We start from the raw sequence: 576,716 nt of genomic DNA, 5'->3' as shown, positions 1-576,716 counted from the left end.
GTCACCATCATCACTTTCCCTCCAGAGTTACCTGGGTCTAATGGCAAGATATAGATCAGGATAATTGGAGATGGCCCAGTGGGAGACCTTGGCATTTTGAAGCTAAGGTCTTTAACAGGTAAGAGCTTGTACCAGAGTGGTAGAAGTGTTAGAGGAGAAAAGGGAGCATATTCAAGAGATGTTAGAAAAGTAAAACAGACAAGGCTTGGAAATAGTTTAGTAAATAGAGAGTAAGAAGTTTAGAATGATACCTCCATTGTTAGCCTAAATAACTGGAAGGATGGTCGTGATTTTGACAATAGAAGAGAAATTAAGATAAACAGAAAGAGGTGAGGGAGAAAGATAATGAGTTCCATTTTAGACTGTTGAATTTAATAAGTCAGCAGCATATCCATTTCAAGATGGCAATGGTCTTGCAAGGCTGGAGGGCAGAAGAAAGGTTGGACTGGTTAAGCAGACTGAGAAACATTTGCATAGAGATGATAATTGAATCAATGAGAGTTGTTGAGATCAACAAGTGCTAAGGTATAGAGGGAGAAGAGGGCTCAGGATAGAGCTTCAATGTTACAAAAAACCTAGAGGAAAAAAAAATCACAAATGAGAAGAGCTATGGACGAAAAGAGCTATGGACAGTATCAAAGGTTGCAGAAAGATCAAGAAAGATGAGAACTGAGAAAAGACCATACACTTGGCAATTAGGAGATTATTAGAAAAGGTAGTTTCAGCTGAAAGATGAAGTGAAGTCAAAAGTCAGACTTCTGAGAGTTAAGAAGAAAATGAGAAAAAAATGAAGTGGAGGTACCAATTATAGATGGCTTTCTCAAGAAGTTAAGGGAAGAGAAATACAAGCTAATAGCTAGAAGGGATAGATGGATCAAATGAAAATTTATAAGGATGGAGCAGACATGAGTGTATCTGTAGACCACAGGGAATCAGCCAGTTTGAAGATGACAAATAGAAAGGAGGTTAAAAAGAATAAATTATTATAGAAAAAAGGAAGAAACCAAGTTAAGTCAAGAAGTATGTATTAAGCATCTACTAAGAAAGAGGTGGAAATTTGTTATGTGTCATAACTGGAAGAAGAAAAACAAACATAGAGGAAAGAGTGGGAGGAGCAAGCCATCAGATAAACTTCACTTATCTGGAATGGATCAAGTCAAGTTGAACACATACACAAACACATGCAGTTTGATGTAGAAATACATCAAACTCAACAGAGAAAGGAGGAGGAAGGCTGTTAAGTGAGGATAATACAAAGGAGGGAATCTAGACAGCAAAACAAACTTCCTGATCCTGGAGAAATGACTGAAAAGGGGGAGGGAGGGGAAAATGAAGGACTAGGATCTAGGGGATTGCCTTAGAATGCTTTTTAAACAACTGGGATTGGCTGAGTAGATTGTAGTATAAGAACATATGAAATATTATTGAAGTATAAGAAATGATGAAAGAAGATTTCAGAAAAAACTGAGTTGCATGAATTGACTGATAGAATAAATACTAAGAGAACAATTGATACAAACATAGCAACATCGTAAAAGGAAAAAAAAAACAACTTTGAAAGATTTAAAAATTCTGATCAAGGCAATGACCAACTCTGTTTCCAAAGATCTACAATAAAGCATATTCCCCATCTCCTGACAAAATGTTAAGATTTAAGGAGCATTTTTGGACTTGGGTAATGTGTAGATTAGTTTTGACTATGCTTATGTCTTACAAGTTCTTTTTTAATTAAGGGGTGACTAAAAGAGAAGGAAGATGCTCCCCAAAAGGAGAACTATTGTTACATTAAAAAAAAAAAACCTCACAAAATAGGCAATAGACATTTAGTGAACCTTATTATGTGTCAGGTACTATGAACAAAAGGAAGGTCAGCAGAAATACAGATAAATAGAATAATTTTATAATGCTTTATATTTTATCATATTCTTTAAAAAAAGGCAAGATGAAATGGAGATTGTATTCTGCTTTTTGTTTTTGTTCATTTGTTTCAGTTCTCTGCTGCTACACTTATGGAAATGTTCTTTTTTGGTGTTTTAGTATAGAATAACATTTTAAAAAGTTTGCTGTGTTCTTTATATCAAATTATCAGTCAATACCTATTTACTGATATTTATTGCATGCAAAGCACTAGGTGCTATACACTGCAAACTAATAATGGCTGTAAAATTCATGTTTATTAAGTAGAATTCCCCAAATCAAGACAATATTAAATATCAAAGGCCTAAAATGTGTGTTATTTAGGAAAGTGGCTCATTTAAATACAAAATGCAATGCCTTTATGAAGACTGCTTAGAGGGAAAGATTTTATTTTTTGTTGTACTGAAGACTTTCCTTGCATTGTGGAAAAAATTCAGTTCAACCATTCAGATTGTCAAGTAGCAGATGAAACAGATGGATTCGGACCTATCATTAAGGCCAGAACATTTTACTGACAATTCTGGTATTTTGTCACCAGCATGAAAAAGTACATTCTCTTGATAGAATGACTGTGAGCTACCTAGCCATATGCTCTTTCATTTATAAAAAAATATATATTGACTCACCAGTGCCTACATAATTAATGATAGAATCATAATTTTTAAAACATCCATTTAAAATAAATATGGGAGAAAAATGTACTCAGACTTACTTGGGCTCACTGCCCAGAGAATCAGCCAACTGCATTTTGAGCCTTCTGTTGACTTAAATACTTTCTCTAAATCTGGAAGATTAGCTGATGGATTTGATAAATTTCTTTATAACGCAGGCAAGGTAATAATTTGGCAGAGGAAAGCCTCTCAGTGGTATGGACTGATTCATCTGGAGCTGAAATATGGTTTCCCATGTTGAAATGATTTTGTATGTGACCATGCACAATCTAATATGGACATGTGTATACAGATACATAGAGCCATATGTGGCTTAAAATTTTTTTTTAAAATTTATTATTTTTTTTATTTAATAGCCTTTTATTTACAGGATATATACATGGGTAACTTTACAGCATTAACAATTGCCAAACCTCTTGTTCCAATTTTTCACCTCTTACCCCCCCCCCACCCCCTCCCCTAGATGGCAGGATGACCAGTAGATGTTAAATATATTAAAATATAAATTAGATACACAATAAGTATACTGACCAAAACGTTATTTTGCTGTACAAAAAGAATCAGACTCTGAAATATTGTACAATTAGCTTGTGAAGGAAATCAAAAATGCAGGTGTGCATAAATATAGGGATTGGGAATTCAATGTAATGGTTTTTAGTCATCTCCCAGAGTTCTTTTTCTGGGCATAGCTAGTTCAGTTCATTACTGCTCCATTAGAAATGATTTGGTTGATCTCGTTGCTGAGGATGGCCTGGTCCATCAGAACTGGTCATCATCTAGTATTGTTGTTGAAGTATATAATGATCTCCTGGTCCTGCTCATTTCACTCAGCATCAGTTCGTGTAAGTCTCTCCAGGCCTTTCTGAAATTATCCTGTTGGTCATTTCTTACAGAACAGTAATATTCCATAATTTTCATATACCACAATTTATTCAGCCATTCTCCAACTGATGGACATCCATTCAGTTTCCAGTTTTTAGTATGTGGCTTAAAATTAAAGTCATCAGATCACTGTTGGCAATTAATTATTTGGTCCAGGCCTACTTATAGGTCAGTTAGTTATAGAAGATTTAATCCATTTTGTGCTCTGCCCCAGCTACTTCATGCAAAAGGCATAGTGAAATCAGCTTTGTAAGGGACATTATGCAAACAGACAGAAGGTTATTCCTTTGGGCAGAGATCATACTTTTGAAAAGTATTGGGAAAAAAACTTCTCCCGGCAGGATACAGGTCTGGGAACCACTAGTTTCCTTACCAGATCCAGCCTTAGGCTTCATTTTATCAGAACAGGGGACCATTGCTGGAGCTAGGGCTACAGCTCAGAGAATAACTTTTCCTTAAATGGACTGCTGTGATTATCCGACTGAGCTGGGCTCCTTTAAAGGCTAAAGGATAAAGGACAATTTTAGAATTGTGAAAGTGGTTAATTAGCTAATTAGCATTTCAAAGCTTAGTGATAAACGGGTTACTCTGACTAGACTATTAGTTTATATTTCCAATCTGACTAAATTTCTTCTCTCAGTTTATCTAGTTTCTTTCTCTTCCTCTTTCTACCTTAATTTCTCCCACTTTCTCTTCCTTTTTTTGTATGCCTATCTCCTTTTAAAATTCTTTCTCTGTATCTCAAGTAACCTAATCCTGTTTGCCTCAGTTTTCTCATCTGTAAAAATGAGCTGGAGGAGGAAATGGCAAACCACTCCCATATCTTTATGACTGAAAGCAACTGAACAGCAACAAAGATTTTCAGTCTTTTCCACATTATCTCCTCCCTTTCCCATCTGTAATTTTTTGTTTGTTTCTTGCATACCTTTTTTGCACACAAATTTGCACACAATTTCTTACACCCTCCATAATTGCCCACTGAAAGATGTAATGTTTAATCTATATAGGATTGCTTGCTATTTTAGGGAGAGGAGAGAGGGAGAAAGAGGGAGAAAATTTTGAAACACAAGGTTTTGCAAAGGTGAATATTGAAAACTATCTTTGTATGTATTGGGGAAAACAAAGTACTATTTAAAAAATGAAAGACGGTGAAGTATATTCTTAAAACATGATTTAAGAGGCAAAGCTTCAGGAAGGTCTATGTTTAAGTCCCGTTTCAGAGCAGTTCTATGACAATTTATATTTGATCCTAAAACAGTAATAATAATAATAATAAACATTTATATAGTGCTTATTATAAGCCAGATACTCTGCTAAGAGCTTTATAATGATTATCTCATTTGATCCTCACAACAACATTAAGAGATAGTGTTTAAAGGTGAGGAGCAGTTAAGTGACTTGCTAAGGGTCATTCAATAGTTTACAAAAGGAGATTTACTTAGCTCTAGCAAGAGAAGGATATTCAACAGGGATGTAGAAGAGGATATCTTGAGTTCACTAAGCCGAATGAAGCTGCTCCGCCTCTGAATTACCCACCGTAGTGTGCCAAATTAATCAACAGGACTTGAGGGACTGGATTCTAATGTCCTGTTCTGGGATGGGAGTCTGACTGCCACCTCTCCTGGGTTGCGTGATTGAGGCTGCAGATTCTGGCTCATCCAATATGGTGGTTAAGGTCAGGAACTTTGACATGGGATGGCTCAAGCAACTGCTACAGGATTCTGGCTGACCATCCGAGGCTTAGTTTCTTCTTCCTGCCAATGGTCATTCTTTCCAATGGGGCAAATGACTCCTGTTTCCAGTTTGCCCCAACTGATAGACTCAGAAACTCTGGACAACTTGATTCACAAGAATAATTACATCAGCTCAAGACTTCCCACACATGCTCTTAAAGAGACCCAAAGCAACAATAATAACAAAAATTCAGGGACTTTTCCGGGCCAACCCATATTCTATCTGCCATGTTAAGGAGGGGCGTGGGGGAAAAACAGACAGACAGAATGTTCATTCATACTTTAGTAGTGAAAATGGAAGCTGCCTCTCTTTTTAAACTGAAGTAGCACTCCATGTTCTCAGTAAATCAACAGGAGTATAATGAGTATATTTTTCCATATTCCCAGTTCCGGAAAGGCCCCTGAGCTCCTGAGTCCATGTGACTTGATTCCCAAAGGCCATCCAAATGCTAAAAAGTACCAAGCTGTTCATTCAGCACCCTTTTTCAGATTATCCCAAAATTATAGTCTGGGTGATAGGGGAAATAGGCTACTGCTTAGGCCCATGCATAGGTCTATTAGCTAGCAGGCCTGGAGATCTATCACCTCCTCATACAAGAAATTATATTAATTCGACTATCATTTTGCTGTAGTTTTCTTCAGAGTACAATTCATAATAATATCGAGGATATTCACACAGATCACATAGAGTTTACTCTCTCATCTTCCCAGGGACAAAAGGGGTGCCTCCTGGTAAGCAACCATCATCTCTATAGATGCATCACAGAACCATGGAGGATAACCTTGAACCACATCCCCCTCAACTGCCCTTTCTAACCTCAATAAAATCATTATTCCAGTCCTTTAAAACTATCCCAATTCTTCTAGGTTGGGGCTAATTCAAGCTGGTCCCTTGGTACTTTGTGTGCATATTAGAACAAAATGAGACACACTTAGGTCATTCAACATTCAATAATTTACAAAAGAATAATTTAGGCATAACAGTAGAAGCTTATTCAACATAGATATGTATGCACAAGGGACAACCTGATTGTTTTTAAGCTCCCCAGCCTCTCTGTTGTCCATTGCTAGCCAAGTATTAGACAGCACCTGGAGATCTTTAGTAATCAGGAAGTGATGTCAGTGGCTCAGGAACTAAGTCTCCTGAACTAATCAAACCTTAAGGATGGCTTCAATATCTTTTAAGGAAAAGGTAGCTTAACTTGCACAGGGACCATCATTAGAATATTGATTCCACAACCTCCTACCATTGATACATTCTGACTCTGGGCAAATCATTTAAATCTCAGTGTCTCAAGCAACCTTTTAAGACTATAAATGGCAGAGCAGGGGCTGGTCTACATTGGAAGAAGTATTTTCTTTTTCAGTACTTTTCCTTATATCGACGAATCTGTTGGCCCCCCCCCCAAAAAAAAAAAGAAAAAAAAAGAGTTTTGTGTTATCTATTCTTAATTTAAAAAATTATTATTCATCTATGAATATTTTGATATATATATTGTACCATTCTGTCTTTGACTTCCTTGCTATACAAAGAGAGACTTCTTGCCCAATAGTGGGATTAAAGAGCATAAACAATATAGCCCTTTCCCCCTCATAATTCCAAATTGCTTTCTAAATAGTTGAGCCAATTTATAGCTCTACCAACCATCTAATCACTATTTTAAATCTCAGCATCACTTACACTACTTGAGCCTTTATGCACTTGAGATTAGATTGTGCCTCATGAGGAATAAAAAGCTATCAAAGGACATTAGAAACTATCATACTTTACAATTATGTTTCACTATGTCATCACCTAATTCTTCATTAGCATTTCCTGAAGATATTTTTATTTTATTTAATTTTTTGTTACTCTAGAGTTCCAGGTCATGTTTGCCTAATAGACCAGTATTTCCCTGCTTAAACAGAGAAAACGAACCAGAAAGAGTATCTTCTGGGACCATTAAATATAGTTTTTAATCTGTTTCACTTGGTTTTTATTTCAATAATACCTGGAGGAATATTCATATGTGAACAGACCTGAAATAGCAACATATAGAACAATGGTTTCTTTGGGAAATAGGCCATCTCTCACGGCTACTATTAAAAAGTACCATCTGTTACTAATATTTCTTTCAGAAAGGCTGTCACCAAAATTGTGGGAATGTCACTTGTTCCATTTTTCATTAACAATTGGGAATAATGATTTTTGAAATCAAAACACTTTTTCTGATGATTTTTTTGATTTCAAAGCAAAACACATGAGAAAGAATACAACAGGTATGCCCAGTTGGATTCTAAAAAAAACCCATCCAAACATTTTCCAAGGTATGAATGAACACCCAAATTTGAAACACTTGATTCATATAATGATCATAATAAAAGCTAATTTTTTTTTGATTTGCAAAGAGTTTTACCTGTATAAAACAATAATCCGGTGAGATAAAGGCTACAGATGAAGAAACTGAGGGTAAGAGAATTGGAGACTCCAAATCCAGCGCTTTATCCACTTCACCATTTACCTCAGTGGCATATGAGGGAATGGTAAACTAACACCTGTCTTCCCTTTCTTCTCACCCATCTCCCCAGGACTGTCCTGGAGAGGGAAGGGCTTTAAACAATACTACCTGATCTCTCTTCCACCACTGGTCTACTTTTCTCTCCAGTAAACTGTGAATGGATTAATCTTCCAGTATTCTTATACCTCCCCCTAACTGTACCCCTCTTCTTTCTCAGGGCTTATAATTAATTCCATCCTAGGCAATGTCTTTCTCACACATAAACACTTAAAAAAAAATCCTTCATCCCACCTCCACCCCAGACACTGATCATTCCTTACCCTGTTTCTTCCTTTTCTTAAAATCCTTCCTTTTAATAAAGTACAGGTTTAGAAAGCAAATTGACAATTGACCACATCTGAGACAAATGCCTTATTCCACATCTATACCATTAGTTGAAAAATACGTTTTTTTATTAATTCTGTGGATTCAAAATCAGTCATTACATTGATCTACATTATGAAGTTTTATTGTTGTTTTTATTTCTTCTCCAGATATGATGAAAGAACTGAGAGCCAGTTCTGATCAAAGAGAAGCTTTCTTTTCACTGAACCCAAGTAGCCAAGAACAGTGATGGCTGGTAGTTAGTCTTGAATAGATAAGTTACTAAGATAAGAACTCAGAAGTTAGCAGTAGGAAGCAACATCCACTAGGTACAATGCGAGATTGGTGGTCACAGAGGAAAGTGGAGAAACCCAGAAGAGAGGCAGTTAGAGGCACCAGACATAAGACCTGAAGACAATGGCAGCCTGGAAGTCTATTCCTATGACCCAATAACATAGTTCCTTTCCTCTCATGTCCTGATGTGTGATCCCTCTGTATGTTCTCTCTTCTCAATGATGAAGTGTCTATTTATGGCACCTATTTAAGGGAGATATTCTGTTGTGCTTCTTATGGTATTTCATTAAATACCTTTACTTTGAATTAATTGGGCCCTCTGGCTAACTAGTAAAAGAAAATATCAGTAATTAGCAAAAGTAAACTGATTAGTAAGAGCTTGTGAGTTTTTAATTATTGCATGTCCAGAATTCCTTGAAGCTGTGGTAGATTTTCTGGGTATCCATCTATGAGAGGTGGGTACTCCAGCTGCTGTATCCCCTCAAAAGTGGTTACCTATATCTCAGTCTTTTAATAAAACCTCCTGATTTTTCAAGTATTTTAAAATATTTCAATTTTACTGTTTTATTTAATTACTAGTGCATAATAGTATATGCTGCTCTTTAGTTGTGTCTGACTTTTCTTGACTCCATTTGGAGTTTTTCTTGGCAAAGACACTAAAGTGGTTTGCCATTTCCTTCTCCAGTAATATTTCTCTCATAGATTTATGGCATTTCAGCTATGCTATGTCTTATATAGATTTTTGTGGCCTAGCCTGGCAACCTTACCGCCACTGATAACACCATTTCTCTGGGGGAAAGAATTGAGCTCCAATCAGTTCAACATTTAAACATTTAAACGTCCTAGCCCCCAGCTAGGAATTGGAAAACTGAAACAGTTCATCACCTTAAGGATATAGAGAGAACTGGTGGCACAGTGAATAGAACAGTAAGCCTAGAGTCAGGAGGATGAGTTCAAATTCAACTCCAGATAATGACGAGCTATATGACCTTGTTCAAGTCACTTAATATGTCTGCCTCAGTTTCCTCAACTTTAAAATGGAGATAATAATAGCACTTTCTTCCCAGGGTTGTTGTAAAGATCAAATGAGGTCTTATTTGTAAAAAGTGCTTACTTGGTATACTGCCTGGGACATGGGAGCTATATGAGTGCTTATTCTTTTCCTTTACAAAGCTTACATTCTACTTACAAGTGAACTTTTGGAACACCATCTCTCTAGATACTGAAGATTTTTTTGCACTTGCCAAACTGATAAATTGGTTTTAAATTGGTTTTTAAAAAGCACAGATTAGGTGTCAGGAGACCTGAATTTGACCATTAACCAGCTGTGTAATCTTGGGCTAGTCTGTTCCTGAATTTCCTCATCTGTAAAATAAGGGAATTAGTTGGACTAGGTTCTCTCTAAGGTCCCTTACAGTTTTAAAAATCTATTAATAGAATCCTGATTAATTCATACTAAAGCTGCTACCTTTCAGTATTTTAAGGATCTGTGTTTTCATTAAGTAGGGACCTTCCTTTCATAGAAACATATTATAATTCTGGGAATGGGGAGGGTAGAGAGGTAAATGTTTGGAGGGTTGAGGTTCAAATGAGATCATGCCATAAAGCAAGCACTTTGCAAACCTTAGAGCACCATATAAATGTGAGTTATTGTTGTTTTTATTATTGTTGTTATTATGATTATGATTATTGATAGCCTCCAGTCACAGACCTCCCATCTATAGATGACTTCATTCTTTAAACCTTCCTTGCACTCCTGCTAAACTCAAGCAATGTTTATAGAAGAATACAAGGGACTGCTAGTAAATGTTTAACAATTGGGCTTTATAGAGAAAAAAAATACTTGTAAGTTTAATTCAAATTATTACATGTGCTTAAAGCCAAACAATCAACAAAACAAGTCCTGATTGGTAGATTGCCTATGTCTGAGGTGTAAATGCACAATACAAATTTAATAATTGGCTCTCAGGAGTTAATTCCAGCAGATCTTTCTTTTCTTTTCAGGTTTTTTTTTTCTTTTTTTCTATTTTTTCATTCTTTTTTTTTTTTAAATAATCTTTTATTTACAGGTTATATGTATGGGTAACTTTACAGCATTAACAATTGCCAAACCTCTTATTCCAATTTTTCACCTCTTACCTCCCACCCCCTCCCCCAGATGGCAGGATGACCAGTAGATGTTAAATATATTAAAATATAAATTAGATACACAATAAGTATACATGACCAAACCGTTATTTCCAGCAGATCTTTCTTAAAAGGTTTCTGTAATTGGGAAGGTAGTCTTCAAGACTCATCAACAAACTTTTCTAGATTAGTATTTATAGATGAAACAAACAATAGCTCATTGGGTTCATATATAAGTCTTTCTAGACTGATAAAATCTACCAAAGCCTGTACTCTGTTGTCATATAGCCTCTGAGAATCCAGGGTTACATATTACTTTGGAATAAAAATGAGGACTGGTGGTTAACAGTTATGAGACCCAGGGAGAGCAAAATTAAATTCAGCACACCAGCTAGAGGAACAATTTGCTTATTACTTGAGAGCATCCTTGGGAATATATAGTCTCCAAAACCCTTCTCCTCGGCGTGCTATAGAAATCCAATTGAGAAAGGGTCTTATATTCTACTGGCTTATTTATATTAATATCATAAGAGCATCTGTATCAAGGGTTGCCATGAGGATCAAACGAAAGAATATTTTTAAAAAGGCTGAGCACAGTGTCTAGTATATAGTTGATACTATAGAAATTCCCTTTCTTTCTCTAACTCCCTTTACTTCTCTCTTATTTGCAACCTGCCATGTGTTTGTGATGCCTAATGGTGCAGAAAGCAATGGATTTCTGCTTCCCTGGTAGCACTTTCCCTCTCTCTTAGAAAACAGAACTTGAGAGGACCCCCATGTGCAAAAATGTTTGTGGCAGCCCTTTTCATAGTGGCAAGAAACTGGAAACTGAATGGGTGCCCCTCATTTGGAGAATGGCTGAATAAATTATAGTATATCAATGTTATGGAATATTATTGTTCTATAAGAAAAGATCAATGGGATGATTTCAGAAAGGCCTGGAGAGACTTATATGAACTGATGCTAAGTGAAATGAGGAGAACCAGGAGATCATTGTACATGGCAACAAGATTATACAACAATCAATTCTGATGGACGTGACTCTTTCCAACAGTGAGATGATTGAGGTTAGTTCCAATGATCTTGTGGCAGAGAGCCATCTACACCCAGAGAGAGAATTGTGGAAACTGAGTGTGGATCACAGCATAACATTTTCACTCTTTTTGTTGTTGTTTGCTTGCATTTTGTTTTCTCTCATTTTTTTTTTCCTTTTTGATCTGATTTTCTTGTGCAGCAAGATAATTATATAAATATGTATACATATATTATATTTAACATTTTAACATGTTTAACATATATTGGATTATTTGCCATCTACGAGGAGAGAGGGAAATTTTGAAACACAAGGTTTTGCAAGGGTCAATGTTGAAAAATTATCCATGCATATATTTTAAAAATAAAAAGCTTAAAAAAACCAGAATTTGTACACTCTGGAGACAAAGAAATTCTATGGGATTTTTTTTGAAGGGTTGGGGTTCACAAATAAGAGAGAGAGAGAGAGAGAGGGAGAGGGAGGGAAAGAGAGATAAGGGATGCAAAGATAGAAACAGAGAACCCAGGGTCACCTTTGATCACATGACATCAGAGTAGAAGTTTATTTGTGTTTTAAAGTTTTATCAATGTCTTTTTTTTTTTTTTTTTTACATAAAAATTTCCAGGAATATCTCACCCCCCACTCCACAGAATTCTACCTTGCAACAAAGGAAAACACTAAAGCAAAATCAATGACCAAGCCTATCTGCATAAGTGATATTAAGCATTAAGTCTCTATCTTCCTATCCCCTCTATCTTCTGTACTAACAGGAGGAAAGTATGTTTCTTCATTTGCCTCCTAGAACTAATATTGCATTTAATTTGAATCTCACTTGCATTTTGATGTTGTTTCCATTGATATTCTTATAGTCATGACATACAGTGTTTCTTGGATCAGTTTTCCTCAGTCTGCATCAATTTGTATAAGTCTTCAAATGTTTCTATGAATTCCTCATATTCATGATTTCTCATGGCACAATAATATTCCATTATATTCATATGTACTAGTCTCCAATTTTGAATATCCTTCTCATTTCTAATTTTTTGCTACCCCAAAAGTGGTGTTATGAGTATTTTTGGTATATTCAGGGCCTTTTTTTTTGCTTCCTTGGGGTACCTGCCAATTAGTTACATTTCTGGATCAAAGGATATGACCAATTTAATGAATTCTCTTGGGCAAGTTACTTCATTTGTAAAGGAAGGAATCTGACAAGATGATCTCAACATTTTAGCTTCCTAAATTTGCTTACAACATCATGAAAAACACTTTATACAAAGTTCACAGAATACTTTTATTATTCTTACTACCTTGTATTAAAGCTTGTAAAATCCTTCATATTACTATTCCACTTGATTCTAATAACTGTGAGATAGGTAGTGGGAGTCTTACTATAGCCATTAAATAGATGACAGTTTTCCTTTAGATCATAAGGTTCTTTCCTATTTTTTGGAAGACAGTATGCTGATTATATTAAGCCTGGGGCCTGACCTTCAAAGAAATTCATGATACCTGAAACTCAAAAGCGATTAAGAGACTAGTGCAGTTCACACAAAGAAAATCTATTGGATAAAAAGTATATATTGCTTAAATTATGACAAGCAGTTAGATCAGTATGTATATTTTGGACAGATATGAAAAGAAATAGAATTGGACCCAGAGTTCAATAGAAGAAACTGAACATATTTAAGAAACTGAATAGTGCTTTCTGTGGCCCCACTGGTGCTCCCTGCTGCAAAAGCTCAAGTTTGAAATGGTGACCTTCTCATGGTTATTGAATATGCAGACAAAACTCAGAAAACATTATGATCTTAAAATAATAAAAATTGCAAAGGTTGCCGAAAGGCTCCATGTGATTGTAAGAAAGCCATTGATCAATTACCAATGATGTGACACAAGACAAAATCAAGAATAGGTGTGCCTTTCAGAAGGTTATAATAGTATCCGTGCAATATTAAAAACATCTGGGAGAAGGTAGAGTTTTGTTTTGTTTTGTTTTGTTTTTGATGGAATATTTGTAAGAGGACACAGGCAAGAATCAAGATAAGACAGAATAAAGGGATCGTGATTAGGAGCAATGGAAGGAGCACCCAGGCTGGTTGATAAGTGCTGATCCACTGATGCATCAAAGTTAGTATCTATTACTGCTGGTAAAACAATGTCCTATACTTGGGGTGCATAAATCCACCTAATCATACTCAAGAAGTAAAACTTCCCAAAACAACAAGGTAGAGTGGCAACAGCACTTGCATTGGGGATAGCAAAATTAGTTTTTAATCCTACCTCTGACTTTTACTATCTATGTGATACTAGGCAAGATAGCTAGTATAGAGTGGTAGGGCTTGGAATCAGGAATACATGAATTCAAATCCAGCCTCAGATACTCGCTGACTGTATGATCGTGGCTAAGTCCATAAGCCTCTGTTTGCCTAATTTCTCCATCTCCAAAATGGGGATAGTAATAATACTTACCTCCCAAGATTGTTGTGACAATCTAATGCAATGATAATTGTAAAGCACTTATATCTGTCACATAGTAAACACTATATGTTAGCGAACATATCCAAGTAATATCCATTGTAATATTGTATTGTAAATTGTATCCAAGTATACAATCCAATTGTATCCAATTGTAAATTATTATTTACATCTCTGAATCTGTTTCCTTATTTGCAAAAGGAGAAAGTTTGATCGGATGGCCTCTCAGGTCCCTTTCCAGGTCTAAATATATAAAATTATGACTTCTCAGAATCCAGGAAGTGTTTAATATGCAGAGTGAAAGAACACTTGACTTGGAGACAAAAGTCTTAAATTGAGTATTAGCCCTACTACAGACATATATACACACACACACACCACATATATATATATATATATAATATATATACACACACGCACATTTTCTCCGTTAGACGCACAAATGTATTCACTTTTGCACACATACAAAAATGTTCATATGTATGTATATGTATATATATATGATGAATGATGTATCATATGTATGGATTTCTATATCTCTTTCTGTATATATGTGTGCCTAGTATGAAGGACATCCTACAAAACTTCCAAATGGGATCCAATTAGAGTAATTAGAACTCTAATTACTTAGTAATTTATAATTTTATAATGCATTAAGGTCTGAAAAGTCCTTCCCATATATTATTGCATTTGATCCTTACAGTGTGAGGTAGGAAATGTTAGTCTTAATATAATCATTATATAAATAAGTTTTCCTTTAGATGGAAAGCTTCATTTTACAGAGGAGAAAACTAAGTAGTCAAGTGACTTGTTCAGGGTCACACAGTTAATATCTGAGCAGTATTTAAACATTTTACTGATTTCAAGTCAATTGTTCTATGCACTGTGCTACCTGGCTAAATGATATTAGGTAGAAGTACGTTTGTCTCTGAGTCTTAGTTTCTTCTGTAAATGAAAGGTTTGATTTTATGATGTCCAAGGTCTCCTTCAGCTCTATGAACCTATGTTGTACATTTGAATATTTTTGTTTCCCAAAATAGAGATTGTCTGACTAATAATAACTGAAATTTGTGTAGCACTGTTAAGATTTGCAAAAAAAATTTTTTTTGCATTATTTTATTTGATCTTTACAAAATCCCTTTAAGATAAATATTACAGGTATTATTAAATCTATTTTATAAATAAGGAAATTGAGACTTGGAGAGAATTGACTTATCCAGGGTCATACAGTTAGTGTCAGATGAGGATTTTTATGCAGATCTTTCTTGCTTAACTCCAGCCTGCTGGTCTAGCTATATACCAGACTGCTTCTCAATTAAAAATAGAGCATATAATCTCCATCCAATTTTAGAATTAATTAAATGACTTCTTAATTTCTTGTTCTAATTTGATTTTCCTTTTCTAAGAGAAATTTGTATATTTCTAATTGTGCACTGTCTGTCATCTTGGGTGATGTCAAAACTGAAAACCATCTGAAAACCAAGGATCTAGGACTTAAACTATTCTCATATGTGGATCCATGATTTGAAATTAGTTACCCAAAATGCCCCTCTCTGTGATGCTCACAATTTGAATAGTCTTGGGAATAATTTGATTAGCTGACCTCAAAGGTTTCAGTCTTCCTATGACTACTAATGGTGTCACAGATATTCTATACAAAGTCCAAATGGGATCATTTTATTACTACAATAATGATATTAAGGGGCTGCTAGGTGGTGCAGTGGATAAAGCACTAGCTCTGAAATCAAGAGGACCTGAGTTCAAATCTGACCTCAGACACTTAACACTTCCTGACTGTGTGACTCTGAGAAAATCACTTAACTCCATTACCCCAGCAAAATAAATAAATAAAAAATGATATTATATGTGTGTAATTCCCAGAAATTCTACAACCTTTCAGAAAAAAAAGCGGGACAAAAAGTTCACAAATGTAGATTGGTTCACTAGTGGTGTTTGATGACTCTCTTCAGTCATCTTTCATCATCTTCTGCTTACCCAACAGCTAACTTGCCCTGCAATTAGGACTCTGAGGTCAGGTGAAAGAAATAATCTTTGACCATTGTCAGTTGGTAACCAAGAAAATTCAATGTATACCCAGAACATAAGAAAAACATAAATAATATTCATGAATAGCTTGGGTGCTAGGATATCTTGTGATATACTCCATATCATTTAATGAGCTAGATTTTGGCAAAAATAGAGTATTCTGAACTTGGAAGGGGGGAAAATTTGTCATAAAATGTCCCTCAGTTTACCCAGAAGGGAGAAAGTGTCTCATTGTGGGCAGAGCAGGTCAAGTGACTTTAACTAACTACTTACACCTATTTGGGGGCATAATGGTGAGACTGAAGTTAGGGAGTGTATAACTATACTGATTTTGCCATTGGGTTCCTGAGATTCCCCTAGACGCTCCTAAGTGCAGCTATTTACTTCTAAAACATGACAGTTATAAATGGATAGGGGAATCTGTCTGTGGCTAAAGAGGGTGAGCTATTGTGCCCTCTTGAGCCAGAAGAGGAGAAATGAGCCCAGTGCAATTTTCCATTCCCTCTCACTCCCACTATTTCAAGCAAAATATTTCTTCTTGACATGTGAATGGGTGAAATTAGCACTCTTAGAGACTGCTCTGATAGATAACTTATTATAAAAATACAGATCTTCTGGAAAACAATTTCTACCTCCATTGTATTCAGGAGTATGTAATTTATATTCTACACTGGTGATAACAAGATTACAAAGTTTTCAGGAAAGGGACTTATCAGAATCTATAAGATAACCCACAGCATGCCTATTTAGTGTAGTTTCTCTGAGACATTTTTTACTCCCCTCTAAATGTTATGATATCAAATCTATATTTCAAAAGAACATTTTTTTTGAGAAATGATGAAAGGAATGGTTTCAAGGAAACTTGGGAAGACTTGTCTGAGCTAAAGGAAACAGGACAAGGAGAGAAAATTATATAAAAAACAACAACATTGTAAAGACAAAGAACTTTGAAAGGTTTAGGAACGCAGATCCACATAAATGACTGTGATTCCAGAAGACTCTTGATAAAACATGGTACCCACCTGCTGAGAGAAAGGTTATAGGCTCGAGATGCAGAATGAGACAAATTTTTGGATATGACCAACTCAGTCAATCAAACACTTATTTCATTAATATCTACTAATTTAGAAATATTGATGAGTTGACAGAGAAAGACAGAAGTACTGATAAGATTACTCCCTGAGGCAAGGAGGGAAGGGTAAGGATGGGGATGAGTTCAACCTTATTGTCCCACCCTCTGTGGATCTTGTGCCCCACCTTACTGTGTCCAATCAGAAATCCAAGTTATATATCAAACCCCTGAATTTAAATTTCCCCTGTAAATCTGTCCATGGCCCACAACATCTTGGCTGAAACCTATGGGGGTTTGCCTTGTTGGTGCCTTTCCTTTTCATCCCTCCCCCATGCTTTATGGAGTTTTTCCTTTTAAACCTTCCCCACCACTCCATGCCTCATAATAATTTTCTCCTTCTTACAGCTACCTAACTCTTTTGTGGTGATAAATTCCTTTTAGGATTTAGCCTGTCAGTTAATGGTATACTCCCACCTCATGGAATATTTTTTTTTCTCCTGGTTAATTGTGAGTTCCATTAGGGAACTTGTCTTTCATTGTTAATTGTTGAAACCCCTTTCCTTGCTAACTATATGATCTCCCAGATTTATTTCATATTTATCCACTTCTGGCGTATATTGTATCTCTTTATGTCTTTTGGCAAAGAGAATGGCCATTGTGAATTCTTCACATGACTGATCCCTAACATTGGTGCCTACATTTGGTACTAAACCCCAAACACATCAGTATGAAGTAGAAACATGAAAGGGAGCATAATGGTTCAATGGACATGAAACAATTAGGTCAGACATTTATCACAGGTTACAAAGATTTGTCATTTATTACTTGAAATAATTCACAGACTTAACCAAATATGACCAGGTAAGGCAGAATCATACCTCATTAAGCAACATGCTTTTTTGGGGGAGAGGCTTTTAATAGCTCCAAGGGAGGAGGAGGAGGAAATAAAGGTGGAATCTAGATCTGTAATGAGACAGTTGAGATTGTCTCAAAAATGCTTGCAAGATAAGTCTGGGGAAGAGGTCTTCCTGACTTCAGGGCTGGTGCTCTATCCACTGCACCACTTAGCTGTCCCCTACACTATTTTAAATGGAATTTCTCTTTCTATCTCTTATTGCTGGACTTTGTAGGTATGACTGTCTGATAGATCATCAAGCCAGTGATCCACCATCTGAAAGGAACATGCCATAAGCTACTCAGAAGAAGTTGTTACAGGTGGAAGTTAGTATCCAGGAATGAAGAGATATAAGATATATATATATATATATATATATATATATATATATATATATATATAAAATAAACAAAAATGGTCTCTTTCTGCTGAAGTCCCTGTATTTTTAATATACTTTTGAGAGTTGCTTCTTCCAGACTCTGAGCCATGAAACTCCAACCACTTGGTCAACCTGAAATCACCTGAGACCTGATTCTGACATTAAGCACCCAATGCTGCTGCTACCGCCTACAAGTCACTTGTCTCCCCTTTTCAGCCTGGACCCCACTGGGCAGGACCAGCTATATCCCCTTGTCAGCCTGAAGCAGTTCCAGAAGATGAGACCTTCCTCCCTTTGTCCCAAATGATTCTGGGTCCAGATTGCTTGAGGTGGGAAAGATGTGACAATGGCCCTGAGGCTCCTGAGCCTCCACAGTGCTGGAGTTCTGGCTGCCAGATGCCAATCTGTTCTGTGATGAGAGGGTTTCTAAGGCAGATAGTAGGAGTTGGTGGAAGCAGGTCTGATTCCTGCTCATTGTTTTAAGCAGCAATACCCTGTCACCCACTTGCTTATGCACTTAATCATTAGAGTAGTTTGAGATTTAGCCACTGATGGGCAGGTGTAGGTTCTAAATGGTAGAGGGAAGATTACAGTTAGCACTGAAGAGGGAGCAGCCTGAAGGCCCAGGTCAGAAAGATGCCCTTGTACAGTGGTCCTCAAACTTTTGTTCTCAATATCTTTATCCTATTAAAAATGATGGAGGATCTGTCCAAAGAGGTTTTGTTTATGTGGTTTATAGTTATAGATATTGATCACATTAAAAATAAAAACTAATTATGAAAGGATTTCAGAGATTCCCAGGATGCTCTGGACCAGACTTTGAGAACCACTGCCTAGTGAAAGAAATATATATCAGGACTGGGGTGAGAAATCTTCAAACAGATGAAAAAGGGAGGTGGGGGGGAACTGAATGGAACTGATGGGATGAAGTATTTCTCAGTGTTGAGACTGCCACATGATCCCCATACCCAGCCTTGAACCCTGGGATGCAGAAAGTTAGTGATGTTACAGGAAGTGATCCAAGTACATCCACAGGAAGCAGACAACATTGGTGACCATTGGTCAAGGATGGTTACGTCCCTTAAGTCTATCCAATGAAAAGGTTCAGGTCTTTTGCTTTTTAAATCTTGGACAAGCCGAAAGCTGGCCCGGTGAATGAAGTGCTGTGAAAGCTGTCTCACAAGATAGAGACAGCGTTCTAAAAATTGAGTGAAGGTTGGTTGTGCCCTAGAGCCAGGTTTCTTTCTTCAGAGAATACGGGATATACAAAGAAAGGGATCACAGAATCCTTTTCTTTGTGAGACTAAGTTGGGGCCACCTTGGCATTGAAACTCCCATATAAGATAATTTGTAATCCTAAAGAGAAGGTTGGGCTCAAAGTTTTTCCTCATTTATGATTTAGAATGTGAATTCATTTGTCCTGGCTAATCAGGGCAAAGATACAGCCTATAGGGAGTATTACCCCAGACCCTTATTTAATTCTTGTTTGCTTATGGGGCCTCACCTCTCTTTGTTTGACTGCTTGTAGGGAGGGAGACGCCTTTTCTCATGAGATTGTAATAAAATTCATTTTTGCTTTTACCTTGAGAAATCTCCTAAATTAAGGAGATATTAACCAAATAAATTAATTTGGTTTATTTGAGCCGGTGGTCTTGCCCCACACAGTTTATGGGGAACGTCCGGGATCACATGACCTGATGAGTGGGTGGGGTCTCAAGCTACTGCCCTGCCTTGCTTTAGGCAGCCTTCAAACTTCAGAGACATTCACTGCTTCCAAGGTCAAATGGAGAGACTCAGGGCAAAACCAAAGTCAGTAAATCTGAGGCAAAACCCAAGTGGTAGGGATCAGATGGCAGTCAATCAAGGCATCTTTCATGCATGGGACACCAAAAGGTAAGTGTCCTGTGAGACCTTTGAGTCAACCCTTGTGTGGGACAAAGACTAGCTCAAATAAATCAAGGAGATTTCTCTGCTTTATCTGGATTTTTCCAAGCTTTTCAGGTTTGTGGAAGCTATCTTCGCTAGGAAGGTGCTCCTGGCTGACCTGAATTCTTCTGGGGTTTACACTGGTACCCCAACATCTTTGACATGGGCCCCTCTCCAACATTTCTGGCATAGAAAGTGAGACAGTTACTAGGCCACAGACCTGTAACCAGACAGCTGGGTCCAAATTTCTCTGACCCTCTTCCCCGAGGGTCTTAGAGTCTGTCAATTTCTAAAAGTCCTCTGGTCAGACATGAAAGGGCAGTTTTCTGCTATCTTAAGTTTTGGAGTTGTATGTGTCTACACTGGAATTCTGATCCTGAAATTGTATGGGATAGATAATTACTATTAACTCATGCATGCTAAAATTGTGAACTTCTTTATCCTGGTATAAGAGTTTAGAAATGTGTGCATTGATATTGAAGTATTGTTACTTAGAAATTTAGGTCTTTAATTTTAAGTTAAAAATTTTGGTTTTCTGGTAACTTACCTAAAGAGGTCACATATTTATATCTCCTATTTAGATGAAATACATTTAAGCTACTATGTTGCTTGCTAAATTATATATTGGGTAATTTGTAAAAATTGTATGAGCTGTGCTTTAACATTTTGTCGGCCCAGATGGATATGTAGCATAAATTTTGTGAAATTTGATCCAAAGCTATTTAGAATATTAATCTTAAGATTTGTCTTGCTTTCTCCCTTTAATAAAGGAGTAAAAGCAAGAAAATCTTGCATATGGGGATGTGTGTAATTACAGAACAAATTGTATCTAGAAGGTGTGTAACATTTTTAATGATAAATAGGAAGGTAGTAAGGAGGTGTCTCTCCACAGGGAGGGAGGCTGGCTCCAAAATATCTAGGTTTAGTTTTAATGAAATGTCACCAGTGGGGAAACTGAGATATAGGGGAATGGGTTGAAGCTTTCCTCTGAGCTCTGCTTCTTCAAGAGGGGTTAGTGAAATAACATTGGAACAAGTACCTAAGTATGGATTGGTAGAGATTAATGATTCTGATAAAGGAACATATTTTACTTTTAAGGTTTTATAAGAAATATTGGGAAAGGATTGAAAGTTGAGTGGCAATTCTATACACCTGGGCATCTGTCCTCATTTTGAAGAGTAGAAAGAATGAATCAGATTCTTAAGAAACTGATTACTAAATTGATGTTAGAGACTAAATTGCCTTGGACCAAATGTTTGCTTATTGCTTTGTTAAAGAATTAGAACAGTTCCCAGAAGTGACCTGAGACTTTCCTCATATGAAATTGGTTTATTGTATTTGGGAAGAGAAAGAGAAAGACCCTCTTTTGAAACAAAGGATAAGTTTTTAAGGAATTATATACTGGCAGTGTCCTTGTCCCTTTTTAGCCCTTAGAAAGAAGGATTGCTGACCCAGATAACACTTTTGGAGTTTGCAGTTTGCAGGAGAGTGGGCACTTATTAAATCCTAGAAGAAGCAGAGTAGGGAGGATCTTACCAGACCTTACAGATGACTGAGACTGCAGCCTGGAGGCTGAAGAACACCAGGCTTACAGGACTTGTGAAGGACCTCAATAATGGACTATTAAGGACAATTTATAATCTCTAAAATTGACTTTGTAATTAGTAATATTTTGGTGGGAGATGTGAATGTTTGTGTTTACAGGAATTTTAACAATATTAGTGTTGTACCTGTTATTTATACTTTCAAAAACGTTTAAAGGTACTCCTCAATTGGAAGAAATTGAATTAAGAATGAAGAAATCATTAATGTTAATTCTAATAAGGTTCTTTTATGTAAAATTAGGATATTCTATATTCTGTATGCTTTAATTGGTTGTATTGAATCATCTTAAATTTGTACCCATTATTTAAAGGGATTCTGAGAATAATAATTTTTGCCTTTGTCCCTTTGAACATGTTTCTATTATATTCAATATGCAATTTAGAATTTTTCTGTGTATTGAGCGATTTAAAAGCAAAATGATTTATGTAATGTTGAACTTAACACCATTTACTTAGATATGAAAGATAAGCTGTGAACCTTTTAGGATAAATCTCTTACTGATATAATATAAGGTCATAGTTAATACCTATTTAGGATATGTGATTCTTGAGAGCTAAATTCATCTGAAGCTTTGATTGATGAGATTTGCTAATGGAGATAAAATCTCTTGGGATTAAAGCTGATATTATTTGGAATTTTAAATTCAGGTATGACTGTCTGATAGACCATAAAACCAGTGATCCACCATCTGAAAGAAATATGCCACAAGTTACTCAGAAGAATGTGATCCTAAATTGTTAAGAGGTGAAAGTTTGTATCTGGGCATGAATTGTGAGGACAGCTTTGGCCTCTGCTTAAGGTAAGATCCTTCTGACTCAGTTTCCCACTGGTGTTCTTTTGAATAAGAAGCCATCTAATTATTCCTGAGTCTAGTGTAAGGTGGAAAATTACTATCATATATGTGCTTTCAGGCTAAGGCCTGAAGGACCTGTTTTGATGCTATTATAATCATATCCCTACTTTTTTTTCTCTTATGGCAAGTTTTTATAATCAGAGCAAATGATCAGTAGAAGCCATGAGCACAATTCAAAAAAAAAAAAAAGGGAGGAGGGGATTATTATATCCTAAAGTAGGTAAGTGAATATTTGGCCTAGTCATCTATCTCTTGCTAGATTCATATAATTGTATATTTATTTTAGCATTTCTGTTATAAATGACTTTTGTGAAAGGCATCTTTATTTGTGAAAGGTTACTTACTCCAATCATGGGGGACATAACTGGTTGGGATGATAGGTGGCCCTGCTACCAGAGCCCAAGAAGAAAACTTCAATCAAAAAGAAGATGTCTGTGGAAGGCTATACTCATACCACTTGGTAGGGTCCTCCTGTTTCCAAGCTGTATTATCTCAGATGATTAAAATGAAGGACAAGGAAGGGAAGAAACTGTGTGGGTGATTTCATAATTAATATTCTCATGAGAAAAGACTGTTTCCAGGAGAAAATACTGATTATTGCCTAGCAAAAGATATTACCAAAGATATCAGAAAATTAGCACATGTTCTGATTCAAACTTGGACCTCCCTTTTTGGTGGTCTTGGTTTGGAGGAGCCTGTTTGGAGGAGACAGGCTTTATGGTTTCTCCTGATAGCCCCAGTGGAGTTATGTCTCCCCATATGATGCACCTTATTACCAATGTGGTTCAGAAAACTGTCCAAAATCATTAAGATAGAAAGGTACAGCCATGGGATCGGTGTGATTGATGATGCTCAAGAGATAAGAAAACTGGAATTTGGAGGATGTCAAATCTTGAAAATGAAGTCAATCAGGAAGTTGAAGAAATGCATAAACTTTGGTATGAGAAGCTTTCAACTGATGAAAGAGAAGGGGGAATTGAATGGAGTGAACTGTGAAAGCTGTCTCACAAGATGGAGATAGTGTTCTAAAGACTGAATGAATTGTTGCCTGTGCCCCAAGGCCAGGTTTCTTTCTCTAGAGATCACGTGGTTTACAAGGAATGGGACCATATAGCCCTTTTCTTTTTGAGACTAAATTGGGACCACTTTGGGATTGAAACTCAAATGTAAAGTAATTTAGTAATCCTAAAGATATGGTTGGATTAGAAGTTTTTCCTCATTTATGGCTTAGAATGTGAGCTCATTTGTCCTAATAAGGGCAAAGATCCAGCCTATAGGGAGTCTTAGCCCAGACCCATATATAATTCTTATCTGCTTACTGGGCCTCATCTCTCCTTGTTTGACTGCTTCTTGGGAGGGAGAAGTCCTTTTCTTATGAGATCGTAATAAAATTTCTTTCTGCCTTTACCTTGAGAAATCTCCTTAATTAATTTGAGCCAATGGTCTTGTCCCACACAGAAGAAGTTAGAATTTTATCTTAGCAGCAACTGGAGTTGCTTTAATGAGACAGGTTATGGAAAAAAAAAAAAAAAAAAAAAAAAAAAACAGTGTTTAAGGAAAGTTACTCTGACAGCACTATAACTGAAGATTAGAAGAAGGTAGCAGAGAAAGCAGTTCTATAGTGACAAGTTACAGAAAGAAATGTGGGAGCAGCTAGAAAGCACAGTGAATAGAGCGCTAGCTCCGGAGTCAGAAAGACTTGAGTTCAAATCTGGCCTCATACACTTAATGCTTACTATGTGATTCTGAGATAGTCACTTAATCCCAATTGCCTCATCAAAAAAAAAAAAAAAAAAAGAGTTAAGAATAAAAACAAATGGAAAGCAAGCAAAAATCAGGAAAGCAAAAAAAAAGTGTGATGACATCATTACAAAATATTTATGTCTCTGTAGCATTCAAGTTAAGCTTTGTCTCTGGCTATGTGTATACCTGTTCCCTTCATATGTGCCTTTCCATATGTGTTCTTTTGCTACACATTTTCCCTATATATTTGTCTTGATCGTATATTCCTGTGTGTATGGGATGATATTTCTTGTTACTTATTTTTCTCTTCCATTTCATGAAGTATCTTTTGCTTTCAACTATCAAATCCTATGTTTGATCTAATGGATGAAACATAGTGATAGGGGTTCATGAGCTAAGATTTGAGTGTATGCTGATTCAGAAAGTACCTCAAACATGAGGTAACTTTCTAGAATCCCATGTGTGCAGAGGTCCTGGGAATTGCATAGATGTCTATTTGAAAAGAAAAAATAGTCTTTTCTGAAGAAAAAAGAGTATGCAGTTTTATTACAGAGGTTAGGCTTAGTTCCAAATGTGTTATTGGGAAGTAGAAGGTGACCTGTTCATACTGACACCAAGTGATTTAATAAAATTTTGCCACGTGAAAAGTGAAAAAAAAAAAAAAAGCATCATGTTTTAGTTGTAGAAAGCTGTAAAAAGAAATCTATCTTCAAGAGAGGTGAATGATGACTCTTATGAAACTGCTCTCTACATTATACTTCCTCCACTCCAGTCATCTCTATTTCCTTCTCTGCTGCAACATTAGATTTTGCACTAGGATGCTGGGCTCTGATAGGTGAACTTTTGTGTTCCATTGTCTGAAATCAAATCTTGACATCACTTCTTGAGCATCTATAAACCAACCCACTTTTCCTTTTCCCATTTCCAGCTCACCTTGGGAAATTGTCTTTCCCTATTAGAATGTAAACTCCTTGAGGGTAGAAGCTTGCTGTATCCATAAGTTAGCTTTTTTATCCCATATTTAGTGCTATCCATCTCATATGTTCACTTAAACAAGATAGTATATCAAATAACCAAGGGAAAATAGATTTGCCATAAGAAAATACTTCAAAACTTGACATAGTAAATGAAAATTGAAATGACAAAGTTAAGAAAAAGATTTGAATAGGATCTTGAAAAACAAGCTATCAAATTGATTTAATATTATGCTTTTTCCCAATTAGATGCACATTTTCAAAATAATAGCTTTTTATTTTCAAAATATATGCAAAGACAATTTTTAACATTCACTCTTGCAAAACCTTATGTTTCAAATTGTTTTTTCCCTCACTTTCCCCCATCCTCTTACCTAGTCAGCAAGTAATCCAATACATGTTAAACGATTTTCTTGTTGCTGTGTACAATGTACTCCTGGTTCTATTCACTTCACTTATGATCAATTTATGTAAGTCTCTTTAGGTCTTTCAGAAATCATCCTGCTGATCATTTCTTATAGAACAATAATATCTCATTCCATTGATATACCATAACTTATTCAGCCGTTCCCCAACTGATGGGCATCCACTCAGTTTCCAGTTCCTTGCCATTACAAAAAAGGCTGCCACAAACATTTTTGACAAGTGGGTCCTTTTCCCTTTTTTTTATGATCTCTTTGGGATATAGGCCCAATAGAAACACTGATGGATCAAAGGGAAGATACAGTTTGATAGCCTTTTGAGCATAGTTCCAAATTGCTCTCCAGAATGGTTGGATCAGTTCACAACTCCACCAATGTATTAGTGTCCCAGTTTTTCCACATCCCTTCCAACATTTATCATTATCTTTTTTTGTCATCTTAGTCATTCTGAGAGGTGTGTAGTGGTACCCCAGAGTTATCTTAATTTGCATTTCTTTAAACAATATGCACAACTTTAACATTCCTTTTTAAAATTTTGAGTTCCAAATTCCCTTCATTTCTGCCTCTTCTCCATTATTTGACATAGAAAATAGAAATAATATCAGGAATGAAAGAGTAAAATTTAGACATTAAGAATATCATATCACATCACATTTCTACTCACTCTTCTGCATATAGTAAATGATTGATAAATGCTCAATCTATCCACATAAATATCTGACAATCTGCTCCGATGTTTCCTTCAAGAAGAATAGAGACTTAACAAGGGCAAATATTGTTCTATAATTTTTTCCAATTTCAGTGTATACCTCATGTACACTTTCAGTGTATCATATTATCATATGATAATAATCATATATTAGATGTTTGTTGAACGGAATTGAATTCATTGTGCTGTGATATTGTTCTGTATTCTCATTGCTGATGCCAGTACAACACAAGTCTTGATAAAAGCTTATCATCTGGGAAAGAAGCTAACTCTTTGTATGTCTTGCTGTTGGATTTTGTTGGTGATGTATAAAAATGCTGAGGATTTATGGGGATTTATTTTATAACCTGCAACTTTGCTAAAGTTATGGATTATTTCTAATAGCTTTTTAGTAGAATCTCTGGGGTTCTCTAAGTATATCATCATATCATCTGCAAAGATGAAATAAAATCTTGACATCACTTCTTGAGCATCTATACACTAAGTTAGTGGAACAACTCAAGAGTTTCAGCCCTCTACAGAGAGCCAAGGAAAATTGGAATACAATTAAATAGAATGAATGCAACTCAGTATCATAGAAAGAATACTCAACTTAAGATGAGGAGATATGGATTTGTATCTGAGCTCAAACATTTTTTTTTTTTAACCTCTTTATATTCTAGTTTTTTCATTTAAGAAACAGATTATAACCTTTCAGAGGAGAGAGAGAAGTGATATCCTAACCTCTGATCCCATGTAGGTAAGGCTAGTTTTTCTTTTAAAGGTATTAAAACCACTCTAAGACTTTATTGGCTCATGGGACCAAAGACTTCAGCTGTTGATATCACTTCCTAGTCCCCTAAGTACAAAACTGTAGAGGACAGCAGATATTGGGGAACTTTGAGAAAAGTATACGTGAAGCTCAGATACTTACAGCAGGGTGTTCACTCAGTGTGTTTTATGAGACAATGGTTCTCTAGTTCACATATACTTAGTACTTAGTATGGTGATGTAATGGTTCTACAGTTGGTACATGCTCATTATGCTGTAGCGATGTAATTGTACTAAGGTATATAAGGGTTGAGAGGACTTGAAATAAGCAGACTTGAGAGAGACTTGAGTGAGAGTGTGCTCGAGCTCAGTCCTAGACACAAGCACAGAGAAGACTATGGACATTACACAATGTAGCTTCAGATACTTTTTTTGATTCTTGGCTAGTGGATTACAAAGGGCAACTCAGGCAAAGGATTTGGGGGAAAAAGAAGAAAATAAGCATTTTTTTAAACTGCCTACTATCTTCCAGGCATTATGCTAAGTGCTATTTACAAATATTACCTTGTTTGATTATAATAATAACCTTGGGAGGCAGATGCTATTATTATAACTCTTTTATAGTTGAAGAAATTGAAGTAGATAAAAGTTGTGATTTCACACAACTAGTAAGTGTTTAAGGCCAAATTTGAAATCAAATCTTCTTCACTCCAGGCCCTGCACTCTATTTATTGTGACACCTGGCTTTGTTCAAGAGAAGCAACTTTGGGTGTTCCCAATGCATATTATTGTTGAATTTTTTTTTCCTTCATGATTAAGTAAATCTCCTTTTGTTAACTCTTGCAGACTTAAGAATGTGTCATTTCATTTCAATATCAAATCTAAATTACTAAGTGACTGAACTGAGTTAAGCCGAGCCCAGGACAAAAGGATTATTATGAGGAAAACATTTTATAAATTAAAAAAACCCAGTAGAAGTGTGTGACACATTTGTCATGAAGCATAATTCTTCCCTTTGGGGATTTTTCTGTGTGACAATGAGGAATAGGAAGCTACTCTATATTTCTCAAGGCAGATCTGTCCAAGAGACCAATCTTATGATTAGAAGACAGCTAACCACAATAGGATAATCTATAATATGTAGGAGGAATATGCAGCTGCCTATATAATATAATTAGAGGGTAAATGAAAGGCTAGAATGATGTGATTGTATACAAAAAGCTAAACCCTGACTTTACAGAATTTGCATTTGATTAGGATTAGGATTAATTAGAAGAGACTTTAGGATGGAAGTTTCTCAAGAGAGGAAAGGCTTCTCATGAAGCCATGGAGGAGAATGTTGGACAATAAAGACTAAAATATGTTATTATAAAAAAAAACTTATTCCTAAAGACCATAGTATAATTAGTTTATATGTGATCTAACTTGTTTTTAACAAAATAGGACATAGAACAGGAAGGTTTTAATTTGAGGAATAACTCGGGAGAATTCAGTTACTAAGCATCTCTGATAGATTTAGAACTGGCTAAATAGCTAGACTCAAAGACAAATGGAGCACCTAGGGGTTTTCCTCAATAAAGTCTTGGTGGACTCTTGCCCCACCCCTCAACCCCAGTAACAAGATCACTTTAGAGACCAAATAAAACTAATCTCAGAGATAAAAGAGTCTAGAAGTCTAGGCTTGGAAAAGCTGGAAAAGAATCTCAACTATGGTGGCTTCTGGGAATTTCCTTGCAGCAGTGCTCTGATTGAGCATTCTTACCCTTTGCCCCCAAAACTCACCCAATCTTTATCTAACTGAAGAGAGAAAAGACTGAGAAAGGGCTGGAAGTTGGGTACAGTGGTATTGGGTCTTTAGAACATATTGGCAGCAAGGATGCCATAGAAAAATTTGCAGAATAATTGATAGACTGATAAAAGAATTATGAGGAAAAATGTATATTCAAAGAAAGACCTATCTAAATGAAAATTTATTTTACAAAGAAAATCAAATGAGAATTCCTTGAGAGAATAATGGCATCATGCCTTCTTTCTTTCTTTGCTGAGGCAATTGGGCTTAAGTGACTTGCCCAGGGTCACACAGCTAAGACGTGTTTAAGTGTCTGATTTGAACTCAGGTTTTCCTGACTTCAGGGCTAGTGCTCTATCCACTGCGTCATTATTATTTTTGCAAGACCACCCGAAATAAAGATGGAACAACTTCAAGAATGTCCAGTATGCATGAATATTAAATCAACAATACAAGGGTAGAAATGAGAACTTTTTAGGGAAAAAAAAAAAACCACACCCAATTCTACTAAGAGATGAAAACATTTGGAAGAAAAGAAAAACATACTTTATCATTGGATTGTCTGAAAAAGAGAGTAACAAAATTGGAATGCAAAAATTCAGAAGGCAGAAGGAAGTTAATGGATCAAAACAAACCCAAACACAACACAACCCAAGATTATATGAAGATATAAGAATTCAACAAAATGAGAACACTGAAATTACAGATTGTTGGAGTGTAGTAGGGTTTGGATTGGAGTATATTTCATGGGCTGCTGAGTCTGGGCCCCTTGCCACTTCTGGGGAAGCAGCTCAATGCTGAAAGGCTTGAGTATTTTGGGACAATGAAGAAATTCCCTTATTAATTGCTGAACAGGAAAATCCACTTAAGTGGACCTTAAGATCTTGTCTGCAGATGTTTTACAAACCCATCCTTTAAAGAGTAGAAGACCATTGGGAGAAATGGTTAACCACAGGCATATATTTGGGCTTAGGCAAACCTGCTCTTGCATCTCTCTTTGGTTTTATTTCTTTCTTAAGTATGGGTGATTGAATAGTAATCCTGAGATGAATTTATTCAATTGTGGGGGCTACCTTATGAGTCTGAGAACCCTGAAGAACCTGATTCTTTATTTAGGTGCAGATGATACATACTTCTAAGAAAAGATGATCACCAGTATGATAATAAGCTCTAAATCTTGACCAGGCTTGCTAAAAGACATGGATCTGCAGGAAACTATTTAAAGGGGGCAAAACTGAGATGAAATATAAAATTTTTATTCTCTAGTTCCACAAACTGCATCATGTCTTGACATTTTAAGTATCAACCTCTTAAGAGAATATAAAAATGATTATGTTATTGCCACTGCTTATTAGGGTTTTTGTCAATGTGCACTTGTGTGTTTAATACACATCTTTTGTCTAAAGGAAATACTTATTCTATACCTGAATGACATTAAACCTTGAGTACCTTTCTATTTCCTACTTTGTGACCCCTAACTTGTCTTTCCTCAAACAACATCTCCTAAATCTAGACATTTTCCCTGGTTGTCCCCATGTCTGAAATGCTTTCTTTCCTCATCTCAATCTCCCGGTTTTCCTCTTGGCTTTCTTCAAGTTCCAAATAAAATCCTTCTTTCTAGAGGAACCCTTTTTCTGATGTACCTTAATTCCACATTTTTTCTATTGACTACTTAAATTTTAATATATCCTGTATATATTTTATTTGTATGTAATTGTCTTCTCAAGGCAGTTAGGCAGAATAGCATATAGCATATCAGACCTCTTGTCAGGAAGATCTGAGTTCAAATGTAGCTTCAGGCTCTAATGGTATAATTTTGTGCAACCTCTGTCAACACACTAGAGAAGAAAATAGCAAATCATTCCAATATCTTTGTCAAGAAAACTCCATGGCAATGATCAACCCTTAATTCTTCTCAGTGGTTCAGTGATCCAAGTTGAACCTAAAAAACTTTGGATAGAAAATACCATCTGCACCCAGAAAGAGAACCATGTCGAGATTGAATGTAAATCAACATATGTTGTGTTAACTTCTTTTTTCTGTTTATTTTCTCCTCTCTCCTGATTTTTCTCTTTTTGTTCTGACTTTTCTCTCTCAACATGATTCACAAATAAATATGTATAAAAATAAAAAAAGACAATTTTAAAAAAGAAAAGAAAACCTCATAGACAGTCAATAATGGTTCACAGAGTCATGAAAAGTTGGACATAACTGAACACAAGCGATGTTTGAATGTTGCCTTTATCTTTAGACTGTGAACTCCTTGAAAGTGCTATTTTTGCCCATTTTTGTATACCTGGTAATTAGCACATAGAAGGCACTTATTAAATATTTGTGGATTGATTCCCTGGTTGCTATTAATTCTTCCTGAAAGGAAGAAATGGTCACGATCCCAAGGATAGAAGGCACAGTTCAGAGAGGGTTGAACATTGGGTCATAGGTTCAAAGGGACAGTAAGCATGAAATCAAAAGGAAGAGTCAATAAGGCAAAAGGCAAAGAATCCTTCAGGCTAGAACAGAAAACATCTCTCTGAACTCTGCCTCATCTATCAAAAATTGACATTCATATGAATAGATGAGAGAGAGTAAAAAAGAGAATTAAATGACAACAGTTCTTGGAAATGGATGTTATTATGTAATACATTGAATGTGGCTCCCTTCTTGAAAGGATAATCTTGGCAAATCAAAAAAAGTCACTAATAGAATTTAAAAATTCTCCTCTTAGAAGAGATTAAATCCAACTGGAAAATAAACAAATAGGGAAATATTGAACTGAATAAAATTTTTTAAAACAAATTACATTTGACATCTGAACTATGGAAATTTTTGAATGTATATTCAGAATATATATATATCAATGTTGCATAGTATCCTCAAAAAATTGATCATGAGGTAGTGTAAAAAGGAATTACAAACTCATTTTAAAATGTTAAAATAATGAATACATCCTTTCTGGATCATAAACAAATAGAAATGAATAAAGAACATGTGATCAAATGGAGATAAAGCAAAGATATCATTAATAATGAATGTGTTAAATAACAAATCATCAAAAAAATAAAGTTATGTTTAAGGAAGCAACTAGGTGGCCAGGGAATAAGGTATGAGGCCTGGACTTAGGAAGACCTGAGCTAAATTCCAGACTTTGACACTTACTGACTGTGTGACTCTAGGTAAGTCACTTAACCCTAGTTGTCTCAGTTTCCTCATCTATAAAATGAGCTGAAGAAGAAAATGGCAAACCATTCTTGTATCTTTGCCAGGAAAACCGAATAGAGTCACAAAGAATTGGATATAATTGAAAGAAATGAAAAACAAAAGAACAACTAGAGTTGGAGTTAAGACTAGTTTAAAGATGCCTTAATCATTTACTTGATGGATAATTCTGAGAAAGTCACCTGCCTTCTCTTCAACCTCAGTTTTTTTGACTAGGAAATAGGAATAATAATAGTGTCAGTATCTTAGTGTTCCTGCGAGGATCAAATAAAATGACATATGTAAAATACTTTGCAAACCTCAAAAAGATGCATAAATTATAGCAATGATGATGACAATGATAATATAAATATCTATGGGACACAACTAAAACAGTTCTCAGAGAAAAATTTATATTTATGAAAACATTATACTAACAACATAGAAAAAGGGGGGATCCAGGTTCTATAAATGTAAATTTTTACTAAAAGGCTAAAAAATTAACAACTTTAAATCAAATATGAGAATTTTATAATTAAAGGAGAAATAGAGAAACTTTAATTAAAAAACTATAGAATTGATTAAACTAACAGTTTAAAATTTTAATCTACTATTTTATTTCCCCCAAAATTATATGCAAAAATAATCCTTAGTTTTAGGGGGTTTTTTGAGTTCCAAATTCTCTTCCTTCATTCCTTCCATCCTCCCCTCATTGAGAAGGCAAGCAATTTATTTAGGCTATAAATGTACAATTACGAAAAATATATTTCCAGCTAACAGGTTTTCTTAAACTAAAAAAAATTGATAAGCCATTAGCTATATGATTAAGAACAAGAGAAGAAAAATTTTCCAAGTAAAAACCAAATAAATAAATTTGTAAAAAACAGAGAGGAAATGCAGTTATAAGAAATTACTATACACAATTATGAACTAGGGAAACTGAGAATTTAGAGAAATGTTGCAAATCTCTGCAGAAATATAAGGTAGCCTAATTAATAAAATAAGAAATAGGAATAGCAAATAACCCAATCTCAGCCAAATAAATTAAATGAACCACAAATGAACTGCTAAAAGAAAAAAAAATGCCCAGGCCAGGTAAATTTATAAGTGAATAATATCAGACATGTAAAAAATAATTAAGTAATGACTGTGCTACAAAAATAATTCTCAAAAATAGAGATAGGTTTTTTTTTTTTTAAATAAGACAAATATTTCCAATCCAAGAAGAAACAAAGCAAAGGAAGATAAACCACTTTCTCACTATTTGCATAATTTCTGTCCAGGTCCTTGAAAGTGAGATAGGATCATTAAAAAGGACTTCAGGGATTATTTAGGTTTTATGGAATAACAACAACAACAAAAAAGGACTGAATTTGTCATCATAAGACTTGATTTTGAATCAATTCAACAAAAAACCCCACATTTATTGAAGTACTAAAGATATTAATTATGTTATTGAGTACGGTGATCTGGGATTTGGCACCAAATGTTGTCTTTGAGAAGAGCAATAGGCACCACATGATGAGGTTTGGTAACAATTTACATGTGAAGAATTCACAAGGGCCTTTTTCTTGACAAAAGGTACTTTTATTTATGAGAAGAGGTCACAGACAAAATGAAGAGGTGAAATAGATACTAGAAGTAGTAAATATGAAATATATTTGGGAAATAAAAGAGGTTTTAACAATTAACTATGGAAAAGACAAGTTCCCCAGTGGAACTCACAATTAACTAGGAGAAAGGGAATACTGCCATGCTGTGATAGTACCATTGACTGGCAAGCTAAATCCTAAAAAGGATTTAGCACCCTGAAAGAGTTAATTAGCTGTAACATGGCGAACGATACCATGAGGTACAGGGGAGGGGAGGGGAAGACACCACGAGGCAGAGCTATGATGGGGTGATCCAAAAGGGATACAGCAAAGATGGTGTAGGTTGTGGACATTTTTATAGGGGAAATTTAACCTTAAGGATTTATCATAACTTGGCTCTCTGATTGGATTACAGGATCATCAGTGCAATTTCCCTTCTTGCCTTAAGGAGTATTATAATCTTGTCTGTACTTTGGGCTTTTTTTTTTTGTGCCAAACCCACGCAGTTATCCAGGACCTCATTATTAGTCTATATGTTAAGGATACAAAGAAAAGAATGAAATACTACCTGACTTTATGGAGTTTGTAAACTACTGGGGAATACAATATATAATCCTAGTTCTGTGTTTTCCTATTCATGCAAATATGGGCAAGTCACTTTGAATCTCTATATTTTTCTTTCCTCCTCCATAAAACGAAAGGATTGGACTAAAGAGACCTTCTATTGATCAACCAACAAATTAGTCAACAAGCATTTGTTAAGTGTCTGCTATGATCCTTTCAGTTCTGGCCTATTGTGTAATTCAGTCTCCTCTTTAGATAGGAGGAAATTGATGTCTGGAAAGGTCCAATAATTTATTCAATGATCATAAAACAAATTAGTAGCAGAAGTGGAATCCTTTCCATTATACCCACACTGCCTTTGTCCAAACAAATAAATAAATAATTTTTTAAATAAAGAATTGCATGTTTTTTTTTTCTATTTAAGCCCAAATTAAAATATATTTTGCAATACCCATCCCATGGAAGTATCTTTAAAAATGGTGAAGGTTTTCCTGATGATATAATTATTAAATATAGAGCATTAGCTTTAAGGTTTATTCATTTGTTATAGCTTCTCTTCCATAGACAAGACTTGATTCATTCTATGAATGGCACTTTTTAAACTTGTGAACATTATTGGTGAATAATATTTCTATTTTAAGATTCAAAAACAAATGACTAAAGAGCATTGTTGTCCAGAGAACATGGGGTAGTCAGTCAAGACACTATGAGAAAGATGGGGGAAGAAAGGAACATTCCTACTGGAACTTGACTTGTAGGAAAGGGAATGGGTCAATGGGAATATACCCTCAAGGTGTACCAGCATACCTTGCTTGCATGCCTATACTAAATAACGTTGCTGATCATTGCAGAATTTTAATATTTATAGAAATCTGTCACATTACAAATAGAGATATTCTCACCATATGGGCTTCTCTCTTCTAAATATAGAAATTAAATTTAATATACATTTACTGGGATTCTGGACACCATACTGCAGTTCTGAATTGATTATTCAGAATCTTTTGACTCTGTTACTAATCCCCTCTCTCATTTAGAAAGGAAATTATTCCCATAAATTTAAAATTCCAAGCATCCGGCTTTTCTTTTATTGTAAACACACCATATATTTTTCCTTATCAATTATATTCTACTTGAAAATCCTCAGCACACAGATGGTTCATATTTAAAACTGCAGTACCTAAGTTATATTTATATTATTATTATCATTATTTAAAACGCATTACATACAACCATGATGAATTTAGTCCTACATATCCATCCATCATTCTAAGTCTTACTGATTTGCAATCTAAAGTTCTATTCAATTCAGCAAACATTTCTGTTGTTGTTCATTCAACTCTTCGTGACCCTATTTGGGTTTTTTTTGGCAAAGATACTGAAATGGTTTGCTGTTTTCTTCTCCAGCTCATTTTACAGATGAGGAAACAATGAGGAAACAGAGAAAGGCAAAGTTAAGTGACTTGCCCAAGGTCACAAAGCTAGTAAGAATCAAATCAAATTTGAACTAAGAAAAGATAAGTTTTCCTTATTCTAGAGCCAACTCTCTTTCCTCTGTACCATCTAGCCATATTATGAAGAACTGAGTTCAAATTTTCCTTCTAATACTTTCTATTTGATGCTAGGCAAATCACTTTACTTCCATCTGCCTCTGTTTTTTCAACTGCAAAATGAGGATCATTGTCTGTGTGATTGTGAAGATCAAAGGAACTATTTTTAAAGCATTTACTGTAGTGCCTGGTACATAGTAGGTACTTCAATAACACTTGTTTCCTTGTTCAGTTTTTTTTTAAATCAGTTCATAAATGTTTTTGTTGTTACATAAACCATAAATGTTTTTGTTGTTACATAAATAACATTTGTAAAAAAAAGTAGGAAGAGTAGGAATTTGAGTAACCTTGCAGAATTATACGACCAAGATGACAAATTTTATTATGTCCTTTTTGAGTTTCCTAAGCAAAACTCTGCCTAGCTCCGGTGCTAAGATTATATATATAAAATATGGATATATATGATATGAATATATATGGATATACACATTCTCCTCACTGAAATATTAGGAGACCCAAAGGACCTGGTGCTGAAGAGGTAGAAGAGAATTAAAAAAAAAAAACAAAACCCAATACCTCACTGACTACATGTATCTGTGGGACTGACTCACAAAAGAGTTGAAATAGCCTTAAGGCTATGGACTAGACTCCCCAAAGAGCTATTAATACTATCTTGCCAAAAAGCATTTGCAGAGCAGCAGAAATTAATTGGACAACTAGCAAAAAGCAGCACAGTGGAAAAAATAGCCCAGCAGATAACATCAGTGATCTATTGGGAAATAGCATCAGTTTTAAAGGCAGAGAGGTATTTCAGCTGGGATACTGAAGTAGGAGCATGTTCATTTTTTGTTCAGCAAAAGGACCAATAACATTGGGAGAATGGTACCTTGACTTGCAAGTGAATTGGATTTAAACGAGGCAGAGTTGTTCAAAGTAATCAGTTTCATTTTCTTTTCCAAACATGAGAGACCAGTGGCAAGACACAGGCCAGGATGACTACCTCATCACTCAGGACCATGAGTTGTCTATGATAAGTGTATTTTTCCTCCCATCAGAAACATTTTTCTTTTCTTTCTTTTCTTTCCATTGATAGCATGGGAAATCTGTTAGAGAATGAATGTGACACTCTGTATGGGAGAGGGCAGAAGGTAATGGGGAGATTTCCTATATATTATGCTTTCCTTTTTAATCAGATGCATTTATTTTGAATCAACATGCTTTTCTATTTTTGTCCAGTAATGATCAACAAGAATATATTAGATGCTTCCTACGTGCCAGATATCTTGCTATATGCTAAGGATATAAGTACAAAGAATGAAACAATTTTTAGTCTTAAAGAGCATACATTATAATGGGGAAAATAAGTACATATATAAGTATATATATATATATATATATACAGAATAAATGTAAAGAGAATAATTAATAGATATCTGAAAATTAATGTAGTATATGGGCATAGCATTCAAGGGCCCAATTTCACATATAGGATAGCTCAACCTGTGCTTTCATTAACCAGTTAGCCTGAGGCTAAAAGTGACCATCTTTAGGGAACCCTTTGATCATAGAATCATAGTTCTAGAGATGGCATTAGAGGCCATTTAATTTAACTTCATCATTTTTCAGATGATGAAAATGAGGTCCAAGCAGGTTAATTGATTCATCCAGGGTCGAACAGGTAGGATATGTCATAGGAGGGATTTTTGGTTCAGAGATGAGATGAAAGAGGTAAAGCACTTTGTAAACCTTAAGACACTAATAATGACACTATTATAAACACATATCTAAGTAATTATAAAAATTACATTATTATTATTAATTAGCCTCCAATCTGGTGATGACTTCATTCTCTGAGTCTACTATTGACCTGCTGAGCTCAAGCAGTGTTTATAGAGCAATACAGGGAGTGTGCTGGTAAAAGTTTAACAAAGGAAGGGATGCCTGGGCATACACTGTTAAATTTAATCTGCATTATCAACACTTTCTTAAGTCTAGACAATCAACAAAATAATAAATCAAGCCCTAGAGATTGTTGATTGCTGAGGTATAAGGCTCACGCTGAAAATTTAACTTATGTAACTATTTCTGTTGGGGAAAAAAAAAAGTATTAAAGAGAGAATACTTCTCTAAATCCACAGCAAATATTTAAAAATAATAATAGCTACTATTTATATAACACTTTGAAATTTACACTTTGTCTCATTTGTGTTTTATAATAACCCTATGATATAGATGCTATGATTATATCTATTTTATAAATGAGAAAACGAATGCTGAGAGAGGTTAAGTAACTTGCTCAGAATCACATAGAATCACATGGCAGGTCCAGCGCTTGTCCCATTATACCACTTGTCTCTCTGGTTCTGTTTCATATAATTAGGTGCCAAGTTGTGTGGTAGACTACAAATGCTATGGGACTTCAGAATGGGATGAGAACTAGGATAATCAGAAAAGACTTAATGGAAGAAGTGAGGCTTGGGTGGGCCAATGAGGGACTGGAGGACATGAATAGACAGAGAGTCTTCTAGCAAAGAGTAAATTTTAGATAAAAGGATTACTAGGTGGGAAAATTAGTATAGTGTGTGTGTATGGAAAATTTGAGAGGACAGGCTTACGTGGGGCAAAGGATGGATTTTGGAGAATAGTGGGAAATAAAGTTGGGTCTGATTATGAGATGTTAGCATGATTTGGAAGGCAGGGCAATTGATCTTTGGAAAAAGAAGCCAGCAGCTGCTATTAATCATAGCCTTAATTGAGGTAATAACCTCTCTCTTTCTGAAGCTGTTTGGAGGCAAGGTGTAAAACTAGAGGAAGCTCAGGTTGTTTTCTAGATGAGTCTTTGTGCTATGGAGTTGGTTGTGTTGGCAGCAAGGACAAAAGAGCCAGGTGAGATCTACATGAAGCACAACTCCAGGGAATCTGATGATGTGGATGGTCCTCATTTTGACTAGATTTACATTCTGCTATGGTGTGTGTGTGTGTGTGTGTGTGTGTGTGTGTGTGTGTGTATGATTGTTCCACTGCAAGATATTGGAGGTTTTAAGGCACAGTATATGCCAAAGAGATTGGGCAGTGAGATTCTGTCACAAAGTGATTAATAGCTCCATCCTTGACAATACCCTCTGAGCCTTTTCCCCACCTTCTCTCCTTGCACAATGTCCTCTTCTATCAAGTAACACCAGCCTCCTAGCTGTTCCTCAAACAAAACACTCTATGTCTCAGCTCTGGGGATTTTCACTGTTTCTCTCCACTGCTCAGCTTGCTATCTTTCCTCATCTCTGTCTCTTAGCATCCATGACTTCCTTCATATCTCAACTAAGATCTTACTTCTACAGGAAGTCTTTCCCAGTTTGCCTCAATTTTAATGCCTTTTGCATGTCTGGGGAAGTCAATTAGTCTATATTCCAGGTTTGTTTCCTCATCTGCAAAATGGAGATAATATTATTTCCCCGACCTCCTTCATAGGACAGCTGAGAAGAAAGTGCTTTGTACATCAGTTATTTTTAGTATAGACTAGAGTAATCCTGTCAAATTCAAATAGAAGCAAGGACAAATAATCTAAATTTAAGGATACTTGCAGACTGTCTATTAACAGTATTATAATGTAATGTTATCTGTGTTTTTTTTTTTCATTTTATTAAGTATTACTCACTAACTTTATTCTGGTTCTGAGGTACTCCAGAGTGTAGGGGGCTGTGTGTTTGACATCTCTAGACTAGAGGTTAGAATTTAGTTGAAAAAGTCAGTTATGGGTTTGTGGTCATTATCTATCTTGAGTAGATGAAAATCTGCATTGAAAGTACAATTATTCCTTCTACATCACTACTTTCCCCATTACAAATTGGCATAAGAAATTAAATAGGTATTTAAAGGGGAATTTTGTGGAAATCACAGGATATACTAAGGCCAATTGATGGCAAAAAAAATTTAGAAACTCAGAAGTACGTAAAATACATGTATAGTATTATGCAATATCAAAATTTTATCTTTTAAAATCACAAATATACACAATTTCTTTTCTCTGGTAAAATAGAAGGCCAAAAAGTTTACACTGATTTCCAGATTGCAGGGGCACTGGCTCCAAACCCCTTCAAAATGGAAGGAGGTGTAGAAAAAATGGAGGGACCTCAGAAAAATTTGGAAGGGAAAAAACCTCCAGGATTTAGAAATTGCCTGGTTTAGCAGTAGGGAAATAGAAATGAGGATGAAAGAAAGTTGATGATAGTGTCAGAGTTTTAAGTTTTCTTGATTGGAAGAATGATAATGGAGCTGTAGAAGTGGAAAGGGCAAGGCTATTTGTGGAGGGGAGGGTTGGAAGAAAAAAGGTAAAAGTGGACAAAGAGCTAATGACAGGGATCTTTCTCCTCCTCTGACCCCTTTTTAATCATTTATCTTGTTTGTTGCACCCATGTCCATATTGATTTATTTTGCTACTTTTAGTTCATTTCCAGAGCCCTGTAATTCAGCATTGTACTTGGGCATAGTGAAAGTCAAACACATATCTGGCCTGATTTGCCCTGTGGCTGGCTGATTAGAAAACTGATATAAAAGCTTGGGAGGACACTGAGTGACTTTCAAGTCAGGACCAATTTCTCTGTACTTGGTTCAGAGTCATTGTTGTTTGTTCATTCAGTCATTCATTTGGAAATTTCATATAATTTTGAACTGGGAGAAAATTTGGCAATCGTAATCTTACACTCTCTTTTTACAGGTGAAAAAAAAAAATGGATGCTCAGAGAGATAAGTGCTTCGGAGCACACGGATGATAGGTAACAGAAGTAAAGTAACCCAGGGATGTAGCTTCAGAGCTGGAAGGGACCTTAGAGACTATTTGGTCCAAGCCCTCATTTTAAAAAAAAGTTAACTAAAAGCCAATAAGGCATGAAGTGTCAGAAGAAGGATTTGAACCGGGGTCCTTTGTATATAGAGGATTCATTTAGTTATGCTGAGCTATTTCCTAGTCTGATTCCATGCAGTATAGATACAGGCATTCATTCATGCTTCATTCATTTATTCATGATTCTTTTATTTATCAATAACAACTACTTACTGAGTACCAATCATGAGTAGAACATTGTGCTAGGGGCTTTAAAAGTTATTAATATGGGTGATGCAATTCAATTTAGTTAAAAAAAAACTCACTTATTAAGTCCTTACTATATTCAAAGTTTTGGACTAAGAGCTGGAGAAACAAAGATGAAAACGCAATTTCTCCTCTCAGTTTATTAGAGGGGCTATGACAAACACACAAAAAATATTATGCAAGGTTGGTAAAGGAGAAATCTAAACAAAAGGTTCTGGGGTAAAGGAATAAGCATTTATTCAATGCCTAATATGTGCCAGGCACTCTGCTAAATTGCTTTACAAATTTCATCTCATTTGATCCTCTTAGCAACCCTAGAAAGTTGGTACTGTTATTATCCCTAATTTACAGTTTAGAAAATTGAGGCAGATTAGTGGTTAAGTGACTTACCCATGGTCATATAACTAGTAAGTACCAGAGGCTAGATTTGAATTCAGGACCTTATGTCTCCAGGCTCAGGATTCAATCCACTATGTTAGTTAAATGCTAAAAATTTAAGGGAAGTTTGAGGTCAGGGAGAGATTATTTTCAGGATTGGGGAAGTGGAGGTGAAGAAATGGATCAGCAAAGTTTTCATGAGAAAGGTGATACATGAGCTGGATTATAAAGGAGGAAGAAGAAGAGGAGGAGAAGGGTAAAAGGAAAAAAAAAAAGGATAAAGAGAAAAAGAAGAACAAGAACTAGTATTTATGTAGTTATCCAAGTTTATCCTCGCAACAACCCTGTGAAATAGATGCTATTTTTATTTGCATTTCACTCTGAGGCCGAGTAAATATAAATTACCCAGTTAGTAAAGTCCTGAGACAGAATTGGAATTCAGATCTTTAATTCAGATTGGAATTCAGATTGATTCCAAATCTAGAGCTCTCTCTACTATATTACCTTGATGAAGAGAAAGGAAAGGATTTAGCAGAAGAAAGAGACTCTTTCTCTATAACTTTATGGAAGAAAAGGCTATTACAGAGGCAGAGATGAAAAGGATGTATCCTAGGTATGTAGGTACAGGATAGGCCCATGTGCAAGGGTCAAAGAACTGAAAACTATGAATGTCATGGAATACTATGTTGCTCTAAGAAACAATAAAAGGGACGATTTTAGAGAAACCTTCAGGAAAGACTTAAATGAACTGATGTAGTCAGTAGAGCAGAAGCAGGAAAACAATTTACACATTAAAAGCAGTATCATAAAGACAAGTTTTAACTTTGGACAACTTAACTCTGATCAATGCAATGATCAATAATGATTCCAAAAGACTCATTATAAAGTATGATACTCATTCTTAACATTGAGGTGGTGAATTTAGGGTACAGACTTTGGTGGGAGGGGGAGGACATGACCAATGAAGAAATTTATTTGATTATTTATATTTGTTATAAAAGTTTTGTGGGGTTTTTTTTAATTTTTGTTTGTGGGGAGGAGAGGCAAAGGGAAAACAAAATAAGTTTATACTAATTGAAAAAAATGAAATAAAATTTAAAAAGATAGCAGTCTAGGCAGACATATTGGAGTCAGATTGTAGAACCTATACAACCAACAGTGTAAGAAGTATGGATTTCCCTACCAGTATAGTATGGATGAAAAACTAGGAATTCCGAGGTTAGAAGAATTGGTTCAAATTTCACCTTTGCTTGTTAATATCTGAGGGAGCATGAATAATTCATTAATTTCCCTAGACCTCAGTTTCTTCATTAATAAAATGAGAGGTTTGGGTTAGATGTTTTCTAAGATCCCTCCCAGCTATACGTTTATAGTGAAGTAATGAATTTTTTGAGCAGGAAAATGACATGATCAGATCTGTGCATTAAGATTTTTTATTAATTATGTTTAATAATAGCTTAACATATTATGTAATATTATAATAATGGCTTAAAAGGAAGGAAAGTTTTGTATAACCATTGTTGGTTATTAGGGATTATCTGACCTTGAAAATAGCTGAGCAGGAACCTTTAAAAAGATTGAAGAAGGGAGAGTGAAAAAAGGGAATGATTGATGGAGCTGAAGAGACAGGAGGGAATGGAATCAGGGAAGTATGAGGCAAGGTTAGACTCTGCAAGGATTAGGGTCACCTCATCCCCTAATACCAAAACAAAGAAGGACAAAGGGAGATTTTGAGGTGGAGAGGTCATCAGAAGAGACCTCATGACAGATGGGCTCAATCTTCTTAAAAAGTCATCTGCTAAGAGAAAGAAGGATGGAGGAGTGAAGAGAGGGAAAGCTTGTGGGGTAGAAGCAATATTTTAAGGTTTTGTTCTATACAAGCTAGGCTAACTTTTTTTCCTTAAAAGGTATCACATTGAGACTCCATCGACTTAGAGAACTGTCTCAGGTATTGCTGAGATATATTTCCTGATGGCCTAATCACAAAAAGACCAAGATCTGAGTTCTTAGCAGCAATTCCCTCAGACTTCTGACTAGCTGATCAACATGGGCAACAACTGAACTGCGGAAGCTGCATCCAATGAATCAAACTTTGCTGAATATCCTTTTCCTATTGTGGCTAGGTATCCAAGCAAGTTCATCCAAATAATCTCTTAAAGTTTCTCTGAACTCATACCCTTCATTATTTCTTAGGGCACAATAGTATCCCTTTTTGATAACTGTTAGATGAACTATAAGTGTCTCATTTTGTTCCGATCTTGAACCTGAACCTGAGTTAAGCCTGGTCTACTACAGCTCGGAACAACTGTTGGAGGGAGTGTGATAAGGAGTTAGTTAGTCAGAGATGAATCAAAGAAATGCAATAGGGTAGTGAAGGCCCACCAAAAATTGATAGTGGATTAAATTATCATGATTTGATGACTTCCTGTACCAGTGCTCTGTGACTTGGAATTAGGATCACTGACAGTATTACAGGTGTAGATGTGGGCTGGAGAGAGGAAACCTTGGAAATACAAGGGAGTAAAAGATTCCAGACTGGAGGACCAAGGCCATGTTGAACTGGTTAAGTATAGGATGAAAGCCCTGGAAGGGCCAGGGGGAGAAGGAATGAAGTCTAAGTGGGAATTGTGAAATGGAAGCTTGGAAAGGGATCAAGTTGCTCAATAAAAGCCACAATAAGCAATTTTTAGGTGGCAGTGGGAGAAGTGGAAAGATAAGAGTTTATAATTATGTGTTTTTATTTCTGAATTCATTATCTTAGAGTGGCTCAATAGTGAAGACTAAATTATAACTTTGTGAGATGAAAATGACGGGGAATGGTGGATATTGATGAAGTTGCAGGCCAGATTTTAGCAGAGTCCTCAAGGGAAATTGGTAGGGATTAGGATGAATCAAGAATTGACATCATTGAGGAAGATGAGAAAGCAATCTAGAGATCAATGAATAGTTGAGGCAAGAATGTAAATTAAATAATATGATCTGGTAGGTGCCAGAGAATGAAGGACTTTACTGATACTCTTATTCAGGTATAGGGATTCTGTCGCTAATCTCTAGTAACTTAAAAGCATAAAGGATATGGAAATGTAAATGCCTCCAGTACCAAGCAACATAAGAGGTCAGACTTATAAGCAATACAAAGAAAATACTGAGTAAATTCAGAGAGAATGATGAGGTTACTGACTTCAATTGAGGTTGGGATTAAGGAAAACCTCATGGTGGAAATAACATTCTAATGCTATCCTGAAGGATAGATAGAATTGCAATAACTGGAAACTGACATTAGAAAATGTAGGAAATACAAGATGTTTTTGTTGTGTGGCACAAACCAAACATAGCCACTTTTTAGCCTAGATAGTCTAAATATTATTATTCCCATTCAACCAATGGAAACCATCAGGAAATATATCTCAGCAATAGTCTGAGACAGTTTTCTAAGTCTATGGCGTCTCAGTGTGATACCTTTTAAGGAAAAAAAAGTTAGCCTAGCTTGTATAGAACAGAACCTTAAAATATTGCTTCTACCCCACAAGCTTTCCCTCTCTTCAATCCTCCATCCTTCTGAAGCTGAGGGACAAAAATATAGTCTGCTCAGGCTTATATATTATATTGATAGGAAAGACCAGAGTCTTCAAATATATGTCATTCTTTCCCAAATGAGGTAATATTTATAAAGCACTTAGCATAGTGCCTGGTCAAAATAGATACTTAATAAATGCTTCTTTCCTCCTCTATCCTTAAAAAATTTCATTCAATATATTACCATCTTCCTCAAACTATTATCTTATATTTCCCACCTTTCTCAGTAATGTTCTAAAGAAAAAATATCTATAATCATTGCCTCCACTTCCCATTTTATTCACTCCTCAGCTCTTTGGGCACATAGTAAGTGCTTAACAAATTTTTCTTTCTGTCTCTGAATCCAACTTTTGACTTCATCCCTGGACTGATCCCAAAATTGCTAAAGATCTCCCAAATCTGATAGTCTTTTTTTTTCAGTCTTTTGTCTTTCTTAACTTATCTGCTTCATTTGACACTGGTGACCACACTTTCTTCAAGGATGTTCTTTCTCTTTTGGTTCTCCTCCTGTCTATCCACTCCTTAGGTTCATTTGCTGGGTTATCATTCATATATTGGCTCCTAAATGTGGGTATTCCTTAAGGCTCTATCCTAGACCCTCCATTCTTTTTTCTATCATAGATTCCAAAAATAGTGTTAGTAAGCTTTAAAAAAACATTTTGATAGCTGTTTTTCCATGTAATTAATTTCTTTTGTGCTTTATTTTATGCATTTATAAATATCCAAAGAAGGGTCCTCTAGGCTTCACCACACTGCCAAAGGCTTCTATGATACAAAAAAGGTTTAAAACTCTTGCTTTATCTACTCTTTATGATCTGATCAGCTCCTGTGGGTTTAATTACCATCTCAGATCTACATACCCAGTCTATCCCCTGAGTATCAATTTTCCCTAAAGCAGTTGCCTCCTTTGGACATTTAAAAGTGGATGTCCCAGAGCCATCTCAAACCCAATGTGTCCAAATCAGACTCATTATCTTCTCCCAAAAACTCATCACTTTCCAAAGTGTTCCTATTTCTGCTAAAAGCAGTGCCAGGTTTGGGGATATCCTTATCTCCTCACTCTTCCTCACCCCACATAGCCAATCAGTTGCAGAATTGGAAGGAAATCTATTTTGTTCCTATTGCCATTTCAATTCTTTACGTTCTACCTTATAAATAAAATAAGGGTTTGGACCGGAAGAATTCAAAGATCCTTCCAATATCTGATGTTAAAACTAAATAGATATTTTGGAGGTAAAATTGATGGGGCTTGGTATCTTACTGGATGAGAAGAGTTATGAAGGGAAGAGAGGCCTGAGTGATTGAATGTACTTTGGTACCATTAGCAGAAGTGTGAAGTGTGAAGAAGAATCCCAGGGTGGAAGAACTATTTCTTATTATCCTCTCTTCAGTTACATTCCTTAAGGGTTGGGGCTGGGTTGTTTTTCAGTTTTACATCTTTGGTACCTAGCACAGTGACATACATTTAATAGCTAATGAATATTGAATTAAACTGAAATAAAATTATATATATATATATGATGTCTGGAATACCCTCTGATCTTTCCTGGACTCTGAAGCAGCTTGTTTTTCCTATTGTCATTATACCAGGCCACTACAAGTGCACTAAAAAACTTTACCCACACTACCAAGTTTCAGAAAGTCCCTTTTTGAAAGACATCTTTGTATTACAAATTACTCATAGTTGCTTTATTTGTTATGGTTGAGGGAAAAAACAAGCAAATCCTAGAAATAGTCCATAATGATAATAGTTTGCATTTTCATAAAAATTTACAATTTGCAAGGTATTTTAAATACCTTTCCCCCCTTCCCAGTACCCCTGCAATGTTATTAATGCAAGTATTATTATTCCCATTTCACAAATGGGGAAACTAAGGTTTCAGGGTAGTGAATTGATTTGCCCAAGATCATATGATTAGCAACAGGGTGAGAACTGATTCCCAGGTCTTCTGATATCAAGTACACAATTCTTTCCATTGCATCAATTACTTGATATACATCAGAATATAAATATCTTATCTTAATCCTCAATAGTCACTCTGTGGTTTAAAAAGCCACAGTCCCAATTCCTTATTGTGTTTTTATTCAGTCTAGGATAAAAAGGAAGCTAGGCCAGGTATCTCAGATTGCTAGGCTATGGCACATTTGTATCATCACTGCTGCTATGTTATGGAAGGGAGAAGATTTCTCAGGCTTATCTTGTAAAATTAGTCCTTAAATCATCTCTAATTGCCCTGAACTACATTCAGTTTTTACTTTGTAGTTTCTCTGATTTTCTCAATTTCAGCTCTAGTCCCTGGTCTTTGATGCTTAAAGACTCCTCTACCAGTTCCCACAGATTCATTACCTTTTGATCTCCAAATCTGGCAAAGATAAGGCAGAAGAAAAAAATTTTGACAATAAAATGAATGAATAATTCTATACTTCATGGATTCATGATTTTTGGGGGAGGTGAGAGTGGGAGATGGGTGGTGCTGATAAAATTGCATCCCATTTATGATTTAGTTGATAATCTTTAAGAGCAAATAAGACTAAAAAAAATTCATTATTCTGCAGGTGTTTGATTACTCCTCAGATGACAGACATACTCAGCCATACACTAAGCTTTTCTTATTTGAAAAGACTTTATACTATTCTGGCTTAGAAGTCAAGAATCTTGGTTACTTCTACACAACAATGAGTCACTGGTATAGAACTTAAATGGAAGCATTAATGAATGAATATCCAGGCAAAAATATCAAATAAGATGACACCAACTGCCACATCTGTCTTGTCTTAGCTATTGTACCCTGTTGTCCTGATCTTCCCTCTTTGCACTACAGTGTGCTCACTCATCCCCTTAAATATTATTCAGTCCTCTCCACCTCTCATGTTTAAAGGGACCGAACTTGGGGAGAAGTTCTTCATCAGGCCACTTCACTTCCAAACAAACTGATATTTCAAAGTTTGATAACACAATAATGATAAAAAAAATACTTGAACATTAATCTACCAGAACACATATGAGCGCGAATTTTTATTAGAATACATAGGAAACAATTTTGATGCAAATATAGAAAGGATTAAATAATTGGAGAGAGAAGATATGCACATGTTTCAGGCAAGCCAATATATGAATATGTGAATAATACCCCAATTAATTTATATCTTTAATGCAATTCCAACCAAAATACCATTGTTATCAGAATTAGGTAAAGTGAGAATCACATTTATGTCGAAGATCAGACAAGAATAGATATCAAGAGGATTTATAAAAAGAAAAAAACTTGGAGAATGCCAAGTTTTTCTAAATTTTCTAAATTTTTTTCTAAAGAAATTATCAAAACTATTTAATACTGGATAACAAACAGAAGAGCAGAACAACAGAATAGGATAGATAATTCAGAATTAGATCAAAAGGTAAATCATAGACTAGTGTTCATTAAATAAAAGATTGTAAAATATTAGGTAAAGAAATTACTTGTCAATTAAACTATTGGGAAAACTAAATAGTAACATGGTGAAAATGGGATCATAGCATATACTGTTGTAAATTTCATCTGTGTCACTCATATAATATAAAATATAAATGATTTGGAAGCAATAATTTTATGTAATTTTTAAAATAAGCATCTGAGGTCACATTTGAATTCCTAACTCCAGGCCTCATACTCTGTGTTTTGGGCCAACTAATATACACCCTTCATATTTTTAGCTCTAGATTAATTTCATGTCCAATCAGGGTTTTTACCAAAGAGAGTATTAATCCACATTAGGGATGCTCCCACCAAAATATGGACTTGTTTGGGGATGGAGGAAGAAGGCAGAAAGGTGATTTCTTGTGTATCCAGGCTTCTCTTGGTCAGAGAAACCCAGAGAAACCCAGAGCTAGTAGCTCAAGCAGGGTGCCTCCTGGAGAACAATTCAAATATCATACCCACCTCAATGAATTCCCTTTTTGAATAATTAACACATTGACAGCTGGTTTCTTGCAGCCATGAAGCCACAAGAAACAAAGGTTTGGGAGTCAGGGTTGGAAGAATCACTATATCTACTATGGGGATTAATCCTTAACTCTGTATATGTAGATTTGTGGAATTATTAGACTTCATGATGAAAGGTATAACATAGAGAGAGAGGCAGAAATAGATATATAAAGTATTATTGAGTAATTATTAATATGCTAAACACTGGGCTTAAATACTGGGGATATAAGTACAAACTTGCTAGAATCTCAGCCCTCAATGAGAAAAATCAATACATAAAAAAAGGCTAAACAGGAGATGGGGGAAGGGGAGGGAAAATGGCCTGGAAGTGGCTTAGAATTCTGTTTCCAGGCAAGATAAAGTTCCAGTAAGATAAGGTATCAGCCAGGTGTCCCAGGGGAATAATTCAAGGTTGAGGTGGTATGTATGGAACACTGAGCACTAGGCACCAATTCCCATGAGCCTATTAATTGCATACTGGTCTCAGACACTCACTTTTTAGCTGTATGACCCTGGCAAGTCACATAACCTCTATTTGCTTCAGTTTCCTTAACTGTAAAATGGTAAAAATGGTGAAAATAACTGTAAAATGATATAGATAACAACCTTACAGGGTTGTTCTGAGGATCAAATGAAACAATATATAAAAACTCTTTTGCAAACTAAAATGCTATTGGAGAAAACTAGGAATGACAGACTTTTTTTTAATAGCTCATTTTTCTCTAATTTTTTTTCCTGAGGCAATTGAGGTTAAGTGACTTGCTCAGGGTCACACAGCTAGGAAGTGTTAAGTGCCTGAGATCAGATTTGAACCCAGGACCTCCTGACTTCAGGGCTGATGCTCTATCCACTGCACCACCTAGCTGCCCCTCTAATTTTTTTTTTTAATAGCTCATTTTTCTCTAATTTTTTTTATTTGCTTGATCATGGACAAATATGTGATAGAGTGGGTATAGTGTCAGCAAAGCCTAAAGTTGGAGTCTTTGCCAAGGAAGGTCAATGGAATCCAGATAAAACTTGGCATCAATATGTAACCTTGGTCTCATCCCTGACTTCTCTCTCTCATTCATCCCATATATCCAATCAGGTACAGAATTTTGTCATTTCTCTCTCCATAACATCTCTCATATGCCTCCACTTCTTTTCATTCACTGGCCACTAGCTTAAATCATTTCTCATCTCCTCTCGCCTGAACTATAGCCTCCTAATTGGAGGTATCCATCCGCCCTCTACAAAACTGCCAAAGTGATCTTTCTAAAAGATGGATGTGACTGTATCACTCTTCTGCTCAGATAAATTCCAATGTCTCCACATTAAACCTAGAATCAAATGTGATCTCTGTTTAACATTTGCCATCAGAGTTGTGGGGAGGGGGAGTGGTCCTAGAGCTAACTCAAACTGGCTCACAAGAGCTAACTGCTAAATTTCCATTGCAAACATTTATAATTTGGAATAGACTGTAATATTCTCTTTAAAATGTAATATTCTCTGTTGAGGTTTTCTTGGGGCCTCTGTTGGCAGCCTTCCTTTCAGTTCAGTAATCACCACATGAGTACAGCCAGGAGTTTAAGTTCAAATCCTTTATTGTCTCCTTCAAAGTCTTGTCTCCTTTCCTGGAGCCCTGTTAGCTTTCTTATTGTCCAAATCCTTTATCTCCTTCCTGGGGCTTGACTAGTTTTTCTGGAGGCCTTCCAGAGCTTGGTTTTAGTGGAGAAGCGAAGGAGGAGAGCCTGCCACCACTTCACTGTCTTCCCTCATTCTCCTTCTGGCTGAGTTTGTTCAGGCTTATATCCTCTCTAATCAAAGTGTGAATCTTGTAGAACTATACTAAGTACTAAGTACATGTTAAGCACCATGCTAAATAACCATTGTTTCTATCAATTCCACTGACTTAGCACCTTGTTTCAAGTCCTGGCCCATAACAAATAGACAATCTAAAAATCAAGGCTTGATTTATTGTTTTGCTGATTGTCTAGATCTAAGAAAGTGATGGAGAAAATGTTAATTTTCTAGAGTAAAATTAAAAGTGTGTCATGGGTCTGTTTTCCCCCCAGAAAGCTATAACTACTTACAAGCACACTTTTATTTACAACTCAGTTTTTTACACATTCTTCTCTTTCATATGTTTCCTGGCTTATCCTCACCAGAACACTCCATCTCTTGACTCTCCCTTTTGTGTATCCCTCCTTGCCTGAAATGTCCTCCTGATGTAAAACTGCCTCTTAGAATCCCTGACTTACTTCAAGATCCAGTCCAAATGCTTCCTTCTGCAGGGCACCTCTTCCACTGATCCTGGGTACTACTAATATTTTCACCTCTAACATTATTTTCCTTTTACTCTGTATATACTTGTTTGTATACAGGGAATCCCCAAAATTTTATTGTGACTTTAAGCTTTAAAAGAATTAAAATATATAAAAGTATTAAGGCTTAAAATTCCGTTGAGATTTTTAGGACATGCTGTATACCTACTTATGCAAATGATATTTCCCCCCATTAGAAAGTAAGCTCATTGATGGCAGGGACTGTTTTTGCCTTTTATTCTATCTCCAGATTTTAGTACAGCACCAGGCACAGAATGGATGCTTAATAAATACATGCTGAATGCTGGATTAGTTGGAGGAAGGATTAGAAGGATTAAGAGGTTAGAATACTATTTTAAAAATACTAATTTATTGTTAGAAATGGTCCAGGAATTATCCACCAGATAATCAAGGCAGACTCTTTAAAAAAATTATGTGGAGGTTCATGGACCCCCATGACTCAAAAAAGAGAAAGTTTATCCCCTTCAAGATGATGGGCCTTGTTGTAATCCTTTCAAAAACCCTGGCTTTGAATACTGTCATATACTTAATAGCTGTGGGACCCTATATTAGTTGTCTTACTTCTCAGGATCTCAGTGTCCCCATCTTCAAAATGGGATTATGACAAATCTAGTTTATGCCTCACCAGGTCATTGAAAAGCTTCAATAAAATAATAGGTGTGAACCTCTGTGGGAAATTTAAAGCAGTGTATAATATCAATTCAGAGGATTTAAATCATTAATTCAACAACCATTTATTGCGTCTATTATTATGTGCCAGTTACTGTGCTAAGTTCTGGGTGTATAAAGGCAAAAACCATTCTTATCCTCAAAGCTCACATACTAACGAGGAAAACAATATGCAAACAACTATGTACGTAGATGATATATACAGGATAAATTGGACAAAATATTAGAGTCGAGGCTCTAGCATTAAGGAGACAGGGGATGGCTTCTTACAAAGGTCCATTTTAGCTGATACTTGAAGTAAGCCAGGGAAAGCAAGAAGCAGAGGGGACCAGGAAGAGAGCGCTGGACATAAGGAAGAGCATGTGAGAATGCAGAGAGTGCTTTGGTCAGGGTTGGATTGACTTGAAAGAATACTGAACCATCAGTATTCTTTCCACTGGACTACACTGTCTCTATCAGCATTGCTGCTGTTTTTCTGGTTGTCCTTTTAACAGTGCACTTGATAGATAAACAATAGACAACCTGGAGCAATGGAAAGAGCACTAGTTTTCAACGAGGACCTGACTGGTGCTACCTAGGTATATAGTCACATGGCTTACTTCTGATTTCTCATATAGGGAAAGAAGGGGCTGGGCTAAGTAGCTTTCAAGGTATCTTATGTCTCTAAATCTCTGATTATATGTCTGGACCATTTCCCATAGCCTGGACCATTGGCTCTGGCTCTTTTCTGTAGATTTTCTACTTCTGCTATGACAGTCTCCCCTGGTTTAGTTTTGATCATTATGGAGGGCAAGCGTTAACCTTATTAAAAAAAGCTGCCACTGCCACCCATTTGTAGCCTTGCCAAGAGTTGGAGCAGGAATGTGAACAGTCTCCTACCCAGCATCCTAGAGATCCAGATGGCAGGGAGAAGCATCTTGTGATTAAGTGATCAGAAACAAAGGCATCATCGGTGGCTGCTCGTATTGTTAACCGTTAAATATGATTGGTTTCTGTAATCCAGATTCACTAAATGAAAACAGACTGGGCACTACTACTGGTGATTGCTGCGCCAAGTTTAAGCTCCTCTGTGGACTTCAAGGGATTTTTTTTTTCAGAGATGCGTTGTTTTATTGTAGATGTAATTAGCCTTTGTGAAGAAAAGGCTCTTTTACTTTCTGCAATGATGCATTCCAACAAATACCCATGACCCCTGGTGCCTGACTGTAAACAATGGTAGTTACTAGCCTCATTAGGAGACTAGCAGATGGCTTATAAAGTCCTCGTTGGAGTTTAAATCCATTGGCGGCATGCGGTGCACAAATGTTTATCTTTAAACAGTATAAAATATGTCAGAAGAGGTCTGCTTTCTGTTTTCATTAGCATTAATGCGTTCTGATCCTAACCATGAAAAAACTTCTTTGGGTTAGGCAGTCTCGCTCCTTGTTCCTCGTGAGATGATTTTCAAAGCTACTCCTGGACGTCTTACCCATTAGAAGAAGAAAAATGGTGGCAGGCTTGTCACCTTTGGCTTTCCAAGCAGAACAGCTATTAGTGGAACCCAGAGTAGGTACTAGGGAAATATTGGTGGAATGAATGCCAGTTCAAAGCACCTGTACTCCAGCTCCCGGGGAGAGCTTCGGAAGGGACTATAGAGGTTACCGAATAAAACTACTTCATTTTACTAATGAAGAAACTGAGGCTTGGAGAGTTCAAGTCACTTGTCCAAGGTCACTCAGCTAGAAAATATGCAATCCAACATCAAGCAGAGATTTTCCAGGGCCCAACATGATTTTTACCATACCTCAGGCATGAAGGTCTGCAAAGATATCATCAGTGTTCTCTTAGACCTCTAAAGAGAACAGAAGGAAGTTGGTGATCATTTATTTCCATTTTTCTTAAGTCCTATTCTGTCCAAAGAGAATAGACTTGATTATCCGTGCAAAATGTTTCAAAAAATGAAACTGGGACACTAAGACATTTTTGGTGGAATCGTGAACTGATTCAGGCGTTCTGGAGAGCAATTTGGAACTATGGCCAAATGGCTATCAAAATATCAAAAATACCCTTTGGTTCACAGTGTCACTACTGGGTCCATATCCCAAAGAGATCATAAAAGATGGAAAAGGACTCACATGAGCAAAAATGATGGTAGTAGCTCTTTTTGTGGTGACAAGGAATTGGAAACTGAGTGGATGCCCATCAGTTGGGGAATGGCTAAGTTATCTTATATGAAAGTAATGGAATATTATTGTTCTATAGGAAATGAGGAGCAACCTGATTTCAGAAATATCTGGAAAGACCTACATGAACTGATACTGAGTAAAGTAAGAAAAACTAGGAGAACATTCTATAAACAGCAGCATTGTGTGACAATTAACTATGATAAGACTTAGCTCTTCTCAGCAATAGAGTGATGCAATAAAATCCAATAGACAATTGCTATCCACAAACAAAGAGAGAACTAATGGAGACTGAATAAGGATCAAAGCATGCTATTTTTACTTTTTTTTTTGTTTGCTTTTCTTTTTCCTCATGGTTTTTTCCTTTTGTTCTGACTTTTCTTTTGCAACATGACTAATGGAAATATGATTGTTCAAAATAATTGTAAAAGTATGACTTATATCAGATTGTTTGCTGCCTTGGGAAGGGTGGAGGTAAGGGAGGAAGTGGGAAAAAATTTGGAACTCAGAATCTTACAAAAATGAATGTTTATATAATTAGAAAAATATAAAATTATTGAAATTAATTTAATTCTCCTTTTTTTCTGAAGGTTCATAGAGCCCAGTGAACAGATGTATCATGAATTGAATTCTAGCAATAGTGGTGTGTTATGATTAATTTGCCTTACTCATCATAGCAATTCTAAATTAAATTTGCACACTTATAATATGGGAAAACTAAGTCAAGGCGCCATGACTCTCATCTACCCTGTAAATATCCCTCTTTTTCCTCCATTCAATGCAGAATTTTGGTGCCCTGCTAATTAATTTTTCTCTATTTCTTGGATTCTCCATTTGCAGCTGGCTAAATCAATCAATCAATAAGAGAAATTACAAGTCATCTTAAAACTTAAACTTAAAAACTTTTTTAAAAATTTCCCATATACTAAAGGAAACTATCTATAAGTGAGTAGAATAGAATGATGACCAAGAGAGATAGAGAGAAAGAGACAGAGAAAGAGAGAGAAAAATCATAGAACTACAAGTTGATCAGAAACAGAGGATGAGAAATAATGATGAAGCACATCACCCTATTTAATGGAGCCATAGGCACAGACTATGGTATATACTATCGGACATGGTCCTTTGCCGGTGGATTTTGATGACTTACTTCCTTCTTTCCTTTCTTTTTTTTTTCTTTTTTCTTTTTTTTTTAATAAGTGAGTTGTCTAGGGTCACACAGCATAGTAGGTATTAAGTGGCTGAGGCTGGATTTGGACTCAGGTTCTCTTGACTTCAGGGTAGGTACTCTATCCACTGTGCCATCTAGTTGGCTTTTCTTCCTTCCTTCCTCCCTCTCTCCCTTCCTCCTTCCCTCCTTTCTTCCTTCCCTCCCTTTCTCCCTTCCTTCCTTCCTCCCTCCCTCCCTTCCTCCCTTTCTCCCTTCCTTTCTCCCTTCCTCCTTCCCTTCCTCTCTCTTTTCTTCCCTCCCTCTTTCCCTCTCTCCCTTCTTCCCTTTCTCCCTCCCTCCATCTCTCTCTCCCTTCCTCCCTCCCCCTCTCCTTTCCTCCCTCCCTCTTTCCCTCCTCCCTTCTTCCCTCCATCTCTCCCTCCTTCCCTCCCTTCTTCCCTTCCTCCCTCCCTCCTTCTTTCCCTCCTTCCCTTCCTCCCTCCCTTCTTCCCTTTCTCCCTCCCTCCCTCTTTCTTTCTTTCTTTCTTTCTTTCTTTCTTTCTTTCTTTCTTTCTTTCTTTCTTTCTTTCTTTCTTTCTTTCTTTCTTCCTTCCTTCCTTCCTTTCCTTCTTCTTTCTTTCTTTCTTTCTTCCTTCCTTCCTTCCTTTCCTTCTTCTTTCTTTCTTTCTTTCTTTCTTTCTTTCTTTCTTTCTTTCTTTTTTCTAAACAGGAGAGAACTTAAAAATGGTATAATTGGAAAATAATTGCAATAAAAAAAAGCTACCAAAACTTTCTTAAAAAGAAGTAGTCATAGGTCTTATGTCAATAATTTAATGGATATATCTTTCAAGTACAGCTATTCCTCCACTAGTGCAAATGACAAACTAAAGCATTTGTACAAGAAATTAACAATAACTCATATTGATATAGCTCTTTGAGATTTGCAAAGTATTTTATGTATATTATCTCATTTGATCTTCATAAAACCCTGTGAGAGAGATACTATTATTATTTACATGTTACACATAATAAGACTGAGTAATCTGTCAAAGTTCACACAACTGTAAAGTATCTAAATAAGGATCCAAACTCTTTCTGATACCAAGTCTATACATTACACCATGAATTGGAACAGATCTGTTGGCTTTTCAAAGATAATATTTTCTTAGACTTGGTGCTTGAGTTTGACCTCTACCACCTCAGAACCCAACCTAGTACATGAGGAAATAAAAAGAGTACTTAAAAAGTCAGAAAGAGTAGTTGGAGGAGTTGACCAAACATTTAACTTTAAAGGAATGCATTAATTTTATTTTATTTTATTTTTATTTATTTATTTTTTTTAATTAAGGCTTTAAGAAATGCCTGCTTTTATTGGCAAAAAAAAAAATTTTTTTAATAGCCTTTTATTTACAGGATATATACATGGGTAACTTTACAGCATTAACAATTGCCAAACCTCTTGTTCCAATTTTTTCACCTCTTACCCCCCCCCCCCCCTAAATGGCAGGATGACCAGTAGATGTTAAATATATTAAAATATAACAGATACACAATAATATACATGACCAAAACATTATTTTGCTGTACAAAAAGAAATCAGACTCTGAATTATTGTAAATTGCTTGTGAAAAATCAAAATAGGTGTATAAAATAGGGTTGGGAATTCAATGTAATGGTTTTAGTCATCTAGGTTCTTTTTCTGGGTAAGCTAGTTAGTTCATTACTGCTCCATTAGAAATGTTTGGTTGATCTGTTGCTGAGGATGGCCTGATCCATCAGAACTGGTCATCATCTGTTTGTTAAGTATTAATGATCCTGGTCCTGCTCATTTCACTCAGCATCAGTTCGTGTAAGTCTCTCCAGGCCTTTCTGAAATCATCCTGTTGGTCATTTCTTACAGAACAGTAATGGAATGCATTAATTTTAAAGACATTTCAAAGAAAGGGAAATTCTACAAGAACGAAAAATATTATGGTTGGTACTTTAAAAGAACATACAAAACATGATGATTCAGAAAATGTTAGAAAATGCCTATCCATGTCTGAATGCAGATGGAAGCATTCTATTTTCACCTTTCTGTTTGCTTGCTTTATCTTTTCTTATCTTTGTTCTGATTTTTCTTTCACAAAATAAAAACTTTGGAAATATATTTAGAATGATTGTACATGTGTAACCTATATCAGATTGTTTACTGTCTTGGGGAGAGAAAGGTAAGGGAGAAAAAAATTGTAACACAAAATCTTACAAAAATGAATGTTGGAAACTATCTTTATATGTAATTGAAAACATAAAATGCCATTGAGGGAAAAAAAAAAGAAAACTATCCACTTATCTACTTTTGATAAAATTGTTATTCCATTTTGCATCTGCTGCTGTGCCTGATTTCAACTCTACCAGAACATGATGTTTCTAGAATAAGATCATCATTTCTTCTTCTTTTTTTTTTTATTATAGCTTTTATTATACAAAGCATATGCATGGGTAATTTTTCAACACTGACCCTTGCAAAAACTTCTGTTTCAACTTTTCCCCTCCTTCCCTCCATCCCCTCCCCTAAATGGCAGGTAGTCCCATTCATGTTAAATATGTTAAAGCATCTGTTAAATACAATATATGTATACATATTTGTACAAATAAGATAATCACTTCTTAACTTACCACCATGCTGCTAATTCAAGACTAGATTGACTTTACCTTCCTCAGCTTTCTCTCCCCTCTGTTTGGAGGATTGGAAGATAGTGTACTAAACTCCTCCCAATGCTTTCCTTTTGGTAAGGCAATTGGGGTTAAGTGATTTCTCAGAGCCACATAGCTTGTAAGTGTCCTCTCTGAATCCATGTCTGAACTCAGGTCCTCCTGACCCTAGAAATGGTTAATCTATCCACTGTTCCACCTAGCTGCCCTTGCCTTCCTTTATAAAGGGCAAAAACTGAATTCAATTCTCTCTACTTTTCACCTCCCATCCTTCCCGATTTCAATTCCACAGAACAAAATTCCCACATACAGCATATTCCATGTTGTCTACCCCCCACATACTTTCTTGTCTCTTTTTATGTCTTCCTCCATTAGATTGTAAGGTTGTTGAGCAAGGACTTTCTTTTTTTATTTATTAATTATCTCTCCAGCATTTAACATAATGTCTGGCATGTCAAAAGTATTTAAAAAGCATTTTTTTTTTTGCATTGGATTGGAGAATGGTCTATTTATGCACTAAAAGCATTGATGATAATACATTTTTTCTAGCAGATTATATCTCAGCAGTCACAATTGACTCTAAAGTATAGAGAATTATAGTTTGTCCACTTTTCTTTTTTTTTTGATAAAAAAATTGACTTTGTAGAATAAAATATAGCCTTCAAGACTATTCTCAAAGACAGTCATATTGGAAATTAGGCCTTATTTTTTCCAGACCCATCCCTACTCCTTGTCTGACACCTCTTTTTTTCTGATCTTATCCCTGTATCCAAAGCTTTTAGTTTCCTTTACCCCCTTCAATAATAATTTGTTTTTCAAATTACATGCAAAGATAGTTTTTAAGATTTATTTTTGTAAGATTTTGAGTTCCAATTTTTTCTCCCTCTTTCCGTTCCTTCCCCCCCTTTTCCAAGACAGCAAGCAATCTGATATAGATTGTACATGTACAATTATTTTAAACATATTTCCATATTTTTCATGTGGGGAAAGAAAAATTAGAACAGCTTTTAGCTTCTTGCATCCTTTAGGTTGGGTGCTTATGAAAATCCTGTCTTCTTCCCCTCCTTTTTTATTTTTTTTTTTTGTTATAACAACAGAAAAAACACACATTTGTATAATATTTTTACAGTATTCAAAGTGTCATACAGAAAAACATCACTTAACGCCCCATAATAATCCTGTGAAATGAAATAATGCAAATACTGTTACCCCCATTTTACAGTTGAAAAAGCTGAGGTTTAGAGAGATCATGTAGTTTGCTCAAAGTCACTTGAATAGTAAATGATAAACCTTTACTTCAAATCTTTCAGACATGTCAAACTTGGGGTTTGCATCGCATGCAGCCCATCACTCTCCAGAGTGTGGTCTGAACTCGCTGAAAATTGGGAAACATTTAGCAAATAAATACATAAAATAAAAACATTTAACAAATAAAATTACAATAAAATATAGATAATATTTATTACATCTCTTCAAACTGTCAGGGATCCTTATGTGTGAATAAGCCCCTATTTCTACTTGAGACTGACATCACTGCTCAAAACTACAATAAACTACCGGGATGAAAACTCAGGAAGCCCATGTCTGCTTTCCATCTTTGCTTTGGGAATACCTTTGAATTCACGCCCCAAATCCCAGGCTGTGATTCTATGGAGTTCCTTAAAGGCAAGAACTGTTTCTGTGTCTAGCATTAATACATGCTTAATAAATATTTGTTGGAGTCACTTGGTCTCTGAGTTTCATTTTTCTCTTCTATGAAATGAAGAGGCTGCAACTTTCAGCTCCGAAGTTCCGAGTTCAATCAAGTTTTCAAGAGTTCAACCAATGGGACACGTTTCATTAGGGAGAGCATTCATGGAATTTTTTGGAGGCAATTATTTATTGTTAATCATAAAAAATATTATTTATATTCATCAAATTAATCAAAATCTGACTAACCCTAATATTGAAAAGTTAATTAAACTCTACTTTAAAATATAAATCTTAGAAATGAGACACTTTTTAAAAAATTGTGATGAGACAAAAATTAGAATCTGTACCCAATCAATAAGTTTGTTGTTCACTGGTAAACTGGGAAGAATTGGATTTCACTGTTCATTCTCTTTTTTTCTCTCTCTTCTTGTCTCCGTGCTATCACGTCCTCATTTAAATTTGGTACCTTATTTGGTACCCCTCCCCTCCTTTTTCTTTGAATAATTTTGACCTGCTTCACTCTCTTGATCCACCTTTGGGAAAGGTTCTCATCATTTTCAGGCTACTTTATTGTTATAGTTAGCTACACTTAGTCTGCCACCTAAAGGACAGAGTTAGCACTGCAAATAGATTCAATTAAAGCTAATTTGTCTGCAAGACAACCTGCAGGTAGGAGGATGGCAGATTTAGAGTTGCAAGCAGGGAAGCTCTGGAGTCAACTTGAGCTGGTTCTCAAGAACTGGTTGTTAAATTCCAGTTGAGCGTTTATACTCCAGAAATCAGCAAACGTTACAAATCAGGGTTTGTTTTATTGTTTTGTTGATTGTCTGGTGGAGGAAATGTCCAAAATGCAAGTTTAAATTTAAAAGTGTGTTGTATAATTTATATCACATCACTTGCTGTCTCGGGGAGGGGGAAGGTAAGAGACGGAGGAAGAAAAAAAATTGAAACTCAAAATCTTACCAAATAAACTATCTTTACTTGTAATTGGAAAAGATAAAATGGAAATTGTTTTGAATTTTTTGAATATTGAATAAGAACAAAACAAAACAAGATAAAAAAAAATGTGTTCCATATACATTTTCCCCCCATAAGAAAGCAGATTTTTGAACATTCTCCCAACACATCCTTGACTGAAATGGACCTCCTCAGAAATCATCTAGTTAATTTATGATTAATTCAACTGGGTCCAACTTGGCAAAGATACTGGAATGGTTTGCCATTTCCTTCTCCGTCTTATTTTATAAATGAAGAAACTGAGACAAACAGGGTCATGGCAGCTAGGAAATATCTGAAGGCACATTTGAACTCAGATCTTCTTGACTCCAAGCCTGAGGCTCTAAGCTATTGTACCAACTACCTGACCCTCATCTAGTGAATACAACTCCATTATTTTAGAGATGTTAACAGTGAAGTCCAAAGTATCTAAGGGAAAGAGACTGGAATATGCATTTCCAGAGCCACTATGTGCTAGACACTGTGCTAAGTACTTTTTTACAGTTATATCTCATTTGGTCAATGTCAGGGGTCCTCAAACTACAGCCCGCAGGCCAGATGCGGCAGCTGAGGACGATTATCCCCCTCACCCAGGGCTATGAAGTTTCTTTATTTAAAGGCCCACAAAACAAAGTGTTTTTACTATAGTCTGGCCCTCCAACAGTCTGAGGAACAGTGAACTGGCCCCCTATTTTAAAAGTTTGAGGACCCCTGATAGATCATTTTTAGGTATCATTTGAACACAGATCTATGAAGGTACCTAAATTAATGGTACCAGAATAATGGAGCACAATTCCTATAACAATTCCCTGCAACAATTCCCAGCAGCATTTGTGATGGGGAAATTTTTTTTCACGTATTGTTCCAAAAATAGTCATCCCTGCCCCCCTCTCCTGTCCCACCAAATCTGGATTATTTTATGCACAGAAAATGGCCTATGATTGGAGTTCTATTACATATACACACTCCTACACACACAGACACACCTGGCTAGTCTTTTTCTTCTCACCGTAAGGATACAGCCAACAATCAAGAGCAGCCTATATTGGGACCAATGTGGTAATTGTCTAGTTTCTCCTTTTCACGTGGCTTGGGAGCTGGATCATGAATATATCTGGCAGCTCAACTGGCAAGCAATCTTTAAAAAGGAAGAAAAGTTTAATTTGCAAGTCCTTCCTTTAGTGAAGTTGTACAGTATGGATAGACCTTAAGGAAGTGGGTAGTTATTTTAGGTCAACCTAGCTATTAAAATAGGAACACTATTTCCTGGGAACTGGAGGGAAACCACTGACTCATTTCACATCGATGGTCTGTGTTGCTAAGGCATAGTGGAGAAGGAAAGGAGTGGAAAGTGCTGGGAAAGGATTGGACTGAAAATGAGTAGCAAAGCCTTGATATTCAATTTCCACTCCCCTGAAACATGCCATCCCCTGGGAGACATACATAATTGATGATATTACAGCACAATCTGTAGGACTGCAGAGAACCACTATTGATTAAAACTTCTTATTTCTGTTTCATAATTTCTGTATGCCAAAAAAAAAAAATCATTGAAAGGTTGTAGAAGGAAATAATTCAGCCAAATAGTTTGTGATCTGCTTGAAAATCACTTTGTGGCTGGGAGAGTCTTATAATGTGGTGAAACAGACTCTGAACTTGACATCAGAAGTCACAGGTTTGAATCTCTGCCCTTGCCATTTATCAGGTATCTGAGCATAATCATTTTACCTGTCTAGGTCTCAGTTACTTCACCTATAAAACAGTGATAATGTTTGTATTACCTTAAATTCTTGTTAGCATCTCTTTCATGTAAGGACTGTTAACACATTTGTGAACCATGATTCTATTTACTCTTAGGTTATGAAAGCCAAGTGTCATTACCATAAATAAAATTCAGTTTCTGGTTATGGGTACCTATGTGAAAATGTAACATTGGGCAAATCAATTAGCTCCGCTGGGTCTCCGTTCTTTGTCTTTAAAATGAACTAGAGGGAGGAGCAGCCAGGTGGTATAGTGGATAGAATGCCAGTCCTGGAGTTAGGAGGACCTGAGTTCAAATTTGGCCTCAGATACTGGATAAGTCACTTAACTCTGTTTCCTCCTAAAAAGTAAAATAAAAATAACTGGTCCCTTCCAGCTAGGGATGTGCTAATAAATATTTAACAACTTGCTCACCATGAGGGGAAATGTAAGGCACACTTTTAAGTTTAATCTGCATTATTAATATTTTCTTCATCTTATTCTTAAGTGTAGACAAGCAACAAAACAATCAATAAAGCTTTGACTTCTGAAATGTAAATGCTTAACTAAAATTTTAATAATGATGAGAACTGACTCCCATATATTCCTGTTTACAGATATAAATCTGCCATGATACCATGGTTATCATCATGATATTATGCTGACTCTTATATAAGATTTGTAAAGCACTACATACAGATATAGGAGGCAGCTAGCTGACTCAGTGGGTACAGTGAAGGCCTTGAAGTCAGGAAGACCTGAATTTAAATCCAGCCTCAGATATTTACCAGTGTGTGACCCAGGGCAAGTCACTTAATCTGGTTTACCTCAGTTTCCTCATCTGTAAAATTAGTTGGAGAATGAAATAGCAAACCACTCTAGTATCTTTGCCAAGAAAACACAGCTGAATGATAGTATATGCATATATATGTGTATGCATATTTATATGTGTGTGTATATTGTTCATTCATATCTAACTCTTTGTGACTACATAAACCATAATGACCTTTGGGTTTTCTTGGCTATCTATCTGGATATCAAACTGGGAGTTTTGTCATTTCCTTCTCCAGGTCATTTTACAGATGGGGAAACTGAGGTAAACAGGGTTAAATGACTTGTCCGGTGTTACACAGCTAGGAAGTGTCTGAGGCTGGTTTTGAACTTAGAAATATGAGTCTTCCTGATATTAAGCAGGCTTCTATCCACTAAACCATATAGTTGCTCCCTAAACTACACACACATACACACACACACACACACACACACACACACACACACAATTTCAGCAATGCTCTGAAGTGTGGGCTATTATAATTCCCATTTTATGGATGAAGAAATGAGGCTGAAAGGGATAAAATGACTCAGTCAGGTAATCTAACTGATCTTCCCCCAAAACAGGGTTGATTTCTACCCCATTTATACTGGGAACAGAGCCCTTATTCAAAAGTATGTCATAACTATCAATCTCCATCCTGCCCCAACTCAACCTATATCAGATTCTGGCTACATTTTCCAATTTGTGGGTAGAAAAGATGGCTATCTTCTCTATAGTTCTTTTGTAAAGAACAAAAAACATGAAGGAATCAGAGTCACTGTGGAGAGATCACTGCTATTGTTCAGAAATCCATCATTTTAATGGTTCTAAAGTGAGGAAAAACAGACATCTTGTCCAACTCCTTTATTTTTACAAATAAGGAAACTGAGGCTCATAGTGATGATGTGACTTGTTCAAAATCACAGAAGTACAATAATAAGTGGCAGGACTGGGATTTGAACTCAGTTTCTTTGACAACCAATCCAATACTCTTTCCAACTCATCCCATCAATTCCCTAAGTAGTGAACAGGTATGACTCCCTGAAATCTGAAAAAGAATTGTCCATTCACCTCCAAGTGTCTATATTCAATCAAAAGAACAAGGAAACAGAAACTGATTGATCAGTATGAGGCCAGTTTTCAGATAATACATATAAGTTGCTTAGGATGTATAATGGTGAGAAAATTTCTTGCATCACCCTTTGGATCTGGCTGGGTTTCTGGTCATCATAATCTGCATCCTTATTTAAATGTCTCTAGAGCTGGTCCCTCTTCCCAGGAACCTAGGGCTAGGTTCAAACAATGCAATCAAGTTTTCTTACAATTTCCATAATTTAATAAAGTTTTTTTCACAGGACAGATTGTACTAAACCATAATTGAATTGTAAAGGAACTGAGCTAGATCCTGAATTGAATCACAAGATGGAGTGAGTGTCTTTTGCTCAATTCTCACATGAAAGTGGTCTAATCCAGGAAAAATCGGTTTGCTACCTCTTGGTCTGAGTTGTCTGCAAATTCCTGACCTGGGTTTTGGTCTGAGCAAGAATAGAATGTTGTTGGACTCACCTCCTATCAACCAACTAGAAAGCTTATTGGTTCAGAGTGAAAAAGCATAGGCTCCCTTTGGTTTGGGATTTCTACACTTGTTATAGTACTCTGCAGGCTAGACTAGATGCTGGAAATGAAACTCCTGCTCCATGCTTGAGATCTGAGCAACACAGAGGCTGCTGCTAGCCTCTTCCATCTGTCTTGCATCTGTGACCTGGAGCAGGGGAGTGGATGACAAAGCAAAGCTGTCAATTCGTTCACCCCTGTGCCCCTCACAGTGCTCCATTATAAATCTAGTGGGCCCCATGCTTCTTGCACATGGCATTGGAGTGCCCTGACCAGCATGCTCCTGCTCCTCCCAACCTCTCTCCAGTGTCTGTACTAGGTTTGTCACCCTTTGTGGAGCTAGGCTCCACACGTAAGTCACTATGGCCTTTTCTGAAATTCTTCATCAGGATTTATTTTGATGCATTTAAAAATATATATATCTTTGAAGGTATTTGTGGAAGGGAACTCATTCTATTGTCTCCTTATACTCCACCTTCTTAAAAGATGTATTCTTTTTTTTTCTTTTCAATAGTATTTTTTTCAATTACATGTAAAGGTAGTTTTCAACATTCATTTTTGTAAGATTTTGAGTTGCAAATTTTCCCCCTCCTCCTCAGGACAGCTAGCAATCTGATATAGGTTATACATATACAATCATTTAAAAAATATTTCCATTTTTTCATAGTATGAAAGAAAATTCAGAGCAGAAGAGTAAACTCATAAGAAAGAAAAAGCAAGCAAAAAAAGTAAAATACTATACTTCTATCCATGTTCAGTCTCCATAGTTCTCACTCTGATTGCGGATGGCCTTTTCTAATCCAAGTCTATTGAAATTGTCTAGAATCACTGCATTGCTGAGAAGAGCCAAGTCTATCACAGTTGATCATCATATAATCTTCTTGTTGCTGTGTACAATCTCCTGGTTCTGCTCACTTCGCTCAGCATCAGTTCATTTAAGTCTTTCCATGCTTTTCTGAAATCAGTGTGCTCATCATTTCTTATAGAATAACAATATTCCATTACATTATTATTCAGCCGTTGCCCAAGTGATGAACATTCAAGATATATAAAGAATTGACAATTATAATATGTGTCTATATATTATACATATTTGATTTATATTTATTTATATTATGTGCTAGGCATTGTAGTAAGCACTTTATTTGATCCTCACAACAACCCTGTGAGGTAGATGCTATTAAGATCCTCATTTATATTAAGGAAACTGAGGCATAACTGAGTATTTATGTATTTTTAAAATGGATTGGTTAGTCACACATGTGTGTATTTTATACACACACATGTTTATAATGGTCATTCTCCAATATATAAAAAGTCAAAGGACTTGAAAAAATGGTTCTTTCAACTCTGGGAGATGACTGTGAACCATTACATTGAATTCCCAAACCCTCTATTTTTGTCCACCTGCATTTTTGATTTCCTTCACAGGTTAATTGTACACTATTTCAAAGTTCAACTCTTTTTATCCAGCAAAATAACTGTTTGGACATGTATGCTTATATTGTATTTAACTTATATCTTAATATATTTAACATGTATTGGTCAACCTGCCATCTGGGGGAAGGGGTGGGGGGAAGGAGGGAAAAAGTTGGAACAAAAGGATTTTCAACTGTCAATGCTGAAAAATTACCCATGCATATATCTTGTAAATAAAAAGCTATAATAATAATAATAAAAGGAAAAAAAGAAAAAATGGTTCTTTCCCTTTTATTTTATTTTTTTATTAAAGCTTTTTATTTTCAAAACATGTGCACAGATAATTTTTCAACATTGGCCCTTGCATAGCCTTGTGTTTCAAATTTTCCCTTCCTTTCCTCCACCCTCTCCCCTAGATGTCAAGCAATCCAATATATGTTATACATGATAAGATATACATTCAATCCAACATATATAAACGTATTTATACAATTATCTTGCTGCTTAAGAAAAATCAGATCAAAAAGGAAAAAAAAAAGTGGGTAAGAAAACAAAATGCAAATGAATAACAACAAAAAAAGTGAGAAGGTTATGTTGTGACCCACAGTCAGTTCCCACAATCCTCTCTCTGGGTGTAGATGGCTCTCTTCATCACAAGATCATTGGAACTGCTCTGAATCATTTCATTGTTGGAAAGAATCACATCCATCAGAATTGATCGTTATATAATCTTCTTGTAGCTATGTACAATGTTCTCTTGGTTCTACACACTTCACTTAGTATCAGTTCATTTAAGTCTCTCCAGGTGTCTCTGTATTCATCCTGCTGATTGTTTCTTACAGAACAATAATATTCCATAATACTCATAAACCATAACTTATTCAACTATTCTCCAACTGATGGGCATCCACTCAGTGAAGAAACAGTTTTCAAAAGAAGAATTGCAAATATTAACCATATGAAAGAATGCTTCAAATAGCATATGCGACATGAAAATAAAAAAAAACTTGAGGTTTTATCACACATCCTTCAAACTGGCAAAGATGACAAAGAATGGCAATGGTCAATGTCAGATGGGTTGCGGGAAGATAGAGACAATGGCACATTGTTGGTAGGGTTGTAAATTGGTCTATTTTGGAAAGCAGTTTGCAATTACATAAAATAAAATGACTAAAATGTCCATAACCTGTGACCAAGAGAGTTCATTATTTGTCTTATCTTCCCCTGCTCCTACCCAAGGAAGCTATTGATAAAAAGAAAGTCCTCAAATACAACAAAATGTTTACAGCAGCACTTTTTGTAATTGGAAACAAAATAGATAACAATTGATTGGAAAATGGCTAAAGAAATTGTAGCACATGAATATAATGGTACATTATTGTGCTAGAAGAAATGATTATTATAATGAATACAGAAAAGTATAGAAAGATCTACCTAAAGTGACATGGAATGAAGTAAGCAGAGCCAAGAATATAATATATACAAAGATTGCATAAATGTAAATAGAAAGAACTACCCACCAAAAAATTAAAAAGAAAAGTTGTAAAATTATTTTTTAAAAAAACCCACTAGCATATTTTGAAAGAAGAAATGTGACAAAATAGTTCCAACCCTCTCTTTTATAGAGGTAGGAAGTTTTACAAATGTGAAACACTGCACAAATATTAGACTTTTTTGATGAATTGATCAGTTGTACTGGATTTTCCTTTTTTGCCTTAAAAATACTATTTATTAAATCAAATAGTTCTCTGTGAAGGAGTGAGGTCTTAGCGGAAACTATGTTGATGTGAAAAGCAAAAAAAAAAAATCAATAAAAATTTATTTTAAAAAAAGAAAAGTATCACCTTCCTTCCTTTTCCTCCCTTTTCTGGTTCTGTGGTTAAGGGTGACTGCTTATCTAAAAGAGCTATTTTTTTCTGTTTTGTTTTTCTTATAATTTAAAGCATCATAAAGGACGTTTTTCTTATGAGAAATAAACAATTAAGCACTTCAGCTGAATCAGAAGCTGGAATCAGAGAGGGACTTCACAACCACATGTTCAGCTGAGTATCATTCAATAGAAAGACTATTTGTCCAGGAAAACAGTGGTCAAAGGGACTGTTCAGGAGTGATCAGTGGGAAACCAGTCTGATGAAAATCGTGCAATGATATGAGAAAGTATCAGCAATTCTTTAACATCAGAAGTGTGAGCTGTCTTTAGGAATATGCTCCTTCATGCATATTCCCCATGTTCCCCCAATGATGCACATATTTGTGGAACGATATGCCCTAGGTTTATAAAAGATTTGACTATTGTTTGTTCAGCTTTTTTTCTTACTCCATCATACTCAATGCTTTTGTTTGAAGTTATTGTGTCCTCTGGCTAACCATTAAAGGTAAACACATCAGAAGACCCAAAAAATATCTTGAACTCATGGCAGCATTATCTAGGGACCTGCTCTGAGAACTGAGAGAGCCTCCAAGATATTACATTAATATTTTGTTTTTATTCATTTTGTCATCTTAATAGCTTAGTTTATCTCCAAGGACTAAGGCACATAAAGAATTATTTTCTTGTTCTTCATTTGTTTCAATTATGTCTGACTCTGTGAATATTTTAGGACTTTTTTTTTTTTTTTTAGGAAAGATACTAGAGATACCATTTTCTTCTCCAGCTCATTTTACAGATGAATAAACTGAGGCAAACTATTAAATGACTTGCCTGGGTCACACAGCTCGTATGTATTTGAGGCAAATTTTGAACTCAGGTCTTTTTGACTCCGGGCCTAGTGCTTTATCCCTTGCACCTCCTAGTTGCTTAAATAAAGACTTAACTAGAACCATTAAAATAATTATAATCTTTTAAGTGAAACTTAGAATCAATAAGAAGATGCATTCTCCACCACTGTTTGTTTCTGTCACTAAAGCCCAGACTAGCTTTCAATGGGTCTAAAAGAAGAAGGAAAGTTGTAACCACAGGTATACAGTTGGCAGAACCTGAGGAGGAAGGAATCTATATAAAATCCTAGCAGCTCCTCCTGCCAGGCACCCAGACTCATTTTCCCAAGTGTCACATTTAATCTATTCTCCTTTTCCTCCCCACCCTATTCAGTCTCGGGCAATGTCCTGTTGATTTTTTTTCTTCATAAATCTTTCATATATATATCCCCTTTATTTCTCCTGAGAACTGTCATCCTCTCTAGCACATCCCCTCCCCTACTCCACCCCCAATTCTGGATATTTTCTTTTCTTTTTTAAAAATTTAATAGTATCTTATTTTTTCAATGTTTTCACCATTCACTTTTGTAAGATTTTTGAGTTCCAAATTTTTTATCCTTCCTTTCCTTATCTCCCCTTCCCCAAGACAGCAAGCAATCTGATACAGATTATACATGTACAATCATTTTTTATGTATTTCCATATTAATCATGTTGGGAAAGAAAAATCAGAACAAAAGGGAGAGAAGAAACAACAAGAGAAAGAAACAAACAAATGAAAAGATGAGAATAATCTGCTTCCATCCACATTCAGTTTCCACATTCTCTGGGTGCAGATGGCATTTTCTATTTCAAATCCATTGGAATTGTCTTGGATCACTACACTGCTGAGAAGAGCTAAATCTATCATTGCTGATCATCACACAATCTTGCTGTTATTGTGTGCAATGTTCTCCTGGTTCTGCTCACTTCACTCAGCATCAGTGCATATAAATCTTTCCAAGCTTTTCTGAATTCAGCCTGTTCACGATTTCTTATAGAACAATAATATTCCATTACATTCATATGCCATATCTTATTCAGCCATTCCCCAACTTGATGGGCATCGATTCAATTTCCAATTTCTTGCCACTGACTGTCCCCCAGGCTTTGTGTTCCCTCCTTCCTCATCTCTGCTTCCTTCAAGGCTTAGCTTGCATCCTCTCTTGTACAAGAAGCCTTTCCTAATATGCTTCAGTGATCATGTCCTATCCTTATAATTATCTTGAACTTATCCTTCATATATCCTGCTTGTTCATAGTTGCCTGCATGATGTCTCCTCCATCAGACAGGAGCTCTTTGAGATCAGGAACTGTCTTTGGCCTTTCTTTGTGTGGTCTTCATCTGATACATAGTAGGCACTGAGTGAATGCTTATTGCCTGTCTGAATTCCTCAGCGCTGCTGGGTCCCAACACTATTTTGCTTTCTGAGATGGGTAGGGAGACTCAGATCCCCCTGTTCTGACCATGCTGTCTGTTCCATCCAAATCTACTCATGATTATAGGATCATAACTGAAAGACTAGAAGGGACCAAGAGACCAAGTAGTCCAAACTCATTTTTACTGGGGAAGCTGTGTTAAAGTTCACTCAGGTGGTAAATCTCAGAGGCAAAATTTGAATCCAGATCCTATGACTCTGAAACAGGTGCTTTTTCAAGCATTTATAAATACCCATTTTATGTCAGGCACTATAGCAGTGGGCAAGGAAAAAGCAAAAACAGTTCCTGCCTTCATGGAGCTTTTATTCTTCTTCTTCTTTTTTTAAATAGGTTTTTATTTACAAGTTATATGCATGGGTAATTTTACAGCATTGACAATTGCCAAACCTTTTGTTCCCATTTTTCCCCTCCTTCCCCCCACCCCCTCCCCCAGATGGCAGGATGACCAGTAGATGTTTAATATATTAAAATATAAATCAGATACACAATAAGTATACATGACCAAACCGTTATTTTGCTGTACAAAAAGAATCAGACTCTGAAATATTGTACAATTAGCCTGTGAAGGAAATCCAAAATGCAGGTGGGCAAAAATATAGGGATTGGGATTTCTATGTAGTGGTTCACACTCATTTCCCAGAGTTCTTTCTCTGGGAGTAGCTGGTTCAGTTCATTACTGCTCCATTGGAACTGATTTGGTTCATCTCATTGCTGAAGATGGCCAGGTCCATCAGAATTGGTCATCATATAGTATTGTTGTTGAAGTATATAATGATCTCTTGGCCTTGCTCGTTTCACTCAGCATCAGTTCATGTAAGTCTCATGGAGCTTTTCTTCTAATGGAGGAGAGAGAATTTAAATAGACATATGATAAATATACAGGTTGGGTGGAAATAGAAAAGCACTAGAAAGAACAGGAAACACCCAGAACATAGCATCTGAGTTAAGGTTTTTTTTTTTTGTTGTTGTTTGTTTTGTTGTTTTGTTTTGCTGAGTCAATTGGACTTAAGTGACTTGCCCAGGATCACACAGCTAAGAAGTGTTAAGTGTCTGAGGTCCCATTTGAACTCAGGTCCTCCTGACTTCAGGGCTGGTGCTCTGTCCACTGTGCCACATAGCTGGCCCTTGAATTAAATATTAAAAGAAATTACTATACTTGTGCCTCTTATGATTTGGGGAATAATAATAATAATAACATTTATATTGTTTTAAGGTTTGGAAAGTATTTTACATATGTTAACTTGATTCTCCAAACCTATGAAATGGGTGCTATTATTTTTTAAATTCTTTTTTTAAATTTATATAGTATTTTATTTTTCCCCAGTGACATATAAAAACATTTTTTAGCATTCATTTTTTAAAAGTTGAGTTCCACAGAAGATTTTGCAAAGATGAATGTTGAAAACTCTTTGCAACTATTTGGAAAAATAAAATACTATAAAATTTTTTTAAAAGTTTGATTCACAGGAGATCATTGTACATGGCAACAAGAAGATTATATGATGATAAATTTTATTAGATGGGCTCTCTTCAACAGTGAGATGATTCAGACCAGTTCCAATGATCTTGTGATGAAGAGAGCCATCAGAGAGGACTTTGAGAACTGAGTGTGGGTCACAACATAGCATTTTCACTCTTTTTGTTGTTATATGCTTGTATTTTATTTTTTCTCATTTTTTCCAGTTTGATTTGATTTTTCATATGCAACAAAATAATTATATAAAGATGTATGGTATTGGTTTAACATATGTTTCTACCATATTTAACGTATATTGGACTACTTGCCATCTAACGGAGAGGGTAAAAGAAGTGTGTGTGGGGAGGAATTGGAAAATAAGGTTTTGAAAGGGTTAATGTCAAAGAATTATCCATGCATATGTTTTGAAAAATAAAAAGCTTTAATTTTAAAAAAAGTTTGGTTCAAATTCTTTGCCTTCTTCTCTTCCACTCCCCTCCCCCATGAGAATGCAAGCAATTCAACATATGCAAAACATTTAAATGATATTCATGTTGTGAAAGAAAACATAGACCCTCCCAAAAAAACATTCCAGAAAAATAAAGTAAAAAACAAAGTAGGCTTCAATGTATATTCAAACATCATAGTTCTTTCTCTCAGTGTGGAAGCATTTTTCATCTTAAGTCCTTCAGAAGTGTATTGGATTATTGTATTGCTGAGAATAGTTATGCCATTCACAGCAGATCATCTTACAATATTGCTGTCACTTTGTACACAGTGCATTTCTCTTTGCTTCAGCTCATAAAAGCCATGCTCATGAGCATCATGCTAATTATTTCTCATATCACAATAGTATCCCCTCATAATTACATACCCCAATTTATTCAGCCATTCCTCAATCGATGGGCATCCCCTCAATTTTCAATCCTTTCCCTTCAGAAAAGAGCTGCTGTAAATATTTTTGTACCAATAGGTCCTTTTCTTTTTGTTTTTCATCTCTTTGGGGATACAGAGCTAGTAGCAGTATTGCTAGGTAAAAGAGTATACATATACATATGTGGGGAGGAAGGAGGAAGAGAAGGAGCAGTGCAACACATATGGAGCCAGAGAATGTAGGAGGGACACTTTTAGATATTATTTGATATATCCATTGGAAGCAGGGCTTTAGCGGAGAAGATTGGATGACACACTCAATTTCTTAAAGTATGAATTTTATATTTTCCTATTTTCTACCTTACTTTTATTTCCTTTCAATTGGATATCTTTGTATTCTAAGATCTTATTCATGCCTTTTTCATCACTTTGTAATTTCCATTTCCATTTAATATACCTAGTTTTCAGTTTTTTTTTGCTTTGTTGTAAATCTATTTTTTCCCTTTATGAATGATTAAATAGAAGAGGTCCTGCACAGAATCCAAATAGAAGAGATTCCCTATTAAAGTTCTTTCCATTGCGAAATCCTCAATGTTTTTGTCACAAATGGTATTTTGCTAGCACCAGGCAGCTAGGTGACACAAGGGAGAGAGTGCTGACCTAAATTCAAATTTGACTTCAGACACAGTAGCTGTATGACTCTAGAGAAATCACTTAACCCTGTTTCCTCAGTGTCCCCATCTGTCAAATGAGCTGGAGAAGGAAATGGCAAACCACTCCAATATCTTTGCTACCCAAATGAGGTCACAAAGAGTTGGATACAACTGAATAACAACAGTTGCATGGTCCTAGCAAGTGTTGAATCTCAATCTCCCCTCCAGTGTAATGATGGGCAAGTTACTTAACTGCTCTGTGTCTCAGTTTTCCCCTCTGTAAAACAGGAATAACAAAAACACCTACTTCCTAGGTTGATTGTTGTTGTTCATTCTTTGTTCTTTTATTTATTCATTCATTTATTATTATAGCTTTTTACATACAAAGCATATGCATGGGTAATTTTTCAACATTAACCCTTGCAAAAACTTCTGTTTCAATTTTTCCCCTCCTTCCTTCCACCCCCTCCTCCAGATGGCAGGTAGTCCCATACATGTTAAATATGGTATATGTTAAATACAATACATGTAGACATATTTATACAGTTAGCTTGTTGCACAAGAAAGATCATCATCCTTTGTTCTTGAAGGACCAATGACAGCAGGGTGATAGCTTGACTTGCAAGTGAATTGGCTTTAAATGAGGCAAATTTGTGCAAAATCAGCAGTATTACTCTTTCTTCTAGAGTCATCAGAGTTCAGTGGGAAGACACAGGTCAAGAAGACTGGTAATGGCCCCAGGTACAGAAACTAAGATCTTTTCCAAGTCTATAAGGATCACATCAAATAGCATATGTAAAGTGCTTCAAAACCCTTAACCCTGTTCCTTATTAGCATGCAATGTCTGTTCCAATTGACCATTTTCTGATCTGCCCCCAGGTATATTCCTTCCTCTCTTTTCCATCTCTAGCCCAGAGAACTATAATCAAATCAACACTACCACTGACCCTGGAAAGGATGTCAGTGGACTGACCTCTTGATCGACACATTAAATATGTGATTTTCCTGATCACAGTTTCCTTCCTTAAATACCACTTCCTACCTATTTCCTACCACTTCTATACATATATAAGAGTGTAAGCACCGTGAGGGCAAGATTATGTCACTTTTGTATTTGTATTTCTAGCACTCAGCACAGTGTTGGATACCAATTAAGTGTTTAATAAAGTCTCTTCATTCATTCATAAATTATATCAAAGGAATGGAAATTCTGCATCCTGTTAGGAAAAGTTTTGAAGGTGAATCAAGCTAGCGATGGTACCTCTGAGATCCAGCCAGAATGAATTTAGAGAGACTCATCACTGGAAGCTTTATTGTAATTTATGATTAATTTTCTGGCCACAGCACCTTCATTAAGCTGATTACCAAGGTGTTGGAGAGGTTACACTATGCATGAGGGGAGGGACCATTGACACTGGTGAAATCACGGATCGTTTGAACTTTCAGTCATTCAATTAATCAGCAAGCATTTATTAGATATCTATTATGTAGCAGGTGGCACAGTTGATAGAGCACCTGGCCTGAAGTCAGAAAATCGCATTTTCCTATGTTCAAATTTAGCCTCAGACATTTATTAGCTAGTTGATCCAGGGCACACTGTTTGCCTCAGTTTCCTTATCTGTAAGATGAACTGGAGAAAGAGATGGCAAACCACACTAATATCTTTGCCAAGAAAACCCGAAATGGGATCATAAAGAGTTGGACATGACAACAATGTGGTTTGGAGTGAAAATAGAGGATATTCTCCAACTCCTTACTTGTGTTTCTTCATCATTTTTAAAATTTCCCTGAAGGAGAGGGAATATATTATGTTGGAATGGACAGTGGACCTACAGTCAAGAAGACTTGGGGTTCAAATCCTACTACAAATACTTGACATCATTTAAACTTTCTGTGCCTCAGTTTCCTCATTTACAATGACTTAAGTAGAATTCAAGGTCACTTCTAATTCAAAATATATGATCTAGCAGCTAAGAACAGAGGGGGAGTTTTGAAAATGTAGGCAGTAGTAACTCAGTTTTGAAAATGTAAGTTGTGGAAGGAGGGAAAAAGTTGGAACAGAAGGTTTTGCAAGGGTCAGTGTTGAAAAATTACCCATGCATATGTTTTGTTAAAGAAAAAGCTATAATAAAAAAAAGAAAATGTAGGTTGTAAGTGAGGTGATTCAGCTCAGTTCCAATGAAAGTTCCTTGTGATGGAGAGAGCTCTCTGCATACAGAGAGAGGACTATGGAGACTGAATGTGGATCTTGACAAAGTATTTTCACTTTTTTTGTTGTTGTTTGCTTGCACTTTGTTTTCTTTCTCATTTTTTTCCTTTTTAATCTGATTTTTCTTGTGCAGCATGATAATTGTGGAAATATGTATAGAAGAATGCTTAACATATATTGGATTACTTGCCATCTAGATGAGGAGGTAGAGGGATGGAAGGGAGAAAATTTGGAATACATGGTCTTGTAAGGGTGAAAGTTATCTATGCATATGTTTTAAAAATAAAAAGCTTTACAAAAATAAAAAAAAACTTACAACAAACATGCATTTAAAAAAGAAAAAAAGAAAATGTAGGTTGTAATAAAGACTCTAGCTATGAGAGAAAGAAAACCACATATTTAGGTCACTTCCTAACACACTTAAAGGAAAATGTCTCCAGTGACCATTGATAATTGGATTTCTTGAAGAGGGCATTGAGCACTTAGTTACTTCTTCTCCCTTCTAACTGGGCTTTTGATACCTCAGAGAAGACAGCAAAGGACAGACCTATCACAATAGGTGAAAGTAGATAAAAGGAGGAAGATTGGACAAGTTAACCATATTCTTTCCCTCGGCAAGAAGGCACCAGCTGACCAAGTCAACCTACAGGTTAGAACAGGCCAGTGAGATTACATAGACATATGGCGGGGCTGGCTGACAGGAGTCATACATCAAAGCTGGACAACAAACATTGGGAGAAAATTCGTTAGGGTCCTTTGGCCCTGAGAACTTGATAACAATGTTTTCATTGCAACATTCCACTGGCTTGGGTGAAAGGGGCTTACTAGTACCAGGCCTCTTGATATCATGATAAGAAGTAATGAAATCCTAGGTTCGCTGACATGACCTGTGCTACCCAACCTAGCAGTTTTTCCAAAAAATGGTGGATTTCAGTAGAGGATTTTGCATTCTTGCTATGTTTAATCAAAGAGAGTAACTTAGAGGAGATAATTGAATCAGGAATTGACTCTGGTGTTTGGGAAGTGAGACATATAATACAGCTTTTATTCAAGATGTCCCATCTCCAGTGTTTGGAATATAATTCCCTTTATTCTCATCTCCATCTATGGAAGTTCTTACTTCAGAACTCAGTTCAGATACCTCTGTTTCCAGGAAACATTCTCTGATTCTTTCAGGTGAAAACGATCTCTCAGGACTGAATTTCTCATAGCCCTTTGCCTAGTTCTCCAGAGCAATTGTTGGTGCATTGGATAGAATGCTGGATGTGGAGTCAGGGAGTTTGTTGTCATGTTCAATTCTTTGTGACTCCATGGGCAAGCCAATAAGATCCCTGGGGTTTTCTTGGCAAAGGATTCTGGAATGGTGTCATTTCCTTCTCCAGTGGATTAAGGCAAAGAGTATTTAAATGACTTGTCCAGGTTCCATATATCTGAGGCTGGATTTGAAGTCAGGCTTCCTGATTTCACATTCAGCATACTATCTATTGAGCTATTGACTTCAGACACTTACTAGTTGTATTGACTTTGAGACCAAGTCACTCAAATTCTTCTAGTCTCAATTTCCTCAACTGTAAAATGGGTATAATAATAGCATCTATCTTGCAGAGTTGTAGAGAAGATCAAATGAGATAGTATCCATAAAAAAGTGCTTGTTACTGTACCTGTCACATTGTAGGTGATATATAAATGCTTATTCCTTCCTTTCTTCCTTTCTCCTTTGCTGCTATTGCATTGTATCTGATATCATATCTCTCATTATACTTTGATCTTCCAGAGGGAAGGAATCATGTTTTCCATTTTGCATAGTGTGCTCTCTCTCATATTATGTTTAATGTGCTATAAATATGCTAAAGATATACTATATAATATGTATGTCATATGTATGTGTAGCTATATCTATAGTTCCACATCTATGATTTCATTTGTTTAGAGAACTCCCAACAGAGAGGCATTCTCCATTGATGAAAATAGGCAACTTGCCTAAAATATAATCTTACCAAGTATCTGGGACACTAAGAGTTTAAGGACTTACTTGCTCCAGGAGGACACAGAGACAAAACTTGAACCCACATTTCTCAGACTATAAGGCTGGAGCCCTTTCCACCAAACTACACTGTCTCTTACTTTTATTAACTATTCTCTGAATTCGATTGCTTAGCTCCTCCATTGGGCTCTTGAATTTTTGCCCTGAGGTTCAAAGAGTTGCTGTTGGTCCTTCTTTCTCAAAGAGGACCATGAAATCTGGTAGATGATGTCATGACATGCTAGTGAGTTGGATTTAAGCAAGGGAAGACTGTACAAAGTCAGCGGTCTCACCTTCTCCTTGGGAGCCATCTGGGTCCCATGACAAGATACAGAACAGGATGACTGGAGATGGCCCTGGATGCAGAGGGATAAGGTCTTTAACAGGTCTGTTTCACTGAAGCAATGCCCATTCAGTGGTTAAGAAATAAGGTAGAAAATAAGAGTCTTACTTAGCCAAATATGTATATTCACATACATGTGACTGTGTGTGTGTGTAACTGGGAGGGGTAGACCCTCAGGTTTTCTGGCCAAAATGAAAACAATTGCTGTTTACATTCACTCTGAGTCAATCAGAAGCCAAACAATGATCAAGTAGAACTCAAAGAGTAGTTGTGATCTCCTAGGACTGCAACTCTGAAATATCTTTTTCCCAGGCTACTTCTTCCCAGTGTGTTGCCTGATATGCTAAGTGTCCTTGAAAAGAAATCAGGGGACTAGAGGAAACAGAGAACCAATGAATGATTTAATTAAATGATTAATGATTTAACTTCACTTGTTAAAAAAGGGATAAAATGCATGAATTTATTAATTATTTTTTCTTATGCCAGTGACATTGACTAGATCTGGTCTTTAGCTGAGAAGAATATGCAGAATATAGCCCGTGTAAGATAGATTACACTTAAGTTGACTAACATCTAATTGGTTAAGGTGGGGTGGAGAGGAAGGCAGAGGTTAGATTTATTGACTGCTATACAGAATAGACAATTCATAAAATTATTGTTTGGCTGTGTTCTTTCATATCTTTTCTGCAAAAAGATTGTCCATGCAGAATTTCTCTTATAGCTCTCAAAGGCTGGTAACTTATTGGGTACAGAAAGCATCTTGTTTTAAATTTCTATGAAAGTGAAAAATCACCTCTTAAAAAGCCCCGGGTGTGATATAACCTACCACATGTACACAATGGATATAGGGAGATACAACTGTATTTATAGATATATACGGATATATATTTTTCTGCTTCCCTTCCCTTCTCTGCAAGAATTTTTCTTCTGAGAGTCAGTCCCCAGGCTTTCCTTTCAGGATGGAGGAAAGATGAATATTTTGGCTTCATTGACAGCCTCCATTACTTATCTGTTTCAGACTCAAACACCCAAATATTGAAGCAGGCTAGAGTGGATCTCCTCTCGATCTGGGTATGAGGATGGATTAGCCTAGAATCTTTATTCTGCTCACCGAGTTAGGGCCACACTTGTGTCTGTGGTTTATTGCATGCAATGAGTGAGCTGAGAATTTGTTTTGGCCATCGCCGTTCTGACTCAGAGGCAGCAGGGCAGAACATAATGGAATTCTATTGTCTGGAGTAATGGAATAATGATTCAAGGTGACTGTACGTTTAGGACAGACAGGAAGAGCAGAGGAGGCAAGATGGATCTTACTTGTAGCTTTGATTTGTGATGAGCCAGCTCTGCTGTGCAACTGAAGGAGACAGTTTGTGTTTATGGAAAATCATGTGTCTAGAAGGAACTGATCCTTCGCTAATGTCCTCTTATTTCACAGCATATTAAGAACAGGAAATATTGTCGTAGGTGGCTTTGCAATGGTTTGGGACAGCTGAAGCCTGTTCTGACTGCAAACAAATCAAGAGTATTGCAGGTCTCGGAAATGATTTTGGCAATCCCGGGAACCAGCTAGGTGTAAGAATCCATACAGCTTTAATAGCCCTGAACTTCCAGGCACAGGGCTTTAAGCGACACTGACCCTTGTCCGGGGTCAGGCTGCCACAAGGGACAACTGGACATTTGCCAGGTGGTCTATGGCTGAACCTAGAGTCCTGATTTTCTAGGACCTGGGAAGGAACAGCTGGAATCTGCTGGCCCTGGAAACGGGCCAGGTACTTTGGAATCCTGGGAATCTGACCAGCCTGTTTGATGCCGGACCGGTGGCTGGAGTCCAAACCTGTCCCTGACTTTAGGAGAGGTAAAATTAGGGGCATGCTGAGAGCTAGGACCAATATTTACTTAGCAAAGACCAGGCTTTGCTTAGAGAAAAATTAACTTATTTCTAATTGTCCCAGAAGGAATTACTGAGCACAGGGCAGTAGGTCATGCAGCAGGTCATGATAAATATAAGGAGAAAAGTGCATACGTGTGTGTGTGTGTGTGTCTATTGGGGGAAGCGTTAGATGACAATAGTGGGGAGTGGGGTGTCCCTTTGAGGGCTATGGCTCTCTGAGGGAGTAGTGATTAGTGATTGGCTTGGTTGCTATTGCCCTTATTTGTGTAAATGGGAGTCTGGCACATATGTGCATTGTCTTAGGTTGCATCTCTCCATGTGGAGGAGGTGAGGGAGTTTGCATCTAGGAGAGCTGCACTGACATGGATTGGAAGCACCTTGGAGAAACCTTAAAGTATAGGGGGGACATTCTGTAACTGGTTCTGTTGGAATAGGGGAAGCCTATAAATTTTAGCTAATTCCATTTGACCTTACTGGGTAACGCCTCTAATCTCCATTCTGGAGCCCAGTGAAGTATAATGGCACTAGGGAGAGTCTGGGAGCAGGGTGGAGTGGTCTTCTCTTTTCTGGGACCAGATGGCTTACAAAATGGCTTCAATCAATGTGTTCTTTTCCCTTTTAAATGAACGAGATTGGAGTCTCTGACCTAGAGAGTTTGAAAGATCAAGAGGGCACTGTAGTGCGCTCCGGTTCCAGAGTCTGATTTCTAGAGCCAGTTTTACTACAAATATGAATTAGCTTTTACATATGGATATTTCCTTCAAGGATATAGTAAAGATAATCTACAATCTTTTCTCTCCAGCACCTTCTTAGCTTACTTTCCCCTACACCTTGGTCTCTGGACAGGGAAACTGGGACAGACTCAACTTAGATCATGATGTTCCTGTGTTACATTAATTCCATGAAGTTCATGTCCAAAACACCATCTTTGCTGGATGAGTAATCGTATTAGCTACTGCAGTATTGTTGTTTTGAAAGGGTCCCAAAGGTCACTCTTTGCTTCCCAAAACAAATGGTACTTGCCTATTTCTTGCTATCTTCTCTTCCCCAAATAAGTGTTATTGTTTTGGAAGAATTGGGAATGGTTTGCTGACACTGGATTTTCTGGCTACTGAAATTGCCATATTGTGACATGGAGAGGACCTTGGCTTCTTGAAGAATATGGAAACAAAGAACAAGCTGTGTCAGATCCTCCAAGCTAGAAAGGATCTATGGGACTGTTAGCCAAAGATCAGATTAAGTAGAAAGAGGCATATCACAAAAATGACTACAGAATAATGAAATTTTAGCCCATAACAAGTTTGAAAGTGCATCTATTTTTAAAAATTTTTTCCCAGTTACATTTAAAGATGATTTTTATTGCATTATTTTTATTTATTTTTTCCCTAGTTACATTCAAAACAAAAACAATTTTTTAAAATGTTTTTAAAATTTTTGAGTTCTAAATACTCGCCCTTATTCCCATTCACAATTAAGAAATCACATGTGAAGTTCTGCAAAACATTTCCATAAAAGTCAAGTTGTGAAAGAAAACATAGATCTCCCACCCTAATAAAAATAGAAATCCTGAAGAAAAATTAAGTTTAAGAAAAAAGAGAGAGAGAGAGAGAGAGAGAGAGAGAGAAAGAATGCTTCTCTCTGTATTCAGACACAATCAGTTCCTTCTCTGGGTATGGATAAGATTTTTTATCATAAGTCCTTCAGAGTAGTCATGGATGATGGTACCACTGAGATAAGCAAAATAAAGACAATTTTTAATATTAAATTAAGAAAAAAGTTGAGTTCTAAATTATTTCATTCACCACCCCTCTTCCTAAGATAGTTAACATTTTAATATAGGTTATGAAGGTGCAATTATGTTAAAACATATTTCCATTATCGTCATGGTGTGAAAAAAACAAATCAAAAGAAAAGAAGCATGAAAAAATATAGAAAATGAATATATTATGTTTTGGTCTGCATTCAGACTCTCATCAGTTCTTTCTCTGGAAGTGGATAGTATTTCTTATCATGAGTCCCATGGAATTGTCTTGGATTACTATATTGCTGAGAATAGCTAAGTCATTTATAGGTGATCATCACACTATGTTGTTGCTACTATATAAAATCTCCTGGTTCTGCTCATTTCATTTTATATCACTTCATATAAACTTTGGAAATACAACTAATAAATTATAGAGAGGTTGCAATTGGTAATCATAATAATATCTAGCATTTTCATAATAGTTTAAAATTTCAAAGATACTTTACTTACAATATCTTTTTAATTTTCGCAACAACCCTGTGAGGTAGGATATTATTATCTCCCATTTTACAGATGAGGAAACCAAACCTTAAAAAGTTAAATAACTTTTTCAAGACACATAAAAGGTTTGAGACAGGTTTCAAATTCAGGTCTTCTTGATTTCAAGTTCAGCATTCTATCCACTATTCCATCCATCCATCTATCCATCCACCATATTAAGACAAAAATCCCTTATTTCACAAATGAGGAAACCAAGACTCAACAAAAATTAAATTAAAAAGTTGTAGTTAGTGACTAGTCCAAAGTCATACAGCTAGTATATGCAGTAGGATTTGAATGAAGATTTTCCTGATTCCAACTCAAGTGTCCTATCCACTACATCAGTATTTTTAAAGGGATAGTTCAGGAATCCTTGGAAGTCCCTATTTTACATGGGGGTTGAGAGGAAAAAATTATTTTCATAATAATATTAAGACATTTAAATTTCTAATATAATATAATATATCAATCTATATGACCCACATGAACTAAATGCGCATGTGTACGTTACAGGGGTAGAAGGTGAAGAAGGGGTTTTCAAGAATTTTATTAATTTAAAGTTGTCCTGAGATCAGAAAGTTGAAAATTGTTGCCTAGCAACTACAGTTCCAGGTTGTTAGTGGACCAAATTACAGAATATTTCTAAAGTGCTTAGCACATTGCCTGGCACAGGTTCTTAATAAATGTTTATCATTTTTTTTTTCCTGTTCTTTCTTCTCTAGATGGCCTCTGAGGTCCCTTCTCATTCTCCTATGATCCTATAATATCTACATCTTTGCTGATTCTAAATCCTAGGATCCCATATCCAAGCAGATATGCTGCCACTTGGTGGCAGCACCTCTAAATTACAGGTTTTAGCTTTTTGAATAAATTTCTTTTAAAGCTTGAATGTTCATACCTAGAGTTATTAAATATGCTCAGATATCCTGGGGCTAGCTATACCTAATACCATAAAGATCAGACGTAGAGGGCTTCAAAAAGTCTCTCTTGCCTTTTTCATCCTTTCTTTTTTTGGTGCCCATTTTTAAAATTATCTTTGCTAATTGGAATTTATTGCTAAGTACATGTTCCCATCAGATCGATAGAAATGCCACATAACAAATGTCAGCATGAACACAAAACCTGTCCTCGTACCTAGAACATATGGTTCTAACAACAGCAGCAGCATCTTCATTTTCCATTTTCTAGAGATGAACAGTTTGTCGGGTGCCTCTTTTGTGGATTCCATATGTTCTTGAATTTCAGGGTTTCCGTTTGCCTCTTTTCTTCTGAATAAAGCTCAAAAAAATGATAATTGACAATCTGTGGCTACTTCCTCTAGTAGAGTGAGCATTGTGTTAGTCTTTTGTTGTAGACTTTTTTTGACTGTTAATAAATTTACTATAAATTTAATAACCTGATTCTCATCATATAAATCATAGCAGTGATTATTCTTTTAAATCTTTTGCACAAGCTAAGCAATGCACCTCCAAGTTACCTTTATTGCCTAAAAGAGAAATCAAACTTCTAATTTCCAGAAAACATTATGTAAGAGAAACTGTTTGAGGGGCCTGGAGTGAGCAGAAAGGGTTCCAGAAGTGGAGGGGAGAAGGGATGGCTCAGGAAAGGGAACTCAATGTAGTCAGCTGGAAGATATGGATGAAGCGAAAAGAGAGAGAGGAGTGGTGATACATGGGCTGGAACTTTGCTGAGATAGTGTTCCTGGAAAGATAAGTAGTCACCAATCATTTGAATGGGAACCCCTCCAGGACATAGTTTTCGGGGTGGACCTCTAGGCTGTCGAGATGAAACCTTGGTTAGAGAAAAGGGAATAGTATTTTCTCTTTCTAATACTGACTGGTTAGAAGAACTCAAACTCTGGGCAAGTCACTTAAACCCCAATTGCCTCCAAAAAAGTAAAAAAAAAAAAAAGTCCCCAAACAACTGGGTGTTGGAAAAACAGCAGGTACTTTGTGGGGTAGGGGGAAGACAGACCACATTTAGAGTCAGAAGTTTGGAGTTCAAGAACTACTGCCTTTGTGACCCTGGATAAATCATTTAGTGCTATTGGGCTTCAGTTTCTTAAAAAATAAGATAATTGAACTAGATGGCCTCTCAGGTTCTTTCCAGCTCTGAATCTATGTTTCTTTCTTTCTTTTTTTTTTTTTTTTAATAGTTTTTTATTTACAAGTTATATGCATGGGTAATTTTTCAGCATTGACAGTTACAAATCCTTTTGTTCCAACTTTTTCCCTCCTTCCTCCTACCCCTTCCCCCAGATGGCAGGTTGACCAATACATGTTAAATATATTAAAGTATAAGTTAAATACAATATATGTATACATGTCCAAACAGTTATTTTGCTGTACAAAAAGAGTCAAAATAGTGTACTTTGAAATAGTGTACAATTAGCCTGTGAAGGAAATCAAAAATGCAGGCGGACAAAAATTAGAGGGATTGGGAATTCTATGTAGTGCAAACCTGTTTCTTGTACAGAACCCTCCATCTCTTGGTTCTACCAAAGCCTTTCCAGTCTCTCTCTCCAAACCACATCATCTCCCTTCATTGACAGGATTCTTCCTTTTGCCACTGTTGTTATTTTTAGTCATTTTTCTAACTCTTTGTGATCCTATTTGGGGTTTTCTTGGCAAAGATATCAAATCAGTTTGCCATTTCCTTCTCCAGCTCATTTAACAGATGAGGAAACTGAAGCAAACCCTCCAGGGCTGGTTGGGATAGGAGTCTGAGGGGACAGATTGCTATCAGTGATTAGGGGTGAAAAAGGGGCAGAATTCTAATACGAATTCTAAGTTTCCTCCAGCAGGGGTTGGAATGGAGGTGTCATTACTACCAGAAGGAGAAAGGAGAAGGGAGCAGTGGCAAGAGGTGGAGGATATGTCCTGGAAAGCCTGGGGAAAGGAGGCAGGAAGGGGCCAGCTCCAAAAGGGGGCTTCCAGGTACTCCCCTAGGTTCTAGAGGTAGCCTGGAGAAGGAGAAGGAAAAGTGAACTGAATTTTATCCACTCTATAATCTCTGCCCCCTAGGGTACTAAGGAAAATGTATATTCATTTGTGTATATCACCATTAATACTAGACCTTAGCATTGCACATTAGACTTAAATACATAGTTCCACTGAAAGCCTTCTTAAAGCTAAGTTAATAATATATACTGTGCCTCTTTATCTTACTTATTCCCTCGGAATGTCTTTTACTGATTGAGTTATTAAACTGAGCTTTAACACAAAGATTGATATTTATTTACACATTACACTTGACAATCCCAAGCATGCCAGGAAGCACTTTTTCTTCCTCTACTGCCAGGGGCACTGTTTTGGATTCTGCTAGAAACCAAGTCTGAAATCTAAGTAAAATCAACCTTCCCAAGATCCCCTAGTGTGAAGCACTGTGATTTCATGTTACAGATATATCCTCGAAAAGATCACAGAAAGAATCCTGTCAAGAAATGGTATGAGACAGATATCTCTACTGCCTAATATTACAGAAGTGCGTGGGCGATTGGAAGGGGGAGGTCATCATTTTTTTTTTGGGGGGGGGAGTCATCATTAACTCAGGAGTAGCCTTTGGGTTGGGCTTGAAGAAAGGAAGGAAGGAAGAATAAGAGAAGACTTTTGAATAGAAAAAGGAAGGAAGAAGGGTGGGAAGGAAGGAAAGATGGAAGCGAGGAAGAAAGGAAAGAAAGAAGGAAGGAAGGAAGGAAGGAAGGAAGGAAGGAAGGAAGGAAGGAAAGAAAGAAGGAAGAAAGGAAGGAAGGTAGGAAAGAAGAAAGGAAGGAAGGAAGGAAGGAAGGAAGGAAGGAAGGAAGGAAGGAAGGAAGGAAGGAAGGAAAGAAGGAAGGAAGGAAGGAAGGAAGGAAGGAAGGAAGGAAGGAAGGAAGGAAAAAGGAAAGGAAGGAAAGAAGGAAGGAAGGAAAGAAGGAAGGAAGGAAGGAAGGAAGGAAGGAAGGAAGGAAGGAAGGAAGGAAGGAAGGAAGGAAAGAAAGAAGGAAGAAAGGAAGGAAGGTAGGAAAGAAGAAAGGAAGGAAGGAAGGAAGGAAGGAAGGAAGGAAGGAAGGAAGGAAAGAAAAGTGAAGGGAGAGAAAGAAGGATCAGTAAAAGAGGTGATGAAGGAAGGAAATACGTATTCACTATTACTAGGTGCCAAACACTATGCTATCCATTAAGGAGAGTTCTTTGACAATGGTGTGAAAGAAGGATTAGATAAAAAAGAATCAGGGGCATCATAGGAAGGAGAGGATAAATGGGAAAGAAATTTCAGAGGTTTGACAGGATTTGGCAAATCATTATAAGGGTTGGAGAAGAAGGAAGAGCCAGGAATGACTGAAATTTCAAGGTGGGTGATTAAGAAAATAATGGTGCCATTGATAGAAATAGAGGTGTTAATGCAAGGATAGGTTTTAGGAAGAAAATAAAGAGTTTGGGTTTTGTACACATTGAGTTTGTAATGACAACAAGTCATTTAGGTGGAGGTATCCAATAGACAGTTGGAAAGAAAAGATGAGCACATGAAATCTGAAACTGACTGAATCAACCTCTGGCTGATTGCTTTGCTGACCCTGACTTTCATTCAGTGGGGAGAATTAGGCTCCCATCATCTAACCTAAAGTCTCATCAGCAGTTTCTCAGAAGCTGGAACATACAAGCAAGATAAAACCTCTGGGAAAAGCAAATGAAAACTCAGAATATTCTTTGTCTTCTTGTTATGGAATCATGAAAAAGAAAAGGAAGAGATTGATTACATAATCATTCCTGCCTCCATTCAGTTTCTTGGCTTTTATAATCTTGTTTTATATGTTTCTGTACAGGAGAGGTAGGATAGTGCACATATATATTCTTTGAGTGTTTCAGTCACATGTGATTCAGCATTTGAGTACCTCTAAAATAATGAAATACCCAGCTGCTTTCCTTCTACAGTTAAACCAGATGGAGGATAATCATTGTACCAACCAGTTTTCTGACAACACAGCCCTCTGTTAGCCAACTGATTAGGGTTCTGGGCTTTTATTCTAAAAAGCATAACATAAGCCGTAGTAGTTTTCATGTAATCTCTAAACCCATTTTTTTTTTTTTCCCAGATATAACCTTTTATTTGATGACTTAAAACTGACAAACTTAATACAAAGTCTGCTGTTGCCTGAGAAAAATCCTAATGTATTTTTGGTAATTATCTTCATTGATGCCCAAGTCTGAATTTAAATGTATAATTCAAATTCTTTTGAAGATGCACAAATCTTGGCCATTTTGTCTTCTGCATCATGCTTAATAAAAGGAGTCTCTTAAATAAGTCACTCTTGTCTTTTCATACAAAAATAAAAAATAGTTCCTTTATTATATCTCTTTATTCTTACATCCATATTTCAGAAATATAAACAGCAAGAAGGAATGAAAGGCAAGACTTGACTGAGAATAATGAATTATAGTCATCAAAAGTAGTACTAAAGAATAAGAAATTGAAAAAGCAGAATTGCCACCAACTAACCAACCGTATCCACTGCTGTGAAACTCACCTAACTGAAGGGAGATGATGCTTCTCTTTCACTCTTTCACTATATTATTTGCCTGAAACATTACTGAATAGTACTTTGTAGGAGGGCTGAGTTTGGGAGTAGGGATTTAGATTTAAATCTATATCATCCTTTTTATTCACATTGAATCCTCCAGTTCAGGACCTCATTAACTCTTTCCTTGACTCTTGAATAGACTCCTATGATCTTTCTGACCCTAGTATTTTTCTTCCTCTTTACTAAACAAACTTTTGTGATATAGGTCCTTGGCAAAAAGTTGTAGAATCATCTTTTTGGTTGATCTGTCCTTTCACATTTCACACTCATAGTACAATGGAAAGATCCCTGACTCAGTAGTCAGAAATGCAAATCCTATCTCTGATGAATATATGATGAATAAGCTTCTGGGGCCTCAGTTTTCTCATCTATAAAATAAGAAAGATTAAAAAATAAGAAAGATAAACCTGATGATCTCCAAGGTCTCTCCCATCTTTACATCAACAATGTATATAGTCCTTTTTTTCAGGACTGCCCCATGACAGGGCATAGTATATAACACTTTGCCTGTCCCAAGAATTGCATCTCCTGGTGCCTTCTGGATCTGATCCTGATGCTGCTTCCTGCTCCACCACCCTCTCCTTTCCTGTGACCAGTCCTCTCTAAAATCTCACTGTGGCAGGTAGCAGACATGGATGGTGATGATATGTGGTTCAGACTAAGGGGCCTTCTGGAGCTTCGTCTCAGTAGCTTCCTCTTTGACCCTGCTTATGTATCTTTCTATTTTATAAAGAATGGTTCTATATTGTGAGAAGCAATTCATTTGGACCCCTCCTCTATTCCAATCATTATTAATCAATTTGATAGAATCACACCAAAATTCTGTATAAAAGGTCCAGGGATGTGAGCTGCTTAGCTGAATTCTAAGTTTATTTGCTTAACTATAGGAAGCTAATTAAAGGCCTTCTACCCTTGTTTTTCCTTGTCATAGTGACCAAGCCCAATATGGCAGAAATCACAATTACATGAAAAGTTTTCCAAAATATTTTTGTACCTCCAGACCCATTCCTGTCCAATAGGAACAGATGACAGCCTTATGACTACTTAAGTCACTGACTGTGATAGGCATTTCCTCCTGCTCAACCTAAGAAGCTTGTCCATCTTGTGTGGAGTTGTTCTTTACTTTACCCAGCTGATGACCCTGATGACATCTTATTTTAGATTATGGGTCACATGTCAATCAATGAAGTTAATCTATATTTGGAATGACTGGACATCTGGCCCTATAAAAACAGGACCCTGGAAGGGGGATCTCAGATTGTGAGGAAGATCTGAGGCCATTTCATTAAAAGGGACATGAATCAGAGCTCTATCTTAGTCTCTTTTATTGGAGGTTAAATAATTTCAGTCCTCACAGTATTTGAATATCAGTGTTTCTATGAATTTATAGTTTTTTCCCCTGTCTCCCATTAGTTTTTAGATTCTCTGAAAGCAGGATCTACAGATTCTATTTATTTCAGCACTTTTCAAAGAAACTTGTATAATATTACTTACACTTAACTAAAATCAATGAGCTCTTTTGAGTTGCACATGTAATATTGCTGTGGCTCTAAGAAAGGCAAGTATAGAAACATTTCTAGCATCTCCTCCCCTGATCTTTCTCCAAGGGCTCCAAGCTACTTCAAGAGCAGCTGGCCATTCTGCTCTCCTCAAAAGAGAGGAGGTACTGGGCTAGAATTATTTCTATCTGCTCCCTTAAATATTGTTAGTCAAGAGGATATAATTCTTGGTTTCAAGTTAAAATTCTGATTGCTATTTCTTATAGAAAGGAGGAACCTAAGTTTTATATCCAATCCATGACTCTTTCTCTACCAAATAGCCAATTGCACAATGAACAGACATAGCAAATTGCAAAGAAACCCATTTATCCAAGTCAATAGAAAACTAGAAATCAGAAACCCTTCAAAACAATGGCTTTTGCTTCAAAAGCGGTTTTGAGAAACATCTGCATAAACAGATGGATGGGCTTAGATCAAAAGCCTGGACCCTTCTATAGAGCTCTGCTTTAAAAAAAAAAATGCGTTTTCTAAAACTTTACAAAAATCAATTAAATTTTAAACCATCCCTAGGAATTTGCTAAGGGAGTTAGAGGTGGGGGGTGGCACAATATTTGTTTTCCAAGGTAGTGAATGGACTTTTCAACTTACTAGTATAAAGTAACACTAACAAATTAAACCAAACTAAACCAAAAAAAAAAAACCCCCCCAAAAAACACCTTGCTTTTCAATGGGAGTTTCTGGTTTACAGTCTAGTAGAGTTAAAAAGGAAAAGAGTTGAATGCTATGCAATTACAATGATCAAACTTGGATGGGAAAGAAAGAAAATGGAAGGAAGAGAGGGGAAGGATGAAGAAAAGGGAAGAGAAAGAACAGAAGGGAAGGAAAGGGAGAAAAAGGAAAAGGAAAGGAAGGGAAGGGAAAGGAAAAGGGAAGGAAGGGAAGGAAAAGGAGGAAGGGAAAAAAGAAACATTTATTAAACATCTACTATGTACCAGTCACTGTTGTGTACTTTACAAATATTATCTCACGACTAAAAACCATTACATTGGAATCCCAATACCTATATTTTTGCCTGCCGGCATTTTGGATTTCCTACACAGGCTAATTGTACAATATTTCAGAGTCCAATTCTTTTTGTACAGCAAAATAACAGTTTGGTCATGTATACTTATTGTGTATTTAATTTATACTTTAATATATTTGACATCTACTGGTCATCCTGCCATCTAGGGGAGGGGAAAAATGGGAACAAAAGGTTTGGCAATTGTCAATGCTGTAAAATTACCTATGCATATAACTTGTAAATAAAAAGCTATTTAAAAAAACAAACAAACAAACAAACAAAAAAACAAATATTATCTCATTTGATCCTCACAACAACCCTGAGAGATGAGTGCTATTATTTTATAACCAAGGGAACAAATAAAGGTTAATTGACTTGCCCAGGGTCACACAACTAGCAAGGGCCTGAAGTTAGATTTAAACTCAGGTTTTCCTGACTCTAGCCCTGAACCTTCTACCTATCAATTCATTTAGAGGCCAAAATATACTCCTTTCCCTTTTTGCAGAGGTAGGGCATTATGGATGTGGAATATTGTAAACTATTAGACTCATTTAATATATTATTAGTTTTGCTGAACTGTCCTCCCCACTACCCTCAACCTGGACTCTGCCTCTGTATTTGTTATTATAAGAGATGGCTCTCTGTGAGGGGAGGAGGAAAGATATAGTTGAAAATGAAAGAGATATAAAAATAAGGGGTATCAATATATATTTAACAAAATTGAGACCAAAAAAAAAGGACATCTAATTGTTAATGAAAAGATTATTAGTATTTCACTTCATTTCTTTCTACTTTCTTCCCTTCTTCCTCCCTCCCTCCTTCCTCTCTCCTTCTCTCCCTCCATCTGCTCTCCCTCCTTTCCTCCCTCCTTTCCTTCCTTCCTTCCTCCTTTCCTTCCTTCCTTCCTTCCTTCCTCCCTCCCTTCCTTCCTTCCTTCCTTCCTTCCTTCCTTCCTTCCTTCCTTCCTTTTTTCAAGTCCAAGAAGGGAGGAAGAAATGAAAGAAAGAAAGGCTGGTTGACTCATTGAATGGATTATACATAATAACTCCTAAGGTTCCTCTAGTTCTAAATCTATCAGTATGAATAAAGCATATGTTTCTGGGGGAATCTGTGACATTGTTTGCTGTCCTTTCCCCAGTGACACTTCACCTGGGTGTCCTCCTGAGCAGATTCCCCAATCACCTGGCAACTTTATATGTGGCTGCCCAGCCAGGTGAGATGAGCCAAACCCTGGCTTGAACCCTGGTTTTCCCATGCTGGGAGCCCATTCCTGACATGCCTGCACCACCTAGCGGTCGAGGTCGGTGAATTGTTCCCGGCATTGATGGATGCATTTCATGAAGCCAAGTGACCTGTGACAGTGATAATGAAGTATTCTGAAGCCTCCACAGGGCTTGACTGTCTGTCACCACGGTTTTCTGCCTCGAGTGACATCACCTAATTTGTCCTGCTTTTCAGGGATTTTCTATAGAAAACATCTTAGCCAGGGTCCCAGTTTCCTTATTGCCTTTACTCTGTCCTGTCAGGTCGAATTTCTTTCAAAGAGAAAATATTGCTCAATATTGATTCCAGGATACCAGATAATTTCAGGTTCTCACTCTGCAGCTCATCCAAAGCACTGTTTAAAATCTTGGAGAGATTTTCCAAGATGAAGAGCCAGTGTTCTTAAATCTGTTTAAAAGACCCTTGCTTATAAGTTTTGTTGTTGTTTCTTTTCTTTTCCAATGTTTCATCAATACACTCTCCATTGCTGTTACAGCTGAACAACCATATCATAGGGAGTTGTACCAGCAAAACCATCGAGATTTCTAAAAAACTATAAAGCTTTGATGATTTCTGGACTATTTCTTACTGTTAAGTTAAAAATGTTTAGCTGCTGCTGAGCAAAATGTGTCCCTCAAAGTCATACACATGAAAAATCTTTTAAGCTTCTCGGTGGCTGCTGCCATATCGGTCTGTGCTGGAGGAGGGGGATATTTGGCCGAGCCAAGAGACAGCTACTTTGTGGACTGAACTGGGAATGAATAAATGGCATATTTTATCTGGACTTTACTTGAGTCATCCTCTGGCCTGGCTCTGGCTATATCAAAAGGTTCTGCTCTGTTGACTGCTGCTCATTACGGTTCCCCAAAGCCATTCCATTTTGGTATTATTGAATCTGCATCAAAGAGAAATCAAAGGAATTGATTTGAGCCTTGTGTCAATATGAAAAGGAGGACTTTCTGTTTGCAGGGAATTTCTTTGATTTTTTTTAATCCTAAATTATTTCTTCACCTTTTGACTGCCTCTTGGCTTTTAAGTAAAGAATGTTAAAGCATGTGAAATGTCACTTCTGTCTAATAATAACTTGCTTAATGCACCATTCAAAACCACTAATAGAATTTGCGACTTTTTTTATGGAAAGAAAATCTTTTGGCAATATGAATGCTTGACCTAGGGAGGTCACTCTTTTAGGACCTGGTATCACAACATCAGACTGTTAGGAACAAAATGGATTGCTCTCTAACGAATTTATACTATCAAATGTAAACTGGCTATCTCACGTCTCACCAATATAAACCATTTGTGATGTGACATAAGAGCAGCAGGACACTTTCGGGAAATCCATTCCCTTGGGTTTCCCTGGGAGCTGTAAATGAAGAAACAAAAAAGAGTGGGAGGTGAGATAAGGAATTTATACTTGGGCATATATTGTGTCTATATAATGCTGAATTTCAGCATTCAGAGCTAGGTTTTAGTTATCAGACTACAAACCATATTTAGTCATCCTCATCTCCAATCCAGGACCACAATAGATATGTTTTACATACTTTCATCTATTTATTTTCTGTAATGCTTTTTGTGATGATAAGAAGATGATAGAAACCAAATGATTTAGGATGGTCCCTAGGCTTTTGGGGATAGGCTTTTTGGGGATTCTGCTTTGAATACTACAAAGCAGAAAGGCAGAAAGATATTTTCTTTTACCTGACATTTACCTGTGCTAAGGACATTTGGATAACAACTTCAAAAAAAAAAAAAAGTATTTTTCTCTTCCTAAATATCTAACCTGGTCTCAACCAGAATTCAAAAGGCAAAATTCAGATCATCCATAGGGGGAGCGGGGGAAATCCTTTTTTTTTACCCAAATAACTCCATGCATATTAACAATGGTAATTTGTACACAAAAAGTAGGAAAAAGGGTATCATCCCAGGAAAGAAGTGATGGGGAAAGGCAATGAGCAGATCATCTAAAGGGAGTGAAGGATGATCAAAGATCAACGCAAATACTGTAGTGGTACCCAAAAATGCAGAAGATGGCACCCAACTTACTGAATAAGCATTCTATGAAAGATTTATAGTAAGGCACAGACAAGACTTAGGTTAGGAAGGCATGGATAGGCTGCTATATTTATTGTTGGAAGAAGGGTTATTAGATCATAGAGCCATTAAAACACTGAAGCCATGAAGTATGCCAGGCTACAGTGATGTTCCTTAAATCTCAGTGTTACGTGCATATAAGGACTGAAACTAAAAAAGGAATATTAATATAAATTGGACATTATGAAACACACATACATGCATACACACAAAATCTGCAAAAAGGCTCTAGTAATATTACTGTAAACTAATATTATTATTTAAATTTGCATTTTGGGTTTTTTTCCTCCAAATTAAATGTGAGGGATTTTTTGAGAGTATTTTCTTTTTCTGTGTCTTTCTTTTTTTTTTATTTACAATATATATATATGGATAATTTTTCAGTATTGATCCTTGCAAAGCCTTTTGTTCCAAATTATCCCCTCCTTCCCTCCACCCCCTTCCCTAGATGGTAGGTACTCCAATACATGTTAAATATATTAAATCCAATATATGTATACATATTTATACAGTTATCTTCTGCACAAGAAAAATCAGATCAAGAAGGGAAAAAAACTGGGAAAGAAAAGAAAATGCAAGCAAACAACAATAAAAAGAGTGAGAATGCTATGTTGTGATCCACTCAGCTCCCACAGTCCTCTCTTTGGGTGTAGATGGCTCTCTTCATAACTAAACAATTGGAATTTTGAATCATCTTATTGTTGAAGAGATCCATGTCCATCAGAATTGATTATTGTATAGTCTTGTTGAAAAAGTCTCAATATCAGTTCATGTAAGTCATTTCATGCTTTTCTAAAATCAGTCTGCTCATCATTTCTTATAGAACAATAGTATTCCATTATAATCATATACCACAGCTTATTTACCCATTCTCTCTGCCAGAATGGCTAGATCAATTCACAATTCCACCAATAATGGACTAATGACCTAGTTTTCCCATATCCCCTCCAACATTTTTCATTATCTTTTTCTGTCATCTTAACCAATAGGATAGGTATGAGATGGTTACCCTTTATTCTTACCACACAGCTTACCACCACCTTTTACAAGAAAGCATGTTCTCAATGATAATGTTGATATCAAGCTCTGTGCACAAGCTCCCATGGATGACATGCTGTTGCCTACCAAGCTTCTTTCTAATGTCTTTTCAACAACCTGGATTTTCTGTTCTTCTAACGTTACAGTATTTCCATGATTGTTAGCTGGGCTTCTTTGAGAGAATATTGCTGAACTTTTATGGGAGAGAGCAGCTTGGAGACATTCCAAAAGCAATGCAATTTCCAAGGTGCGATCCAGTCTGTTTTATAATTCACACTTGGAGCCAGATTGTTGTCCCTCTGTCACACCTGTCCAGGGTATCTGTGTTCTGGGGGACTGACCACCTAACTATATGTCCCAATGAGGGCAAAATATATTCTTCATCTAACTGGCATTTTCTGGGTATATTACTAGATTTGTCTCTCTTGAGTGGTTGTGGACCTCATTAAGGAAGCCCTTTAGTGTTTTGGGGTTTGATGGTCAAGTCAATAAGCATTTATTAGGCTTTTACTATGTGCCTGGTACTATGCTAAGTGCTAGTATCAGTACAATGTTATCATCATCAACAACAAAATCAATGACATATAATGGATAAAATTTCACCTTCTGTAAGAAGTTTTCCTCTGTTGATTATCTCCAATTTTTTTTGCATATATCTTGTTTATACATAGTTGCTGCATCTTTTCTCTTCCAATATGCTGCAAACTTCTCGAGAACAGGATTTGTCTTTTACCTTTCTTTGTATCATCAGTCCTTAACATGGTACCCAGCATAAAATGAGCATTTAATAAATGCTTGTTGACTAAATGACTTGGCACTTATTGGCTGTATGAACCAGCATCTGAGATTCCTTCTAGCTCTAAATCTGTAATCACATGATCCTATAAGGCCATCTGGAGAACCCTAGCCATTGAATAAAAAATTCTTCTTCCCTTCTGTAGCCTTTGCACCAGAAATACTTAATGACCCTGGACAATATCTTTGGTGGGCATGTGTCTCTGTCTAATATGCCTTGCCCGACATTGCTATTCAGACGATCACTGAAAATAGTATGTCTGAATATATCCAGCAGTCTTTTTTTCTTTCTTTTTTTTTTCTGAGACAATTTAGATTAAGTGACTTGCCCAGGGTCACACAGCTAGAAAGTGTTAAGGGTCTGAGACCAGATTTGAACTCAGGTCCTCCTGACTTCAGGTCTGCTGCTCTATCCACTGCATCACCTCACTGCTCCTCAAGCAGTCTAATACATGTATACTTTGTTCAATAAATATTTGTTGAAGATTTTTTTCATATTGTTCATGAGGAACATGGCTTAATGAAAAGAATATTTGACTAGGAGTCAAGAGATCCAAGTTTTAGCCTTAACTATCTGTGTTCCTTAGGTAAGTCACTTCCTATCATATCCAATCCAAATATCTTATTGTTGCTATTGTTTGTCTTTTGTTCTAAAAGAGAACCAGTGACATCAGGAGAGCAATATCTTGACATCCAAATGAATTGGATTTAAATGAGGTAGAGCTGTGCAAAATCATCAGTTTTACTTTCCCCTCCAGTCACTGGGGCCCAGGGGCAAGATAAAGTTCAGGATAACAGACTATGGCCCCATTTGGGAGTCCTTGGCTTTTTTAAGGTCTTTCCCAAGTCACAATTTGTCTGAGGCAATATCACTTCAGTAGTTAAAAGCTAGATAAGAATTGAGGTAAAAGATGGCCTAGTTTGCCTTCACAAAAGAATCAAACTAGGAGGGGAAGACCCTTAGAGTTTCTGGCCACACCAGAAACAATTGTTATTTACATTTACTCTGCGAACCCAAACAATGAATGAGGCATGGGCTTGGATCTATTATTGGTCAATCAATGAGAGCCAGAGTAATTTGAGTTTAAAGGCATTGTCAAGCAGCTCTATTTGAATCCCAATGGGCTTTGTCCAAACCTGGTTTTTCAGAGCTATCTTTCAGTAGGTCCTAAATGCAAACTATATGAGACAAGAGCTAATTGTCACAATTTTTTTTTAAAGGCTAAAATAAATAAGTAGGGAAGAAAAAAAATCTGGTTCCAAACTCTAAGAACCATCTAAAAACTTTCAGTGATCATTGAAAGAGGGATGGGTTTTAGAGGAAAAGATAATGAGTTCCATTTTGGATTCATTAAACTTGAAATGTTCACGACATACCCAGTTGGTGATGAACGTTTCAAGTTCAAGGATTGAACGAATGAAAAATTCACTTGGTAATACAGAGCATCTGCATAGAGATTATATAACAGATTATATAACAGTACCAATTACTCTGTTACTTCAAGATGCTAGTTCTGAAATCTATGCATAAGGTAAAAATACTGTAAAATAAGAATTATACAGGTAGCTAGTTATCACAATGGATAGAGTACTGAGACTGAAATCAGGAAGATTCATTATCTTCTTGAGTTCAAATCTGGCCTCAGACATTTTACTAGCTGTGTGAGCCTAGACAAGGCACTTAAACTGTTTGCCTCAGTTTCCTCATCTATAAAATGAGCTGGAGAAGGAAATGGAATTATCCATTATCCATTATTTTTGCCACGAAAACCTCAAATGGAGTCACAAAGAGCTGGACATGACCGAACAACAAATTATGCTGAAAATTCAATAAAGTACTGTGTCTACTTATACTGAAATAGTTGTAGCTGAAAAGAAGACAAGTTCTCTTGAAATGAAGATCATCTGTATCAGAGAACAGATGAATTTGAGATGGCTGCTATGGAAACAAATGAATGTACATTTTATTTTTCACTATACCCAATTAAGCTATTGATCAGGAAAGAAATGGGAATCTGGACTGCTATTCAAATAGAAGAAAACAAAAAACAGGTAATGACTTAGTTGGCAGGAAGATTAATGATAGTTTGAGTAGCTCAAGTCAGGTTAAGATAGATCTTTCATTCAGAGCTTGCATTCTAATGGGGGAAAGACAATATATAAAAGAAACCTGCAAGTGGGGGTTCAGGGAACAGACTGTATTAGGGACATGATAGAGAAAGCTCTGAGAAGTAAGAATGAAAACATGGCTGAGTTGGGTATTCCTCCCCACCCCCTTAAAATGGAAGTTCTAAGAGGAGCTAGCCAAGTAAGAGAAGGGTTGAGAGGAGTGAAGGGTATCAGAAAGTGCAAAATCCAGGGGTAGAGTGAAATTCCATAAGAAGGCATTATGGCATGGTAGAGAAAGTCTGGGAGGAGAGTTAGGAGAGGAACCTATTGGTTGCTTCTGGGAACCTCATTTACTTGTCTTTAAACCTAAGGAATTCAACTAAAATCTTTTCTAGCCTTAAAATTGTATGACTCTAAAAACAGGTAGGATTGGGGGGAAAGTACTGTTATCTTCAGTTCCCAGATGAAAAGAGTCATATTCTGATCTTCTACCATAATGATTCTCTTGTAAAATGGCTTAGTTCCAGCAAATCTTAGAATGATTCTCATATTTTGAAGATATTGATTTTTTTTTTTTTTTTGGCGGGGGTAGGGGTAGGGGAAAGGAAATAGTAGTTATTCTAATTACCAAACTCTTACATTTTTCCTTCCCTGGAATGATTTCAGAATTTCAAGTCTACCACCTGTGACTGTTATTTAATTCAATCCAAGTTTATTTTGGAGGAAAAATCACTTGGATCAAAGTATCACCAAATATTTCATAGCTAAATATTCACTCCTTTTCTTCTTTCCTGAGTTGCCTAGAGACTACTCCAGCTGATACTGTTTGGGTTGGAGTTTCTTTTTTGGGGGGTAATGGCTATAAGAGATTTTGATCCTTACTTTGTCAGTTTTTAGCAATTTCCTTTGGGGGAGCAATACAAAGAACCCACCCCCCCACCATCTCTTATTTACTACCTGTTCTAGCTGGAGCATTTTCAACGGAGTTGAGTAAGCACTTTTATCCTTTCCATTCAGGGACCATTTCTGGGGACTTATATGACAAAATTCAAGAACTTTCCCTGACATATGCTAATATTTTTATCATGACTACTTAACTCTTTAATGCCCTGAATTAATAAATTAGGGATAACTTGGAGATCTCCAACAGAAGAGCTAAGTTTTGCTCTAGAGTTCCTCCAACTGATGAAATCAGGGGTCTCCATCAAAAATCTCTTAAATATTGGTCTAAATATAGGCTGTACCCAAATATAGGAACATATTAACAAAAATGAGAGTTCTTTGAAAAGAAAATAACAACATATTATTTTCTTTTCAAAGATCTCTAATTTTTATACACCTATACGTATATACAACATACACAGAGACAGATGGAGAAGTAGTCCCTGAATGATGATATTCATTGTTGACTAGGCTCAGGACTTAAATAATCCAGATTTGGGACAAAAGTAGGACTTATACACAGAGCAGTATAGTAGGTATAGAGTTAGAAAGAATATGAGAGGCCATTTAGTCCATACTCTTCATTTTACCATTGAAGAAGTTGAAAGAGGCTCAGTGTGATTTGCTCTCCCAAGGTCTAACAGATGGTAAGCAGCAGAGCCAAGATCTGAACACAAATCCTCTTATTCTGAAGCCAGAACTTTCTTCAATACATTATATTGCCTTTTTCTTTCCCGGGTACCAGGAATGCAGGAGTTGAACCTGTGCTCAAGCCAAGTCTCGTGATCCATGTATTCTGGTTCCTTGTTAAAGAGCTCAGAGAACCAGATGCTTCTGGTCAGTCTATTGGTGTTTTGGTCCATTGGGCATTTCAACAGTGGTGTTGGCAAGAGGTTTGGCAAATAATCCTGGAGCAACTGTCCACTAAGCAGGCTTAGAAGGAGAAATAACTCTGTTTTCTCTTTCAACTGTGTCTGAAATCTCCAAGTTCCTCACTGGATCGCTACCACATCAGGGAAACATATATTTATCTTTTATCTTTCATCAAGTTCCTAGCTTCCTATTCTGCTTTGGTTTTGGGTTTTTTTCTTTTGCTTATTCTAGAGTATGGATGACCCAACAATAATCCTGAGATGGCTGTTCCAAGGCTTGGAAACTTTGATGTGAGCTTGCAAAGTCTAGGGACTGATTACCCATTAAGAGATGGGATCTTTTCTTGGAAAAGATGACTACCTTGAGGAAGATGAGTCATGAATGCCTGGCTGGCCAAAACCCATAGGTTTGGGGAGTTGCTTCTTGGACAGTGTGAAAATGAAATCTGTTTAGCAATCTTATAAGTTTCCTTTGAGTTTTACCTGAGAGAGTATAGTGGAGGAAATGGGCTTCTATAAGTCCTTTGAGTACATAATGTATTTTCTGTATCTAGTTATGATTTCCTATGAGTTTTTGTTAGGGTTATTGTTTCATATTTTATGTATTTGTCAATGCAATCTTAAATCTTTTGATTTTAAGTCTTTCTTTTGTGTTCGAACAAATAAATGGCTGTCCTGTACTTGATAACTACCACTTTGTACCATGTGTAATTTTTCAAGATGGGGCTCTGTTAATTGCTTTTTAGGAGACTCAGACATGAGCAATCTGAAACTTAATTAAGAATGTTTTTCTGGACTATGACCAAAGGGCAATCAAACCTAATATTCTTTGATCCGACAATACCACTACTAGGTCCGTATTCTAAAGAGACCATAATAAACACATATTCAAAATATTTATACAAAAATACATATACAAAAATATTTATAGCAATTTTTTATGGAGCAAAGTATTGGAAATTGAGGGGATATCTATCAATTAGGGAATGGCTGAACAAGTTGTGGTATTCAAATGTATTAGAATACTACTGTGCTATAAGAAATGAATAGGCAGGTTTCAGAAAACCCTGAAAAAACTTAGATGAACTGATGTTGAGAGAAGTGAGCAGAACCAGAAGAACATTGTACATAATAACAGCAACACTGTGCAAAAATCAATTTTGATAGACTTAGCTTAGATCCAAGGTAATTCCAAAAGACTAATGATGAAAAATACTATCCTCATCTAGAGAAAGAAATGATGGAGTCTGGAAGCAGATCAAAACATACTATTTTCACTTTTGGGAGGGAAAGGTAGTTTTTACTTTGGTTCTATTTTTTCTTTTGCAATTTGATTAATGTGGAAATATGTTTTGTATGATTACACATACATAACCTCTATCAGAATGCTTGCCATTTTAGAGAAGGAGGGGAGAGAGAAAAATGTGGAACTCAAAATCTTCCAAAAAAATGAATTTTGAAAATTACCTTTATAAGTAATTGAAGAAAATAAAAGACTCTTAATTGAAAAAAAATGTTTTCCTGAAATAACTTGGGACAGCATAATATTAATCCAAGGAATATGAAAAAAAAGGCATGTGTTCCAATTTTTAGAGGCCAGATCCACCACTAGAATGACTATGTGAATCCAGAGCCAGGATCCCTTTGGGGAAGACACAAAAATATTTACTTTCTCCTTAATGATAATAATAGCAGGTTATTGAGCTTGAATACACACTATACACTGTAACCAAAATGCTTCTTTTGATTCTTCATTCCACATACCAGAAATCAGCAGCAAGGAGCCCACCAGTTAGTTGATGGCCTGCAGGACATGTCAAGCAGGTTATGATATCTGTTAGCACCAATTTAACAGCTGCTTTCATTTATAGTGATTTCTTGGGCAGTCACATTGCTAGATCAGTTAAAATACATCATGAAAAATATTTAGTGATTCCGTATCAATAAAGAATGCCTATCTAGAACTTTAATACCTTGTTGATTATCTTTCTGTAGATTCCCCAATGTATATAGTACATAATTTAATGAAAGAGTTAATATTTCTATAAAGCTAGCAATCTGATAAATTCACATTGGGTAGACATTTTCATAGGACCAACATGAGTGACTGTTCCACATGAGGCATTATCTTTTCTTGTACGACATTGAAAGCTTACACGCTGCTTGACAAATCTGAATTTTAAAAAGGAAGAATGATTGGCACCCAGTAACTTACACGGAAATAGAAAATGGCACAAGAAAATTGCCCTTTTTTTTAGATTTACATTTTACAGGACTTTTTTTCTTTTAGGTTTGATCCTACATGTGTAATTTCCATGAGAGTCAATCAGACTCATGGATGAAAAAGGCTACAAGTTCAGTTCTGTAGAGCAAAAACTTAGCATGTAATATACAAAGCCAACTGGGCTATTTTCTGGCATGGGAGAAGAATTGAAGGTGGTGACAAATGTTTCTGACAAAGGTTTTTTTTTTTTTTTTTTTTTTTCTAATCTCCATATTTGAAACTCAGTCCTACAAGCACTGATATCTTAATGATCATATCTTGATAGATTTGCTGAGGGAAAGAACAAAGAGATACAAAACTGAGCCAGGATTTTAAAGTGTCATTCCCTAATTACATGACCAAAAGATAAACCAGATTTTGTTTATACATACATAAACTGGTCTTGCTTTATGCAGCAGACTTTCCTGAGAAGTTGGGGATAATGTAAATATTTTACATAAGTTGACATGAGAAGGAACATGGTGTAATGAAAAGTATATTGGTTTTACACCTGAATCCAGAAAACTTGGATTTAAAACCTGACTTTCCTACTAATAGCCTGTGTGACCTTGGACATGTATTTAACTTTTCTGGGTCCCAACTGGCTTATCTATGAAATGAGGTGTTTAACTAGATGCCCTTCAATATCCTTCCATGGTCTTATGAATTTTTAGAAAGTACTGTCAACATCATGGCTATCATCTCCAGACACTGATGGAGAGAGCCCAGGAGCTTAAATTAAAGGGCTCTGGGAATAGCACATCTCTCAGCACACCCACTACCTCTATATCATCACTGAAGAAAGCAATCCTTGTGAAGAAGGTGCCCATCCTCCTCACTACCACTAAAACCAAACACTGACCAACTTCTACTTCTAGATGAGCCCAAGAGCCCCAGGAATGGCCATGCTCTCATGGCTTCCACCACCCCAGATTTTGTTGTCATCATCCCAAGGAAGCCACTTTTATGGAGATGACTGATAACTTAAAAGGACTTCTGTGGATGCAGGAAGGCCCAATTCTTCCGTGACCCTAGTTAATGAGGGCCCCCAAAAGGGATTTCCCTTGGCAGTGTCAAATGGTACAACATCATAGATATGATTTTATTACTGGATGCTACGTGGTAGAGTGGACAAAACACTAGCTCTGGAGTCAAGAAGACCTGAGTCCAAATGCAGCCTTATACACTTACTAGCTGTGTAACCCTGGGCAATCACTTTAACTCTGCATAAGTAGAAGCAGCAGTATTATTTACATTACTGCTGTGCTCTAAGGATCTTTCCATCTGACTTGCAATGGAAACCTTTTATGTTAATTGTCTTCCATCATTAAAATGCGAGTTCTTTGAGATATGCAACTGTCTCCACTTTCCTATTTGTATTCCTAGCATTTAGTATAGTGCTTTGAACATAAAAAGCATCTAATAATGTTTTTCCATCCATCCATCCATCCATTCATTCATTTATTAATTTGTGCATCCACTTATTTAGACTGTCACAAAAGACTTTGAGGTGAGGTAGATGCTATAAATGTTAGTATTCCCATTTTATCAATGAGGAGGCTCAGCTGGTGAAGCAGAAATTGGTTCTAATCCAGGATTCTTCTGATTCCAAGATCATCCAGACCTCTTTCCAATCCCCATGAAGGTAGTTTGCCAGACATCTTGGCCAACATAAATAGTCTCTCTTTTGCACTTAAAAATCCGGTTCACAGGGATGATGGCCACTATAAAATAATGAAATCTCTAGTTTTGTTGAGAAATGCATCAATTACTTCTTATCTTTGTGAATCACCTCACTACAACCTAAGGGCTAAATACAAGGTTGATTTGTGTTTCAAAGTAATAACAGGAGGTTGGCAAGGATAGAGAAAACACTTTGGATCCAGAACATTAATTTAGAGATTTTGAAAATAGAAGTTTAAAAATGGGTTGCTCTTGAACTAAAGAGAATGGGTAGATCTAAATTAAGATGCCATTAAGGATTGTAAATTCATATTTTGTTTTTGCATAGATGTGATTACTTCTAATGAATCAACCCATCAATAAATATTCATTCAACTCCTGTTATACGCATAATACTAAAGAGAAAAAATAAGACAGTATCCTTTCCCTCAGGAGTTTACAATCTAGTCATGTATGTGATTATTACTTCTCATCAGCTTGTTTATACTATGCTAATCAATAGTAAATTGTGAACATTTAGTATTTTATTAAAAATAGCCTGCATTTGCAGAGTAATTCTTACCATAATGTGCTTTTAAAAAGTTAAATTGACACCAAACATATATCATAGAATCAGAGGATGTTTTCTAATGACATAGACATTTATCTTTTCTTTGTAAGACTGTCATTTTGCCCAACAAAAAATGTAAAAAATTAATAGCAAAATTTCCTCATTTCCTTTTCTGACAATGACTGGTGGATCAAGGAAATGCTGTAGATCTCCTACACTTGCTTTTCCACGAGGTATTTGACAGCCTCTCATGACATCTTTGTGGACAAAGGGGAAAATATGGGCTTTTTGATGTTACAATTAGGCTGGTTAAATAATTCTCCAAGATCTGTGTTGATCATAGGATAGGGAGATTTCTAGTGATGAGCTTCAGGTTTTCTTTTCCACCTTATTTTGTTCAGTCCTTTATCAACAATTAAGAATCAGACAAAGTTATAGATGAGATGTTTGTTGTTTATCAAGTGTTTGTAAAGTTCTTTAAGTCCAACTTATTGTGACCCCAAAACTCATTTTTCTAGAGAAAAATACTGAAGTGATTTGCCATTTCCTTCTCCAGTTTATTTTACAGATAAGGAAACTGAGACAAACAAAATAAAGTGACTTGTCCAAGGTCAGATAGCTAGTAGGTATTTGAGACCATATTTGAACTCAGGTCTTCCCAACTTTAGATCTGGCTCTCTCTCTCCATTGTACTACCTAGATGCCCAAAGAGAATGCTTATAACATTTGCAAATGACACAAAGCTAGGGGGAATAGTTAGTACATTGCATATCACAATCAAAATTCAGAAAGATGGAGCCAGGATGCAATTAGGAGTCCAAGTGGAAAAGATACAATTTATTAGAGATGTTAAAACAAATAAATTGGAATCATTCGGTATTATTTAGCGATCAGATCTTTTAGAAACAATATTTATTCATTATGTCCAACCAAGCTTATAGATAAATCATTTTACATATAAACAAACTCTACCACAAAATCCATCAATCAGTAAGTATTTGTTAATTGTACCAGACTCTAGCCTCCTTATGTACATCTATTATTCTAGTCAGGTAGCCTCATCACTGATGCCTGAACACAATTGGCCTTTGAGATTTGCTTAAAGTATTTCCCTGAAAGGTTTCATTTATTGCCACACATAAGCAAGTTTGCTCTTGTATTTCTGCTTCTTTGCAGAGGTAAGGGACTATGGGTATGAAGCACTGCTTACGACATTAGAATTTCTCATAATATTGTTTAGTTTTGATAGCCTATTTCATTTTTCTCTTCTTTGTTTTAGAGGATGGCTCTTTTGAAAGGGAAGGGATACATTGGAATTTTTTTTTTTTTGTTTGCTTTTAAGGAGATTTGGGGATTCTCAGGGCAACGACAGTGTTTGCAACAAGAGAATGGTAATACTTTTGGGGGAGTGAAAAATGATTTTATTGAAAGATAGGTGGTACAGTGCCAGGCCAGGAGTCAGGAAAATTCATCTTTGTGAGTTCAAATCTAGCCTTAAAAATTTGCTAGTTGTGTGATCCTGAGCAAGTCACTTAACCTACTTATCTCAGTTTCCTTATCTGTAAAATGAGGTGGAAGAGAAAATGGCACATCATTCCAGCATCTTTCCCCAGAAAACCCTATATGGGGTCATAAAGAGTTGGATATGACTGAACATATGTTTGTGTATATGGTGATAAAAGGAGAGGAGACCATCTTGTTCTTGCCCAGATACCTGGGTTATCAACCCTTAGGTGTTTCTGGATGGTAGCCAGTCTCCCATGACTCTTCTCTCACAATAGAATGAACCTACTTCCAAAACACTGCTTAGCTTGGAAACCAGCCTCACCAAGGTGTCCTGGGACTCCTGTTCCTGGTAACCCCTCAGCACTAAACTTAGCCTTAGTCCTTCTTGCCTCCCTTTCCACTATGTTCTCTTCCTCTATATTTTGTGGTGACGTGGATTTTTATTAGGGGACTTGAATTTGAATCCTAGTACTGTCACCTATAATGTGACCTTGAATACATAACTTCAGCTTTCTGAACCTTGAGTTCCTCAGTTTTAAAGTAAAGTCCCTTCCAGTTCTAAAACTATCATCTAAAATATCTTTTCTTATTCTTTCCATATCTTGGATATCAGTTAAACATATTTTTCTAAAGATATCATATGCTGCTAGATAGCATGCTGTCTTATGGAGTGCGAAAGGGTGGGTTCAAATTCCATCTCAGAAAGCTATGACTGAGAAAAGTCATTTAACTTCAATATACTCAGTTCCCTCATCTATGAGGTGAAAATTTGATCTGGGATGGCCATTGAAATCTCTTCCAGCTCTAATCTCTAATCAATTGATACTTTCTCCAAGTTTGGCTGCTTTTCCTGACACCCAGGGCTAGGAAGAGAAATAAGCTGTCGTTCTCCTTGGTTCCCAGACTTTTAGATGCTCCTTTCACCATCACTGAGGTTCAATTAAATGAACCCCATCCCATTCAGACCTTCTCTAGTGACTTCAGGTCTTTTTACATTCTCCTAAACAGGATGAACGCTTAGCTCAAAGCCTTCATCTTTATTCTCAAACCTGTCCTTTCTAAACAATCTGACCTCCTTAACCTTCTCAACTTCTTTTCTTTTTTCTACTTTACTTCCACCTTTTTTCTCTTCTTCCTTTCTTTTTAACCTTTCCAACTTTTGTGACATGTCACTAGCCTACCTTTGCATCAAACAGAGTGATCATTTCTTAGATCAATGTTTACAAGCCGGAGTTCATGAATTAAATTTTTTTAATAATTGAATTTCTTATCATTAGTATTTTCTTGTAATCCTATGTATTTTATGCATTTGAAGACATTATTTTGAAAAGGAGTTTTTATGTAAGCTTTACTAGATGGCTAAGTTTGCCATACAAAAAAATGGTTAAGGATTTCTGCCTTGGATGAACCCTACCCCCCACTCAACTGAAACTACCCCAGGTGTCTTGAGTTCCTAGTTATAATTCTGGGAATTGGTGATATTATCAGGGTATTTGGTGTGGTTGGGAGAAAAGGAATGAATCTAAGAAGACCCCAGACTTTTAATAAGACCACAATGGAAGTTTGGGAAATGAGTGAGCAGGCTAAGAATTCAACATCTTTCACAAAAAATTGTGGTTGCAATGACATATAAAAGTAGACATTTGTCTAAGAGAGCTCATAGTTGACATGGGAAATAGTCAAATATACTTATGCTGTTCATTTGAGCCTGAGTTTTTATCAAGGGAATAAAAAATAAAATCTATATTTAAAGAAGTCCTTTTTCTTTTGCTTTCCCAGCATCTATCAAGAGCAGTATATAATTTAATTACTGAATCCATAGGCTGGACCATGGAGAGAAAGAATGATGTGTCTGCTGTTGTGAGAAATGAGATAGCAGCCAACTGCTCATCCCCATCATTCTTCTTCTGTTGAACTAAATTAATATAGTTAACAAGCTTTTGTTTGGATTAGTAGCTCACACGTGTGATGCACAGATCAGGGCTCATGATTATTACAGTATTTATTACTTATTGATTGCTGACAGTGCACTCACCCGGCACAGGAGGGAAAGGAATTCTTTTGTCATTTTATTGTGCCTATGCCAATGTTCAATTTAATTCAACTTGGCAGACATTTATTAAGTGTTACTCTGTGCAAAGCATGGCACTAGGCACTGAAGGAATAATAAACCTTGGTAAGACATTGTCTTTCTGGGCTTATTGGGGTAATAGAGGACATGAGCCCTTCAATAGATAAATCCAATACACCAGATTTAGGGGATCAATTATTGGAGGACTAATTCTTTTGAGATTTGGGGAATGAGTGATGAAAATCAAAACTTCACAGGATAATAGTCCATTTCTAGTAGTTATCCCCCACTCCCTCACTCTGTAGAAGGCCTTGAATTCAGCATTCATTCTGGCTTTCTTTTACTCCAGGGAATGAAAGGGGACCAAGTGAAGATTTCTCAAAAAGTCCACCCCATGAGGTTAGGGCATGTTCTTGGCTGGCAGGCTAGGTCCTGGGGAGGGGACTTGACATCCTAAATGAGTTAGCTATAAAGAGAAGGGGGTCAGGAAACATGGTAAAGTTAGTGGAGGAAGGGGAAAGGGAAAGATCTGTTGACTTGGGAAGAAGATTTAGCCCATCCTTTCTCCACTGGATGTGGCTGCTTCCTAGAAGTGAGAGAAGAAATCCATTCACTGGAGCTAGACCCTTCAACTTCTGCAACTCCCCCTCCCTAAAATGAAATTACTTTAACATTAATTGCTTTTATTGTTTAAAGGGGTAGCTTACATTTACGTGGTGTTAATAGCTGAATGTTTGTTTTTATTTTTCAAGTCTATGGTTGTTTCAAGCCAAAGTCATTTGTGATGCTATGTCAAAGGTTCTACCATTTAGCAATGCAAGGAATTTCTAAGAGAAATTTGTTAGGTTTCTGATTAACTGCAAATTCTCTGAAAGTGGTTATTTCAAAACCCATTCAGCAAATTATCTAATATTTTATTTAAGTGCATAATGTTCTCATTGTTTAGTGAATATGATAATAAATATGCTTGAAGGATCCAGAGCAGAATTTCAAACTGATATCCCTACACTAATTTTTACTGTCTTGCAGGAGCATTTCATAGGTTATGCACAATGGTTTGTAATATATACCTCTGATTGGTAAAACTTGCTATTGAGATGAAATCTTTTGGCACTGTAATTAATAGTATTTTGAATTTCGAATTTGGATACGATTGTCTGATGGCAAATCCACCATTCCAGAGAAATGCCATAAGTTACTCAGAAGGATGTCTTACGGGTGGATGTCTTATCTGGGTAAGAGCTAGGAGGACAACCTTAGCCTGTGCTTACGGTGGAATCTGTCTGACTCAGTTTCCCAGTTCTGGTTTTTTTTTTTGCTTCCCACCTGATTATTCCTGAGTTTGGCTATGAGATAGAATTGTTACTGTGTGATTGGTTATCAGAACTAAGGATGCTTTATCTGGTCATATATGTGTTCTTAGATTGAGGCTCTGAAGAATCGGTTTTGATTGATTACATTATATTATAATCATGTCCCTGCTTTTGTCTAAAGGCCCACTTTTGCCTAAGTATTTGAGCCACCTCCCACCTCCCACCTCCCTTTTACTCACTGAGAGAAGAAGCAGATAATCTTATCATAACCTGATCAGGCCAAAGTTTTTAAGACTTTGAAAGCTAAACTGATCTCTTCCCTGCCTTAGCCCTACCTTTTACACCGTACATTGATGGAAGGCAGGGCCAGGCCTAGGAGTCTCCACTCAATCTCTGGAACCTATCCTAGACCCCTTGCCTATCAAGAAATTTGGTGCCTTTGGGGTGACCCTCCTGCCTTAGAGCTAGCTGTCATACCCCTTCTAATTGAGGAAGCCCCTAAGCTCATTCTGGGTCAATTGTTGGAGATTCTGGTTCCCCATCAGGTTTGGAGCATATGTGCCTATATCAGAGCTTTAGAATTGGGGAAAGAAAAGAGAATGAATATCTATACTGACTTCAAACATATTTTTCATATTTTGCATGGGGTTATGAGGAAAGAAAAGGAATTTTTGACAGCCAAACACTCCCCCATTAAGCATGCAGGGGAGCAATAACTGGAAGCCATCCATGGACCTAGGAGGTTTCTGTTATGTTTCATAAAGGAAGGGGGATTCACTTCAGTCCAAGGAAAACAGCCCCTATTTGCTCCTTTCCACGGCACCTTTAATCTCCCATCTCCTGACTTCTGCATTCCCTTATATAGCTCCCAGACAAGTAAATTCTGAAAGAACTGTTAAAAAGGCTCTAGTTTTTGCTAAAGGAGATCATACTCACTTAAGGCCACGATGTTTTGCCCATTGCTCCTACTTCTTTGAGGAAACATAAGCAGGAATTTGGGGAAAACATTCTTTGGTATTCTAAGAAGATGAGAGACATTCATTTCCCCCTCTCCCCAGTCTTCCTCTGGGTAGGGTTTCTGGTCACTATCCCTAGTCACCTCCACATTAATCCCACTTTTGTTTATTCTTTTTCTTTTGCTCATATTTAGTCCTTGCATTTTTAATCTGCTTGTGAGAGAGATTTCTTCCAGACTCCAGGCCATGAAATCAAGCCTTTGGTTAATCTGAAAGCGCCTGAGACCTGACTCTGACATTGCTGCCTGCAAGTCCCTTGTCTCCCTTCAGTCCGGACCCCACTGGGCAGGGCCAGCTCTGCGCCCCTTGTCAGCCTGGAGTCATGACTCTGGGTCCGGGCTGCTTGAGGTGGGAATGATGGGACAGTGGCCCTGTGGTTCTGCGGACAACGGGCTGTCAGGCGCCGGTGTGCCGTTCTGTGGTGGCTGGGCTTCCAGGATAGAGGGAGGTGGTGTAAGGGGGGTCTCTGATCCCTGCTCATTGTTTATAAGCAGCAATACCCCGTCACCCTCCTCTCCCAAAATGATTCAAAAAGCAATGTGCCCTGAAAGTACATTTTAAAAATAAAAAAAAAAAAAAGATCAACACTCTAGAAATCTGCAATCTCACTTAAAACTCTCCCCGCTCAGAAAAAGAACGCAGCTGGGAATGAGGAGGCGCAGAGCTGGAGACCAGAGTCCTGGGAGGTGGCGGGGAGGGAAGCCGGAATGCGCGCGTGCCCAGCCCCGCGGCGCAGAAGCCCGGGCAAAGCCGGAGCCCGCGCAAATGCACAAGAGGTGAAGACGCCATATGCAAGGATGGCATTTCGCCCGAGGTTAGAGACCAGCGGAACGCGCGCGTTAGCGAGACTTTTGTGCAGTTTCGTTCTCCGAGGTGGCGCTTGGGCATCGGGAGACGGAGGCGGAGAGAGGGCGGGAAGGAGGAGGTGGGGGAAGGAGGAGGTGGGGCAAGGAGGAGGTGGGGCAAGGAGGAGCAGGGCTCGCTCTAGGAGGCGGGTCAGGGGCCGCAGCAGGTGGCGAGGCTGCCTCCTCTGTGGCCCGGAGAGCTTCAGCGAGCACCGGTCCCGCCTCCGGCTCCTCCTCTTCCCGCTTTTGTTGGCAGCGCGTGGAGGCGGGAAGGCGGCTGCAGCTGCGGCGAGATGAGCCGGGACCAGCTTGCAGGGTACGCTCTGCTCCCCTCCTTCTCCTCCTCTTACTCTTTCTCCTCTTCCTCCTCTCCTTACCTCCCCCTCCTTCCTCCTCCTCTTATTCTTTCTCCTCCTCCTCTTACTCTTTCTCCTCTTCCTCCTCTTCTTACCTCCCCCTCCCTCCTTCTCCTCCTCCTCCTCTTACTCTTTCTCCTCCTCCTCTTCCTCTTTCTCCTCTTCCTCCTTTCCTTACCTCCCCCTCCTTCCTTCTCATTCCTCCTTCCTCCTCCTCCTCCTCCTCCTCTTCCTCTTCCTCCCCCCTCTTCTGGCTCTCCTCATTCCTTTTCTTCCTCCTCCCTCCCCTCCCCCCTCCTTTCTCTAATTCCTAGTCCGTCTCTTCCTCCTTCTCCCTCCTCCTCCTGCCCTGCTCCTCTTCCCCCCCCCCCCACCCCGGTGGCGCATCCTGCGCGGGGGTGGAGGTGGGAAAGTGACAAGCCCGCAGTCCCGGTCCCTGCTTGGCGCTCGGCTGCCAGGTGCCCTGCGGGGGGGCCCCACGTGGGGGGTTCCCACGTGGGGGGTCATTGTCATTGTCAAGTTCGCTTTCCGACTCCCGGCGGGGGGGAAGGCGCTGCGGGCTTTGCAATTTTCAAACTGCAACGTGTTTAGCCTACCTGTCCCCAAACCCACTGAAATACTCTACTAATAAGTATGAACCCTTGAATTAATTAATGGAAACCTAACTTTAAAGTTCCTCCGCCTCAAACTACCCTATTAATAATATCAACAATAATCACGATCGCTAATCTGGTTTGCAAAACACCTTCATAATAATCGATTGCATTTTTTTTTAAGAGCAGAGTTAACATTTGTAAAGTGTTTTTTTCTCATTTGAGAAGGTAGCTGCTGTCATTCCCACTATACAATTGAGGAAATAGAGCCTCAGTGATAGGTCCAGGCTAACAAAACTAGTAAAAGACTAAGATTTCAACACAAATACTTATATTTTAAGTCCAGAGCAGACGATTCATTATATCAAGAGAAGCCTTGGGATAGAAAAACTATATATAATATTGGTATGTCTCTTGTAAAAGCATAAAAAGGAAAAAGTAACCTTTTAGGAATCTGATCTGAATTCATAGAAATTTTCCTATTACCTTTTCCGTCCTAATTCCACTCAGTAGATGAGATTCTCTGGGGAGAGAGACTTAATGGAAAGCACTTCTCTTTTAGTATATGGAAAATCAGTCCAAAAAACAAGCATATATTAAATGCCTGCTGTGTGCCACTATGCTAAGTGTTATAGCTACAGAGACAGAAAGGAAACAGTTGCCGGGTTCCATTATGTTGGAAAATGTGCCTTGACCTCTTTTCAGGAGGAGTTAGTTTTTCTAAGCTACCATTTTAAGTGTCCTTGCTTGGCTGAATACTGGCAAATTTCCTTTTTCACCACAGATTCATGAAACAATAATAATAGTGATAGTGACAGATTTATATAGCACTTAAATGTTTGCAAAGAGCTTTACCTCGATTTAACTCATTTCAACTTCAAAATAGTACTATGAAGTAGTTGTAGCAATATTATATATCCACTTTACAACAGAGGAAACAGATTCAATTTTAAGTGACTTACCTCAACTCACTAAGTTTAATAAAACTTAGTGGAATTGAACTTTCAGTCCAGAACTTCCTACCATTCATTTGGTTATATTTTTCAAAAGTGGATCCTCAAACAAAACTTTTATCAAGTTCCTCTCCTCCCTTCCCTCCCCCACCCCAGACCTCAACTGTGTGGTTTCCACATGACTTCTCTGCCAAGCCTGGTACTTGAGCCCAGCAGATTTCAGGGTGTTCTAGTGAGATGTCGACTTTTTTCCTCGATGACCTTCCATGAACTGATGTACTCGGTCTCCTTTCATTAACTTCAGCTACTGTCAGTCAACAAGCATTTATTAAACCCTTACTGTGGTACCAGGCACTGTGCTATGAGGGAAGCTCTTAATTTTATTGCCAGCAGTATAATAATCATTTCATTTCCCATAGAAATATATATTCTTCAGCTAGCTTTTCTCAAATGTTGGGCTTTTAAATTTCTTTTTCTCCTCCTCTGACTCCTTTCCTCTTCTTCATCATCATCACATTGCTTTTGTTGTCTCTACAGCTCGAGCCACAGTGAAACAACTAAAAAACGGGATGATTATTTGGAATGGCCCGAATACTTCATGGCTGTGGCCTTTTTATCTGCTCAGAGGAGCAAAGATCCAAATTCCCAGGTGAGACCATTTCGCAGACTGTAATTCACTCATACTCAGAGATGCACATAAATGCATTAATGGCCGAAAAGGGAAAACTTAGTAGACTAACCATTAATTTTAAGATTTAGGATAAATCTGCTATCTCCGTGTTTCTGGTTTTATTTCTTCTCTTACAGTCTGCTGCTTGAGTACATTGTTAGGCTGTTTAGTTAACTGCCTCATTGCTGCAGGAATTTGTTGAAAGATTGTGATAGATTGTTGGGGCAGGATTGAGAAATGGCTAATCATTCTATTGATCAATCAATCAAGAAACATTTATTAAGCCCTTGCTGTGTGTAAAGTGCTTTGCTAGGGACTGGGGATATAGATGCCAATACAAGAGAATAGAAAAATTTCATTCTAATGAGATAAGGTACCCTGCAACGTCTTCCATTTCAGTGGCTTTGGACCTAATCGTATTTCTGGTTTCATTAAATTTTTCTGCTTGTAATAATAATGCTAAATCAAGTGCTCTCTTGTGGATTATCACAATACTTTCTATTTCTCATGTACTAGCATATGCCCAAGGCAGGACTACCAGTTCTTGACTCAGAGGCCTGATCTATAGACTGTTATGACTTTCTGTATCTTTATTAGCTATATCTTTCTATTATCCTCTCACTGAATTGTAAACTGCTTACTTAACAGTAGAAACCATGACTTACTCATCTCTGAATCCTTTTTGCAGTAGATAGAATGCTACATCTAGAGTCAGGAAGACCTGAGATCAAATCCAACTCCAGACATTTAACTAGCTATGTAACATAGGCAAATCACTTAAACCTTTGCTTTAGTTTCCTCATTTGTAAAATGGGGATAATAACTGTATCTACTTCTTAAGTTGTTGGGAAGATCAAATAAGATCACTGTAAAGTACTTAATGCTGTACCTGGCACATAATAAGGCCTATATAAATGTTAACTATTGTTATTGTTTAAAAATTTTTATTAGTTTCTGGCTGTGTAACCCTGGGCAAGTTAGTTAACCCCAATTGCTTCAGCAACCAAAAAAAATTTTTTTATTAGTTACTGTTGTTAATCCAGGGCTAATATTTTTAAGAGCTCTTATTGGGCTGGCAACTGTTTGTTTCTCACAGCACTTTTATGAGGTAGTAATAATAATCATCATAAAAATATTAATATAGCACTTGAACATTTGCAAACAATTATATATATATACACACATATATATGATATTTGAAACTCATAACTAATCTTTGAGGTAATTACAATAGATATCCCCATTTTGTTGATGAAGAAACTGAGACTTGAAGAGCGTAAGGTCACACAGGTGACTGAATAAATATCAGACGTAAGATTTGAACCCCTAATTCTAAGTCTAGTTCTCAAATTGAAACCATTTGGACTTTTTTTTCCTACTTAGGTTGGGGCTTGCATCATCAACGCAGAAAACAAAATTGTTGGAATCGGCTACAATGGGATGCCCAATGGGTGTAGTGATGACTTGCTTCCCTGGAGGAGAACAGCTGATAGTAAACTGGACACAAAATATCCTTACGGTATGGAACATTACCTGATCTCTGTGACAAATGTGTTTTTCCTCAGATCTGTTTGTTATTAAATAGCAAAGCCAGTCAGAAATCTCTCTCTTTTTAGTCATCAGCAGCCTATTAAAATACTTGGCTCTCTTGACCTACCTACCCCTCAAGTTCCACAGGGGTCCAATAGATGGAGAAACAGGAGGATCTCTGCACCTGGGGCTCTGCTGTACACAAGTGGGCCCTTGGCAGATTTCATTGACTGACGGACTGATGCTCGAAGGGCAGTACAGACAGACCCAAGGACACTGAGTTTGTCTGCAGAGAACCAGAATGACATAGACATTCAGAAATGATGGAAGAAAGTTCACTGTGACTCTTTGCTCTACTTCGGTACCACTGGAAATGCTGAGCAAAGGGAGAAAGTAACCTCTTAGTCAGAATTCTTCTCAGATGGGGAGCTTTAAAAATCAGCTGATGCCAGCTCATCCCTAGGGGTAAAATAACAGAGGAATGTGGAGAAAGTAAATCGCTATTATGTGTAGTATGCATGTATCTTGTGCTATTCCATAATGGTAAACTGCACCCTATCAAGGTGTGACTTTTGCCCCTTGGCTTCTCTAGGATTGAACAAGTAAAGAATATGAGATGAGTAAGGAGCTATCAGACTGGAAGGCCTTGAATGCCAGGTTAGAGCTTGGACCTTATTTAGTAGGTAATAGAACCATTCAAGAAAGTTTATAAGACCACAGAGAAGGAGTATGAAGAAAAAAACCTTAGAGTCCATTGAATACAGCCCCCTGCTTTCCTTTTACAAACAAGGAACTTGCTTCACAGAAAAGGTAAGTGACTTGTCTGTGATCATTCAGGTGTTAAGTGACTCACCTGCTATTTTAGGTGGTACAGTGGTTAGAGCACCAGACCAGAAAAACCTGAGTTTAGATGTGACCTCACCCATTGTCTAGCTGTGATCAAATCACTTATAACCCTTTGCCTCAGTTTCCTCATCTGTCAGATTACCTGGAGAAGTAAATAGCAGACCACTTCAGTATCTTTGTCAAGAAAACTCCAAATGAACCACAGAGTCAGACCCGACTGAATAACAAAAACAACTGGTTCCAAACCCTCCGTTTTCCTTGGTAGTATCTGCTTCTTTGATTCCTTCCATTCATTGCTCCTAATCCCACCTCCTGGGGCCAAGAAGAACTTAATCCTTCTACTTGACAGTCTGGAAGATGTATGAAATTAGCTGTCACCATCCTTAATAGTCTTTTCTTCTTCAAACTATCCTTCTGATGACATGACTTTGAGTTTCCTTGGTGTCCTCAGTCACCTTCCTTTTAATATTTTTCAGCTTGTCAATGTTCTTCTAAAATGGCTCTCAGAATACTCAAGACATGCTCCATCTAGGCCAAAGCATAGTATGTCTATTGATCACATAGAAAGGATTTAAGTACTAAGTGTAAGCTTTGTGTTTGGGAATATAAGTACTGAAGACAGAATATAAAAACTAAAGCAATCTCTAGTCTCAAGGAACTTAATGTTCTAATGGGAAAGAAAAGAATGTATGTGTCTAAGTATAGTCAACATAAATATAAAGTGAATAGGAAGATTTAAAATAAGAAATAAAACATAAAACAATAGAAAATAAAATATATGAAAAGTAGTTAAAAACAAGATAGTTTTGGAGAGATGGTACTAGGATTGAGTTTGGAGAGATGTTAAGAAGAAGATACTTGAACTGCATCTTTTTAGATTTAAATTTATTTTTAACATTCTTTTCTTATTTTTGAATTTTGAGTTTCAGATTTTCTCTCTCTCTCTCTTTCTTTCTCTCTCCCAATGTCTTTCCAGCCTCTTCCCAGATAGGCAATATATCATTAAATATATATGTGAAACCTATCTTAAAGGAAGGGCAGCTAGGTGGCAGGATGGATAGAGCTTAGAATCAGGAAACTTATCTTCATAAGGTCAAATCTGCCTCAGACACTACTTTTTGACCCTGGGCAAATCACTTTGTTTTCCTCAGTTTCCTCAAGTGAGCTAGAGAAGAAAATGGCAAATACATCTCTTTGCCAAGAAAACCCAAATGGGGGGGTCATGAAGAGTCAGACATGACTAAAAAACAACTGAACAACAACAATCTTTTTTTATATCCTGATGATTTTATCTTTTAAAATTATTTTAGTATTTTATTTTCTCTCAATTACAAGTAAAACAATTTTTAACATTAATTCATAAAATTTTAAGTAAAAAATTCTCTTTTTCTCTCCCTACCTCCCTACCATCGAAAAAGGCAAACAACATATATATACATATAATATATATAAAACAACAATCTTTTTTTAAAAAATCAGTAGTTTTTATTTTTCTAAATATATACAAAGATAGTTTTCAACATTCACCTTTGCAAAGCGTTGTGTGCCAAATTTTTCTCCCTCTCTTCTTACCTCCTCCCTCCCCCAGACAGTCAATATAGATTAAACATGTGCATTTCTTTTAAACATTTACATAGTCATCATGCTGTGCAAGAAAAATTGGATCAAAAGGAAAAAAATGAGAGAAAAAACAAACAGCAACAACAAAAAGTGAAAATACTATGCTTTGATTCACATTTAGTCTCCATAGTTCTCTCTGGATTTTCTCTTTCCTTCACAAGTCTATTGGAATTGCCTTGAATCATCTCATTCTTGAAAAGAGCCAAAGCCATCACAGTTGATCATCACATATCTTGGATAACAACAATCTTGAAAGAAGATAGAACCTTTTTGAGGTGAACCTAAGGGAGGAATGTATTTCATACATGAGAGATGGTTCTTGCAAAGGCACAGAGATGAAAAATAAATACGAAGTGGGAAGTCATTTGGCTGGTTGACAATGTGAGAGGGAGAGTCATATCCAATGAGTTTGGAAAAACGGGTAGGGAAATGCTTAAAAAACTACAGTTTATCTCTTGTTCCCTAGAGTTGATGGAGTAGAGACATCATATGGGTCAATTCTACACTTAAGGAAAATTACTACTCTTGCCCTGTATGACTGTACTTTTGTTGTGCCCTAAAATTATCTTTGCTTTTTTGGTTGTCATCATCACATATCTGTAGTTCAGTAACCTTCTGTGGTCCTTTTTACAGGAACTGTTGTCTACATCTCTTCCATACTATGAAGTTGATTTTTTTGAACCCAAGATCAAGGATTTTTTTTTAAACATTTATCCCTATTAGATTTCATCTTATTACATTTGGTCCACAGTTGTAGCCTTTTAAGATCATTCTGAATCCCAATTCTGTCACTCAGTGGGTTTGCTACCCTTCCAAGCTACCTTTCATTTCTAACTTTAGCTAACTATGCCATATCTATCTTTCTCTAAGTCATTAACAAAAATGTTAAGGCCAAAGGACCAAGAATAGATCTGGGGGTGGGGGGAGTACTCCACTAGAGGCTTCCCTCTCAGGTGACATTGATCCGTTTAATCACTCTTCTTCCCATTTGGTCATTTAGTCAGCTCCAAATCCACCTACCTAACCTACCTGTCCCTTCCACAGGGGAAGCATGAGAAACTTTGTCGATATCCAGGTATATCATAGAGCATGTACAACGGTCCTTTGATCTGCCAGGCTTGTAACCCATCCACTATGAAAATGTGATTAGTCTGGCATTGACTTGCTCTTAATGAACCCATGCTGACTTATAATGATCTCTGCTTCCCTCCCCGAGTTCTCACAAACTACCACTTTAACAATGCATTCTGGAATTGTGCCAGAAATCGTCATCAAGCTCACTGGCCTTTTGTTTGAAGACTTGTGTTTCTTGGAAATCTCACAGTGCTTATCTACCTCCAGTTCTAAGCTCTCTCTCCCATTTGCAGGATAACAGTAGTAATAATAATAATAATTAATAATGATTCTAGCTAGCATTTATATAACATCTAGGTAGTATAATAGAGCACTGGACCTGGAGTTAGGAAGCTCTGAATTCAAATCTGGCCTCAGACATTTACTTAGCTGTGTGATCGTGTACAAGTCATTTAATCCCTGTTTGCCTCAGTTTCCTTATCTGTAAAATGGACTAGACAAGAAAATGGCAAACCACTTGTGTCACAAATTACTTTACAACAGTGTGTGTGTATATAATCTCATTTTAAGATCTGCAAAGCACTTTATGTATATTGACTTGCTTGATCCTAACAATAATGATGTGAAGTAAACATTATTCTCATCTTCACTTTATAGATGGTAAATTGAGATTTATTTTGTTGCTTGTCCAAGTTCACACAGCTAGTAAGTATCTGAGCCAACCCGAGTTGGAACTCGGGTATAACCTGTGCCACGTCAAAGGTCATTACCATTCTAGGATCCTAAAGCTGGAACAGGTCCTTTAAAGGCTATTGTATATAATTCCTTTATTTTAATACTCATACAAATAATAAAAACAATAACAATAATAATATGGGTTTCCCCAAAAGTCTTATTGCCATTGTAAGCTTTTAGGCTTAAATAAGAGCCAGTAATAGCTAGCATGAGCTTGCTTTTATATGATGTTTTAAGGTTTGCAAAAACACTTTACATTTGTTATTTCATTTTACAGATGAGAAAACAAAGGAGAAGTAAGCTATCCAAGATCACATAGGTAGTATATGGCAGAGAGTATCAAATCTGTTTTTCTCATTGTGCAGTCATCCCTTTGTAAGTTTTTTTAGATAATAGGAATATAGTTATTTTGATCCTAATTAATCTGCCAGTCACTGCCATGTAACTTGGAACTCACTGAGGGCAGATATGGGAAAGATCTCTATAGAATATGGCCAGTATTTTTAAACTATATCAATTTTCTGTTTAGAGGAATTTGCTTGCTAATGGACTAGTTTAACAGCTCTGGCTAGCAGTGAAAAAAGATAGAAATTATAATGGCATAAAGTAATCTTCTTCACTTAATTCTAATTATGATAAGCAAAAAAATATTAAAAATTATGTAAAGATTTTGTATTGAGTTTTTTTTAAGTTCTTGATGTTAGAGACAAAGAAGGGAAGAGATTAGTACTATGTATTTACATACACAAACTGTATATAATATAGACTTGTCCCCTATGTACATTTTAGAATAAAAAGGTCACTGTTTAAAAATTCTGGGTCAAAATATGTGGCTACCAAAGTCATTATTTATTCATCAAGCAGATAGAATCTTGCCTGGAGGTAGTTTATTCATTCCTGTGCCTGAACCCTGCTTTGGGATTCTTTGGAATAGCAAGAAGACCTCAGTCCTAATTCCCTCTTGGGCCTCTGGCATGCCAATGGCAGTAAAGTAGCAATTGTTACCAAATAGAAAGGAGATTTTGTGTGTCACAGGCACCTGTCCACCTGCTCATTTCCCATTGGTTACTGAGGAACTCCACCGGTGGGACCCTCTGCCTTCTTCAATCACAATGAGCCTGGGGCAGACTGGTAGCAGTCACCCAGAAGCTAAAGCTTTGCATCCCATTAGTGGTCCTCTAGTCTCCTGGACTGCCGGCACCTTCCCAACCTTGAAAATAGCTTATTTTGTCTATGTTAAGACACTGCCTTTGTACATGTTGACAACATGCTTTGTGAGAATACTTACGAGCTATCTTCTGTAGAAAGAGTAGAAGAAAAAATATAAATATAGGCATCTGTCTGGCTCCGCAGTTTTTCAGTGTTTTGTAAAGTTGTTTTTTTTTTTTTTTTGTGGGGTGTTGGTTTTTTTTTTTTTTTTTTTGCCTAGTTGTTGAATTTTGAGGCATGATTAACTGTTATTTTTCCACATCTGTGTAACTCTTCTAGGCTTTCAAAGCTCTCTTCTGTCACTTATTAATTATTCAATTTCTACCTAGTGACTTAGAATCTGCAGTTTTCTCTAGCTATTGATGTGCTGCTATAAAAGTGTAAGAGTGTATTAAATGGCTTTTAAAAAACACTTATGAAGTATTATGAAGAAAAATTTCTTCATAATACACATAAAGATATGTTAAAACTTTAAATAATGCTGAATGCAATGCTACAAATTAGGTTTTTTCCTCCTAATGTCTGTGTTCTCTAAGGACTTTTAGTTCCCCAGGGATAAAAGAGGCAGTTTATAATGCCAGGTTCCCTTGATTCTGACCTCTCAAGTCCCTTCCAGCTTTAGCTCAATGATCCCACAATCTACCTCTTTTAGAGAGCGTATATTGTAATAATATGTGCAAGCATTAAAGATGTTGATGGAAACATAAAAAGTTGGCTTCTAAGCCGTTATCTATTGGAGATCACATCTCTACAGCCACAGAAAAAAGAACAGGATCCTACTGGTTCCACTACTATCTGATTTTCAAAGATCTTTTGATTGTAGAATAAAATTCGACCTTGAATACTCCTTAGAGGAGACATCTTTCTAGTGTAACTTTAGTTATTCAAGATTGTGACACATGATTAGAGACATCATAGTCTCTTAAGGTCATCATTTACCATCCATGTGACCGTCCCTAAATCTTTCTGAGCTATAGGTTTTTGTGAAAAAAACTACTTTGCACATCTTAAAATGCTATGCAGAAATGTTGAGTTGTTTCTATTTTTTTCTTAGTTGCTAATATTAAAATTTTCCATTCTAATGGAATCTATCCTTTGAGATAGCTTGACAATGGATACCTAGAACCTTCAAAATGATACAGCTTCCCATGTGGATTTCCTCTAAATGCTTTCCCCTCCAGATCCAACCTTTCTTTTGGACTTCTATTATTTTTAGTATCTCTTCTGCTTCCTTGTAATACATCAGATGACATCCCTACCCAGTGGTCCTATCATTGCTTTTAAAAATAATCATTATAAAAATGGTAGCAGGCAAATCATAGGCATTAATTAAGCACTTACTGTGTGCAAAACCTTGTGTTAGATAATCCATAGCAAATACAGTGATATAGCCAACCATCTTTGCCTATGAGAATTTATGTTCTTTTGTTGGGGGGCAGGGGACAAAGAGGCTATATAGCATCAGTACAAGTAAGTACATAAATAAAAGAAATGAAGGCTGTTAAAAGGATGTACTAAGGTAGGGAGGGTCGAGAAGAATTTTATCAGTCAGGTAGCTCCTTGCACTAAGACACATGAAGCAAAGGTTTTTCATGGAGGTGATGAGGAAGGAATGCATTCCATGTATTAGGAATGGCCTATACAAAATGTGTGGAGGTTAAGAGATGGAACATTGCATTCAAGAGAACCACAAGTAGTTCACTTTGGTCAAAATGTAGCATCCGTGAAGGGAAGTAGAATAAAATAAGTCTAGAAAAATCAATTGGAACAAGATGATAAGAAGCTTAAATTATGGGCTGAGGAACCTTTGTTTTATTCTAGAGGTCATGGAAAAGCACTAAACATTTACAATCTGGAAAATAGTGTGATTTCCTCCATTCCACCTTGGTAGTAGGTTCCTCATCAGTGAATGTATTTGAGAGAGGGAATGTTTTGGAATGGATTTAAGTTTAGATGTGTATTGGACTAAATTAGCAGTTCTTAAACTGGGATTCATGAACTTATGCACACACATATATAAATATATGCACATGTACAATTGTTTTTCTTTTTGATTCTTATTTTTGGATGTTGGAACAAATAATCAAATGAGAAAGTATTTGTAAATTGCTTATCACAGTGCCTGGCACACAGTAGGCATTTAAATAAATACTTTCCTCTTCCTTCTTTCCCTCCATTTCCCTTTTCTTTCTTTTTCTTTCCCTCCTCTCCTTCCACTTTCCTTCTCTTCCTTGCCTTCTCCCTTCCTTCCCCATCTACACTTTTCAGAACACACAAAATCAGCAGCAGGTCCAAATTTCCAGCATTAAAAGGAGACTTTAAAACAACAGCAATATGGAACTATATATTGAACAAAAGCAGGACCAAACCCAAAATGCAGACTTTTCCCTTGTGAAAAAGGAAAGCATTCTTTTCTCCTGCTGATTTTCTTCCCCACTGGCAAATCTATCATAGCAAAAATCTGATGAAAACACACACCACCAAAATAAAGATTCAATAAAGCACAGGTAAGAAAGCATGTTGCTATTAAAAAGAAAAGTCACTCCCATTTCCTTGGGGTTTTCTCTCCCCAGGGGGTTAGGTGATCTTGCAGGTAGGTTCCTGACCAAGAAAAGGGGCAAAAAGGGAACTTCTTCCAGACTCTTGTTACACTTGGGTACATTTAAATAGATGCTTTCTCAGACCTCATTAAGCCATCAGGATCATTTCTGATAGCTGTGTAGAAAGTAGTCAATTGTAAACGGGAGCTTTTCAGCTGGTCCTTCTCTTTCTGTCTGATTCGATCTAGGTTGTCACCATCCCTTTTGATGGTTGCACTCTATCCTATCACCATGAAATTGACAATCCTCATCTTCCTAATAAGGAACTGTGGCATCTTTGAGTAAAATGGGTAGGAGAAAAGAATCAGATCTGGTTTCCTCATTTCTATAGAAGGACCTCAAAAGAAAGAAACCCGGATTGGGGAAAGGCTAGAAAACCTCAAAATTTTGTATTAAGGTCCAAGGAAAGCACATTTTAAAAATGCTGCCAGTGTGTGGCAGTGGTTGTTCGAATTTTATATTTAAATTTTAATCTTTATTTCCCATATTTAGCATATTGTTAAGCATGCATACATGTCATTTTAGTGATTACTTAGCCATTTACTTCACCCCTCTTTGATCACTGACATTTTCCTCACTGCCATGCGTGTGATATATTTCTTTGGCATCCAAAAGGTTAGTCTGGAGAAACTAATTTATCAAGAAGTTAGGAGGCTGATCCTCTTTAAGCTGTGACTTCCTTCGTAACTTGTAAGAGCTTCCTAGTAATTAAGATCAAATTTGTTCTTGCAGTCAGTTGAAATGGAATGCCCTCTGGTTTTGTGAGGCTGATCCATAGATTTGATGATTTACTGTGTCTTTTTTTACTGCAGAATTTAAATTTCAATTAGAGCTTAAAGTACAAGCAAAATGCTTGTTTTAACATATTGTGTCTTTGCATGCGCTGCCTGGTTCCCTTCATTCTCCATCTGCAGGGTAATCTCGGAAGAGCCCAGGCTGACAGCCAGCCTAATTAGAGATTTTTGCACAAAACAACTAGTGTATCTGACGGGGAAAACCTTTGAGGGATTTTTACAGAAAATCCAGCAGATCACCTCTAAATATTGAAGGTGGGGAACGAGTTCATCAAATTTGTTTATAGATAAATAAAGGCCGCCTGTGGATGCAGCCGTTCATAACCATCCCTCTCTGACTTTATAAAGGAAGTGGGTTTGCCTGAACACATAACTGTTTGTAAACAGTCTCGAGAAAAGAGCATTTAAGTAATGATTTTTTGCTAATTTGCTTTAATGGGGGGATGTGCATTTTAATCTGTGATTACAAGAGTTGAATTATTGGAACCATGCCGGAGAATGGAACTATAAAATGAGAAGTAGAGCAGGATACATTCTTTTCTCAGGCTGGGAAACCTAGGATGCCCAGTCTTCAGAGAACCTGATAGAGATCTATTACTAGAATGCAGGGTTTGTTAGCATTTGCATCTCATGGAGATATATTAGAGCAGTGGTTCTCAAACTTTTGTTTTCAGTATCTTTATCCTATTAAAAATGATTGAGGATCTCTCCAAAGCGTTTTTGTTTTTCAGGATTATATTTATAAACATTTACCATATTGGAAATAAAAACTATTTTTGAATTTGTAGATCCTTTAAAAGGGTTTCAGAGATCCCCAGGATTCTCTAGACCATACTTTGAGAACCACTCTATTAGAGCATAGAATTCAAACTGGAAAAGACCTCAGAGGTCATTAAAGAAGGAAGTAGCCTTTTATATTACAGAAGAAGAAATTTGAGTCCCAGAGACCGAGTCAATGCCCCTATTAACTAAGTAATGGAATCAGGAGCTGATATCATAAACTGTGTCTAAGTTCAAAAAAAATTTTTTTTACTATTAATAATCATAAAGTGTCAGTTTCAAGTAAGTATTCCACATTTGTATCCCGGTTTATCTGTTTATCTCTGCATTGTCCCAGATAAAAGAGTTGGCTAAGAAATTAACAATCTAAATAAGGCTTTGGGGGCACATTCTGTGATTTTGTTTTAAGTACTTTAGAACATTAATTGTTGATATGCAAATGATGTTGCTAATTATAAATGTATTCTATCTATTCATTAAGGTTGATGAGCTTTCTGCTTGGAAATACTTTGTTAGCAGTTGGGGTTCTTATCCAGGCTTTGAAAATAATGAGACTTCAATTCTTTAAATTCTTTAAAATAGTCTGTAAATAAGATATTGTACTAATCCACTCTGGCCTCCCCCTATTATCAGGCTGAATTAGTGAGGTTTAACTTCATCATGAGGTTTTTTTCCCCCCCTGGAGGATCTCTAGTTTACAGGATTTATTTGTGTATAATTTTGGAGTGGAATTCTGAGGCATTGTTTGAACCCATGCATAAGAACCAAAATTATTTCTTACTAATTTCTGGATTTATTTATATTGTACTTTGCTTTGATGTCCCTGCAATCTTCTAGCATAAATTTGAGTGAGAATATTTAATTAGCTATATTATAGATATTATTATATGGTATAACCTGCACTTTCCCCCTTTATTCTCTCCCCTTCCCCCCCAAAAAAATCACAGTGACAATACAAATGATGGGCTTGGAGTTAACCCAGCTTTCCTATCTCAGCTGTACAGTTTTACAAATGTATGACCTTGGGAAAGTCACTTCCTAAGTTCATTTGTAAAAGAGACTCGGAAATATTTATACTCCTTGCCTCCTAGGGTTATTGTGAGGCTCTTACAGCATTATGATGCAGTAGGAAGTGCTCTTAAGGTCCACCTATGATTCTGTGAAAATCTTATGAAATCCCAGCTCTGCCATTTTACTTTCTTGAGTGACACTGGTGGGTTGGGTTACTTTGCCTCTCTTGGTCCCTTTTTCTTTATTTATAAAATGAGAGGACTGGACGAGCTGGCATTAAAGTCACTTCTGTTTCCAAGTCTGTGAGTATTTTGCAAATATATATTAAAGCTGTGTCCCTAAGCAACATCCTAAGAGCAAAACTGTTGCTGATCTAGATTATTGGAGGGAATGTTCTCACTTGGAGCTCCTCCCTACACTAATGAAATCATAAGTCTAGACCAAAAATTATAAAATATATAGTTTATAAAATATGAACTATTGTTATATATTTTTCCTAATAGCATTTGAAAAATTTGAGTTAAAAGAGACCTGTTTTGGGAACCAAGAAACTTGGGTCCCAATCTCTAATACTCCCTATATCATTGTGAACAACTCAACACACAAACATATGTAGGAATGATAAGTCTCTACCTTTCTGTGCCTCAGTTTCTTCATCTTTAGAGTGAGGTGGTAGAATAATAAATAATCTTCAAGGTCTGGTGAATCAATTTTTTTTAAGTTAGATAAACTAATTATTAGCATTGGGATAGTGATTTTTCAAATCTGAGCAAATGTTGTTTTTCAACCAACTCAAGAGTTGTTAAATTATTTCAGAAAATGTCAGGGGAAGTTGTAAACAATGTTTGGTGGTAGAAGTCATGGGTTGCATTGATGAAAATGAGCCACATCTCATCTCATGAAGTTTTCAGACTTCCTAAGATCTGTTTGGTGGCTAAAAGGGATGTTAAACTTTAACATTATTTAACATGTATGGGACTACCTGCCATCTAGGGGAGGGAGTGGAGGGAAAGAGGGGAAAAATTGAAACGGAAGTTTTTGCTAGGGTCAATGTTGAAAAATTACCCATGCATGTGTTTTGTATTTAAAAAGCTATTTTTAAAAAAAAAGGTGTAAAAATATCTGTCCTTCCCATTCTCCTCCCTTTCCTTCTCCCTTAAGGTGAAGGAACAGGAAACATGGAGGAAATGGGTAAGTTGGAAAAACACTATAAAGGAAAAGGATCTTATGATTTTGTGGAGAGGGAAGTAAAATGTGTGTGTACATACATGTCTATGTGCATCAATATGTGTGTATGTATCATATATATTTATATTTGTTTATTGTCTGCCTATTTATTATAAACTGAAACAGTATCACAAATCCAAGAGACATGCATTGCAACTGGATTTATTTTAAGAGAAAGTCACGTGCATGTGGGAACTCCCCATTTATCCTAAGAAGCCCAGCAGTTCAGGGTAAGCCTTGATATTTAAGTTACTAGAAAGTCATAAGGGAGGGGAAAAGGACTAATCCTCTCCTGAAGGGGAGTAGGAAGGCAATGATAGTAGTCGAATTCTTTTTTCCTTGGGAACTGCTAGATCATTAGATAGAATGGTCTCCTTATCTCCCAGGGTCCCAGCTGCACAAAACAATTTCTCAGTCTGGTGCAGACTGACTGGTGTCTGTCTTGACTCCTAAGAACACACAGGGAATCCCCCTTGAAATACAAACAAGAAATTGTAGCAGCTCAGAGTAGGGCTTTATTCTTGACCTGTTTAGGTCCTCCTGCATACTCCAGATCTGGTATTTCTAGAAAAGATGGCAATTCAAGAAGACAAATTCCAGTTAGCTCAGAATCTCAGAGTTGTAAAGGACCTCAGTCATTCCCAGGAATGTAGTCCACCACATCCTTGTCAACTTAGACTTTTATTGATGAGGAACACACTGTTCCCCCCAAGGCAGCCCATTCTGCTTTTGAAAAGCTTTAATACAGATGTTCTTAACCCAGGGTCTGTGAACTTGGTCATTTAAAAAAATATATTTTGATAACTATATTTCAATATATTTGGTTTCTTTTGCAATCCTATGTATTTTATTTTCTGCATTTAAGAATATTTCATAATATGAACATTCCTGAATTTATTCTGAGGAGGAGTTTGTCCATAGACTTCATTAGACTGCCAGACACAAAAGTGGTTGTTAGGACATTTTCCTTACAAGTATCTAAATCTGCCTGTCTGCATCTTAAATCCTTTTGCTCCTACTTTTGCCATTTGGGGCTGAGCTGAAGAAATCTAATATTTTTTTAGATACTTGAAGGTAGAAATTGTATCCTTCGTGGGCCTTTTCTTTTTTAGACTTAACAACCCTGATCCTACTAACTCATCTTTGCATGGCATCCACACTCTGATCACCCTGCTGTAGATATAACTTCTTTTTTTGCCAGCATCCTTCCTCAAAGACTGTGTCCCATCATAATACTGTATATGTGGTTTGATTAATAAGAAGTAAGAATCTGAGAGCTGGAAGGCATCTTGAATTATAGGTCATCTAGCCCCAATTTTCCCATACCAGAAACTTTTATCTTCCCCTAAGGGAGGACAATTTAGCTTTTTTTAACTTCTCCAACAAGAGAAGTTGATTTTATTTTTAGACTCTACTCATAGAGCGCTTTCTTAATGTAAAGGTTGCATGTGTGCAATGTTTGCTATATAGGTTATGTGGGTGTCCACATGAGTGTTTAGATTTGGCTCCCAGGGAGAGATCTCTCTACTCTGACCATTCTTCTCCAAGGGAGATTTTGATTCCTGCCAGATGGGAAATCGAGATTAGTGCTAGAGGTAGGAGACTTTATCTTCAGAGAAAGGTACTGGGCTAGGGTTACATCTATCCATCCCCTTGTAATATTGTTATGTGGGAAATAATTTTTAGGTTCAAGTTGTGCTCTTGATCTCTCTCCTTTTAACTGGTAAGAAGTGCTCAAAGTTATACATTCAAGGCTTGATTCCCTTCCCACCAAGGCTGTTCAACAAAGAATATACATAGTAAATAGCAAACAAACCCATTTATCCAAACAGATAACAAATAGAAACCAGAGAAAGTATATAAATGAGGTGTCTCAGTTTCTCCCATTGGGAGTAAGATATCTCAGTTCAACCAAGACAAAGAAAGTCCCACATTTCACTCAAGAGAAGTTTCAAGTGTAGCTAAGGGATGGGGACATGATCGAATTGTCAGCTTCTTCCCATAGTTTTTCTTTCCTGTTAGGAATCTGAAAAAAATTGACGGTCTTTCTTTTCTTTTAAAGATAGAAGCCAGAAAATCAGGATATTTATCTCCCTCCCTCCCTCCCTCCTCTTCCTCCTCCTTCTCCTTCTTCTTTTTCTTTTTCCTTCTTCTTCATCATCATCTTCTTATTCTTCTTTCTCTCTCTCCCCTGCTTGCCCCTTTCTTTATCCTTTCCTCCCCTTTTCCCCTTCTCTTGCCTCTGTTCTCTCTTTCCCTTATCTCTCTCCCTTTCCCTTCTCTCCCTCCCTTACTTATCTTTCTTTCTTCCTCTCCCTTTTCTCCTCTTTCCTCTCCCCCTTTTTCTTTCTCCCTCTTGGTTTCCCTGCCTCTCTCCTTCACCCCCTTTCCTTATAATGCTACTTACCCAGTAGATAATTGACATTTAATTTGGTAAACACATGTTCTATCTCCTATACTAAGCTATGAGTTCTTTGAGAGAAAAGAATGTTTTTTAGTATTATGAAAAGCAGGGCGGATGGAACCTAAGAGGCACCAACCCACCAAGAAAACTGAACCTTTATCTCCAGTAACTAGCCTGATACTTTGCCCTTTGAGGTGGTCAGAAGATGTTTGCTGAGGAGGGAAAATTGTTCCAAAGTAGAAAGCACTGGCTTTGGAAATCCATTTTAAATCAGTGAATCAGTAAAGTGTTTTATTGAATGCGGGCTATGTGCCCAGCATGGTGTAGTCTCAGTCCTGAGGGCAGAAAGCTGGTGTAGGCTTATGTATAGGCTTGGAAGAGAAAGACATTTATTTTCATCCTCATCCATTCTGGTGGCTCTGTACCTCCCAATTAGTAGAGGCATAAACTATTTCTCACTGCTCCTTCCTACCCAAATGATAGATACCACAGTGAGCTTAAAATATTGAATATGATAATTGAGCATGAATTTTTAAATTCTGCAATTAAAGGACTTTGTTCAAGACACCATTAATTTTGAATTTAGGTGACTACAGTAAAATTGGAACTCTTTTGACCATTTTTCCTCATTTTAATTTTTCAGCAAATGTAGGATATTAGACTTATTTTACTGTGAGAAGATATTTGTTGTAAGTGGGCAGCTAGGTGGTACAGTGGATAGAGTGCTGAGCCTGTAGTCAGAAAGACTCATCTTCCTGAGTTCAAATCTGGCGTTAGACACTAGTTATGGGACCCTATTTGCCTCAGTTTCCTCATCTGTCAAATGAACTAGGGAAGAAAATGACAAACTTCTTTATCTTTGCCACAAAACCACAGCTTGTTGTAGTAGATAAACCTTTAGACTTTGAATTAAGAGAGCCTCCACCCCAAATCAGAATTCAGGTTCTGCTTCTGCATTTATTAGGTCTATTACCTTGGGCAAATCCATTACCCTTCTCTAGATCTTATTTTCTTCTTCTGTAAATTTGGGATATTAATAATAATTTGAGAATATCACAGGGTTATTGTTGGGATCAATAAGGTATAATCAGTGAGCTACGGAAAGCAAATTTTGAATCATTTTATAAATGCAGTTAAAATAATTATCATCATCATTAATATTCTGCTAAAACTTGGCTTTGTATAGGTGCTATGATTTAGATTAATGAATCCTGGACAGAGTGGGTTCAAATCTCAGCCATTTTACTTATTGTCCATGTGACTGTACATGTCACCCAATTTGACTAACAAATCCCAAATGAGCTTACGAAGAATTAAACAACTGAAATCTCTGAATAACAACAACAAAATGTGCTGGAAACTGGGAAGGAAACAAGCATATATTGAGCACCAACTGTGTTCCAGGCAGTATACTAAGCACTTTTACAGATATCTCATTTGTTCCTTATAACCCTGGGAGGTAGATGCAATGATAATTCCCATTTTGCAGATGAAGAAACTGAGATAGACAGAGGTTAAGGGACTTAACTTGAACTAGTAAATATTTGAGGTCAAATTTGAACGAGAGTCTAACTCACTCTAGCATGCTATCTGTTTTGTGCCACCTACAAAAGTAAGAGACAACCCATATCCTGAGTGACTTCTACTTTGGGTGAGATAATATAGAACAGAAAAGGCTTAGGTTACTATTTTCCATTAGTCCCAAATAAAATATCATCTTCTATAGGAGACCTTCTCTCTTAATATCAGTGCTTTGTATATATTAGTTTGCATGTCATCTCTTCCCAATAGATTGTAAGTTCTTTGAGGACAGGGACTATCTTTTATCTCTTTTTATATCCCAGCACTTAGCATAGCTCCTGGCACATAGTAGGTTCTTAATAAATGTTGATTGATTTGTTGATTCATAAATCAACTCTGCTCTTGGCACACTGGTTATAGCCCACCAGCAATTACCACAGGTACCAAGTGCAACAAAATAAAAAAGAGATGAGCTTAACGTGTACTTCTTTTTTTTTCTTTTTTAAAGCAAACTTGCCTTATTTGTTTGAAAATTAAAAGTCAGTAACGTTGACAAAATATACTCAGTAAGTGCTTATCAATTAAAATAAGATAAAGACTTTAGGGAAATTATTTTTAATGGATTCTGCCATGGTTGGTTTGATCCATGCTGAATTTTTTTTTTTCTAAATTTCTCCCTCCTGTTGCCCCTCCCTAAGGATTTAGAGTCTTCATTTATATTTAAAGAGTCTACACAAAGAGTAGCCCCATCACTCTTAACTCTACAATTTAAAAAATGCACTGCATGAAGCCTGATAGGAGAGTTCTGTTGCTGACAAAACCTATTTCAGGTTCAAGTGTTAAGGGGATGTTTATAAATAACAATGAATGTGAATGGAGGAATATTAGTTTATCTTATCAAGTCTCCTGTAGTTTTATAGAAATCAGGAAGATTTGGGGCGGGGAAATAATTTTCTCCCAATAACTTTTATTGATTCCTTTGTTTTTATATCATTGTTAAATATGTTTATTCCCCTTTCCTGTTGTTACCCCTGGAGTGGAACCTTTCCATATGTGTGTGTGTGTGTGTGTGTGTGTATAAAGCTAGTTAAACAGAAAACAACTCAGTATGGTGACCCCATTGAGAAGGTAGGCATTGTTCTGCCCCCATAGTACCTCACCTCTCTGCCAAAAGGCTGATAACGTTCCATTTTCTGTTCTCTGGGGTTAGGTTTTTGTTTTTTGTTTTGTTTTCAGTCGTTCGGGTTGGTTTCCTTTTTTTCTTTTTCATTGATGTTCTTAGGTGTATTGTTCTGCTTATTTCAGTCTGTGTCAATCAGTATAGTTCTTTGAGTGTTTCTCTGAACACCTTCTGTTGTGTTTTGTTGTTGTTTGGTTTTATTTTGTTTTTAAGCCTCTCTGTCTACAGGACGTTGCAAATATGGAACATTTTCAGTTCTTTCTACCTCTCTAAAGGGTGCTATTTAGATATTTGGAAGAAATAGATAAGTAGAGCTCAGTTGGGCAGTCAGTCCTGAAGTCAGTCACTAAAAAGTTCTCATTTTATTCAGACATTTATCTGTTTCATTTATTCAGTTGCCCTAGCAGCACTTGCATGGTTACTGATACATAGGCACTTTAAAGTTTGCAAAGCATTTTGCATCCATTGTCTCATTTAATAAGTTCCCCTTTCCCCTCCAGAAAACCCAACTGGGAAGTACTAAAGGCATTATTAACTCGGCTTTATAGGCCAGGAAACTGAGGCTTAGTAAGCTGATGACTTATCCATGGTCACACAGCTAGTAAGTGTTGTTAAGGGACAGGTCAATTCTCTTGGAGCCTCCACAGCTGTGGATCATAACATCGGAAGGTGTTGCAGGGCAGCCTTTGCTGACACAGGTGTTGATTGTGGATGGGGAATGAGATTAATTGGAGGCAGAGGGAAGAGGAGAGAGGTCAGACAATGCAACTCAGACAATGCTCTCAGTCTCCTTGTTGCATCCTTTCTACAGGGCTCTCAGTCTCCTTGTTGCATCCTTTCTACAGTTTGATGAAGCTTATTATTTTTATCCAGAATAATATTTTTAGATGCATTAAATCAGATTTATAGGATTACAAAAGAAATAAATAATATTGGAATGTAGTTATTGAAATATTTTTTTAAAAAATCCTAGGTTAAGAACCCCTGTCTTGAAGGTCTTAGAGACACTGAGAGGATGTACTAGAACCTGTAGAGCTTCAGTGTTCATTTCTCTGGCTTTAGGGTCGATGTGAATGAGTTGGGTGGAGAGAGGGATGTGGTGTAGGGTTTCTGGACTGATGAGAGATAGAGGAGAAGTTGGACACAATATTGATTTCTCTTCATTGAGCTAGGAGAGAGGGCTTTAAAGTGACTGAATGGTGATCAAGGACATCCCCTTAGATCTCCTCTGGATGGTGTGAGCTGTTGGCAATCCCTTTGCATTCTCAGACCTGCTTTTGCTTTGGAAGGGTTGTCTTTGCTGGACCAGACTAAACGTCAGCTGGGTTTCTGCCATCTTTCTAACCACATGGTTCAGAACCTGTCAGATGTTGCTTGCTTGAATAGATGAAGATTCATTTTCCAAGTGACTGCAGCCCTCCTAGTGAGGAAAATTGCTATGGAAAGGGCTTCTGAGAGGATCTAGACTTCTTTTGCTTGCCTGCTTGCTTTTCTGATGGTGTCAGTGTCTTTTGATCCTGATCTGTTGATTTTTTCACTTGAATTTCAAGCAGAGAAATTGGTGCCATTATAAACTAAGTGCTTCTGGAGTCAAGGGAACCTTGCTTATTAAAAATTAGAACTTATTAAAACTATTTCTTTATAATAGAAAATAGCATACATAGAGAGTAAATGGTAAATCAGAGATGTTAGACATGACTAGGAACTCTCCTAAGTGAGTGCTCCCCAAAGCAAATTAAGATATATAATGAAAATATGTAACAAAATAAATCATTTTATTATAAAATTATTATAGTTTATTATAAAACATTGTATTGATTATAAAAATAGATTTTAATATGTGATTTTCTGAGTTATTGGCTCACAAGGATAATTTTGTGTGGATTAGTGGGCCCCATCTCTATTTGAGTTTGACATCCCTACTGTACATCATGGGTCATGGGGCAGTATTATATTGATCCTAAACAAACTTAGCTCAGCTTTTTGTTGTTAAATTGTTTGTTTCAGTCCATGATCCCATTTGGGGTTTTCTTGCCAGAGATTCTGAAGTAGTTTGGCATTTCCTTTTCCAGCTCACTTTACAAATGAGGAACTGAGGCAAACAGGATTGAGTGATTTGCAAGATCACACAACTAGTAAATGTCTAAGGATGGATTTGAACTCCTGAAGATGGGTCTTCTGGTTCCAAGTCCAGTGCTCTATCCATTGTACCATCTGGCTGCCCAAGTTCAGTTAGCTCAAGACTAATGCTATTTCCATCATGACTGCAATTTTATTTTAAGCTGGTTACTTGGAAAAGGAATATAAGACTATCCTACCTAAACTCTACTGTCAGAGAACAACTAGGTGGTAAAGTGGCTAGAGCACTGGTGTAGAGTGAAGGATGGAAGGGAAGAATTGATGGATTTACTGGAAACTCTGCAGAAAAAGAGAAAAAAAACACTAAGCAAAATCTTTATCATTTTTGATGAGGGGGGTAGCCTCCAAATATAAAAAAAGTTATGCCTGGACATATATTCTTTATTCTTTTTAAATTTTACTAATGCCTTTTGTTGTATATATATATATATATATATATATATATATATATTCTACAGATACTTCCTAATATCCTTACCCTTTTTTCATGAAATTCTCCCTTTTCAAAAAGTTGTTTAAAAACAAAAAACAAGAGGTGGAACATGTCTTATATGATATTAGATGCCCATAGACTCCCACTTCTGCCAAAAGGAGGAAGTACTGCTCCCTCTTCTGCAAATATTTTCCAAGAGAATTGATGTTAATGGTTATAGGTAGCTAGACCAACAAACAGTCAACCTCTGTATCAGGTCCTGCCCTAAAAGCTGGGGACCCAAAAAAGAAGCGGTTCCTTCTCACAAGGGCTTCTATTCTCTTGGGACATGTCTATTCACATAGCAGTTAGTGACAGAGCCCAATATCCTTAGACCCTAATCTGTTCCTCCTGGCACATGTTCTCTTCCATGTCAAATAGTATTTTTTTGTGTCTTCCATCTTATCGTGGAAACAGTACCAGACTTGGTGTTCCAAGGCCCAGCTCTCTGTCAAGTGTTAATAATAATATTTGAGTTAACCTTATGCTATCTACTAGAATTGTTTTAGGAAGGAAGAAAAGGAGAGGGGGCAGAGAGAGGAGGGGAAGGGGGGAAGGAAAAAAAGAGGGAGAAGGGAAAGAAAGAAAGGAGAGTAGGAAGTTCTTATTATGAGTCGGCACTGTGTTGTGTTGGGGATACAAATGCAAATCAAAGGAAAGAATGGTTCTACCCTCTTGGAGCTTCTGTTCTAATGGGGGAAAGAAAACATATAAAATGAATTGAAGTAGTATGGAGATGAAAATGCCTAAAGCCAGGACATAGTTTTTAAGTTTGAAGTGTCCAGCAGATTTTGGGAGGAGAATGAAGGTTGCTTGCCCTGGGCCTTTCCACAAAATAGATACTCCAGGAAATTTACCATTGGGCCTGGTAGAGGGATATTCCAGTGTGAGAAGGCTGAAGAGGGGTTTTTGGAGGTTCCAGGGTGAGGAGACCTCAGGTGCTGAGGAAAATTCTGGTGTGAGACATTTAGCTGACACACAATTGTGAGCTATAGCATTGTGGGACTAATAGTACTATAGAAACAAATCACCATTTGTAAAATGATACCAACAGAAAATGCATTGAGGATAACCATTTGAATTGCCAGGAACATAGTCCATTTCCTCTAAGCCCTGGACCTCTCCCACTAATTCTTATTTTCTTCCTTGCCTTTCCTTGGGAATGGAGACCTTTTTCTACCTCTAAGCCATAGCAATGGTGCCTCTGGTCTAGGTCACTTTAGTGGGGGTCAGGATGAAATTATAGAAGGGATTTTTCTTTGTGTACTTAGAGATCTTTTAGCCCAGCTGCCTCATTTTATACAAAAGGAAAAAGATACAGACCAATTAATTAATTAATTAATCAACTAATTAATTAAAAGACACAGTTAATTGATTTTTCCAAAGTCACACAAGTAGTTAACAGCACAGCTGGGATTTCAACCTAGAGCCTCTAATTCCAGGTACAGCACTCTTTCCCAATGGAGTAAAGAATTGAGCAGGAAGAAGAGAAGACATTGGGGTTAAGAATGGGATTAGTTGGAGCTAGAAACACTGTGGAGGAAGCTCTGGGGACTTAAAGTTTGGGGAAGAGGAGGATTGGTGCAGTTCTTTTTCCTTTCCTTCATTTGCTTCTGATAGCTCTTTTGGAACTAACATGGTGGTGATAGTAGGGTACTCTGTGTATAATTAGAATCATTATTAATGAAGTCTCATCCTGAAACTTCCCTCAGTGCCTGGGACCTTCTCCTCCTGAAATATCTAACCACTCTTCTGGTCTTCTTAACTTGGAACATCCTTTCTCCCCCTTCTGTAAGGCTCTCCCTTCTCCCATTAATGAGTTCCTCCTGGAACTGCCTTTATATAGAGGGAACTTACCTGATCTTCATTTCACTCCCTTCCCTGTACCTGGTTTCCAGAATTCAAAACCATGCCCTGGAGTTTAGTACCCTCACATGCCTCTCCAGGGCTCTTTTCCACTCCTTTTTATATTTTGTCTTTATCCATTAGAATGTAAGTTCTTTAAGGGCAAAGATTGACTTACTTTTTGCTTATATCTTTATATCCTTAGCACTTAACACTTGGTAAGTGATTGATAAATGCCCTTTTCTTTCCTTCCTTCCCATTACCTGCATGCGGAAGCTAGGCCATATAGGTAGTAAATATCAGACTCGAGATTTAAAATTGTACTGGGAATCAGAGGTTCTGTTCACTACTTGTGTGACTTTGGGAAATTCACTTAATTTGCATCTTTTTCCTCTTGTATTAAAATAGAGGCATTTGGGCTGGAAGATCTTTAAATACAGGAAGAAGATTTCATCCTTCACCAAAGTCTTCAGCCTCTGACCTAGGCTAGGGGCACCATAATATGGCTTAGAGATTTGATTCTCTTTTCTACCATGATGTAAATGGTAAATGGGAAAGGGAAGAATCCAATAATAGAGCTTCTGATAACAGCTAGTGGGGGTGAGGGTGGGAGGTGGCTTTTGAAATGGAATGGTCTTTAAATTGGAAGATGTTCATTCAGATAGAGGATTCTAACCTAAAATGTTTGCTTCATGTAGCAATGACTATAGGAAATATTTCCTGTCCTTTTTTAGGGGAAAGGACTTAGATTAGAGAATATTAAATTGTTAAATTGTTGACCCAAACGGTAGGTACTTCAAAGAGCAGTATTGAAATACGAAGGCCCTGACAGGATGTCTTTCAGTAACTGGAAAATGAATAGTGAAAATCCATTTTAACTCAAGAAGCAGCTGAATAATTCTGTAAATTGATTTTTACAGAAAGGAGAACAATTGAGTTTCCATCACAGGAAGTACTCAAACTGTGACTGAATGACCAACCTGTCAGCAGTGTTGTAAGGGGGGCCATCATTGAGTGTCAAATGGGAAGTTAGAACAGGTAACAACTAAGGAATGTTCTTCCTTTTTTTACAGGAACATTTGATAATTAAAATTAAAAGAACAAACAAAAAACTTTGAATCTCATTTTATTAAAACTGGGAGACCTTAGAGATCTTTAAGCCTAAACCCTCTTTTTTACAGATGAGGAAATCAAGACTGCACAGAATTAATGGTAGAGTGGGGATTCTAACACACAGTTCTTTGATTCAAATTAATCACAAAATTCAGTTACTGGAATATAGGTAGAGTTTATGGTAGAAATTAATAAAAAATTATGAGAACACCAATATTAGATTTGGGTCTCCCTTTTTGTCTTAGTTGTTAATTGGATAGTGAACATTTCACTCAAGGTTCTCTGACTCAGGTCAGCCATAAAACTCAGTTACCAGAATATAGCTGGAGTTTATGGTGAAAATTAACAGGGAATTATGATAGTCACAAATAAGCCAACATTGAACTATATGGTCAATCTCATCTCAGTTGTTAATTGGATAGCAGGGAGGCATTGGGGAGAGGGCACATTTTACCCTTAGAAAACTTCAGAAGGACTAACACAGTAAGATTCTCTTGTTCTTACAATTTGACCCTGTCTTGTCAATGAACTGAACTGTCTACGTTTTGAACATAGGTGGCCCTCAAAGTCCCAGAACCTTCAGAGTCATCAACTTGGTTCAGGGAATTGGTTCCCCAGAGAAACGTAAAATAGAGCCCTGGTGCTATTTTGCAGAGATTAGTGTGGGCTGTTGCTAAGTGGTCTCATGTCACTTGTACCTGGCTATAAGCCCCTTGCCCTAGCATTTGCCACCATGTCAAGCAACCTAATTTCTAAGGTTAGTTTGGGTCAAGATGGCTTCTCTGGGCTGGAAAACATTTCTTAAAAGAAAAATGCCTGCTCTCTGAAAAATGAAGGCTTTCAGGCAATCTGCAGAACTCTTCTCCTCTTTAATGGGAGTAAAAACTGAATGCTGCCATATTTTGCTAAGCGTCATTATTACCTGTCATCCTTGCGTCCTCTCTTCAGATCAATCGGCTGTACTGAAGTCGCATTACTGCTAAATTATTGGAGGAGCATTAGGTTTTTTTTTTTTTTTTTTTTAACTTGACAGTGTCTTTACTTCATTTTTTTTCTTACCTTGTCACCTCTGTGAGTAATCTTAATAATGCCATTGTCAGAAACAGATCTTTATCTTATATCAAATGAGATAAAAGTCAAATCTCCAAAATTATGAAGACCCAGAATCTTTTAAATCTAACTAGGGATAGAATATATCCTGTTAATTTGTCAGCTTTCTAGGTGAACCGCCTACACAAGACAGTAAGGATTAATCAAGCAAAGGAGACTTTTGAAAAATATATTTTTCTAATTATACAATCTCTTCACAGTGGACTGGGGTTAATGCAGAGCTAAATTCTGAGAGTCAGTAACAAGAAAAGAGACCCAAGTATATGAATTGTCTTATAATTACCTGAAAAGAAGATTTTCCTTCTGGCAATCATGAGCTATTAAAAGTATTAATCTGATATTTTTGGCATCTAATTTCTTTCCTTTTAGATAATTTAGGGAAATAATTGAATGGTTTTATATTATTCTCTGTTCTTATCAAATAAGCATCAAGTATTAGTTTCATTTGGGCATTAACGCTTAGCCATTTCTGAAGAATTGCAGCTAAAATGCTTTAGTAATTGGTCATATTTTTTGCAGATTTAACTCAACTCATGAATATTGCAAAGATGTTGTGTCTTCTTTGGTACACTTGACCAGCATACCTCCTGAGGATACAAAAAGGCTGCATTTTTCTTAAGATCACTAGGAAAGTCACTTTCATCTGCCTGATTTTTGTCATCAGGCTTGTTTACAATACTTACTACAGCGATACTTGGGAATTCCAACAGAGAATTAAGGTTGCTAGAAAAATGGGAAAATAAGTTTGTTTCTTAACTTCTTAACTTTGGGGAGGGTGATATTTATATTTGTCAGATTTCACTGGAGTAGCGCCAAGATGTGGATTTTCTGGTGGCCATTTATGAAGAAGGGACTGGGGTGAGGGATAGAGATTTGAAAGTCTTGAGTATCATCTCTGAGGAGGCCAATTGTTCAAGCTGATGAGTAGAGGGGGAGAAATGTGTTAAAATTTAGGCTTGTGCATTGGGAAATCCCCGCAAAGGGAAGGGAGAAGGGACACAGAAGACATAGGAGAGTGGTTGGAGAAATGGGAGGAAAGCTAAGAAAGTATGGTATTCTTGATTCTTATTGTAACAATAGCAGTCATGTTAGTTGTACCCCAACTCTTTGTGACCCCATTTGGGATTTTCTTGGCAAAGATGTTGGAGTGGTTTGCCACTTCCTTCTCCAGCTCATTTTACAGATGAGGAAACTGAGGCACACAAGGTAAAAGTGACTTGCCTAGGATCACACAGCTGTAAATGTCTGAGGACAAATTTGGATTCAGGTCTTCCTGACTCCATGTCCGCCACTCTGCCTGTCCACCTGCTCCATTCTTGACACAAGAAAGAGTAAAAATGGAGACCAGTCACCAAGAATAAAAGTAACAGATGTTTAGAAGGATGAGAAGAGAAAGTATTACTGGATTCAGGGGGAAAGAATATACATAATGTCTAGTATGTACCAAGAACCATGTTAATTACTTTTTAAAAAGCCAGTATTTAAGCAGAGTTGGGTTTTTCAATTTTATTTTAATAGTATATTATTTCCCCAATTATATGTAAAGATGATTTTCAAAATTAATTTTTGTAAGATTTTGGGTTCCAAATTTTTTTTTTCCACCCTCCTTTTCTTCTTTATTTCTCCTCTTCCCATGCTTGCAAGCAACCTGATATAGGTTATACATACATATATATATATATATATATATATATATATATATATATATATTCATTTAATTCTTACAGTAAAGTTGGAAGGTAGGTACTATTATAATTTTCCCCATTTTATGTAGAAACTGAGCCAAGGGTGGCGTGACTAGACCAGGGTCTCACAGTCTGAGACTGCATTTGAACTCAAGACTTTGCAAATTTAAGCCCATCCACTACTGTGCCATGGATGGATTTGAATATAAGATTTAAAAAAAAAAAAAAGCCAAAGCATTTATTCAGCACTTTCTGTGTCTGCCACCAGAAACTTAGATTCTGAGGATAGGAGGTAGGTAGAGATACAACATGGAGAGAGATAAGGAATTATGGGATAATTTGAAGGGAGAACCTTATTGCCTGTAGGTTTCAGGGAAGATTTCCCAGATATGAGATAATATCTGAGCTCTGTGTAGAACCAAAATAAGGAGTGAGACACAGAATTGAGGAATACATGCAGCACATTCCAGCCTTGGTGGAAGATTTGGGCAGATGCTCCGGGTTGGGAGATGGTATGTGGAATCTGGGCAATGGCAGGAATCCACTTTAGCTGGAATAACCAGTATAAGTGAAAACTAGCCAGAAAGAGGGATGAAAGCCTTTGAGGGTCAAGAGGCTGGCCTTTTATTATAAAGAAACCACTGAGGATTTGAGGGAAGAACAGCAAGATGGATGGTCCCAGAGTGTTGGGGGAAGATGGTATCATCCTCAGTGGAATAAAGCTATCTTGGGGTAAGGCTGGTTTTGAGAGGGAAAGGTCATGAATTCTGTTTCTGATATGTTGACATGTACTGGCTTTGCCTTAGCAAAGTTATGTTGGCAGCTAAGCAGAGGATTGATTAGGAAGGTGAGGAGAGAATGGAAACAGAGCTCAATTGGGAGGCTTTTGCATTAGGGTCATGAAACCATTATTAGGGTCTGTGCTAGGATTATGGCTATATAGATAGATAGAATGGACACATGTGACATCTGCTGTGGATGTAAGAAAATTTGGATGTGGGGCAATGTGTCACAAGAGGAGACAGATGCGATTTAGGAAACATTTATTAAATCTCTACTATTTGGGATACATTTATTAAATATCCATTAAGTGCTGCAGTTCAGGCAACATTTATTAAATTTCTACTAAGTGCCACAATTCAGGACACATTTATTAAATACCTACTAAGTGTGACAATTAAGGATACATTTATTAAATACCTACTAAGTGAGACAATTCAGGATACATTTATTAAATACCTACTAAGTGAGACAATTCAGGAAACATCTATTAAATACCTACTAAGTGAGACAATTCAGGATACATTTATTAAATATCTACTAAGTGCTGCAATTCAGGAAACATTTATTAAATACCTACTAAGTGTGACATGAAAGAAAGAAAAGAGAAAAAAAAAGATGAAAATAGTATGCATTCAGTCTCTCCGTAGTTCTCTCTGGATGCAGATGGCATTTTCCATCCAAATTTTATTAGAAGTGCCTTGGATCACTAACATGCTGAGATTTAGTTATCATAGTTGATCAAAACACAATCTTGTTGCTATGTACAATGTTTTCCCAATTCTGCTCACTTCATTCAGCATCAGTTCATGTAAGTCTTTCCAGGCTTTTCTGAAATCAGCCCGCTCATCATTTCTTATAGAACAATACTATTCCTTTCATATACTATAAATTGTTCAGCCATTGCCCAATTCATGAACATCCACTAATTTTCCAATTCTTTGCTACCACAAAAAGAGCTGTTACAAACATTTGTATACATGTGGGTCCTTTCTCCTATCACAAGACTTGATCAGTTTTGAAGAAAGCCAGGAAACCAACCTGAGTCATAGGGAGATAGTATACCATGGGGGAGGAACAGGAAGATAGATGGTCACAACCTGGTTGATGAGGGAGATGGGATCTCCCATTCATAAAGCCATTCTGAGGCAAGACTGGTTTTAGGAGGAAAAGTCATAAATTCTGTTTCAGACATGCTGAGTCCTTGGTGCTAATGGGTCATCTGGATGGCTTGAGTGGGCTACTGGATTGTCCAGTGGGCAATCAGCAATAAAGGAATGGGGTTCGAGAAAGGAAGAGGATTGGACATATAGCTTTGGGAGTTCTCCCTTCTAATCCTAAAAGTACTTATTAAGCTCCAGTTGTGTGCAAGGCAGTATGCATTAGTCACTAGGGATACCAAGAACAGCCCCCCTTGTCTCTTCTCGGCCCAGTGCAGTTTTGTCACTTACCATGTTCATCTGATCAGCTTGTTGCTATCTGTTGTTTCAGTCACCAACTCTTGGTGACCTCATTTGGGATTTTCTCTATAAAGACACTGGAGTGGTTTGCCATTTCCTTCTCCAACTCATTTTACTGATTGAGGAAACTGAGGCAAAATGGATGAAGTGCCTAGGCTGGATTTGAACTTGGCTCTTCCTGACTCCAGACCTTTTGTGTTCTTTAATCAGCAGAGACGGCCTTTTAGCTACAACAGAACTCAGTTGCATAACTACAGGAATTCATTTCAATTCAACTAATATTTGTTAACTACCTATTCTGTTTAAGGCACCAGAAATACAAAAATGAAAAATAACATAGTTCCTACCTTCAGAGAACTTATATTCTGTTAATGTTTGTGCATAATGGAAGTAACCCAGGGAGTTTGGACTGAGCCCTTTATTTATTTATTTATTTTTTTCCCCAGTTACATGTAAAACAATTTTTTACATTTGTTTTTAAAACTTTGAGTTCCAGATTCTCTCCTTCCCTCCTCTTCTCTTCTCCCCATTGATAAGGCACAAGTGAAGTTAGGAAACAAGGAAGTTAGAAGTTTTTTCATAAAAGCCATGTTGTGAAAGAAAACATTTCCCCCACCCCCCTCCTCAAAAAACCCTCAAGAAAAATAAAGATAAAAGTATGATTCAATCTGTATTTAGACACAATTAGTTCTTTCTTTAGCTATGGATAGGGAAAAAAAAAATTTTATCATAAGTCCTTCAGAGAAGTCTTGAATCATGTATTACTAAGAAAAGGAAAGTCATTCACAGATGATTATCCCATAGCATTGCTATTGCTTTTGTACACAGTGCATTTCACTTTGCATGAGCTTATGGAAGTCTTTCCAGATTTTTCTGAGAGCATCCTGTTCTTCATTTCCCATAGACAATTCCATCATAATCATATATCACAATTTATTCAGCCATTCTCCAATTGATGGGCATCTCTTCAGTTTTCAATTCTTTGTCCTGAGAAAAGTCTACTAGAATTCTTTTTGTACTTTTCCTTTTTAAAAAATCTCTTTTGTGATTCATGGCTAGTAGTGGTATTGTTAGGTCAAAGGACCTGCAAGATTTTATAGCCCTTTGGGCTTAGTTCATATCTTTTGATCTTTTATCTATTGGGGAATGTAAACTCTTTAGTAAGATGGAACTGTGAAGAAGGAAATTTCTCTTAGGTTGGGAGGATGTACCTAACATTTCTTTAAAAACTAATGTTTTATTGATGTTTTTTGTTTTCAAGGTTACAGTTCTAACTAAAGAACCCTTATCCTTTATTGTCCCATGGTAACAAAGAAAAATAAAAGGAAAAAAGTACAAGCAACTGCAAAGTGGGTGCATCTGGGCCTATACACTCCCACCCCCAATCCTGTCATGGAAAGAACAGGGTTGTGTTTTCTCTTTACAGGGGTATTTTGAACCCACGAGAGATTACAGAGGAAATGACTAGTAATGATTTGAGGGATTCACATGCTGTGGACTCAACTCTGGAATGAAACATGTGCTGTACCTCTTTATTAAGATAGCTTTTTCACCATTTTCCAGATTTGGTGTTCACTTAGACAGCTGGGAGGCTTCCCGTCCCACTAAGGTAGTTTCACATATTTCTGAGGATCACACCGATTTCAAGGTTTTCACTTTGCCCAGCAGACCATGTTCTCTATAGGGAGGGTTTTACATTTTAACTCCAGTTATTTTGTGGCTAAGTGAAAGGAAGCCTGTTTATAATTCTCTGTGTTATTGCCAATAAACCGCCCTTTCTTTCTATACAGACTTGTAAAATGCTGCTTGAGCTGGGAGGATCTGTTTCATATGGTAATTTCTATTAATGAGTCAAGACATAGAAATGTTAAATTTTGCCCTAAACTGCCTCCTGTGAATTAAGGGAAGACTGTTGTAGTCAGTGTGACAATTTCTTCTGGTGATTCAAAACAAGAGAATATAATTGTGTCCACAACCTATTTAATGTTCTGAATTGAAATATCATCACCCAAAATGTATTTTGCTAGTTGGGGTAGGTAACATTATTTTGACATTTGGATTTAGGAGGGAACCAATATATATTTCCATACTTTCACCATCAATAATTGGGAACCGTAGTTCTTTCCTTATTCATTCAATAAATATTTAACACCCATTGTGTTGATAGCATTGCATTAGGCTCCGAGGGAGTTCCTAAGAGCTGTGCAGACAGGGCTCTGCCCTCCAGGGGGGCATAAAAGAGACAATTACATTTAATTGTTTCTAACTACAAGCAATGGGTTGTCCCTGCACAAAACTTCTTGGCCTTGTGGGATGGGAGATGATTGTGCTCTGGGCATTTCTCTGGAGGAGGGCATGCAGGGATTGAACTCCCCTTTCTTATTGGAAATAAAACCTTTACATCTTTTTTTCAGACTCTTCTGGGGAGTAAGCTTTTTTTCAGTACATCGGGCAGGCAGGCAGGCAGTCTGTGCATTTGTGAAATTGTGTGCCAGGCACTCTATTGTAGAGTTCTGGGGCTGCAAAGAAAGGCAAAAATATAGACTTTGCCCTCAGGGAGCTTACAGTCTAATGAGGGAGGGGCAGCTAGTTGGTGCAGTGGATAGGGCACCAGCCCTGAAGTCAGGAGGATCTGAGCTCAAATATGGCCTCAGACACGTAACACTTTCCAGTTGTGTGACCCTGGGCAAGTCCCTTAACCCCAATTGCCTCAGGGGGGAAAACATCTAATGGGGAAGAAGATGTACAAATAACTAGTGTTTATGTAAGACATCCATTGTGTAAATGGAGGGTAATCTCTGAAAGGGATATGGAGGGATGGTCAGGGATCTCCTGTAGAAAGTGGAAATCTTGAATGAGGTCCAGAAAGCCTGGAGGTAAAGAGTGAAAGCATTCCTTGTGTGAAGGATAGTCATTAAAAAGCTACTAAGTTAGGACAGTCACATATTTGTAAATCTATATCCTCATTCAACTTCTGGAAGAATTAAGAAGGCTTCGAGTAGAAGTTGGTTCTTGGGCATAATTTTGAAGGCAAAAGGATTCTGTTATAAGTCAGCCCATTTTCAACAATTAGCAAAAGGTGTTTGGCTTAGTCATAGCCTAAAATTAGCCCACAGCCTTAGGACTCTCAGGTCAAGTTTTGTTTCTTTTTAGGGAAAGAGGCACACTTCTTCATGCAACACATCTTTATTTATTGCTTTCCTTATCTATAAACCTGTGCTAAGCTAGGTGAGGAATATAGAAAGGAATAGCAATAGATGCTTTTTGTTCAAAGAGACAGAATATAGATGAATAAAGTATTAAAGATAGTTGTTATACACCTCATAAGATGGAGTGTTGTATACGCCAATAGATCAGAAATAGGGGGTCCCACCTACATCAAAATATTTATGGTAGCACTTTTTGTAGGGCAAAAACCCCTCTGTAAATCAATCAGATGCTCATCATTTGAGGAGTAGCTAAAGAAATTGTGGAATCTTAATGCAGTAGAATATTACTATGTCCTAAGAAATGATAAATATGAAGGATAAAGAAAAAGACCTGAATTGATAAGGAATAAGTAAGCAGAACTTAGAAAACATTATACACATTGATTACAACAATGTAAATGTCAACAAATAAAAAGAACTATAATGTGTAACTATTTTTTAAAAATTTATTTTTTTAATATACATTGCTTTATGAATCATATTGGGAGAGAAAAATCAGAGCAAAAGGGAAAAAACATGGGAGAGATTTAAAAAGAAGCAAAATAGCATATGCTGATTTATATTCGGTCTCCATAGTTCTTTTTCTGGATGCAGGTGGCATTTTCTGTCCAAAGTCTGTTGGGATTGCTTTGGATCACTGAACCACTGAGAAGAACCAAGTCTTCCATAGTTGAGCATCACACATTCTCACTGTTACTGTGTACCATAATGTACTCTTAGTTCTGCTTGTTTCGCTCAGCATCAGTTCATGTAAGTCTTTCTGGGCCTTTCTAAAGTCAGCTTATTCATTACATGTGTAACTATAATAACCAAACTTGGCCCCAAAGAAGAGATATGAGTATGTATCTTCCTCCTTAGCATAGATGGAGAGCTATTGGTGTGGAATACTTTATTTTGTTGGAATTGTTTAATTAGCTTTGCTGAAGTGCTTTTTTAAAAAAAAAAAATTTTTTTTCAATAAAGAATAGTTCTGTAAGGGTAATATGAATTAAATCAGTAATTATTAGGTTAAGAAATTTTAACTTGATATATTTTAACTTTAATTTTTCTTTAACTTAAACAGAGGAGTGAATAATTGCCAAGTGAATCTTATGGACAGAAATGCTATGGCTTCAGAGAAGGGGAAGAAAAGTTGGACTTGAGTTAGACTTTGAAAGATGAATTAGATCTGGTCAAGCCACTGCCAGAAATGCCAGATAATTAATTAAAGAACACTTAAGTGTCTAGTATGTACCAGGCCCTCTACTAAGTGCTAGGAAAGGCAGTCCCTGCCTTTGAGGAGCTCACAATTTAATGGGGAAAGTCAAAAATTAGTAAGATAGACCCTAGTTTTGCAATCTTCAAGGGCTATTCAGTCCTTAAAAAAAAAATTTTTTTTTTTTTCATTGTCAATTTTTCATTGAATTTTTCTTGGATATAGGCCCTTAAAAGAGAAACTCTTTTGAAAGGAAAAAAAAATAAAGATATAAACTAAAAAATCATACCAGCTGTATCCCACCCAGGTGTTACATAAGTTCATTTTAAATAAAAGTGTAGTCTTTGTGTAGAACAGTCTCTCCCCTTATGTTTCTCCCTTTTATTTTTTTCTTTTAGGTCTTTTATTCTATTCTTCTTTCATCTTTTTCTTTTTGAGAAAACATCTGAACTGTTTGTTGTCCATTCCTATGATTCTTGGGCATTTGGAGGTGTTTTGGGGATGTGACCTGAGAGGTGAATCCAGTCCCTCAAGAGATAACGGCTTAGCTTTACTTCCCAGTTCTATTGTTTTTTTAAAAAACAAAACAAAATTTCTTACTCTTGATGTTCTTACATATGCTTGTAAATGCACAAATGAGCTATTTTCTACAGACTTTGGGTGTTGTGAAGCCATGGGTTATTAAACACTTAGGTAAAGGTATTTGATCTTGGGCTATAGTATCTGCTGTAATTACTTAAAACTAAGCAATATCACACTGGCAATGATTTTGTTGCTAATTACCAAACTGATCAGACCACTTGGTCTTCATTTGGTGATCTTGGAATGCCTCTGATTGATTTTTAAAAATTCAGGTGATTGATCTTTATAGAATACAATTAAAAGAACTTCCTCAATAGCCATGTATTCTTTATGACCTAAAATATTTTCTCCTTTCATCCTGCAGTGTGCCATGCTGAATTGAATGCCATTATGAACAAAAACTCAGCCGATGTGAAGGGTTGTACCATGTATGTCGCCTTATTCCCGTGTAATGAATGTGCTAAACTCATCATCCAGGCAGGTAAGAGCTGGTGCCAGGTTGATTTGTCACATTTGCATTGCTGTCTGTTCCTGAGTACCTCATCACGGATGTATTTGATTTTAAATTGCTGTTGTTTAGATCTAAATTAATTGCACTATCAACTTTGCAGGAGATTTCCCATGTTTTGTGTTTGAATGGTGCCAGGTATTCTAAGACTAATTGTATCCTCTGTGATTCTTAGCATGTTTTTAATTTAGGTTTGCAACTTCTTAAACCGCCGAACTGCCAAAGAACAACACCAGCATTGAATATAATTACTGTCAATTTACTGTACTCTGACATATTATGCATAGATTAGGGGGGGAAATGAACTTCTGTCTGAAACAAGGTCAGTTGGGAGCTTCTCTATGAAATTTTAATTTGTATGTAATATAGGGTAGATATTTGAAGATTTTAAAATATCTTTGTTCAGAAATGTCAGAAGACTTACATGATCCTCCTTTAATTTTTCCTCTTATTACAGTTGCTATAAATCTGTGTTCTTGCAGCAAGGGTCCTGCTCAGAATGTTTCTCCTTCTTCAGACTATGAGATCCAAATATTGAGCTAAATACAGTATACTTTATCTCCATAAAACTCTCGGCTTGAGTCCTAAACACTTATCATGTTGGCCAGATGTGTGGCTTAAAGGGCCCGTTTATCATGTGCCTCCATGCGGTTCTGAACAGATCAAGTGTGGGGGTATTGAAATCAAAAGCCTCTTGTTGAAGGGTTCTTATAAAAATACTTTTTATCAGCCCCTTTTTGTGTTCTCGCTTGGGTTTATTTTCCCGTATTGTATTTTCCAAAGAGAACAATGAAGGAGAAGCAAAAATCACAAAAAGCACAGCCTTGTTTTTGTGTGGGTAGGCAAGAGCAGGGGAAAAAGGGAGAGCCCGTCAGCACAGGTAGGGTACCTTTCCTACTTGATACATTGTCAGAAGGAGATGAGAACAAGTACATTCTGACTTTGCTCCCAAAGAACTAGTTTGAAATAAATACATCCATACCTCTCAAACTATAAAAACATTAGAATTGGAAGTATTTTGGTACTTATTTCTACATCAGAGACTCTTTAGGTCATAGACTTCTCTGATGATGCTTACAGAGTCCACAGAATAATGTTTTTAACAGCATAAGATAAAATACATAGAATTGCAAAGAAAACTAGATATTGAAATTATCAAAGAAATTTTAACTTGGAGTTCATGGATTTCATATTAAAAACTCTTAATTTTCCAGATCTTCTCCACTCCTTTTCCCAAATTAGCATCTTGAGTTATGATCTGTGAATGTAGAGTTTATAAATTTAGATCATAGAGGCCATTGAGTCCATTCTCCTCACTTTACAATTAGGAAACTGAGACATAAAGATATTAAGTGATTTGCTAGCGTCACAGAGATGGGGTGAGGTAAGGCAGAGGCGGATGGGGAGGCCTAGCACCTGTGCTGTGAGGGCTGCCGATCCCTTCTCAGAGATGCTTTCCATTTTTGGTGTCCACCTGGCATCCTGTAGCTTTGCAATGGCCACACTCCAGTAAATCATCTCAGCTCTTGGGTAAATCCAAGTTAAGGGTAACTGATGGGCCTCAAACCCATTGGTGAGTTGGGGGATGTCTACCCCAGAATGTGAAGCCTTCCCTATGGGAACAGTTTGTTCCAGTGTCCAGGAAGCTCGATGAAGCAGGTCCTTAAAACATGGTCAGACACCAGATGCCAGGGTCATCCACTGCATCCTCAGCCATCACTAGTTGTCTCACTGTCTCACCATTGGATCTCAGTGACTCTGGAAGAAAGAGTGAGGCTGATGACTTTATTTAACTCTGCCATACTTAAAATCCAACTCACTCACAAGTCATCACCTGAGATGTCATTGGTCCTTTTTGAAAATAAAGGACAAACAACAAAATTGATGGTATGATTTAAAACTTGCTCTTCCTGACTTCCACCAGACACCTGTTGACCATGCCGTTGACAACCTAGAGTTGGAACCAACTTAATTCAAATTCTGGCTAAACAACTTATTGCAAGTCACTTTAGTGTAACCCTGGTAACTGCCCTTTGGTGCTGGTTGGGATTTCCTAGGTAGACTTTATACTATCTTAATTTCTTCATGTCAGCCCTGGTCCTTCCTGAGTGAATTTAGAGTGTGTCTACTTGTGTCAGATCTCAGTTTTCTCATCCATAAAATGAGGGAGTTGGACCAAAGCTGATTTCTGAGGTCCCTTCCAGCTGGAAATCTTCAATTCTATATAACTAAAATTCTATCATAATTTTTAATTAGGCCTTAAATGTTTGTAATTTTCCATTTCACCCTAGGGAAGTGAGAGTGGGAATCTAATTTGGTTATTGGGCAAATTATGTACTAACTGTCCTTTTGTATGTCAGAAAATAAAAAATAGGGATTTCTTTCCTAGTGAGAATTGGAATTGTCTATAAGCTCACCTAAAGTGTAATTAATCAGACACTACAAGGACTCCATCTGTTTCTGTAGTCTTATATATTATCTGTATCTGCATTTCTTAATGGACTTTTCTACATTATCTCTAAAGGTATAAAAGAAGTTATTTATATGTCTGATAAATACCACGATAGTGATGAAACCACAGCTGCAAGACTCATGTTTGACTTGGCTGGGATTAAATTCAGGTAAAAAGGATAAACTTTTGATTGATGTCAGGCTTTTATTTTGTTTGTTTGAGTTCTGAAAATCTCTATTCCTAATGAAGAAGTGTATTTGACTTAAATCAACATTGGAGTATGCCCACTAATTCCTCTCTGGGATACCTGACTTTCTTTGCTTTATTGGGGCTTTTGAAATGATAGAAACACTGTCAGCGTAATAAGAATCCGAACAATGTCATCCAAAGAATAGATTTTTAAAAGCTATGACAGGAGCATCTGAAGGCAATCTGTTTAACAGACTTCAATTCCAGTAACTTTCTAAGGCTTTGACTAATTATTCTAGGAGGGGGGGGATTTAAAAATTCACAGGGTTTTACAATATTAACATAAGACCTTCTTAAATTTTGCAAATATAACAAATGTGGCATAGAAAATTTAGGATGAAAGCAGCCTGCTAGGTTGAGACGCCCAGGAATTCCTACAGCAGTATTTTAAATTGAGGTTTGAAGTTATTCAGTTATTTCTTGCCTTCAAAAGCTATTTAGATTTTGATCATCATCTTGGCTAGGCAAAAGAGGAATATAAGATGTTTTACTTGCAAACTAGATCAGTCACCTGGATTCCTGGGGAAAACTTAGTTGAGTCTTTTTAAGGTTGCAAAGTGGGTCTGGATGGTTTATAACGGTCAGCAGCTTGATCAACAGTGAGTTTAAGATAATGGCTTAAGGTCTTTGCCCATTATGTTAATGGTGGTAAGGATATGGGCTGTGCTTAATGAATCTCTTGAATTAAACAAAGTGTTCTGCCTTTTGAGACTTTAACTCCGCAATATTTGCATAATCCTTTGTTTGCTGGTTGATACAAAGAAATGTATTTAGTTCCCAAATGTTGTCTTTTTTTTAATTACTGGGGAAGACCTGCTAATGTTGTTGTTTTATTAAAGTGTTCAGGGCTCGTTTTAATTTTATACTTGCAAATATAATTTTTAAATGGCTTTCTATTAAAGTTTATTGATTTGTCTGCCCCTATGCACGAGGTGAAATAAAACGTAAAACTCAAGCTGCTAGAAGTTCACTTTCTAAATTTACCTAGAAAATAAGCCAATATTGGGGGGGAATAAATTGCTGGGGGGGGGGAGCCAGTAAATGTAATATAATGTCCTGCAGCTTACTTGTTAGAAATCCTTTGACTCCCTGATAATTCATGAACTCCAAAAGCTAAAAAACACACAATTGAAGCAACCCCATGTGTCTTTTTGTCTTTTGTCTTTTTTGTCCATGTTTCTCTCAGCATGGTGCATCCTAATTGGCTCTGATAAAATTTCATGCAAAAATAGGGTGTGTTTTTTCCTTACAGAAAATGTTGGTTAAACCAGAGCAAATAAATTATTTTAAACTACTCAACAATATAAAATTTTTATACTTTTTTTTTTTTTTTGTTTAGGAAATTCACGCCCAAGTACAGCAAGATTGTCATTGACTTTGATTCAATTAACAGCAGACCGAGTCAAAAGCCTTAGTGAGTTACATCTCATTAAAACTCTAGAAGATTGGGATTATCCTCTTCTTAAGAAGCTGCTAATGCCTTTCATCTTGAAGTTACCCATAACTTTTTAATAGCCAGTACAGCAAAAGTAGACATCTAAAGAATATAAAGCCTCAAATCTTCCTTACTGTCTCTCTGGTCACATGGAATCTACATGTATTTAAACTATTGATTTGAGATTTGAAATGGAGAAACATGTATAGCTTGGACAAGGCTGGGGTAGGAGGGATTCTTCCTCCTCTAGAAGAAACACAACACAGTGAAAGGAATCAGATTTGGAGTGGGAGAAGCTGGGTTCGAATTCTGTCATACTATAAATTGGGCAAATGACAATTTGTTGCCTTTGATTTTTTCATCTGTAAAAATAACAGGTCCATGGTCTGGGGCTCTATTTTAAGAATGCCTTACCTAGCTTGGTACCTAATCATTGGAGCTGGTTGGGATTACTTAGGTAGACCACACCATCTTATTATTTTGGTTTAGTCTTTCACTAAACACAGTATGCTTACTTGTGCTAAAAGAACAGATAAATAATTGTTGTTGTCTTCTTAGCAGGAAAGAGCAGACACACTGGGTTGAACATCTGGTCTCAATGAAGTAGAACATGGAAGTGCCCTTGTTAAAAACAGAGGCTCAAATTGCAGTAGTTTCAACATAGCGCTAGGCATAGGTCACTAAAAGGTGGTGATCACATATTTATGATTGCTAGCTTGTCCTGTCAGATTCTGACCGAGGGGCAAGCACTATATCAGTAAATATGGACTGAGTGCTTACTTGAATGATCCAGGCAGTTAGTTACCTTAGTCATGAGATCTAAGCAAAAACAGCTGTTTTTTTTTTTTTGTGAATTATTTTATGCTTTTCTGTCAGATCCTGCATTTAATTCAGCTTGTTCTTTATAGTTCCATATATTGTCAATTTTATGGAATAATCTATTTCCAATCCTAAAAACAATATAGGTTTAAGGTCAAGGATTCACAGGATTTCATGTTTCAAGGGATTTTCAGATAAAAATTAGTGCACCCTTCATTTAACAGATGAGGCAACTGAGGCAATAAGAAGGGAAACCCAGGAAACAAGTATTAGAGTTGACATTCTGACCCATAACTCCAAACCCGTTGTTCTTTCACCTTCCCCTTCTTGTCTGCTAGAAACCATGTCTCCATATCAATCCTGGGTTCTGTCTGTCCTCTTGAAGACCACCTTTGTTCATAACCTGGGTTACTAACATGAGATCGAATTTAAAATAAAAACACTGAGCCCACTTGGAGGCAGCCTGTTCTAGCTAGAGTGGTGACTTGGGCGTATTTAATCAAGCTGGCTCATTGCCTTTGTCTTCAAAAATATTGCTTAACCAAACAGCCTCACTAATCAGCACGAGGTTTGGGAATGCATGTCAGTGCACCTTGTCTTTTATCTAATTTAATTTTTTATTAGCTATGTTTAGTACCTTTGTTTAGAAATGACTTTCCTCCTAGAGAGCATTACTTGCTCTGTCTTTTAAAAAAATAAAATAAAGCATTATATTTTGCTGAACTTTTATCTCGTCTCCAAGGTTTTTGTACTCCATATTTTCAGTCATTATGCAATTTGGCGTTTTACCAGTATTATTAAAATCTTATTAAAATCTACTAACTGAAGTATGCTCATCATTATATTATCATATTGTATGCTTAATTCTACAGTTCCTGCCATGCTTGTTAGTGGTGCCTGGAGCATGAAACAGACACTGCTATTCAGGCTTCTAAGATGCCATTCATTCAAGCTACTAACATTGTAGATTTTCTCCTGGGAAAATCTGGAGATTTAAAATAAATATATAAATAAATCTTCCACGAGGTTGGAGTATGTAGGATTAAAGAAGGAAGATTGACTTAATTTTTCCAGGGGACACTGTATGTGGTCTTTAGGGTAGAACTCAGAGCCCTACCCCTGGAAGGGGAAGATCACCCATCAAATTGGACTTGCCTTTGGGGATGGGACTCCAGTGAAATAAAAGGGGAACCAAATCACAGTGAAACAGAAAAAAGAAAACAGAAAAAGACTCCAATTCAGTAATAGTATTATTAAGCTCTTAACTATGTGTGAGGCACTAGACCACTATGGGCCATGTCTTCAAATGTCCCACATGGGCAAGAACGAAGGTTGGGGTATATAGGGTTAAACAAGGAAGACTGACAATTTTTCCAGGGGACACTATATGTGGTCTCAAGGTCACCAGGCTTAGCAGAAACCAAGCCAGCTTGAATTCTCCAGTTTGAGGCAGAAAAGTGTTCTAGCTCAGCAACTAGAGGTAAAGACACTAAAGGCACACTTCTTCCCTCTGGGACTGTACCCTAACAAGCCCTGTGGCTGGCTCTGCATTAAGTGGGATACAAAAAAATTAATGGAGGAAACAACATACAAACACTACGTGGACTATATTACTGATGAAATTCATTGGAGATGATCTTAGATGGAAGGACCTACTATTAAGGAGCACCTGCATAGGATTCTTACAGAAGCTGGGACCTTAGGTGAGACATAAGAATGCCAGGAGGCAGAGTGGAAGAGGGAGAAAATATCCAACATGGGTGGTGGTCATTGAAAATGCAGAATCAGGAGACCTACATATCCTGAAGGGAGTGAGGTATAAGGAGACTTAATCAACTATAAGAAGATTAGGGCTTGGATCTGTTCCCCAGAACTACTGGAAAAAGGATAATTGATGACAGAGGACTCAGGAGAGGGGAAATTGATCTTATGCATTGTACTCCTATAAGCCAGGATTGGAAGGAAAGAAATGGAGAAAGTTGGACAGTGCTTCCTTTTTCCTTTTTCTCTGTAAAACACTTCTCCAGCCATCCAAAGAGTAAAGGGGGAGAACAAATTACACAAGGATAATAACAGTGCAAAAATGGATGGCTGAAAGACCCAAGAACCCCACTCAACATAGTTATCAGCGGTGACCGGAGGACCAATGATGAAAAATCCACCTCCTGACAGAGAGAGGCAATGAGTAAGCACAATGAAACCTTTTATTTTTTTCTTTAAGAAGCAACTAATATGGGAATTTGTTTGGTTTGACTAGATAGATTTGTTAGAAAGGTTATATTTTTCTTCCTTTTTAGGGATGAGTTGGAGTTGAAAAAAGGAAATAAATGCTTGTTAACTGGAAAAGCTCCGTTTTTACTACTCCTCTTGTGGGTTTAATCCATCAATGATTATAGACCTCTGAAGGAGGGAGAGTGAGAAATCCTACCCCTAGAGAACTCTGCCTTATGTGTTCTTTGAAGGCCTGGGTGTTGTCTTGTCTAGATGGAATGTGTTGTTCCTTCTAGGCAACTGAGACCCAGGGATTTAACCATTTCTTTTGCTTTGATTTAGAAATCACAAAATAATCTGTAGGGTTTCTTAGGCAGTCCATAATTGCATGAAAGCCGAGAACTTGGCCCAGGACAAACACATTCCTGAGGCAGTGTGGTCTGGATAGAATTGTGGCTTTGAAATCAAGGAGGTTTGGATTTTAGTCCCACTCCTGCTGTTCATAGCTGTGTACAGACCTGGAGAGACTTACATGAACTGATGCCAAGTGAAATGAGTAGAACCGAGAGAACATTGTACACAGCAACAAGATTATGTGAGAATCAGCTCTGATGGACGTGGCTCTTTTCAACAATGAGGAGATTCAGACCAATTCCCATTGACTTGTGATGGAGAGAGCTATCTGCATCCAGAGAAAGGACTATGGTACTGAAAGTGGATTACAACATAATATTTCCACCCTTACTGTTATTTGCTTTTTTTTTTCCTCATTTTTTCCCCTTTTGATCTGATTTTTCTTGTACAGCATGATAAATGGGGAAATATGTTTAAAAGAACTGCACGTGTTTAACCTATATTAGATTACTTGCTGTCTAGGGGAGGGGAAAAGGGGGAGGGAGAGAGAAAAATTTGGAACACAAGGCTTTGCAAGGGTGAATGTTGAAAACTATCATTGCATCTATTTTGAAAAATAATAAGCTATTGTTATTTTTTTAAAATGTAGCTGTATAAATAACAAATTTCTCTTACTGGGTCTCAGTTTCCTTATCTGTAAAATGATGGAGTTGAATACCATGGCTTTTAAGGTCCTTTCTGGCCCTAAATTTAGGCACTTAGGATGTCTTTAGTGACCATTTGAAAAACGATGGGAGCTCCATCTTTACTGGAAGTCTTAATGGGACGCTTTTTTTCTATTTTCATATGTTCAACTATCTCACTGAGATGGGAAGTTTGCCTGCCTATGACAAAATGAAACCAAGACTAGTTACAAAATGGGGTTGGTTTGGTGTGGGAATCAGAGAATTAATTAGAATCCTATCTCATGAACACTGACTCCATCTTGTGCTCCCACATGTATTATCCTCCATCTTGTTGTTTTTCTCTAAATCATCCATGCAAATCAACTGGATGATATAAGCCATCTCTTGTTTCATAAATGCAGGTGGATGCAATTAATCAGCATCTCTCCATTCTGGGAAAGAAAAGACCTCAGCCCCCTCCCAACTTAACCTAAAATTATTGTCTCCCCCCTCAACTTGGAAAGCTCTTAATCTTTCCTCCAATTAGAAATCAGGTTACCTAATTTTGCATTCTGTTAATTGCTTTCTTTTATTTAATTGGCTCTATTTGATTGTTTTTAAATACTTAAAAATCTGTTTTGCTTTGTATACAGGGTCTTTGGACTGACTCGGGAGTCCATTGACCTGTTTATTATGCCTATTTTGCTAATTAATTGTAATGCTCAAATTATTTCCTCAATTATCAATTATCCACCACACCTGGAACTTGTCTTTCTTGTGTAAGAGGAAAAAATTGGCACCTAACAATTCCACTGCTGTGTATAATACAACACTATTTAAAATAGGAAAAGGTTATTTTCAGTATCTCATAATATCCATGATTAGGGATAGTCCTGACACTTTAATCCCATTAAGTTTCTATGTTAAGTAGAAATAAGGAACTTATAGATCATTAAACAGTTAACAAAAGGAGGTTTACTTTGTCCTAAAATAGCTAGAATATACATCAAAGATATATTGATACTCAGTGTCTCCCCTTTCCCAGTGTTTCCCCTTACCTCACGTCTCCATATGGAAATATGTAACTTCTATCTTTGAGGCACTCAGAACTTATGGCTTGCCCAGGGTCATGTAGATAATGTACCTCAGAAGTAAGACTGGAACCAAATCTTTCCAACTCTGAGACTATTCTATTCGTTAGGGCATGCTACCTTTTCTATGATCTCTTTGTCTTGCAATCTGTTTATATGTCTCCCTTTGGGGGACTTCGAATTTTAACTCTTCAGAGATTGTGATGTTCCATGATTCACAGCCTTCAGGATCAATGGAAGAATATTGGTGTTAAAAGAAATAGATTTTGGTTCAGAGGCAAGCAAAAGATTGCTACACTATGTAGCTTTCCAAACTAATCTATCCCACTTTCTTGTATTTAATTCTAAGCCGAGCTTATTGTATACCTTCTGTATCTATCCTAGGTAGAAATATAAATATTCATATTTATTTATATCTATAAATATCTAGGCCCAACTTGTTATCTACCCTCTATCTATCCTAGATAGAAATATAAATGCGCATATTTATTTATATCTATTTATAAACAAATATAGATCTATTAACATTTAGATCCTATACATATGAATAAGATAACTACAAATATAGTGAACCTATATATCTTATATATTTAGATCTAGATATATTGATGTCTTAATAGATTAGATCATCTATAGATAGATTGATAGATCTATATCTAGGTCTTAGTACATAATATATAGGCTACAACTATAGATAGATCTAGATTTTGATATATATCTCAATATATTCTTATCAATAGATATCAATATGGATGTCTATAAATGTCTATGTGTATGTATATATATATATATATATATATATACACCCATATATATGAAAAGAGATCCATAGGTATATATTGATAACTATTCTGATGATCTTTTAATCTAGTTATTTATCACTGCATGGATTATAAGTATTCTTCAGGCCTTTCTTTTGTGAGTTATGAGGTTGAATACTTTTGAATGATTATGGATTTCATTAAGAACTCTTCAGCGATCCAGAGCTTGATGCCATCGTTCCAAGGTTATCTACAAACTGCAACATCTATTGGGAGAACCTAGTCATCTAAAAGGACTCTTTTATTTGGGCTCTTCACTGGACAGCCTTCTCTGATGATGGCAATGCCTTTGGCAAATTTACCTGCTTTATGCCTCACTTTATATTAAGGATCATTGAAGATAATTTTCTTTGTTGAACTGATGAAAAATCTTATATGAACTTAAGATAAGCATAATATCTTTTTTTTTTTTTAATTTAATAGCCTTTTATTTACATGATATATACATGGGTAATTTTACAGCATTAACAATTGCCAAACCTCTTGTTCCAAGATAAGCATAATATCTTATTGGAGGAGAACCTTTGGAGTCAAATTTTGCTCTTCTGAATCAAATATATTTTTTTAATCAACAACAACAACAACACACCAGTGGATGTTATATTCTCTATACCTTTCAGTCAATTGTGAAAAGCTGGACTGTGTATAAACTTTCATGCTCCAGTCTCATACTTTCATTAAGGGTGCCCTTGATATAGTTATAGATCAGTTACTAAAAATTTGTAAAGGTAAAAAAGTAGATATATGGTTCACTCAGTCACCCTTTTTGGTAGTAATATTGTCTGATTTCCCCTAATATTTGAGTTTCTTCTCTTCTTCCAGGTATCTTGAGATTAATCCTTGAATGCCACTTTCAACATGGATAGCCTCTGTGTAGACTTAGTCCAATCTAGTGGCAATTCCCACTTTTGTCCTCTTTAAGGCTATTTCTGCTTCTTTGTTAGTGTAATAACAAGTATGATCTTTGTGTCTAAACATGGTTCTTATTGACGAACTGAATAATTTGTTATAGAAATTTTGAGTCTTTTCAATTTTCAAATGGACTAACTCAGATGATCTTGTTTTATTGGATCTCACACCTGATTTTCTGTAAACTTTTTTTCTTTTTTTCTTACTATTTTATGAGAGGATGCTACTAATAATCTTATACTATCTGTCATGAAGGTTTGAAACTTTTAAAATTCATAATCTCATGAATCTTTCCTTTAAGCAAGGCTCTCAAATGTTTGCTGACTGAGGTAGTTGCTAAACTCTCTTGTTCAATTGTTTTATCTGTCTCAAAAGAGAACCTCTAGGTGGCATAGAGTACTAACCCTGGAATCAGGAGGATCCCAATTCAAATCCGACCTCAGATATTTGACACTAGTTGTGTGATCCTGGGCAAGTCACTTAACCCTTATTGTCTTGCAAAAAGCAAACTCTGAACTGTTCTTCCATTTAGTTGCATCTTCCCCACATTCTCTGGTTTAATTAAATGAACAATATCATTATTGGATATGATTTCTTTCCTCTACTAGGCATCTATTCAGTTGTGGAAATTTAGGGCACTTAGAGTTAGATGAATATTTATGATCTGAAAACTCTATCTTTTGCCCCATTTTCTATCATACCAGCACCCAAACTGGGAGGGTGCTGTGTGGGACTAAGAGCTGTTTGGAGTTTTTTTCTGTTTTTCATGGTCTCTGAGGTGAAAGACTTTATGACCTAGTAGTCCTTCTACTGGCAGTGATCATTGCTGTACCTAGCTGGGTTCCTGGACAGTGAATGCAGTCTTTACTTGTGATGGGACTCTTTCATCAGATATTGCTTTATGGAGATGTAGCTATCAACAACCCAAGTTTATTTTTTGTGCCAGAATGAGGCTTCAGAATGAAAAATACTGCTAATAACACCACAAATGCTTAACATAAGTACTTCCAAAGCATTTTGATTTCTGCCACTAGAGAAATGTAGCCACTTCTGGGCCTCTTTTTGATGCTTCTGGCCATGCCCTAACTTACTGAAATTTGAATGTTATTGTTGGCAGTTGATAATAAATCAGTATTTTCTCTATTAAGAAATTTTGAGAGATTTGGGAGTTAACTTAAAAGAGATAAGATGGAGTGACTATAATTAGAAATTTAGAAGCAGACTTTTGGAGCTAATAAATTGGAGAGGACATTCTAGATCACCTTGATAAATCTGATCCCCTTGTTTTACAGAATTTGAAAGTCTATTTTTTCCTTCCCAAATCAAGAGGTAAAGATTTTATTACACTGCCGGCCAGCTAAGTTCCAAAATAGAGTTAGCGATCAACAAGGGGAAAGATGTGAGCTGAGTTCCTAATGAACTAGCTATTGGTGATGCTTAATAAGCAGGCTAAGTTCCTAAAAGGAGTTAGCCTGAAAGACTATTTCTTCTTCACACCCCTTTTTTATAATTCTCCAGCAGACAGCTGGTAGCACATTGAATAGATGCAGGGGTCCTCAAACTATGGCCCACGGGCCAGATGCAGCAGCTGAGGACAGTTATCCTCCTCACCCAGGGCTGTGAAGTTTCTTTATTTAAAGGCCCACAAAACAAAGTTTTTGTTTTTACTATAGTCCGGCCCTCCAACAGTCTGAGGGACAGTAAATTGGCCCCCTATTTAAAAAGTTTGAAGACCCCTGCTAGTCAAACTGACCTGTTAAAGACCTTAGTTTAAAAAAAGCCAAGGTCTCCCACAGCATCCAGGGCCATCTCCAATTGTCCTGGTGGACCCCAAAGACTCTAGAAGAGAGAATGAGGAGGGTGACCTTGCACAGCCACCCTCACTTAAATCCATTTCACTTGCATGTCATAGCATCACTTCCCTGGCATCATGGTCCCCTTTGAGAATGAAGAATATACAATTTCAGACAGGCACCAGACATATTTCCTTTACTCCCTGGCCATCAGTAGCTACCTAGCCCCTAGAACCAGAACTCATGTTCTGAAAATTTTTTCTAACCCCCCTCCCTCCCTGTGAAGACCAAGTTAGCACCCTGAATACCTTAGAATCAGCCGGAATCAGGATAAGCAAAAGTCCTTGGTCTTTATTCTTGGTCTTTAGGAGTAGAAGTGAAGGGGATGGACACAGGATCTCCACAACCTCCTTTTTCCTTGTCTACCGCCAAAGTGACCTTGGCTTGTCTTACTCCACCCCCTAATCCTTCCCACAATTCTCTGTATACATCAAAAGATTGAACCAGCACAGGATAGTGGAAAGTTTCCAAGCATATGCTAACCAAGTATTGTCCAATCTAATTAGCCTTAAGTGCTCGGTTGTCCAAGCTCAGTGCATCAACTCAGAGTTTCAGCCCTTTACACCTCCCCTTACCAGTTCTGGAACCATAATCAAATCAATGCTGCCTTGACTCCAGGGAACGGTATGTCAGTCTAATCCTTATGGCTCCCCTCATCAATTCCAAAACGTTAAAACACCTAGTTGGCCACCACTCCTCTCTTGTTTTTCCTCATTAGAAAGTGAGTTTTCTGAAGAAAGTCAACCTTGTTTTTATATTTGTTTTTTAAGACTTAACAAATCCTTTTTCTTGGGGCAAATCAAGATTAAGTAAATTGCCCAAGATCATGCAAATAGGAAATATCAGAGGCTGGATTTGAACTCAGTTGTTCCTGACTCTAGGCCCAATACTCTATTCCAGGGGTCCTCAAACTTTTTAAATAGGGGGCCAGTTCACTGTCCCTCAGACTGTTGGAGGGCCAGACTATAGTAAAAACAAAAACTTTGTTTTGTGGGCCTTTAAATAAAGAAACTTCATAGCCTTGGGTGAGGAGGATAAACATCCTCAGCTGCTGCATCTGGCCGCTGGCCGTAGTTTGAGGACCCCTGCCCTCAAACTTAGTGACCTCTTAGTCACCAAGGCAATGTCTATTTAGCGATTAAGGCCAGGTGAGAATTGAGGCAAAGAATTGCCTCTTTTATTTAATTTAAAAAAAAAAATCTAACCTGGGAGAGGAAGATCCTTAGGATTTCTAGCCAAAACAAAAACAATTGCTATTTATGTTAACTGAGTCAATCACGGGTCAAACAATGACCAATTAGGCTCCCTCCTTCCTTCCCTTCCTCCCTCCTTCCTTCCCTCCCTCCCTCCTTCCTTCCCTCCCTCCCTCCTTCCTTCCCTCCCTCCTTCCTTCCTTCCCTCCCTTCTTTCTTCCCTCCCTCCCTCCTCTCCCTCTCTCCTTCCCTTCCTTCCTTCCTTCCTTCCTTCCTTCCTTCCTTCCTTCCTTCCTTCCTTCCTTCCTTCCTTTCTTTACATTTATTTAGGAGAAGAGGTTACAGACAAAATTAAGAGGTAAAATAGGCACCAGAAGTGGTAAATATGAAACAGCTTTGAGAGAGCAATAGGGTTATCAAGGAAAGGAGTTTGAAAGAAGCCATTAAAGGAATATGCCATGAAGTGTGAGTACGCTATTAACTGGCAGGCTAAATCCATAGAAGAGTTTAGCACTCCAAAAGAGTTAGCTTTCACAAAGAGAAAGATACCATAAGGCATGGTGGGGGAATGAGAGGAAAGACCCCACAAGGGAGAACCCTGTGGTGGGCTAACCCAAAAGGGATTTTGTCTCGTATAGGCAGATTTATAGGGGAAATATAACTTCAGGATAGCGGGGGAAATACTAGGGATGTTTGGTAGCTCAAGAGGGAGGGATCAAGGAGGAGACAGTGCAATTCACCTGACTGACCAGGTCCCAGACCTGTCTAAAGATATGCTAATCAATATCTCAAAAGATGCTCCTAGGTTGCCAGGACAGACCTTGGAGACTGATAAAGAGTTCCATCCTCCCATCACTCTAATCAAACCAGACAGGCTAGGAATTGGTAAAAGCCAGAAGGGCTTCTTCCTGATGAGAGAAGAAAGTAAGCTCATTCCAAAGTCCACATCAATAGGATATCAAACCTTGACCTGTAGGTGGTCTGCTTTGATTGCTGAAACCTCCCAGGAGATCCATCTGAAATAGAGAACCTGGGGAAGCCTTCACCAATTAGAACCGAAGGACCAAAGCCCACGCTCTGGAAATGAAAGGGTTAAGTCTCCAGGGCATGGTTTGGATCCACATCTGGTAGTAGAAGCAGGTGGAGAATATGTCAGTTTGGCCATAAGCTTATTTTGAAAACTCTAATTTGTTCCAACACAGTTGATGTAGTAGGGAAGGATTTGAGCGTAATTCCATTGAGTTTACTTATGCTCAGTTTCATCTGTCAGAAACAGCAAGAATGAAGAAAAATGCACTTCACAATAATGTACAAGCTGCAAGCCTTTGGATGACCACTTTCACAAGAAACTATAGGACTTTGCTAAGGTGATGTGCCATAGGTGTCTAGCTTCTGATGGATGCTGTGGATGAAGAGGGGCTGGTCAGCACCCCAATTTCCCTCCTCCATGACCTCCAACCTCTGAAGCCCAGAACTGCAACCTGCCCTACTTGCCTGATACTTTGCCTGCTAGAAGCCTCAGATGCCTGCCACTATTTATTGCAGTAGTTCCTTCTAAGCTGCCTACATGGATAAAAACTGTGCCCCTGATTTTTAGAATTATGTTTCTATCTTATTTTTTTGATGTGTCACTGACAAAGTTTTTGAATGTAGTATTTCTAACCTCATTTTTGCCTTAAGCCCTGTGGTTTCCAAAAAGAGATTTTTGCACAGCTCCATGCTTTTGGGAGATGCTTTTTTTGTGTATATCAGAATTGTCTGTGTTGGAAATATAAATGGAACCAATTCAATCTAACAAGCATTTAAATGAAGAGTTCCTCTTTTGAAGGGCAGGTCAGTGGTGCGGTGAACAGAATGCTGGGCCTGGATTCAGAAAAACTCATCCACCTGAGTTCAAATTGATTTCAAATACTTACTATCTGTGTGATCCTGGGAAAGTCACTTTATCCCACTTGCCTCAGTTTCTTCATCTGTAAAATGATCTGGAGAAGGAAATGGTAAACCACTAGTATTTTTGCCAAGAAAACCCCAAATGGAGTCATGAAGGGTTGGACATGAATAAAACAATAATGGCAAAAAACAAACAACTGTTGAAGATGTGGGAGTTAGAGACAAAACTAAAAGCAATCTCTGCCCCTCAATATGTTGGTATGATACTACATGTAAACAGGTTAAGTATAGGAGGAAGGCAAGAGCTGTGCCAAATGGTCAGGAAATGTATTTCTTGGAAGAGGAGAGGGAGGAAAACCATTGAGCTGGATGGTGAGGGAAGTGCATTAGCATGGAGGAGTAAGCCTGTGCAAAGTTGGTGCTGTGCTAAGTTTGGGGAAAAACAAATAGGACAATGCTTTCAAATGGGCTGTTCAAAATAATTAGTAATCTAAAGAGGAAAAAACAGAACATGTTTGCTTTCTATTGCATTATTCATCTTAATTATTTTTTGCATAGTCCATGATCATGGTTGGGGAAGAGAGCTTATTTTGTAAATTATAGTTCTAAAGGATCAATAACTTTGTAACCCAGATGTTGACATCAGTACCCACTTAGTTCTGGTTCAGTGTTGGGGTCCAGACCCCTTGTTTCCATAAAGAAGCCTATTTATTAATAAGAGCCATTTTTAATTGATAGTCAAAGGATACGAATTAACAATTCTCAGAGGAAGAAATCCAAGATGTAAAAAAAGATTCATATTAAAAAATGTTCTAAATCACTAATAGTGAGTTTGTGGTTATTTAGTCATTTCAATTGTGTTTGACTCTTCATGGCCCCATTTGGGGTTTTCATGGCGAAGATACTGGAGTAGTTTGCCATTCCTTTTTCCAGACCATTTTATAGATGAAAAAAACTAAGGCAAATAGTCGCCCAGGATCACCAGCTAGTAAATGTCTGAAACCAGATTTCAACCTGGAACTTCCTGACTCCAAACCCTGTGCTTTATCCACTATGCCATCTGCTAATTAAAACATCTGTAAGATAAAGGCTCACAAACATCAGATTAGCAAAATCAACTCCCCCCCCCAAAAAAAAAAAGAAAAATGACAAATACTGTAGTGTAATGCCAAAGAAACTAAGCAAGACAAGAGATTAGAGACCAATTCAATAGTTTATTAAATGGAGAGAAATACTGGGACCAATGGGTCCATGGTTGATCCCAGGGCTAGATGAGACTATCATCTCAAAGAGTCTAGCCCCGAGTATGGGGACAGCAAGCTTTTTATAGAATAACAAGAACAATGACATAATGGAGGTACCTAAGTGGGGATAACCTAATGGAGGGAGGTTACTGATATTCTAATGACATCTAAAATGGATAAACCTTTATCTTCTCAAACATTAAGAAGGAATGTCTATAAAAACTTTATCTCAAACATTAAGAGGGAAAGGTTATAACCTGAGGCAGAATAACTAAATAGGACAATTGGAGAAACTGGGTCACGACATTAAAAAGGGAACTTTGGCACAACACTGGTACATTAATAGATTTGTGATCTGAACCTGCCATTCTGGAAAGCAACTTGGAATTATGGCTTCAAAGCTACTAAACTGCATAATCTTTGACCCAGCAATATTACTCTTAGGTCTGTACCCCAGAGATATCATATAAAGAGGAAAAGGACCAAATATCCAAAAGCATCTTTTCATTGTGGGGCAAAGGACTGGAAATTGAAGAGGTGCCCATCAACTGAGTAATGGATGAACAAGTTATAGTATATGGATATGATATAAGAAATGATGAAGGGAATGGTTTTCAAAAAATCTGGGAAGACTTATATGAACTGATTTTAAAAAGTGAAATGAAGAGAGTGGTGTGAAGAGCTCAAGGTCATCTCAAGATAGATTAAAATTCTGAACTTCTTAAACTGCTGAGTAAGCCTCTTTTTAAAAAGTTTAACACTAACACCTGATTTTAGACTTTTGTCTTGGCCATGAGATACATTTGGCAGCAGAGGCAAACTGAGCTGAGCCACCCTGGATCACCCAGCACATTGGTCTGCAATCTGGGGACTTCAGCAGCAGTCACTTCCAGAAGACCCCTCACTTTTTTTCTCCTTTTGCTCAGTCCTGAGAAAGTTCCCAGAGGCTGAAGCTTCTGCCATTGGCTTTACTGCTCTGCCTTCCAGGCCTGGCTGAGAGCAACTAAGAATTCTTTCCTAGAGATAACTAGGCCTGACTCTAAAAACCCCTTCTTACCTATTTTGTGTTTTCTTCTTCTTCCCCACTACTGGCTAGTGAGTGAAAGAGTGCAGAATAGAAGGCAGATAGCAATGGAAGGTAGAAGAGAGAGGAGAGAGGGAGAGAGGATGGGATGTTGGTTCAGTGGATTCAGGGGTCTACCTGTTCATCCTCACCTCCCTGATCTTATGGATTAATAGAAATTAATAGAATTAATTTCCTCTTTTTAAAATTATAAATATGTATAATCAAACAAAACAAATTCCTGCATTAACCATGTCCAACATATGTAATATGTGTATGTGTATATATATATATATTCACATAAATATGCATATATATATATATATATGTATGTATATACTTCAATCTGTACTCTTTGCTCATCAGCTTTCTTTGAAGTAGATAGCAAATTTCATCATGAATCCTCTGGAACTGTGGTTAGTTCCATTGTATGAATCACTAGTCTTTCTAACTTGTCTTTACATTATTATTATTGTTCTTATATAAATTGTTTTCTTAGCTCTACTCACTTCATTTTTATCCAGTTTATACAAACAAGTCTTCATATTGTAGGGGCTATGGGGAAACAGGTACATTTAATGCACTACTGGGGGAGCTGTGAACTGGTCCAATCATTTTGGAAGTCTAATACTAGATCCTATAGGACAGGTTGTCCTGTCTGCTAGTAGGCAACATCCATGACCATTATCATAAAAATGAAGTCCTAATAAAAGTGTTAACCCTCAAAGAGATAAAGCAGCTTACCAATAAGCTAGTCCTGGTTATATCTCCTAGACGCTCAATATCCTTGCAGCTCTAACTTTAGGACTCATGAAATTTCATTTAAATAAAAAAAGGAATGAATAAAATGACATCTGAAAGAGGGGAAGGACAAGAAATGGGGTGGCTTCTGCTGCCTTTTCCCAGGATTCAGGCCAACCCAGAAGAGCTGGATGATTTAGCTGGGCTTTTCCCCAACTCCTCCCACCTGATTTCACTCATTCTTCCATTTATTTAACCAAGGGTTGACAAGCCCTAAAGCTGCAAGGATATTCGGAGGTCCAGAACTACTGAGGTAGTGAGTTGTCAGTGCCAAATGGGCCTCAGGAATAAGTTCAAAAGTGACAATAAAAATTGAGGTTGGTAGGAGGGATTTTGTGTGAACATAACATACAAAAGGCTCTTAGGCAAGCACTGTACCTTTTATGCCAATACATTACAAGGAGCTCTGTCAACATACCCAGAGGCTACCAGGATGCTTCTTCAGGGGCAGAATAGCAGGCCAATCAAGTCCTGGCCTTATACCTTTAAAAAAAAATTAACTTAACCCATGTTTTGGAGTAAGTTAGATAGAAGGGAGGAAACCTGATAAATATTGGTCATACCACAGAATTGATCACACCATAAAATTGACCTAGAATGTGAATAGCCTTTTGCTTATCTAGTATCCAATTCAACAAACATTTATCATGTGTTTCCTCTATAAGCCAGTATAGTGGTTGTTGAATTGGATTAAATCTGGGTGTTTTCAAATTGAAAGTACAGATTTCTCTGGATTTAGTTTCTTCATCTGTAAAATGAAAGAGTTAGCCTGTTTGCTAAGGTTCCTCTTAGTTCTGTCATTCCTTGATTGTATAATCTTTCCCTATTTCCTTCTTTTAATTTTACTAATTTTCTTCTCATACCCTTTCCCCCTCAAAATATGAGAATCAAAAGAAATAGAGAAGAAAGAAAGTAAAAAATACCTTAAAGAGGAAAAAAAAACATTCTAACCATTTTATTTATTTATTTGTTTGTTTTTTGCCAGTTTTAGGTTCTAAGTCATATTATCAGGGAGCCCCTGAACTGTTATACTTGTAGATATATGAAGGACCAAGAAGATATGGAGGTATATAATAATCTATCTATTAAAATTCCCATCCATCTTTTTTTTTTTTTTTTTTTTTTTTTTGTCTAGGTTCATAGTAAATTAATTTCCCCATTCTGGATGACATCATTAGTCGGGGAAGATTGTTCCTATATCTGACAAAAGCAGCATCTCTTGGTAATCTCTAGGGATCCAACTATGCTGTTCAATAACGAAGATGATTTTTTTTAGAAGCACACCCTCTACCCATTACCCTTATCCAAACTTGTTAAAAAATGCTGAACGTGAATTCAACATGATTGGAGTTTTCGTCTTTATGTCTGTTGTTACCGCCCCAACAGGAGAAGGGGGATTTTCCTGATTAGAAAGTTCCCATGGATGTCAGTGTTCCAGTTAAGAGAGGTTTGCTTTGAACTGGCTGCCTTTGGGGAAAGTATCCCAGAAGGAAGGAGTGTGGAGCAGCCTTTTGCCTGTAAGGCATTCCTGGATAATTGTGCTGAAGTGAGAATCTATTTTCCAGGAGTGTTGCTGCCTGTCATAGATAATAAGTGGCAATAAGGAAAAAGTCTTTCTGAATTTTTAGGCAGAAGGACTGTATTTAAAAAGAGAAAATATGTGAATGAAAATGATAGAAACTTCATTTCTCTGCACTTGGGGTTATAGTTTTTTTGCTTTTTTTTTTTTATGAAAACTTTCATAAAGATCTTTGACATCCTGCAAGATTCACATATTATATTGGTCTGATATTATAGTGTGTGTATACACACATACACACACACACATGCACACACACATACTATAACTCTTCATTCCATGCAACTTACTTTAAAAAATTACACCTGTTATTTCAAAACTGTCTTGTTTATCTGTGCTCTCTTCTGCATAGTAAAAAAAAAAAAAAAATTAATGTACCTCTTTTTTGAACATCACTGTTCCTTACCATTCATTCCAGCCCTTTCTGCCAAACAAAAATAGAGGAAAAGTATTTTAAAGCATCTTTGCAATAAAAAATATAGTAAAGCAACACAAATTGTAGTATAATCCGGATCAAAAGGAAAGTACAGCTGGAAGGGACTTCTTTGGCCATCTAATCCAATGCCCCTCTGCTCCTTCATTAATATTCAGTCATTGCCCAATTTATTGATACCTCAGAGGATTTTAGTTATTTGCTTTTTCCCTCAATTCCTTTAATCCTTCCTTTAGGACTAGAAGTTCATTTATTTTCATTCTCCCTATTAGCAACACTCCCCTATACTTACTATATTTTCTTTTTTTAAATTTTTAATCTTTTTAATTTTTTAAATTTTAATTGCATTTAATTATTCCTCCAATTACATGTCAAGACAATTTTTAGCATTTATTTTTACAAGATTTGGGTTTCAAATTTTTCTCCCTCCCGTTCTCCTTTCCCCTCTTCAGAAATGGTATTCTATCTCTATAGATAGAATTGTGTTTATTTAGTCCTCTTTTTTTCCATTTCAAGTAAAAGTGAGATTAACCCATGATTACTTCCACTACCTTTTTTTCTATGTTTTTATATGTTAAGTGAAAGGCCTAAAATTAGGAAGACCATGAGTTCAAATGTGGCCCATATACATAATTAATTCTGGACAAATCACTTAGCTTTTGCTGTTTTAGTATCTTTGACTCTAAAATGGGGATCATAGTTACACTTACCTCCCTGAGTTGTTGTGAAGCTCAAATATTTAAAAATCATTTTGCACAGTGATTGGCCCACATCAGGCATTAATAAATGCTTGTTTCTTTTCTTCTTTCCTCAATTATGACAAATAACAAATAACACCTTTTCACTTCTACACTAGTGTAGTTCTTTCTTGTTCTTTTTTCTCTCTCAGAACAGATGTAATCCACCTTCATTACTTTTGTCTTTTTAAACTTCTTTAACACACTTAGAAAACATTAAGGTTCTGAAAGGGAATTTGTTTCTTCTCACACTATTAGAATATCAGTACTTTGTCATCTTATCATTCTTTCCAGTTGCTTACGTAAATTTACTTTTTTAAAAGGCTTTTCTAGACTCTTGTATTTTTATTTCAAAGTTTTTAACCATCTTTTGGTCTTCTCAACAGAAATGCTTGAAATTCCTCTAATCCCTTAACACTTCACATATTATCTGTAAAATTATACTCAGCTTTAAAGGTACATTATTTTTTAGTTGTAAATGTGTATCTTTTATCTTTAGGAATATTGTGTGCCATAATTTCCTTTCTTTTATGGAAGAAGCTGTCAGAACTTGTGTGATTCTGGCTGTGATTCTTCATATTTGAACTGCTTCTTTCTAATAGTATTTGGTGGGAGTGAGGAAGAGGGAATAAAATCTCTAAATTTTGGCTCATATTTTTGAGGCTTTTTCTTCTGTAGCTTCTTTTAGTAGATGATTTGTGGATTCTTTCTGTTTTCACTTTGTCTTTTAATTCTAGTAGATATAGGTAGTTTTTATTTATGGTTTGTTGAAATCTAGTATCTAGGCTTCATTGAAAGTCATGTTTTTCGGAGAGTCTCTTTTTGATCTGTTTTCCAGATCAATTGTTTTGGCATCAGATATCTTACATTTTCTTTTACTTTTTTTGATCTTTTGATTTTGTTCTGTTTTTTCTTATCTCATGACATTAGTGATTTCTGTTAATTCTATTTTAGTTTTTAGGGAATCAGTTACTTGGATAAGGATTATTGCTTTTTATTTTCAATCTGTTCTCCTAATTCTTTCCTCTAGAACTTTAACCTCTTGCTTCATTTTCTTTAGGTCTTCATGTAGACTTTGTGACAAGTCCATTTTTTCTCTTCTACTTAATTGCTTTTGGCTCTTATGGAGTTAATCCTCCTTTTGTGGAGGATTCTTCATCTAAAATAACTAAAAAACAAACAAACAAACAAACAAACCCCAAGAACAGTGGTAAGTATTTTTTTTTAACTCATCTCTTCAGCTAATGCTTCTGAATTGGGACTTTGTGCTAGGGCCAAGCTATGTGGAGACATAATTGTAATTTTAAGTGGAGTGGTCAGACCTGCCTGATATCCCCTAGGAGTTACATGGATTCTTTCTATTACTTTCCAACTCCAGATTTTAGGTATTTTTGAATATTTGAAGTTAAGAGTGTTAGATCTTCAAAGCTCTCTATCCTTATAGGATGGAATGTTAAGGACTTTAGAGCTTTGGGTTCTCGTCCTTGTTTGAGCACAACCATATCTCTCTGGTTACTTCTGCTCTACAGAGCTTCCATGGTTCCCATTCATGGAATTTCTTACCATCCTGAAGCTGAGGGACTTTTCACTTTTGCTTCTTCAGTTTAATCTCCAAGTATTTTTGGCTTATAGGACTGTTGTATTAACTACAGTAATGAATCTGTTTGCCTATGCTGGCTCTGATTTTGCCAGTATCCCCCTTTCCTATTGCCCAAAGGCTTCTGAATGATTTTTGAGGAATAGAAAAGGTAATTTAGTATGATTTCTCATTGTTTTTCTTGATTATCATTGAGTATGGTACAAATTTCAGGTTCTTGCTGAAATAGGTTTATGACAACGAGGCTGTCCAGTGCTTAATGCATTTACTAGGTAATTAATAAATGTTTATTGACTGTTGATTGATCTGTAAGTATGTGACATAATTTGAACTCAGGCCTTCCTAGCTTCACTCCTAGCTCCCATTTAAACCAATGTGTTGAGAGGATGTCTTGACCTTAACAAGTCTTAAATCTGTATCTGTTAGGGCAGCCAAGATGGCTTCATTAAATGTCAGAATTCAAAGAAACCTTAATTTGGGGTTTATGGACTTAAAAAAAAATAAACTTATGGTCATATTTGGATATATTCAATTTCCTTTTATGCATTTAAAAAACATTATTCTAACAAGGGGTACATGATGAAAAAGGCTAAGAATTCCTTTCTTAGAGATAATTTAGGCCAAATCTTTTATCCCATGGTTTAGTGAAGGTTAGAAAGGTGAAAAACCTTGAGCCCTAGATTTCCTGATCCAGTGGCCCATTTAGTACTTTTGGAAAGTAAATTCTATTTCTGACACAGTAATAATGACTTTATACATAAGCTTCCATGCTAAGACTTAACATGAACTGATGCTGAGTGAAGTGTGCAGAACTGGGAGAGCATTCTACACAGTCATGACAACATTGTAATCAACTTTGATAGACTTTGCTCTTCTCAGCAATACAGTGATTTAAGACAATTCCCAAATATTCATGATGGAAAATGCTATTCGCATCCCGAGAAAGAACTATGGAGTCTGAATATAGATCAAAGCATATTATCTTCACTTTTTTTGGTTTTCTCTTTCTCATGATTCTTCTTTCACAACATGATTAATGTGGAAATATGTTTAATATGATTGTGTATGTATAACCTATATCAAATTGTAAGAAAAAAAAGGACAGCTAAGTATTATAAAAATAAAAAAAAAAACATTTTTTAAAAAGAACTATATCTCAAGAAGAAAAAATAAGCTTCCATGCTTACATATATGGTGGTGCTAGCTGAGTATGTCAAGTACTTATGAATTACCTCCAGGTTAAAATGATGAGTATACTTTAAGATATAGCTGCGCTTGTGGCAATTGAAAGCAGGAAAGTGCCCACTCACAAGCCAATCACCTAAATCATTTTCTTATGAACAGCTTGAAAAATTTGTCAAAGGGAAAGAAATCTTTTCTGTAGCATCCAAGGGTTAATGGGCACATATATCTTCAAGAAAGAAGAACGATTGCAATTTAAACATCTGCTTTAAAACTTCTGGGTTTCAGTTAAAGCCTCATCGAATATGGTTTTTAATCAGGCATTTGGCAATAATACAGCACTCTTGGCTGAACACTGGGAGTTGGTGTCCCCATTTAAACCAATGTGATGAGAGAATGTCTTGACCTTAACAAGTCTTAAATCACTTTGGAATGCTTACCATAATGTAAATCCTTTATTTTAAATTTTATTAAAGGAAGTCATTAAACTATTGATAAGGCTCACATATTCTTTGGGTCAGGTTTTAAATGTGTATTTATATTGAGAGACGATATCTAAGGTGGCTGACTCAGCCTTCTTATCTGTCTTTATGCATATGACTTAAACATACATAGACTCTAATACAGCCACAATCTCATCACAGTGTCTTTTTAACATTAATCTAGATCAGAACTCATTTATACTTTCTCATCTTATGTGATCCTTATGCACATTTCTCATAGGTCTTAATTTTTTTTTCTAATTACATGTAAAAACAATTTTTAAGTCCAATAGATCTTTCACATAGGATCTACCCAAGAACATGTTTTTATTTTTCATGGATACCATGGCAATTCTTAGTTATCCCTCTGTAGTTCCTCAACTATATGATTATTGTATGATTATGTAGACTAGATAGAGAGCTGGGCCTGAAGCTAGGAAGGCATGAGTTCAAATTATGTCACACACTTAGTAGTTGTATGATTTCTGTTTGCTTCATTTTCCTCATTTGTAAAATGGGAATAATAATATCTCTTTAAAGCACTGTTTAAATGATAGTCATATGATGAAAATGGTGATGATGATATTATATTTTAAATTTTTACTTAAATTTTTTAGGTTATATGTGTATGTTCATTTTAAACATGTTTCCATATGAGTTATATTGGGAGGGAGGGGAAATCAGAACAAAAAGAAAAAACCACAAGAAAGAAAAAAGCAAAAGAAAAGAAAAAAAGGTGAAAATAGTATACTTTCTGCATTCAATCTCCATAGCTCTTTCTCTGACTGTGATTGGCATTTTCCATCTAAAGTTTTTTAGAAAGAGGCAGCTAGAAGGCACAGTGGATAGAGCACCAACCCTGGAGTCAGGAGGGAGCAAAGTTCAAATTCACTCTTAGACACTTAACACTTCCAAGCTGTGTTACCCTGGGCAAGTCACTTAACCTCAATTGCCTTTCAAAAGGATAAAAATAGTAAATAAAAAATTTTTCGGAATTGCCTTGAATTGCTGAGAAGAACTAAGTCTATCATAGTTGAGATGATAGTTTTATACTGCTTCCTTTTCTGGTCATACATTTATCTGACAATATCCTTCACTGCTTTCTGTATGTAGGTGATTGTGGGAAATCTATTGTAGCCAACTTTAGTTCAACTCATACCTCTCTACTGACAGTTGTGTCACCTGAAGTTTAATTCTCTGGATATTGCATTATTCCATCATTTGCAAACATTTTCATGTTGTTGGGAGAACGGTTTTATTTTTTAAAAAAATTGTTTTGTAAAAAGGGAACAGCTTGGGATCCTTAAATATAAGGTAAAATTTCCTATTTGCAATCAATCCAGTCCATTCTTTTCCTTACTTAATTCTGAGCTCAATATATTCTTTATCTGAAGTTTCTAACCTCAAAATATGTACTCATTGGATTTATGACTCACCTTCCTGCCATAATCTGGGACATAAACATTTTTCACCCACTTAGATTTTCTTGTACATGGTTAGGCTATATATAGTTAAGTTCTGTTTAAGGAGGGGCCCTCAGCCAGCCAATTTTTCATTTTCCACCCAGCTCTGGATTTTTCTAACATGCCTTCATGCCAGGCACTTCCCCTTCCCTATTTTTTTAGCTTCTTTTTGTCAATCATATCCCCCTATTAGATTATAAGCTGCCTCGGAACAAGGACTATTTTCTTTTTCATATTTTTATTCCCAACACTTAGTACAGTACCTGCACTTAGTAAGTACTTAACAGGTTTATAGACTGTAGTTAATTGAGGAGGCCAGGTTATGCTCTGGGTTTTGAAACAGTCAGCATAACTTAGGTTGTAATGCTGGAGAAACTGAGGCAAGATAGAGATTAAAGAATTTTTTTTATATTTTATCTGGATTTATGAGAGGGAGAGATTTTCTGGGACCAAAGGATCCATTTTGGTCCCAGGGCTGATGTCTTAAAGCATTCAGTATCAGCATCGGCATCAAATGTGAGATTTCAATGAATTATATATGTGGCTCTAAGATCGGGGAGAGAAAGAGGTGGAGTCCAAACACTGGTAAATGCAGGAATTTCCAGGGATGGAGCATCAATCCGGTTCTGACAGAGTAGGGGGTGAGGACCATAAATTCTTGATAATTTAGGAGGATTTAGGAGGCAGGATGTTTGAACCCCTTTATCTGAGATTATACATTTACAGTTTATGATTCTTTTGGAATGCCAGAATGGCTAGACCTCCACAGCCCTAATTATCTCAGTCTTAATGAACAGGAAAGGAGGGGTTGCAACCAGGGGGATTGAGGCAGAACAATTCAAAGAATTGAGGCAGAACAATTTAGGGAAACTGAGGCAGGACAATAAAAGGAAACTGTGGCACAACAGGGTGAACAGAAGCATGTGGAAGATCCAACCATTTATATGGCATTCTTCTTGTCTTTGTCTCCTGTACAGCCTATCCATCCTGATGATGGAACAAGATCATTGTCAAGCATATATCTCTGTTTTATTAAACAATTATTATTGTTATTAAACAATTTTCTTTGTGGTAGCATTTATTAGGGAATTTTGTTGAAATTTAATAGATGCTTGAAAGATGCCCCCTGGAAGACAGACTTTAAGAAAGCATTTTGATCTAATGCAGAGGTTCTAAAAACTTTTAGTCTCAAGACTCCATTCCTTCTCCATCTCCATAATTATTTATTTATATATTTTTAACATTCTGTTTTTAATATTCCAAATTCCAAATTTTCTCCTCTACCCACTGGAGAGAAAAGCAAAATATCAGTTATACATATGAAGTTATACAAAACATATTTCCATATTAGCTGTGTTGCAAAAATAAGCAAGAAAATGAAAAAAGTATGTTCAATTTGCACTCAGAGTTCATCAGTTCCCTCTTGGAGGTACATAGCATTTTTTTTTTTTATCAAGTGGACTATTTACATTTTTAAAAATGATTGATGATTTCCCCCAAGAGCTTTCTTTGTAGGGGGGAATTGTGGTTATATTTTCAATATTTTTCTTATGAAAAACAAAACATCTTAGTATTATTATGAAGATAGTTTTGACCTTGAGGACTTGAAAGAGTCTCTGGAATCCAGCCAGGATGACACTTTGATAACCACTGTTCTATTAAAACAAATGTTCTTTTGCAATCTACAGAGACCCAGTAGGATTTTGTATGCTCTGTACCTTTCAATATATTTTCTATCCAATCTTAGAACTTTTCCAATGTGCCCCAGCAACCTTTTCATCCTGCAAAATCACTTCATTCCTGGAGCTCACAACTGCCCCTGAGAGCTCTTCCCAGAACCTCCATTCAAGAACAATTGAGGTGGTGGAGTGAGATGAAACAGGCTAGCCATTTCATCATTTTTTACCTCCATGCTTCCTCTGCATTTCTTCAGGTACTTGTGCCAGCTACTTCTCTTCCCCTTCTTTCAGCATCTTTTTTGTATATTGTTTTCCCTTATTAGATCCTAAGCTCCCTAAGAACAGAAACTATCTTTCTTTTTCATATTTTTATTCCCAGCATGTAGCACATTCTTGCACATAGTAGGTTCTTAATAAGTTTATTGGCACTTGCAAAAGTTTGTTTTCTTTTCATATTTTTACCAATTTTATCCTTGAGATATATATAAATCATTCTCATAAAGATTTTTAAATCTTCAGAAATAAACAGATAAGTTAGAAGTCATTGATTTCTTTTTGATTATCTTTTTTTGAGTAATCATATTGCCCATTATATTTTCCATTATTTTGGAATCTTTTATCTTTCCTTCTTTGCATACATAGATATATTTAAATCCCTTAAAACTTTCAAGATTCATTGCTTTTCATACAGAATTCTTGGTGTGGAGGATGCTTACTAGGTTACAACTGGTCCTTCAGATTTTTTTTATTTCCATAAATTAAGTCATTAATGATGGATTATGTGCTGTAGATGCTTGATAAAGTGAAGGTTCTACTGGTCTTTCAATTTCTTTAGTCTTTTAATGGTTAATATAACTATAATGCAGATAGCGTAGTATAGAAGAATCTACAATGTCAGAATCTCATGGCTTATTTCTTCATTCTGTTCTTGCTATAGAAGGGACATGATGGATAATTTCAATTTTTTATTATTTTCCTAAGGGATACATAATAATGGATTCCATATTTACCAATGGTCCCAATCCTGTTGGTTAATAAAGGATACTTAAAAACAAAACAAAACCAACCCCCTCCCCAAACAAACAACCCCAAGAGAAACAATAACAACTAAACAAGTTATAATAGTGAAGGTCATGTCTCTAATAAGAACTCAGTGACATTCAACTTTTCTTTCTTTTTTTATTGATACATTTTATTTCATTCACATGAAAAGCAGATAAAATCAAACATGGTCACACTCACCCGGTTTCTCAGATCATCAATTTCATTTTGTTAATATTCTCTTCTACCTCCTCATTTAACACATCAGGATCTGAGTTGTCAAAGTCCAAATGAGATAGATGGGTTCTCTATTTCTAATGATGAAAATGGATTGTTTAGAAAAAGCAGTTTAGTGGCACAATTTAAAGAATGCTGGATTTCTAGTCCAGAAGACTTGACTTCAAATCCTGCCTCATACATTTATTAGCTTTGAAATGTTTTTCAAAACAAGCATTTATTAAATGCTACTGTATATAGGACTCTGTGCTAGCTTTAGGTGAGGTACAAAGGTCAGATAAAATATAAATCCTTACTTTTGTGGAGTTAGCTATTATTAGGAATAAAATTACAGCAAACGGAGAAGTTTTGAATGTTGTGGATATTCTCTTCTACTTCCTCATTTCCAGGGATGCACACATTGATAATGAGGCTGGCAACCATTGCCAGGGCTAGTTCAGTGTTTGGGAAATGCTGAGAGAAAGTGATATTAGACTGGCTACCAAGCTGTCTATCTCTTTGTTGATCTCTTTGTTGTATTAACTTAGACAGTAGAGCAGCGCCATGCCAGGAAAATGAATCACTTTCATTTGAATTGTCTTAGGAAGTTCTGAAGATCCCCTGGCAGGAGAAGGTACCAGACACTGAGGTCCTTCTCAAATTAAACTGCCCAAGGATTCTAATTCAACTGCAGAGAGCACAACTCCCATGGGCTGGCCACATTGTTCGAATGGCAAATGTACACTTGCCAAAAGGATTGTTCTATGGAGAACTCACACAGGGCAAATGCTCATAAAGTGCTCAGAAAAAGTCATACAAGGACACTCTCAAGGTCTCTCTTAAAAACTTTAGGGGGCAGCTGGGTTGCTCAGTGGTTAAAGCACCAGCCCTGAAGTCAGGAGGACATGAGTTCAAATCTGGCCTCAGACACTTAATACTTCCTAGCTGTGTGACCCTGGGCAAGTCACTTAACCCCAATTTTCTCAGCAAAAAACAAAAACAAAACAGAACAAAAAAAAAGGACTTTAGAATTGATTGCATAGGACCACCCAACATGCCCTCATCAGAGAAGATGCTGTGCTTTAGGAACAAAGCAGAATTGAATTAGCTTAGAAGAAACTCAAGAAGCCACTCCAAATATTCTGACTTTGTGGCAGAAGAGTATTCCAAGCTTGTATCGGTCTGATCAGCCACAGTCAAACACCTTGTATGTCATTTTGGTCCTCTTTGAGAATGAAAGACAACAACCAACCAGGAGTTTAGTTCAATTACATTATGGATTAAATAGTTTTTTGCAGGCTGATCAAACAATCTCACTTCTTTTAATTTTTTTTATTCAATTTTTTTTGAGGTCATCATTCTTTCCTTTCATATTCCCCCTCCCATTGAGAAAGCAAGAAAAAACAAAAACCATTATAAACATGCAGAGTCAAGCAAAACAAATTTCCATATTGACAAAAATTGTGTGTGTGTGTGTGTGTGTGTGTGTGTATGTCTGTGTGTCTACATTCCAAGTCTATCACATCTCTATCTGAAGATGACTAGTTTGTTGTCCTCTGGAATTCTGATTGATCATTGTATTGATTAGAATTCCTAGTCTTTCAAAGTTTGTTTTTACAATGCTATTTTATATAAATTGTTTTGGTTCTGTTCCCTTCATGTTGCATCAGTTCATATGAATCTTCTCAGGTTTCTCTAAAGCCATTCTTTTCAAAAAATGACAAAAGATTATGTCTTTCTTTCTTTCTTTTCTCCTTTTTTCTTAATATTTGTATTCTCAACCTTTAAGCCAGTGGTAACTGCTCAATAAATGCTTGCTGACTTGCCACCTAGGTAGTTATGGATTTGGGGCTTCTGTTCTCCGTAATTATCTAAATAAACACTAACAACTGGTTTTGACAGGATAGTTACAGCAGTTGCAAAGTATTTTCACATATTTCATACAGTCAATTTCTTTTCTTTTTTTTTTTTTTTTTGCATGATATCCTTCAGTAATGTTCAGTGTCTTCTGACTTTCTGGAAGAAAATATTTATAATATATAGGTTTGAAGTTTCTGATTAATGGCCATTTTCCTTTTTCATTATTTAAATTTGAACCATATTTTCCATGCTACTTGCCCATTTTCAATAATGTCCATCTTTGCATTGCAATCATTGAATATCGTAGTTTATGTTTCTTGAAAAAAAATCACAGAAAACAATAAGTAGGTGGGTTTTTAATGTCATCCTTATTAACCATCCATGGAACTGGTGACTTTTTCCTTGGCACTTGACTTTTCAATTTCCATGTGGAGCTCAAATGCAAGATCTTACATGAGTTTGATTTCCAGATTTTTAGTGTGGGTCACAGACATAAGCTATGAAGCTTATAGCAGAGAGAAACAGATTCTCTCAGCCACAAAGCATTCTGCAATTAAATGCAATCCAATTGTCATCAATACTTTGCTGTCTTCAGCTCTGAACATCCTTCCAGAAACAAAAAAAGGTGATACCTGGTGCCACTTTTAATGTTCAAATTCATCCATTAAAGAAACATTGATTCAGCATTTTGTGCCTGACACTATGATGGGAAATTGTTTTTGTTTTTTTTAAGTTAAAAAAATTAGAGGAGATTTGGTTATTGACCTTGAAAAAGTCATGAGCCATCAAGGAAAGCAAAACATCATCTTTAAAAAAAAAATGGCCAAATGGCCAGAGTTAGAGAATATAAAAGCCAAGAAGAAAACCAAAGAAAGGTTTAAATATTAACAGCCAGCTTGGCATGAATTGCTCCTTTGACCATGAAGGCATCTTGCTTCTCTGTAGAATCAAAAATAGTTTTTCCCACTTAGCTGATATCATGTTTGGAGCTGCGAAGCAATTTAGAAATAAGCTTTGCCATCTTCAGTTCTGTTCCTCTATCACAAGGCCTATATTTCCTTTCCTTTGTTGAAAGAGTGATTTTGCCTAAAAATTTAATGGTTATTTCCTAAGATTGATCATTTCCTTTTTACCCACAGCTTTGCCCTTTGTGTAATACTTCAGGACTCAGACTTCATGAAAAGAAAAAAGAAATGAGTAAACTCTGATAAATACCAAACTAATTTTGATGTAGCTAAGAAAGAAGTAAGACTGTTACTGGTTTTTATAAATGAAAGCATCAGAGATTTTCCCTAGTGAATTATGGCAAATTGAATAGTCACATCTATTCTGAGACCATGGTGTATCCAGCCACACTACATCAGTGGCCAAGACAAAGGACTGAAAATTTGGGTTCTGAATTTTAATAATTCTTTTAATGACTTACTGACACCTAAAGTAGTAACTCTCAAGAAGAAAATTGGGCATACCGGGAGGGCATTCTTCCTCCTTATAATAATAGCCTGCTAGGTTCTTTCCCTAGGTGACTATCCCCAGGACTGCATTGTTATATCTCCCCTCTCCCATCATGCTGTGGCCTTCAATTGGATTTGTCCCAGCCTCAAAAATTCCTAGTTTAGTTCTATTCATGTCCACACTGGGTGACCCTGGTCATCAGTTCTGTTTCCTTATCTGTGTTTGAAGAAAATAGTACCTTCTAAGGCCAGGAGTCTGACTGGTCATCTTCGTTGTAGAATTAGAGCTTTTTAATTATCTGTGTCTGGACTAGGGGGTGAGATAAGCAGTAAAGATATCTGTAGGAACAATACCTGTCAGTGCCTGATCGTCCCTCCTGGTTAGAGAATAGCACTAATGAGACCAGGGTCATGGCCTTGATCCCATAGATTATCAGTCATGCTTCCTAAATTTTCAAGGGGACCGTAACCAAACACAGAGGGCCAAACCATCTGGCTTTTCCTCTGAATCCCTACTCCTGGTCAGACTTTTCTCAAATAACTATCACTGGCCTCAGGGGGGGAAAGTGAAGAAGTGAGGAAGGGTTAAGTGAGATTAGCATTAGAGAGTATCAGAAATGTAAGGAACCTTAGAGCCATCTAGTCAAATTTTAAGATTTTATAGATAAGGAAAAGGAGATTTTCCTAGAGACTAGACCCTGTTATAGAATCTTTTGACTTTTCTAGATTCTTTTCAGGAAACAAAATTTGTTAATGGCAGAGTTGGAGTTGGAACCCACCTCCTTAATCCCAGTTCCATGTTCTTTCCATTGCATATGCCTTTTCACTCAAAGTACTACCTTAACGATTCATTATTCTCATGAAAAATGGGGCACTCAATTTAGGGTCAGAATGAATGGGGTAAAGATCCTGCCTCGAGCCACTGTGTAGCTGTGGGCAAGTCACATAACTCCTCTTCCCCTCAAGGAGAAAATTTCTTTCCAGACATCCATGCATTTAGGTGGACTGGTGAATAAACTATTGGGTTGGGAGACAAGATCTGCGTTCTCATGCAGCGTCAAACAACTACTAGCAAACAAGTCACTTTACTTTCTTTGCCTCAGTTCCCTCATGTATAAAATATGAATAACAATTGCACCAGCATTGTGGTGAGGATCCAATGAAATATTTGTGAAGTGCTTAGCACAGTGTAAGTAGTACTTACTGGTAGTAAGTGCTACATAAATGTTAGTTATCATTTTTATTATTATTACTATGAATTATAGTACATAGTAAGTGATATATAAATATTATTATTATTAGTTAGCTATAACACTATATATTAAGCATTATATAAACAGTTATCATTGTTATTGTGATTATTATTAATTTTCTTATTTATTTATTATAAATCTTATTAAAGTTATTATATTATTATAAATCTTATTAATTAAAGGTGATCTCTTTCTTTGTTAAAAAATTCAATATGTCATTGGTATCTTTTGCTATTTATATCATAGACATTTTCAGATATTCCACATCCACACTTCTAACCCACTTAAATAATTTACCCTCTGTTTGCTTCAATTTCCTCATCTATAAAATGAGGATAATAATAGTATCTGCCATCTAAGATTATTATAGAGATCAAAAGAGATGGTAATTGTAAAGTTCACAGTGTCTAGGATATATTAAGTGCTATATAAATGTTAGTTATGATGATGATGATGATGAGTTAGTTATAGCACATAGTAAGTGTTATATAAATATTAATTATTATTATGAGTTACAGTTATAGCATACAGTGCATATAAATGTTGGTTATCATTATTACTCTGATGATGAGTTGGTTATAGCACATAATAAGTGCTAGATTAATATTATTATCAAAGGGCAGGGAGGTGGTGCAGAGAATAGAGTGCCAGCTGTTTGACCTTTGGGCAAGTCACTTCACCTTGTTTGCCTCAAATTTCTCATCTGCCAAATTAGATGGAAAAGGAAATAATGAACTACTCTAGTATCTTTGTCAAGAAAGTTTCAAATATGATCATGAAGAGTCAAACTTGACTGAACATGACTGAAAAACAATAACTAACAAGAGAGAAGAAGCCTTCTCAGAAGGATGACCAACACATGATTTTTTTTAAAACTTCCTCTTAATTCTAGGACCTTTCCCCTTTTAGTGATTTCTTATTTATCCTGTATCTAGCTTGTTTGCACATATTTATTTGCTTGTTGTCTACCCCATTAAACTGAGAACTCTTTGAGATCAGGGATAGTCTTTTGCCTTTTTTTATGTTCTCAATGCTTAGCACAATTCCTGGCACATGGTAGTGCTTCATCAAATATTTATTGACTGACTGACTGACTGACTTTGTAATGAGAAGATCTGTGAGAGCCATCAGACGTCCCTTGGGTAACTGGAACTGGTGGCAAAAACTACTAGAATGGTTTTAACTGATGTCATAGGAACAATGTCGACTTCAGGGATCATGTCCTCTCTTGAGAGAAAGAAATGCTTGCTATGTATTCTTAAAAGACACCAGTCTTTAGAGCTCTGCATAGAGCTGGAAAAAAAGAACTTTCAGAGCCAGGAGTCAGAAGGTACCCTTTGGTCCCAAATATTGTTCAAGTATGTTAAATGTTAACATCTGCGTGGCTCAAACTTCTCCCCACTCCAATTTGTCCATCAAAGTGATTCAGCCACCAAAGTACAGATAGGATCATGTTACTCCCTCCACCCTCTATGCCTTATTCAATAAACTTCAATGGCTCCCCATTGCCTGCAGTATCACACAAAACCTCTGTTTAGCATTCAAAGCTCTTCGAAACCTAGTCTCTGCTTACCTTTCCATCCTTCTTCCACCTTTCTCTCCTCCACATATCTTCCAATTTAGTGACATGGCCTCTTAGTTGTTCCATGAATAGGCTCCAGTCACTTTCTCTGGCTGTCTGCCCCCATCCTTCATAATTTAAGTTTAAATCCATTTTCCTAGGGTTTTTGTGTGTGTGTGCAAGGGAAAAGTGAGGTCTCCCTTTGGGGTCTCTATTATTTTGTAACTACTGTTTTTACTCCCTTTTCTAAAAGCTTTACAGTTTCTAAGAGCTCTACTAATTGATATGGAGCATAGTATATGGGGCTTGTGAACAGCAATGTTACCTCTTAAAGTTATTCCTAGAAGCCTCTAAAGACCTAGTCTTCCAGGGTGCTTGGTAGTTGGGACAGTGAGTCTAGAAAACATAGATTTTATATGTGTTATATCATATATAATATCTGGGTCATAAATAATAAATAATTATCTATGCATGCATATATAGAGAGACAATGTGTATAGTGGTTGGAGAGCTTGCCTCAGAGCCAGAAAGACCTAAATTCAAGTCTCACCTCTATAGATGCTGGCAGGAGGATTCATTGCCGTGACCTCAGACACTTACTAGCTATGTGACCTGGGCAAGTCACTTGACCTTGTTTGCCTCAGTTACCTCATTTGTAAGCTAGAAAGAAGGAAGGAGAAGGAAATGGTAACCCATTCTAGTATTTTCTCCAAGAAAACCCCAAATGGGATCACGAAGAATTGGACATGATTAAACTGAACTTACACATCCTGGGTCTGTGCTCTAGGCTAAACTCAAATAGAAACAGCAGCCATTAAACCATACATGAATATTTTTGGACTACATATTAACTTGTTTATATATTACTTTTAGTTGTTATTTATTTATTTTGCAAAATATTTTCCCATTAAATTTTAATCTGATTTGGACTTCACACAGGAGGGTTGTGGACTATACATGGCCTCTGGCATATGTTTGATACTTCTACTGTGGCAGCTCTCTAAAACCCTAAGTTGTAGAAAAGGTGCCAATATGCATTGATAGAGTTTTCTCATCCAGAATTCCCCTTATCAATGAAATTACAGATCCAATCTCTATCTTCTCATATGCATATGCAATATGTATTTTAAACATATGCTACACATATTTTATTATTGAATAACACTCAAACACAAGAAGAATGAGCTGTGGATAGAGATATATCCCATATCAAAAGTTATCTCTACAAAAATATTTCATTAATTTCCCCACTACTCTTGGGGGGTGAGGAGCAAAATGAGTAATCAGTGCAAATTATGAATGTAAATCTGCAGGTGTATGCATGTCGATGAAGGGGTGTGTGTGTGTGTCTGTGTGTTTGTGTGTGTATGTAAGCTGTAAAATAGCATTAGTTTCCTGGACTAGTTTTAAGTCCTAATGCAAGCAGAGGTCATGCATGCAAAACTCATTCCCTCCAAGACAGGAAAAAAAAGAACGTTTTCTGGGAAAAAACAAAAAACAAAACAAAACACAAGTTAAATGGATCAAAGAATTAGTTCCTTTAGCCACTGGTGATGATAAGTGAACTTGGTGCTTCTGAACACTTGAGGTGCTTTTCCCCAATTAGCAAATCAATTGGAGCTCCTACCAGCAGCCATAATACCTGCTGTCTGATGTTTTGCCAACTTGCTTTAATGCAATCACTCTGCTGAACTGGGATGATATTTCATTTTAGACTCCTGCTTAGTCAAGACAAGAGGGGAAAAAAATTCATTGTTCAAATGGGCATCCTGCCTGTTAACTTCTGCCTTATCCTCCTCTTTCGCTCTTGGGCACTGCCATGACATTGCTTGCTGGCCAAGTGAGTTGTTAGTATTTCATTGCAACGGGATGGCAGGTTTCCATTCTCCAATGGAGCAGAAGAGAGCCCTGCAGTGGAAGATCTCAGCATCCATTTTTCTCTATTAATTTCATCCATTATTTCTTTGAATTAAATGGAGCCTCAAGTAGTTCTTGGCTTCAAAGTATCATTCATTCATTGTGAGGTCATTGTGAGGAATGTACTTTGTAAGCCTTTGTAAGTACTATACAAATGCAAGCAATTATAACTGTCATTCATTCAATAATCTAATCAGTCATAGCAATGCTATTGCTATTAGTAAAGATGGAGCAATCTACTGCCTTATAGCTCCACTCACAATCTCTGTGACTCCCTAGACCAAAATTTCCCTCACTGGTTGCCATTTTCCTACATGTGTTATAACCCCTTATTAGAATGTGAGCTCCTTGAGGGCCCCAGCACTTAGCATAATTTCTTGCCCAGAGCAGACATTTTTCATAAATGCTTATTGAATAGATAAGTGAATGAATTGAGCTTAAGTGGATCAATAGAAGAGTTAGCATTGGCCGAGAGGAGCATCATTACTTGTTCAGAGCCAGACAAGGATGGATAACGACAAAGAGAAGTTCTGAAGTATTCAGTATATAAAGCAGACATTTAACAAATACTTGTCTCCTTCCTTCCTTCCTTCCTTCCTTCCTTCCTTCCTTCCTTCCTTCCTTCCTTCCTTCCTTCCTTCCTTCCTTCCTTCCTTCCTTCCTTCCTTCCTTCCTTCCTTCTTTCCTTGCTTCCTTCCTTCCCTTCTTTTTTTTCCTTCCTTTCTTCACTTTTTTGTATTAATTAAAACCAGAGTTGTGATTTATTCATTCCAGAGGCATCTCTTTCTATCACTGCAGGTCTACATCTTCTCCTCTTTGAAAATTATGTAGGGCAATGAGAGATTTAAGTCTCTTATCCAGAGACTTATATGCCACAAATATGTGTCAGTATTAGCACTTGAACTTATGTCTTCCAGCCTTTGAGCCCAGAGCTGTCTCTATACTCTGCCGAGTTGTGTCTCCTATGGGGAAGATCTTTAAGTGCTAATTTGAAGTAAAAAGCAAAAAAAACCCTTGACTTTTGATTATATATGTCAGCCCTGACCACAAGAGCCCTTCATTAGGCCTCTTGTTTACATTTTTCTAAAGACTGGTGAGAAATAGTGCAAGTTTAAATTATGTTTTTTCTTTTCCTTTATGAGTTTAATAAAAATGAATAGAGACAGTTCAATGTATAACAAAGAGAGACTTTTAGAAGAAATGTTGAACTTTATAGTTTGTTTTTTAAAGTATCTATTAAATTTCATAAGGCAATAACAAAATTGCTCTGTTTTCATCACATTTTGGGTTTCTTTTTGTTTTTCTTCGACGTACTCTTGAAGGTGCAGAGGATAGAATACTGACCCTGGAGCCAGAAAACCTCAGTTCAAATCCAGTCTCACTTTCAATTGTGTGACCCTAGACAAGCCAATTAATCTGATTGCCTCAGTTTCTTCAACTGTAAAAGAGAGATAATAATAGCAGCTGCAATCCAAGGTTGTTGCAAGGATAAAATAAGACAATAATTGTAAAGTCCTTATCATGGTACCTTGAAAAAAGTAAGTAAGCATATAAAATGAGAGAGTTGAACTTCATGAACTCCAAGAAAGCTATGTATTTCATTGATTAGAACACTAGGTCTTAAGTCCAAAAGACCGAATTCAAATCTGACCTTAGTTACTTGTGACTCTGGGCAAATCATTTAATCTCAGTAGTTCACTCAACGTTTGTGGTTGTTTAGTCATTTCATTCATGTCCAACTCTTCATGTTCCCATATGAGGTTTTCTTCTCAAAGCTACCAGAATGGTTTGCCATTCCCTTCTCCAGTTCACTTTACAGATAAGGAAGCTGAGACAAATAGGGTCACACAGCTAATAAGTGTCTGATTTGAATTCAGGTCTTCCTGCCTTTAGATGTGGTGCTCTATCCATTGTGTCTTCTTTCATCAAATGTACAACTGGCATACTAATAGTACCTGTAAGGAACAAATAAGATAATATTTGTAAAAGGCTCAGTACTATGCCTGGTATATAATAGGTGCTTAATAAATATGCTTGTTTCTTTCTTTTTAGTTCTAAGTCCTATCAACCTAAGTTTAGAGTACATGCTCTTTTCCTTGATTAAATGTCTTTCTCACATGCTACTTGCCATAAATTTTTTTTTGAAGTAATGAGTGGATGAACTATGCTATATTCATCTAAGTTGCCCTTCTAGACCTTAAATTGATACTTGGAGAAATCTATGATTTTGCTGGTGTGAGTCCTCCCTTTGATGTTTGATGATCTGATGTTGGGTTTATGTGTAAAGTTCAATTCACTTTTGTATTATATATATAAATTTATATATAAAATACCTATTATATTTTCAGTGATAAAAGGACAAAAAACTAAATCATCTCTTCCCTCAAGGAGCTTCCATTCTTTATAGATTTGCATCCATGTCTTTAACAGGGTCCACTGGGATATCTGGAGCTTCAGTGACCTGCCTGAGTCTAAATCAAGATTTAAACCTAGATTTTCCTTACTCTAAGACTAGCTCACCAATCCATTATGCCATCCAACCTCTCAGTTAAATATAGAGAACCATGGAATAAAACGGCTGTCTTTGTTTTTTAATTCTTTCTCAACATCTAAGGAAATTTTAAATGAAATATTTAAACATTTTCTAAACTTTTGACTCCCCTGACCCTTTCTTTCCCCTCTCTAATGAGAATGTTTCTAGAGAAACAAAGCATCAGATGTAGGATTGGCGTCCTTGGCAACTATTGCAGGGGAAACAGTCCTCCTCTGTGATGGATTGGGGAAGTCCTCACCTGCGACCTAGACTTCTTTCCCTTTTAGCTGCCTGTGTGACATTCAAAGAGATGCTGGCAGTTGAAGTGCCCCATGACCCATCAACCAAGCTCTTGATTCAAGGACAGAAAAGTCACTGTTAAGAGTGACGTTTCTCAGTGTTGGATGACCTTGGGTCTAGGGGTTAACCTTCCCCTTTTCTATTCCTTGGGGTAGTGTCAGCACTCATACATTTGTATGAGGGCCTTTTTTCCCTGGACCACTCCATCCCCTTCCAAATTGTTAAAAGGCGATTTAATATGCAGAGACTCTGTTAGTGTAACATTAGGTTATGACCTGAAGAAATGAAAGGGAAAGGAAAAAAAAAAAAACAACATAAAACACCCACAAGATAATCTCAGCCTCAACTCTGCCCTTCACTTGTCCTCCTATGAATGTGTTCTGCATTTGGGCAAGGGCAAAAAGGCTTCCTGTACATGTATTCATTTGACTAAGATGAAAACTGAGGGTGAACCAACTTCAATTATTTGCAAAACAACCATCCTATGATAAGTATCTCCAATCAAGGAAAAAATGAGGGTCTCAGTTTTTCATTTTGTTCTTTTGGTGGGTCCTGAAAAACGGCCGAGAGGACTGAGTGCTCTTACCAGATCACCCTATTTGAGGTTGGAGATGTGCTAGAGAAATGCCATCTCTAACCTAGACCTCATCTGTGATTAACCTTCCTTGGCTAGTAAATGTCACTGTCGCCGCAAGTCCACATATGGAGAGAATCTACATCTGGCAGTCCAAAAGGTGATGGAATGAAAGAAGTTATGAAATGACTTTTTTCTTCCCCCTCCCCTTTCCTTCGGGAGGGTTGTCATATCTCCTGCACCGAGGAAAATTGCTTTCTGTAAATCTTGGCCCAACAGAACAAAACACCTATTTCTTTCCAGTTGGGGAGACAAGCCATTCTCATTGGCATAATGAAGATATTGTAAGCTGTGACTTTTACAAAGTCTGGGAGAAACCAATCTGTGATCTTGACAGATATGATCTTTTCTAGGATGCGCTGTTCGTTTACAGCTGCAAGAGACCTCAATTAATTTATGAGCAGGGCCAGCAGAATGTGAACTCTTGTGCTTAGTCTAGGTGGAGATGTCCCTGTCTGAATTTATGTTCTGGTAATTTAAAAAGATTTATATTAAGCTTTTCTTTCATTTTGAGAGTAGATTAAAATTCTAATGGAAACCATTTGTATGCATTTGTTGAATTGAATAGTATTTATGGCTGGGTGGAAAAAAAATGCGGCAAAATTCTGCCGATAATAAAGTCAGTGAAGCAAGAATAAGTGTAAAAACAGGAAGGAAATGCCCAATAGAAACCATAGTGTATTATACAAGTATAATGAGGGTGATAAGCAGAGCAGAACGGGCTAGGGATTAGGCCCCCTGAATGGGATAGTTTTACTTATTTAGTGTAAGGTTTTTATAGCCCTTTTATGACTTAAAACCAAATTTAAATTCTGCAATAGGCCAGATCAGTCTTCTTAGACCCTATAGCCATACTGCCCTTTCCCATCATTCTTGAACTTAGACCAATGTCCAGGACAAATGGGCAGGGAAAAAAGTGCTATGATGAGAAGATATCATGCAGTAGCAGAAAGAAAATGTGCTGACTCTGAGGAACCAGGGCATGTGCAGGAAAAGGTCAGAGAGCAGAGAATGTGTGTCAATGCAGAGAAATGGCCCAACAAGGGAAAATGGGGATGGGGGGTTGGAGGGGTGAGAACAGTCTCAAAATAATGCAGTTTTGTCTGTTGATGAAACAGATACCTCCTTTGATGATGCTATTGGTTCACAGCTGGAGTTCAGTGGGCAGCGGACTGCAAACTCCAGAAGAAGGGGATATTGTTCACCAGTGGTATTGCTGAGAAGCCCTGCCTCCATACCAGGAAGGGGTAAGGATTGGACTGCAATCTGACGAAATAACTCTCTGAGAAAACGGTATCTGTGATCAAAAGCAATCAGGGAAACTTCTTTTACTATCACCTTTGAGGGGGAGGGAAGGGGGGTAGGGAGCAGAAAGAGGAAGGGAGATATCAAATTCCTTACCTTGTTAGAAGGGCAAAGACATTCAGTTTTCTGTCAACATCCATCTTGGAGCTGAAAGTGTCTAAAACGGAAACTGGGATTCACTCAGAAATAGAGGCCAAGATTACATCTTGGAGTCAAGTAACACGGAGCATGAGGGATAACATTACTAAGTGAGGAGAAAATGGAGAATTCTCAGGAGCTTTCTGATCTATACTGCCCTCTCCTCCCCCCCTTTTCTCCTTCAGTGGTACACACATCCCATAACATCACAAAATGCCTCAGAAGAAAACCGTCCTTTGGCAGATTTCAGGAGCAAAATGGTACTGCTGACACTGGAAACCGCCCTGCATGGAAGGCTGGGACCAGTTTCAAGAAAGATGAACCTCTCCAAAGGCTTTCAATCAAAGACTTTAGTATAACAACTATTTATTACATAGAAAAATATCATATTTGTATGATTTTGAAAACTGTATTGAGAGGTAATGGTAGCCAACTTTAGAATCTAGGGGGAAAACTTGGATTCAGGTTTCCCTTTGACACATGTCATCTGTGTGAGCCCTGGCAAGTTACTTAGCATCTCACTGGCCCAGGCAACTCTCAACATTTAAGTTACCTGTGAGTTCCTAGAATCGGTAAGGGCTTTCCTACACTGATGAAAAAGCCAGGTCTGGACTTATGTATACATGTAATATGTGCATATATGGGCAAGTACATGGATGTGTGTATACATGAAAATACACATATGTGGTGATTTATGTATATATACAATGGATATATGTATGTTTATAGTTATCTGTATAATTACAAATAATATATGGCCACATCTTATCTCTAAATATATGAATACATGTATGTGTATGATACATATTCCTATACACATATACCTGTATGTACACTTGTGTATGTGTATGTATGTGTATATATATTTTATATATAGGAATATATATATACACCTATGTGTATGTGTGGATATATATATATATATATATATATACACATACACACCTGTCTGTATAACTGTGTACACACACATACACACACACTATTCCAAAAATCAGCTTTAATAACTATTGGACTACTATGTGTGTGTATATTATAAACACATATGTGTTTGTGTGCCTATTATCTTAGGAAATAAACATATTAAGATCTATAATATTTCAAGTCTGTAGCATTTACATAGAGACTCTCTTTCAAATGTGTACAATTGTATTAAATGATTTCACCAGGAGTCAACAATCAGTTTTAGAAAATTTGTCCCTGGGCAAAAAGTTCCTTATCTTTATCCTTATTTAAGGGATGTCTGCACCTTAGTCATCCTTGGCGAATATTTCTTTATTCCTAGAATTATTTAGAATGCTACCTGTTCTGGAGGCCACATCATAACTTACATGCTATATATTGTAGGAAGTCATAAAGAATCCATACACCCAAAGTTCAGAATCACTGACTGTAATAGTTCCCCATTGAAAATGAGTTTTTCCATCTACCTGTGATTTGTAAGTCCATTCAAAGCCCATTGATTTTTAATGAGTATCCAAAAATGTGAATATTTTATGACTAAGCTATGATTCTGCCTTCCTCTGTTTTCTGTTGGCACGATAAGTAATTGTGATAGCAAGTGAAACTGTCCTCCAATGTTTCTTCCCCATGGAAATGGTCCTGGGTTCTTAAGGACTTTGCCTTGGGACTGGAAATTCTGTCAGGTTCCACCAAGCTGAAAAAGTTCCAAAGAAAGGATATGGTGAGCAGCCAAATATCTGTCATCAGAAGGCAAGCCTAACTCAGTGCAGGTTGGAGAAATAGTTGCAGGGGGAGATAGAAGAGTAGGTACCAGAAAATTAATATTTTGGTCACAAAACTCATAAAACTCATAAAATCATCTCCTAGGATAATAGGCATGTAAATTCTTGGTTTTAAAATAAAACCCAAATCCTAGATCATTGAAACATACTGTCAAGGCTTTTTCACTGAAATGGCAGTATTTCTATGGGAGACCAGTGGGAAGCAGCTCCTGTTTGAGCAGCTCAACTATATCAATAGAAGACTGACAGTCTCTCAGCAGAAGTGGTGCAAGTTATTCTTCCATGTGTATGTTCCCACCACATGGAGCAAATGTTTTGTTGTTTCTTATTTCATTGTATCATTACAATTAGAAAAGAGAAAAATACTTCCAAATGATGCTTTTGAGGACAGATCTAATAAATAATTAAGGTGTATTAATTAAGCAACTACTGTGTGCTAGGTACTTTGTTAGACCCACCTTTTATCTTGAACTAGGGATAGCTTTCCCTAGGGAAAGCTCTGCAAATTAATTGAGGGAGGGGCAGTGCTGAAGTAAGGATTGTAACAGGATATTATATGTATAAACTGATAGGATAAAATTTCTCTTCAGGCTAACACAAATTCTTGCTAAATTTCTAAGTGATATATCCGATGAAAAGCATTAATTGCCACCTGAATTTGACAATTTTTGAAATCATAATTTCTGAAAATTATTTTTGATTCTACAGGAATAAAACAACAACAAAGGGCTTTTTCTTATTGGAAAAACCAAAGGGAAGAGACTTTTTCTCCATCTAGTATTAAGGCCTTATAGAAGAAATAGCACACTGGGTGGGATCTAAGGGGCAGAATTTTCAAACACTGAAGGAAAGATAAAAAGAAGCACTTCTTTCATTGATGAGTTCCACATATATATTACTGAAAAAAAGCAGAGAACATTCAGTTCATTTCTGGTGTCTCATCATTCTTTTTTGCTAGAAGCTCTTTTAGTTGTTGGGAGCAGTTAAATGGCACAATAGTTAGAACCCGATCCAGAGTCAGGAAGACTCATCTTCCCATATTCAAATCCAGTTTCAGACACTTATTGGTTGTATGTGGCCTTGGATAAATCACTTAACCCTGTTTTTCTCAGTTTCTTCATTTGGAAAATGAACTGGAGAGGGAAATGGCACAACATTCCAATATTTTGCCAAGAAAATCTCAAATGGAGCTATGAAGAATTAGACATGACTCAAACTACTGAAGAATAATAAGCTTTTATTCCTCAAATTTCTAGGCTTTAAATACTAGACTCTAGAACACATTGCAATAATTTAGTCCATTCTGCTGTCCATTCTAGCTCTACAATCACCTATCCAAGTATAAGAAAAATATTCAAATTAGAACTAGTGGTAGAAAGGATAATATGGTCATTATATTTGTGAAACAGCATAGTACCATTTTCCTGCTATTTTCCTTAGCTACTATTTTTAACCTTTGTTATAGTAGGTCTTTTTTGAGGTTTTTTGTTTGTTTGTTTGTTTGTTTGTTTTTTTCAAGAAAGGGCTTAAACCATTTTCTCCCAAGTGTTTCTTGGACAAAAATGTCATTACCTGTTGTATTTCTGGTATATTTTTACTCTGCTCATTGTTCCCAACATTTTGTCACTCTCTATCTCACCCTATATCCTCATGCCACAATGCTTAACACCCCATCTTGTCCCCTTTTTTTTCTCCTCCTTTCAGCCAAATCTCCACTTATAAATCTTTTCTGAAAATATAAACAAGACGTTCTTTTATGTATTTATTTTAAAGATTATGCAGTAAATTTATGCCAGTCAGGACCAGCATCTTTGCACCCATAGTCAAGGATGCTTTGTACTAAAATATTATATACCACTTTAGCAGTAAGCTTTGAATTAGATACAAACCAGAACCCTTAAGAAAGTTAGGATTGTGATATGCAACATCAGTAGCCACTTAGGCTGAAGGAATTTAGGGACATAAGAAAGCATCCTTTTTGTTCTTCTTTCTGAGCATGTGAAAGGTTATTCTTTTGTTATTCAATAGAAATAATTCTCATTAGAGATTCAAAGAAGAGGCAGCTAGATGGTATAGTGGATGGATTGTGGATATAGAATCAGAAAGACCTTTCAAATCCAGCCTGAGATACTTACTAGCTGTGCGTTGTTGGACAAGTCACTTAACTGCTGTTTGGCTCAGTTTCCTCATCTGTAAAACAAAGATAACAATAGCTCCTACCTCATAGGGTTGTTATGTGGCTCAAATGAGGTATAAATTGTAAAGCACATAGTAAGACTGTATAAATGCTTATTCCTTTCCCCCCCTTCATTAAAAGGAAGAAGGTATAGAGCACCAGACCCCTGGACCAGAAGGAAAGGATTCTTGTCCTGTCTCTGTAATTAGTTTTCTATAATGACCTTGGGCAAGTCACAAAACTAATTTGTACCTCAATTTCTCAACAGGTAAAGTAAGAAGGATTGGACTTCATGATTTCCAGTGTCTTTTCTATCTCAAAAATTCTTTGATTTTATAACTGAATTCTTTGAGATTCTTCTGCTTTGATTTTATCCTCCATCTACTTCTATCTCACCAATAAAATGCAACATGCTTTAGTGGTCAGAATACTGTAAAACCTTATGGCATAATGCCAACTCCTACTCAGTGAACTTCAGTGGCTCCTTAGTACCTCTAGAATCAAATATCCCTCTGTTAGATATTTAAAGTCCTTCACAACCTGACTTCTTCCTAGCTTTTGAGTTTTTCATTTAATGCCCCTCCTCACACTCTAGGATCTAGTTATATTGGTCTATTGGCTATTTCTCAGGCACAATATTCCATCTCCTGAACCCTAACCTTTGAATGATTGTCCCTCCCCCATGCCTAATAAAAACCTTCATTCTTTTCACTTTAGTTTCCGTACTTTCCTTCAGGACTTAATTCAAATCTCATCTTCTATAAAGGGCTTTCTTTTTTCCTCTAAACGCTAGTGACATTAACTTCCACTTATTTCACACACTCTCATATAACATATATGCAGACATATACATATATAGAGAGAAAGCATCTATCATACATATACATATGTACACACATACAAACACCCACAAAATTTTCAAATCCAAGGTGGGATCAAAATTCAGATCTTACTGACTCTAAATTCAGTATTTTGGATATAGTTATAGATAATATATGCATGCATGTGTGTATACATAAAAATATATATACATTTTTTATTAAAGCTTTTTATTTTCAAAACATATGCATGAACAATTCTTCAACATTAACTCTTGCAAAACCTTGTGTTCTAATTTTTTCCCTCTTCCACCACCCCTTCCCCTAGATAGCAAGTAGCCCAATATACAAATATATATATATTTTAATATTACATGTAATGATTATTGAAATAGTGTCTCTCTCACTTGAATGTCAGCCCTTTGAGGTCAGAGGCTATCAAATCCACCCTCAAACACTTACTAACTGTGTAACCCTCTTTGCCTCAGTTTCCCCATCAATAAAATGAGTTGGAGGAAAAAATGGCAAACTAATCTAGTATCTTTGCCAAGGAAACCCCAATTAGAATCAAGAAGAATCAGACTTGATTGAAACTGAAAAAGAACTCAATAATAATAACAAAATGTCTATGAGCGAATCAGTTAAATAACTTCTCTGGGTCTCAATTTCCTTGTCTATAAAATGAAAGAGTAGAACTATAGAATGAGGGAAGATAGTCTCTAAAATTCAGGTCTAGGTCTATGATTCTCTTGAGCCTATTTTCTTTTCTGCACAGTGAGGATAGTAAAACCTATGACATCTACAGGGCTGTTGGGAAAAGCAAATAAGCTACATATAAAATAGTGGCTAGAATGCTGGGGCTAGCTGAATAATTCCTGACCAAGTCACTTAGCATTTTTTTTTAACCTTGGTTTCCTTATCTGTAAAATGGAGATAGTAATAACACCTTCCTCCCAAAGTTGTTGTAAAGATCAAGGAAAATACCATTTATAAATCATTTGCAAACTTCAGAGTGCTATACAGGAGTTATTATTGTCATAACTGCAACAAGTTGTTTGATAAATGATGGTACTATTTTTTTTTTGAAAGGCAATTGAGTGACTTGCAAGGGGGTCACCCAGAAAGTAAGTGCCAAGTGTCTGAGGTTGGATTTGAATTAGGTCCTCCAGGCTCAGTGAGCTATCCACTGCATCATCTAGCTGCCCCCAAGCTGGTCCTCCTTGTAATTCTGCAGTTTTCTAGGCACAGTCATTAAAGTGAGGGAAGATAGTTTCCTCCTCTAGTTCAGATCTTGTAATCTAGTGCTTTTCACAGAGTAAACTGAATGAATTGATTGGAGCCAGGGTGGGGAGGACTGTAGCCCAAGAAGCAGACAGTTGCCCATTTGGTTATCACCTTATTCACATTATGGAGCCGAGAAACTGAAGCATCAAAGAGACCACCTGGACAAAAAGAGTCAATAACCATAGTGATGAATCTGGAATTAAGACTACAGCTTCTTAGCTGGAAGGCCTGAGTTACAGCCTTCTCTTATTAGGAGAGTTATTTATTCTGGCTTTTAATAGTTGTCAAGGCACTTAATCATTGTCAATTAATCCTGAAAACTATGAGTGCTAAGAGGTTCAGTGTCAGGTTTCAGAGAAGAGAAAAAGGTGTTCCATTACTCAAGCTGCTTAGGCTTAGTTGACAATCACAGTGCATAAACCTAGAAATTCAGCCCCTCATGGGTCTGACCTACCACTCAACTCCTCCCTTTACATATTTGCTAGGAATTGTAGTAATAACTTATGAGAGAGAAAAAGCCTATTAGCATCCCTGGTCCTAAGCCCTGATATTCCCAAGCTTTGACTCTCTCAGCTAGATAAGGTGATGGCTGGGATGGTGGCTATTGTTCTGTCTGTGTTTCCTCAACTGTAAAATGGGGCCAGTAATAATAACATTTACCTTGTAGGAATGTTATGGGATAATATTTGTAAAAGGGATAGTATAGGGGCAACTAGATGGTGCAAGGGATAGAGTACTGGCCCTAAAGTCAAGGAAGGGGATTTGAGTTCAGATTTGATCTCAGACATTTAACACTTACTAGCTGAGTGACTTTAAGCAAGTCACTTAACCCCAATTGCCTCAGAAACAAAAAAGTGATAATATAGAGCATGGCACATTGTAGGCTCTATGTAAGATCCTTATTCCCTTCTCTCTTCCTTACCTTACTTAGTATAGAAGAAAATCTGAAGGAAGAATCTTCCGAGAAGAGTTATAGCTTTTTGACTTTAGTTTCAAAGATAATTATATTCACTTTCTTTTTTCTTCCTTCTCAGAGAAATGAGTCAAAATACCTGGTGTGTGATCAACTATTATTAAAAGTGAAAATATACCCTTTTTCAGAATGGAGAGATTAGTAAGAAAAATAGGTTTAGAACTAGAAGAAATCCTAGAAGTGGTCTAGTCTGAAGCTTCTTAAACTATGGGTCTTGTAACTGAATATGAAGGTCATGAAATTATAATTTATTATCAATAAAGGTTTAATTTGTATACTCATGTTTACATACCTATATATTTGGGGTTGCATAAAAATTTTTTGCCCAAGAAATTTGCCCAGAGAGGTCTTGAGTGGAAAAAGTTTAAGAAGTCCTGGATTTTAGTCTAACCCCCTCATTTAATAGATAAAGAAACTTTGGCCCACAATAGGCAGTGGAGTTATCCAGAGTGGGAGTCCAACCCTGAGCCTTGGTCTGTGGGTGTGACTTAAAAAATTCTGAAGGAAAAGTGGAGACTTTTTATCAGCTGGGACTGATATGAGAATCACCAGATTAAAGACTGAGAACTAGAAGGAGTTTTGGGTCCTGAGAGAGGCTGGGTGGTGTAATGGCTAGAACACAGGGCCTGAAGCCAGGAAGGCCTGAGTTCATATTCAGCCTCTGATATTTACTTGCTGTGTGACCTTGGGCAAGTCTGTTTCAGTTTCATCATATAAAATGGTTATAAAAACTACTTCCTTCTCAGAGTTCTTTTGAAGATCAAATGATATTAATAATTGTAAAGTGCTTAGCACATTGCCTGGAACTGAGTAGTCACTATATAAATGTTAGTTATTGCTGTTGTACAACTGAACAATCATGTCCAAGGTGGGATGGGAACCCATCCTGACTCTAAGTCCAGAACCCCCGATATAGTGCCTTTTTAATGAAAGGCAAAATTCAATGCAGTGGGATTTGTTTTTTAATCAGGTGTATTTTATAAAAGCAGTCAGATGGAGCTAATGTGGGCAGTTTGTTTATTTGCTTAGTTTTATTTCTGGATTGCTAGAGTAGCTGCCCTTAGGATTCAAGATAAAACCCAGAAGTTAAGCCATCCTGGTTGACTGAGACAATTAATAGATGGTTTTCAACATCTGGCTTTGGCATGTGAAGGCGTTTGTTTTTCCTTCCTTCACTTTCATTTTTTAATAGATTAAGTTGCTTTTAAAAAACTATTATTTATTTTTAACCATTAAAAAAATTTAAATTCCAAATTTTCTACTTTCCTACAACTCCTGCTGCTGTCCTTCATTTTCAGTGATGGCTTGGAGGGTATTATTGGCAGAATTTCCCTTAAGTTATGGCGTCTGCTTAGAATTTTGCAGTAAAGGGACAAAGGAGGAAGAGCTAAGTCAGCTATGCTGAAAGTATTGCCTAAATGTACCTCATCTTGGCAATGGACTCTTTGAAACACACATTTACAGCTTTGGTTTTTTACTTCACCTGCACTTTCCAATATATTTCTTCTGCCTTCCTCATCCGGAAAGCCATGTCCTGTCATAAAGAATGAAAAACAAAGATAGAAAAAAGCCAGACTAACAAAATCTGATATTGTATGCAATATTTTACACGTGTATTTGTCATTGAGTTGTTTTTAGTCATGACCCTATTTGGGGTTTTCTTGGCAAAGATTACTAGAATGATATATTAACACATTTTGTGAAATGTCACAGGCTTAACATAGGACACGTTTGTATAAGTATACCTTTATTATTCATTATTATACATTCATATGTATATAAGCACATCATATACATACAAATTCTCATATGTGTTTATATACATATATTGTACATTGTATTGTGTGTATATACACATACTATAATTAGGTGAATTTTAGAACTGGTTGAAAGGCCATACTCCAAGAATCTCCATTTTCAACTTGGAAAAAGGTGTCCAGTGGAGTACTTTAGGGAATCTTCGGTTGGCCTGTGCTATTTTGCGTTTTTATCAATGACTTGGATAAAGGCAGATTAATTATTAATATTAATCAAATTTGTAGGTGACACAAACCTGGGAGAGCTAAAATATGCTGAGATAAAGAGTCAAGGTTCAAACAAATCTTGACAGGCTAGAACATTGAATCTTGATAGAATAAAATAAAATCTAATTGGGCTAAATGTTACTTAGGTCTTAAACTTGGAGCCAGAAATAAACTTCCCAAGGACAAGATGGAGAAATAAATGGCTAACTAGCTACAGATCTGAGAAAGATCTGGGGAGTGGGGGAAATAGCAAGTCCAGTACAAGCCCACCTGGTGGTACAGCAGCAACAAAAGGGAATGTGAGCTCAGGTTGCTTTAAGAAAGATAAAACACCCAGGTATATTGAAATGCAGTCCTTCTGTCCTCTGGCCTGATAAAACCACATTGGGAGAATTGTGTTTGGGGCACTACATCTTAGGAGGAACATTGATAAAGTGGAGAATATCCAGAGAAGGGTAATCAGTGTAGTAAAGGTTCTCAAGTTCATACCACAGAAGGACTAGTTGAGGGAACTGTGAAGGTTTATGATGAGAAGACTTGGGGTATGGGATGGAGCAGACATCACAGCTGTCTTCAAGTACTTGAAAGAATGTCATAAGAAAAAGGTATTACAGTTGCTTTACAGAGGATACAATTAGGAGCAATTGGGAGAGAATGAAAAAAATCAAAGTGAGATTTGATTTAGGGAAAAACCAATATGTTAAGACATATTGATGAAAGGATGGAAGGATGAAATAGATAGAAAAAATATTTATAAAACCCTTGCTTTATGTTAGACATTGTGCTAATGTCTAAGGATACAAATAGAAGAAAGCAAGATAGTACCTACCTTAAGGAGCTTACACTCTAATGAAGCAAGATGATACTTTAAAGGGGGAAGGAAAAGGGGTTGGTTTGAGGGTATGGATAGTGTAAGGACACATTGACATGCAATGAAGTGATCTAGGAAGTAATGGGAAATCTTTGCTCCAAGGTGACCATTTGGAGCTGAGGAGACAGAATTTAGGTTACCAGTAGGGAAGAGATGGTGAGGACATTCTCAGTAGAAGGAACATGGTGTGTTTTGGAAGAAAGAAAGCATGTTGAATTAATTCCATTTGGGAAATTTTGTAGGAATTCCAATTGTTCAAAGCTACTCACTGATTGAAGAGTCCCTCTGGTCAACTCTTAAAACACCAGTTTTAAAAGAATCAAACTTATGGGTAACTCAGTCATCCAGGATATGTGAGACTGGTTCCCTGTTAGTTTAAATTTGGTAATGGAATGACATGAGGCACTTGTAGGATAGTTAACAAAGAGATTTACTTAACTGGGACAAAGGAAGGCTTTTCAATAAGGATATTGTATTGTTTAGTTTACAATACCATTTCCCTACCTCCCATGTCCCCAACTACAAATGGAAACAAGTCTGGTCAGCAGGAGAAGAGGGCTGAATAGATCTACAGGGACATCTATCACTTCTGAAGGGCTCAGCCTCAAGCTGGCCTTTTTTATGCCTTTAGGGGACCGGGAAGCCATCTCTTAAGTTAAGTCCAAAGACCAGTTGGAAATTATATCAGTGGAGGTTCTCTTGACTAGCTCCCTGGGGCTAATCCAGGGGCAGTTTTGTAGACTGTTCAAGGGGAAAAAAAAAATTAAAAGAGGGAAGGGAATTGTGAGAGAGAATTCTGTTACATATCCTATCATAGGTACTTACATACTTCTCTTAATTGGATTCTCACAACAATCCAATGAAACAGGCACTAAATTAAGTGCCTAAAAATACCCATTTTACTGATAAACTGAGGCTCAGAAAGGTTAGATGGATTGTCCATCATCACAATCCAGTAATTATTGTTAAATGAAGAAAGGGGGATCAGGAATGATGTCTTGATTGTAAGTTGATAGAATACTGGAGACTTTTAAAAAAATGGCCAGCTGGAGAGACTTACATGAACTGATGCTGAGTGGAATGAGCAGGACCAGAAGATCATTATATACTTTAATAACAATACTATATGATGACCAATTCTGATGGACCTGGCCATCCTCAGCAATGAGATCAACCAAATCATTTCCAATGGAGCAGTAATGAACTGAACCAGCTACACCCAGTGAAAGGACTCTGGGAGATGACTGTGAACCACTACATAGAATTCCCAATCCCTCTATGTTTGTCTGCCTGCATTTTTGATTTCCTTCACAGGCTAATTGTACAATATTTCAGAGTTCGATTCGTTTTGTACAGCGAAATAACTGTTAGGACATGTATGTTTATATTGTATTTAATTTATACTTTAACATACTCAACCTGCCATGGAGGGGAAAGGGATGGGGGAAGAAGTGGAAAAATTGGAACAAAAGGTTTGGTAATTGTTAATGCTTAAAATTACCCATGCATATAACTTGTAAATAAAAAGCTATAATAAAAAAAAAATGGCTAGGTTAGTATTGGCATGGTATTGTGCAAAGAGCCTTGGGTTTGCAGTTAAAGGACTGAGGTTGAAATCCTGGCTATGCCATTTATATGTGTATGAGCTTGGGAAATTAATTTCCCCTTTGTGGACCTCAATTTGCTCCTGTATAAAATGATGGGGATGTGCCATCTCAAAGACACTTTCCAGCTTGAAATCTAGATTGTTTCATATCCCATCCAGCTATCCAGAGAGACCATACTACCCTCTATGCTGCCACTATTGCTGTGATTCTACTCAACTTGACCAGCATGCTTGGCAAAGTACTTCTAGGATTCATCTTCCTTCCTTCCTTCCTTCCTTCCTTCCTTCCTTCCTTCCTTCCTTCCTTCCTTCCTTCCTTCCTTCCTTCCTTTCTCCTTCCCTCCCTCCCTTCCTCCCTCCTTTCTTTCTTCCCTCCCTCCCTCTTTTCCTCCCTTCCTTCCTCCCTCCTCCCTCCTTTCCTCCCTTCCTTCCTCCCTCCCTCCTCCTTTCCTTCCTTCCTTCCTTCCTTCCTTCCTTCCTTCCTTCCTTCCTTCCTTCCTTCCTTCCTTCCTTCCTTCCTTCCTTCCTTCCTTTCTCCCTCCCTCCCTCCCTTCCTCCCTCCTTTCCTTCTTCCCTCCCTCCCTCTTTTCCTCCCTTTCTTCCTCCCTCTCTCCCTCCTTTCCTCCCTCCCTTCCCTTCCTTTCTTCTCCTCCTTTCCCTTTCATTTCTCCAGTAATCTGTCTCATATAAATGATTTAAGTTTTGACTGCTCAAAAGCAGGAGACTGGCCCTGATGACCTCTCCGGGATTGGATCAGAGCTTCCTAACTCTAACATTAGTTCGCTTTTTATTTCTCCCAGCCTCCCCGCTTTACATTCTCCTCCCCAATCCTGATTCCCAATCACCTTTGCGGATATCCATTTCCCTTTGGCCTCTGGCTCCTAATCACTTTCCGTCTGCCTGCTCTTTTATAGTATTTAATGTAGTAACTGAATTATTTAACTGTGGCAGTGTTTAGGGACAGAGTTTGAAGGGCAAACGAGATAACAAATGAAGCTGCACTGTTTGTATGATTCCTTTCGCTGCCGGGAATTCTTTGGCTTTTTCTTTTTCTTAGGCATCTTCACTCTCCCGCCACAGAGAGTCCGACAAATCGCATCCACAAATCAAGCCCTGAGCCCCATCAGAGTCGCCCAGAAGAACAGCAGAGATTTGCAATGTGCAGATTAGCGTTGCAGCTAATGGAGCAGTAGCTAGGAACTCTTGTCTGGGGCTGGCAGCGCCAGATGCCCCCTTATCACCTTCCAAGAGTGTATTATTTTAATGTTAAACATCGCAAATTGCAAGCTAGTAAAGTCACATTCAGATGGCTGTTCCCTGTGGTTGGCTGCTGATGGCAGCTCTGCATTAATAAGTATCTTCTCATTGTAAGAGTTTCTGCAGCACCAGCCTTATTCCACAGCCTTTATCTCCACTGGTGCCTTCTCTTGAACCTTGCAATAAAGTCTTTTAAAAATACAATATGTCTCTCCCTTCCCTCCCCCCACCTCCTTCTTCTGGCACTTTTATGAATCACAATTGACAAAGGCTTCACTAATGGAAATGCAAATTTCCTACCTGTCAAAGACTTAGAATGCTTTTTGAAAACAGAAGCAGAGAAAGAATGTACATTAGCATCAGCATAATAGGGAGAGAGAGAAGCATGTCCCAATAAATGTGCAGGAGAAGATGCTGTGATATAAGTAAAATAGTAATGATTAAATCTTCCATCCTGATATTCCAAGATGACAACTATTCATGGATTTTCTAACTTGTAGGCAAGTATTATTATTATTATTATTAGCTACATTTGTGATATAGTTATATAGAGCCCCAGCCTCGGAAGTCAGCCCTGTGTTCTAATCCTTGCTTTGCCACTTATTAGCTGTGTGGCCTTGAGCTCTCTCTGGGCTTTAATTTATCCATATGTAAAATGCAGAGATTGGAACTAGATATAAGGCTCTTAACCTTTTTTGTGACTGCTAGACTTTGGCAGTCTGATAAACCCTATCGCTTCTTACAATGATGTTTTTAAATACATAAAATAAAATGCAGCAGATTACATAGGGAACCCATTAACTTTAAATAAAGATGTGATTTTTCCCATATCCTAGATTAGACTCCTTGAATTCTACAAACTTCTTGAGTATCTATGGATTCTAAGTTTAGGATCTCTAAATTAAATGATCTCTAATGTTTCAACTTTAACAATACATAGAAGAGAAGCCTTGCAATAATAATTAGAATTGAAATTTATGTGGCACATTCCACCTTTCAAAATGCTTTATACATGGTGTCCTTTAAAATGTTTTATTTCATTAAATATTTCTTGATGATGTAAAATTTTTAACATTTAAAAAAATTAACATTTCATCTTTATTTTTCTAAATTAAATGTAAGCAAACATTTTAACATTTTTTAAAATTTTAAGTGCCAAATTCTCTCCCTCCTTCCAGCCCCTCTCCCATTCAATGAGAAAGTAATCAATATGATGTCGATTATACATGTGAAGTCATACAAAGCATATTCATATTTTAACCATGTTATAAAAAGAAAAAAATCACATACACAGAAAGCAAGAAAAAAAGTGTGAAAAAGTGTGCTTCAGTCTGAATTTAGAGTTCATTAATCTGTATTCTAGAACATACACTTTGTCTTACTTGATCCTCACAATAATCCTATCAAGTGGGTGTTTTTATTAGTCCCATCTCACAGATGAAGAAACTTGGGCTGAGAGACTTTGCTGAAGTCACTTTGTCATATTGGGATTTGAACATAGAACTAAAGATTTAGGTGGTGAAGTGGTCAACACAATGGGCTGGAAGTCAAGATTTTCTGAGTTCAAATTCTACCTCAAATGATGAAATCCGGGGCCACTATGTTATGCCACAGTATCCTTGAACTGTTCTACCTCAGTTCCCTGCATTTATTTCCCTGAAAATATAATTATCTCCATTGCCCTGAGTTAGTATGCAGCCTCCACCTTTTTGAGTTAATGAACCAGAGGGGAGGTGGGTTTGCAACTAAGGGGATTGAGGCAGAACAATTAAGGAAACTGAGGCAGGACCAATTAGGGAAACTGAGGCAGAACCAATTTAGAGAAACTGAGTCAGGACAATAAAAGAGAACTATGGCACAATAGCTAGGTGGGATTGACAGAGAAAGCCTCAAATACAGATAAAATTATTCCCTAAGGCAAGCAAGGAAATGATTCAATGGGGATATACTCAATCTTACAGGTATACCTCCCAGCGAGATTCTGAATAATCCCATTTTACTGTATCTAATCAGAAAGTCAAGTCATGTCAAACCCTCGAGATTAAATTTCCCCCATGAATCTATTTGTGGCTCACACCATTTTTGTTGAGTCCATTTGGATTAGCCCCCCCTACAAATCCCCCTCCACATGCCTCATGATATCTTCCTTCTTAGAGCTAATTAACTTTTTAAAGGTGCTAAACTGCTTATGGATTTAGCCTGCCAATGAATTGAATATTCTCACCTCATGTTGTATTTCCTTTCTACAGGTGGTTTTTCCTTTATTGTTAAAACCACTTTCCTGTTAATTATATGCTCTCCCAAATCTATTTCTTATTTACCATTCTTGGCGTTTATTATATCTCTTCATTTTGTCTGTACCCTTCTCTCATAAATAAAACATATCTTTTGCCAATGAGAACAGCCATTGTGAATTCGTCACATGACTGAACCCCAACATTTGATGCGAAACCCTAACATTTAACACCAATTGCTCTTCTAAATGTCATCATTTGATGCTGAACCGCAAACACATCACAGACACTTATTAGCTGTGTGGCCTTGGGCAAGTCCCTTAACCCTATTTTCTTCAGCTTCCTCATCTATCAAATAAGTTAGAGAAGGAAATGGCAAACCATTCCAGGATCTCTGCCGAGAAAACCCCAATGGAACTGTAACTACTGCACAACAACAACATGAACAAGACACAGTGCCCTGTAATAAAAACTTAATAATTGATTAATGAGTGCTATTGTTGGTGTTTTACCGTGAAATATTGGGGTATAGGAGTGTTGGAGCCCAAAAGAATATTAGGGTTTTATGGCTGCTGTTGTGAGATGTCTCAGAAAAATTTGTAGGCTTAGACCTTCTCCAAATCAAGAGGCAATGATTCCATCTGTAGTCTTCCATCTACCTGCCTAGTATCAGCAAATGTATCCACTGTCCATTTGATCACCATTTTATTAAAAATCAAAGGAAAGTATGAAAGACGTTCCAGTTTTGAGCTTACACCCTCCAAATCCAGGTCCACGACAGCCATTCGGCGCCTCAAAGGTATGTTGTATCACAGATTTAGACTCAGGAGGAGTTGTTTTGGTCTAATTCCCTCATTTTACAGATGGGGAAACAGGGTCAGAAGAAGTAAGTGACTTGCTCAGTATGACCTAGTTAATAAAGGATAAGTCCAGGAGTCAAATTCAGGTTTTCTGACTCAAAGGCTTTTATACCACATTATCTCTGCGTCTTAAAACAAGAATAAAAAGCAAGTTAGGTGATTAAATGTCTAGAGTACTGATCCTGAAGTCAGGAAAACCAAATTCTAAGATAGCCTTAGACATTTATTAAATATATAGTCACTTTACTTTTTTCTGCCTCAGTTTCTTTATCCATAACATGGGGATATTTATAGCATCTACCTCCCAAGGTTGTTGTGAGGATGAAAGGAGAAAAATACTTGTAAAGTATAAAACTTAAAGTGCTGACTATCATGATGGCCATGATCATGTACTTGCATTTTAGGATTTGTAGCTTGCAAAGTGGATTGAAATCTACTGTCAACCTCATCACCCTCATCATTATTGTTTAATTTTTATTGAGTGTTCACACTTCAGAGGTGCTGTGAGAACAGCAAGGGAAATATGGTCTCTGCCCAGTGATTTTGCATTCTGATTAGTCAACAGAAGGCAACATGAGGGAATGTTCCCAGGGGAAAGAGAGGTGAGGACTGGCTAATCTGGAGATGTGAGAAGGATTCTTAACAAGGAGAGCCTTGCTTTTAAAAGAGAGAGAGAGAGAGAGAGAGAGAGAGAGGAGAGAGAGAGAGAGAGAGAGAGAGAGAGAGAAGGAGAGAGAGAGAGAGAGAGAGAGAGAGAGAGAGAGAGGAGAGAGAGAGGGAGAGAGAGAGAGAGAGAGAGAGAAGAAAGAGAGAAGGAGAAGGAGAGAGAGAGAGAGAGAGAGAGAGCGAGCAGAAAGAGAGAAGAAGGAGAGAGAGAGAGAGAGCAGAAAGAGAAGCAGAGAGAGACAGAGGGAGACAGAGAGAGACAGAGAAAGGGAGAGAGAGAGACAGAAAGACAGAAACAGACAAAGAGCCATAGAGGGAGACAGAGAAAAGAGAGACAGAAAGAAGACAGAGAGAGAGAAGAGACACAGAGAGAGGAGAGACAGAGACAGACAGAGAGACAGAGACATACACACATATAGAGAGAGAAAGGAAAAGGGAGGGAGAGGGGGGAGTCAGAGAGGAAAGAACCTGCAGACTCCAGCCTGCCCTGACCCCCTGCTTTTGTCTGTCACTGGTGCTTGCCATTGAAATGACAAAAAAGATTTTCAAGGACCCAAATGCTGGACTTTCCTAAGTTGTCTAGCAGAAGTTCTGAAGTACAACATCTTAACCATTGAAAAAATGCACCATAAACATAATTACACTGATCAAAGTGACTTTCCCCAAGTCAAAGTAACATTCATTGAGAGTTTCTTAGAGGGAAGGAGTCTCTTTCTCCTTTAAGTCTTCTTTTCTCTTTTTTCCTCCCCCTCTTCCTTCTCTTCCCCCTCCTCTTCCTTTTCTTCTTCGCCCTCCTCCACTTCCTCCTCCTCCTCCTGCTCCTGCTCCTCCTCCTCCTTCTTCTCCTTCTTTTTCTCTTTTGTTACAGGAATAGCTTGCTGCATAAAGAATTGAAGAGATAAGATATATTTGGAGATGATGTTATAACAACTGGATGGGATGTGAAATATGCTAGCTTTCAAGTTGTAAGGTGTCTTTAAGCTCTCTTAACCAACCCCATTGTTTTATGGAGGAGTAAACTGAGGTTCAGAGAGTGGAAATTAATTTCCCAAGATCATACACATAGAAATGACAAAATCAGGGATTGAACCCCAGTCCCCTGGCTCCAAACCCAGTGTTCTTTTTACTATAGCATACGAATACTGACCTAGCAAATTTTTTGAAAGCAAAAATATCATTAAAGTTGTTTTCAAAAGAGAAAAATAAATTAAAAGGATAGACATTAAAAAGGAAATATTTGTGTCTAATGCTGTGTTACTTGTGATGATGGAATGGCTCAGAGCAATAAAGCTGTGATCTAAGACTAAGAAAGGCTGTATGGTCTTGACTGCTGGACTTAATGTAAGAAAGAGCTGAGTTGAAGTCCCCTGTGACATTTATTGGCTTTGTCTTTGAGCCTCAGGCAGCTCTCCTCATTCACAAGAACTTCTTGATCTTATCCCACACATCCAAATAGTCATCACATTTTATTGCATCTGTTTCTCCACAACTGGCATAGCCATCACTTTAATCTAGGTTCTCACCAGCTTTTGTCTGGACTGTTGCAATAGTGTCCTATTTTATTTTCTTGCCTCAAGTCCTCTCTTTCTCCAATTTATCCTCTCTCTATAGAGCTGCCAAACTGTGTTTCCTAAAGTCTGACTATGTCAATCCCCTACTCAATAAACACTCTATGGCTCCCTATTACCACCTGGATCAAATATAAAATCTGTTTACTATTTAAGTTCTTTGTAACCTGTCCCCATATTACCTTTTCCGTCTACATATACATTATTCCCTTCCATGCTTTCTAAGGTCCAGCCATCCTGGGCTTCTTGCTGTTCTTTAAACACTCTAGACTTCTATGATAGATGCCCCCCATTCTTGGAATGCTCTTCCTTCTCATTTATATCTCTTGGAATCCCTGGTCCACTTCATAATATAGTTTAAACACCAACTGTGTTATAAGGAAGGTCTTTCTCAATTCCTGCAGTTGCTTTTTCCTCCAAGATCATTTTGTTTTTTATTTGTATTTGTTTTGGGCATTTGTCAGAGGCAGCTGCATAGAGTCAGTGCAAGGGAATAGTGTCCTGGGCCTGGAATCAGGAAGACCTGAGTTCAAATATCAGTTATGAACTGTATTATCCTAGGCAAATAACTTAAAATCTGTCTTAATTTCTTCAAGGGTAAAAAGGGAACAAAACCAGCACTTTTCTTTCAACATTTTTGTGAGAATCATATGAGATAATACTTGGCAAAGGTGTTTAACACAGTTTTTGACAAACAGTGTTGTGCTACAGTTCCCTTTTATTATCCTGACTCAGTTTCCCTAGTTGTTCTGCCTCAGTTTCCCTGATTTGTTCTGCCTCAGTTCCTTGAATTGTTCTGCCTCAATCCCCCTGGTTGCAACACCACCACACCTCCCTCCTAATTATTAAGATGTTTGATCCAGATAAGGAGAAAGATCTTCTCTCTTAGACATCATGACCCCAGACAAAACTATTAACATTTAAATTAATTAATTTTTATCCCTTACCTTTAAGTCACCATAACATCCCCCCCCCCCATTCATTCTTATTCACTCTTCTTCATATAATTAATTGTTGTTACTGTGGTCTACATTTTTTTGGGGGGCGTTTGTTTTTATTTGTATGTACTAGTTCACGAAAGCTTTTCAAGATTTCTTTATATTCTTTAACCCTGTTATTATACTGTTCCATATACAAATGTGCCACAATTTATTTAAACATTCATCTATTGTCAGACATTTGGGTTTGCTTCCCATTTGGGGCAATTAGATATATGATGTTATTTTGAAAAATCTTTGACCAGTTAGACCATTTTTTGGGAAGGGGTAAAGGTTGTCAGAATATATTCCTAATTATTCTTTCATGAGGCATTACTTTAGATGCTGGAGGGTAACTTTTATGGCCTCACTAAATCTTCTTAAGGCTAAAAATCCCCAGCACTTGAAGTGTTAAGCAGAGACATGCTGCCATCAGTTCTAACAGGCTTTTAGGGCCCATGGTTAAATTTTCCCTGTGAGCATTTACATTGTAGAAATGGCAATGCTACAACCGGGATTTAATTTATTGTTTTGTTGATTGCCTATACTTAAGAAACTGATAATAATGCAAATTAAATTTAAAAGTGAGCAAAACCAAGAGAACATTGTATACAGTAATAGCAATGTTGTTTTAGGAACAATTTTGAATGAATAAGTCATTTTGACTACTATTAAATACACAAATTAAAAATAAAGGACATCTAAAGAAAGACACTATCTGCATCCAGAGAAAGAAGCGATAAACAGAAATACGTGTTGAATAATTTTACATATAAATACCTATTTGTTTCTAATGGTAATTATCTCCAGGGAAAGGTAGAGGGGAGGGAATAAAAAAAAGAAAGAAAAAAAAAAGAAATTTACACAATATTTAAAAGGAATAGCAAGTTGTACATAATAGATTTGCAGTTTCATGTACAATCTTTTTTGATTGTTATAGATTGTTATATTATTGTATGTTATAGAAATGCTTGTTTTATTCCATAAATAAAAATAAAATAAAATAAAAATATACCTATATCTCTTTTCTATGTAAACATTTACTTAAGGCTCAAGCCCTGAAATTACCAGATTGGAGGCCTGGTGACTGTTGTAACAGCAATAATTATTATTAATTACCAACATTAATAATTATTAATAATGACACTAATTATCAACAGCAATTAATAACCACCCATGGTTGTTAATATCAATAATTATTAATGCTTGTTAATAATATTAGGACTAATTAATAACAACTGCCATTTATTTAAATATATACTTTAAAGTTTGCAAAGCACTTTACCTTCACTCTCTTAATTGAGGCTCACAATGCTCCTGGGATTGAGACAAGGCCCAAGGCCACACAAGAGTAAGATATGGAGTATCTACTTGTAGCAAGGTTTTCTGACTCCAAATCATCTTTCCCTTTACGTTTTTATATTCACTTTACCTATTTCTAGGATCAATTAGTAAAAACTTTTCCTTTTCCTTCTTCTCCCTTTCTTCTTTTCCATATTTTTTTATTTCAATCAATATTATAGTATTTATTACTATATTTTCCCTTCATTTTTCTCCTATATGGTTTCTGCCTGTTTACACATCACAAATATGGAATGTGAAAGAGGAGTTATATAAAGAATATATCATCAAAGAAATGTTTGAATACGTTAAAAACAATATGAGTGGGTTTCATGGTGAGAACGAAGGATAACTAATGGACCACCCACTTTCTCTTTCGACATTCCCAGGATATCAAGGAAGGCTTCTAGCACACTGAATGGCAAATTGATGGAAAGAAATGGATTAAAATTGCACAGAATGGGCAGGTTTGGGATAAATTACAGTCAGCCTCATTGGAGAAATTATTCACAAAAAAGAGATCATGGCATGTGGAGTATGAGGATATTTATACTTTAAAGCCTTCAGAAGGCATCAGAAGTGATGTTGGATACAGCTCTGGCTTTAAAATCAGGAAGACCTCAGTTTGGGTATTACCTCAAATTTAAAAGTTCTGTGATCCTGGACAAGTCACTCAATCTCTATCGGCTTCAGTTTCTTCATTGTAAAAAGAACATAATAATAATACCTTGCCTCACAGGATAGGTATGAAGAACGAGTGAAATTATATATGTATGTATACATATAATATGTATATGTATAGATACAGATAGATGGATAGATAGATAAATTAGATACATTGCTTATATATCTTAAAGAGCTTATGCAAATGGTAGCTATTATAATTATTTTTACTCAGCGACAAGAAGGGACTTTATTCAACCTTAAGGATAAATGAAATGTCTAACTTCTAAAATAGAATCTTCTTTCACTCTGTAGTCTTCCCATCCTTCATCTTATTGTCTCTTTTTTTTTTCTTTCCCATTTTTCTTTCTTCTTGCCAGCTGCACCATAGTAATAGCTTAACACCAAAGGAATGGGACTAAGAGTTGGGGTGGAAAAAGGTCACTGACCACTGAGTAATCCATTGAAGTAAGAAAAGGTCTTATGAAACAGTAATGGAGGAAACTTTCTTTCTATGAAATGATGACAATGAGACTAGACAAAGAATGGGGTCTGGTGCTGGAGGCCCTGAGCATGGTGTGGTCAGTGACCCTGGTTCAGCCCAGGGAATGAACTAAGTGACCTAACTGGCCTTGTGTAGCTCCAATTTCTATGGTTCTGTGGATATTGATTGAGTCTGCAAGTGTCACTTATGACTAATATTGCTCTAAGTGATGAACATGTTTTGAAGAGGAAAATAAACAAGGCACAATTGACTTGTTACTGAAAATTAATTAAAACTAAATTCCAGCAGAGGGGAAGAGTAGAAAGATGTCAAAATAATTTAGTGGCATGGCAAAAATAAATCAAGTAACATTCAATTTAGTGCTGTATTGAATCATTATAATAAAGGAAAATAAACATGTCCTTGTTAGTAAGACACATGCAGTGCTTAATTTGGGTTCAAGGTTCTGGGAGAACCCAGAATGTTTAGGATTCTTGTAGTCACTCTAAGTGGGTCAAACTGAACATAATAATAACAAAAGGCCACAAGTTTATAGAGTTTTAATGTTTGGAAAGGATATTTCTCATAATAAGAATATGAAATAGGTCCAAGTAATTTTGTCGTCGTCATTGTCATCATCATCATCATCATCATCACTATTTTTTCCACACAACTAGTAGAAAGCACCCAGAATTTGGACTCTAAAGACTTGGGTTCACCTTCTAGCTCTATCATCAGTATGATCTTAGGGAAATCACTTTAACTCTTTGGTCTTAATTTACTCAACTGTAAAATTAGTTGATTGCACTAGGTGCTTTCTGGCTTTAGATTCTACAAATCTAATACCAGAAGTCTGGGCACCAGTTTAGTACTTCTTTTACTACTATTCATGGTGTATCCAAGAATCTACCCAAACTGAGCTTGTGCCCAAGTTATTCCATTTCCTTTTGAGATTAAAATCAAATTTTTTGCTCAAAGCTACTATTTAGGCCAAAACATTTGTGTGAGCTCAACTTTTAGGTCACCATTAGCAGGTTTTTTGAAAACCTTAAATTGTACCCCTAAAGTTACAAAATTGTTTATATCTTTAGAACTGGTAATGCCATTACTAGACTTATGTCCATTTAGAGAAAAGAAGGGGGAAAAAAGATCCATGTATAAAAATAATGTTCATAGCAACTCTATTTGTTGTAGAAAAGAGCTGAGGGGAAAATACCCTTCAACTGGGGAAGGGCTGAAGAAATAGTATATGACTATAATGAAATGCCATTAAGCTGTAAGAAATAGCAAAAGGGACAACTAAAGAAAAACCTGGGAAGACTTATATGAATTGATGCAGAGTAAAGTGAGGAAAACTAGAAGAAAAATTTATACAATAACAACAACTCTGAAAATTTTAAGAACTCTATCAATGCAGTGATCAATCACAACTTCAGAGAATGATGATGAAGTGTTACTCAGCTTCTGACAGAGAGGTGTTGGATGAGTGATGTACAATGAAACATAATTTTCTAGAAATGGTTAATGTGTGGATTTATTTCACTGAATTATACAAATTTATTTAAAGGTCTTTGTTTTTCCTTTTTAAAAAATATATTCAATGGTAAAAGATGGGAAAAAGGAAGAACTAACATAATTTTAAAAATTAATTTAAAAGAAAGAAAGAAAAACCTGAATTGTACGGTCATTTAAAACATGATAAACCTCTCTAATTCTGACTTGTCTTCTTTAGGTGATCTTGCAAAGTCCTCCAGGGTTTTTGATAAATTAGCTCTCTGCCTCTAATTCCACAAGTGATTGCAGAGAGATAGATAAAATAGTTGAAAAAAGACAGATTTGGAGGAACACTGGTTTGTCTGTAGAAGTAGTGGTGGGATTGCTGATGCTGCCTTCTGATTTTTTCAGGAAGAGGGAAGCTAGAGTCAGTACCACTGCTTCAAATAGTCTAGGAGCAAAGACTCTTCAGTTTTCAAAAAATTCCTTCCACAGATTTCAATTGCAGAATATTTTAGCATCAAGAGATACATAAGAAGCTATTGAACCCAGCTAAGAATGGTTTTGTATTTTTAATACAATAAAGCTTTATTGAAAAAAATGTAAAAACCAGCTTTGCCTCTCCTGCATATAAAAAAAGTGGCAAGGCAGATAAATTTGCTGACTCCTATCTAGATCATGGAGTTATTTTTTGGATTCAGCATCCAGCATGTTAATTATCCATGCCAAATTCAGGTTATCTAAAGATGGAAGAAAAATCCTTTAATAGATTTATTGAAGTCATCATGAAAAAAAAATTAGGCTACTTCTGAACTTTTCCTGAGTTAACTAACTTCTCTTTTAAATAGAAAAGGCAAATACTTCTTGATGGATTGAACCTATCAACCATTCACACTTTAGAGGAAATTATATATTGAGAAAAATCAGACTTTTTTCCCCTTTTAATTATTACTTGAGATCAGCCAGGAAAGAGGAAAGAAGGAGTTATTTGTGGAGGATGAGGAAGGCTGAAGTGAGACATGAAGTGGATATTTTGGACAGACAAAAAGCAACTTATCATTCAAGGTGCCTTTGTTCCTGCTTGAGGACAGAACCAGAATATTGGAGGAAATACAGAAAAGAACGTATGAAGAACTCCAAGACAAGCTTCTAATTTGCAAATTTGTTCAGGGTGCTGGTAGTTGCAGAATCCACTTGATGCTTTAATATATATGACTTAATTTACCTGATGTCCATACTATATCATCTCTAGTGTAGGAATTATAGTCATATGTGTCTGAATCTCTTTAGTTAGTTAATTCTAACTGGATAAATGAAAAAAAAATCAGTATTGGAAATAGATATCAAAGTGACACAGTCTTTACTCTCAAAGAGTTTATATTCTAATATTCTATTAGAATTAATATTTTAATGAATGAGAATGGATGAAAAAACATTTATTAAGCCTTTACTATATACCTGATTACTAAGTCAGAGGTAAAGGATATACTTAAAAATATGAGACAAGGAGCTTGTGATCAAATTGGGGGAGACAACACAGGAAAGAGTTAATCTGCAGGACAGATGGAAGGGCCCAGGAGCCCGTAAGGGGAATGGTTCGGGGTCCTTGGGGTGTGATGCCTTAGTAGACCAGATCACAGTTTTTGAGACTATGTAGGCATATTTGTCATACCTGGAAGGGCAGATGGACCTGGTGGTCCTTCACCAAACTGGAAGAATTAAAGATGGTGACTTCCAACTCATCCAAGGGATAAGAGTAACTGTTGCTCTAATGGAGTTTGTAGAGAATGGAGTCAGTGAGAGGGTTCCTTCCATGGTGAGACAACATAAAGGGGGGAATGGTGGCCATGAAAGGGTGTTTTGACCTAGCAAGTCACAGTGATAGTGAGTTATTCCATAGAGCAGTTGGTTTTCCTGCATGTTTCTAAAGCAGTGATAGTATTGATTGATGACTATGCCCAGAGAGAGAGGCAGAAAGAAGCTCAGGGGAGTGCAGGGGGCAGAACAGATGGCAGAATGGTCCATGTGGACAGCTGGATGGGATGGGAACGTGGTCTGTTCTGGGGCCAAGTAGATATACAGTGGGTGAGTGAGTTTGTGAGGAATGGGGCTGCAGACTTTGTTCACCAATCAGGACAGCTGAGCCCCAGGGCAGGTGTTCCAAAAGTGCGGAGATTAGCTGGCCCACAAACCAGGCTTTCTGGAGGGGTGTTCTAAGGGGGCTGTTCCAGGTGGCACTGGGGCATTGGCAAAGTGATCCAGGTGGATGGCTGAACAGCTGGGGGGGATGGGGAGGGGTTTAAAGGAGCTTGCTTTACTGATGTGCTAAATAACCTGGACCTACGCCTATACAAACTCCCCACTCAGTTCTGCTTTTATTGACATTGTGTTGTTGAGAAATTGGGCCAGTCTGGACCACTAACCGGCCACAAGACATAGTTAGACAGGCCTCCTGGGCAGACAGTTTAGCCCAGGTAAGCAGGTCAGACCCTCTGCTGTGAGCGCAGGTGGCTACTTGGCTGTGGGCAAGCCTCCTTGCAGAAGCCCACAGATGGGGTGCTCCCTAGGATTCTGTAGGAGCAGCCCCGGAGCCCCAGGCTTTGCTTCCTGCGAGTCGGACTGGCCCACTGACTCTACTGGTGACATAGCAGGGCCCGTGTATTGCTAATAAAGTCGAGCTGTCTTCTCCCACAGCATGCTGCATCTGTCTTCATTGAAGCATGCCCCTGGTAATTTCATTTTGGGGTTTTCTATTAAAAAGTTTGATTAATTCCATAAATATTAAAATAAGACAGATAATTAGACTCCAGGTACTCACCGTTACACAAATGCAGTAAAATCTGCACTAAATTATTATTAATAAGCACTCATAATAAGTGCCTGGAAAGTGGTTCACAATCATTTTTATAGTTTTATTAGTTATTTCTCAGGACAGCCTAAGGTAGGCAGTCATTGTGGCATTCTTTACAAAGCCCATGGATGCAAATGACTTGCTCTGAATGGCTTAGCAGATAGTGGTAGGGAAGGAGTGGAAATACCCAGATTTGTTGCTGGAGTCACTGAGCTCATAGATATTAGAGTGATTTAGCTGGAAGTGACCTGAAATCATCTGTGGAGGCAGCATGGAGCCAGAAATCTCCCTTAGACCACTTCCTACTTATATGAACTTGGGCATCTCATTTAATTTCTTTGTTGCTTCGGTTCCACATCTGTACAATGAAGGTGTTAGAGTGATTGCCCTCTAAAGTACTTTTGCTCCTTTGATCTTGTCCAAATTTCCAACTTTTTAAGCGAGAAAAATTAAATCCAGAGATAATTCTCTGGATATATATTTTTCCTACTTCTCTGAATATCTCTGGATATACTATAATTAGTATACTCTTTGCCTATGGACACACAACCATTTATTGGCAGACGCAGAAGAAGAATCCAGTGTTTTCAAGTTCAAATCTTTGTTATTGTTTTCTAAACTTTTCTCTTATGTCAGTGAATCATAGATTCATAGGAACATATGACTGTGAATTTCCACTGTATCAGATTATTATTTAACAGATAATTTTTCCGTGGCTCTCCTTCCCTCCCCAACCATCTAATTAAATAATTTCTTTCAACTGGAAACTGAGTGGATTCCCATCAATTGAAGAATGACTGAATAAGTTATGGCAGTGGTTCTCAAACTTTTGTTTTCAGTATTTTTATCCTATTAAAATTATTGAGGATCTCTCCAAAGAGTTTTTGTTTCTCTGGGTTATATTTATAGACATTTACCATATTGAAAATAAAAATTTCCAATTTTTTTTGAATTTGTAGACCCTCTAAAAGGGTTTCAGAGATCCCCAGGATTCTCTAGACCATATTTTGAGAACCACTGAGTTACGGTATATGAATGTTATGGAATATTATTGTTCTATAAGAAACAATCAGCAGGATGATTTCAGAGAGGCCTGGAGAGACCTACAGGAACTGATACTAAGTGAAATGAACAGAACAGGACATCATTGTACATGGCAACAACAAAATTATATGATGATCAATTCTGATGAATGTCGCATTTCTCAACAATAAGACAATTTCTTCCTAGCTCAAGAAAAAAGGAAGCTATTATGGGATCATATCAGGAGGTCCATGTGGAGTTTTTCCATTAAGGGAGTTCTAAATCTCTCTGGAGAAGGAAGCAGAAAAGAAAGTTGAACACCAAGGGATACATGGAGAAGGAATAGGAACCTCAAGAACTGCTCTGGGAAAAATAGATAAAAAAGAAAGATTGAACTGGGACCAGAAAGGCAACTATCAAGTAAGACCACTGATGCCTTCCAGGAATGTCTGAACAGTAGGCTCCAGATGAAACCACTGCTTTTTAAAAAAATTATTAAAGCTTTTTATTTTCAAAACATATGCATGGATAATTTTTCAACACTGACCCTTGCAAAACTTTGTGTTCCAAATTTCCCCCCTTCCTCTTCCACTAGATGGCAAATAATCCAATATATATATTAAACATGTTAAAATGTTAAATCCAATATATGTATACATATTTATACAATAATCTTGTTACACAAGGAAAAATTAGATAAAAAGGAAAAAATGAGAAAAAACAAAATGCAAGCAAAAAACAACAAAAAGAGTGAAAATGCAATATTATGATTCACCACAGTCCTCTCTCTGGATGTAGATGGCTCTCTTCATCACAAGGTCATTGGAACTGGCCCCAATTATCCCACTGTTGAAAAGAGCCAAATCCATCAGAATTGATCATCACATAATCTTGTTGTTGCCGTGTACAATGTTCTCTTGGTTTTACTCACTTCACTTTGCATCAGATTATGATGTAAGTCTCTCCAGGCCTTTCTGAAATAATCCTGCTGATCATTTCTTATAGAACAATAATATTCCATAATATTCATATACCATAAATTACTCACCCATTCTTCATCTGATGGGCATCCACTCAGTTTCCAGTGAAACCACTGCTTTTATCAACCTAAAGGCACTGTAGTAAATTCCTTTCATAAGGAAGGATTCACTTCAAGAACTGAGGAAAGTTCCAACAAAAAGTCTGTTTTTCTCAATTTCCCCTCCCTATACTTGAACTTCAATAGACATTGTAATCTATTTTGCTCAACAACAAAGAGGCCAGAAAACTAGAGATTAAAATCAAGGCAGAGGACTAAACCTCTACCCAAGTGTTAGAAAATTTCATCATTAGAGCCTGGGTACAATTGTGTTCTTAGTCTTAATATTTTATTTACTGTAAACTTCTTAAAGAAGCAGAGGAGGAGATCATGTGAATCTGAGGAGTCTTTTTATTTCCCCTGGGCTAAATAAAAAGAGCTAATTGTTTTTAACACATTGATTAATCTCCAGAGATGAATCGAATAGGGATAAGAGGGTGGTAAGGAATACTGCTGACCAACTGTACTTTCCAGACGGATGCCCACATCCATCAATATTACATAGAGACAAGATTATTCCTCTCCTCTTCTTAATATATTGATTAAACTAAAGGAGTTCTCCATTCCCTATGGGGATTATTTCTTGTGAATTTCATGGATTCCTTAAAGGCAGCTAGGTGGAGCTGTGGATAGAGTGCCAGCCATCACAAGACCCGAATTCAAATTTGGCCACAGACTGTTACTAGCTGGTGATCCTAGGCAAGTCACTTAAGTTTTGTTTCAATTTTCTTATATGTCAAATTAGTTGGAAAAAGAAATGGGAAACCATAACAATATCTTTGCCAAGAGAAACCAAGTAGGGTCACAAAAAGTTGGACAACTGAAACAAATGAACAGAAACATATGGATCTATGATGTAAAGGTAAAAGAAGAATTAGAGGTTCATAGAGTAAAATCCAGAAAGGATTTTAGAAACCATCTAATCCATCCCCAATCTTCTCTCTTCACCTCCTGCCTGCTCCTAAGGGATTTGGAGGTCAGGGATACAAGCAGGGCGATTATGTCCTTTCCCTTGAAGCAATTCTCCTTCCCTCACCCCTGACCATACTTTTCCCTAGAGTGTTGTGTAAACTTTAAAACTCTATAGAATTATGGTCTGAAAAGGATGCATTGGTTATTTTTGCATTTCTGCATTTGGTTGTGAGGTTATATCTAGGAATTCTTGTGTCTGGGGCAAATTCAGTTGGGGTGAAGTAGGGGATTTAACACAACAGACTTTGATCTGGACTAACAGTCTGTTGTGTTAAATCCCCTACTTCACCCCAACTGAATTTACACAACACTTTCTTTGCACCAACCCAATGAGGTAGATAATGGATGTATTCTCTCCGTTTTCTAGGTTAGGATTCTAGGAGATTTGGAAGAGGTAAGTAACTTTTCCGTACTTACAAAACTAATAAAGAGTGAGATAGAGGATGCAAACCCACCTTTTGGCTCAAATACCAATGCTTTTAAATCCATAATTCTAAAGCAGCTCTCTATAAATATCCCCTTTGGTCATTTGTGACATCAGTGTTCTGTCTCCTCAACTAGAAGCAAAACTATCTTATTTTTGTATTTTTTCAAAGTACCTTGTTCAGATAATTTCTATTTTTTACTATCACCTTTGCTGCTGCGGTAGTTTTCAGATTGCTCTCTACAATCTAGTCCCTGGAGGAGCAAAGATGGTTCTTGCTCCAAGAATAAACAGACCTTAATGGGGAGTGCTCACATATCTCTGACCATGCTTCCTGGACCCTCTTTTCACTATCTGAGGGATACGCTTCCATCTCTTCCTCTGGGAAAAGCAATTAAATTGACATTAGCATAGCTTCTAGAAATAAGTCACTCAACTGCCTTACAGCTCCATTTACTATTCCTATTACTCCTCAGACCAAAATTCCCCTCCTTAGCCACTACTCCTCTCTATGTGTTGGTGCCTCCATTAGAATATAAAGCTCTAAGGTGTCCTTTTTTTGTATTTGTACCTACATCCCCTAGCATGGTAATTGATGTATATTAAGTACTTAATAAATGGGGAAGAGAAGGTAATAAACATTTATTATATGTCTTCTATGTGCTAGATAGTGTGCTGAATGTTTTATGAATATTATCTTATTTGATCCTCACAACCACCACAAAATGCTTTTTCATTCATTCATTGATTCTAATGAATCAAGAAAGAAGATAATAGGAACTAGAGGGGATTACCTCTCTCCTATTCCCAAAAGAGTTTTTCTTTCCTTAGTGAAGTTATTTCTACCGAACTGCATCGATTACTGATGCAAAGATAAAAGACAGATCATGGGATCATAGATTAAAATCTACCACGGACCTTAGAGATCATCTAATTCATCTCCATCATGTTTCATATAAAGAATCCCCTGGCTCATGTCTCTCTCCTTCTGGCCCTGTGAAAGAGGTGACCTAAAAATTATGTCTTCAAGGAGGCTAAAGTGAAGAGAAAATACAAGTATGGGAAATAGCTAAAGGATGAAAATGGTAGATAGAAGTTTATGTACTAGAGAAACAGCAAGAAGGACAGTGTGGATAGAGTGTTGAGTACATGAGGATGAGTCATGTGTAATTAGTCTGAAAAGATGGACTGGAACTAGAGAGTGAAAGGCTTTAAATGCCAAGAACTCAAATACTTAATATTAATACAGTTTTTATTTTCATAATTTAATGTTATGTTGTCCTTTTAAAACTTACTATGAAATAAAAACAGATGATGGTAATGAGGTCATTTAAATGGCTCTGATCTTATTTTAGGAAGGTTAGGAGACCAAGAATGGGTTATATAACCAAGAGTAAAATCTCATTTATTTAAAAGAAAAAGACAGCATGATGTAATAGAAGAAGAACAATAAGATCTGGGTTACCTCTGAGTAAGATCACCTTTGACATTAAATGTGTCACCCTGGGTAAGTCATTTAACATTTCAGTGCAAATTACTGGCAAATTACTAAGATTACTAAAATTACTAAGATTACCACAATTACTAAGACAAATTACTAAATTACTATAATTTTCAGGGAGGGTATTGTTCTACATTGGTAGAGGAAATTTCCTTATCCAGGAGTTCTCTGTGCCTATAAAATCATAGTCCCACTCTCTGTCCTTATCTTAATAGTTATTGGAATAGAAATCAAAGACATTTAGAACTAGAAGAAGTCCTCTTTTAGCTCCAGATTCATAAAAAATGGCAAATACTCAATACTGTACCAGACCTGTGATTTCATTATTGTGGGTAGTCTTTCAATAATGCAAATTGCAACCTATCTATTCCTTTGCAATATTCCATTTCAGCATGCCATTGCAACAAGTCCATTCTGTGACTTTTCCAGATTTTCCTGATAGTCTTTGAATTCTCTCAATAAACTAGACACTAATGAAGCACTCTGCTATCAGTTTTTCCTTTCTTCCAATTTGTATCCATCTCATAATCATTTTTATAAGTGCTTTTCACTTACGGCTTCCTTCACATTGATTCTCCTGTGCAATTGCTTTTTTTGTGGTATGTTCCTGACTGCTCACATCCACCATGCACTTTTCCATCATCCTCTAAGGAACCATCATTTTCAATTCTTTTGAAACCACATTGTTCCATGACTCATAGTCCTACAAAAACTCCTGGAAATATATCAAGACTTTGGCTGAATGCTCTCCTGATGATCTCAGACAAGTCACATTTTTGGGCCTTAGTTTATTCATCAATAAAATGAAACATTACTAGATGATCTCAAATGTCTCTTCCAGCTCTAAATTCTTGATCTTAGAAGTGTGAAAAGATCCAAATAATTACCCCCAAAGCCTTTCTAAATTCTAAGGCAAGCAAAATCATTGTTGATGAATTTTTATTATTTACATGCAGCCATCATATTAGCTTTCAGCCAAAGATACTATATAATAGAGCTATATTTTTGTTATACTTGATTCTTGGAAAACAATTTGGTATATCTGATAGCTCGGATTTATTTGTCATGAAGTCTTTGATCAGTAACACAACTTCCAATTATAACATTTTTCCTATGGAATTTTTTTTATGATATTACTGCTAGGAACACATTGTGGCTAAAAGTGAGGGCTGCCTCTCCAAGTGATGAACTTAATGGACTTTATAAAACTGACTAACAAAAATCTCTTCCATGTATTTTTTTCTCTCTTTTTCTTCTACCTTTTATTGGCCTATTGAGATTAGTTTGTTTTGTTTTGTATTCATTCATTCATTTCTTCATGTATTTGTTCACTCACTCACTCATTTACTGATTCATTCAGTAATCATTTATTAGCCCCTACTATGTGCTGATCACTGGAGATAAAAAACAAAAAGTAAAATGAGCTTATATCATAAGTGATGGGGGAGGGGAAACATATATACAAGTTATATAAAGAGTAAATAAAAAGCAATTTTGGAAGGACAGTAATAGATGATGAGAGAGGGCAGTGGCAGTGGTAGTGGCAGTTTTACAATCACAAAAGGCTTTTTGTAAGAGTTGGCACACAAACTTTTCCTTGTACAGAAATGAAGGATTTTAAGAAGTAAAGGTGAGGAAAGTGGTCATTTATGGCATGAGGAGCAGCTTGTGCATGGGCGTAGTAATGGGAGTTAGAATGTTACGTATGGGTAAACAGCAAGTAGATGGATAAATGGATGCAGAACTTGGGAGGGGGAGGAAGGTGTAATCAGCCTAAAAAGTTAGGTCCAACCAAGGAGTGAAAGGCATTAAAGGATAAACAGAGGATGCTTCTTTCTGAACTTCTCTCTTTTAGGGGTCTTAAAGGACTATTCTTTTCATTCTCAGAAGACATGAAGCAAGAGTGTGCTAGAGTCAGCTCTGTCTTGTAGAGCCTATTGCTAAATGCTCACATTTACACTTCAAAAATCAAAAATTGCCACAAAATCATGGCTTGATTTATTATTTTGTTGATTGTCTAGATTTAAGAAAGTATTAATTATAAGATTAAGGTTAAAAGCATGTGTTGTTAAACACTTGCTGACACATCTCTGACATGCAATTCTCCTTTAGTAAATTTTTTTTTTTTTGGTATTAAGAGATAAAGGGAGAGTAGGCTAGAGTTATAGAAGGTCTTGACTCCAATCTGCATTTACAACTGACTTCATATTACTCTCTTTCACAAATTCTGTGTTCTAATAGAAAGGGCCTGCTATCTGTTCCACTTGTGGAATGAAATCCTTCCTCATCTCTTTCAAGCAATTTTTCCTGATTGTAGGATCATAGATTTAGTGTTGGAAGAAAGCTAAAGGTCATCTTCCCCAGCTTATTGTTTTCTCTTTCCTCAATTTTCACCACCAAAGTACTTGGTACTGTCAAATGATTCAATATCAGAAATGGATGAAGTTTTATGAATGAAAATGACCCGGAAGAAGCATTTCTATTTGCTTTATCACTTTATTTAGGACTGACATCTAACCACTAAATTCATGGTACTAGACCCAATCTCTTTGTTATAGCTGAGAAATCAGGAACATTTGAATTCCAGGTAAATGTATAGACAAGCAAGTGTCTTTGTTAGTTTACTTTATGTTTTGGGGACCTCCAGGGGAAGAAGTGCTAGCTGAGGGCACCATGGTTTTGGTTGCTCCCAATCTTGTTTTTTTTTTTTTTTTTTTTGTATATGTGTGTGCCTGAATTATTGACTTAATAACCAGATCTGCTTTTGGCTCTTTTTGTTTGCATCAACTCTGCTTCTCTATTTTATTAAGTATTAATTTTTTAAAAAACAAAACCACCTTTCTGGACCTCATTTTCCTTGTTTTTTAAATGAGACAGGTGGGGGAAGGTAATGTTAGATGACCTATAAAATACCTTTTACATCTTATTCTACAATCCTACAAGATCATAGAATCCTAAGAATTCTGTTTTCCTTTCTGCACTGATTGCAGAGGAGTGTCCTAGTCCTTCCATGCCTTTGCTCTCCCATTTGGGAGGCAGAATTCTCTTTACCACAGTCAAAGGATGCCATTCATATAAGACAGAATCATATGTAACATTGAATCTCCTGTGGGGGTATGAAGCAGGGTTACTCAAAGATAAGTTACTCTCCTTTATATTAAACTATCCTATTAATTAAGTCATTTTAGCATCATTGTACTTTACAAAAGACACACAAATCCTTGCCCAGTGTGTGTTTGAACCCAGGACAGACACATTCCTACGGCTGTGCTCTAGATGAGAGCATCTTGACTGAATCAAAGATGCACCCCTTTGAATGTTCTCAATGGGAAGGCAGGACCATTTGTGTCAGAAACACAATGGAGAATTGGAGCCTTTGAATTCATGCAGCTCTGAAGATTCCTTCAGGTATGTAAGGCCCACTGTTTTTGGCTGGGCAGGAGGAGGGCAGAGATTTTATGTATTCTTAAGATTCTACATAAACAGGAAGATGTAGAAGCCTCCAAGTTCATTGATCAAGGCAGAGAGACTAGAAAATTACATGAAGGAGTAAATGAAGGAGATAAGGATGCTTTCCACAGACCACTCTCCTTGAATCCCCTCAATGTATGGCGTATGAAGGCCATAAAGGCTTAGAGGCTCCAAGTTAATTCCTCAGCTATCAGATAGCTCTCTTCTTTTCTGTAATATGTCTCTAAACTGCTAACACTGCTGTTCAGAATTCTAAATAGGTGTATTTAGAGACTTCACCAGAGTCCTTTCTGGACTCAGAGATGACCAGTACTGATAATGCTAATAATAATAATAATGATGATATTTTATGCCATGTCTGTAATTCTATTGGTAGAAGAAACTTGCAATGAATAAATTCCCTGCTCCAAAGCACATCAGTAACTGTTCATCTATTTTGTGTTCTTAAAAGCTGTCTGAAACACCGAGAAACTGTGATATCTCAAAGGTCATTTGGCTAGTAAGGAAGCCAGGAAGTAGGACTAAAGCCAGATCTTCTTGACTCCAAGGCTAGCTCTATCCACTGTTATGAAGACCGCATTAGCACCCTGGATACCTTAGAATCAGCCAGAGTTAGGATAAGCAAAATTCATAGATCTTTATTCTTGGTTTTTAGGGGGAGAAGTGAAGGGGATGGACACAAGCTCTTCATGACCTCCCTTCTCTCCATTCACAGCCAAAGTGACTCTGGCTTATCTTACTTCACCCCCTATTCCTTCCCATAATTCTCTGTACACACCAAAAGATTGAACCAGCACAGAATCGTGGGAAAGGCCATTTTCCAAGCATATGCTAATAGAATATTGTCCAATCGGTAGTTAACCTTAAGTGCTCGGTTGTCTGACCTCTGTGCATCAACTCAGAGTTTCAGCCCTTTACACACTGTACCACTTGGTAATGATTCACATTGCACAAGACTGTCCTTGCAACAACTTTGTGAGGTAGAGAAGAGGGAAGGAAGGTTCTGCCCCTCCTGTTCCCCCCTCCCCTGAATTATAAATACTCAATCTTGGTATGCAAAGGGATAGGCTAGAGTGGAAATGTTCCAGACTGGACTCAGAGACAGAAGAAGTAGTTAGGGTGGGGGAAATCATCTGGGAACCTTCCAGGAATTAGAGATGGGAGGGGATCTGGACAAACTTTATGGAAGCTGGTAGTAGGTAACAAATAAATAGTTGGTCAGCATCAGGATAAGGTCTGCAGTAAGGAGGCAGAGCATAGGACTTGGGTTATCTGGTAGCAGAGCCCTTTGCAGTAGATCTGGGCAGATAAGTAGTTAGGGTCAGGGCCCTCATTCTGGAAGTACTAATATTACTAAGTAAGGGTATCATAGGATCATAGAATAAGAACACAAAGGAAACTCAAGCCTTATAATACAACCTTCTTATTATACAGATGAGGGAACAGATAAAATATATCAGAGGTCAATCATTCAACAAGTATGTATTAATTGCTACTATGCATATAACACATTAAAATTGGCAAAGTACTTTACATATTTTTTATCCTCACAAAAACCCTATGATAAAGTGCTATTATTATTCCTCTTTTACAGAAAAGGAAACTGAGGTATGGAGATGGTAAGAGATTTCCCCAGGGTCACACAGCTTGTAACTATCTGAAGCAAGATTTGAACTCAAATCTTCCTGATTCTGTCTCCAGTACTCTATTCATTGGGAGACCTAGTGGCTAGTTACCAGTTCCAAGCACTGTGTTAGGTGCTAAGAATACAAATACAAAATATGAAACAGTCCTTCTTCTCAATCTTACATTCTACTGGGGAAGAGGACATAATTATATATAGAATAATTATTGTATAATCAATAACATTATGTACATAATTACATACAGAATGAATAAAAAATAAACAAAAGGTAACTATGGGAAGGGTTTCAGGAAAAGTTTCTTGTAAAAGATAGTTCTTGAGTTACATTTTTAAGAAAGTGAGGGAGAGATTAAGTAGGGAGTGAATTTAAGTCATGAGGGCTGGCCAGTACAAGGGCATGGCACAGAGAGAGAATGCCATGTGAGAGAAATGAAGAGAAGGCCTGATTGAATGGACAGGAGAGTGTAGGAAGGAGAGTGATTTAAGAATGAGGCTGGAAACTCAGTCTGGGATGAGGTAACAAAGGACTTGAAAAGCTAAACAGAGGAATTTATATTTTATCCTAGAGGCAATAGAGAGCCACTGGAATCTTTTGAATGAGGATCAGATCTACACTTAAAGAAAATAACTGTGGCAACTGTGTGAAGGATGGATTTGAATGAAGGGAGATGAACAGGGAAAGCCATTGAAACAGTGTAAACAAGAAATGATGAGGGCATGGACTAGGATGAGAGCTGTTCAAGTGGAGAGAGATGTCATGGAGGTAGAAACAAGAAGATTCAGCAATTGATTGGATATGAAGGGTTGGGTAGAGTAAAGAGTTGAAAATTAACTCTAAGGCTATGACCCTCAGAGACTGGAAGAATGGTGATGCTTTAGAAATAGAGAAGGTTGGTGGTGATGTGGAGAAAGTGGGGAAAGAAGATAACTTCTGTGTTAGATGCATGAATTTGTTAGTCATCTGAATAGAGATAATTAAACCCATGGGAGCTGATGAAGTCACTAAGAGAGAAAGAGAGAGAACAGGGATTCTCAAATTGGAGTTCTGTGAACTTAATTTTTTTTTAATAACGTTGATAATTGTAATGTATTTTATGCATTAAAACATTATATTAAAATATATTTATTTAATATTTCCCCCACAACATGTAGAAATAATTTTTAACATTTGTTTCTTTTTTAAAATTTTGGGTTTTAAAATAAAATCTCCCTCTTCTTTCCCATCATTGAAAAAGGCAATTTATACATGTTACATATGTGCACTTATACAAAACATATTTTCATATTAGTCATGTGAAAAAAAACATAGACTTAAAAAAGTACTGAGAAAAACAAAGTTTAAAAAGTATACTTTGATCTTCATTCAAACTCCATTAGTTCTTTTTTTTGGAGATAAATAGTATTTTTTTCATCATAAGTACTTTGGAATTGTTTTGTATTATTGTATTGCTGGAAATGATAGTTAATCATTGTATGATATTGCTGTTACTGTGTACAATGTTATACTGGTTCTGTTTATTTTAATTTGTATCAAGTAATTTAAGTCCAATGAACTTTTGTCCTTCCTTTTCCATTTGGCTGAGGCAATTGGGGTTAAGTGACTTCCCAGAGTCACCCTGCTAGGAAGTGTTAAGTGTCTGAGTCCTCCTCACTTCAGGGCTGGTGCTTTATCCACTGCAACATCTAGCTGCTCCTAACAATTCTACTTTTTAAATAATTTTTTTCTTCAGGGGATTTTTGTCAGTCTTTTTACCTTTTGGTCTATTTTATTTTTTAAGGTGTTACTTTCTTCAGTATTTTTGTGTGTGCCTCCTTTATTGTCAATTGTTATTTATTGTCAGTAACAATAACTTATTGACTTTTTTATGATTTTCTTGCATTACTCTAATTTATTTTCCCAATCTTCCTTACCCATCTTATTTGATTTTTAAAATCTTTTTTTGAACTCTTCCAGTAATTATTTTTGGACTGAGAACAATTTATATATATTTTTGAGGCTTTGGATATAGAGTTTTGACTTTGTTGTTTTCTTTTGAATTTGTGTTTTGATCTTTCCTGCCACCATAGTAGGGTTTTTTTTTTTATTGAACTTCTGCTTTACATATTAACTATGTTTCTGTGTGTTTGAGGATAGATTTTTTTTGTTTTGTTTTAGCATAGCAGAACATGAAATTATTAAACCATAGTAACTTATTTAGGTTCTTTTGTTGTTGTTGTTATTGTTTGCCCATTTTCCCAGTCCATTTCTTGACCTTTAATTCTGTGTTGAAATGGGGTTCTGCTCCTGGGGTGGATGGAGCACTGTCTCAAGTTTCAGACCTGGTGGGAGTTTCATGCCAACCTTCCAAATTGTCCGTGGCTGGGAAATGATCCTTTTGTGGGGTTCTGCTGCTCCAGAATTCTTTTTGAGATGTTATTTAAAGTTGTTTGGAGAGGAACTTGGGAATGCTCAATCAAGTCCCACCATCTTGGCTTCCATTTAAAAACATTATTGAGAGAAAGTGGCCATTGTTGTCATTCAGTCATTCAGTTTGTCTGTTTCTTATTTCCCTCATGGATCCATAGCATGTCAGGGCCTTCTATCTTCTACTTTCTCCCAAAGTCTGTCCAAGTTCATGTTCATTGCTTCTATAACACTATCTAGCCCTCTCCTTCTGTACTATCCCCTTCTCTTTTTGCATGCAATCTTTCCCAGCATCAGAGTCTTTTCCAATGGGCACTGCTTTCTCATTATGTGGCCATAATAGTTAAGCTTCAGCTTCAATATTTGTCCTTCCAATCAATAGTCTCAATTAATTTCTTTAAGTATGGACTGATTTGATCTTCTTGCTGTCCGAGGGATTCTCAGAAGTCTTCTCCAGCACTACAATTTGAAAGCATCGATTTGTGGTATCTAGATTTCCTGATAGTCCAACTGTCACAGTTGTACATTACTATGGAAAAACCAAAGCTTTGATAATAGGGACCTTTAAAGTAATGTCTCTGCTTTTTCTTTCTTTCTTTTTTTTTTTTTTTTGTATGTTGTCCAGATTTGACACAGCTTTTCTTCTAAGGAGCAAGTGTCTTTTAATTTCATAGATGTATTCACCATCTACAATGATCTTTGAGCCCCAAAAACATAAAATCTGATGCTGCTTCCAGTCAGTCTCCTTCTTTTGCCAGGAAATGATAGGACAAGATGCCATGATCTTAGTTTTTTTAATGTTAGATTTTACATTCTCCCCTTTAACCCTCATCAAGAAGATTCTTAATCTTCTTTACTTCTGCCAAAAGAAGGGTGTCTGCATATCAGAGAGTGTTCATATTTCTCTCAGAAAACTTAATACCAGCTTTTGATTCATCCAGCCTGGCATTTTGCATGATATACTCTACAAATAAGTTAAATAAATTTACGTGACAATATTCAGTCATGTCATATTTCTTTCTCATTCTTGAAATCATCAGGTGTTCCATTTTTGGTTCTGTTGCTTCTTGATCCACATACAGGTTCTTTAGGAAGGAGGTCCATGGATTTCACCAAGTTTCCAAATAGGTCTATGATACAACAAAGGTTTCCTGGTATAAAAAGAGAAGAGGTGCAGGGATAGGGCATCTACAGTTAGTTTGGAATTTGAACTCAGGTTTTCTGGCTACAGAGTCAATCAATGTGGGAGACGCTGGAGAGAAATATGAGCAATGAAAACATTTGTGGCATCTGGGCTATAAAGTGAGGAAGAGAGGATTTATTCACAGAAGAGATAGAAAAAGCCTAGCTTCTGCCACTGAATTACAAGTTGTAGAAGTAATTCCAGGACAAAGTTGACTCTGATGAGGAACCATTTGAATTATTGTCCATTTGACTTTTTTTTTCATTCAGGGTCTATTTTTATTTTTTATTTTATGTAGCAGGTTGTTAAGTTTTGTTTTCTTTTTTGTGGAGATAAGAAAACTGGGAAGCTAAGTGGGGCAGTGTATAGAGTGCTAGACTTGGAATCGGAAGACCTGAGTTCAAATCCAGCCTCAGATACATAATAGCTGTGTGACCCTGGGCAAGCTATGTAACCTGTCTGACTCAGTTTCCTCATCTGTAAAATAAGGATAACAATAACACCTACTTTGTTTTGCTTTATTGTGAAAGTTAAATGAGAGAATAACTGAAGTTATTTTTTTTTAAACACAATACTTGGCACACAGTAGGCAATATAGAAAAGTTAGCTTTTTTGATGATAATAATGATGGAATTCCACAACTCAACCCTAAAACCCAAGTTTTAATGATTATTTTCACAGTCTACACCAAGGGGCTAGAGGTACTCAGAGTTCTAAACATTTAAGTTTTCTGATGTTATGAAATGCTGTTTTTCTGCCTGGTGTTTCTGCCTTTTTCTATTGTGGAGTCAGTTGATTCCTAATGATCTTTCCTGGTTTTTTTTTTTATGGGGGAGAGAGAGGAGTTGAAGACCTCTACAGAAAACAATCACTCCACCATCTTACTGAGAAAAGGAAATCCATCTAATATTCATTCCACATTCAACAAGCATTTATGAAATGACTACCCTATGCCAGGTACCATTCTAGCTACCAGAAAAGGACCAAAAAAAGACAAAAGCAAAATAATCCTTTGCTCTCAGGGAACTTATATTCTACCGAGATTTTCTTGGATCCTCATGAATCCCATATAGAGCAAAGTAGAACCTGTGGGATGGGCTCTGTAGGTGGGGGCCAGGCAGGAGAAGGGGCGGGGGAGGTTGCTTTGAAAATAAAAGTGTTAAAGGGATAACCAGACAGTCAGCAGAGTCATTAAACTAGTCTTTTTTTTTTTTTCTAAGATTGCAAGTCATTAAATATGTTATATCTGTGGCATGAATATTCATTTTGACAACAAATGCAGCAGGGTACATTAATTAAGGAGCTGTTTTCTTTATTTTATATACCTGAAGTTAGGGTTTCTTTAATTCAAAATGAAGATGCATGCAAAATGCTATGCAAATACTTAGAATTTAGTTGCAGCCTTGGACTTTTTTTTTTTTTTTTTTTTTAAGTGAACATCCCAATAGTGTTGAGTATCCTGGCAAAATAGCCATGTGGACCCAGAACTGAGACTTAGCATCTCCAGGTGCTTATTTAAATCTCTGGCAGGGGGCAGAAGAGCTGAGGATATTTGAAAGACACTGCCTGTCCAGCATTGACAGTGGGCTCTCCAGTAAGGGATGGATGATGAGAATTTGCCCAGCAGGACAGAAACGGTTACAACTCCTCTTAAGCAATTTGCCCCTAGGGAGAGGGGCTCGAAGGGATACTAAACAGAAGCTGCTGGGGTTGTTTGACATTTATAGTTGAAGCCCTTATTTGGAATTCTTCACTTTCATCAACCTTCACAGCCACTCATTCGGAGGGGAAACCCTTCCCCCCCCTTTCAGTCTTTGGTACACTCTTAATCAGAATGTAATATGCAGCGGTACCCAGTAGCAGCTCAGGCAGTCATGTTAAGCCTGCCTTTAATCAGGCCTTGATGCTGTTTTCCCCTTTGAAGATGATTTCCTTTTCCTCTGGAGGAGCTCAACACTCCTACAAAACTTCAGAGGCGATTTTGCTAAATGGTTCGAAGTCACATGTGCATTATTAGTTCAGAGGATTTCTTGCCTGCAATGTTAGCAATATTAGTAGTAGGCACTGCCGCAAGGCCTTGTTTATGAATCCCAGGAAGGGATCGGGTGCATTTTGAGATGACTTTTTTTTATGGATGGAAATGAAAATGAATTCAGTACACTTACTTGATAGGGATGGAGAAACAAAGGAGTGACTGGATGATTTTTTTCTGGGCAGGTACAGTTTTTTCATTCAGATGGTGAGGTTTAAGTTACTTTGCTCCTGAAGATCAGGGTAGCATTTTATTTATTAATTTATTTTGACTATTTTGACGATGCAGGTGTATTGGCTGGCTTTGTAAAGTTTTTAATGGCATGCGGGATTGATCCATTATTAATTCCTTCATCTTCTTTTCCCATTAGTAGAATATATGTTCCTAGAGGAAACAGACCGTCTCGCTCTTTATCTCTAAAATATAGCATAGTACATGGGAATCATAGGTTCTAAATAAAAACTTATAGAAAAATGGATGCCCATTGATTATGGAAAGGCTAAGCAAATTGTTGCATAGGAATGTAATAGAAAATTTTTGCCCATAAGAAGTGTTGAATAGGAAGAATACTAAGAAGCATGAAATGATTTTTTGAACTGCTGCAAAATGAAATAGGCAGAATCAAGAAAGCATTATACATAATAATTACAAAAATATAAATGGAAAGAACAAAAGAAAAGAAAACTGAACAGTATATAACCATGATGATCAAATTTGGCTCAGAAGAATCATTGGAGTTAGAAGAAACTTTAGAGCAGCTGGATTTGTCATGTCTTTTCTTTATGTGACTTTGGGCAAGTTCTCTACATTCTCAGGGCTTTAGGTACTGGTTTAAGACTGACAGAGAAGGTGCTGATCTATATTAGAAGAAGGAATTTCTTTACCCATTCACTATCTCAATGAAATCACAAATCTAGTCCCTGTCCCTGTTGCCTATGATATGGCTCTCCATATTGTGCCAAGCTAGATGATACATCAGTTTGAAGCAAAGCAGAATAAACAGAATGACAAAGTAATAAAAATAAATGACAAAGTAATAAAGACAAAATAAATTCAAGGAATGGGATCAAATATTCGTTATTCTCAGCACCCATTTACCAAAGGAGGTATATATAAAGTGCTTTGCAAACCTTAAAGTGCCATATAAATATCATCAAAAGAAATAACAGTATTGAAAGCTGACTTCTATTTAATTCCCTAGTCTCTTCAATATTACAGGAGAGAACCATATCAAGTTATTAATGGAAAAGTGATAGGGAAACTCACCTCAGCAAGACTCTTGGGAGCACTTGGTTTCTTGGCCTAGAAACTAGAACTTTGTTGACTTCTTTTAGTGTGAAATTAACAATGTTGGGAGGGCTATAAGTTAGTGTGCCCTGGTCTCTCTTGACTCTGCAGATATTTTTGATAGGCATATAAGTCGTGGCAAGCCAAAGAGATCCTTCTCTCCTGGTTTCCAGAAAAGTGCTTAGATTATCATCTGGATCCACTGGATATGTCTGTGTACACTGAATTGCATGAGACAATTGCACAGATCTGATATACTAGCCCTATTCTAGTTTCAGCTTCCATTCTTCCTCATTCTCTTTTATCTTTTTGCTCTATCCTCCCAACTTATAATAATCCTGCAGCCTTTTCAAATGTGCTAGAAAAATGCTTATCCAATCAGGGTATGTGCTGGACAGTACTGCCAAACATGGGACTCAGACATAAGCTTCTAGGAAGTGCAATTTTCTCAATAAGAATTGTTTTTAATGATAAAGTTTTCTCAGCCTCAAAGGCTGTGTGACATTACAGGATCTCTGCATAGGTGCATTTGTCCCACCCACCCCTGCTCCTTATTTTTCATTTTTTTAATGTATTGATCATGTCCCATTATGTTATAAATGTCTGTTTCTCTCCTTTCCATCATTAGACTATGGATGCTTCTTGAGGGCTCTGCCTTAAATTTTGCATCTTTCTATAAGGAACACAGTAGTTATTTCTAAATAGTTAAATAAAGAAGTTTGAAAATCCTAGAATATGAACATCAGTAATAGCCCCAAACTCCTCAAATGAAAAAAAAAAAAAACTTGCTGCCTGTTTCCCAGCCAAAATCTCCCTCTACCCAAATTAGCCAGAGTGAGTTTGTAGCAGTCCCACACTGTGACTTATACTCCAAATCTGAGTTTTCCTGCTCCTTATACTCAAAGGCTGGTCCTGTTTGGTCCAGATAAAAACCTATTCTGTTCATCTTTTGGGCACCTAACTTCACTAGACTACCCTGTTATTTATTTGAGTATCTTCCTTTAGTAAATATGCTTGCTTCATTTTTATGTCTTGGGCTTTATTTTGTACCCTGATGTTCTATCTCCCAGCCAGGTCGGTTTTCTCCGTAGAATCATCAGCTGCCACCAGGTCCATGTCTAATGATTTCAGCAGTCATGTCTACATCCTAGAGAATATAGAATGAAAGGACTGAATCAAGAACTACACATCCCAATGGCAGGGCCTTCCTCCTTCTCCCTGATCCCAGGATTGAGACTAGGGATTCTGCCCTAGTTGGGTACCCCTAAGGTTTTTTTCCCCTAACATAAAAAATATAAAGGAGACTGCTACCTTTTCTTAGATCCGATCTTGGTATTCTGAACCTGCCTACAAAAAGACATTTTTTGCAGCACTCAGCATAGTGTTTTATACAAAAAAGCTTCTAAATAAGTTGAGTAAGTGAATGAAAATTAATGCTTAAAAGGACCTTAGGATCTCCTTTCTATTTTCAGATAATAAACTGAGGACCAGAGAGGATCATGAAGAAGAAACAGAATTAGTCCCTTGCTCAGTGACCAGTGACCAGAACTGGCTGTCTGCCAAACTCAATGGTTTGTTTTGAGCATGTTGCATCAAAGAAGGGGCAAAATTTGGCAGAGGATGATACTTTCTGGCTCAGAGAATGGTTGGGATGGCACACATATGCTTACAGTATGCAAAAGAGCTCCTTTTCTCCTGCTTTCCAGAAAAATGCCAGCAGCCTGCAGCCTAGATTATCATCTGGACCCATTGGATATAAACCTGGCTGCACTGAATTGTACTAGAGGATGGCACACAGCACTTTAAGGATGTTTTCTGGTGATAGGGTTGAATCTACAAAGTGATTTCTGTTGATGGTAGTACTCACTTTATCCTCTTTTATAAGTTCTATTTTTAACTAATCTCAATTTCTCCCTAAGGAAATGGAAACGAAGGGGAAGGAAGTAAGGAAAGGAGGGAGAACCAGGGTCTTTGAAAGACTTCTGAACATTAGAAACCAATTGACTGAGATGTATTGAATTCCAGAGACATAAAAAGTAGGTTTATTATTCTTTTGGTATTGAACACTGTTTTGACTTCAACATTGTGCTGTGTATCTTTATAAAGCTCACTGCTAAGAATGCTGTCCAATGCTGATGTGTCTCCCCTCATTGTAATGTTCTTAGTAATCCATTCTTCACTTTCTTGAAACTAGAAATGGAAAATCCTTTTTCCATCTATTCCCACTAATCCATGGAGGGAAAAATCAACTGAAGATCCAATAGAAGTAAAAATTAACTCAATTTAGATATTTTTTTCCCACAAAAGAACATAAAATATTTCTATTGATTTTTTTAACATTAAGAATATGGAATAGTTTATTCATGAAACAATAACCATTGCAAAGGCCCCTTTGATTTTATATTGTGACCAATTAAAGGAACAATAATGAGACTCATTTTTCTCAATTGTAAAATAAAAGGGCTGGATTGGATGACCTTGAAGGTCCCTTCCAGCTCCAAATCTATGGTCCTATGATAAGGAGACATCCCGTGATGAGGAGATCATCATCATCATCCCACCACCATCACCACCACCACCACTATCATCATCATCAATCATCAACATCATGGAATATGTTGTAATATGGAATATGGTAACTGGGAAAAAATATGAGCTTTCCTTTGTTGGAGGACTAAGGTTCAAATCTCGGCTCTGCTACTTACCTTACTTTTTGTTTTATCTTAGTTAAGCTGTATAATTTCTCTAGACTTCAGTTTTCTCATCTATAAAGGGGATGGTTCTTTTAAATCTAAATTGATAAATAAGTGATTTGGGGGAGAAAAGGAAAGATGTCGTGGTGAATGACCTATTGTATTTCTTGCTTTGTATGGTCTCTAAGGGTCACAGTGCCTGGCATATTGCAGACACTTAATAAATGCTTGCTGATTAATTGATTCATCACAGCAAGTGACCATGTGGCTCCAGTAATTTAAAAGAGGCCTTTCTGCACTGGAAATAGCTTATTTTTCTTTTCTTTTCTTTTCTCTGAGGTTATTATTGAAATGAAATTTATTTTCTTCTGAAATTTTGGTCTGTTCTGTTATATAGAATTATTTAGGTTTTAGGAATTCACTCTGCAACCTTAGAGGCTTAAAGGTATAGGTCAATTTACTAGCTATCCCAGAAAAGTACTCACTCAGACATTTGGGAGTTGTCTTTTGCATAATAATAATAATAATAGCTCGAATTTATACAGTGTTTTTGCCATTTGCAAGGTGCTTAGCTTTGTTCTCAGAGAGATTAGGTCTGCCTCATTTCATAATTTCCCAAGAGTTATTCTGGAAACCAGCATTTATTTCATTGTGTTGAAATAACACATCGGGTTTGTTGTTTTTCCCTCCCCTCTGGTGCCAAGTCTATATTTTTGGTCTATTTAGGTCCTATTGGGAATAACATAACATGTGAACAACAATAACCAAAGAACCTGTTCCTCCATATTTTCACTTGTATTTTTGACCAAACTCAGGCAAATGAATGTTTGAAACATTTTTTTCCTTTAGATGCTGGCCACTATTATAAGGGATAAAAGCTAAGAACCACTGAAGGGACTTTAAACATTTCAAATTCATCTCTTCCTTTCCCAAACTGCTTGGCATATTCTCAAGCCTCAGGGTCTGATTAAAGAAGGCAGATCACCTTGAAATCAATTTTTGGAAGGCTCTAGCTGCACACAGTTCCCTACATGAATGAGGCCAGGGCAAAGAGGTGAGTGTTATTGGGCACAGCAAACACTGAGTGTAAGAATTTATATGCAAAAAACACAGGAAGGCTTTGTTGCTGTTGTTCAAATAAGCAAACATACTACTCCATGCATTGTTTGGCTAAAGAAATATGTTATACCTTTAGCCTAGGTCTAGAGGACCAGGGGGCTGAAAACATCACAAAACAAATTTGTCCCGAATGGGGAAAATCCAGAATAAAATTGCCTCTGGGGCTTTCTATCTGTGCTGACTTCCAGTAAATCACTTAACCTCTCCAGTATTCATTCTCCACATCTGTAAGGGGGTTAAACGAAATCTCTCTGGTCTTGTTATTGTGTCTCTATGGTCTCCTGTTGGAATCTTTTACAAAGTGTGAAGACATTGGAGTTGATTTGATCTGATTTTGGGCCAGAACTTGAAACAAGGTATTAGGTGGAACTGATTGAACAATGCTTGTGTTCACACCTTTAGAGAGCTCAAGTATCTAAGTACTCAATGGAGTTCACATGAGAATTCAGGGCTAGTATGAGAGCTGAATTCACACCTCCCTTAGGACCAGAGAGCACTCTGGGAGATAACCTATAATCCCTGCCTCGAGAAGGCGGAGTTAACCTTTGGGAGATCACATAAATGAAGGAAGCTCTTGGAGGAAAGAGAATTTTCTCCGGAACATCAACAGGGCTCTGAGAAAGAACACTCTGGAAGAAAAGACTACTCGCCACAGACTGGAGATTGAGAAGCCACGAGTTGGAGCTGACTGGAGACTGAAGAAAGCAGAGGCAAGAGCCAAGGACAAAACTACAAGATCTCTTGGAGCCAGGCAGTGAGATAGGTCTCTGAACTAACCGGGCTAATTTTGTAAGGAAAAATAAACGTTTGCAACTTTTACCAGCTGGCTGAGATTTTGGATTAATTATTTATTGCAACTGAGACTAAGGAAAACCACCAACACTCTCCCTGTTTGCTTCACAAAGCATTCCTTAGACAGGAAAAAAAGTCCCCAGATTCAACCCTGAGATGACACAGTTTCATAAACGATGATGGTTTCGCTTGAGAATGGGTGGGAAATTTGCGATTCCAGACACTCAGAACCATCCTGCATTTCTCCAGGTACTCCTTGGGATCCCAAAGAGCCATCAACCTGTGTTAAGAGATAATGAATAGTTCAGGACTTTTAGACAAAATATGCACATAACAAGCAAAAAAAAAAAAAAAAAAAAAATCAGTGTTTGAACAGAAGAATGTCCCTCTGAAAACTTCTCTCATTGATTTTCCAACCATGTTGTTTTTTTAATAGTTTGCCACACAGCAGCTCAGTTGTTTACAGATAGAAATCAATCTATCAGTCCTTAGCGGTCAAACCATTTTATTAAGTGCCACGTATTGTGCAAAAGCATTGGGACAAAAAAACAGTCCTCAAAGAGCTTATAATTTAATGAGGGAGACAACACGCAAATATATGCAAAAGAATATGGCAATAAATAGGAAATAATTAACCGAAGGAAGACCCTAGAATTATGCTTTTGTGAAAGACCAATGTTCTACCTCCAAGCCCTCAAAGTCTCATTCTCCCAGAACTAACTTTCCTTTTTTTTTTTTTTTTTTTTTTTTTTTTTTTAAATTATAGCTTTTTATTTACAAAACATGTGTATGGGTAATTTTTTCAACACTGACCCTTGCAAAACCTTCCCTTCCAAATTTTCCATTCTTTCTCCTCCCCTCCCCTAGATGGCAGTTAGTCCAATATATGTTAAATATGTTAAAGTATATGTTAAATCCAATATATGTATACATATTTATAGTTATCTCGCTGCACAAGAAAAATCGGATCTAGAAAGAAAAAGAAAAAAACCTGAGAAGGAAAACAAAAATGCAAGCAAACAATTACAGAACAAGAATGCATTGTCGTGGTCCACACTCAGTTCCCATGCTCTTCTCTCTAGATGGCTACCTTCATCACTGTACAAGTGGAATTGCTTTGAATCAACTAACTGCTGAAGAGAGCCACGCCAGAACTAACTTTCCTGCTAGGTACAACCATCACGTAACTTCCTTCCGCCATTACTTTGCCCCTCTCTTCGAAGCCAGATTGGTCTTTGCCTCCCCAAACTCTCCCCTCCCCCAGCTTTGCCAGGCACTCTGATTGGCTTTAGCTTTCCAGCCTGTCTCAGAGACCAGGCAACCTGGTTGGCCCCCAGGAGCCTTCTCTCTCACCTGATGGCCCTACCTGTTCTCCCATCAAGTAACCTGATTGGTCCCAGTTTTCTAGCGTGACTCAGAATTCAGGCAACCTGGTTGGTCCCCAGTAGCCTTTCTCTCTCATCTGATTGGTCCCATCTTTCCAGATGGTCCTACCTGTTCTCCCACCAAGTAACCTGATTGGTCCCAGCTTTCTAGCGTGACTCAGAATTCAGGCAACCTGGTTGGTCCCCAGTAGCCTTTCTCTCTCACCTGATTGGTCCCATCTTTCCAGATGGCCCTACCCGTTCTCCCACCAAGTAACCTGATTGGTCCCAGCTTTCTAGCGTGACTCAGAATTCAGGCAACCTGGTTGGCTCCCAGTAGCCTTCTCTCTCACCTGATTGGTCCCATCTTTCCAGATGGCCCTACCTGTTCTCCCACCAAGTAACTTGATTGGTCCCAGCTTTCTAGCGTGACTCAGAATTCAGGCAACCTGGTTGGCTTCCAGTAGCCTTCTCTCTCACCTGATTGGTCCCATCTTTCCAGATGGCCCTACCCGTTCTCCCACCAAGTAACCTGATGGGTCCCAGCTTTCTAGCGTGACTCAGAATTCAGGCAACCTGGTTGGTCCCCAGTAGCCTTTCTCTCTCACCTGATTGGTCCCATCTTTCCAGATGGCCCTACCTGTTCTCCCACCAAGTAACCTGATTGGTCCCAGCTTTCTAGCGTGACTCAGAATTCAGGCAACCTGGTTGGTCCCCAGTAGCCTTTCTCTCTCACCTGATTGGTCCCATCTTTCAAGTAACCTGATTGGTCCCAGTTTTCTAGCGTGACTCAGAATTCAGGCAACCTGGTTGGTCCCCAGTAGCCTTTCTCTCTCATCTGATTGGTCCCATCTTTCCAGATGGTCCTACCTGTTCTCCCCACCAAGTAACCTGATGGGTCCCAGCTTTCTAGCGTGACTCAGAATTCAGGCAACCTGGTTGGTCCCCAGTAGCCTTTCTCTCTCACCTGATTGGTCCCATCTTTCCAGATGGCCCTACCCGTTCTCCCACCAAGTAACCTGATTGGTCCCAGCTTTCTAGCGTGACTCAGAATTCAGGCAACCTGGTTGGTCCCCAGTAGCCTTCTCTCTCACCTGATTGGTCCCATCTTTCCAGATGGCCCTACCCGTTCTCCCACCAAGTAACTTGATTGGTCCCAGCTTTCCAGCGTGACTCAGAATTCAGGCAACCTGATTGGCCCCCAGTTCTCAGAATGCTAATTCTTGGAAGAACAGTATAAATTGTACCAGTCTTGCAAAACTTTTTCGACAGTTGCTCCCTTCCCTCCTACGGGAGAGAGTGTTTCCAGCGGGAGCTTGTGGGGACCTCATCCAGCTAAGATAAGCGCTCTGGTGCCCCTGCCGCATTTTCTTGCAGTGTTTGGGAAAAGTAAGCGCTCTCTTTGGTTGGGCGGTCAGTGACTCGCCATTGCGTCTGTATTCAATCTTCACGCTGAAACTGAACAAGAGGTGCAGGTTGTTAGAGCTGCTCCTGCAACTGACATCAAACACTGTTCTTTTTTTAAGCGTTTTCTTTGTGAGACTCTGTCTGTTGTGTTGGCCTGCACTGAGTGATATATAACTATAGCCCCCTCCCCCTCCCTCCAGATACATGTGCTGGCTTCTCTTCTTCCACCCCTCCCCCCCAGGTCTTCTTTCTATCGACGTCGAGTGCGAGAACAATCTAGATCCCCTCACTAACCCCTCCCCCATTCCATTTGCTTTTCCTTCTGCCGCTTCCCCGCTGCTGTCTGCAGAGTTGAGTGGGTCTCAGGAAGGCTATATAGAGGGGCCCCATGGAGGGGGCAGATAGAGGAGAGTGACTCTCCCCCACTACCTTTATTTATTTTGTTGAGGCAATTGGGGTTACGTGACTTGCCCAGGGTCACACAGCCAGGAAGTGGTAAGTGTCTGAGATCCCATTCGAACTCTGGTCCTCCTGATTTAAGGGCTGCTGCTTTATCCACTGCACCATCCAGCTGCTTCTTCCCCCGTTACCTTTCGCAGAGACCCTCCTTATTCTCTCATCCAGTTAATTGAAAGGGCTCTGTTTAAAAAAAATTATTTTCAGTTCTGAATTCTTTCTTCCCTTCCCTTCTCTCATCCATTGAGAAGGCAAGAAAACCAAAACACTTTACAATTATGTATAATCGTTCAAAACAAATTCCTGAATTAGTCATGCCCTTTTTTCTACCTTACCCCCCCCCCATCCCACCTTCTACCTTACCCCCCCCCCCCCCCCCCTTCCCCCCCCCCCCCCCAAAAAAAAAAGAAAATATGCTTTAATTGAGTCTAGCACTTATCTGTCCTGAGGTGGATAATGCTTCATTAAAAGTTCTTTTAAGTTTTATTGCTCATTGTGTGGATTAGAGTTCCTACATATAAAGGTATTTTTATTGTATACATAGTTCTTGTGCTTTTATTTGATTCACTTTGCATCAGTTTTTATAAGTATTTACAGGTTTTTCTGAAACCATCTTTATTATTTCTTACAGTACAATATTATTTTTTTAAACTATTTATTGACAGAACCCATGCCAGGGTAATTTTTTTACAACATTATCCCTTGCACTCACTTCTGTTCCGATTTTTCCCTCCCACTTTCTACCCCCTCCTCTAGATGGCAAGCAGTCCTTAATTTTTAGCTATGGAGTGGATTTTGTTTTTTTTTAAAATAATAGCATTATGTAGCATTTTTTTAGGTTTACAAATGCATATGTTTATTCATTTAATCTCACAGCAATCATGTGAAGTAGGTGCTAGTATCCTTGAGACTTAGAGAAGTTAAGTGACTTGCAAGCTTGCAAGTGTCTGAAGCTAGATTTAAACAGTTATTCCTGGCTTTAGGTCCTATGCACTATCCACAAGAACTGCGCTTTCTCAGCATGTTAACCTATTATGCTATTTCCCAATTGATGGACCTTCCCTCAGTTTCCATTTCCTTGCTGCCACAAAAAGATCTGCTATAAATACTTCTGTTCATATGGATCTTTTTTTCTTTTTCTTTGATCTCTTTGAGGTATAGACCAAAGCGCTCTATTTGAAGAAGAAAATTGGAAATTTCAGTTTATTGTGCCACAGTTTCCTTTTATTGTTCTGCTTCAGTTTCCCTAAATTGTCCTGCCTCAATTCCTTTAATTTTTCTGCCTCAATCCCCCTGGTTGCAACCCCCCTTCCTGACCATTAGGACTGAGATAATGAGGGCTGGGAGCCCTGACCATTAGCATTCCATAGGAAGATAAGTTACTTAGAGATATACTTACATATCTCTTGTTCTAGACTTTCTGTCTCTAGTGATTACCTTCATTCCCAATTTATCAGAATTTGTAGTCCTACCCTCAACCAGTCAGAACCGAATTGATGGTCCCTTCCTGGAAATTCCAGCGCTCACCAGTGTTTGGATTCCACCCCTTGCCTTTGTTTTTCCCCTGATCTCTAGAGTCATATAAAAATCATTGGAATCTCAAATACCATGATGAATTCTTTGAGATGAAAGTTCAATTGAGCCCTGAGGGGAAAAATAGATTTTGATCTGCCCCCCAGAAAATCTCTCCCTCTCAGAAACTCAAAATATCAAAAACTCTCTAATCTCTATCTTGCCTCAGTTTCTACATTACAAGTGGTTCTCAGGCTTCTTCCTAAATGATTTTCTTACCTGAATTACCATGATTCTCCTTATTTACAAAGAAAGGGTCTTCACCTGGGAGACTTGGTTTGCTGGGGCTCCTTCACATAAGCATTGTAATGAAAAAGAGCTGAGTTTAGTAACTTCCTCATGTTTATTTCTTCTGTCTACTGCTAGCAAATTCCTCTTTTTTTCTTCATTAATGCTGCCCTTTAAGATGGAAAGGACTTTAAGTTTTATTTATTCCACCCTATTATTTCACTGTTGAGGAAACTGCAGTCCAGAGAAAGTGACATGTTCAAAGTGATTTGTAATGAAATTGTGATTTTAGTTCGGTCCTTTTTTCCCTCTGTTTCATGCTACCTTCCTTCTCTCATGCACTCCTTTACACACTCCAACTGATATCCAGTTTAGTTTTCCCTCTTTCTCCTAATATTGTTATAGTATAATCTTTTATATTAAGTCCACATATCTATTTAGAATATATGGCAGAATAGGATATGAAATGTTGGTTATGCCTAATGTCTGCTGAATTGCTTTCTTGTTTTCCCAACAATTTTTATCAATTAAGGACTTTTTTCCCTATGTAATTAGTCTGTTCCACTGATTTGTGTCTATTTTTTAAACCAATACTAGATGTTTTAATGACTGCTGCTTTTAGAAGTAATATTCCCCCATTATTCTTTTCACTTTTCTCCTATGGTCAATCTTCCTCTCTTCTGATTTCTTCCTTACTGCCTACAAATATGCCTAGATTTTCCTGGTCCTCTTCTGCTTGCCTTGCCACTTCACCCTTTGAACTTTTCCTCCCTCCCTCATTAACAAGATCTCCTTTATTTGAGATCTTCAGGGGTTCCCTAGAAGATGCCTATAAATATCATTTGCCTTTTCAATGTTGGCTATGTCTTTTTTCCTGGTTCCTGCTGCTTCCAGGCTCTCCCTTAATTCTATTATATTGCATTATATTCCACAACTTACCATGTGCTAGGCAGTCTTCTAGACACTGAGATATAAAGTAAAAAAAAAAAAAAAAGTTTTTTGGTGGGTTGCTCCCTGTCTCATGAACTTATATATATTATCAGGAGGAAAAAATGTTCCTTTGTGATTGCCTCTATCTTTTGTTTAGTTCCTGCTCCTACCTTTAAGAAGTATATAATCTATTTCTCTTTTAATATTTTCATAGTATGATCTTTAATATTAAGTTCACATATCTATTTAGAATATATGGTGAAATATAGCGTAAGATGTTGGTATAAGTCTAATGTCTACTGAATTACTTTCCAGTTTTCCCAGCAGTTTTTAATCAATTAATCAATTTAATCAATCAATTTCCCAGCAGTTTTTTTTTCCCCCTACATAATTCTTATTTCCTTCTTTGCCAAATACTGGGACACTGAGTTCCACCGTTTCTGATTCTCCTTTGGATAGTCTGTTCTATTGATTTCTCTCTCTCCCTTTTTTTTTTAAACCAATATTAGATGGTTTTGGTGACTTCTGCTTTATAGTTTGAGTTTTAGACCTACTATTCCCCCTTTATTTTTTTCACCTTTCCCTTTATAGTCTTCACATTTTGTTTTCCCAAAGGAATTTCAAAATTATTTTATTAAGACCTACAAAGTATCCACTTGGTAATTTGATCAGTGGGGTCAAATTCAGATAGAAATGGGGGCCACTAAACCAAGCATAAGGATCCCTGTGACCTTCATATTGAATTAGAAAAACATATTTTAGTTTTGTCTATGTTGTATTTTAGTTTTACTTATTTTATTAAATATGTCCCAATTACATTTTAATCTGATTTGGGCTGCACTTGGCACATTGTGGACCAAATGTTGCTGGTGGTCCATGTGCTTGGTATCTCTGCCCTAGACCACAGGGACATTTAAAGTTGATTTACCTGGCATATAATTTCTGTTTTAGAGAAGTTTGAGATGTCATGAGGAATGTTAAGGGTCCCCTGAATTTGTCTTTTTGAATTTCCATATTTTCCAGAAATACTGGAGCCAGAATATGTAAGAGGTCTAGCCCACCATCATGTTCTTCACATGACTCAGAAGTCCTAACTTGTTCTTTTTTGAGTATTTTGATAGCTGTAATTCAATATATTTGGTTTCCTTTATGATAGGTATTTCATTTTGCTCATTTAAAAAACTTTATCAGAAAGGGTCCAGAGACTTCAACAAACTGCCAAGGGGTTACATGTTCAGTACTCCAGTTTATATATTATATATGTCACATATAATTATATTATTATAATTATATATTTGCATATATTATACATATTATATATATTATTATAGTTATGTGTTTTGTGTGTGTGTGTGTGTGTGTGTGTGTGTGTGTGTGAATAAAATATCCAAGAATAACCAGAAAGGCTAAGGGATCTGAGCTGGGTTGCACAGCTAATAGGAGTCAGAGGATATCGGGCCAGATTGTAGATTTTATTTATTGCATGGAATCCTGTTTTGTTGGAGCTCAGTAGAAATGACAAGGCTACACAGCCTGGTGTGCACTGAAGAACCCTTGCAGTCAATCCCACCTGGTTTTCCTGGGGACCACACCCATGTTCTATGGCTGCAGAGGGAATGCAGATTCACTAGATTTCCTGCATCATGAGCTTCAGTAGCTGCCATCATTGGGGCAATTTTCAAGAAAGGTCCCCATTATTCAAACTTAAGACGACCAGACCCTGCTCCTGCCCCTGCCTCTGCCCCTGCCCCATCCATTTGCCTTTCCTTTCTTGCCTCGATGGGTCTCTCAGTTTCCCTGCCTTCTTTACCTGTCTGTCTCCCCTGTGGGTCTCTCACTTTTTCTGCCCTAGATATATGTCCTAACAGGTGCATTACTGCTGCTGCAGAGAGAAGGTAAGAGAAGGCCTTGTGCTAATTATTTTTTTTAAAGTAAACAACAGCTGTTCCTAAGCAGCCAGGTTCCTCCTCTCTCTGTATTTCCCCCCTACTATGAAAAGATTAGTCAACAGCACAAATGCAGAGTGGTTGTTATTGATGAGATAAAAGTGTTATAATCATTTCACTCCCCTACTGCTCTGGATTTTATGGTCCTTGGAGTGGGCCATTATTTCAGGCATATTAATTGCAGCAAGCTTGAATATAATGATTAGCAAGTGAGACTCCCTGGGCTTTGATACTGGGGCCTTCCTTGGCCAAGTACTCCTCTTCAGGGATGGAGAAGGCTGGAGCACCAAGGCTAAAGGTCTGGGCTGTCCTGATGATAGAGCCACGGGGTGGGGCTCCAGTGCTTCGAGGGGATGGAGACCACACATGTGATTTGGGGACCAATAGACTTCTGCCCTTGCCAGACTTCTCACTGGAGTCTGCCTTTTCTCTTGACCATTGGGTATGAGTTCTGTGTACCCTAGCTTGTAAAACTCTGTGGGATTTTAAAAATACCATCCTTGGCTCTGTTCTCCTTTTCCCACTATCCTTTCTCCTTTGGCAGTCTCATTACCATGTGCTGTTGCAGCATATTTACTAAGATCAAAGAAGCATAGGTGGAGAGCTACTGGGAAACTCCCAGAGGCTATCTTGAGTCCAACCCTTTCTCATTTTATGACAGGAAAAACTGATGTACCAACTGATGCATCAGCTTGGCTTAGTTGTGGCCAATTTGGAAATACTAAGAAAGTTCCCTAACTCTTAGATCATGGTTCTTTGTACTTTTGTACCTCTGCCTCCCCAAGGAAAGAACTTCTGTCCTTTGATTAAATTTTGTTAGGATGTATGGTAGGCTTAATTGGCAGAGGCTGCAAATGAACTGGGTCAGTTGTGGCAACAAAGGTGCCCTTGGTTATCTGTGAAAAACTAGAATATTTTTTATTTTTTATTGAGAACTTATTTTAATAATATAATTTATTTTTATATTTTTTATTTTTACAGGAGAAGAAGCACTGGATTAGGAAATTGGTGAATCTAGTTAGAATTTCAGTTGTTCTAATAGTACCTTGTGACCTTTGGGCAAGAAGTCCTACAACCTCTCTGGGACCTCAGTTTTCTCATCCATAAAAAGAAAAGGTTGAATTGGACAATATCAAAGGTCTTTCTAATTCTAAAAAATCAGTGAGCCTATGATGACCATCTCCCTCAGGGCTCCTGAAACTGAGTAGGAGTATGGGAGAGTGGTTAGTGTCCTATATGCAGAACCAGAAAGAGAAGGTCACATTCTACCATGTTCTTAGTAATGAAATCTTGGGCAAATCATTTAACCTCTGAGCCTCACTTTGAGAATCTTTAAAATGGAAATAAATAGTACAAACCCTTAAACCCAGATAAAGGATCTTTTAGTTGGAAAGGACTTTTAGAGGTTGTTGTAGGGTAAATGATTTAGCCTCTGAGTCTCACTTTGAGAATCTATAAAATGGGAATAATGATAGTACTTTCCAGAGTTGTTATGAGGATAAAAAAGACATAGTATATGTAAAAGCACTTTACAAATAAAGCTTTATATTATCTGCTCTTTTTGGGCAGATAATGAACTTCTTAGAGTAAATAGTACAAACCCTTAAATCTAGATCAAGGATCTTTTAGTTGGAAAGGACTTTAGCCATCCTTTATTTTAATGGATTAAAAAAAAAAAAAAAAAAGAACAACTTAGACCCAAACAGTTTACAGACTATTAGGAACATTGATTTTTAGAGCTAGAAAAGTTCATAGAGAACATCTCATGTAATTCCCTTGTGTTAGTATGGAGGAAGCCTGAGGTCACCCAGCTTGTCTTTTTATGATACCATGTTCCCTTTCCCACTGATAATCTTTGAACTGACTTTATTAGGTGGCACTGGCTCCTAATAAAATGTTGGCTCCTAACACTTAGTACCTGTGTGATGCAGGGGAAGTAATTTACCTCTGGGCCTCAGTTTGTTCCTCTGTGAAATGAAAGCATTTTCCTCTGGAGTTCTTTTCTGACTCTAGCTCTGAGAGTCTACACAGAAGCTGAGCCACGGATTTATTAATCCACATGGGCCTCTGTTTCCTTATTGGTAAGAAGAGAGGGTTGGACTAGCTGGCCCCTGAGGTGCTGTCCCTTCAAGCTGCAGACCTGTGATCCTGTAAAGGTGCTGCTCCCAAACTGAGGTCCCCTTTTTTGTGCCATGGCTATTTTAAGTTAGCCGGCAAACATCTCAGGGTGACTACCCTGGAAAGGAGTTGGCAGCGGAACGCAGGGTCTAGGAAGAGTTCTCTGCTGCCATCATATTCATTAGAGGATCAGAAGGCTAAAGGGCCTAGCCGACCAGGGAGGAGGTCATGTCCAGCCAAAAGGCCAGCACGGGAGGCGGGAATTCCTGAGACTTCTGGTGTGCCAGTCAGCAGGGGGTTCAGCTTCTGGAGCTGTCACTCTAGCACTCTCCGTGACTGGCCTGGCTGGCTCTGAAATCAAAATGCCATGTTGAATTTAACCAGGCCATCCTTCTGGGAAATTGTGCAGAGCGACAGGACTGTTAACATGAAAAGTAAAAGAAAAACAATGTGATAGTTCAGAAACCCGGGCTTTGGAACAATTGGCTATTGGAGAGCCAGTGGGCAATTCCTACGGGGGAGTGCCTTATTTTGATCTGCCAAGCGAGAGGAACATTGTTTGACAAAGTTTCTGCTTGAAGGGAGTGATTTTTGCAAGGGCCAGGCCTCAGGGAGGTGGTGCATGAAGCAGAAGTAACAGTTTTATGGGGGAGACTCCTTGGGGCAGAGCTAAATGAGGAAATTGGGGGATAATAAGAAATGGTGTCTGATAGGCCCTAGAGGAGAGTTCAGGAATGCCCAGGGGTTGTCAGTGTGGTGCTGGTACCAGCAACGCAGGATATGCCCACATTTGCCTGCCCCATGTGTCACCAGGGATGTGGTTGTTTCCCGTCCCCCTTTTCCCCCCGGCAGCACCTGGGTACCAAGGATGCTCTTGCCTGCCTCTAGGTGCTGGAGAACCAGGGATACTCCCTTCTGAGCCGTAGCTGCCCAGCAGTGCTTCCCAAAGGTCCTTGTCGCTAGGCGGTGCTAGTGGCCTGTGACAGTGCTTGCGTCCCAGGAACCCAGCGGAGGCAGGAGGAGAGCTTCAGGCCCCAAGCCTCTACTGGGGGTTTCAGGAACAGGGGAGGAAGTTAAGTCCCTGGCCTGCATTGCCTGGGCGTGGCCTGGTGTCTGTATGTATGGGGGGAGGGGGAGGCCAGAGTTGGTAAGGGGATGGGAGAAAGCTAGATTGGAAGGAGGGTGGAGGGAACAGCTTTCCCCATGTGCGCCTAGAAGGCTTTAAAAGGCTCCATGATGTTGCCTGGGGGTGGGTGAGGAGAGGAGGAGGGGTTGGGACCCATATGTTCCAGCTGAGCCAGGGGATCTATGCAGCAGCATTTTCTGCAAAGCCAGTTGTTGCCTCCTTCTTTTACCCTTCTTTTCCATCCTCTACCTCTTTCTTCTTTTTTCCTCCTATTCCTTTGTTCTCTTCTTTCTCCTTTGCCTATTTTTCTCTTCCTGTATTGTCTTCTTCCTCCTTTTCTCCCTCCTTCCTCCTGCCACTGACTCTTTTCTTTCCTACTCTTCTCTTTTCCTTCCCCTTCCTCTTCTATTCTTTTTCTTCCCTCTTTTTGCTTTTTCTCTCTTAATTCCTCCTTTATATTTTTCTTTCTCTTATACCTTCTCTTTTGCTTTTTCCTCTTTATATTCGTTTATTGTCTCATCCTTTATTTTCTTTATATCTTTCTTTTCTTCTCCCTCCTTTTCCTTTTTTCCTTTTCTCCTTCTCCTCCCCGTCCCTTCATTTCTTACCTTTTCTTCATTTCATTTCCTACCTTTCACCCATTGCCCCTCTAGAGAGTAGAGCAACTCTGATCATTTCTCCAACTCTGAATTATCATTCATTTTCCAAAGGAATTTCCCCCCAGTTCTGCAGGCTTGTCTGTCACCCCCTTGAAACAGGGGCATAAACTTCAACCCTTATCAATCTTGACTTTTAGAAGAAAGCCCCAGGGTGATTGTGTTTGGAGAGAGATGCAGTTGAGGTGACCACTAGTTTTTTTTTTTATTTTTTTAATGTCTTTATTTTTTCAACATGTCTTGTCAATAACTCCGGCATGAGTGCTGCTCTGGATAGCAAGCTGCTAGGGATAATTATTTTAAACCACTTAGTTGGAACATTCAGGGATATAGCCAGTTTTTCTAACAAGGGGCATGTGGCAGAAGCTAACCCATGGGAGACAGACAGCTCCTGCCGGGGTGAATCCTCTGGGAGCCTATGGTTGATGGAGCTTGTTAACAGTGAGGAAAGCAATAATTCTGGAGAGGATTCAAATCAGAGAATGTTAGAGCTGGAAGGGGTCTTGGAAATAACCTTAGTCCAACTCTCTAATTTTACAGATGAGACAACTGACCCTCATGTAGAAAAAGTATATTGGAATTGCCCTAGAGCTATATTAATTATCAAGTGGAATTAGAGGGCAGCCTCTTCACTTAGGAGATACAGTTGTAAAAATGAATTTCCTTATCTGCAACATGAAGAGGTTGGAATAGATGATCTCTAAAGTCCTTTCTGGCTGTAAATCCTATGACCCTGAGGATAGTATTAATGCTCTCATATGGAAACTTCCAATAAGAGCTCCCACTTTCAGTCCCAGGCATGTTAAAATACCCGTTGTTTTAGCTCCTTAGCTCTGTCCCCCCTCTCCCTCAACTCCTATGATTTGAAGATGTGAAGCTTATTGCAATGCATTGATTTGCTTAGGGTTGCATAGTAGTAAATATCAGAGGTGATGTTTGAACTCAGATTCTTGGATTCCAAGTCCTTTGCTTTTCCTACTCTATCATATGTGCAAATTGAAACATATCATTTGTGAAAACTTTGGAGGATATGGTGATTTCCTTACTGAGCCAACTGATTACTTGAAAATACTGCATTTTTCATAATTTTGTAGTGAATAATGAATAATATGAGCATGGAAATAATTATATAGTGCTGTTTCCATAAAATCTGTATATACAAATGCATCGGATTTTGGTTTCCAATGGTAGCTGTGTTAGGGTGCAGTAAAATACTGCTCACAATTCACCCTGGACTCAGGTAGGTTTGATTGGTGCTTACCCTTAGAACTCACAATTTATGCTTCTAATTTTAATTTTCCTCAATGTAGGTCCCAGAAGGATTTATTAAGCTTGCTTTGTAGAGCCCATTAACTCTAAACTGAATAATGATCTTACTCTACACTTTGAATCAGTTTATAGTAATTTTTCTATACACAGGACTCCAGAAATTTATATTCCTTGATGGCAGAATTTTACGTCAAGTCTGTAAATGAAATGGTTTACTCAATTTACCTAAAAGTTGTTCATAATTAACTAATATCAAGAGACTACTGAACAGCAGTAGAGGTTGGTGAACAGCAAATACGATCTGTAGTTGGAAAGGATATTCATTAGAGGTCTTATAATGGAAGGGAATAAAAAACCAATAGTTTGCCAGTACCATTTTTCTTGGAGCAGCTAGGAACATAGGGGATAGAATCAGAAGGACTATCTTCCTGAATTCAAATGTGGCCTCAGAAACTAGCTGTGTGACCTTTGGCGAGTCACTTAAACCTGTTTGTCTCTGTTTCCTTATCTGTAAAATAAATTGGAGAATGTAATGGTAGAACACTCCAGTATTTTTGCTAAAAAATCCCACAAATGGGGTCAGAAAGAGTTGAGTTGGACATGGCTGAAATGACTGAACAACAGCAAACTTCTTTCCTGTTGCTACTTTAGTTAGTCACAACAAAATGAACTGGGAATCACTGATTATTCCATTGAGTAAGGTCATATAGCTTGTGAAGTACAACAGAGTGGGGAAACAGGGAAATTGAAGTGTAAGGGCCAAGGATCAATTCCTACCACTATTATATAAGTCTACTTACTAGTTACTTGCATAGTTTATTGCCTGTGTTTACTACTTGAAGAGTTTACAGCTTCAATGTTGAGCCCATGTGGTTAGCCTTTATTTTTGTTCTAGAACTGAGATGGCAGGCAGGAAGTCTTTGCTGAAATTGGAAAATATTTTTTTAAAGTAAATAATAATACAATAGAACATAGATAATGTTAATATGTATTTTTTGACTCAATATTTTGCTGCAGGGATCTTTATACAGTTTCCATTTGAGTTTAATAAGATCAGATTTTGATGTAAGATCAAATCTGATTTCAAATTCTGCTTCTGACACTTGCTAGATCTATGACCCTAGGTTCTGTCTACCTCAGTTCCTTCAACTGTAAAATAAGAATAGCATCTCCTTAACCTATTTGGGTAATAGTGTCTACTTCCCAGGGTTCTTGTGAGGTGATGAGGAGATAATATTCATAAAGTGCTTAGCAGAGTTGCCTGGCACATGGTAAATGCTTAATAAATGCTTGTTTCCTTCCTTTCTTCTTCCACTGAGGCAATAGGGTTGGAATACATGTTAGTACTTTTAGCACTAATTATAACTGTACATTACTGACTGATCTTGTATTTCATGCGGCATTGAGAAGATGACCACAGCTTAAAGCCATTTCGGCTTTACTGCTTTGGTGAATTGCTTGTCCTTTGTATAAAGTCAGATCATGGGTCAGTCATTTTGAAGCACTTCTGGAAATTGTTGAGGATAACCACCAACAATGCTGGCATTTTGATGAAAGGCAGACATGCCACGTCCCCAGGGAGGCATTTTGAGGGGCCAGGACTAGGAAGGATGTTTAATTGCCTTAATTTCATTTGTTCTCTTAGGTTTTATTATTTAGTAAAATTAAAGTCATGTCATACTTCCACAATGACTGTCCAGAACATCTTTTCCCACAAGGATTCCAAAGTACTACAAAGGAGGAACTAGTTTAACTAGATGGCAAACTCTTCAGGGCCAGCAGTTGTGTTGTGCCTTTTAAACATCAACTGCAGGAATGGTAAAAGACCTTAGAAATCATCAATCCATTTTATAGATGAGGAAACTGGGCCCCAGAGAGGTTAAGCTTCTGAAAGTCATAGAACCACCTGTCCAGACCTGGAAGGCCATCTCATCCAAACCCCTCATTTAACAGGTGAGGAAACTGGAGCTAGGGAGGAGAAATGATTGTGCTATCACATGGATAGCACCAGTGGAACTGGAACTTCTGTAGCTGGTTTTGTTTGTTTTTGTATTTTCTCTTACAGGGTGTATACCTGGACATGCAGCAGAGTTTGACTGAGAGAGCAAATAGGGCTCATTGTCCAGTGATATAAATTACCTTACCTTCATTACATTTTTAGAGTAAAATAGAAATGTCTATTGGAAAGAAGATGGCTGATGAGCTTAATTTGTTAGGAATCAGGGCTAATGGTACTAAGGCTGTGGGCCCATCTGGCTTTCCTGTTGGCCAATTAGCTCTGGTCTCTTTTGTGGCTGCAGACTTCATCCAGTCTCTCCATCCTACTCATCTGGCTTACAAATGTTTGCTACTAGTCACAAACACGAATTGATCCTAAAAGGTGTGGATGGATCAGTGCAAATTAATCACTGCTACTCTGCTGGAAAAGTAAGCACATGTGGCCCTCCTGACTGTAACAGCCTCCTTTTGTATGTGAAAATGGCATAGTTTTGAATTGAGAAAGCTTTAAAAAGGCTCAGCCACCATCCAGTGGGAATGGTAGGCTAGGGGAGGGATGTGAGGTACATAACCTAATTAATCGCCTGCAGTGGCATGGCTTGGGATGGGAGATGGAGGAGGGAAGATCAGGCTTCTTAAAGAAAGTGGAATAGGATCATATGCCAAAGGAAGATGTTTTCTTCTTTTGACTAACAGTGCTTGGGGCTTCTCTCTGCCGTTTCCCAGGGTCCTGGCTCCAGCCTTAGCAATGGGGAAGGTGCTGGCTTTTTTCCCATGCAAGGGACCTGGTCCACTCCTGAATAACAGCCTGTTGTCGCACAAGGAGATCTGGCTACAGACCCTCCATGTTGTGAAGTAGTGCCTTTCCAACATCCTCTTTTGCATCCCTTCACTTGAAGGGCACCAAAAGCAGCCTGCTTACTCTGCTATTCAGAGACAGAAAGAACCCACTTCATTTGGGACAGAATGGGGGGAAAAGTGTATTCTGTAAGCCCTACCTTACAATATATAGGTATTTCACCAAAAGGTAATTTTTTCCCCCCTCTAGCCTTCAAAAATATTTGGATCTTTATTCTGTTGAGATGTTTATATTGAGATAGCTATGACCATTTTAATACCTGTTCTTAAAATGCAGGCTTTTATTAATTGAAGAGATGAATACAGATGCTTATTTCATGGAGAGCAGCAGGGGGGTATGAAGTCATTTCCTAAAAAGATTCTTTTTGGACTGGGATTTAATTTTTATCCAGTGCATTTGCCTTTGCATTTGTTCAGATGCCAGGAAAAATAAACCAAAAAAAAAAAAAAATCTGCCCCTCCCTCAAAAGCCAAAAAACAAAACCCAACAACTATAAACTCCAGGTTTTCAGTATAGGATTGTAAATTGGTATTTTGTTTTGAAACAATTAATGCAAATACAGTTGTCTCCCTCTCTGAGTGTGAGCTGTATATCTAGGGGCAGGGAAAAATAGGCCAGTTTGCCAAGTGGAGTGACCTGATTCTTGTTGGATCAACATGTTATCAAGTGGAGGTTGTCACTACAAAGTGTGATGAAGGCTGCCTTTTCAGACTAAAATCCAAGTGCTGGCCTGCCAGCCACAGAAGTGCTGGAATCAGCATGTCCTAATCAGTCCGTTGTCTATATGTAGATTTAGACATCTCCAGGAGGCAGAGAGCCTATCAGGCCCAAACTGATTATTCTAATCAAGTGTTTTAATTAAGTATACTTATTGCAGTATCACAGGAAAAAAAAGGACTGGTCTTGAGTAGTAATGGGTAATGGGTAGTGGGTTCCCCCCCTTCTTTACAGTTATAGTACTTGGCTTTGTGGGGTGTATTTAACATATTTCTAAAGTAGGCCACGAGAGAGATCCCCTGGTGAAACTCACTTTGCTGAGTTAGCAGTCTGGCCAATGGACAAAAAAAAAAAAAGATATTACCAACTGTGTAGCAGATGAATCAATAGCAATACAAGTGCTTTCATTTGCATCTCCAACTATAAACAGAAAAGCAATACCTGAGCTATAATGGCTAACACAATATTTAAAAAATATATAAACACACACACATTGGGTTGGCTTTTATTGGAATGCCTAGATGCAATCTATAGTCATCAAGTTATGGAAAATTCAGGTCACATATAAAGTTAAGAAGGCAAATGAAAGGAACAATACAAATCAGACAAAATTTACATCTCAAAATATCATGAAAGCATTTTTGACTGGCTTTGCCTAAAATACTTTGAATATCAATTTATTTTTTTGTAAGCTAATTCTTTTCATTATACAGGTTTCCCCCCTCCCCATCTTAAAAAAAAAAAAAGGTTTTTGTTTACATATTCCCCAAGGTCACTATTTCTTGTAAAAGCATGTCCAGATCACAAGTCTTTTTAGTAAGAAATAGGCTCATTATACCTACTAACAAGACCACTAATTGGTTTGATTTGACTTCATCTAAAATAAGCACCAAGAGATACTCTAATTTGTTATTTATCTGTGCCAATGTAAAGGACTAGTACATGTCAAGACGATAGACCATGATTTCACTTCTGCCACATGGCATAGGCTTTTCATATTTAATAGGTCAGAAACGTTTCTGAGAATTTAGACTCTGAGCCTATTTCACCAAAAGCACTTACAACATGCTAACTAAATACAGTGCTGCTGAAGGTTCCATCTAACAGAATTGCAAATACCTAACAGTTTACATTTCAAAAAGAAAATGGAAAACAGTGCCATGTTTATGTGGTTTGAAATTTCATAGTTTGCTAAATCTGGGGTTCTTCATACTTGCCAAAGGACTTTCAAGGATAAAAAATATTGATGCTAATCTGTGCTTCCATTCTAGTAAAATATCAGCATTCATTATAAGATTAATTACTTCGGTATGCTCTACCAAATACACAAATACAGTAATAGTACTGATACTGCCGATTCAGTAGCTATTTCGAACCTCTCCCAGCCAGTCTGTTTAATAAACACGCCTACTGTGCAATTTAGAGTATGTGATACATACAAAGCAGTTAGAAAATTATTTTTAATACATCACTTGAACCTTTATATTTACGACATTGTTCACTTGCTATATTTTATCACCGTTATACATAGAGGAAAAACAGTGTGGACTCTATCCCAAGGAACTGAAAAATATTTTCTAAAAATATTTTTGTGGCTGAAATTTAGTGCTTCTGAACAAGATTTGAATAGTGGCTCGAGCCCGTTGTGGACAGGGGCTGGGCTTGCTTATACAAAGCTAGCACACACAGGCTGCTGTGGATTACCTTCAAGTCTGATCTGTGGCACCCTGATTTCTCTGGCCCTGACTTGGAGCAGAGGCTATCGCCTAGCCACATCATTCAGAGATTTGGTCATGTGGACCTAAGAAGCTCTCATCTCCCTTGGTGAGTTTCTTTGTGTGACCCAGAGGTTTAAGAACCGAGATTAGCTGTCTCTTTGACTCTCTCCACAAGGCTTGGTTTCTTTTATCTTTCCTTGTGCCTTAAAGTGACACATTTGTCACCCACTGTGACTGATCTGGTTAAAACTATAGTGAGTCAGTCTTAACATTCTCCAAGCCCCTGGCAACACTATGCTCTCCTACCTTGAAATGTAGCTTCCGGCCTCCATTAACAGAACCAATGCAACGATAACAAGAAAACCCCAGTGGTTAATTATAACAAATCCCCATTTATTTTTACATTTGGGAGAGGACCAGGAAAATTTCAGTTGTCTACAGCTTCCACCCATTCCCCGAGCCTTAGTTTGCTTCTGTGCCCCTGGGAAATAATGGTGGGGACACCAGAGTGATGATTAGAAAGTTGGAGAAGGAAGCTGCACTCTGATAGCCACCCACGAAGGACTGCACTATCCTATCCATGTTGGTGATAGAAAGATGTACAATTTCTCAACCTAATACAAAAATATTAACACTTTTGGACATTATAGGCATAAGTTGTTATATCTCTACAATATAATAATTTATACTGTATAGCTATAACAGATAACAAAAGGTGCAATCCTTATTAAAAAATCACACAGTTCACATGTTTTTATCATTTTATTTTTTAAGTATAAACTTTTTTAAACACTTTACATAAATTAACTCCTCTGAGACTAATATTTGATGTACAGTAAATTGTAATTCATATAAAAATCCATAAACAACTTGTCTCACATAATTTACAAAAAAATCAGGGTCTCCTTTGCTTATCAGTGACAAGGGTTCCACTTGCCAGTTTTTTTCCCCCAAGGCAAACCATGTTATCATTGTAAAATCCATTATTAAATTCCCACGGTAGCAGAAGTCCCCTTGTGCCAGTGTCCTTTTATAAAGCAGCACAATTAAAGCAGTTGGGTTGTCTATAAACAGTAACTTTACCCCACATTTTAAAATTAACAGAGATATATAGCACATCCTATGCAGAGACTACTTCTTGTAAGCAAAGGTCAACAATTCAGTAATATTTGGAAACACTGTATGAATCTTTACCTTAGTTAAATACAGTGCCTCAAAGAAACAGGAGGCCTATTGTAAAAGTTTTAGGCCACTTTCTTTTCTTCCTTTTCTTTTTAATACTTTCAGTCCAACTGAGTGCAGCGATATGCATATGTAAACATATTCTTTAAAGCGGATCACCTTTAAGGTCATTCAGAAAAAAAGTGTTTTTTTTGTTTTTTTGTTTTTGTAATTTTTTTGTTTTCTTTTGTTTTTGTGGGTTTTTTGTTTTCTTTTGTTTTGTTTTAAAGCAGTATCATTCTCCTGGAAGGCTCTTCTCTTTCACAGAGTCCAAATCAAAATTGTGCTACAGAAAATTCTGAGCAAAGATGTAGTTTAGGCTCAAGTAGTGATGCAGCAAGATAGTTCTGTCTCCTTTTCGGAAGACTTTGGTGCATTGTCTCTTTGGTGGCCCAGACTTGGCCAGTGTGTTACCTCCTCCCTATTTCACTTTGTCTAAGAAACTGTATGTTGTTAGCGCTGTCGGCCAGCTCTGGGTATTGCTCCACAGAGAGTACATAGTACCCATCGTATCCTTGTACTTTCCCAGCACTGAGAAGCTGCCTTTTTTCTCCCTCTGTCCAGAGTCTGGCTCCCTCTTCTCCGTCCCGCACCCTTTGCTGCTCTCTGGCCCAGGCGTTGGCCAGGGCCCTCTGTCGGGCCTGCTCCAAGATGCGCGCTTTCTCCTCATCCAGGGTCATGCCATAGCGGACGTGAAGTGCCAGCGCGCCATACTGCATCTCAACATCAGCAAACCTGCGAGTCCTGCCATTCACCACTGTGGTAGACTGGGAAACGGTGACATTGATCCCATTTTCCAAGGCCTTTCTCCCACTTGTTAGCCTCAGGGTGCCAAGGTCACTCTCGGGAGTGGTGGTTTTGATGAAATAGTGAGTATCTTTCCCCTCAATGGTGAAATGCAAGTTTTCCAGGTAATAAGCATTATTCAAGACAGCTGCCACTTTGATGCAGTCCTCATTGGCCACGTTGAGTACATTGGTCAGTACTTTCCCCTGACTCACGGCAAGCATCACACCTTTGCCAATCAGAGATTTGACTGTTGCAAACCATAGCCACGATTTCTCTCCACCTGCTTTGCGTCTGCTGATCTGCACTTCTGCCATTTTCCCTAGAGACAGGAAAGCCTTTGCTTGTCTGGCCACTTGTTGTTGGACTCCAAAAATTGGCTGGAAAGAAAAGGGACAGAGAGACATTTTAAAGAACATAGCCTCTGATCAAGAAACTAATTCTACTGGCACCCCTCTGTCCCCTATCACTTTGGCACAGTGCCTTACTATGACAAAAGCACGGGGGAGCTCAGTTCTTCCCAAGAGAAAAGACTTTTTTAGGTGGAAGGATTTTCTTAAACTCATCCGATTTTAAGTTTATTTAAATGCTTATTGAGTTTGTTTCCAACTTAAAAATGTAACTCCATTCAAAGCTTTTAAATGTTTATAGTATTTGCCAATACTAATGCTTTATGTTTTCTTCCATAATTACTAGAAACATTTGTGTTGTTTTTTTGAGGATCTGTGCAACTCGGCTAATCAGCTCTTGCATTCTTCCAACCTTCTCAGTGGGAATCAGGGGAAAGACTGGCAAAAGCTGGGATTTGTGAGAGAGTCTCAGAGGATGCTAAGTATTTGAACACTGGGTCCCATTTGTATGATCTGGAATTCTTGCAGTTTAATTTGGGTAGACTCGTCTTTTCCTGGTAAACATGTTCAGCTGAATTTCACAGCGATAAGCAGAGCCATACCACAGGAGTCTTTGAAGGCCTGAATATAGAGAACTATTATTTGCTACCTTATTAAGAACAATTATTTTCAGCAAGCTTAGGGAGTGACCTAAAATTTTTTTAGGTAAGCTCTTCCTTCTTCATCAGTGAGGACTTTAATAGGAGTATCTTAAGGAAACCCATTTGACAAAGGCAGATATTTGTCTGATGTTAGTCATGGCTTCTTGAACTTAAGCATTTCTTTTAGGAGGTGCCCAAATGTTTTTTAACAGGGATTCCTTAGAACTCTTTCCTTAATTGGAAACTCTTACCAGATCCTAATGGTTGCTTACAAGAAAAGTTGGCAAACCCCAAAGACTTAAATTACTTCAGAAGGGATTGATTAATGCAATGCCATATGCCATATGCCATCAATGCACCCTGGCTCATATATGTTAGAAAACTTTGGCATGTCTACATAGCACTTGACCAACTTAGATCCATTTTAAGTTTAGAAATGTTAGTGAGTGAGAGGCAATGTGGCATACTAGCTAGAAAGCTCATTTTAGAGTTAGAAAGACTTGAGTAAAAAGCTCACCTGTGATAAGGACTGTGGGTCTTCTCAGTGACCTAAGAAATTCCCTATGATTTGTTAGGGGACAAAGAGTACCAAGCTACACTGGCAGAGGGAGTTTCCTATCCTATATTAATGAAACCACCAGTCCAAGTTTTTATGCTCTAAAATTTTGCCTTTTCCCCCCTCTTCCCCCCCACCTATCTTAAAGACTTGGTAGTCTTTACAAATAAGAAGGTGAATCTTTAAAAGAAAAAGTTACTTAAAGGAAAACCAAAATAGCTATTATTTCTGACCAAGAACAGAAAAAAGGGACCTCTGCAGAGTATCTTTTATTTTTTTTTTTTGCCCTTTAACTATGATTGTCCCCTTTTCCCTTATATTCACTGAAATGATAGAAAACTGCCCAGTAGGAAAAATTAATTTTTCAAAAACTAAACCCCACCCCCCAAAATTTCTGAACTCTGTTCCTTATAATTTTTGGGTAACCCAATTTCTTGATCTCTAATTATTCTTGCTTTAAGCTAGAAATCCTGGTATTTTGTGGTGCATTTCTTTTTGATCTGTGAATGGTCCGAATTAGAGGCACCATTTTTGGAAACCATAGAGTTGACCTTGCAATTTCCCATTGTTTATTTTTTTTTTCATTTTTTAGAACTGTTACCATGTGTGTGGGTATATATATGTCTTTTTCCTTCCAATGATATAACAAAAACACCCAAAGTTTAGATTGTAGTAATGAGCGTGACTTGGAATGATTCTGCATTTTACATTACATGAATCAGAGTTAATAGTAAAGAGGAGAAATTAAACTGTTCTTGTATATTGTTTGTAGGATGCCAGTAGAAAGTACATCAGTGATAATTGTGTTTATTTCCTGGCCTATTTTTATTTCTCTTATTTCCTTCGGACTCTGAATGCCATTGTCAGTTTGATTTTCCAGGGTTCCATTAGGAAACTCAGAACTCAAAAATGGGTTGCCAGGTTTTGTTAGCTATTAATATGCGTGACTATAGGTTTTGATCTCCACCATCAGAAATGACTCTAACTCAAAACCTTACCAAAGTCTCTCTTTAAAAAGTCCTTTCCCCCCATTTTTCTGATTATAATACATTCACTTTTAGAAGAAAAAAATGGCAGCAGCACATGTTTTACTAATTAATGCTAATTGAGTAAAAGATTGGTGAACAGAGCTAAGAAAGCAGAGATAAATCAGAACTGTTTCTCCCATTCATATTATTTCTTTAGTTTTGGTTCTTACTGGTATATCATCCCACTGCTGACTCTTCACTAGTTCATAAGAAGGCTCTGTTAAATCAAACTTGGGAACAGGGAATCCCGGAATAGCATTGTGTAGATGGAAGCCAAATGTCACCAGCCAGCTGTTAACATCTAGGAGAAGAATGTACAGAATGAAAGGTGTTAGAATTTATTTTGTGCTTTTTAAATTTGGGTCCTTACCTTGTAAAAGTCATACCCATACATAAATTACCTGGCAAAAGAGCCCACATTCTTGTTTATTGCCACATAATTCAAAACACACTCTATTTTTGTTTGTTTTTGAGAGTGGTCAGATGGTCCTGATGTCAGAACAGTGCTTTTCCAAACACAATGCATATCCATAAAATCTGGAGTTTTGGCCACTTATTTAGGCCAACTGAATAAAATGTCATGCATGCAAAGTAAGTAATATCCTGTGTTAATAATGATCAAAACTATAATAGGTATTACATGACAGCACCAAAAAGACATAGTCAGGCGAAAACAAATGAAGTTTGTTTTTGTCGTTAGTAAATTATGGCCTTTAATAGGAATTGTGCTGTTATTAGCTTGCAACAATGATTGCCCAAGAATATGTAGAATTCCACAATTCATTTTCTATTAATAAAAAGACTAAATTGGGAGTATTAACATCAAGGGTTGTTTCTTAATCAAAGACGAATGCTAAAAGCTGGCAGAGCCATGGGCACAGAGGCTGTGGTTGCCATCACTTGCCACTTCAAAGGCTGGCTGGGTACAGGTGGAAACAAACTTTTGGGTAGAGAACCTGGAAACCTTTAAAATGGTATTTTAAAATGTTGCCATGTGACTCAAGAAGCCATTAAGCTCAGAAGAAGGCTTTTATTCTATTCTAGAGGTTATAATGTTACTGAACTACTCAGCAGGCTGCAGCTTTATGAGTACAGTTGGGTGTAGGTTATTTTAGATATTAAGCACATTGCTAGAAAATTTGAAATTGCATTTCACCTAATATATTTTATGCTGTTCCATCTCTCTTTTGATGTTTTGTAGAAAATGCTGCTATAGCATTCCCTGCAGTTCATGTTGCTAGGAGAGGATGAATCAGGGGGCTGTGGGCTTTCTAGCCCTACAGTCAGACCCTGTCAACACCTCTTAAATAACCACTGGTAAACTGCTTGTCAAAATGATGGAGAGCCACTTGTTTTCCATTCACTTCTCCAAGGCACAAACTCTCACCTCATCACTATGCTGACAGAAGTCACTTCCTTTGGCCAGGTTCATTCGGGTACAAAACCATTGATATCAACTATCTTTTAAATTAGAGGAGAAGCTTAAAACTTGTCACATAGGCAACAAAGTGATTTTCTTCAAGATGACATAAAAAGATTGAAGAGAGCCTTGTGTTATAGAAAACACGACTCTTCCTCTCCCCAGCAACACTCTACACATGCCCAAAAAGTGACCATGAAATTTAGGACAGCCCTTACCCTCTCCCTGCCATTCCTGGACACATCCATATTAAAAGCAAATAGAAAGTTTAAAATATTTTCAGAGTTGTCGTGGACAAAGGGCAGTATGCACAGTGAAAAATGAGATCTGCTGCAGTTCACATTCCACCTCAACTACTTGTAGTTAAGTGACATTGGGCAAATTACTGAACTTTTTCTTGACTTTAGTTCCTCATCACTAAAACGAAATGAGGCCCATTATATTCCAATTCTGTGATCTTATGATTCCATATTGATAGGAATTGACTTTAAAAATGGGCAGGAATACTGAAGGAGGATGTAGAGTGGGGAGGCAAGATCTTCAGTTAGTCTACATGGTTGAATGAGACCACTCATTGCCAGGTGATAAAGCCATCCTGAGATTTGACTGGCCCAGGGCTAACACTCAAGCTAAACCTCTACCGCTTGTGGACACCGCAGGGAATGGCCCGTTAGATGGGGCAGATGCTCCAAGACAATTCAAATGACCACTCCCTATCCTGCAAGCAGCTGTGTTTCCACAGGGAGATGGATGCCATGTCTGCCCATAGAAGTCTGGAGTATCCTGGTGGAATCCTTTATGTGCTGTGGCTAAGTAAACTGTTGTTAAGTGCTGAATGACCTGTGAGTGTCTCATATTGTTGTGGCTTTGTACCTGAACTAATAGGACAAGGGCAGGCAGCACCTAGAGCGTCCTCTATGTAACAGAATGACTAAAATCCAAAGGTTAGATGGACCTTAAGTCATGGAAGATCTGAAGAGCGTACAAATGAAAGTGTTAAAGCTCCTTTATAATATTTCTTTAAACATATTAATTTATATATTATTATTTATAATCTCGTTTTTTATGCCTAAATCATGAACCCATTTTGATCTGATCTTGGTGTACGGTATGAAGTGTGAGTCAATGCCTAGTTTCTGCCATGCTAATTTCCAGTTTTTCCAGCAGTTTTTGTCAAATAGTGAATTCTTATCCCAAAAGTTGGGATCTTTGGGTTTGTCAAACACTAGATTGCTACAGTTACTAACTATTTTTATATTATTGTTAACATGCATCATCTTACCCTGCAATTTAAGAATGTTTTGCTGTGTATAAGGCAACTAACCCCAAAGGTAAAACTCCAGTTCTGGGAGATCACATTCTCTACTCCATTCCACTCCATTGTTCTATCCAAAGTCAAAGAAATATGAGTATACATATATAAAAATTTTGCTTGCTTGGCAATATACCTGACATTCCCCAAAGACCCTATATTCCCTATATTCCCTATAAAGACAGCAACCTCTGCCAAGGTCACATAGTCTTAGTTATATGTCTAGGAAGTATGCTAAAATCAGTTAAGAAACTAAAAGTTTATAGAGCAAAGGCATGGTGATTCATCAGAAGGAAGGAAGATAATACTTTTCCCCTGCTAATTAAAATGCTGGAAAGTCCAAAGTAGAGATTGGGAAGTGAGATTGGGCAGCAGTATTGCATTAAGGATGAACAGTGATATCTTGGTGATGCTGTGTGTGTGTGTGTGTGTGTGTGTGTGTGCGTGTGTGTGTGTGTGTGTGTATGTGTGTGTGTGTGTGTATGTAGTGTAACGAGAGAATAAGCTAAAACATATTGGGTACCCAAAGGCAGACATGTTTTAACCTTACTAATACTGACCAGGTAGAAGATATGTACCCTTGTGAATATTACTGAATAAAAGTGGAATCAAAGATCTCCATAATTGTATACGTGAGTTATACTTCCATGCTAATGGAAGCATGGTGTTTCCCTACTCAGTAAATTTCAGTGATATGTGGGTAGGATAGAATATCCCCCTAAATTTTGCTGAGCTTGATATACTACCATTAAGTTGTTATCAACCAGTGTTTTCTACCTCACTGTGGAAAACAACAACATTGAAATATTGGGTGTCCACATGTTAAAGGAAGGTGAAAACTTAAAAAAAAATCAACAAAAAATTTTAGATCTGCAATTATTAGACTTAATTCATCTTTGAAAAATAACAAAATATAATTACCTGTGATATAATCTTTAACATCATGAATCTTACTTGCAGGATTATTGTTCCTAAACATATACAAATTAAAAGGAGCTGGATTCTTCCCAATCCTCTTCCAGATTTCTATATCAGGGGTTGTCCATCGTCCTGCTAATATGTCATAGTCTCTTTCTCCAAAGTGCACTAATTTGGTGAGTGGGTCATAGAGGCCTCCGTGAAATCCAATCACCAACTGGAAATCCAGATTGGAGTCAAAATAGATCTCACCATAGGCAGTGTACTGAATTTGTTTCAGCATAAGCCCATTGCTACTAAAAACAGCCAAAGGTGTCCCAGTATTGTCTGATGCAATGTAGAATTCATCCCCGCTGCTAATCTCCATGGCAAAGAGATGTCCTTGAAGATCATAATACAGAGAAGTAATTTCTGAACTGGAATGGTTATACACATGGGTAATCCTGGTGGGGTAAGTAAGATCAGCATAAAAAAACTGGAGATGCTGTCCTAGACTTGTTTTGGTTGATACCCGTCTCCCTAAGCCATCATAGCGGTATATCACAGTCCAGCCACTACCTTTGCTGTAAACTCGAGTCAGGAGTCCTTTGGAACTGTATTCAAAGATCTCTGTGCCTCGTTGCCGTAGGAAGCCATCTTCATCCAGTCGGTACTGAACATCCCCTAACCGAGTGATCCTGTCCCTTAGGTCATAGCGAAGAGGGGTCAGGCGAGCACTGTTACTCGGGTTCAATAAATGCAGGTTGCCATTCAGATCATAATTGTAGCGCCACATAATTTTCTCATTCAGATAAACTGTTTGGAGTTGCCCATCAACATCATACTCATAGGCATATTTAGTAGTGTTGGCAAAAGGTCCAATTTTAATCTCTCTCTTAGTGACTCGTCCCATGTTATCATATTGGATTGTAATCCAGTACATCAGTGACCGGAAAATCTCATACTGAATTTCCTTGATGCGGCCATGAGCATCAAAGTGTTTGGTATATGTCATGACGGCTGTAGAAATGATCTGGTTAATGTCATAATAAATAACTCCAAACTTTCCAAACTGTTCGACTTTACCAGAAATATCATCAAATTGGTAGAGATCAATAGGCAGTGGAGTTTCATTGATGACACCCTGCATGCTGGTCACTCTGAAGCTGTTGTCATAGCTGTAGTCAAACCGTGCGTTTACCATCCCATCTTCACTAAAGCGGAAAATCTGTCTATCAATCAGTGGGCCAATTTGCCTGTATCTAATGGTGCAGATAAAGCCATCACTCTGGAGGTTCACTGTTTTTAGGACTCCTGCTGTCTCATCATAAGTAAAACTGACTCTTGTACTATCATACAGAATTTCTGAAAGTCTTGTTTGCCTCCTGTACTTAAATAAGACCCTCCGACTGGTACCCAGGAAAGCCGTCTGCAGAAGCAGCCCTTCCTCATTGTAGTCCATAATGATGGAGGCATTGCTTTCAGGAGGGTTATATATATTCCGATAATAGCCAATGGAGCGGATCGTCTGCATGGTGTGACGAGCAACACTAGGCATGGTGATAGCAGAAAGCCGGTCCAGCAAATCATATTCAAAAATGTACTGCCGCTGACTATGAAGCAGAAGGACCATTGACTGTAAAGAGAAAATATATTTTAGACTCCTGTCTGTGCACAAGGGGAAGAAAAATAACAAAATGAAAACAACAAAGAACAAAATGAAACATTTCACCTGAGAGAATAATTCTCATTTAAATTGAGTTATCCTTGACCTTACATGGTTTTAATGATTTTCTTGCCCAATTTCCTTGGATGCTTAATTGTGAGAGGCTTTGCAATTAGTAGCATAAGATTCACAATATGCCCCCTTGTGATGATTATGCAATTCTTTTTCCAGGCCCTTGTGGCCAAACAGCAGATTGTCAATGGATTTGAGTAAGTCATAAGACAGGCAGAAAAGAAGCTGTTCTAAAGACATTATTTCAAGCAGGAAACAGCATATGGGAAATGCAGTTCCTACTCATAATAATTATTTAGCAAGATGCTCTCCTTCCCCCTATACTCAACTTTAGACATATTGAAACCATATTTCCAGCTGCATTTGAGAGTGGGACAAAGTATTTGGAAAAATGTTTAGTTTTTCCAAGAAAACCCTCATAGACTCAGCCCTGAGTCATACATAGTATTTCAACTTGAAGAAAAAAGGGATGTATGATATATTAATCATATGTTAAAAAGTTTGTAAAATTATCAGTAATCACAGGGGAAGAAGCAGCATGACAGGGGATAGAGAGTTGGCCTAAGAAGGCTCAAGAACTCAAGGTCTGCCTCTGTCACATACTACCTATGGACTATGTGGAAGAGGGGTAGTGGTGCAATTGTTTTCAATCATGTCCAACTCTGTGGCTCCATTTGGCGTCTTTTTTTTTTGTGCAGAAATACTGGAGTGGTTTGCCATTTCTTTGTCCAGTTCATTTTACAGATGAGGAAACTGAGGCAAATATGGGTAAGTGACTTGCCCAGGGCTTCACAGTTAGGGAGTATCTGAGACCAGACTTGAATGCAGGAAGTCTTCCTGATTCTTGGCCTTGAACTTTATCCACTTTACCACTAACTCTAAGACTTAAAGCTAGAGGTAGATACCAATCTTTCTTTTCTTTTTTTTCCCTGAGACAATTGGAGTTGAGAGACTTGCCCAGGGTCACATAGGTAGGAAGTGTTAAATTTCTGAGGCCAGATTTGAAATCAGGTCCTCCTGACTTCAGGGCTGGTACTCTATCCACTGCACCATCTAGCTGCCCCAATACCAATCTTTATTAAAGGAATTCATCATATCCCTATTCTGATGATGTTGATGAGAGTGGCAGAGGTGGTGGTGGTTTAATTTTGAAGCAGGAGTGATAACTAAATTGTCTGTTCTTCTCCCACTGCCTCAAGTGCTTTTAGAAAGAATTCCTGGAGCCTAAGGTGTTGAGATTTGGAGAAAGAGGTTTGGGTTTGAGTCTTAGTTCTGTTATCCCAACTGCACAAACCTAAGGAAAACTTTTGATGTTTCCAGTTCAATTGGCTTATCTTAAAAATGATGACAATTTTTGAAATTTTCTAAATCCTCGAAATATTCTGCAAACACAAGATATTATGAAGTATAAAATTATGGCATAAATACTATGTAAATATTTTAATAATCTTATAATTTTTGACAATTCCTTTGGTGTGGGCACTCCCTTGCACCATGGCAGATAGTTATTTCTTTAGAAATTCCATTCCTACTGGACATTATTTCCCCTCTTACACTCTGTGATCTAGCCAAGCAGCCTTTTATTTGTTGCTTATATACTACATCTCCTATTCCCATGTGTACCTGGTGCGCTCTCTCTCCTAACCTCTGACTCAGATGAATACTCTTTCTTTAGGATGCCAGTCAAGAACCATTTTCTAAATGAGGCCTTTCCTGATGTCCCTACCCAACTACTTTATGTCTAACTACCTTGCCTGCAGAAGGTAAGTCTCTTGCAAAAAAGAGCTGTTACATTCTTTATGGTTGTATCTTTAGCACTTTATATAATACCTGGCACATCGTCTAGGCTCTTAGTAAATACTTGATAATTAATTGTCAGAATGTCTTTGAGAGTTATTCTGGCTGAAAAATTTCGTCATTTTATGGCCAATGTAGTAACTAACTTCTCTAAGCTTTGCTAAGCTGATCTTTGGGAACTAAGTTTACAGTCAGTTTGGATCTCTACTCAACACAATACCCATTTGGTAGACCTTGCCAGAATTTATGCTGTGCAAATGTGGCAGGTGCAAACCCAGGGTCACCCTAGCTTCATAGGTAAAAGTGCTGGGCTTAGAGTCAGGAAGCCCAGGATTTGACATTTACCTTTGGACATCTACTAGCAAATCACTTAACTTTTCTTAGATACCCTTTCCTTACTTCTAGAACAGAAAAGCATCCTAGTCTTTAAGGTTATCTGTCAGCTTTACTTCCAGGGTTCATGCTGAAACAGTTATAAGAATACCTGAAGTTACATAGCACCTTGATATTTGATCTCCACAATTCTGGGGGGGGGGAGAAGCTCATCATCCCCATTCAACACATAAGGGCACTGAAGAGCAGAAAAGGAGGCACACATGAAGAAAAAGTGTCATGGGTGAACCTTAGTCTTTTGGATTCAAAGCTCAAAATCCTCTGCCATTGGGCAGCTTTACCTCTCCAATGATAAGGCATTGGATAGAACATTGGTAAACTGAACAAAGAATTAGAAAATTATGCATAATCTAAATTAAGCATAACATTTTTTCTTAATTAAGAAAGTAATTTTTAATTAGACCAACATGAAAATTGGTTAAGTGAAGCTGTGTTATGATGGCTCTCCAGATTAGAGGAACAGACAGTTCCTATGCTTGAGAAAGTTTCCTGAGTGTCTCTTTGCTCCAGATTGGGGAAAGCTAAGGCAGAATGGAAATGATTAGGTAAAGCCTAAGACTCTACATTTTAATTATGCAGTAGAAATGGATAAAAGGCCCCAGGCCTGGACATATGGTTACCCTCTTTTGTCTATGTCACCTTGTACCTCTTGTCAGGAGGGACCTAGGTAATTCTCTCATGGCCAGTTTAAAGTGGCTTGAAACTTGAAGTTCTCATTTCCCATATAAACTTTGGGTCTCAGAAATTGCACCAGTCATACGGAGTTTAGTTTGATTGAAGCTCTGACAGGAACAATGTCTTAAATTGACATGTTTATCTATGTTATCTGAGACTTGCTCAAATGATCAGGAGTTGGCAGAGAATTATATATAAGTGAAGTAGCACTCAGGTCCCTATTAGTGTGAACAATAAGTCCTCCTAACCTCTACCTTGTAGATGAATTCTCTTTCTTGGTTTGGATTTGGTTTTATACTATTTGAAGTTAAAATTATGTGAAATATCATAATTGCTGCTAGCCCAAAGGAAACATTCTGTATGTATCTGAATACAGCGACTGCTTCTTTGGATTTATTATTTGCACTAATTAATATCTAGCTTTGATTAGGACCTAATTTATAAATGTTTCTAATGCAAAAATTTTATAAGTAGGCAGAGTTTCTGTTTGTTGGCTTGCTACAATCAGGCATTTTGGAAAGTCTTAACAGAACTTCGAATAAAGAGAAGCTACTTTACTAATACAGAAATTCATCACTGCTATGCCTTAAATATCAATGGAACTTAAGTGCTGGTCAACTATTTGCCAAATACAAAGCTTATCTAAATCTATTCTATTGGTCATTGTCTTTTTAAACCAATACTAAATAACTTTGATGATGACTGTTCTAAAGTATAGTGTTGAGATCTGGTATGTTTCTATTCAATCATTTTCCCCCTCCTTGTTCTCCTTCCTCCCCATACTCTTTCCTTACCTCTGCTTCCTGACTTCCTTCAAGACTCCACTCAAATCCCAGAGGGCTTTCTTGTTTGTTTCCACCCCACCCTCAATTATTTGTCATTAACACTATATATATATATATATATATATATATATATATATATATATATATATGTACATATATATATATATCATATATTATATATGTTTTCTCTCTTTTTAGGATGTGAAATCCTTGAAATCAGGGACCAGGTTTTTGCCTTTGTATCCCCAGTATTTAACTTAGTTCTTGGCATAGAGTAAGTGCATTAATTAATGCTTGTTTGTTAATGTTTAAGTTTTACAGTAAAAAACAATAAATAACAACGAAAAGGAAGTTTTGCATAGTTGCATCCACAATGGCCTTGGTGTTCTCTGATGTATATTAATCATCCATTCCTTTCCCTACCTTCCTTGTCCCCAGCTTATCTTTGGTTTGTAGATTGTACATACCTTTTCTAAGTATGTGTAACTCCATGTTTTCCCATCTGCAAAAACCCTAGACACAATCCTTCCCTGTCCATCATAATCTACTTTTTCACTTGTGGTTCCTCTTTGAATGCTGGCAATTTGGCCCGTAGATGAATAGGTAACATTGACAGCCATCAGCTTGCTACTTGGTAGCCAGAGGGTTGGGTGTCCTGATGTGTCATAGGCAATTCTCAGCAGAAATTTACGGTGATCATCATAGATCTTTTCTGTCTTTGTGGTTCGATCAAAGTCAACTGAAAGGAGGTTTCTGCCATTAACCTTTTATAAAACAAACAAGATGATAAAATAAATCATGTTATTCCAATAACAGTTACTTATTACTCTTCAAAGTCCCCACTATTGTTTAAACACCATTTATGATGATTAATTCCCTTTGTCAGTAAATTAATTTTAGCAACTTCTTGGTGTAAACACAAGGCATTAGATTAACAGTTGTTTTAAAAGGTTTCATTAAATGTAGAGACAGTCTGGCATTTGTTCAAAACCTTTTCAATTAAATTTCTCAAAGTTTAGTCAACAGGTTAAGAGAAATACTAAAATGAATTTGCTGAAGAGTTTGTTAAAGGCACATGTCATTTAGAGGACATAGATGCAATAGAAATAACCATTTAAATTACCCAAGGCCTCACAAGCAGTGTAAAACATGGGCAAGTAATTACTGAATAAATGGAAATTAATCACAGTGACAGTAAATAAAAGGTAGTGATAAACTAAACTTTCCCTCTGTAGAACAAGTAAAGATGTTTACAAGTAAAATAAAGATAGAAGCCATATTACTGCTGATCACTACTGGAAAAAGTAGAGAAGAATTACTTTGAGTCACATTCTAGAAAGTCATGATCTTGTTTTATTTTAGACAAAATTTGGAGAAATGACACCTGTTTCAGAACTCTACAATACCAAGTCTTGTCTGCCTGAGCATTTTAACCCACTTACAAATCTGGTCCAAAGTTATGTTATAACATATTATATACATATACATATGTTGTATACATAACTCATGCTACCTATTATGGAATGTATTTCAAATCCCATACAAAATTGGCCCTTGTCACTGAACAGCATAGAGAATATTTCCCTAGATTGCATGGGGAACATGCTTTTGATGAAGTGCTACACAGAGAAAGAGAGAGAAAGAGAGAGAGAGTGCTTAAAATATCCAAATTAAAGAGGAAATATTAGTTTTATATACTGGTTGTCTGAGATGGTTTCCTTTATATTAGTGTATTTTGCTTGATTTTTGCCGATACCTTCAAATAGCTTCAGCTGACCTTGCTATTAGTTTTCTCTAAAATATAGGGAGGGAACCCTCCTATGACCAGATGATAAATCCAGGTTAAAGTTGCTGTTCATATTCTTTATTTGGCTTATTATTATTTTTTAAACATTAATTCCTGCTCTACAATAACCCCTTAAGAAGCTTTTCCTAGTTCCTAGCTCTTCAAAGAGAATGCTGACTTTGCATCCTGTCCCCAAATGGTCAAGGTTTAAGTCCAGAAGGAACTTAATGCTGTGGTGGCAAAGTGCTCAGAGAGAATTAAAAAAAAAAACAAAACAAAAAAACAACCAACCCCACCAACCTCCTTGAGCAGCACAAGAACACAAAGAAGGGACAGAGCCTTGGAGGTGGAATTAGGAGATTTTCATCTGTCCAGTCCCATATCTAAAGATATAGCTCAAATCCTACCCTCTAAAAAAGACTTCACTGTTGATTCCAGACTCAAATGACTTATTTATCTACCTTTTATGAGCTTCTTCAGCAATTATTTCTTACTATTATTATTTATTTGGTAATTAACTTCTTTGATTGTTGTCTGGAACTGTTATTTACATGTTTTATTATTATTTAATTCATCTCTTCAACTTGAGAGCAGGTATCCTGTGTTATCACCCTTACAATATCAGATAGTAAATACTAAGATATTTATCAATAAGAGGTAGTATAGGAAAAATAATGTATTGGGAGTCAACCAATCTAGGCTTACCTCTTATCTCTATCACTACTCAACAGATTTGGACCTCGGCTTCCTCATCTATCTAATGAGGATGTTCAAACTTTCATCTCTAATATTCTTTGATTTTGATTTGCTTTGATTCTGAGTCAGTTAATTATTTGGACTTTACATGGTTCCATCCTGGCATGAGAAAATGGCTGCATTGTAACTTCCTTGAAGTTACAATAAAAAGAAAGGAAACAATATGAAAATATACAGCAATAAATGATATAGATTTGGTTTCCAGACTACATTAAATTGAGTTGGCTGGCTTGTGTTCTCCAATCATATGTGCACAAAGCTTTTAGTAGCTTCAGGAAAGGTTTTTCATATTGGCTCTTATGCTTCTCAAATAATGTTTCAAAAAACTGCATTCTCTGACTTTGCACCTTTTTCTTTCTTTCACTATCTTGCCATGAATCATTATAACTTTTCAAGTATAATGCTGATCATTGTTACAATTTTCCCATCTGTTTTCATTTTCTTGTCTTTCTTCTTTGCATCAGCCCCCTCCCCACACATTTCCCTCAGTTTTCATTTGTTTTTCAGTTCTCTTTGGTTTTTCCTTATCCACTTTATCTTTATACATGCTTCCTTTGCTCAGAACTCAACTGGTTAGATTTCAGAAGATTCCTAGATTTAGTATCACAGAGGTTTAGGGGAGATAGATGTGAGAAATATTCACTACCAAGGGAACGAATCTAGTACATTTTATTTTATTTTATTTTGATATTTTGATCTTTGTTTTAGAGAGGAAGCATGCTGTTTTGGGAGTAAGAAAGCCCAGGTTCAAATTCCAGCTCTGTCACTTAACTGGGCAAATCCCCACAGTAAAATGGGTACATGATACTTCTCAGTAACTTTGTAGGGAAAGCACTTTGTAAAGTGCAACTGAGATCGTCAGTTAAAATTCTTGCTATTAGTCTAACCTGTTACTGGCTTCTGTCCCACCTGTTTTGTCTGTGTCCATGCCCACACATCCCCTAAGCAAGAGGATGAAAAGGGGAGCATGTGGTTTGTGTTGCTGACCATGCTGCCCGCCACACCAAACATGTGGGCTTTTAGAAACATATGGATATTTGGTGTCATGTAGACAAAACATCTGGATGGCTGTCTGAATTCTTCCTTTTTACCCAGATGGCAGGGACTTGATGCAGACACAGAACACATACATGTTTTCTTTTATCCTCTTTCAAGTTGATGTAATAAGGAAAGAATTAGAAGGTACCCTTGTCTTTTCTCACATTCCTAACACAAGCCTAGGATTTAGACATAAATTCCCACTGCTTTTAGACCCCTACCCTCTGTTTTCAGCAGGCACCATTTCATGGAGGATTAATGGATCAGCCTTTCTTCCTGGCCCTGCCCCTCTGCATTCCTCTCTCTGGGTACTACAAGCAGTAGGCAAAACATTAGAAATGCCTGTATTCTAGGACAGGCTTCTTTTTAACTACTGCTTTAAGGAATTACATAACTTAAATGTCAAGCAATCCATTCAGATCATAAATAGAATCTTAATATTTTTAGGTGTTCTTGCTTACATATGCTCAAATAATGGACCACAAAATATTCTTTTCTGGTACAATCAAAACAACTCTTAGATGGCATGAAGTTACTTATAACAAAGTGAGGAAAATAGGGGCAGGTGTCACGTTATTCCCTCTGATTAACTATGAAACATGAATGTGTGTGTGTGTGTGTGTGTGTATGTGAATAAGAGAGTGGGAGTGAGGAAGCAAGCATGCATACAGGGTCAGGAGGTGCTGGAATCAGGAAAGGGTAGATATGCATCCATGGAGCCAGTGGCAATCCTGATCTAGATTGTGCAAATGCTCAAGATGTCTGCATCCTGTCATAATTCACATATACCTTTTGTAATAATTAGCTTGATATTCTTATCAGAATATTTAGTTTCAAAAGTTCTTCTTTTAAAACCTGCATTGTATAACAGTTTGTAAAGTGAATATGATTATTTAATATATATTGTCTTTGATTTGGGCTGAAAGAAAATGCTAAATTTCATTTCTGGCAAAAATAAACATACTAATTTTTAGTCACTCATTGGCATCAGACAAAGAAAAACAATTTCTTCCAAATGTGTATTTAATGCAAATGTTTTTATTTCTGAAAACTTAGCTTATAAAACTGTTTTCAAGTATCTAAAAGACTACCACTTGCAAGAGGCATTAGACATACTCTCTTTAATCCTACAAAGGCAGAACTAGAATTTGACTCAGTGTAAGGATACATTTCCTAAAAATTAAAGCCGTACTAAAATGGAATGGGCTGCCTCTAGAAAGTAACAGGTTTTCCAGTGTCTAGCACACAGAAGGAACTTAGAAAATGTTTTTTTTTCCTTTTGTTAACCTACAAAAAACATGCATAGAGAGTGTATTCTTAGTATGTAGTGAGGGAAGGAGGAAGAAGCTTTCCCAGGAAATGTTGGTGTACTCAGCTGGGATTATATAGAGGGAAATTTTCTATTCAGATATAGCATTAGATGAATGCTGAGGTTTCTTGCAGTATAGAATGGTTTTGATTCTGTCATGTCATAAGGAATCACTTCAGTTTTTAATCTTATGCTTTTCCTGATCTCTATGATTCCATTTTCTTTTTACTGTTTTCTGATTAATCTGTCTCATTTTCTAGCATTATTTTCTTTCATTTGGCCTATGATTTGCCTTAAAAAAACAAAAAATAAAAACAAATCCCAAACAAAACAATTTTCTCTTTCCCCATCACTACTTTACCAATCCTAGAAAAGGGAGAAAACAACTGTTCTTTAACTGTTTTTTGTCCAGTTCATTTCATTAAAAAAAATCATGTCAAATACTACTTTTGAAAAAGTCTAGTTTAAATTTTTTTCTTTCTCTGCATTAATTTTGGTTTTCCCTTTGATATTTTACTTTCTGTGCCATCCTTAATTTCTCTTGTTTTATTTACCTTTCTGTAGGTAGAAAAAACATGGCACACCAGTCAAATCATTCCAAGTATACTGTACTATTCACTTCAAGACATTTATTCTCCTAGACGTGATTTTGATTCTGCGTAAGTCATACAGTGAAACAGAGACAGCAAATACATGGTTATAGCATTGAATTTAGATCTGATTTTTAAAAATCAAGGATGTGCCTTTAGTCAGTTTAAAGTTAATAACATAAAAGCCAACCAGATCTGTTTGGAAGTGGAAGAAAATAATGAGAGATAGAAAAAAAAGGAAATATTAGTTTGGACCAAAAAGGAGACTAAAGTTTGCTACAGATGGGAATGATGTCAAGTCTCATTTGTGTTGATGATGCTGTATTCAGTGTTTGCCTCCTTTTTTTGTCCCTTTCTTTGCCCTATTACATTTCAGTTCAGTTCTTAATCCAAATTCCCATGTCAACACTTCCTTTCTTGACTTCCTTTCTTATTCCCTTTACAGGATTGAAATTAGTAGTCAAAGCCAGTACAGCCAATCTTATCTTGAAAATAAGAAACCCTCCCTTTTGATCTTTGCATTGTCTATGTGAGAGCAATCAAATGGAGCAATCAAGTGTGTCAGATGGAAACCTCCTCTCAGTGTGAGTGAACAAGCCATTTAAAATCGTATGTTTCCTGAGAAGTCTTGCTGAGGCATCCTGGCTTCACTATTTAAAAAGAAACCAACATCCATGCCTCTATGCACTGTTTTCTCCCTGAAGTGGAAAACTCTCGTCATTTGGACACAAGCAGAGAGAATGGCCATTCAGATTCAGTTTTCTTTGAGGTACTACTTCTTGGAGGTTTATACAGTCTTCTTCCTTTTTCTTCATATCAAGAAAAGAGAACAAAATTAGGCGAGAGAGAGCCAGAGATGGATGGCAGTTAGGATTGATGGGATAGAGAATAAATCAATCAACAGGTATTTATGAAGCCTCTACAAGATGTTGGGGATATATGTACAAATAGTGAAATAATTGCTATTTTCAAGAGAAGATAGAACTACTCAACTCTTATGTTGCTTTAGCACTTGGCACATATTAGATACAGAAAAATCTTTCTTGATTTCTTTCTTTACTAAAAAGAAAAATTTATAAAGTTGGAAATACAAAATTGTTAACAAGAAATACCAGTGATAAGATAGGAAAAAAGTGACCACCAACTATTTTGGGTCACTAGCCCAAATGCATTATACTTCCAATTACCGAAGAAATATCAAATGTAATTGGTGAGCATCTGCTTTTGATGATCTTGAAAAGAGTATGGCAAACATGAGAGAGGGTTCAAAGTACTGAAAAGAGGAAAATCCTGTCTTTATTTTTTCAAAGGGGAAGGAATTAAATTATTCAAAGTATGCATAAGTGGGCTTTGAATTCCATTATTGGAAAAAAATCTTCATTTAAAAAGATGGTTGGTGAATACTTGAGGGGGAAAAAAAAACAAAAGCAGTCATCACTCCCTGCTAGCTTGGCTCCATCAAAAAACAATTCATGCTATAGGCAAAGAGAACTCTGATTTCTGCTAGATATTTGCCAGCATCTTTTACTTTGGCTTTATGGGCAAAATGGAGGAACATAAGTATGTCCAGGTGGGGTTAAAACTAATTGATCAATTTTTAAAAAATGGATTAATAGATATCAACCTAGGAGGGAGTTGTTCTTGTAGTGTTGTAAGGGAATCTCTCCTAAGCCATTTTCTGTTTAGCATTTTTATCAGTATCAGAAAAAGGTCATAGATGATATGATTATGAAATTTAATAGGTTGTTAACATGCTGGCTTATGTAATCACAATACAGAAAGACCTTGAAAAGCTAGAACTATGTGTTGAATTTAATAAGATGATATTTTATAGAAATATGAGTTTTTAATTTTTGGCACAAAATTTCAGGTGGACATTATACAGCATAGTACAGTATCTCAAGATAGCTATTCCATAAAAATCCCTGCAGGTTCTTAAATACTATAAGAACAATACAAGAAAACACTGTGATATTGCTTCTGATACCAGGACTTCAGACTATATTAACAGAAGCAGGATGAACAGAAATGAGGGAGGTTATAAGCTACTGTATTCTTCTCTTATAAGGCCATATCTAAAGAGTTGTTTGGCTTTTAGCAAAACACTTCAGAAAAGACATTGACAAGTTGGATTGTATCCAGAGAAGGGTAATTGGGGTATTAAAGGGACTTGAAACCATTCCATATAAAGAACAGTCAAAGGTACTTGGGGGGTGGGGTACATGAAAAAGTCTAAGGGAGGGATAAAATGAGTTAGAGATGACTATATGACATTTGAGTAGTAATGTCCCTAGGCTGTTGTGTTGTACCACAGTTTCCTTTGATTGTTCTACCTCAGTTTCCCTAATTGTTCTTCCTCAGTTTCTCTGAATTGTTCTGCCTGAATCACCCTGGTTGCCACCCTCTCTTCCTGACTACTAAGACTGATATAACTTAGAGCTGGCTACTAGGGGCATAAAATGTAAATGTTTAATCTCAGATAAAGGGGAGATCATCTATTTCAGACATCCTGACTCCTAAGTTGTCCTAAGATATCAAGAATTTATCCCTCAACCTCTCAGAACCGGATTTATGATCAGTTCCTGGAAATTCCCACTCACCAGTGTTCAGACGCCATCCCTTGCCTTTGTGCCCTCCGATCGCTAGAGCCATATAAAAATCCTTTGAATTTTACATTTGGATACTTTGAGTTGCAAATCTGATCCAGTCAATTAATTAAGCTCTCCAATAAATAAAATATTAAAAATTCTCTAATCTCCATCTCGCCTAAGTTTCTCTGGCATTACAATTGTGATGTGGGACTGAAGCCCAGCAGAAACCAGATGTATAGATCTAGAAGTTATCTACATAGAGATGGTAGTTTAACACATGATTGTTTATGAGACCCCTTGGAAAAGTATAAAGAGAAGGGGGTACAGAATAGTGTATTGGGGTACACCATCACCAGAGAAGGTAGGGCCTAGATGATGATCTAGCATGACTTGCAGAGGGATGATTTGAGCCATATGGTAGCACAGATACAGTCAGCTATTTCTTTTTTGGAGTGATTCCTGGAAAAACTTGTCTCCATCAGTGTGTAAGAATGAAAATAAGGCCAGATGAGACCTGAACCTAGGGAAGAACAACAAAGGATAGAGAAAAGTGGCAGTTTAAAGTGTTGGCTTAGAATGGTAAACATCCTATTCATCATGCCCTTTAGGAGAGGGTTAATAACCAGAATATACTTCTAAATAGAAGATGAAGAGTTGAGTCTTCTCCAGAGGCAGAGTGGCTACAGATCTGGCCTTGGAACCAGGGAGTCCTAAGGTCAAGTCCTTGACCCTGGGCAAGTCATGTTATTTCCTCAGGCTTCAGGAACTTTCAAGACTGGAAATTGCAGAGAGGCTATGAACCTTAGTAAAGAAATACTATCCTCCTGGAATTTCCCTGTGTAATGAAATCACAGATCTAATGCCTGACCTTGTTTCCTACTCCAGTAGGGTCAAACTCAAGATCACAAAACTTTACATATTGACTTAGACATCCTTAGTGTTTTTATTTTAGTTTATATATTTATCAAATCCATTTTAATCCTTTAATTCATTAAACTTTTTATTTTGTAAGCTCTTTGAGGAAGTCTTTTGCTTCTTTTTTGTATAACCAGCACTGAATCATAGTAGATGCTTAATAATATTTATTGATTGACTAATCTCATTTAGGCTTGGGGAGAGGTGAGGAAAGCCTCTCCTTTCCCTTTCTTCCCCTTCATCTGTCATGTTTGGCACTTTTGCCCTACTCTATTCAAAGCACCAAGGATTATAATAGTATCATGTCCAGCCGCTCAGGCATTACCTGAGCATTATCATTATTCAGGGTTTTCCTTGACAACTTAAGAGGAAAGAATTACTTTTTCAGAATTTTCCTAAAGCACTTAATCAGATATTTCTTTTGTTCCTATCATATTCTACTTGGTCTTTTTACATGTTGTACACAAGTAATTCTTCCTTGTAAATTGTAAACTCTTTGAGGATAAAGACAATAGATTTTCATCTTTGTCTTTTTTTATTTATTTGTTTTTAAACCATAAAAACTGTGGTTTATATGACTTATAAGGTGTTTTTTTTTTTGGGGGGAGAGGTGGGGCAGTTCAAACCTGCAGCTAATGAATATTTGTTGACCAAGGCCTGAAGCCCAAAGAACTTTATTTCTTAGAGGGTAGCTGAATGATAAGGGAGACTTTAAGATTCTGATGTGCCATTTTTAGTTGGTAGTTTGTCTGTGAACCAACCTTAGTGCTTTTCTGCCAACTGTTGATGGATGGCTATTAGCAAACACCTTGAAAAAATGATGTCCCTGCCACCATTTTTGTCTCATTGCTTCTTTTAGTTTCTTGTAAATAGCTGGTGACAGAGTTGGGTAGATATTGTTGTACCCTGAGGGACTGCCAAGGTAAATAATTCTTAATGTGGGTATGAGAAAAAATATCAACTTTTGGATAGCCAAAAAAAATAACAGGCATTAAAAAGCACATTTTATGTTCTGGTCTCTCTCCCTTGATTGTAATGACTTTGTAAAAAAATGGCAAGTGATGTAATACTAGTCAGGAAAAACTGTCTAAAGTTATTCACCTTTATTTGATAAACTACAGTGTATTTACTAATAGCATGAATGAATCAGGTTCAATTCTAATAACTCAGATGTCTGTTGTGGTCCTAAGGTGGTCTCCTGGCAACCTAGTTTTGAGTACTTAATCTATGTTGTCTTTACCAAATAGCTGTCATAAATCATAGTTTGCCTGCTAGATATATTTGGCCTACTATAGGATAGGGAGGGGGAAAGAAAGTGCCTTACAAAATTGTAAAGGTACAGGTGGCAGAACATTTTCAAAAAAATCAATTATGCTATCGAGATCAGAAATAGGAATTACCAGAGTATTTCTCAGAACAACAATAAAAAAGGGGATCCCATTAATAATACAGAAGCAGTAGTTAAAGTCTGAAGATGGCAATCTATAGTTGATTTAATTTCTATTTTAGGAGAACTGGGAGGCGGTGGAGGAGAAGCCAAATGAGAAAAGGGAAGTCACTTTCAAGTAAAGTGGAAGTTCACTTAACCATTTTGTGGATTATTAGTTGGGTCTTTCTCAGTACTACCTTTATAAGGCCTGGGCCTACTTCCATATTAAAGTCAATTTACCTCTGCATCCTTAATGTGAGGGATCAATCCTGACCAGGGCAGGGTGTGAAGAAGAAAAGTCATGAAGAGAAGAACAAAGTTCTTACATTAATTAACAAGACCGGCGCGTCTGAGCTTTTAGCCTAATTACTCATTAGAATGTCTAAGTTGGATTTACAATGGATTCATTTTTTTGTGATAGAACTGAAGGTCCTAGAAAGATTAGTCTTCAACTGTGGAGGCTTCCCAAGGAAGGGAAACTTTCAATAACATTCCCTTATGGATTTCAAATATAAAATATTTTCAGTAAAAATTAATCTTAATTATATCGGAGATATCAAGCAGGTTTTGTAACTTTGACAGGCTTAGCTCAGGGGCCCATGCTCAGTAATTATCCAAGGTAATTAAGGGTTAGGAAACTTCTCTTGAATGTTTACTTACCCTAAGCTTTCGACCAAAGACATTGACTTTTCCCTGGGCTTGCTCTTTTCGGAATCTCCACTCCACTAAATTCTGGCCGTTCTCCCCAGGGAGAGTCATATTTCTTTTAGCCACTGTTGGGTTGGCTGTGCCAGCGAGAACATGTGGCTCCGTCTGGTAGTGTGAGTCTAGGCCACTGGCATAGATAATTCTCAGGGAGCCGTCATAACCAATCTGGTAGCTGTTTCTTAACTGATCTGAAAAAGCGATGAAGCAGAAATGTATGAACCACAGATGTAGAATAAACATCTGGAATGTTGTGCAATTAAAAATGATATAATCCTTTGAATGATCTACATTTGTAAGTAAAACATCTTTAATAATGTCTTTTTAGAAAATAACTTAAAACATTTTTTCCCTTATTCTTTCTTGCTATACAAGTTTTGCCTGAGTATAAGTTTAAAATATTCAGTTCTTCTCCATTCCTAGGGCTTCTCTCCCCTGCCCCTTATTGTTTTTATGTTTGATAGAATGTAGGATTATTATTTATGATACGGGCAGCACAATCAACAAGAAGTGTTGAGAGGTCTGGATGTATATATGTACTTCTCAATATATTTCCTTCCTCAAGATTTTAGATTTCCCCCCTCTGCTTAATGTCATTAATCGGTTTAGCAAAAACAGTGTTAGGTTAAAAACAATAACATCATCATTCCTTGGGGAAAATGTCACAAATGGATGATTAACCAAATTATATTTTAACTTTCTAGGGGAATTTGACTATGATGTACTTATAGTGTTATTGTGAAAGGGATATTTTTTGGGGCAGCCTTATTTGGAGTGTGCTTGTATTCTTTGTAAAACAAAAACCTCTTTTGAATTATAATATTTTGTTCTATCAAAACATAAAATTACTTTAATAGTTATTACCTTGAACCATGGTATAGAAAGAATCAATTGATGACAAATTTGAAGTGATGCTGACATCCTCTTCCCTGCTGGATGACTCAATGTCCACCGTAATAGCCTTGTCCATTTCACCATGAAGGTTGGTGACCACTCCAGTTGGAAATGTCACATTTGTCAGACGGCCCTCACTGTCATAGCTAAAGGAAAAGTGGCACCTTCTCAGTATTTGACAGAAAAAGTCCAGGTTCCACTTACTTTACAAATATAATGAGCAGAAATAATATTAGCAGCAGAAATTTGGAAGAATGTTTGTCTTTGTTGCATGAGATATGCAGAGTGTGAACTTCAAACATACTTTGAAGTAGTCAAAAGCCTGTTTAACATATAGAAACCTCAATCGGGAGAGCAAGAGTAAACAGGATGGCTCTCCAGCTCAGCACATTATTCTTTGAAGTGTGACCAAAATCTTACTGCACATCTAATTTGCCGTTTCAAAGGGAACGTGTTTGCTGGTATTAAATTCCTTAGCATTCTTCATTCTTTTTATAATATCACACTAGGCTGAATGTACTATTATAGACTTTAAGAAAAAAAAAACCTTATATTATTTGACAGTGTATTGTAACCTTATAACTTTCAAGTATAATAAGAATATGTATATATATGCACATATACATATGTACATAGACACATATATATAAGATAAATGAAACTTGTTAATACATTTGGACAAATATACACAGAAAACAGCTCACTAATGCAATGCTATCATTCCATAAGTGATATTTTATGGACCTTATTTTTAATAATTTTTTTGTAGTATATCACTAAATAATTTCCATGTTTTTAATGATAATGAACTATCCATACTAACATAAATATAGGTAGGTGACATCTTAATTCAACAAAATGAAAGAAATGTGATTTGATCATTTTTCCATTTATATGCTTAATGATATGGTACATATTTGAAATTTTTTTCATTATTATGAACTTTATAAACATTAGCAAATATGAATATTTCCTCATACAAATAAAAGAAAAAGATTATATATAATGCCATGAATTTCAATTATGTGCAGCTAGGTTTTTTTAAAATTATGAATAAATACATATGATTTAACATAGTAGTTCTATTACTACCCTATGAACTCTTTGAACGTTTTTCTGCACTCTCCTGTGTATTTAAAAAAATGCATCCTTGATGTTCTTTCCTTTCTTTGTTTCATTCTTTTTTGAATTACTATCATCCTTCCTTTCCCTCTCAAATTCTTAACCCCCTCAAAAGCCCTCCCATCTTAAGCACTTTTAAACTAATTTTAAATTAAGATGTCTAAAATATAAGGAAAGAGAACTTGAATTTTAAACATCTACTCTAAATGTACATTAGTTGAAATTATAATTTTTTTGAAAGCATCTTTTGGTTTCACAATTTATGAAAGTGCCAGTGAAAAATTTGTAAAAGATGATTGTGCTAGGAAAAACAGGGAAATATAAAACTATAGCTAAAGAACAAGGAATTTAATTTTGGCAACAGCAAAAGCATTTTAAAGTTTCATGTGTATTTGCCTTAGAGACTAAAAGTACATCTGTACAACTAGACATATTTGACACTACAAAATGAAGTGGAGAATGGAAACAGATGCCTGTGTAACCCAAAGCCAACTCCTGACTTGCCCAGGGTCACATAGCTAGTATTTGAGGTGGGAAATGAATGTAAGTCTTCTTTTTCCATATTGCAGTGCTCTTTTATATACTATATCATCCCTATTCATCACTTTTCTCGATGTCTCTATGGAAGGTTTTATCATAATTCTTTATTTCAGTTTTTGGGTTGCAGATAGCACATATATTTTTCTGATGCGTTAATGACAACTGATTTGTAATATAGAGTTGATCTAATTCTGTTTCATTGTAATTAGAATATTAGAAAGTGATAATAGGAAAAATGAAAAAGTCAAAGGGAGCAAAGTAGAATTTAACTTGTAAAATAGGTCATAGTAGTAAATTAAGTTGTCACACTCTGAAGTATTGGTTAAGGGATACATTATGAAGATAGATGGAAGTTTACAGTAAAAAGTGAGAAAGAAAACAGGGAAGAAATTATTCTAGAAAGTTTGAAAAGGGAATCAGTGAGGGAGCATTTTTTTCATTAGCTCCTTGGCACAAGTCTTCCTGAACAATTTAAAAAATGTTTGACAAACAAATTCTGAACTTGAAAGCCAGGGGGAAAAAAATCATAGTGAGTCATTTTTCTAGCTCAGTGCAGCTTAGGAAGACAGAGCTATGTCTTGGGGGCAGGCAGGACCTGGCCAGCTACAAGTGATACAGTAAAAGGGATTGGATATATCCGGGAAGTGAAAGGAACCTGAAATAGGAGTTTCAGGGCAGAAAAAGAACACAGATCCAGAGTGGAGAGGGACCTGAGAACTGGCCCCAAAAGTAGAGTGGCAACTCAGTTCTAACTTTTGACACAACATAAGGCTACAGTGGAATAACCAGGACAGGAGACCAAGACCAAAGGGGAGCCAGCAGTTTAGCTGTCCTGCTGAAGAGCCTTTCAGGGGACTAACAGTGACAGCCCAGCAGTGTTATGCTTATACTCAACTGTACACAATTCCACGGACCTAACTTGTAGAGAGAGCTCAGACCTAGAGGAGAGTGAGCAGATGTCTCCCTGGCTCACCTCACATCATAAGCACTGCAGACCCACAGACTGAAAGCAGCAGTGGAACATAAAAGGACATACTCGGGTCAGAAATTCCCCTTCATCCCCTGAAGTAAGCAGAACCATAGTCAAGAAGCCAGCTTGAAAAATGAGAAAACAAAAATGAACCTAATTATAAAGAGCTACTATGGTGACAAGAAAGCTCCAGTCTCAAACACTGAAGACACAGTGATCCAAAAACATATATAAACAGAACTTCAAAAAACATGTAGACGGGACACAAACCCAACAAAATATTAAAGGAGATAAAAATGATTTTTAAAAGCAAATAAGAGCTATGGAAGAAACATAAGAAAAGATAATTAAAAGAATTCAATTTAAAAATTAAAATCTGTGCATTGCAAAAAAGACAAAAAACCTTAAACTCCTTGAAAATTAGAATTGACCAAATAGAAGTTAATGGCTTCATGAGATCTCAAGAAAAAATAAAACAAAGTCAAAAGACTGGGAAAAAATAGAAGAAAATATGGAAAACAGCTGACCTGGAAAATATATTGAAGAGAGATAATTTAAGAATGATCAGATGGGGGAAGCTAGGTGACACAGTGGATAGAGCACCAGCCTTGAAGTACTTGAGTTCAAGTATGGTCTCACACACTTAACCATTCCTAGCTATGTGACCCTGAGCAAGTCACTTAACTCCAATTGCCTTAGCAGAAAAAAAAAAAAAAAGAATCATTAGATGACCTGAAACTTATGAACAAAAAAGTATGTAGATGTCACATTACGAGAAATTATAAAAGACAACTGCCCAGAATCAGAGGGCAGAATCTATCACCTCCTGAAAGAAACCTCAAAATAAAACTCAGGAATATTGTAGCTAATATAGAGAGCTTTCAGTCAAAAAGACCATAAGCAGTCAGAAATAAAGACAGCATAGAGCTACAATCAAGATCATACAATATTTAGCAGCCAAAACAAAGGAGCAGAAGAATTGAAATATCATATTCCAGAAAGCAAAGGATATTGGATCACAACCAAGAATTTGCTATCCAGCAAAACTAAGTATGATCCTAGAAGCAGGAAAACCAAACATTTAATGAAAAAGACTATTTACATCATAAAAGAAGATGTTGAATTCCTCTTGATGAAAAGATCAGAGTTTCTTTTGCATGATCTCAAAGGAAGAATGTAAGAGTGGAGAAGAAGTGCCCTGGAAGAAGGGACAGGAGAGAAGAAAAATGTGGGAAATCTTTTGTAAATGAAGTAAATGAAGAAAATAAAAGTACAGGGAAGGGGGGAACAACATACTTTTCTCAAATGGTTCAAGGAGGAAAAAAAATAAATACACACAGTTGGGCACAGAATTAATTTGTTATAGGAAAGTTAAAGAAAAAGGAGAAGGGACATAAGCAAAACAGACTGAAGAAAGGGACATGGTGAAAAAATAAGAAGGATAATTATAAGAAAATAGATGGAGAGAAATACACAGTTAACAATCATAACCGAATATGAATGTGATGACTTGTTTATAAAATGGAAGAGGGTAGCATTTGAAACAAGAATCCAACATTTGTTATTTATAAAAAAACCAAACAAACAACATACCTGAATAAGTTAAAGTAAGAAATTGGAGCAAAATTTCTTATGCTTTAGTTGAAGTAAAAAAGACAAGGGGTAGCAATCATGATCTCAGACAAAGTAAAAACAAAAATAAGCTTATTTAATAGAAAAAAAATTACATTTGCTAAAAAGTACTATAGATAATTAATTTCAGTACTGTCTATATAGGTACCAAATAGCATATAGCATTTAAATGACTGAAAAGCTAAAATTATTTATGGGGGGGGACCTCAATTTATCCCTCTTTGACCTAAGTAAATCTTAATTTTAGGGAGCTGAAGATGCTAATTTTACGGAAGCAGTGACTTGCCTAAGGTTGGATTGCTAGTAAGTGCCTGAAGCTGGGTTTGAATTTGTATGCTTCTGACTCCAGGGCTGGTTCTTAATCTGTTGTACCACCTAGTTTATAAGGATAGCAACTAGTTGAAAAGATTTAAAAGAAAATTTATGCATGATAGACCTGTGAAGAAAAACTAAATGGTGCAGAAAAAAAGTTTACATATTTCTCAGCACCTTCACAAAAAAAAAATGATCATATATTAGGGTATGAGGCCACCAACAAATGTAGAAAAGCAAAAAATATTAACTACATATTTTTCTGATCTCATTGCAATAAATACCTTCAACAAAAGGCCTTCAAAGCATAGAATAAAAATTAACTGGTAACTAAATAACAATCCAGAAGAAGTGATGAGGGAAAGAATAAATAATAAAGAATAAATCAGAGAAATAGTTAATAATTTAAAGATAATGACAATGAGACAACATAACAAAATTTGCGGGATGTAGCCAAAGCAGTCCTTAGAGGAAAATTTACATCTAAATATTTTAAAAAGAGAACAGATCAAAGAAATGGACATGCAACTAAAAAAAATTAAAAAACCAAAATTTAACCCCTTCCCAATTAAACGCTTCCCCTCCCTTCCACATAATTCATCTGGAGGAACAAAAGGTCAAAAATATTAAGGAAATCAATGGGAAGGAAGGTAGTCTAGTAGACTAGACAGCAAGTTAAATTATAAAGCTGTAATTGTCAAAACATTTTTATGGAGTTAGAAAGAAAGGAAGAAAGAAAAGTTAAATAGGATAGATTAGGTACATAATACACAGAAGCAAATCAGCATAGTAGCTTAAGAATTCCACAACCTCAAATATTCACAATCAGTGAAGATGAAATAAAAGCAGTTCTGGCTGTTGGAACAAGAATTCAACAGCTGACAAAAACTGTTGGTAAAACTATAAAGCACTCTGGAAAGAACTAGGCATAGACCAGTATCTCACATTGTATACTAGGATAAATTAAAAATGGATATCCAGTTTAGACATAAAGGGTGATACCATAAGCAAAACAATAGTTTAAAAGAAATTACTTGTGGGAGACATGACACAACAAAAATAGAGAGATTCGTAGAAGGTAAAATGGATAATTTTGATTAAATATATTAAAAAGTTTCTTGCACAAATAGGTATAAGCAAAATTAGAAGAAATGCAGGAAAATTAGGATAAAACTTTAGCTGCAAATTTCTCTGATAAAGGTCTCATTTCTTAAACATTGGGAATTGAGTCCAATTTATAAAAGTTTCAATTTGATAAACTGTCAAAGGTTATGAATAAGCAGTTTCTAGAGGAAGAAATCAAAACTCTCAGTGGCTATATAAAAATATTCTGAATCTCTAATAAAGAAATTCAACTTAAAATAATTCCAATATAAAATAATTCCATCATATTGTTTAAGATGACAAAAAAGAAATTGTCAACTGTTGAAGGGGATGTGGGAAAATAGGAATACTAATGCATTTTTGGTGAAGCTATGAAGTAGTGTAACCATTCTGGAAAGCAATTTGGAACTGTATCCAAAGATCTTTGAATCAAAGATATCATTACTAGGCCAATACTCCCAAAAGATCAAAGGAAGAAGAAAAAACCCATTTGTACAAAAAAAATTAGCAACTTTTTTTTGTGGTGGCATAAAACTGGGAAACTGAGGAGATGCCCATTAATTGGAGAACAATTGCACAAGTTGGAGTATACAAATGTGATAAAATACTATTGTATCATAAGAAAGATGAAAGAGATAGTTTCATAAAAACTTGACAAGATTTATAAGAACTGATGAGCAGTAAAATGAGCAGAAACAAGATAATGATTTACACAGTAACAGTAATAATAATAATTAACTTTGAAAAAGTTAGTAATTCTGTTCAATACAATGTCCAACCAGAATTTCAAAGGACTCATTAAGAAACATACTACCCACCTCCAGACTGGAGAATTTATGGATTAACAGTGTAGACTGAAGCATGTTTTTCTCACTTTCATTTTCTGCCTTTTTTTTTTTTTAAAGTATGAAAGAACTTTAAAGGATTTGAGTAGTGGTAGGGAGATTTCAAATAAAAAAGGTAGAAAAGATTCAGTAAAAAAGGGAGAAACAAGGAATAAGAATTGAAAAATAAAGAGAAATAAAAACAGTAGAGGAGAAAAATGGCATTTCTCTCATGTCAAATGACACAGACTTGATTAATTCAGAAAATGAGACAGAACATAAAACTAAAATGACTAGAAAAGGATTAGAGGGCAGGGAAGAGTGAGGATAGGATGGATATAGGAATGTTAGAGATAATACCAGAAAATAATGTACTGTGAATTTAATAAGCCCTTAAATAATCCATTTACTTATTGGTAAGTCTAAAAAGAATTTTTTTCGTAATCTCATATACTGTTTTTGAAGAAATAACATAAACTAGTATTTATACAGTGCTTTAAATTTAGTACTATGCTTGATAAACAAATCACTTTAATCCCCCAAACAATTCCAGTAGCTATTCTCCTTATTTTTATTGATAAGGAAATTGAAGCAAATAGAGTTTAAGTGACTTGCCCAGTATCATACAACTAATGAGATTCTGAGAGTTGGGTCTTTAAGACTTCAGGCCCAACTCTCTGTCCAATGAATTACTCAGCATGCCATATAACATGTCCACACTGTTCTATACCTTAAAACTGGCCTAAAGAATTATGAATTAACAATACCTTATCTAGCTTCTCTTTTTCTCTTTTTGATACACAAACTACTCAGTATTTTTTTCATGTTAAAAAATCTCCTTTTCCCTTCTTCACTATATAGTAAGGTAATGGCCCTAAAATAATAAAGAAATCAAAAAAGGGAGGAATAAGATAATGAGGAATAGGCCTGTTGCTCAGGATGGTGAGATGATATTGATGATGGAGAAATAGAATACTTTTTTCTGCTTTCTGTCCCTTCCTCCTTCTGTCCCTTTCTCCCTTCCTCCATCTCTCCCTCTTTCTGTCCCTCCCCTCTCTCCCTTCCTTCACTCTTTCCTTCTTCTTTATCATCTTTGAAGTATAGTACAAAAATTGCTGATGCCATCTTGGGCTGCATTCAGAATAGTATCATTTCCAGAATTACATTGCAGTACTTTGCCCTGATAAAACCACACCTGGAATACTGTGTTAAGTTTTACAAAGGACTCCAATAAGCAGAAGAGAATCCAGGGGAAGATAGCTAGGATGGTGAGACGGGTTTTGAGGTCTTACCACTTGGAGAAACGCAGAAGAAATCTACTCATTGCTCATATAATAACCTCAGACAGATCGCATATCATGATTTCCTCAATGTAAAATGAAGGAGTTGGGGAAGATGAGTTTAAAAATCACCTCTATCTCTAAATTGGATTTCATCAAAGTGAGGATGCTTAGCCTGAAGAAATGACAAGTTAAGAGACATATAATAGCTATTTGCAAATATTGGAAGATATCTTCAGGAGGAATGGGATTGGCTCTCCTGCGCTTGGCTATAGAGGACAGATTTGGGATCAATATTGGAGGTTGCCAAGAAGCAGATTTACAAACAGATCTGTCCCCAGGTGGAATAAGATGTTCTAGGAACTAGTGGGTTGCCCCCTTACTGGACTTAAAGCCTAGATAGCCATTTGCTAGTAGATTTTAGAAAGGATATTTGCTCAGTTCTGAGTTTAGGTCTTTAGCTTCTGTGGAAAAAAAATAATTCATCACCAAAGCACCTTAGCAAAGGACCTCTCCGAACTTAATTAGACTGGTCCCTTAAAATGTAAGTTAATATATAGTCTATTTACTAATACATAGTCTAATTAATAAGTCCACAATCAGAATTTTTTTAGTTTAGTGAGTGATTATACTCTTAACTCATTGGAGATTGAGGGGATTCACTTCTGGTCATTGCAAAGATTGGTGTGGGACTTTAGTTTTTGACTAAGCTCTAGGGACACTACTTGCTTAAATTATTTTGCTAAAAATTATTTCACACAGTTTTTCATCTTATGCTTTATTGCATTTATTTTAAATAACTTTGGTTAAAGATGTTTCAGGTTTATTTAAGGAATGTGAGAATGAGAAAGGAATTAGAACACCAAAAACACCCCTTGCAACAATTCTTAGAAATAAGACCCACTGAAACAGGATCTTTCTTAAGGTTCCTCACTCATCCATCCTAAGTCCAACATTTTTTTTTCCCCAAAGAGAAAGTATAGTATCATAGGATTATTGGATTTGAAGTTAGAGAATCTGTTTTTTAATCAATGTTCTAGTTCTACTTATATGACCCTGAGAGAGAACTATTTTTCCTTCAGTATTTCTATCTATAAAATGAGGTAGCACAGGCAAGATAAGCTGTAAATCCTATGAAAGAATAATATCTCCAAACAATTCATCAATAAAGGTAGGAGAAAATGCTTTACTTTTAGTGCTTTATACCTGAGATTTTGAGAATTCCCTATTACTTTCTATCAAGAATAGGGAGGAAAAAATCTGCTTTCTTTTGATGCTAAATAAGAATCTTTTCCTAGTTCTAAATCACATGAAGTTTCTTATAGTCTTAGAAACCCCTAAATGCTAAAATGTCTTTATGTGATACTTAATTATGATATTTATAGAGCTAATGTTTTTTGGAGAGTCCTGTGAATGGTTGGGCAACATGTAGGTACTTTAGCATTTTCTTTATTTTTACAGATAGGTAAACTAAGGTATGAAATATTAAGTGTCTGATTTAAGCTCTTCATGAATCCGTGACAGAACCATTACTAAAACTTTTGTGGCTTGATTTCTTTTCCTTTGCTCAATCATGGATCCTCACTGAAGATGCAGAACCACACGATAGCTCCAGCTAGCCCTTTATACCACCTGCAAACACATGGCTGATTCGACTGCCTCACCATCCCTGACCTGCCCTTTCCCAACCCTTCTGCTAGTTTGGATTTCCCAGAAAGGAAAACTTCATCTTTCTTACAGAGAAAGCATTTCTCCAACCTTTGACCCTCTTCTTTGTATGGCTTTGCCACAGATTCCATTTCATGCTGGGCAGGCATTTTGTATCACAGGATGCTGAGTGCAGTGAGATACGGCATGGGATGGTGAGCATTCAAGCTGCAACCTATTACTGTTGGGTACTTTTGGAAAGAAAAATACAAGTAACCTTTGTAGGCAGAAGAGCTAATGTGCTAGAGGGTTAAGTGAGGATTTTCTCTGCTCAACAGTTTTGGCCTCCGAAGATCTAAATTGGTGCCTGAAGAGGAATGGCCTTAATGCAGCCAAGCCACTAAGATGCTATTGAATCTGTACAAGGTAGTATGGGAGGTGAAAAATATGGCCAACAGGATGTGAGCTCTGTAAGGGAAAAAGTCTCATTCTTGTCTTTCTATTCTAGCTCATCTATGTGTTGAACAAATGCTGGTCACATTATTGATTTAAAGCAGCTCATAATCCAGCTGAGGGAAGAGCATTCTGAAGTATTAGTTTCTTTGTAATAAGGGATGGGCTCTTGGGGAAGGGGAAGGTACATAGGAGAGGATATAGGGGAAATTTGGGAGATTTAAGGAAAAAAGGTATCAATACAACTTATGAGAAAGAAAAAGTTATTTTTTGCTCAATAAAGAAATAATCTATGTAAAGCACTTTGTAATCTTAAAACACTAGATACAAAGCAACTGTTCTGTTTTGGGTTTTTTTTTTTTTTTTGGCTAATATTACAAGACAGTGAAGAAATAGAGGATGGTTGCTACCCAGAAGGTACTACAGGGGTTTCTAGGTGGAATAAATCATTAAGGACTGGGTAATGGGAGAAGTATTTTGGGGAAGGGAGCGCACTGCTGCTTACAATCTGTGTGATTCTGGGAAAGTGAACCTCTCTGAACTTCAGTTTCACAATGATTGGGCTGAATTAGATGTTCCCTGCAGTCCCTTCTAGCTATCCCTGGGATCATAGATTGATATTTGATTGGATGTTAGGTATTACCTAGTTCAACTATCTCATTTTATAGCTCCGAGTACAAGAGAGGTTACAAGTTGCTCAGACAGGTCACATAGATTGAACCTGGGTTTTCTGAGTTCAAAGCTATTACTCTTTCTAATACCTGTTGTAACTCCTGTGTTCTATAAGATGAGATTTAAACTCAGCCTTCAAGAATTTTAGGAGGTATAGAGGCAGGGGAGGGTAATGTTAGAAATAGTAAATAGCATAGGAATAAGGTGGGGAGTGATAAACAGGCCAACCTTCTTATTGACAGAAGGGACAATGTAGAAGTTTAAGAAGATTGGACAGCTTATGGAAGTCTTCAAATGCCTTAGAGGAGCTTGGAAATGATCCCATTAGGGATAATAATAGCACCTATCCTCTGAGAGTGGTTGTGAAAATCAAATGAAAAAATATTTGTGAACCTTTCAGCATGGTTCCTTGCATATAGGAGATGCTCAATAACTTCCTCCATTCCTCCCTCAATCCCTCCCTCTTTCCTTCTTTCAATTGGCAATGGGGGGAAAACTGAAAAGTTGGGAATCATTAGAGAGACAGTTGTTTAGAAAGATTAACCTAGGGGAAAAACATATGTAGTGGACAGAGAGCTGATTCTGGAGTCAGGAGGATTTGGATTATTCGAGTCCCAGTATTGTGTGACCCTGGGCAAGTAACTTTATTCTCAGATTCTCTTTTATTCTTTATCTCTTATTTCCTACCCCCTTCTGGGACAACTCTTCAAGATTATAAATTGCATACTAGTTGTTCTATTCTGATAGAGGCAGTTTCCTCACCAGGGGTTCCCTATACCAGTGAAATCACAGGATATATATATATATATATATATATATATATATATATATATATTTAAAATGCTGTAGAAGTATTCATGATAGATTGGAGCAGAGAAAGGCTAAAGGCAGGAAAACCAATTAACAACCACTAGAAAAGTCACAAGTGGGTCAATAACAACTTTACCTAGAGGAGGAATTAAAGGGAGGGACTGGTTTGTTGTTGAAATGTGGTAGTTAAAGGGGGATAAGGGTAGAGTCAAAAACCTTTTAGCATTTGCAGGCTTCTGCTACTTTATCATGTTTATCTCCCCTGTCTGCCCCCACCAAAAAAGATTAAATAAAAAGAATGGTTTCACAAGACACATATCCAGATGCCTATTGGAATAGTTTGACTGTGAGTGCTAATGAAAAGGTCAAGTAATGTGTCCAGGATGTAAAGGATCTCTATGGATTCCCTAGTTTTCTACAATTTTCTGGTTCAAATAAATGTTAGTCTATCTTAGTGATGAACCAGGCCTGTCCAGCTTGGGGTTGACAATGGCAGTTCTGCTCTAATGGCTTTTTAGATAAACACTGAAATGCCATCCAGGGAATGTGAGCAGACCTTCAGCTTCCTGATTTCTCCCCTCTTCCTCCTTTAGTCTTAGCCTTGTAAGCATCAAATTCATAACACAACTTCATTCTCTCCTGCTCCCCTTGACCCCTCTTCCCAAAAGGCTTTCAATGGAAAAGACAAAGCCCCTCAAGCTCTCCAGCACCTTGTGTTCTCTTGCCTGTTGGGATGGATGCCTTTATTTGATGTTTGTCTACTGACTCTTCTTTAATTTCCCTTGTATTTCTGCCCGTACTTGATGTTTGAGTCTTTGTAGTACATTTTAAAAATCTCTTTTTAACTTTCCTATAAAGTAAGATCCCTTATTAATACCCTTTAGAGCAAAACCTGTGGCCCAGCCTCAATGGTGAAGAGATGCCCTCTTCCTCCTGCGGAGAAATCCACACCTCACTGGAGACCAGCACTTACTTCAGTCAGACAGCCATCAACCTCTTATGTTTAGTATAGTACACAGAAGATGCTGTAAATTAATTCCAGTGGAAACAATTTATGGCTCTTGAAAAATTTCTTTAAAATGGGCAAAAAGACTTCTTTCCATCACTGCTTCTCAGCAATAAAATGGCTTCTTCATTTATTCTCCATTTACTCCTCCTTGAGGTGTCCTTGTGACTTTTTGGACTTCATTACCATATTCCACACCATGAGCCATATAATATACCTGAACCCAGGGCTAGCTGGCTGACTTTGAAATTAGCTTTCTGTTTACTACGTCAGGCTGCCCTTAGGTACTCATCTATATTTATAGATACTATATATATTTCAGAATATTTGTTACTTTGCATTGGTAGAGTCTACTCATCCTCTGATGAAGTCATCATTTGACCTTAAATTATGATGACGTGTATATACTACTTCATCTTTTTCAAAGAATTTTAAATACATTTGACTCTTCATTAATATTGTGCTAAAGATAGCATCCCAGCTCAGTGGATGAAAAAACTGGCACTTGGAGGGGGTGAAAATATTGGTTGTTGGCTTGAAATTTGAAACTATGAAATCAAGTCTAAAAATTGAGAGTTAGTTTGTACTCTGCTCAGCCTTATCTCACTTTATTCTATTTACAAATTGGACTATTTTGTTCCTTATTCTCTTCTGGGTCTGAGCTTTTCTCCATGCACATGAATGAACTCTCTTCCTCTTAAGTCCCAATCCATAGAATTTTATATTTAGAGATGGGAGATACCTTAGAGGTTGGACTCAGTGGAGTCCCCCCATGAGTTAACTGAGTTGTCAAAAAATGAAACATCCTGCTGATGGTCACAAAGTAAGTATTTGAGACAGAACTCTCAGCCACCTGAAATACGTTCTTCTTGAGGTTTCTTACAACACTTTGCCTGGACTGATTCTTTGCACTTAGCTTATTTTTCTTTATACCATTAACTCATATATTTGTCCTTCCACACATTCCTTGAGTACAGGTATTGTACTATATTGTAGCTATCATTCTCTCTCCTAGCACTCGTCTTGCACACAGTAATCAATTAATGCTTGTTGAGCTGAAGAATTTAGCAAAACCAGCTATATAAAATTATGTAGACTGTGGAATGTTGGAGTAGGGTTGTTCCCAAATGAAATAATTGTTGAAACTATGATATGGCTGCTCTTCTTTTCGCCCCAGGTAGTCTCATTCATGTGCTTTTTGGGGGAGGCTACATCTTTATACTAGATGGATCAAAAAAAGGATTATGTGTGTGTCGCTTAGCTTCCTTAGGTTCAGATTTCAGCATGGTTAAAATTGTTAAAGCACTTTGTGAACCTTAAAAAGTGATATATGAATATTATTATTTAAATAAGAAATTTAAATCAATCAGTTAAACAGAAATAAAATGGGATAGCTGCATCATGGAATGTTTTGCATGAGTATAAGGTTGGCTTCTGTGCATCTGGATGGGATACCAAATGATATGCTCTCCTTGGCACAGCATGAAGGTAATTATCGATGGTAGAAGAACAGTGGACTGAAAGAAGGTCTAGCTGCCTCACTACTGATGAGCCTGTGACTCTAGCTAAGTCACTTTACCTCTCAAGGATCCATTTCTTCACCCTTTTATAAAGTAATTAGGCTTAACCAGATCTTATATTCCTCTAAGACTCCTGGCTTCTGGTGGCAATCATATACTGACCTTGACAGTGGTTTGGAGAGCCCAATTCTCTTCCCCCACACATGGGAACATGATGGGGTTGGCAAACAGCCCTTTATTCTCCTTTTTCTTGTCTGTTCTGAGCTTGTTGGGACTCTTACTAAAGTATAGGTCTGACCACATCACCCAATAAACTCTAGTGGTTCTCTGTTACCTGCAGGATTAAATATTGAGAACCCTTTATAATCTTTTCTTTCCCCTTCTTTTTCAGCCACCTTTTACCTTACATGTCCCACATACTTTGAGGGCCTGATAATAGTCTTTTTGAAAAAGAACCTCCCTAGTGAGCATTTTCATTGGCTTTTTCCCTCATGTGGAATTTCTTTCTCTCATTTCTGCCTCCTTTTTGCTTTCTTTCTAATCCCAACTAAAATTCCCCCTTTTTTTCAAAGCCTTTCTTGATCCCCTTTCTTCCCTCTGATAATTATCTTCAATTTATCTTACATGTATCAAATAAGATACATGTTTACATATTGCTTCCCTCATTAGACCCCGAGTTCTTTGAGAGCAGGGACTTCCTTTGGCCTTTCTTTGTATTCCTAGAGTTTGGTACCTGACAAATGTTTGTTGACTGACTGATAACAGAGGCCAGCAGCTTTAGGCTAAGCTCTCTTTCTACCTTGTACAGGACTTTTATTCTCTAGTTTAACATAGCTTGTTCCCCACTTCTCCTGTGTGAGTACATAGTAAGGCACTGTACATTACTATTCAGGCACTTCTTTCATGTTGATACATATGGAAAATACATCATAATGTAGCAATTAAATTGTTTCATTGAGCTTGTTAGTACCATTAAGCTCACATTTGCATAGAGAGCAATTAGTATACTTAATGCAAGAAGGAAATGTCTGGAAGATAAGCTGTTGATACACAGTTTATAATAATGTTCTTTTCACTTGTGATATTTTTACCTCAAAGACAAGGATGTTTAATTCCCTCCCTTAGAATCTCAGGTGGGAAACAAGTTGGAACTGAAACAAATCTAGAATTACCAGTCAAAGAGGAGAAGCTAGGAAAAGCAATTACATTAAAATACTAGAGCTACTCACACCAACTCCCATGAATCTCATCACTGACTAGCTGCTAAGAAATATGGTACTTAATTTTTACTAGGCAGCGTTCATTCTGGCAAAGCCCTTCAGCTCAATCTCATCTGTTTTGAAAAACCATGTGTGATTCCATTTGGGATACATCTTAAAGTGGGGGTGCCGGGATGGGGGGCTGTTAATTTTCTCTATGTGTCATGACCCTCTTTGTCTGGTGAAACACAGGAACACTTCTCATAATAATGCTTTTAAATACATAAAATAAATAGAGGAAACCAATTGTACTGATCAATCGATCTATCTTAAACTTTTTTTTTTTTTTAATAAAGTTCACTGACACCATGTAAAGTATCATCTTTCTTTGATTTAGAATTCCAGCCTATCAGTATTTGGGAAAGTGAATTAAGCAGCAGTTCCTTGGCAATAGGAAGAACTGGGTTCACTTCTCACCTTTGACATATATTAGCTGCATTTTCATATGTAAGTCAAATGCCAAGCCAAACATTTCAGATTCATCCTGAGCAGTGGCTAGAGGTGAAGGGAAGGTGCCCTTCTCTTCCTTGTCCATAATTAGCAGCTTCAATGGCTGTTATGATAATGTAGTGATAAGAACCTGAGAGGATGGTAGCAATGGGAAAGACGAAGAATGGGCACATTCTGGAGATATATTGAAAGAAGAATTAAGAGTTAGAAGCTGATGATGGACAAAGAAGGGATGAAGTGAATGGTGATATAAAACAGATGATACCTGTTTTAGAGGGAAGATTAATCTATCTTACTGAAAAATTTCATAAGAAAGAGATTATCTCTCTTTCATTAATCTGATTAGTTCTTAGTCTGCCTGCCATGGTGGTAAATGACCACCTTACCCTGGTCCAATATGTGAGTTTCAAGCATCAGTGTGCTGGTAGTTCAAGGACTTCAGCCAATAGAACCTTGCCAGACAAATTCTTTTAGGGAAGAACTAGATGGGACAAACCAAACTTTCAGAGAAAGCGTAGCTCAATGTAAAGGAAAATGTTCTAATAGTTAATGCTGTCTACTTGTGACTTGAATGGTGAATTCCCCTTCAGTGGGTCTTCAAACAAAGCTACATTAATTTTTATTGTAGTGAGTATTCTGATTCAGAAGAGACAAGGTTATCAGTCTGTTGTGAAGCTGTTTACAATCAGCTCTCTGAGGAAAAAAATGTAAACATGACACACTTAATCTTAAACTTAATCTGCCTCATTAACATTTTCACCACTACTTTCTTAAATCTGGATAATCATTTTTTAAAAGCAGAATTTATTATTTTATGACTTCTTTTTCTAAAAATAATTTCATCTTATTTGAAGTAGATTTCAAGTAGAATGAAGAATTAATTTTACTACTTTGATGCTTTTTGGTCTATTTATCTGTATAAATATTAGCTGTTATAACTAAATTCAATTCAATAAACAAGTATTAAATAACTTATGTGTAAGGCACCCTACTACATGTTGAGGATACAGAAATTAAATAATTCCTGCCTCTTAGGAGGACATATATTCTGTTGGATGAGGGGGATATAATGTGCATACCACTAATAAATACAAAATAGCTCTCAGAGGAAGAGAACATTTGGGATGTCTGTAATGGCTTTGCTTTGGAGATAGAACCTTGAAGTTTAAATATGTCACCTCTTCCAATAAAATCTGCAGGATTCCAAGAAGCACAAGTCCATGCCTTCCTTTGCTGCAGAGGGGACAACTACTGTAGAAACGTTTCTGTGGGGCACAGATTTCTCTTTTGTTTATTTCTGATTGTTACCCAACCAGTAAGGACAAACCACAGCCTAATTCAAGTCAGACCCACTATGTTACTATGCTGATTTTGTATTCTGTGGGGCTTCACGATCATCTTCAATACTTACATTAAAATGAATTTGCATTTTATTCCTCTGGGAGGAAATTTAAGGGTTTTATGCATTTTAACAATTATCTTCTAGAGAAATACATCATCTCCTTAGATTCAGCTGCAATTTTGTCATTATGAAGTCCTCAAAAATCAGGTGCTGGGTAGTCCATGTAAAATGTTTTACTAGCCTCAGACACATTGAATAAGGTGAGCAATCAACCAAATCTCAAATCATGGGATCATCTGATACTTAGCTGACTGCTACCTACATATTACAAACATGGAGAGAAAATATAGAGAGCCATAGAAGCTGCCTCTTTTCTTCCTTCAGGATTTCTGTTTCCTTTGGACAGTAACAATAACAATAGCTTGTATGTATATAGTGTTTTAAGATTTGCAAAGTGCTCTATATTTTAGAGATAACATCTTTATAATTACTATAATTCATTATATTTATAACTATTATATCTCATGACAACCCTGGGAAATAATACTATTTTTATTTCTGTTTACAGATGAGTTAACTGAGGAGGACAGTAAATTGGGACTTGCCTACTTAAGGATTTGAGCTTGAAAGTGAATTTGGGGTTTCAAGACACAAAGTCTGTACTCTCTTCACTGTGCCACCTTAGCTTGGATAGGTGGGGTAAATGTTGACTTTAACAGCTGCCCTGGTACATTTTGTTACATCTTGTTGACAGGGCAGCACTCTAGTTCTGCTCCCTCAAAACAGAGATCCTCTGTAGCCCATTGGAGATCCTACTCTAGAAAACAAAGACTGAACGGCTTAAAATCTTTATTTCCTTATTTCTGGTCTAATACTTCTTTAGAGCACTGGGGAACTTTCATGATAGCTATAGAAAAAGAGAGAATGACATATTTCAAAGCTGCAAGGAAACTGAGCCAGTGCCTCCCACCTTATAATCTCATTTTCACAGCATGTACAGCTTGATGGAGTGATACTGTCCAGGCTTGAAACTCAAAGGCTGTGAGGTAAAAGTGTTTGAAGACAAATTCTAGAATTAGTTTGTTCAATTTATTCCACAGTTTCTGGGTTGGTTTTCATTTGGTTGGGGACTATATTTTAGTCTTATCATTTTTAGTGAATGAAAAGGGAGATAGAATGAGGAAAGCACAACTCATTTAAAGAACAAATTCCTGAATGCATTTTTTCAGCCTGAGGATTAGCTTGTGAAGCACAGTGCCTTATTTTCCAGCTTCTATTTCTTCTCCTTTTCCAGGCCCACCCTCCACAGAGTAGTTTAAATTGATATTCCTAAATTTCAATTCTAATAGTGCTACCCTCCACCCTTCCCACCAAGATGCTTCAGTAGCCTGTTTCTTGCCTCTAGCATAAAATCCAAACTTTCCTGTTTGTCAAGTAGAGCCCTTCATTGTTTGGCTGCAGCCTGTCCCTCCAAGCTGATTACATCTTTCTCTATTCCCTGGGTCTCCTTGTCATATTCTCTCCTTTATAGCCAAACTAGACTACTTTCTGTCCCCTGAACATAACATTCTGAATCTTTACTGTCCTGGTGCCTTTGCACAGCTGATCCCAAGGCCTGCAATGCAATTCCCTCTTTACTTCCACCTCCTGAAAGTGTTACATCCCATTAGGGCTCAGCCTAAGGGCTGCTTACTATAGAAGGCCTTTGTTAATCTTTCTCCCCCCTTCTTTACCCATCATTACTTTTTATAGATTTCATATTTACATATGTACTATTTTTCCTTAATAAAATTAAAAACTTCTTGAGGGCACGTACTGCTTAGCTTTTGTTTAGTATGTCCAGCACCTAATATGGTGTGTGGCACATAGTAGGTCACTAATAATATCTCTCCATTATCAACAGGATCAAATATAACATCATCTTTTAAAAGACTTTTAAAGCCTTTCATAAGATCTCCCCTTCCTATTTTTCCAGTCTTCTTATATCTTGCTCCCCCTATATACTCTTCAAATACTAGTTTAATTGATTCATCAATATAACAGAGAGAATTATGCTTTTGACCCCTGATTCAGAGAATCCTTTTCCTTCAGGACGCAACTTAAGTACCATCATCTTTTACATAAGTCTTTTCTCATTTCTCTGTTAACTACTTTGCATTTGTTTCATATATGTGTATATGCATATATACATATATTCACATCTATCTATGTATACACACACACACTCATATGGACCTGCTGACTCTTCCTTTAGAATGTAAGATCCTTGAAAGCAGGGATTGTCACAGTTGAACTCTGGTCTTCTTGACTCTATGCCCAGCTCTCTATCTATTGTGCTAACTGGCTGCTGAGAACCGAGGTGAACTCGGGGAGTAATGTCCCCATCTAAGGTAAGAGAATCTGGGTCAATGATGACACAAGAGAAGAGGAAAGGAGTGGAGCCAGCAGGAGAGTGTTCACCACCCTCTTGTTCTGCTTTATGCATCTCATCCCTCCTTTCCACTCCCACCACAACTCCCTGTGTTCACACCTTCTCCTCTTCTCCTTTGCTCTCCCTTTCCCACTCTAGTGCTTGAGTAAGCCAGTTTTATCAGGGGATATAACTCACAAATGTTGTTCACTAGTTCCCTGATGCCTACCATGTAAAATAAAAATCTCTTGATCTTGTCCTTTCAAAGCTGCTGTGCCCTTCAGATTTCAGAGAAACAGTATTTATTCTGTTTCTCTGTTCTTATACCAAACTGCCCAGTCTCTAGTGTTAGTCCATGACATTTCCTCTGTCTGATTTTCTTTCCTCTATTCTGGCCACATGCCCGTCTTCATCTGCTTCATCTCTCTTCTTTCGAGGTTCGACCTATCCTTTCTTCCATGAACATTCCCCTGACTTTTCCAGAGGGGATTTCTCTCTCCTCAAGTTTCTCATTGCTTTTAGTCTGTCCTCTGCATTCATCTCATTCTCTTTTATATTATGGTCATTTGTCCACTTACTTATTATTAAGTTTTTCAGTTACGATTATTCAGTTTCTTAAGTAGGTAGATAGTACTGGACTTGGAAATCACAAAGACTAGGATTCAAATTCCATGTCAGCATGTCTTTTTGAGCCTAGGTGTCTCTTGTACTTAGTTCCTCATCTGTTAAATTAAGATTTTAACACAGGTCTTAGAAGATCACTCCCATCTCTGATTGTATGATCTCATGCCTATTCATCTTTGTATCCCCCAGATGGCCTTAGGGCAATAAAGGGCTGAATCCAAGTCCCACCTCCTATAGTCAGTGACTGTGTGACCTGAGCTAATCAATTCTAACTCCTCAAGTCCTAGGTAACTTCCTAATGCCATAAATTGCAGGAAAAGGAAGCTTCTTTATCCAGGATTTCCTTATGACAATTAAATCTTCATTCTCATCCCAGTCCTGTCTTTGGTTCCAGCACAGTGCTTTTCATGAACTAGGTATTTATTAAATGTATGATGAATTTTTACATTTATAAAATGGGAAAGAGAGAGAACTGATCTTTTTTATTCTTTGAATTCCATGATGTTTTATGATGATTTTTATTATTAAAATTGCCATCATTAATAACTCACTTCAGATTGGTCAAATGAAATGAACAGTGGTTTAGGGTTTAGTCCCAAGTCCAACATTCACTAGCGGTGTGACCCTAGAAAAGTCACCATATATGACCTTTCTGACATTGTTTCTTCACCTGTACATGGGGAATGATAATATTTCAACTACCTAACTTAGAATGTTGTTGTCCGTGCCTTAGTATTTGGATGCATGAGTTATTGTGGCCAAAAAATTGCCAAGCTTTACGTATTCTATAAATGTGGGATATTATTTTTAATAGTGCTTTATGACTTTTATAAAGTACTTTTCTAACAATATCATGTAATGCAGTTAGTTAACCCTTCAACAGAATAATTCTATTGCAGTAAGATTTTTGCAAGTTACACTTGTCTGGCATAACAGTGAAAATAATGAATACTAAAGCAAACAGGACAAAGTGTCTTCTGTTAATGATCATTAGTGAAGAATGAGGATCAACAGGATCTTTGAGAGTATGGTAAAGAAACAATGAAGATAAAAAGGAAAACCAGAAGAGAGGGTTGTTTTAGGTCAATAAATTGATAATGACTTGGGGAAAATATAGGTAGGAATTAGAAAGAAAAGGCACTAGATTGAATAGGAGGTCAAGGAGAATATCAAATAAAATCATAAAGAAATATCCCTGAGGAGATGGAAAAAGAATTCTAGAGACCATAAAGTGGAAGAAGTCAAGTAGCTGATGAAATTGGAAAGAAGGAGGTTGGAGGCAATGCTGAATTTGAGAAAGAAGGGAAAAAACAACAGAGTGGCTAAATGGAACACAGAAATGCAAGGAGGCATATAACATCTCTTTAGAGAACCCATATTACTAGAAAATGTGAAGTTATATGATAGGAAAGGAGTCCTCCAAAGAGTTAAAAAAAATAGCTTTTATGGTTATTATTTAGGCTATAGGGAACTATAGTCTGAAACCCACACTTTCAGACATTTTCCTACTCTTAACCAGATCTTCTGGTTTCAATATATATTTTATGGACAAAATTCTCAGATCAGCAAATCTATAATGCAATGTGCTGAAGTGTTTAGCCACTGGTGGGCCCAATTTTTAAGAAATCACAGCATACTTGTGATTTAGTGAACAGTGGCTGGAATTGTTGCAGGCTCTTACTAACACATTGATTATGTTAATACTCTGCAAATGGGTACATGAGACTGCCTTGTTCATTGCGCTAGGAACCTTTGGGCTTAAAAAAAAATCCATTTCTTCTTGGGTTGGCCCCTGGAGTGGGGCTTTTCTTTCTTTCTGTGGGGCTTAAGAGTCAAGAATGTGAAAGGAGGATTTTATGTAAAACTGGTAAGCATTTATATGGAATGTGATGCCTAAATAGACAGACTGAAGTCTTAACAGTTTTTCTAAGTGCCTAAACCCCCATAGAATCCATTTACTTTTTTATTTAAAAATCCCTACTCTATATTATTCATTTCATCAGGATGCATGCATTAGTTCTTAAACCATTTGAAGGCCTTGGAAAGATGGTCCACTCATTGGGTCCAAAAAGAAATATTTCACTCTGCCTCTCTCCAGTTCTGGGCTCCACCCACTTTTCTTTGTTAGAATCATGAGCCATGAATCATAGTTCTCACTTCCTTGCCTTCAGGGAAGTGCTTTCCAAAGCCAGACATGACAAGTTTTTTTCTTTATTCCCTCTCCTCCCCCCCCCCCCCCCCCCGCCCCAAACCCAGGTATATTAACAACAAAATAATATTTCTGTCAGGAGTAAAAGGAGGATGATTTCATAGTCACTGTTCTAGATACCTCTTTAGTCTTAACTACTACCTGCTGGTCAGAGTCAAACCTGGGAACTCCTGGAGAGGAATAAAAAAAGGAAAAAAGAGGAGGATCTGGAGCAAAAGGGAGGAACAAGAGAGCAAAATGATAAAAGTATAGATAGTATAGGTCAGTGGAGGACTACCAAAAGTGGCCTTTTGAAAAAGGCATCAGTCAGTAATACATCATTTTTTCTTGCCCCTGTGTTATAACTGGATGCTGTCAGAAAGCTTTATGACAAGAGTCCAATTCTAACTCTTTTTGCTCTCTGATATTTGTTGACTTTTTTTTTTTTTATCAGTTTGGGTTTGGGAGGCTTGTGCTGAATATTTACTATCCATGTAGTTTAAGGTACTACCAGGTAAATTATATTGCCAGGATTATGTTCATTTGGTCTGGACAAAGAGACTTCTCATATATGCAGTTAATAGAGTTGATGATAATATGTTGTTTTGATCCCAAGAGTCATAATGAGATGCCTAACATGTTATTTCTTAGGAAGAAGGAAAATATTTTAGATATATACTGAAAACTAATTATAGTTCTTGAGAAAGACTTTAAAAGTTTCATTCAGGCTTTATATGTTAGATTTTGAGGAAAAGCACAATATTTTTCTACTAATTTTTTCACATAAACTTAAATTAACAAGGCCTAACAATGAGCTAATCTAATTATCACATATCACACAAAAAGTGATAGGCAATGTAGAACAAAATTTAAAGAAATATAAATAGCTATGTAAATCTGGATTTTTTTCTTATTAACCCTCAGTTGTTATTAATAATGGCAATTTAATCTAACTCCGGCTGTCCCTTATGCCCAACAGATTGAATTCTCTGCACGCAAAGTCCTTGGCTTGTTTTTGGCTTCCCTGTGGCTCTGCAAAGTTTTGAACCCCTTTGGCTTTTCTTTACTTTAAACTTATTTATGACTTTCAGTACTTGAAAGGAGCTATGATATCACTGGTATGGGGCTTTCCCTCCACTAATGCAGATCACAGTCCCCTCCATGCCTTAGTATTTGGATGCATGAGTTACTGTGGCCAAGAAATTCATCACCCAGTGGCCAACCTTCTGGTGATGAGTTTCTCCAAAGTTAGCTAGTCTGGTCCTTGGATGAGAAATCCACAGTTTGTTGCCAAGCCTGTTCTCAAAGCTTTTCCAACTCAGTACAATGTGCCAGGGCTCATGCTATGCTGGCATATCCTCCCCAAAGAGCCTAGGGATATCTCTATACCATAATGTAGCACCAGAGTAGGACTTAATTGGAGATATCTGTGCCTACTTCCAGGAAAGGCCTTTGGTTTGCCATTATATCATACTAGTGAAGCTGAGGATTGTTACTCGGCACATATCAAAGTTCCCAATATAATTTTTCTAAGTAGGAGAAGAATTTTCCTTAGCAAGCTTGGTCATTCACTTGAATCTTCCCTCCTCCCTCTGTTTCTGACCTTTACTGAATATTATTGATTAGATAGTTTCCTTAGAAGTTCCAGATTTTACAATTCCTAATATTCATACATTGTTTTCACTAAGAAAGACTTAGCTTCAAGAAAATCTCTAGCTTATAACTATCAACTTATAACTTATTAAATTTAAGAAGTAACATTTGGATAGTAGTATGGAAAGAGAAGATGTTCATTCCTTATGTAACCTTGGAGGGAGTATTTCTTCACTTCTTAACATTTGGGATTCTTTATTTGTAAGGAATGTGAAATGGGAGATGGTGCTGGCGAACTAGATGATTTCCAAAGTTCTTCCAGCTCTTTTTCTATGATCTTATAACACATAATCAAGTTCTTTTTCTTCTTCTTTTTTGGAAGGAATTGGGATTAAGTGACTTGTCCATGGTCACACAGCTAAGAAGTTTTAAAGTAGAATTTGAACTTGGGTCCTCCTGACTCCAGAGTCAGTGCTCTATCCATTATGCCATCTGGCTGCCCCAGATAACCTAGTTTTAAATAAAGAAATACACGGTGATTTCTCAACATTCATTCCTCAGAAGCTTTGAAAGCCCATAGAATTATGTCATTTCAAAGACAGAACTGGAATAGGTCTGAGGAGTCTTGTTCTTGTCTTAGAAGATCTGTATAGTTGAGTGTACATAATATAAAGAACGCATCTTTATGTAGTGGTAAAAATGTATATTGCCTTCATCACAACCGCCTTGTGGGACTGAGACTCAGAGAATTTAAATTACTTGCCCTTGGTCACATCTGTGAACTGGAGGCTGGATGTTATAGAGTGACTTCACATTTGACTTCTTTTAGCTAGATTGTCTTTCAGATTCTGTTATTCTGGAACTAGACTAAAACATAATTGGGAAGAATTAAGAATTGCCATGGCTTTTTTTTTTTTTTTTTTTTTTAAGAGAAATCTTCCTTTACCTGTGATTGGGAAACAACTTAGATGAAAAAAGATGCCCCCATCAAATCTTTTAAGACTCTAAAGCAAACAAGCAGCCCCTAGCACATCCTGGACCCCTCTGGGGTTACAGAATGCAGGACAGAACCCTTCCTATGTATTAAATTTTAAAGGTGTTCATACTATTTTCTGAGGAGTGTGGTATATGTGTCCACCTCCCTTCTCCTACCCACCAAGAGCATGTCCACTGGCTAATTTTCTGTTTTTATGCCTTAATAAAAATGAAACTCTTCTCTAGTTTTTAGTAACATTTATATTCTTTAGCCTCTTCTCTCAGAGCTATCTGAAATAGACCAGTATATTGCAGAAAATTTAAGTATTAAACCTGCTGTATAATTATTAGATTAAAAAATAAAAATACAAATAAATTAATTTTTCAGTGGGTCTTGAAAATATAAGATCATTGGGTTAATCTTCATTAACTCTTTGCAGATACTAGGGAATTTTAATGAGTGACCAAAAGACCAATTTGTTAAATGGTATGCTAGTGACCAGAAGGAGTTAATGTAGCCTTTGGAATTGCAGATCATACTCCCAAGATAGAGTTGACATGCTGAAAGAATTTGCTCTATTTGTGTTTTAACTTTTTCTTAGATGTTTTTCTGGTCTTCTTGGAAAGCTGAAATCTCCCTATTCTCTCTTCCTCCTTTTGCTCTCTAAAAAGTGGACAGAATTAATTACTATATGATTATATTGGAGGGGAGGGAAGAAGAAAAATATTAAATGAATAGATGTTTTAATAAACATATAACCTTAAGAGTCTTCAAATTCATATTTGAAATTTGAAGCAGGAGCTTTATCCAATAATGTATGCATTTTTCACTGATATCCTTGGGAATACATATTATAATAGAAAACAAATTAAAAATTTAAAGCAAAAATATTAAACAATCAAACAAAGTGGCAATGGAAATCAACCTTAGCATTTTCCCAAGACTCCAAAATAGCTATATGCTGATAAATCTCTTGCAAATCATTCTTAATTTGCTAATGTATTTTGTTGAATAAAAAGAAAGCAAAAAGGAAAATGAGTCCTCTTAAATTTAATAGCATTCTTTTTTCTCTAAAATAATCTTTAAAAAGTTTTTGTATGCATTTTCCTGAAGAAACACTTTTCACATGTGGTCTCCATGCTTGATATTATTACAGTTGCGTGTCAGATACCTATCAAAGGAAAAAAATTGCTCTCTTATTTCTGAGCTATGGAATATTAGTCAAGATATACTGGAATTTGTGCCTTCCCAAATAATCAGAAAAGGAGAGCACTGAGTGAATAATCCTCACTTAAAGAGAACAAAATATCTATGTAGATATTAGGGTGCTGCTTAGTGTGATTTGGAATCATTAGAAATGAAGTCACTTTCCTCATCTCCAATCCCCAATTTGATATAAATTCCACTGAATTTTTCTAACATTTAATTTTCTTACCATTTAAATGGTAAGTAAGAATTTGGCTTAGTTTTAAGCCAAGATACTGTTTATTATAGCAACTCTTTATTCAGGTCTTTTGGTTACTAAGTTTTGCAACCAGAAATACTGAACTGACATCAGAGGGATTTGATTTTGTCATGGATGTACAGCATGGTCCATGGTAAAGAAGTGATCCAGAAGCTCAATCTCTGCTGCTCAGATAAAATGAGGGATGATATAGCACCCAAATAAGAAACTAAAGACCCCTACACACCCTTATGCAAAGGTAAAAGAGTGGAACTCATTCATTTACTCTGCACATCTGAAGATATCTCATGAAAAATCGCCCAGCCGTCTTCACAATCTATAGCTCCCAAACTGGGAAGGCACAAGATAGAGCAATTACTATTACCTTGGGGAAATGCATGGACAAATCAGCTAGAATTTTTTGCCTTCAGATCTTGTTTTTTTTCAAAGTAGGGCAAAAAAGAAGCCCCAGATATATTCCAATGGTTTTTATTTTATGTGTGTAAGCATGCAGGGAACTGTGAAATGCCATTTATTATTAAATAATTTATTCTATTGCCCAATTCAATACATTGGATTTGCTTTTGTGTGCACTCAGCTGTTAAGGGCCTGGAATAGTCTCTGAGGTTTCATTTTAGGTATGAACTTAAAAATATAATATATTTTTGGCAAGTGAGATCTTTTCAGTCTTTCTGAAAGTACTTTAGGCTTGCGAATTATAATGTGAGGCAATTGTTTGTAGAAGGTATAGAGAGCAGCATGGAATGAGTCCCTAATACTGACTGAAGGGAATAACTAGGCTTATCACAGTATCAGCACACAGGGGGATGCCATTAGCCAGCTGGACATCCCTTCTACTGCCCAGCAAGGAAGTAGGAGACGGGGTCAGAGGCCAACTGGCTGTTTACTCAATCAGTAAATAAGTAATTATTCAGCTCATGAAACATATTACTCTAAATCCTACCTGTGATTCACAAAGCTGCATTACAAACCACTTGATACCTAAGATGGACCCTTTACCAGACCATACAACAGCAGTTCAGGTGCTTTCAGAGGCCATAGGCCACTTCCCTGATGAATCACAAGAGGCAACAGTAATTACCATAATATAGAGAGAAATAACTGCCAAGAAGAAAACTTCCTCTCCTGTTTTTGAAATCAATGCCTTTGAGCTCCAAATGCTGTCTCCAGCAGAGATGTTAAGTTTCAACAACTAGGTGACTAAACTTCCATACTCTTTTCTGGCCTGAACCAGAAGCTGGGGCAGGGAAGGGTCAAATTTTCCTCTTCTACTGTCATTTGATTGTTGATTTGTTGACCGCAAAAAAACAAAAACAAAAAAACAAACCCCTTACACATGTCCCTTTCTTTTCAGAGAAAATCCCACCAGTCAGAAACCATGTATTTTCTTTTGATAGAAGAATCTCATACTCCCTTATATATATTTTCATAACAAATAGGAAGACATGAGGTCAGATATAGAATTTAGATTAATACAATACTGACTGAAATATAAATACATCATGACCAAAAAGGTAGAGATGTGTGTATCTGATGACAGATCTCTAGATATATAGATATACATAACTTTATATATATATATATTTCCAGTCATCGTAGCCTTCTATGCTTGAAATACTCACCCTCCTCATCTTCCTTGGATTCTCTTTCATGTCCTAACTAAAACAACAAATCTTTTCCCAGTTCCTCTTAACTGAAGTCCCTTCCCTCTCAATTATTTTCTATTTGTCTTATGTATTCCTTGTTTGTACATTATTGTTTGTTTGTTTCCCCCTTTCTCTGTACCCTCAGCATTTGAGCAGCGTCCATTTATGGGTCTGATTGTGGGACTGCTCAGTGTGGAAGCTGTAATTGGCTCCATTTTCTACCTGGACTGGTTTGGCCCTCCTTAGGCAGCCTGGTGACCTCCCACTCCTAGAAGCTTATCACATTAGTGCCTGACTTAGTGTGGGCACATAATGGGCCTTGTCTTGCTACATCTCTGAATTTCTGAGCTTAAGTGATTCACCAACCTCACAGTCTCCAGCAGCAGGGATTACAGGGCGAGACCAGCACTGCTGGGTTTTTTGTTTCAAAAAACTTGACTATCTCCAAGGGCGATCTGCAGTTTCTTTGGGGTGACTGGAGAGATACTTTGTTTTCTTTTGGGTGAATTTTCTTACCAATTGTGGCTTTCACTGTTCTTTCTCCCTAATCTGCAGCATAGATTAGTGCATTTGATAGATGTTTATAGAGCATGTGTTGCTTATAGCAATACACTATGCTATAGAAGATGCCAAGATGAAATAAGGCACAGTTCTTGTCTTTATGTAGCCCACAATCTAGTTTTCTTACATCTTACATCTCAATCTAGAGCTAAGAAATTTCCAAAGCCAACTGTTCACACTTCACAAATGTGGAAACTGAGACCGAGGAAAGTTCAGTGCCCAAGGTTATACAGACAGCTACATCACACTTACTTTAATGTTTGGGCCAAGTGTTTAGGAAGACAGATGTAATGTCTATGTTTCTTTTGTCTTCCAAAATTATGTCCTTAGTGACCATGTGGAATATAGAGGCTGCCAGGTTAATTCAGCTCAAACCATGAGCTGTGATACAGAGAAAAGAGGGCTCACTATATAATCAGAAATACAGGATTTGAATCTCATTAATTAATCATTAATATTAATCGTATAATTCTAGACACATCATGCCCCTTTCCTGGCCTTTAGTTTCTTCACTAGTAAAATAGTAACATTGATATTTGTACCATCTTCCTCACAAGGTTGACCTGGGGGGCAACTGCTTTGTAAACTAAAAAAGAATTTCATAAATGCAAATTAGTACCAATAGCTTCAAGCTTTATAACCGAGATGATAATAATAATAATGACTCACATTTATTATAGTGCTTTAAGATATGCAAAGCACTTTACAAAGATTATTTTATTTTATCATCACAACAATCCTGGGTAGATAACCAATCTCCATTTTGTAGACTTGCCCAGGGTCATGTGCCTAGTAAGTGTCTGAAGCTGGATTTGAACTTGGTACTCTACCTGCTATGCCATCAAGCTACCCTGATAATGATTAGCTGATAGCAAAATGAAGTTTATATATTAAAAGTAGGTAAGATGTTTTAAGATATATATATATATATATATATATATATATATATATAAGTTTGGCTTTTGAATTTTAGCCTGAGTACAGAGACTCTTTTATCTTTTCTAAGCTGGATGTGCAAATTCATACCAAATATAACCTTCTCTCATATTACTTCCCTTCAGCCAGTCTATGTTCTAGTCAAACTGGTCTACTCTTGGTCTCTTAATCACTTCTTGTTCTTTCTTTCCTCCTTGAATCTGTTCATACTGTGCCTTCTTATTGGAATGGATGTTTGACCCTTGAGCCTCTCTTTTGGGCAAACCCCCTGTTAAAGGGGACTTTCACTCTGATGCTGACTCCTATATGAAAAATCTCATGAATCATCATCCCTCTTCCATAATTTCTTTGTATCATAGTTCTTTGCTTCCTCCATTAGATTATATACTTACTGAAAGCAGACTTTGAGTTAGTTATATTTCTGTTTCCAGGATAGATAGGTACTTAATTTATTTGTTGAATTTAACTGAACAAAAAAAGATGTAACTATGACCCCTCATTCCCAAGTCCTCAGTTCACCAAGATTGGCTTCAATATTCCAGGCTGACCCAAACAATTACATCTGGTTTTTGGACTCACTGGGCCACTACCTAGAGTTTACTGTGAAAGAATTTTAGAACATACAGCATGTTGTCATGAGAGAAAAATACCATGAAATTATGTGAATGGATAAGCATTCGTTCCATGGGTAAGGATAATTGTACATCTAATGCACTCCTAGTTTTGTTTTCTTAGAAAACCTGTCTTCTTGTCAAACCTCTTCTAATTCCCTCTTCAACTTTCCTGAATCTCCAAGTAGCTTTGGCAGATATGAAGAAAACATGCAGGGATGCACAAATGTGAAATGAAATATTACTGATGTGCACTAATATTCTGGTAGTGTGCCCATTGTAAAAAAAAATTGCCAACCTACAGAAGACTACAAAAACCTTAAATCTGGTGGGAATTTGGATCCCTCTTCTGCCTGTATCTGGGGAGTAGTTCTTCCTGTTGTTATTTGTGTATGAGGATCTAATGTGTAGCCCAGAACCCCCTGGGGTCATGTCTCTGATAAGTAGATGTATGGGCTGCAGGGTAGATGCAGGGGCTCGGAGTTCCTCCAACTTCAATCTCAATCAAAAGTAGACTGACATGAACATGCCGTTATCTCAGAACCCAGATGCTGGCTTTGGAGTCATGGCCTGACATTCACTTCATTCTCCCTTTATTATGTGCACTGACTTTTGAATGTCTTTTTAAAGGTCTTGACCCTTTAAAGTACCAGTGACACTTGGGTGTTCTATAGTCCAAAAGCATGAATGGACATAAAAGAAAAAAGGATCATTTGTTACTCTGACATGACAGTTTGGAACATCTCCGATCAAATCCTCTACATATGCTGTTTGTTTCTTTTCTCTTTTCTAATCATCTTAAGTTTTTATCACATCTAAATGTTTAGATTTGTACAATTTTGTGTGCACGTGTGCTCCAGATTCTGTTCTTGATTTCTAGAGGCAAAACATTACAAACACTGCTTCTTAGAGCACCTTGTTTTAACTTAGTTCTTCAGACCTTTAGATTAAACCAGAGTCCCCAAAATACTGATCTATACAGATATGAATTTAGTGGGAGTAGTTTTGGATAAGGTATTGAGTTGTGATTTCTGGAATAGTATTTAATCATTATAAAATAAAATTTAGTAAATACATTTAAATTTTAAATTCAGTAAGTTTGCATCAGGAAAAGTGATGGTGATGAGTTTTTATTAAATTTTTTTAAACCTGTTAGATCTGTTTATTTGTAAGTGTTACTTGCTCATTTTCATTTTATTACTTTGCTGTTTTGCTTATTCTTGGACATGCCTGAGGTGCAGTGGAGTTGAAGATCAAATAATTTGAGTTTTAGTTTTGGTTTTCATTTACTGGCTTAACCTTTGGTCCTCAGTTTTCTCATCTATGAAACAGATAATGGGCTTTTCCCTCCCTCCTAGGCTAGTGCTTTGCAAACTATCATTTACTCTAGACCTACAAGTAATTTATAGGGTGATACAAAGAAGGAGGCCCTGACTTTAGAGGAAGAGACTATGTTTTTGAATACTAGCTGGGTTTTTCCACTATCTTTATGAAATCGGGCAGATGACTTCTAATGTCTCTCTGAGCTCCTCCGATTATATTTTATTATTGTTCTTTTACCTTTTAAAACAACGACAACAACAACAAAACCTAACTGAATACTGCCCCCTTTCTTTGATATCTTCTAATATTTAAAATTTCATTGCAGCTAGAGAACAAACCCATTTATTTTGTTGCAAAGTACTGGTTTCATAGCAATACAATTCAATAAGCATTTATTAAGTTCTTACTATATGCCAGATTCCATATGAAGGACTGGGGATACAAAGGCATAAAAACAAAACACGTTTGTCATCAAAGAGCTGTCATTTTATAAGACATTACCCTATTAACAAAGATACATCTGGATGTCGCCCAGAGAGAAGGATTTGGCTCTTTGGTTGTATTACCAATTTAATTCAGTATTTCTGTTCTGATTTAAACAAAACCAGCATTTCATCCATACCACCATCATTCCCTGAATATCTAGTAATCAGAGCAGCTCTCCTACCCAGGTTCATCTGATTGGAACACATTTTTCTATACTTTTTTTTCCCCCCTCTTTGGCATTAGAACCTGCTATGACTTTGAAAACCTGTGCAAAGGAAGTACCTTCCATTAACTTCCAATTTTTTCCCCACCTATTGCGATCCTAAAATGAATAAAGGGAATGTTAAGAACGGAATTTTAATGTCATTCTGCTGAAAAAGATTTATCCCTTTTAGAAAATCTTGCTGCGGGGTCACATTAATTTTATTAAAATGGAACTTGCTCTGAAAGGAGAAGCACAATTCAAGTTATAAGGCTGATTCTACTTTACACATTCTAGAAAAAGTGATATGCAACCCAAAGCTGCATTTCTGTATTAAAGCACATTACCACCAACTTTCATTACAATTTCAGACCTATGATCCTTTGGAAAATATTTTTGTCTCAGCCTATAATATGAAGTCAGAGTTAGGAATCTTTACATTTAATTCGAAGCCTATTCTATCTCTGCCAATATGCTATTTGTGTGTATTTAATTATCCAGTGTGACCCCTGCAAAGTTATTCAAATAAGCAATCAGTCTACTTGATTTTATGTGCATATTCATTGCAAAGCTCTAGGGTCTTAAAACAGACCCTAGTTAATTTCACTGAGGTTTTTCACTGACTTTAAGGGAATTTACTCTTTAAATAGTCAGACTGGATGTGCTACTGGTTACTCTTTTCTCCAGGTATTCTGCATAACTTTTTAGCTGGAGCAGTTATACTCAGATGCTTTCTAGGCTGCATAACAAATGCTTATTGAATTGAATTTAAAACCAAGTCCACTGTGTTTTACAACCCTTAGGGTTTTTTATGAGAGCTTTTCTGTTGCCACCCAAAACTACCCTGTAATTACTTTGTGTATATGTGTGAGTATACATGATAGAATATAATCTCCTTGAGGACATGGACTGTTTAATTTTTATCTTTGTATCTACAGTTGCTTTGGCATACAAGTAGAAAGGTACTTATTAAATGTTTTGTTAATTGATTGATTCCCAATTTGCTCTTGGTTATAAAAGTCATATTTCTCTCCAACATGCACTTTGTCATATACATGTATGCATTGTCTGGAACTATGATTTTGTTCAGATGAGGAATTCACAGAGAGGAAACTCCCTTCACCAATATGCAGCCTGGCAACTGATTTGAAATTAAAGAGTTGCTTAACCTCATAGATAAGTGATTTGCTCATTGATAACAAATAAGTGAAGATAAAGGGCTTTTAAGGATTTTTACATGATTAAAAACATATAGAGGTGATTGATCAGAATTCTTTGAAGATGTTTTTACAGCTCTTCTTGTGACAGCTGCAAGCTATGGTTACCAGCACTGCTATGTTTTAATCAAATGCATAAATGCAAATGTGTGCTGTGTCCAAGCTCAAAGCAAGGTTTATCCATTGTGTGGTTTTTTTTTGGGGGGGGGGGAGGATTGGTTTTGCCACATTTTTTGTTTGAAGATTGCTATATGAAATAAAATCTCAATACCTTAAATTTTAAAAACGATTTCTTAATTTTTGTACTTACTCAAAAAAGGTAGTCCAACCAGTCTCGTCACTCTTGGTGGCCAGAAGACCACTGTTGCCATGGTAAGTAAATAAAACTAGCTCCAGTCCCTGAGCAGTCATGCTTTTCAAACATCCATTGGTCCCTATGGTCAACCATATGACTTGGTTATCAGGGGATACCACCCTTACTGGCATCCTGTTGGGATCTCGCCTGATTCTGAGAGTATTGCCATTGCTATCTGTCACTGCAGTGATATCGTTATCATTGCTGTAGCTAAAATTGTACAGGTAATCACCAGTGACGAGGCTCATGGTATACTGGTGAGTACCATTGATGTCAAAAATGTAAAGCTCTTGATCAGTTGGAGAGGCCACTTCATAAAAATTCATAGAATTCAGTAAAGGTTTGTTCTTTGACACAGCCCGGATCCGGATGTTCCCGAGATCCGCGATGTACAGCGTGCCATCTGGAGATGCGGCCAAGGAGGAAGGAGCATTGAGCTTGGCGTCCTTGGCGTAGCCGTCCCCACTCTGATAGCAGTCACAGTTGGCATCGTTTTTACAGTCGCATTCCGAGGGTATTCCAGCAACTAATGAGATTTCTCCATCTGTTGTGACCTGTCTTATTCGGTTAATCTTCTTTTCGTCCGTTTCTGTGATGTACAGGACCCCACTGTAGGATACGGCTATGGCTGTAGCTGATTCCAAGGTTGTCTGAACTGCATGTTTTCCTACAGAGTATTCCACCCCGGGGACTTGACAGTGCATTGGTCGCCCAGCAGCAATGCGGACCTGACGGTTTTCAGTGATCTGTAAAACTACGTTATTATCCAGGACATAAATGGAGTTATCCATAGGGTTAATAGCCAAGTCAGTAGGCCATTCCAGACGCACCTTAATAAAAAAAAAAAAAAAGAAAAAAAAAAAAGAAATTGTTTGGTTAGCCCGTTACTTTGCTGCTGTTAATTTACTGGCATTAGATGAAATTAGACCATTCAGTGAAATTAACCTCCATTTGATGAACTCCTTTAAAATTGCTTTTTCAATAGCCACAGTAAAATCAGCGTAAAGGTCTCATGTGAAGACAGATGGAGGAAATAACATTTTACTTAAAAATACACCTCATAGAAAGATGTATTAGAGCTATACACAAACAGAAAATTAGCTTATACGTAGTGAATCAGTGGCTAATGGTGGGATATGAGCACATATATTCTTGGTTTGCATCCTGATAGCAGTTAATAAGCACTAAATCCCAGTACTTTCGAGGTTATGAATACATTAGTGTTCTATTGTGTTTTCAATCAGGGCAATACTAGAGCTCCCAATTCTAAATAAAAGTCCAGTGGGACTAATACTAGTGGGTTTTCCATACTACTTGAGAACCTAAGTCATTCACTATAACAGATTAAGAGACTTAAGCAATTTGGTTCATTTTAAAGAATATCTTCAGGCTGCTACTCTACTGGAATTTTATTACAAATGCTCTATCATTTCTTACTAATATTGTAGTTCTGCACTATACTGAGTTTATCATGAACATGACTGTGAAAGAGGGAAGTTTTTTTTTAAACTCATTTCCTAAGGACATTTAAATATAATCTCTTGGAAGAAGTTTGTCCTGAAAACTGCCACATGCAGCAAATACAACTGAATTCTGCTGAATTCTATTTATTTGGTAAAGCAAGCTATACTTAAGACAGAACATTACCATTTAAGTTTCATTTTTTAATTACCTGGCTGATGTGCATGCTGGTATCACATGTTAAAGGCCTGGCTGAAGTTAGATCATTAGAACCCAGAAGAGTTGATATTATACCATTTTGATCTACTTTTCTGATCATGGTTCCATCAACAAAGTAGATTAATCCATTCTTATCAATGGCCATCCCTGTGTCCAAGAGAAGTAAATATTATGGGATTAAAAAAAATCCTCACAAACAAACCAATTACTTTTGATTACATAATAATCAAAAAGTATTCAATATCTTACTGATGATGAATTATACAAATCACTCATGATTAGCAGGTATGTTTATAGAACTCAGATATATTTAGAAGAGTTCCATATTATTATTTATATCACAAATAATGCAGAATGTGCTAAAGAGAGACATAAATATGTGAGCTACCTTCAGCTAGCTGTAAATTAGCAGCTCAAGCCTTATCTCTTTTTTGCTTGGACCGGTGATTTCAGCAGGGCTAAGGAACAATTGGTGAGGAAATGCCCTCTTCCAATGTATTTTTGTCAAATGTTCCATAACTTCTAATTTAGAGCAATAGTCCAATCTTGTTCCTTTGCCAATCTGGGCATAGCCTATGATCTTCCTCTCAAAATAAGATTGTTAAATACATAAAACAAGGTGCATAGGATGATAGAGAAAACCAGTTATACTGAAATGTAGCTATTTTGTATAAATAAAAAAAAACAACAAAAGCTGAAAAACAAGTTTACAGATCTCAGGTTAAGAGTAAATTGCCCAGAACTCTGGGGAAATGACTTGACCAGGGTCACATATCTAGTAAGTTATTTGTCAGGGGTTGGGATTTGAACCTATATCTTGACTCTGAGATATGTCTGCTACAACTGAGGATTATCATATGTTCCAAGTATAAAATGGTATCGTCACAATTTTGTGTGTGCCAAGAAATTGTAGAAATGGGTTAAATTCCCCTATAATAAACTTTTTTTGTATCATATTCATTCTAACAAAAACACAATCAAGTTCAAGCTAGTGCTTTATTGACCTTTTGAGGATAAAATCTGCTACTATGAATAATTCACTACAACAAACATTTTCCCCCTAGTCCTTATCCATACAATAGTCACTTGCTATAATGAAATACTATATTAAATGGCAAAGAGCAAATCATGTCTAGGATGATTGATAGAAAGTTTATCCTGCAGGCTGTTAGCCCCTGTCACCTCCAGAAATCCCACATGCCAAGTGTTTTCTTCATGATACACAAAGAAAAAGTCGAACAGTTCATAACTGGATGAGTGCTAATAGGGCTGCTTTGGGGAGATTTTTTAAGCATACCAGAATTCATCAGTTACAAAGATGACTTCAATACAGTGAGGAATTTGGACACCTCCTTGAAGTTCCCTTTAACAGGATTTCAGAGTATTTGCTTTATTCTTTGGATAGCTAAAAAAATGGCATGAAATCAGAGAGATCAAGAACTCAATATTTACTGTAAAATCCACTTAGGCTTCTATCAGTTTCATGCTAAATGGCTTTTAAAAGGACTAGATTTGAAAACCACCTTCTCTCAACACAGCTTTGGGCAAAAGGTCAGACTCGGCATTTAAGACAATCAAGCAATAACTGGATTTCCTTCCCTTTTCTATATTAAAAAAAGTTGTCCAACATAATGCTTTCTTTACCTTTGGGACTCATGAGGGTGGCCTCCACAGCCTTGCCTCCATCTCCACATCTTGCTTCATCAAATGGGAGGCATTGTTCTCCTGTTCCAGCAACCACTTCAGCATTTTTAGTGAGGTCTTTTGCACCAGTAAGGGACTTAGGGCGATAAATTCTGCGGGTATTTGTGTCAGAAACATACAAATCTCCTGTTACTGGATCCGTTGCAAGGTAGTATCTGTGAGCTGGATTGCTGCTGCAAAAGGGGATCACATATTTAAACATGATAAGTGGTTCATTCTGAAAACAGAACAATTGTTTAAAATTCTAAAACTCTGGCTAGAAGCTAGCAAAAACTGGAAAGAGAGTAGAATGTTTCAGAGCAATATAGAAACTCTTGTCAAGCTTAATGCTACTTTTATTAAACGCTTTAAATAGGCAAGCCGGTTGATATTTTTAGCCCTCTATTTCCTTATCCATAAAATGGGGGAGGGGGTTGGACTGAATGATCTGTAAGCTCCCTTTCAACTTGAAATCCCAATATTCCATGATCCATTTAACAGGTCAGTAACATGCATCTTTTTTGTAATTACCCCCTTCTCCCTTTTTTTAATGATACATAAGACAAAGAATTTTTGCAGCTGAGCCCAGAATCACTCTGATGCCCCTATAGCTATACCGCCAGCGTCTGTATACCTTTGTAAACTCTCTCTAGAAAGGCATAACAGGCTACTACTGCAGCAGTGCCTCGTCACGGGGAATTACCCTCTTCTCTCCTATGACAGGAGAAACAATGTAGCATCATGCCCTCCTTGGCTGTTATATCATAATCCAGAAACAGAACCCACTGCAGTTACAATTTTTGACCTGATTTATAGTGTTAAGAGCCGAAATGAGGTCATTGAATAGCAGGAAGCAATCTCAGCTGGCCGCCTAATGCCCAGAGTCTGAATGCCGTATCGGGCAGTTTCATTTCTGATGTTTGCAAATTGAACTCTAAAGTCGATCTGAGAATCTTGGTGAGATACAAACATCTGTTCACATAATGTAGTTCCTCACATTTTGTAAATATAAAAAGTGCTAATGTAACACATAGGATGAACTGCTACTTGCAAAGACTAACGTGAACAAGTTTTAAACAGATTATGACATATAGTTGGGATGTATTTTTTTAGATAGATTCTCTTTATAAATATCAAATGTTCAGAGTACAAAGAGTGAATATAATTTAAGATCTCATTAAAAATGTAGGTATCCATCATATTAATTCATGTTTTATCGAATTTGTTGTTTAATAGCATATATGAAAGTCACATGAAGGTTGGCATTTTATCCCATATATTAACATCTAAAACATGTAATAGAAAATTAGCTGTATGATAATAGCTAGCATTTATATAGCACTTTAAGGCTTGCAAAGTGCTTTTACACATATTATCTCATTTTTTCCTAGCTATTTGATTTGGTGTAATTATTATCATGGTATAATGGTTTTCTCATCATTTTTTAAAGAGAAAGTAATATTTCCCCTGATGTTGTTTCTACTTAAAAGCAACAATGTCTATAATTATTTTAGCCCTAAAGCAGTAGGTCAGAGTTTATCCCTGGGCTTCTTCAACTGGCAGAGGGAAGGGCAGGAAGAAATTCAAAATTATAGGGAGGTTCTACCAGGACTTTGGAGACTAGAGCTCTGCAGTTCAATAGTGGTGTGGAAAAAAATGGTTGCTGCATATAACAATATGTGCTAAACCAGTGGAGAGAACTGGCTGCCTTCCTGAAGATGTTTATAATGCTGAGAACAGAGCAGAGCAGTTCTGAATACTTATGTGGTGAATAGTATAGTAGATAGAAGGTTGGAAGAGGGTGTGTATGGAGAAAAGAGGGAGATATTTGAAAAGGAGGGAAGGAGGTGGGAGAGACAGTGAGATGGGGGAGAGAGAGAAGAGATAGGAGAGAGAGATGGGAGAGAGAAAATAAGGGAGAGAGAGAGAGAGAGAGAGAGAGAGAGAGAGAGAGAGAGAGAGAGAGAGAGAGAGAGAGAGAGAGAGAGAGAAAAGAAAGTACAAGGTACAAGAGAGAAGGAGGAGGAGGTCTGAAGGTCTGAGAAGGAGAAGGTACAGAAACTACAAGTATTTGGTCATGAGTGGTAAGAAACAGTTGTTTTGGAGGAGTCAGAAGGCCTGGGTTCAAATTTTTTCTCTACCACTTATTAACTTCCTTTGGCCATGGTTTCTTAATATGACAAGGAGGGTTGACTAGATGGCCTCTGGTCTATAACTATTCAGTTTTCTAAGTTTCATGACATGATGAAATGACTGATGTGCTATGCTTGGTGCTGTTATGTTTTTCTCTTCAGAAAACTTCAAATGGACCCCAGATATTATGCTTGCTAATATGACAGTTTCTTTATAATTAACTGAGAAGCTATCTTAATATATTACTCTGATGTTTCAAAACAGTTTAATACAGATTTTTAAAAAAAAATCTGATGTGAACAGAACTGGCCTTTTAGGAAGCAGAGAATATGTTTAAGAATTGCAGCCTAATCATATTTTGGGGATTTGGCAACTATTGAATTAGTCTGTTTAGTTTTTTCCATCTCAAGTCTGTGGGACTTGTGCATCTTTTTTACTCTGTAGAGTTATGATTGATTTTGAATATTTTCTATATCTGCCTGTCACTTATATTTAAATGTACTTACATTTCTTCTTTTGTGTGGACTTCAGATTTTTAAGGGCAGAACCCTATCTTATGCTTGATAGCTCTGTATGGAGTACATGCCCATGAGAGAGGTGATGTGATAGAAAAGGTATTATTCAGAGGGCCCAGCCTCCCATACTTATTAGCTTTGTGATCATGGGCAGGTCACTTTAACCTGAGACTCAGTTCCCCTGTCTGCAAAGAAGAGATAATAATAGGTATTTTACTCACCTCACAGGGCACTGTGAGGAACAAATGAAAGGAAGCTTTAAAGTACTTTGTAGACCTTAAAGTATAATTCAAATAAGAAAAGAACTGGGTCCATGATTTCATTTAATAGAGACCTCCTAGGTGAGATTACACCTTCCACTAATGCAGTTTGGTACCTTCAAATTCAATTAAGACTGATTTTTAAAAAGTTATGATGGGGAACAGGGACAACATGTATACATTTGAGAAAGACGTTACTTCTGCTAAGTAATCTTATCTCCATTCTACTGTGAGCAAGGCATTCTTGCCCCAAATCATTAATGCTAAGGTCCTACTGACATTATCAGTAAGATAGTCCTTTGAGCTGAAGAGAATATAAGTTTCTTGTGAGGGATTTTTTCATTCACAGGTATTCACAATGCCTGCCACTTAGCAGTTGCTTCCCAAATACTTAATTGATTTTATGGTGGTAGTAAGGTTAGTGCTGAATTATTCACACCTTTCAAGGACTTCTTCCTCATGAGAACAGGTTTCATTTGGGACTTACCTAGTTAGTTCTATTAATGGCATAGTCCCTCTATGGCACAGACCATCTATGGCTTTCATTAGTTGCAAGACTAACTGACCCATGTGGCAATCTAATACATGGAGAGCAGCACTTTTTCATAAGAGCTTCTGAGGGTACTGCCTACTTTATTATGAGAAGGCCTTATATTATATTTCTCTACATCATATCCTGGAAAGAATGTGGTAATCAATTGTCCTAGGGTTTCTTTTACCATTCTCATGATTTTCCTATCCAAAATGTTATTCCTGAACTACCACTCCCTTGTATGCATCATATTTGCTTTATAGAAAGTGAAATCCATGAGGCCAGACACTATCTTGTTTTTTCTTTTTTATTCTCTTTATTTATTATTTAGGCCTTACATCCACTGGCGTTCACTAAGTACTTATGTTTTCATTCATTCAGAGGCATCTCATTCAGACCCTTTGAAAGCCGAAATTTCATACAAAGACCGAAAATTTCCTCATAAAACATAAGTGATGTGGCAAGACTTTATACATATACCTTTCAAAGTAAAACCTAGATTGTTTATATACCTCTTCTGTTTAGGAAGACCGAATATATAGAGTATTATGTGGCCAGAAGGAGAGGTGGAATAAATAATGTCATCAAAGAAATATATGAACAACAAGAAAGAGATAGACTAGTCATATGATAAAAGTGAAGGATAAGTGAGGAAGTATAGATCAGTGGAGAAAGCCTTGCATTACTAAGTTAACTGTGTGACATTGGGTCACTTAAACTTTTTGGGTCCCAGTTTCCTTCACTTTAAAGTAAAGGGATTGGACTAGATGGCTTTGGAGGTCTCTTCAGATCTGGATCTATATTCTCTGGTCTATGCACCTATGGTGTCAGCTTATTTGTTTCATTAGTATATTAATGATGTCAAGAGAAAGAGAAGACAACCCTCACCATGTTGGGTGGTCCCTCTCTGGCAGTTCTTAACCTGAGAATTTATGGATGGATTTGAGGAGGTCTTTTATGCTTAGATGGGAGAAATTATATACTTTTATTTAAATATAATTGTTTCCTTTGTAATCATATGTATTTTATGCACTTAAAATTATTTTGAGAAGAGGCTCTTAAGTTTCTCTAGACAGCCAAATGAGTAGAACATGACACATACCTAAAAAGGTAAGGACCTCTACTTGATAGTGAAATTAGGGGAGAAAAAATGAACAAGAATTATGCAGAAGGAGCAAGTGAGGGTGAGCTGTGACTGTGGAGGGACTACCCACATTGATGAGATAAAGATGCACCAAAGTGCTGGTGTTACATCATTTGAACAGATGCTGGATGCTCTCCTCTGCACTCTAGAGAGACTCAGATAAAGTTCCCTGAAGCAAAGCCTCATCTCTTATACAATGAAGCTTGTTCTTCAGCTCAAACTTTCCCCACATGAAAACCAAGATTAAAAACTACTGGCATACAAAAATGGCATTTATACATTGGGATAAAAGAATAGTGAAGTTTTGGGAGGTGGTTTCAAGATGACTGTGAAAATTTTAAACTAAAGAGCCATAGAAAGAATCCCAAGATCACACACTCAAAACTGCAAAGAGAGAACATCACATTCATCCATCTCATTTTATATTATGAAGAAACTGAATATGAGAAATGACTTCCTCAGGGTCACATCTGAGGCAGAATTTGTATCTGAATTACATGTCATAGAACTAGAGTTGAAAGAGAGAGGCCAAAGTGGACCTCAGCCTCCATTTATAACTGAGGACACTGACCCTCTGGGAGGATATGACTCTTCCAAGTTGAGATTTGAATCCAGGTCCTCTGTCTAAAAAGCCAGTGTTTTTCCATTGTAGCAGCTCTTTTTAATTCCATGTCTAATGTTTGATCCACTATACCATACTGCCTCCTCCATGCAAAAGAAGATGAGCCTATCATCTAGAGGGAGTGAGGGCTAAGTAATGGCTAGTTTACTTGCTGTACTGGTCTTCTTGGAATATCAAAAAATCTAGAGCGATAGTTCTTCACTTAGGGTCTTTGAAATTGTTTTTTTTTTTAAATTTTGATTATTTTCTTTAAATGTATTTTTTTCTTTGTAATCTGATAATTTTTTATTTTATTAAAAAAACATTATTCAAAAAAGAATAGACCTCCAGAAGGGTCCATGATGCACAAAATCGTTTAAGAACGCCTGCTCTCAAAGAAGGGTCCTGGGGTGGACACCCTATTAAAGGATCTTTTGGAAGACAAGAGTTGCACCAAAGGGATATGGGTGTGTGATCTGAACCATTGCTGATAGTGCCCATATTGAAGAGAAAACAAATGATGCTAAGTATAGTGAGTGAAAACAGGCTCCAGCTGTCAGCTGGGGTGCAGGAGATTTACAAAATAGATGTCTAATGAAAGCCCATGGTTGTTTGCAGAGCCCAACACTCTCATGTGATGGATTGCCTGAGATGGATTGCCATTTTAGAAAAGTTTAATGTAAAATTAAGGTCTTGGCTAATAGGAAAAACCAAAAAAATGGAAGTCAAGTGTAGATCCTGTAGTACATTAACTCATTCCTGACTTGCTTAGATCACAGCAATTATCAAGCCTTCCTTAGTGAAGTTTTATATAGATATAGATAGAATATATAGAAAATAGTTTGATTTGCTAATTTGTTTTGTCATAATATATTTTTTAAATGGGGGAAGGATGATTCCAAAAAATGGACAATGTAAGAAACAGAAATCTTACTCTCTCACTGGATCATCTTTTGCAATTTGCTGGTCCTGCTATATGGCACATTTGGAGATATATTTTCTTCAAAAGCAAAATCACTGAATTTCTAGCAACCAGATCAGTTAATTGGAGTAAATTAGGGAATCTGAACTGTTTTTTAAATAGCAGTTTGAATTGAACATTATTGACTCAATAGGAACTCTGAAGTTAATTCGGTGCAGAAACTGCACCATCTCCAGATTCAGCCTTTTGGTCTGTGAAGGATCGGAGGGATCCCTAAAGCTATTATAAATCTCAATCCTTAACTTATCTGGGATAGGGGGAGGGGGTGGAAGGAGAGGGATCTTTGTTTATGGAGTTTGAATGTTTTTGGCTTGTATAGGGTGTCCCTTGACATCTTGGGATGAGATTTGGGAAAGATGTAGAGATCTGCCAAGCCCTCTAAACTTAATCCCTGCCTTATTTTTCCTTCTTCTCTAGGGACTCAGATCTGCATCTCAGAGTTCAAGCCTACACTGAGTACCTGTTCCCTATCAAACAGCTTTCAATCTTAAAATAGCCTTTTCCTTTACTTGGTCTGGCAGGTTTCCTATCTCCTATTCCTGCATATCTGTTGACAAAATCCTTTCTTTTCTTTCTCCTCACACTCCAATCCATATTTACCTTAATTTACCCCCCTCTGCCCCCATAATCTATCCATTTTTGCCCTCCCATTTCATTTTATTCTTTGCCAACAAACTTTATCAAGGTATTCAGTTCCTGTCTCACAGTAGTCTTCTCCATACCTCCTACTCTCTTAACTTAGAACTTCAGTTTATAAGCACTCTAACCTCACAGCTCATCAATCTTCTTTAACTCCCCCGTCTTAAGGGTAATACTCTCTAACCCACTGTAGCTTTCCTGAATTTTTTATTCCTTCTCTTCACCTCTTTCAATGCAGAAGTGATCCCATCCCTTATTTTCCAAGTAGATTCCTTCTATCATCCCTGTTTTACTCCAGGGCCCAGGTAAACCAAGGGTAAAGAGCAGTTAACAAAGAAGCAAATTTAGGCTTCCTCCCACCATCACTTCTACTATCACACTTACTTTTAATCTCACCCTGTCTTCCCTGTAAACATGTCTGTGTCTCCTCCATTCTCAAAAACCTCTCCCTTGATCCATCCATCTATTGTCCCATATTTTTCTTTCCTTTTGAGATTAGTTCTTGAGAAAGCCATTTATAATTTCTGCCTTTACTTCTCTCTCTCTTCTTAACTCTCTACAATCTGCCTTCCAATCTCATTGAACTGAAACTCCTTTCACTACAGTTACTAAATAATATTTGAATTGCTAGATCTAATGCCTTTTTCTCAATCTTTATCCACAGTGATGACTCTGAAGCCTTTGACACTGCCAGGGACTCTCCTTTTCCTTAACACTCTCTCTAGGTTTTCATGACACTGCTCTCTCCTGCTTCTGCTCCTTGTTGAACACTTCTCAGTCTCCTTTACTGCGTTTTCATCAATGTCACGACCCCTACCTGTAGAGGTGCCCCAGATTTCTATTTTGGGTCCTCTATGCTGATGATTCTCAAATCACTTTTCAAACCTACTCTCTGCTATGGACTCATATCTTCAGCGACTCAGCTGGACATCTCAAACTGGATATTCCACAGTCATGTTAAACTTAACATATCCCAAGCTGAATTAATTATCATTGACTCTATCTTCTTCCGCTTTCTAACTTTCCATGTTTGACACTGCCATGGTCTTCTCAGTTCCCAATTCCTTGTTTTCTCCATATGCAATCTGTTCTCAAATCCAGTTAATTCAGCTTTCACAATATTTTTCATACCCACCTTCTCACCCCTCTTATACTGTTACCACTGGGGTATAGGCCTTCCACCTCATACTGGACTACCTTGCTAGTTGGTCTCCCTGCTACAAGTCTCCCCACTCTATTCTGCACTCCATTCTACTATCATCAAAGTGATATTCTTGGAGGAAGATCTGACCATGTCCTTTCTTACCTTGCCCCATTCCTATCCTATTTAATAAATCCTTAAAATCCTTAATAAATGTGCACTCCATGAGCAAACATAAAATCCTTTTCTGGCACTCCGAGTCCTTCATAAAGTGGTCTTCCATACCTTTCCACTCTTCTTTAATATTGCTCAACTCCACAAATCCTTCATTCCAGATACCAGACTCATTACTATTGCTTCTAAAAGCCATCCAGTCTCACAACTGTGGGACTATCACTCTGTCCCTCAGGTCAGGGATGCCTCTTCTTCTTTACTCTCTTTTCTGGTTGCCCCGCCCTTCTTCAAGTCCCCAATAAATTTTCATCTTCAATAAGAAGTCTCTCCCAGTCCCCTTAAGACTAATTTCTTCCCTCTCTTGATTATGTTTAATTTATTCTGTGTACACCTTCTTTGCATGTTGTCTCATCCAGTAAACTGTGAGGGATCATCTTTTGCCTTTCTTTGTAATCCCAAGTTTTAAAACAGTGTCTGGCACATGTAGTAGCTTCTTAAATATTTGCTGATTGACTCTTGATCTGAACATTATTCATAAGTGTATGATGTAGAGAACTGAAATTCTCTTCTTCCATATAACCTTTCATTTGATCTCTCCTGTTTAACTCCTTTTAGTTTTTGTTTCCTCTACACCTTCCTTTTTTTTTTTTTACAAGTCCTTCATTCCTATTGGTTCTACTTCCTTCTGTCCATAATCTCAATGATACAGTTGACCAGTTCAGCCATACATCTTAGTTCAATCCACATCAACTATATGTTTCTCAGAGTTCTGTCCTGGGCCCTCTTCTCCAGCTAACTCATTTTATTGGTGGGCTATTATTATCTCTAAGCAAGTGATCCCAAACATGTATTACATGCAACACATCTTGTAAGTATCTAAAATGCAACATCTCCAAAATGTAACACTTAGTTCTCTACTGAATTCCCACCTCTTTGCTTCTTTACTTTACTGTTTCTGTTTACTACTTGAGTAAGGCAGGTCTTAATGATTTTGCCTTCACATTATTCTCACCTATATCCCCTTCCCTCCACTTACATGACCTCACCTCCTAGTGTAGGCACTCATCCTCTCCCCTGGACAGGTTATTGCAAGAGCTTCTTAAATGGTCTCCCTACTTCAAGTATCTGTGTTTTCCATTTAATCCTCCAGCTAGGTCAATATTCCCAAAATACAGGTTAGACCACATCTCTTGTCTGATGTGGCTCCCTCTCATGCCTGTGTATGTTCCTCTCTGTTTGGCTTTTACAGCCCTTCATAGTGTGTTTCCAGCCTAGCTTTCCAGGTTTACTGTCTGTTACTCTTCTTTATACACACTTATTCTAGCTAAATTGGTCTTTGTAGTTTCCTATCGTGTCGTTGTCTTTTTCGATATTTGCAACAAATGTTCACCCTACTTGGCCTGTGCATTGCATACAAGGCATTGCATATACAGCTCTTCCTCAGTGAGCTATGCTCTTTTCATTTCCTGATATTCCCCCCTCCGTCAGATATATGTATATACATACCCACCTATTCAGTCTTTTCCCAATGGGTGGTAAATTCATTGAGGGCAAGGATTGCTTATTTCCTCACTGCTTAATGTTTGTTGAATGAGTGAATTAGTAAAAACTGATAAAGTTTATTGAATGGACCAATGAGTACCAACCAGTGAACTATAGAAGGTGCCAGGTTCACGGGCTCCCCTGCATGTGCATGGACACATGCATGTGTTAGTATATACGAATTGTAAAAGTTTACAAATTTAGAGTTAAGTTGACCACATCTCATGTAATCCTTTATGGATTTCTTTTCCTTTATTACCCACTCCTAATCCTCTCATAACCTGCATTTGAGGCATGAAAGGGAGAACAAAGAAATAACCAAGTTCACCAGATGAGACCAATTGATGGGAGGAGGATGAAGATGGGTGAAGGACAGAGCAGATAAATGGAAAGTTTCCTATTTATGAGTAAAGCTGAGGTGAATCAAAACACAATGATGAAGATGACAATGTCATTCTTTGGTGAGATGTGCTGGAGTTTGTACTCTGTTAGCAATAGCCTTCAAGAACCCAGGATAACTTCTCTGTTGCAATGGGCACTGGAGGAATGTTTTGTATATAGCCTTCTCCCCATCTTCAAAACACAATGGCCTGTTAAGAAGCTTAGCATAAGTAAGCTGGTGGTTCAGGGACTAAGCGTTAGTCTCACCAGTGTGGAAGATCACGAGAGGCAGAGGAACTGCACTGCCAACTAGTGAAAACAATTTGAGTTGAGTAGGCATTTATTTCCTGGGTAACGCACCATGGTTCCTAAGTAATCTGTCCATTATCTTTGAGATAATTCTGTCCTCCTAATTATACCCAGGCTACCTGTGAGAAAAATGCACAATGAAACTCATTTTAGCAGAGACTTCATGATCTACTGAGTCTTCTTCATCTCTTCCCCCTCTTCCCCTCTTTATAGATATATCTATTACTTTAAAGTTTGCAAAACATTTTAAATCTGTTAAATCTTTTTAGTTCTCACCACAACTCTGGGAAGTAGGTGTTATTATCCCCATTTTACAGATGAGGTTTAGAGAAATTAAATAACTTGCCCAGGATCACACAGCTATGACATATATTTGAAGCCAGAACAGAAATCAGTTCTTGCTGATTCCAAGTCCAGTGCTCCATCTTTTGTTCCATAGAGCTTTCTTGCAGCCTTTGCACAGTGAGTCTCCCAGCTAGTAAGGGCTCTCCATCCCCATGCTCTTTCAAGAGGCCAGTGAAAAATGTACTGGCTTAAAAATCAGAGGACCTGGTTTTCAATGTTCAGGTGCGATGCTGGCCAAGGCCTCTTCCTTGGGGGCCCAGATTCATCACCTGTCATGTGAAAGACTTGGGCTCCATATCTTCTGGCTCAGAATTTAATATACTTTCTGCCTCAGATGCAATTAAAGCAAGACCATGTGTATGGCACTGCTTCTTTGGATGCACAATGAATTCAACAAGATATTTGTGTGGGCATTTCAGGTGGCTATGACAGGAAGCTGCAGTACAAATGCCTGGGAGACATTTTTTGGCTTAAGATATTTTAGATAGCACTGTCTACTTAGGTCATGCTTGTTTGTAGTACTGGCCATTTTTTCCTTAGTAGAATTTTGGGTTCTCTCTGCTTGCTGTTGCTCATCTCTGTTCTGTCTTCATGAGCTTCCCTAACCAGTTTAGACCACCGGGGTCTGTCACTTCAAAGTTCTATTATCTTCCTCCATAATCTCATCACTTTTATCTTCTGCGATCATCAGACTGATTTAGAGATAAGCCATCTCATCTTATAGATGGGTAATTGAGACCAAAAAACACAAAGTCACTCATATAGAAGTTAAACTCCTATAAGACAATGACACAGTGTGGGTTTTGGAGGGGTAAAGGTGAGGAAGTTATTTAGACTTGGAGTCAGTAAGCTCCAGGATTGAATTCTGCTTCAGACACATGCTAGCTGTGTCACTCTGGGCAAGCCATTCTGGACCTTAGTTTCCAAACCTATAAATTGAAGAGGGCTTAAGCATGAACCTCTAAGATACTTTTCAGTTATAAACCTATGATCTTGTGATTCCAAAAGCAAATGATTTCTTTTGCCTCACGGTATTATTTTAACTCTGTTAATCTCCAATTCTAGGTAAAGTCTACCACCTCCCTTCACTTGTGTCTGGGTTGTCTAGTACTGAAGAAAGTCATCAATGAATAAGTGAATGAATGAAATGACATTTGTTAGATGCTTACTTTGTATAGAGCTTGAAATTGGTTGGTTCTAGTGCAAATTTATGTTATCTAATCTATGTCCTTGGTACTACTCAACAGATCTTTTATTCAACTCTAATCAACTCCTTATGAAATTTCCAAACTTTTTGATTCTCTCTAAGAACCTTAATTTCACCTCTACTCTCTCTCATAGTGTTGCTTTGCTGAGATCAAGTTTAATTTGAAATCCCCCAACTTATATTTTGACACAGAATTTCTCTGGGTAGACACTTATCCTCCTGTTTCAGAAAATAAAATGATCTTTCTCCTTACCAGAGGTACTTACTTCACCTGTATCCTTGATTCCTTTTCTTCTAGTTTCCTTTTGATTTTCATCGTTCCCTTTATATATCTTTAATCTCTTTTTCTCTGCAGATTCTTTCCTTCTGTCTATAAATTTGTCTACATTTTCACTATGGTTTAAAACTGCAGCAAACAAAACAACCAACCATCACCCCTTTTTCAAACTTCCTACCCACTGAAGTTAATCTCTCATTTTCTCATCTTCACTGTTGGAAAAAAAGTAATTTATAACTGTTGCTTTTACTTCCTCTCTGCCATTCTTTATCCACTTGACATCTGGATTCCATTTCCACTACTCAAGTAGGAACTCTTCTTTCAAGAATCACCGGGGACTTCCATTGCTTTTTTACCCACCTTCAGCTTCACATTCTTAGACTTATCTGTAACATTTGAGGCTTTGACCACCTCCTCTTTCTTGGCTTTTCTTCCTCTTCATACCCATTGAAGAAGATATTCTATCTTACTCTCCTTATGCTTTTTAGGTTCATAGAGTTGAAAAGGCCTTTGGAGCTTATCCAATCTGACTCCACCTTTCTGGTTAGAAAACTGAGGTGGAGTGAGATTGACAACTAAGATCACATAGTTAAATTTTTGGGAAAAAGATTAAAATTTAGGGTTCCTGCTATCTTTTTATCACCTCTTTTATGGTAGTCTTATTAACTTCATGCTACCATGGTATAGGTGGGGAAAGGGCACAGAGGTGGGGTCAGGGAGTCTACTTTTTCATCCTGGTTCTGTTACTTATTGATTTTCAATCAATATGATCTTCAGCATGTAGAATCACAGATTTACAACTGGAAAGGACTGAAATGATAATCTAATCCATTGTCAAATCCACATGCCACAGTGTGTGGGCCGGAAAATTCCCAATTGTAATCCAAAAACAGATTCAAATATAATTGGGAAATGTTTAAAAAATAAATAAAAATGACAGGTCAACATGGATAATGATGATTTGTGGTTTTCTAAGTCAATATTCAGGCTGCTGGGATTTGTTTCTATTTGAGTTTAATACCTTTGATCTAATCCAACTTCCTCATTTTGGAGATGAGGAAACTGAGGCTCTGAGATTAAATGGTTTAATAAACTACAAGAATTTCCTCTTACTTGTAGGATTAAATATAAATTTTGCTGGTCTGCATTTAAAGCCTCTCATAACTAGAAGCCCTTCTATCTTTCCAGTTTTAAGTTATTTGATTTCACACATAATATAGTCTTGCCAAACTTGCCTTTTAAAATGTGCTTCATGCATGAGGCTCATCTCTTGAAATGTCTTCTCTTGTGAGCTCTGCCTGTTAAGTATAGGACCTACCTTCTACATAAAGCCTTTCTTGATGTCCCCAGCTGCAAGAGCCACTCCCCTCCCTAATTATCTTCATCTTTATCTATAGAGGCACAAAGAGATAGGCTGTATATGTGGATATGTGTTCTTCTCCTAGATTATAAACTCCTTGAAGACAGATTCTTTCATTCCCAACAGCCTGGCACATAGTATTTAATCTTTGTCTTGATTGTTTTCTCCAGGTCACACGAGTAATAAATAGTAAAGCTGGGGCTGGAAACCTCGGTCCTCAAGTGCTGTCCAATATACCCCATTCTTTTTTGAATGCTAAGGTCCCTTATAACTCCACAAATGTGATCCTAGCTAGGACTCTGATTTTTATGTGAATCAATGACTGTTAGATCTGTTTCCCTAGCCTTAACCTCTATTCTGAGAACCTGCAGTGGTGAATTGCCAGCTTCTTGATACATTTCTACCTGTGTAATCTGATTAGCCAGTTGAGAATGTCTTTGACATTACTTGGCTCTTTTTCAATCTTGTGTTTTTCATTTTGTAGTTGTACCATGAAAACTCAAACTAAGGTAACCATTTTAAGTATTTTCCCCCCAGCTTGTTTTCCTGTCTCTCCCTCTATTCCTTCTCCCCATCTTTTTCTAGTCAAAATCCTTAGCTTCAGTGAGGACTGTTACCACCTGTCTTTCCTTTAGCACCTGTTTCAGTTAAGTGTAAAATGAAGTGAGGTAGGAAGAGCTTTCAGGGCTGCCTACAAAGCTGGGAACTTTTGCTTCAGTTAAATAATTCCTTCTTCCTCATATCTTAATGTTCAGAAAAAATTAGCTCTTGAGAGTTCTAGTACAAACTAAATTTTGGAATTAAGAAAGAATCAACTACAAATCAAATATTGTTACAAACACCACCAAAAACCTTCCCAAATTATTTTTTGTTTCTTGAGCTTTCTGTTTGGGATGATTTCCTTAATAGCTTGGAAACATGTTTGTTATGCAATATATACTAATATTACTATAATACTAATTATTTGAACACATAGTTAATTTGCAAAAAATCACTGAGGCCAATGGAGGGTTACTTTAAAAATGTTTAAATAAAATAAATCTTCAAATCATTTTGTCTATTTTTTATGAAAATTGGAATTTAAAAGGCACCATCTTCAGAAAATAATGAAAGGGTCATCAGCTTACAGGACAAATCAATACATCAATTTCTCACATCCTGTTCCTTTACAAATATATTACTTTGACTGATTGCCGATGTTGTCAAGTCGATGCAAAAAACTTCTAGCACTAGCTAGCTATAAGTAAAAAAGTAAAGGGTTTTATGCTCATTGTCTCATTTGTTCTTCATAATAACCCTTTAAGGTGGGTGTTAATGTAACCATTTTACAGAGGAAGAAATTGAGATTCAGTGATTAAACAGCTAGTTAAATGTCTGAATCAGGTTTCAAATTTAGGTTTTCTTGAGTACAAGTCTTGGAGCTCTCTATCCTGTTTCATTTATCTGCATGTTTGAAAGACAAAAACAAGAATCCCTGCCTTGAAGGAAGCTAGGGATTCCAGATGAGACCGCAGGGCATCCCAGGTGGAGGTGAAGGCCAGCCAGGAAAGGACAAGAATGCAGAGTTCTGGGAACAACAAGAGGCCAGTTTGGTTGAAAAAGTTAAATTATGCCTCAAAACAAAAACAAAAAAACCAACAACCAACAACAAGTGAGCAAATGGAATCTATCAGCACAATTACTGATTCCCTAGTCTCTTGAAAACTTTCTTTCCCAACAATGCATTGTGCTGTCATTTGAGGTTTCACATCGGTTTATTGACATTTTAATAGAAATAAATCTCAGGTTTGAGTGGAAAGTGCACTTCTCAATTCCTTTTCCTCGTACACAACAAAATAATGCTATATTGGGCTGCTGCCATCCCCTCTTCCTGTGCCAGCTTTGAGTCAGTAGCTGGTCAATAGAAGGGAAATGTTTCCAAACTACATTGTGTTATTTAGTTCCTAAACCTCCATTGCCCCCTTCACATCGACTGTAAGGAAAATAATTCAAGATAAAGCTGGATGGGAATGTCAACAACTGACAGCCCTGGTGGTTTTGTTGGGGGGAAAAATCCAAAACATGTTGAAAGATGAGCAGGAACTTTCCTGAAAGTCCTTAAGTAGTTCTTATACTTACTTGCCCAGCTCCACTTACATTCTGCTCTCTACTTGTGGTTTGGGTTCAAGTTTATTTCCAGCTAAGCCATTCCCAGGGCAGTTGGTGGTTAGAGCACCAGACTGTAGTCAGGAGAACTTGGTTTTCCTGAGTTCAAATCCAGCCTCTGACAATTACTAGCTGTGTGATCCTGGGCAAATCACTTAATCCTGTTTGCCTCAGTTTCTTCATCTGTCAAATGACTTGGAGAAGGAAGTGTCAAACTACTCCAGTATCTTTGCCAAGAAAACCCCAAATGGGGTCTTGAAGAATTGGATACAATGGAAAAACAACTGAACTCAAAAACCATTCATTCACACATACAGCCCACATATCACTCTTCTAAAATTTATAGCTAAGAACAAGCATCCGTTACTTTTACCACTTAACAACTGGAATAGACAAAAGTAAAATGTTTACTTTTATAAATGTTATATAATTTTTCTGATATTAGGTCTCTTCTCTCATAATAAGCTACTGAAAAAAAAACTGAGTTCAGAATGAATGTTTAAGAAGTAAAACGGGCACTGAAAACATAAAATCACCTTTAAATAATATGCTTACCTATGTCTAAAATCTTTATTTCTTGGGAGGAGCAGATAAAGAAAAGGTAAAAAAAAGTTCAGTTAGAGAAAATCAACAAAGAAGTTAAAGAATGAGTAGAACACAGATTTTAATATTTTAACAGAATATTGTTAATTACGAAAATAAGACTAGAAGTGAATTTCATAGGATGGAGAGTAATTTAATGGTAAAGTAAGACATTGATTTTGACTGTTATAATATTTTGTTATCGTTATTAATATTAACCAAGAAAAATTATGACAATAGCTCTGTATTAAATGGATTCAATAAAAGCTCGGAAATGCAGCCATGGAGAATGGTGTTCCTGCTTATCTCACTACTATGTTCTACCATCTAAGGCAGCTTCCTTAAACAGTTCACTTCTCAGTTTTATCACTTGTGAAATGAGGGTAACAGTATCTATCAACCTATATCACAAGGTTGTTCTGAAGGAAATTAAAGTGATTATAAACACTCAGCCATATCCCCCCAGTGTGCTAGTTGCTCAATGGAGCCAATGAGGAATTTTTATATTGGTCCGTTAGGGGACCATTCAGCAAAGTCCTGGTAAACCACATTAATGGCCTGACAGAATGAATATACTTAAGTCTGGGCTTTTTTCTGACCCCCACAAAGGACCTAACATTCCTAGGGAGTAATTAAACACTTGGAAGATCTGTTTGGATAAATAGGTTAATAACTTAGAATCAACTTTTTTTTTTTTTAAAGCTGTTTCCCTTTTGTATTAAAATGTCAAAAAAGTATTACATTTGAATTAATTATACAGTGTGGCATTTCAACCATCCCCAAATTAAGGAAAGACATACATACCTCAGTTCCAGTACACTAGTTACATTCCCAGAAGGGAATATCCGCCGCACATAGTTGAAATCTCCTACATACAGGCTGCCGTCGATCCCACAAGCCAAAGCAGCTGGAGCCAGGAGCTTGTTGCCATCAGCTTGACCATTGCAGCTTGGACACGAAATACTACGCCTCCGTCCATTGCCCATGATACTACTGACCACTGGAGGTTGTTGAGAAATGAACTGATTTTCACCATTTCCCTTGTAGAGTATACCTGTTGAACAGACCCATTTAATTTTTCCTTTTATTAAAAGAAGTCTTTTGAAAAATCAAAGCTTTAATAATAATTGTCTTCCACTAGCTACCATCCACTGCATCTTAGATTTGGATAGGGAAATAGTTAATTAAAATTAAAACAATATGATGAAGAATATTTTTTGGTAGTTAAAAATCCCAATCAATAAAGACAAATACATTTTATAACAAATTATAACGTTAATAATTGAAATGAGCTTCATTGATTGGAAAGATTTAATTCTATTGATTAAGTTTTTTTTAGGAGATAGTTAAATAATTACCCAAGGATAAGTAGTACTAAGTGATTCAGACATAAGAGATTATTTCTTTTTTCCTTGTGGGATTATAATACTACTACTAATAATTTAACACTTATATAGAGCTTAACATATGCCAGGTACTATGCTAAGCACTTTACAAAGATTATCAAATTTAATCCACACAATAATCTTGGAAAGTAGATGCTTTTGTTATTTCCATTTTACAGCTGAGGAAATTGAGGCAAATGGAAGTTAAATGAATTGGCATAACTAGGAAGTGTCTGAGACTATATTTGAAGTCAGGTGTTCCTAACTTTTTTATAAAGAGCCCGGTGTTCTGTGTACCCTAAACCACTTCACTGCCCATTTTATAGAACACATGCAATCACAGATCTAGAGAGCTAGAAAAGACCTCATATACCATCCAGTATAGCCCTCTTACTTTAGATTTGAGGAAACTGAGACTCAAGTATGCTAAAGTGCTTGCTCAAGGTTACACAGGAAGTGAAGATCAAAGATGGAATTTGAACCTTAGATACTGACACTGTTCAGTCTATTAAAAATAATCAATGCTTATCTGAATGTCACTGTACCTTAAAGGATTTTAGTTTTTTTGGTTAAAAGTTTATATTTAATGATACATTTTATATGTATATGTAGATATTCAAAATGTACCTAGAATGAATTTATAGGGGAAAAGTGTTAAGAAAGTCCAGCCTACTCTTTAAATTGAATTCTGTTTTAAGGTATGAATGTAAAGTTTCTGTTATTGTTCTTGTTAGTAGGAATTACTACCATCACTACTACTAGCACATTAGATTTTCAAAGTGTTTTCCTCAAAATAACTCAGAAAAGTAGCAAGACACATTCCCCCTATTTTATAGATGAGAAAAATGAGTCTTTGGGTGTGTTAAAATGACTGTTAGGACAAAGTACAATAACTGTTCTGTTTATGGTTTTCTAAAAAATAATAATGAGAAATAATGAGAAAAGTCCCTGTACAGAATTCTGTATTTTTTAAAAGTTTTTATTCTTTCCTTGTATTTGTGTTCCATAAATCAGAAGTCAACAAACAGTTTCCTAAGGGCCAAATTTGGCCCACCGCTATGAGACTGCACAAAACGAGAAATGGGCTGGATTTGGCTTGTGGGCCATAGTTTGCTGACCTCTGCCAACAATCCACAACTTCATCACAGTGTACCCTATTGATAATCCGTTATTATCACTGGGTGCATTATGCCCAAATCTCAGTGATGCAATTTGAATAAACCACTTACTGATTTATGTTCTCTAATTATGTGTTTTATTTTCTAGTCCAAATTTTAAAGTGGCTCTCTAGCCAACAGTTATGTTTATTTGCTGATTTGCTGTTAATATAATCAAACCCTAAGAAAATAAACATGAAGTAACTATTCTTTCTCTGCCCCCCTTCATTCTTGCCCAGAGTAATTTTAAAGTTAGTAAGAGAGCAGAAAAAAATTACATTACACTGATGAAGGGATTATTTTTTAAATGTTCTGTTATTTAAATCAAGAAGGCTGAACCAGACATTCAAATTTTAAGAAAAAAAATCTCAGTAGGGCTGGAAAATAACAAATACAGTTTACCTAGGGTACTAAAAAGAACATACCAACAAACACCTAAAATCTTTCTTCTTTTTGTTATGTACTTTTCAACAATCATGAAGTTCCAATTTTGCAAAAAGAGCTTATTTCTATAATGTTTGTCAGAAGAATTTTGACAAGTCAGCACACTGCTCACTGAATCTGATTTATTCAGCTATTACTTTGAAAGATTGGCCCTTCTCGACACTCCTCTGTTACGACAGAATGGAAGGATAAGCATTAGAATATTTATTTCCATGTTTCAGGGTGCTCACCCAAGCACCTGTCACTGTCTACATTTTTGCCTTTTTCTGCTCCTCAAATTTCCATAGCTCATCCACTTTGTCATGGCTACAAATCATTTTGTTTATTCAATTAGACACACATCACTTTGAAAAGTCACTACTTGTCAAGCTCAACTCTTGGATATAATTTAAAGTCACAATCAATTCACCTTGTGAATTAAAGTTGACTCATCTTTTCAAATAATTTTTTTCTGTCAAGTTTGTAAATATTTTTTGTTATGGTCTAGTTCTCACATTTGACTTGATGTTTGAATTCATGCGAAGCATCTCTGCTTGATCTTTTACTGAACCCTGAGTGTCAATAAAACTATATAAAAGTATCACACTAATCTATCACTTCTTGAAATTTAGGCTTAAGATCCATCCATTAAAATTATATAATTTAGAATTAGAAAGGCATTTAGAGATTATTTAATTTAACTCTTAACATGCTGCTGCTGATGTCTCAGGGTGACCTGGCCTTCAATTTTCAAAAGGCTATGCCAAGACAAACATGGAAATACATTTGAAAGGATAAGACATATTTAACCTATATAAGATTGCTTGCTGTCTTGGGGAGGGCTGAGGTGGAGGTAGAAGGGAGGGAGAAAAATTTGGAAAATAAAGTTTAACAAAAATGAATCCTGAACACTATCTTTACGTGTATTTGGAAAAATAAAATACTACTGAGGAAAAAAAAGGTTATGAATCCAAGGTACAAGGTACACAAGGTTTTTAGTTTGTGTCTACTGATGATAGATTTTGAGCCTCCAGACCAAAAATCACCAGGCTAGCTAAATGTGGAGAGGCCCATCACTACAGGATTATCAGGAGATTAATTTGTTTTCTATCATACTTACTGCCTTTGATATAGGATTCAGTATGTATGCACTAATGGAAGAAGTGCCCATATCAACACATACTGCAGATCCTTAAGGAGTGAAACAAGTACCATCATATTAAGATTTGCAAATTTTTAAATAATCTTGATTTTCTTGTGAAGTAAGATAATTGTATAAATATGTGTGCATATATTGGATGTTTAGCATATATTGGATGTTTAACATATATTGGATTACTTGGCATCTAGGCGAGGGCGTGGGGAAAGGGGAGAAAATTGTAACACAAGATTTTTCAAGGGTTAATGTTGAAAAATAATCCATGCATATGTTTTGAAAATAAAAAGCTTTAATTTTAAAAAAAACTTTAAATAATCTTGGAGAGAATTCAAGAAGAAAAACAATACCCCCCAAAAAACCCCAAACAAACCCCATGACCTACTTTCTCTTTTCATCAGTATGATAAAGGAATTTGCAATCTTTTAAAAAACAGCTTTTATTTTTAATTTTCTTTCTTTCTTTTATTTTTTGGTGAGGCAATTTGGGTTAACTTCACTTGTCCAGGATCACATAGCTAATAAGTGTTAAGTATCTAAGACCAGATTTGAACTCAAGTCCTCCAGACTCCAGGGCCAGTACTTCACCATCTAGGTGTCCCCAATTTTTTTTTCTTTTTTTTTTACCAGTGATAGAAAGCAACTTACCGTTTTGAACATCCAGCACATGATGTTTATCTAGTGTCCAACCACCCATATTGGATGCATCCAGTTCATATCCTTGCAAAATGGCAGTTCTCTTTTCCCACAGAGTTAGGTCTAAACAAGATTCATATTCATATCCAACAGACACTAGAAAAACAAATCACATTTCATCTTTCCAACTGCAGGTAGAAATGTACCTTCATATTATTTTGCTAAAGTTTTACTTTGTATTCTGAGATTACTATACTTCCTGCTCAAAAAGTTATCAAGCTGTGCATACCCTTTGATCCAGCAGTGTTACTACTGGGATTATATCCCAAAGAGATTATAAAGAAGGGAAAGGGACCTGTATGTGCACGAATGTTTGTGACAGCCCTTTTTGTAGTGGCTAGAAACTGGAAACTGAATGGATGTCCATCAGTTGGAGAATGGCTGAATAAATTGTGGTATATGAAAATTATGGAATATTACTGTTCTGTAAGAAATGACCAACAGGATGATTTCAGAAAGGCCTGGAGAGACTTACACGAACTGATGCTAAGTGAAATGAGTAGGACCAGGAGATCATTATATACTTCAACAACAATACTGGATGATGACCAGTCCTGATGGATCAGGCCATCCTCAGCAACGAGATCAACCAAATCATTTCTAATGGAGCAGTAATGAACTGAACTAGCTATACCCAGAAAAAGAACTCTGGGAGATGACTAAAAACCATTACATTGAATTCCCAGTCCCTATATTTATGCACACCTGCATCTTTGATTTCCTTCACAAGCTAATTGTACAATAATTCAGAGTCTGATTCTTTTTGTACAGCAAAATAATGTTTTGGTCATGTATACTTATTGTGTATCTAAGTTATATTTTAATATATTTAACATCTACTGGTCATCCTGCCATTTAGGGGAGGGGGTGGGGGGGGTAAGAGGTGAAAAATTGGAACAAGAGGTTTGGCAATTGTTAATGCTGTAAAGTTACCCATGTATATATCCTGTAAATTAAAGGCTATTAAATAAATAAAAAAAAAGAGATTACTATACTTCCATTTATTTTGTAAAAAAAAAAACTGTCTCAATTCAGAAAAGGTAAATATTTTTATTTAAAAATTATGGTCCCCTAAGATTTTTCAGTGACTCAAGAGAACATCCAATACATTTTCCTTGCAATATTCTGACACCATTGGTTGTATCCACAAAACACAAAGTGAAATCGAGATATGTGAATTGATAATTCAAAATTCACTGAAATATTATAACTGCAAATCATGATTAATTACCAAATTATTTTTGCTTTTCCATTTCTAATGTTGTTAAGTGATTATTATTTAAATGATAAGCCTATTGGAAACTACCAGGATTCTAGTGAGCTAAAAAAAAGTCACTGAATCATTATTGTTTTCCTATGTAAAGATAGGGATTGAATGTAAGTGATCCAGTAATAAATTAGGAAACTTGAAAATAAAAATAAAGGTATTATTGCAGGATTCAAATTATTTAACAAAAAATTATTAAATTTCTTTGACATGCAAGACACCATGCTACCCTTATAAGAGGATATACTGGAACTTTATACTGCACACAAAATGAAGGGAAGAATCCACAATTATGTGGTTACATACTTAGATAACTCAGGATCTAGAAATGTTTTCATCTTAAATACTACTGACATTCCAAATTTCCCATGCCCTAAATATTCCCTACTCTGAGCTTGGTTTCTGATGCTCTGGGCCTGAGGCTATGCCAATACATACACCAAGTTCAGCTACTCTATCATCCAGTCAATTCACTTCATCAACTAGTTTGACTTGATTTCCCCCCCTTTTCTACTTAATTGTTTTGCTGCTTGAGTAAAGTGACTCCATTCAGTTGGGGTTAAATGATTGAGCTGATTTGGGACTTAGACCCGGCTGAGTTATCTATTACTATTAAATGTCACTCTGATTAGGTGATTGATCCAAGTGCAAAAAATGCAGGGGAGAAAAAAAAGGAAGGAGAAAATGGAGGGAAAAAGTCCATAGAAATGATACATGAAGGCAGGAAAAAAATTGAGAAGAAAGTACAATGGAGGGAAGAAATACTGATAAATAAGGGGAGAAAAAAGGACATGATCCCAACATGAAATTTCATCCAAGCTCCATTGGGATACAATCTTCACTCCAAAAAAGAGAGAGGCATTTCCTCTCTCTCACATGATCCACTTATTTCTCTACAGAATGCTATGAACTAGGTAGGAGATAATTTCTCCAGGGTAACTGACATATTCCTTCCAAAATTTGCTTTTATTTCCCTTCTTGATGCCCATTGAATTTTCATTGGCTATAGTTAGTTCTATAATCATTATGAATTTGAAATAAAAGTTTAAATGGAGGGAGTACTCACCGACAGCTTCAGATAAACCATATACTTTCTGATTATATGCATCGGTCTTGTCCCATATGAATGTATATGCAAGATTTGGTGAAGCTGGGAACCATTTTTGAAAAAGTCTTCCTACTACTGCCACCATCAAATGAACTTTCATTAAATTAAATGGTATAACTGACTGAGTCATGGTGATCTTCAAGACTGACTTATACCCTGCTGCTCTGGAGCTCAAATAGGAGAGTTTCAGGTCTGTACCTGGAATTGTAGTATCTTCATGAAGTACCTAAGTTTTAAATAAAACAGGTTTTAAAATATCAGTTATCATTGATACATTTGATGTGTTAGAAAACAAAAATAGTCCAAATTATGAAACAAAACAAGACATTAGAGAGTAAATACATATGCCAGACATGAAGCAGAGATTTTTTGAAAGGTCTTAGAATCACAAATTTAGAATTGGATATGACAATAGCTTCCCTGTTTTCCAATGCCCTCATTTACACTTGAGGAAGTTGAAGTTAAGGAGGTTGAATGCTTTGCCCAAAAGTCATATAAGCAGTATGGGAAACAAGAGTAGACCCAGATCTTCTGATTCTAGAATCAATGCTTTTAAACCCACTGTGCAATACTGTTCATACTTATATGGTAAGTAATATGAATAATTTTTATTGTGTTATATCTATGGTCTAAAAGTATCACTAAAGCCTATCAGTAAAGGTTATTCATTGATTTGTCATTCTAGTAACATAGATTCTTCCACTCTCTTTTATCGCTGTCTTTTACCTATGTCTCAGTTCATTCATCTGACTGATAGAAACAAGAGTGAATTGTGTAGCTCTGAGGTTTCACCTCATATTCAACAAACTAGCAAAGACAATAATAAAAAAAGAAATAGTTAATGTTGGAGAGACTAGAACTGCTGATGGAGCTGTGGACTGGTTCAACTATTGTAGAAAGCGATTTGGAATAATACTAAGAAATGGATCAAATGCCTTTGAGCCAGAGATTCTGAGGCGAGTTAGCATAGACCCCGAGAAGGCCAATGATTTTTTTTTAATTCCTCTACATACCTAAATAGTTATTGCAAGCAGCACCTTTTCTGTCGTCAAAGCAAAAATGTGGCCCCTGCCCTCAGTGAGTTCATAGTCTTAGTAGAGGAAACATTGTGTAAGCAACTATACACATAGAAGATTTGTGCAAATGAGAAGTAATCATACAAAGAGGGTTCTACTAGCATTGAATAGGGCAGAGTTGGAGCTAGGAAAGGCTGCTTGTAAGAACGGATTTGAGGAAAAACTGGAAAGGAAGCCAGGGAGTGGAGATAAGGAGGGAGAACATTATAGAGTTTCACAAATTTGTATGTCATCCTTGTGCAGGGACCATGCTAATCCTCTCCATATCATTCCAATTTTAAGTATATATGCTGCCAAAACAAGCACAGGATAACATTATGAGACAGTCAGTGAAAATGCCCTGAGTTGGAGTTGGAGTGTTGTGTCTGAAGAAGAGTAAAAAAAGCCAGTGTTGCTGAATTGTAAAGAATATAAAGGGATGTATACTGTAAAAAGACCAGACAGGTATAGGAAGGATTTCAGCAGGGTAGGAAGGCCTTTCAAAGCCAGAGGATTTTGCTTCATCTTCAGGGCACTAAGGAAAATAAGGAACAAACTGAATAGGAACATGACATGGTCATGTACTTTAGAAAGATCACTTTGACAGCTGCTGAGAACTGGAAAAGAGTGGATGCCTGTCAGGTAGGGAATGGCTAACCAAAATGTGGTACATGCATAAAGGAGGGAGTGCTGTGCTGTAAAAAAGTGATTATATACAATGAATATAGAGAAACTCTTGGCAAGACAAATGAATTGATATGAAGTGAAGTAAATAACATTGGAAAAATATTATGTATAATGGGCACTGACAGTGTAGATGGAAAGACTAATTTTAAAAATAATCAAAATTAAATACTGTAAAATTAATGTTAAAAAATTTGGTCCTGGAGCAGCTAAGTGGTGCAGTGGTTAGAATACCAGCCCTGAACTCAGGAGAACCTGAGTTCAAATCTGGTCTCAGACACTTAACATTTCCTAGCTGTGTGACCCTGGGCAAGTCACTTAACCTCAAATGCCTCAGCAAAAAAAAAAAAAAAAAAAAAAAAAAAAAAAAAAAAAAAAAAAAAAAAAAAAAAAAAAAAAAAAAAAAAAAAAAAAAGAAAAGGAAAAAAGAAGAAACAACAACAACAACAACAAACCCAAAAACACTTGGTCCCAAAGAAATGACAATGAAGAGAGAGAGCCCCAATTTCTTTAGAGATGAGAGACTATGGATGTGGAATGTTATACACAATACCAGTTTTTTCTGATGTTTTACTTAGTTTTACTGAATAATTTTTCCTTTTTTAAAAAACTCTGCTACAAGGGATGTTTGGGAAGAGAGGGACACACTGGGGAAATAGCAATGGTGTGCTGTAGTCAATCTGTCTCAGTTTGTAACAGTTAACTTAAATTTTTAGCATGAGCATTCACACCTCAGAAATTGGCAAAGTCTATAAATCAGAGCTTGATTTACTGTTTTGTTGATTGTCTAGATCTCAGAAAGTGATGACGAAAATATTAATAATGCATATTAAACTTAAAAGTTGTAATGAATACATTTTTTTGGGGGTAGAAATAGTTGTTAAACATTTACCGGCACACCGTCAAAAATAGGTGATATAAAAAAAGATAAAAGTACGTTAAAATTTATATTCTTTTTTAAAAAGAGTGGAGCCCTGGTTTCTATTGACAGGACCAAATGATATGTGATTTGAATGACTGAGATCAAGAATACAATGTCGGATCCCTTCAAATATTTAAAAGCTCACTTTTATGGCTGCTGGCTCCAGCCTTCTCTTTTCTTGGCTAAACATCCCCAATTCTTTCAGCTCATTCTAATGTCACTGACTCAAATCCTTTGCCATCTTAGTTGTCTTCTGTTAAATTCTCTCTAGTTTATCCATCTTGCTCTGGAGATGTGGCATACAGAAGTGAATCCAAGTATTTTCTATGTGTTTGGATAAGGTAGGGTCCCCATGAGACTTTCATCTCTGTAGTTCTGTCTACCTAAAACTGCATTAGCTTTCTTTGCTTCTATATCACATAACTGTCTCCTACTGAGCTCAATATATATACCCCACATGTCTTTTCTCGAATGTGGCCAGGCCCTGTAATCAGCAGAATTCTTTACTACTCTAGCACCTTCCTTAAAGGAAACTTAGTAGGTCAACAAATTGGACTCTGGTTTCAATTCTCTATCAGTGAGGATATGATTCTGAAGTAGATAAGGTTGAAAAAGAACACTGAGGCTCAGAGAACTTGACACAAAGAGGCCATACAGCCATTAAGAATCAAAGGAAGTTGGCCATCATCTGAGATTTTTCCTAACCAATCATAAAATGTGCAAATAAATTAGCAAGTTTAATGACTAATTAAGAGGTTGTGTATTAATTGTGCATTAATCAATAAATTATGCAAGTCTATAATGTTTCTCTGGACAACATTAAAGTCTTCAGGAAATCTGAGGAGTTAAAATGATGATTGACTATACTTTTTTAGTAGCAGTTCTCAGAGTGTGATCTCAGATCCTGAAGGGTCTGTGAGATCAAAATTATTTCGTTATAAAACCAGTATCTCTTTTACTTATTAAAACACTTCTCCCTTTTCCAACTACATATATGTATGAAGCCACATATTCTCTACTTTAACCAAAATAATATGTCATTAAAGACTGATGAAAGAGCATTTATAAAAATCCAGCTGTCTTTTCTTAAACCAGATATTAAAGAGATTAGTAAAAATATTTAAAATAATGTCACCATTCTCAATTTTTGGGGGGAAGATAAAGTTTTTATTCATAAAATTGCATGGTTTACATGAAAATTTTAAACAGTATTTAAATAATTATTAGAATTTAATATATTAATTTAAATCATTTCTCTCACTTTATTAATGCAAATTAATTTTAAATAAAATTTTGGAAAATTTTCAGCTTTAATTTCTAATAGTATAAATATTGGTAGACATAATTTACATAAAAACTCTTTGGGGGCCTCAGTAAATGAATCCTAAAATGGAAAAGTTTGAGAACTATTTGACATATTCTGTGATCTCAGTATTCCCCTTAATATGATCAATATATCTTGGAGGAATCACTATATTTAAAACTTAAATTGAAAGAAAAACTCCGGAAGTCAAAGTGGTAAAACCACGGAGAGAAATTTTAAACACTTTAAACACAAATTAATTTGTGATCTATGGTTTACCCTTCTTTTTTCATGTGAGATAGATTGCCTTTCTTCACATTTTCTCTATTGATTCTTCGATTTGCACTGTATTTTAGAATCTAATTTTTCTTTTGAGGTGTGGGGTTTTTTGGGGGGAGGGGTGTTCCATTTGCTTTCTACATGCCTTTAGAGGCAATTAGAACTGCCTTGGTCTTGAGTTCAAATTTGGTCTGAGATACTTTTTAGTCTGATCCTGTCAAGTCACTTAACTTTTAGTCTGACTTCACTGTAGAATGGCAATAATGATATCACCCATTTCCCAGGGTTATACTGAGGATAAAAAGTCATAATACTTGCAAAGCACTAGATGCAGTGGCTAGAGCTCTGGGCTTGGAGCCAGGAAGCTGTGAATTCAGATCTGGCCTCAGATACTAACTCTGGCAAGTCACTTTATTCTGTTGGCTTCAGTTTCCTCATTTGTAAAATGAACTGGATAAGGAAATGGCCAACTGCTCTAGTATCTTTGCCAGGAAAACCCAAGACGGCATCATGAAAAGCTGGACATGACTGAACAACAACAACAAAATAGCACAGTATTTGGCATATTGTGAGAGATTGATAAGTAGTTTTCCTCCTTTAAGCTCAAGAATTCTAGAGTTTGAGATGTGGGAGATCTCAGTGACAATCAATTTCAACCCATTCATTTTACATAAATAGAAATCAAGGACTGGAGATAATTCTTAGATCTAGAACTTAGAATCTGAAAGATTATTTAGTAAAACCCTTTCAAGTTTAAATATGAAGAAATGAAGAAACTGAACCTACACAGGGAGTAACCATGGGAGTGAATTTGAACCTGGGTAGTATTGGGTCTGGAGTCAAATCCAGCCTCAGCAGTTACGAGCTGTATAATCCCAGGCAAGCCCATTAACTGTTTGCCTATGTTTCCTCATCTGTAACATGAGCTGGAGAAGGAAATGGTGAATTACCCCAGTATTTCTGCCAAAAAGGCCCCAAATGGGGTCACAAAGAGTCAGGCACGACTGAAATAACAGAACAACCACAACCTCTTGATTCCAGAGGCTAAATTAGGCTTTCCACAGTGACACCAACAAGGGAGTGTCAGAGCTGGTCTCTGTCCAGAGCTAGTCTCTGTCCAGAGCTACTTGTGTGAAAAGCAAGTTAATTTGCAGTAACAGTATTCCTCTCTTGTAAACAGAATCGTTTCTAGCCAAACAATTCTGACAAGGATAGTGAAGTAAGGATACACACATCCTAGCATTTTAGACTTTACAGATGAAGAGACCTTTAGGATCATTTTCTGCCTCCCCCTGATTCTTTTTTTATGCATGAGAACACTGAAGACCAGAGTATGGTAATGACAATAGAAATAGGGAAAGCAAGACAAAGAGATGGTTTTGGCAGTGCCACTTTGTGGAAGGTAAAATAAACTTCTGAGCTTTCTTTTCTCAGCTTTTCTTTTCCTTCCTAGAATGTGTCATTTTACTGCCTACTACAGTGTCTGACATACAGTAGGAGTTTAATAAATGCTCAATGATTAGTTGATTGCATACTGCACATGTAATTTTCCCTCTTTAGAATGGAAGCTTCTTGAATATGGACATTTCATCCCCTGTCGCTTGCACATAGCATATTGCCTGAATTAACTGGTGGCCTAACGTTCAGGAATTTGCCTCTATTGTGGAATAGATTTTTTCTGACCCTTCCTGTTGGCTGTATTTATTTCAAGGCCAGTAGGATTTCATATGTATTCTAGAATGGGGAAGGTTTTATTGAATTAGGAAGACTAGATAGATTATTTAATCTAATCCATGTTTCCTAAGCCACATTTCTCTGTGATGATGGCCAACAGAGGTTATCCTGGCTTAAACAAATACATATTTGTAAAAGGTCTTCACAGTGCTATCTTACTCTGGAAACCATGAATTCCTAATACTTGCCATTTATGAATAAAGCCAAATTTTATTGTCCTCAAGTCCTTGCCCTCAAGAACTAAAAATATTTTTATAGTAAAAAACATATGGAAAGGAAAAATAATAAACACATCTTGCAAGTAGCATAAGGCCTGGTTAAAAAAACAAATAACATGCTCTATCCTTAAGATACATCAGGTATTGTATATATTTTTTATGTATATAGAAATATTTATACATATCCTAAAGGCTTGTTTGAAGGACAATTTTCTCTCATATATTGTGAAATGGATGGTAATTAAATAGTATACGCTTACGTGAAGAGAGCAAAAAGCCATTTTCTTAGGAGTATCATTTTACACAACCTTAATGTTAAAAACCAAACCCAAAATATGCCATTGAATTTTTAAGACATGAAATGTTTAATATCCATGAAACTTTTGACTTTGAAAAGCTACTTTTGACTTTACTAGAAATTTACAAACTCTTTTAAGTCTTTTTGAAAGGCACATTGTTAGAAAATAGTTTATTTAAAAGTTATATCTTGCCTGTGTCTCAGGAATAATGGGACTGTCTTCAGGAGAAGATCTGAAAAAGGTGGATAAAGGTGATGACACAATGATGGGATTTGGCCTCACAAATCCACTCAGATCACAGCTGGGAATGTCATTCTCTTCTTTCTTCATGACTAGGGTATCCATCACATAAAAGACATTCCAGGGAATCCACACAGTGTGATACTGAGTGAGGAATGGTGACCGTTCAAATACCAGAGTGAGAGATGCACCACCATTTGCCACCAAGTCAAACCTAAGAAAAACCAAGATAAATTTGATGAATTTTCCTGACCCAGAATTCTACCATCACAAATTATAGCCTCTTTCTTCCTTGCATTAAGCAGTTTAAAAAAAGTAATATATATCCAGAAAGTATCTAATAGTAACTCTTTTCAATATGCTTTCTCACACAGTTGTCCAAATTCTCAAAAACTCATTTCTACTTTAAAGCCCTCATAATGAAAATCAATCCTATTGTTAGAAGCCCTTTTTTTCTAAATAAACAAAGAATGTAAACATAGATGTGGGGTAGCACCAACTTACATCCCATCCTGGCGAGTAATGGTGTATCCATACTCCGGGTAATGAAAAAATGAGACATTAACTCCAATAAGGGGAGTTCCATCCGCAGTTAGTACTTGGCCTCTAATGACAGATGCAAGGCTGTGGGAAAAGTAAAAGAATTAGAATGAACATTTGTTTTCTCAGGCCAACATTACTGTGATTTATAGGTAATGTAACTTAAAAAGAGAAAAACACTACCACATGCAATCAATTGCTGTTCACAAAATCAGAGCTGAAACACTCCCAAGCCAATGCCCTCTTTTAACTCCGTGTAATTTACATTCTCTAAGTGCCTTCCTGTTTACCCTGTGTTTTAATTTGTTGCAATCTGTTCTTTGGAGAGATATCAAGACCAATAATTTAGTGATGAATTCTTAAAAATTATAAACTCTATGGTTTTCTTCTATAAGTCATATGTCTGGCACTTACATGAAGAAAAGTATACTTTCCAATTAATTCTGAGGCAATCTGGAAATCTGCGGGGACCAAGGAGTACAAGATTTAAAGGGGCAATAAGGAACATTTGTGCAACAACTTTTAATCAACTGCTGTGCCTAACTGCACTAATGCTGTTAAATTTCTGCAGACCCAGGAGTTCCAGTGTAAATCATCTTCCTTTGCTCAGTGAGACACAAGACACCTGCTTTCACTTATGGGTTTATTTTCAGGTCATTACTGCTCTGTAAAGTACCAGTCAAACAGCTTATGTAATCATACCACCATGCAGTTAGCAGTTCCATTACATTAATTCATAATTTATATTATTTAGTGAGCTTGGTTAAAAAAAAACGGTGTATTTCTTTCTCCTTTTGGGCTCTTTTCATTTCATGGCTTCTTCTGATACACTTCCAACTGTGCTAACCTGAATCAACTAGTTAAATGAAGATTTATTGACTTCTTAATGGAATGTCCTGTTAGGTCCTAGGTACTGAACTTGGCAAAGAGTGTGTGCTAAGTCACAAATGCTGGACACAGTTAATTTAGTGAAGAATTAACAAAGAAAGGAAATTTGGAGAGGGGTCGGGAGAATAGCATATTCATCAAGGGTACAATAAACATTTTCCATGCCATGCAGATCAATCACTGTTAGACACAAACAGAAATAGCATCTTATATCTTAAAGACAAAACATTAATTAACCTTTTATTGAAAGGACTTTCTCCAGGTATGACATGAGTACTGTCCGGCCCTGTAAGAAAACTAATTCGATCATAAAAAGACTTAGCAGCTTGCTGAGATGGTGACTGTAAGCTTTGGCTAATGATATCTTGTGGATCAGGGAGTCCACGACAGTAGGGTTGATTCTGGCAGGAACTCTGTAAGCAGCAGTCAGGGTCCATACAGTCAATTAATCCATCTGCAGATAGAAATTTAAACCAGTGAGTGAGCCCTTTTTTCAATGCATTTTTGACAAATACATAACTGGGGGACGGGGAGGGAGAAAGAAGAGTAAAAGTAACGTGTGGCAGTGTGATGTTGTGGATGGAGAACTGGCCATTCAAACATCTGAAGAAATAGTTTCCTCACCTGATACTTCTTAAAATAATAAAATAATTAGGTTTTTTTGGGGAGGGAAGCAGTCTATTAAAATTTTATGAAATGTAAATGCATTTTAAAATTTTGCTATTCTAGAGGGTATTTTTGTGGGAAGGAAGATAGATTTGGGAAGTTTAAAAATAATCACTTTTTCATTCTCAACTATGAAAAAATTGGGAATATTCCCTTATGAACAAAGGACTATTAATAGAGTAGATGTAATATCTGGATTAGCAATATTGAATACCGTTGAACAGGGCTTGAATTTTTTTTTTTAATTTTTATTTTTTCCTGGGGAAGAGAATACATCTTGAGTTAATATAATAAAATGTATTTTAATTAACATGTTTTGATAAAGTTGTTTTATCTAAAAAAAGTCCTCTGACCATTAATTTGTTTCAGGCTAGCAAAAAAAAAAAAAAAAAAAACTGCTGGAAAAGAAAAATAGTAGTATAAATGGAAACAAAGTATCCAAATTCATTAAGTAGGTCAATATCATAGGTGGAGTAAGATAAGGGATGACAGAAACTGCTCAGTTGCATGGATCATGTTGACTCTATGAAGACATTAACTTACATTTCCTTGTTATTTTCCTTTATTAATTTCAAATATGTAACTTTAAATATTGTAATATTTGAAGACTTTATAAGCCTGAGATTTTTCAGATCATTGATTAACAGATTTTAAGTTTCAACTTGTTCTGATCAATGGGAACTTACTTGAAAATACCTTTGGTATTTAAGCTGAATGTGGTTCTGTATGTACTGTGTGTTATATTAGTCCTATCCCTTTTTGAAACAATAACAAATGTGTTGGGAAAGGACCAATGTATGTGTGTGTGTGTGTGTGTGTGTGTGTGTATACATACACACACATATGTATATCCTGAAATAATAACAGATAAAAGCTTGTTTTGAACTTTGAGATCAGTTTTTAAATAACTTAAATAACTTTGAGACCAGTTTTTAAATAGACTGAAGGCAGATTTACTGCATTTTCACTACCTTGCTTAATCATTTCCCCAATGGCTTATATATAGAGAGAAGTCTGAACGCCTAGAAACACTGTATTTGTTGTCAAGCTATGGGAGATAATGCGATGATGTTGCATTTTGTCATCAGAGGATACTATAATAATAAGGTTAATGCTTTGTATTTATATTGTGCCACTCTCCGAGGAGCTGAAAACAGGAAGTTATTCAAAGAAATACTGATAAGTGATAAAGACAGCTTTTGTCTCACTCACACAATATGATTCCTAGGTTTAAAAGACCGGTTGTGGAAGTGGAAAAATACTTTCATGTGACAGATCATGCTTATGTGTTGAGAGTGCATAAAGAATCTTTAAAATGTATCCTATAGTTTACTTCTTTTATGAATTCCTTTCCCTATTTTGGACTTGTGCAAATGAAATAAAATGTCCATAATTTTTGACCCATAGATTCCATTACCCTAAGGAAGTCATTGACAAGAAGAAAGTCCCCAGCACCTTTTGTGGTAGTAAAGAACTGGAAACAATGGAGATGCCCCATTGATTGAAGAAGAACTAAGCATCCTCTGGGGGTGGGGGGGAGGAGAGGGAGACATGAACATAATATAATGTTCTTGTGGTATAAGAACATTGAATATGATGAATACAGAAAATAGGATTGATATGAGCTGAAATAGACTGTAATAAGCAGAATTAGAAAATACAAACGACTACAACAATGTATATGGAAATAATGACCATCATAAAATAACTATTGATGAATTGCAAAAAAAAATCCCAAAACCAAAAACAAACAAAAAAACAAACAAGAGAAGCCCAAAGAAGGGATATGAAAGGACACCTTCCCTGATTCCTTTGTAGAACTGAGAGAATAATAAGTATGAAACATTGAATATATTTTCATGCTTTTCTTTGATGTCATTTGATTTTGTTGATTTTTTTTTGCCTTTAAAAATATTCTTTTTGATGTGTGATACCCCTGGGAAGGAACAACTGAAAGAAATTTAGGTAATATAAAATCAAGAGAGATAAAACTTATTTTAAAAAAATCCTTTCCCCATGAGAACTGAAATTAATGTTTATTTACTATATTAAACTTTTGAGTGTAATGAAAGAAAAGGAGTATCTGAAATGTTTATCAGCTTTTATCCCCCTATGCCTTTCAATACCTATGGAGAGTGAAAACAATTCACTGAGGGAAGGAATTCCAAATTTGATCTGTCACCTCTCTAAGACTTTCTAAAAAAATTCAACATTTGGTGTCTTAGGGGTTAAATGTCTTCTCCTTCCCCCTCCCCCCACAGTGCACTCCCTTAGGGAATATATGGTACTGTTGCCAAAGAGGAATGCTCAAATTTAGTCATTCATCTTTGTTAGTTTATAAAAAGCAAATGTACATCTGGCGTGGAGTCTGCAGGTCATAAAACTGCATGAGATTGACACCTTCTGAACTAATCAGCTGGAAATGCATTTTTACAAGCCTCTCTGCTAACATCAATCAGAGAAAGAATCTCATTTTCAACAGCCAAGATGCAGGGACACACTGTTTGTTATTTTTCTGTGGAGTTTATCAGCAACTTGCCCAAGCGAGTGACGGATGGTTATGAATCTGGCTCCCTATAACTTGAGAAAACATTTTTCATTCTTTGTCTGTACTTATGTAGCTAGTACTGTCTAGTACAACTAAGCTGATGACGTGCTTGGCCAATGTCTAGTGTGGTAAAATCGTCTTGGTGGAGTAGCTCATAGCTTGGCAAAATCACTGATGTTTTATTTTTGTCTCTGCAAGTTAGCTTATATTAGCTTAGAAACCATACTTAATAGCATCCATTATGAAACATATCTAAAGATAATAGTGACCATTACAACAGTTATAACAATTAAATATTGAATTTTAATGTGAATTTGTATTTTTTTAAAACAAAAGTAGAACATTCAGGTAATGTTGTTTATTATTCTTATTGACAAGAATAATAAGAGATGACATTTTTAAAATAGCACTTCATCGTTTACATAGTATTTACATGTTATCTCATTTGATCCTTGGGACTATCAAGAGGTACACATACTGGTAAGTGATAAAGTATACTTTAGTTCCATTTACATGTTAATTTCATTTCCAGATTTAAAAAGAGGATGGAAAAAAATGACTTTTAGTATGCATACGGTTTCCATAATATTCATTTAATAGAAAAGAAAACTGAGAATCAAGCAAAAAACTCAAGGCTAGTAAAGTCCGTGTAATCAAATTCAGCATTTATTCTACCATATTATAATGCAACTGGTTTTAAAAGTTATCCTTCCCATCCCCTTATTTAATCTTCACTATTATGACTTCCCCATATCATTTTCTTATATTCCTCTCCATTTCTTATTCTTATTGTTCCTATGTTTCTATTTGTTCTATGAAATCAACCTTTGTTCCAGACTCCATAGTTTTCTCTTACCATTTATCTGAACTCTTTTGGTAGCTTTCTAACTGGTCCTTCTTTATAAAGTCTCTTCCCTTCTGAATTCATGTCTGACAACCATTGAAGTGATATTCCAAAGGTTATGTCACTCCAGGCTTACTACCCATCACTACTCTTCACACAACCTACAATGTGACCACTCTTCATTAATAATATCCCATCTTTGTGCAGATGATCCCTCATATCTGGATGTACTGTTTTTCTCACCTTTGCTTCTCTGAATCCTTAGGTTTTTTTTTTTAAAGCTTGATTTAAGAAGTACCTATAAGCCAGGGCCTTTTGGATCCCTTCTAGGAATTCTCCTTTCTTCAAATTGTCTTATTTTTACTTTGCAAGTATTTTGCATTTACATACCTACTGCCCATTTTCCTCCATAGTAAGCTCCTAAGGAGCAGAGACTGTTTCTTTTATATCTTTGTTCCTGGCCCAATGTGGAGCACATAGTAAGGGCATAACAGATTCTTGCTGCGTGATCTTTCACATAATTCTTACTTTTTCTCATGCAATTGTGCTCTATTTGTCCCATATCTGATTTCAGTCCTCTTAACTCCTCTCCTCATACATAACATTCTCTACCTATAATTCCCTCTGTCTTCCAGCTCTTGCCATTCTTTTAAGAGACTCCTGGATTCTCACTACTGTGAAATTTTCCCTAACTTAGTGGAGGAGAGGTCATGAATTTCTTCATAATGTACCCTGTCAAAACACTGTAGATATAACTAATACCCTGATAGCCCCCACGGTATTTAGGACACCATGAAAAGGGGTTTATATGATAGGGGCATTTTTGAAGACAAATGGGCTAATGGAGGGAGGAAAGGGTAAAAGGAGAGAGAGAGTCTGAAAACTCTTGCTCAGGGGCCTGTAATTCAAAACTTATGCCAGGTGCAACCTGCATGAATTCCCTTTCATTCACCATCCCCAACAATAGGCACTTAACATAGCTCATGCATTATTTATTTATGTGTTTGGTTGTATATGTATTCTTTATGTCTGTCTTCACCAGAGTTTCCATCCATAAGTTTTTAAAAGTCTGAAGCACTTAAATAGGTGCAAGAAGTGGCTGTAAAGAGCAAAGACGTCTTGGGTTCAGTTGTATCTCTTCATTTTAATCCCTTTCCCTCTCCCCTCAGATACTGGTCACAATTATCTTTAAATTATTAAAGATTTCTTCTTTAAGAAATACACAGTTATGTGTTGTTTCTGCTTGGTAATGCTGTGGACCAAATGGAAAGTTAGTAATTCGTAGGTTTAGAGAATGTTAGAGCTGGAAAGGACCTTAAAGATCATCTAGGTTCCAGGTAACAGATTTTGCTTTCCTCATGAGGATTCTGGGAAACAGAACTTGCTACCAGAGCACTATATCTTGAAGGCATGCTTGGAATTATGAATTCTATATTTTAAAGTTATTCCCATAATATTATGATCCTATGAAAAGACAGATAGCAACATCAGTCTGATACAGACTTAGGACGAGTAGGGAATGGAGGAAGTTGTTATCATGCAAGAGGTCTCTTGATCTGATAGAAGTAGTTGGGAAGTATAACAAAGATAGAAACTGATCACAATAATGGAAATATTTTCAAAGGAAATTTATATTAGATATGATTGAATAGATTTTTAAAAAAAGTTTCAAAAGCATTAAAGATGGAAAACTTAGAGGTCCAGGGAAGGTATATATATATATATATATATATATATATATATATATATATATATATATATATTCTTCCCAAGGTTAAAAAGTGATTTAGAGAGGAAAAGATGATTAGAATCTGGGTTTCCTAAATTTCAATCCAAATACCTTTCTATTAAACTCATCATGTCAGATATGTTTACTACTTGATATATAATCACTGACTGCTGTATAGTATCTATCATACAGATAAATTTTGATTAAGTAGAATGCTTAAGGAAGTTCTAGTTATTTGAACATTCTGTATAACTTAGCATTGTCTCTCTACGTGTCAATTTATTTAATATCATTTAATATTTAATATTAATATGATATGCTTATACTATAATAATATTGAATAAGCATGTTTGTTAATTAGTGAGAAGTTCCAATTCCAGTTATCAGTATATTTTCTTTTACCTTTTTAAAATCAGTGTCATCTGTTAGACTTTAAGCTTCTTTAAAGAATAGGAACTCTTCTTTGTCACTTTTTTGTATTCCAAATCAAATCCAAAAAGACACTTGTGTTTTATTTTGATCATATTGATGAAGACCAGGTATAAATGGACCAAACTTCCACTTTTTATAGCAACCAGGTCCTCAATGTGTCAGGGAACTAATCTACTAGATATTTCTGTGGCAGACAAAGTACTGAATTTGCAGTTAGAGGATTTGGGTTCAAATCCCAGCTTTGCCACTTATTGTATCTAAGACTTTGGGCAATCAGCTGTATTGTATCTCCACTGGCAGAACCCTGAATGATATAAAATACAATGCAATTATGTGGTAGTCATGACAGTTTGTTATCTGTCAAATACCAATGACTTGATCTTGTTACTAACTAGAAGATTAGAGACTGTGACTTCATCACCACTTGATGTGTTAGTAGCAGAGAGAAATAGTAGTAACATTCTTTGGAGTTTTATTTAATGTGAAATGATTCTGTGGATTTCTTCAAGTTAGATATGAGTACTGGAGACTCCCATATATCTATTATCATCTTTGTTCTAATCAAACTGAGCAAAAGAAACTTTATAGATCTTACGCTTTAGAAATTGAAATTTTTGAAAATCTCTTTGAGGATAACCCTGCCTCTGGATATGGGGAAAGTCTGTGAGGGAAAAAGAAAGCCCTAGGTATTCCCTAAACTATCTCCCTGCAATATAGGAGGCAATTGGGTCCCTAATGTTTGAAATAGTCATTTAACAGAGTGCTCACGAGGTCTCACCCTCAAGTTGTGTTCCTGCATATATAATTACTCTAGTAACAAAGTTTTTAAAGAGGGGAAATGGAAGAGAAATAAGCATTTATTAAGTATCTACTATGTGCCCAAACTGGGCTAAATATAAATATTATCTTATTTGATCCCATGTGAGATAGGTACTATTATATTCCTATTTTACAACTGAAGAATTAGAGACAACACACGTAGGTAGCTTCTTAATCTGGATTTGAACTTGGGTCTTCCTTATTCCAGGCTCATGCTCTATCCACTATATTTGTCTCTAAACAAGAAACATTATCTCAGATTTAGATGGCATGTCTAGAATACTCACTACAATATTTCATGAATATATGCATTTTCTTGTGGGGTTCTTTTCTCCATGCATATAGACTGTTCATTATCTTATAACTTCATGCAGTGTGCCCCCAAATTTATCATCTAATGGAGGAGTGGTGAAACTTTTTCTTCCAAGGGCCATTCGGATATCTGTAACATCATTCATGGGCCATACAAACTTATCAACTTATAGGACTCAAGCAGTGGGAAGTTGGGGTACCTAGCTTTCAGGTCATCATGCCTTAGCAAATGATTTTGCAGGCCTCATGGGCCAGATGTTCCCCACCATGGGCTTAGGCAGGCTGGTTCTTCAGTAACAGCCATCTGGCTTCATCACTGACTGGTGATCAGTACCATTCTAACTCAGTAGGACTTTGTATTTCACTGAATCCTTTTGGGACAGGTGATAAAGTGTCAGGTCTGCAATCAGAAAGACCGAATTTAAATTTGATACTTTCCACATATTTGACCATGGCAAAAAAAGTGGGCAAGTCACTTAACCCTGTTTGCCTCGATTCCTGATCTGTAAAATGAGCAAGAGAGGAAATAATAAACTGCTCTCCCATATTTACCAAGAAAACCCCAAATGGGGTCACAAAGAGTTAGACAACAAAAGCAACAACAAATACTCTTGAGGACCACCCATGTTGAAGCATCAGTATAGGAATTTGAAGGCTATCCAACATAGTTTTAGTGCAGGTCTAAAGAGCTCACATTAAATTAAAAACAAAAAGCCACACTTAAATGTTCTTAATTAAAATAGGAAAACTATAAATGCTCTGCTGTGAAGAATCAGAGGCAATGAAGCACTGAGCACAGTGTTTGGCACATAAGGGGCACTTAATAAATGTTTATTGATCAGCTGCCTGACAATGACTCTAACTTACCAGTGAACATAATTTTAGTACCTTTAAGTAGGAGTTATGGAAAATTATCCATTCGTGTTCTAGTTTGTTCTACTGGCAAGGATAATCATTCCATTCAGCTCACAGGAGATAATGTATTAAAAGTACTTTGCAAATGCTGAAGCACTATGTAAAGAGTTATTATTTCCTGCTTAGTAACCTGAGACCCACTATAAAAGGAGAAAGTTGGACATGGTAGTCTCTAAGGAGCTTTCTAACTCTGAATCCAGGTATTCTTGATGAAGCCAGCTTACTAGCCTCTTCTTTTATATCTCATTAAATTAAAAAATGAGTTAATAAAAATATCCTGAAGTGGCATTTGGTTAACAACAACAACAAAATAATGTAATCTTGGAGAGTGTCTAAAACAGAGGTGTGAAACATGTGACTTGTAACCTGCAACATTCCCAAGTGTGGGCTGACTATATGAAAATGTGACTGAAAAATATTTAGCAAAATAAGTAAAATACAGTAGAACATTGATAATAGTACATTTTAAAATTTAAGTCAATATAGACCCGCAAAGATCCTTATGTATGTGACCTCCATTTATATTTGAGTTGAATTATAAATTCCCAAGTTGTGCATCATATTAATTCCTGATACAAAGTCAATACTTTAACAAATTTTCAATGTTTCCAGGTTATAATTTTTACCTAATTTCCATCTGCCTTTTGCTCTTCTTAGTGGTACATTTTCAGGTCCTGAGAACTAATCTTCTGATTAATTCTATGTTATTGCTGAGTTTTGTCTCATTCTAGATTACTTCATGAACTTTGTCCATAAGGTTTTCTTCACAAAGATACCAAAGTAGCTTGCCATCTCCTTCTCCAGTGTATTCCCATTTTACAAATGAGGAACTGAGGCAAATAAGGATTAAGTGACTTGACTAAATGTTAAAGAGGCTTACTCTAGTGACTCTAGTTAAGAGTCTTTGATGGATTTTAACTCAGATATTCCCAGGTCCAGGGCTCTGTCCAATGCACCATCTCTTTGTAATCTATACTCTATTCTCCTTTCTGTACTTCTACCCCTCCGTCCCATGACTGAATTCTTTCTCACCCTGGAACTCTACCATGCAGGCTGTTCCCTTGGAGAGTTCCTTCTGGGGCCTTCATCTTGGGGATGAGGCCTGACTTCATTCTTCTTCCAAATGTACTTCTTACTTTCTGACTTCACTATGATGGACTCTGTGTGAGTTGCTTCCTATCTTTTGTTCTCCCTGATTTTCAGTTCTCTTTTATGTACTGTCTTCCTCCCTTAGAATGTAAGCTTCCTGAGAGCAGGTTTTTTCCTCTTGTATTTTTATTCCTGACACTTTTAGCACAGTACCTGGCATGGTGTAAGGGCTTAATAAATGCTTGTTGTCAGTCAGTTTATGCTTTGGTAAAACCTGCATTCTCCTTTGGCACCTCATCATTCTTTTCTGATATTCATTTAACTATTTTTAGTCCTTATTCATTGTTTTGTCCTCTCTTTTACTTATTTGTCTCTTTCTGAGAAATTTTTTTTCCTCTTTTCTAGACATGAGTTTTTGCTTTGTTTTGTTTTGTTTATCTGTCTTTAAAATGTCTCCCTCTTCTCTTCTGGGACTCTCTCTGCTCCACCTTTATAATATCTCCCATTGATCATCCCCTCATTCTGTCTCTTGCATCCATCTGTTTCCTTGCTTCCTTGTTTCCCCTCCATGTTCCTTCCCCCTGATACTTTCTTTATTTTGTCATTCTACTTTCTCATATGTTCCATCTGTTTCGTCCTTTAGCTTTCTCTTCTCCTCCCTTTCTTTTGTTTTTATTTCTCCCTTCTTTCTGATTCCTGCATTACATTTCAAATTTTTTTTTGTAGCAAATCCTCAAACTAAAAACAGCTTAGTCTGGAAATATTCAATGAAAAAAAGGATTCACTCTTAACCTTGGAAAGCTTCTTATGTTGTATTTATAGTAAATGGAATAACAAATAAATAATGTTCTCTTTTATCTATCTTTATTACCTCCCTCCCTTTCATTCCTTCCCTTCTCCACCAAGCTGGCCCTTGCAGCAAAAAGGTGGTTTTTAGGAGAAATAGACCATAAGCCTTTTACTCTTCTGGGGCAATAGAACTCCCATCTTACACTTACCAATTTATCATGTCCAAAATATTTTGGGGAGGCTGTTAAGTACCAAGGAATTGAAAATAATTTACTCATACAATCTCTTTACACACTGAGAATGTGCAATACAAAGGCTTTTTTCCCCTGTTGTCATCCACTTTGACCTTGCTCTAGCATCTGACACTGTTAGTTACTCCCTCTATTTGAACCCTTCCACTTTTCTTGGCTTTCAAGATATTACTGTCTTGATTTGATATCTTTCTGACTCTTCAAAGATGAGTGTTCTTCAAGGCTCTTCTTTCTGCCTTCTTCTGCTTTCTTTTTTCACCTGCCAACTTATCCTCTCCCAGATTTTTCTATTATTACCTGTATGCAGATGATACCCCAATTTCTATTTCCAATCTTGACCTCCCTTGACTCCCCAGTGAAGTACTTATCATTTGTCAGGCACTGTGCTAAATGTCAGGTACATACATACAGGCCCTGCCTTCAGGAATTCTCATCTCAGGGAGAGATGACATGCAAATAACATATTTAGGGGAACCTGTCTTTTTTGCACAAGAAGGGAATTGAAGCAAAGGGTAAGAAACTCAGCTCTATAGGTTTGATAATATTGATAATTATTTGCTGGTTAAATCAAAAACCAATGATCTCATTTAATTGTTGATTTAACCTTAAATGGAAAAGAAATGATTAGGTATAATTTGGTTAATGTTTAAATAATATCTCCATTGTATATTTTCCTAGTCAAAGCCTGAACATACACAACTTGCTAAAATTCATTATCTTCTTCAATTTTATGAGAGATCTTAAGTTAATGGTGACTTTGGTTAGTTTAGCAACTAGGTCTATATCAGAAATTCTTGAATGATTCTTCTTTGAAACTTTTTCCTTAGGGGCAGCTAGATGATGCAGTGGATAGAACACAAGCTCTGAGTTCAAATATTACCTCAGACACTTAACACTTCCTAGCTATGTGACCCTGGGCAAGTCACTTAACCCTCGCCTCAACAACAACAACAAAAAACACAAAAAAACCCAAACTTTTTCCTTTAAAGAGTTGCCTATATCATTGAGAGATTAAATTATGTGTTTACAGTAATACAGTCAGTATGGGCAAGAGGCTGAATCGGAATATAGTTCTTCATGGCTGTGAAAACAGTGCTCTGTCCTACACACGATAGGAACCTTTAGTGCCATTAATCACCACCTCTGTATCCTAGTCTTTTCCTCCCCAAGAAAAAAATCTAAAGAAAGGATAGTGTCCCTTTAAGGAACATTCCTATTATCTCCTTCTGCTTTTAAAAGTAATCCAGAATATTTTTGAATTAGCATCAGAGATTTTTAGCTCAAAGGGATTCTAAGAGCTCCCAGCCTTTTCATTCTATATATAAGAATACAGTGGGTTGATGATAAGTGACTCGGCCAAAGTCATCCAGGTAAAAAGGGACAGAAGTCAAATGTGAATTTAGGACTTTGGACTGCATTCCATCCTTTACCAGCCACCTGGCAAGGTAGGCATCTTTGCTGAAGCTCAGTATGGAGCCTTGTTGCAGAGGGACATCATTTTACATGCTAGCCTAGTGCTTGGGACAAAGTAGGTACTTAATAAATGGTAACTGATTCATTATAATCTTGGTTTTTTTTTTTTCTGTTTTCTAGGTATGTACTGCTTCTTTGATAAGATTTTCTAAAAACCAGAATTAGTCTAACAACTGTAGACATACTGCTTTGCACCCATTTGGCTGTCTGGTGCTTAAAGAGTAAAGAAGAAGGGGAATAATTATAACAGGTTAAAAAGGAATTTGTGTGTGTGTGTGTGTGTGTGTGTGTGTGCATGTGCCATTTTCCCTTTCTTAAGGAAACTCTTAAGGGGAACTTCCTTTTAAATTTCATTTTGGTCCATAGTGAGTAGATGATGTCTAGAAAAAAACCAAAAAGGATAGTTGAGGAATAATTTAAAAAGGGAGACATGGATAGATGTGGGCATGGATATATCATAGTAGAGATGAGGGACAAATAGGGGAAGGCAAAGGAAGGCTGGATGCTTAGGGGAAAATGTGGAGGGAAAACAGCAATGACAGCTAAATGCAACTACATTTTTTTCTAAACAAAATGATCCTGTGTTTAAGAAAAAATAGCAATAGCCCAAGAATTCTATCAGCCTCAATCATTTTAATCTTTAAAGATCTGACAGGCCAGCAGCACACAACTCTGTGCCCACTGGAGCTTTTTAAACCTCTGCTCTGCCATACAATTGTTTCCCCTTGCTCAGTATCTCTTACCTCCTTCATTGTCCTTGCTATCTGTGCATAGAGTCTCCATGGCTACATCACATCCTGCTCCTCTCCACCCAGGCTGGCAAACACAATGCCAGCCGTTTGGGTCCAGTGTACATCTTCCATTGCTATTGCAGAGGCCAGGGCAACCCTCTGTCAAAATAGACAAAGAACAACATCACAAGTGATTTAAGTATTGAAAGAATTCCCAACTTCATATGAACAAATAAGGGACACTTACTGGGAACAGGCCTTTATAAACAGCACAAATACTGTAATTGCACATGGATAGAAACAGCAACGGTCCCTACATAATCTAGGTCTTAACCAAGTGGCATCTTTGATTGGCCTGACACTTGAGACACCACTTACCTGTGTGGGATGGAAATATATGTAACAATCCTCTAAATACCTGCAGGCCAGACAAAATTAAGTTTATTTTATTTCCCTTAGTAAAGCAACAAGGTTAACTGAACAGGGTGAAATAATTTCCAAACCAGCATAATTTCCGTATCCTTATTTGAGATTTGGAATGTATGGCAAGCATTAGTATTACTTGCTAGGAAAGGCCTTCTTGGAAGTACCTTGTTGCTTTCAACAGATCTTCTAATTTCAAAAGCATGAAAGTGGGCATGAGCATATGAATGATGTTAAAAGAGAATGTTAATTTTATCTGGTCTCAGAGTTGCCGTATATTCATGTGAAATTACAGTGCGTTCAATAACTGCACAAAGTATAGGCCAGTTGTAATGACTATACTTTATGCCCAAAGTACATTCCTTTTCACAGAATAAGCAAAGCCCAGGAAATAGTGAAGCAGCTTTAGCATCTATTCTAACAAACATCAGGATTCAGGCTGCATACGGATGGGACAGAACCGACAGGATTTCCAACTAAATGTAATAGCTATGCGTATTTGATTACTTAGGACGGACAAAATGAAATACCATAAGGACCACAATAAAACATTGATAGACTGAACAAAAACACGGTAGTGACGTGCTTCAAGACAGATAGCAGAAAGTGATATTTTGTGACAATCTCCCTAAGGCTTTTTGTGCTGTTACCTTTATATCCTATCTTGTCTGCTTTTATGGGCAAGGAGGGAAAATTTGGGAAACAATTAAAATAATTTAATATATCCAAAATCTATAATTGTCTCAGTCTAACATTACATAATAAGAAACAGTTTTTTGCCAATTTCTACTGATGATATCCGGCATGCAGCCAACATGAGCCGTGTATGAGGATGACACTCAGGCAGATTCTGGTATTCTTATCCTTATGAGTGTGATAAGACACTGACAAAAGCAAGGACAGAAATGGCACTAAAGTCCTAATAATAAGTGGCTATCGATTAAGTCTCTAGGAAAACACAGTTGTCGATAACTTTATACAAGATAGAAATAAAAATATTTAGTGCAGCAGGTTATGATTATTGTTGCTAATTATTATGTTTGTGTGGGAGTGAATGGGTATTACATCAAACACTCCATTATCTTTGCCAATTAGAATACTGCCCTTGTTTAGAAGAGAAAGATAAAATTTCAGATGTTAAGATAAGCTGTTAAAGAGATTTTTACATCTGAAGTCTCCTTTAAGAGAATTACTATGAACTCCCCATCCTATGTAACTTGAAATATCTTTGAGAAGACACTTGTCTCTTAAGAATATTAGTAACAGAAAAAAGGGGGTTCTGAAAGTCTCTTGCGGCAAGGAGGAATGAAATTAGCCTTATGGATACCAACAGGTCAAGCTAAGATTAATTTTGCTGCTTCTTTTCTTTCAGGCAGTTACCACCTATATTTATGAATTATATAATAGGTATAAAAGGCTAATTTTTCTACTGAACATGATGGGATATTTTTGGTGGTTATTTTGTTTTGGAAGAAAATGAAATAATTTAGGTGCCCTATTGACACAGAGGTGCAGTGGCTGATTGCATGCACACATGTGTTATTGTATGAAAGCCTGGATATTGCCATGAATATTGCCATATTCTAATGAAAAGCACAAAGAAGGAATAGAAAGTACATAATCTGAGAAGGGGAAAGAGGGTTTTTTAATCTCAATTTTTAAATTAACATTTATCTATTTCTACAGTAGCTGAAGACGTGAGAATCTGCTATTTTGTTCTGGCCATTCATTTTTTTGGTATGATGTGTCCAATATCAATACCAAGTACAACTGACAGTTTTAATGTGACTCATAAAGACAAAATTGCCTTTGTATCTTCAAACTTTTAGAAAAATAAATAATCCAGAATATCTGGATGGATTTTCCCTTGATAATCATATTTATATAGAGATATATTTATATACATATATTGATCAAAATTTTATTTCAATTTGATAGTTTCTTATTCTAGAGCATAAGATTCAAGAGGCATGTATTTTCTAAATGAAGTATTTAAAATTAAATTGTCAATGACAGGAGCTAAAGGGGCCAAGAAAATAGCAAATTATCTGTTGTCTTCAGTTTTGATTCCAGTGAAAACTAATGTATTTACATAATGATGCAACTAGTGATATTCATTACTACTAATGTGAGACACAGACACTGAAGTCTTCATACTGTCAATGGGAAGCATTTCACATAATGTGAGCTTGATTTATAATTCATGAAATTATGCATGGAAACAATCTATTTTTTCACACCTAACGCAATATTATATACATATTTTTCTGTATACATAGATATGTATAAAATATATATGTGTATGTGTATGTGTGTGTGTAGACATGTCAACAAAGAGCAAATATACAGTACCTTTAACTATCTTATCCAAATAGTGAGCTTGAGAAATTAAAAAGAAAAAAAAAGAACAGACAGACATTTCAGAAGTGTCACATGGGACAAGGAAAATTTCAGAATTTACATGCAAATCGAGTAGCTGCAGCTGACATGAGACTCACATCACACGACAGAGATGCACTTCATATCTTCTAAAAATGCAATATATTCACTTTTCAGCAAATGTAGTCATGACTCCAGGAAATACTCAGCATTTTAAAGGAAAGGATTCAAGTTAAACCACTGCTATCTTTAAATGATTTGGATTCTCTCCCCTTCCCCCACCTATATATTTGTTTTTAATCATACAGTGACTTTGAGCAAATCAAAACTAAATAAAATGTTCTTGGAAGAATTTTGGTAATTCATACTTATGAAAGGGATGCCTAAAACAAAAAATCAAACTGTAATGGTTAGTTGACTCAAGAAAAAATACTTTAATAAAAAAGTGAAACATGAAAAAATGGTATGAAAAAATACACAAAAAGTCTGTGAGCACATTTGGATTTTGCATAGATTACAACTGGGATGATGCTGTGCCGTGAGTCACTCGTGGTCCTTTTGTTGGGATTGATGCCCTACAGAACTCATTTTGGGAATATTACTCTTGATAGTTCATGTCACAAGAAGCTACCTAAAGCTATCAAGAGGAATTAAATGGAAAAAATAAGACATTTATTGATGCTCAAAGCTGCACCTGTTTCCTTCCAAGCAATTTCCTGCGAATTTACGTTGGCTTTTGCTTCTCCTTGCCAGTAAATATAAATACATTAGTGCCCATCTCTTTAATCAATGCTGCCATCAAACACAGGCTTATGAAAAGCCCTCAATGTCTTTGTTCTGTCAAAAAAAAAAAAAAGGGCTCCCAGATTTGGAACTGGAAGGAATTTTGGAAGTCAGTGATTAAAATTTTATTATTTTATAGATGAAGAAGATGAGACTAGGAGAAAAATGAAGTAACTTGTTCATTTAAGTAACACCTACCTCTTAGGTGTCTAAGGCAAGATCTAAACTCAGTTTTTCCTGACTCCAAGTTTAGCACGTATCCATTGTGCCTCCAGATATTGTCATTCAACAATGTTTAAGCTATTCTTTTTAATTTTAAATCCTTGGCTACTTTTCTTGTTGTTGAACAATATCAGATATTTTTCATCTCTATGGTACTTGGATAGGCAAAGATTATGAATCAGGTTGAAAATCATGGCTCCACTTTGACCAAATGTCAATACTGGTTCCACTTTTACACACACAAACATAAACACACATGAGATGGGCACATGTCTATAGGGTAAAGATTCTTAACTATTTCTTTGTGGTCATGGCTCCCATGGACCTTGGACTCTTTCTAAGGAATCTCATTAAGACTCCTTTTAAGAATATACTTTTTAAATGCATAAAAATAAAATACGTAGAATTACAAAGGAAACTTACTTTTTTGAAATACATTTCTCAAAATATTTAAAAACTAAACAAGTGCTTGGGTCCTAAGATAAGAACCTGTGGTTCAGTGTGTTTGGGAAAAATTGAAAAGGATGACTTACTTCTGAAACAGTTTCCCCCATTTTTTTAGGTGCGTGTTTATATTTCATCAGCAAATTGATTGGAGAAAATATGGAGCTAATAGAGAGATGTGTTTGTTTTGTTCATTTTTTCTTTTTGGAAAATATAAAGGTAGCAGAAAATAGAATTCAATTTCCAAAAAGGAAAATGCCACAGGAACATGTACAGTTTCAAAAAGTGAGGCAGACCTGCAGTCTCTTTCATTTGATCTACTTGTCATATTGAAGAAATGATTATTTGTAGGAAATTTCTTTCCTTATACTTTCTTCTGATATTCTCAAATACCATGGCACAATAATGGTTAATTTTTCACATTAAAATATAATTTTAGAGAACTTTTAATTCAACTCAACTAGTAAGATTCTAAGCCATTTTCATCAGGGATTATTTGGTTTGGTTGGTGAATGGTCATAATACTGAGTAAGCCAATACTTTGTTTTATTTTTGGGTCATGAAAACTTTAGACATTTCAACCAGCATGAATTCTGTATAATAATTCTAACTTAGATGAATTGCTTGTTAGGGAGGAATAATCTGCTGCCACTCTATGGGCCTGAATTTGGCACATCTTTAATTAAACAAAACAATGGGCCAAATTATGTGAGGGTGTGTCAGGGTGGAGGTTAGTGAAGGAGGAATTGTGATAGGAATGGCATGGTCCTCTCAAAAGAACCAGACCATAAAATTTATTTCAAGCAGATGGCAAAATGAAATTAAAATCAATTCAGATGCTGGAAAAACATGTTAGGCAAACAAATAAAAGTTCAGTTACAAGAAAAAAAATAATTGCAGTGTAGAAAAAACACTGAGAATCATTGCTTGCACTTTAGATACTGTTGACCAGTAGCTTAAAACTAAGAAGGAGAGGAAAGCCTTATTTTAACTTTGAGGAGAAACATTTCTGATCCTATTATTCCAAGACAGGTTAAGGATAATGACAAGGTTAAAAGTGACTGAGTTGCACAAGTTACACATAATTATTTAAAATGATAAAGGTAAAGATAAAAATAAATAATTATATAAAGCACCAGAGAAAATGATAAGAAAAAAGAATAAGTGTATTTTAGGAAGGCATTAAGGAACAGTAATTATAAAATATATATTAAAAATTAATAGAAGCAAACATATTTGTAAAAATGCACCACAATTTACCCCAAAAAATCATCTTGAAAAAAGGAAAAGCACATTTTTACCTGACACTTCAAAAGGGTCTTTTCCTCTGTGATAACAAATATATCACTATACCAACACTGTATTTAAAACAGGTACTCAGAAGCATATTATTGCATCTGGTCTGAAATAGATTATATTTGAAAAACAATTTATCTTGAAAAGATTAGACAATTTTTTTTCCATTAGAAATGTTCTCTATGGAAAAAATGAAGGATATAAACCATTACTAATTTCCATTAAAGATTTAAGAAAATTAAGGCATTCATGTTTTAAGTTTAATGAGATGTGACAACAAAGGAGACCTGAAATCAGATCCCTTATTTCAGTCTGAATAACTGCTTCACACTAGTCAGAAGAAAGAGATCTCTGTTTCTGTGAAACAAAGCAATTAAGCCAGGTTAAGATGGTCCATGCCTCTAATCCCAGTTACCAGGGAGGCTAGATGTTGTATCTCATGAACTCAGATTTTCTGACTGGAACGGGCTTTGGAGATTAGGTGTGTGCACTAAGTCTTGCAACAGTGAGTTGACATTCCTTCTTTCCTTCCACCCAGGACATATGTAGGGAACACCAGATTGCCTGGAGAAAGATAAACTAGCCCAAGTCAAAACTGGATTATATAGTTCAATAAGTAGTGGGATCAGACCTATGAAAAATTCCTGCAATTCTAGCTAGGCCAAGATGAGGAGATAAAATGTTTAGAAAAACAACAATAAAAACTAAGTAAAAAGACTTTCTTAGATATTAAAAAGTGTTTACCACCTTTTGAGAGGGCTTAGTCATGATAACAGGATTAGGTATCTTCCATTGGGGAAGGGTTGCTGGATAAGTTTTGAAATATCAACAAAGACTCAACAAATGAAACAGTTCATTTTGAGTTATAGCTTCTTGACTTTAGAATGTTTTCAGTATACAAGCCTCGTTATAACATGAAAAATTGGAGCAATCATCCTGGGAGCCACAAACTACTCAGATTCATTGGGAATCCCCATTTTGTGGATGGAAGAGAGGATGGACTATGACTCCAAGAGGCAATAAATGTGGCATCTGTTGCTTAGGGAAAAAAAAAACAAACTTTACACATTAATATTATCTAAACAATCCATAACTTAGCTTTTCTGTGCTTTTAGCACTGAGGTAAAAATTTCTAATACCCTAAGGATGATCCTATACAGTACCTTTCTATCAATTTTCATTCTTCTCTTATCAAGTATAAGCCAGAATTGGTCTTTTTTGAGGCACTAAGTAAAGGAGATTGTTTCTCATTGTCTTATTTCATCACCATAGGCTCTCATTCGTCTCAGTGCTGCTGGTTCTCTGGGTTTCCCTGCTTTGCCAAACACTTCTGTTTGCCCCAAAGGCAAACCCTCCCCTAGTACTTTGGAAAAATATTTTAAACATTCCTGCCTAGAGACCACCTTATGGAAAAGCAACAAATGTAACAAACCACAGCCCATTATAAAACCCTCCCTGGTTTACTCTTATGTTTTGCTAAAGCAGCTAGAATTAGATATTTGTGAGGTAGATCAAACTGCACCATCTATTTTTGTACTGGTGGGATGGTTAACAAATTAACAAATCAGGCTGAAAATGTGGGAAAAGACTAAATTCAACACTTGAGTTTGGAGGAAGTAAGTAGTCTGTGAGCTAGAAAATGAAATTAACTTGAAATACAAACAGGTTAATACAAGCCAGCCTTCTGGCTGGGGTGTTTTCAGTAAAGTCAGATCACTTTTATAATGAGAGAGATACAAACAAGTTCTGAAAAGCTAAACCTCTGGGAGGTTGGAAAAAAGCAACGATTAAGACCATAAAGCTGAAGAATAAAACTAGGGAAATGAAAAGATTTAGCAGGGGGAGTAAATGAAAACAAGAGATGAAAAGTCATTTCAGTAGATTTAGAAACAAAGCACAAGGAGCTGTTGCTGGGTTGGCATGCCAAAGATTTAAAACAAGGCAAGAAGAGTGAACATATTTCTGAAAGAAGCATGATCTCTGGAGTTCTGTGTGTAATTGGGATAATCACCAATTCTCTTCCCGCTACCTCATTCTTGGGGGAAAAACCCACTTGCATAAACCTAAGGAAGAAGCTGATGCAAAACATGTCAGTGCTGTGTACTCTAGTCAGGTCATGAGGGAGCAATCCAAATGGTTTGGCAGGGAATAGATATTGCTGATGTTCCTGGTAATGAACTATGCATACTCTCCCCACTGCCAACATTGTACTTGGGTGGAGCCTGTGAACCAGTATAATATTTTCACTAGGCTACTGAATTGGCTTCTGGATGTTAGGATCAACAGAAGCAAACATACACCAAAGCTACAACATTAGTAATAGTTCTCAGGATAATTGCTACAATAAAGTCTGAGATACCTATCTTCAGAAGTCAATCAGCTGAGCTCATAACAAAATCAAGTATCTCTCACCATGACTGTTGCCACAAAGCCCTTCAAGGGGAGGAGGGGAAATTTTTATCTAGCACTGTATGTTTCATCATGCTATATAATATGAACTTTAAAAAATGATTCCCATTAGTATCTCATTAAAGACATAAGTAGGTATTGTTCTCAGATAATTCATGTACAAGTTCCTGTGGTATGACAGAAAAGCAACAGTCTGCAAATAAGTGTATATTAAATCCATTCATTCTAATCAGTCCCTGTTTAAATCAGCATGAGCAGCATACCCATTGATTTGATGTTCCTTAATTGGTGCTCACTGCACTGTTTTATTACTGATTACCCTGTCATAAAGGATTATAGCAGTGACATAATTTTAAATACTGTAAAACAATTTCATATTCTTATTAGTTTATTCAGGTCCTTTAAATGTGTTTTCACTCACTATAATATTCCTTCTTCGGTGAGGATAAAATGTTCCAACTGTTCTATTTGGGACTTTAATTTGCATATGATAACAAGAATGAAGTGTCAATGTAGAAACAAGTTGGTTTAAAAAAAAAAAATAACATTTTCCTCTCATTCATTCAACAAATGAACACAAACTCTTAAATGCAGAGAGTTTTTTTTGTTTTTGTTTCATAGATGGTCCATAATAATATTCACATAATAGGTATCTAACAAATAGATGAATAAAAAGTCTTTTGGTGAAAACAGTACAATTTTTGGTATATGAGTGTAATAGAATATTAATATATTGTAAGAAACTGGGAGAATAGGAATACAGAAAAACATGAAAAGGCACATATGCATTGATGAAAAATGAAATAAGGAGAATCAGAAAGACGTACACATGTATATGTGTATATATCTATAATTGTATCTATATATGCATATAAATTAACAACAGCATTGTAAATGGAATGAACAGTAACCACAGAAAATTAAATTGAATGCTGTAATTAAGAAATAACCAATCTTGACTCTGAAAAAGAGAAAGAAAATGCATCTTCTTCCCTTCTTTGTGGAAGCTGGGAACAATGAGTGTGAAACATCTATATATATATATATATATTTTCAGACTATATATTGGTTATTAATTGCCTTTTTCTTTTTCTTTTTCATCTTTTGTTATAAAGGATGATTTCCTGGAGAGAGACAGAAATATAGGGAAGGATATATTGAGAAATGAAAGTGGTATAAAAATAACCAAATTTGAAAAAAAAATTCCTGTTGGATTAAATTTTGTTTATTCAGGTACTTAAATACATTTATTGGATACAAAGCATTGTACTAGATGAAAGAGGATAAAAGTTGAAAACAAACTCTGCCCTGACAATATTTAATCTTGTAGGAGGAAGGTGAGGGATATATACAGATAAATATGACATAAATCAAAGAAGAGTAAAAGATAAATGTGAAAGGTTATGAAATTAGAACAAAAATTCCTGATGTGAAATATTGCATTTTAACCTATTTCAGTGAGAAGACTTACTTGTTAAGTTACTTATCACAATATCATTAACTTCTTTTTAAACATGTAGAGGTATATAAATACTGTAGAAGTTTTTTTTTTGACATAATTTAGCTTTACTGACTGTGCTTATTCAAAGAAGACCCTTTCCATAGGAAAAAGTATTATACCAACATAATCTGAAATAATGAACTCTGTCCCAAACTCCAACTCATTTTCACATGGAAGGTAGACAAGGTATGAGATAGGGAATTGATCTCTAATTTCATTGGTTATAGGGATATATTAGGGTTATATTCCTCAGGTGAGGAAGCTTGTCTACCAAAGAAGGTTGGTACTTTGCATCTTTTAATCTTGGACAGTTGCCTAGAACAAAGTCATGTTCTCAGCTCTGAAAATGCTCAATTGAACATTAAAATGGTAGCAATTGCTTGGGAGAAAAAAGGGCAGAAACATGAGCAACTATTTGTTGAAACTGATATATTACATGAGATTGGGTAATCTCACAGTGAGAATGTATATAGGGCTATGGTGAAAAAGTTTAATAGTGAGTTTCACACAATGGAGAGATCTGTGAATATTCAACAGAAAGGAGACTACTATTAATGTGACATTAATTTTGTGGTATATTCTGCAGATAGAATAATTTCACCCTATTTGCACAAAGTATTTCAGTAAACAAAATACTTTTAAGTTTTTCACATTTTGATATATGGGTATATACTATTGTAGAAATCTGAGCAAAAAATTTGACTTCATTTTGCTAGACAGAAAAGTATGTGCCCCTGAAGCACACTCTGATCTGGGAATTAAGCTAACCAAATAAGTCTTATCACTAGGACATTCTGAAATATGATATAAATCCTTCTTATCCTGAATATAAATAAACCTTCAGAAATCTCAGATGTTTGAAAAAAGTACCGGAGCTTTAGAAAATGCTATAGTGGGTTTATTGCCCTCACAAATGTATCCACAGGAAACCAGATATCTGTTGATTTGATCAAGAACAAAGGGACAATTTCCTTGTCTACAAATACAATAGAAAGAGTCCAGTTAGGAAAATTAATGCCTGAGACACGTTTATAAGCCAAGCTAACACTGTATATATAGACATACAATTTACCAGCCCCATAATTCTTTCCCCTAGTCTGACAACCTCTTTACACATAACTGGAAAATAATGAATGAAAATCAATAATCTTTTTGCTTAACCCTGGAATAAAGTATAACTTGCCTTAGGGAAGTAGAGGAGTAGTTGTTTCTAAAGCTTAGTTATTTGGAGTAGATTTGCCTTGTCTATAATCTTCAACTAAAGTTGCTTCTCATGCACAAACCAGAGGCTAACCTTCTCTGCTTCCTTTATGAGTTGCCATCTTAGGTCTACAAGCTGTTGTGATTAATGTGTGTGTATACAGTTGGCTTTAAGTTAATGTTCATTGACAGAAAACTGAAGGGAACCATTTTTTGGAAGAGAAATATATAACAATTCTTATATATCCCTGAAGAGTAATAATAATAAAAATCTTTTCATATAGCTAGTGCCAGAATCATTATTTCCATTTTAAGGATAAGGAAATTAAAACTTGGAAAAGTTCTGTAGTCTATTCATATTTGCATATACTCAATTTTCTGATGTGGTGCAGTGGGTAGAATTCCAACTAGAGTCAGGAAGATTCATCTTCCTGGGTTCAAATTCAGCCTCAGCACCTATGAGTTGTATGACTCTGAGTAAGTCACTTTACCTATTTACTTCAACTTTCCTCATCTATAAAATGGGTTGGAGAAAGAAATAGCAAACTACATTGATATCTTTGTCAAGAAAATCCCAAATTGTATCATGAAAAATTGGATACAACTGAAAATGATTGGACAACAAGAAATGTAACTATGTTAAGACAATTAGAAGCTTTCCTGGGATAATGTTAATTTTTTTTTGCTATTATCCATTGGATTATGCATACACAAATACACATACTTTAAAATCATTATCAAATCAAATCATCGACCTAATCTGTGATGGTAAGGTAGAGGCTATAGTTTAGACCAGGGGTCCTCAAACTTTTTAAATAGGGGGCCAGTTCATTGTCCCTCAGATTGTTGGAGGGCTGGACTATAGTAAAAACAAAAACTTTGTTTTGTGGGCCTTTAAACAGAGAAACTTCATAGCCCTGGGTGAGGGGGATAATCGTCCTCAGGTGCCGCATCTGTCCGGCGGGCTGTAGTTTGAGGACCCCTGGCTTTAGACTGAAGAGAGTCATGGTACAGTAGGAAGAATTTGGATTTTGACTCAGAGGGCCTGCATTCAAATCTGAACTCTGTTACTGAGGGGATCTTTTTCCCTCGTTGGTTCTCAGTTTCCCTAATTTGTAAGATAGAGGGAGGACTGGACTAGATGGCCTCTACATGGTCCCTTTTAGCTTTACATCTGTGATCATTAGAAAAGTTATTAGACTTTTGTCGTGGCCACAGAGAAAGTGAAGGAAAGAAAGGGGTCATTTTTGATAGCAAGTAAGAGGATCTGAAACTTTCAGTTACTAATTTAGAATTCCCTATGACCAAGAAAACCATAGGGGAAATTCTCTGAACCTCCCTCTCTCTGCCAGGAGCAATCAATCAATCAATCAGTCTGTACTATTTATCAAATACTTCCCTATAGGAACAAAGCTAAGGACCTGGGGATACAAGGAAAGGAACTGTCTTCTAGTAGTTTACAATCTAAATAGAAGATTAGACAAATAAAGAGAAGCTGACAAGCACAGAGTGCCTGGAAGATGGGAATTGGAGAGGAGTGCAGGGGTGATGAAGATACCCCTTGTTAGGGAGAGGGCAATGGAAAAATTTACAAAGATGTCCAAAAGCCACATGACTGGTAGGAATGAGGGAGAAAAACTGCTCAGTTCCTTCTTTAAATAGAGGCCCTGGAGTCCTTGGTCCGGGCCTCTAATCAGAGGACTCATGAGATGGGAGCACCAGACAGATTCAATCTTGCTGCATAATGAGATTTTCCAAAGAGAAGTTTCCTGGGGGAGAAAAGCATGATGTACTTGTACTCAGTAGTTTGGCTCCGAGTTGTCAGGTCTCTCTACTCTTTTGCAAGGAAAATTATTCCTGTTCCCACAAAAATCCTCACTTCTTTTCTGGCTCTCCTCTTGACTGAACTCTTCTACTACCATGTACCAGCAGCCTTCTTGCTTTGGAGAATGTCTTCTTCTTAGCATCCTTTTCACCCTGAAAGATCCACCCCCTACTAGGGCTTTTGGGCTCTGATTATGGGCTCTGATTAGTAAGTTTCCTCTGGAGCATCCGTTTTGACTAACTGCCCTCAAAGAATCATGCTTACTCCTTCACTCCTTTCCCAGTTCCTCTCCTGATTAAATAAGTTTCTTTATCATGCTCTCTTTCTCCCCCTTCTTTATTCTCTGTTCCTCTTCTCAGCCTCCACACCTTTAGATCCATTTTATAAACTGTCATTCTATAAATTGTCTATAAATTGACAGTTCCTTGTGGGCAGGGGTAATCTTGCATAGATTTTTATTCCTAGAACTTAGCAAGTGCCTGGAAATGTAATAAGTGTTTTTTGATCTGGCAAAAACCCATGTCCAAGTTTGTGCCAATATGGTTTTTCATTTTGGTAGAACAACAACAACATAAAAATCAGACCTATGGATTAATCCTGGAATATCATATGGAATACTATGTTCAGTGCTTTGTAATTTCATGTGAATAGCTATTTCCTCTACCAACACAGATCCTAATATTTTATACTGAGAACTGGAAGGTATCTCATGGGTGGGCCATCCCTTAGTCCAACCCTATCATTTTATAACTGAAAATATGAAGAAAAGTTAAATTACTTGTAGAAGGCAAAGTTATCTAGTGGCTGAGCAAGAATTTGATTCAGGTCTTCTGATTCCAGATCCATCACTAATACTACATCATATTGCTTATATAGGATTAAAGAGTTAAGAAATGGAAAGGTCCTAGTTTAAATTCCTTCATTTTACAGATGGGGAAATCAGTCCAGCCAGGGAAATTAAATTATTTCACCAAAGTCACATAGCTAGTAGGTGCTGGAGCTGGGATCACAACCTCTGTAATTTAGGAGCTAGTATTTGAGAAGGTTGAAAAATTCTTCACCCGCAGGCCAAGGTTATGATGAACCTTTCTAAATTTATACACACTGATTCTCAGACACTAGAAATACTGTCCAACCCTGGGCTCATACCTAAAATCTTTTCAGCTAGAACTTTTGTCTGCTAGCTAACCTCCAAGAACACAAGGTCATCTCCACGGTATAATTAGGTATCAGAATAGCACTTTAATATGGAATACAGTAACTAAGGTTATATTTTAGGCTGATTAATTAACCAGATTTATTTAAGCAAGTTGGATAAAAAAGTATTTTCAAAAGTAGTATAAATATGTCTTCTCATACTGACTTTCATATGGCACACAATGATGCTGGATTCTTAAAAGTCAAACAGCTATGTGAGAAAGGCAGCTAAGGCATGACTTAGTTGATGCTAGTGGACTGTGTTGCTGTGGTGTTAGAACAGTCTGGTGTGCATGTATGGGGACAGAAGAAAAATTCAATAAGATTAAGGAGTACAAGAAAAGAGAGAGAAAACTGAACATAGCAACAAGTCAACGTGACAGTGTACAGATGTTCACTACCCTCAGTGGTCATAGTGGAAAAACACTTGTGATTATTATGTGGTTTTCAGGGCTAAGGGACCCCCAAAGAAGTATGGAGAGATTGAATGCTGAATGTTGGAAACAGTTGAGCCTTGGTGCCCTCCTATGCAGTAATTTCTTAAGAAGCCTGAACAGAAGTGGCACATTTTAAAGTATATTTGTCTGAGTCCAGTTAGTCATCACAAGGCAAAGGAGAGGTCTGAGGAGAGAAGGAATCCCCAGTCCAGAAAAGCGCAAGATTGGCACCATGGCAATGGAGTTTAAAATTCTCTAGGTCCTACAGGTCAAAACTATCATGCTAGGAAATCTTTAAGTATGATTCAAGGGACTGGTGATTACTGAATGATTACTAACATAACTTTCATCTGAGGATTGGCCCAATAAACTTTGCAAAAGCTAATTATCTTAAGCCTGGGTAAGTCAATTTTTTATTTCCCCCCTCCCTCAGCCATAACAAAGTCATAAAGATGGCTAACTAAGCTAAGTAGTAGCTGCAGTCTTCCTTGATAGTTGGAATACCCATTGCTAGGGTTTTTAATGAGAGTCTACAGACCACCCTCAAGATATCTGTGAATAAATTATAGGGTCCATGATCTTCCTACTTTTTATAGTTTGAGAAATGTATATATTGTATGTACTGGTTTCCTTTGTAATTCTGTGGATTTTATTTTACACATTCAAGTATTCTACATAAGGTCTAGATAATTATACAGACTGCTAAAGTGGTCTATGATGCAAAAATGAGTATGAACTGGCCCCTTCAATCACAATGCAATCTTAACTCTTTCAAGTTATGACGTGAACATTGATGTATGCCCAAAATAAGAGATACCCTTACCTATCTTTGGCCATATGAAGATTCTGTTGATAGTGCTTCTGTTTTTTTTTTTTTTAACAGAGAAATTCATAAAGTAGGCTCTGTTGTATTCCTGACTTTTATACTGGGCATCTGTATAAAAGGACATTAGTTTCGGAAATCCTTTCTCTGACACTTGTTATGTGAACCCAAGAGTTATTTTATCTCACTAAGTCTCAGTTTCCTTATCTGTAAAGTATTGTTAATAATATCTGCCCTTCTACCTGCCATCTAGGGGAGGGAGGTGGAGGGAAGAAGGGGAAAAGTTGAAACAGAAGTTTTTTCAAGGGTCAATGTTGAAAAATTACCCATGCATATGTTTGGTATATAAAAAGTTATAATTAAAAAAAGAAAAAAAATAATATCTGTCCTTCCCACCTCATTGGTTTCCTGTGGAGATATAACAGAGAACACCCTGTAACATGAAATATTTTATAAATGTGAGTTATATTTATTATCATCATTATTGTAGTTTTCAATACTGACAATAATATTTTTAAGAATTCAGAGGCAAGTGCTGCAATGGAGTTAGGGCACAGTATCTGATCAAAGAGGGACTGTTCCTTCGTGTGTTCTATAGCAGCTTGTGTAAGCAATCACACCAGCTTATGCTAGTGTATTGCCATAAACTGCTTTATCCTCATATACAATAACGACTGTTGGGGACTTATCTTAATAGCTGAGGGTTGGGTTGTATGTGAAAAGTCTTATTTCTCACTTCATTGTTCCTGTGAAGATTAATTAATGAATGGTTAATGACATTAATTCACAATTAGATCACTTATGTTTAACCACATGCTTTCTATGCATACATATATAAATATTAATTTTGGATAGAATGATAATCATTCAACACGGTAACAATTAAACAGCTGTAACCTGTCTGATGTGTTAAGTGATGGAGCTGCAGGCAACGTCCCTAAGCAGATGGTCTTACCCACCCATGCTTAATGCTAAAGACTTTTTAAAAAAGAGGTGTTGACAAATCAGAACAAGTAGGCATAGTTCTCATGCAAATCGGCCAATTTGCAATGTAGATTACCCTAAAAACTAATTTGGTGTATAGAAAAAAAATTAAGCCCTGTTGTAAAAGGAAGACATTATACTACAGCTTGGATATAGTATGGTCCCTACCAACACAATTATTTACTAATTTCATTCAGTTAACAGAGTTTAATGGAAAAAGCAGCTGGCAAAGTATTCATATTTATAGGTTTCTTTTGACGGTTCCTTAATTTATCCAAGGCACATGCCCATTAAGTCTCATTTCAGACAGGCTCTCCTCTATCTCTACCCAAAAGCTACTTGAAAAATAAGAGTGTCATTGAGACCATCAGGGATAGAAGCAAATGGAAGATGAGATTGCTCAAGATGTGAAAAATAAAGTTAAATTTTAAAAATACAGTTATAATTTGTACAAAAACCAGAACCAAAGTTAAGAAAAAAATAGCTGAATGGAAAAGAAATTCTCTTTTTAAGGGGAAAGTGTACTATTTTCAGCTTGTTAGATCCAAGAAACAACAAAGATAAAAATTCTGCCACTGAAGACATCTGTATATAGTTGTGGGAAAGCACATTTGACTGGGTAGGATTTTTTTTTTTTGAAATGTTCCCAATTCTTCTGGTAATTATAGAGAACAGATTTTGACTTTGTATAAGGAAAAACTTTCTAAACAGTTAAATTTGTCTTAAAGTAGAATTGATTGCCTTGAGAAAAGGTGTGTTTATGCCTCTCAGTGAAGTCTCTTCAAGTGGGGGCAAATTGTTGTAGGGATTACTGGTCAGTTATAGGTTATACCCAATAACTTCTGGATTCTCTTCCAATGTGGAAATCATCCGATTCTTCCATCTCTAAAATAAATTGAACTAAAGGACTAGAACCTGCGATTCTGAACCACCATAAAAATAGGAAATTTAGTATGTAACCAAAAGACAGTAAAAATCCACACTTAAGTGGAAGGCACTTTAAGATAAAATAATATTAAATTTAAAGACATTTGAAGTTTTCAGAAACCTTTTTACCTTCCACTGCAAAGCATGGGAGATAATATATTTATTTGTATACCTAGGTCTACCCCCCTCCTACCCCATACATGCAGAGAGAGAAAATGAATATAAAATCCTACTGGATTTAAGTCATATGATCTACCTGATAAGAACTGGAAGGAAAGCTATTTTTGGATAATTTATATAACTATTAATTGGAACTGTGGAAAACTGTCCATCAGGATTTAGTGAAGCCTAAACTCTTACAAAGCAGAGAGAAAGAATAGGCAATAGAAAAGGGTCTTCATTTCTATGGAAGGAATACATAATCAATATGTATGGAATATGGAACTTGGAATTTTGAGACCTATATTAACACTATCATTTATTTTCTTTGAGACCTTTGCTAAGGCTCATTAATTCTATGCATCTGAGTTTCTTCATTTGAACAAAGGAAGGGGTCTTATATTCTGTGATTCTATGAATATTGCAATAAAGACCTATTCTAGTCTGTTCTTGAGGTTGATCTCTTGCAATTGAGTCACCATATTGAGAAGAAGGGACAACTCACATTTTTTTCCCCAAATTTGACATATAAAAATTGGATGATCTTGAGTTTAGAAATGGTTTATGAAGGGTTTGGGTCCCTAGCCTTGTGGGATTTTTTCTTGAAGGCTCTATTCAACAGCTCTGCTAAAACTGTGGCTTTCAAGGCAGCATCTGTGTTATATACTTTATTTCTCGTCTTTATTATAAAAGACAAAATTATAAAGAAATGTTCACTAACATTTGACACCTCACTAAATTCTGCACATAAACTTTCTTTTACATTGTTTGTAGAAACCTTTGAAGTGCATTTTATGAGAGAATTTGAAAACAGGAGGGATCTCATTTTCTCTACTACCAGGTGATACAAAAGTATCAAAAATGGTTAGACTGACCACATTAAGAGAGTTTTCATCATTTTAAAAATGGCTCATTTGTTATAACACCAAGAGAGATAATGGCCACAGGAAACACTATCACTTGTAACTTTGTTGTATCAAATTTTTTTTCATGAACTAAATTTGCACAAATGATTCAATTTATGTTTACATAAATATACAGGTAATTAAACATATACCAGAAATGACTACTGGCTCTTTATCAAATAAACAACATGGAAAATACCTCCTTACTTTACTCACAACTGCATCTATTCTGGAATGTTTGAGGATATTTGGCAAAATAAACCATGGCTTGTGAAACACAGAGTCTAATACAAATGATAAGAGGGCGATTAAAAACAGTAACTTATGGCAACATTTTGTTGTATCTATCATGAATAGTCCAGGGTAAATAGAGGCTTGCTTTTGAAAGCATGGCTCATTTAAAAGAGCTTTTTATACACCTAGGAAGACTATGTTTTCTGTTTTCTTTAAATTAGGTCTGGGAAATGTCAAAAGAAAAAGTATCTTTCTATTTTAAAACCAAATGAAGCAAGACACTAAAGAGTTCCAAAACAAAGAGACAGTATATAATGGCTGGACAAAGTGCCGGCTGTGACATGCTCAGTTCATTTCCTCTGGTGGTAGTAACAATTCATAGAAATGGTTGCTGTACCAGTCATTGCTAACATGGTCAAAAGTTCCGCACAGAATGCTTGAGCTTATGTGGCACATGTGGCCACTTTTTGTTTTTGTTGTTGTTTTGTTTTGATACTGGGTTTCTTTGTCTTGCCCGGGCTAGAAGTATAGCAGTCACTCACGGGCCTGATACTACTACTGATCAGCACAAGGGCTTCGATCTAATATTTCTGACCTCAGCAGATTCCCTCCTCTGAGCCAAATTGTGGTACTTTAGGCAAGTGTCACTGATAGATGAGTAAGGAAGACAGTAAGTCAATAAAATATTTATTAAGCACCTATGTGCTTGCAAAGAAAAGCCAAAAAACAAAAAAAACCCCAAAACTCAGCCCCTTCTTTAAAGAAGCTCATAGCCTAAGGGGAAGACAACTTGCAAACAAACAACTATTTACAGACAAGATATATCCAGCGTAAATAGGGGTAGTCTCAGAGGGAAGACACTAACATTAAGGAAGACTAGGAAATATTTCCTTGCTGAAGGTGAGACTTTAGCTCAGATTTGAAGGAGGTAGAAGAAGACAGGAGGCATGAGGAGAGCACAGGACACGGGCATGAAAGAAAGCTAATAAAAACACTCAGGGTACCATTCTACAAGAAAAGTAAAAGGACCGGTGTCACATGCAGAGGATACAGATGGGGTCAGGTTATGAAGGGCTTTAAAGAACAAAGAGAAGAAATTTTATTTGATCCTAAAGGTAATAGGGAGCTAATGGAGTTTCTTGAGTTGGGGATGTATGTAAGAGTTGGATCTGAGTTTTAGGAAGATAAATTTGATAGCTGAGTAAGATGGTTTGGAGTAAAGAAAAAAGAGGCAGAAAAACCAATCACTAAGCTGCTGGAATTTTCCATATGGGAAACTGTGAGTATGTTAAAAGCAGGGACTGTTTTTTTTTTTTAAATTGTTGTTTTTGCTTGAACCCTTCTTTGTATCCCCGTACTTAGCCCAGTCCTTGGTTCCACTGTGGATACTTAATAATTACTTGCTGACTTGCCTTGACTTCATAAGGACCTGGACAAGAATGACAATGTGTGTCAGTTAAGACAAGGAAACTTAAATAAGAGATTTAGTGAAAGGGGAAATTATAAGAATTGGTAATAGATTGGCTATGGGAGGTGAGTAGGTGTGAAGAATACAAGATGGTGGTAGAAGCCATGAGCCTGAGTCACTGAGATCGTCTACTCTCAGCATTAATATGAAAATTTGAAGGTGGTAAGGTTTTGTAGGGAGGAATACAATGAGTTCTTATTTGGACAGGTTGATTTTGAGATTCTTATGGGATATACAAGAGATGTTCAGTAACAGGAGAATGGACCTCAGGAGAGTGGTTAGAGCTCAAAACATAAATAATGGGAATCATAGGCTTAGATATAATTGAACCCATGGAAGCCAATAAAGTCACCAAGTAAGATGATCTAGTGGCAGTAAAGAATAATCTTGAGGTACAGACAGCAATGGAATTTGAGAATAAGCTAAGACAAGGAAGGAGAACCAGGAGACTGAAAACTGAGAGGAAAGAACACGCAAGAGAGGAGATCGTAGAATGTCCAAGTCTGGAGAAAGGTCAAGAAAGATGAAAATTAGAAAAATTTGACAATTTGACATCAAGTTCTTTGGTGATGAGAGAGAGGAATTTGAGTTAATGATGAGGAAAGAAGCGGCATTGCAGAATTTCAAACTGAGTGGGGAAAGTGAAGACAGCACATATCAATAGTTTTCCCAAGAAGTTTAGTTGAAAAGGAGAGGGCTGGGAAAAGTACTTTCTACTAGGTATCAGTTCTCTATCTGGCATGTAAGCTCATAGAAGGCATGGGCTAGTTGTCCTTAATATTTTTATCTCAAATTTAATAAAGACTGCTTTTCACCTAGTAAGAGTTTAATAAATTCTTTTCATTCAATGTCCTTCATTTATTCACTGATTCATCATTTCATTCATAGAGTGGCTGTCATTCATATTTGTAGCAAGAGTGTTTATACTAATGAAATCACAAATCCATAAATTATTAAAATAGAGGGAATTCATGTAAACTTATTTTTAAAAAATCTTGTTTAAGGCTACTAAGAATATGGGGAAGCAAAAATGAAAAAAAACCAAACCCAAATGCAACAACTACCAAAAAACATCTCATTTCCCAAAGTCCAAAAAAGCCTTTGATGTAAGGCACTTAAAACAGAATTTATCATTTTCCAATAAATATATTCTCTGGTCAACCCTTAAACTTCACCTATAATGCCATCATTAAATGCAAAATAGGTTAACATTTATAAATATTTTCTGCAGCTGACTATTGTAATCAAATAGTACAATGCAAACTTTACATAGGATGTATTTGGTACTATTCAGGAAGAGAGATTACATTCCCAAATAGAATCTTATTATTGATTGAAATTGGTCTAGGAAAGTTAAAGGATGCTGAAAATATGGGGGGAGAATTGCTAAAACATCATTTCATGTGCTGAAAAGGTACTAAGGTTGATAAAATTAAACTCAAGTTAATAGACCCATAATTTTCTCTAGGAAAATTGGCCCCAACACAGTTTTGAAGACTTAACATACAGTGGATTTAGATTTAGGAAAATGGGGTGTGAATACAAAGTTCATTTTGTACCAGCTGTTTGACCTTGGGCAAGTCCCTGAGGTCTAGTTACCTCATCAACAAAATGAGTGGGTTGGACTAGATGTTCTCTGAGGTGGCTTCTAGCTCTGATCTTTCTGTTTCTGAGCAGCTGGAGTTCCATGGTCCTTTTCACAGTGGGAAACAAATATTCAAGGAGAATGTTGATTGGAAAGATGTTAACTGGACCTTGCCCACAAAGGACATAAGGGAAGAAGTAGACCATGACCTTTAGCAGATCAAGCATCCCAGTGACACACAAGTCATTATAAAGCCACAAAAATAATCGTTTCCTCCCAGGCTATTCCAATGTGTAATGACCACAAAAGAATAAAAGCTACTCTCATTTCTAAGCATCATCACCACTGCCATCCACAGACAGGCATGCACATTGTAGAAGGGGCTGTATTTTTCCTGCTGTGACCCTGGTAGTGAAGCCTTCTTATAGGAGGCCATCTAAGGAGAGAATTCACAGGAATAACACCTCCACAAGAGAACCTGTTTATCATAGCATCAGCATATATGCTGTTCATCTTTGAAAGGACTAAAATATTACTCATCATTACAAGCTTTATGGGAGTGACTTGGGTGGAAATTTATGCAGTGAAATCTTGATATACTCCCTTGGGTAACATTTACTGACATTCAGACTCCAATGTTAGATGTCCCAAGGAAATGCCCTTTGATTTAATATAATATGAATCTATTCATTTAACATTTTCAAAAATAATGGGCTTGGGGCCCCTTTCATAAAAATTTACTTTGAGATTAGATTTTTTCCCACCACTAGATGTGAAACTTTAAATGACTTCTGAGAGAATCAGCTGAATTTTCTCTTGCCTCTCTTTTTAGCCCAATACATAGATTAGGGCAATGGAAGAGGTAAAGCAGCACAGAAAATTATTCTAGTTTATGATGTTAAAATGGAAAAAAGTTCAAATCTACATTTCTTTTTATTAGTGTCATTCTTTTATGTTACTAAACCAAGTTATTCAAAGAGAAATCAAGTCATCCTTACCAAATGGCATATATCAAACAAGAACCACAAAATAATAATAATCATGCAGGAAGAAGAATACACAATTATAGAATCATAGGATCTGGATATATAAGAGGCCTAAGGGGAAACCTTGCCCAACTTTATCATTTTACAGAATAGGAAACTAAAGCCCAGAGGGATAAAGGAATTGGTTCAAGTTCGCTCAGATAGTAAATAGCAGAAGTAGAATTTAAAGTTCGATTCTCTAGTTCTAGAACTAATGAAATCTCTGCTCTGCACTGGAGAAAACTAATATTCTTAGGAGAAAGTATCTAAGAAGACAACTAAAACTCAACCTCAAATACTTAAAACATATATTCAGTAGGGATCTTGACATAAGAATATATCATGAGATGGGACTCATTATTTGATTATAGCCATATAGTCACAACATTGAAAAGAAACAGAATAAAGTTCTGGTGGGGGAGTATTCTATTTATTAAGATGATGTATTAATGGGAAGAAATCTAGGAAATTGTATTGTTTTGTGGGAGTAGGGGAGAATCAGTTGGGATGGGAATTATAGTGAGAGAGAATGTGCTATTCTCCACCTAGGCAGAAGGATGACATAGATGAAGGATTTGAGAAATAAATCACTAATATGGTATAACAGTATGATAGTATTCATTTAGTATTTACTATATTCTAGGCACTATGCTAAGCACTTTTCAATTATTATCTTATTTGATCCCTTCAACAACTCTAGGAATTAAATACTATTATTATCTTCATTTTACAGATGAAGAAGCTGAGGCAGACAGAGGTTAAATGAATTGGCTAAAGTTAATATGTATCTAAAGTCAAATTTGAACTTGAGTTTTCCTGATTCTCAGTCCAATACACTGTTCACTGTGCCTAATAGTATGTGTATATTAATGATTCATTAATATATCTACTGAAATTCTCTCTTTCCTTCAGGTAAATCAGCTGACAGATTTTATGAGTTTTCTTAATGATGCTTTCCTTCTTCAAGATACAGCAAAAGTGCTGAGGGGCTGGGTATTCTGTAGGTAATTCTAAATAGGAAGGAAGAATTTAATTGCTGATGTAGTAATGTGGGCTTCTTGGTAATGTATGACCATTTTCTTTTAGAGATTCTGATAGAGTCAATTGGAATCAGATTTTGTACTCTGGACTTTAGGATGATGGATTTCAGAACAGAAAGATAAAGGTCCAATGGATTTAGTCCCACATGGCATAAAAGAAAGTTTACTCAAAGACATTTTTAAGACTTATTCTCATGACACAAACATGAATGATTCTAAAGAGGAAAAATGGGGGAACATTTTTGCAGATAACCATGTAAATGCAAAAGAAACTCAACTAACATATTTAAAAAATGTACCAAAGTGTAAGTAAGAGTAGGGAAAAGAGAATGAAAAGTGTGTCATGACTGAAATTCACAATGAAAGATCCTGGTGAGGCATGCTAATGACAAACTAAAGGACTTTTTTTTTTTTAAGTTAGAGATATGAAGATGCCTAAATGAAGCACAGGACCATTGTTTCAGATGAATGGATTGGACAATAGATATAATTAGTGGAAGCACTAAGTTGCAGAACTACTCAATTCTAATTGTGTTTCTGAAAAAGACTAAAGGCTTAACTATTTCTCAGAAAATTTGAACTAGTATATTATATATGCTTTCTTCAAGAAGGGCCTGGCAAGCATTGTAAAATTTAACTGACAATATCTCCAAAGAAGAAACGACTCAGTTATCAGTGAGAAGAAAGCCATTTCAAAATGAGCAGTGGGCAATCAGGTTAGCAAATTGAAAGAGGAAAAATCAAAATCAACACTAAATTATTAGAAAAGATAATGAGGAGAACCTTTATGCAATTGCAATAGCTGTAATTTCTTTAAAAAGCTGTTTAAATCAAGCTGTTGAGTCTTAAAAATGTAAAATGGACAAAAGTAGTGACAAGGAATATGATTATCACCATTTTAAAGAGAATTTTAACCAATATCAAGTTGCTTGATCAAAACAAAATGGCCCAAATAGTTCATAAAGAGCCTAGGCAGTAAACATTTGATTTTCTTGATAAGCGGAGAAACAAGGCAGCTAAAGAGTTTGAAGTACAAACCTATTTGTAAAATATTACAGAGATGGATAATGGAAGATGATGAACAATACTGCTTCATAAAAATAGTGATAAGTAATACAGGAGAAAATGATATTGTAGAAAGCTAATCCTGAAATTTCAACTAAGTCACATTCAAAGAGTATTTGTGAATAAAAACTACAATAGGGTAACAAATAGATATGTAATAGAACAAAGTCAGAATTTCCTAAAGCAATTGAAAGAATAAAACCACTTCACTCAGAATTCAAAATTTTGGTACCCATTGTACTATATAAGAATTGAAATTATTCTTATAATTAACTTTTGGAAATTATATTAGGAAAGATTGCTGAATAACATAGAAAAAATATATCTGGGGAAAAGTGTGGTTTGAAAAGAATTCAAAGGTTAATCTTCAAGATTTTAAAGAAAGGAAGATTCTAAAATAACTGAAGAGACCATAAATAAATTTGTTACTATTTTAAATGACTGAACACAAGAAATTATGAACTCAAATTCTTACTCTCTTATTTCTGCAGGATCTTTATGACAATGGTCTATGTACATATCTAGGGTATCCTTGATAAAAATGAGAAGGTAATCAATAGCCTTTCACAAAAAATTTTCCACATCCTTGCAGTCACACAAATGGCTGCGAGGTACAGACAGTACCAGAAAGTGTTGCCATTTACTGACAATATAGAAAGAAAGATTTGGCAATAACACTAATTAACATTTATAGAGTGACTAATGAGAGCAAAGTACTGTGCTAAAAGCTATACAAATAGATATGCTAATTCATTTGATCCTTATAAGAACTCTGGGAGGTACAGCAAAACACAGTATTAAAAAGTTTTTCTCCAACAAAGCATCTCCAATTAAAATCATACAGAATTCCTTGATAAGCTATAACTCCAGCTATAACTTTGTTGAACATTATTGAATTAACATTCAATTATCATCACTAAGTGAGGTTAAAAAATGGAGAGATATATACTCACCAAAAATATATAACAGCATTAATACAAGATATCTTGCACAAAGTTACAAGGGAAGATTTCCTAGAGATGATGCTTCTTTTTAAGATGACATGGTGCCAATTACATCAATATCCAGATAGTACAGAATCTCTTCATTAATAGCCTCAGTTATTCAAAACTGATTACCCTATTATTTTACATCAGAAAAACCAAGTGGTTAAGAATTGATTATTGTTTATATTATTGCATGCATTTGGAGGGGGAGCCCTTTGAGTTTCTTCACAACTGAATAAGATGTCTAGATCAGGCTGAGATATATTTAGGAAATTAATCAGTGCTTTCAATGATTCCTGATGCAAAATGCTTTATTTTTCAATACTGATATTCTTCTGGTGATGCAAAATGGCTATGAGCCAAACACCATGATCACATGATCAACATGTAATGGGTCTTTTTAGGATGCTGTGGTTCCCTTCAACTAGAAGTCTTCAGTCAGAATCTGCATGACTACTGATCAGAAATGCTAATTGGATGAATTTGTTCAGTCACAGGCTGAAGTGTCTGATCCCTGAAGTGGACTTTGGAGATTGTTTAGTTTATCTTTTCATTTCCCTTAACTTCTCAGCTTCCTCAGTTTACAGATGAGGAAGATGGACTCAGATGTTGAGAAATCTGTCAAAATCCCAGACTGGCCTGAACTTAGGTTCTCTAACTTTAAATTCAAATCTCCTACTATTCTAGGTATAGTGAGTTTTGCTAAGATCTTGTAGCAAATCAGATACACAACAGAGTGAATCCCAGAGCTTTCAAGTCTTTTTTAGGCAATCAGGATTAAATGATTTGGCCAGGGTTATACAGTGTCTGAGGCTACATTTGAATTCAGATTCTCCTGATTTAACTACTCTTGGCTTACAATTCTCTATCCCAATTTCTCTGAAGACTTTTGTTTCTTCTAGATCCTACCAGACCAAAGTATTATGGGAATGTGTAACAAAACAAAAGAAGTTATAATTCCATATTAGACAACATTTGCTGACCCTCTGCACAGAGCTGGAAATGACTTTATTTCACCATCAAATACATTTATGAAAATAAGGAGAAGTTCAGTGATGTTTCAGTACTTGGGTAGGTAGTATATGCATAGCAGAGAAAAAGAAATGTCCTAGAAGTGTGAAAGCAATTCCTAAATGAAGGTTACATTTGTACAATATATTAAATAGACTTTTAAAAATTTCTGCATTGCTACAATGATCCCATCTACCAGGCAGTTACCTGTCCCACTGTTTGGCCACCTAGTTGCTAGTACTTAAACTAGTAAGCCCTACAGACTTCATTTTAATTTAGTGATTTAAAATGAATGATTGATATTAGGATAAGAGAATTATGACAAAAGGGTAAAAATGTAATGGCTAGGAAGCTCATTATGCCCCAAACACAAAAGAGGAAAATTCTCTAAAGGTTATTATCCAAATAATATAAATGTCCAAATATGTAAATTACTTCACAAGAAATAGCATTTACCATTCAAGCACTATTTTTTAAAGAAAATGCTTAGATTTTGGGCAATATAAGATAATTGTAATATGAAGCATGTAAAAAAATATTGAGATAGGAAAGAGTACTGACAACCTAAATATTAAAGAATCCCATCATTCAGAAAGGTCAGAAAAACTAGGTCTGCATTTTTAGAAAAAAGGAAGAGATTAAGTGACCTCATTAAGGAATACCAATTCTGAAGGGATTACAGAGGATAGAAGTACAGTATATAAAAATATTTCAGTGAATAAAGCAGTCTTAAAATGAGAAAAAATTAATATTTGGAGGCTACAACTACTATAGCATACAAATGTTAATTCAAAAGAAGGAGCTAACATTAATCTAAAGCATGGCCTGAATTTTCAGAAAATGGTTGATACTTAATAAATGTATGAACTTGATTCTCACCTTTATCTTAGAGAAGTCCTTTCAATGGGCTCTCCTGGGACCAGAGCAAAGAAGAGATTCCCTCTGTCCTTATATTCTTTGGCACAAAATATTCATCATTACTCATAGAGTTGGAGGGAATCTCAAGAGGTTATCTGTTCTAGCTAAGTTCAGCTTGAAGATGTTAATCTTAGCCCTGTCCTTAGAAGCAAGTTGTCTGAAACTAGTTAGTGAACAAACTTTCTTGAACTGCCTGATTAGTGCCAGGTACTGTCCTAGGTGCTGAAGAAGGGGCAGGGTGTTATGGTCTAGTGAAATTAATGTTCTACTCATGCACTACAGTGTAATACAGAAGTGTCAAGCATTTGATTCTTCCTGAGTATACTAAAACCAGATTAAAATGCACAAAAATACAACATATGATGGATAATATAAAAATAGGCTTTTCTAAATCAATATCTAGCCTGCATGGATTCTTATGTACAGTTTGCTAATCCCTGTTTCTGTTTGACTTCTCTGATATAATAGAAAGAACATTATACTTGGGAACAGAAGAAGATTAGGTTTGAATCCTGACTCTGATACTAGTTAGTAACTAGCATGACAACTTATTTAAATTACTGAAACCTCAGTTTCCTTATCTGTAAAAATGGGTGTAATAATAATACTATACCACTTTCAGCATGTTTTGTAAAAGTGCTATTGAAATGTGCTATAAAACACTTATAGAAAGAGAAGAAAAACATTTTTGAGCATTCCCAAATTCTTACAGTTTTGATTTTGGTTCCTAATACAAGAAACATTCAAAATTCAAAGAAGTGCTTTACTAAATTTCTTTTTCTAAGTAAAACACTTAGTATCGTTTAGTCTGGTGGCCCTATCTCTTCTCCAAAATTCAATTATTTTTTTAAAATAATATTCAAAATCTTACTGCTTTCAACAAACTCCAAGACAAGAAACTCTTGTGCCAAATCAAAGCCTGTCCACACTGGCAATAGTTTTGATCTCTTTTTTTCATTGTTTAGCAGATAATTCCCCAGCTGTATGTATTTCATTTTCAATTTCTAATCTCAGGCATCCTAAAGCCCTGAGCAACCCTGGTGTTTAACAGAGGTATGCTGAGTACTGCATGTCTAAGTTTTGTCTGAACAAACAAAGCATGTCTTTGTGATCATTAATGATCTTGTTTCCCAATGTACTAAAGAATTAGAATAAAAACAAATAGCTGGTCTTTTGTAGCTTAAAGGAATTAGGATTTCCCCTAGGCCAAATTTCCATTTGAATTGCCTGAAAGTACATGAAAATCAATGTAGCTCAATAAACAACTCAGTGTTTGAGACATGACTAGAAGAAATACCACAAAGGATTCCACCTTTCCTTATATCAACAAGAATTTAAAAAAAATTCTTCTTGGTAAGCCAGATTCGTGCTTAGAACAAGCTACTTCTTGGACATTCTTGTGACTCTATTAACTCTTTCTAGAAGAAGCCTAGAAGAAAGAGCATGAAATGGGAGACAAGGAAAATATAACATAAAAAATAACTTTCTGGGGGTGAGAGTAAGTAAAGTCTTGCAATATATCCAGGAATTTTGAAAATCTCCATTATGGAAAACTGAGGCAATGCTATCAATACATACTATTCTTACAGAATTTAAAAATGTTTCACATTTTCCCATAATCTTAATATATTCTCAACTGCTTTGAATTATTTTGATGGAATTGCAGTTCTGCAATTTTGTAACTAATTAAGTCATTCCTATATTTAGGGAAATTACTATTTCCAGTTATTTATTATAATTTCTATTATTTAATTTCAGTTAACTTTTATATTTGTAGCTTATATGTGCTATCAATTCCTTGTGTATATAGTGCCTGATTTGTATTTAGGAAGAATTGAGTTCAAATCCTACCTAAGATACCTACTAGCTGTATGAATCTAAGAAAGTCACTTTACCTTTCTTTGGTTCTTAATATGAGGTCTATAAGCTCCATGTGTAGATTTTTGGGGGGAGAAGGATGTCTGTGAATGTGGTTAGAAGAAAAGTCACATATTTCTGTTACTGAAAGTCAGCATTTTCTTCAAATGTTTATATATGTGTGTGTGTATATGTGTATATATATATATATATATATATACATATACACACACATATAAATAGCGATATTCTAAAAAAAGGTTCATAGATTTCACCAGACTGGCAGAGCGGGTCCAAGACACATAAAGAAGGTTAAAAATTTTATATGGCAAATAATTTTTGGGAAACAATATTAATCCTTTTGAGCAATATGGCACCAAGTATGTTACTGTTTGGTCTATTACTTAGTAGGCAATGAGTAGGCAATCTTAGTAGATGGTAAGAAGGAAATAGTAGGCCTGGAGTCAAGGAGACTCATCTTCCTGAGTTCAAATCTGACCTCAAACACTTATTGTGTTTAGCGTAGTTAACATCATGTAACTCTTTTGCTTCAGCTGCCTTATCTGTAAAATAATCTGGAGAAGGAAAAAGCAAACCTTTCCAATATCTCTGCCAAGAAAAACCCAAATGGGGTCATGAAAAGTTGGACATTACTATACAACAATACATTTATCAGTAGGTATGTCACTTAATTTTTATTGCTTTAGGCAGCTCCCTAGAATTTATTTAGTTAATCATTGACAGAATATCCCCATAGTGATTAAATTATAAATACTCTATGTCTTAGCTTTTTCAGCTTCATAGGGTATAAAATTGTAGACATCATGAACTAAAAAGAACTTGTCACTAAATCCACCCCTATCATTTTACAGATGGGGAAACTGACAAATTCCTTTTATAGGAAAAAAAACTAAATGTGTTGCCCAACATTAAAGATTTAGTAAATGGGAAAATTGGACCTCTAATCAAAGTTTGCTACTAAACTAGAATAGGTTTTATTTGGGGAGGGGATAGATTCTGTAGAGAGATTTCAAATGTTTCATTTTGTTTCCTTTGTATCCTATGTATTTTTATTTTATGCACTTAAAAACATTCTAAGAAGGGTTCCACTGTACCCTTCTTAGAATGTATGGATGAGTTGAGTCTTCTCTTCTCCCTGGTGATGGCCCTTTCCCCTACACCACACTACCTACCAAGTGGCATCCAAAGCAATAGCTTTCTTATTGGAGCCCAAAAAACTGAAAGGAGTAATACAGTTCCTCAACATACAACTGAAAGTCAGCATGACATAATAGGTAAAATATTGAGAGTTGGAGGTTGGAAGGAATATATTCAAATTCTGCTTCAGCCATTTCCCATTGTATAGCAATTATAAGGAAATCGTTCAACCCTTCTGAATCTCTCTTCTCACATTTTGTAAAATAGAGGAACTTAACCAAATGGATTAGTTCCCTTCTACCTTTTAATCTATGATCCAATTCACTCTAAAGGAACATCTAGAAGAATTGATATAGATTGATATAATATATAATTAAAGCTACACATACAAAAGCTAGTTAAAATGAAGATAAAAATTACAGCATATTAATGGCAAAAATAATTTCCCAAATAGAGCAGCAAGTAGCATAACAGAATTCTAGGACTACAAGCCCACCAAAAGCATTTCAGTATAATGAAGAATGTCTTAAGGTCAAAGATAAAAGGGATTTCTGTTAAAACAACAAACAAATTTTAAGAATGCTAGTTAGTTGTATAATCAAAGTTTGCTAGAATGGTGATTGCAAAGCTTCCTTTGGAAGATTATACTGTAATGCCAGAGAAACTGAGGCAAGATAGTCTGGAGGAAGAACAGAATCCATTCTGTCTTCAGGGCTAAATTGGACTTTCTTCTCAAAGAATCCAGCATTGATGTGAGATTCCAATGATTTATATATGGCTCCAAGCCATCAGAGGAGACAAAGACAAGGGATGGAGTCCAAACACTGGTGCTCACAGGAATTTCCAGGAAGGGACCATCGATCTAGTTCTGACAGGTTGGGGGTAGGACCATAAATTCTTATAACTTAGGAGCCAGGATGTCTGAACTAGAAGATCTTTTCTTTATCTGAGATTAAACATTTACAGTTTATAACCTTAGAGTAGCCAGTCCTAAATTATATCAGTCCTAATAGTCAGGTAGGGGGGATTGGCACCAAGGGGATTGAGGCAAAACAATTCAGGGAAACTGAGATAGAACAATTCAGGGAAACTGAGGTAGGACAATTTAGGGAAATGAAGACAAGACAATTTAGGGAAACTGAGGCAGAACAATAAAAGGGAGACTGAGGTAGAACAATAAAAGGAAACTGAGGCAGAACAATACCAGTATTTAATCTCATTACTATAAAGATTTTTTGTTTGTTTTGGTTTGGTTTATTCTTGAATGCATAACTTCTTGTGTTATAATTTCAGCTTTTTCTTCTATTTATATTCTTTATAAAAATGAATTGCTAATGAACCTTCTTCTACTATATCAATTGAGTAGAAAGCTTTTTCTTCTTTTAAGGCAAAGGATAAGTGAATAACCCAATTTAGTGTCCTAATGTGTCCAAATTTTTTGGTTTTGGTAAACAACTCAGGTGAATCTCTGGATTTGGTCAAGGCAATGTTCAGATTCTTCTTTTCCTCTTGTTCCTCTCACCTCCCGCCCCCCCCCCCCATTAAAACTGTTAAGGGGGAAATTATTTAGAAATATTTTAAAAAATAGCAATTCTTTTAACTTCATTTATAAATATTATTTGAAATTCTTTAATCATTTTTGTTATTTTCCTTCTGAATACTGTTAACTTTTTCTTATATTAAAAACACATAGAATGAAATCAAGCACATGAGTTCAATCTTTGTGCCTTTGATCAGTTTGAAGGTATATTATTGCACAATAAGAAGTGACAGGATGATTTCAAGAAAAAAACTGCACAGACTTTATGAACTGATGCGAAGGTAAGTGAGCAGAACCCTGGAGAATATTGTATACAACAACAACAATATTGTATGATGAAGAATTGTAAATGATTTAGTTATTCTTAACAATACAATTTACCAAAGAAGATAGTATCTTTCCTCAAGAATCCTTTGTGCATTGTCTTTAAGTATAACTATTTCTCTGTTTCCATCTCCTTTGTCTCCTTCCCTCCCCTCCTATCTCTTCTCTTTCCTTTCCTTCCTCTCCTCTCCTCTCTTCTTTCCTCTTCTTTCTTGTATTTTTTTTGAACAAAATGACTACTATGGAAATTTTTTTACATGATTGCACATGTATAATATGTTAAATTGCTTACTGTCTTAGGGAGAGGGGGAGTGATAGAATTTGGAACTCAAAAGTTAAAAAAACACATCCCAAATGTTAAAAATTGTTTCAATATGCATTTAGGGAAAGAAGAAAAGATTATAAAAATATAGACATACAGAATTGATACAAAGGGATTTGCTAATATGGTCCAGTAGCCTAAATTTAAGTTGAGTAATAAGTTAAAGACTTATCTACTTAAACTTAACGTTGGTATAATGTTGGGTAAATCATTTATCTTTGTATCTTGGCTTCATCATGTTTTAAGAAGGGGGTGAAGTATGACATTTGTTTTTAGAAATGCTTTAAATACTAATAATACTACTACTAGTAACTAGTATTTATACAGAGCTTTAAGATTTGTAAAGTATTTTACATATATTTTAAATTTTAACATTTACAAATATTTTAAAAGTTGTTATATCTTTAAATTACAATTTCTTTTTGTTTCACTTAAAAACAGTGTTTCCATGTACTGCTAGTTACATTCAACTTAGAGAAGGTACAAGGACACAGGACAAAGCACCTTCAACTATATGAGTTCTGAGACACAAAACATTCATGGTGGGAAGAAAATATGTATCCATTAATCAAAAAATCTGGACAGGATACGTCAGGTAGATAGGGTGTTAAGTGAACCCTCAAAATTCATAACCTATTTTACTATCAATATGCCCATGGTTTTATGAAAGCATGCACAGAGTTTATGAGACAGTAAGATGACTAATGAAGGAAATTCTCTGCTTTCTACTGAGAACTTCTGTTTGCTTCTAACTGTTTAATTTCTCTTCCATCTCTCTTTCAATTAACCTCCCTGTTTGTATTTGATGAGACGGCACATAATATGGAGCAAGGAAAAAAAATCTTGCTGATTTATGGGCATTCTTCCCCAAAGTAGCAGTTTCTGTCAGAAAGGCACATAAGTGTTTGAGTTGATAGAAATTGCATAGCAAGAGAGCCTCCATAGCTAACTTCATATTGACACTTCCTATGCTGTTTAATATTTGACTCAAAAAGGCCTCTTTTAAGATATTGCATACTTCATGTAGGATGGTACATTTGAATGAAAGATAATTTTGATTTCTATAGGCCAAGAGTTAGAATAATGAGTTCAAATAGTATAAAAAAGCACAACAAACACTCCTTACCTCTAAAAAAAACCCACAGTAAAACAACTTTTCACTTCTTTGAGTAGAAATGCTTTTGAGAATTTTAAATTATTTTTTTAAAATGAAGGCTGGCATTTTGGCTTTAAAGCATCTACACTTTGTAGGATTTAAAATTGACACAATTAAATTAAACATTTAGAAATAATTATTACAAACTGTGTTACAAAAATACATGCCTCAAGAAAAGATCTACAAAATCAAGTTCACAAAGACCCTGTTTGTTTTAGATCTAAAACCTTGGGAAAATGGTTCAAAAACAACTCATTCACATGTAACTATTATCCTTAGTATTTTTGTCAAGGTCACGATACCAATAACAAAATGCTTTATTTATTTCTTCTTGGCAAGTAAAATTTGCCTGCTGATAACTTCTTGATCTTACAAAATATACAAATAAATGTATGTATGTACAAATTGCTACAAATACATTTATTCTATAATCCATGTAGATTATAGTCAAAGAGTTACTGGAAGTTTTTTCTTCTCCCCCTTAGCTACAGGTTCCAGAAAATGTCAGATTAAAATGCTCACTGGAGAACAAAAAGCCATTGGCTTTTTGTGCTAAAGAAGGTGCTTTTTTACGGGGGGAGGGGGGAGCAAGAATAACACAGTTATTATGCTGGCCAATGAACAAGTATTTATTAAGGGTTTCAATATGTGCTGGACATGTGCTTCAAAAGTTTTATAAGGGAGAATTTCTTGTAATGTATAAAAATACAAAGCAATACAAAGAGACTTTTCCCTCCCTTCTTTTAGATTTCCAACAATAGCTACAATTAATATAGATATGTTAACATATATGTATATATACATATGATTATATATGTGTATAAAATTGTTGGAATATATAATACATGTTATATTATATAATTATACAATATGAGATTACACAATATATTAAATGTTATATATTTATATAGCTATAAGGAGATTATATATGTATATATTATATATATATATTTTACTTATATAGTTATAAGGATATATGTATCCTTATACATATTTAGGGCAGGGATTATTTTTGCTTTTCTTTGTAGGCCCTGCATTTAGCACAGTGCCTGGCACATAGTAAACATTTAACAAATGTTTGTTAACCAACATACTGAATAGGATGAAATTATGTATATAAAGATACATATACACATGTATATGTATAATATATTTGTATATCTCTATAACACATTTATATAATATATTGACATATATACATACATATTATAAATAGATTTAGATAACAAGTTTAGATACAGACATAAACACAGACATAGAAATATAGTTAACTCCTCTACCAATTCAGACCATCACTGGCTTTGCAGCAGTTGACAGGCCTGTGAGAAGTGCCGGGGGCACTGAGAATATAAGTCTCACCTGCCTGGGTTATACATTCTGTAGAGGTCACGGGAAAGATCTTAATTCATTTCTCCTGACTGAGACTGATTTTCAATCCTATTGAGTAGACAAGTCATTGCTGCTGATCACACAAGAAAATCACTCTATTAATAAAGGAAATCTAGTTTGGTTTTTAACAATTTTTCTGAATCTTTGACCCAATCATAGTCAGTAGTTTTACTTCTCGATTAAATCTAAATTATGAGGCATTTCATGAGCTAAATAGTTAAGTAAGATCAGAAAGGATCTTCCTCTAATTTTATGATTATAATACTATGTAGTAAAATATATACCCTATAATACAGTAAATATTTGAATGTATATTCAGGAAAGAATATACATACAATTATAATTTATGATAAATAGAGGAGTACAATTTTTCCCCTGGCATTATCTAGAATGTATAAATTCTTAAAGGAAATAAAATCTAGAGAATAATATCTGATCATCTGCCTAAGAAATAATCTATGGTGCTAGCCAATAATTTGTGTCCTCAGAAAATACTGTGTTTAAAAATGTACTTTCTGGCCCTTTAAAAATATTAACTGTGACACAGAGGGAAGGACCTCAAGATAAATGAATTTTTTGGCTTATCAAATTCCCCGCAATTATGGTCATTCCACAGGTTCACTGGAGTGGCTAGAAAGTAATTTTTACCTTTATTGTTGGTTTATTCCCTTCCCACCCTTCACCTAGTCACTGTATGTTTTTACTGTAGTAAAATGGATATGGCAAAAACCAAGGTGAGCATGTTGACTATACAGGAACAGATAATAACTTCTGGACATTTTCTGGTCCCCAACAAATAACAATTTACATTAACATCCTAAACTATAATTTGTATTAACTTATCATTGCCTTGGACCTAAATATATGTCTGAAAAACAAATACATTCCTATGTTGTTTTCCTTTACAAAATTCTTGAATAACAACTAGATTTTTGCATTTATTTTATTTCTTGCTATACTACTTCAAGAAAGTTAACTGCAGTAAGATATATAAAAATAAAGGCTCAGGAACAAAAAGGGCCAACAAGATGACAGCTTTGGAATTATCTTTTTTTTTTTTTTTTTTTTTTTTTTTTTTTTGAGGGAAGAAATTCCTGAAGGTCTTAACTTGGCTGCTTTAATGTGGCACAACAAATCACCCTGAGGTCTTAGAAGCTACTTCAGCAGAAGACAAACTGGCCCTTTGAATAATGGGTCTGGCACAGAGGCCTGGCCCTGGAAGACTTGGTCTAGAGGTTGCCCCAGAGCACTGAGTAGCACCTATACAATTTTTATGGGCACAAACAATTCACAATAGCATCTGCTGAGACATAAAAGGGATGATTATACCTGGTGTACTTATAAAACCATGGCTCTTTTAAAGTAAAAAATAAATATGTCTATGGTAACCAAGAGATATGATGGAAGCATATAAAAATGAGACTATGTCTATAATGAAGGACTATTTATAAATAGGAAGAGTATCTTCTTTCTCCATGGGAGTCAATTTTCACTGCCATCACAAATGAAATAATGAAGGAAGAATTCCTGTGCCCTGCATTTGTGGCAGTGGGTCTGAAAGGAACTGAATAGCCATTATATAATGATATCCTTATTTAAAATATTAATTCCTTTATGCAGAATGACAGGCGGCAATGCTTTGAAGGAATAAGCTTCAAAGCACTGTATTTCAGAGGCTGGGAAAGCCAACAGTCCAAGCTCTTTAGTTTTATGTTGAAGATAGATATGAAAGTACAGCAGGCCTACCAATGGTACAGTGCTCTCCGTTCCATCCCTGGCTGCATTCACACTTCCCATCTTTGCAGGTTCCATGTTCCGCACAGTGGGGGTGGCAGGCTCTTTGATTACATGCTGGGCCAGTCCAGCCTTCTTCACAGCGACAAGTTCCCCCCATGCAAACCCCATGTGAGCCACAGTCCACCGAGCATATTTCTATATTGAAAAGAGAGGAAAGAGAGACAGAAAAAGGAGGGGGAGAAGCAAAAGAGAAAGACAAAATTAATGAGCAGTGTTATACCTTAAAATCTAGTCTGAGAGATTGAAAAAGCAACATCATTGGGAATAAAATAATAAGAATTTACAAACTCAAATGTAATTTCTGATACGGCTCTGAAGAACGAATAAATATGGAATTTTAACATTTTATTTATGCTTGTTTACTCATTACCTTACACACTACACTTTACTAAAGTATCTGTAGCTAGGTATAGATGTTAGGTATGAATAATTTCTCATTATATTCACTTATTTCATAAGGGCAACACTAAGCAGTTGGAAATATGTAACCTTATGTCAATTAAAATTTAGTGAATAATTCTAACTGTACCCAGACAGTTGTGTCTAACAGAATCTAATTGTAGCAGGAATAAAAAAGACATCTTATATACATTAACAACTAATAAAGCCATCCTTCAGATTTTTAAAATAGTTACCATTTCCATGATACCTCCCTTTCCCCGTAAGTATTAAAAACAATATACTACAGTGAGCATAATAGCTTGATTATGACATGATGACATATTGGCTAAATAAAAGAAATTATTTTTTCCTTTTCAGTAAATTTGTATTGTTGGCAGCTGTGAGTAACTTAGCTTAAATAATAAGACTGCTTAAAAAAAACCAAATCAACACATAACTATGGAACATGTCTTGCAACTATTAAGATTATTAAGGTCAAAGATGTTCAGTCTATAGTTAAATCACCTCCACCCGAAGATTTTATGAATTTGAGTGCTCATTTAGATTACTTTTGTTTGTCCAATGTTTTGAAACCTTCATTTAAACAATGTTGTCCTCTGAAGGAAAAAAAAAAAAAAATCCTATAATGAAGTCTGAAGGGATTCTGCACCCCTCCCCCTTGGAGAATAAAGTTAGTCATAGCTGCTTTTTTGTTTGTGTATTCTGTTCAGTTTTGGTCTTTTCATAAAAGAGAATATGCTTAACAATAAAAAGCTGAAGTTATTCTTGACTGAAATAGAAATTAGAGTTCAACTGTTCTTTTCTTCTTTTAAAAAATAATTGGAGCAGCCTACATATAGAGTAACTTGTTTCTGGTTTCTCCATTTGGTGGTTATGTTTTCTTTCTCGGACACCATAATTCTTTGTCTTGAAGAATTATAGAACATTAAATACCACATCAAGGAGCTATGACATTTCCTATAAGAAACACTCAGGAATGTTTACAGGAAGAGAGCTAGTGGATTTTTCCCCCTTCTATGCCACATTTTCTATCTACTTTGAATTAAATTTTTGATTAAGTAATCCAAGATGGTTTGATTAACTTCAGAGCAACATAACATCAACTCAGCTCCAGGAGAGAAAGGTTTATTTCAGAGGCACCCTTTCTCTTCAATCTAATCAATTTTTCATTAGGGTGAAGGTGTTTATCAGCATTTAGCACACTAGCTTTGAGCAAGGTGCGTCAATCTTTGTAATGAACTTATTAATTAGAGTTAATTCAATTGAAGTGGAATTGAAGGGCTAATTAATGGACAAACTGCTGATGAAGATAGAGGAAAGCTCTGTGGCTTTCAAACCTTTAAACTCTCTGATAGAAACAAATTCATTCCCCCTCTTTTACTAGCTTAACCAAATGTTTCTTTATGGGAAAGAGCCACTTATTTACAAAATCCAGGTTTCTGAAGGTCATTTTCCTAACTTCAAGTGTGGCAGGTGTTAAGATTTCCTCAGAAGCAATTTAAAGGATTCACAATTAGACAGTTATTAAGTCTTAACTCACACATAGAACAAATTACCAAATTCTTCTTTGTTAGTTGTAAGGGTTAAATTCTTTAGCTGTGCTGATTTGCTAGATTTCATATCTGAGGTATGTAATAATCTCAAATGCCTTCAGAAGATAAACACATGATATATTTTCTTTTACAATCTTTGCTATTATTGATTCTGAATAAGATTTCAGTCTATATGTAAACAGGGGAAATAAACTGCTAGCAGAACTCAGAAAGCATTCGCTCTGCTTTAAATATATTTCTCTTTTCATAGTAACTATATTACAAGTAATTTTGTATATAGAGAAAACTGTTCATTTTTAAAGTACACAGAGTATCAGTAGATAGCAAACTCCTTGAGATTCAGACCAGTTTTTTTTTTGTTTTTTGATGCCCATTATCTAGGATAGAGCCCACAGTGACTTAGCATACTGCAGCCACTGAAAGAACTTACTGTTGATATCGTAAATAAAATTACATATGAGTTAGAACCATGATTTTTCAACTTATAAAAAATGATCTGAAACTGGAAGACTTTTTTTTGCATCTGATTTAATCTTTTAATTAAGGTTTATATTCTAAGCATCTATTTTCAGCCCATAGCAATTCTCTTTTACAAGTATGGATTAAATTAGTTTTTGTTGTTGTTATTATTTAGGGGCTATTACAAGCTTCTTCTATAAAAATTATTTAGATCTTTGCTTTCCAGAAGTGAGTCCACACTGAAATATTACTGGTTCTCAAAAAGAGAGGTCCATAGTTTTCAAGATTTATGTACTTAAAAATTGACCTACTTTTTAAAAAGTATGATGTAGTAGTAGAAAGAGTGCTGGACCCTGGGTCTTTAGGAGCAATGGACATAAGTTTCAGTCATTATAGGGCATGATCTTGCCCAAGGCACTAAACTCTCTTCATCTGTAGATAGGAATTATGCCATTGCCTCAACCTAGGGCAATAGTATGGTCAACTGTATAAACTACTCACTATTCTATAAATATGAGTCATTACTGTTTATTTCTTTTAACTCCTTCAGTATTATTTGGATGGGGAAAACATCAGTTTAGAAAACTTGTAGAGATGGTAATTTAAGCAGAATGCAAAGATTGATAGCAAAGCAAAATTGGAAGCAAATTCCAAGGTAAAGCCAATACTGTATTGTGAAAAATATGATTAACTTTCTAAGAGGCTTATTCTAAGTAGAAATAACAATGTGTAATATAAATATCAGAGGCAGCAAGGTAGATGTGGGCCACATTGGGGTCAGGAAGGCCAGAATTCCTTCTCTGAATGAGACAAGATGTCTTACCATGGGAAGGGGAAAGGGAAGGAATAAGCATATAATGCCAATTATATAACGGTGTTATGCATGTTTATAAATATTAGCTCACTGGATCCTCACAACAACTCTGAAAAGGATGTTATTATCCTAATTTTACAGTTGAAGAAACTGAGGCAAATAAGTTAAATGATGTGTCCAGCTAGTAAGTACCTGAGAAAAAAAATGAATTCAGTCTTCTTGATTTAAGACCCAGTACTGCACCACTTAGCTCCATTAGGTGCCATGGAGAGGCCATTTAAGCCTTGGTTCTTTAGTCGCCCTTCTAATATTAAAAGCTATATATGTTGCCTAGCAAGGACTTTCTTATATTGTTAGAAACACAGGTCAGGACTTGGGTTTGGTCAAGATCTGCAATTTCATCAGTGTAAGAAACTCTTGGGATGAGAAGTTTCCTCTGCTAATGCAGGCTGGTTAATGCAAACAACCCACAGTCTTCAAGAGTTGCTTAGCACCAGCAAGTTCTCTGCTTTGCATAGGATCACACAGCCAGTATGTGGTTAGACTTGAACTCAGGTTTTTTCTGACTTCCAGATCAGCTTTCTATCCACTGGAACACGGAACATCACAAATGAAAATCATTTAAACTCATTGGTTTAATTTTCCCTTACTTTCTAACATCCTCACCTTTTCTAAATCCCATTTTCTTTGGGAAGACTTTCCCAGCCTCCTTCATGCTGTTGCCTTTGCTTTGTGGATAATCATCAGTTATCCTGTCAGTAGCTTGTTAGTACCCAGCCTTGAAAGTAGAGACAATGTTCATATTCACAGGACTTAGCATAGTAACTCCAGCATGATAGGTTCTTTTTTTGTTGATAGGCTCTTATAATAAATGCTATTTTATTGACTAATTGAATAGATATATTTTTATTTTAGAGGGAGGAAATGTATCCACATCCAACAGAAATGGCTAGTTACACATAGCAAACTTAGCTATTATCAACCTTCACTTATAAAAGTAGGTGGTGAAATTAGAGTAGCATGTGGAACCACTGAGAACCCTGTGCCTCATGTGGCTACTCTATGAAAGATGATAATAATAACCTACCCCCTCCCTTTGCCACTCCCCTTTAGTCTGCCATTAAAGGTCTCCAACAATATTACTAGCCTCCCTACTCCACCCCCCAAAATTCCACTGCTCTTGACAAACCTGGCCCTATTTGCAATCATCTTACTAAGCTTTTTTCTTCTGTTTTGCGTCTGGCTCATCCACCTGCACGGATATATCTGGTACCTCTACGATTAGCTAAAGCTCATCCCTCTTTCAAGGGAACTCATCATCTATGGAGCCTTGTTAGCCTTCTTCAGGCCACAGGGATCTCTCCAGCTTCTCTGAAATCATTGTATTTATGTATTTGCAAAGTCTGAGGCTGCAGAAGCTTTGGGACTCCAGTTTCATGTCTCAGCTTTGCCCCTTAATACTCCAATTGTATGGTTTAGGGTAAGTCAGCACCTCTCTGTCAATGATCACTTTCACTTATGACTTCACAGAATTTTCATGAGGAAAGTGCCTTGAAAACCCTAAAGCACTATATAAATTTTAGCTACTGAGTTGTGAAAAGAACTGATGATGTTCAAGAAAAAAACACATTTTCACACATAACCAATGGGCTGCCTTGTTTTTCTAGAACATACATATTTGTTATAAAGGAAGGTTTCTATTAGGAGGGAGTGGGAATTGGTGGTTAGTATTAGTGATGTGAACAAAAGCAGTCAATGAAACATTAACACTATACAGAAGGGAGAAGGAAGTTCAGAAAGGCATATAGATAGGGAGTACATTTTTATTTCTATTGTCTTAAAATTTACCATCCCCTAAAGATACAACATCAAAGAAGGTCATATTTCATTGAAATTCTCCTTTCTTGTTCCTTGTCTACTGAAATGTTCATATGTATGTGTTGATGGTTATTCCATTAATAATAAAAATAAAATTTAGAAAAAAAGAGCACTGAATTAGAAGCTAGGGGATCCATCTAAGTTCTGGTCTGGCCATAGATATGTGTTAGCAAATGACTTCATTTTCATAGATCAGTTTCCTGATATGTAAAATAAAAGAGGGCAGGTAGGTGACACAGTGGATAGAGCAGTCAGGAGAACCTGCATCTAGAAGTACTTCTGCAGTCAGGCATTCAAAAGTAACCTCAAATAACCTACTAGCTATGTGACCCTGGGCAAGTCAAATTAATCCCCTTTGCCTTAGTTTCCTCATCTATAAAATGAACAAGAGAAGGCAATGAAAAATAGTCCAGTATTTTTGCCAAAAAAACTTCAAATTGGGTCATGAAGAGTCAGATGTAATTGAAATAATTGAATAACAACAAAAAAAATAACAGGATTGAATAATTTGACTCAAGTCTTGCTGGTTTCTCAGTTCTAAATCTATGAGCCTATGATTCATCCAAGTTGTAATTCAAGATCCAACAGCCTTGTAATATCTTTTTATAATAATATAAAGATAATATAATATCTTTAATATCTTTTCTATTGATTATTATCTTGTGTTATTATTTAACTCTTCAAGCATTTAAGCATTATTTCTCTGACCAGACTGTAGGTTCCTTGAAATTAGAATCTTTGAGTTCTTTCATATGGTCTTGGAAAAATGACCTTGTCTTTACCTCAGATAACTCATTTGTCAAATGAAAAGGCTGGCTTTGATCACAACCTTACAGATTTAGAACTGAAGGTTTCTGAGAGACTTTAAAATCCAACCTCCTCACTTTATAGGTGAGAAAAACAACTTATCTGTCCAGGTACACATAAGGAATAAGTATCGGAAATGGGATTTGAATTTGTGTCTTCCTGACTCCACAATGTGCACTATCTTATATACTATATTGCCACAAAAATGCTATGATAATGTATTTGAGATTTGATGTTTATGTGTGGGGAGGGAAAAAGGAAGGAAGAAAGGTAAAAGAAGGAGTAGGGATCAGAGAGATGAGAGAAAGGAGATAAAGAAATAAGAAACATGATCTCTACTTTTAAGTAATTCATATGGGAAGTCAAAATTGCTAGAGCTTTCCCTCTGATATTACTTCCAATTATATTAATATTTATCTATATATATATATTCAGACACGCACACATATATATGTATACACAAAAAATAGTTACAACACAGCACTCCATGCCAGCCTTCCCCAAATCCCAGGGGCATTTGGAGAAAAATTAGATGAAGTCAAGTTTTTATCTCGCTTTTTTTTTCAGACCCATTCCTCAATTTCTTAGCAAGAGAATATTGTAGCATTTTCTTTTCTCTCCAGGGTAACTAATGTGTCTTTTATATATGAATCATTCCCTCCTAGGAGGGAAGATTTTACACACACACACACATATATGTGTTATATGTATGTGTATATGTATGTATATGTATGTTGCTTTTGTTCAGCATTTCAGTCCTGTCTCATTCTTAATGACTTCATTCGGGGTTTCTTGGCAAAAATACTGCAGTGATTTGTCAGTTCCTTTTCCAGTTCATTTTACACATGAGGAAACTGAGGCAAAAAGAGTGAAGTCACTTGCTCAGAGTTGCATAGCTAGTAAGTGTCTGAGTCCATATTTGAACTCAAGTCCTGCTGACCTACATAAATAGGATTTTGTAAATATATGTATGTGTACATCTTGTGTGCATATAGTTGTTTGCATGTCACCTTCCCCTTTATATGTGAACCTTATGAGGGATCTCTTTCTTTGTATTCCCAGTCTTGATTATGGGACTTTTCACACAATAAGCACTTGCTGCCTGCCTGCCAAAAACCTCATTCTACTCCCTTCCCACAGTTCTCATTCTTCAGTTTTGGCTTGATGTACAACCACAAACACTTGCACTGTCTGCTTTTCACAGTTTCTGTACTCACTCCCAGATTTGCCTCCCAACTCAAATGGTCACCATCAGCTCTGGAGTCATTCCCTCAAGGTGCCTAAAGGTGGCTGTGGAATCACGCTTTGAAGCCTCCAGGGACTCCTTTTTCTCTATTCTATACGGACATAGTCAGTGGACCCCTGTGAACCTACCAAGGTGCTCAATAAGATGATTAAGCTTCATTTTCCTCAATTTGTACAACAGAAGCAATAGTAACTACAATATTAGATCAATGGGAGGTTAATTAGACAGCATCTTCTATTTTTTTCTTCCCTCTTAGGAGGGAACTACCCACATGTGGAAAAAAGATTAGCCCCTTTCTGCTACTCCCTTTCCTGCCTTGGAGAAAAGGGAGAATGCTATAATATTATTTTGCTGAGAAAATGGGGAATGGCCTGGAAAAGTCAGCTATAGCTTGACTTAAAGTTTTCCCCTGATTTTTCCTGGGATATGGGAAAGGTAGTACATGGGATGCTGTATTGTCATCGTGTTAATATGGTAACAACTATTGCCCCTCTCCGGCCTTAAAAGAATATATTACAGTCATTCCTAGGGAAGCCTATACTAAGGAGAGCTGAATGACTGTCTGCTTGGGACTCTGGCGTTAGCAAACTATGACCTGTTGCAATTCTCATAGAGAAATGGTGAAACCATTTAGATATAATTTAGGCTCTTTTGGAGAGATCAAAGCAAAAATTACAAAGCACAGGCTTTTTAACTTATGACAAATAAACTGCAAAACAGTTTTTTCCCCTACCATAATGTGTAATCAATAAGTACTAATGCCTATAATTGATTTCAGCAGCAAGGCATATATTTAAAATGCATAGTGTATGAATGTGAGAAGTATTAAAAAATAGCCCAGTGAAATACTTTAAATTGGGTGAAAAATGAACTTTTGATTCAATCAATTTTGCCAAGTTTCTGCCCTGAGTAGGGGCTAACAGTGATGGTGGTGTAATTCTCAACATTTACTCTTATTACTGGTTCCGAATGTTTTCTGACCTCATCATTTGATTGAAAATGTTGTAATGATCTTTGTTTTTTTTCCCCACTCCTATTCTGGATTTTTCTGCATGTCATGCTAGTCTAGTGTCTTCACATTAATCAAATGAACCCCTGTGTCCTTATTCTCCATAAGGATAATAAAGTCAGAGGAACCTGATTCCCCCCAAAATTGTCATTCAAACTCAGAGGGAGAAAATAAGCACAAAAAAGGAAATAGTAGAGTTTCCCCTGAGATCTTAGTGAGTGAACAGAAATCTGGCCAGAGTCTTCCTAGCTGGGAGTTACCAAAAGGAATCATTCCAGAGGGTTCCACAGTTATAAACAGAATTTATGAGGAAAGGTCTTCACACCATCTTTTTGCGACATGGAGAGGTACTCCCACCTTGAGCAAGATAAGGTAAATAGAGTAGGGGCAAGGAGAAAGGAAACAGAGGTATGAGGAGTACATTTTGTTTCATGTGAAAAGAATCAGGTTAATATAGTAATGTTTTTGGGGTGTGATGTGTTAGTCATGTCCCCTTCTCACTCACAGAATGACAGTATCATAAAGGTATACCCTGGAAAGAACCTCAGTAGCATCCACAACAATCCTCTTATTTTATAGATGAGAAGAAAATAATCACTCAAAAAACACCTCATATGTGGTAGGTATTGTGCTACATAATTTACAAATGTTGTCAGTTGATGTTCCCCAAAACCCTGGAAGGAAGGTGCTATTTATTCCATTTCATAGGTGAGGAAAGCAAAGGCAGACAGAGGTGAAATGACTTGCTAGTCAGTGGCCAAGGCTGAATCTGACTCAAGCCCAACCCTCTAGCCATGACACTTAGAGGTAGGGATTTGCCAAAGCTCACAAAAGTAATGGGTATCAGCTGAGGGATTTGAACCCAGAGTCAACATTCTTTCCACTGTACCACACTGCTCACTCAGCCATCTCTTTGGATCGCTGTCAATGTATACATTATGTACACCTTTCTCTGTGTGTCCAAGAGTCTGGAAAACCCTTCCCTCCTGTCACAATACTACAGATCATTCAAGGTCTCATATTGGGGCATGTCTAAGGAACCTTCCCTGCTTATTTTGTTTTTCAGTGATCTGATTCCAGCAGCATTTAAACAATCAAAACATCAATCATTTCCTTATGTTGCTTTTCCCATAGTTACGATAGAGTTCTCCACATGTGTGTCTTGGGCTGGCCTATGATATTTTTATGGGTTATTCTTCTGTTTTGTGTAACACATAAGAAAATTAATAAAGAAAATATAATTGTAAATTGAATAAGGAAAATACAAAGTCCTTGAGAGTATGACTATTTTTTACATAACTCAATTACATTGTTCCAAAAGTCTTAGTGTCATATAAGTTATTAAATGCAGCTTTTCATGGTTAGCAGGCAACAAATAAATAAATTCTGGCTTAATAAACTAAATAAGAAGTGCCATTTCAACCATAAATATACTTGTCATTATTTTTTTTAAAGATTTTTTGTGGGGGGAATATAGGGGATTGAGGCATGATGGGAGATATTTCTATGTACATATGTCATTTCTTAATATCATGTTTACATTTCTGTTGACAGCTGAAATTATTTGTTTGAATTCAGTTCTCTTTAGTTTGCCATTATCATGACTTGCCTGTCAGGAAGAGAGAATATAATTGAATTTTACCGGTTAAACAAAGCCTCCTATTTTTTTGCAAGGGGAGAATGGTCACACTCATTTGTTTCAACAAGAAATTCAATTCAATTTGAACTAAGCAACATTTAATTAGAAATTACTATGTACAGGGGTAGTTAGGTGGTTTAATATAGAGTTGGACCTAGAGTCAGGAAGACTCATCTTCATCATCAGTTCAAATCTGTCAGACACTTACAAGCGAACTCTGTTTGCTTCAGTTTCTTCATCTTAATAAAGAGATGGAGAAGAAAATGGCAAATCACTTCAGTCTTTTTGCCAAGAAAATCCCAAATAGGGTCATGAAGAGTTAGGTGTGACTGAAAAAAATGACTAAATAATAACAAAACTATTTTAAAAAACTATGTAGGCTCTGTGTTACACACTAGAATAATCATATAAGGAAACATTTCAGGATATGATGACAATAAATTAGTTGACCTTACCATTGGAGCAATCTGGACCTGTCCAGTTTGGATCACAAGTACAGGTACCACTTTCTTGAAGGTATGTTCCATGCCCAGAGCACTGGTCCGGACACATGGTTTTCAGAATCTCACAATTGTTTCCACCCCATCCTGGGTTGCAGTGACATTCTCCATGGATACACACACCATGATTAGAGCAGCCAGGATCTAAACAATCAGCTGTAAAATAATAAAATAAATAAATAAATCTAGAATATATACGGGCATCCATCTATCATGAATTTCCCCCAACATATCTTATTTATTTTAGGTTATACATATACATTCATTTTTGACATTTCCATTTGCGTCTATGTTGGGAGGCAAAAACCACGAGGAAAAAATGTGAAAATAGTATGCATTGAACCATATTCAGTTTCCATAGCTCTCTCTTTGGATGTGGATGGCATATTCCATCCAAAGTTTATTGGAATTGCATTATCGTCAAAAATTTTTAAAGCTCCTATCATGTGCCAAGAGATTCTGAAGATAAAAAGACAAAATTAATACAGCTCTGCCTTCAAGGAGTTTACGTTTTTACCAGGAGAATGCACCTGTCTATGTAAGAAGTATATACAAGGAGCAGCTAGGTGACGTAGTGGATAGAGCACCAGCCCTGACTGAAGTCCAGAGTACCTGAGTTCAAATCTGGTCCCAAACACTTAACACTTCCTAGCTGTGTGACCCTGGATAAGTCACTTAACCCTAATGGCCTCAGCAAAAAAAAAAAAAAAGTATATACAAAATAGACACTGATTTTATAGGGGAGTCTTCTAGAGTACTCTGAGGTAGAGGTAAAGGGCAGGAAAGATTTCATGTACGAAGCTAGTTCTTGAAAGAAACCAGGGATTCACCCCAGGGTGAAGGGAGAATGTATTCCAGGCATGGGGGTGGGGATGATTACAGCAAAGGCAAGCAGAGAGGAAATGGATTTATATGTTCTATGTGAGGGACCAGTAAAAAAGTACAGAGTAATTGGATCAGTGAGTGCTGGATGGGGAAGAATGTATAATAAATTAGAAGATAGAAAAATAGGTTGGGGCCTGGTTCCGAACAAGAGCTCAATTCCATTTATAGTCAGTCACTTAATGGGTGTCCTGATGGCAACTGCCCAGCAACCAAAATATGTTGACAAATTCTGAAGAAGCCATTGTTAGCATATGGAAGAATTGTATAGCAAAGCAAGTGACATCCTAGATAAGAGGCACCAGCCTCAAAGCCATTTAGGTAATTGAGAATCTTGCAGGGATTGGTAATTTTCTTGAATTATATTGAGATGCACTTGAGGGTTTCAGACTTTTGCTCTCTCTTCTGCTTAATCAGAAAGGAATAAGTATTGGATTCTCTGTAACAATCCGTATCCAGTGACCTAATCCACTAGGATGAAGTTCTGACAGCTGGGTAGGACCCTCAACCTGTTTGAGAAATAAATGAGTTCCATACTCCCTAGCCTTCTTAATTCACTTTAATGTGCTTTAGATGACGAGATTTAATTTAGCAATTTGACTCAATAAAACTTTACACTTGTAGGGTCAATGGTCTGAAAATTTAATTCCAGAGGCTTAATTGCATTACTTTGTAATGCAGATCAATAAAATCAATTTGATTGAAGAAGGAAAAGGATGCTTCTCCCTTTAAAAAATATTTTAAAATTTAACAGTGTTCTTCATGATGGCATCATGATGTCATCATCATATATAGTTCTGGAACTCACAAATTATAAGATGCTGCACATGTGAAATATCACAATCGGTCTTGATGTTAAAAATGCCAAAATACCACATGGTAAAGAAGGACAGCAGAATAAAACAGGAGTTATTTCTTTTGAGATGTAAAAATGAAAAAAATCAAGACCTGTGTGCAGTGTTTATTATGCTGGCCTGACTGATTTTCTTTTGCTTTTTAAGCTGGTAAAAAAAAATTCTCCTTTAAATTTATGATCTCATCACTAATATAATATTTGATCTATATGGTCTTTTAGCCCATTTTTTGGATGGGGGATACAGATCTATACTTTCTTTGGTATAGGAACCTGCCAGCAAAGAACTTTTTCTACCACTGTTGATTGGCACTTCCTTTCTAACTTCTAGTTTTAGAAAGTTGCTTTGAATGTGACATAGGAATAGTAATCAAAATAACTTTTATAACATTATGCTTCAAAAATTCCAGAAAACAAAAAATCTTAAAGCTGGTTGGAATAGAAAAAGAACTTCTTCTCTCCCCCACAAAGACGGGGTGGTCCAAAAGGATAAATCTGAAACTAAGAAGTCTTTGGTGCAATAGATTTCTTTATGAGGACAACAATAGACATCTGTAAATATGTACTTGTTTACCTTCTTCACAGTTTTCCCCTTTGTATCCCGAGTTGCAAGCACAAGAGCCCATAATACAAATCCCACGACCTCCACATTGAGGGTCAATACACTGGGTGGTGGGCACATCACACTCAGTACCCTTCCAGCCGCTGAAGCAAAGACAACGTCCTTTGGAGTATTGCCCATTTCCGCTACACAACACTGGACAGGCTGCTGTAAAATAAAACATGACAGAAGAATTAACAGCCATCTTTCTCATCAGCCTTGGGAAAGAAAGGAAACATCTCTGGAACAAGCCACATGGCAGTTTCTCTTCCTCCCGTGACGTGATGATCTGGACTCTTGTACTCCTGCAGATTTGTATTTACTCAAGAAAGGAATTTGACTAAACATACCTCTTGAACAATCGGGGCCCAGAAATCCTGGGAAACAATGGCATGTCCCAGAAACACATTCTCCGTTTCCATGACAATTCCGGGGGCATTCGACCACAGACTCTGAAGAAAGGAGAAAGAAAACTTGTATGGGCTATCTCCCACCACAACGCCAAGCAGACTCTACAACTCTGCCCAGTATCGGGTACATGCCAAAGTGGCTGGTGTGTACAACAATTTTTAAAAGTAATATCTCCTTGTAGTGGATTATTAGAACAGAGAAAATAATGGGTAAACTGTTTTAATCAAACTTTTAAAAATTTAAAGTACTCATTTAATATAATCTGCTTCCTTTTCTTTCTCTTATTTCTTGACAAGTATCACAGTTTATTTTTCACATGTTCATTACTGAAAAAATAAAAATAAAAATATTTCTCACATCTTATCCATGATTTGAAATGATGGGAATTAATGGTTTAAAAAAATCTGTTAAAACATTCTTCCCACCTCCTTAACCTTCTCTTTAAGTTGTGGCTTTTCAGAAATTCTTTGAAGACCATTCTTACCTATAACGATGGTATTAAAAGACACCTGCTCTATATTTTTCCCATCATTATAAAAAGCCAGATGCCATATTCCAGAATCCAAATACTGAATAAAACCAGCTTCGTGAAGACTGACGGATCTTGTTTGTCGACCAGCTCTTTCTGACTCAAGCAGATTGCGCTGTTCTCTCGCAATTAACCTGCTGCCATCCAGCAGCTCCACAAAGTCATACTGTGGAAGGAGAAAGTGAATGAAGCTCATTACTAGTCAACAATTATAAGTGTTTTTTTTTTTTAAAGCACATTACCTTTTTAAAAAAAAAAACCTTTTCCTAATAAACACAGCGTTGGAAGAAAGTTTTTGTCAGATAACTAGCTCCAAAGGGCAAAAGCCTATGTATGCCCACAGGGCAAATGGTTAAACAGCAGCTTCCTAGGCAATCTTTGAGACTTTGTCATTCCTTCTATGTACTTATATGCTCATCATATGTGAGTGTATGTATGCATTAAAGTTTTTTAAGTACCTTACATATAACTTCAGATATAAGTCTCAAAGCCTGCCTATGAAGCAGGTATTCAAACTCTCATTTTCCAGTGGGAAAACTGGGGTTGACAGAGGTCAGATCAAGTCATAGATCTGAAGCATAAAGGGACCTTAGAGTTCATTTAGTCCAACTCCCTTCATGTACATGTCTGACCTACTTCTTGATGGTAAGATTCTTGTGGCTAGGGACCATAATTTATCTCTGTTTCTGGGTCAGCACCAAGATCAATGTTTTATGCCTATCAGGTATTCCATATGTAGAAAGACCCAAGTTCAAACTTGGCCTCAGATAATTATTCAGTGTGCGATCCTGGGCAATTTTATTTAATATGTCTCATCTTCCTCATTTCTAAAATGGGAATAATAATCAAGTTATCTCATTGGATTTTTGTGAGGATAAGATTTTACTTGCAAAGCAGTTTGTAAGGCTTAAAACACTTATATCAGTGTCATTATGATTATGATTAAAAAGTTGTTGGATGGATAAAAGATGGCTGAATTTTCTTTGTGATTAAAGTATCTGAATATACATGTGTATATATACATAGAAACACATATGCATACATATGTGTATTATATGTATTTTTCCCCTTCAAGGATAGCAGACTCTATATTCCTATTGAATCCTGGAACTTTTTTACAATTAGTCAATCAACAACTATTAATTAAGCTATTATTGTGTGCCATACTTTATGGGGATATAAAAAAAAAGCAAAAATGATCCTTGTTTTATAGAGTTTATCTTTTTAAGGAATGTAAATAATCACAGTTTTAAAGCAGGAGGAAACATCAATACTTATCTAGCCCAATTCATAAATACCTCCCAGATATCCATTACCTAATGAAGGGTCAGTTGGCTTTTCTTTGAAGACTACCAGTGAAGGATTCCTAATTATCTCCCAAGACAACTCCTACCACTTGTTGGATAGTTTTAATTTTTAGGAAAATTTTTCTGACTTTTTAGCCTCATTTTTCCTCTTTGCATTCTCTATCCATTCCTCATTTCCAAAACAAACCAAATTTATTCTTTTTTCCATATTATAGAAGTGATAGAATATAAGTTATGAGTCCAACATCTTTATTTTAGTTATACCACCAGATGCTCTGTCAAGACCCTCTGTAGTCTTATGACTTTGATATTCATCCCACCATTCTTGAATTCTTCCCATTTACAACTTTTCTTTTTTCTGTCTCTTAGAATTCCTAGAAATCACTGAATACTCAATTCAAGCACTACCTCCCACACAAGCCTCCCCCTGACCATCACAGCTGTTGTTGTTTCCTTCCAATTCTAGCATATTACTTAGTCAGTATTTTGTATTATTTATACATGTACATGTTGATTGTAAACACATTGAGGGTAGGGACTATTCCATTTTGTCTTTATATCACTATCTCTAGCATAATGCCTGGCAAAAAGTAAGCACGTGACAAATGCCTATAACTTGATTACAAGATATGCTTCTGATAAAAAGCAAATCAATTGGAAAATTAAACTGAAAAGACTGTAGCATAGGTAATAACACCAACAACCTCCAATAAGTATTTGTGAAAAATTATCATTCAATTTAATCTGTTTTGTTAAGAACAGGCACAAGCTTACAGGGATGGATACATTTAACTGCTGAATTCTACTTAAGTTAGTAACCAAAGAGATTTCACTTTGCAAATCCTGTAAATTTAGGCCATAATTGTGTGGTTAAAGTGCGCACATAAAGAGAAGATGCGTAAAAAAGATAGACACTGCAGAGGCTTCCTAATAGATTTTCAGGAAGAACAATTTAATTTTAAAATAAGTTTCTAATAGCTAAGAGTTATTCAGATTCCATAGTTTAGTTTGATACTTATCTTGAGACATGAATTTAGAGTATAAGGTGAATTAACAAAAAGAAGGAAGGAAGGAAATAAGCATTTATTAAGTGACTACTATGGGCTGGAGCACTGTGGTGAGACCTTTGCTAATATTATGTCATTTAATTCTCAACAATTCTGTAAGATCAGTGCTATTATGAGACCCATTTTATAAATAAGGGCGGTTAAATGACTTGCTCAGGACCACAAACCTAATAAATGCCTGGGCCTGAAAATTAACTCACGTCTTTATGACCACAAGCTCAGGGCTCTGTTTCCTGAATCTTTCTTTTTTCTTTCATATCCCCTTCCTCCCTCTCTCCTTCTATCCTTTTTCCCCTCCTTTTTTCCTTCCCTCCCTCCCTCTCTCTTTTTCTCCCTTCCTCCTTTACTCTCCCTCCCTCCCTCCCTCCGTTTCCTCCTTCCCTCCTTCCCTCCTTTCTTTTCTTTCCCTCCCTCCTTCTCTTCCTTTTTTTCCTTCCTTCCTTCCTTCCTTCCTTCCTTCCTTCCTCCCTCTCTTCTTTCTTTCCTCCCTCTCCCCTCCTTTCCTTCCTCCCTCCTTTCCTTCCTTCCTTCTTTCCTTCCTTCCTTCCTTCCTTCCTTCCTTTCCTTCCTTCCTTCCTTCCTTCCTTCCTTCCTTCCTTCCTTCTTTCCTTCCTTCCTCCCTCCCTCCCTCCATTCCTCCTTCTTTTTCTTTGCGTCTCTTTCTATCTGTATATGTTGATTTTCTCACATATTTCAGAAATTTCTCAAAAATGATTTTATCCAAAGTCTCCAAGGTAGTGATTTAGGCCATTAAAAAAATCTTTGGTGAATATTCAGTCCAGGACCTGCCACATAATGAATGCTTGCTGACTTGGAGAATGAAGTTGGGGATAAAATAAGTATATGGCTTGAGTGTTGGTGACTTTTAGTACTGATATCAACCTTGGAAAAAAATAGCTCCTTATACTAAACAAAACCCACTGAACTTTGCTACTTGATAAAACTTAAGGTAAATTTAAGGTTTCTTATGTCTAGAAAGTATTTTAAGAATTTTGTTTAAAAAAAAAAGAGGTGACACAACCTGGTACCAAGAACACTGGATTTAAAAGAGTCTAAGAATCTCAGTTCAGATCCCAACTCTGAGAATTACCGGGTCCCTGGACAAGACCATTGAGCTCTCTATGCCTCGGTTTCCTTCTGAGGTTTTTGCACTACACTTCACATGAACACGGTGAGGACTGAATGATGAGATCATTCATGGAAAGTGCTTTCTAAATCTTAAACAATATACAAATGTCAAGTGTTATTGTTAATTGTGTAAAGGAAACTGGTCTTGGGAGTCAGAAGTATCTGGATTCATATTTAACCTTTGAAAGAGACTGGTTGTGTAACCACAAATGAATCATTCAGCCTCTTGGTGTCCTATGCAAATCTCAATTAATTTATCAGTCAATGAGCAAGCATTTATTAAGTTAGGCAACATGACATTGAAAGGACAGGGACCTGCAATTTCACTGGCCAAGGAAAGTCCTACGTGGGGAAACTCCCTCTACCACTGCAGATCATCACCTTTCTCTGAATTTATAGGTGTACAGAATTCAGAGCACTGACTGAACGGTTAAGTGACAAAAGGAAATTTAAAAATTAAACAGATTCTGTCTTCAAGGATTTCTCGGATGAGAAGGAAACAACATGTAATTTGTATATACCACTACTACTATTGTTGCTATTGTTATTATGACTGCTATTATTATAAGCACTACTACTTTTATTACTACCACCATGACTACTTCTACTACAGGGGCCTGCAGGGATCTATTCTATTTTGAGCTTTAACATCACTGGCCTAGAGTACTAAGAAATTAATGATGTGCTCAGGGTCATACAGCCACAATATGTATCAGAAGTTGGAGCTGACTTCATGTCTTCCAGGCTTCCCAGTCAGCTATCTATCCACTACTCAGCAGTGGCCTCTGCATAGTAAGAGCAGCAAAACTAAATTACAACATTATAATTATTCAACTGTGAAAGTCTTAAATGGTCTTGATAAACATTAAAAATATGGGTTTTCAACAACATTTATAAAGGATGGATGAAGAAAATGCAATAATTAGGAAACAGAACTGGTAATTTTTGGAACTTCTAAGATAATCTTATACTATACTTCAATTTCCTCTCCAATCTTCCTGTCCCTGTCTCTGTTACCATTAGGTCTGTTACTTCTTTCTAATAAAATCTGGAGCTCTGGAAAAGATCAAGAGTATCGATGAACCTTTTTCTTGTTTGGGAAGGGGGAAAAAGGAGCAACTCATAAAGAGATTAGCAACTGATGCAAGGGAACCAATATGGAGAATATCCCAGGAGCTGGAGAGACAGAGGCAAGGAGACAATGTCTGAGGTAGAAGCAAGATCAAAAACCATGGCAAAAAGGAAACAAGAGTTTTATGTAGGAAAGAGAATCAGATCAGCAGCCTGCCCCCCCAAATTCAATCTCATTTGAATTTCCTTTGGTGGAGAATTCCTCCACTAGATAAATTTGTCAGTGCTATGCCCAGTCCCAGCCCCACCAAGTTCCCAATGATCTTCCTGCACAGTCTATGTAGCAGCTTTTCTGGCACAGGCCAGAGTTACAAAATAAGAAACAATTCAGTTGTTTTAAGAAAAGCTATCCAGTATTATCATTCAAAGATTAATTTAGTAGGTAAAAGAGAAGCAAAAATTATATATAATATACATTTTTTTCTTTTACGGTAACATTGCCCAGAGGGTTCCATCTTTCTTATCATATAACACAGTTTATGAAAAAACATAGAAAACAATTCTGAACCGCAATTAATCTTATTATCATTGCTAAAAAGAGGGCATAAAAATGTGATTTCCAATTATGTCCAATGTTAAAAAGATCCTACACACACACACACACACACACACACACACCCACCCTAACTCACCTTTACAAATCTCCATTAAAAGTAATTAAAATAAATGGAATGTGTTGATTTTAAGGTATAAAAATAGTTATGTCCTCCACATTCTCACTCTTCCTTATAACCTGGCAGAGCTTCATTTATATCTGGATGATTCTTAATTCCCAAATTCATGTTCTTTCCCATCTCTTTATTTACCTATCTGAGGTGCTCTTGAATGCTATTTCCAACATCTTGTCCCTTTTGACATAGCTTCTGTTTCTTTCTGTTCCAGCCCCCTTGGACTTAATTCTTTTCTCTTTCCCCATCACTAGACTTTTCTTAAAAAACAAAGATACAAACCCAAAGCAAATAATATCTTTCTGAATCATTACAATAACTCTGGGAGATATATACTACCTCCTCCAATTTTCTAGATGAGCTAACTGAAGGAGACAGAGGCTAAGTAAACTTCATAGGATCACAAAGCTAGAAATTGTCTCATGCCAAATTTGAACTCATGCTTTTCTGACTCCAGGTTCAGTCTTTTCTAATTATTACATGACCTCATTGCCCCTCATCAGTGGACTTTTCCTAGGCCACAAGAGCTGGCCATTAAACTCTTTCCCTTCTCTCAGTGTAGCATTTGGTAATGTGAAGCTTAACAATCTTTACTTTTAGAATGTGAAATGTAGATTTCATCATGTATTTTTTGTTCTTAAATCTCCGCTTTTATTCAAGGTATCCTTGATAAAAATATGAGAAGAAACAGATGGCTTTCACAAATGATTTGTTACAGATGATATCTCCATGGTCACATGGCTGATTGAAAGGTATATAGAACCACAGACTACTGGATTTTTTTGGACTATTAAAAATTTGACTCAGCAAAGTAAAATGCTTCCTTAAAGACTTTCAGTTCCTGAGATGTCTTTCATACATTTATAAATGAAATTACTTGATAGACGCAACTCTAGAGACAACTTTATTCAGTGACCTCTTAATTAGCAACAAAAAGGCAGGCAAACAGCAGGGAAACAGATGCTCAAAAAAGGTATCTCTATTATGAAAGATGTCCTGCACAGGGTTCAAATGGAAGAGGGATTCCCTTTAGACTAAATTCATGAATTTATTTAAATTAATATAATTAGTTTCCTTTTTAGGATTATTTTACATATTTTAAAACATTCTGATGAAAGGGTCCATAAGCTTCACTACAGGAAGTTGGGTAGCACCACAGTACATAGAGCAGTGAATTTAAGAGTGTGCAATAACCAAATTCAAGTATAGTCTAGCTTTGTGATACAGGGGGAAATCACTTAATCTTTGCCTCAATTTTCTCAAGTAAAAATAAGGATATCACCCCCTATTATTAACACTCACCTTACAGAATTATGATGATGATCGTATGAGATAATATTTGTTAAAGAGCTTAGTACAGATCCTGACACATAGTAAGCTCTTAGAAAATGCTTGTTCTCTCCCTCACCTTCATCCCCATTCCTCTTCCCCAAACTGCCAAAGAAATTTATGGCACCAAAAAGGTTAAAAAGTCTTGCTATGGATGATGACTTTCCACATTTTCATGATGGCATTAAGACTCTCAATACTACAGGACTTTTTCAAGAAAATTTGCATCCATTAAGAGAATGACCTTAGAAACCATATAGAAAAGAGATAAATGGATGAAGTATTATACACATTGCTTGATCACAATATACAGTTAGTTAAGCAGAACTCTTATTCCATTTAAAGTAGAAAAGGAACTGTAGATGGACAATAAGTTGGGCCTAGAATTAGAAATGAGGAAGAATCTGGGTTGACTTGTTTTCAGAAAATTATGTATCACTTTAAACAATTGCAGAAGACTCTTGGACATAAAATCCATCATTTTGGTATTAATACTTTTCTGATGATATTATGAATCATAGAATACAGATCTTCAAAGAATCCAAAGGGTAATGGAGAAACCAAGAGCAAACAGAGGTAAGCTTTAACATTTTATTTACAATGAAGCAGTGGAGAAGATAACCAGGAAATATATGTTTGGAACAAAAATGAGCACATTTCTAGAATGAGGTGATAGCAGATAGTTATTTCAAGAGCTTTAAATATCTTTGGAATATTAGGAGATCCCTGGTGGACTTCCCACATATATAGATCCTCACTTTATGGGAAGAAATAATGAAAGGTCTTGAGAGTAGAAACTGTCATTTCCCTTTTTGTATTCCCAAACCCTTGCATAATGTTTGGTGCATAATAAGTGTTCATTAATCAGCAAAGAGAATGTTTAGGTCAATGACAGACAGGCTATTAAAATGTTGGTGTGCTGTGACTGATTCATAAACTTGAATGAAATTTTTGGATCCTTATTTTAATGTGTGTCTAGAGACAAGATATTACAGGGAAAAAGACTAGACTCTGGTATTCTAGTCCTGGTTCTATCCTTAATTCATTATATAATCTTGAACAAATTGCTCGATTTAATTTAAGCCTCAATTTTCTTATCTGAAAACGGAAAGGGTTGAATTATTTGGTTTCTGCCAACTCTATTCTTCTGTAACTGAAACAAACTGTGGCAGAACCATTTTCCTCGCCTTGAAATCTCAAACTCAGCAATATAAAGAACTTAGCCCCTGACAAAGACTATACTGGCCACATTCTTTGTACAATATAGTTTAGAGATGAAGAGATTTGTGTGGATTAGGGATCTCAGATGAAAAACCATTTTGATTGCAATTCTCTGATGAGATGGAGTAAACTTATTGCATCGGTGACTTAAATTTTTGTCATTTCTTTGTGCTTCTCATTTTCAGTTTATCTTTTAGTCTGTGTGCTCACTGACAGGCTCAGTTTGGCAGCAGATTTTGGGGAAGTTGTAGAAAATCCATTCAGTTATTGAAATGGTGACTATGAAGACAATTTTCACATTTTGACAAAACCCACTTCACTTTCACCATAAACAGAGCCTGATCTCTAACACAAACAACCTGTCTCAAGCTTGCTTTGAGGAGGTGACTTATTGAAAGGTTTTTTCATTGTATCCTCCTACATTATGTCTGACAGTGAGATTGCAGGGTAGTTTTTAAACAGAATTAATTTCAAATTTGGTGCCATAAATTGTCTTATAAGGTTTGAGTGTTCTTCAGATATAGATATGGAAATGTTTTAATTGTGTCCTTGCATGTGTGTTTTCCTTACTGATTTAAGTATCTGTTGATGTGATTTTTACAATTTTCACAATTTCCACAGCCATATAATTAAATATAAATTTTTTATTATACAATATAAGCAGAGGATCACTTCTAATGTTTCTTTTTAAAGGAAAAAGTTTTTTTAAAGTGTGATGTAATATATATTACTTTTCTTTGTAATTAACTAATGCCATCCTAACTGCTAAATCCAGTAGCTCTTTTTCATTATTCATGGTCTGTGACGTTTCTGGAGCAATGAACACTGATCATGCCCTTCTTGTTGCTCTCTCCTGTTCTTCTCTTCTCTTTCTGACTATCTCTTAGGATAGCTGAATTTAGGATCTTAAATTAGAGTTAGAAAGGATCTTGGAGGCCATTTAGTTTAATTTTCCCATTTTGGTGAAGAGGAAGTTTGAGGCCCAGTAGGATTAAGTAATTTGCCCAACTTCATGTAGATATTAAGAGTCAAACAGTGTTTTCCTCACTATATTGTGCTACAATGTATCAATGGTGTTACATTGCTTCTCTATGGAGACTCTGTTGCTTTCCCATGATTTATTTATTTATTTTTTGCAAGTAACTTTCCAACTCTAAGTAATGGCATGAATTGATGATTTGGACAACTACCAAATTTTAGAATATAACAACCATTCTGATATAATTTGTCATACTACAGTTTTTAGTGTATTCATTAACTACAGAAAGTGTCACAATTAGGCTATAAATGTGTACCAAATGCATAGATGAATCACGATTTGAAATAAGTTACTAATTTGTCAGTTTAACATCTATGAAGGGAATCACTTATTAGTTTGGCTGGGAAAGATCCTTGTGTTTCAGTTAGGAGATGGATTCACATTCTAGTTGTGACCTTTACTAGTTATGTGAGCTTAGATACATAATTTTCTGTCTCAGAACCTCAGAGGGACTTAAAGTAAGGAAAATAATAAGTGCATTTTCTACCTCAGAAAGGAAACTTACAGAACTTCTTTGTAAATATTAAGGCTAGTTACAAAGCTATTGTAATTATTATTTTCTTAAACACTTATTCATATGCTCAATTTATTCTTACCCTGGATTAGTTCACCTTCATATTTTGCTACACCTATATTTACGAAAACAATCAGATGAAGACCAGGAGATGTTTTTCTTCCAAAGGCAAATGCAATAATTTTATAAGAAAGAAAATAGCAGGGAGCAGCTAGGTGGTACAGTGGATAGAGAAACAGCCCTGAAGTCAGGAGGACCTGAGTGCGACCTCAGACACTTAACAAACTTTCTAGCTATGTGACTCTGGGCAAGTCACTTAACCTCAATTGCCTTAGCAAAAAAAAAAAAAAAAAAAAAAAAAAAAAAAAAAATAGCGGCCAATATGACCTTTATTCATAGTTTTCATTATTGCTACAGATCAATGAAAAAGGGTCAGTTTACCATATGGCTGAACTCATAAAGGTGAATAACTTTAAAAAATACAAAGCAGCATCATCTTACTGATCACAATAGGTAAGATTCTGTTACCTGGGTATGGGAGGGTGGTAAGCCTTTACGCCCATATACTCCAATTAGTGCATCCTTCTGGAGGGAAATATTGAATTTAAGAAACTGTGGCTGATCAATAAAAAGCTGTGATCTCCAGAAAATCCCTGGAGGAACCTCTTGAATTGCTCTCCGGCCAATATCAAGTTCTCCTGAATCTATGGTGTTATTTTCTTGCGCAAATCCACCTAATTTTCCTGTGTATAAAGATACCCACAGAGGAATAAGAGAAAAACAACGAATTATTAATCAAGTCACTTTTACAACAGTTTTTTAAAAACTACACCCTCTAGTTTATCCAATTCTTACATCTAAAATGCTACCCAAGGATGTTCATTCTAAAAATTCATGCTCACATTGGATGTTTTGGTTTGTCAGCCCTGATTAAGTATATTCCTCAAGATTTTTAAGTCAGAATCCTTTGACTTTTCCCAAGACAAGCCCATTACTGAAACTGCTTTCACACCTCTTTCCTGATCATTATAAACACAATTATCTTAGGAAGTATAAGTCTTGTTATTTCTTAGAAGGATTACTGTAGTACTAATCAGTCATTTTAAATAGGCCATCAAGATGGGAAGTGTAAATTGAGGAGAAATAGATTATTCAGCCTTCTAAGGCAACCTGTAAGTAAACAATAAAAAACCAAACAATAGTACTAATAATATAAGCAATTTTCTCAGAATTATATTTTAGAAAAAAATCAGATGTAGAAATAAAGACTGGCATATGATCTATGCTCACTTTTGAGTCAAAGAAAAATTATTTTTACATTATTTGTTATTTAATAACATTCACAACAATGCTTATCTCTCTTAATTCAGATCATCGACCTATAATGGTTCTTGGGATTAATTCTGGAGATACAATAGATAAAGCCTGACCAGACTCCTACAGATCATATGCACTGTAATAAATCGATTGATTCTGAATTAAGATTGTTTTTTTTACCTTATAAATATTTTTAAAAAATAGATGTAGGTACATTTTCTCATTAGAATCCATAATTACAATGGAAGAAATACAGACACTTTAAATTTTCATTTTCTTCAATGCCCTAAATCCAGCAGTTTAGATTAGTTCAGACTTCCTGCTTGTAGCTGTCAGGTCCAAACTTCAGGGGACTGTGGTCTTGCTGTGGAGGGTTGTCTTGGTAAATCCCTTCCCACTCAAAACTAATAGCTTGGCATTACTGATCTTTAAGTCACAGTACTTTAATTTGGCCAAACCAAGTGTGGTAGTTGATCTTAGCATTCTGAATGCTTGGTATCGATTGTAAACATGACTAAAAATCAGCAGGCTCTGGACACAGATTGATAAACGGGGAAAACAATTCTATATCCTATTCGACTGTTGCCTATTCCCTGATTTACAGAGAAACTCTGACACAGGCATTGCTCATCACATCCTGAATTTCAGAAAGCCTTTATTATCAGAGGACATGGAAAAGCTGGGTCAGTTTTAGGGATCTCTTTCTTTCCTTACTGAGCATACTACCATCTCCAGTGCCTTAATCTGGAGGCTTCTCTTCCCTCCCCTAAACGTCAAGCAACCATCAAGATGTCTACAACTTTCAGAAAGAAGAGATGGTGGAAAGTTAAAGAAAAAAATGGGGATATAGAGTATCCTCTATTATTCTGATCTCAAAGCACATAGGTTTGGAATCAAGTCAATCAAATTCTTTGCAGTAAGGATGAGACATCGCACATTTTGAAACACAGTAGAGTATCACCTTGAAGATTTTCTAAATGTGTCCCATGGAGTAGGAATGTGGGAATACTAGCATTCTGTTTCCTTTTAAACTGTGATTTTCCTTTCATTAGTAAGTATGTGTCACAACAGTCTTAATGTCTTAAAATATAGTTGTCAGAGTGTAAAAACAGAAAGAGACACACACATACAAAGCTATTGTTATTTCTTTCTCTTTTGTGATATTTTATACGCCAACACATCAGCAAACTGGCATATTTAGGTAGCTTAAAAGAGGTAAGAGTGTGTGTGTGTATGTGAATGGCATTATAAAAATCATTTAGTACACAGGAATTTGTAGACCAGAGAAAGCATTGGTTTTCAGTTAAATTTAACTCAAAACCCAATAGAACTCAGGCTAATCAGAGTGTTTAAAACTATGCTGATAATTAGGAGGCTTGAGACCTGTTTGAGACTTAATTTACATTTGAAAGCATCTAAAATTACAAAAAGTTAAAAATGTATTACATATTTACAGTATTGAATATTTACTACCCGCCTAACATGTGGATTAATTTCCCTACACTACTTAAAATTCAAAAAAAAAAATAAAAAATAACCCCAAATCCAATCCCAACCAAAGAAACTGAAAACTATATGAAGTATAAATTATAATATTACTTCAAGTCCTTTAGAGGCATCACTCATTATAATGTCAGGAAGCAATCTAACCCTGGATTCGACCTTTGTGTGATGTCTGAATGAATACTATTCATAACCTTCAATAAACAATTATTAGTATAAGTTAATGCTATAAATAAATTCTATAGATATAGCAACCTAAGTGAACTACTGCTTGCAAACATAATTTAATAGAAAAAAATCGATATAATATCTAATTAGGAACTATTACACATTGCATTAACACAAAATAATATAAACAATTTTGAAAAAATCTCAATGATATCACTAGCCAGTTAGTCATATTGCTTTTTAATTTATATTCAATCTTTAGCCCGTTGTAAATAGATGTAAAACATTTTGAAGTCATTTAGCATTAAGGAAAATTATTAGCTTAAGAATAATTATGCAAAATGTATATAGAATTTGAATTTCTTTACTTAGAAAAGAAAAAAGTCAGATTTTTTCTACATTATATATGTATATGGAGTTTCTGATTTAATGGCACATTTAGTAGATAATGAGTATATTAAATCAATTCAAAAAGCATTTTAAAGCACCTACTAAGTGTGTGGTAGCGCAGTTATATTGAGACAAAAATAAAACATTCATTGTCTTCAAAGAGCTTATTCCTCATAACATATACCCCATTTTACCTACATTCAAATAATGGCCTTTTGTTATCATAGTTCCCTATTTCTTTTGAAATTTTGCATGTATCTTATCTCACTGTTGAAATAAAATTATTGCTGTTCAAAAAAGGTTTTGAATTCAGGATGCCTTCCAAAAGGAGAAAGAACTCCAGACAGCTTATATTTCCACATTATCAATGGGAGGGATTCTCACTATGAAACCCACACAATCTTTCAGCCAGAAAGTACTCTGTTCTCAGAAAGTTGGGTCAAAGCAGGCTAATGTCTAGGTTTTGAAGAAATATAATGAGAGTTTTAATTGATGTCCACAACTATCTAAGTTAATAAGCAATGTGTTCTCTAGTTACAGAGATTATAAATGCTTGGGCACAGAGTGCCCAAGATGTGTAGGTTACCTTTTCTCTTTTCCCTACTGTCCAGATGACTTATTTTTTCTGTAAAGATAATTGGTGAAATGACTTGACTGTATTCTTGTCCTTTTAAATAGAATTATAAATAGAATCATACTTATTGGGAATCCTATCTGATACAACTTCATTTATTTGAGAAACAGAGGCTTGGACATAGGCATCCAGGATAAAAGGTGGGATTTGAACTCAAGACTTTCTGAAAGAACCAATATTCTTTTCATAGTTCCAAGGTGCTTCCTTTCACCTCCTCCCCCTATCCCATTTAACTCCTGTGTTATCCTCCATGGTTTTTGACACTAGCACTATGTATTCTTACTATTCGGAACCCACCCAGGACCCGGGTCTCTCATAGGAAGCAGGGTGGTGGTGGTGGGAAGCAGAGGGACAAGTTCCTTTTAACATTTGCAAGTGTTCTTCAAGTGTTCTGTAGAAGCCCTGGCTCTGTATTAACTCAGAGAAAAGAGATTTCTCTGCTGAATTCCTAGCACCACAAGGTGTTCCTTAGAGCTCTATTTAAAAAACAAGAATATGTAACATTGGGATGCATAAATAGGAGTATTCTTTTAGGAACATAGAAGTAATTGTCTCATTACACTCAGCACTGCTTAGGTTCCTACTGTGCTCAATTCAAGGCTTCACGAATTTCTTGATAGAGAGGGTTGTTAATGACTAGATTAGGTTACTAAAAGAAGTTGTGGAAGCTCCTTCCCCGGAGATCTTTCAAAACTGGATGGGATTTTAGAAAAATCCCCGGAACAGCTCATACGGAAGATAATTTCTCCAAAATGATGATTCTATGATACTTGCCAGTAGGTTTTGCTGAGCTCTGGTAGACCTAGAGTGACAGCACAAAGTGCAGTGGGGGGAGGAAACCCAGCAGAGGAATTACAAGGAGCTAAGGAACTGATCCTTTTGTCCAAGAACTACATAGTCCCTATCTTTTCTGCCAATCCAAAGAAAAAGATTTAAATTTTTTAGTAGATTAGATTGAAGAACAATCTTCCTTTCTGTTACAATGAGACAGCTGGTAACACAACCATAGAGGGCTGAGCTTCCAAGTCAGTCAATCCTGAGTCCAAATATGACCTCAGATACTTAGTATCTATGAGTCTCTAGGCAAGTTACCTAATGTAACTATTTGACTCAGTTACCTAACTGTAAATTAGGGATATAGCATCTACCTCCAAGGTGGTTGTGAGGATCAAATGAGATAATATTTGTAAAAAGCACTTAGCACAATACTTGGAACAGATTAACCACTACATAAACTACTCCCTTCTCCCCAGTTATGTGTAGCACAGTATAAGTGCTAAATCACTTTCAGCAATGACTCAGGGAAGTCTATCCCTTTAGATTGTGGCCTTAGAAAAGGTTCAAGTCAGAGGATTCATATCCATATAGAACTTTCATAGAGTTATCTTCTGTACTTAGAAGATCTAAAATTGGAGAAATTATAAGGACATGAGTTGATTCTACAGGAGCTTTACTAGTCTGATTCTATTGATGAGCTTAACTTAATTGAACTTATTGAAATTACAGTCTTCTTTTTTAAACACAGTTTTTATTTATTTCATTAAATATTTCCCAATTACATGCAGTTTTTATGTTTACTTTAAAATTTTTTGAGCTCCAACTTTAAATAAAAATGTTAAAAAATTGAAAAAAAAAGAATGTTAATGGTTTTTACATGTAATTTGGGGAAAAAAGTTTCTTTTTTTTTTAAAGAAAAAAACAAGTTCCAATTGTCTCTCTTCCAAACCCTTTCTTGAGAAGCAAGCAATTTGATTTCGGTTATATATGTGAAGTTCTGCAAAATATATTTTCATATTACCCATCTTGTAAAAGAAGACACAGACAAAAAAAAAACCCCAAGAATAATGTAAAAAAACAAAACTATGCTTCAGTCTACAATTGAAGTTCTCTTTGTAAGTGGATAGCATTTTTCAGTAATGATCTTTTAGAATTGTCTTCATCAGAGTAGCCAAATTATTCACAGATAACTATCCTTACAATATTGCTATTACTGCATATAATGTCCTCCTGGTTCTGTTCACTTCATTTTCCTTGAGTTTATGTAAGTTTTTCTGAAATCTTTCTGCTTATTCTTTCTGTGGCACAATAGTTTTTTTTTAAATCATAATCTTATATCCCAAATTTGTTCAGGCATTCCTCTGACTGATGAACATTCTTTCAATTTCCAATCTTTCAATCAATTCTCACTGATTTCCTGGACCAGTTTCCATTTGGAGAGGACCTCTGTCATTGTCTCTGAACCTGCTTCAATTCTTATTTTCACTCTTAAGTTTCTATAGGTTTATAAGAGAGGGGAAATATAACTAGTGAGTAAAGCCAAACCTTAAATAGTCATTCTGTTTCTCTGGCATTAAAGACTTATCATCTTAAAAATTTGTATGGAACTGTAGAAAGTGCTTTGGTCCTCACAGTTGTCTTCTCTTTTTAATTTCAGTGTGTTCAATAAAGGGTTAACTTGATAATTTTCATAGGAGTCAATATTGATGCCTTATTGACATTACAAGAGTGGAATTGAGAGAGGAAGCTAGGATAAATGTTATTTATCCTATGGGCAGTTGCTTTAGATGTTTATATATGTGTTATCACTGCAGAATAATTAAGCATTTGCTTAAGGTAATTATAGTTTCCTTAATTAAAATCTCCCACCTGCAGTTTCAATTAGGGAAGCCATTCTTCAACCCCTTTAAAGCATTTTGGAGCAGCAGTCACCTCCTAACCTAGATGTGGCTAACTTTCAGTTATGACTTTATAATGTTTAAGGAACATGGGGCTTTTTCACAGAAAAGGCCCCATGTAGAGTCCATTCATTATGATTATGAAAATCAATGTCTCATAAAACTCTCTACTCCCCTAAGGAGTAGGAGGCATGCCACAAAGTATTATAGTTATAATAAAACAAGATGAGGAGAGCGATGAAAAATGGCAAAAAGCATGAGTCTTAAGTAGATAGGTGTGTGTGTGTGTGTGTGTGTGTGTTGTTAGTGTGTAAAATGGTATATATGTTCATTAAGAATGTAATAGCCTCTTCTTCACCCCAGTAAGGAAGCCACTTACATAGAAATGGGCAGTAACTGATGTTAAAGGACAAATCAAGCAAGCTAGATAAGAGAAATGAAGGAGAGCTAGAAAAAAGGAGGGACACAAACTTAGAGACAGAGTTGCTCAAAGGCAGACTCAGCCTGTTTACCAAATGTTAGGAAAAATGTGGTTGGAACAAGACACAGTTGGGATATATGGAGCAGACCCAGTTTTGCATTCAGACTCTATTGATTTAAAAAACTCCCTTAGCCTGAATTCCAAAAACTCCTAGAAATTCAGAGAAACTTAAAGGAGACCTAGAAAACAGGCCAATTAAAATATGATCCTTTAATATACTTTGTACCTTAATGGTATCACTAAGAAAATTAATGTAGTATTTTAACTCTGTGGATATTAAGGAAGACATAATATACCCATGATAAAATAAGTAAAGGGTGATATATTGATTATGATCTATTTCACTTTAACTGAGGCTAAAATACATTTACATACATACTTTTGGGATTAAAAGAGGTACCATTTACAAACCTAAGGGCACATAATTTTTTCTTCAATTATTTAAAGAGAAAAGTTATTCCTATTTATTCAGTAAAAATGATTTTTTAAAAAAAATATTTATTCTCACACTGGATTTTTTTCTGGCATTTTAATTTCTTTACAAAGGATTTTTTGTTCTTATTGTTGCTGTAATACTATGCTAGTAACTTGTCCCCTCTGACCTAGTACACTCCCCCAAAAGTAGATATGAACATGGTTGTAAAATACATTCAAAGAAATGTTAAAAAAGACAGAACAAAGAAATGCATCTCTTACCATTGTCACCAGAAGGTAACGATACAGTATTTGTTGGCACAGTATCGGCATTCACTTTTCCATTCTCAAAAGTGTCATTTTCAGTTTGTTGTAATTGCCAGTTGAGGCCAAATAGATGCATTGCTGGGGGTAAAGAATACATATTGTTTAAAGGATTCTTGCTTTTAGTTTCAAAGGGAATTGAAAAACATGTTTAATAAAGACGCATCAGTAAAATTAAATCCTTGTGTTCTAGAATACAGTACTAACTTGCCTAATAAACATTACAGAACAGTTCATCTGCAGATTAGAATTTAGAAAGCAAGGCAGTACAAGATAGTAACACTTTAGTAATAAAGCAATCCTACCCAATCCGTCATTAGCAATGGGAAGATTTCAAGGAACAATAGACCACTTGCTTCCCTTAGACTGAGTTTGATTTCCCCTTCATTATTCAGGCCAAAGGAAAAAAAAATAGGCTCCTCTGTATTCCCTCTCCCTTCTGAATGGCTACAATATGAAGTCTGACTTGGGTCTGTTTCTTACAATCTATTCTCTGGTGAATCTATTTACCATAACTCCCTTAAGAGGATCACAATGAGGATGGTATCAACCATGCTAAGTACTTTTCTCTCTGTAGCCCAATAGGTAGGTAGTACAAGTGTTATTATACTCATTTTAAAGATAAGAGAGTAGAGTCTTGGGGAAGTAAAGTGATTGTTGAAAGTCACTTATCTAGTAAGTTACAGAACCAGAATTTGGACTAAATAGATTCTTTTATGCTAGGCCACCCTGCAAAGTAATGTGAATGTTATTCAAATGACTTATTAGATTAACAGGAGAATGTAAGCCTTTGGAAAGCAGGAGCCATTTCATTTTTTGTCTTTGCATCTCTGGAGATCAAGAGAGTGCTTGGCAATGTTTATTGAATTAGAATAATGAAAAAGTGAATTAGGACTGTCTCTCCTCTTTTTCCTCTTCCCTTTCCTTCCTCCTCTCAATAATATTTATTCAGGGGAACTTTGGTCATCATCTCTGTTCAAGTCTTCATTAAGTACCTACTCTGGGCAGCACTGGATAACATATAAGTTAAATAAAATAGTCCTTGTACTTTTGGGGTTATAACTTAGATAAGTACAAGGTGGACAAAAATGTAGTGTGTGTATTATGGGTAACTGAAATCCACAGATTTCTTCTGCCACACTCTCATATATGATTTCAGAGACCACTAAATAAACACTGAACAGACAGAGAAAGAACTAAGATTAAATATTTACATTGTATGCAAGCTAATGGAAAGTTGGAGTGGTGATGGATGGTTAAAAAAATCTGGTATTCAGACGACACTGGAGGGAGTAAGGGAAATTGTCACCCTTCACAAATGTTCAAAGGCTTTTTCAAGGTTGTAACATTTCAGGGCAGTTAGAGGGAGAAGAAAAAAGAGATTATATCCCAAGCATGTGACATTTAGGCTACTGGTACTCTGAGTTTAGGAGGTATACAGGATATATCAATTAATCAACAGGTAATTATTAAGTATCTACTATATGCTGGACACTATCTGAGTACTGGAAACAAGATAAAAACAAACTATTTCTGCTTTATAGGAACTAATGTTCTATAAAAGGAGACAAAATGTACACTTATAAGTATATACTGAATAAATATAGATACAGGGATCAGACTTGTGATTTCATTAGTACAAGAAACTTCCAAACACACAAATACATCTATGGTTTTGCATTTTTCCTTAAGTTTATAGGCTTAGTTGTATATATATTCTGGTTGTACATAATTTACTACTTAATTGTTATCTCCCCCATTAGACTGTGATACTCTTGAGGCCAGAAACTATTTCTTCTTTCTTTGTATATTTAGCGCTTAGAACAGTGTTTAGCACATAGTAGGCACTTGATAAATGCTTGATGACTTGATTTAGTTTTCTAGACTACTGAAGGACTTGCCTGTGTTCATAGAGTCAGTATGTATTAAGAGGCAGGGATTTAAACCTAGTTCTTCTTGGTTCCTTGAGGGGTTGCCTACCCGACTCATTATACTAAATATAGTGATTATTACTTTTAACTGAAACTAAGGCTGCCTCCAGAAAACCTCCCCAAGAAACCTGCTCCCAGAGAGAACCATTATATTTTAAAGAAGAGAACCCCACAAAGAATGATCCCTCTGTAGCAGAGAAAAATGCTACCCAAGTTTCAGGAATGTACTCAAGTAGAAGCTGTGAGTTACCCATTTGTCACTCATGAGTGACACACATCTGTCTCACCATCATTATACTTGGTGCTGACTCTCTGCATAGACCTTGTGTGTTTTGTGGGAGAGTATGGCCCAGAGTTTATAGGGAATTATTCTTTGTACTAACAGCTCTTATTACCTCATCTCAGGGTATGACACTATGCCATCCTCTTTGCTAAAAGGTAATTGAAGTTGTTAGCTGATAATCAGTGGGAAGCAGAGTAATGGGGGCTTCTGAGTCTTAGAAATCTCAGACAGATCTTAGGATCCTGAAGTCAGCTGCTTTTGCCACCTGGGGTTTGAGAATGAGTATAGGTTTGGGGAGTCACTTCAAAAGGGATGTTACATAAAGATAAATATTCCATTATGACGATGTTAGAAATGTTGTTTAATGAAGGCCTCATCTCTGAGATGAGGGCTGCTTTTCATCTCTGGTGAGATCAATGACTTTGTATAACTTTTCCTCACTTAAATGCAATTTTTGCATGAATCAGAAGACACCCTATGAGTTACAGAGATGCCAGACAGCCTAAGAAAGTACCCTTGGACAAGGCTTTCTCTCTGGAGTTGGATCAGGCAGCTGGAGGACAGAACAGCAGCTTTTATATTCTTTTGAGTTGATGAGATTTTCTGTAGAGGAATATTGGCCTTGAGTGAATTTGCCTAGTGGAGAGTGAGCCTTTCAGGATGGTACAATCTTTAAATAAACCAACACAAACACTTTCATATAAAAAAAGAGGATTGCATATAAAACTATGAATCTCTATGATAATTATTTGTTTTAAAGTCCATATTAAATCTAAAACCAGAATATCAGCTTTTTTGGGTCTGTGTTCTGTTCTAAATTTCCTTCTTCCCTCTTCTGTGTATTGTTAAAAAAATTTTAATGACACCCTTTTCTTTTTTTCCTTTTGGAAAAACATTATCACTTATTGCTGTTGTCTCCATTTCTTTTTTCCCCTTCACTTGCAATAAAAGGCCTTTTTTTGTTGCACATATGTGTGTGTCTGGGTGTCTCTGTGTTATAAATATTCTCTTTCACTCAGAAATTAGCAACTAGAGGGACCACAGAGCAAGACTTGGATTCTAATCCTTTCTCATATATATCTTGTCTATATCATTGTATAGGTCACTTAATTTCTCAGTGACTTAGGAGTTTTCTAAAACTAGAAAATAGAGAGAATATGCTGAGGAAGTTTCCTTACTTTAAAAATGAAATTAGAGGCCTGATTCCCTCTTTCCCCCCAAAAAAAATTCAGGACCACAAAATGTGAAGCTTAAACGGATCTTACTCCAATCTTTTCATTTTACAGATGACAAAACTGAGCCTCAGAGAGACAAAGGGGTTTGCCCCAGGTCATAAAGATAATAAATAGCAGAATTAAGGTTCAAATTCAAGTCTCATCTTAAAACAAGTACTCTTCCCTCTTGAGGTGCTAAGGAACATTAATCATCTAAAAGGGGTGTGCCAGTTGGCTCCTAGTCACACCCACTGTCAGCAGCATTTTCACTTGAAGAACTTCTTTGTGGCTGATTCCAGAAAGCACCATGTGATTCCTCCAACAATCCAATTTTTTGACCCACAGAGTGTAGGTTGGCTCAAATGACATCAACCCACAGAGAAATCTTTCTGTAGGTTTACACAGGAGGTTGGAAAACTTGGCTTTCTTTCTTACAAGAGCAGCCAATGGAGACTTTTGGCCTAGCTCTTTTGTGCTGCAGAGTTTGGAATAAATAGGAGAACTGAAGTACTCATAAGAACTTTGCTATAGGAGCTTTTAAGGCTTTATTAAACACCAAAAGAACTAGCAAATTTAGCTAGTTCAATAAAAAAATCAGGTCAACTCATTCTTCAAGCTCATGTAGACACCAAATAACTGGCCTACTAATTGAATTTTTCATCATTTACCTGATTGTTCTCGGAATATGTAATAGATATCTGATCTTTTATTGAAGCTACTTGATATGTCTTTTTAAAATTTACAAGCATGAATGATACTCTTTCCATCTTTTCAAATATACATAATGAGAGGAAGCTAGGTTGTGCAGTGGATCGAGCACTGGCCCTGAAGTCAAGAGGACCTGAGTTCACTTAACACTTCCTAGCTTTTTGACCATAGGCAAGTCACTTAACCCCAATTGCCCAGCAAAAAAATTACAAATATACATAATGAATGAATGATGAGATTTTAGTAAGTCCTAAATTTTTGTGATGAACATTGCAATGGGTGCTGGAGTACAAATACCTTCAGTGGAGAAATGACATACATTGAGGACAGATGGTTAAGGGAAAATTTTTTGGTTTGAAAAGTCACAGGAACTGAGAGTATAGCTTAGGGCAAGTTATAGTGTTTCTTGAGCAAAAAGTAGAAAGTGGGGTCATAGAGAAGACAGTATGGAAGATAACAAGATTCCTGGACAAGTCTTGACTCCTGGTAGATGAATGGATAGCAGGGTGTAAAACATGGTATGAGGATATGATATATGTTTAGGGGGCAAATTTGCACTCATCCACAACTGAGTAGATTACAGGAGAAAGACAGGAATATAATAAAACCTTTAAGGACCAATTTCATATAGTGAATTATTACATTTTTTAATCTAAAAGACAAAGAAAAAGGATGAACATTTTTTTCAAAGTAAAATATATATCTATTTGTATCAGTTGATGCATTTGGTCCATCTAGTTTTTACAATTTCTGGTGTGGTCTGGTGGAGAGAAGAGAAACTGGCAGGAAAGATGGTAACATGCCCAGCTAGGCCTTGGATTCTGGTGGTGGAAGAACTAAGGATATACTAGACACTCTCTTCTGCTAGGATTTCTATTTTGAAGTTTAAATTCAGGGATCATCTAAGAGGTCACAGAGCACTAGAATTCGCAAGTTGTCTATCCAGATAACACCTCCTTTATAAAGAAGCGAAACATGGTTTATCATTTTGAGTTAAGCTGTGTAGCATTTTAATGGCAAACTGTCAAGCCCTTTGTAAATATTTTTCATTCATTATTACTATATAGTCTTACCATACAAAAATTTACTGAATGATAGGTTTGGTCACTTTATTGGTTTTAATAGTCTTTGAAGTGTAAAAGTAATCCAGGGGATAAGACACAGATGTTGAATGTAAAAAAAGTAAAATAATTCTATGATGTTTGTGTTTAGAGCACAATTTTATTTCACTTTAGTTTCTTTAAGCCAGATGGGCAACAGCTTTACTATGTATTTTTATTACAGAAAATTTCAATAAAATGGAATTTTCATTCTACTTAAGATACTGTCTAATGAGAATCATACACAGTAATAACTGTGCTATGTAAAATGCTACATTGAAAACAGGGAGCAGTAAGTGGTCCAGCCTTATTCCATTCTTTGGCTTAAAATTCTCTATGTTAGCAAAATAACGTTTTGGTCATGTATACTTATTGTGTATCTAATTTATATTTTAATATATTTAACATCTACTGGTCATCCTGCCATCTAGGGGAGGGGGTGGGGGGGTAAGAGGTGAAAAATTGGAACAAGAGGTTTGGCAATTGTTAATGCCGTAAAGTTACCCATGTATATATCCTGTAAATAAAAGGCTATTAAATAAAAAAAAATTCTCTATGTTAAGGTTTTAGTGAAACTCTTGTCAGTGATTTAGTATTATTAAAGATTTTTATACATGTGAAAAATGTTTGTGATATTTATTACAAAGGTAACAAAGACAAAAACCAGAGTGAGGAAGACAATTTCATAATGGTTGAGAATGCTACAGGAATTACTGAGCAGGGAGATAATAAAACTACATGGCTTTACTTGGCAAGGAAGGAGAGGGAAAAAAGCTATTTGCGTGAAGGAAAATTGGCTAAATAAAATACATCTGTAAATAAAGAATGTTGAACACAATCTTTCAGTGCAGGGCTGGCGGGCAAACTTGTGAAAATACATAGAAAGCTCCTCTACATGGGTTTAAATCTAGGGGAGAATGAACTTTTAGTTGATACATAAGCTAAATCAGATAACTGGCAGACTGAAGGTTTATTTTCTAGATCTTGAAGCTTTTCTTCAAGTAGACCCCAGGATAGGGAGACATAAGTTGTACATGTCACTACTTAGGGCTTTTTTTTTTTTCTCATTCCCAAACAGTGTTTTCGTACTACAATACTTTGATGTTATAGTTTAAAAATAGCTAAGAAAGTGTTAAAGGAACCTTTTCTGTAGGTCATAGGCTATGGAGGAATACTCTCTTCTTGAACTTGGAAAGAATATTGGTTGAGTGATAGTAGCTAGGGAGCAAAATATCAACCTTCTAGAACTATACTGCCTTCTTGACTGATTTACAAAATGGGGAATGGCTTACTAAATGTTTTTTTCAGGGTCACGGGATCCCTAAGAAGGTCCTGGAACAGAAGCAGTTTAGCAGTGTAAGTGATGAAACAAAGTTTAGTTAAGCATATGGAAGGTGGATGATGATAGGAAATTCAAAGAGATGCAGGATGGTTTACAGTGGAAGAAGAATATACAGGGTTATTAGAAAAAATTGTTTTTTGAATCATTTCAGTTATGTCTGGTTCTTCATGAACTCCGCTTGGAGTTTTCTTAGCAAAGATACTACGGTGGGTTACCATTTCTTTTTCTAGCTATTTTAGAGATGGAAAAACTGAGATAATTAGGGTTACGTGATTTTTCCAGGTCACACAAGTAGTAAATTTTGCCAAATTCAAACTTATGAATCCTCCTGATTCTAAGCCCAATGCCAGCTTAGAGGAAATGTTCCAACATCCAGAAACACAAGTCAGACTTAAGTGGTACTTTCCCTTGAAATATAGGCCTTAGAAAAGTAGAGCTCTTAGAATTATTCATTTAACCACAAGGGACCTTACAGGCTATCTAGAACAATTACTTCAATATATGTACACTTGAGGCCCAGAAAGAGTTTCAAGGTCACAGAAGTAGTAAGTGGCAGAGTCAAGATTTGAACTCAGATTGTCTCAACATAAACCCATTGTTCTTTCTACTATGTCATGCAGTTTAATAACATCTGGGGGAAAGTGTAAGGAAATTCTGAGATTGAGAGAAGAATTCTAGATATAGTTTTAAGGAATCCCCAAACTTCTGATTGTTTATTAAATCTCTGGATAACCACTGTACCTTATTGTGGTGCTGTACAATAGAAAATAAGCAATAGATTCCCTGTCTCTGCCCCCCTTGTAGTATTTGAGCAAAAAGGTATGGTGAAATAATGAAACAATATTTAGTGTTCTTGAAATCTATGTATAATTATGGGATAGAAATATGCATTCCAATGGAGAGGTACCAGGCTGCAAATGACAGAAAAATAACAGCAAGACTATGAACATAAAAAAGACCATCTGTATTTGGAATCTGCAAAGTTAGAAATGTTTTCGAAATATGTTAAACCTCAGGCTTTAGGACATCAACTCATTACTACCTGGGGTGTTGGAAAAGAAGCTACCCACATCATGCCTAAAGGGGCTTCTACTACATAATTAGTGTGATCATTTTTCCTTCCACAGGAGGTTGTAAAGATAAATGTCCCAAGATAGGGAAGTCCAAAGGATTGTTATAAATAACTTTAGTCTCTAATCAGAGACAATAGATTTCCAGAATGCCCAGTGGTATCATTTAAAATTAATTCCTCTGTTTTTTAAGATAACAATTAAAAATATTATCAATAATTACTCTTAAGTGTGCATTTTAAGAGGAGGATGGCATAGTGGAGACTGGCTATTAATAATACATGGCTTTATGTCTTGCCTCTGATATGAAGTTCTGAGACCCTAGAGAAGTCACTTAACCCCTTAGTTCAGTCAATTTGCTAAATTACACATTTACATTGATTGAAAGATTTCCTGTACTAGGAATTCCCCATCTCACTGAGATCATGCCCAAAAGTATTATTCACACTAATATAATGCACTAATGTTGCTTTTCTGACATAGAATTAGAAAAATTACACATTTCTTAGTGATTTAAATATATAGATAGATTAGCATCAAACTATCTTTCAGAAGAAACTGAAATCTTATAATTATATTCAATGTGGTTTGACAGGCATCATTTCCATTTTACAAATGGGAAAACTGAGGCACAGAGAGAATGTGATGTGTCAGAGGTAAGGCAGAAAATCAGCACCAGAGTCAAAACTAAATCCATGCCTCTCAGTCTTAAACTCATGTCTCTTCTGCTTTTCTCCCATATCTTTGTTTGGAACTGATATTTGAGTCTCAAAGTAGATTTAAAAGCTAATTTGCTGAATTTTAAAAACATCATTTTTAAAACTATTTATCTGCATTTAGAACAGTAGCAAACAGAATCTGAAGTTATTTCAGCCATAGGAATGTGTCATAAATTTAGAAGACAGTGACCAGAATATGGAGAGTTCAGAAAGAACTTCTGAAGGAGGAAAAGACAATGTTTAAACCTTTAATCATTCCATCACTTAGAGAACTAGTCATTTAATTCCTAATCCAAACACTCCAAAATTAATACCCTGTTCGGGTTTATGCTTATGTTTCCCCAGAATTTTCCTTAAAACAGATGTGCTAGTTCATTGTGTAGTGCTTCAAGAGACCATTTAAAATGATTGATTTACAAAGCTCTAATAGAGACAACTAGGTGGCATAGTGGTTAGTGTGTTGGATCTGGAGTCAGAAAAGATCTGAATTCAAAATTTGACCTCAAATATTTACTAGCTGTGTGATCTTGGGTGGATTATATAAACTTTGTCTATGTCAGTTTCCTTAAGTATATGATGAGAATAATAATAGCAAATTACCTTACAGGTTTGTTGAATCAAATAAGCCATGATTTGTAAGTCTTTATTAATATCTTAGCAGGAAATAGTTTATTAGATTTCTATTTGAGAAATAATTTTGATAAAGAATAATAATAATAATTAAAAATATTGATGATAGTCAACTACTATAAGTTTTGCAAAATGATCGCCATGCACTATATCATTTGCTCTTCATGATGGGCTTAAAAGGAGGTAAACTTTGGGGGCATGGTCCTGAGAAGCTTTCAGGCTGAATGAAATAAAGGGGAAAGGATGCTGAAATGGCAAATGGCGAAGAGCTAAAAACATGGCTTATTTCATTTCTCTCTCTCTCTCTCTCTCTCTCTCTCTCTCTCTCTCTCTCTCTCTCTCTATCTCTTTCTCTCTCTGTCTCTTTCTGTCTCTCAATATCCATCCATACACACATGTACATATACACACACACACACATACATACATACATAAACACATAAACAGCTGAATCCTCCCCATGGATACTTCAATCTCTTATAAATCCCTCCTTGGTTCAGATGAGTGATTCCTGGTAATTTTGAATGACTTTTTCTCAAGGTAAGAGAAGAAATTCCCCAGGTAGAACCTAGTCAGTCAAAACCCATTTTGAAGTAGTCGGTATTATTTGACATTTGTTATCCACCACTTTAATGAGTGTATTTCTCATGCTGTTATACAAGTCAATGATAAAAATGTTCAATAGCATAAGCCCTAGGGTGGACCCACATAGAATGCCAAATCCTTGTTCAGCTACAAAAATCTGATATTGTCATCCAACAGCAGAGGGTTTCATACTCTATCTCCTACTCTGCCTATTGATATATGCCTGCAACTTAATATATTTCAATCTGTTAAGTGTCCTTTTGATTCTGAATAGTCTATAATGGTCTATCAATTCTGAATTAGAGGACTCTCCGTTTTCCCTTTTCTGAAGTTTTTTTATACTATTCTGTCATCAACTATCCTAATTCCATATTCCCACCCCCCATCCATCCTATTAGTTGAAATAACTTGGAAAAACATGCTTTTAAAGATCCATCAGGGAAATTTTGTGACAACTCTCTTTTAGTCTAAAAGATAGTTTAATCAAGAGGAAAAAAAATTAACACATGCTGTTTTTTATTTCCAAAGCTGTTAAAAGATTGGAAGAATCTATGGATCATTTTGCCACTCTGCATAACTGTTTCTAATTCTACTTAAAAGAGAAGAAAAGGGCCATGTTGTTTGTATATAATTAGCATGGACTCTATTTCATGACTCATTCTTATTTAGCTTCAGTAGTAATTTGACAACTATATATAGAATTATACCCTTTTAAAATAGTAATAGGTTTTCCAAGAGGTAGAGTTAGCCCAGGAAAGAAAGGTGGCTTTGGAGTCCGGAGGTCCTGCCTTTGCCATATATTACCTGTGTGACAATGTGATATGACTATCAACCTCTCAATGCTCCAGACAATTTTTTTGGCCATCAGTTGCAAATGACTGGCAGAAGTGCATAAGAAAACGGAGTTTTCACACCGGTGGAGTTCCCTACATCAATGAAGTTATGGATTCAGATCAAAACAAAAATCAGCTAATCAAACAGTATCATAGGCAAAACAAGTAGTATTGAATATCACAGAAGTTGGATTATAAGAGGTGCCAGTATGCACCATGGGATTAGGGTTATTGCAATGAGATTTAATTAAAATGGATAAAATTATAGGTAAAGTTATCATAGGAATAGATTGAGGGATATAAGAGGCTTTAGAAGTTTAGTTTACCCTCTCCCCTAATTTTACAGAAGAAAAAACTAAAGCCTAGGAAAAACAGATCACTTGTTTGAAGTCACATAGGTAAATAGCAAAAGCAAGAAAGGGGGAGAGGTAGAAGAAGTAATAAAGAAGGTGGAGAAAAAGGGAAGAAGAAAGGAAGACAGGAGAAGGAGGAAACTGTGGAAGGGAAAATGAGGAAGAGAAACACAAAGAAGGCAGAGAAGAAATTCAAGGATCTCGGTGCATTGTGATTCAAGATGATGACTAAAATGTATCTGTAGCTTTGCTGTAACATATTCATACACAACTGAAAACTGCTCATGTCTCAACAATTAGATGGGTTTGTACAGATTGCTTATTATGAATTTAAGATTTTCAAGATGTAGGTTCATTATCACTTCAACTCTACTCTTCAGTTCAGTTCACATGAACAAAAATATGTGCAACTCAAGACTGCATAGAAGGTGACAGGGAAAGAGAAAGGATATTTAAAAGCCAGGGTAGTGAATACTAAGGAAATCCAAAAGCAAAATTAAAACACATTATATATAGCCAAGTAGCAGCTTCAGTGGGCTGGTTATACATACTACTCTGACAAGAAGAAAATGATCATTTTTGTTTTGTCCTTGGGGGCATGCCATTGACTGTGTTGCCACTGCCACCATCAACTTCTCTACTTTTCCTGTTGGTCTTTGATGCTGTAAATGAGAAAGGAAAGAACTGTCTGGTTTAACTGGTGGAAGAGGCCTGCATTTTTTTTTTTTTTTGGCAGAACCTTGACATACATTAGGAGAAGTTGTGAAAAGATATTCATAAAAACAGAATGAGGTCTATGTTACCATCTTACTCACATAGTAGTTTTTAACAGTAAGATTCTGAAAGCAGAGGGAGGCAGATTTTGGTTCAGTTTAAGGGAAATCTTAATCTGGAATGAGTTATTTTAGGAAGTAATGGATCTCTATCTTTCGAGGTGATTAAGCTCTAAAAGGAACTCATTATCTTTTCCCCAAACCCTTCCCTCTTCCAAATTTCCCTATTTTTATTGACAATCTCATCATCCTTCTACTGTTATAGGTTTATAGTCTCAGTGTTATCCTCAACTCTTTAATCTCAATCACTCTATTTAATCTGTTGTCAAATTTTTATTCTGTTTGTATCTCCACAACATCTCTCAATCCCTCTTCTTCACTCACATCTTATCGCCTTAGTTCGTATCCTCATAAACTCTCAGTTGGATTACTGTAACAGCTTTCTAATTGTTCTCCATGACTCAAGTTTCTTTCCACTCCAATCTGTCCTAAACACTGCTGTCAGTGAATTTCTTTAAGCACAGGTGTGACCACATCACTTTTCTATTCAAATAATCTAAATGAGTCCCTATTGGCCTTAGCACAAAATTTAAATTCCTCTGTTTAGCTTTTAAAGTTTTTATTCTGGCTTCATTAAAAATTATTCTCTTTCTTATACACTATATGATCCAGGAAAAATGATATCCCATTCCTCATTCCATTCCAATTTTATTTATTTACATTGGCCAACACCCATTCTTGAAATGTACTCCATCCTTGTCTCTCCCTCAGAGTATTTCTCATTCTTGGAAAAAAAAAAAAACAGCTCAATTTGAAGCCTTTAATGCTCGTCCCAACTGCTAATTCCTTCCCTCCCAAAATGCCTTGCATATAACAACTTTGATATATCATTTTTATATTTATTTTCTATATGTTTACATATACATATGAGGTACAAACATATATATATATATTTATGTGTATATACACACAACATATTTATTATCTCTTACTTTAGAATATGAGATCTTTAGGAATTCTTTTTTTCTCCCTGTTGATATTGCCAATGTTTAGCACAATGCTTGGAACATAGGGTTTAACAAACATTTGTATATTACTGTTGATTGAAAAGATGGAGACTGAATGAACATTTATTGGTGGTCTTATAGCTATAACTTACATTTATGATATACTTACATTTATCTTGTGCCTTAAAGGTTCAAAAGTGCTTTTCTTTATGACAACCACAGTATGTTAAGCTTATCTTATAAAAGTTAAGTGATTTGTCTATGATAAAACATCCAGGAAATGTTAGGTTGGGATTCAAGCTCAGATCTCTTTAGTTCATGTGTAATATTCTTTTGATTTGCCATTTTTTTTTCTTTCCAACACAAACCATAGTTGGTACCATGCATAAACTACAGATAATGTTTATTAGAATTATTTATTAAATTTAGAAAATATTTGTCTGCAAATAAAGGAAAGATTTTCAAGTAAAAAGGGGATCAGGCTGTTGTTTTTGTCTTCATAAAATTGAATAGAAGCAATTAGTGAAGGTTATATAGCAACAGGGAGCCATTTAAAACAAATTTTTGCTTAATATGAGGAAAAAAATTCTTGGCAGTGGTGTTCAAAAATGAAATGGGCTGCTTTAGTCTACTGCAAAAGAAAGAATATTAGATTTGTTGATCAGAATATCTAGGATTAGGTCCTGGCTTTGAAGCTTTATGTGATTTTGCATAAATCATTTTATTTCTCTGTGGCTCGGTTTCTTTATTTGTAATATGATGAGGTTGAATCTCTACATTTCCTTTCAATATCAAATCATATAATAATGTTAAGAGAGAGGGCAACTTTTCCATCACTTGAATTTTCAGGAACTTATTACATCACTAAATTTGAGAGATTCTAGAGGAGAAATTCTCACTTTGGGAAAAGGGGAAAAAATTTGAATGAAATGGTTTCTCTGGTTCTTTATAATTCTAAAACTCATTGATTCTACAAACCTCACAAATATCAACAACTATCTCTCTAGTTATTATGGTTTTTTTTATTCCATTTTAAAATGGGACAAATTTATACAGACCAGTTCAACTGATCATCCCACATTTGCTTCTAGGGCTTTTGTTATATAAAATGAAATCAATTCTTTCTAAGTATTGATCTCAAGAAGTTATGGAACATACAAAATATGAGGAGGGTAGATTCTGAATAAAAATAGCAATAATGAAAAATATGAATAATAATTCTGAATATTGGACAATGGTGTAGTTTGATAAAAATATTCAGAGTGCAACCAGATCTTCAGTGTAAGATGAAAGCAAGTGAATGTAAAGATTGCTGTTTGTAACTTGGACTCTTAGCAGACTAAATAATGTGCTTAGGAAGACACATTTTCATAAATCAGGTTTTGTTTTTAATTTCATTCTGTCTTCATACACATATAGATTCAATATACTGGCTAATATAGTAGAGATTCCTAATTCATTACTCTTTGCTATCATTTTTTAACCTACTATTATCTCAATAGTCTATAACTTGCTGATCCACCTGTAGCTACTTAAAATCAACACAACTTTCAAAAGTACTCTTGTAGATGAATGTTCTTGCTACCATTAAAAAAAATGAAAACGTTACATTAGTTGGTGTTTATAAAAGTAGACAAGTTCCTAATGGAAAACAATCTTTAAAGCAATAATTTTTAAAAAGTCATCTCCAGTTTTGTAGGAGTATCTTCCCTTGATAAAACTATATTTTTATCTCATATGAAAAACATTTCCCAATGTGCCAAAAAGAATTATTTTTTAAGGTTTGCATTTTGTATACCATATTGGATTATTGAGAAGAAAGTGTTATGTAAACTTCAAAATTCTAGATGAACAATTTTGATGATTATGTTTCTACACAATATTTGCTTTTTTTTCTTTGATATAAAATCTCCAATCAAATTTTTCTCTTTTATCTGTATGTAATATTATTTTCCTCTGGACCTGGGATAAGAATGATGATTCAGGGAGAGAGAAATTTCCAAATGGTTCTTGATGGTACTAGAACATATGAGAGATTGATTGTCCGTGCTTTCCTCATTGGGACCCTTGGGGAATGTTTGCTCCTAAAGGACAGGAAACTTTGTTGTTAAGTCATTTCAGTTGTGTTCAATTTTTGTGACCCTAGTTGGAGATTTTCTTGGAAAAGATTTTTTCCATTGATTTACCATTTCCTTCTCTCACTCATTTTATAAGTAACTGAAGCAAACAAAATTAAATGACTTGTCCAGAGTTACCAGCTAGTACGTGTCTGAGGACACATTTGAACTGAGGTCCTCTTGACTGCAGGACTGGTCCTCTCTACACCACAACTGAAGTAATTTTACATCAGGATAAAGAGACACAGCATTTGTACCGGGCTAACTAGGATCACTTACCAAATCTTCCTTACTGTTACTGTTGCAATACAGACTTCTTGTCTGTCTTTCTGTTTTCTCTGTGTCACATCCACAGACACGCAACATAAAAATTACTTGTGCCAAGAAGAAGTCTTTTTCTTTCTGAATTATTCTTTTTTATTTGGGTCTGAGTATTGATGGTATTGGTGGAGGTGGAGGGGTAGGCAGTGGACTGAAGAAGAGGTAGAACAAATAGACAAAGTGATTTCTGATGGTCCTGGAACACAATAATGACCAGGACAGAGTTAGGGGTATAGGCTAGTTCTTAAAACTATAGTGGAAAGAGAAAATCAAATGGAAAGTTAGCTAGCCTTCAAGCTATCTAATGATGAGATGGCACTGTGATATTATTTTGTATTATTTCTTATCCTGTACTCTATTATTGAGCAAAACTGGCCTCCTCACTGGTGCTCACAGACCTCACTCCATTTCCAATATCTATATTCGTATCCTATGTATACTCCCACCTTACCTCTGCCTCTAAAAATTTTTCTTTTCCTTTTGGAAAAGGTACCTTGCAGACAGGTTGTGAAGAGCTCTAAAAGCTAAACACAGCTTACATTTGATCCTAGGAACCACAAGGCATCATTGGAGTTTATTGAGTAGGAGAGCGATATGGTCAGACCTGCAATTTACGAAAATCACTTTGGCAGCTGTGTGGAGAAGCCAAGAGAGGCTTGAGACATGAAGGCCAATTAGAAGGCTTTTGCTGTAAGGCAATGAAACTTTGAACTGAGACGGTGGGTTTCTCAGTTTGCTTTGCCTATTTGTTTTTCTCTTTGATCATAACCAGGAAAAAACCCTCATATTTATTATTTTCACACATGGGGGATATGCTGCATATACTTCTTTGAACACCATACTTAGATACCAGTTCCAGCTGCAAGTTACAGACACAGCTGTTGTTGACAAAAAAATCAAAACCGCCAAATGAATCAAACTAGGACTAACAAAAAAAGGGTTTTGCTGATTTTGTGTATTCATCAGTTATACTATTTTTAAGTTTGCTGATATTTCTGGGATCAGTTCTTCAGTCTAATGGGAATTAAATTAATTTAGTTTTTCTTTTAGGGTAGGCTCAAATTTAGTAACATGGATGATAATTCTTGGAGAACACACAATATATCTCTATACTCTTCCTTTCCTTCTTCTCCTTCTCTTACTATAAGCAAGCTCCTTAAATATGCATATTCCTCTTTTTTTTTTTTTTGATAATCACAACATCTAGTGTAGTAGTTTTCAGGTAATAGGAATAGGGTTAGATAAAGGACTGGATTTTATCCATATAAGGAATTCCCAAGAGAGGGGAACCTTTCAACCAATGTAGGTCAACATCTTCTTTGCAATTTAGCTTAGAAAATTGCCTACCACTTTGAGAAGTTAATAATATAACATATTAATATATAATATATAAATATAAATAAAATAATATATAATATATGTAATACAATATAACAATAATATAACACAGGCCTAGGCTCATGTAGCCAATATGTATCGCAAAAGGGACTTGAATCTAGATCTTTTAGGCATTCAGACCAACTCTTAAACACTATACAATTCTCTCTAAGGAGATACTTATTAATTTCTTTTTAGTTTGAACACAAGTTTTAAAAAGATATGCACATTTTTTAGATGTAAGGTTCATACTTAAAATCCAGGGGCATTCTTGGAGTCAGGAAGACATATTCCTGAGTTCAAGTTTGGACTCAAATTCTTACTAGGTGTATAACTCTGGGTAAGTCACTTAACCTTGTTTGCCTCAATTTCCTTATTATAAAATAAGTAGGAAAAGGAAATGGCAAACTCCCTAATATCTTTGCCAAGAAAACCACAAAAAAGGTCACAAAATGGTGGACACAAGTGAAATGTCTGACCACCACAACTACCAAACTTAAAATCTATTTTTTCAAATCATTAAAACTGATGAAACAAACCAAACTTTTCTTTACATATCTCAAAAAGAAAAAAAATTCTTGTCCTATTAAGCATATGGAAGAGGGGAAGTGAGTTCTTAGAGGTATATTGAGGGAGAAAACCAGATGGAAAGTTTACTGGCCCAACAAGCTGTTGAATAATGAGACAGAACTGTGGTGTTTCTTTGGCAAGCCTAATAGCTGTCACTAATGAATCTCTCCCTAGTGTAAACACATTGCAGAATAACACCAAATCCTGCATTTTAGGAAGCAAGAGACATAATACAAATCACATTAGTGATTCTGTTTTATCCTTTAAACATTATCAAGATAGATAATCTCTATCCCAGAATCATGGCATCACGGATTAAGAAATGAAAGCTATCTCAGAGTTCATATATTTCAGTCTTCTCACCTGTGTCTCAGAGAGGTTAACTTTCCCAAGATCACATAGGTAGAAAATGCTGGGCCAGGAATGAATTCAAATCCAGGATTCTGTATTATAACATCATACCTCTTCATATTCCTTTATCTTGAAAAATGCTACTTCAAAGATCCTCTTCCCGTTAATCCTCTGCCCTTCTCAACCCTTAGAAGGTTCATAGGATTTCAAAGTTTTAATCGATTTTGTAGGTTATTGATTCCAAAGTCCTTATAGATGAGGAAACTTAAGCCTAGAAGGATATGATCAAACTGGCATGGTTTATTAATTAAAATCAATAAGGAGAATCCAGATTTCTAAGTCTCTATTCAGTGCTCTTTCCACACCATGTCACAGACTTCCAATAAATAGTTACTTCATTTGGTACAATTTGTAAAGCTCCTTTTTTCTTTTATCCATTTTCTAAATTGACATGCTCTTTTCCTGGTTGCCTGGGAACATTCCTGATCAGGTGTTCATTTCTAGAGTTGTGAGTTCTCTGGGGTTCACACAGAGCTTTCCTACCTCCACGTGACCAGCAAAATCCCCCTGGCTGGTGCCAGTCAGAAAATAGGTACTCTAAAGAACTCCTTTATGGATTGTTTGCAGGAGGATTCCTGAATGATGACATCATATGACCCCAGCTGAACATTGGCCAAGGATGTCAGAAGGATAGGATTATCTGGGCAACACAGTGTGGGACTTTGTGGGAACTGGGATTATTAAATACTCTAAGGAATGCATGATTTTTTTTTTTTTAGTTCTTTCTCTTGAAATCAAACTCCTTTTGTCTTTTTTTTTTTTTTATGGCTGTCATGTTTGCAGTTAACACAAATATTCTCTTATTGTTACGTGGCTAGGAATAATTGTATGGTAATAATCATAACTTTAAAGATTTAAAGCTGGAAAGATCTGATTCCCTTTGTTTTACAGATGAGGAACCTATGTCAGAAAGAAATCACTTCAGAAAGCTGAAGTCATATCATCACATGGGTAATAGGCGACAGTCAGAAATTGTATTCTAGCTTCAAATTCTGTCCTTTTCCCACTGCATAATGTTGCCTCAAAAGAGAGCAATAAAAAATGTGGTAAATGTAAATAGTGTGCAGAAAACCACATGTCCTCAAGGATCTATCTGACCAGAAAAAGGAAGTGAATTGATCATGTAATGAGAACATGATAACAGAAGATATAGTTCATGATCTTCTCTGATACTCTTGAGCTAATAACAGAAGCAGGGCAAGGACTCCAGGGAAAATATGTATGCCTAATGAGTACTATACTATTGGAGGCAAACAAGAATCCCAGAGGTTAACAAAGGAGTAGAAATCAAAGTTCTAAGTACTTGCAAGTCTGTAACTAGTACACAAAGCTGTTTCTGGGGAGGGAGATGATTAATCAAGCAATGGGTGACCTTACTAAAATTAACCTTCATGACAGAGGGTCTCTTAGATGCCATAAAGTTCCACTGTTGTCAGGGCCATCCAAGAAAGCATCCTATATCATAAGCTTCTACCTGTCATCTTATCTTTATATGGATGAGTTGATCTCAGAGAGTAAGTGGCCCTAGGAATCCTTGGGCAAACCGGTATCTTCTCTATTGCTAATACTCTCAGGACTTTTGACTCTACCCACCAAGTGGAAGAATGAAGAGTGGTACTCTGGGCAGAAATAGGAAAGTTTGGACAAAGCAAGCTTAGGGGGAAAGATCTCTTTAGGATATGCCAAGTTTCAGATACCTATGGGTCTTGCAAATGGTGAAGAACTAGAGACCATTGAAGGCTAGACAAATTTGGTACCATATACATAGAGATGGCAATTGAAACTAAGGAGCTGGTGAGAGATCACCAAGGGAGAATGTAGAAGAAAATAGAGTCTAGTACAGAGTCTAGAAGTATAGCTACACCTAGTTGGTAGAGATAAGGGAGCATAAGCTAGAGAAGGTAACTTAAAAAATTATACAGGTAAGGAGAGAATCTGTAACGTAAATTGTTATAAAAATCTAGAAAGAAGGGCACTCAGGATTAGGAAGTGGCTAATAAAGTTAAAAGCTACAGAGAAATCTAGAAGGAGAAAGACTAAAAAAAAGACAATTGCATTTAATAGTAAATTAAAAATCATAGGTATCTTTGGAGAGAACAATTTCAGTCTATAGATATGATTGTGTTGCTATTATTATTGCTCCATTATAATATTATTATTTTTCTTGGCCTGTCATTAGACTAGGGAAAATAATATATTTTTAATATATGAATATATATATGTATATATTCACATATGAATAGGATAGGAAATTTTGGAGAGAATAGGGTAATAGGGAATGTGCTAGCAAGAGGGTAAACATGACCTGGATACACTTGATTGACAACACACAGATTTTTCACTGGGGTAATGACATCTTTATGATAATCATTTGGCTAAATCAGGTTTCATTTAACCTAGATGGCAGCCAAAGCACATTTAAGTTGGGTCTGGTTTTTGAGATGTCATCCTGTAGTGGGAGCATACTCTACTAACTTGTGGCCTACAGTGTTCTGTTGGGGAATGACCTTAATTAGCTTTTCCTTAAGTCAACTAGAGTTTATGTAGAGCACCCTCCAGGGGATAGGAAGAGAAACTATGCTTATGGAGACTTATGGATTAATAACCAAGAGCCAACTTGAGATCTCAGTTTAAGTATTTAACTTCTGACTTAAAGCACTGTTCATTGTTATAGTTTTAAAAGAAAGTGAGGGAATGTAATGGTAGTCAAGGGGTTAACTTACAAGAGAAATAGCAGGAGCCTGGAGTGGGAAAAATAATGAAGGGATGGGAGGGAGGTGGTGAATAGGGAGCTGGCCCAGGTTCAAGATTTTTTGAAGTTTTAGAACTTAACTTTGGTAGCTGAAACTTACCTTAAAGGCCATCTAGCTTTATTTGTGAGGGATGTGGTGACTATTTTATCTCAAGAAATGCAAGTACTAAAAAAAGAGAAAGAAGACTGATAGCCTGGAGAATCAGATTCAAGGATAGAAGTATGGGCCCGGTGGCTGAAAATCTCTCAGACTCTAATAAGAGTCCGTTGTTTGAGTAAAATTGAGGAATTAGGTAATGTCTTGGAATGTTTTGGGAATGGGGAAAAAAGGGATGTACCATTGTGTGTATGAAAGTCCCATATATTTGGGAGGAACAGTTCAGTCATGCTGTATTCTATTAGCCTGCTGTACATAACTGGTATTTAGAACTACTATATAAAATAAAAATGTCTGGATTAATTAGCATTTCCTCTATTTTATTTCTGACATTGGAGAAACATGATAAAGTTATATATATATATATATATATATATATATATAGTTTTATATATATATATATATTATATCCATCTTCCTCCAAATCATAGTATTTATGAATGTGGAAAATAGAACCTTATTTTCAATTTTAAAATGTTTTTTTCTTTTTAAATTTTGATCAGGCTCTGTGGATATAATTCTTAAAGCATACTTCCGACATGTCATCATGAGAGATGGACAGACATCAAGGAGCATTTAATTTAGTATATGATTATTAATTTGAGATGAAATGAGGTAAATACCAAAATCCATCTGGATATAAACAGAAATGTGGAGTTTTAAGAGCTTAAACCAAAAAAGAAATATCACTGATTTTCCCATCACTTCTTTGCTTTTTCAGGAAACATATATAACAGATCTTATACTGTGACTCATTTATATAAGACCATTGAGAATGGATTTCTGGGACACCTTTAGATTCATGTAAAAGAACCATATTTCCTTATGCCAACATTTGTTAGAAATCTGGAAGATCAAACATCTCATCCTTTTGTGATAAGTTAGTATTATATAACTGAAGTTCTTGATAATGGATGACCCAATTTTCTAGTCTTAATCTACATTCTCTGAGGCTAAGTGTAGTACAATGAAAGCCTTTAACATTTTTGGCTAACGTATAATATGCAAAAAGCTTTTTTTTTTTCATAAAATAAAAAAAAGAACAAATGAGGTTTTTTTTTTTTTTTAATGTAACAAGGCAAGAAAGGAGATAAACAGAAGGGCACACACCTCCAAATTATTTTGTGATAAAAATGGGTGAGAAGAAATGTATTGTAGGATCATAAAGGTCATGCTCACCCTGTTGAAGATCAAGAGACTGATATTTTCAATTTCTGAATCTTTTCCCATATTCAATAAAGATGCTTGTGATAAATTAATTTCTTAAATCCCTTGAAATCTGTCAAGTCTATTTTAACCTTATGAATGCCAATTACTATTTCTTTAGCTCTTCTCTGTGCAGATCATTTCTCACTGAACATTCTGCTCTCAGTACTACTCATGTAATAGCAAATGACATATGCAATGCCAATTAAATATTTATGCCATGTAGCATTGAAATGGTAAATATTGTATTATGCTTTGCACTTGGCATCAGTCAGGAGATTTTTCCTTATATTATGAACAAATGATAGCCTAAAACAGAGAAAACATTACTGTATTTCACAAGCTATGTGACAAGTTGTTTATGCCCAAAACATCTCGGATTTTACTTGACTTTAAATGGAGTAGTTTAAAAAATATTATCATTGAATGCTTTGCAATTCTGATAGTTTCTGCCCAAATCTGAGAGGGTAATGGCAGCATGTTTAAGATCCTTATGTTATTATGTACTAACCACTTCAGCATATCTTCAATCAGGGCAAGGTTAAAATATAATATATACAAAGAATTAGTAGGGAGCAATGACGGATTGGTATAGTTTTCTCCTATATATGTTCTATCCATATTCTTTCTGTGTGTCCCCTCCTTTCTTTCTCCTTCTTTCTCTCCCTTCCTTTCTTCCTTCTTTCCTTCCCACTGGGCCTTCCCAACTTACCCAAACTGGAAGAACAGTAGCCACTCATTGGTTTTATCCAGATACCAACTGTCTGTAAAGTCTTTTCCCCCCTGTATTTCCTTTTTGGGCCAGCCAATCTAGTCCTCCTTTGCAGAGTGATAGTCCTCTACTCTCAGGGCTCATCATATCAATGTCAGACATTGTGTATATATCTGATCAACTTTAGCATTATTGCTAAACTCCTTATCTCAAGTGATACACCAGCCCCAACCGCCCCAGCAGTAAACACTACAGATATGCAGACCCTGTATAATTCAATGTCACTTATGTTTGCAACTACAGTGGTACTATCAAACCAATGAATAGACTTTTTAATCCTGAATTTAAAACAACTTCTAATCTCTAACAAACCCTTATCAAAATAATATTACCAAAAAGCAACAATTCCCATGTTTAGGGGTTAAGTCTACATTTTCCCCCTCTTTACAGTTTGAATTAAAAAAAACTTACAATATGAGTCTGTAGATTATTCTGAATTAATTACAATTTCAGTTAAAGAGTAACTGTCTGCACACAGTACTTACAGGGTGAAGTGCTGAGCTTGGAGTTCAAATCTGGCCTCTGACACTTATTATTTATGTGAACCTGGACAAGTCACTTGATCCTATTTGCCTCAGTTTCCTTATATGTAAAATGAGCTGGAAAAAGAAATTCATTCCACCATCTTTGCCAAGAAAATCATAAAAGGGGTCACAGAGTTGGACATAACTAAAAAAAGACTATAATACTTTTGCATAGTTAATAAATAATGTCTGTGCAGGTTGTCCATAATCTCAACATGTATTTTTAGATATGTGAAATCTTATGATTTCACTTTTACAGATTATATGTCTTTATAAGAATGATTGAGAAAAAATAAAATACTATTGAGAACAGAATAAATAAGACAATAACAGCACCAAAAGGAATAGAAGACAATTGCTTAGCATTACTTTTCACCCTCTTTTTTCCCCCTTCAAACTAGTGGATATAAGATTTCAGAATCACAAAATGTAAAACAGGGGTCCTCAAACTACAGCCCTCAGGCCAGATGCAGCAGCTGAGGACATTTATCCCCCTCACCCAGGGCTATGAAGTTTCTTTATTTAAAGGCCCACAAAACAAAGTTTTTGTTTTTACTATAGTCCAGTCCTCCCAACAGTCTGAGGAACAGTGAACTGGACCCCTTTTTAAAAAGTTTGAGGATCTCTGCTAAAAGATGCCTTAAGAGAAGTATGTGTATTAGGTCTCTATCCCAAAGAGATAAAGTACAAAAAGGAAAAGGACCTATAAGTACAAAATTATTTATAGTAGCTCTTTTCTGGTGGCAAAGAATTGGAAATTAAAGGGATGTGCATCAATTGGGGAATGACTAAACAAGCTATTGTATATTAATATGATTTGTGCAAATAATGAGCATAATGTTTTCAGAAAAAACTTGAGAAAACATATATGAACTGATACAAAGAGAAATCAACAGAAGCAGGAAAATGTTATTCATAGTAACAGCAATATTATATGATGATTAACTGTGAATGACTTAGCTCTTCTCATCAATACAATAATCCAAGATAATTCTTAAGACCTCATGATGAAAAATGCTTTCCATTCCTACAGAAAGAATTGATGAATGCAGATGTATATATACTTTCAAAAATTTTTCTTTTTTTCTTTTTACCTGTACTTTCTTGCACAATATGACTAATATGGAAGAAAAAAGAGAAGTAATGTGGTACCATGGAAAAAAGCCTTAAGTTCAACTTTTGGAACTAACTACATCTTCCTGCCTTACTACTTTAGATAAGATGTGTGTGTGTGTGTGTGTGTGTGTGTGTGTGTGTGTATCTGTATCTATAAAAAGAGAGATTTGGATGAAAACATTAACCTCCCTTCCAGTTCTAATCTTATGATTCTATGATCTGGTCCAATCAACATCAAATGTTAAAGATGAAGAAAATAGGGTACAACAGAGAAAGTGACTTAACCACAAAATCATTAAGTGGAACAAATAGTCACTGTCTTTCTCTGTCTCTGTCTCTGTCTCTCTCTCTCTCTGTCTCTCTTCATCTCCTGCTTCCATTTCTCCCTGTTTCTGTCTCTTTCTGGCTCTGTCTCTCATTTTCTCTCTGTGTCTCTCCAGTTCCCTGTCTCTATCTTCCAAGTCCTTGATTCCTTAGCTAAATGCTTATTCCAAATCATTCTATTATGTCTCAAGTGGTATCTAATCTCTATAATTTTTGCCTTGCAAGAGAAAAGCAGGGCCTTTGGAGCCTAAATTAACCTAGGTAGGTTCAGGCTACCCATTGTGACATTTAGACTTCATGTTTCTCCTAAGAATAAAGTAAAATTGATACTTAGACCAAAGTCTTTTTTGTTTCCAAGTTTTGCATATGTGCAACACACACATGCACATATAATATAAAACAAGCAATCCTTTCTAGAATAAGCTTAGATCAGATTAGTATGAAAATTCTACTACTGTCTCAGTCAAATATATTTTGTACATGTAATTCAACTGTTAGAGTTAAGAGAAGAGACAGCAGTGAAAAATGGCATATAATTCATTGCTTAGCTGGGTTCTGTAACCTAATAAAAAAGTCCTTTTATTACAAAGACATGTCAAAAGAAGAAAAAAAAGAATGTCACAACATTTTATTTTGCCATATATATTTAAATGGTTGATTTCTCATGAATAGTAAAGGGCTGGCATATGTTTTCCTTTTGACCCTCATCTGCAGATAAATGGCTAATACTATAATCAATTTCAAGGTACAGAGAGAGGAAAAATGTTCATAAAATGCAAATAGACATAGAAATGGGACAGATAAACTGCTAAGGAATCATGACTGCAATGAGCATGGATTGGACAGGATATGTTTTTGCCAGATCTAAGAAATGCTTCTGTTGTTAAACAGCCTTTTTAGCCGCTGCACAATGATATCTATTTCAGGAACTAGTTTATTTCAGCTGTCTAAAGAAAATGAGAAGCCAGAATTTATATCTTTTGTTCTTAAAGATGGAGGTTGATAACATTAAGGCCAAGTGTCAGTTACAACAATAATCCCACATGGTTACTGATCATTATTAGCAAAGAGTTAATTTAATCCCTAAACTACAAATACAGAATAACACCCGACAAGTGGTAAGGTACCAAAGGATTGCACACTAAAAACAGGAATGAGCTGGGAATAAGAATATTGTTCAGTATGCATTCAGCTTTGTGACCATGGACAATGCATGGAACCCATCTAAATTTCAGTTTCCTGCTCTATAAAGTGGGTATTATAATAATGGTTCAAATCATATGGTACTTTGAGATATTCAAAGTGCTTTCCTTACAACGCTCTTTGAAGTAATAAAATATTATTAACTCATTTTCTGGAGGAGGAAAGTGAGGCACAGGGAGATTGAGTAGTTTGTTCAAGGTCAGGTAGCTACTAAGTTCAAGTCTCCTGATTTGGACACCAGGGTGATCAAGCTGCTACCCCATCCTACAATGCTTTACAATACTTCCTTTTAAGAAAGTCATTGTTGAAAGGAAAGCTCTTTGTAAGCCTTTCGGTGGTACAGAATTGCAAGCTCTTATTTAGAACTAACCAGTGGGGCAAGAATGCAAAGAAAATAGAATACCACAGTATTTTCTAAAAAATTCATTCTCTCTTTCTTGTTAACTGTCTCTGTCTCTCTCCCTCTTCTGCTCTGGTTCGTTCTCTCTCTCTCTCTCTCTCTCTCTCTCTCTCTCTCTCTCTCTCTCTCTCTCTCTCTCTTTGTATTTGTGTGTGTCTCCTTCCTTTCTCCAAGTCTTATTTTGTGATTTCAAAGAGGGAAAATGAAATTACCTCTTATTGCCTGTCATTATTTTTAGGTTGTCACGATAGCTGTTAGATTGGCATGAATCTGGAATAAAATTACCCTGTTTGTATTACTTCCACCATGATTTTGTTAATTTTCATCCCAGTTTAATTAATATTACTATAATTCAGTTTGGTAAATAGCAATAATTAAATGCCTGCCCTGCATGAGGCTCGACTAGCAGTGGAAGATAAAAAAAAAAATAAACCCTAACTCAAGGACTTCTCCCATCAGGGAGCTCCCATAACACTGATTCTTATATGCTAAGAGTTAGATTGAAGAGTTTCTTCTTGTCCTTATAATTAAGACTCAGTTTCCCTATTTGTATAAAAAAAGTTGTATGATGGGAAGAGAGGGGACTAGAGTATCTCAAAGATTTTTTCCAGAGCTAACATTCTGTAATTTTACAATTCTAAATATTTGTGTTAGTAAAGCAATATCCAATTTTTCTATATCATAATAACTGTGGGTTCATTTTCACCTACTCCTACAAATCATCAGAAAATGAAGTAAGGAACTGGGCCCTGGATTCCTGCTCACTTCATTACATGGAGCAGTAATAGCAAGATCAGTCATATAGAGCAGGAAGTCCTCTCCTCTCTATCTCTGTGCAAGGCTCATAGATGCTAATGCCTTTGACCAACGTTTTTCCTTCTTGATAAGATGGGCACTGGGTACATTTCAGGGCTCAAAAGATTGAAATGCTCTAAAACATCCTGTATTTTTCTGTATGAATGGTACCTGACACCGTGCTTTATGTAAAGGGTTAGGAATTAGCAACATGCTCACTTTTGAAAGGTATGCTGAATTTCAAGGTACCCTGCAATGTACTAGAAAATTATTTTCTTACATAACAATATCCTAGTACCTTTGAAAAGTTAATAGTACTTAATAGTTTGCCATATTAATTTATCCTCAACCTACTATCACCTCCTGCTACAGCCCCAATTTTCCTTCACTTTATGATATTAGGATTTAGAATGAGGAAAGACATTTCAAGGAAATCCAGTTCAAATCCCTCATTTTACAGATTGGAAAAAACAAATTCTGGGACATCCAATATCACAGAAGTAGTAAATCTGAGATCAGAGATGAAGACTTCTTTTTTTAGATCTTAAATTCTTGTGGATAGCTAAGTAACACAATAGATAAAGCCGCCAGGTCTGAAGTCAGAAAGACTAATCTTAGTGTGTTCAAATCTAGTCTCAGACACTAGCTGTATGACTCTAGGAAAATTACTTACCTCTATTAGCCTCACTCATCATCTGTAAAATGATCTGGAGAAGGAAATGGCAAACCACTCCAGTATTTTTATCAAGAAAATCCCAAGTAGGATCATAAAGAAGTGGACTCAACTGAAAAAAGATCAAACAGCCACCACCCTCTCTTCCATATTGATTTACTACCAAACTTTTAGAAAACCCAGTCTACATTTGCTGCCTCCATACAAGATTTCTTGCAATCTGGTTTGCCATCCTATTGTCCTAAGTGAAATGGATGGTTTTCTCTCTAGTCACTCGTGCTTTCTTCAGTGTCAAAACTAATGACCTGCTTTTAAAAGTTTCTCAAATTCTTTGATGTTTTGTAACTTTCTTTTTCTTTTTCCTTTTGGTGCTTTCCTTTTTGATTCTCTCTTCCCTTGGCTTCTGAGATACTGCTCTTTTGGTTCTCCTCCTACCTTTTTGACCAGTCTTTCTTGGTTTAATTTTCAGATTGCTTTACTTTATTCTACTCTCCTAAGTGTGGGTGATATTAAGACTCTGTCCTTGGCCCACTTTCCTCTTTTTATTCTCTTCCTAATAATTCCCTTCATTTACTTGAATGGCTTGAATATCCTGTTTGGATAATTACCTATCTTCATCTTTAGTCCCAGTCTCTTTTCTCATCCTAGTTCCACATATTTGAACTTGTTATGGGCTCTCCACTTATATATATATATATATATATATATTTGACTGACATAAGCCAGCTTAGTGTCAGAACTTTTGATCCACATACAAGAAGCCCTGAGTTCACATCCAGACTTTGACAAGCTCTGTGACCTTGGGCAAGTCCCTTAACCTTTGCTTGTAGTTTCTTCATCTATAAAATGGGGATAATAATAATAGTACCTGCCTCTCAGGATTGTGATAGGGATCATGGGAGATAATATTTGTAGGTTGCTTTGCAAAAGAAATGTTAATTATTATCACTGTTATTATTGGTATTACTATAATGGATATATCTCCCCTCAAACATCAGTTTTTATTTTAAAAAATTCAATTTTTTCCAATTTCCTTGAGTGTTGAGGGTATCACAATTATCCTAGTTTCTTAGCTCAAAACTTTGCTATGATCTTTGACTTTTGCCATGCCTTTACACCAATCAATTCTCCAGTTCTATTAATTCTATTTAGACAACCTTCCTCAATCAAACCTTTGTACTCCTATTTTCACCTTCGTAGTTCGCTTATTATTTCTAAGTCTGCCTCCCTCTCCTCTCTCTTCCATTTATCCTGGGAAATTGAGGTCCTCTGACTCCAAATTCATGGCCCTATTTCACACAGTATGGTCTCCTAGTTTATTTTCTTTTGCTTAATTGCTGAATTGAATTTGTACACATAAAAATAGAAGTTGTGAAATAATTGGTACATCCATTACATTGCTTTATTTATTACTTATCAGTTATGATGTTCCATCTTGCTCATCCTCCACAGCTAAATCCAAAGGAGAAGGGAGCTGCTTCTAATGTCCTGGGGGAGCACCATTTGATAGGAGTGATATATTAATGCTCTAGCCATCAGCTCAATCAAGCTCCCTTCCCTGTTGAAAAGGGAAGAAGAAAATGCTGGGAGATAAGCTATTGGTGAGAGTGGCCCATTACTTTGGGCTGCCTTATTTATCCCCTGGTATTAACTTTATAAATGAAGAGGACACTCAGAGAGAATGGAGGAAGGAGGAAGTAAAGAGGAAGTGACAGAGGCAAAAATCTCAAATAGAGTCCCTCTTCTCATAATGGCCACAGTGCTTTTCTTCAGATATTTGGAGGGTAATCTGATTGTGACATATTATCCTACTGATCCCCAGGACTGATCTGGCTGGTTAGGCAGACTCTTTTCTTCCCTTTATGCTTCACAGATGTTCCCCCAAAAGCCAAAGGTTTTGCTGAAGTTGACTATATTCAACAGAGGAATGCTTTTCTGTCATCAGATGTAAAAAAACAAAACAAAAAAAAACATTATTATATAAAATCACATACTGATAGAAAAGGAAACAAAAGAATTATTTTTATGTGTTATTTCCTCTAGAACAAATGAGCTAATAAAATTGTTGAAAACCCCTTTGATAATTAGGATCAGCAATCAGGAATAACAACATGAGCTAATGCTCATGACTAGGCATCAGAATCACTGAGTCTTAACCTGGCTTCTGCCAGCGACCAGCTACACAAGCTTGGACAAATCACAGCCTTTATTGAGTTTCAATTTCTCTGTTTCTTGAAAAAGGGTAATAATAAGTCTATTACTTCTTTCTCACAGGTATGGTAAGGATCAAATAAAATGTGTGCCAAGTATATTGTAGAAAGGATCATAAAAGTATATCAGGGATGAAGTAATTTAAAAATAAAATATATGAAAGGATTAAAAAATTTTAAAGACAGTTTATGTTATAGGTAAATTAAAATTGGCTATATTTCTTATTCTGATTGTGCTGTTTATCTATGTAAGAAAGAATAGTAAGAAGATGGACTGTAGTATTTGGGAAAGAAGAAAGGATTTTTTTTTTCATTTTGTAGGTCAGTTTACTTTTGTTATATTTGGATGCTTTGGGAAATAAGATATGGGTCAAAGAAATTATAGAGATATATCTAGACAAAAAATTCTAATAGGGAAATATAATACATGATATTTGTCATTACATTTGTACACACTTAAATTTACACTTTAAAAAATCTGTGATTCCATGTGGTAAGCACTCCTAAAATGAGACCAGAACACCTCTATATTTTAGAAGAAAGTGTTGTGAGTTTCTGTGGCTTAAAAATTTTTTATCAGTGGCCAATTTTGTGGTGAAGAGGCTTTGCAAATTTAGCAACACTGGACTTTTGGCAACCAGAATATAATCCATTGCCAAATCCATACTAGAAGCAATCCCCACTTTGATATATCCAATTAGACACTGCACTTCAGTGGCAAAGCCTTTGAGAGCCCAGGGTCACTCCCATGTGATCCTTCTGGCACTAATTTCAGAACTAAAGAGGACATTTAGACAGCATGAAAGAAGGGGCAAATGAGGGAGGAAAATTTTTTCAGTTAGAATGAGGTATTGGAGTAAGGTTTCATTGGAAGTTCACATGTATGTATGGATCAAAGCGTACAAATCTTTTAAGACAATGGATGAGGTAATGGATTTGGCAATGTGATCCAGTGGGAAGGCCCTAGTCTGGAGATCATGAAATCTAGGTTCTAATCAATGACATTAATCATGTCATCTTGATTATTTTGGACCAACATCTCCTTTTTTCTATAAGAGGAAGGGGTTGAATTAAATTCACTTATAGCTCTAAAAATCTAGATTTCTTTAAAAGTCTAAATTTTTATGCTCTGATTTCAATTATTCAGGGAAAACAGCCCAACATTTCTGCAAGTCAGTACTACTCGTAGATGGCATGATATAATACTGCACGATTGCCTTAATAACTGCTTTTTTTCCCTGAGTTCTGATCGCTCCTTTTCTAGCTTTCTCTAGCCTCTTTCCTAAGGAATATACTGTTGTTTAAGGACTGACCTTTTGACCCATAAGAGTTAATACAGTTCCTGAAAACATCTATCTTAAAACTGGGGAAATAATTTAGGCACAGGAACAATACAACTCATCAAAGAATGATGAAATTAATCCATATGCAGCCACACTGTGATATTAGGCGGAGCAGAATTTCCTGAAGCGTCATATAATACTCTGAAAACTTGTATCTGTGCAATTTCCACCAAAAAGAGAACTGTTATAAACATTTTAGAAACACAGGCTATTTTGCCCATCAATTGGGGAATGGATGAATAAGTTGTGGTATGTGATTATGATGGAATACTACTATTATGCTACAAGAAATTATGGGCTCAGTGATATTAAAAAAACATTGGGAGGCTTGCACTAAATAACGAAGAGCAAAATTAGCAAAAGAGAATACTGTATTAAGTAATAGCAATATTGATTTTAAAAATATGAAGAAAGCCACTATTTGTATCTAGGGAAAAGATGGATAAATAGATGTACAGAATAATTTTACATACATACACTCACACACGTGTGTATGTGTATGTCTATTTATACATTTATCTATACTTATTTGCGTCTAATGGCAGTTGTCTCTGAAATGAGAAGGCCAGAGGGAAGGAAAAAGAGGAGAAAAAAAGGAAATTTGCATGATTATTTTATTGTATATTTAAAAGGAATAGCAAGTTGTATATAGTGAATTTGCAGTTTCAAGTTCAATCATCTTTTTTATTGTACTATGTTATGGAAATGCTTGTTTTATTTCATTAGTTGAACAAATTTTTAAAAACTTGAATCTGCATAGCTAGCTTTTTTTCTCTTCATGGTACACATGCTATGTCAATCTATGCTATGTCTTTGTGAACACTGTTAGCCTTTTAAAGCAGTAAGCCCTTTCTGTCACTTAGAAGCAGGACCAAAACTATTTTAATTTCTTGTATTTCAGAAACAATTCCTAATTTGTTGTGTTCTCTGGCATGTTGTGAAATGGTTAAGTCATATGACTATGTGCAACTTTCTACTAGTAGTCTGCATTACTTGGATTACTTATTAAATGAAAAACATGATCAATACTCCATCTGCAAAGATGAAAAAATCCACATATGTGAATGAGTCTATAATCCATTCATTGTTTTATGGGCCTGAAACCCTCTAGGGAGTGTTCCTGAGTGCTGGGTGATGGCCCTGAGTGATGAGCTTTACATTTAGATTGCTGAGTTAGCTGAAAGATGTGTGATACCACAAGTAGGCAGAGAGTTCCCTACTGACTATGCAGCCATGGAGATTCCTGTCTGATGTTTATTCCAGCAAAGGCATGAAATATTTTGTATGCATGAAATGTAGCAGAGATACACGTTTTCATTAGTGATATACCAAAAAGCAGAAATGTTTTTAAACGTACTGAGCAAGGCTATGCTTTATTAGGAAAGAAGGAACAAGAGAGAGAATGAGAGTGAGAAACAAAGAGACACACACACATTCTTCTATTTATCTAAAATTCTTGAAATTTAATGAAAATACTTTGTGATTTATACAGCATACTTATCAGCCCAATTCTAACACCTCATTCTGAACTATAATCTCTTGCTATGCTGCTGGGGAAAGTAAATATATACATTAAATCACTAAAATAGCATTATGGGTCTCCTGATTTACAGTCACAATACAGCTAGGCCCCGATTAGTGTGAATAATGACTCCCCACATTCTAAATGTCTTCATGTATTAAAAATCACACTCTTAGAACTTATATAAAATATGGTCACTGGTTCCAGCTCAATGATAATACAATGTATGAAGTTGAATAATATGACTTTCAGGAGATTCATTATCTGTACTAATTGAGACCTAGCTTTAATCATAAAAATGGAGACTTACCTATAAAGTATGATAGTAGTATTGCCAGGAGCACAGAGACCCCTACAGCACAGAGGGCAGTGCATTTCCAACTACAGTATTTTGAAGATTTCTTGAATTTAAAAGCACTTCTTGATAGGGTGTTTCTAGGTAGTGGCCGAGTCGGGGGGGAATAAACAGAGCCAGATGCCATTGTGTATCCTGGTGTGGCAGTACTGAACAGTGGCGTCGTCCCTGTTCCTGTTTTGAATAGGAAATGCCTGGAAAATGAAAAAATATCATTGTAAGATACAAGGACGTGAAACTGTAAGACACAAGTTGCTGAGATATCTATATCTTTATCTATAGATACATAGATAAATATGAGATGATAAAGATATCTATATATAGCTATGTCTACGCAGATGCATCCATCTATAGATAGCAATGTGTCTGCAGATATACCTATAAAAAACAAAAAGTGAGAAGATATCTAGCTACATTTTTGGATATATCTAGCATATTGATAGATATCTCAAGAGATATATCTATATCCACATATCTCTCTTCTTTTTTTCCCCTTTTACATGATCTATATAGTTCACGGTATATAAAAAGATTATGAATGCTAATAAATATTCTTAAAGACAAAGCAACACGCATGTCTTAGATATATCCCTTTCTCTGTACTCATAGAGTTACTACCCTAGTTTTACCACCCTGGTTCAGGTCCTCAACTCTTCAGGCCTTGAGAATTAGGTACAACAGCCTATGAGGCAATTTGTCCAATTCATGTCTCCCCACTCTTCCACTCTCTATTCCATTGCCAAAGTGAACTTCCTGAAGTACAGATCTGACTACATCATTCTCCCCTAATTAATAAATTCTAGTAACTTCTTTTATCTTCAGGATCAAATATGAAGTCTTCTCTGTAGCATTTAAAGGCCTTCCCAAATGGCCAACCTACTTTCTACCTTTCCATGCTAGACTTTTATTCATATACTTTATAATTGAGCAACCAGGTTTTCTCACTGCTCCTGAAAAATGGTGTTCCAACTCTTGGAATTATGTTTTTTTGGTTGATTGCCTTTAAGGAAGGAATGCTTTTCCTTCTCATTTCTCCTTCCTATTACTTCTCTAGCTTCTGTGAAAACTTACTTCAAATATCATCTTCTGTAAGAGGCCTTTTCTGGTCCTTCCTTTCACTCCCTGCCTTCCCTGAGATTGCCTTCCCCTTGCACTGTATGTGTGTCTGTCTATGTGCATTCATCTATCTATCTATATATATACTTATAGGTATCTATGTAATATATACACATACATATGTATATGTGCAAATAGGTATGTATCTAACATGTACACACACCTATTTGAGGTATATGTGTCTATAGGTACATATGTGTATCAAATATGTATATATATACAGTATATATCTATAGCTATCTATCTATCTCTCTATATCTATATATCTGATACATGTATGTGTAGTGCTTGCATAGTTTGAGGCTGTCTGCCCTGTTAGAAGATTTCTGCTTTACTTTGTATCCTTAGTTCCTAGCACAATGTCTGGCATATAATAAACTCTTTCTCTTTCTTTTCTCTTCCTTCCTTTCTTTGTTTTTTTTTTTTTTTTTTAAAGAGAGACATTTAGGATCAAGGAACTTGTCCAAGATCATACTGTTAGTAAGTTTCAAGTATCTAAGACTGGATTTGAACTGGGGTCCTCCTGACTCCAGGGCCAGTGCTCTATCCACTCTGCCACTTAGCTGCTTTCTAACCTCTTAATAAATGCTTTATTGACTTGTCTCTTCTCTTTATTCTTTCCTCTCTCTTCTTCCCCCACTCTTTCTAGCTATTAGGCTCAACATTAAATTTTTCCTTCAATATTTTGTTATAATTTAGAGCTCATATTCGGTTCTCAAAGACTATGGTAGGAGAGCAGAAGTGATAAGGTCCTAATGAACAATCAAGGTGTGCAGTATAGGCCTGATAATGACCTATCTAAGCCCCCAGTGATTTGTCTTTTTGGCATAGCAGCTTATGAAACCTTTCTAATACATGGGAAGTGATCTGTAACACAAATGAAATCAAGTATCCTTGAACATTACCTACTCAAGACACTGGACAAAGTATCTCCCACTGCTCTTGAGATAAACTGTAGAGATGTGAACTAAATTATAGCATATACTGTGCTGATTCAAATGGACTATACTACCAGACCGGACTATACTGAATTCACATTCAATGTGAATTTAGAGAAAGTGTCCTACAGGGCTCCATATGCAGGTAGTATAACAACATTTTTATCGTCAGTGATTTGGATGAAGACACGGATAAAATGCTTATCAAATCTACAGATGGCACAAAGCTTGGAAGGACAGTTAGCAAAATGCATGATATGGCTGCCAACCAAAAAATTCTCAATAGTCTGGAAATACATGATAAAAATGATACAATGAATGTTAAGAAGGATAAATATAAAGTACTATTAAGGAACACCCTAATTACAGGATGGGGTAGGACATGGCTAGACAGTAGCTCTTATAGGAAAAATATTAGTAGACTTTAGTCTACTTTAGTAGACTAAATCTGTCTCTAAAACTGTATATGTAGTAGCCAAAGAGGTAGCAAGATTATAAGTTTCATTAACTGAAGCAGTGTCCAGATGTATGGATGAAGTAATAGTCATACCACATTGGAAGGAGTATTAGTTTTAGTTCTGGCCATCACATTTTATGAAGGTCACTGTCACTGAGAGGCTGGAATGCAGTCAAAAAAGGGTGGTCATGACGGGATAGGACTTGGGACTATGCCATACAAGGATCCATTAACAGAAGTGAAGATGTATATTCAATAGGAGAGAAAAAAGGGTTTCAAAAGCAGCTATCTTTATCGGCTTGTGGGGCTCTTGTATGGAAAAGACATTACAGTTGTTTTTATTTGGCCAGACAGATCATAAGTAGTAACAATGGGGTGAAGTTATAGAGAGAAATATTTCAGTTCCTTATGAGGAAAAAATGAGTAGAACTGGCCCAACATGGAGGGGTAAAGTGTGAAAGGAAGTGAGGTGCTTATCACTGAAGGTCTTCAAGAGTAACACTCAGCAAGAGTAGTTGAACTAGTTGTGGTGAACAATTGTGATGGAATACTGTTGTACTATAAGAAACTATTTGCTCAATGATTTTAGAAGTGCATGGAAAGGCATGAAATGATGAAAAGTAACGTAAACAGAACTAGAAGAACATTGCACAGAGTAATAGCAATATTGTTTTAAGAATGATTTTTGAGTGACTGACGTTTTAACTATTAAAAATAAAAGACATATGAAGAAAGATGCTACCTGCACTCAGAGAAATAACTGAAAAATATATGTATAGAATAATTTTACACACATATACACTTATGTACAAATACATATATATGTGTATATAATACATGTATTATATATATTTATATATAGACATACATATATACCTATTTGTGTCTAATGGTAAGCATCTCTAGTATTGGGGGAGGAGAGAAAAAAAAGGAACAAAGAAATTTACATAATAACTCATATATTTGGAGGAAATAGCAAGTCATACATGGTACATTTGCAATTTCATATGTAATCATCTTTTGTTTTTTAATTGTGCTATGCTATGGAAATGCTTCTTTTGTTTCATGAACTGAAAATAAAATAAAAATTTTAAAAAGTACTACTGGATGATGACTTTTCAGAGAGGTTGCAGAATGAATTCTGGCTCAAAGAGCCAGATACTTCTAGATAACTTCTGGAATCCTTTCCAACTCTGAAATGGAATGGTTCTAATCCTGGAAATGTAAAACTTATTCCTGTTCAGAGTATTCCTGTAATTCTTTATAAAAAGCTTTCAAAGACAATTTACAAGTCACACAGCCTTAGACTGGGAATGGACCTTAGAAGTCATTTAGACTATTTTTGTACCTGATATATGAAGCTTTTTTTTTTTTTTTTTTTTTTTTTTTAAACACAAAATCTTGATTAAATGGTCATCTACTTTCTGCTTCAACACTTCTAGTCTCAGGGAACTCACTAACTCACTTTCAGTTTTACCCTCAGATAATCCTAACTGCTGATAATGCTTGTTGTTCAGTCATGTCTGACTCTTTGAACCCACGAACTATATTTTCTATGGGATTTTCTTTGGCAAAAATTCTGGAGCGATTTTCCATTTCCTTCTCCAGTGAGTGAAAGCAAACAGAGGTTAAGTGATCTGCCCAAAGTCTGGGGTCAAGTTTGAATTTAATAGTTCCTAACTCCAGCCCAATGCTCTATCCACTGAGCAATCTAGCTAACTCTTTGTGCTTAGATGAACAATAATCTGTTGTCTGTTAACATAGTACCCTCTGCTCCAAGGAAATGAATATCATTCCTTTATAGTTACACCTGGCATTTAACACCTTCAGAAACACAGGTTTATGGAAGTCAACTCAATTATCTGAATGCACATTATCTATTCTGTCAATTATCTGAGGTAATATCTTCATCATAGATAACCCATTAGTGTTGTGCATAGCCAAAACCAGTTTTGTGTCCCCAAGGAATGAAAATTCATTTTTACTTCTAATCTAAAAGAAGCATAATCAGGAAAATAAATCTGCTGGGAGGGGGGACATAAAACATTCTAAATTATGCAAGTCATTTAATCAATTTAGCAGCAGCAGCAAATGTCAATTTACTCAGCTTTACTAGTCATTGTTGGGAATTCTAGGTAGAATTGAGCATTGACTCAGTTTCCAAAATTAGTACAATTTATTTACTCCCTGTCCACAGGAACAATATTTCTACTATGAATAGGTCAGGAAATGCTCCAGTCATGGGGCTTTGGGGATTTTCTTGAAAGGCCAGGCATGATAATCTATACTATTTTTAAATGGGTTTCTTTGACCTTGTTTCTAATTTATTTTAATATTAATTTAGAGAGATGATCTATTACTCTATGCCTTCATGGAAAAAAAAACAGAATTTATAACAACTTTTGGTAACAGATTTTATGAATCAGATGCACAAGATTTTTTTTCCCTTCTCTGTCCAAATGCCTGTCCACATAAATAACTTATTAGGTCTAAGTCTATAAAAACCAAATAAAACCTGATTCGATTTTAAATAAATCTGAGTATAGGAAGGGACAAAATGCTAAGAAATTGAAAATGGAACTTTTTACACTGCCTCTACGATGCGTGGGAAAGGATGGTTTTGATTTTGGAAGCTCCTAAAAATTAAAAGGTTTTTATATGTTGAATTTATCTACAAGTTCGTCCATCTAAAACACTATCGTATGGATTCCAGTGTGGGCAATCATGCCGCAAAGTGTTTAAATAGATCAATATGTAAATAAATTTATAAGTACATATTAATTTTCATTTAGGCATATGATTGTTAGTCTTGGATTCAAAGTGGCTGGATGCCCATTTCCCATGAATAAAAAGTCTCTCCCCCTGAAATAGGCAAAAAAAGAACAATGACAGATGATGACTGTGATTAAAATATATCTTCTCTGCATGAGACATACAACAGTTTTCTACACAGAGAAATTATTTTTCCCATTAACTCTCTGTAAATTACACTCTCCCCTCCCCCATGATCCTCTACCTTCTACTTTATGGTACATAAAAGGTTATGGAGCTTTGGGAATATGTATGATGTATACATCCAAATGTGGAGCATTATATATATATAATATGTAATATATACAATGTATATTATATACACAAATATGTGTGCATAAGTATGTATATTACATACACGTATATTGATCAGCATGGGAATTTATCTGTATTTATATAAAAATATGTATCTGTCTGTCTCCAGTTCAGAATGTATTGTTAGGACCTGGGATCCAGATGTTGCCAGCCTGAATCCTGGCCCTCATTCCCTTGACTTTTTAGACCATATTTGGGAATTTTTAAAGTCCACCCTTTGAGAAAAATTCCCCATTGTATTCCACAATAAAAGTAGCAGCCTCTTTTAACACCGAGCACACCGCAACGGGCTGATTTTTGTTCTGATGCTTCTAACGATGCCCCGTGTGACGCCTGCCTGCAGTTCCTCCGCTATTTGTGCCCGCGTCCTCACTCTGGTGATGAACTAGAGAGGCGCGCTTGAAGAGAGACTATCAGAGACTGAGATGAGGAAAATCAATTTCAAAGCCCCAAAGCCAGCTGGTGCAGAAGGTCAGTGCACACTAACAGTTGCTCTGTGGCACCGGGATCTCGAGGGGGCTCCTCCGGTCCAACAGCAGCCGCGCCAGACGACAGCTTTGCAACCGCGCGGCATCATTAACTTGTAACGCTATGCGGCAACCAAAAACAAAACCGCGTCGGGTTACTTTGTAGCGGGCGCAATTAATAGTTGCTTTTTAAAAACAACAACAAACGAAAAGACTCGCGGCTCGGCTGCTTGCTTGCAGACCTCCCCTCTCTCTGGTCTCGCCCGTATTTCTAAATGACTAACTGATATTTCCTTCCGGAGGTCATGTCACAAATTCAAAATGAGGAGGACAAAAACTGAATCCCCCTCATCTTTTTTTCCTGTCCCCATTCCCTCCCTTCTTGGTCACTATAGTAATTCTATTATCCTCTCCAACTGACAGACTTGGTATAATTTTCAATTACTCCTCTTTGTCCTCTTGCTTCTAGGCTGTCACCGAGTCCCTTGATTCTTTTCTGATAGTGTCTTTTGTTCCCCCTCCTTCCTTCAGGCGGGACCACAACTTAAATTTTGGTTTTGGGATCCTACCATCGCATCCCTTCTGGAAACACAAGAGAGAGACATTGTAGTTCAGGAGTTAGTATCCATGTCCTCAGAATCCCAGCTCTGCAACTTAATAGACAACTGAATTTGGGTAACTCATTTAACTTATCTGAATCTCAGTCTCTTTGGCTCTCAAATGTGTATAAACCTCATCCTACTATCCTCATAGGTTCGTTTCAAAGTAAATGATTTCAGATATACTGAAAATGCATGCAAAATGTATAAACATAAATCTACACTCCTCTCCTTCATGTTATCTCATTTTCTTTATTCAAGAAGTTTCTTTCCCATCCCCCAAGGATTAATTACACTAGTTAAACCTTTATATCCCTCTTTTTAATCCTATTATCTATGGTAGAATGACAAAAAGTAATGGTTGCTAAGTTCTTTCTTCTATGTATGAGGATCTGAGGTAAAAGCTCACTTCTGACACTTGTTTCCTATGTGATTTTCAGCAAGTCACTTGACTTTTCACTGGGCCTTAGTTACCTCATCTGTAAAATTAGGGGCTGGGATTAGGTGGCCTCTGAATTCCCTTCCAGTTGTAGATAGAAAAACCCTTTATTTCCGTTAAAGCCATTTCTCACAAAAGTGGCAATATACTACTTTCAATAAAAAAAAAGCAACCAGATTTTTTAAAGTAAATTTTTGAGTCTTTAAATGCTCTGTCTATATATTTGTATTTCAACTGATATATTTTAAATACTCCAACATCATTTATATAAAATAAAACAATTGTCATAACAAGAGTTACTTGAAAATAATAAATCAGCATGTTACAATAAAAAGTACATAGGATTCAGGGACAAGATATTTGCATTTAGTTGCTAGCTTTGACCTTTTCTAGCTCTGTGTCATTTAACTAATTTGTGCCTCACTTTCCTCTTCTGTAAAATGAGGATTTAAAAACAAACAAACAAATATAGCATGTAGCCTATGGTCTAATAAAAGACTATGGACTAACTCGTACTAGGTCTCTTGCTGTGGTCATTTTCTTTTTTTTGGCTAACTGGATTTGCTCCAGGGAAATCTCAATGGGGTTGTCACTGGAGAGATTGCTTGTTTAGATTCCATCTAAAATTTACTCTGGGGAATTGCTGAATAAAACAATCTTTTTTCCATCTGACATTCACTGTCCAAGTAACTTTGCTCTCCAGGTAGGATTTACAGGAGCAATGCAGATTATCCTTTTCTTTCTCCAGGAGTCTTTTGTATCTGTAAATCTCCTTTCTATGGAAAATCCAATCCTCTAACTCACAAACTGGAAATTTTTGAATTTGGGGTTAACATAAAACAATTCCCAGAACTGATATTGTTCATGAATTTCCTTTCTCTAAAGACCGAATTCTGGTATTATGCTCCCTAGTAAATTAAAAATCTCCTCTACTCACACTGAATCTTAGAGTTCAGGGACATTATCCATGAGCTACCTTCTTGAACTACAAGCACATGCTTGCCTTTGTCATGTGCTTCTGTTGCAAATCACCATCAATTGTTCTCCCTCCCTTCTCCCATTTAGTTGTACTTTGAAAAAGGCTAAGGAGTCTTGTCAAGCAAGAGAGAGTGAAGTGGGCCAAGATGATCTCACAGCCTTTTTTATATACCATGGGTAAGAGTGGCTCTTCTGAAAGAGATCATCCTTCCTAAATTACAAACCTTCATTTTCCAGTATTCCAGCAATAAAGTACGAGTAGGCATGTTCCTATTCCATAGGGAGGTATCCCTCAGGTTCATTCAAGCATAAGACTGGGCCCTGCAAGCTCATCACAGTCAGTGAGATTTCAAGTGGCTTTTCTGTAATTTCCCCCTTATACATGTCACATTTCTTTTTTTATAAATCTGTTCATATACTCCAGGCAGAGAGAACTCTGTATATGCAATATTGGAAAGCCATTTATCAACTTTCTTCCAAACTAGTCATTTTATACATCCATAATAAAACATATGTTCTCAAAATTTTTAACACTTAAACTAATAATTTGATAGAGAAACTGATACATCAAGGGGCTGCTGTGAAGAAAGTACTTTGCAAATTTAAAAGGCTATATTAATGTGAGCCATTACAACCAGTTATAAACAGAGGCATATAGCTCAGGGGATAAATTTATCCACATCGCCATGGCCTGGAGGTCATCTGTGCCTTTGAAGGCTAATCTGGAGGAGTCTGAGCTTGAAAGTTCCCATCAAATAAGAGGCCTCCTTCATAAAATCTCTCTACTAAGATGAGACAGACAACACCAGAGGATTGATCAGATTTGCTGCAACTCATAAAGACCATCTATGGAGGCAAGGGAGGGTGTCAAAAGTGACAGAAAAAGCATTCCCTAAAATGACATTATGGTTCATTGCAGTCTTCCTTGAATAGCTGAGCATGTTTACTTGTTCAGAATTGGTGAGTATTCACACTGGTATAGGGAATTGTGGGTGAGAGTTTTCTTCTCCTAAAACTTACTTACAGCTTCTCTGAGTTTTAGAGGTTCTGAGATATTAAGTGACTTGTTAAGACCTCACAATCTCTGTGTGACTGATAGGATCTTTACCCCAGATCTTCTTTTAGGTGTTGTTTCCCCCAATTTCAATAAGAGCTCCTTAACAGAAGGGTTGGCTTATATTTCTAATTGTATCAAGCAAAAAATTCTTAATCATTCATTCATTCATTCATTCATTCCTGGCTCTATTCATTAAGCAATAATCCTCCTCTAGAGAACAGGTTGGGAAGACCAAAATAGAAAGTATTGTTCCCTGGAAAATACACAATAACTTTTTTCCAACTTTAGTAAAGGTTTTCCTCAAAAGAAAGGAAAAAAAGTCATAAAAAGAACCATTTTATCAACTAAATTATGAAACTTTTAATCTCATTTAATTTCATAATTATATATTTGTAAGCTTTAAACATTTTAATTTTCTTCTAAGTTTTATTTAGGGTCAAGCACATCCTTAAGAGGCAACAGGCAAAACAAATGACTATACTTCTAAAAAGATGAGGTAATATTTGGCTATTGTCACCATTGTACTGTTGAAATTTAACAATAGTAGCCAATGTACTAGGCTTGAAAAGATGAACATATTGTTTCCATTGTCTGATAGAACTGGTTGGGATAGAAAGTGCTTTTCTAACTGATCTAGCCTGACTCAAGAAGCATTTATTCCTTCCCTCACTCTACCTCCCTTCCTAACTGGAGTATTAATATATTGGAGACTTTTCATTTTCATCTCTTTCTTCCCGTTGTTTGCCAAAGAGATAATGTACATTAAATTAAAAGTTATCACATGAAACATATACAAGGGGATCCTAATGTTCATATTGCTGATTCCATCTAAGCAACATCATCATACTTTCCCTGGAATGTAAGATGTTTTTGAGGAAAATATCAGTTGGGCTTATTTAGATGCTCTGATTTCAAAGTGGATTTACCAATAAGTTAGCATGGATGTTTTTGGTTGATTTTATAACATATATAGATTCTAAGACTTTTAAATTTGGAGATATTTTGAAGCTTGAATTCCTTTTCATCTCAGCAGAATATGAATTATAGGATCACAGACTTAAAGAAGGAAGAATCTTCAGAGACCATCAGGATTCTAACTCTTCATTTTATCAATGAAGACAATGGATGAGAATACTTTTTCTATCACTCTTAACTATGATTCTTCACACTCCCTTGCTTCCATGGATGGTCTTTATGCGTTGCAGCAAGTGGCCAATTACATTATAAAGGCTGGTCAATCCTCTGATATTGTTTATATCATGTAATTACAGAGAATTTATGCAGACCTCTTATTTGATGGGATCTTTCAATGGTTACGTGGCTAGTATGAGCAGAGATTAGAACTTAGTTTTTCCTGACTTCAGGTCTTGCAAAACCTTTGGTTCCAAATTTTCCCCTCTTTCCCCCACTCCTTCCCCTAGATGGCAGGTAGTCAGATAAATGTTAAATATGTTAAATTACATTTTAAATCCAATATGTATATACATATCTATGCAGTTATCTTGCTGCACAAGAAAAATAAGATCTAGAAAGAAAAAAAAAACCTGAGAAACAAAACAAAAATGCAAGCAAGCAATAACAGAAAGAGTGAAAATGCTATGCTATGGTCTGTACTCAGTTCCCATAGTCCTCTCTCTGGGTGTAAATGGCTCTTTTCATTACTGGACAGTTGGTTTGAACTATTTCATTGTTGAAGAGAGCCATGTCCATCAGAATTGATCATAGTATAGTCATCTTGTTGCCATACCCAATGATCTCCTGGTTCTGCTCATTTCACTTAGCATCAGTTCATGTAAGTCTCTCCAGGTCTCTGTGAAATCATCCTATTGGTCATTTCTTACAGAACAATAATATCCCATAACATTCACATACCACAATTTACCCAATCATTCTTCAATTGATGGACATCCATTCAATTTCCAATTTCTAGCCACTATGAAAAGGGCTGCCACAAACATTTTGGCACATATAGGTCCCTTTCCTTTCTTTAGTATCTCTTTGGGATATAAGCCCAGTAGTAGCATTGTCAAAAATCTCTAGAGAACAGGTTTGCACAGTTTGATAACTTTTTGAGCATAGTTGCAAACTGCTTTCCAGAATGGTTGGATTTGTTCACAACTCCACCAACAATGCATCAGTGTCCCCATTTTCCCACATCCCCTCCAACATTCGTCATTATCTTTTCCTGTCATTCTAGCCAATCTGACAATCTGACAATCTGACAGAATTTTCTTAATTTGCATTTCTCTGATCAATAGTGATTTGGAGCACCTTTTCATATGACTAGAAATAGTTTCAATTTCTTTGTCTGAAAATTGTCTGTTCATATCTTTTGATCATTTATCAATCAGAGAATCTGCTTACTGACTTTTAAAGGACTTATTAAAGTTCTCATAAAATTTATTTGAAGTCAAATGACTCTTCCACAATGATATTTTCTGATCTAATAAAGAACTCCTTAGAAGATTTATGGATAAAAATTCCTTTTGGAAAAATTAGGATTAGAACTAATTGCTATGGGTAAAATAGTCCTAATTATCTGATAGATTACAGAAGAAAGGTTTGGGTAAATGCCATTTGAGATAGATGGGAAAAAAGAAAGGATGGAGGAAAGAAAGAAGAGAAAGGGAAGGAAAGCATGAAAAAAAGAAAGGAGGAAAAAGAAAATAAAAAGAAAGGGAAGAAAAAATTAAACAATTATCAAGTGTAGACTGTATGTCAAGTATTATCCAGAGTGCTGAGAATACAATTACAAGTAAATAAGGTAATCCTTACCCTCATGAAGATTACATTTTAATGGAGCAGATAATTCAAACACAATATCAAATTGTAATTTGCTTGTTACTAGCTACTCTGCAGCTTGTATTGTTTGATAAACAGGAAAATATGTTTGGATGAATATTGCCCAGGTGGAAACAGGGCATGTTTTAAAATATATCCTTGAGATAAATGATTTTGTCCCAAAGCAGATAATCTGTTCTATTTCACATCTTTTATACAATCTTCAGTCATAAATTTTATTTCAATTTATTAATATGTTAAAAATATACATTTATTAATGTGTTCAGAACTTAATTAAATTGGGGGGGAAATCATGGTTCCTAATTAAGTGGCATTTTTGATGTTGATTTCAATTAAATTAAGATACTATATGACTGTCATTTAAGATAATATTGAAGAAAGCAGTCTCACAGAATGAATTACCTGTTCCTTTTCAAGCCCTGGTTTCCTGGTGTTCTTGCCTTCTGGCTACCTGATTCTCATCACAGATATTCAGAGAGACCTATTACAATTACTGTAAGCATTGGCTTTCAATGCCTCAGTATTTGGAAGGAGACCTCAGTAGATGCTGGCCCTTAGGGGCTCCGCAAGACTCCTAAGCTTTGCGACTATAGCGGCTGCTCTGAATTTTCAGAAAAAAGCCCACCCACACTAGCAGCTGCATAAAAAAAACTGCAGAAAGCATTATGCAGCCACTTATTACACTATCATCTGTGTGCAATCAGTTCAATGAGACTATCATGGAATTACAGGATTCAGAAGAACCTAATGGCTGTTTCCAAGAAGGGCTTTGATTTGGGCCTAGTTCGATTTAAAACACTGTCTTAACTTTCTCCTTTTATATATGTATTCCCTTCTAGGTTGTATAAAGAACTGTATATAAAACTGAGCATCACCTAAAAAGTACTATGTAAAGGCTAACTCTCTTGCCTGATGTGCACATCAAGTGTTGAATTATCAATAGTTACTAATATTTAAGTTGGAGTGACTTGGTACATCTCAAATTCTAACTTCAAAGTCAAAAAAGGAAATTCCTCCCCTCCCTTGTTTTTTTTATTTTTAATTTTATCCTATGTTTTTGTTCTTTTGTTTCAGATCTTTTGTCTCAAGTTTTCCCCCTTTCTCTTCAATTTCTTCCCCAGTATTTTCTGACCACTTGGCTAATTATATCCTTCTGCAAGTTTCCTTTTTTTTTCCCCAATGGGATCTCCAAAGTGAGTCCCAAATTTCCTTTTACCTATATGGGTATCTCTACCTAAGTCTTAGTGAATATCCATTATTAAAGTTAGTGACATATTCTAGAATAAGAAAAGTCCTTTTCTGTAGGACTGTTTTTTTTTTTCCTAATTTTACATTCAATGGGGGTTATAAAGATAACTTTTTCTCCATGGCTTTTCATGTTCTATATTAATGTCATCCAATAATCCTGTTCCTTTATTCAAAATATTTTTGTTATTTTTGTTCCGGGGATTGGGAACCCTATAGAATTCAAGAAGCAAATTCTCCTGAGTGCTTAGTTGACTGAAACACTTTTAACTATGCTTTCCTCCCAAATAATATTTTTTACCCTCAAATTTTCTCATTCTGGTCATTTTTCTAGAAATTTTTGCTTGATTTGTATTCTCTCTACTTAAAAAAAAAAAAAAAAAAGATAGTACTACTTTGAATATTTTTCCATCCATAAAAAGGGCTTCACTGAAAGTACCTGAACAACTTATCAGACATACCTTGAAAGGCAGCACGATCTAGTGATTGGAATAATGACTTTGGAGTCAGAATGACTCCAGGTTTCTGTTTTTGTCATTTCCTAGCTGTGTAACCTGATTCAAATAATTTCCCTTCTTAGTCTTCTGAGTCATTCTTCAAAACTATGAGTTCCAAATACAGATGAAATCACAAGCCTGGACAAAAGAATACCATAGTGGTTCTTATAAATTAAAACCCTCCATTGACACTTTAAAAAAAATGAAAAATACATTAAATAATTGCCTTTATTTTCTTTTCCTCCACTCATTTCTTTCCCCTTAATTTTGTTTGGTTTTTGCAGAACTTCATATTATAACCCAATATATCACTCCTCTCTTTTCCCAAATACCCATCTCTTAATGCCACTGTCCTATCTAGAGAGCCTTCTCTTTTAACAAAGAATAAAAATAAAAATAGGTCAAGCAAAACTAACCGGTTCATAAATTAAGTCAAATAGCATGTACAGAATTCTGCATCTATAATCTTCATCAAAAGGGGAAGGAAGTGACATCTGTATATCTTTTTTTTTTTCAGAGTAAGATTCTGCAGGTCATTATAATTATATTCACTTTAAATTTTCCATTTTATCCATTTCTATCACTGTAGTCATATGGGTAAATTCTTTGTTCCATTTATATCACTTTGCATCAGTTCATATGTATATTTATGCCCTTCCATAATCTTCATATTCATTATTTCTTACAGCATACCAATATCATATAGTACCATAATTTATTTGGGGACTCCCCACTCTATTTTGCTTTCAGGTTTTTGCTACCACAAAATTTTTTTTTGGTGTTTTGAGGGGTTTTCTTTTGTCACTGACATTTGAATTATATATACCTAAAGTAGTGGGAATCTTTGAGTCAAAAAATATGGCCATTTTAGTCACTTTCTTTCCATTACTCCAATTTGATTTCCAGACTTCCTGCCCTCCCTCCTCCTCTTTTCAAATGACTGCTGATAAAACTGTCAATCTTTCATTTAAAGATGCTACAGTTATTAGGCAATACTCTTGTCCCCAAACATACATACATATATATATATATATATATATATATATATATATATATATATATACACACACACAATGATACTCATACCCACACTCACACATCTCACCCTATTTAGGCCTCGAATGGGAAACCCTGATATCCAAGATCATTGTAAAAATACAAAAATCTTAGCTATTTAGAGGATGCAGAAGCAAAGGATCATAATTGTAGCAAACATCACACATGGAACATAACTACTGCTGTTAAGGTGAAGTGTTATTTTTCTCCCTACAGAAATTTTTCAAGAACATAAATCAGTTTCACAGCTGGCTTCACAGTTGGATGTAGAAAAGTCTGGATAAGGGTACTTGACTGGGGAAAAGTCAATGAAGAGTGTTGGGAAACCTAGATTACTAAATTTCACTACTATTTACTAGGTTATGAATGAATTGCTGTTTTTTTATGAAAGAGGGATGGTAGTGCCCTAAGAACCATAAATGAGAATTAGAATCATTGGACTGAACAATTGTTGAGGGTTCTACTATTAGCAAAGTTGTTTCAAGCAGAGATTGACAGCTGTCATGGATGGTAGTCCTTCACATACACACACACACACACACACACACACACACAATTTCATTCAACACAAAAAAAGAAGAAACAAAAACCCTATATATTATGAACCTACTATATTCTAGGCACTGCATTAAGTGTGTTATAAATATTACATTTCATTCTCACAATCCTGAAAGATAAGTATATTTCATTATTTTATTATTATCTCCATTTTATAGTTGAGAAAACTGAGGCAGAGACAGGTTAAGACTCAGGGGTCCTCAAACTTTTTAAATAGGGGGGCCAGTTCACTGTCCCTCAGATTGTTGGAGGGCCGGACTATAGTAAAAACAAAAACTTTGTTTTGTGGGCCTTTAAATAAAGAAACTTCATAGCCCTGAGTGAGGGGGATAAATGTCCTCAGCTGCTGCATCTGGCCCCACGGGCATAGTTTGAGGACCCCTGGAAGTGATTTGCCCAAAGTCACACAGCTATTAAGTGTCTGAGGTCCAACTGAACTCAGGTCTTCCTAACTCTGCCCCTGTAATGAGAAAAGAGATACATTTTCTCATCTCTTCAAGGCTAAGCTTGCTCATTATCATTAACAGTATTCAGTTCTTGGGATTTGTTGCTTTGGTAATAAGTGTTGTTTCCTTTTACATTGGTGTATATATTATTTTCTGGTTCTGATTACTTTGATTATTTATTTAATTATTTGATTATTTATTTAAGCCTTCCCCTGTAGCTAGGTGGTGTGGCGGATCAAACATTGGACCCAGAGTCAGGAAGACTCATCATGAGTTCAAATATGGCCTCAAATACTAACTGTGTGACCTGGGCAAATCATGTAATGCAGATTGCCTCAGTTTCTTTATCTGTAAAATAAACTAGAGAAAGAAATGGCAAACCACTCTAATATTTTTGCTAAGAAAGCCCCCTGAAAGGTCACAGTGAGTCAGACATAACTGAAAAGAAACTAAAGGGCACTATCTCCTTTCCTTTTTAGAGAGGTAAGGAATACTGAATGGACTGTCAGCTGTAGTGAATATGTTGGTTAGTTAGGTTTAATTGTTTCCTACTCTTCCTAACCCTTTTCTTTTTTATTCATTGATATGAAAGATGGATTTCAGGGTAGGGAATGCATATATTTTAAAATGAAGGTGATTTAAAAACAAGTGATACTAATATATAGGTATCAGATTGTATTTGGTTCTTAGAGTTTGTTTAATCCTGGTTGTACCATTTAAGTCTTGTCAACCTCTTTTTCCTCATCTGTAAAGTGGGGATAAAAATATTTATGTAGCAATACTAAATGGGATAATATTTATAAATTTCTTTGCAAACCTTAAAGTTCTGTATAAATGTTGTAATTATTATTAGCTGTAGATTCATATAGGGATTCCCTCCACTAAGATAATATGATTTCTTAATGCTGACAAGAAATACTGTAGATCGGGTTTCAAATATTTGTCTATTTTCTCACCTAGTCCCTGTTTAAAACTGAAAAATACCTATGGATAAATGAGGAAGACATTAAAGTAAACAAATTATAGTATGGGTATGACTGAAATTTAAGAAAACTAATTCCATAAGCCTTGTACAAAAATCAGTTTCCTTACTGTTTTTAAATAGTCCCACCTTGCATATCTACAGTCATTTCTTCTGACTACTCTCATGGATAGATGAGATACCCATGGATGTGGTAGATACCCTCATAGATTTAGATGATCACCTAGAGATAAAAAAGGCCTTGGAGATCACCTTGCTCAGTCTTCTTATTTTACACAGGAACAAATTAAAGTCTGGATGCTGCTAATTTTTTATTTGGAGCATCTTTGTTTTAAAAGAAATATCAGTTCTCTAAACCCTATGACAGGACAGAACACTTATTATCATGGAATGGTAAGGCTTTGGGATTAGTCTCTCTTAGTGTCTGAAACGCATTAGTCCTCTTTAGATCCATGTTTCTGCTTCCAATCAATCTAGATTAATAATAGTATTATATGCATCTATCTGATGTTTGAATTAGATTCTGAAGAGTTAAAAAATGCACATATGCAGAAATTGGTCCATTTACAAATTAGCTAGTAGGACTTGTGCAAGAGCAGAAAAAAACCTTAGTTGAAATTTTTTTTAGACAACACTTAATTAAAAACACTTTTAAAATTCAGAAACAGCTAATCCTAAAAATGGAATAAAATTTTAAACTACTGTTTAGTTACTATGAGCTTTAAAATGGAATTAATTTTCTAAATCCCATTTATTTTGATTAAAAGAAAGGCTTTTAAAAATTAACAATAATTTACTCTGTTAATTAAAAACATTTAAAAAATTTAATTCTAACATTTTCCCCTTGACCAGAGTTGTTCTCTGTATTTATTTTGTCAGTTACTAGATGATGGTATTTTTACAGATAGATTTTTAAAAATTAAAGACTTATTCCATAAACCACATACAAAAATTATTCTCTTTACTGTATGTAAAGTCCCATCTTGCATACCTAGAATCATGTACTTATTAATAAGTCATACATTGAATGAGTCATTACTTATGGAAATCAACATACTGTACTTGTCATACAACTAACCTTCCCTAATATGAATCATCCTATGTCTGTTTTATTTAATTGCTCTTTCCTTTATTATTCTTTTTTCATATTCATTAAGTTAATATGCTTTTTTAAAATGAAAAGGTTAAAAAAAGTTAAGCAAACATTACTAAGCATTCATTAAAATGTAAATAATACACTTGCAACATGAAAACAAAGGAAGCAATATATATATATATTGATTCTAGCTGTGACTCAGTGAGTTAGTATGATTGAAAAAAATACATCGTCATGCTGATAGAATGTTGTACTTTCAAATCTATTACACTCCTGAATTGATGTGCTATTTTCTTTGGACAACTTTCACACCAGGAAATGATCCCTGCAAGGAAAAAAAAAATTAAATCAAAAGCTTCTAAATGAGATAAATTTTTATTGCTGCATTACCTGAATTAATAAAAGCTAATAGTGATTTTATCTAATGTCACTCATTTGGTAAAGTAACTTTGATATTTTTATATTAAAAAAATTTACATGTCTTAGTAACTCTCTTTTTTAAAAAAAGCAATTACACATATGTGTATACTTTGTTTATAATTATACTGGATATGCAAAAATGTTCATGGTGAGTGTAGTCAGCATTATGAGTTAATTGATCTAGAGGGAACAACAATATCTTCCTTTTATTTTTTTTTTAAAAGTACAGCATGCTTGTTTGTGTGTTTTCCTGTGAACATTTTTCACTAATTTCTACTCATTTTACATTGGGGATATAAATTCTCAATTAAACATTACTAATAACAATTTCATTAACAATGATCCTAATTAATGAAATAACAATTTCTATCAATTTAAATTACTAAGGGTATAATTAAGAAAGAAAAAAAAAGATTTTTGGTAACATGATTATTGGTTTTTTATTTATTTGTCACTAATTTAGGAGGTAAAAAGAAGCAATCAATATTTTTAATGAAATAATCAAAACAATAACATCTGGCTGGTTTAATAGAAATAACTCAATTTAGACTATATCTATAAGCTACTACTGAATATATTTAGTGGCTGATTGTTTTTGGCTGTGTAGATAGACAATCAATTGAATCAGTTAATTATCTGAATCAATGATTAAGATGGTTAAAATAAGTGGAATGACTATGCCACAATTTAGTTACTTTAGTGAATTGACATGCCCTTAGAACAATCTCCTGCTTTTCAGCTTTTATGAGCTATTCACTTAAATGAGTTATTATATTAGCTTGATTGGTTATCAGCAAATAACATTCTATAATGAAATGTACATGCCATTTTTTAAACTAAATTAAGAATGGAAATAAAAATATGACATTTAAAAATTTCTGAGCGTGGTTTGGGTTTATCTTTAGATTTATGCATATCATACCCCTTCTTCTGTAAATGGCAATCACATCTGTTTCTAAAAATCTAAGTTATTATAAAAACAAAGAATTTTTAAATAGGAGGTAGCATAATCTGCCAAAAGAGAAGAAAAATTTCAAACTGTTAGGAATTGGAAGAAGAAGCCATAAGGTAAATGGGAGAAGTCTACAAAGGAATCTGCCAGCCCAAAGGGAACAAAAGGAATGAAATGACAGAGAAACAATGCAATGTATCAGAAAGAACAGTGGGTTATGAATTAGAAAACCTGGGCTAGCTTCAGCTCTGCCACTACTTCTGAAATCTTGGGCAACTGCTTTTCTTCTCTGGATCTCTGTTCCCCATTTTGGAAAATAAGATGGTTGAAATGGATGATCCTTGAGGTCATAGCCAGGTCTTAAATTCTGCTTTATTTCACAGCCTTTTACCCTCAGAATCATCTGCTTCCTTGCCTTTCTTGTCTACAACAAACTCAAGTTACAGGAGTATTTTGTGAGTAACCTTTACATGATTTCAGGGTCTTTGTTGTCTCTTGTTCTTAAAACAAAATTTGGCTTTCCCTATAGAAATCTCTCTCCCTTCATTTATTCACCTACCTCAAAGAAAACCTATGCCAACTATAAGAGGCATGGTGATCACACTCAGAACCAAATAATGGCTGAAAAAGCTGTCTTGGCTCTTAACACTACTCCAGTGGAATATAAACTCTTATAGAAGAACTGTTGGCTGGCACACATTGTATAAGCTTGGTAAATATCCAGACAATTAAGTATTTTTCCCCCTAAAGCCAGAGACAAGAGGAAGCTGAGGAAGGGAATTTAGAAGAGAAAATAAATGGAGCAAGATAATTTCTGGCAGCAGTATTTTAAGATGAACAGAATGGAAGAAGGTGAGATGTAAAAGAAATCATAGAGGACACAGCAGTGGCATCTGAGGGAGATTATAATCAAACAGTATTTATTAAGCTGCCACATATGCTTAATTGCACAGATAAGATGTTAAACTGTTGAGATGAAGAACAAAGAATATGGGGAAATCTTTATAAGAAACTCAACAGGCTTTGCAACAGGTTAGAAATAAGGGAAAAAAGAGATTTTTTAAAAAGGCAAAGAATAGAATAGGTAAGGAGATTCTAGGATAATGGAGATAGGTAATTATATTTTAGGTATTAGCTGGCTATAAAAACTGAGGCTCGTATTTCAGAAAAATAGGTAGGATTTTGAAAAAAAAATAGGAGACCATTGGACTGGATAGAGAGAAAGGTAAATCTGGGATTCGTGTATTATGACAGCATTAAAAGTTGTAAGAATAAAATCATCAGAGTCTATAGAGAGAAGTAATAAAGTTTTAGCAAAGAAGTACAGCGAAGGACGACTTTCAGACCTAAAATAAAAGTAATGGAGAAAAGACTAAAGAAATGTCTCATGAGATAGATATGAGAACAAAAAAGTCACTTAATCCCAAGCATAATTCTTAAAGAGGAGGAAGACATAGGCTTCAAGGTGAATAGGTCTTAGCTGAAAGAGGATAATGATAGAAGAGAAACCTCTAGTTATGATCAGCCAAAGAGCTTCCATGACCTAATTTGATCATGTTCCCAAGGAAAAAAACTGAAAATCTGTTTGAAGTTATTATGAATTCATTTCCTGAGGCACTCTACAATTGAACAAGGCACATGGATGGTTCGTTATGTGAAACCAAAACATCATTATAGTATGTGGCATTGTAATTTTAGAGGGGTTAGACTTACAAAAATTCTTTAAGGCCTATTATAAATGATTAATACATGTTTTCCTGGTGCCTTAATTGCTATTAAAAAAGAAGCTGGTTACTCTGGAAATAACACTAATCAAAAAAAAAAATCTAACCTATTGTATGAAAGCTCCATCAAAATCAGAATTCGTAAGAGATCTGGCCTAGGATGTTGCCTGATAGAGAGACATACATCTCTTGTTGTCTTTATTGATTAATGCTAAAATATTTACTCCTTTAATTAATTAAGTGGTTCAAACTTATGAAGAGCTGCCATTCATCATATTTTGAATAAATTATTTTTTCTTCTCAAGAGCAAATTAAAGGACTTTTATTCTATAGATATAAAGACTCCCTTCTTTTTAATTATAGGAGTAAGAAGACATAATAGAAGGACAAAGACATGGTAAAATTAACTGCTCTGAGGTTAACATTTTTTTAATATGTTTTAGTATTCCAATCAAAGTTTTAAAAGGGACTAAATATTTCTGTCTGGTTAAATAATTTTCATATTTTGGGGGATAAAAATGCCCTGAATGATCATATGCTAAATTTAAAACCAAGTAGGGGGAACTGAGAGCTATTTTTAATTCTGGGTTCCATCAGCTAGAGCAGCGATTTGGAGGCATGGAGGAATCTTTCTGATATTCACTGAAATCATAAATAGTAGGCAATAACCTACTCTGCCTACATGCCAGGTTGATTCTGAATAGACTGAAAGTCTTGGATAAAAATGGGAAAAGTTAAGTGGGCAATTACAATAGCATAATTAATTGATCTCATATGAAAGTAGTTTAGGATATTTAAATAAAAATATAACAACAAAGAAATCATTCAATATGCAGTTCATCCATTAATAATTAGCAAAACATTTACCAAACTGCAAGGTAAAAGTAACTAACAAGGTATCAATGTCTACAAAGTATCCATAAAAGAATTGATCTATAATAAATCTTGTATTAAATGACTGCAGGTGAAACACATTTCTGTTTAATATCTAATTATTGTATGACTTAATTTATTCAGAAAGAATATGTGTCTATGTATTTAATATGGATATGTATGTACATATGCACACACAAATATACACACACAATCACAAAAGTCAGAATTGTAGTTAACTTCATACTGCTAAAGATTAGAGTGATTGAATAAAGATAAAAATAATGCATTTATTTCTTAGCACTGGATTGATCATTCTCTATCCTTTAAACCTATTATGTTATATTCCCATTCAAAGATTTTCATCTCCTCTTTTAGATTTCTCCAGTAGCTATTTCTCATGCTGATAAACTATATTAAGAGGCATGGAATGAGGGAGGTCCTGTGGTAAGATTATCCTATTTAGATCACCTTTAGAGCTCTATATTCAATTTGGCTGTACTATGTCTGAAACAAGACATGGACAAGGTGAAATGTATATAGAGAAGGATGACCAAGATTCTTAAGGGATGGGAAATTATTCCATGCAAAGAATATTTAAAAGAACTGAATATATTTAGCCTGAAAAAGTGGCTTCTCAAGGCAATGGAGTGAGGAAGACATTACAGCTAAATTCAAATATTTAAAGGGTTATCATATGGAAAAGACTTGGTTTACTTTTCCCCAGAAAAATCAATCAGAGAAGCAGATTTTTGCATAGGTATAAGGATAAAATTCCTAACTGGAGCTGTCTCCTGGCAGAACGGGTTACCTTGGTAGGCTGTTAACTATCTATCACTAGAAGTCTTGAGGAACATGTTTACAAGGCTATTATGTGCAGAAGCTGTGATCATGTATGGGAGGGGGAACAACAGTAAAAAGAAATGATTGCAAAGAATAAATGCCTTTTTAAAGTTTGAATTTAAGAAAAATGATTCTTACTTATTGGGTTTAGGATGGCGGGGTGGGGGTTAATGATCAGAACAACTTTGTGGCTCACATAACAGTAATTTCCAGTTTTTCCCCAAGCTGGTTTGAATAACACAAAATAAAGGAAATAATAAAACTGAACTACTTCAGGCTGTATAAAAAAACTGTTTTATTGATTGTATCAAAAATTAGTAGCAAAAATTATATTCATGAGAGTAAAAAAATAAACTTTTTTTTGATGAAAGAAGTTGGATCTGGTGGAAAAATACTTTCTAAAAAATCATATCCAAAGCTATGCTGAAATATGGAGTGAGGAAAAAAAGCAACCCCCTTTTTGATTTTTCTTATAATCCTTTGAAAATAAAAAGTCTACAAAGTACTCTTAGTTTCATAGATTACAAAATGCAATATGAGGAAGATCTAGATTTGAATATCATTTCAAGACTTAGTACTGGCCTGACCAGATTGCTGAGGTTTAAACATACTACCCACAGTCAATCTGCATTACACCTCTATAGTCAAGTATAATCACTCTATTATTAGAAGAGAAGATAGACAAGAAAGGGAAAGCAGAAAATTGTTATCAACGATAATTTATCTTATAAATGATAGTTATGGAGTTGGGGGATATGGATGGGTGGAAAAATCTCAGCATTGCCACAAATTAAAAGAATAACCCAAGATTAAACTAATTTTGGATTTAAAAAAATCCCAAAACAAAACCCAACAACAACAACAAACAAAACAAAAAAGGAAACCAATCCCACACATAGCAGGAAAGAAAAGTCAGCCCAGCTAAAATTGTTAATGTAGCTGAAACTGAGCCTTAGAATCATACACAATAGGGGACTTTAACTAAAAAAGAAAAAAAAATCAATGCCAAATAAGTCTGGTTCTTCACCTCAAGAGTTCCAACCAAGTGAGATTATTAAACAAACCCCAGTAGCCTTGTGTTGGCTACAATGTGAGATATTCACTCTGCAGTTTATATTTATCGGTTGAATGACTGAAAGTTCAAACACTGTTTACCTTGGATTAACAACATTAAAAGATGTGAAACCTGGACAGCAAGAAGAAAATAACCAAAAAAATATATTTCAGATCAAAATAGCTCATTTTACTTTTCAGGATGACAGCCAATGTGGAATTATGTTCTCCTTTTCATATATGTAAAAAGAAATCTTGTCATCTGTTAATGTTTTTTTTTCCTACTTCAATCCTTGAAAATAAAGTGAGGATTAATATAACTATACTGAAGAGTCACTAGGTGTTCTTATGAATAAACACATCAGCAAAAATCTATCTCCCAGCAACCCTTCACGCAGCAATTCTGTATAGGAATGACTTCTTAACAAAGTCTGAATGTGGTAAAATTTGCAATAATCTCATCTCTGACTTCCATAGCTAATAAAAATAAACAAATAAATAGTAAAGTACTCTTGAAAATATCAATAATTTGTGAAAGATTTTCCTATTTGACAAGAACTACTAGGAAAACTGGAAAAGAGTTTTGCAGAATTTAGGTTTAAACTTCCATCAGATAACATATTACAATAATCCACTCAAAATGGATATAGACCATTATTATTAAACTTCACACCATTAAAAAAGTTAAAAGAGAACGGTAATAAAGGGGAGAATTTTTAACCAAACAAGGGCTGTAAGGGACCAAAAAAGACAAAATCAAGAATTTTGAGTCCATGAAATTGAAGGGCTTCTGGATAAAACAAAATCAATCTAGCAAAGATAATTAGATATTAATTGAGGAAAAATATCTATGTGTACATTTGCATCAAATATTTCTGAGAAATGTTTGATATCCAAGATATATAGGAAACGAATTAAATTAAGTCTAAGACAATCCCTCATAGATTAGTAGTAACATGTTCTCCTAAGAGTTGCAGGCTAAAATAAAGAAAGATTGTTTCAAATCACCAATCACCAATATCAGAGAAATGTAAGTCAACTCTAAGTTTTGACATATACTCTCCTAATGGGTAGAGATAACAGTTGATGACAATACTTCATGTTAGAGGGGCTCTAGAAAGCAGACATACTGTTAGGAGAATTGTGAATTGGCACAATCACTGTGGAAAGCAATTTGGAGTAATGCAAAGAAGGTGACAAAAATGTCCAAAAGCCTTTGTAGGTTAACTACAAATCTCATAGCTAGTTATATGTCCCAAGTAAATCCAAGTCAGAAAGAATAGGACTATATACACTAAAATGTTTATAGTACTACTTTTTTTGTTTGCTTAGCAAAAAACCAGAAACAAAATAGATGTTCATTGACTAAACTAATTGTGATAATCAATGTAATGGAATATTAGTCAGGTGTAAGAAATGACAAATATGAAAGGTTTCAGGGAAACACTGCCATCCTTCTAGGAACTGGACAAAGTCAAGTAAACAAAAGTAAGAAAACAATAGACAAAACAATTACCATTATGCTGATGGAAAGCACATAAAAACCTCAAGCCAAATGACTGAACATTGTTCAATTTTAATGACTATATGTTGGCATTAAAGAAGAGCTGAGGATATTATTTTCTCTCATTCTCTGTAGAGCAAGAGAATTCTGGGCATGGAGGATTGCATAAATGGAGGAGGGAGGAAGATTATATCCAGAATTAAAGGTAATGTAAAAACAAACTATGTCCATAGACTATTAAAATACTAGAATACAGTCCTAGAGTTCTCACAAGAACTATTCAATTTTTTTCCTTCTCTAAAGTAAGCACTAGAGATACAATTCTCCTTGCCAAGAGCACGGTTAGTTAAGTATTTGATTCTCTTGTGTTGTACCCAGTACACAAAATTAAATATGCTTCTGATGACTTAACGTGACTTATTTCATAAATATTTGTCAAAACAATTATTGTCAACTACAATGCAATTATACATATTCAATTTGATGACTCAACTGGAAAATTACTTTTTTCCTAATAAAATGTTTCTAAGTGACAACAGTGAATCAGTGTTGATTAGTTGTTCAGTAATTAATTATCATAGGTAAATTTAGCTCTGTGCTAATAACCTTCAGGAAAAAAAAAGCTTCTCCCAAACCAACCAACTTGAATATAATCTTTATCTGGGAAGAAGTGGGATCTAGCTTTTGACATGTCCTCTTCAAACCACATATAATGGAAAAAGAAAGCTGAAGAACTAGAGACTGATATCATGGATCATAAGACATGGCTTCTTGCTTTTGGGGGAAAGCTTTAGATTTTGACCTTTGGAGACTATTTAAGGGTCTTCTATTGGGTGATCCTCAGAGTAGAAACAATTCAGATGCTCTGTCTCTCTGGCACCAAAGAGCAATTTGTCCAGCATGAGATAGTTTTTCCAATCTTGCAGTATACTCAACAGAACTAATTTGGATGTTCAAGTTAATCATGAACCCAGCCTGTGCTGGGATCAGCATTTTGGGACCAACATTATCAAATGAAAACATGGCCCAGAGGGTCCAGCATGCTGTTGCTATGTCCTTCCTGACTTTTTCCTCCCTGCAATCCAATGGAATGTTAAGATGTGGGGAAGAAAAATAATCACGAAGAAGGTTGGGGAAATCCACATAGCATCACATGGTGGGGGAACCACTACCTGTCTCTAAAGTAAAACACTGAATTTGTTCTCAGAAGACATGAGTTTAAATCCCATTTCTTGTACAAATAGCCACAAGCCTTTGGCCAACTCAATCTACCTCAATTTCTTCATTATGACAGCACTGATAGAGGAAACAGTGAAAATCCTCCCCAAATTTCCCCTTTCTAACTATTTTTGAGTCCCTATTGTGTCACTGGCAGCCTTGGACATTTTTTGGGAGGAGATAAAACTGAGAAGTTATGTGAATTGTCCAGGGTCACCAAGACTATCTTTGTTAGAAATAGGGCTTGAACCAGGACTGGATTTCTTTTCAGAACATAACAAGTCTCTTATGGTGAGTTATATTACATAAACAAGTTCTGCTGAACCTCCCATCTTCTCAGGGAGCTTACCACCTATCGAACACCAATTTTTTTTTAAAGAAAGTACTAACAAACTAGAATATATTGAGGGAATAACCAACTAGAATTGCAAAATAACAAGAAGCAATGCCACAAGAGAAATGACTGAAGGAATTGAGGATATTTTATCTGGAAGATGGATAACCAGAGCTGCTCAAGTATTAGAATATCTTTACATAGAAAAGAACTGGAATCTTTTTGTGTTGCTCTGGGGCATAGAACCAGGTTCAGTGGGGAATTTATAGGGAAATCAATTAAAAAAAACTTTTAATAAGGAAGGTACCTACAATAATAATACATTACTCATGTATAAAATATTTCAAGATTTACTAAATGATTTTTTCACGTCAAGCCTATGATATAGGTGTACAGGTATGATTACTATTACTATTCAGATGAGGTTCAGAGACTTAGAGCTACTTGAGTCAAATCATAGATATTCATAGACAAAGTCAGTAGTTAAACTCAGTCCTGCTAACTCCAAATATAAAAGAGCACTTCATGAAACAAAATGTTAAACCAGTAGGAGGAAGGGCTACTGGCCAGTGACTAAAAATAAGGGATCATAGAACTAGATGACCTCTAAATTCTTTCTGATGTATACCAATTACCAATCTATAATTTAATGACTTAGCAGAAAGAATAACAATGGGGAAAAAAGTAGGCATAATATGAAGAAAAGGACAGAGAAGCAAGAATATGAATGCCAGAAATATGCTTTTTTATTTCCTTCTAACTTCTGGGTGTTTGGTTAGAGTTTGTGGAAGAGAAAAATGATATGGATTTTTACTCTCTCCCATAGGACAAAAAGGGCCTCATCCCTCAATGGTAAAAACAGTCAAATACACATGACCTATCTTTTTATTATTACTACTTGAACTTTTAAAGAGCAGGAGAAACAAAACACAACTTGGATTACTGAAATATATTTGAACTCTGGAAGAAAAGTTTAAATTAGTTTATTTTTCAATTCTAGACATAAAAAGCAGTAAGCAGTTTTGCTGCTCACTCTAAAAGAATTTCCGAGATCTTAGGATGTGCTATTCTTTGGTTTAGTTGCCAAAAGACTGAGAAATCTATACAATAGTTACCTGCTTTCCAGTGGTACATTACTGCCAAGGACCCAGCTGTCCTGCAGCTGGACGGACTCGGGTGTGGTTTGCAGCTCGGCGGGCAAAGCAGCCGGCGGGGCCGGACTCTGATTCCTCCTATTGGTCAGAGAGTTTCTGTTGAGAGAAGTGATGGATGGATGATGCTGTGCAGAATGTTGTTTGTGTGAAGGTGGCAGAGGCTGCAGAGTGGACTGTCCTTGATTATTGGCAGGTTGTTCTAAAAAACAAAAAAGATGAAAATTCATTATATATTTCTGCATGTACACACACACACACACAAATATACATATACTACCGATTTCTTGGGGGATCCACTAAACAGTTGAGTTAGAATTAGAAACTGAATATAATTCCATAGTCTAATATATTTGCATATTATTCTATTAGTGGGTGTTCAGTGACATTCTCTAAGAGTGAGTTTACCCTTGATACACAAAGTTCTAATTAATATACAACAGATGGCAAAATTGCTTTTGGTTTTAATTTGTTTCAGGTTTTTTTTTTCATCTGGTTTTATTAACACCTACAGAAAACAGCATCTGACAGCTCCCCTAATGTGCCTTTAGATCTCAGCTTTTTTTAACAAACCAACCCTGAAATTAAATGGGTAATTTCGAAAGAACACAAAGGTTTTCGAAATGCATATAATCCCTATAATTATTTAATGGAGTTTTTTTTAAGCTTTATTTAACTGCAATAAATTATTACAAGCTAGTTGCTAAACAGCAGTAGATGACTCTAGTTTAGTGCATTTCAAATAAGGCAGATCTGCACTATGATCTACTAATAGATGCTAAGTATTCTTTACCAGAAGGTCACTCTGGGAAGCAGATGTTGCTTCATGGATATTTAACAGACTGAATCACATCTGATTACAACGTCAGAAGACTCATATACTTAATGGCCGTTACATCCATTAGAACACACACAGAACAGATTTTCCAATTTCACACTATGCAGTATCACTACATTTTGAAGTAAGTCATAGGTGACCAGAGATGGTCTCCCATGACAGTGGTGGAACCGGGATGCTACTAAACCACAACTGGCCATAAACAATCTGGCCATTTAAAAATATATATTAATGTGATGGTTAGGTTTTAACAACCAATCAACCTTTGTGATTATAATAAGCTGTATGCAAAAAACATAATGTTGTCATAGATTAATGGGACATGTGAGACTGATTTTTTATTGGCATTATCTGGTACTAAAAACATTTTTCCAAAATCACACTTAATTTTTTGAATCATATTGTTTTTAATTACATGTAAAGTTTTCTTCTTTTAAAAATTTGACTTTCCAATTTTCTTCTTCCTTCCCTCCCTTCTTACCTCTTCTGTCTCTTCGATGGTAAGAACAAAATTGCATTTAAGAAAACCAAATGTTGATTAGGGAGTTAGGGAGATGACTGTTATTTGGTACTCAACTTATTATGCTTCTACCCATGGAAGATGTCAATCTTAGACAAACTACAGTTCAAAGTGCAATATAATTTAAAGCAATATATTAAGCCATGATATTAATATAAATGTAGGTATTAAAAAAGAGGAAAAGATACAGGAACTATCCTTCACCTGCATTATGAACACCAGCAGTGATTATTAAGTTAGATAATACAATCTAACTAGGTAATTCTCTCTTTGCTGGAAATGAATCTGTGATATGTCTGTGATATGTAATGATTTGAATACATACTATCAAACCTCTTAATACTCTTTGCAGGGCACAACAATGAAAGCAAAAAAAAAAAACCCTCCTTCTCTATTATATTACAACTAGTAATTACTGAATGTTACTAATGGTCTCTAATAATCCATATCATAGTAATTTAACAACAAATAATTTCTTATTCTTGAACAAAAGGACAGAGGCAATGGCCAGAGACAAAAAGACATATCTATTTTCTTAGATAATCTCTGACTCTGAGGTCTCTTCTTCTAGGATTTTTAGAAAACCAGTTTGGTTCACTGCTTTGGGACTCAAGCAAAATGATAAATGTCGAAATCTCAATTACACTGAAATAATAATCCTTTGAGGGAAAAGCGGGTTAAAACTGCTCATATAATTCTAATGGGGTTAAAATAAAGGAAACTAATAATTTTAAATTCATGAAAAGACTTAACATTCAGGTGTCGTAGGCTTAATCAGCTTTGTCTTTCCCAGCACCAGTGGGTGTCACTGCATATGATTACAATTGCTATAGAAGGCTTTAAGGCACATTTCAACAAGCTGGTTACAGGATCATTTAACAAGCTACAGCTAGCAAAAGCTTTTTTTTTTTTTTTTTTTTTAAGTCTACTTAAAATTTTTGTCTGATGTAGATCATAGGGTAATTTATCAGATGGTGCAGAACTAAATACACCCACTGCATGAAATAATAGAAAGTGTAACAAAAAGCAGCTTTTATAATCAGTCAAAAAAAAACACATCAAGCACCTACCATACAGAAGGTCTTATTATGTGCAAAGCACTATTTTGTACTAGGTTTTACAAAGGAGACACAAGAATAAGCTATGGTCCCTGTCCAAAAAGTTTTCCTCATTCTTAAGGAGAGAAAGTAACATATCAAATTAACAATACAAAATGAGATAAGTATGATATAACTTCCTGTAGAAAGTCAACTCTTTGGGGGTGGAACTATTTTTCTTTCTTTATTTTCTGTATTCTAATCCTTAGCACAACTTCTTACAATTTTTGTTGTTTTTGTTGTTCAGTTGTTTTTGACAACATAACTACATTTGAGATTTTCTTGGCAAAGTCACCGGAGTGATTTGCCATTTACTTCTCCAGCTCATTTTACAGATAAGGAAACTGAAGCAAATAGGGTTAAGTGACTTGCCCAGACTTACAGCTAGGAAGAGTCTGAAGCCTAATTTCAGACCACTGTCTTACCCATTGTGCCACCTAACTGCCCTACACATAAGTATTTAATAAAAGTTTGATGCATTATTTCTAGATGGGATATAAGAGTCAGGAAGAAAGGAATGGTCTAAGAAGTTTCAACTTAAACTGGTGATTGAAAGAAGGGAAAGATATAGATAAGCAAAAAGTGCAGAAGGTTCCAAGTCCATGGGGATGTGTATGAAGAATAAAAGAAATATTAGGGTAAATCTGGAAGCTAAGATGATGATGTTCATCATCATTCATGTGATGAGATTTGTCTTGTCCAGAGCTGAAGTTTCATGAAATAAAGTTCAATATAAAGGGAGATTGAGGCAATTCAAAGGGTAGATGATAAAAGGCTATGAAAACTAGAAAGAGAAATTTAGATAGTATTTTAGGAAATAGGGAACTCTGAAAGGTTTTTAGTCAGGTTCAACATATTGTCTATATGTATATATACCCATATATAGACAAACATATGGTAGAACAAATCAGAACAAGCTATGTTCAAGCCAAACAGGAATTTTTTAATAGTAATTAATCTTGGAGGTGATGACAAAATAGGAATTGAAAGAAAGGGAGATAGTTCCAAGAGAAAGCTTAACAGGTTTCAGAAAGGAAAGAGAAAAGGAAAAAGGATAGGTTAAAATAACAGTAAGCTTCCTAGTTAGGGCCCTGAGGGAATATCAGAAAAAAAATTATTTTAAAATTTCATTGTCATTAAATTAAAAACATTTAACTATTACAGATTCTGTGATATCTTTTCTTGAATTCATAGTAATTTCATTGGATCATAGCTTCTAGGCAGATTTCCAGGAATACCTCTTCTAAACACCAAAACCCTTACTCTTTTCACTGTACCATGATGACACAGTGGTTAGCTTCATATATTCTCAGGGCTTGCTATGAAAAATCTAGATCTGGAAGGACATCTTAAGCTACCTGGTCCAACCCTCTCAATTTACAGATGAAGAAATAAAACTCCAGTGATTTGTTCAAGATCACAAAGGTAGTAAGCATATGAAGTAGAATGCAGGTCCTTTGACTTGGGAACCGATGCTTTGCCTTAAACTATGTTCCTTGAATGATTTTGAGAAATTAATAGAATGAGTTAAAAAGCCTCAAATATACTTGTCTTTAAGCTTCTGAAATTAATTGCCTTTTCATCTCACTTATCATCTCTGAAATTCCCCAGTGCAAAACCCTTCTCCCAACACTATATGAACATTCTTCGCTATTAGATTATAAGCTCAATTAAAGCAGGATGCCTGGTTTCTCATATTTATATCCACAGTACTGGTCTCTTCTTTTGTTCCCTTCCTTTCTTCCTTCTTTCTCTCTACTTTGCAGCTTTCTCTTGTTTTATATTGCATTATCTTATCTATTAGAACAAAGATGGTGAGCATGTTGACTGATAGATTCCTTTTTCATTTGGATGCACAATGAATAAATTAATACAAATAGGATATATGGATTTTGTGAATTCAGAAGAGAATGTTGAGTCCAAAGACTGTGATTTCAAGACAAAATGTAGTTGTTATCGCTGTTATTGGTCACTCAGTTGTGTCCAACTCTTCATGACCCCATGGACTATATTTTCCATGGGGTTTTCTTGGAAGGTGCTGGAATGATTTGTCATTTCCTTCCTCAGTAGATTAAGGCCAACAGGAGTCAAGTGATTTGACCATGGTCGCAAAGCTAGTAAGTATCTAAGATCACATTTGAACTTGTCTTCTTGAGTCCTACTGTGTTCTAGCCACTGAGCCACTTAGCTCCATCCTGAAAAATGGAAGGAAGAGCTTAAAAATAAAGTCTGTGTTGGTAAATGGAGTGCTTGCTTAGAAATCCAAAATGAATAGAAAGGGCAGAAACACCAGTAGGATCAGAATGTACTGGCAGAGGCTGATTTGCAAAATTTAAAACAAGTGACAACAGCATCTGAAGCTAAGGATCCATATAACAATTGACCCTAAGGTATGACGAAAAATCCTAGGGTAGTAACTATCTACTTAGTGCCCTAGTTTTAAGTGTTCTTTTTAATGTGAACAGACAAGGTCTATTATGTCCATACCTTCCACAAAGCAAGGCATATCCTTATGAGGGTTAATGAGGAGGGCCTCCACCATTAACAGACAGATTAGAAAACAAAGAGAATGATTCCTGAAAACAAAAGCATGTGGAACCTAAACTAAAACATTCCAGAGATCTTTGCTGAAACATAGCCACCACATGGGTCAGCAGTTACTTGGATCTTCATGGCAATCTTTCCAGAAAGGACTTTGGGGTTTGTTTAGTCCTTGACCTCATTTATAGATAATAAAACTGAAGCAAAGAGAGGTTAAATGATTTACCCAAATTAACATAAATTACAAAAGTCAGAGACAAAATTTGAACCCGAGTCCTTTAATAACAAATTTGGCAATCTCCCCTCCCATTATACCATTTTACTTCTAATATCATCTCTCATTTTCCCTTTTCATCTTCTCTTCCCTGTGATATCCTGAAAATTTATGCTCAAAGCCTCTAAAAATGATATTATATCTACAAATCACAGAACACCATGACTTCTAAAGGATCTCAGTTGCAATAGAAAGACATATGGTAGGTATAAGTAGGCTATAGCACGTTGCCAGTAATGACTTGTACAAGAAAAATGGCATAAAAATATCAACCAGTGCATGTGCAACTATAAAAGGTTATGTAGTAAGAATAAGGGATTATATATAAGGGCAGATAGAGTAGTACACTGTTATTTATAATATGTTAAAAGATCCAGGGGAAGATCTCAAGTATACTGGGTTGATACTTTATGGAGAGTTTATAGAAACACATGGAAAAAAATTAAACAGGATAATAAAACACTGAGATATAGATACCTAAATCAGCAAAGGGAATGCAACAATGTTCTTACAACATCAGTACAAAATTGTGAAGTATATTGTTTATACTGCTGGTTTGCATAATTGCATGTTAAGCTTTGTAATATCCTTAACCAGTAGCAGTCCTATAGATGGGGATTTGTATGTATGTGAAGGTGAGAGCTAGGATTATGAACTGCTACTATATCACAATGATAATTGTGAAAATAATATCCCTACCCCACCTTACCATTAGTAGGTAGAATCTTGTGAAGTGGTATGCTAATAATACTTGGAGCATTTCCCAACAGAATGAGTAGAAAATTCTCTTGAAGAACTGGTAGGGACCATGGAGAACAACAAATGTGAAATGGAAAGGAGTAAGGAATAGAGACCAAAGCAGGACTGATCAAAGTCTTTTCTCAAAAAGGAAGACAGATGAGTACAAAATAGTCAGGCCCAGGTGCTAAATAATCAGGAGTGGGCCTAGTTAGCTGAAAAAGCTACACCAGCCATTTATGACTAGGCCAAAGTTATTTTAGGATAAAACTCTTGTTTGGAAATGCCACAATTCTACATTCCTTAAGTTTGTTTAATTTTTTTTTTACTTTACTTTGGTTAAGTGTTAGTGAAATTCCTTTCTGAAATTCAATCTCTGTTTCTGTTTCAGTTAGCAAAATCACAGTTGGTATCCACATTTTAGGTAAGAAGAATTTGATGGGAACACTGATACTGCTTTTACAATTACAGATTCCAGATTAAGATCACAGATTCTTAAGAGCTGGAATGAACCTTAAAAGCTGAGTCCAACATTCACTGTACAGATGGTATAATTAAAGAACAGAGAGTTTAGTGATTTGCAAGGGTCACACAGCTAGGAAGTCTTTGAGGTGGGATTTGAACTTAATTGGCCCAGTTGTCCTGGGACACTGGCTATCACCCCATTATCTCACCATTCCAATTATGTCGTCTTTTGGCCAGCTTCCTTATCCACACACCCTCTCCCCCCACTGATTTCAGACTCAGTCCTTTGATTCTTGACAAGTATCTGGCTTATAGCCATTGGTCACCATGTCATTTCATGGCCAACATGTCTATATCCCAGCTACCCTACTCCTATTCTTCCCACCATAAGCCTGAACTCTACTTTTGTGATTCTAGTTTTCACCTATGAGCTTTTGTGCACTATACCAGAAATAGTTGGTCCCCACTTTTTGGTTAAAGGAATTCTTGGAGACATCTTAAAGAAGACTCAGAATGGTTAAATGACTTGTTTAAAGTCACACAGCTTGTAAATAACAAGAGCAAGAATTTGAACTCAGATGCCCCAGAATCCAAATTTCATACTTTTTTCACAGAGACAGAAAGAGAGAGACACAGAGAGAGACAGATATAGAGACAGAGACAGAAGCAGAGAGACAGAAGGGGAGGAGAGAGACAGAGAGTATTAAAGAGAAAGACACACAAATAGAAAGAATTAGAGAGAAAGATACAGACAGACAGAGACAGACATACAGAGAAAGGAAAAGGAAACTCACAGAGAGAAAACAGAAAAAGACAGAGACAGACAGAGAGAGCAAGAGAGACACAGACAGAAAAACAGGATTAGAGAGAAAGACAAAGGCACAGAGACAGACAGAGAGGCATAGAGACAGAGATACACACACAGAGAGAAAATAGAAAAAGACACACACACAGAGAAAGACAGAAAATTACAAAGACACAGAGAGACAGAGATTACGCTCAAAATTAGGAAGAACTTATACACAATACTCTAGGTAGTGAGCTCTTCTGTTCTAAAAGTCTTCAAGTAGAGGAAGGAGGATCACTAGCCTTGTTCCTTCCAACTCTGAAATTATATGATTCTGTGGGCACTGGGTAAACAGCAGTAAAATACTATTATCTGAGAAATCTTCTATGTCAAGATGCCTTTTTTCTTGTTTTTGCCTACTGACTGCAATTAAGTTTTTTTTAATGAGATAATTGAAATTAAGTGACTTGCCTAAGGTTATACAGCTAGTAAGTATTAAGTGTCTGAAACCTCTTCCTTTCTCCTTCCTCTCTGTCTCTCTCTTTATCACTCTTCCCCTCTCTTCCCTGATCCTTCTCTCTCCCTCCCTCCTACCTCTAACACTTAGAGGTCATGATCTTACTAAAATAATAAAGATCAATATATTTTGGTAAAAATGTATGCTCTAAATTGGGGACAAAACAAATTGTATTGGTCTTGCCTTTTTCTCTCTATCATCCCCTTTGGATCAAATGTTTGGATCAAATTCTATCCTTCATCAAACTGATATTATTCTTCACTGCAGTCATGACCCAGAGAGCAACCTTCAATTCTTGAAAATTTTTATGAGTGTAACAGTTGTTTGCAGGTATGTGGTGAGGGAAAGAGGAATTTAAATGTTTAAGACACCAATTTCCAAGGGATCAGATAGAAAAGACTTAATAGACCATCCAGCTAAGGTCCAGACCCTATACCAATGATCTCTTCAATTCATGGCTGTTTCTCATTTTTAACCTATTTATTGTGATCTGTTTACACAGGATCATAGCCTCTGTTTCAGATTGCTGGCCCAAGAAAGTATCATGAGCACATTTATCACTTGTAAAGTAAGATAAAATGAGATATTTGTAAAGCATTATGCAAATCTTAAAGTGTATATAAACTCTAGCTATTATTTTATCATTAGTCACATAAACCATATCCTTAATAAAGCAGATAGTACACACAAAAATTAGGGAAGAAAGTAACTGTTCCCAACCTAATACCCAGGCAGAGAAAAAAGTGCCCCTGGGAAGGCAAAGGACTATTGTTGTTCATGTCCCTCTGATGGGCTCCAATGCTGTTATCTGATTTAGGAACTGATCATTTTTTAAAAAATCTTTTCTGATACAGCATTTCTGGCCAACATCTGTTTTTATGCATGTCACTCAAGAGATGAGAAAGATGACATAGGCCAAAGTGGGTGGATTTTTTTTTGTTTTTTTGTTTTCTTTATCGTACCAAAAATCACCTCCCCTTGGGGTAGAAAATATTGGTCTTCAAAAGTTATGAGAAAAGGGAACTGAAAAATCTTGTCTACAGTAGATACCCCCGAATACGATTATGCTATCAAACAATTAGGAAGCTGAATGAGAAGGAAGTTTTTGCTCCAATAATTAAGACATCTAGGAGCATCAATGATGATGAGAGCCACAACAAAACAAACTTGTTTCTATACAAGAGGAAAAGAGCTACGAACTATGTGGGGCATGAAGGTGAGTCAGGTTGTGCTATTTTTCCTGAGCTATCCTAATCTCACAATCATGATGGGGGTGGGAGGGAAGGTGGGGGTAGAATTCTATCTGAGGTCTGTTACTAGCACAAAATCTGGGCTTTTTGTTTGTCCTCATTGAGCTGTTACTGTCAGCTTCCACACTGCTATATGTAAATTCAGTTCTTACTTGCCTCCTTTTTTACAGCCTTAAGCAGTGTTCTTGTGGGAGATGAGAGATGGAAATGGGCTTTAGAATAGCACAGAAAGGAAAGAAAATGATTCCTTTTGGGAAGAAAGAGGGGTGGGAGAGAGAGAAGAAGAGAGGAGATGGAAAGGAGAAAGAAAGAGGAGGGAAGGAGGAAGGAGGGGAGAGTAGGAGGAAGAAAGGGAGAGAGAGGGAGGGAGAGGAGGAGATGATATGGAAGACAAAGATGAGGGAATGTCCCTGGTCTAAATAGTGAGTAGTGCCACGCTTGGGTACTCCAGATGACTCCTAGGGTTGCATTACTTTTCTTTCTCTAAAAAGGGTCAAAAGTGTGGGCTGAGCTGTCATAAGGTACATGGGGAGGGAGTCTATGTTTTGCTGAGATAGAGCAGGAACATTCCTGAAAAAAAAAAAAAAAACCTCCTCCTAAATGTCGAAGGGAGATCAAAATGAAAGAACAGTGAAAGCCATCATTTCCCAGGAGAAAATTGTTTCATTCAAACAGATTTAAATGGAAAAATCACTGTAGTTCTAGGTAGAGTTTTATTTTTTTATTCCAAAAAAATTATATTTCATAGAAATATAGATTTAGAGCTCGAAGGCTAACACCCTCATTTATGTGAAAACAAAGGAACAGAGAGATTCAGCAAATTGTCCAATATAACACAGCTTATAAGTGAGACAAAATTTGCTCAAACCTTCATGATTCCAAGTGTTAGCATTCTACCTACTTTAATGCCTAGCAGACTATTAAAAAACACAAAACTTTCTGGAGTAGTGGGTAGGAAACAAGACGACCTGGGTTCAAGTTCCACTTATTCATATTAGTCATGTGGTGGCTCTTTAAGACCATCATTTGCAAAGAAGGTGGTGGCTTGTATTAGTTAATGGAGTATCCTCACCCAGTACTTCTCCATAGCAGTGAAATTCTACTCCTCATGTTGTTTTCCTCAAATGTCATAAAATTTGAATGGTAGATGTATGATTTTCCTGTTCTCTTTGTTTTATTAAACATAAATGTCTGCTGAATTGGTGAAAGTGAATTTAATAAGAGTTTAAAAAAATCTAATCATCAAATAATTTAACATGCCTACTGAAGCAGGTTCCTAGGTTGGGGTAGAAAGTCAGTGCTACAGAAAAGGAAAAAATGATTGTGAGACGCCCTTGTACCAATGTCATTGGGGAGAAGCATTGATCACTGTCGCCTATGTTTTTATAAGGCAAAAGCCAGGACCACTTCTCTGCTGGACTCATTCTCCACTGAATATATTCTCACCTTGCCTTTTCTGTTGAGCCTCTCTTTCATCCTTTAACCTTCCTTCCTTCTTATTCCAACTTTCCCCTTATTAATTGCCTTTATCTCAGACCAACCTTATTTTCTTTCTGAACTCATGGGAAATAAACAAAACACCTCTGTGTTGTGTTCCACAAATACTGGTCTGCCTCATTTTTCCCTGTTTGCTTCTGCTATGTGGTACAATCTTAGTTAGATTTTAGCCTCCCAGTGAGCAAGTGCTAAGATGTGTTTTGTTTTAATTTTGATAATGAGCAGCCTGATCTTTGGACTTGGCTTTTATTTCTTTTTTTAATTAAATTTTATTTTTTCAATTAACAAGCATTTATTTTCTCTTCCTCCCAGCCAACTCACCCTCCTCCCCCATTGAGAAAAGGGAAAAAAAAGAAAGAAAACCTCTGTAAGAAATATGCATAGTCAAGCAAAACAAACGCCCACACCAGCTATGACCAAAAATGTTTGCCACTTTCTGCATTCTGAGTCCGTCACCTCTCAGTGAGCCACTGTTTCTAATGTTACCATTAACTAAGTGTTATTTTCAGGGAGTCTCTATGTCTGGGTTTCTCTATTTTCTAAACAGGGTCATCATTGCGGCTACTTATTTTTCAAGGATATTTTAAACATAAAATAAAATATAAACAAAATGCTGTGAACTCCTAGAAAGTGCTGTAAAATTCCACGTTTTATTATTATACTGAAAGCGATTCATTTTGTTAACCCCCAAAAGACAGGCAAGTATATATATCACACCTAGCTATGTCTCTCTTATATAAAGAAGTGCAAAGAACATAAGAAACCAGCTCATTAATCTTCATCTCCCTATTCAGGAAAGTAAGTATGTGGCAAGGATTTTCCTCCTTGTACAAATGAGGAAATGTGAGTTGAGGTAACGTGTCCAAGCTTACGCCGCAAGTTCATGGTAGATCAGATTGCATAGCAATGATTTTGGGATGTTCGCTGTGTTTCCCTCATTTTCTTTGCCTCCTCCCTTCCTCCCCATACATGTCAGCCTTCCTCTAGAATGGGACACTGGCAACAGAACCAACTCACAATGATACAGTTAAAGTGGGAAAAGGATAATCCTTCCTCTTCTATAATTTTCTTTCACATCATTAAAACAGCTCAGTAGTTCTGCACTGCCCTCAGTCCTGACTTAATGCCAGGGAGGGGAGATGTCTCTGTTTTAGGAGGTCAGTTCCCATTCAAGGCTGGTGCTTAAGTGTGAAAATACTTCTGATTCTGTTCCAACACTTTTAGAAATGGAATTCAAAGGCAGCTCAAGTATAAAAATTCAAACCATAGACTGCATTAATTTGCAAGAAAAAAGGAGAATGGTATAGGGAGCTCCCACTGAGGAAATTCCCTTAACTAAAGCAGATCTGTTACTGCTCTGGGACTTTGACTTTTAGGAAGTTAGGGACCTACCTAAAAATAGTAATAAATTAAGTAATTTGCCTAGGATCATTTAGGTACTCTATGTTAAAGAGTGGATTTGAATCCAGGTCTTCTTGGCTCTGACCAGACTTTGAACACAGTAGGGCTCTAAAAAAATGTTTGCTGAATTGAAAGAAATTAAATTTTCCCTTTAAATCATAAAGACAGTGCTATGTGATTTATTTATTATCAAACCAACTATTTTAAAGTGAATATACTCTCAGTAAACAAACAAATCAAGACAACTTGCAGAGCCAGGGAGGAAATATAGACAGGATGAGTAAAGGTAATGTGGAGCCAAGAACTTTATTTTACTGAGTAGGAACAGGCTGATTTTGAATTCTCTTGGGTACAAAGAGTGAGAAATTTGTTTGGGTTTCTTTTGGATCACATATCAGTAGAGGTATGAAAAGAAACAATAAAAGATAAGTCTTTAAAGAATCTTTACAGCCTTCTTTCCCTAGGAGAATTCATTATCATCTAAAAAAAGTTCCCTTGAAAACAAAAGAACCTGACAGGAAGAAGGGTCATTTTCTAACTCCCTCCCCCCAATCCAACATCCCTGCTGGCTTTGTGTTGACCACAAGAAAAGACAACAAAATAAGTGAGAAGTGAAGGGTGAATAATAACTTGCAGACTTTGTACCCTAAGGGCTATGATTGAGGCCTCAACTTTCTTATCTATAAAATGAGGGGATTGGCCCAGACAATCTCTAAGGTCTCCTGCAGCTTTGATATTTTATGATTCTATGATCGTCTAACTACAGTATTAGGAATTGTGGAAGAAAAATTGGATAGGCAGCAGAGTATTTGGGTCTTTTCTGGTCAGGGTCAGGCATAAATGATCAATTTTGACATCTTTTAACATTTTTATTAATATCCTTTGTTTTTTACAATGCTTGTATTTCCCAATATTCAAAAAGACAACCATTGTTTATAAAGATTTTAAAATAAAGAGAAAAAAATCCACCAAACTATCCAGTCCTCTTACACCCTTTCTCAACATCTACTCTGTGATGCAATAGAACCGCCTCCTCTCCCAACTTTGCAAAGATACTAAAACTCATTTTACAAAAAGGGCCATGGAGGCAAACAGGGTTAAGTAACCTCTCCAGGATCACACAATTAGTAAGTGTCTGAGGCCAGATATGAACTCAGGAAGATGGGTTGTCCTGACTCCGGGCCCAACATTGTGGTGAATCTAGCTTCCCTTTCCTGTCTCCCTTCAAGTCCCTGCTAAAATCATAGCATTAACTGAAAGACCTTCCTAAATTCCTATCAATTCTGGTGCCTTTCCTCTGCTGATTATTTCCTTGTTTTTCCTGCCCATGAATTGTCCATGTTGTCTCCTGCTCCTTGGGGGCTTTTTTTTTTTTTTTGTCTCTCCATTGTTTGGCATATAGTATACATTTAATACATATTTATTAACTGAGAGTATATCGATTTTCTCACACCCATAATCCTCACCCCTCCAAAGAAGGGAAGCAGGAACACTTTTTCAACTCTTCTCCAGAGTCCAGCTTCAAAAATAACAACACTAAGAAGACGACAGATGTAGCCTGTTGTTGATTCATATATTATATATATATATATGTGATTCATATATTATATATATGTGTGTGTATAATATATATGTATATAATATATTTATTAGGGTAGTACAATTAGAGATGTAACATTAAAATGATATGAAAGTGTATTTCACCTAAGTCATTCTTAAATTCATTTAGATATGTGTTCATCTAAGACGGCAAAAAGGAGAAAATAAAAACATGTTACATTTAGGAATGCAGCACAATGCAAAGATGACCTAGTAGTGAGAACTCTGGACCTCCAGTTAGGGGGATAAACTACATCTGAACTCTTATTAGCTATATGACTACTGAGCAAGTCACTTCATTACTACCTGCCTCAGTTTCTTCATCTGTAAAATGAAGATAATAATAGCAACTAGAATGATACCATTGTACTGTATAAAAGTACTAATTTTATTGGATAAAATAAGATTTGAAAAGTGCTTTGGAAACCTTAAAGTGATATATAAATACCAGTTGTTATCATTGCTATTATTATTATTACTTTTATTTGAAATTAAAGGCCCTGGATTTGAATCTTGTCTCTGTCTCTGTATATTTTTATTGTTTCTGTGTTTCATGGAACAAGTTAATTAACCTCTATTAGCACAATTTTCCTCATCCATAAAATGAGGAGGTTGATTGAAATGATCTGTAAGGTTTCTTCCAGCTAGAATGTACAAAACACTTTTGATAAGTTTTCCAATCTCATTTGATCTTACAATAATAATGGGATTATGATCCCTATTTTAGACAGAGAAAATGGACTCAGAAAGGTTAAATAATTTTCCCAGAGAGGAAGTCTTAAGCCACAATTTGAGCTCAGGTTTTCCTCACTTCAAATCCATCATTCTCTTCACTATATGATACCATTTTACTAGTAAATAGACTCAGATTGTGGACATCCATAAAGTACTATTTCTCTCCTCTTCATGACTTAATGAGCATTTAATTTCAGTTTAATTACTTTTTATTGACTTTAAATGGAATATGATATGCTATGAACCAAAACATGCAAATGTATTTGAAAAGACAGGCAGGTAAGAGCTAGAGGGATGGTGATAAGGCCCTTTTATTTAAAAATAAGGACTTTTTTAAATAAAAAAGGAAAATAGCAGTCATTATTTTGAGAGAGAGAGAGAGAGAAAGAGAGAGAGAGAGAGAGAGAGAGAGAGAGAGAGAGAGAGAAAGAAAGAGAGGAGTAGGAAGAGAAGGAAACGGAAGAGAAGGAAACGGAAGAGAAGGAGGAGGTTCAGAAGATTCTTAATCATTTGTCACATTTTAGGACATTGACAATCCCTCAAAATTAGGTTGCTGAGATCACTGAAAAACAATTTGGTAAAATGAAGGGTAGATGGTTCAACAATCAGAGAAGCTGAATTCTCATTCTGTCTCTGACAATGAAGATCACTTAAAATCTCTGGACCTCAGTCCCTTTATCCATAAATGGAGAGATTTTGATTACAAAATCTCCAAGGTCCTGTTTGAAAATCCAGTAACTCTAAGATCTATCAAACGTTCACTGGTCTGAGAAATGAATGTTGATTTTCTTAGGATGAAGATTAGTGGCATTCTGAATTGTAATTAATCACAGAGAAAGAATAGTCTATATTATAATTAATTTGGAATAGGAAAAGGTATGAACCCCACTTCTTCACACACATTTCCTATTCATAATTGTGAACAGCTCATACAACCTCTTAGCTTACCTCTCAACTTTTGCTGTACCTTGCCCTCTACCTCCTGAGATGTATTTTTTGCTAGCCTTTCAAAACCATCCCACACCCCATTTTTGTGTGTTGTCTTCTTTAATTAGATTACACAATACCTGAGGATGGAAGCTGCCTTTCTTTTTTGTATTTGTATTGCCGTTGCTTAGCACAATTCCTGTCACATAATAGACATTCAATAAATTTTTACTGACTAGCTTACTGAACATGGTGATAATGATACCTATAGTCTCTACCTCACAGGAAAGTGTTTTGCAGATCATAAAATAGTACAGAAATATCAGTTATTATAATTATATTTTCTTCCCACAAATTAAAAAAACACATACTTGTGAGTATATACAATAAATAAGGATTACTGCAAAGTGTTTTACTTTTTTCAAATGAGAAACTCTACTTTCTGACAAGAGGACAAGAATCTAAATGGTCTAGTTTTTTCCTACCTATTTCAAACAAATTTTTAAAATGAAACTATTAAATCATATTTGTAAATCAACAATTACATACAGTTTAAATGTTATTTATCCAAGTATATTTAGGAAAAATACTGATTCGGGTAATAACATATTTGAACCCTTTTCTGCTTCTTATTCCTTGCTCGAGTCAGCATCTGAAATACATACAATAGTTGATCAACAATTTTTTGTGATCTTGTGGAAACTTATATCTTGCTTTTTTGAGTGTGATAGTGGTGGCTGTTTGCTTTGCATTAAAAACTTAGTTCTGCAACTGCTCCTTTTTCAAGGATACTGTCTGTTCTGTGATTCTATGCACTGCTCTTGAATCTGCTTTAGTCCTAAGAGATTGTCTGCAATTTCCGTTTATCACTTACTCTCAAGTATAGTCAAATCTGGGGGCTCTTGTCAAACACAGGTGGAGATGCATTAGCTTTTCAATCCATTTCAATCCAGTTCAAAGAAGAAATTTAACTACGCTTGTCTTACAATATAAATCTAACAACATATATCTTAATAAGATACAAAGGAGGTAAATAATGTACATAAGATAGGAAAGAGAAGGAATCCCTTTTAACTGGAAATATCAGGAGTGAGTGCATAGAAGCAGCAGCATTTGAGTTGGTTAATTAGGCTTTGTGAGAAAACAGTGGGAAAAGGAAGAGGAAAAAGAGTGTAAATAAAGAAACACTAACAGGAAAACATGATACCTACATTGATCTATACCTAGGTGTTTAAAAAATGTGTGTGTGTGTATACACACACACAGAAAATGGGAAATTTGGCTGGTATGGGGAGTTTTCAAAGATAGTTTGGGAGGAGATAATGGATAATTCTGTATGCCAGATTTGAATGTGGAATTACTTAAAGTTACTATTTGTTGTGTTAGTAGGAGAATGGTGAATTACAGGTTTGATATGAGAAAATTAATATGGTAGTGGGTTAGATATTTTTTTGGAGGTAGAGGAAGAACAAAATGGTAGGGAAGGCTATTAGAATAGTCTTTGTGAGATGTAATTAGCACCCAACTAGCATGGGAGTAGTGGGTATGGAATGAGAGAAATTAATATGGAATGACATAAAAGAGACATATTAAGGAAGTAAACTGGATGAGATTTGGGAATCTATTTTTAGGATGAGAAACAGAAGTGTTAAAAATAAGGTAGTGCCATCAACAAAAACTGGAAATTAGAACAAGTGGGTGTGAACAGAGATGGATTTTGGGATCATAGCTTTAGAGTTGAAAGTCACTTTAGAAGACATGGGTCCTACTCTACCCCTTGAGCAAATGAGAAAACTCAGGCTCAGGAAAGTTTGAGTAACTTGTTCAAGTAGCAGAGATAGGATTTGAACTTCTGTCTATTACAGGAGAAAAAAAGCACTGGCCCTAGAGTAGGGGCCTATATTCAAACACTACCCTCTGAGAACATAGCCTTAGACAATCATCTCACCACTCCACATCCCCATTTCCTTATGCATATAATGAAGGGACTAAACAGATAAGTCTCTGAGTTCCCCTGTCATGCTAGATTTCCCAATGGGATCAGAATGGGTAGAAACTAAAATAATGCTTTTGGTTTTGGACATGTTGAACGTTGAGCTTGCTTATTGTGAAAATGATGAATAAAATGTGGTAAGAAGCAGGTCATCCCATGCATCTGTTTTAATTATTCATGAGATTAGAGATTATTGTCCTTGAGTAGACAGTGGTACATCATCTTTGCATAATTCTCAACCAAATTTCTACTGTGCTCTTCTTGTAACCCTCCATCTGTGCCCTTGAAACTTCTTGATTCTTCTAAAGCTTGCTCCTTTGAATATATTTTTCTTCCCTCTAAATTTTTAGTGTCTTTTTTTTTTCTTTACAGTTTCTTTCATTCACTAACTGCAAAGATACCTAAATGTTCTTTATCTTAAAAAAGAAACCTTCTCTGATTAGGACCTACCCTCAAGTTAACTTTCTCTAGCTACTGAACTTCTGGAAACAAGGTCATACTTTTCACGTCCATCATCTAACCCGTTCTTTCAACCTCCTGTCTTCTTGTAATCTGATTTTAATTACAGTACCTCCACTGAAATTAATCCCTTTAAAATCACTTTTTGACAATTCATTCTGAAAATCTTTAATATCTTTTAACTCTCCTTGATCTAGGGTAAGAAGGATATAGTGTCACTGACTTGCCTTTTTGCTCTCCTCACCTAACTTTTAATATCTCATTCTTCTAATTTCTTTCTTTGCTCTCTTATCTGTTTGGCCTCTTTTCTTCTTCCAAAACATATTTATATTCTTCAAGGCTGTACTTCTGGCTTCCTTCTGTTTCTAAATTCTCTCTTTTGATGATATCAAGAACTATCATGGCTTTAGCGATCAGTCTGACTTCAAGCTGTGAAGGAGCAATTTTTCCCTCTATATGAGGGATTCTCAAATATATTTGACCCCAAAATCTCTTCAGAGTGAAAATGCTGTATTTCTTACTTCCTATGAGATACCACAAGCTTGATGTCTTGCTACCACATTAAACTTGACATATCTAAAACCATTCATATCAACTTTCCTCCCAAACAAGCCCCTTCCTCATCACTTTCTTATTCCATGAACAGCATTTCTCCCTTCACAGAATATATTCTACTTGACATCAGGGATTTCATTTTTATCTTTGTATCTGTGGTGCCTGACAATGTGTCTAGCATACAGTAGGTGATTAACAAACTCTTCGTGACTTATTCCAAGCTTTTTCCAAGATCCATATTTTGGAAATAATTTTTCATTATCTCTTCTCTCTCCATCTATTTAATATTTTCATTTTGAGGCTCAGAAAACCCATATTAATTTCACTATTTCCTAATGCTCTTGCTCAGAGATACTACTTTATACCATCTTTAAACAAACATATGTATGCACACATATGTGTTATAAGTGATCTTTTGTTTTACATACACTTTAAACTTAATCACAAGGTCTGTTCTGTGAGGTCCAATGCTGTTTCATTTTTTATGCTATGTATCCCCAGCACTTAGCACAATGACTAGCACAGAGTAGGCACTATATGGATGCTTGTTATCATTATTGTTATTATTGTTGTTGCTACTGTTAGTAGTAGTAGTTTCTAATATCTACAGCAACTACCTTTTTAATTTTCACTGTTCTTGTTCAGGTCAGAGTCTTCAGTATTTGTCACCTGTATATCATAATAGTAGCTTCTTTCAGCACTTTCTACTCAGTCATGCTTACATAATTTTTTCTTAGACACTGTTCTCATTGTATTATTCCTCCACTCAAAATGCTCTAACCGCTCACCATTGTCTAGTGAATAATGACCAAGTCCCTTAGCTAGGAACTGAAGATTCCCCACTGTTTGGCCCCAATAATTTGACAGCATGGATAATTCAGGAGAAAGAGCCCTAGATTTGGAGGCAAATCCCAGCTGTGCCAATTACAACCTGTGTTACTTTGGGCAAGTCAATAAACCTCTGTGCAGCTCAGGTTCCTCATCTATAAAGTGAGGGGGTTAAGGTAGATGGCCTCTAAGGCTTTTTCCAGCTCTGAACATATGACCCTATTCCTTCTGATTCTACCATTCAAATACTATTTTATACCTTTCATCTTAATCTACCTTATAGACCAGTCAATTAGAGTGTTTACTATTACTTAAATGTGGCCCACCCTTCAGTCTTCAATACAAATGCATAGGACATACCCATTCAACTTTGAAAGCCTTATTTGAAGCCTTTATCTCATCCTGTCCTTTATTCATTTCCCATTTCTCACAAATCAATTTTCCTGTCCTTTAAGAGCCATTGACATTTCTTCCACAGTTTTATCTGATCCCCCAAGCTGAAAATCTCTTTTCAAAGCATTTTGCACCTTTTCTATGTCTTTATCAAATTTTGATAGGCTTATAGTCTTATATAGTTACTATTTCTCAACTAAAATTTTAAGTTCCCTGTGGAAAAGAAAGAAGGAAGGAAAGAAGCATGTATTAAGCACTTATTACGTGACAAGTATTATACTAAGTTTTTTTTTTTTTTTTTTACAGATATTATCTCATACAGCTCTCATATGATCCACACAGTCCTGGTAGGTAAGTGCTATTATTATCACCTCCATTTGATAGATGATTTATTCAGGGTCACATGGCTATTAAGTGTCTAAAGTTGGACCTAAACTCAGATTACACAACTCCAGGAGCTTTGCTCTATTCACTCTATGACCGAGGTGGTAGGCAGTTAGGTGCCCCTAGAGATTAGTGACGTTCTTCCTTCATTCTTGAAGAGAACCATGACATCAGGGAGGGGACACCTTGACATGCAAATAATTTGTACTGAAGTGAGGAAGGGCTGGGCAAGCTCACCTGTCTCACTTTCCCCTCCAGAGCTTTCTGGGGCCAGATAGAGATAAGATCGATTGAAGATGCCCCCAGAAGCACATGACATTACCTCCTTGATGTCATGGTCTTCTTCAAGAATAGAGGACAAAGTATTTAATAGCCTCTGTGAGTAGAGCTGTCCCATGGGGAACGTAACTATTGAGTAACACAACTTGCTCATTTTCTTTCTTTCCCTTTCTTTATCTTTTTTTTATTTTCTTCCTTCCTTTATCTTTCTTTTCTTCCTTCCATCCTTCATTTATCTTTCTTCCTTTTTCTTTTTCTTCTTTCCTTCATCATTTTTTCTTTCTTCCTCCATCTCCCTTTTTCTTTCCTTCCTTTCTCCCTCCTTCCTTCCTTCCTTTCTCCCTCCCTCCTTCCTTCCTTCCTTTCTTCCTTCCCTCCCTCCCTCCCTCCCTCCTTCCTTCCTCCCTTTCTTCCTTCCCTCCCTCCCTCCCTCCCTTTATTCCCTCCCTCCTTTCTTTCTTTCTTTCTTTCTTTCTTTCTTTCTTTCTTTCTTTCTTTCTTTCTTTCTTTCTTTCTTTCTTTCTTTCTTTCCTTCCTTCCTTCCTTCCTTCCTTCCTTCCTTCCTTCCTTCCTTCCTTCCTTCTTTTTTTCATAGGATATCACCTTACCTATGGATGCTCTGCTCTGTCCAGAAAAATGTTTTGTTTTGTTTTTTTGATTGCTGAAACCTCCCAAGATATCTTGGGATAATTTTCCTTTATAAGGACCATGTCTTAAACCCATCAATCTGGCTCTCATCAAGTGGTGTGGTAGTAACTAACAATAACAGCAACAATAATAGCTAACATTTATATCGTTTTTACTATGTGCCAGAAACTGTGCCAAGTGCTTTACAAAAATGATCTCATTTGGTCCCCATAACCATCCTTGGGAGGTAGCTGCTATTATTAGCCCCACTTTCCAGCTGAGGAAACTGAAACAAACAAGAAACAACTTCTTAGCTCTCTCATCTGTAAAATGGGGCTATTCAAGGAGACATGCAGAACCGACTTCACAGCATTAATGTCAGACTCTAATTAAGGAAATTATGTAAAGTGCTTTGCAAACCATGTAAATTGCCATAAAAATGTCAGTTATTATTATTCTGGACAAAGATTTGCATAGAATGTTATGTTTAATGAATTAAATTGAATAATGAATCATAGTTCACATGTGCTATCCAAATTGCTAGTCATCGTTATTTTTCTTGAAAAAAACAAAATTTAAAGTTCAAGCAATAATTTCATTCTTGGTTCACACTGAGTCTCTTTGGATCTTGGAAGCACTTGGAATCTCTTGGTTTTTTATTTGTTGACTGAAACAGTGAACTTGAAGCAATAAAATTTTGAAAAAATGTAAACAATGTTATTAACATGTATGTCATTGAGATAATTCATTTATGCAATGAAGTTTTAAATTGTCTGATTTTTTATTTCAGAATATTTCACAATTGCCTTCATTCGAAGGCAAACATGCACAGAATTATCATTTAAAAGGGACTTCATATTATTTTATTTAAGTTGTTTTTTTTGGCTAATTCCCCATGGGGGAAAAAAAGATAACAACACATGGAAAAAAAAATCTACATTACCTATCCATTACCTACACGTTACCCAAGAATTTCCCTGGTCGTTTAAGGTAAGCTTGTTGCAATTCTCCCATTTCTCTGCATATTGAACTTGGAGGATGAACTGTGGGGTTTATATTCATTTTATTTGAAGCAACAAACTAGAAAACGGTCTTCTCTCCCAAACATGTGAATATGTAAAGATGGATGAAACAACTTTATGTTTTATGGCATTTACTTTGAAAATCTGATTAAGATAGATGTCTTTAGCTCATAATTCTTCAATGTCACGTTGTCATAGTTCCCATCAGCAAGATGTTTTAAAGGCTTTCGATTAATATTGCATGCCAGAACTGAAATTACATCCTTTGTCGTTTAGTTCTTAATGGTGCAAGTGATATCTATCAAGTAGTGTTTTATGAAGCGTGTGTGATTTTTATTGCAGGCTGTTTTCACAAATCTTTTTCAGGTTTCAGAAAGACTGTTCAGAGTTTACAATAAATATGTCCTTCAGTTGAGAATCATGATAATTCTCAAAACTGAAGTGAAACTTAGATTATTAGAATTTATTTATCAATAAAACAAACACCTCCTCCTCCTTGAGCCTGCTACATTCAAATTTATCACTTGTAATGTCTTGAATGTATTAGGTTCAAGTCAAATCTTTTAGGAAATTATTTCTTTACAATATTTGCAAAGAATATGTTCCACCCATCTGCCTTGCAATATTTCCAACAGCTAGTACCTAAATTTTCCCTGTTGTTTCTTCTAAAGTGCCACCATGTTCTTTGCACATAATGGACATGATAAATAAACATTAATTAATAAATGAATGAATACTCCCTACAAAGGAAAATTAACTTAAAATATCATATGTAGATTCTATATACATTGATGTTTTGGCTAAAGATCTGTTGGCTATCATGTATAGCATGCAAGAATAAAGTAAAAACTTAAAAACCATGCTTCAATATACACATTTATCCTTGGTGCCAATTATTAATTTATTTGATTAATAGAAACTTGATTTCTTAGTGTCAAGGGAAAGTCTTAGTGAATTAAAACAAGTAAAATGCAAAAAATTCATTTAACAAGAATTATAATTAAAAAGAATATTTCACTTGACCAAACAACATGTATGAGAATAGGGATACAAACACAAACACAATTTATAAAGTTGACCTTTTTTTTTTTTAAACCTCCTGTGATTATCAGCTAGTTAGTAGATAAAGCTTTTTGAAAAGCCATATGTAAAAACATAGAGGACAAAAGCAAAGTACTTTTTTCTAGAATGTGCTGCTTGTCTAGGGTCATATCTCCACAGCTGCTCTAAGATAAGATTGTGCATATTTTCTGTAAGCTGGGCTGCTAAAGAGATCCAGTAGAAAATTTTGTGGTCTTTTCCAGCTTAAGTGTACATTATAAAGAAAAAAAATGAATATTTAGGACAATTTTTTCTCCAGCATTACTTTGCACATTCATCTTGTGCAAGTAATTGTACACTTAAAATCGGAGGCCACTTATCTGGTTCTAGGCAGTAGGGAATAATAATGCACATGGAAAAGGTCTTTCAAATTATATTCCCCATGGCAGATGATTGCAATTCTCATTAATTCTATAGGGAAGACCTATGCCTTTCTTTCAATGTTTACTTGAAAAAATTTTCTCCCCTACTTTATGTGGTTGTTGAAGGAATGGCAATAGTTCACTTTAAAAACGTTCTCTCCATTAGCTGGAATCGATTTTTAAAGCATTCTGACACATCCACATCCAGTCTGAAACAATTCCTTTAACCCCTTATATTCAAATGCACTATAACCTTGAAGCCTTCACGTAGTGTTCTTCATTTCAAGAAAATGGAGAAGTCATTTTACCTATGTTTTGAATTTATTTGTGCAGACAAAACTTTCCTGGATGTAGTTATGCTGTCTGTCAGTCAGTCCAAGAAAAGGTTTTTAAAAAACCTACCAACAACAAAATCTATGTTCACTACAATTTCAGGGACTCAAGACAGGAAGGAAGACAATGCTTTTTCTCCAATCACGATGCAGCCATGTTATCAGCTGGCAAAACTAAATAAAAAGCTCTTGCTCTTGTAGGACTGTGTTGAGGAAAGATAAGTGACCTGACCTCTCAACTTTGAATAGAAACTATACTTACTTTTATTACAGAGTGAAAATGCTATATAGTAAAAGCCATTTTATATATATATATATATATATATATATATATATATATATATATCCATGACAATATTCTCTTCCTTCATTCCTTCTCTCTCTGTTTTTGTCTCTCTTTTTTCCTCTCTGTGTGTGTTCCTGTCTGTCTCTGTCTCTCTGTCTCTTCTGTCTCTCTGTGTCTCCCTGCCTGACTGTCTGTCTGTCTGTCTCTTTCTGTCTCTCTCTCTCTCTGTCTCTCTCTCACTCCTTCTGTTAAGTGAATTTCCCCCTATGGTATACTTCAGGAACAAATGTGTAGAAAAAATAATTTTAAATTTTGTGAATTTTAAAAGTGTAGAACCATTAAAGATTGGACAGTTTGTTTTTGAGGGGCCATTATTGGGGAGGGGGCTAAACAGAACAACCTCTGTCTCTGTAAATCTCTCTGCTGAAGACCCATGAATTCGCTGATAGGTATACAAATCCAAATTTCACCCCCTCCCTCTTGTCCATATTGTGGTCGACTGATGATTTTACAGACTTGCAATAGATGTTAATGTACATGTAAGACATTATTCCTAGAGTTCTTTAGGGATTCCTAGAGGGTTATCAAACCAAATAGCACCGTGAAGCACAATCCCATCGGATCATCCTTGATTATCACAATAATTCACTTGACAAATATTTGAGACAGCATTATTAACAGCTCTCTATAAAACAGAAGGCCATTAACTTTTAACTATCTCATTTCCTGCCTTTATCATATAGCACCATATTGATATTGCCTGTCAAAAATATGTTCATAGTTAACACTTTTGTAACCTATTTTCCCTAAACTAAGGATAATATTTACTCTCACATAATTAGTTAGCTTTTTCTTTTTCCATTTGCATATTAGGAAAGCTTAATCCCTAAGTCTCATATATGTTCTGAATATAAAATATCACAAAAGAATGCTTTAAACTGTAATTTGATTAAAATGCTTAGTCATTTATACTTGTTAGTATCAATGAAATTACAGATAACATACCTTAAATATGAGGTTTAATTAGAAAGTACCCACTGAAAGTAAGAGTAAGAAAGAAGATGGAACCAATTAGTTAAATGATTCTTTAGTAAAACAGAAGATACTGTAACAAAGAAATACTAATTAACTTTCAAACAATGAATTTCATAAATCCAAATTATATGCATACTTATGACTCTACACATAAAGATGAAAAGTGACCTCTGGAATTTTTTTTTAAACTCCAACATGCACTGCACATAATTAGCAATCAGGGCTGAATAAACCAGCTTAGTAGTAAGTGGTTTGCTCTGACACTGAGCTAAGACAGACAAGTTCGTCCAAGACCCTAATATCTGCTATGCTTTGCTTGGCTTATGCTGCCTGTTCACAAAAGACTAGCATAATGATAATGTTTTCTAATTTCAACCGAAGGCAAAAACATGAAGATTTATAACTGTGAAGATTCAAAGAAGCTGCTGAACATGAAAATTACAAATGTCATGAAATAACCAAATTGAATACAAGATTTTCAAAAATTTTATCTTCCTTTTCAAAGAGTCAGCTAATGATTCTGGTGAAAGAAACAGATAGGAAATGAAGAAGGGAAAGACAATGAAGAAAAAATAATAAGGCTTTGAAGGTCATTACTTTAAAGATAAATGCAGATAATAAAGTATATAAAGGAGTAAATGTAGAAGTAAAAATATAGACGAGATCCAGAAAAAAAGACAAAAGCCAAGAGAGAAAAGAAAAAAGAACCAAACTTCCAAAATAGCATTTAGCTGCATTTTTCATAATGGTGTCAAAAAGAGATGTGACAATCTTCTAAAAAATACCTTTCTCTACATCTACTTTAATTAAGATCCCCTAACTCTTAAGTAAATTTGAGCCTCTTCTTTAACCTGAAAATTCAGGACTACCATTTGACTTCTTGTTTTCTTTTCCAAGTAATAGTGAGGAGGTATTCTCCACTATTATAATGCCAAGATCATCATGAATATAAGTGATTCCGCTGATGTGCTATATATGGCACTAGATGCCTCATCCATTAACTATTTTTAAAAATTCAAAGTAATATGGTGTCAACATTTTGTCCAAAAAAATGCCTTTACTCCACAGTAAACCAAATTATATTAAATGTACTGTTAACTTTAAAGACAGAAAGGCAAAACAGAACCTCTGCAACTAAGAAGTAGTCTGTCTCTCTTGAGGGTTGGTGGTGGAATTAGTCAACACATTTTCTTAAACATGAAAATATAACTCAAATGAGGTCATATGATTTCAATTCTTGGAAAAAGAGAACTCTTACTCTTATTTTTACTTACTTGTTATTAATCTTATCCTAAAATGTCTTGTACTATTATTGATTAGTTCATAACTGAATTCATAATCTTTTTTAACTTAAACTAAAATTCTTTCCTAAGGTACTCAGCTTTTCTTCTCATAAACAACTTCATCGCCCAATTCTAACCTTCCATATTATCAGTCTTCCATGCTTGGTATGCCCTTACTTCTCACCTTCATTCTTTAGCTTTTCTAGATTCTGATTCTGTAGAAGGCCTTTATCATTCCCAGCTTTACTCCAGTACCTTCCCTCTAAGATTATTTTACATCTACCCTGTATATAACTTCTATGTACTTAGTTATTACTGTCTCATCTTCCTAATTAGAATGTTAGCTCCTTGAAAACAAGGAAGTTCACTTTGCTTTTTTTTTTTTTTGTATTCCTCATACTTAGTAAAGTGGTGAGCTTATAGTAAGAACTTAATAAATACTTATTCACTTATTTTACTGTTAAATTCCAAACCTTTCCCACTGCTATCTGCAGTTTGGAATCTTATGTTCATCTTTGGTTCCCTTCTCAAATATTGTCAATCTCATCTTCAGAATGTCTTTTCTTTCACTCTTGGTTCTCTATTTGAACTATTGCCATCTTCCTTAGTCTTTACTGTTGGACTTTTATAGTGGTCTCCTAAAATATTTTTCCCATCTCTAGCTTTTCTTGTAATTACAAATATATTTCTGTGGATATATTCTGCTTTTATACATATTACAAGAGTTTCATACACTTAGCATCTTCAATTTTTGGCGAGAGAAAAGCTTGGCATACAGTTCACCAAATTCATACTCCAAGAATTCCTTTTTTGAAAACAGGAATATAAATGTATTAACTATCTTGAATCAAACTGTACATTACTTATTTTATGGAAATGTAAGCTCAAAATGTACAGCACAACATTGTATTGTATGTCTATCACTTAAGAGCTCTCCTAGCCAAGTTCTGAGAAGCTTATCAATTGTAAGTTGATGAATTGGTCAAGAATTTTTTCTGGCTCTAGAGACTTACAAAGATGATCAACTTAAGTGGGCAATGATTATAATTTGACATGTGAATAATATATAGGATTTAGATTGGAAGTGAATATTTTAGGGAGAAGAAACAAGGGCTCAAAATGGAGCATACCTTGTAGGGAACTGTAAGGTAAAGACTAGTCTGATTATAAAAAGTATTACATAGTGGATAACATAAAGCTGACTGCCTAAGACAGGGCAAGCTGAAGCCTGTAACTTAAACTGACAGACCTTAATTAAAAGGTGGTAGTGGTGGTGGGTAATGGGTGGTGAGATGTAGTGGTGGTAGTGGCAGTAGTAGCAGCAGCAGTAGTAGTAGTAGTAGTAGTGGTGGTAGTAGTGGTAGTAATGGTAGTAGTAGTGGTGGTAGTAGTGGTAGTAATGGTAGTAGTGGTAGTAGTGATGATAATGGTGGTAGTAGTGATAGTAGTGGTAGTAGTAGTAGTAGTGGTAGTAGTGATAGTAATGGTAGTAATAGTAGTGGTGGTAGTAGTAGTGGTAGTAGTAATAGTAGTAGTAGTGGTGGTGGTAATAGTGATAGTGATAGTAGTAGTAATTATTTTTTAGCATTGACAAGTTTACATAGTACTTTACAAATTCACTTAAGACTTAAAACAACTCTAAGAGATGGTATTGTTTCCCCTTTAGAAATGATAGAGGTACATGAAGAAAATGGTATTTAGGAAGATTAGTCTGGTCTCTTCAGGAGACCAGAAAGTGAAAGGAGAGTTGGATAGTACAAGTGTTAAAGATGAGAGAGCCTAGTTCAAGACATGGCAGTAGGAATGGGTGTGAAAAAGGAGAAAGTGAAGGGAATTTGAAGCTGGGGGCTCTGGATATTGCCAGTAGTAGTAATATTGAAAAAGATGAGAAAGTTGGAGACACTATTTTGCTAGTGGGAATTTTGGGGCTTCAGACACATTGAATTTAAATGTAATGCTTGCACATAGTTAATTTTCATTTTTGCCTTTCCCATTTGGAACCACTATTATTTTCTCAGTGCTAATGTGAATTCCCACAATTTTATTGTAATTATCCCTATTTTTTGAGATGGGTGACATCTAGGTGGTGTAGTGCACAGAGAACTGGGCTTGGAATCAGGAAGACTCCTTTTCATGAGTGCAAATCCAGCCTCAAATACTCACTAGCTGTGTGACCCTGAACAAGTGACTTAACCCTGTTTTCCTCAGTTTGTCATCTGTGAAATAAGCTGGCAAAGGAAAAAAACAAATCACTCCAATGTCTTTGCCAAGAAGACCCCAAACAGGGTTATGAAGAGTTGGACGTGATCAAAACAACTCAACAACAACAAATCCATCTTTTTAATTATGAAATTAATTCCTAAGGATAGAAACAAGTTCTATGGAAGATACTTAGAGATATTTTTTAGAAATTATCTTCTTAAGGAGTCTTTTTATACAAATGTTTAATATTTTTAAAGATACCTCCTATGTTGATATATGAGGTAACATATACCTTAAACCATATACCTTAGAAGCTAAGCATAATTAACTTTTCCTTGAGCAGTCTGTGTTGGTTGCTTGGTGTGAAGAGAGTCAACAATTATCAGGATACTCTGCAATTTGCTTTGTTATTACCATTGATGTGAAATTATGGCAATAAATATCCTACTAAATTTCTTATCTTCCTTATACCAATACTTTCATATCCATCATACTACAATTCATTCCACAAATAAACAAAATAACCCAAAAAACAAAAAACCTATCAAAGAAATCTTAATCTAAGTCTAACTACCTGACCTGGTCTCTTCCACCCCATCCAATTATATTAAATACCTTCTACTCTATACAATTATCTAAAATTCTCTTGTTAAATGAGATCTTTTAACATTAGCCCAAATTTTCATTCTCTTTAGTAATCTTCAAAAAATTTCATTATATCACTCTTCAGTTATATACTTAGTTATATATGTATACTTATAACTCCTATTTCTTTTTTTTTTCTTCTTTCTTTCTTTTTTGTTTATCCTGTGAAGAGATCCTTTAAGATAAAATTTCTTTTTCTCTTCCATAGGACAGATCTAATGCTTAGTAAATCTGTCCCCTCCAAAAGCAAAATAATTTTGTTTTCATTCCATGTCTTTCTGGATGGTTTTCAATATACCAGAATTGATGAAATTCAGATGTAATTCAGACACAAGAGTAGAGAGGCCAAAGAAAAGAAACAACTTAGAAGAAAAAAAATATTTGGCACTGTCCTCTTCTACCAGATGTGTATATACTGTGATAATGGAAAAACCAGAGAGTTGTTCTAATCATTCTAAATAACTTCTGTCACAGTCATCTTTTATGATAGACTAATAATAGTAAGGTCCTGGCTCTGACATATTAATCATATATGAAAACATTCTTTTTTTTTAAAGAATGAAATTGTGTTTCAGTTCTTACTTCACCTAGGAAAAATGTGTAGTTTGAACTGTGTTTATATTTTTCTGAAAAAGTTTGTTGTCTATATATTGGCTCATTCAGTTATTCAGCCAATAGTCATTAAACTAGTGTTATGTATAAGGGCATTTGCTAAGTAGTAAGAGAGAGAATAATAAAAAGAAGGTAGAGCCTCTTTTTTTGGGAACTTGAAGCCTATTAGAGAAAACAAGTAAAATATGAGCTTGAAAGTAGATACTATGTAGCCGGTGACCCAATATATCTTCAAAGCCTAGCACCATGACATGCACAGTAGGTGCTTAATGTTTGCTGAACTCAAGTGATGGATATCATTTCCTACATATCTTATGTGTAGCAGTTTCTAGACAAAAATGCTACTTTTGCAGCTGATGACTGACAGAAAAAATAAATCTGTGAGAGAGATCAGAAATGATGGCTACATTTCTACTTTTATTACATTACTTTTGACCAATCAACCCTCATGTTTAGTGACTATTATAACATTACTGATAGTTATAAAGCTTTTTAAGACTCACAAAGACCTTTACAAGATTACATTCTTTGATTCTCTCAAGACTATTAGTATTGTCCACCCCCATTTTACAGATAAAGTAACTGATGCTCAGGGAGGTTTTGATGATTTCATCATGTTGGCTGATATGGGTCAGAAGTGGTCATCAAAACCAAGTTTCTTCTGATTTCAATTTTGATTCTCTTTTACCATCCTCACTTCTGTGATGAGAAAGGTCCTTCCTGCATGATTGTGTCTTCTCACAAACTATTTTTGAAGTTCTGTTTATCCAATATAAATGAGATTAAAAAAACTTGTGTGTCATTATTTTAAGAGAAAAACATCCTTTCCATACAGCTATTTTAGTGCTCTTTACAAGTAAATAAAAAGTTTTTGTTTTTTACTTACTAAAATTTGCTAATGTAAAGAAAATAATATTCATACCACTGAGTAGCAAATAGCTTTTGAACAAGATTTCTTGAATAATAAAAACATGGTAAACTGCAAAGTAGTACATAGGGAAAGCTTCTATTATAAGGGATCTTAATTAAATAGATTCCTTGTTAAAAAAAAATGTACAGCTAATATCAACTTTTAAACTGTGTGATGTGGATCACAGAAATATACCCTTAAAACTATCATAAATTCATAATCCATATTTTAGCATTAAAAGAAATACTTCTTTGCTGTCTGCCTTTATGTTCTGAAAAACCCTATTATTCATTTAAGTTAGGGGAAATATATTATTTTTCAAATTTAAGTAAGAATAGTTGATTTGACATCATTTCAGGTCCTTAAATAGGTTTAAAAAAATACCTGAAAAACTATGCTTTCTATGGGAATAGCCTAATACTCTTTTTAAATAAAATTATAACTACTATAAAATGATCACTACTTAAGTGGGAGGTGGTTTATGATAAAATTATAACTGAATATTTAATATGCTTCCATAGATCATATATAAAATAAAGTCTGAAATAGAGCAAAGGCTTAAAGCATAAAATGGAAAATATGTTACCAAAAATGTGATTGTGTTGATGAATACTATTACTATGAAATGTTGAGAATATATACATAAATAAGGTCAAAACCATTTTCATATCAATATCATCATGATGATTTGGTATATAGCTTGTATTTATTCATTGTACTGGTCATTGCAGTATACCACTGTGGAGACAAATGATCACTAATTCATTTGATGGAAAACTGTGTATGATTATCCCTTTCATATCATGGGGAGAGAGGGAATGGCACTTCCACAATCTAGAAAATCCATATGAAAGTTTTTGCCCTTCCCTCCATACCAAAGAAGAAATCGGAATTATTATGATAATAAAATATAAAATATGTTGATATTATACAATATACATATTTTATGCATTTCTGAGTTTTTAAATTTTTTCTTTGTCTTCTCCTGGCTTTCACTTTTGTTTGCAACTTCTATAAAATTCCCCCAAAATTTGCATTTGATTTCTTATTCTGACCAGTGATATAATGAAACCTTGATCAGAAACGTCAAGATGTGTAAGGAATAAATGTAGTACAAAGAATTCTACAGCAGCTCTTCACCTACACATAGAGGCATGATCTGAATGTATATTTGAAAATACAGTCAGAATTTACTGCTTTATGAATTTTTAAGCTCCATTAGAGCAGGGTTCATAATTAATTTGCTTTGCATTGTCTTACCACAATGCAATGAGCTAGTTCATTAAAACTTTAAAAAAATTTTCCTGTTAAAATAAAGAATTTTTTTCTCTACTAGGGAAAATAACAAATGATAAATAAAAGATGATGATAATTTTAGGGATATCCCTATTTGTAACCAGATAATCAATGGTTATTTAGCTGCTTTTTCCACCATCCTGAATGACTCAACTGATTGGATTAAGTATGAAAATTACTGCTGAAAACATTGGATGACTTCTTTTCAATTTAAAATAACGGAAGGATCAAATGACTTCTGAAAAACTAAATACTTCTACTTAAGGGGGAAACAAATTTCTTTATTTTTCAGGGTCATAGCAAAATTTTCCAAGTCTACATTTTAATGAGTTGTTTATCTGTTTGCTTCAAGTCACTGACATCTATATTATCATCAAGTTTACAGATAACTGAAATCGCTTAAAATAGTTCAATAGAATTCTGTGATCTTAGGAAATGTCCATCATTGCATATTTATTGCATTGCATATTGCAAAAAAAGAGCTTAAGGATAGTTTTACACTTTAAGTGTAAAACTATTGTTCTCTTATATGTCATTAAATAACAATAGGAATATCTAGTTTTTCTGAAAACACTTTACTGGAAACTGAGTCTAAGAGTTTACCCCAAATCAGTGGTTTTTAACTTATTTTGTGTCATAGAACCCTTTGGCAGTATGATAGACCCTATGCAACCCTTTTCAGAATAATGTTTTTAAATGCCTAAAATAAAATTCAGAAACTAGAAAGAAAACTAGTTCTACTGAAATATAGCTATCAAAATATTTTTAAAAGTGAAAAAAATGTTCACAGACCTTAAACTGAGAATCTTTACCACAAATGAAAAAATAAAAAGGGAGAAAGTTTTTGACTTGGGATTAGTATCTTTCTGGGATTAGTGGGAAAAACATTAAAAAAAAAAAAAAAAAAAAAAGCATGTTAATTTTTATTACCTGCAATAAAAGTCAAATGTTTTTGATCTATAATAATGGAAATTTATAATCTGAATAATCTCAAAATCTTTTCTATTTGTTTATGAGAAACAGAGAAACAGAGCCAGGGATTGATATGGGTTCATAGAGACTCCATTGCTTTTATACTAATGACCTCTAAGTTTTTTCCAAGTTGACCCCAATGTAGATAACCTGAATCCTAGGTGGTCAATATTAAGATATTATTAGTGGAGAAACAACAAACCAAAAAAAAATAATAATAATAAAGAAAATCAAGAACCAATCATAGCCATCTCAATATAAAATTGGATACAGATATAAATAATTAAGAATGCTCTTGCAATTTAGTTGCATGCCAGTCACTGATTTACTAAGAATCAGAAGTTTATTTAGTGCTATAGAAAGATATGGATTAGCAAAAACCTAGTCCATATGTGTAGTCCTATTTAAAAATGAATTTCAAAATTTCCGTGTCAAGATTCACATTATATAATATTTATATATTAACATATAATAATTAATTCTTCTTCCAGCATTTTTTTACCAAAAAAAAAAAAAAATAAGATCCTCAAAGTATATAAATCCAATATTTAAAGTAGTAGTGTCAAAGTCAGTTAGAAATAGGGGCCATTAATCTATACATAAGGATTTCTAAGGACTGCATAATAACTTGGTTTTAAAATGTTAGGTTATGTATATTCCATTGTATTTTAATTTATTTCATTAAATATTTCACAGGACCATGGCAGGTTATTTGATCCCTCTCTTTACATGCTTTAAATGCTATTCACTATGGTGACTTATTCACAATAATAGTAATAAACATCAAAGAATTTTCATTTTAAACAATTTTGCCTCAGAGAAGGGGGGTTATAGTTATAATATCCGATACACAAACACCTAGTGCTTCCACTTATTCTTCACAGTTAAATACCGCCTGCTATAGAGGCAGCTCGGGATTGCAGTAGGTAGAATGTTGGGCCTGGGAGTCAAGAAGACTCATCTTCCTGAGTTCAAATCTGGCCTCAGATACTAATCATGTGATCCCCGAACCAGTCACTTGACTCTATTTATCAGTTTCCTTTGTAAATTGAACTGGAGAAGGAAATGGCAAATCACTCTACTACCTTTGCCTAGAAAACCCCAATCAAGTCATAAAGATTTGGACACAATTAAAATGACTGAACGACAATAAAAAATTACCTCCTACAGATGTAATGGGAAAAACAATACAATCAAAAATTCTAATACACTTCTCTTAAAAATAAATACAGTGGAGAAGGAAATACAATGTTTTGTAAACTCACCATCTTGACCTGACCTTATGTGGTATTCCGAATAAATGTGACTTCAATGTAGAGTTCATTGAATCCCATCAACCCACTTCAACTTTTGTGATTTTCACCAGGGTTATAACCCCAGATACTGGCCACAGAGAAGGGCATTCCTGTTCTTTTTCCAGACTCCTCCTTCATTCTTTATGTTAGAACACCAATAGAAAACATGAAATAAATTTCTGGCAAGAGCTTTACCAGCTAATATATGCATTTGAGCTGCCACATAGTAAGTAAATTTTTTTCCATAAATGTTAATGTCTCAGACAATTACTGCAAATGTCAAGATTTATTGTCCCAAACAATTAGTGCAAACGTCAAGATTTATCATCCTGCAAGAACAAACTATATTTCAATGGAGTTAGCTAAATAGTTAAATAATGAGAGACATTAAATGATTTTTGTGTGCTATATTAACCTGTATTAAATCTTTTTGAAGTTCTTTTCTGTCATCTGAATTAACTCTCCATCCCTTTCAGTTGTGTATCATCATCAGATTTAATAGGCATGCTTTTACTGGATAGACATAAAAAAGCAACATAAGGCTTTACATGCTCTAAGCTGGAAGACACATAGAAGTTTTCAAGTCCAGATGTTTTATTTTACAGATTAGGAAAGTGAGACCCCAAAAGGTAAGATGAGTTGTCAAAGACACAATTATTAAGTGGCAGAATTGGAACCTAGGTACTCTTTGGAGGCAGTGAGGTAGCTCAATGGATAGAGAGAAATGAGCTTGGAGTCAGAGCTTTGTCACCCTAAGTAATCATTTAATCTCTGTTTGCCTTAATCTACTGAAGAAGGAAATGGCAATTCACTCCAATATCTTTGCCAAAAACACGCTATGGACAGTTTTGATATGCTCTGGTCAACAGGTCATGGAGGGTTGGATACAGTTATTCAACACTAACCTTTGCTTCCAAATCCATTGCCTTTTCAATGTTCCTTCTAAGTCTCATCTTTGGGTCACACAAAACTAGAAATGAATTATAATGCTTGTTTATATATAATTTGATTCTTATCAACCCAACCTTTAAAATCTCTTCAGCAAAAAGTTGTGAAGCCTTACTTTATCAAGTCTTTTCCAATGTTTAATCCCCACTAGCAGTCAAGTAGTTATATTTAATGTCTAACAACTGTCTCTTCTCTTAATGTCTCAGACAAAAAGCGTCCATTTTCTCCTGTGAGTAAAAATGAACACTAACCAGCAATGTTTTCTCTTTAAAAATCTCCTCTAATTTTTCAGTTAATTTTCTCTTTTCCATTCCAAATGGAAGAGATATTATTGTATTTATTTTAGCGTCTTTGCATAACAGCAAAATATCAGACATAAGTTCTCTTAAGTGCAATTTAATGAAGATGATGATAAAGAAATAATTTCTAATGAAATATTCATAGCTTCTCCCAGAAAATAAGTATCTGTTTTTTGATGAAACCATGCAAACTAGTTGAAAATCATAGTTCTATGTTCAGTGTGGAAATAAATTCATGATGACTTCTTTTTATTAAAAAATATTTGGGAAAGGGTAATTGTGAAGAACATTAATTTCCAGTCTCATAAATTTAGAAACAGGAAGGGCTGAAGAAATAGAATCAGCAGGCAAAGGTAGGATGGGAAAGCCACGAATGGAAAGAAATAGAGTCGTAGCAAGAGAAGAGCAGTACTTCAAAGAAAAGCCTCTTCTCCATTAAAAATAGCTTTAAGTCCTTGAAGTGAGATAAAAAAAAATCCAACTCAAGACTCTGCATTTTGAGCTAAAACCTTTAAAAATAGTAAACTTTAGTTGGTAATATTTTATCACATTTAATCTGTTTCTTTTCTTCCTGGAGTACCAAATATTTTCTACCACTCTAAAAATAAGTAGTCATAAATAACTAAGAATGTGAAGCATATTACTGCTTAAAAACAATCACTCCAGCTATAACTGTATGTGAAATATGAAACCCAGTATTTTCCTCTTATTAATAAATAAAACATTGTAGCATTTGAGAATAATTGACAATGAACTATAAATGAGTTTTCCTTTTAAGTTTTAAATCATGAAAAAAACCACAACACATAGAAAGCTAGTTCCGATATATAGCTTCTATTTTCTCTCTGTTTTCTTCATTCCTATTTTCATATCCTTGAAAGATTTTTTTCAAAATTCATATTAGTAATATAATTCTCCAAAGCCACACACAATTGTGGCACTGTGTCAGAGCTGGAATGTGGGCTATAAATACAAATGCACTAGGTTGTCTTCACTCTCTTGTCCCTTTTTTTTACTGTTTCTATTTTTTCCTCTATAAACTCATTAGTCTTTGATGGCTCCAATACAAAGAATTTCTTTATGAAACACTTAGAATGCCACTACACTAAAAACATGGCTAAAGGATTCTTATGCTGAAACATTTGCCTTGATACAGCTAAATTTAAAAAACACCCCCAAACCCTAGGCAAGGAAATTATAGAATATAATATAAAGTTCTTCTTTGAAATAGAATTTATATGTGGGTTTATATGTATATATATATATATATATACACACACAGAAAATATATTTATTGTACAATATTAACTTTTAATGATATATTATCTACATTTAGTTCAAGTGGCCCATTAACAGGTCCAAAATCGAAGTGTTTCTAGCCCAATAATACCAGCCAGGGAATATACTCCTCTTTAATACTGTTTGAAGATTGAGGATCATTACCTCCATATTGCAATTATTCAAGAGAGCAGGGCTATAAAATAAGTAAAAATAATATAGCCATTTTCATTATATCATTTAATAAAAATTGGTCAAAATATATTTACTTCCTCTAAGTATGCATAATTCTATGAATACAAATGTGTGCTTTTTCACATATGTAATATATTATATATTATATATATGTATGTATTATTAGCATATACTCTGATAATTCATTTAGGCAATAAATAGTAGTCACTATAACTTTACATTTGCCATAAGCTTCAACAATCTCCTTGGAATCACAGAATGTTCAGAATTGGAACATCAGAGGCATCTAGTGCAACCCATCCAGAAACAAAGGTAAACCTGACAGGTAGATGGTCAGTCAGTTTTTATTGGAAGTCTCTGGTAAAGGAAGATGGACTTATTTTAAGAAAAGGCCATTTCAGTTTTGGACAGTTTGAATTTCGGGACATTTTTTTCCTTAACAAGTGAAATCTCCTTCCTTAGTTCTACCTACCCTCTATGGCCCAACAGATATAGTTTAGCACTTCAAATACTGGAGGACTGGAGGAAATCTCAACTTCCCTAATCTCTTTTTCTTGAGGATAAACATTCTAAGTTCCTTGAATGGATATTGATAAGGAGTAATCCTGAGATATTTCACCATTCTGAGTGTCCTACAAAATGGGCCGAGTGCCAGGCCTGGAGTCAGTTGTGTGAGTCTGGACAAGTCACTTAATCTTTGCCTCAGATTTTTGCCTCATATATAGAATGAGCTGAAAAAGGAAATGGCAAAACAATCCAATATCTTTACCAAGAAAACTCCAGATGTGGTCATTAAGAGTCAGAAATGACTGAACAACAACCGACAGATATTCTCTACCTTATCAATGTTCTTCCTACCTTGTGATACCAAGGCCTGAACACAATCCTACCTCAGTATAAAATGCCAGAGAGGTAGATGCCTACCCATCTGCAGTTACCTTAAATCAGTTTGTAAAGGCGGACCAAAGTGGCTTTCTGAATTAACACTTGTTCGTGTTGATTGAATTTACAGAAGTAGATTAAGACTAGGAACTGAGAATCATCCTTTCTCTGAAAATGTCTCTTCCATTACTAGGGGTGTAACGTGAGGTGAGAGACTTTGCCCAGCCCTTCCTCACTTAAATCCAATTTCCTTGCATATCATCATGCCATCTCCTCCCAATATCATGGTCCTCTTCAAAAACGAAGGATAAATAACAACGACAGTGCTGGTTAACCTCTCTATTTTGATATTCTCTTTTTCACTGGCTTCTGAGTCACTAAACTTGTCTTTTTCTTCCTGCTCCTCTGACTAGTGAGCCAGTCAACAAGCACCGATTAAAATGCCTATTGTCTGGGCTTAGCTCTTCCTTTGTTTGTGTTTATCTTTATTTTCTTGATCTCTAAATACATTTTAGTTGTCATTTTTTAATTCCACTAAGAGCAGGCATTTGGAGAGAATGTTATGGCTTGCAAAGTGCTTCTGTTCAGTATTTCATTCTAGGTAACATAGGAAGCATCATATAAGTTCTGGAATCAGAGGACCAGCCTTTGAAATTCAGCAAAGTTAACTCCACTATCTCTTACCCTCCCTGTACCTCAATTTCCTCTCTGTAAAATGAGATGATCTACAGATTCCTTTCTAATTTTTAACCAGAGATCTACCTTCTGTAAAGGACATGCTAAGTTCATACAGCTGATCAGAAGAAGATTGCTAGGGCAATTCTTAATGTCCCAATTACTAAGTGTTTGCCATCCAAATCTTACATAACCTTCAAGTACCATCTTAAATGCCATTATCTATCTCCCAATGTATTTTTCCTAATCTTCTTCTGAACTTCTGTAGCACTGGTTCCCATTCTCACAGCACTTAAAACATTTTATCTTGTACTAGTTATTTGTATGAATGTTTTATTCCTCTCTGTTACATTAAATATTACTAAAAAGCTGATACAAGATCATCCATTTGGTTATCTCCTAAATGCTTATACACGTCAAGTGCTTAATAAACATGAACTGAAATGAATTTTGTTGAATTGATTGAAATAGTACATGTATATAATATTCTGGATGGACAAAATAGAAAGTATTATCCCATGTTTCCTCCTATTTGGGAATTTAGATAAATATTGTCCTTCCAGCTGTAACATAGATCATGAAAGGCTATTTTATCAAAAACAACTAGCCTTGGGATAAAATAAAAAGAAGCTTTTAAAAACACAATTTGTTATTTGGCCATGCTTAGTAGGCACCCACATAATTATTAAAATCTTTAAATCAAGACCTTAAGTATCTATTAATAAAACAAACCATGAACATATAAATGTCAACAAAGGGCTAATTTAATTGGTTAATTATTGGTGGACATCAATGATAAGATAAATTTCAAAAAGAGTGGGACACAGAGAATAGGGGGAAGTTGTTTCATTATTTAGGAGATAATTATGAAATTGTCACTGCCAGACATTAAGCCTTTATCACTAGTGGCATTTAAAACTAGATTAGGAATAAAAAAGAAGTAGAATTGTTTCATACCAGCACAAGACCAAAGTCATGTGTCCACCAACTCTATTCTGAATTTCCAATGTACAATTCATATCTTCACAAAAATTGCGATACATGAAAAACATAAAAACCTAACAAATCCAACAACCCCATACAGAAACTTCAAATTGAGTTCCACTACCTGAATTTATTCTTCAAGGGAACAGATTGGATTCCGACTCTTATTTTCAACAATTCTACTCTTGTTCACTTTTGCATGTCTTTCTCAGTGCATACCTTGGTGTGTAGAATGCACACTTTATTTCTTTTACACATCTTTAGGGAGGCAAACTCATCACAGTAAAGAAGAATATGGCCTCTCGAAGCCCTAAAAGATGTGAGTGGGCACGGCAATAAATTTAATCCTGAAAGGAGTAAAATAAACACTCTACATAAGGACAGAATCTCCAAAAAACTAGGCTAGAGTGCAGTATGCTCTGAAGAGATCTGCAAAGGCAAATTTTAGCACCCACTCCTTGCAAAAACCTCTTTAGATCCAAAATTTGTCAATTGTAGAGTCACAGGAACATATTCCAAACAGAATACATCTTTGCAAATCCAGATTGACAGCTATTCAGAGGGATGATTACAACTCCTGACGACCTATACTGCCAAATGGAGCTGCAGCACATGGGGTTTCTGCAGTGTTTGCCAATCCTACAAAATTCTCAGCCGTCTGGATGAAAGGAATGAGAAATAGGCCACCATCATTATTACTCAAAGTAACGACCATGGAGGTTGGCGATTTCACCAAGTTCCTAGCTCTCGTGCAACCCCCAGAGAACTGTGGGTAGGCTACAGTTCTAAGTATCCCCTATCATTTGTTTTCTCATCTCCGGACTCTGCTTCCTTCATTTAATCCTGTGCTCTTCCAGGTTAAGACTTTATTCCATAGTTAAGAAATCATAAGCACAATGGCAGCCAAGAGGAGGAAGTCTTCATTGTAAGGAAAGCTTTTGATTGGAATACACAACTTGTGGCAAGTGGTAGATTCTCTGGCAATACTACCAATTCATATGACAAACACAGAAGAAAAAGTGTTTGTTTTTATGGAATTCAGCTTTTCCTGACTCCAAATATCATATGGACACTGCAACATCTTTGACTCAGCACTATCGCTGACAAAAGCAAACACACATTAAGGCCAAAGAAAAGAGACATCCGTGTGCCTTAGCACTCTACATGTACTGCGTATTTGTTAGTCAGGACTGCTCACTTAAGTCACAGACATAAGAAAATTCAAGGAAAAGTACTTGAGTTGACCTTTCTGGTTTCAGTAGCAAGAAAACCTCAAAACAAAACAAAACCCCTCAGAAACAAATGAGGAATATTTTCAATAACAATGGTGGAAGAAAGTAAATTGCTTTCCTTTGATCAGACTGGTGGAACTAGGTAACTGAATCCCCAACAAGCCATTGAAATATGCCATAATGAGTGGGAGTTCCTTCATGTTTACTTCAACAGCTGGTCTCAAGTTGAAAAGAACAGCAGCATTCAGTCTACAGGCTGCTGATTATTTAACAGATGTGGCAATCCAACTGTTCCCCCCTGCCTTTCCATTCTTCTCCATTCCCCTTAGAGCATGGCAAAAGTGGTTGTTGTTTTTTTCCAAGCTAAGATTCTGGAGATTCCTGATCCAAATACAGTATGAATTCGATCAAGGAATGCATTTTCTTAGCACTTTAAGCAAAAAAGAGCATTTTAGATATCTTAAAAGGAAATCTGAAAAATGAATGTTGTGATGTTAGATTAGAAAGAATGAAAAAGCACTGGAGAATAATAATGGCTATCTGCTATAGCTTAATAAAAACAGTAAGAGCAAAAACTATTCTTTCCTGAGATATTTTAAGCTTATATGTTACTCTTGCCATGTGGTAAATCAAATTAAATATATACATAGTTATGAATTATAAACATAATGGAAACACATGGCACAAAAGCACATGAGCTTTAAGAAACAGGACTTGAGACTGAAGTTTCTGGATTACTATTCCAAAAAGAGAAAGTGAGAATTTTTGCTTACAAATTCTTGGTTATTTGTGGTTATAAAAGATGGAATTAATGGGAAACCATAAATCATTAATAAAATTTGGCTAGTCATTTCAACTTTTGCAGCTATGCTTTATCATTGGTTTTATAGAAAAAGCAAAACTGACTGATTTGATTAATTACCAACTCCATCTTTTTGGCTAAAAGGAGGAGGTACAAGCTGACCACCCAAGAAGGTTGCTGGGCAGGGTTGGTCTTCCTTTTTCTTTGACCCATTTCACAATGACATTTTTATTCAATATATGATACAATATGGACATTGATGATGATCATAATGAACATGTACTAAAGGATTAGTATTTTAGAATTAGAAATTAGAAATAGAAAATACTAATTTTTCTTAAAGGTATGAACTTATAGAATGATTAAATGACAGGCAAAGTAATTCGTATGTGGAGGCAAGGATAAGCCCAACATCTTCCTGATGAAATATCTTTCCACATTCACAATATGGGGCAGCTTTATCAAAAAGAAGACAAAATAATTCTTGAGCCCCGATTGTCTCTAGTTTCACTGATACAATTTCCTGGTCTTTTAGGGTCATAAAAAGTTTCATCCCCAGGAAATCCATATCTCTCAAATCTGATGGATGCCTAAGGCTGAGAGTTGTCATTCTCTGAAAGATGCACTTAGATATGGAGAAGAGGGTGTGACTATTTGGAGAAATAAATGCCACTTTATCCTTGGTGCATGTCTGTACTGGGTTAGAGCAAAGTAAACCTTTTTTATAAATGTTCAGTGACTTCTAAGTGCTTCTTTTTTGTTCCCAAATAAAATCTGTTCTAAAAAAGGGTTGGCTTTAGTGTTGTGATTTCAACAAGGGCTCAACATTCCAGAGACAAAATGACAAGGTTTGACCCTTCTGTCCCACCAAAACAGTCAAAAGAGAACCACAGAAAAATACAAAGGGGCAAAAAGAACAAAGAGAAAAAAAGCTACTAATGAAGTTGCAAAAAGTCCTGAAAGTCTCAGAATTCAAGATGGACTTAGTATAGAGCAGAACATAGATGAGTTGGGACTCAAGCTTTATAACAGCATCTTTATTTGCATTTTTAAGAGTTCAATGCTTGACAGATTTTTTTTTTAGTTCCCTTGCAAGTTCTAGTCCTTCTCATCTGTGAAGCTCTGATTCTATGATCGTTACCCACCTTACTCACTTTGACTCCCCTCTTTAGATTCTATAGGGAAAAACGGAGACATTAAGAAATCGCCATATGTCTCTAGGTATAAAAAGACTGAAGTAAATTCATCTATTATTTAGAGGAAGAAGAAAGCTATTTTGTGGTAGTAAATAGAGTGGGAATTCTGGGATAATGAAAAAAGGAGACTTTGGGGGTGGGGAAAGGAAGAAGCTGAAAATGATCACTAAGATACCTGGTAATGATAGAGTTTTCTCTTAATTTACTCCGTTTCCTTTTCTCATTAAAATCAATTGAGATGTTACTGAAGACAACATTTTGGAGTAGTAATGTTACAAGATGAGAGGAAGCAAGCTTCTTCCCCCACTCTACATTAAAAGTAATAATAGTTTACATTTCTAGCAAGTACCTTTTCCCAAATTTAGCTATCTATAAGATAAATACAAATATGATCACTTTAACAGGTGGGGAAACTGAGCTTAAATGACTTGCCTACGTTCTTTTTGGAAGTGGGACTTCAAACACAGGCCTTCTACATCTGCCAAAAAAGTGCTTTGATTACTAAACCATACTGTGCGCCCGTGTTTCCTAAATGAGAAGGAAAAAGACTTTATGGAATGGAGGAGAAAGAGGCTTGCTAGATGGAGAATGAAGGAAAAAATCAAATCCTAAGATTGAACAGTAAAGAAGAAAAAAGAATTTTATGGCTCTGTAGCAATATGTAAAGAGCACATAGAAGTTGGGGCCCCTAACTGGCCCAATAGAATGCTGGTTCAACTATCATATTCTAGTTTGGAAAACTGAATCCCAAAGGAGTGAGATGACTCAGCTACAAAGAAGAGCCAGAATTTGAATACAGGTCCTATAATTCTAAACCCAGTGCACTTTCCCAATGTGTCATAGAAAGCAATAGTCATTTCTTAATAAGGCTATCCCATGTGAAGAGGTGGGGTATTTTTGTTTGCTTTGTTTTATTGAGAATTGCCTTAAAGATGGATATGCTTCCAGGAAGTGAAGCTGGGAGGAAGAGCATTTAAAAATAAGAGAATGGCACAAAGCTAAAAAAGTTTGAAAGAACCTAGTTCAAATCCAGCTCTAGTCCTTAACCATGTGATCCTGAGTTAGTCGCCTGTTTTTTACCTTTAGTTTCCTCATCTGTAAAATGGGAATAATAGTAGGTATGACACATTGTACTTGACAGATCCTCTAATAAGGATTCCAGAAGTGTAGATACTCCTGACATGGCTAGCTGGAAGATGTCCTATCTTCATGGGGTAGGACAATGAAGACTATGAAGTTCACTATCTCAGAGGATTGTTAACGAGGATCAAATTAAGATAGTACACATGTTATACTACATACCTGAAAGTTATATAAATGCTAGCACTGGGTTTAGAATTATAGGACCTGTATTCAAATCCTGGCTTTTCTATGTAGCTGAGTCATCTCACTCCTTTGGGATTCAGTTTTCCAAGCTAGAAAATGATAGTTGAACCAGCATTCTATTGGGCCAGTTAGGGGCCCCAACTTCTATGTGCTCTTTACATATTGCTACAGAGCCATAGAATTCTTTTTTCTTCTTTACTGTCAATTTTTTTTTACTCTTTTTCAATTTTAAACTTACTATCTGCACAGCAGAACATAAGAGAAGATTCAAAATATAAGATTTAAAAATAATTTCAATAAAGCATATATAATAAATATTACATATTCTGTTCAGAGCTGTTTATCTTTTCTTTGCTTTCTTATGAGTTTTCTTTTGTTCTCTGTTATGCACTCCCCTACTCCAGGCTAAAATTAAGAGTAGATAGATAGATATAAAATATGTATGTTTCTATATATACATATACACAATATACATGTTAATTATATGTATATATAATAAATAATATAATACATTATAACAAAATTATAATAAAATAAATGTAATAATAAATAAATTAAATATGATAATAAATAATACATAATATATACATTCATATACAAATAATATACATATATGCAATATATACATACACAAAGACATATAAATAAATATAGAAACAGAAAATACCAGAATTTAAATGAGTAGCCCATGGTGATACAATCTAGTAAGTATTGAGAGCTAAAAAAAACCTGTAGCCAATTTCGATCCTAATGAAAAGAGCACTGACTACAAATTATTTTCTAAATGGGTTGTTCAGTTGGTTTTTTGCTCATATTCAAGTCTTTGTGACTTCATTTTTGTATGTAATTTGTTGTATGGATGACAGAGACAGTGCAGTGATTTGCCATTTCCTTCTCCGGTTTATTTGATATATAAGGAAATGAGGCAAACAGGGATAAGTGACTTACTTATTGTGGGTCACACAGCTAGTAAGTGTCTGGATTTAGATCTGAATTTAGGAAACTGAATCCTTCCTACTCCAGGCCTGGCATTCTATCTAATGCATCACTTAGCTATCCCATTGTCTAAATAAGAGTGAATAAAGATAAGAAGTTTCTATGAAGCCATTTATCTTCACTTTTTACATAGGCATTCTTTTTTTTATTCAGCAATTTCTGAGCATGTACTCAATAGATCATCTTTAATGTCTTTCCTACAACCCAAATCCTTCTTCTTATGATTTTACTACATGTATAGAAATGCAAATTTCCATAGGATTCGATTCGTCAACAAGCACTTATTAAACACTTAACACATGTCAAACAAAGTGATAAGAACTAGAATGATATGGCCCACATTCTCTAGAAGTTTACAACATAGTCCTACCAAAATAGCAACAATACCAGTGATGACAAGTTCTTTGTGAGTGATATGGATTATTAACTGTATCAGCTCAGGAGATTGATCATAGAACCTTAGATGGAGAGTTAGAAAAGACTATAAGTCCACTAGTCCATCTTTCTCATTTTACAGGTGAGGAAACTGAGGGATAAAGGCATGAGATGAATTGACTCACCTAAAGTCACTCTGAGAAGAGTCAGAAATTGAACACAGATTCTAAGACTCACCCCCAATGTCACAGGAAAGCAAAAGCTCATTTCTCAATGGGGCTATCAGGGAAGGCTTCCTGGTGGAAGTATTTTTTTTTTTTTTTGAGATTTGTCTTGAAAATAGATACATTTTCAATTACTGAAGTTGGGAGAGAAGGCATTTAAAAATGAGAAAATGGCAAGATCAAAAAAGCTTAGAAATAGATGAATGCCAAGACATAGAGGAAGGAAAGTGTGGAACTAACTCAGCTGGAGTAGAGGGCCCATATATGCACAGAGGCAAACAGTAGAAGTTCACATAACAGACTCAAATCAGGCCATGGAAAGGCTAGAATACCAGGCTAAAGACTAAGGATGTTATCTTATAAACAAAGGAAGTCATGGAAAAGTTTTGGGCAAAGAAATGATGTCACTGTTAGCAGATGAGAGCAATACTGTTACTGACCCAAAAAGGAACATACACATTGTACTTGATAAAGCCTCTAATAAGGATTCCAGATGTGTAGATGGTCCTGACATGGCTAGCTGGAAGATGTCCTACCTTCACGGGGTATGCATCCAAGACAATAAAGATAGCACTGAACTTAGAAGCAGGAACAAAGACCTAGGGTTCAATTCTCCCTCAGAACCCTAACCAATATATGACCATGAAAAAATCATTTAACCTCTTTCAGTTTTTGGTCCTTCTCTTTAAAATAGGAATAATAAAAAGTAAAGCTTTTACTTCATTAGATTGTTGGGATGAATATATATGTGTGTGTGTGTGTGTATTTATATTGAATATATATGTTATATATGTGCATACATTTTTATTGGAGATATATTTGGAAATATATATTTTATACATATACATACTCATACATATATATACACCTTATATACATGTCATAGTGCTTTAATGTTTGCAAAAACTTTACATATATACATATAAAGTATTTTGTGTGTACACTGTATATGTGTTATACATACACATATCTTTAACATTTATTTGCAAAGTTTTGCCTATCCATAAAAAGTATATCATATAGATATGTATATACATTTATACACATGTACATGTATATTTAAAATATACATATCTAAACATGTGTGTATATACACACATATATTATTTGTTCAACTAACCAATCCATCCATTTTTACCAATGCTTACTTGGTATACACACACACACACACACACACACACACACCTACCTCTCTCTCTCTCTCTCTCTCTCTCTCTCTCTCTCTCTATATATATATATATATATATATATATATGTAAGGAACATTAAAATTTCTTTGATTTCATCTGTATGCCTAGTCTCACTAGTAATGTAAATCATAAGCTCTATATATTTTCTCCTGCATCTTATGTGATTCTTGTCCAGTCTTTCTTACTCATTAAAGAAAGACCACAGCTGTAGAGTTGGAAGAGATCTTGGAGGTCATGTTTTACAACATGTGTTATTTTTCTTCATAGATCTATCTGGCGCTCTAGAGGTCTTCTTCTTATTTTTCTTAATATTTCAGCAACCTATTTTTAATCTATGAGAAAAATAAGCATAGACAGTGTGTCTTAATGACTTGAAATCCTGAATAAGCCCTAAGCTTTATTTCAAGAAATACCAGTGAGAAAAGTAACTGACAGATATCAAGATATTTCACATTTCTGAATATTCTGAAGGATTTGGGGAACCAGGAATTGAATTTATTTTTGTTTTAAGCGAATAAAGCATAAAATAACAAAGATTTATCAAGCACCTACTATGTACTAGGCACTATGATAGGTGCCTTACAAATACCTCATTTTTTATATACACAACAACCCTGGGAGGCAGATGAAAATCATGGCTTCAAATATAAGGGACAATACATCAATGACAGGTACTTCAGCTATTTAACAGATGTCTGAGTTAGCTAAAAAAAGTGATAATATCATCTAACAATTAAAACAGTTCTTTAAAGTTACCTTAATCTCATTTGATCTGCAAAACAACCCTGGGAGGTGAATACTATTAGTATCCCTAATTTTACAGATGAAGAATCTGAAACAGACCAAGTGTATGAGACTTTCCCAGTTCATATAAATAGTAAATATCTGATATTATATTAGAACTCAAGACTTCCTGCCTCCAGACCAACTTCTCCATCTTCTGTGCCATTCAGTTTTCTCTTAGGGTAAGAATACACAATAAAATCTTAGAGGCAATTTCCTTGCCCAGTTAATGGAAAAAGTAGGAACAAGAGTAGCTACTGTTCTGAACTCATATCTGACCAGTAAGTAAAAACTTGGTGGGATACAAATTCCCCTTTTACAGATGAATACACTGAGACTCTTTTAAAAGGTGTGGTCATTACTTCCAAAACACATAAATTACTATAATGTCAAATGTTCTGACTCGAAGAGTAGTGGTCTTTCCATGACATTGTGCTTCCTTCTGGATCACAGAGATAATAGCTAAGGTCCCCTTCATCTCAGATCCTTTGATTTTTCAGATCAATGTAGCATTTTAAGATTAATCTGTCAATTATATTCAAGATGAATCAGAAGAAAAAGAGACTAGTGGGAAAGGAGATCACATGATAGCCCTTCACAGCACTCTGAGAATGAAGGGGTAAGTATTTGGAACAAGAATGTAGATACACTAAGAATAAAAAAAAAGTTATGGAGGATTTTGAGAGGAAGGAGAAAAATGGCTGTGTTTTTGTAACTGGCTGGAAATTAGGAACAAGAATCAAAACTAGTTCAGCCATTGGGCACTCCACCACTCCTAGAAGACCCACACCTGCTTAGCTTTAACAAACTTTGATCTAGGCGTTAGGGAACCTTTTTTTTGCAAGAATTCATTGTAGTTGGTGATGGAAATAAAATCTATCCATTCTTGCTATTTGAAAACTCCTTTAAGAGATTCATCACAGTATCTTCAATTTAGTTCAATTCAAAAAGAATATAATAAGAAAGCACAATGCACAATGTGTTAGGCACCAGGATTACAAATACAAAACAAACAAATAAACAAAACAAAATACATTGCCCTCAGGGTGCTTACATTCTACTGTAATATAAAACAAAACTGGAAAGAAAGTTTGTAAAGGGAATTGCCAAGCTCAGGATTTTATTTTATTTTTGAAGCTATAGGAAAATTCTTGAAAGGAGTGATATAATCAGAATTATATTCTTATGCATGTTAGATGTATAGGTGTACAAATATCAGAGAGATCAAATTGCACCTGTGACAAAGAGTGAGAGATGAACAATTTGCAGATTATAGTAAACAAAACAGAGAAGATGACTTGAACTTGGGTGATTTCTATAGGAATAGAATTGGGGACAAAGGCAACATTTTCTGCTGGTATAATCACGATTTGGCAGCTGACTGGATAGGTGGGGAAGGGTTTATGGGAATGAAGAGTTGAAGATGACTTTCAAAATTCTTAACCTGTAGTATGAAGATTAAGAAGCACCAAAACCGAAATAAGGAATGTTAAAGGAGAGGATGGTAGGAGGATTGGAGAAGATAATTAGTTCTTTTTAGACATGCTTAATTTAAGATGATCTTGGGACACAGATCAAATAGAAAGAGATTTAAACTGAGAGTTGTATCACATGGGTTTAAATCTCAGCTTCAAAATGTACTTAAATTGTATGACTCTGGCCATGTCATCTTACCTGAGTAAAGAACCTGTCTCAAATTTATAGAAGTCTACATAAGAATTTAACTAGATTAGTGATTCTTAACCAGAGGCCTAGGAATTTTAAAAAAATGAATAATTGTTTCAATGTAATTGATTTCCTTTATAATCCTATGAATCTATTTTATGCAGTTAAAAGCATTATAATGAACAGTAATAATCTAAAAGTTTCACCAGACTACAAAAGAATTCCATAAAATAAAAAGGTAAACAATCCCTGAACTAGATATTGCTAAAATTCCTTGGTATTCTAAGAAGAATAATCTAAGGATGAATGTTCTCCCTCTAACTTCTCTAACATGTTTTTCTAGTTAGTGTAGACTGGTTAATAAGAATTGCACTGCATTGTTTGGAGCAATGAGATGAGAAAGTGGGTGGACAGACCATAAAAACATTAAAATTAATCCTTAACCATCAGGCTTAAGCTTTAAAAGTGGGTTGAGAGGCCATAGAAAATAACCATCTGATGATTTTTTTTTTAAAGCAGCTAAATCAAATGAACTATCTTTGGACAACTGTATTTCTTTTTCCATCTTTTCCTTGTTCCTATCTTTTTAGTCTCCCTGCTTTCTTCCTCCTTCCCCACCTCCTTCTCTCTCTTGTTCTATCCAGCCTCGTTTAGCATGTCCTGCGATCTTGTTTTGCTCCTAGGGTCCTATCAGGGCTGCTGCTACAGGGTGCTGGGCCCAAGGGGGCTGGTGGTTTATGAAAGAGATGGTTTATCAACTTGTCAATTCTGCTCCTCCTAAGGAAGTCCTTTGTTCAAGAATAGAGCAGACATGACCACCTACTGAGGGCATTAAGCAGTAGGACAGAACCAGGGAAACCATGTCTTTCCTTCCCTCAAGGATCTCTGTTTCCTGGCAGAGGGATTGCGTTTGCTTCACTCTGCTGCTCCAGCTGGCATTCCCTGGAAATCACTCTTTACAGAAGCAGCAGCAAAGGTGTGATCGGACCCCAGGGAGCAGCTCAAGTTTGGAAACATTACATTTCTTAAACCATGTTCGGAATCTAACCCAGTTAGCTCCTCTTATTCAATATCGTGGATTTCAGGGAGAATGGAAAAAATATATTTAATCCCAGGAAGGAAAGTTTTTTCCTCCGTGTTTGACATTTTCTGTTACACTGTTAACAAAGTAGTTGTGCAGCTATTCTGCTTTCATACAGATTCTTTGTTGAACCTAATATAATGATCTGTCTTTGGGATGGAGCAGAGGATAGCGATCATAGGATCACAGACCTAGAGATGGGCAGAGATGGGGCAAAGTGGGATGGAGATTCTTCCCCATTGTGCTGTTCATAAATATAAAATTTATGCATAAATGCCTTCCATATGGGGAAATAACTGTAAGTTACATTTTGGAAAAAATAAAGCTTAGTCATCTTTGGCATGTAATTTAATTTAATTTACCAAGAAGTTATTTAGCATCTATTATGTGCCAGGCACTGTAGTAGATGCCAGGGATAAAGAAGGGTAAGCAAAATAATCCCTGACCTCAAGGAGATTATATGCTTTTGGTGGGAAGAAGAGAAATAGACATGCACATAAATCCATACAACATATTGAAATATAAAATATAATATATAAGGTAATTTTATATAATTCAAATACAAAGTAATTTCTAGAGGAGGGGCACCAAAATGGGAAGAAATGCTTTCCAAGTAGAGGGAACAGCTGGTAAAGAGGCACATAAAGGGGAGATAGAGTGTTATGTTCAAAGCATACCAAGAAGGTCAATCTAGCTACAATGTAGAGTGAATGAAGGTGAGTAATATGAAATAAGCCTGATACATATTCTGAAGTTGGTTTGGAAAGGATTTTAAATGCCAACCAAAGGAGCCTGCAATTTATCTCAGAGACAGTAAGGAGCCATTAAACTTCTGAAATAGGGGGGTTACTTGGGTATACACAATCTTTAGAAATAGCAGTTTAATTGCTGTGTTGAAAAATGGATTTGATGGGTGAGATACTCAAGGTAGGAAGGCCAATGAAGAAGATTGAGTAAGTCAGGTGAGAGACGATGAAGGTCTGAAGTAAAGTAGCAGCTGTGGGGGTGAAGGCACAGAAAAAAAAAATACAAGACATATTGGGAGGTAGAATCAACGGGACTTGGGCATAGATAGGGAAAGAGAAAGAAGAGTGGAAAATGATTTTGTTTGCAAGCTTGGATGACTGGAAGGATGGTGATAATTTCAAGAGCAAATTCAGAAATGGAGTAAGAAAAAAAGTGTTGGGTGAAGGAGAATAAATCTATGTTGGGCATGAAGAAAACTGTCTAAGGCATTAAAATCAATATGAATATGAAAAATTATTACATTGCACTTGAGATAAGGCATATATGATATCACAATGTATCTTGATTCAAGTCAAGGCAATAAGCATGTAGTCAACGCTTTGTGCCAGGTACTGGGCAAAATGCTGGAAGTTCAAGTCATGAATCTAACCATTTGGGGCTTTGCTACTTGAAATGTATAGAAGAACAAAAAAAAAATCTTACTCTGAAATGGAACAAAAGCTTATTCAATCAGTCATCATCACTGAGGAACCAGATGGATGACATCATGATTAGATTTTAGATGTTAGGAAAAGGTAAGATTGAATCCAGCTTCAAATGATTATAACTGTGTGATCTCAGCAAATAACTTCTTTCATTTTCAATTTCCTTATATGTAAAATGCAAATGACAATAGCACTACCATCAGGTTGTTTGTAAGGATCAAATGAGAGATCATAGGTAACCATCATAAATCTCAAAGTATTGTATAAATGCTACTTTTTAAAAAACCTTGTGATAATGAAACTCAACTCAAGGATATATCTAGGATCACTGGATGATAGATTTAGAGCTGGAAAAGAACTCTGAATCTCATGGAAGTGATGAAGAATGAGCTCTAAATGAATGAAGTTCTCAAAATGTTAAATGATTTGTCCAAAGTCACACAGGTAAAAAGCAGAAGCAGAATCTGAATTCAGATCTTCTCACTTAAAATCCAGCTCTCTTTCCACTATAGCAAAGTACTTCCCCTGTAGCAAAGGAAATAACTATTTCTACGGCAGCTCTCAAGACTTCTTCTATTTCTACTTTTAGGAACATTTTCATATTGCACTGGCATTCTCATCTCCAGAACCTAAATCACTTACCCTGATATGGTGTAATATTCTCAGGATTTATGCATCTGTCCCATGTTCTTACAGGACACTAAATATCATACTGGTGGATTATAGATGGGGTGGGGCATAATTTCAACAAATCAAACCAAGATGTAAAGCAAAGAAAAGGTACAAAATATGAAGTACAGGAGGTAATGTTAAATTAGGAATCATCCAACTTCACTGCACATTCAATAGCCACAGCTGACATCCTAGAGAATTACGATGCTAGCTGAATTATATTAAGTTCCAAGACCCACTGATTACTCTGTAAATAACTATAAGAGTGTGGGTCACCAAGACCAATTGGAATTTTTTTTTTACATTATAACTTTGGATATGATACCCATTATGGCAGAAATACCAATTTCATGTTCTTTATATTTATAAAGTCTCAAATAAAGAAACATTTGACATTAAAGCTTCTTTGAAAAAAAAGCATAAAAACTGATTTATGTCTAATGGTACATCAAGGCATCACGGGGTTTGGGAGCTGATGCTACTGAAACACACTTATTATTTATGTTAGTGGAAATACTTGAATGTGGGCCATTTATGCTACATTATAATAAGATTAAAACAGTGTTATCACCCCCATCTTTGTTGCACTGATAAGATTAGTAACAACCTTTTTAAGTGAAGAACAGCTACAGAAGCTTTTTACACATTTGCATTCCCAATCTCCTTCTTCTTACTCAATTGATGTACAGTATCTCTGAAGAAACCACATCTTTCAGCCTTGCCATTTTTATCACCTCCATCGAGAGTGCCTGCTGGCAAATCAGCAGCATGTCAGAAATTGGTGAGAAACATGAAGATATACAAGTGTGAATTCCATGAAGCCTGATGCTCCTACTATGCCATATATTTCTGGCCACTAAAACACTGTAAGTACTTAGCTCCCAAACCCCATGTTGTGCATCTCATCCCAGTAGCAATTACAGCTAGAGTCCAGCTGTAAAAACCTGATGGAGATGCTGTGCAGATTCAAAGAATCAAAAGCACAATTCATTAGGAGTGCTTCAGTTGTTTTCTGAAGCGTTTTCGCTACAGGCGTGCACTGACAGAGAGGCCGAGGTCATTCCCTTTCTTGCCTTTTCCATTCTCCATAGAGGGCAAACTACTGAAAAGTAACCCAGAAACTCAAGATTGCCTCAGATACCACTTACAGTCCTTCCTGAATACATTCAAAGGAAATCAGATTGTGAAAAGAGAAAGGGGGAAAAAAAAAGCCCACTTGTTCTATCACAAAGTTTCCATTTTCATAATGCCCTGAAGAAATAGAATAAATTCAATCGCACCAATGGTAACTCATGCTGTACTTTCGAAATGAGCAGGTGACTGCTAGAGATTTGAACTGTCAAATAAGAAACTTAAGAGAAATTATTTCAAATATACTTCACTGGAATAGATAGACATCATTGTGAAAATATTTCTGAAGTTATCTGTTAGGCAAGAGAAGAGGGGCTAAAGTTCAGGGATAGAGATGAATGGTTATTAGCACATTCATTACGGAGAGCCTACTTTTCTACTTTTAATGATTATATGTGAAAATGATAACTATGGTTGAATCCTTACTTAAGGATCAGAAGCTATGAAATACAAACTTATTTCTGAAAATTTTAACATTATTCCTTTATAGGTACTTATCCCAAAGATGAAAAGTTTAATTTTTTTGGTTAAACAAAAATAAAATTATATTTGCAAAATAAATGTTAAAAATAATCCTAAGTAATGAACATGTTTATTGTTCTTTCCTACATTATATTATTAGCTCATCAACATAAAAAAGCTATTGATGTAAAGAAAGAATTCATCACTGAATATTAACACAATTGGCAAATAACTCTTAGAAGATTAACTTAATAATTTCAAATTTTGTGCAATTATAATTTTTTTCAAGATGACTTCAAAGAAATAATATTCATGAATATAAGATCATTTTATACCAAAAAGTAATGTTCCATAGTCATAAAGTGCAATTATTATTGTAACATGTCATCAAAATTTGTAGCTAATCCCTACAACCTCTCCATCAATCAAAAATGGCAAAGGAGCACAAAGATTTTTTTTGCATTTATCTTCAAAGGTAATGCTCACAGCAGCTAGGAAGTTTAAATGTCTATCTGCTCATGACTAATTATTATTATTTTTAAATCATAGAGGGAATAACTTATTGATCCTGGATGAATATATAACTATTTAAAAGACTGCTTTGTAGAAAACAGATAATTTATTTTTAAATATGCCTTTAAATAGAAATTATTCTTATTAGAGGGACAAGTAAAAAATGTGACCTCTGAACATAATATGTGACCTTAGGTATGTAACTTAACTTTTCTCTGCCTCAGTTCCCTCACTTTAAAATGAGGATGATATTATTAGTACCCCCTCATTGTTGTGAGCATCAAATTAAATAATATTTGTTTTTTTAAAAAAAGCATTCAGTGCAGTAGGTAACAGATAATAGGTGCTTAATAGATGCTTTTTAAAAATTCTGGCTGGATAAAAAGAAAGAAAAATATTTTTAAGAACAAAATTTTTAAAACATTCCAAATCATCTTAGTGGGTGGGCTTTTATTTTTAATAATAATAAATCATTCCTGATTCTTCAGAAAGCATGTCTTGGCACAATGATATTTCATGCTTACAAATACTGATAGAAATAATTCCACCAATTACTTTAGTACATTCAATTTTGTATAGTTTGCATAGCAGTTTTAGCCCAATAAACTATGCCTGAATGGTCTGTTTACCCCATAGCAAGTTACAAAAAACCCCTCTTCTCCCTTAAAGGACTTGTCTCTTTGAAATGCACAAACTGGCAGGAAGCCAAGGGGAGCTGGTGCTTAAGCAACCAAGACTGAGCAGCAGTGCCTGTGTGCATTTCAATCTCAGCCAACCGAAGTAAATGTTATTGGAGCTTTTGTGCTGTAAAATTGCTGCTTTCATGCCCACTGCATCTGACAATAGGAATCCTTGGTCTACGAAGAGGGAGGGAGGCTGTTGTGCCTTCCAGTCAGATTTCTGCATCCCCTTAAAAAGAGGGCTACCACTTCAGTCTGCTCTTAATGGGTTCGTGACAATGAGACTTATGTCAATGGTGCATCCAGACAGAGAAGGAGAATGAGTGGAGAAGGCCTTTTTATTGTATCAAATACAAGGAGCTTGGAAGTTATTTCTGAATGCGTTCCTAGTGCTTTTGTGAACAAACAGAATAGGGAGTCTAAAGAATGCTGGATTAGTGACTTAACGTGTTTTAGCATCTCCCCAAAGTGAATGAAACAGCATTAGGGCATGTTTTAAAATGTTACAAAGCACTGAAATTAGGATGATAAATAATAATTTGTGTTTCTAGAGTATGCTGAACTTTTCAAAGTGCTTCTCTCACAAGAACTCTGTGAAATCTTATTAACAAATTTTCATTTCATTAAATAACGTGAAGAAATTGACCTCAGGAAGGCTATGGGATTTCCCCCAAAATTACCAGGCTAAAACCTATAGAGGTAGAACTTAAGTTCATTGAACTGGAGCTAGAAGCAAACTTGGAAGTCATCTGAGCTAACCCTTTTATTTTACTGAGGAGGAAACTGAGGTCTAGAGTGGATTAGTGATTTGCCCAAGATGTGAACTCCAATAAACTTAACAGATGAAGAATGAAGGCCAATAAACTTTTCAATAAAGAAATACAGTTTAAAAAATTATAACGTATAACACATTATTAATATTTATATTTATTACTCTTGGAATTTAAACTTTTCCTGCGCCTACTACTTAACTTATAAAGTTGAATGCATTATTAAAACTATTTTAAACAGTAGCATTTTTAAATGCATTTAACACCATTTTTTATTTCTCTGAAAAATGTCCTAGTGAACCACTGCCAATTAAAGTAGTTTCAGTATCACATATCTTATAACAAATGTTATAAGTCACATGGTATTTGTGGATTTTTGAATGTGGAAACAGGAATAGTTTAATGAAAGATTTCCAGATAAAAGACTGACTATGCAAGGTTATAAGCCACACTCTGACAAAATATATGATTTTGTAGAGAAAAGGATGATATAGTAAACAACACAGTGTAAAGGACTGTTTGCCTTAAGGAGACATGAATATAGACCACAATTTTCAGGTTATTATGCCATGACATTTGATCTCCCATATTTTCTAGGTGTATATATATATATATATATATATATATGAGTGTGTGTGTGTGCCTAATAGTCTAATAAACTTAAGAGTATAGTTTTCTCATTTTCAAAGTTACTGAAGGTATATTTTGGTTTCTCAACCTTCTCCCATCTCACCTTGTAAAGCAAATCTTAAGGTCTTTTAAAGTTTTTTTTTTTAGAATATTGTTATAAAATAGTTTTCCTAGTTTTGCTCACTCTTCTTGCAATGATTTATATAAGTCTTTTCTGGTTTCTCTCAATCTATTCTGCTAATTTTTTTTAGCACAATGGAATTCCACTATGTTTGGTGCACCATAATGTCTCTGTTAAATTTTTGACAGAAATGAAAAAATTATACTAATTCTCCTCTTTGGAAGGGAATATGTCTTACCTATTACTGTATAGAAACTTTGTTTACTGGAAAATTAGAAATTACATTTAAGGGTAGCTAAAATAAATTATCTGTGTAGTAAAAGAATGGACATGTATTTGAATTAGATTGCCTATTCTATTAAAATTATCTAGAGACAAGTTTCTTGATGTTTATTTATTTGCCATTTCAAGACAATTTAAAGAATAATCATTAAAAAAGTAGACTGTATTGCTACTGCAAAATCAATTATATACTTTTAAAGAACATTATTTTTTAAAGCTCATGTAGTTTCTTTTCTAGAATATTAAAAAATAAATCTCTGAATCTGATTATGATGCTATGTATTATACTTCTGGCAAAATGGATCATATAGCAAGTTGTCAGTCACCTTGGAAAAGGACTCATTTGTCACAAACCCCTTGAAATTTTGAAAAGGATGAAATCCTTCTTAGATAGCAGCAGCCACTAATCACAGGAGATGTGGAAAAGAGTGTTCTCTGAAAATTGAGAAGCCCACAATCAGAGGACAGATAATTAGTTTTATCTCTTCTGTTGAGAAACAAATATCAAAAAATGTCTTTGAAAAAAATACAACAAACTACAAGGATAACACACTTCGAATAATTGCCCAAGCACTTTGCAAAATTTGATTTTAGGAAGGCAATGGTCATGGGAAGAGGACAGTAATTACCTCTTGGCAAAAGGTGGAATGCTTAATTAAACTGAACAAATGTACATTTTTGGTATATTAGAAGAACAATACCGACAGGATTTTGGCATAGCAACTAAAGAATGAAAACACAAAAGAAAGGATTAATCAACTCAGAGATCAAGAAGGGATCAAAAATAAATTGGTTAGTATTCACAAAGCCTTTGTTACATTTAAAATGCTGCTCTGTTCTCCCCAACCATGAGAAAAAGAAAAATGAGCTGATATGTACCTAAAGGACACTGACCTTCCAAGGCATGTCAGATAGTAAATGCATCCATAGGGTCTCATTAAGGGCCATAAGCAAGACAAACACATAGCAAAGCCCTGAATTGGAATAAATGTAGCATACATTTTGCATAGTGTGCTGATCTTGAGTTCTCTCACCTGGCAAAAGGCTTTCAGGACTCCTTAGGAGTACATATGCACATAATGAGGTGGGAGGATATTTTTCACATAAAACTGGGATATCATCCTAAATATTGTATGGAACAGTAAGTTGGGTGTGAGCTTTCAGCAGCTGGATAGTGGGGTGGGAGGGGGGAAGCTGAGAAGTGTTGGTTTGGCAAAGAGGAAGGATTGAGTTGAGGGGCCTTGTGCTTTGGGGGGAATTTGGCAGCCAAGGTGAAAGGGCTTAGAGAAAATCACAGGCTTCGATAAGTTTAATTCACAAAGCAGATGGGCTCTAACTCTCCAATTTTCTTTGAAGGTTTAGATCCTGGCCCAGGTTATCAAGCTTGTTTTAGTTGGGAAAAATAATGCAGCAATAGCTAACTGCAAGAATGCCTTTCAAATTTGAGCCAAGAGTTAACTCCTTACTTGGCATTTTTTCTTACAAAAAGAAAATCTGGAAAAAGAATAAGGTGGTTTTCTTTAAAGATACATTATAATGAGTGAGAGGGAGGATCACATATTCTTTTGAATTGTAATGACATTTAATGACTATCAAATATCCTAAAACAATCACTAATGATAACATGGAAGAACCTGAGTTGTCATGGCCAAAAATTGAGTTGAGAGAAGAAAGTGGATTGGATAGTCCTTGGGAAACTATTTTTTTGCTATGATCAGAAATTGTTCAAAGTTGCAAAAGCTTCACTCTAACAACAATATTCATCTGCTATGGCTGTAGATCACAGAATACCATGAACTCTAAAGAATTAAAATGATAAATAATCCAAAGAACAATGGAAAAATTCATGATAGGAATAAACATGATGCAGTAGGTCTGACAGTATGCATTTCAAGAAATGAAATAAAATATATTATTAAGAATATATAAGATTATACAAGAGAAAGCGGCTTAGTAATGAAAATAAGAGTTGACAGGTCAACCCCCAAACTACTAATAGAACAAGGGAAAGGTTTCAAATACACTGTGTAGATTCTGGATTTATGGGAAAAAAACAAAAATACCACAGGATGAGATGGGGTTGAGATCTGTCTATCTGTCTTATTGATGAAATTATGGATCATTTAGCACAGAGGTGGGGAACCTTTTTTCTGCCAAGGGCTATTTGAATATAGCATCCTCTGAAGACCATACAAAATTATCAGCTTAAAAATTAGCCTGCTCTATTTGGTCAAACATTTAATTAACTCATCTCAAATGTGATGGCTGGAACTGTGGTACCATTGTGATAGTGGCCTTGGCAGGGCCAGACCAAATGATTTCTCAGGCCCTATAAGGTGCACAGGTTGGACATTCCCCACCTCTGATGTAGAGTTTGCTAAAATAGAGAGCCAACTTCATTCATACACACACACACACACACACACATACACACACACATATGTATTTGTGGGACATTAAGAAAAGTGTGGGGGGGACAGAAGGGAAAAGTGTTCATAAGTAGAGGTATGTAGTATAGATAGCTATTTCTGTTTGGCTACAACGAGTTGTAGGTTGATGATATTTTTTGTTTTTTTAAATTTGTTTTAAGGGGATGGAAGGGTCAAGCCAAGATTTTTTTAAAGCTATAATAATCTAGTCATAGATAAAAGGTAAGGAGGAAGTCCAATGGATAAGGAGAGATTTATGCTAGGGAAAGAAAGAAGATGATCATAGAGGAAAACTGCCCAGAAAGGATGGAGGGAATGAGATCAAGGGCATAAGAAGAAGAATCAGTTTGTAGAAAATGACTATTTCTTCTTCTTAAGAGTAGGAGAAGGGAGAAAAGAATAGGTAATTATGTCAAGATGATTTGAGGTTTAGAGCTGAAGATTAAGACCAGAGAGTTCCTGATGATGGATTCAGTTTTTTCAATAAAGTTTGAGACAGTCTTTTCCTGAAAGGGAAGGGGGAGAGATGCTAACTGTTTAAGAGAAGAAAGTTTTGAATGAAAAAGGACTAGGAAAAGTACTCAGTAGACTTCCTTTATTGATATTTAGCCACACAGGTAACTATGAGAAGAGTACGCAAGTGGTCAGGATAATCTAAGATTAGATACTAAAAATGGATGAAAGATTTTATTTAATAGGGTGAGGGGGGTAAGGTACAAGCATCTCAATGAAAGAAAATAATATGAATTATCCTGATTAAATATAGGGTAAAGATTTTGAAAGAAGGAATGGGAGGTCGGAGCAAGGGTGATGACCTGGGATGACCTAAAGGGAGAAAGTGACTGATGTAGTGAGGATGGAGAATGAGTTTAGGAAGAGGGAAAAATAGCTAGACATATAAAGATGGGTAATTAAGATTAGGTAGAAGAATTTTCAGGCAGGGATAGTGGTCCTGAAACAGTCATAATGAATATGAGGTCAAGAGTATGACCATCCCTGTATTGGAGTGAAGGTACAGATTATAGGAGTTGAGAATGTTGATACGTTCAAAGGTAAAGGTATTTGAGGGAACATCAGCATGTAAATAGAAATTCCCACGGATAAAAGCAGGAATTGGGGTGAAAAGAAATGTGACAATGACTGAACTCTTGGAAAATGACCTAGGAGGTGGTAGATAATGGCCACAAAGATCTGGATAAAATGATACAACAGTTGTTAGATAATGATAACTAAAGAGAACTTCATTTTTTGGTTATTGTTCTTTACATCCCTAGAACTTTGCATATAGTTAATGCTTAGTATATATATTTGTTGACTTTCAAAATCTCATGAGCTGAGATTCAATAAAGATATGAGGTTTGAATAAAATTATAAAACTGTTAAAGATATTGATAAAGAAGAAAAGGAGTAAGTTCTCTAGAGAAATAGCTAAGGTCATATATATGATATTTTCCTATCATCTCAGATTTTGCAAAGACATATAAATAACAAAACAAGACAATGTCCAAAGCAACTTGAACTTTTAAGAATCCTACTAGAAAAGTTTAAGTACAGTAACTGTTGAGAGATTTTTAAATATATTTGGGGAAGAAGTAGCGAAAGAAAGAGAAAAGCCTATTGTTTGAGGTGAAGGGGCCAGAAAAAAGCAAGACTTATTCATATTTGTTTCCATTTTATCTGTCAAGGAAAATGATCTTTGGAAAGAAAGGGATAGAATGAGCATTATTAGGATGAAATTAAAGCAAAAATTTTTCAGTGACTGACGAACAATTTTACATAATTCTGAGGACTGGTCTGTGAAGGAATAATGTATTATAGAGATTAAGAAAGATGTCACATATCATTCTAATTAAAAAAAAGAAAAAGAAAAACAGAGTTGAATTCCCAAAACTAAAGATCCATGAATTCTAGGAAGTACCTCAAGAGAATTCTAGAATGGAATATACTTAGAAAGGAGATAAGTATTCCTCAGGAGTTCCCATGAAGCATCTAGGCTGCTCATTGGATAGAGTTCTGGGTCTTGAGTAAGGAAGACCTGAGTTTAAACTGCTGTGTGATCCTGGGCAAATCATTCAACTTCTGTCTTCCTCAATTCATTGGAGTAGGAAATGGCAAATCACTGCAGCATCCTTGTCAAGGAAATCCCATAAACTACTAATATTGGAATTTTAGTCCATGGAATAAAGATGAGTTGGACATATCTAAACAATTGAACAAAAACAAAAGATGTTCCCATGAGTCCACCACAGCTAAGTCATGCTAGACTAATATTTCCTTTCTCAATGATTATTAGATGGGCAGCTAATTATTCATGTTATTCTTATGCACAGACTCGAGAAATACAGATATGGCAATAAATTTAAGTGTATTTTTACCTAGTTCAACAGGTAAAGTGTTCCCTAATGGAACAAACTTGATGCTCAATTCTAGGCCTTGTCTTGTTTAGCATTTTTATCAATGACTTTCAGGAAGAGATTGCTATAATGCTGATAAGATGTCAAAGGTACAGGTGACACAAAGCTAGGAGAAACAACTTATTAATAAAACAGATTACAGAATCAAGGTCTACAGAGATCTTCCCACATTAGATTAATCAACTTATCTAATAATTCATAATTTATTCAAATTCTACATTTGGGCTAAAAAGAATAACAAAGTCACAGGCTGGGGAAGATATGACTAGACAGAAATTTATATAATAATAATTCACATTTGTGTGATTATTTTTAACTTACAAAACTCCTATACTACTTAACCCATGGAAGTTAACATGTGGTCACAGAATTCTTCATTATGTCAAATTTAATAAACAATTATTAAATGCTTATTACATGCTGAGTACTGAGCTGAGATCTAGGGGGGTAGAAAGGTTAGATAAGATGCTATATTTACCCTTAGGAAGCTCCCAGTCTAGAAGAGGAAAATATAAGCCTTCTGCCTAGAAGATTCAACATGTCTGACTTCTTTCTCTTCACCCCCACATCATAGCCACTCTAATTCAAGATCTCATTACTTCTTTCCTGGAATATTAAAACAGTCTCCTAATTAATCTTTTTGCTTCTAGCATTTACCATTCTTAATAGAAAGCAAAGTATATACATAGAGTATACTGAGATGAACTCTATGCCAGTCTTCTGTTCAAGAAGTTCTTATTGCTTCTAGGGCCAAGTGCAAACTCTGCTGGGGTATTTATACCCCTATGAAATCTGACTCTTAACTTATTTTTCCAGGATGATTACATATTATACCTCCTCATGTATTCAGTATTCTGGTCAAATAAAACCATTTGTGATTCTTCATATATGATTTTCCATTTCTTCTATGGAATTAGACAAGGTTTCCCCTTTCCACTCAAATACTCTTCCCAGTCCTTCTCATCTCAGCATTTTGGAAGGTTTAGCTCAAGTGCCACCTCCTCATTATTTCCAGTCATAGTGACTATCCTTGATGCCCAGTAAAGCCAAGATAACTGAGGAAATAATAAGAGAACAACTAAATAAAATACACTCCAAATAAGTTTAGATTTCTTGTCCACTGATAAATTTGTTGTTCAGTCATTTCAGTCAAGTCTGATACTTTGTGACCAGCGTGGTTAGCCATTTCCTTCTCTAATATTTTTGAAGATGAGGGAACTGAGGCATATAGAGTTAAATGCCTTGCCAAGGGTCATACAGCTATTGAATTCAGGTCTTTTTTACTTCAGATCCAACATTTTACTCACTTATCCACCTAGCAGTCCATTTACTGATAAATAACTCTCCAATTCTTAGAAAGAAATGGAGCTGGTTGGTCATTGAAGGATTTCTGGAGAATAAGAAAGATTTCAGAGTCTGGAGTAGGACAGGTAGGATGATATTCATTTTTGCATAGAATTGTATTTACTTTTCTGTGTAGAGACTGTTTCCTCCTAACAATGTAAGCTCCTAGAGGTCAAAAAGACTGGCTTTTATTTTTCTTTGCACAAGCCATCAAATCCTTTATATTTATAAAGGGTGGAATGAGATGCCTTTAAAGGTCTTTTCCAGCTTTTGATCTATGACCCAAAGTAGGCAAAGTATTTTACCAGCTTAGTTTTGAATTTATCTTACTCTCTTCTTTATTTGGTTTTCCTCTCTCACCGAAGAAATAACTGGGGAAAAATGATGGATTGCCAGAAAGCAAAAGTAAAACATACCTGACAGACAATATGCTCTTTGGGAATCCAGACAATGTCAAGAGAATGTGAAGAAAGGGGGAAAGAATGAGGGAACAAATATTTATTAAGCACCTGTTATGTACCAGGCACTGTGCTAAACACTTAGAAATATTTTCTCATTCAATCCTCACAATTTTGTGATGAAGAGACTGTTGTTACCCTCACTTTACAGTTAAGGAAATCAGGGCAGACAGAAGTTAATTGACTTGTCCAGAGCTACACAATTAAGTGTCCGAGCACAATGGGTAAGGTCTTTCTGTGGCAAATTTCTAGATAGAAAGATGGACAAGAGTAACAGAGGTTGGAAGTCACACTGATATGGAAAAGTTGTGACCTTCAACACTGAAGGATTACTCACATGGATAAGATCACAGGGACACTATTCACTTTGGAGAACAAAATACTTGACTATAACTATTTCTAACCCTTCACAAGCTGAAAAATTCTTAGTTTCAAAGGTTTATTATACAGAAAATTATTTTCAGCACATATTTTTGTGGCCTTTAAGATTGTAAGAACTCCTCTTCTTCCCATCCTATAATTGAGCAAATAAAATATAGAAGTCTGGAGAACCAACTTCTGGTGTGATGAAATAGTTTGTCACCTCCATAAGAATATCATTCCTTCCCCTTAGAGAGATGAATACTAAATGATTTTCTTTTTTTGCTGGGTTTTTAGGGAAATTACAGAGAAGAAGGTGGTAAATGGGGGTAGGGGAAGAGTTCAAATAAAATTCTCTTGGGATAAAGTTAATTACCATGGAATTTTGCTATAAGGCAATGGATTGATGGTATACCTAAACCCATGCTATAATGATATCCTTCAATTACTTCTAGGATAGTGTCTAAGGCATACTTATTTAACAGAGAAGTAATTAAATTACCCAGAGTCTGACCAATAGTGTTTTACCCGCCAGTGCTGTTATCTTCTGATGTTTTATATACCTGAATATTTTCTGTTTCCTTTATCTTTATAGCTGGACCAATTACATTGACTCTCTAAGTCTAGTATTATATCTAAGGTTATAAGTAGAGGAATATCTAAAAATAGAAGAATACAGAAGAAAATAATTTGATAATTATTAATAAAATAAATAAGAACATTTTCCAGGTCATTATAATCCTAAGAGGAGAACATATAAAAGCAGTGGAATCAATATTATAATTCTAATTTCCAATTATTTGATTATTAAAACAAATCAGAAAATACACAATCAAAGGAATATGTGACCAGAAAAGGAGGTGAACTGATCATTTAGCCAGAATGGAACTAGCACTCATTAAGTGCCAACTATGTCTGGCATTGTGCTAATCACTTTACAAATGCTATCTTGTTTGATCAACTCGAGGATGTAGTGTTATCCATCCCTTTTTTACATTTGAGGAAACTGAGGCAAAGTTGAAGTGATTTGCTGAGAGTTACATCTCTACTAAATGTGTGAAGCTAGATTTGAATGTCAGTTTTCCTCATCATGCTTCTCTATCTACTGTGCCAAATACCTGTTTGAATACTACATTGATCCCTAGTAAATCAGAGGAATCTGATTTTATTTAATTAGAGAATTTATTTAATCAGAGAATCAGAGGAAGCATTTTAAGGTTAAATTAGGGAACTGTAATAGATGATATAAGAGCATCTTCTAACTCTAGATCTTGAAATTTACAGAAATATATAGATAAGGATGAGAAAATACCAAAAGGGATAAAATCAACAAACTCTGTATTGAGAAATTATGTCTAAATAAACTTAAAAGGTAGCCTTAATGGGAAAAAAAAAGAAGTCATAAAATAATGCAGTCTGAAGGAAATAAAAAGGACATAGTGGGCAACTATACCGGGTTTGGGATAGTAAGAATTTGTGAGCTGAGTACTGGCTGTTAGGATCTTCTACTTCTTTTTCTAGTGTCCAAATCCTTCTTGATTCACTTTCCAGATCCTGGAATCAGAGATTAGGGGTACAAATCACCTCAGTGAGATGAAAGATAGCAAGTCTCTGACTATGTTGTTCATTTCCAACTACTCTTTCATTCCATATCTGAAGACAAAAAACCAGTAAAAAGTCAGGTCGTAGATGACCTTTTCAAGGGATAACAGTTAATTCTACTAAAGAGAAGAATGAGGGTTCTGGAAACACTGAGCTAAGTGACCTGATGTAACTCTATAAGCAGACCTGCTAAAAAACTACAAAGATGTTGAGCAAAAACAAACCTGGGAGGGGGAACTACCAGGCTTCAAGAAAAGCAGTGACTGCAGATCAAGAAGCAGACGATGAAACAATCGCCAACTTGGCTACTGGTCATATAGGTAGAAAGTACCACTGAAGGCATGTGAAGTTGTGAAGTGCTTAGCACGGGGCCAGGCACTTAGTTCTACTTAATGAGCGCTCCTTCCATTCTGGCTAAATGACCAGCCCATTAGGCCCGCCATTCAGAAAGAGTGCTTCTCCTCCATGACACTGTGTAATAGCTGCTGTTGTATGCCTTCAGTCTGGAAGAAGACCATGACATCAGGGAGGTGATTTCATGACATGCAGTGAGGGAGGGAAGGTCACCTGCCTCACTTTCCCCTTCAGAGCCATTTAGGTTCAGTGGCCAGATATAGATAATAATGACTGGAGATAGCTCTGCACGCAATGGGAGACTTTGGTCTTTTTAAGCTAAGGTCTTTAAGGTCTCAGTTTGACTAAGGCTGCCTGCATTCAGTAATTAAGGGTAGGCAACAATGGAGGCAAAGAATCTCCTCTTTCAAGGGGTCCCCCACCAAAATCTAAATAAATAAATCTATTAGGGGGAGACCCTCAGAGTTTGGTGCCTAAGAAGAAATGACTGCTATTTACTTTCTATCTCAGACAATCAGGATCCAAACAAAGACCAAATGGACTTGGCATTAAGGCTTATTGATGGCCAATTAGAATCAGATTGGTTTTGCTTTAAGGCCTGGACCTTAAAAGACATATCTAACTTTTAAGATCATCTGTAGGAAAGGGTATGATAACCTATGTGAACAGAGGCGGGGAAGGGAAGGGAAGAGAAGGAAGAAGAAGGAAAGGGAAAGAGGAGAGGAAGAAAGGGGGCAAGGGAAAGAATCTTCCAGCTGACCAATTCTAGGACAGCTTTACTCACAGAGGTTATTTTTCCTTTGTTCTCAAAGAGGACCATTATTCTCCATTGCATCCAAGGCCATCTCCAGTCATCCTGACCTGTATTTGGCTATTGGGCCCAGATAGCTCTGAAGGAGAAAGTGAGACAGATGACCCTGCACAGCCCTACCTCACTGAAATCCAATTCATTTGCATGTCACGGCATCACATGTCATCAGAGATGATTATAGGTAGAAAATGCTCAAAAGCCATCTAATACAACTCCTGTTTATTTTACAAATAAGAAAACAAAAGTCCAGGGAGTTTTAGAGGCAGCTGAGTGACATAATGGGTAAAGTGCTAGGTTTGGAGTCAAGAGGACATGAGTCCAAATATGGCCTTAGACATACTATTTTACCAGTTGTGAATGTGGGCAAGTCACTTAACTTCAGCTTGTTTAGGTTTCCTCAATTGTCAAATGGGGTAATAATAATCACCTACTTCCCTGAGTTGTTGGGAGAATTAAATAAGATAAAAACAATAAAGTCCTTACTTAGCACAGAACTTGCACATAGTAGGCTTAATAAATGCTTATTTGTTCTTTAAGTTACTTATCTGAAGGTACATAAATAATAAGCAACGAACATGGAATTTGCACATGGATTCTCTATTATTAGAGGCAGTGTTTTTCCACTGTACCAGGTAACCCATTTGTACCCTATTTGCTAAGTCCTAAGGATCTAAGGCATAAAAAGAGATTTATTGATTTGTCCAGGGTAACTCAATGTATATCACTTTATGTATATCTTCTGTGTGCTTTGAACCCAGGTCTTTTTGACCTTACATCTAATATTTTATGTACCATAGGATTATTTCCTACTAGATGATTTTTTTGTTCTTCCTTCCTTCCTCTCTGTCTCTGTCTCTCCTTCCATCTCCTTTCCTTTCCTTCCTTTTTTTTTTTCTTTCTAGAGGGGAAAGGTGAATTGGGTAATATATAAAGCTATTTCTAATTCTGTTGCTGTGATTTACATGCTATCTCCATATCATGTCATTAATTAATGCTTATGAATATTCTAACAAATATAGTATGGCTTATTCTTAGGGCTGATTTCTCCAAGGTCTCATAGTTCCAGTGGGGGGAAAATGCAAATACCAGATTAGTATCCAAATCCAGTATTTTAAGTGCCTCTATTGAGAATCTCTCTCTCCAATCCATATGGAAGAAATAGGCAACTAAGAGCTCTTCAGTTCCAGGGACTCTGCTTTTCTATAAATAACAATATCTTTGGCTCTATTCTTTTTAGAAGGTCTGCAGGTCTTCCTCAATTCTAAACAGAGCTGTCAGTCTGTGAGGAATGAGGAAACTAGAGACACAGTTCTGGCAAAAATAGGAACACGTTAATGATCCTGTCTTTATACCACCATGAATTCCATTCTTAAGGGTTTGGTGTTTCCTCCTAAGTCTGTTGAGGGAGGAGAACAAGAAAGCAGAGAAAAGATCAGATAACTCCTAATACTAATCCAGGCAGCACTTTTGCAAGAGAAAGAGAAGAGGCAAAGAGATAAGAGACAAAACAAGCAAAAGAAAAAGGAATGCTATTTTCTAAAACTGAATATTTGAAAAACAGTTTTTAAAAATTAGGTGGAATTAACTGAAATTTAAAGTTAAATTTATGATCCATGAAGTGGTCAAGCACCCCCTTTTTAACTTAGTTTAATTGTTGTATTACTTATGTTTCACTATAGGGTCCAACATTTTTCCTTTCACCAAGCACACCTGTGCTTCTTCTCTGTATTTTTCTCTAGTCTTTCTATCCAAGCAATTCGAAATACATTTCTGTTTGAACAGATTTATAAAAGTCTTTGGTAGAGATCACCCCTGAGGCTGCAAGAAAATATCCCATTTATCATCCATCACTTAGCAGATCTCTGAGAAAAGATGAGCAGAACAACAGTGATTCATGTAACTTGCAACATGCTTCACTATTTAATGGCTCACTCGTTTAAAAAATCAGAATTTAGACATCTTTAGGATATTTTACTGGAAGTGTCATCAAACTGCATATGCTAGTTTATGAATTTGCTGGAACAGTTCAGATTATTTTTGAAAGATGTATATATCTTCAAGAGAAAAAGAATGAAGGATACAGGGATTGCCCTCAGTTCAAGTCTTCCTTTTGACACATATTGACTTTGTGAACTGGTGAAAATCATTTAACTACTCAATGTCCATGAAAGATATGATAGAAGGAGTTCCCTGTACTGATAACATTAAAAAAATGTGGGCACATATTTCCAAAAGCCCTCTTTTCATAAAAGATATTTATTACATAAAACAGATTCAGTGTAAACTAAATATCACCCAAAATATATTTTAATAGACTGCATTTTGTAGGTTGGTAAAAGTAAAGTTAAGTGATGAGAAATGTTTTTAAATCAATGCGCTGAAAAGTTCTGATTGCCCAATCAAATTAAAACATTTCAATTCAACATTCATTAATTGCCTACTATGAACCATGCAAAGTCCTAGGCATTTGAGAACAAAAAGGCAAAAAAACTCAGTCTCAGTCATTGAGCTGTTACACTTTCATAAAGAAGATACACATGGTTGGGTCAGGGAAGAAAACAGGGAGCAGTAATAACTGTAATAACCACACAGGCCTCATAGTAAATATGGAAAAAGGCTCAGCTTTCAGTTCAAAAGAAAAATAAATGATTCTGTTGGAACAAGTAGCTTTACAAGTGTGTTTAAATAGCCCTTTATTTATTCTACCAAGGTCAAATTTAAATCATGGAAGTTACCATTCAAAAGAATAATTCTAGGTATTTTATATATCTTGTTAGTTTCATGAGTAGTTGCTTTCTGTTGAAAATCCATGATTTTCAGTATCTACTGATTTAATTTCCTAAATTTTTTATAGTTATATAGCTCTTCTAATTTAGTTTTTATCTTTTTCTTTGTGAAATACCAAGATGGTGACTAGGAAAATGTTTCTGTTAGCATCTTGAACTACTTTAAATAATATTCAAATAGAATTTGAACACAGAGCTGCTTTTAATTGAGGGGGAAATGACTAGAATTAAGTCTGCCACTATAGTCAATAAATACAAAAAGTATAAATAAATAAAATAAAATTATAAAATAAAACAAAGTGAAATATCTTTAAAAATTAAAATAAGACATTTATTTTGTCAAGATTATTTTTGGTAAAGGTTAATTAAAATTAAAAGGTTCATAAAAATAGATCAAGTCCTAGCAAAAAGTTTCTACCTCTGCTATGTACATTTCAAGCTTTTTCTATGGATTAACTACAAGTATTTATTAAGTACTTTCAATGTGCCAGTTACTGTACTAGTATCAGAGAACACAGGTATCAAGACTGAAATAATCCCTACTCCCAAGAAGCTTACATTCTAAGTGTCTCAGAGTCAAACCAGATCACATGCTGCCAGTATCCTATTTTTCTTTATTCTCTCTTAAAAACAAGATCTTCCTAAGAAGAAGCAAAGAAAATAGTTCTGAAAAGAATTCAAAGGAAAGGAAAATTACACAGAGAGTAAATTTCAGGAGCAGAAGAGTCTACGAAATGTGTTGAGCCATGGAAGAGAAGCTCAAATAATGTGCCTACCACTTTTGTATTTCTGAGGCTCTGATGGGACTAACACTTGCCTTCCAATTCTCTATAAGAATTTACCTAACACATATTCCTAATCCAAAAAACACTAAAAGCTGAGAGCTAAAAGAGTTCTGAAATCCCATCTGATTGTTTGGAAAACAAACAAAACAATCTCCACCTTATCCAAAGGGATTTTTAAGATATTATAGAACTTACCTTGGAAGGGCAACTACTTTCCCTCTCTATTTTACTTCAAGAGAATTAAAATGAAAGGTTTTATTTTAAAATGGAACTTTCAAAATCAAATCTCCTTTTTAATCTAAAACATTTTTGAAAATGCTTAACAGTTTGAAGAAAACTTATTCTAGGTTATAATTAGACTACCAGAATGCTATTTAAAAATAACACAAGATAACAAAACAAATACTTCATTCTAGAAAACAGAAGGAATCAATAAAATCATAACCTGACATCATATTAGAACTAAGCTCTGTACAGATTTTTTTCACCTTCTCTATATTTATTCACAGTATAGCATGCACTATTACTAATCAAAAAGAAATTACTGTACCCGTCCTGTAGGCAGGTTGTCTCTATGATGCAAAGGATGAGAAATCAAAGAAATGTAATTTCTGGATTGCCTTTTCTAAGTGTTAGTGAGAGTTATCATGTCATGGAAATGAATACTTGCCCAACTGCCAATAAAGCCTATGAATAAACACTGGATGACTAATTGGGGGCTGAAAGTCTTTAGATAGCAAAGATATCTATACAGAAGGGTAGCTAGCTGGTATAGTACATAAGGTACTGAGTCTAGAGTCAGGAAGATTCATCTTTTTGATTTCAAATCTGGCTTTAGATACTAGCTATGTGACACTGTGCAAGTCATGCCTCAGTTTCCTTATCTGCTAAATGAGTTGGAGAAGGAAATGGCAAAGCATTCCAATATCTGTGCCATGAAAGCCCTAATGGGGTCATAAAGTAGCAGACACAACTGAAAAACTGAATACAATAAAAAATAATTGAAAGAAATCTTTATAAATTTTCATAAGAAGATTATCAAGGAACTAGTTTTCCCCCCCCCAGTTATGTGACTTTAAACTAGATGTTTAGCATACAGTACTAGAGGTGGTCATTTTAACTGCCCTTGGTTTCATAGAAAGTGAGTTTCATTATCCTCAATGATGGTGATATTAAAATAAGACATAGGGTTTCCGTCATTTTTGTCTCTCCCTCAATAACAGCACCCAATGACTAAAAGTTAGGAGTACAGAAGGTATAGAAATCAAATTCCTGACTCACTGGAAGGCATCAAAATCAAACCAAGAAGCAACAAGCATTTATTAAACCCTCTGGTTCTTAGTTTCCTCCATTTAAAGTGAAAAGGATCAGATTTAATATTTTCCAAGTTCCAATCAATCTCTAAATCTATGATGATTCCGCATTTCTTCCTTGGCAACAGGGAATTATCTTGCTCATTCTCATGAACAAAGAATAAAGAATCATGTTTGGATTACAGAAAATTCTGACTGATATGAGGCTTCCTCCTTTGATCCTATTCAGATTAAAGGAGTAAAATGAGGGCTTTTTTAGAGGTGATGGACCACTAGATTCCGAGAAACATCTCCCATAGCTGCTGCAAAAAATACTTATTGCTACTGTTATTCTTTTAACATCTATAATGATAAAACACCCATGAATTATTAGAGGAAGAAGAACTAAAGTACTGAAAATTTGTTTTCTTTCTTGCAGGATACAGAAAATAAAGAATTTAGTCAAACTATGGACAAGGTGTGATCTTACCATCGCATGGGGCACAAACTGAAACCGTACCGGTCTGCACTAGAAAAGAGCTGGCAATGTACTCATCATCAGTGTCAGAGTCCTGAACTGGCTGGATGGCACTAGTACTTAGCAACCACCTCTGGTTGTCATGGAGATTGGGTGATGGAGGAGGGGAATGTGTATGCTCAATAACTGATGGACTAGATGAGGAGGATGGCATGGGAGGACCTAGGAAAAATAAAAAAAAAAAAACAATTTCAAATATGGGTCAAAATAATATACAAGGGATTGATACAAGTCCTCACTATTTTATTATGAAGAAACTCTATAGAAAAAAAAAACAATCATACAGATATATTTAAATTTATAACAGCAACCAAATGATTCAGTAAACAGTTTTTAAAGTATAATGAAACAAAGTAATTATAAGCAGAAATTTGATATGTCTTCTCCATATTGTACTCTGATTTTCTTCAGTGGATGATCCTGGAAAATCTAAAATTAAAAACTCACAGTTTGTTCTGGACTAAGCAGACAGAAATGTTTGCAAAGCAAACATACACACCTGCACTATTCCTCTGCTTTACCATAATTCATTGTCCTACTGAACAAATAGGCAGATGCGAGTAGCCATGGGTCAAAATCCCTGCCTGCTCATAAGAATTAATCAGTTAAGTCCAACTAAGAAATAACTGGGAAGATATTTATTTTGTGAAACATACACATTTCCAATGCAGAGAAATCTGGTACACTAAATCAGTTCAGCAGAGGTCACTTGCATCAAATGTTTAGGGGGAAAAAACAAACAAACAAAACACAGACTTGAAATCAGAAGGAAAGTCATAGATTCTATAGTCAGACGTCTATATCCAAGCAGGAATCTCTCTAGAATTTTCCTGACACATGTTCATCCTGCCTTCTCTTGAAAACCTCTAGGGTAGAAGAATCTTCTACTTCCAGAGGCGATCCATTCCACTTATAGACAATTAGTTTAAGAGGTTTTGCCTTAAATAGAGTCTAAAACTGCTTAATGAAGGTTCCATTCTTTGTTCCTAGTTCAGTATTCTAGAGTCAAGTAGTCTTATCACTTCCATCTGATAACTCTTTTAAAAACTCTAATCTTATCTCTTCTGCCTTAAAAAACAAACAAAAACCCTACTTTCTGCCTCCAGTATCTCCAAACTTTTCCAGTGCCTTTCTCCTTGCCTACAAACATATTCAAATTTTCTTTTCTTGAAACAATCAAAACATGCTTCCTTCAACTTTTCAGTGCACTCTAATTTCCATTTCTTTTCCTCTCATCCCTTTTCCTGCTATGCTTGTTGAACTAAATCTACACTTCCCAATTCCACTTACTTACCCCCAACTTTTTCCTCAGTTCCTTGTAAGGGAGGGTCTAGTCCTAACACTCTACGAAAATTGACTTCTCAAAGGGCAAAGGCATCTCAATTTCCAATATCAGTTACCTTTTTTAAAAAAAAAAAACTCTTAACATTCTTCTTCCTTGGAGTCAACTGTTCTGACCTCCATACCACATTTGTATAACTTTCCTGCTATCTTTCTCATTTCTTTTTTCTTCTACCTTCCTCATTTCTTTTTTCTACTTCTTTAATATAGATTTTCTCTAAGTTCAGATCTTAGTTTTCTCTCTCTATTCAGTTATCTACGCCTTTAGTTTTAACTATCACTAATATAAGAGATGATTTTCAAATCTACATCTATAATAAATGTTTGTAGTATCAAATTGAATATAGCCTAGAGTTTAAATTTCTACTTGCCTGTTGAACATTTCCACCTAGAGGTACTGGCACCTCAATATGTTTAAAACTGAATTCAGTATCTTTTTCCTCTTCATTGAGTCTTATTTGTCACATGTTCCTATTTTATTAATAGCATTCTCTAAGTTTATTCTCCATGTTCAAAATCTCAGAATTATCTTAAACTTTCTCCTAATGGCCATATATTACCAAAAAAAAAAGTCTCTGAATAATATTTTAGACATGTATTTAAGTAATAGAAGAAATGTATAATTCCTAAGAATCTATGAGATATGAGCTCATGAAAATGAAGAGCATCTCAAAACAAGTGACAGGAAGCATTCGTATTTAATCCCAAAATATATGTTACATTCTAGCTTGTCCTACTGGTCCAATCCAAACTAAGAGCTGTGTTCAAAATGTCTCATTCTTTCTGTTTTACTCTTCAGATTCTAAAGAGGATTTTTCTTTGGACCACTAAAAGCCACATCTAACAGGTCTCTGCCTTCATTACCTTCTTCTGATAACTCATCCTACTTTCACATTGCTGCCAATATAATCTTCCTAATTCACAAATATGTTTGATGATATTCCTCCACATATCAGAAAGTGACACTGCCTCTACACTATAAAGCCCACAGATCTTTAACCATGTATAGTTTCTACCAAATGGTTCTAATTGATCTTTCCAGTCTTACATATTCTACTTGGTCAAATTATATTCACTAACTCCTAAACCCAATTCCAAATTATCCTCCATTTTCCCATTTTTGCCCATGCTATTCCTTAGAAAAGACATGGAATATGTTCTTTCCCAATCTCCACTTTTAATATCCTCTCCATTCTTCAATTGCCACTTTTTCTCCATGAAACTTTCTCTGAACCCCCTCAGCAAGAAATGATTTCTTAACATCATACTGTTCTTCTGCACTTATCACACTCTAACGTCTTGTCATCCAATCCTACAATATGGTTAAATGCTCGAAAATAATGTGGCACAATTGAAAAAAACAGCATTTGAAGTCAGAAGACCTAAAGTTCAAATGTTACTCTGGCGCCTAATAGCTATGGGATTGTAAGTACATTACTTAATTTCCCTGACCCCCAATTTCCTCTTTGTAAAATAAAGGGTTAGACTAGATGAGGTGCTCTTATCCATTTTTTTGTATCATGGATCACTCTGGTAATTTAATGTGAAGCCTTTGGACCCCCTTCTCAGAATAAATTTTTTTATAATAATAGCATTTATATAGCACTTTAAAGTTTTCAAAGTACTTAATAAATATTATTTCATTTTATACACATGATAATTTTGGAAATTAGGTGCTATTCTTTTCCCCATTTTACATATGAGGAAACTGAGGCAAAAAGTGGTTAAGTGACTTGTCTAGGATTATACAGCTAGTCTGTGTCTATGGCCATATTTGAATGCACATCTTTCAAATTTCAGTTTTAGGATTCTATGCATTGTTCAATAAAATACAAAGGATTATAAGGAAAAACTCTTATAATTAAAGTTATCAAAATATTTTTTCAAAAAATCATAGACTATAAATTAAAAATACCTCAGCTAGAATGTCTTAGAGATTCCTTCCAAATCTAGAGCTATTCTCACCCAATCATCCAACATAGTGCAGTGCAAATAGTCAATTCCTAAGAATTTCTGTGGGATATAGCTATACTGTACTTTTTTCATATCAAGCTTATTATTTCATGACAGCATATGATATATCCTTGGCTCTCAAGGAATTATAATTTATTTGTAAGAAAGATACATTAATGACAGAACATTCAAATAATTTTAATAGTTCAAAAGATCTTTAATTTCATCACTAAGAATACTCCTTGCCCTAAGACAACAATTCTTCTAGATATAATTGTCTTAACATCTGGCTCCACAAGCTGCTGGGGCCACGAGCTTGATTGTTTGGTGTCCAGCTTTATAGATGCCAATATAAGTGAATACCAAAATAGAGTAAGTCCTCCAGGAGTTTAGAAAAGAAAAGGCAACGTTGTGGCCTGGAACAGTTAGAGGTTTCGAAAAGTAGATAACTGAATTAAATCTTGAAAGATATAAGTTATTCAGGGAATTAGGAAGTAATTTCACATGAAGAATACCAATTTCTTTTCAAACATTTGGATAAAACCTTAATAGTCATTGCATATTATTTGCATTTGAATATTATAATATGATATATATGTATGTATTTGTTTATATGTTTCTCTTCTTATGTGTAGATTTTATTGGCAGCCTTCTATACTCAAAGAGTACTGTCAGAAATATGTACCTCAAAGAGAAGTACTGAAAAGAAGCAATGTAAGGAATCACAGATAATTTATAGTATCTCTTAATTTGAGCATTGGGAAACATTTATAATTAATTCTATTGCATGATTAATTTTCATATACATGAATTTTTTAAAAATGCTTGTTCTCCTAAACAATATATTTTGAAAGACATTTTGGTTCTTAAGTATAGAGATAGACAATTATACCTGGGGAAAAACCCACCTCACTACCAACATAAGGATTAAATTATCTCAGCTGGTGTTCCAAATAATACTAATAAAAAAGGCCACTAATAAAGAGAAATAACATTATTTAGACTCCTATTCAGTAGAGTCATAATGTTAGTATGTAAAATCTTTCAAAATTGGAACAGTTGGGGGGGTGGGGAGAGAATTCCTAAATGAAACATCATCCCACCCATAGATGGAGCACTGTGTCTGGAAACCAAGTAAGATTAATGCCTCATACTCAGATTTAGAAAGTGCTTCACCCACAGCATTAACATACACTGACAACAAGGTATTAAAATGGAAATTTTTACAGTGTCATTTTACCCTCTAGTGACAGGCTCACTTGAACAACAGTAGCAGCAGAAGAGTTTTGTGGGATGTGATGACATAGTATCTTCCCTCCTTGTAAATGAGTAACACATTGTTGGTAATTCCTTGGATTGTCTGCCTCTTGTTTTTTTTTTTTCCTTTCAGACATGTTAAGTCACTCATTTCTCATTTGTTTCCGGTTTGAATTTTTGTTTTTGTTTTCTTTCTTTCTTTCTTTCTTTTTTGGCTTCTAGTCAGATCATCATAATAAGTCTTATATGACCAAAGCCAGACCTCAAAATGTAGGTGCTCTAGGCCCAGGTTGACCATTAAGACCCTCTCCTACCTGTCCTATCTTCCATTTACCTGAAGCTTTATTGTAATATGTAACTGTTTGAATCGTTATAAAATAAATATCTTCCTATCATACAGAACAAAATCTTCTAGAACTGAAATATATACTTTTAGAAATATTACTATTAAAAAGCATGGCAGCCTTCCTAGACACAAATCATTTTCCCACATTCAGTGTGTCCTAGGCAACTGCCTACCTAACAATTTATTTCTAGTCCCAGCTCTGCCTGTGACACGTCAATCAATCAAACAACAAACATTTATTAAGTGCTATGTCATAGGAACTCTCTTACATGCTGGGGATAACAAAAAAAAAAGTCCAAACAGTTCCTACCCTCCATGAGCTTACATTCTAGTGAGAAGACAATATGTATGTAAATAGGTAACTCTTAGTCACATACAGAGTAGATGGAAGGTGACCTTAGAGGCAAAGCACTAGCATCTTAGAATATCAGGAAAGGGTTCTTGCTCAAGGTGATGTCTAAATTCAGTATTACAGGAAAGAGACGAACTCTTTCTCTACAATGGTCTGCTGGACCAAATCCAGATTGTCACCTGACTCTCATTTAGTTGAAATCTGTCTTTTTTTCTGAAATATTCCTTCAGAGTGAGCTCTGCTTTGCTTCTAAAGGGTTGTCTGCAGTGAAAGCACTGCCTGTCACCCTTGATGAACATCTGATTTATATTGTTTATGCTATGCTTATTTTCAGATGACTTCTGTATGTTTGTGGGTTTCTTCTGTTTTTTTTTCCTTCTCTTAAAAAAAAATGCTAGTTTCCTGAAGTCTGGCGTAGACATCAAAGACTGCTAATGTTGTAAACTACCTTAAAGATCATCAAGCCCAGCTCCTTCAGTTTAGAGATTAGAAGGCAAAGGAACATGGAGGGTTAAAGGGGTTTGCTCAAGGTCAGACAGGTAGTTAATGACAGAGTTGAGATTCAAACCAGATGACTGACTTCTACTGCCAAGCTCTTTCCACCATACTATGCTACCTCAGAGTATTCTGCCCTTTATCTAATAAGTCTTCAAGAGAAGGAAACAAGGATAAAATAATATAAGAATAAGAATAGATGACAGGAGGTCATATATAGAGCTTCTTGCAGGTAAAACTATAAGATATTTTTCCTTTCATTGTAACCTCTATGTTTAGCCTTGTGCCTGGATTATTGGGAGCATTCTCAATGCTTGTATTGTTAATTGACTAAAAACTCCCCTTAGGAAAACAGAAAAAAGTTTCTGTAGGCTGGCCCTTAAAGAACTTCTCTCTCTCTTAATTTCTAATCTCTTCCTGTCTGTTTACTTCTTTTTCTTCTTTCTACAACAAACTTGCCTAAATCTGCCTCATCCTTAAAAAAGAAAAACATAACAACAACAAAACCCCTAACCCTTACTTTGACCATATCATGCTCTCAAGTTATCATCTACAGTCTTCCTTTCACAGCTAAGCTTAACAAAATGCTTAAAATATAGTAAAGGTTTACAACATCTTTGTTGTTAGAAAATGGCTCTCTATGTCTTGCCTCTCTACTCCCCATCTCCAGTTGTACTAATTAATCCTGAAAAAATGTTCTTAACCCCCATGTACTCAAACAATGTGTTAATCCAAAAGACTGTAATATTACATTCAGCTCTTTTAAATCAATCAAAAAGTAAGTATTAAGCACCACTCACTATGTAAAGCTGGGTATACATGTACAAAGAATGAAGTAATTTCTTTTCCCAAGAAACCCACTCTCCTAATGGGTGAGACAAGTTCATAAAAAAATATACAGCATAAATATAATATTTACACACATATAGTAAATACAAAATTAATTACAGAAAGAAAGGCATTCAGGCACTGAAGGTATCAGAAAATGATCAATGAGCAAAAGGAAATGGGAGTGGGAAAATAAGGAAGGTCATTTGGAGCCAAACTTTAGTTATTTAGTTAGTTATCTTTTAAATGCAGTTAATACTAGGTGTGTCAAATAATGAGGTTGAATTTTTAATCAGCAAACCAGAACTTAAATAGTTACATAAATGGTAATATTGGGGGACCAAATACATAGCCATCAATAGGCTACAGCTCAAAGGTCTTTCTTTGGGAATCTTTCTTTGGGAACTGTCTCCAAAGCAAGTTATGAATCTCCTCATTTGACACTTGATACTCACACATGAATGTTATATAGAAGCAGCTGAAGGTTCTTTGGAGGTAAATTACATGAGTGAACTGAATAATGTGTGTGTGTGTGTGTGTGTGTGTGTGTGTGTGTGTGTTGATAAAACAATAACGTAATATGACTGGAGCTAAATTTACTCATCCATAAAAAAAAAGAATAGGATGAAATGATCTCTTCTCAGATTCCTTCCAATGGCTGCGATTTTCTTGTGTGACTAATTCTATAATTCAAAACCCCCTTTCAATTTTCTCCTTCCTGTTTAGCTTCAGATGACAAGGTAGCCCTTCTTCTGCCATTTTTTCTTGTCTTTTCTGTAGGCTGGCCCTTTAAGAATTCCCCCCTCCTTTAATTTCTAATCTCTTCCTGTCTGTTTACTTCTTTTTCTTCTTCTTACAACAACTTGCCTAAATCTTCCTCAATCTTAAAAAAGCAAAACGTAACAACAAAACCCCCCAACCCTTATTTTGACCATGTCATGCTCTCAAGTTATCATCCTACAGTCTTCCTTTCACAGCTAAGCTTCCAGGACTTAACAAAGTGCCTATAATATGGTAAAGGTTTAGAACATACTTGTTGTTGTTAAAAAAATGGCTCTCTATGTCTTGCCTCTACTCCCCTCTCCCCATTCTCTATTATAGTAGGATTTCCAAGATTATTACTCAACTGAGCTTGGTCTCTCTAAGGTTACCAAAGATCTCTTTATTGTCATATTCAATAGTCTTTTTTTTTTTTTCAGTCCTCGTTCTTCTTGGTCTTTCCAAAGCTTAAGTAAATATTAATCACTTTTTCTTCCTGCAAGTCTCTTTTCAGGGATTTTATGACACTTCTTTCTCCAGATTCCTCTCTCACAATCTATTTCTTCTTCAAATCCTTTGCTAGATTATCATCCACTGTCAACCCTCTGTGTGGCTGCCACCTGGCACTATGTTTTAGGCCTTCTCTTTCTACATTATCTTGGTGAGCTCTTGGTAAGCTCAGCAGCCCTGAGAGGTCTAATTATTATCCTCTATGTAGAGGATTCCTAGGTCTTCTGTGCTGGTCTTTCTTTTGAGCTCCAGTCTTCCATTACTAACTGTGTGCTGCACATTTCCAACTGTGTGTCTCTCAGGCACCACAACCATCATGTTAAAAACTATTATCTATCCCCAAATCTCTCATTTTAACTTCCTTATTTTTCTTGTGAAACAGAATTATTAAAAACAACCCCTCCCAAAACAACTGTTCCCTCAAGTTCTCAAAAGCATCCATTTCTTCACTCCTCAAATCCAATCATTAGCTACCTCAGCCCCAACCCATATCTTTATTACTATCCCCACTCACACAACCACCACCCTTACCTTCTTTTGGATAGACCATTAAATAACCTCCTAACTGTTCTTTCTGCCTCCAGCCTTTTCCATCAATATTGCATCTTTTATGGGTAGACAATCCTCTTCCTGAGTTCAAAACTGGCTTCAGATATTTACTAGATGTGACTCTGAGGAAGTCATATAAGCCTGTTTGCCTCAGTTTCCTCATCTTTCAAATGAGTTGGAGCCACTTCAGTATCTTTGCCCAAGAAAACCCCAAATGGTCATAAAGAGTGGGACGTGACTGAAACAAGTGAACAAAAATAAAACAAAATCATATCCCTAAAGTATAGGTCTAACCATTTCCTTGCTTAAAAAAAAGTTCCCCATGAATAAAATATTTAAGAAAATAGAAACTCCTGTGTTTGGCATTTAAAATCCTTTACAATCTGGCTCCAGCCTACCTTTCCAAGGCTTACCGTATTGTATTCCCCATATGCATTTTATTCCCCAGCCAAAATGGCTGATTTACACAATGTTCTCCTGTCTCTGTGCCTTGACACAAGCTGTTCCCCCAGCCTACAATACAGGCCTTTCCTATCCGCAACTAATAGAATTTGTAACTTCCTTCAAGGTTCAGCTTGTGTAAACCTTTTACAAAAGACCTTACCATATCACCTCCTTTCTTTCTTTAGTGTCCGCAGATCTTAATTTGCATATATTTTGCATTCTGTGTAATTCAATAGAATGCAAACTCGAAGAAAGTACTAATTTTGCTTTGTATTTCTAGTACTGGGCAAAATGTCTGGCACATGGGAGGCACTTAACAAAGATTTTCTGAATTAAAGAATGGGGGAAAACCTAGATAATGTGGGAATGAAGTGGAAATTTGTATGATATACTATTTGAAGAAAAACATACTCTAATTTGTAAAGGAGAAATATTGGGAGAAAAATTTTCTATTTCTCATTAATATACTCATTTTATAGTCAGAGAATTTGCTTCATTAAATATTTGGGTTTTCTCCACCCATACTTAGGGTAGCAACAAAAATATTTGCCTAGTTTGCTCAGGTATTATATTTCCTGGTTTCTGGAACTATCAATCAAAAACTCCTTTGTTGTTCTAAAGTACCTTACATTTTTATCACTCCTTCCCTACAGCCTAAACTTTATAAAAATTTAATAAATGTTGGATATCAGAAAGTAAAATCAAGAGCCACAAGTTGAATGAGTTGATGAGAGTAGCTGAAATTGGATCTTTCTAACTTTGGATCCTGTATTCTATCCATTCAGCTATATATAAATGTAAATGATTTTTATTGTTTCTGTTACCATTATAATTAGCTAACATTTATAGAGCGCTTTAAGACTCTTGAAGTTGCCAGAATGTGCAATGGATAGGGCATGGAGTCAGGAGTACTGAAATTCTAATTCAACCTCAGACATTTCTGAGCCTGCCTCTTATTTCCTCAACTGTAAAAGGGGAGGGATGAAAGCATGTACCTCAAAGGGCAGGGCACTTAAATGGCAAAGTGGAGAGAGTGCCAGCTCTGATGTCAGGAAATCTCTTTTCCTGGGTTCAGATATGATCTCAGGTACTTATAGCTGTATAATGCTAGGCAACTCATTTAACCTTTGTTTGCCTCAGTTTCTTCCTCTGTAAAATTAACTGGAGAATGAAATGGCAAACCATTCTTTGCCATTTTTCCAAGAAAACTCCAAAATGGAGTCACAAAGAGTCACACACAACTGAAAATGACTGAACAATAATCTCAGTTAACTGTTTGGATCCAGTGAAATCACTGTAAAATATTTGTGTTAAAAAAAAAAAAAAAGCACTTAGCACAGTGCCTTTAATGTAGTTTGCATTATAAAAGCAAATGCTTATTACTTATCTCTAACTACCCTCTCCCAAGGTTTACAAAGTATTTTACAAACATTATTGCATTTTGTCCTCATAACAATTTGAAGAAGCAGGTAATATAATTACCTCGTTTTATACATGAGGAAACTGAGGCAGGCAGAGATTCAGTGAGTTACTTGGAATTACTTTTATCCTTGAACCTACAATTCTCAATACTTAGATGCAGAGCAGACTGGATACAAGAATAGATTTAAGAGATTCATAATGGAACTTGCATTAAATTATTTAAACTTTTAAATTACATTTAAAAATAATCTTCAGTCCTGCAATTTTTTATTGTCTAGGAAGTTCTGTCCAAAAAACCCATAAGGGTTTACAAGAGACATGCTTTAAGGTGTCCTATATTCTTCTCCACACTTCACAATTCTACCTCTATAAAATTCCCAAGGTTCTGTAAGATATTCCTATTTGGGTACTGAAGAACATCACATAGGTATATGCCTATAGAGACATTGCTTCTTTTACTTTAAAGACCAAAATTGTAACTAAAAAATCAACTCTACCTTAAAGATAGAATTAGTCCATAAACATGATTTAGGGCTTTTCCCCCAATAAAAATGATATTAGAACACAATCCTCTTATCATAATAAGTTAACTTTAAATGACTCTCATTCACCTTTTCTGTTTTGATGTGGTTTTAACAATATTCAATCATATGCTCAATGACTTTATGCCTATAAGAAAATACCCTACGTTTGTAACAGAACTTTCAGGGAAATTTAGGTAGTGTATTAAAAATTAATCTCAGTCCTTATGGTTCTTATTTCAAATGACCTGGAAGTACCACTTCTAACGTGCAATTATCATACACTTAGTTTCATAGAAGTTTTCTTATATGGCTCATCACTAAAATAATCACATTTGATCCTGTATCTTTTGCTTAAATAAAAGATATATAATAAAAGATATTTCCATGTGAAATCTTGTCTTCAGGAAGTATTGCCTAAGATTTGACATTTAGACTGCTTAAAGTTTTTTTTTTAACTACTTAAGTCAAGATTTCCAACACTGACCAAAAGATATACAGCTGCTTGTTGGAAAACAAATTGACAAATGCTTAGAAAACTTCAACTACAAGGAAAATAATGAAATAAATCCTTGGGGAAAGTGAGATAAATGATTATTGCATTTTCTAGAATACAGGTGAATGCATTAATTACTAGACACATCTGATTTGGTCTCCTTCCACAGAATGCCAACAATGAACAGCCTGGGGAAGGTAGTCAGGTATAAAAATTAGAGCAAGGTATATTAGAGCAAGGTGTTCTTTAGTTTCGTTGGAATTTAATCTACTTGTGGGCTGCTGTCAACAGTTAGAAGATAATAGTATATAAGATAATTGGTATATAACACAAACAGAACTCTGCCCTTCAAAGTATAAAATGACAATTTAGTGATTATTCATAATCATATAGAGTGCTTTCTGATATTACTTTTCATTTGCATTGAATATATATTGGACAGGTATTGTACAGATAGTCGTTTGTATATCTTCCCCAATAGATAGTGAGCTCTTTGAGGCAGGGAAGGTTTTTGCCCCTTTTTTTGTGAGTGTTTCTTAGTATAATGCCTAGCACACAGTAAGCTCCTAATAAATGCTTGCTGACTAAATGACTGGATGATTGATAAATCTGTCTGTCTATATATTGATGTACACAAATCTTAAGAAGTGGTGTTAGATTGCTTCAGTTGACTAGAAACAATTATATAAGTAAGAGAAGACTTCATAATATGAGTATTGTATAAATTACTGAATTTTAATGAAAGAAGGAAAGATGGGACTTTATGTGGGAGAGAGGAAAATACTGTTGGCAGAAGAGCAAATATAAAGATGATGAAAGAAGGTTAATCCAGGTATATGTATTAGGAACACTGTGGATATCTCTTAGGCTGCGGTGGAAGAGTTGATTTAAAACATGAATGAAAACAGATGAAGAAGAAAGCATGCATAATTGGTGGAGTGATTTGAAACAATGTCATTAGGAATTTGGACTTGGGGTGTGTGTGTGTATAAGAAAGACATGGAAGATACATATACACACATATGCACATAAAAATCCACACAAATATATATATATATATACACATACACACAGACACAAATGGTGTATCTGTATATGTGTAAGTAGGTGTGGATGCCTGAATTTGTTTCTAGGTTTATGATGGTGGAAGAAAAGGCTAGTTCATACTTAGTTCACTAAGATCAGTTAAGAAATTCCTGAGGGAGAAGCTTGGAGAGACTTACATGAACTGATGCTGAGTGAAATGAGCAGAACTAGGAGATCATTATATACTTCAACAACAATACTGTATGAGGATGTATTCTGATGGGATTTTTTCAACAAAGAGAAGACCTAACTCAGTTTCAATTGATCAATGATGGACAGAAGCAGCTACACCCAAAGAAAGAACACTGGGAAATGAATGTAAACTGTCTGCATTTTTGTTTTTCTTCCCGGGTTATTTTTACCTTCTGAATCCAATTCTTCCTGTACAACAAGAGAACTGTTCGGTTCTGCTCATATATATTTTATCTAGATATGCTGTGACATATTTAACATGTATAGGACTGCTTGCCATCTGGGGGAGGGGGTGGACAGAGGGGGAAAAGTCAGAAAGAAGTGAGTGCAAGGGATAATGTTGTAAAAAATTACCCTGGCATGGGTTCTGTCAATAAAAATTTTTATAATAAAAAAAAAAATCCTGAGAATAGACTTTAATTGGTTGCTCCAGTCAAATCTTAAAATAACACAAACCCTAAAGGTTCAAACGTCAATTGAGAGCTCAATGGTGGGAACAAGTAGCTTACAAACATAATTTTAAGTACTACCTATGAAATGGGGTTATCATTCTAGAAACCCATGATTAGTAAAGAGCATGGGCTATTCATTCAATGAAAGAGATAGTGAATAAACAACCTGACTGCTCATTGATATGCATGAAATTTTTTTTTAATTCTAAAGAAAGGGTTCCAATAAACTGACTATATGCTTCATGAAGGATTTATAAGAGAACACAGTCAAGAATTGTTCAAGAGGAGAATACACTAATGGGTTGAAATTTGTATTGATGAAGGGAAGGAAGAGATGAAAGCATTGAACCAATTTTGAACCCTGCAAGAGTTCTCTAAGATTCT

General features: G+C 36.0%; 2 protein-coding genes and 1 non-coding gene across 7 annotated transcripts; 1 reads left to right on the top strand and 2 right to left on the bottom strand.

The window, feature by feature from the left end:
- The first annotated feature begins 110,874 nt into the window (after positions 1–110,874).
- Positions 110,875–153,603, top strand: DCTD (dCMP deaminase). Its single transcript, XM_031941425.1, has 6 exons — positions 110,875–111,037; positions 113,161–113,272; positions 114,677–114,812; positions 147,779–147,895; positions 150,447–150,543; positions 151,963–153,603. The coding sequence occupies exons 1-6, from the start codon at positions 111,015–111,017 to the stop codon at positions 152,036–152,038; spliced, it is 561 nt and encodes a 186-aa protein (XP_031797285.1). The 5' UTR covers positions 110,875–111,014; the 3' UTR covers positions 152,039–153,603.
- A 101,384-nt stretch (positions 153,604–254,987) lies between these two features.
- Positions 254,988–566,257, bottom strand: LOC100924065 (teneurin-3). Of its 5 annotated transcripts, none has more exons than XM_031943281.1 (29): positions 563,282–566,257; positions 491,221–491,458; positions 463,281–463,519; positions 430,588–430,710; positions 423,252–423,466; positions 413,275–413,485; positions 412,730–412,831; positions 412,353–412,547; positions 409,999–410,199; positions 399,686–399,871; positions 365,723–365,749; positions 364,021–364,041; positions 362,960–363,106; positions 350,587–350,803; positions 349,426–349,545; positions 348,874–349,135; positions 342,146–342,413; positions 339,765–339,908; positions 335,801–336,050; positions 334,970–334,990; positions 318,689–318,921; positions 317,037–317,191; positions 315,320–316,194; positions 281,799–281,974; positions 280,890–281,125; positions 270,283–270,579; positions 264,452–266,063; positions 260,969–261,099; positions 254,988–258,603 (listed from the first exon to the last, which is right to left on the bottom strand). In XM_031943281.1, the coding sequence occupies exons 1-29, from the start codon at positions 563,481–563,483 to the stop codon at positions 257,848–257,850; spliced, it is 7,860 nt and encodes a 2,619-aa protein (XP_031799141.1). In that variant the 5' UTR covers positions 563,484–566,257; the 3' UTR covers positions 254,988–257,847. The 5 variants fall into 5 exon arrangements, with proteins under 5 accessions (XP_031799141.1, XP_031799142.1, XP_031799144.1 ...); XM_031943282.1 differs by having other exon boundaries at positions 364,021–364,038; XM_031943284.1 differs by lacking the exon at positions 334,970–334,990.
- LOC111721317 lies at positions 343,462–343,569 on the bottom strand. The gene has a single exon (XR_002770580.1). It is a non-coding gene; the product is annotated as a U6 spliceosomal RNA (small nuclear RNA).
- Positions 566,258–576,716: the final 10,459 nt, after the last annotated feature.

Source organism: Sarcophilus harrisii, chromosome 6 (assembly GCF_902635505.1).
Source record: "Sarcophilus harrisii chromosome 6, mSarHar1.11, whole genome shotgun sequence".
Taxonomy (NCBI): Eukaryota; Metazoa; Chordata; class Mammalia; order Dasyuromorphia; family Dasyuridae; genus Sarcophilus; species Sarcophilus harrisii.
Note: the sequence above shows the minus strand (reverse complement) of the source record. Positions and strands in the feature narration are given on the sequence as shown.

Bases quoted from the DNA above. Each gene is read 5' to 3' on its own strand.
- DCTD (XM_031941425.1), top strand. From the start codon at position 111,015: ATGAGCCGGGACCAGCTTGCAGG. The intron at 113,273-114,676 runs GTGAGACCATTT...TTTCCTACTTAG, and splicing joins GCAAAGATCCAAATTCCCAG to GTTGGGGCTTGCATCATCAA. The intron at 150,544-151,962 runs GTAAAAAGGATA...TTTTTTGTTTAG, and splicing joins TTGGCTGGGATTAAATTCAG to GAAATTCACGCCCAAGTACA.
- LOC100924065 (XM_031943281.1), bottom strand. From the start codon at position 563,483: ATGCCATCCTCCTCATCTAGTCCATCAGTTATTGAGCATACACATTCC. The intron at 365,750-399,685 runs GTAGGCCTGCTG...TAATTTCTCAAG, and splicing joins CGGAGAGCACTGTACCATTG to CTCACTATTTGGATAAGATA. The intron at 339,909-342,145 runs GTGAGTACTCCC...TTGTTTTTCTAG, and splicing joins TGGTTTATCTGAAGCTGTCG to TGTCTGTTGGATATGAATAT.